The 485,975-nt window shown below is 47.7% G+C and overlaps 4 protein-coding genes, 1 long non-coding RNA gene and 1 pseudogene across 23 annotated transcripts; 4 read left to right on the forward strand and 2 right to left on the reverse strand.

The window, feature by feature from the left end:
* The first annotated feature begins 11,860 nt into the window (after positions 1–11,860).
* Positions 11,861–27,013, forward strand: Tmem53 (transmembrane protein 53). 5 transcript variants are annotated; one of them, XM_032899936.1, is made up of 5 exons: positions 11,929–12,022; positions 17,227–17,350; positions 22,895–23,014; positions 23,749–23,864; positions 26,317–27,013. In XM_032899936.1, exon 5 carries the CDS (start codon positions 26,353–26,355, stop codon positions 26,968–26,970), a length of 618 nt encoding a protein of 205 aa, XP_032755827.1. In that variant the 5' UTR covers positions 11,929–12,022; positions 17,227–17,350; positions 22,895–23,014; positions 23,749–23,864; positions 26,317–26,352; the 3' UTR covers positions 26,971–27,013. The 5 variants fall into 5 exon arrangements, with proteins under 5 accessions (XP_032755800.1, XP_032755818.1, XP_032755831.1 ...); XM_032899927.1 differs by lacking the exon at positions 17,227–17,350 and having other exon boundaries at positions 11,919–12,022; XM_032899919.1 differs by lacking the exon at positions 22,895–23,014.
* Positions 27,014–28,825: 1,812 nt separating this feature from the next.
* Positions 28,826–248,545, reverse strand: Rnf220 (ring finger protein 220). Of its 7 annotated transcripts, XM_032900005.1 has the most exons (15): positions 248,279–248,545; positions 241,165–241,906; positions 65,112–65,244; positions 56,927–56,972; positions 53,456–53,557; positions 45,969–46,011; positions 42,891–42,934; positions 42,346–42,478; positions 34,862–34,958; positions 34,605–34,691; positions 34,443–34,498; positions 34,253–34,331; positions 30,772–30,880; positions 30,473–30,547; positions 28,826–29,777 (listed from the first exon to the last, which is right to left on the reverse strand). In XM_032900005.1, the coding sequence occupies exons 2-15, from the start codon at positions 241,787–241,789 to the stop codon at positions 29,706–29,708; spliced, it is 1,701 nt and encodes a 566-aa protein (XP_032755896.1). In that variant the 5' UTR covers positions 241,790–241,906; positions 248,279–248,545; the 3' UTR covers positions 28,826–29,705. The 7 variants fall into 7 exon arrangements, with proteins under 7 accessions (XP_032755896.1, XP_032755851.1, XP_032755842.1 ...); XM_032899960.1 differs by lacking the exons at positions 53,456–53,557; positions 56,927–56,972; positions 65,112–65,244; positions 241,165–241,906; positions 248,279–248,545 and adding an exon at positions 46,146–46,377; XM_032899951.1 differs by lacking the exons at positions 53,456–53,557; positions 56,927–56,972; positions 65,112–65,244; positions 241,165–241,906; positions 248,279–248,545 and adding an exon at positions 46,146–46,377 and having other exon boundaries at positions 42,813–42,934.
* Positions 248,546–253,864: 5,319 nt separating this feature from the next.
* LOC116887411 lies at positions 253,865–254,358 on the forward strand (annotated as a pseudogene).
* Positions 254,359–302,145: 47,787 nt separating this feature from the next.
* Positions 302,146–427,676, forward strand: Eri3 (ERI1 exoribonuclease family member 3). 8 transcript variants are annotated; one of them, XM_032900087.1, is made up of 10 exons: positions 302,146–302,184; positions 304,639–304,714; positions 316,309–316,586; positions 333,285–333,401; positions 339,665–339,724; positions 343,135–343,226; positions 365,858–365,930; positions 395,252–395,393; positions 405,164–405,263; positions 427,116–427,676. In XM_032900087.1, coding segments are annotated over exons 3-10 (840 nt in total). In that variant the 5' UTR covers positions 302,146–302,184; positions 304,639–304,714; positions 316,309–316,331; the 3' UTR covers positions 427,117–427,676. The 8 variants fall into 8 exon arrangements, with proteins under 8 accessions (XP_032755978.1, XP_032755986.1, XP_032755931.1 ...); XM_032900095.1 differs by having other exon boundaries at positions 302,163–302,184; positions 316,315–316,586; XM_032900040.1 differs by lacking the exon at positions 302,146–302,184 and adding an exon at positions 302,191–302,552.
* LOC116898769 lies at positions 406,453–421,619 on the forward strand. The gene is made up of 2 exons (XR_004387662.1): positions 406,453–407,669; positions 418,628–421,619. It is a non-coding gene; the product is annotated as an uncharacterized LOC116898769 (long non-coding RNA).
* Positions 427,677–428,054: 378 nt separating the features above from the next.
* Positions 428,055–436,050, reverse strand: Dmap1 (DNA methyltransferase 1 associated protein 1). Of its 2 annotated transcripts, none has more exons than XM_032900019.1 (11): positions 435,959–436,050; positions 435,611–435,760; positions 435,053–435,144; positions 434,621–434,816; positions 429,948–430,106; positions 429,690–429,857; positions 429,312–429,497; positions 429,114–429,185; positions 428,802–428,874; positions 428,396–428,691; positions 428,055–428,167 (listed from the first exon to the last, which is right to left on the reverse strand). In XM_032900019.1, exons 2-11 carry the CDS (start codon positions 435,713–435,715, stop codon positions 428,108–428,110), a joined length of 1,407 nt encoding a protein of 468 aa, XP_032755910.1. In that variant the 5' UTR covers positions 435,716–435,760; positions 435,959–436,050; the 3' UTR covers positions 428,055–428,107. The 2 variants fall into 2 exon arrangements, with proteins under 2 accessions (XP_032755910.1, XP_032755918.1); XM_032900027.1 differs by having other exon boundaries at positions 435,611–435,720; positions 435,959–436,039.
* Positions 436,051–485,975: the final 49,925 nt, after the last annotated feature.

Consider the following 485,975-nt stretch of genomic DNA (forward strand, 5'->3'; position numbering starts at 1 on the left):
CAAGTGTGGATCAGCCTAAACACAAAAAATGACCAAACCTTCATGGGATGCCATAGATTATGGCAAACTCTATTGTAATCAGAGACATAAAAATAACTGTCACAGGCGGTAGACACCTTCCACAGCCAAACCGGCATTAAGAAAAAGAGGGTCAGCTGGGAGGGGCTGGTGCACGCCTCTAACCCCAGCACTAGGGAGGCAGAGGCAGGCAGATCTCTGTGGGGTAGCCTGGTCCATGTAGTGAGTTTTAGGACAGCCAGGGCAACACAAAGAAGCCCTGTCTTAAAAAACAAACAAGCAACAAAACAAACCAAAAAAGAAAGAAGAAACAAGGACCAGTAGCTGTTTTAAATCCCAGGGACGAGAGGGGGATGAGACACCAGCATTAACCTCCTCCAGATGGATTCTTCCTAGGGTCAGGGTTCAAGTGCACTATTAGAGGAATGCCCAGCAATGCTCTAGAAGCTAGCTTTAACTCTTAACTGTGAATGCCCACGAGTGGCTCTCTACAAGGTGCTGTGGGAGGCAAGAGTGCGTGCTGCCTCGCCAGGGTCCTGGAGTCACTCCTCAGGGAGGAGCATGAGGTTTGGCATTAGATTGGCTCAAGGCCATGAAATCAAAGTAACAGTTCCTGTCTAGCCCTGAGCCTCATTCCCGCCTCCCGCCACAGGCAGCCATTTTGGACTCCTCTGGTATTTACTTCCACATTTCCAAATATCTAATGTGCGTATGACTTGAAACGGGCTGCACTGTGTTTCCCTCGATTTCATACATTGAAATCCCAAATCCCCAGTACCTTAGAATACGACTACACTTTGAGGTAGGATCTGCGTGTGCATGTGTGTGCATGCCAACATGCAACTGCTCTGAGATGTCGTCCTTGCTTTTTGAGACACGGTCTCTCACTCTCCTGGGTCTCACCAACTAGGCTAGGCTTGGTTGATTGGCATCACGGGCCCCTTTGTTTTTGCTGGATTACAAAAATGGCAGCATGTCTCAGATTATTGCTTCTTCGTCTTCTTCTTCTTCTTCTTTTTTTTTTTTTAATTTTTTTTTTTTTTTGGAGCTGAGGACCGAACCCAGGGCCTTGCGCTTGCTAGGCAAGCACTCTACCACTGAGCTAAATCTCCAACCCCCGGATTATTGCTTTTTAATAAAAGTCTGATAGTAGGGCCCTGTCAATATCTCATTCTTGGCAGCAAGTGAAGAATGGCTTGCTCCTCCTCCTCTTTCAATATGGACACTAGGGATCGAACTCAGGTCTTTATGCTTGCTAGGCAAACCCTTTCTCAACTATCTTTTAGGCTCTGATGGGTTCTTTAGAACAGCACCTAGGATTAAGTGGGGACATTGAGGTGCAACTTTAATAGGAAGGTTTATTTACAAGAAGAGATCAGGGCTGGGTGTGGTGGTGCACATTTTTAATCCCATCACTTGAGAGGCAGAGGCAGGCAGATGTCTGTGAGTTCAAGATCAGCCTAGCATTAGCATGGTGAAAAGACCATGGGACACTGAGGTTGGTGGGAGCATGAGGGACATCAGAGACTGGGTCCCTGAGGCCACAGCCATGAGAGTTGTGATTTGACCAGTTGCTGATGGGCTGGGAACCCTTAGAGTAGCCCCTGGGCAGGGCCAGTGCAGAGGAACCTCCAGGCCCTCTTGCAAGTTGTTCTCTGACTTCCACATATGCACCAGGACATATGCACACTATACTCCCCAATGATAATAGTATATGTTTTAAAATTAAAAAATATTAGAAGATATTAGGATATGGAAAGTCAAAATGAAGATACAGGAAAAGATGCTATTTGTAAAGGAAGTAGAGGGGACCAGCCCTGCAGGACTATGATATGAGGACTCCCTGTAGACCTGGGAGGGAATACATTTCTGCTTTTTTTCTTTTAAAGATGTACGTGTGTCTGCTGTGAGTATGCAGTGCCTACTAAGGCCAGAAGAGGGCGTTGGACACCCTGGAACTGGAGTTACAGATGGTCGAGCCAATGTGGGTGCTAGGAATGGAACCTGGGTTCTCTGCAAGAGCAGCCAGTGCTCGTAACCTCTGAAGCTTGGCTCCAGCTCCGTTCCTGTTTAAGCCACCCGGTCTGTGCTCTATTATGGTAGCCTCAGCAAACTGATATACTCCTATTACTTGATTTATCAATTTTGGACAAAATTTATTATTTATTATTCTGGCAGCTGAGGAATTAGTTCTCTTGAAGCATTCCGCCCCTCCCTCTCCCCCTCCTTATCCTCACAATATAATTTCCCACAATTTACAGTTAAATCAATAGTGTTTACATTATTGACCAAGTAAATAAACTCTTTGGTCAAGCAATAAAATACTATTACATTTTCTTTTCTTACGGCTTGGTTTTTACCTAGAGTCAATCACGGCCATTTCTTCTCAATCATTTAGTTCTAATTATCTGCGGTGATTTACACATGTTCCATATGTAGCAGTAGTTTTTCCCTAAATGTTCAACCCACATTTAGCTGGTCCCTTTTTCTCCCTGGAGAGCTGTGTCCTGGACCTCTTTCTCCTTCAGGTGGGGCTTGTAACAAACGCCGCCTTGGGGTTTCCTTTCTCTGTTCTTCCCCATCGCTGAAAAAACATCTCGTTTCTTGATTTCCCCCTTGTTTTGTTGAGGACATAGTGGCGTCTGTAGGTCCTGGAAACTCTTCCCATAGATCAAGTCTCCCCCTCGCTTCTTCTGGTAACTCTGGAGTCATTCTGTTCCTTCCTGTCCCCTAGGATGTCCCCTCTGCTGTTGACTTTAAAACCGTTCCTAAAACTTGGCCGGGGATGTAGCGCCATAGCGGAGCGCAACTGAGCATGCGTGAGTCCTGTTTGAACAACTATCACCGGGGAGATGAGCGCAGATCTTGTTCTTGCTGGGCACAAGGTTTGCAGATGTCACAGAGCCTTTTATTTTTGTTTTTGTTTTTGTTTTAAATGTACAACGTTCATTTATTTGTTCACGTGACGTGCGTGCATGCCATAGTGTATGTGTGGAGGTCGGAGAACAACTTGTAGGGAGAGGTTCTCTCCTCTTCTACTCTGTGGGTCCCAGAATGGGACTTATTCCATCAGAGTTGGTGAGGAGCCTGACCCACTGGGCCATCCTTCCTGACCCCCACCCCCACCCACCCCTCGTTTTAAAGATTGCTTTAGTTTTATTGTGCGTGTACGGGTATTCATCTGCATATGCATATGTGCATGGTACATGTGCAATCCGGAAGAGGGCATCAGATTCTGTGGAACTAGAGTTACAGGCAGTCATTGGCCACAATGTGGATGTTGAAAACTGAGCCCGAGGCATCTGCAAGAGCAGCCAGTGCCCTTGACCTCTGAGCATCTCTTCAGCTCTACACAGAGCCTTATAGATAAATCACTACAGTTCCAACAGTGTGCTCTGATGGGGCAGGCACAGGGCACTTGCATTGTTTTGTTTTGTTTGGTTTGGTTTGGGTTTATGACTGGCCAGGAGAGACACAGGCAAAGAGTGTTCTAGACAGAGAGGATAAAATGTGTTGCTGGCTCAGAGGAGAGTGAGTAGAGACGTAAAGACTGTCAAGTCGTAGGTAGTACAGTACAGTGGTTAGGGTTGTGGATTCTGGGGAGCTGTGTGATTTTCCACTTCCCAGCAGTGTGGTCTTAGGCTGGTTAGTTAACTTCTCTGGGCTTCAGTCCTAGTATCCACTATGATGTGATAATACTATCTCATAAGACTCAATATAAGGGCTGGAGAGATGGCTCAGTGGTTAAGAGCCCCGACTGCTCTTCCAAAGGTCCTGAGTTCAATTCCCAGCAACCACATGGTGGCTCAAAACCATCTGTAAAGAGATTTGATGCCCTCTTCTGGTGTATCTTAAGACAGCTACAGTGTACTTATATATAATAAATGAATAAATCTTAAAAAAAAAAGACTCAATATAAACTGCGACGTACAGAATGGAATCCTCAGTTGGAGCAGGCTCTTGGTCTTGGCCTATAGCTCAGTTGGTAGAGTACATGCATATTATGCATGAAGCCATGGGATCATGAAGTCATGGGTAATGGGATCAAAACCCCATTACCTTATAAACCGGGTGTGGTAGAACACATCTATTATCCTGGGCCCTAGGCAGAGGCAGGAGGACTCTCCTCTTCTCTTCTCTTTCCTCTCCCTCTCCCATCCCCTCCTTTTATTCCTTTTCTTTCCTCTCTTCTCTCTTTTTTCTTTTTCTTTCCTTCTTTCCTTCCTTCCTCCATTTCTCTCCCTCCGTCCCTCCGTCCCTCTTTCTTTCTTTCTTTCTTTCTTTCTTTCTTTCTTTCTTTCTTTCTTTCTAACAAGACAGGGTTTCTCTGTGTAGCCCTGGCTGTCCTGGAACTCACTACATACACCAGGCTGGCCTTGAACTCACAGAGATCCCCTTGCCTCTGCCTCTTGAGTGCTCTACTAAAGTGTGTGCTACCATGCATGACCTTGACTCTGTTTTGGAGATCCCTTATTTCCTACAATAATTGGAAGATGGGAATGGAGAGATGGTTTAGTGGTTACAAGCACAGCTGTTCTTCCAGAGAACCTGGAGTGCCATTCCTGAGCCCATGATGGGCAGCTCACAACTGCTTGTAACTCCAGTTCCAGGGCGTCTGACATCCTCTTCTGTTCTCCATGGGCGCCTGTACACAGACATACACATTTGGAAACAAGACGTGGGGCTGGAAACAGTCCAGCAGTTTAAGAGCACAGGCTGCTCCTGTAAGGAAGCTGGGTTGGACTGCCAGCACCTATATGGTGTCTCACAGCCTTCTGTAACTCCAGTTCCAGGGGATCTGACACTCTCTCCTGGTCTCCATGGGCGGCAGGCCTGCACCTGTGCACAGATAGACATGTGGGCAAAATGGGCAAGGTGAGAGGTGGGGGTCAGCTCCGGAGCCATTCCTGTAATCAGCAAAAGAGGCTCAGGGCACTGAGGGGAAGCTGGAAGCAGAATACGTCTTAGGAAGAAACAACAGGATCCAGTGACTGAGCGGCCGTGGAGGATGAAAGAAAGGGAGGAACCACGTGGGTCCACTGGGAATGAAGGGCCCCAAACGCCCCCACCTAACCCTTCATGTTTCTTTGCAGTGCTGGGGATAGAACCTAGGGCCACTTACACGGTAGGCACACACTACACCACTGAGATACACTCTATGTATCTCTGGCTGGCCTCAAATTACTATGTAGCCAAGAATGACCCTGAATATACTCACAGACACCATACACACATAAGCAATAATAATAAAAATAAATTTCCAAAAAGATCCCTACTGCCTAGGGGGCTGGAGAGATGACTCAGCAGTCCAAAAGCACTGGCTGCTCTTCCAGAGGTCCTGAGTTCAATTCCCAGCACCCACATAGCTGCTCACAACTGTCTGTAACTTCACGTCAGAGGATCTGGCTAGCACTCTCACACAGACATACATGCAGGCGAAACATCGATGCACATCGAAATGGGAATAAATCTTTTTTTTTTTTTCTTTTTTCAGAGCTGGGGACCGAACCCAGGGCCTTGCGCTTGCTAGGCAAGCACTCTACCACTGAGCTAAATCCCCACCCCAGGAACAAATCTTTTTAAAAAGGGCTCCCTGCCTCATCTTCTCTCCAGCCACTTTCCTATGCCCAGACTCCTAGTTTTCAACCTCCCAGGCCCTTCCAGAGGGCTCTCAATACTGTCCTGACGTCAGGAGTGACTCCCTTTTGTCCTTTGGGGCTCTTGCTTTTGTGGCCCTTCCTTCTCTCTTCCTGTGCTGTCAAAACAAACCCTCTCGTGGAGTCTGAACTCAAGGGCAGGGTTGGTTTCCCTATCCCTGTGCCCTGGGGCAGGTGGTGTAAAATAGATGTTTAATAGATGGCGGGCCAGCTCTTGTTTTGATGTTTGTATCTGAACGCCCGTGATATGTAGGTACATAAAATCGCCGCCTTCTCAAAGCTGCCATGTGCAGAGTGGCGGAAGCTCCATCCAAGGAGGCCAGTGTGGGTTCTATGAGGCATTTTACAGCCATGACAGGGACGGCGATGTCAGCAGGGGTGTCATCTTTGGAAACTAAGGACAGGGGTTTGGTGCCATGAACGGTCAGTTAAACTGTAATTGGAGAGAGCTGTTCTTCTGAAAACCATAATGTTCTTTAGTTGAAGCCAAATGGCATCCAAGAAGGGGAGAAAATTTTTTGGAATGTCAAAGAAATGATTTCCAATTAGGTGCTCACAAGCAGAGACGCTAGTGATCAGCAGAAATGAGAAGCAAACAAATTAGCACTAATGGGAAATGGCTTTTGGAGAAGGGGATTTAATTTATAGTCAGCCGATCATGGCATGCAGTGGGCAATAAAAGTCAGTTTCACCAGCTTGATCAGAACTGGAGCTCGCACGGGATGCCAGAAAAATGGCCAGCACCATCATGCTCACTGGAATCTCCCTGTAAGTGGCAGCCAATTACAACTGTCATTATTTTACCTTGGAGAGAAAATGGTGTGGAAATCATAGTACATGAAATTAAAATCCAGATTAGAAACCTTCGTCCAAATTGTCTGTGGCCTTCTCACCTTGGCACAGTCTTCTGCAAGAATGGCCAGCATACTTTGTCTTCTGCCCAGAATGGACCCTTTGACCACCTCTTCATCGTCAGAGCTGATTAATAAGTGGAGTCTTAGCTGCAAACCACTCTACAGTGGCCGAAAGAAAGGTCCTTCAAGCAAGTGAACCGAAATCACAAAATTTCAAAACTCCAGCTCACGCTAAGTGAGAACTCTTTAGCAATACTCAAAAGAAATTACTAACAATTAAGGGAAGCCAGGCATGGAAACCCAGCACTTGGGAGACTGAGGCAGGGGAACAATCATAAATTCAAGGCTACTCTGTTGTATGTAGCAAGTACTAGGCCATCCAACCAAGGCAAATGTAGCAAGATCCTGTCCCAAGGAAAACCAAACCAAGCCAAATGAATAAACAGAAAACAAACAAAAGAGCTTACTTAGTATGTCTTGTTATTAGATAAGATTTCCCAGACAGCCCCCTTGCTAATTCCTTTCCCTAAATTCAGAATAAAATACACCTATAAAAGCAAGAAAGCTCCAAGCCATGGGTTATCTGTCTGCCCCATACCCCAAAGGTCCCCTAAAAGATAAGGTCATCTGCTCTTGTTCCTAGGGGTTTCACAGGGCAGAATCAAAGAAGGCCTTCTCCTTGGAGTCTTGATTCCTCACTCTTATGAACTATGATGTGGTGGCACACATCGTTAATCCCAGCACTCAGGAGGCAGAGGCAGGTAGATCTCTGTACATTCGAGGCCAGCCTGGGCTACAATGTGAGTTCCAGGACAGCCAATGCTACACAGAGGAAACCTGTCTCAAAACAAAACAAAGCAAAACAAAAAAGGAATGCCACTCTCTGGAGACCAAACATTCAAATACAGGAGCCTGTAGGGGCCATTGTTATTCAAGCCACCTCATTCCACTCTCTGGTGCCCATAGGCTTGTAGCCATAGCAGAATGCAAAAATGCATTAAGTCCAACTTCAGAAGTTCCCATAGTCTATCACAGTCTCAGCACTGTTTAAAAGTCCAAAGTTCAAAGTCTCTTCTGAGACTCAAGGCAACATCTTAATTATAATCCCTATAAAATTGAAATAAAAGAAGCAGGTCATATACTTTCAACATACAATGACACAGGATATGTATATTACCATTCTAGAAGGAAGGAAAAGAAGCACAGTGAGGAATACTGGACCGAAACAAGACCAAAAACCAGCTGGGCAAACTCTAAGCTCTGCATCTCCATGTCTGATGTCAGCGCACTCTTCAGATCTCCAGCTCCTTCCTTCAGCTTTGCTGACTGCACCACACTTCTCCCTCTTGAGCTGGTTCCATTCTGTTGGCAGCCCTCCTTGGCGGACCGTCCCAAAACTTTTGCATCTCCAACATCTTGGGTCTCCAATAAAATCCAGGCTTTGCTCTCATAGCTTCACGGGATGGTCTCTCTGGATCTCCACTTAGGGACTACCCTGATACATACCTGGCTTTCTTTACCCATGGAGGGAGATTCCATAACCTCTTTGTTGTATCCTGGATTTTAAGATTGGGATCAAATTCCTGAAGCTGCCAAGTTCTGCAGCTGGCTAGGGCTAGAACATTGATGTAGGTATACATTTTTTACAACCTACTTTTAATAAACATTCAACTCCTCTTGTCTACCACCCACCAGAGGTAGTGGAAGAGAAAAGGTATTAGGATATGGGGAAGTGGACCTGTTTAGAAATGAGTCTCTGGAGCAAATCCCATCTGCTTTGTCAGGAAACCAGCAGGTCAGTTCATAGGTCAGCAGTGCCAGCTCGATCCACTCACAAACACTTCACAGATACACCAGGAACCCAGTAAAGTAGTGTCGGGATAGCAGCAGTGGTGTCACAACCTAGCAGGAATATCCAGGCCTCAGCTGAATCAGTATGAGTGTGTGTGTGGGGGGGGGGGCGGGATTAGGAACATCAGGGAGACCAGAAGTTCTTGGCTGTGTCTCAATGAATGGAAGATCAGCGAAGAGGAAAGACCAAGAAGCATTGCAGAACTAGCCCCACAACCAAGCCCCTCTCACCGTCTGTTGAGTCCTATTTCTACTCCCTCCGAACATGTGTCCTCCACAGATCTTGCCTCACCATATGCCTTGCCTCAGCACGTGGGTCTGTCTTAGCCAAACTCAACTTAAGCCTGTGTCAGTTGACATCACTCTGCCAATCAGCCTAAGTCTGTGGAAGCAGCAAGAAGCCACCAGCACACTGCCAGAAGTCTTTTGGTGCACTTTTCTCTATAGAGTTTCAACAAATGCAGCTCAACTATGCAATATAAGGAACAGTCCACGAGTGTTGTTGGCAAAGAATCCTTCATCACGTGTCCTCTCACATGCTTTCTTCAGCAGAACATCCTTCCACCCATGTCTGCTTCAGCCAAACATTCCTTCATGTGTTTGCCCCAGCAAAACACTGTCCAACACAACCGACTCTCCAAAGAACCCTTCGGTTTCCACTTCACACAGGTCCCTTGTCCATATTTCCATCAACTCTCTGGTTGGATGGTTTCCCTCACTATTTAACCTTTTCTGAAATTCTTTTTCACAAGTTGGAAGCTTCTCCGGGTGAAGTCTTTCCTGAAGTCACCATTCCCTTTATTCTGCTTAGCATGTGGCTTTTTCTTTAATTTTTAAACATCTCCTTGAACACTGGACTTAGCTCCATTACACCGCCTGGTGCTCTTTTCATCCTCCAATAGTTTGTATTTTCTTGCTCGGTTTGCTCCCTTTCATTGTAGATCTGTCCTGTGGCACACACTCTCTACTAGACTGCCTTGAAATCTCCTCTGCCAACACCATTAATCCAAACCACTCCAGTTTAGCCTTAGGCAGTTTTTTTGGGGGCAGGGGGAGCAGGGACAGAAAGCATCTACATTCTTTGCCAAAATATCACAAGAATGGTCTGTAGGCCACACATAATATTCTTCTCCTCTGAAACCTCTTGGACTGGGCCACCATGATCTCCATTGCTCTCAGCACCACTGTCTTCCAAATACCTACTAGTGTGGTCCATCAAACCAGGCTTAAAATATCCAACTGCTGGGGTTGGGGATTTAGCTCAGTGGTAGAGTGCTTGCCTAGCAAGCGCAAGGCCTTGGGTCGATCCCCAGCTTCAAAAAAAAAAAAAAAAAAAAATCCAACTGCTTTCCTAATCCAAAGTCCACATTCCACCCATAAGCAGCATGGTCAGGTCTGGCACACCAATACTCTGCTTCTTGGTACCATTTCTTCCTTAGGCAATGTTCTATTGCTGTGAAGAGACACCATGACCTACTTTTATAAAGGAAATAATTTAACTGGGGCTGGCTTACAATTTCAGGGGTTTAGTCCATTATCATCGTGGTGGGAGCATGGTGGTGTGCAGTGAGACATGGTGCTAGAGAGGTAGCTGGGAGTTCAACATTTAGATCCCAGCACACTGGGTATCTTTATCTCCACCTTCCAGAGGTCCTGAGTTCAGTTCCCAGCAACCACATGGTGGCTCACAACCATCTGTAATGGGATCCAATGCCCTCTTCTGGTGTGTCTGAAGACAGTGACAGTATACTCACATACATGAAATGAATAAATCTTTTAAAACCATTACTACTGTTACCGTGTGGATGATGATGTATATGTGAGAGTGGGTATGTGTATGGCACAGTGCAGGTGTGGAGGGTCAAAGGTTAATGGTGTGGAGTTAGCTTTCTCCTCCCTCCTTTATGTGACTTCAGGGATGGAGCGCAGGTTTCCAGGCTTGATCAGCAAGCACTGAGCCCTCTCACCTTCACTTACCATATTTTTTTTTGAGGGCTTTTCCATTGAATCTGGATCTTGCTGTTTGGGCAAAGTGATTGGCTAGCAAGTCTCTGGGATCTGCCTGGCTCTGCCTCACCAGTTCTGGGGTTACTGTGTGCCACCACTCCTTGCAGCTTTTATGTGGGGTCTAGGGTCTAGGGGTTCTTCACACTAGTCCAGGAGACACTTTACCGGCTGAGCCATCTCCTCAGTTACTCCTTAACGGTTTAAAGTGAGATTTTCCACTGTTGGGGGCCATACTCTTTCACTTACCCTATTTCCCCTGTGATTTTATCTTTTACCTCTTTGCTGGATATCTCTCATTTGAACAAAAGCCTATACCTCCTATGAATGATAAAATGACTTGCCTTGCAAGTATTCCATCTCCTTTTCTTTTCTTTCTTCCTTCCTTTCTTTTTCTTTCTTTCTTTCTTTCTCTCTTTTTCTTTTCTTTTTTTTTTACAAGTCTCATGTAGCATAGGCTAGTTTGAAACTCATTATGTAGCTGAGAATGATTTTGAAGCATTGAAACTCCCGGCCCTACCTCTCAAATGCTGGAATTACAGGGGTATAGTATAGCACCATGCTGTCACCTCCCACCCACCTCTCAAGCCACTGACTTGTTCACTGAAATGGCATTTGCAAAGGTTGCTAACAATTCCCTTGTTTGTAAATCCAGTGCCATCTTTGAGATTTTATTTATCTTACTAATCATCGGCCCTCAATACTTTTCCTCCCTGGGTTCCTCTCCTACACACCATATCACACTCATTCCCCATCTCTCAAATAGCTTCTTCTTTTTCTGTTTTTTTCAAGAGAGGGTTTCTCTGTGTAGTCCTTGCTGTCCTGGAGTTCGATCTGTAGATCAGGCTGGTCTCGAACTCACAGGGATTCACCTGCCTCTGCTTCCTGAGTGCTGGGATCAAAGGCATGCGCCACTATGCCCAGCTCAGTAAATATTTACTAAATGCAAGAAAGCTCTACTCGTCTAAGTTATTTGGAGTCACACATAGAAGGGCATGTCTTAAATCATTACCTGAAGATCCCTTCCCAACCAGGCAACGAGTCTCAACCCACAGGTTTGCAAGGACCGGTTGGCACGCGCCGCCTTAACGCTGTTTTGTTCGTTTTTCTGCCTCCAGCCTGGGAACTGCGGCTGGCGATGGAGGTAGATGTAGTTAGAGGTGCACGTTCAACTTTTCTACCAGGTACCGGAAGACGAAGTTCTGAGATGCCCTCTACAGACCCATACTACTTCAACTGTCCCACCGACTCTTACCTTCACAGGAGGGTGGGTACGCTCCAAGAGCGCTGCCCCACTGACCAATGCTTGATCCAAGATCAAGAGAGTCAGCCAATTGCTGGGGCCCAAAGACAGTAGGGGCGGGGCGCGGTTGCTAGGACCCGGCTAGTGGGTGTCGCCCGAGGCGCGAAGCGACTCGGTGGTTGCTAGGCAGGCAGGTCACAGAGTGCGGCTCGGGGATTGGGTAGCGCTGGGCGTGGGCGTGGAGGGGGCGTGGCCCGGCGGCGTCCCGGCCCCAGCGAGGTGAAACTGCGGGAGTTCCGGCAGGAGGCCCGTGCTGACGGCCCGCAACTTCACCATGGCCTCGGCCGAGCTGGATTACAGCATCGAGATCCCGGATCAGCCCTGCTGGAGCCAGAGTATGGAGGGGGGTTGGGGAGGTGGCCTAACAGCGGTGCCCCGCCCGCCTTGCGGGCCCGCCCTCCCTTGGCCCGCCCCCTCCGGGGGTCCCACAGGGCTGGTTAGAGCTTGCCGGGAGCGTAGAGCCCCGCCCCCGCGCCCGGCCCCCAAGTCCACTGAGGGTCTTTCTGTTCCATGCCAGGTTCTCAAGGCCCATGTTCTGCTTCCCTTGTAGCTAGAGGCCTCTCGAGGTTCATTCTCATTCTTTTGTTTTGAATCGGGCTTCCCACTTCTCGCCCCTCATCTGCAAGTGTGGCTAGGCCCACCCTTCATTTTTGCAGACTGATTGGATTCCTGGGGGAGCCTCTGGTCCTCAGAGAAGCCCAGGGACTCAGCAAGCCTAGTCCTGCCCTCCGCTCGCCTTGGCATTGGTTCACGACAGAATGGTCTGTTAGGCTGGGTCGAACTCTGTTGAAATCCTATCCCTTTAGTAATTGAATGACCTGCAGCAAACTTTCAACTTCGAGTTCTAGTTTTCCCTGAGCAAAAATGAGGAAAAATTGCTGGTTACACAACTGTGATTATTTGTGTAAAGGATTTGGTATGGGTCCTGATGGAAGTGAGTTTAGTAGTTGGCCTTTAAATTAATGTGTTTTTTTTTAACCCTCCTATAGCCATATCATTAAAAAAGATGTGTGGGAGGCCTAATGAGATTAATAGTTTGTAAAGTAGTGTAAGTTGTTGGACCAGAGAATGGAAGGTTGTCCCTTTTAGAAACGGGCAGAGGAGGCTTGGGGTACAGGCCGGCCTCTGCTTCTCTTTGGTCTCGTTTCAGTCCACTGCCCCTCACTTGCCCAGTTCATCATAAAGCTAGGGGACACTTCCTTCAACCGCCTTCCCAGGCCCCCTGTCGCACTGTGTACTCCTTGCTTGGAGTCTAGGACTGGGCAGCAGCCTCTCATTTCCCAAGGCACCAACGGCTGCTGTTGTCCATTTCTCCCTAGAGATGGATCTTGGGCTTATAGATGTGAAAGGACTTTTGAAGAATTTTGACCATAGCATTAGATGAAGTGAGTTACTGTTTCTGTCCTTGCAGAGCTGCAAAGGGCTGGCTCTCCCTTCTGCATGGCCAGGAGAGTAGGGATTCTCTCTCTACCCACGTGGGTAGAGACAGTCTTATTTATTTAGGCAGGACTGGGGGAATTGAATGCAGGGTCTCAAGCATGCTAAGGCAAGTGCTTTACCACTAGGTCATACTCAGCCCTTGTTAACTTGTATTGCATATTTATTTGTGTGTGTGTGTGTGTGTGTGCATGTGTGTGTGCATGTGCACGTGTGTGCGGGCACACCGTAGTGTATGTGCACTGGTTACATACACTTTTTTCTCTTTTTCTACTGGGTGGACTGGAGTGCTAACTCAGGTCCTGTGGTTTGCCAGTAAGTGCTTTTTTCTGCTGAACCATCTCACCAGCTCAGCCTTCCTCTTATGACAGTTGTCTTGACTGGTCTTGAACTTACTCTGTAGCCCAAGTGAGCTTGAAATTACAAATATTCTTTAATCTTTCCCATGCCAAGCATGTGCCATCGGAACTGTCTTTGGCTCATTGCTGCTTTCTTTTTTTTCTGTTATCGTTATATTATTCTTTTATTATTATTGAGATCGGGTCTATCTATGTAGTTCTGGCTGTGTTGGAACCCATTCTGTACATCAGGCTGGCCTCGAACTCACAGAGAATTATTCTTGAATCTTTTTTTAAAAAAGATTTATTTATTTTATGTATATGAGTACACTGCAGCTGTCTTCAGACACACCAGAAGAGGGCATCAGATCTCATTACAGATGGCTGTGAGCCACCATGTGGTTGCTGGGAATTGAACTCACGACCTCTGGAAGAGCAGTCAGTGCTCTTAACCGCTGAGCCATCTCTCCAGCCCCAATCTTTCTAACCTATGTATTGCTCCTGTGTCCGATAGAAAGAATAATAACCCTTTAAAGTCAGGAAGGCAGGGTAGATGCTGGACCTGAGTGCCAGAAATTGAGTGGCCGCTCTGTCCGCGTATCTCCTCCCCTGTGCTCCTCCCCTGTGCTCCCGGTTGTTGCTTTAGGGGGCTGGGCTTAGAACTGGAAGATACCTGTGGGGCTCCTTTACCCTGCCCCAGAGCTGTCTCCAGATACAGGGCCAATTGGAGAAGTTGTTAGAAAGCACTTCCTATTCTTGGGCCACATCAGCCTCAGTTCCTTTCTGCTCCTTTCAGCTTTGGCCATGTCCCTGCCTTGGGGTAGTTGTTGGTGCTTCAAGACACTCATGCTCAGGTGCCCTGCAGAGAGCTGTGGTTGTCTGGAGGGAGGGAATGTAGAAGCAGGTGGTTTCACAATTATGGATGCTGTCTAGAAAGTGAGGCCTCTTCCTCTCTAAGGGACAGCCTTCCTGTTTCCTCGAAGCTTTCTTCCAAGCAGAAGTACCTTCAGGGCTCACAATTGTTTCCTCTGCTTCCCTCTCAGAGCTAAGCCTGAGGTCAGGGAATGTTTCCCTAACCTTAACCCTAACAGGCGCACACTGTCGGCTCGGAAACCTCTGGCTTCTCCACCGCAGAGAGCTCCTTTGCAGGTTGGCCTGGCTACACAGAATAACTGTCCTGCAAGGATCAGGGCGGAGAGTGCCCTTCCTTTGTGGTCACTTTTAGTGAGGAAGTGTGTAGGTGGGTCAGACATAATTTAGTTTTGGGAATTGCCTCCCCCAAAAGGAAATCAAAGCCACAGAGCCGAGCTCTGCAGTGAATTGACGGCAGGGTGAGCAGTCAGTGGAGAGGTGAGCTGCAGTAATTTGGAGCTCTGAACTGTGTAGGGGCAGGCTGGGCAGCCGGTCTTCCAACACTCCCCTGACCCTTCAAAATTCATAGAGAATCTCAAGGCAGGGATCTTATCCTCTGAGTTAACAGAAGGCCTCAAGGCAGTCACCAGAGGTGCCCTGAAGGGTTTCAGGCTTTATCGTGGGCCTTCTCTTTTGTCTGCCACTAGAAGGGTTAAGTAGTGTAGCCATGTCTTTAAGCTCAGGGAGTTACTGCTGGCAACAGGGAGCAGTGCTGGGTCCCCACCATCATGAGGGGCCTGTGTTGCAGGAGTGGAGCCTCCAAGGGCTGGCAGGTCTCTGGTAAACAGCAGAAAGTGTCAAAGAAAAGGCACTGGAGGAGAACTGAAGGGAGGCGCTGCAGAGGGCAGGAGCCTAAGAGAGGCTTTGGTGAGCTCTGGTTGGTGGAGAGTCAAGAACCTCAAGGGGTGGCTAGGTATAGAGTCATAACACAGAGGAGGCTGAGGCAGGAGGATTGCAATTTCAAGGTTAGTCTGAGCATGACTTTATCTCAAAAGAAAAAGGAGGAAAGGAAGGAAGGAAGGATAGATGGGTGGATAGAAGAAGGCACAATTAATATTTGTTCCTCATTTACCTGTAGACCCCAAAGGCTGTTGTGACTACCACCTTCCAAAGCCTTCCATTCACCTAGTTAAAAACCACCGAACATAGTCAAGTGTGGCAATGCACAGCTCTATTCCCGGTGCTCAGGAGGCAGAGGCAGGCAGATCTCTGACTTAGAGGCCAGCCTGGTCTACAGAACAAGTTCCAGGACAGCCAAGGCTACAGAGACAAACCCAGTCTCAAAAACACCAAAAAGCAAACCAAAACAATACCACATTGAACACTTCCTGCATTTCCTGCATCGCTGTGCAGGGGCCGTGCTGGTCTTCTCTGTAATGGTTCCAGTTTCAGAGTGTCGTTAAAGCACAAATTTTGTTTATTTTCAAACTCTCGTACCCTTTCTCTCATCCATTAACAAGCCAATTAAAATCTCTTTCCAGCTGGGCTGTGGTGGTGCACACCTTTAATCAGAGGTAGGCGGATCTCTGTGAGTTCGAGACCAGCCTGTCAAAGCGAGTTCCAGGACAGCCAGGGCTACACAGAGAAATCTGTCTCAAAGAAAACAAAACAACCTCCAACTCCAAAAGAACAAAAGAAACAAACAAACAAAAACCCCTCTTCTCAAGGGCCTATTGCATGCATGTGTCTGTTCCAGGCCTTATGTTGTTGTAAAAATATAAAAAATAAAAAAAGTAAGGTTGTCTTTTATCCCCACTAGGATCGGCACCGTGGTGCCCCAAGATATCTGCTGGATATCTTAATTCTCAGTCAACAAAGCCTCTCATCCACTCTGCTCCATCCCATATCACACTGCCAAAGGCAGCAATCTCTCTACCTATCTAATTCCCAAGGCAGGTTTCCATGCCAGAAACACACACCCCAACTCTGTGGTGGCCCAGACCAGCTGCCCCACACTTTCTTACACTTAAATCGCCACACATGAAAGAACACACAACACAATAACCTTTGACCCAATTGATAAGATATAATTGCCCACCTAAACATACAAAGCCCAGTACCAGCCATCCCTTAAGAACATTAATAACAACCTGTAAATACACAGAGCGGAATCTTAATGTCACCTGCCATATTGTCCTGCCACGGCTTCTCTCCCTCTCCCTCCTGTCTCTTCCTCCTTTCCGTTCCAGTCTCCTCCTCTTCCTTCAAACTTTTCTCCCTCCCATTCTTCCTTCTCCTCCAATGACAGGCCTCCTCCTGTCTTGTACCTGCCTCACCTGTGACATCATCCCACAGCCTTGCATGTGAAGTCTGGGCCCAGCGTCACTATTGTCATCTTCCACCGTGACCATGCTGCGCCCCATCTCATGCCAGCCCCGGGACCCCCTTTCATGGGTTTTTAATCTTCACTGTCACCCTGGGCAGAAGGGTACTCTTAGTCAAGGTTCACAGATGAGCAATGGATGTATGGAGGATGTGAGGTTCCCTGCTCCCAGGAACACTCTCCTGCCTGGGAGCCTCACTCCAGAGCTGTGAAGGTGAACATTTTGGCTGCCATGAGGAAGGACTGCAGGGATGCCATGCCACAGCGAAGCCTGCACACGAAGAAAGGGTGTCCGCTGAGGTATTTTTATTATAGCCTCAAACTGGGAAGAACATCATGTCCAGTAATAGGAGATTGGTCACCATAAAGTATGAAAATATTCTACAGCCACTGAAAATAACGGTGTAAAAATATATAAACTGACGTGGAGAGATAGTCATGGAGGAAGTGGAGGATGGGGCGGAGGAAAGCAGGCAACAGAGAATGTGATTCCCATTTATTAGATACTCACTTTCAGCTTTTTCTACAGCAAGGAAGTGGTCATTTTCCTTATTGAACCCTCTGAGCCAGTACACCGTTGAGCCTTCTGCAGTCGTGATCTTGCTGAGTTTTTTCCAGTGTTAGCCCCATTTCACAGATGGAGGAACTGGAAAGTAAGTTAGGTCTGTTTCATAGTCTCAGAGTTGAGAGATGTGCAGAGGGATGGAGAGATGGATCAGCGGTTAAGAGCACTGACTGCTCTTCCCGAGGTTATGAGTTCAATTCCCAGCAACCTCATGGTGTCTTACATCTATGAAAGGATCTGACGCCCTCTTCTGGTGTGTCTGAAGACAGATGTGGAGAAGGGCTGGAGAGATGACTCAGCAGTTAAGAGCACTGACTGCTCTTCCAGAGGTCCTGAGTTCAATTCCCAGCAACCACATGGTGGCTCACAACCATCTGTAATGAGATCTGGCGCCCTCTTCTGCTGTGTCTGAAGACAGTGACAGTGTACTTATATATATTAATAATAAAAAAAAGAGATGTGTGGAGAGATGTATGACCATAATAACAGTGTGGAGAGATGTATGACCTCATATGGTGTAGATTCTTAGATGGGATGCAATTCTACTATGGTATTTCAAAATCTAAGTTTAAAACAATTTGGATTAAATACAGGAACGAGACTCTAGAGAGGATTTCTGGGGAGTAGAGAAGTCAGGGAGTAATTTTTTTTGCTTGGGGTTAAGAACACATGGGTTCGTTGTGTTTGCTTCCAGCTCCCATTAAAAACAGCCGGTGTCAGGTAGGCCCTCTCTGCCTTCACCACACGCCCCTGGGACACATGCAATCTAATTTATGCCTTCGTTTGTGACTTGCACGACTTGCTGTACAGGAGACTTATTTGTAATTCCTGTGTTTCTAGTGTCCTGTTATCCCTGACAGATGGCAGGCAGCCTGGAGATTGAGTTATTTTGTAGCACGCTCAAGAAGTGTCAGGGTAGAAAAGAATGTGTCTTCATCCCCAAGGCTTCTGGGTATTCTTGCACACCGCCCTGGCTGCTTTGATGGCACCACCTTCCCTATTGTCGTTTTGAAATGGTATTGTAACACTGCTCACGAAATTGGTACCCTCTGCTTTGAAATTGTTTTTGTTTTTGCAGTATCCCAGGGTCTTACACAGAATAGGCAAGTTCTACCCCTGAGTACTCCAGCCCCATATTTGTTTTAGAAAATGGGTTTAAAAAGTCCTGGGAAAAAATAACTCACAGCTGTAATCCCTCACTCAGGATTGAAAGGCAAGAGGACCAGGAGGAGTTCAAGGTGTTCTCAACTGTACTGCAAATTCGAGGCTGTCAGACCCTGTTTCAAAAACCAAACCACCTCTCATTCATTAGCATTTACCATTAATATTGGGTGGTATATTGTGTATAAAATGTTCCCACTGAAAAGAAATCTTACCCATAGTGGTCACTCCCCGCTCCTCCTCCTAGCTGTTGACAACCACATATCTGTTTTCTGTCTGTCTGATCTGCCTTTTCTGGTGTTTTATATATGTATGGTACCTGACCTTTGAGGCCAGCTCCTTTCACTTAGCATGGTGTTGTGAGGCTCATCTATACTACAGGATGGGTAGCACTTCATCCTTTTTTATGACTGAGTAGTGTTCCATTGTATGGATACATTCAGAGAATGGGAATATACTACTACGAAAATTGAAATCCAAGTTTCTGTGTGGACCATTGTGTTCAGTTCCTAGCTTAGGAGTGAATTATTGGGTCTCAAATAACTCAATGATTAATTTTTGCTGTCTTGAGATAGAGTCTATCTTAGGGTAACTGTTGCTGTGACAAACACCATGACCAAAGCAACTTGGGGAGGAAAGGGTTTGTTTGACTTACGCTTCCACATCACTGTTCATCACTGAAGGAAGTCAGGAACTCAAACAGGGCAGGAACCTGGAGGCAGGAGCTGATGCAGAGGCCATGGAGGGGTGCTGCTTACTGGCTTGCTCATTTGGCTTGCTCAGCCTGCTTTCCTATAGAACCGACAACCACCAGCCCAGGGGTGGCACCACCCACAATGGCCTGGCCTGGGGCCTCCCCCATTGATCACTAATTGAGAAAATTCCTTACAACTGGATCTCATGGAGGCATTTTCTCAACTGATGCTCTCTTTCGGATGACTCTAGCTTGTGTCAAGTTAACATAAAACTAGCCATCACTAGTTTGCGCTGTGCATGCCAGGCTGACTTAAATTTTGCTTGACAGCCCAGGTGATACTTGAACTCACAGGTCTCATGTTTCTCTGGAAGCCGCTGGGGTTATAGTATGTTTCAGTTCTGGGAGGACCCGCCAAACTGTTGACTAAAATTATTGGACTAGTTTCCCTTTCTACAGGAGTGTATGAAGGCTTTGGTTTCTCCTGTGGTGTTTGTTGCTCCTCTTAACTCTGGTTCTAGCTCTTTTCATAAGCATAAAGTGGTGTTTCATGTAGCATTGACTTTCATTTCCCTAATGACCATGAAGTTAAACGACTTTCCATGTACTCATGACCAGTGGAGAATGAGGGCTTACTGCACCGGCAGGATGATCTAAAGACGTTGGTACCCATGTGAAAAGCTGGGGATGGCTGCGCATGCGCACGCACGCAGCACGTACGCGCATGCGCACAAACACAATTGGGTTTTGTTTTTAGATTTAAAAATATGTTGGGTACAAGTACTATATCAAAGGTGGGGTTTATATTCTATAGGGCTCCCTCCCCCGCACTTTCTCCCTCCCGCTCGTCTTTCCTCTCTCCCTTCCCCACTTTCTTCTTTCTTTCTTGGAAAGTGCCCTTTAAATTATAAAATTTGGGCCTGGAGAGATGGACTAAAGTTAAGCACACTTGTTGCTCACGCGGAAGCCTCAGTTTCTGTATCTGCCACTCGCCTGGAGGCTCGCAGTCACCTGTAATTAGAGTTCCAGAGAATCCAGCGCCTCCTCTGGCCTCTAAGCACCTGGCTCACACACGGCGCACAAATGTGAAATAAAAATAAGTACAGAGCCGAGATTCTAGCTTGACTGCCTGTGGGTTCTCTGTGCCTTTGCCACAGCCCAAAACTGTGGCTTAGTTATGGTCGTGGAGCTGTGCTCCTTTCTAAAAAAATATTTTATTCTCTGCGTATTGGTATTTTGCCTACATGTTTGTCTGTGTACCACTTGTGTGCCCGGCACCCACAGAAGTCAGAAGAGGAAAAGGGCATTGGATCCCCTAGAACTGGGGTTAAAGATGATTGTGAGCTGCTACGTGGGTGCTGGGAATTGAACCCAGGTCTTTTAAGTGCTCTTAACCGCTGAGCTATCTCTCCAACCCTGAAGATTTATAGTTTTAATTCTTTTATTTGAGACAGGGTTTCACTATCGAGCCCTGGCTGGTCTGAAATTGCTCTTCCAGAAGAGCAGACGGTACTCTTAACCTCCGAGCCATCTCTCCCAGTTCTAATTTTTATATTGAGGTCTGTGACCTACCAAAAGCTTCCCAGGCCACCACTCCCAGCCTGTGGCAGTCATCTCCTCATTCTTCTTTCCCCAGGACCCCGCCACCTCTCCCTTGCAGTTGCAGCCTAGCTTCTCCAGCAAACACTGTCAGTGCAGTCGGAGGACAGCATGGTGGGGTTGGGGAGTACCACGATAGTCTGATGAGCGGAGTGGGTGTGTGATAATCGTAAAATTGTTGAACTCCTGTCCAGGCCAGCCGTGGCGCTGTCCACTGGGCGTGTGGTGCTAAACTCGGTAGATGTCATTTCCTGAGCTGCAGAACCTGCTGGTTAAGGGGAGAGAGCTAGGCATTAAACAAACAGTTGTTTAAGTCTACAGTAGTCAGTAACAGATTGGATCATGCCCGTTCCAGAATTTTATTCTCTCTTTATTGCTTTGGAATCAAACCCCAACTCAGTGGAATCAGATCCCAGTCCACTCTTGACTGCTTCTCTGTCCATTGCTCTCTGTCTCCTCCTGGTCCCAGTCCAAGGACTGCCTACTGTGGCCCAGATGGCTATCACAACCTTGCTTGCCCATGTCCTCTGTCCAGCCTGCATGCTATCATTGGACCTTTGAGGCCACTATAGCAAACATAACTTCCTCTGGCAGACCTTTCTTCTTGGTCACTATCACTTTCCAAAATAATAATAATAATAATAATAATAATAATAATAATAATAAAAACCTTTATAGGATGTTCAGGTATAGACTCCAAAGGGACAGCTAGGGGTAAAAGTTTGTAGTAGAAGGCTTGCCTGACACACACATGGCTCTGAATTCCATTCCCAGCATCACAAGAAGCTAAAGCTAATGCTAACTACACGGGGCAGTGTGTACCCCTTCCACCTCACCCCCACCCTGGGAAGAGCATGTTGGGTACGGGAGCTGGAGAATAAACCAACGTGTTCTTCCTCTTGAAGAGCAGGAGGACGGGAGTGCTTAGGCTCTGGGAGTCTGCAGCCTGTCCAGGGCACTGGTGTCTCCACAGAGACAAAGATCTTAAGAATCATCCTGCCAAGGGAGCTAACAGATATCCCACCCCAGAGCTGAGCAGAGCTACACATCCCAGTGTTGGAAGGACAGTCTGGAAGCTCTGCGGAACCTGCTCAAATCTGCTTAGTGATGCCCTTTCTGTGCTTCTGAGGGGCTGCTGGCCACGTTCATCTGGTGGGACTAGGGAGCTGTTGGTTTAATTCAGAAGCCTGCAGTAGTCTGAGCTTGGAGGTGGACAGGATTGGGCTGGTCCCCACCCCCACCCACGTTGTTCAGGTCCTTAGGTGCTGCCCTGGCAGAAGATAGAGGGGTACAGGGATGAGAATGGCTGTGCCTGACTGGAGCTACCTGAGCTGACAGGGATGGCAGGAGTCAGCAAGGGACTGAAGGTCTGGCAGCTTCTGTTCCATCCGGCCTAGAGCCCTGCGGGTGCAGGCAGTTAATCTCTGAAGGCCAGAGTCGCTGCTTCTGGAGAGCAGGAACATTGAACTTTTCAATCACATTAATTTCCACAGGAAATTGTTGTCTTCCTTTTGTCCAAAGGTTAGTGATTTATATTTACCATCTTCTTAACTAGCCTTGAAATTTACTGTTGCTAGGTCACCACCAGCATCAATAAATTTCAGGTGTCTGCTGAGCATAGCCTAGCGGCTTGGTCCTTGGGAGGGTACGTAACCAGCCCTTTTAAAAGGTGGGCTGTCTAGCTACGGTCCTTGTGTAAATGCCCCCACAGAGGGGGTGTCACCTACCTTGCAGGGGAAATGAGGTGGGTGGGACATGTTTTTAGGGAGGTCATCAGACATGCATGGTGCCAGCAGTTGGCTTCTGCTTTAAGTACATCACTGAAGGAGGGGTGCTTCCAGCCGTGGACGGCGCTGACCCTGGAGATGCTCAGGGCACAGAGCATACGTCACACAGCATACCTGCCTACAGGGTTAACTTCGTGAATACAGGTTGCAGTGTTCTCTTGGCATCACAGTGGAGGGAGTGGCTGGAGTCAGGCAGCCTCCTGTCTCTGCTTCTGTCGTTTTATCCAGTTCTTTTGTTATTTTTGTCTTTTTCTTTTTCTTTTTTTCAGAGCTGGGGACCGAACCCAGGGCCTCACGCTTGCTAGGCAAGCGCTCTACCGCTGAGCTAAATCCCCAACCCCTCTTTTGTTATTTTTATTTTATTTATTTTATTTTATTTTTTGCCACTAAGGGGGAAGGGTGTCTCATGTGCCTCAGGCTGACTTCGAACCTTGACTTCACTCTCTAACTGACGACAACCTTGAACTTCTGATCCTCTCGTCGCCACCTCCGGGGAACTAGGACGATCTAGGTGTGCAGCACGGTGCTTAGTTTATGCTATGTGATCCTGTGGATCTAACCCAGGTCCCCGAGCATGCTAGGCAATCTGTCTGTCCACGGAGCTCCGCCCAAAGCCCTTCCAGTTCTCCTCTTAGGAACTTTCCCCTCCATCTGTTCCCAGATTGGAACAGAGGCTAGCTAGCAAACTTTTTCTGTCAAGACAGTAATAGTTGAGGCTTTGTGAGCCATAGATCTCTTTTGTAGCCGGTCATCTGTGTGATTTCATCCGAAGGTAGCCATAGACAAGAGATAGACTGGGTGAGAACGGCTGTGTGTTAAAGTAACTATTTGTTTTGAGGCAGGGTCTTACATTGCGAAGGCTGGTCTCAAACTCACTATGTCGGCAAAGATGACCTTGAGCTTCTGATCACTTCTGATTCACTTCCCAAGTACGGAGGAATCAGACAGGCACTGCCATGCTGGGTTTATAGTGCTGGAGACTGAAGCCACAGTTTCACACGTGCTAGGTCAGCACACTGCTAAGTGAACTATATCCCCAGTCCCCTAACAAGACTCGGTGTGTCCTCATGTGGGCTTATCCAGTGATACCGTGGCACCTCCACAGAGGCCTAGGGAAAGGCGGTTGGCTGGAATGATGGAGCCACATGGAGACTGGAGTACTTGTCGGTTCCCTGCCCACAGCTCTAGATTGGCCAGAACCCCCAATTCTGCCTCTGGTGTTGACCGTTCTCATCTGTGTTTCAGAGAACAGCCAAGGTGGGAAGGAGGCCGGGAAGCAACAGCCTGTGGTGATTCTCTTGGGCTGGGGTGGCTGCAGGGACAAGAACCTGGCCAAGTATAGTGCCATCTACCACAAAAGGGTGAGTACTTCGGGCAAGTGCTTGCCCAGGGTGCGGGCCTCTGCTAGCCTTGGCCGCTTTGTGGGGGAATGTTAAGCTTGGTTGTTTCACCTTTGGGCTGGAGCAAAGGCTGACCACCTCCATGGCAGCCCTGGAGCATGCCAAGATGGCCTGTGAGGGAGACAGTGGGTTCATGGACTTTGGCAGGGTTATACTGTGTCTCCTGCAGCCGCTTCTGTCCTCCCAGGGCCTTGACTGCTTCCCTAGCTCTGACGTCTGTCTGGAAATAAGTTTAGAGGGGGTTCAGGTGACTCGGGTGCAGAGGAGCGTGGGGCTGGGCAGGTGGTGGGTTGTGGAGTAGGGGAATGCAGATCAGGCCCGGGCTAAGGCGGCACCCAGGGTCATGCCAGGGTCCAGGCTGGGTACTTCCTGGGTAAAGGGGAGTGGTTTGAGACAGGAACATTAAAGAGAATTCATAGGTTCCGGGTGATGAGACACCAGGGGTGTTAGGAGTGCGTGAAAACCACGAGGAACGCAAACTTCATGAAGACACCTCTTCAGGGAAAGGGGAGCAGATGGACAAGAAAAATGGAGGCAAGTGCTTAGGGGGTTGGCTTTTGCAGAGGGGGTGTTATGTGTGCAGAAAGCGTGAGGGGTAAAGTGGGTGGGAGGTCCCAGGGAAGACAGAGGTGCTGAGCTGGCAGGGCAGGTGCAGGGACAGCCTCGGAGAAGGGTTGCCTCACCCCCGGCAATGAGAAGGTGGGCATGAAGTAAAAAGCTTGCCAGTCAAAGTCTATTGTTCTTATTTAAGAAAGTAGTGCCAGGCCAGCCTGTCTACCGTCGAGGGGTTGCTTCTGCTACGCTGTAAGGAGTGTGTCCGTCTAGGTCCCCTCTGTGTACGTTTTGTCAAATGTGATCATTAGTTACCGTGTGCCGCCTGCCATGTTTAAGCCATGAACTCCACCTTGTCATGTGAGTAAGTTTTCATTGCATACCGTTTACAGCTCATGTCTGGATACCCAAGTCACATGTCCCCAAAGCATCTTACATAGCTGATATGTCCAAGCCCGGAGTCCATTCCGGGCTCACGCACTGCAGCCAATTCTGGCATCCCTCAAGCCTCTGTGTCCTCCCTTGTGATTTGAAGAAGGCCTTACTTCTGGCTTACTGAGGAGACTGGGCTGTAGGGAATATTTATGAGAATAACCCCACCTGCTGCGGGGCTAGGGGAAAGGCTAAAAGCCTCTTCTGGGTATTAGCATTTGGGAGTGGGAGTGGCCTTCAGCCACCACCCCCCTTCAGAGTTCTCAGTGCTTCCATGGCTGGAAGCTCAGGGGTCTCTGAGAGCTGTGCCCACAGGTCTCCCCTTGCTCCTGTCAGGTACCGGCCTTGTCACTCGAGATGCATTTTTTTAAAAAAAACTTCTACCATAACCTTTTGAGGTGGGTGTCATCCCAGTTATAGATGGGGGCACAGACAGAGAAATAGGAAGTAAATTACTCTTTGCCCAGACAGTTAATAAGTGGCAGGGCCAGGAATTAAGCCCAGACCCGTCTGACCCCAGAGCCTGCCCAACTCAGATGCTCCTGACAGAGAGGCTCTTTGTCTCTAGAACAAATTAATAAGAGGGATTAAGACCCAGCCAGGGTGGTGTCTGATGCCTTTTCTAACTGGCCTTCAAGGGGACCTGACCAGAGGTATAAAGGCTCACTTGAGGCAGGCAGTTAGGGGTATGGAAGTTGAAAGTGAGCTTGGGCCTAGATTTTAGGATTTAAGAACAATATTTCTGTAGTTTAAATTTCATTCATTGTTGTTTTGTTTCTGTCCCCCTGTCTGTTGGCCTGTCTGTCTGTCTTTCTTTCTGGTTTTGGATTTCAAGTTGAGTGTGAGGAGTGGTCCTAAATCCAGGAATCAGGTATAATTAAGGGTGAGACCCCTGAATCCAGACAGTGTGTTTTCAGGGCCCTGCAACCCAGCCAAGGACAGGACAGTGATGCGGAGCTGGCTCATCATCGCCCTCTGGTGGTCAAGGCCGGGACCTGCATGCCATCTCTCGATCTCTTGTGTCTAGGAAGTAAGAGCAAGGCACGGTGATCTGCAGCATGATGTACCCATGCACCAAGGCCTTAACTATGAAAGGTCTTGGGTGGTGTTAGCTAGGAGGACAGCCACAGAGAAAACTAGAGGGGAGATACTTTCTTCTGGTTGAATCAGATGTCTTCAAAACATGAGCTCTCTCCAGGCTTCAAATACCATCCCAGGCTGAAAAGGCATGGATAGCATGAAGCCCCGGCCGGGTATTCAGAAACAGGCCTTGAGTGTACGTCCACTCCTGGGAGGCACCTATACCTGCAGCTGGCAAACTGGCTACAACAGAACCCTGTGGAAATTAGTGCTCCTGCGCTCCTCTGGCTAAGGTGCTCGCCATACCACCGTATCCCTGAGACTGACCTTGTCCCTCTTGTCTCTCCAGGGCTGCATTGTGATCCGATACACGGCCCCCTGGCACATGGTCTTCTTCTCTGAGTCCTTGGGCATCCCCTCGCTTCGTGTGGTGGCCCAGAAGCTGCTGGAGCTCCTCTTTGACTATGAGATTGAGCGGGAGCCTCTGCTTTTCCATGTCTTCAGCAATGCCGGCGTCATGCTCTACCGCTACGTGCTGGAGCTCCTTCAGACCCATCAGCGCTTCCGCCATTTGCATGTGGTGGGCACCGTCTTTGACAGTGGCCCTGGGGATAGCAACCTGATAGGAGCCCTGAGGGCTCTGGCAACCATCCTGGAGCGCCGACCTGCCGTGCTTCGCCTGTTGCTCCTGGCAGCATTTGCCCTGGTGGTGGTCCTGTTCCACTTCCTGTTTGCTCCATTCACTGCCCTCTTCCACACCCACTTCTACGACAGGCTGCAGGACTCAGGCTCCTGCTGGCCGGAGCTCTACCTCTACTCTAGAGCTGATAAGGTGGTCTCAGCCAGGGATGTGGAACGGATGGTGGAGGAACGCCTGGCTCACCAGGTCTCAGTGCGCGGAGTGGACTTCGTGACGTCTGCGCATGTCAGCCACCTCCGAGACTATCCTACTTACTATACAAGTCTGTGTGTTGACTTCATGCATAATTGTGTCCAGTGCTGAGGCCCTGCTCCAGAAATAAATGCCAACACCTCCCTTCAACCTATATCCATCCTGGGGGCTACTAGCATGGCTACTCCCCCTGATCCTGGGATTGGGAGTGTCCGGGCAGGCCTCTGCGGGGCAGACTTACAGTTACTCGGACAAGTGTGATAGGCTGCTGATTCCTACGATGTTTGGTCTGTAAAGGGTTAACACTGTGTGTGTGTGTGTGTGTGTGTGTGTGTGTGTGTGCGCGCGCGCGCATGTGTGTGCGTGTGTGTTAGTGTTAGGTGGATGACTCCAAGCCCAGAGTTGTCTTCAAAAATAACGTGGGGTTGAGGAGAGAGCTCAATTGGTAAAGTGCTGGCTGTACAGTCCTGGGTTCAATCTCAGAACTCAAATTAACAAACAAACAAATAAAAACCCAAGCAGAGTGGCACACACTTAAAATCCAGCGCTGGGGAGGCAGAGATAGGCAGGCGCCTGGGGCTCACTGGCCAACTAACATATCCCAGTTAATGAGCCCAGGCCAGAGAGAGGACCTGTCTCAAAGAGCAAAGTGAACAGTGCCTGAGGAGCTATACCCTTGGTGGACCTCACGCATTTGCACACAAGTGTGGTCGCACACGAACAGGCACACACCTTTAACATAGGCGCTCTTCTCATCACAGAAGCCCAGATGGCTGGTCGGTCGGTGGCCCATGGCTCTGCGGCACCAATGAATGTGCTCATATGCAGATTTTTCTGTGATCAAGGGACTTTCAGAGTTTGCCAGGCAGTTTGAAATCTGGATGGGAGGCTTCTCGTATTCTCGGGGCAATAGATCCCCAAGTCTCCAGAGGCCTACTGTACCCTCAGGGGTTCTCTGCTCCTCTTCCTTTCCTTGGAGATGTGCCTACATTCCTAGCCATGGCCAACAGGTGGCAGTGTTGCCTGCACCATGAGACAACTCTTACAGCATGCTTTGGTGGAATGAATGAATGCCCTGTTAAATGTGCCAGGTTAGAGTATATGCGCCCCCACCCCCATGCTCTGGATTGGTAAGCAGCTGTCAAGGGCCCGATGAGTCCAGGGCAGGGGAAAGGGAGAACAGAGATGTTGAGACATCTGGCTGCTCAGAACTGACCACTGAGGCAGACCACCTCTTTGCACTAGAAGCCAGTCTGGAGTTCAAACCCTACTACCAGCTCTGCGCTCAGGATATCTGGTGGCACCAAGCAGGGATGGGGACCATGAAGGGTCTTTCCGGATTCCAATAAGGCAGACTTGCAAAGGGGCTACCAACTAAACCGGGTTTCTGTATCTTTTGCAGTTATCCCAGAAAGAAATCCCTTGAGTCTGAGCAATCACCCTTTCCTCAGCTCTCTGGTGAAGGCTCGCCCAAACCCTCCCTCTGCCAGGAAGGCATCACTGCAGTGGGGAGCTGTGGAGCTAACAAGGTGCTCTATCTGCAGTCCCGGCAACCTAACAGTCCTGCACTTGGTTTGTTTTTACCTGAGGATCAGGCAGGAATTATACCCTGACTCAGGTGACCCATGACACATTTCAGGGAACTGAAAGGTAACAGAGACCCAGAGCTTGTCTGAATTGTCTGTAGCTGCTTCTGCCCTAGGTTGGGGACTAGAGCTTACATCCCCTCTGTACCCCAAGCTCTGACCTCTTTTGTGATTAATGAGCTGACGATTCTACATCGATAAGGAATTAACCTAGAGCCCCTACCCATCAATAGCCAGGAGCCCAGATTCTTAGCCCTACCCCCACATACCTGCTGATGCCCCCGGGTGCTCCCACCCCCATGGCTTCACACACTACAGGGCATGCTGCACAGGATCACCACCTTCCCTCCCGTCAAGCCCCTGCAAACACAGACAGCAGCTGGTTTATACTGTTTTAATCCATGTCAAATGTAGTTTACAAAGGGAAAGGACAAGTACCTTTGTATAGAATATACAGACACAGCATCACACCACAGGGCCCACACAGGGGCGGGGCCAGCACTTCCCCTGGGAGCAGTGTCTACCCCAGGGGTGGTTCTCAACAGCAGGCTGGGCAGCCAGGCACCCTCAGCCAGCCAGCCTGCAGCCTGTTCCTGCTTGGTCCCATTCCACCCTACCCCCAGCTCCTCATGAGGAGCCCCATGAGCTAAGACTAAGGAGAGGATCAGATCCCTCGGGGCACACGCCCCATGTTCGGGAGAAGAAATATACACCACTGAACACTGAGCACATGGGGAAGGGAAGGGATGCCATGGGAGAGGAAGAGGCAGGCACCCTAAGAGGTGGTTGGGCCGAGCCCCCAGCCAGCCCTGAAGGGGGCACTGCTTCCAGGAGTCATTATAAAAGAAGAAAATCATACACCCAAAGGGGAGGTGGTAGAGGGCAAAGTGTCCCATTTATACACAACATTGTAAACATACACAGTCTATATTACATGTGCTTCAGTCTGGTGTTTGCGTGTCTGTCAGTCAGTCTCGGGGATGGATCTCAGGAGCCTCGTCCTGCTATACTTCCCAAACCACCTTCCTGCCAACCCTGGAAACAGAGTCCAAAGAGGCATGGTCCCCAAGTTCAGAAGGAACAAGCAGGCAGGGCTGTTCCACTCTGGCTCCAGAGTCCTCTATGTGTGTTTGGGTGTGTATATGCATGTATGTACACGGGGGACCTGTGTGCAAGTATGTACAAGGGGGGAGGGGCGGTCACTGTCACAGAGGCTGGAGCAGGGGTTTGCTCGAGGCAGGGCCTGCCTGGACAGCTAGCTCATAAGTAGATCCTCCGCAGGTCTCCAGGGGCTGTGATGGTGTTGCACTGAGGGCAGAGCTTCTTGGCACCCTGAAGAGAGAAGAAAGGGGAGGGCTCAGACCCGACATGCCCTGTGTTTACACACGAGCACTGGGCCTGCAGTCATGTCTCTCCGTCAGTTTGTGCTGGGCCCTCATTCTTGTCAGCCAGGCTAGGGATGCATGGGTTGCCTGTGAGCAGGCAGACGTGCTCCTGTGTTGGGGAGACGCCAGGATCAAACCGCCTGGCCAGCCCCACAGCAGGAGCCCCGGTAATGAGAACAAGGCTGGGTCCAGCTGTGGCTGCCTGGCCCTAACGAGATTACATGCGGCCTTTGATCAGGACACAGAGCCCACGTCCGGGCCTTTTATTGCTGTCTCCGGGCGACATTTTAATGGCTGCTCCCGAGCTAAGAACAGGGCAGGAGCAGAAGGAGCTTAGTAATGGGAGGGGGAGGGGTAGAGGCCCTAGTCTGGCTTACCCAGTACAAGCATCTTTCTGACCTGGGGTCTCACCACTATGTGATGCGTCGGGGCCTACTTGGGAAGGAGGGCACGTGCATGAGTGCGTGGAGGGGAGAACTGAACAAACCCAAAATGAGGGTGCAGACAACATATTCAACTTGGGGGGTGAATTCCTGAGTTCAGGCTGCTCTTTGCCTCCCTCAAGCAGGTGCAATTACAAACGTGAACATCTGGACAGTGCCACTAACAGCTGCCCACCCACTCAGTTCCATGCCACCTCACCAGAGTCCGAAGCCAACACTCTTCACAGTGCACATGCCAACACTGGATCGACGTCAGCGGCATCGAGTAGGAGTCCTAGGGAGGAGGTGGGCAGAGAAAGGGTGGCTGAAGTAGGCTCACCCTCTGACCTTCCTTTTTTTTTTCCTTCTTTTTTCGGAGCTGGGGAATGAACCCAGGGCCTTGCGCTTGCTAGGCAAAAGTGCTCTATCACTGAGCTAAATCCCCAACACCCTCTGACCTTCCTAACCCCACAGGGCATGGATCTGACCAAGAGCACGCCTCGACCCCTCCCTGCTTACCATGCAGATGAGGCATTTGTATCGGTCACCCCGAGATAGCTGCCGTTCAAGCTCCCTGACCCGAGCCTTTAGAGCCTCAAAGGTAGTTACAGCTGAATCTTCGGTGATTCTGTAAAGACAGTGCACAGTGGGGTAGCAAGGTGGTGCGATCTTCAACCCAGAATCCCATGGAGAACCTCTTCTCAACATCTCCACCTGCCAACTACTCCTGGAGAGCTAGACTCCGTGACCTGCCTCTCTCCCCAGGTCTGCGCTCTCTGTGCCTGCTCTTATCATACACCACTATGCTGTGGCCTTTGTGGATGTTCCTGGGTATTTGTTTGTTTGTCTTTTTAAAGAAATGGTCTCACTGGCCAGGTGGTGGCAGCGCATCCTTTTAATCCCAGCATTTGGGAGGCAGAGGCAGGCAGATCTCTGAGTTTAAGGCCAGCCTGGTCTACAGAGAAAGTTCTAGGACAAGCAGGCTCTGTTACACAGAGAAACTGTCTCGAAAACAAACAACAACAAGAAACCTAACAAAAACAAATAAAACAAAATTTCATTTTATGCATATAGGTGTTGTGTCTGTGGAGGCCAGAAGAGGGCATCAGATCCCTTGGAACTGGAGTTACAGATGGCTGTGAGCTGCCATGTAGGTGCTGGAAACCGAACCCCACCCTCTGACAGAGCAGCCAATGTGCTCCACACATTGGGCTCTCTGGCCCCTCTTTGTTTTTTAGATGAACATATAAAGTCTGAGATTTCATCATGGCATTTAAAAAAGTATTCCCCGTCCTTCCTTCTTAGTGCTGGGATTACACCCAGGGCTTTTAACATGGGAAAGCATCCATCCACCTGAGCTACACCCTGCCCCTCATCCTTATGGTTTCTAGGGCTCACTCTACTAACCTAACCTCTGAAGGCTCACTACCAAAACACATTGTTAATGATATTTACTGGTGGCATAAGCCCTACTTGGGGCATGTGAGCATGAGAAAACACTGGTCAGCTCAACCTTCATTCATGCAGACCAGCAGCAACAATGAGCGAGGAGTAGTGCCTTAGGAAATGACGATAGGAAACAAACAGCTAAAATGTACGCAGTACTTGATGCTCGCTTCTATGTGAAGAGCTGAGGAAGCCTGCCCAGGCTGGGGCAGACCAAGTCCATACTGCTTACAAGGAGAGGTGTCTCCAGGTCAAGAATGAATGGTAGAAAGAGACCAGGCAGCCCACGGGCCCGTGCAGGCTGGCAGGCAAGCGGGCAGGGCGAGGTGACTCCTCCAGCTGGCTGAGGAGCCGGCTGTGAGCAGCTGGGGGGGAGGGTGGGATGGGACAGAATGAAGGAGGTCTAAAAGATGCATTCGATCAAGACTGGACTGAGATGGCATTCTGGAGCAAGGGGTGTCCAGCTAGCGTGGGGACAATGTGCTCACAAAGCTGCAGAACTTAGATGGTCTGTGACTACTGACACGACGGTCAGGAGTACACATAGGGAAGGTCATGGGAACATGTTTACTGCTTTGTCTCATTGCATATTCAAGGCTAACCTCAAATTTAATACGTAGTTTAGGTTAGCCTCAAACTCATAATCCTCTTTTCTCAGCCTCTGCAGTGTTGAGATTACAGGGATGTATGACCACTTAGTAGTAACAGTCAATGTTCAACAATTTCATCTCCTTTTTTAGGACATGAGCGGCAATGCAGAATGTGTCTCTCTGGTAGCTGTACCCAATGGGCCCATAACTCCATTCTCCAGGGACACCGAAAGGGCTTGTGCCAGCTCTGTAGTGTGGGCAGATTCCTTGGAGCTCCTCACTCAATCTCAAGAGTCTGGGAAGTCTTCGTCCTCTTCTTGCTCACTAGCACTCACACAGCTGACATCTCGGGCATTCTGCTCAACGCTGGATGGACCATCCCGTGTGGATGGGCCAATTTTCCACTCGGATGAGGAGCCATGCTTTCCCGGCCGGTCAGCCTGAGACCTTCAGAGCCACACAGGGCTAGAGCACCAATCCAGAATGAACTCCTCAGTACACACACTCCTCTCATCTGTCTGGTGCAACACCATGGCTGGCATGGCTGTGAGCTTCTTCTGAGCCCTTTTAGGGCACGGATGCTGTGGTCAGACTTCTGGAGGAAGCCTGGCACCCTTCTTCCCTTTTCCCGGGTATAAAATGGACCTGTACTTTGTGAACTGGGCTATGATGAGGACTGAAGAGAACCAATCCTGGTGGATCTGATGGAGATATGCTCTGTATAGCAGCAATCAGTCCCCACCTTGTCCTAGAGTGCCCCACCCACTGGAGCCTGTGCTCACACAGGTGGGACAGAAAAGCTGACGTCCCCCAGCCTTGGGTGGGCAGCACCTTCATGGATGGCCACTGGCTCTGGCCCCTGCCTCTCCCTCGGGCGCCATCCTTGATTAATGATCTTGTCTTTCTGATTTATGAGCAGCCCCTCCAGACGAGGGTGGGTGCTTCTTACAGCCCCGCCCGCCCCGCTCAGCTGGAGTAGGAGAGAATTATTAAATAAACATCCATACGTCACCCCCCCTCCCTAAGCTGGCTGCACCGAATCCGTATGGCCCACTCCGGCGCTGACACGGAGCAGCTGCGGTGATTCATGGGCAGCCGGGCCCTGCGCTGCGGCCCATACATCATGCCAGCAGCACTTGCGGCCCCGGCCGAGATAAACTGATCAAGCACAACGGGCTGGAATGAATTTATGACAACACAAAATGGAGGGAAACAAATGGGAGGTGACCCAGGCCACCGACCCAGCCCTGCACTGGCCTGCAAGCCACTTTTCTGGCAGGAGGCAAGATGGAACACTGGCCCTAGAATGAAGAGGCTACCCTTTAACCCCAGGCAACCTACCCTCCAGCTGGAGGGAGGGGCAGGTTCAGAGAGAAGCAATGGCCAATGGCAGCCACTCCAGGCAGCCCACACTGGACAACTACACTTCCTGGGGCCAGTACTGGGCCCTTTTTAGGCTTCTGGAAAGGTAGCAGGATGGCCACTGATATCAAATCCTGTGGCGCTGTCCAGAAGCCCTGAGTAAAGGAACAATGGCTCTCCTTTTCCTCTGCTGCAGAACCTGGGCCAAAGTTCGTACTGGAAGTGATGAGACCACTGCTCCTGCCTAAAACCTGCTGCAAGCGCCACCCGGGACAAGAAAAATGAAACCAATTTAGCTCCCGATTAAGAAACAGAAACTGGAGATGAATCAAATGCACTGGCTGGGCTGGGCGGCCATACATCACATTCCACGCGCGGGGGCAGCTACAGCGGGCAGGGAAGTACTGTTCCTCTCCACCAAGGCTCCCAGGGCCATGGCCCAGTGATCAATTCACAAAGTCACACAGCACCAGCTGGGCTCCACTGCGGCTGTGTGCCCAGGGCAGCAGGACTGAGCTGTCCTCAGAGGGCCAGAAGCCTTGGCAGCAGGCCTTTCTGCTTGCAAACCTTTCCCAGCCCCTTGCCCAGCCAGCCATACTTACTTCTCAATGTCACTGTTCTTGCAGGTCTTCTGCATGGCTTCCTGCTTGCTGCTTTCACCATTGCTGGTGGACGGCATCTCTGTAGGGACAAAAGTTCAACAGCACAGGTAAGTGCCGAGGACTGAGACAGTCACCATCATCAAAGATGTTCTCCCCCACCCCAATCCTGCTCATCTGGGTCAGGACTTACCATCACTGGCCCATTTAGAGAACTCAGGTGTGATGCGGGTGCTCGGGGGGCCACCACTAGAGGAAAGGAAGGAGAAAGAACTAAGTGAGGCCTGCAGGACAGCTGAGCCCTGCCTCCAGGGATCCCTCCACACACACTGCCCACGCCTTTGCCCACACTTGCTTTAGGACTGCGCCCCGGAGTGCCTCTCTCTCCTTGGCTTCACCAGGCTCTTCTCCTGTGCATGGGATGACATCAGCCTCTGTGTATCTGGCATGGTGGTCAAGGACAGTAGACCCAAGGTTGCAGTAGAACACAGGGCTCTGACTCCTCAGGAGCACCCCCCGCCCCCGGCCCACGCTGTGCCTGGCTCCAGGAGGATGATTAGGTTTTGGAGGCACTGCTACTTTTGTTCTTGTCCCACTTTGCCCCAAGGATACTGTGGTTTCCCATACTCCAGAGTGTCATCTCCATCCACATCCAGGTCAGCATCACTGTCTGGATTCTCTTTCCCACTGCACATGACGAAGCCGGAGCCTGTGGGAAGCGGAGTGTGAAGGGCCAGAGGCCAACAACTAGGCCAGGAGCTCGCTTCCTGCTGCTCGCAGGGAGGAACTGGTCCAGGATGAGACACACAAGCATTCAGGTTGTTCCTGATTATTTCCACCCCTTTCTCTGAATCCCTCCCTAACCTTTAAATGTACTGCATGCAGCTCCAGGATGTCTCTGCTTATAAACTCGCACATTCACATACTGTATGTGGTCCTCAGAGGACACCGTGACAGGCCTCCCTACACCTGCCTTCCAGGTCCAGGAAGAGCAGAACAAGGGTAGAGAAACTCAGATCCGAAAGGTCACTCCCAACCAGGACCTGAGCATCCTTCCATCTCACTGCTAGCTTGAGACCCAGAGGAGAAAAGGCTGGCCAAGGCCAATCAGAGCCATAGAGCAGGACCCCCAGCCAACATCCTGATTTGGGCCACCAGGTCCTTTGCCAGCAAAAACACCAGGCAGCTGTTCAAATATTTGGTGTCTGAAGCGCTTGACATTAATTATTCATCTCCACCTCACACAGCCCAGATTCCTGGACAAGTGTAGTTAGAAAGGGATTAGAAAGGGACAGACAAGGGAGGTTCCGCATGCACACCTGCCTCTCAGAGCAGTCACAAGGCAACTAGGCTGGGCAGGGCAGGCGGAGGCCAGACTCTGCTGATCCCCAGAGGGCATTTGGCTCTTGGCTGAAGCAAAGGATGAGCTACTGAGGCTTCACCAAACCTGCCTCATATGCCAAGTGGTCTGACTCCTCAACATTTTCCCACAGGCCAAGGTCGGAGACCAAAGAGCTGTCCCTGCATCGTTGTCCTTGTGGGTCTCAAGGAACATCTTACGAGCCAGACCAGCAGCTCTGCCAGGGACAAAGGAAAATGAAGGACTTTCCCCAAAAGGTTCAGAAGCAGAATTTTCTGCATCAAAGAGGAAGCTTAGAGCTCTGCCCACTAACCCAGGAATGCGTTCTTCCTGCCTCAGCCCACTCAACCACAGTCTGATGATTCTCCCTGCTCCACAGCCACCGCTGGCTCCCACTGCATGCACCAGACCAGGCTCCAACCCGGTCACATGGCTCTAGAACTCCCGTGTGCAGACACTGAGACTGCCCGTCCTAGTCACATCTAAGGACTCCCCACCCTGCTGCTCAGTTCCTCAGATGCGCTTTCAGGCAGTAGCTTTTCCCTTTTCCCTTCAGTCTACGCCGGACGAGTCATTCCATCACTAACCCCTGAAGCTAGTCAGTGCCTAGGCTCTATCTTCCTGACAGTCCTCATTTGGTGCCTACCCAGAGGGACTGACACACTTGAGGCAGCAGGCAGGTCAGCAGCAGAGCCATTAAGCTGAGAAAACACCAAGTTACAGCTCTGTCTCCTATTCACAGCCAGGTGTCCTGACAAGCAATTCCCACCCTGAGGGTGAGTGGCACCTCTATAAACCCTCTGACAGTTTGGGAGACAAACTCCGCCATCAATCAGAATGTAGCTATCAGGTTCACTTACAGCCCGCACCCCATAAGCCCTGCCAAACCCCGCCAGCCTCCAGTCCCAAGTGCATGCAGCTCAGCAGCAGCCTCAGACTCCTGCCCAGCCTAGCTTAGCCATGCCTGTGGGTGGGAGCCATGAAAGAGCTCTTCAGTACCACCTCTGAGCTCACGTGCCTTCCTCGTGCTGAAGGAATGGCCTTCCACCTCCTACGCTCTCTCAACCTTTCGGAGGCCGTTCTACCTGGCCTGGTGTGAACAGTTTTAGTGTCTGGTCCCCATCTTTGGGTGTCTGTCTGAGTGGTGACTTCCTCAGGTACTGATACATACCTGTCCCTTCCTTGATGTCCACTCCAACTCATGATCATATTTATTGCACCAATACCGTTCCTTCCCACGGGTCACAAGCCTGACTCCACTCATCTACACCACACACCATGGCGGTGCTGGCTGAATACTGACAATATTAATATTGTTCAATGTCTTACTAACCTTGTACCACAAGGAAGTGCTCAGAGAAATTTATCAAGAGTTGCCCCAGTTTGGCAGCAACTTTCTGTTGTTCTCACCAAGGAGCAAAAAGGGCGGGCATGATACATCTTGCTAGCTAAGAGGCCTTTCTTCCTCTGGCCCGAGCAGTCTTCTACTCTGATGCTCATCCCATCCCCCAGCTGAGACAGATGTGGGGAACCTCTCCCTATCCCCACAGGTGTTCCAAGCAGGCTGCCACCACCAATTTTACTCCAGCACTAGCCCCAACCTGCTTCAACCTCCTTCCCAGCACATTAAACTTTATTTTCTTAATGAAATGTCACTTGCTGACTTCTGGCAGAATCATAATAAAAAGAAACGGCCATAAAGCTGTTTTATGCCGAAAGCACCCCTGCCAGCTTGCCCCCCTCCTCAATCTTGGAGAGGAAGGCTCCACAGTCATTTTATGTTCTCAGCTGCTGGAATATCCCAAACCAGTACTCAGAGGCAAGATGGCACAGACTGCTCCCTTCCAAGTCTCTGGCCCCTCTTCCATGCAGCTCTGGGAAGTGCAGGCGACAAGCTCCTGCTGCTGCTATGCAGAGAACAACTTGGTCCCTAGGACCTCCAAGATGATCCAGACCAGCTGCTGGTCACCAGGGAGGGCCCTCTGCGATGGCTCTGCTCCAAATGAAAAGGACAAAATGGTTGGCAAACCAAGTCTGATGGTCAACAGTGCCTGGCACAGTCCCCTTTCCTCAAGTGAATGCTTGGAGCCCAGCTAAGTGCCAAAATGATATGGAAGTCTAAATTCTATGAAAATGACCCTGCTCTCATAAACTCATTTCTTCCTGAGCCACTGAGGAGGGGAGAATCAGTGTTAATTTAATCAATTGATCAAATGATCGATTGAGAAACTAGAGATGCCCGTTTACTGGGGGGCAGTAACATCCTGGAACCTGAAACCACAAAAAAGGAACCATTGATTTCCTCACCTGCTGCTCCCAACCAAACCAGAGCTTGGGGAGAAAGGAAAGTCTTGGGGCTTCTAGAGCCCAGTGCTCGCCTACAGGGAGGGCAGGGGCAGCAGTTTCCGGGGAGTTTTACACTGGAATTAGTTACAGATGCAGTTACGGTGTCTTGTGTAAACGCCATCGATTGGGGAGCTGACAGTCTGGGGAGCTACGATGCGGGACAATCAATCGGCCTGCAGTGTCACCTGCCACCTCGCTGAACAGTTGACAATGCAATTATCCAGTGTGGAGGCAGGGAGTTGGCGTGTGTCAAACGCACTTAGCCACTTTCCGGGCCTTCTCGATAACGCGTTTCACTGCCTCACATCAGGAGAGTCACAGAGACAGACGCTGCTTAAAACCATTGATACTTGCTCTTTCTGCTGGCACTCCCTCTGTTCCAGCTTAACAATTGTGTTCCAAAAGGTGATTAAATCCTGTCCACTGCCGCAGGGGACAGAAGAAGCCTTGCTCCTAGCCACACCCCTCCCAACAGGCAGCCACCATAAACTGAAGGTGGTGCAGGGTCACAAGGCAGCCACCTATACCTTGTTTCCAGTGGTATACTGTTTCAACATGTGCCACCCACAGGGCTGGGGAGCACAGTGGCAATCAGAGACAATTTTGCCAACTAGGGCTCCCATCTTGGCCCATGCCTATGGAGTCACACCTTTCACACTCTTGCTCCATAATCTGTTGACTAAATTTGGCAAGTTATTTAAAAGAGATACGCTGAAGCTGCCTTTCCATGTTGTTCTCTCAGGAACTTAAATTGCAGGGTACTTAGACTGAGTCTTAATTTAAAACAGAAATTCAGGAAAGATGGAACCCTAGGCAAGATCTGGCAGGACAGTAGCCCTCCATAACCACTGTCTTAGCACCCTCCCCCAACCCAAGACGCACGCACGCACGCACGCACGCACGCACGCACGCACGCACGCACGCACGCACACAAAGACTTTGTAGCTCTGGCTGGTCTAGAACCCACTATGTAGACCAAGCTGGCTTCAAAATTACAGAGACCCACTTGCCTCTGTGTCAGGTGTGCTGGGATTAAAGAAGTGTACCACTGTCTCCAGCCTTTGCTACCCTGTCTGAGAGGGGCTTTGTGCTGGATTCCTTCAAGGCTTCAGCCAGGGCTCATAGACAAAGGCGCAGACAGACACGTCCACTTCCTGAGCATCACCCGGAAAATGAACCATCTTCCCACCCCTGGTCCACAACATCATAGCCACCTTATTTAAAACCAAGCTTTTCCACGACCTTTGAGCAGACTTCCTTTTAGTTGTACCAAATTCTGGCTTCCCTAAATCCAGACAAGTGACTTCTTATAGGCAACCAATACAAAGGAGGGCTTATAGCCCAGCACCCAACACCTTTCTTTCTAAGACATGGAGGAGGTTGGGAGAGGGAAAGTGATCTCTTGCTCATTGGTCACATGGCGCCATGACAATGGAGGTCACATAGCTCCTCACGTTTATCCCAAGGCTGCCAGCCTCCCTTGTGGCCCGTTTCTCTAGCCTGAAGACATGTGGTCTGCCTAGGTTTGGAAGAGTATCCCAGAAAAGCATCTTTTATCCTAATTGTTGGTATCTTTAGAAGCCGTGCTGGGCCCTGGGTACTACCCATATGCAAATACCACTATAGCAGTGCGAAGACCTCAGGTTTTAAGGAAGCAATTGGCAGCTGAGGTGCACAGCCCAAAGAGTGCTCAGAGATCTGAGGCTTTCTCTCCCTCCCGGCCCTCCAGAAGATTTTCCTTATTTCCTCAGGTTTTGTTTCTTAATCTGTTTATTAGGATGCAGAGGCAGATCAATCTCTGAGGCCAGTTTGGTCTATGCAGTGAGTTCCAGGCCGGCTGGGGTGACATAGTGAGATCTTGTCTCTAATAAGAATCTATTTGTAGACAGACTTCCCTTGATGTTCTCTTTTGTCCTGAGACACTGAACCTCCTTGTCATTAACCCTAAGCTCTCATGCTCTCGGCCTGTTCTTCTAAGCCAAGTGTCTTCACCATGACTCTTGCTTGACCACTGCCTCCCATAGTAGATTACACTCAAGGCAGCTGATCTGACCCATGCAGGGAGCTTTGTCGAGGATGACGAAGGGACCCTAGTCTGGGAGGAGGGATGGGGAATGAAGGGATACTGGGACTTATCAGTTCTTCAATTCTTTCATATCTAACAAGGATAGCAATCTCTGTTGTCAGCACGCACAGTACAGCTTAAATGGGCCTCACTACTCTCCTGCTCATCCTGCCTCTGCCTCCCTCTCTCTGAAGTCGGCTGGGCAGCTTCTTCAGCTGGTGTTATCACTCCCTCTAACCGGTCTTGGCAGGCAATCTAATTCCTCCTGAAAAGGTCACCGCCATTTTAACTGCCTTTCAATCACATTAAGCAGGAGCTGCCCAGCTTGCGGCCCAGCCCGCCCGGCGGGCGATCAATGCACTGCACTGACACCAGCAGCCTGGCAGGGCCACACCCAACCCCCCCAGAGTTGGGCCTATTGGTCCTGGCCAGGGAGGGTAGGTGACAGATGGCCAGCTTTTGCAGATGGGCTTCAGGGGCAGAGGCAGTCAGGATCAGCCAGGGCCTCTCTTTGATAGCCCCCTCCCACTGAGGAGGCTCAGCCTCCATCGCTCCACTCTCTGCCTCGTGGCCCCCGCTGATCTCGCTGTAAAACAGCCTTTCAAGTCAGCCTGTCTTTTGACTGCACTAAGCTGTTTAAGAGGCGGCAGCAGCTTCTATCAGGAAAGCTGGAGCAATTCTCTGCAGATAAAGGCCCCTCCGGCCCCATTCCCTCTTCAAGTCTCACTCTCATTCTCGCTCTCCAAATCGCTCAAAGAAAAGCCCTCTTTGAACTCCCCTCAGGAATTCTTGAAAGGAACAACCTCACAGTGTAAACACACCCAGAAAAATGATACCTACCCGAGGCCTAAGGGCCTCTCCCACCCATCGACTGGTGCATCCCCGTGCAGACAGACTTTGCTTAAGCAGTAGACCCTGTGCAGCCTGACCCATTCAGACACTCCAGGAGCCCAAGAGCCATCAGGTCTGATTCCGTGCCAAGAAACCTAAGCAGCTGTGGCTGCAGCTGATAGCAGAACTAATCCAGAACAGCCTTCCAGAACTGACTCAGCAGGACTGCCTTGCACACCTGTACACACACCCTAGCACCCATGTGTATAATTCTGGGGCTCACGAGCTCCACCGCTCAATCTTGCAAGGTTTCAGAGCCACTAGAGCCCTATGACAGAAACACTCTGTGCAATGACAACTAAGGCTGTCTACCTGGGTGTGTGTGTGTGTGTGTGTGTGTGTGTGTGTGTGTGTGTGTGTGTGTGTGTGGAGGGAACAGTTTGGTTTAACCCTCTTGAGATTGGTGGGCAACAGGCAAGCCCAGAGGCACAGTGACCCATCTGCACTGGATGGCACTGCAGAAACTTGATCTCAGCATGAGCCCAGGTGTCATGGATCTAAGAGGCAAAGGTCCTCCTTCAAGGCTGCTGTGAGATTCCCCAGAGACCACACACAGTGGCACTCACAAGGGTTTTGCCCAGAAAAACAGGAGGCAGATGGGATGCAGCCTGGCTCTCGTAATGACCACAGACTGCAGTGCCAGCTGTGCTTTTACCTAGACAGAGGAGAGAGCTAAGCCAAGCAGCAGCTACCTTCCTCTTGCTCATGGTGTCAGAGCTTGCCAAGGACACTGACCCTGGGCACCTAACCAATTCTTCTGTCTCATCCAGGGGCCAACCCTTGTCTCAGGAGCTGGGAAGGCAGCAGAGACGAGTAGGGCCCTGCAGACTCTTCTGCAGCAATTGGGGAGAGCCCAAGGGAAGCAGGGAGCAGCTGAGCACAGGCCCCTCTTCCTTCAGGGCAGAGGGCGCCATGGGAGAAGAGATGGGATCAGAGCTAAAATTAGATTCACCAATGAAGCTCATGGGAGGTCAAATTTTGCCATAACTCACTCTCTCCTCTGTAACTGATTTCCCTGACACAGAACTGGGGAGGAGGAGGAAAATCCAATGTGTTTGCCTAGAAGCCCTGAGGGCCCCTAGTGCTGGAGGTGTACAGCAGGTTGCTGGATTCTCATTTATCAGCCTTAAGAGGGATGGAGTGATAAATGCATAACCGTCCCTTTAATATTTTATGCAGGTGCTAACGCGGCTTGGCTGTCACCTTCAATGCATCACCCGAGGCCGAGCGCCCCCCTCGTCATTGCTAGCTTGCAGCCTCACAATTCCATTTCCCACCCAAATACATCCACTTTAATATGCGCATCACAGGCAGCAGCACGGTCACAAAGGAGTCCCACGAGCAATGGCTCCCACGTGGTGGGAATGATGACCAGCTACCAGCAGTGACCTGGTCACCAGAGTGCCACCGCCCAAGTTGTCAGCTGCTTTATACCTCGGAAGCCACCTTCCAGGAGCGTGGTGGCCCGTATCCGCTTCTGCCCACACCACTCATACTCCTCAAAGCGGTTGCTGTTCTCATGCTCGATGTCCACGGCGTCATCCTCAGCCATGCAGGAGCCTTCCCTCTGTGAAGAGCAAAGCAGGATCATGCAGGGCCAGGCCCTCCCTCCCTGCTCCCAAAGCCTGCAAGGAAGGCACAGACAGCCCTGGCCCCTGCTTCAGGACACCAAATGGGCTCCCTTGAAATACATCCAATGTGGCAATCAAAGACCTATGCCTCTTCCCCAAAACTTTCCACAGGAGCCAAAACAGGGAATGAGTGGGAACGAAAGCAGAAGAGCAAAGAGCAGAGAAGCTGCTGAGACCCCAGGAGCCCCCAGGAGCCCAGAGAGCAGGAGCGGTCAGCAGCAAGTGTCAGGGGAGGGAGAGGAAGGAGGTGGGCGGCCGCAGCCCCTCTACCTTAGAAAGGCAATGCTCCACATGCCTACTCATCTCCTGCTCCGATCCTGCCAGGGGGCGGCTGCACAGGGGACATACCTGCCCTTCATCTTGCTTCCTCCGTTTCATTTTCCCAATCCGAGCTGCATGGAGAAACAGAAAATAAAGCAGAGAAGTAAGCTGATGGCCACTGTAGCTCTGAACATCAGTGTCGCAGGAGAGTTGACACAGCCTGCCCTGCTGCCAGCCGTTAGCCTTTTGTTCAGTGCCTGCTGTCCTCAGGGGCCCAGGCTTGCTCCTTGGTGGGCCAGGAAGTGTCTGTTCAAGTGTAACCCCCACTTCCTAGCTGCAGTGCTCAGTGAGTCCAGTAGGCGGAGAAACTCCCTGCAGTCATGCCTGTCCCCAGAAGACCACTCACTCAGGCTTTGGAAAGACAAACCTAGAGAACATGTTCTTGGTTAGAGTCCTAGACTAGTCTAAAGCTTGACTAGATCTAATCTACTCACCCTTTAGAACTTCCTTTGCTCCAGGGCAAAACGCCCCCAAGTATGGCACCTAGCATACCTCTTAAGATCAGGACTAGAACAGTATCTCTGATGATCCCATTTTACACGAAAAGAGACTGAGGCCCAGTTGTAAAAGTATAGAGTCTGGGTTAGCCTTTGGGCAGGCATGCAGAGGACCCAGGGTACCTGGAGAAGACAGGCTTTAGTGCTTACCTAAACCTGTCCCATCACCTCTAATTAGTACAGAGGGCTGGCAGGCCCCAGAGGCAGAGGCCTGCCTGCCTGCCATGGTGTCCCAAAGGGGGCTCAGTTCCAAAGTGCACACTGCAAGCCCACAGCACTGCTAATTAATGCTGAGAGATGCGATCATTTCTAATTAGCTCACTAATCCTTTTCTGCAGCCCTCCTGTCATTGAAGCAGGAAGGGGTCAAAGCAAGAGATTCTTTCCCTTTTGCCACTCCCAGAATGCAGCAGGATAAGTGATGGCCACTCTAAGACCAGACTGATGGTGGAAAGGTTAGGGAGATTGTCAAGGAGGGGAAGGTTTGCTATTGAGGGGCCAGGAAGAACTTTCTCAGGTTATGGTGACCCTGAAGGGTCAGGGGAGGGAAACACAGGTGAGAGTCTGTTTGCTAAAGGTTAGAGGTCTCCTGGGTGGTAGTCTAAGAGCCAGTACCAGAGAGGCTCACTTACACCTATATCTTGAAGCATGGTTGTCTTCCTACATCGTAACAGATGAAGAGACCTTACCAAGGAACATGTCTAAGTACTCCACAGGTATCAAAGGCAAGACAAGAAATCAGGCCTGACTAGGACGCCCCCTTGTACCCAGAGCCTGCCCACCTCAGCCTTATCGCTGAGACCAATGAGTCTGCTAGGGCTCCAGCTTTTTGCCTGATGAGGATCTGAGGTGGGAGGTTTCTCTAAGCGCAGGACAGCAGTCCTAGAAAGAGCCAAACCAAAGGGGAGCTTACCAGGCCACAAGAACTGCCCATGAACGTTTAGAACCTAGGTCTGGAGTCTAACTCATCTCTACAATTCCCTGTGTTTCCACTATAGATGTGGGACTATATTCTGGGCCCTTTGTTCATACAGATGCAGATCCCTGCCTTGCTTGGAATTTCAGGCAGGCTTGACACTGCAGAGCTAGGGACAAAGAAAGCATGCAAGACATAAGAAAGGCACTGGGGGAAGGCTCCACGAAGTTTCTGGAAATGCAGTGTGGAGTAGTGTGCCAACAAAGGTCTCCTACAGTCTCACCTGGTCTAAAGGTGTCTCTTTGGTAAGAGCCTGGTTTGGTAAAACTCGGTAACTGAATCGGGGCATGGTGGGTCAATGCCCGTGATCCTACAACTCAGGAGGCTGAGACTTCAGGACCGCTTATAAGTTCCAGGCTAGCCTGGGCTACATGGGGGTGGGGGTGGGGTAGCACTCATCTCAAAACAAAACAAGACAAAAAGATTTTTGAGCATGGTACTGCCAGATGTTCCCCTTGCCCAGGACACCTAGGTCAGCACAGGAATTCTTGCAGCGCCAGAAAACTATCCAGATGGGCTGGGTTTCATGTGGAAAGTCCTAGGCCAGCAGGGCAGCCTTGGCTCTACCCTCGCCGTTCTTGTAAGCCCTGAACAAGCTTCCTTGAGTGTGGTAGGGAGTTCAGTTCAGTCCCTAAAGCTGTCTCTACGAGTCAAAAGCATTTGACATGGCTGCAGCAGCAAAGGTTTTAGGGATAATCAAACTTTAATCATGGCCACTACACTAATTCGGTGATATGAAACACATGATTTCAACTACCAGAGTCTCAGTTTCCTTATTAATAAAACGTGTAGTATTTTCCTCTCAGAGGTGCTGGGACTGGCCCTACAATGAGTACTCTTCTCTTTTTCACACTGGGATAAGCCTGGAGGTGGCAATCAAATGGTAAGGGCTGGGGATCTTAAACGTCCACGTTCTTACTCACCAGCTGGCCCAGAGACCCTAAAGCCCTTTACAGCGAACCCCAACTTACACCACACCTCAGTCAGCACAAAAAGCTGGACCATTCAATTGTGTTCAGCAAACAGGAATGCTCCAGAGGTTTGAATCCAAAAAGGGGGACCGCCAGGTAGTGCATACGCGGCCTGCTTTCAGAAAAGGCCTCTAAGAGCTGTCGAGCCCACGCTGATCACCTTTGTGAAATGTGGGCCGACTGATAACTCAAAGAGCTCTGGGACGAGTTAGTTCTGTTGCCGTGGGAACTCCAGATCTCATTGCATTGTCAAGTCTCAGCAGAGAGGCTGCATTCACACTACTGGGCACTGATTAAAAACTAGAAGAAAAACATTCTCAGCGCCCTGCCGACTTGTATAGTGAGGTCCCAGCAGTCTGCAAATTCAAAGCTGAGCTCCCGAGTGGAATTGTGTAGCTTGTTCCTCATTCTCCGACACTTATTGTCCCCCAGGGTTCTTTCGGACCTTTAGAAAGACTTGGGCACGAGCTGAGTACCGTAACCCTCCATTAGACAGACGGGGAAACTGAGGGCGGCAGCCTTGGTTTGCACTCTCAGACGTGGTGACTGCAAGAAGTCAGTTGGCCCGATGATGAAGAGACCCAGGCAAGCCAGGAGCTGCGGGCAGTGGAGGAGGGAGGAGGCCGGGGGTGGGGCGGAGGGAGGGGCCGGACCGGACTCACCATTCAGTCGGGTTTGCCGGTTGGCTCGCACTCGCAGGAAGGTCTGGGAGAAAATCCCCGGCAGATGCAAAAATAGAGAACAGAGCGTCACACGCGGCCTGGAGTCCCGGTCCGTACCCTAGTACCCGACCCTCATCCAGGCCCGCCCCGCCCCAAACAGCCCGTAAACAAACCTACTTCCTCCCTCCCGCCGGCCTCCCTGCTCCGCCGGCCGCTCCGGGCCCTCGGCATAGCCGCCCGGGCTGCTCTAACGGGAGCCCGAGGCCGCCGCGCGGTGCCGCCCCAGCCCCAGCTTCCGGCGCTCTGGGCCCCGCAGCAGCCCGGCCGGCAAGGGCGGCGATGCGGGCGGATTCCCCCCGGCTGCCCGGCGGCGGCGGCACTTCAGCTCCCAGCAGCGGCGGCGGCCATGTTGGCCCTGATCACGTGATCCGTCGCCGTAACGCGCTGGAGGTGAAAGTTCACGGGGTGGGAGGTGGGGGGTGGGCAGACCCGGGCTAGGAAATTGCGGCTTGCAAAGGGGTTAACTACCTGGCTGGGGCCGCCCCCCTCCGGCCCCTCCCACAGCCCCTAAGGACTTTCCGCCCCAGCCTGGGCCGCCCACTGGTGCTTCCCACCACACCATGCTCCATCGGCCCCTGAGATCGGCCCAGGCTCCTGCTTTAAGTGACGGGCCTAGGGCAAGCACCTCCAAAGCGGTGCTTTTCCAGGGAGAGCATAGCAATTCCCGTCATCTGCGGGGCCTATCTCCGCCAATGCCCAACAGGAAGATTTCCTCACACCTCTAGCTCAGCTCAGGATACCCTTCATTTCCTTGCCTGCAGGCCATTCCTGGAGTTCCCATAAACATCACGTGCCCATAAGGCTAACAGCGATCCAGACTAGGCGCCTTCCTCCTGGGTTCTCAGTATCACCTGTTGAGGTGTACTCCAGCGGTTCCCTTAATAGCATTCATCCCTCACACTGTATCTTCTAGATCTTGGGAATCAACCTTTAGATATTCAAAATTTTCTTGTCTGCACCTTGGGTTTATCTCATACACAACCTGAAGCTTTGCCTCCTGTAAGATTGCATCCACCTCTTCGCTTGTGTAAATTTGCGTTGGTGGGCTGACCACTCCGGAGTTGGAGTTGGTAAGGCTCATCTGGGCAAACCCAGAGCCCAGAATGTCTCCTAGCTATAGGAAGAGGTCCCCCAGGATTTCTTCAGTGACTACCTTGTTTTCAAAGGTTTTGTTTATTATTAACTCTCAATTGCAGGTGTTTTTTTCTTGACCTCCAAGGTCTCTCCCTAAAACCAGTCCTCCTCACTTCACACCTGATCTTTCTTTCTTGCAAAATTAATGTTTCTTTTTCTTTCACTCTTTCAAGGATTAACCGCAGAGAAAATCTGCAACTTGACCCACCTGCCCTGCCCTGCCCTGGCCATTTATCCAGTCTGTTGTACCACACCTATCCATCCTTTGTGTCTCCCCCACCCCACAACCCCCCAACAGCCACATAAAGCTACTTAGAGATCTTTTGAACACTGTGCTCTGGTTCAGATATCACTGCCTACTGCTGTGCATCTGTCAGACTCCCGCAAGGCTCCATTTTTTTCCTACCCCATTACTGGGTTTGTTGTCTCTTGAGTTTTCTCAGAAAGCTCCTTAACTTTTTTCGGATCATGTGTATTTTCACTATTTAAATTTTCTTTTCTTGGAAGGCAGCTCACCTCTGTCTAGTCACCAAACATAGGTTTAGCATGACAGAGATAGCAGGATAGCAGGCGTGAGGCAAGCCCTAGGCCAACAAAGAGCTGGGGAATTGCTAGAGCTGGAACACAGAGTGTCCCTAAAAGGCCAGTGTATTAAAGGCTTGCTCTCTGGCTTAGTTCTCTTGGGAGGGCAGTAGAACCTGGAAGAGGTAGGGCTTAGTGAGATGGCTTCTGTGTCATCACAGACTCAAAGCAACTAGGCCAACCCAGAGCCAAAATAAACTGATCACTTCAGGGATGTGTTACAATAATGGAAGTCTGGACTAACCCAGGAACAATCTAGCATATGGGACATACAGCTTCTGTTTCAAATTTTAACTTGTTTCGCACATGTTATATTATTAGGAAAGTCTGGAGACCAAGAGTTGTAGCTTGGAGAGTTGCCATGGGTAAAGTAGCATCGTGGTTGAAGTGGATTAGATAGTCAGCAGGGGTTAAATGAATAGGGATCCAAACCAGAAACCAATGCCCTCTGCCTAGTTCAGTGATTTTTCTTTTTTCCAGTGTTAGGGACTAAACCAAAGTGGAGCCTTGAATATGATAAGCAAATGCTCTACTACTGAACCACACGGCCATCACCTTTCATTATTTCACCTTGAAGCAGGGCCTATGTAAGTTGAACCTTGAACCTGAGCCCAACCTGGCTTCAGCTTGCGACCTGTCCCATTTCAGCCTCCTGGGTAGTTGGTAATGCCCAGCTGTCAGTGATTTCTAAAGTCCAGCATATTGGCAGAAAAGAACAGGAGATGCCTAGCTAGTATCCAGTTTCATGTCCTGCCAATTTCACTTTCCAAAAACATATCCAAGGGAATGGTTGACTTTAATCCTGGGAGCATATTCCTTTTCAATGAAGCTGGAGAGATGGCTCAGTGGTTAAGAGCACTGACTGCCCTTCCAGAGGTCCTGAGTTTGATTCCCAGCAACTACATGGTGGCTCACAACCATCTGTAATGGGATCTGATGCCCTCTTCTGGTGTGTCTGAAGTATATGCAACAGTATACTCACATACATAAAATAAATAAATCTTTAAGAAAAAAGAAAATAAAAATTCAAAGAAATTATTTTTTTTTTAAAAAGAAAGAAACTGAACTCTCACAGGTCCCTCAACATACTAAATCTCTTGTGCTCTTAATGCACAGTATGGCATTTATCTAGAACACTTTTACACACAGTATGGCCTTTATCTAGAATATCTTTTCTCTCTTGTTCTCCAAGAGGAATGTCTACTCTTTCCTGGAACCCAGGTCGGCATTATCTTCTCCGCTGGAGTTGTGTGATTTCCCTTTTACAGTGCTTGGAAACTTACGAATTCTGTTGCATCACGTTTAGACTCAGCCATAATGAAGGCAAGGACACTGGTCTGGGCAGGAGTGGAACCACATAAACACTGGAGCAAAGGAAGGCTAAGACAAGGTCTTTGCTTTGGGGGAACTCCAAGTCTAGTTAAGAGTCTGATTCACTGTGAGAGATTAAATGTGATTGCTGTTCTTTGTGGGTTTGCTCCAGAACAGCATTTCCCCACCTCCCTTACTGACTTTGGGTCTGGCTTTGCCCAGTAGATAGTGATGGAATTGATGCTGTGTAACTTCCAGATTCTGGTTTCAAGAAGCCTTGCAGCACTGGCCCCTGTTTTAGTGGGATACTTAGAGCATCTGCTAAGACTAGAAGGTGAGAGGTGGCTCAGTAGCCAGAATGGTTGCCTAGCATGCATGAGATTCAAATCCCATTGTCCCCCTGTTTCAAAGAAAGAGAGGGAGGGGGAGGGGGAATGTAACGTGGACAGGGCAGGAACCAGGGGCGGTATAACTGAATATGTGAGGCCAGTTCTGAATGAGCAGCGAAGGTGAAGGAATGGCTAGTCAGGCATGGCTCTACACCCTACCCCAGACACACATGCACATCCTACACATCCTGCACACCCACTATTGCTACATTATTTACAGTAACAAGAAATGGAATAAGCCTAGATGTCCAGCAACAAGAATAGATAATGAGGAGCTGGAGGGATGGCCCAGCACTTAGAAGGAACTGTTTTTGCAGACGATCCAAGCTCAGTCCCCAGTACCCAAGTGATGGCTCACAACCATCTATAACTCCAGTTCCAGGGGATCTGACTCCCTCTTTTGACCTCTGAGGACATGAGGTATTCACATGATGCACACATGCATATAAAGGCAAAAGCACTCATATACATAAAGATAAATCTAAAAAAATTTAGGGCTGGAGAGATGGCTCAGCGGTTAAGAGCACTGACTGCCCTTCCAGAGGTCCTGAGTTCAATTCCCAGCAACCACATGGTGGCTCACAATCATCTTTAATGGGATCCGATGCCCTCTTCTGATGTGTCTGAAGAGAATGACAGTGATAGGGTACTCACATACATGAAATAAATAAAGCTTAAAAAATTTTATAGAATGGAAAATTTAAAATGTACTCTATATACACTATTGAAAAGTGTGTGTGTGTGTGTGTGTGTGTGTGTGTGTGTGTGTGTGTGTAGGCCAAAGATCAATGTTGAGTCTTTCTTCTAGCTCTCCACTTTATTTTTGGTCTCTCATGAGCCTGAAAGTTTATCTCTGGTAGCTGGCAGGTAAGGAAGACCTCGGGATCCTCCTGCTTCTGCCCCCAAGCTCTGGAGCTATAGGTACCAGTCAGTGCTTTCTGGCTTTCTGTGATGATGCTGGGAATCTAAACTTGGTCCTCGAGTTTACACAGTGAACTCTCTACTCAGTCAGTCATGTCTCCAGCCCTGAACAATGGAATTTTATGCAGTTTGTAAAGAAAAATGAAATAATGACATTTGCAGGCCAATGGGTGGGTCTGGAAGGCATTACATGTGTATATGGTACATTTTAATTTTCCACTCTTTAAAACTATTTTAGATTTGTTTATCTTTATATATATGAGTGGTTTTGCCTTCGTATGTGTATGTGCACCATGTGAATACCTGGTGTCCTCAGAGGTCAGAACAGGGAGTCAGAAGCCCTGGAACTAGAGTTACAGAAAGGAGGCTATGGGGCATGGGGTGAAAGGTCATGTCAGGAGGACTGCAGAGAAGACAGGAGGAAAACCAACAAAGCACATTTCATGCAAAATGCCACCATGAAACCAAATACTATATATAATAATTTAAAATTTTTTGAGAGAGAAAAAAGGCAAATATTAATTTGTGCTAAGTCAATAAATTTTGGGGCAGAATATTGTATATTAGTATGTAATGGACACATATCTGAGCAGGTGATCACAATGAAGGGTAACTGTGCTGAAACATGGAGCACAAAGGGTGAGAGGAGCTAGATGATCTGGGAAGACTTCTCGGAGGAGACACTGTCTCAGTAGGATATTGATGGACAAATGGAAGTTAGTGGGGCAAATGATTCCTGTCCAAAGTGGCCTGTGTAAAGAGACAGAGAAGAGGGCGTGCTCAGAGTACGGGAAGCTTTACTTCAGTAGGACAAGACCAAGGCATTGTGGGAGGGAGTCCACAAGTGGAAGCTGGGATTACACATCAGATCCAAATAAAGAGTGCCTTGGCGCCATGAAAGGGGCTTGGACTTCAGCTATGAACGGCTTAATCTGGTTTGTCAGCCAAGAAGGCACTGGGAAACCCTTGAGTTCAGGAGGCCGAGGCAAAAGGGCTGCATGGAGTGTGAGGCCAGCTTGAGTTATCGGATGAGACCCTGTACCAACCTTCCCCACGCCCCAAAAAACCGAAACTACCCTGAAATGTTTGTATATCGTACCACTTAGCTATAAAACTAACACTTGGGAGGCAGAGGCAGGAGGACCACTGTGAGTTTGGGGACGGACTGGGCATCATGGTGAGAAGAGAACCTGTCTCTGAGTCAGCAAGGCTGTTTAGGGTCTACAAAGGGGAATTCTGAGAGGTGCCCGAATGTGCTCTGGAGGATTCCATGCCCTGTCACAAGCTGCAAATAAATACCAGAGAGGAACGTGTGCGCTTTCCTCATGTTCCACAGAGAACAGAAGAAACACAACTTTGAGGATAGGAATGGCCTCAGGAAGTTGAGCCAGTTTCTGCTTCCTGGCCCTTCCCCATCAGGTGTTCAGGCTGCTGAGAGCACAGGGCGGGGGACAGGTCTCTGAGGGCAGGGCTCTCTTTGCCTCTCCTTTGGAAGCTCTGTGGGACAGGGTTTTGTCACCTTACAAGTCCCTAGAGTCAGTCATGTTTCCACCTCCAACCTGGCTGTCTGATCAGTGCAGTGTTCCAGGGGCTGACTGGGTGTCTCTCTCAAAACAGGGTTCATAGGACTGGAGAGATGGCTCAGCAAAGAATACCACTTCCAGAGGACCCAAGATTGTTCCTAGCACTCATGTCTGTCTTCTCACAACCCCTTGTAACTCCACCTGCAGGAGGTTCGATGTCCTCCCTGGGTACATACACACACACATGTACACACCTTGCACAATTTAAAAACAAACCAGTGTCCACAAATGCATGGATTTCTCCCCAGCCCTGGCACTCTGGGATTTGCATCTTATTGTTTACATATCTTCCATTATTATTCCTTTTTATGTGTATTGGTGTTTTACATACATGTGGTGTGTATGAATATATGTATGCATGTGCCCCACATGTGTGTGGAGCCCACAGAGGCCAGAGGAGGATGTTGAATCCCTTAAGACTGGGATTCTAGATGGTTGGAAGCCCAGGGTCCTCTGGAAATGTAGCTGGTGCTCTTAACCACTGAGCCATCTCTCCAGCCCCTCGGGCTGTGCCTTTTCACTCCATACTGAAGGAGATGCCAGTGGAGGATGGGGTCCAGCTTACTCTGAGACCTAGGAAATTTTGTTTTCTTTTTCTGAATGGTGCTGGATAGATAGATAGATCCTTGCTACGTGCTCTACCAGTGAGTCACATTTCCAGCCTCCAGCTGTGATTGATTGGCACTCCACTCTGGAAGCCTGGCATCCCGGTGCCAGGCTGTCCTCTGGGAGGGAAGTCTGAGAAGACACCTTTCCTTAGTTCCAGCCTGGACGTCAACAGGGATCCTGGCTGCCCACCCAGGTTATCGGTCCCTACTGTTCTGCCCTTCCATGTGAGGTCAGGGTTCTTTTGCCTCTCAGACAGGGGCTACCTGGGAAGCCCCGATGCCACTTAAGCAAATGGTCCCAGGAGCAGGCTCTTGTTCTCTGTCACCTGAGTGGGTTCTCGAAAGCAGGGTTCTCTTTCCCAGACCAAGGCTCCTGGAGGAAGGTCCCTCGCCTTTTCACTCAGAGAAACTCCATGTACAGTTACTCTGGTTCCCTTCCTGCTCTGATCTTTTAAGACAGCAGGTTTATTTCCTTCCTGCTTGACTACGATCCCCAAAGGCAATATCTGTCTGCTTCTCTCCCTGGGCCTGATCTCAAGGATTGGCAGGAATGAGTGCTTATTTTGGCTCCAGGGATCTGGCTTTTGAGGACAGAAATCTTCAGCGATCCTGGCCTATGCTTTCCAGGCCCTCGTAAGACAAGAATCCCATGAGCTACTCTGCAATAAACAGGATGCTTCAGAGGTGCTCAGACCCAGCAGAACCCCAAAGAACCTGGCACCTCACCCTAAAATCCATCTGCTTAATAAGGCCCATTCCCTGACGACTGTTAGTTGAGGGGCACTGGACACAGAAGGCATCAAAAACAGCTTCAGCATCTTCAGGAGTTAGCATCACCAACGGGCGTGAATCTCCCACCCGGATGAGGTTACTTCAGCCTCCGGCCACACCCTCCTCACCTGGTATCTGTCTGAGTGGTGCAGGTCCTCGGTGGCAGAAGAGTGTGGGGAAGCGGTTGGAGAGTCTCCTTCCCTCTTGATGGAAGCAGACAACAGGAGGGACTGGAAGAAGAAAAGAACACATGGCCCCAGACCAGGTGAGAGCTGCATTCTGTACCCAGGAGCTCTCGGTCCCCAGGGAGTTTTAGAAGCCAGACAGAAGGAGGCAGGGTGGCAGAGAACTACTCTAAAATCCTGGAGTGACATGGTCAAGCACAGAAGTCCGGTTGTGAGAGAGGATGGGTGGACTTAGGTCTACGTATAGACCCTTGGTTGTTTATTTCGTTTGTGACAGTGTCTCACCCTTAGCCCAGGCTGGCCTGGAACCCCCAGAGATCCTCCTATCACAGCCTCTCACATGCTGAGTTTACAGACGTGCACCACAGCACCTGGCTAGACCCTCGCTCCTGCTGAGCTCTCTGTAAGGAGGGGCTGCTAACCCACTCTCAGGAGATGGAACTGGATGTGCTTTGTTCTTCCTTCAAGAGCGTATACTCTGGGACCCTCGTGAAGTACTGGGGGGTAAAGCCACATACCTGCCACCTTGCCTGCCCCTAATATAGGCCGATGGCAGCCCCACTATGGAGACAGTAAATTAAATAGTATGTATGAGTTTCCAGCGTAAAGCCGGGGAGGTATGCTGGGTCCATTTAGGCCTGCGCTGCGGTGATGACCCCAGCAAAAACCTCCAGCAAAACTAATCCCCCTCCGTCAATCCCGGATGGCCTCTTCTACATACGCCTGCGGTTTAGATTAATAAACTGTCTACTTTAAATTGTGTGTGAGCACCACGATTCTAAACGCCACACGGCATGTGCAGCCCAAGAGCCAGCTCTTGCCAAGGCCTGTTCAGCTGCAAACAGGGGGGGGGAGGCTCAGAGGCCTAAAAACAATCCATCCCCCCTCCCTTCTTCAGCCTGCACAGCTCTAAGTCGGAAGCACTCAGTTCTCTAGGAGTCCTCCCCAGCCTGAGAACCATGCCAAATCGCCAGTGACAGCCCAAAGAAAGCAATTTGGGGAGGATGGAGCGGTCATTTATCCTTCATCTCTGACTGGACCTTAGGATGTGACCCGAATGCGGTGGCCATGTTGTTCATCCTCGGCAAGGACCTTAGGTAGTGAGGGGGTCTGGTTCCCCAGCTGCCGATGAGCCTGGATGTCCTGAGGCATCCATGGCCCAGGAGCTGGAGGAGAGAAGCGGCTGCAGAGGGCCTGGGGTGGGATTGGCTCCAAACGGGACTTCTTCACTGACACAAGCCTCATGGGAGGCCTGGAGGGTGGCAGGCCTAGCCAGAAAGACATCAGGCAATGTTCTTTCCCAATTCCAAGGAAGATGTTGGGAAAAGAGAACAGTGTGCCACAGTGTGTGGGGCCCCAACAGTAACAAAGCTTTTCTTTGTCTGTCTCTGGCTTTCTCTAGGTTAGAAGCCCTGAGAGGCCTCAGCATTACACCTGGGGCAAGCGGAATAAAAAAAGGTCACTGGCGCTTTTTAAACATGGACCAAAAAGCAGTAAAATGTGTTTTGAAAAAAAAAAAATCCTGGCATTAAATCATGACTTTTTGCCTGGCTCTTCGCCTCATTAAAAGTGGCCTTTTGGAAGGTAAAATTATCATTGTAAGCGATAAGATCTTTAAGAAAATAATTCACGGCTTCTTCACCCTTTAATATGATAGCCGCCACCGGCTAATTTTTTTCTTAATGGCAATGAGGCCATCAATCTTGTCTAAGGGCCCCTCGCCCTCTCCTTCTCCTCCCTCCCTCCCTCCCTCCTCCCTGCCTGTCCTCTTAGACTCTCGCTTAGTCTCAACCTTCTGCTTCCTACCTCTTTCTCATGTGACCCGCTTCCTCCCTAAAGCTGAGGTCAAGGCCAAGGGGAAGGCAGAGACTGCTCAGCTTTGGGGCTTGTATCTGGAAGCGGGTGAGCAGTGGTCCTTTTTTCTGCATCCTGTGATCGGGATGGCAGTGTGAGAGGTTGTAGGAATGTGTCTGTGCTTAAGACTTGCTGGATACACATTCTGACCTCTGGGGCACGTGTATGAGGCAGGTATGCACGAGGAGCGTGCCGGCTGGGGTTGGTCCTTAGAACACAAGCGCTTCTGGTTCCCAGGGTCTCAGCCCCACCATTCAGACTCAGGTAGAGGCTGCCCTAGAAGCTTGGTGGTGACCTTCATTACTTCACCACTAAACATGGTAGTCTGGGCCAATCGAGGCCTGTGTGGCTTCCTGCTTCCTCCGATCCACAGTTGCCTGGTTCCCCATCCTTCTCTCTTCCAGGGCTGCAAAAACCCAGGGTGGGCTGGGCTCTCTGTTCCTCCTTTAGAAGTTAGCTTTAACTTGCAAGTTTTGAAAGAAGGTCAATAGTTTGCCTTCTCCCCCTTTAAAGGCCCAAGGGATGGTTGGCCAAAGTCATGAAGGTGATACTTGTCACTGGTCTTTTCCCAAAATGACCCTCTCAAGGTCACTTTAGGGCTTTCAAATATATGGGCCTCTTCACACGCCTTTCCCTACTGGGCTGCTGGTGGCCCAGACATTTTGAAAGCGTTTTTCCTCAGAGAACTGGAACGTATGGTCTCCTGTGACACCCCTAACTCCCTCACTTTATCTTGATCAAAAGTACAGAGGTCCCTGAGGGGTTCTTGGCATCTGTCCCCATCCCCCCCACACGCCCACTCACTGACTAATTCTGTTTCCCCAGGGTTTAACACCTGCTTCTCAGTCACCATGACACACACCAGGGAGTAGTGTGAGGACTTCGGAGAAAGGGGGCAGCCTTATGCAGAGGGAGGAGGCCAGGAATCCAGTGAGCACCTCTTCCTCTCCCACCTGCTCCTTGTGGGAAGTCATGTCAACGGGCAAAGAGGAGCTACTTCCTCTTCCTCTCTCTCCATATGATCTGCTCGAGCTTCTTTCATGGATGGACCAACATCGTCTCTGGCTCTTTATAAAGTGCACATGCCTGTGCGCGCACACACACACACACACACACACACACACACACACGCGCGTACGCAGAGAGACGCACGACGCACGCACACACAGACACACACACACACAGAGAGAGAGAGAGAGAGAGAGAGAGAGAGCGAGAGAGAGAGAGCGCACTGGCTTCTTGGCCTCTGTCTGTACAGAGTTCCACACTCTCTTTCACAGTTTACAGCCCTCCTTCCTCCTTTGAGTCTCCCCAGCTTGAGTGTCCGTGATGCCCACGCCCTGAGCCACTTTTGGCTCTCATCCCTCTCCTACTAGACCACAGATGGATGTTGCACCCCCAGTCGCACTCCAACACACCAAGCCGTCCTAGGTACTAGGCTGATGTGCAAACAGTGGCAGCAGTGGGATCCATGGGGGAGCATCTTTCTCTCAGGAGGAGTCACACCTTGGTAGGCCTACGCTGGAATGGGCAAGAGGGAAAGAATAATTGGCCACCTACCTTGGGGGTGCCTGGAGCCATGGCATCCTTCAGAAGGGAATTTTTGCTGCCAAGAAAGAAAGAGAACAGGGTGACTATTCCACCTGGTGCCCAGGTCTCATGAATGAGGGTAGATTAGCAAGCTAAGCCCAAGAGAAGACATTTGCAAGCACAGCGTGATCAGCCAGCTCAGTCTAGTTCTGCTCAGTAGACTCAACCCAGTGGCCTAGGACCTAGCTCAGCTTCCGCCAGGTGCCAAGGATCACGCTGGCCCCTGGGAGGGGACACAGGTGCCAGCCAGGCAGAGCATGGGAAGAAAGGGGCTTTACCTAGCTAGAATCAGCCCTGAAGATTCTCTCTGTCCTGGGGCTCCCTCCTCAGCACTCTGGTCTTAGCCTGCTCTTAGTTCCTACGGGATCGGGGTGATGGGGCTGACATGACTCAATTCTTCCTCCAACACGCTGCAAACTGTGTTAGGTTAGGAATGATCTCCCCCTGATTCAATTTGTCAGCCCCGGGCCCTCCGGCATCGGGTGGCAGGCAGGAGGGAGCTGGGCCCTGAAATATGGTGGGCAGTTCAGAGCAGGCGGGGGCTGGGGTGGGAGGTGATGGATGGGTTGTGGGGGAGGCAAGGACTGTGTTTAATAACAAAATTGGTATGCAAGGCCACATCCCACGCTAAGCATGAGTGACCCAGAGCCACCGAGTATTACAAATCCCGCTAAACAGATGCTGACAATGGAACAAGACGTATCAAATCAGATCCACTTCAGAAACATTAATATCCCTGTTCCTGCCCCGTCCTGCCCGCTGCCTCCACTCTAACCGCTGCATCTGTGCTCACTCTCTGGCACGTGTGCATCCATGGACGTACATGCACGCACACAAATACATGCATGCAGAAGAGTTGCTGATGCATGCACAGAGGCAGACATAGCTCATTTTCATAGGCTCTCCATACAGACACACATACAATGCACACATGTAGACTACATTCAGACACAAAGCCAGAAAGCATGAAACGACACAGATACATTTAAAACAGAATACATGGGGAGCAGATAAGGACTTAACATATGCATGAAGAATACATGTATATGTGCACAGGCACCCATTAGGCCAAACAGAAACACATGATGTGCAAGCAAAAGCAAATGCAGACATGGTTAAAAGAGTGACTGCAAGTGGGATAAGGGATATGTGCACATCCAGGGGACACTTGGCAATGTCTGAACATACATATACATATATGTACGTATATACATACATACATACGCACCTAACATAGGCTAGACAAATGTTCCACCAGTAAGCTACATTCTAAGCCCCTAGCGATAGTTTTGATTGATTTCTGATTGTTCAAACTGGGTGTGGAAAGGGGATTGCTAGTGGCATCTAGTGGGTGGATGGTGTTTCACAACCTATACAGTCCCAGACAGCCCCCCACAGAGAATTATCGGACCTAACATGTTAATAGCACGGAGGCTGAGAAGCCCTGGTCTCAAGGCACAGACACAGACTATCGTCCTACCAACAGGCACATAGACGCAGGCAGTCACACCCAGAGACTCAGAACTGCATACAGATGCACAGGGCCACAGGGTCACTCCCAGAGACATGGCCATAAAGGCAAATGCACAGCAGCCATGCAGACTAGACGAGGAATCGGTCGTGCACGAAAGCCCATATGAACACGTGCAGAGATAGAGAGACTCCTCTAAAGGCTGCCGTACCCAGACACATACACAACTCCTGATGTAGACACTTAAGGGATCACACGCACATGGCAGTGTGCAAAGGCCACCAGCGCCCACGGCACAAGGGCCATGTCTGAGAATCAGAATAGAGCCACAGGTCTGTTCATACAGCAGAAACAGCACAGACTAGGAAGGGCTGCCGGTAAAGGTTCCATCAATTCCAGTGAGTCTGTTAGCAGTCTGTCGATGTCTGGCTCTGATGTAAGCACTGGGCATACGGGGGTGGGGGGTGGGGGCGCTGAGCTGCCCTCGAGGAGTAACTGGCTTGTGAGTTCATAACTTTTATCATTTCTTAACTTCTTCATTCACTCAGTGAGCAAACATTCTGCCTACAAAGTGAGCTGTCTGCTCTCCACGCTGTCGTCACATTTGACCCTGGGCTAGCTCATGGCTATTATCTATTGGGGCTGTATTAGGTGAGATCAGAAACTGAAGTAATGAAGAATTTATTATATACCCACTGCATACGACAGAGACAGAGGCCTTGCGAATGTAATTTCACCCAAAACTTTACAAGTTGACAGACAAGACCAAGTGACACCTCTGTGGTCACACAGTCCATAGAGGGTTTGGAGTTCCAGGGTCCTTTGTTCGTTTGGTTTTGTTTTTTTAATGCTCCCTCTTGAAAGTTATGTAGGACTCAGGCTCTTTTGCAGAACGTTGGATTTCTTTTCTTCTTGCTTGCTGTGCGGCTTTGGGGCAGGGTCTTGCCAATCCTGGACTCATCTCCTTTGCCAGTAAGTAGGATGGGGTCATTTGGGGTCAGGATGTCCAGCCTGTGCTCTGGCAAGCCCATCTTCCCATCCTCCGTAGCCAAAGCTCTCCCCTTTGCTTACTTACACAGGGCTAGCTCAGCCTCAGCCTCCTGCCCTGGCTCTGAGCAGTACCCTCTCCTTCCCTCTCTCCTATCAACCCTTTTAACACCAAGGTTTCTTGGTTTTCCGGAGCCCGAGAGTCTGGTGCCTGGCTCGCCTTGGAGGAGAGAGGTCTAGGTCCTGAGCTGTAGGCAGCCCAGCGAAGGCATGAGCGCTGCCTTCCCATCCCCTCCCTGTTTCCACAGCCCGCCCCCAACCATTTCCTTCCCTGCTCAGTCACTCGCTGCCTAGTGATCCATGGGTTTTAAATTATAACTGGGACCCAGGAAACGCGTTCCTAAGTACAATATTCATGGGCTGGGCTGACACTTTTAATTAAGGTGATTTACACTGAATTATCCTTGGAAATAAAGAAATGGTGCACTGCCTGGGAATAAACCATCATCACCGGCCGCCTTTGTAAGTTACACTTCGTTTTAATCTATTTGGGGAATTGTTTATCTAGTTCATTACCCAACCAAACACCGAGGCCGGCCTTAAATAAGGCTTAAGTAGGGGTGGGGGCACTGCCATCTCTACACCCCGCCTCTCCTTAGGAGCTACCTACTCTCCCTTTAGATTTTTTTCCCCAGCTCTTTTAAAGCACTTCCCAGAGGAGGCTGTCTCCCAGCCCAGAGGCCAGCTTCATAGAGGAGATCTCTGAGCTCAGGTCCCACCAGCTAAGCCTGTGAATGTTCCATGCCCAGGGCTGTTCTTCTCAGTGAGTGGAAACTCCTGTCTAGGGGCCACAGAGAGGTCTCAGAGCCCTGCCACCTTGAGCCCCCATTTATGTCCTTGTCTACCTCTGTATACATATACAGCTAGCCCGTAGCCTGAAGCCATCCCAGAAGTCTCTTGGCCTCAGCTCGCCCAGAGCCCTACCTGTTGCTTCTTCTCTCTGATTGTGGACATTACCTCTCTAACACATCCCCAACCATCCAAATCAAAGCGTTTTCTCCTAGAAGGTACCCTAGGTAAGTCCTTTGGCTTCTCCTTCCTCTTAATCCACTCTTCTGCATTCCCCACTTTCAGCGGTTGTCCTAGAGCAGCCCCATAGACCCTTGGTTTGCCTCCATTTCTGCTCTCAGCCCACTCGTCACAGTGGCACAATGTTTCTCTGACACGTGGGCTATCCTCTTGATGGGGGTGAGGCCCTTCTGACTTTGTGTTTGGCCCAGTGTTGTGCTTTGTTCTGCGTAGCCAAGTCCTTGGGTCCAAGGGAGCCCTTGTTAAGGTTCTGGATGGGGAAAGAGAATCAGGTGAGGTGAAGGAGGGGTGTGGGAGTAACTTGGAACAGGGAACTGGTGAGCTTTTCCTGTGGCCACTTGGTTGCTCATGGTACCAGAGTGTTCCTCTCTGGAAAGGTGAGTTCTTTCAGAGAGAGAGAGAGAGAGAGAGAGAGAGAGAGAGAGAGAGAGAGAGAGAGAGAGAGAGAGAGAGAGAGAGAGAGAGAGAGAGAGAGAGAGAGAGGAGCTGTGTGGGAATGGAGAGTTTGTGCATTGCACGCACGTGTGTCAAGCCTGTGCTAGTGAAAACCAGCCTCCTTTGCTTAGGTCCTTGCTGCTTGAGTGTGCCCACAGGTGTGTAGAGAGAACATACAGAGGACCTGACGCAGGGTGTTGGGCAGTTGGAGGCTGAAGGCGGAAGAGCTCCGTCTAGAAAGTTCCAGAAGTAGAACCATCTGGGAGGCTAGCCAGGCAGCGGCACCCACAGGCTGAGGGTGGGCTAGGCTGAGGAGGCCACAAGATAGGGCAAAGGTAATGTGGGGTGTGGGGGCGAGGTTGAGAGAAGAGGGGAGGAGCCAGCATAGGAAACAAAGGAGAGGAGCCGAGCCCAGACAGGAATTCGGCATGGATGACCCAGAGGGCTGGGGAGCTGAGAGGGAGGAGGACTTGGCCACAGGTCACGAATTCCGAATCCATCCTGAATCGGGAGGCTCACTTTTGGGCTCCCGCCTCCTGTGGGACTGAGTTTCCTTATCCGTCCATCCATTCAGGATACTGATGGTGGGGTGGTCAGGTGGTGGGGTGGGTGGGGTGGATGAATCTCAGGAGCTCGAGTGCTTCTGTCTTTCCCCAACCTCCTTTGCCCATCCTTGGGCTCGTCCCAGAGCCAGCACAGGGCGGGGCAAGGGCAACCAGGCTGGGGACCCTCGCTCACGCTGCCCGTCAGCCCGGAGGGAGCTGACACGCTCCTTGGGAATTTATCACGCACCCAATTACAATGTTAATTGGCAAGTTCCTGAAATCAATTAATTCGCAAATTTTTTCCAATTAAAAATCCAGATAAATCACAGGGGCGGCGGCGGGGCTGGTCCAGTCCGCAGTCCGGTGGACGCAGCGGCCGCGGGAGGGGGCGCGCGAGGAGGGGGCGGCGGTGCGGCTGCCCTTGAACGCCTTTGCCGGCCGGTCCGACTGTCAGCGCGCCGGGCGCGGCGGGGCCGAGACAGATAAAACCATCGACCCGTCGCCGCCAGCGCTTCGGCTTTATCGATCCGACGGGAATTTCACTTGCTGTGCAGATCCCGCTGTCCGGCTGTCAGACACCCGGTGGGGAGGAGGGCGTGCCAGGGGCGCAGGGCGTGCACGTGCTGAGGGCGGCGTGGGCATTAGTGGGTGCAGGAATAGGCCGGGACGCGAGCCGACAGCCGCGAGGTGTGGGTGCTCTAAGAAACGTGGATGATGAGGGATTTATGCAGGGTCACGAGCAGGGGTAGAGAGGAAAAGGAATGGGAGATGGCCTGGGCGGTGCGGGCTGGGGAGGGGGTCCTCGCCCAGGAAGCAAAAAGAGCGATTTTCCAAGGGGCACAGACACACTGCGCAAATGCGCTCTTCAGGTCCCTCCCTGCGTTTTCGGTTCGTGGTTGAAGTCCTCTTCATTGGAAGCAAATTACCCAGAAATCCTGGTACAGCCTGCAGGATGTTTCTTTCACTTTCTGCCCCTGACAGGTCAATCCCCAGAGTGTGAGTGATGGGGGAGGGGAGGCGGAGGAGCAGAGGACCGGTGTCAAGACTGCTCGAGAAAAATCTTAACGTTTATTGCCAAGCGGGCAACCTTAGAGAGGCCACTTAATGTGTCTGTGCCTCGGATTCCTCATCTGTAAAATGGGAGTTGTATCTATAGTCACACACCACAATTAGCAACCGGCTGGCTACATACCTGAGTTGTCCCATGAGGTTACATTGCCTAGTGACAGTGTAGTTTAAGTGCACTCTATGGTGTTCACATGACCAAAAAAATGTCTAAGGATGCATTTCTCAGAATGTATACCCATCATTAATCAATGCATGGCTATCATATAGCTATGTGAAGAATAAATAAAGCTCTTGTCAGACAGTAGATTTCCTCGAGGTTTCTTATTATTACCGCAGTATAGCTTCTGTGGGGCTTTTAAAGTGTGCCCATGGGTTCTTCTGATATTTTTGTCTTTAAGAAGGAGAGCTTTTAGAGCATAATTCTCCTCCCTTGAGTATGGGCTGGGCTAGACTGGAGAGACGAGTCAGCCAATGAAGGCTAGGCTCACAACCAAAAATATAGGAGTGTGAGCTATGCTGGGTCATTTTCTTGCTTGCTTGCTTCCTCCTCTGTCCCCCTCTCTCTATCAGGCCCTTCCTGCCTCTTTCCCTCTCTGCCTTCCTTTCTTCTTAGCTAAAGACATGGTCTCAAACCTCAGGCGCCCTCTAATTCCAGGTATTCCTGCCTCAGTCTCTGGAATTACAGGTATGCACTGCCACTCCCAGCATTGACCTGGGCCTAGAATAGTTTAGAGTGGTGAGCTGGTGTGTAGACTTTCAGGGAAGGTGCTGTGGCTTCCCCCGGTCTCTTTCTCGGATCGGATCACATCACACGTTTGTGGGCAGTCAATTGACTTGGAGGGAGATCAAAGCAGCCTTCGGAGAAGTGCTGAGAAGCTGAGGATTCCTGGAAGAAGCGATCTTGGAAACATCCTGCAGTCCAGTCAGACGTCAGATGACTGTAGCCTTTGGTGACATTTTTCTCTCTAGCCTCAGGAGAGAAGCAGAGCTAGTAGACAGAGCTACCCAAGATAACACAGCTCTGTTGTTCTGGAACTGGTGACCCACAGAAATAGACAGTTGGTTTTTTTTTTTTTTTTCATTGTGTGTAGGTGAGAGGGCAACCCCTCCTTCCACCTTTATCTGGGTACTGGGGTTAGAACTCAGGTCCTATAGCTTGTGTGGCAAAAGCCTTTACCTGCTGAGCCTTCTCACTGGTCCTAATAAATGTTTTGAGCCATTAAGTTTTGTGGTAATTTGCCAGTAGGTGACTAGTACTTCCTTCAAAATCCCTCCCTTAGGAAGCATCCTTTGCTTTCTTGGGTTTGGTGCCTTGCATAGTTCTGGCGTAGAAGCCTCTATCCTCAACCTCCCTGAATCCTTTCTTACACAGAGTTTTCCAGGACAGAGGACATTTTGGGACCACTGTGCCTTGCAGCGGGTCAGGTCTGATGACTTGAAATGAGCAAGAGGTAGGAATGGAAGGCTGCTCTCTGTGGGGCGCGTGGGGTTTCTAAGGATGGCTGAATCCCCGTCTCTCTCCCACATGCTCCTTTAGCATGTGATCGAGCCACTCCTCCCATCACAAGGGATATACGTCCTCTCACCTTGAATCCGAGTGGGTTCACAATGCCTTGATCAATAGAGTACTGCAAGTGACATTAAGTGACTTTTAAGGCTCAGTTGGAAAAGGTAATCCAGGCCAGGCTGGAGCTCAGTGGTAGGGAAAGAGCTTGATCTTTAGCGGCGCCCTTCTCTTCAGTGTTCCAGCTTGTTGACTAGAACATTTTGCTTTGGAGACCTAAGCTGCCATGTAGGAAGTCAAAGTACCCCAAGGCTCCCGAGTGATGAAGAGGCCCAGGCCACATAGAGGAACCACATGCAAATGCTTTAGACTCGGTCCCATCTGCAGTTCTAGCTGAGAGCCAGCAGCTATCACCAGACTCGTGAGTGAAGAACCTCTAGATGGTCCCAGCTCCCAGCTGAGCAGCCAACATCTGGAATAGGCACAGCTGGGCCCTGTGTGCCCCGCCAGAATTCCTGACCCCAAAGATTGTGGAAGGAAATGAAACAGCTGGCTTCAGACTGCTCAGATTCCAGGCAATTACTACCTCTCTCCTCTGCCCTCTGGATAATCTGGCTCCTCCCTGAGGACCTTGAGAGGGGTTCAGCCTCGACCCAACCACCACAGGCTAGGACAGAGGAGGGCTGGGATGAGCTAGGGTAGGAATGCACTTGACAGCATCCCCAAGAATGTTAGCTCTCAGTCCTTGAGGTGCCACTCTCTCCCTCTGAAGAGCAGGGCTGGGCTGGACCTCTGACAGAGCTGCCAGACCCTGTACCTGCTTCTGTCCCAGCCCAAGGTCAAGGTTCTGGGCTTGTAGTGGGTCACTCCCTCCTTTCCAGCTTCTGAGGCTGGAGCCTGAAGATTCATTTCCTCCACCCACAAAGTAAAGTGAGAAACATCACTGAAAAACACAGAGCTGCAACAGGGTCTCTCCCCCAGAGTCTCCCGGGAGACCCAGTAGCTGACACACTCAGTGGAATCCCCCAGCAGGCAGACTCCCTGGAGGCGGCTTACCTGGCAGGCAGTTGGGCCAGCTGCTCCAGTTCCTGCTCCATATGTTCCTGCAACTCGCTGGGCCTCAGCAGGACTTGGCAGATGGGGCAGATCGGGGCTTGGCTGTCAAACAACGCTACTGCTTTCTTCTTACCTGGCCGGGGAAGGAGAACAGACATTGTGAGCAGAGCCAGTCTGTAGAAGGAAATCCAGTATCCCAGGCCTTCAGCCCGAGCCTACTGCTGCCTTGTAGGGAATCTGGACCTAGAAAAGGGGTGAGGTATTCATTGGCAGCTGCAGAGGCCACAGCCGTAAACGATGCCTCCTCGCTGGCTGCCCCTCTAGGAAATCTATTGGGATACAATCAATGCTCTGTGCCATCAAGCCTTGATCATCCCGTCTCGCACATGTTTAATCATTCCATCACCCAGAATGCTGAGTGTCCCCTGTCTCTCTCTCTCTTTTCTCATTGCTTTCATAGTCTCCAGATTTGGAGAAAGAGGCAGGAAAGGAGAGTTCATTCCTACAGTCATTCAACAAACATTCCCTCTTTTTTTCCTTTCTGACCCAGAACCAGTACAAGACAATGAAGGTTCCAGCATGGAATCTTCTCTGTTTTCAGCTTCTGCTCTCCTTCTGTGTGCTGGAGGAGCTTGTTCATCCCCTGGTTCCCACTTCTAGCTCCTCATGCTGACTGTCTATTTTGGACCTCTACCCGGCATCCCTCTGTGCCCTTATTAACCAATGTCTAATGGACACCAACACCTGAATGTCTTCTAAGAATTTAAAACCCAACGACTCAAATTTGACCTCCTCTACCTTCTCACTCCTTACAAACCTGTTACTCCTCCACCTGTGCCCGTCTCTGGTAGGACAGCTTCACTCACCTACTCAGCCGTGCCAGTGGCCTTAGCCTTACTGTGCGCCCCCTTCCTTGCCTACCTCCCTGACCACATTCATGTAACTATCAAGTCCTGTGCATTCTGATGCTATTATATCTATTCAGTTTTTAAATATTTATGAGCCGGGTGTGGTGACACACTTGGGAGGCAGAGGCAGTCGGGTCTCTGAGTTCAAGGCCAGTCTGGTCTACAAAGTGAGTTTCAAGATAGTCAGGGCTACACAGAGAATCTCTCTCAAATAAAATAAAATAAAATAAAATAATAAAAAGTACTTATATATGTACGTGTGTATTTCGTGTGTATTTATGTATGACTGTGACTGTGGGCATGTGTGTACCTGAATGCACCTGTGCAAGCTGGAGGACAACTTTAGGAGTTCCACTCTTTGAGGCAAGGCCTTTCTTCTTTTTTTGTAATTTTTACCTTTACTTTATTATATTTTATTTAAAAATTTATGTTTTCACATGTGTGTATGTGCACCACATGCATGCCTAGTGGCCACAAAAGACAGGAAGAGCATTGGATCCCTTGGACTGGAGTTAGAGAGGGTTGGTAAGCTTCTATGTGGATGCCGGGAATCGAACCTGGGTCCTTTGCAAGATCAGCAGATGTTCTCAGACTCTGAGCCACCTCTCCAGTCCCCAAGTACATCTCTTCTTGTTTCTACTGCCAAGCTGCGTATTCCAGGCTATCTGGTTCCCAAGGTTACAGGTGATTCTCCTATCTTTCCCTCCCATCTTGCTCTAGGAGTGCGGGGATTACAGATGTGACCTACTACAGTTGGCTTTTTACATGAGTTCCAGGGCCTGAACTCAGGTCATCAGGCTTACACAGCAAGAACGTTTACCTACTGAGGCTTCTCCCTGACTTCTTCTATACTGTTGAAGTTCACTTTCCCTATTGAGGTCTCTCTTTATTTTTTTTTTTTTTTTGGTGTGTATCAGTATTGGCTTCGATGTATGCCTGCACTCTGTCTGTGCAGTTCCCTTGGTGGCCAGAAGAGGGCATCAGATCCACTGGGACTGGAATTATAGATGATTGTGTGTTCCTATGTGGGGAATTGAACTTTTCCCTGCTGAGCCACCTCTCCAGTCCTATTAGGTCTCACTACTTCACCAGTCTCTTGCCAATCTTATCGATTCTGATTCTGAGTTTTCTCTTTCTAGAATGTCCTTTAAGCTGAGCATGATTACAGGTCATGGCTATAATCCCAGCACAGAAGAGGTTAAGGCAGGAGGACTGCTGAGAGGCTAAGGCCAACCTGCACTACATAGTAAGTTCCGGGCCAGCCTGGGCTACAGAGTGAAACCCTGTTTCAAAATGAAAAAGAGAGAAAAAAATGAAAGAAAGAAAGAAAGAAAAGGAAGAAAAGAAAAGAAAAGAAGGGTTGGAGAGATGGTTCAGTGGTTGAGTTAACTGACTGCTCTTCCAGAGGTCCTGAGTTCAATTCCCAGCAACCACATGGTGGCTCATAACCATCTGTAATGGGATCTGATGCCCTCTTCTGGTGTGTCTGAAGAGAGTGACAGTGTACTTACATATAATAAATAAATACATCTTTTTTAAAAAAAAGAAGAAAAAGAAAAGAAACAACCAACCAACATTTCTCCAATACAAATGCCTCCCTAGGGCTGGTGGGAAGCTGGAACTGTTTCCAGCCTGGCACTAATGGTGACCAGGACGAGGTTGCCCTTGTTCATCCTTCTTTGGCTTCATGAGTCCCCTCTTTTCTCACAGCCATCGAGAAACGTGTGTGTTCCCTGGTGTGTTTACAGGATGCTGAAAACCTCTGCCCATTCAGAAATATTCCGAGCTCTGACAGCTACTGGAGGCCATGGCTGTAGGAAAACAGCTTTTACATGAATACGAGAGACAGAACCACCTCTGGTGCCCAGGGGAGGTCACAATCAGCTCCCAGTCAGCTTTCAGACATGAAGTCAAGTCAGTGATGATCAAGGTAGATAGGGGACTAGGGTTACCAGATTAAATGGAGAATGCCCAGTGAAATTTTATTTTAGATACACAATGAGTCCTGGAAAAAAATGTATAATTGTGTCCCAAATATTAAAACGGATATATTGATACTCAAGATCATTGACTTTTCTAAAATCACGTTTACCTGGGTGTCTAAGAGTTTTATTTGCTGAACCTGTCAACCCTATGCCTGAGGGGACTCCCGGGTCAGCCTCCCCTTGACACAGACTGAGGATTATGGTTCCCTGGATGCGTGGATCGAGTCATCTGCAGGCTCTAAGGACAGAGCAATTCAGTGTGTGTGTGTGTGTGTGTGTGTGTGTGTGTGTGTGTGTGTGTGTGTGTGTGTGTGTGTGTTCTGGGGGCTGGGAAAAGAGAAGGAAAACCACGTACTGGAAACATCGTAGCCTTCAGTGAGCTTCACTAACAGCTGTGGTGGCTTCCAGTGTTCCTGGATTGGGTAGGTCTTTAAGGAAGGAAAGTACTCCTACTGTGTGTGGTCCCACTGTGTGCCACCTGCCTGGGTATCTGTGCCTCAAGTGTTTACATGACGGCTGGAAAGCAGTGCTAGGTAAAAGAAGCAGACATGGATGGCCCTGTTGTAGGAGGGCTCTGGTCTCAGTTCTGCCTCTCAAGCTACCTCAGAGGTGGGTGAGGCCCTAGGGCTACTGTCTTCAACAGACAGGGAGATGGAGGCTTAGAATTGGATAGGGACTTTGACCTTGGCTTTGGAGTCTCAAGGCTTCATTTATTTTTTCAATAGACATTTATAAAACGATTGTTCTATTTCAGTATTATTCTAGGGAAGACTGGAACTCAGAGGTAAGTAAAAGAGTCTTGATTTCCAGGAGATGTGGGCGAGACCTAGGAGGGAGGCGGGAGCTCTGAGGAGCTCTGAGAGGGTTAGGGTGCAGATGGGAGCTGGAAGAACTAGTGAGGGAGGCAGGGTAGTTAACCAGACAACTGAGTAGGATCTGGGGTGCAGAGGGAGAAGTGATCAGTGATCTGAGAAGGAGTATGGATCAGAGAGGGATCCAGGATAGTAGGGCAGAAACGTCAGGGCTCAACCTTGGTATTACTGCTACAATGTTAAGTTCTATTCTCTGGGTTTTCTAGAGTCCAGATCCTGCTCTGGGACTGGGATCCGAGGTCAGCATTCTCACACATGTGTGCTCATTCTCTTGCTTTCCTGACAGGTGCTTTTCTCAGCTCAACCTCAGTTTCCTTTTTGGGGACATCCCACCTCCCCTTTTTTTGCTCCCAGCTTTGGGAAGAGCCTGCAGGAATGAGCTGGGGTCAACTCGCAGCCTATGCCCTCAATCTCACCTTTATTTCTCAGGGGTGAGAGTGGCAGGTGTCAGTACGGTCACGCACCCCCCTGCTTACCCTCCCCTGCTGTGTTCCCTATAATTTTATATTGAGACCTGTGGTCATGACGTGGATTTTACTGCACTAACGACATGGCCTGCCCAGGTTTAATGACAAAATCCATACTCTGGCCCTGGGCCTGCTCCTCGTTTGCATAATTCCCAGAATACAGCTCCCTGAAGCTTTTGACCTGGGCCATTACAGTGGTCATAAAATGGGCCATAAAACCACTGGGGATGGCCAAGGGGAGGGGCCTATGGTCTTGCTGGGGTGGGAATGAGGCCTTCATCTCCACCCACCCACCCCCAACCTGTCCTAGGCTCAGATGGAGTCATCCTCTGGCTCCTCCTTTCCATGGTTCCCAGAATCAGGGAGTTCATTTCAGGCTGGTGAGGAGTGAGGCACCTCTGGACAGGCCTCCATGGCTTGCTCATCTGACAGACACAGACAAGTGTCAAGGGACACTGGCTCCTTGAGTAGTCCTCCTCCAGCCCTTGACAGATCCTCCCAACAGCCAACCACCAGGCAAGGTTTTCTGCCACAGGTGGGGTCTAGGTTTCCAGTCCTGTTTGAATACTTTCACTCTTATTGGAGGCCTAGCTCCCTGGGAGGTCAAGAGCCAAGCTGAGCACAGTGGGGAGCCGCGGTGAACAAGAGGGGTGGGGACAGGGACTGGGCTGAGCTGTCACTGCTAAAGATGATGAATGTGGGAGGTGAGGCGGGAGGCCCGGTGTTATCGGCAGTGGATGGCGGGCGTGAGCGCTCCCCGCTTCTGCTAATCCCCGGGCGCTGCCTCAGCCCTTGCACTGATAACGAGGAAATGGGACTGACAACAATTTTTAGCTGAGAGATTCTTCACCAAAATGCCAGGCGGCCGGAGGTCTGACAGCGCCTGATTGAGTATGTGAGTGTGTGGGGGGAACGCCCGCCGCCCCCTCTCCTCCCATGCAAAGATGGATCGCTCATTCCGCCTCCCGTCCACATTCATTACCGCCTCCCTCCCCACCACCCCTGCCACAGTAGGGGCTGCCACCTCCACATCTCTGCCTGCCATAGGTGTCTTCCAAGCAGGAGGAGGGTAGAGAGGGAAGGGGGTCTCTGAGCCTCACACAGGGCAACTTCAAAGGGCCCGAGTCAGCCCGGTCCAACAGTGCAGAGTCCCTTGCTCGGTGGTTAGAATAACTTTCCGCCCAGACAGCAGAGGGGATTTGATGGAAGCCTCTACGAAGCGTGTTGATTAGGTTGAGATAAGAGGTTAAGCCAAGGAAGCTGGCCCATTCCTCTAGCCTCCGGACAAACACCAAGTAATTGGGGTGGGTGGTGGGGCAGGGGCTAGATCAGCCCTCTGCTGCCCTCCTCTGTTGGGAATTCCTGACCACTGGGAGGACTGGTGAAACTGCTCACGGGGCCTGCACTGAGTCCTTAACCTTTCCGTCTCCTCATTGACCTATTTGCTTTTTCCCAGTTCTGTAGCCAAAGGGCTCCTTCCCTTCCCCCTCTTTATTTGGCCAAGCAGAAATCCCCATCACTTGGCTCGACTTTACCAACCTTGACAAATCCCCCAAAATGCAGACATTACCCCGGAGACAAGGACTTCTCTGACCCTTGTCTAGTCTGGTCAGTCTAGACAGGGAGCGGTTGGTCTGACCTGTAATATGAATTTGAGGCTGGAGGATTGGCCTGGTCTAAATAGTGAGTAAGGCCAGCCTAAGAGCAATTCGAGATCTTGTCTAAGGAAGAGGAAGGAGAAGAAGGAGACGCGGTATAGGTTGCCTACCTAGGACAGCAAACATGAAATGAGAGTGAGGGTAATTCAATGACAGATGACAATGAGACAAGATCTCTGGTAGCCCAGGCTGGCTTCACACTTACTGCAAATTGAGGATGACCTTGAACTTCTGAATGCTGGGATCACAGGCAAACACTGCCAAACTCAATAGACGCTGTGTTGGGGAATCAAACCTAGGGCTTTGGGCAAGCTTCACGGGACTCAATCGACCACATCCCGGGCCTCAGCCTGGGGCTCCTAAGACTATCAGGCAACACGTGTGTCCTGCCTTTCCCCTCCCTGCTACATCCTCCCAAGAAGCGCGTCCATTTCCTAGTGACCGAGACACAGAACAGAATAACAAGCAACATTCTACAGAGCTGCCTCTTCCTAGCCTGCTGAACTTGGGCCAGTCACGTGATCACTCAAGCTTAGCGTCTCCTTGTGTGAAATGGCAACAGTATCTAGCGCCTAGGACTTCTGTGAGGATGCAATGAAATCGGCACTTGGTACGAGTGAGACGTCACCTGCGCCCAGCCTTCTTCACCTGTCTTCCCACTGGGACTTGCTGAGATCAATGACCCTTCCAAAGGCGGCCAGCCTTGGCCCTTCAGGCTCCTGTGGAATTTCTCCTATCCATCCACACTCATATACCTGCTCATTGGTTTGGGGATCAGGCCTCGCAGGAGAGCAATGAGTTCAGTTTGGGATGGATTTACTTAGAGGAACTGTGAAATGCTGTACGATAGGTCTAGGAGACGCTGATCCCAGGTAAGAACAGAAACTCATCACTGTGGGCTCTGTGCCTACAGCATGGTCCAGCCTAGGTAAGCGACCAAGGAAGACCTATCACATGAAGAACAGTGAGCTCATCACAGAGAGGACACACTAAGAGGAGTCTGGGAGAGAGCTGCAGTTAACTCTCACAGGTGAAGGACATTTTAGTCATCAAGGTCTTCAAAGGAATGGTAAAGGGGAAACATGAAAATAAGTTCCCCAGAGCAAGGGATGCCATCCACGCAGCACAATGTGCTAAGAGGTCAAGTGTCCCAGCCACTCATCCTACCCAAGCACACCATCTTCCACTCCCTTCATCCATCCATCATGGACCCAAACCACCTAAATCACTGGTACCCTCTGCTCCTCCCACTTACCCCTTCTTCCTTCTCTTCTCTCTAGAAGCCCTTTGATCGGTGGTTCTGTTGGGCATGGGACAGGAAGAGTTAATGTGCTGACAGACGGCATTTTTTACCTTCAGTCAATATGAACAAGGCCCCAAGACTATGATTCCAAACATCTGGATTTCATCAATATGTGATCTGTCATCGTATATTGGCATTCCCCAGTCCCCGAGCCAGAGCAATGCGGCTGGTTTTATTAATACGTCAAATACATTATCCGTGTAATACACTTGTCTGGCTGGGGCCTCCCGCTGGGGCGGGGCGGCGGATTTGAATGTATGATGAATCAGTTTGCATTACATGTTCGTAAGTCATCATTTGTCAGGATTAATAGGCATTCCTGGTTGAGGAGGTGGGGGCAGGGCAAGCAGCAAGAGATGTGTACTTAGCTGTGGCCCACACTCATCTGCAGGTGCCCAAGGGTGCCCTGAAAACAGCTGTGCACCCACTTACCCAGACCCTAGGGTAGCAGCTGGCACTCAAAGGACAGAAGTGACATTTTCAGCCGTCCCAGTGTCACTTGGAACCAAATAAGCCTATTTGTCTCTGCTTCAGGCTTGCCAAACAACCAGGAAGATGTAGCAAGGCCCGCTTCCACAGGCCAGCCATCTCTGACTGATCCCTCAGGCCTCAGCCTAGACGTCTTTCTCCCAGGCAGGCTTCCCTCACTCCCCTAGACACATCAGGCGCCTCCTCTGCGTTCCCAGAGCCTCTTGTGTTGCTGCTTTCCCAGCGCCTGCTCTCTTGCCTGTCCTGTGTTACATCTGCAGAATGTGACTTTCCTGAGGGCAAAAAAAAAAATTAGCATGGCCACCGTTTCAGCCTCGGCATCTAACGGAGGGCAGGGTGCCAAGTAAAAGTAATAGTGAGAGGAGAAATCAATATGTATTCCTGAATTAACAAATAAAGGATTACCGACCTTGCCAAATCCCCGAAGATGCAGACATTACCCTGGAGACAGGGCCTTCTCTGACTCTGGTCTGGTCTGGTCAGTCTTTTATTCATGTTGTTCTTCCTTATCCGGTCCCCCGCTTTCCACAAGGCATGCACGCACCTCTCTGCATGGTGTCAGGTTCCATAGGTCCTGACGTCTAATATACAATATTGATAATTCAAGCTCACATACCCTTGCTATCCTCCTCCTCCCTCTTTTCTGCCTGTAGATGCTTTGGCATTTACTACCCATTCTCTGTGGTCTCCTTTGAGCTCCAGGCACAGGAGCCTGGCTGGTGTCCTGACTCCTATTGTGATGGTGCTTGTAGCTGTGTCTAGCAATACTGTGTGTGTGTGTGTGTGTGTGTGTGTGTGTGTGTGTGTGTGTGTGTGTGTGTGTACTGAGCCATGCTAGACTCCTGGGTGGCCAAACATCTGTCGAGCTGCCAGGTGGAGGGCAGCCTGTGGAAAGGTTTAGGCTCAGATCTAGGCTCAAGCTGGAGCTAAAGGCTCAGGGCCAAAGCACAATTAAATTCACTGAATCCTGGTCGTGGAACCTGAAGCCTTGGGTCCATGACCCTTTGCTGGAGCCAAGAGCATCAACTGTCAATTAATCTGTTAGGGGCTGGTGGTGCTTCAGGGGCCACAGCTATTTCATACTCCTAACCATGGATCATACCCATAGCCCCTTTCCTTCTGTAGAATTCCAATTCACTTCCCCCACTCCTTTGACTAATAACTTCCAGATAGTTCTTGTGTTCAGATGGAGCATTGGTGCTTGGGGCAGGTGGAGCCTCCCTCCCAAGTGGTCCCCGGGATTAGGCTCTACAAACTGCAGTAAAAGGCAGGATTCAGGAAATCATCCACCTATGAACAGTGCACACATACCATCTCAGATGTCTGGGCAGACAAGTGCTTCCACAAGAGTGGGCACTGGAAAGCTCGGGGGAGGGGGAAGGGGGGAGGGGGGTGGCGCACACACACACAGAGAGCCAGAGAGAGAGAGAGAGAGAGAGAGAGAGAGAGAGAGAGAGAGAGAGAGAGGAGAAGAGGAGAAGAGAAGAGAAGAGAAGAGAAGAGAAGAGAAGAGAAGAGAAGAGAAGAGAAGAGAAGAGAAGAAGAGAGACATATTCAAGTGCAGCTTGAGTATCCCTGACCATTCTTGGTCCCAGCACGCGGACCAAGCAGTGCCTTCCTTGTGATACAGCCCAAATGCTAAGACTGTACTGTTTCAAGAAACAAAACTTCAAGTACGCTTTATCCACTGCTGGCTCTGGCTCCGGGCTTATAAAAATAAAATGGGAGCCTCCACAGCTGTGGGCTATAAATCCTGAATGGTGGCGGCAGGCAGAGTTACCTGCATTCTAGGCAGATGGGTGGAGTGCCCCGCGAGGATGGCAAGTGCTTGTGTGTCTGGACCCACAGCGGGCCAGATGCTTAGCCTCAGGCACTGCCTGTTGGCCCTGCGCAGGCTGACAGACCTGTGCAATCAAAAGAGGTAGAGCCCTAGGGAGAAAGCAAGGGCTCAGCTCAGGGGACCAAGGTAGAGGAAGAGAGAGAAGGCCCGGGTTGGGGGCGGGCGGGCGGGGGGCGGGGTGGGGAGCAAGGCAGCCACGTGCTGCTGAGGCTAAGGGGGCCCTCGCATCTGGAGATCAATTAGCATCAATTACTGACTTCATTTAATTGTCGTCCAAGATGAATTTGTCATTTTTAGCTGGGAATTAATGGGAGACCTTCACCTCTCCCTGGCAGCAGCGGAGGAGCCAACAACGGTCACCTCAGCCTCCTAGAAGCTCAGCGTCCAGCGTAGTGCAGGGGCAGGCAGCTAGTGGGGCTTCCGTTCCCGGGCAAGCTCCAGCCTGACCTGCTAGAGCCCAGGGCCGAGGTGGATGCCCTAGGTCCTGGGTAGCCGTCCTTTGCCGCCTCTGGCTTCAGCTAGAAATTAATTTGCTGGGCCGAGCATGTTTACCTTTTCCCAGCAAAGGCGAGTCGGTAAACAGCAGCCCCGGCGGCTGAAATTGAATTGATAACTGCATCAACGTGCCAGATAACGCCTAAAATAATACGCCGATAAGGAAATTCGATTTGATTTGCTGCTGCGCATCAGATTGGCCCCATCTGTAGCTGCCTGTAATCATTTTCAATTGCGTTGGGAAACCTTATTTGTCCTTAAATATTTCTGTCATTTTTCATTGCTGGCGACAGATCCTTAGGCAGGTGGCAGGGGTGCACTGCTTCTGTGGGCGCAGGGCGGCGGCCCAAGGAGGAGGGGTGGTGGGACTAGGAGGGAACAAGGCAGGGAGCAGGCAGCCGGGCGGTGACAGCTGTTCCTCCAATCAATCACGCTGTCGACAGGGAGGGACGACTGGCTGGCAGAAATTGAGTTTGCCTCACAGGGGACGATTGAGCAAATTAATAGCCCATTAGCCAAGCGGTGACCTGAGAAATGAAGGTGCAGGGGTCCCTGCTCACTCAGGCCGGCTGGGTTGGGGCAGGGCAGGGGAAGGGTCCAGGGAGGGGACCACCAGGGAGGGTGTGAGGAGAGATGGAGGAATGGATGAGACGAAGAACCTGTGTGTGGCGGGGGAGGGGGCTCGAAAGGCGAGGAGATGATGCAGGAAGAAAACATGAAGACTAAAGGCACAGACAGTCCCAGGAGTGATGCTCGGGCCGAGCGGGAGGGAACGCTGAGTTCTCTACCACCTTCTGAGGAGGACCACACCGGTGCAATCCTCTCCACCCTGGATTCTGGAAACTCCCTTTGCTTTCTCTTCTTGGAGTTCTGGAGCACTGGCTATTCCTAGAATCACCGTTTTCTTGCAGACCCGCTTTTCTGTCTTCTACCTCCATGTTCCTTGGGCCAGGAGGTGGGGCCAGTGTCTTGCAGTTCCATTGCTTTGCCCTGTGGGCCCTTGGAGGTCAAGCGCCACTCCTCACCCCTTCTTACCCGACATTCTCCACGTTCACCACAGGTTTGGACATGTGTCTGAGCCCACCATTGCCCTGACCTCAGTGCCCCTTTGTTCTGAAGGAACCACCCAACTTGCTTGGTGGCAGGACTCCCGACTTCACAGCCCTCTCCTGGCCCCTGGCCCACTATACTTTCTAGCGGTCTCTAACTCCCACCACTTCCGGCGGGCGCTGGCCCGGACCCCACAGTGCATCATCTCTGTACCCTCTGGCCAACATAGTCCACTTCGTTACTCTCTGCCTTCCTCATCTGATCGCCTTCCTTTTGGTCTCAGACATATGGACGGCCAAGCGCAGCTGGGGAAACCACAAAAGCACGCAGATATGTGCCAATAAAAACTCGGTTTCCACTCTCAGCACTACTAAACAATCCTTTTACATCCGTGGTCAGCTGTCTCCCCTTCCCCAGAGACAACTCAATAATATTTTACCACTTGGAGCCCCATCTCCTTCTGCTTCCCCTTCCTGGGGCTTTACTTCCCACTAGAGTCTGGAATCAGGAGTTTTTGGGCGTGAGCTCCTTTAAACCATCTCAAGCCTCCTCCTTCTCCCTCCCATCTTAGTTTCCTGTTTCATCAGCTCCCCTTAGGGCTCAGAATCTCTCTCCAGTTTAGTTTTGTGTCAGCCCCCTCTCTTCTTTATCCTTTGCTTCCCTGGGAGAAGCTCGCCTTGCATTCCCAGTGGCTCCCACAATGTAGACACATCAACCACCCACCTGTCCCTCCTGGAATCACTGTCCTTTCTTTACCTCCCTGTCTCACTGCAGATACTTCAAAGACTTGCTTGCTGTTTATACTCATCTCCTAGTCACCTCTTTGTGTGCACATGTGCCTGTAGAGGTCAGAGGTCAACCTCAAGAGTCATTCCTCAGGGGCCAATTACCTTGGGTTCTTTAGTTTGTTTTAAGAGTCTCAGGCTGGAGAGATGGCTCAGAGGTTAAGAGCACTGGCTGCTCTTCCAGAGGTCCTGAGTTCAATTCCCAGTAACCACATAGTGGCTCACAACCATCTGTAACAGGATCTGGTGCCCTCTTCTGGTGTGTCTGAAGACAGCGACAGTGTACTCACATACATGAAATAAATAAATAATTCTTTAAGAGAGAGAGAGAGAGAGAGAGAGAGAGAGAGAGAGAGAGAGAGAGAGAGGGAGGAGGAGAGCTGGAGAGATGGCTAAGTGGTTAAGAGCACTGATTGCGCTTCCAGAGGTCCTGAGTTCAATTCTCAGCAACCACATGGTGGCTCACAACCATCTGTAATGATATCTGATGCCCTCTTATGGTGTGTCTGAAGACAGCTATAGTGTACTCATATAAGTAAAATAAATAAATCTGAGAGAGAAAGAGAGGAGAGGGAGAGAGAGAGAGAGAGAGAGAGAGAGAGAGAGAGAGAGAGAGAGAGTTTTACTCACTATGGAGGCTGGCTGGAACTCATATAGACTAGGCTGGCCTTGTTTTCTGGACTGAACCCAGGGCCTTGCGCTTGCTAGGCAAGGGCTCTACCACTGAGCTAAATCCCCAACCCCACATCACACTTTCTTAATGTGGGTTCTAAGGATGAAGTCAGAGCCTCATGGACTTTGCTGATTGAGCTGCCTCCTCCAGCCCCCTAACCAATTCTTAACTCACTCCATCAATTTTCATCCTATCACTCTGTGGAAACTGTTCTCCATCATCAATGATCACCGTCTGTCAAATGTAATGGATACTCCAGGTAATTTATCTGTTAATTCAGTAAATACACGGAGAGTCTCGCATATATTACATACTATACTCAGACCGTGCGGTACAACATCATTGTCCTAATGGAGCATGGAGTCTAATGAGGGAACAGATACAACAATCAAATACTCCAGAATCCTTGTATAGCGATTGTGCCAAAGAGAGGCAAACAAGTCTATGGAGCCAATACTGTGGACATTTCTATTGGTCAGGGAAATCCACGTAGGTTTCCCTGAGGGACGACCAGAACCTGAGATGTGCTAGCTGAGTTGGAGATGAATGAAGAGGCAAGGGGTGCGGGGAGAAACAATACCGTGTTCTGCACCCAGCATCACGTGACTTATTCCTGTCCTGTAGTCGGGGGCACAGAAAGTTCTGTGGCTTGCCCACAGTTACGATGGGTAGCTGTGTTAGACCTTCAGTGCAGACGACGCGGCCCTTGGAGTCTGTGCTATCAACCACTCTACTGCCCCACACTCAGTATCCTTGTCCCCGTTCTCCGCTCTCCCTGTGGATGCTGAGTGCCTCCTCTGGGGTCATTCCTTCAGTTCCTACCTCTGATCCTCAACCATATATAACACCGAGACTTCTCCATTTTAAGGTACCACGGTCCTTCAGGGCACGGCATGCCTGCGATGGGTGTATCTTCCTCTAGCTTTGCCTGCCTCCTGGTTTCTGTCCCAGTGTGCACCACCACCCACAGCTTTCCCTAGATTCACCCTCTCCACGATTGCTCTTTCTTCAGGCTCCCGACTGGAGGAAATTGCCTTCTTGGCTGTCTCATTCTGTAAGGATCCAGCGGAACATCTCTCCTCTGTCATCAGACGGTGTTTGGACACCATCATTTTCTATCTCTGTTGGTAAGTCCCGCTATCCCGTTGCTATCTCTGTAGAGAGATCTCATCGTCCAACCACTTACAAACCCTCCCATGTCATAACTTCTGAAGTTGTTGTTATCTTCCAGTCCCTTTGCAGCTTCACATCCCCTCCAGCACACTGTGTGGTATTGTTGCCCAAGAGTTAGCTCTTCTCCATTGTTCTCACTGCCAACCACGCCCTTGACACCCCTCTCTCCACGGGCAACCTGTACTTCTTATCCCATTAAAAAAATCCTGCAGTGTCTCTGCTTCCTGGAGGCAGACTCATTGTCTTTCTTTCCTTTCTTTTTTTTTTTTTTGGTTCTTTTTTTTTTTTTTTCGGAGCTGGGGACCGAACCCCGGGCCTTGCGCTTTCTAGGCAAGCGCTCTTCCCCTTAGCTAAATCCCCAACCCTCTTTCTTTCCTTTCGAGTCAAGGTCTCACTATGTAGCCCTGGCTGTCCTGGAAGTGACTCTGTAGACCAGGCTGGCCTCGAACTCACAGAGATCTGCCCGCCTCTGCCTCCCCAGTGCTGAGCTTAAGGTGTGCACCACCAGCATGTCTGACTTTATTCATTCTTTCTCTTTCCTTCACCTCATCTTTGTGCACGCATAGTACTGCAGTTATGCGTTTATTTGCTTCCCTTCCTGTCCTGAGCTCCGTGAGGGCAGGAGGGAGTCTGATTCATCCAGTATGTTCAGGACCTGGTCTAGGGTTTGGTATAGAGCAGGTATTAGTAAATATTGACTAATCCAATGACCGAGTTGATGGGGGAGGATGTGAGGGGCATGTGGGCGGGGCCTCGGAAAGAGAGGGATGAGGGTAAGCTTGGTGGGACCAGGTAAAGGAAGGCTACCTGGGTCCTGCTGAGAATTTCTTTTGCTTACAAGCACCTTTATTCAATAAGAGTGAAATGTCCCAAGGAGTTCAAAATATGGAGGCTTTCTGTAATTGTTCTTGCTTCCAAATCAAGTGTTCATAGACCTGATGGGAAACCAGTGGACTGGCGAACATAGCCAGATAGAAAATCTCACGCCTGGAAACACTGACCGGTAGACGTATGTATCAGAACAGGTATCCAATGTGCTCCTGGGAGCCTCCCCCGTCACGGCACCCTCTCCAGGTCTGCGCGCTAGCCCACCGCTCCACCCGGAACCCCTGGGCTGCGCTCTCGCTCAGCAATTTCCCTACCAAGAAAGCTCTAAGGGTTTCAATTACCGGCGCGTGGGATTTAGTGCCCTGGGCTTCTCTGACTGGAGGAGATTTATTTGAAGGTTTAGTGTCGTGGAGAATTCACGTCTTCACTCCCAGGAGCCCAGCTTCCGTCCCGAGCCCCTAAATCAGGAACCAAGATGGGCTATTGTCAGTTACCGCATTAGCCTCGTTAGCGGACCAGGAGGGGTGATTAATAGCAATGCACACACAGCCATCCTGCTCATTGCTGCTCCTGCTGCTACTCCTGACCTGGGAGGGGGTAGGGAGCGGCGGAGCCTGCTCCACGATGGTAACTCCTTTCCAGGACCAGGCAGGAAAGTCCACGCCACCCTTCCAGATCTGTGGGTGGGACAGTTAAAGGTTAGAAAGCCCAGCCTTCAAGGCCTGACTCCTGAGGTGAAGGACAGGGGAGGCAGAATGTATGTAGGAGCTGGACAGGAATATGTGCTTCGTTTCCCAGACACTCTTTGAGTGGTGTTATGACGGGCCAGGGACAATCTAAGAACTGGTATAAGAGACAGGCTTTAAAGGACGGGCAGGGGAACGGACAGGAAGCTGTGCGTGGGAGCCGTGGGCAGGGGCGTTGATGCGGGAAGGACACAGACTACTGTGTGTGAAGAATGTAAGGGTGTGGCTGGGAGAAGGGTGTACCATGGGTTTGGAATCAGGCCTAAGCTTTCAGTTCTGGATCCTTTATCCATATTTATTTATTCACTTAACAAATTGTTACTGAGGATCAAGTCGCTTTTATACGCCTGCACCGCATTTCTCTTGGCTACAGATCAGAGATGATAATAATAATAATAATAACGATATTGCCTAAGAGAACGGTGTGATTTATGAGAGCAGGGTTCGGGGCAGAAGCGCCCTAGCACAGAGTACCAAGGCAGGTCAAGAAACAGTAGCTGTGAGGCTGGGGCTCATCTGTCAGTCTGGGTTTCCTTTCTCTTTTCTCGTCTCTTTTCCCCTCCCTTTCTCAATCACAGTTGAACCACAGTATTAATTATTAGAACCAATTGACTGTTTAGACTCTGATGTTTTAACTAATCACCACTAATGGCAAGCACTGTGGGCAATCACATTCATTTAGTTCCCAGCAAACCTCTTTACACAGCGGAGAGCTGGCTAGAGGGAGGGGGCCTAGCAACAGCAGGGATTTGGAAATGACAGGGGTGGTCTCTGCTGTCCAGAAATAAGACCTCTCCCTGACAGCCCCGGTGAACCAAGTCCCTTGGGGTGAGGTCAGCTGAGACTTGCCTCAAAAGTGGGTTGGCGTCCTTCCTTATACTTTGGAGCCCTTTGGCCTCATTGTCCCCTTTGACTTAGAATTCTGTCATGAGAGTGAGCAACGACTGACCACCACCTTGGGTCGTAAATATCTGACACTTTGCCAAGCTGCTTTTAAACCGGTGACTTCTCTTAAGGTCCCCCTACTGGAGATAGGCATTTAGATGCTCATCTAAATCCCAGCTTCTCATAGGGCAGTGGTGCGCAATGCTGAGCCCTGGCCATCTGGACCTGGCTCTGAGTAACAATAGCCAACGAACATGTGCTCAGTGCTGCTGAGTGTTGACCAGGACTTGGGATGAGTCCTACGCATTGTGTGCCTAAGAAGACACCTGCTTTCTTTACCCCAGGGCCCCAGGTTCCCAGCCTATACACAGCTGTTTCACACCGAACTCATGACCACTCTGTAACTACTCCAGATTCACCGGGGAGCAGATCCCCAGAACTCAGGAATTCCAGCTTTAATTCGGGGTTCAGGCTAGGAAAGGCTGGATCGACTGTAAAGCGCACGTCCTGGAGGAGGCGGCCTAGACGTTCGCGGCCAGTAGGTGTCGCTGTGGCTCCAGCACTAGGAGGGGGTGCTCGGCAGGGGCCCTTGTGCCATGGGTGCCCCCTGGCTTCCTGCCCCTGCTTCAGGCCTGCCAGAAAAGCTTTCTCATAGGCCTCTCAAACTAAGTGTCCTCCGGACAGTTGTGGGGTCATGTGAAGACGTAGATTTGATTCACCAGCTCTGGAGTGGGGCCTAGGTGGCATTTCCAAGAAGCTCCTAGGTGATGCTGGCCACTGGCCGTGCTATGAGTGTCAAGGGACTGACTAGGCAGCTCCCCACTGGACAAGCCACAGGCTCCTCTGTCCTCCAAAACCATCCTCCACTTCGCTACTCTTATGTTGTTGCTACATTAGGTTCCATATCAGAGCCCAGGGTTGCTACCATTTCAATCCCCTTCTTTTGGGGAGAGGTGGATTAACTAGACCAAAACAACGTGGAATCTAACTCCAGGTCTCTGAGCCAACCATCCCCTAGCCTCCCTAAACTCACACCCAACCCCACATTCTCCAGCTAGCTCCTGTTCCTAGGGGGTCCCCACTGTTTGTCTCCTCCCTTCATCCTCCACCGTAGCCTTCCAGGCCTCTGGAGGCCAGCCTATGACAGAGCGATGGGCAGTGGGGGTCTGAGGCCACGTGCCTGTACAGGAGCCATTGCTGCAGGCAGTGGCGATTGGCAGTCTGGCAGTCTAGAGACCCCACATGCTCCAGACCCTTCCACTGGGTGCAAAGGGCTCTTTATTCCAGCCACTCTGCTTTGTCTTAGGATGAGGGAGGGCAGAGCCCCAGCTGCAGGGGAAGAAGGAGGCGGTGGTGTGGCTCTGTGAGAAATGGGGCAGACAAAGCACCTACCTAACAAGGGTATCCTTTCCAAACCTACATTTCTATTAGGACCTTCCTCCCTTCTATTCTTATTTTGTGAATTTATTTATGTGTATGACAGCTCTATTTGCATGTGTGCCTGCATGACAAAAGAGGGCATCAGATCCTCTTGGTGGCTGTGAGCCACCAAGTGGTTGCTGGGAATTGAACTCATGGCTCCTGGATGAGCAGCCAGTACTCTTAAACCACTGAACCCTCTCTCCCGCACCTTCCTCTCCATTCTTGTCCATCGTCTGGCCTTGCTGGGTGGTAGAGGCAGATGCCTTAGTGGTAAAAGTCTACATGGGCTGGCCACTTCCAAGGCTGACACATTCTGTGATTTGTTTTTTTTTTTTTAAATGGGAATGCAAATGAATGAATTAACTGATCTGTAATTGGTTAATTGATTTGAAGGATAGCAATTGAAGTAGGAGCATTGCCCTACCTGGAAGGCTGCCTGCAGCGACCCACACTTCAGATAGAGAATGCAGGGGAATAAACCGAGTGAGGGCTGCTTCCACATGCACCGACCCCTTCCCATTTATAAATCTGAGCCAGGTATGGCGGCTAACTCTGCAATCCTAGTACTTGGGGGGGCTAAGGCAGGAGGCTTGCCATGAGTTGCTATGAGCCTAGCCTAGACACTAGGCCAGTCTGAACTCTACACCAAAAGACTTTATCCTCAAATAACCAAACAACCAAACATATAAGCAAGCCCCTTTACTTGGGAAAACCACCCCTGCAGTTAGAGGACACCTCCACATCTACAAAAAGTTTCTATATTTTTATGAGTTATTTTTCACCCTTTTGAATACCTTGAAAAAGTTACTTAATTCCTCTGTGCTGCATCTGTGTAGTGGGAAGAGTCAAGTCCCCACTTGACAGGGCTACAGGTAAGGATATTTGACTCGTGTCGGGTCCTTCTAAGTCCTTTCAATGAGCGTTTGCTGTCATCATCATCTTATTACTAATATGTTGTGGTTTGCCCTGGAGTTATCTATATTTTGATGCTAATTCCACTGCCCCAAGGACAGCTGCCTAGTCACATACTCAGGTATCAGGTGACTTCACCAGAACCTCACCATTGAATTTGTAAAGTACACATGAGGGGCAGGTACAAGATAGAAGGAGGCCTGTCATTGGAGGAGAAGGAAGGATGGGCAGGAGAGAAATTTGAAGGAAGAGGAGGAGAGACAAGAGACGGAGAGAGGGGAGAAGCCATGGCAGGTGATGTTAAGGTTCTGCTCTGTGTATTTACAGGTTGTTATTAATGTTCCTAAGGGATGGACGGTACTGGGCTTTGTATGTTTAAGTGGGCAATTATATCTTATCAATTGGGTCAAAGATTATTGTGTTGTGTGTTCTTTTATGTGAGGGTTTGAGTGTAGGAAAGTGTGCGGCTGGGCTGTGTTTCGGCCAAGATATCTAGCAGATATCTTGGGGCACCGAGATGTAGACCCAGCGGGGTAAAAGATAACTATAACTTATTTATTTTTATATTTTTACAACAACACTAATATATTTGGATATTTAGCACTTTAGGTAGGTAGATTTCCCTTTAATAGTACAGGCAAAAAATCACTGTCCCAAAGTGATTAGGGCTTGGGTCCTCGCACCCCATCCCCCCACCCCCAGCACCCACACGGCAGTCAGTTCACCGCAGTCTGTAGCTCCAGTTCCAGGGAATCTGATGACCTCTTCTGATCTCTGAGGGTACTAGGCATGTAGAGGGTACATGAACATACATGCATACACATATACACTTAAAATATATTTGGTTTTTCAAGACAGGGTTTCTCTGTGTAGCCCCTCAACTGTCCTGAAACTCACTCTGTAGACCAGGTTGGCCTTGAACTCAAAGAGATCCGCCTGCCTCTGCCTTCCAAGTGTTAGGATTAAAGGCATGCGCCATCACTATCCAGTTAAACGTTTTTTAAAAGAATAAAATGTTGGGGCTGCTTTAGACTGGGGTTTTGGATGCCATACTGAACACATATGGGTAATGGCATACCCATTCTTGTCAGGAAGCACATGCCAACAGGGCGGGGGAGGAGGGCATGAGAGGGAACAGGAAAGGGCAGGAAGGGGGACGAGGTCAGCAGAACTCAAACAGCCTTCTCCCTCTCCCCCTCTTCCTGCTTCCTGCGTCCTCCCTTTCTCAGTCCCTAGGCTTTCATTCCTGCATTCCATACAGATGCTCAGTCCCAGGCGGGATACAGGGTAGAGCTTGCCTGAATCAGGGAAGAAGACTTAGGCAAGAAGCCTGGAACGGTGGAATATGGGTTCTGGAGTCAGGGAGACTTGGTCTTGTCCCCACCCTTAGGATTGCCAGTCACACCCACGTGTCTGAGCAGGCACCATCACCCACAAGGCTTCTCCTCACCTGGCCTCTCCACACTTTAGCAAATGAATGATCCACATCACCTGAAGCCCAGGGCTGCACACTGGGAGGGTCTTAGCATTGCTGTCCTGTGTGAGAAACCATGGAGCTGCTATGACCTGGGAATGCAGAGTGACAGGGCTGACAATCTGCCTGGCCCTTCCACACATAGTGGTCAACAGCAACGGGACAGCACAGGCTTATGTCCCAAGGAGGGCAACTGCTGGGGAGGGGATGGAAGTTGTGTGCAAAGAGGGCCTGAGACACAGAGTTGGGGGGGGGGAGGGAGGGGGAGGGAGGAAGGCAGGCAGGCAGGCAGGAGGGGTGGTGGTGGTGGGGAATGGCTGGCCAGGCACAGGCTGTTACCAGCTGTGCAGTGGATTTTTCAGCTACAGCAACCCCTCTGGGTGACACCTAGCTATCACAGTTCTCATCCTCAGTGCTCATCACAGGGCAAAGCAGTGAGAAGAAACCATGACCCCTGCACACTCTGATGCTGTGTCTTTTTTCCATGTTCCTGTCTTCTAAAATTCTCTTAAAAATTTCATTTTGTGTGTGTGTGTGTGTCTGTCTGTCTCTCTGTGTGTGTGTATGTATGTGTATGTCTGTGTATGTGTCTCTGTGTGTCTCTGTCTGTCTCTGTGTGTGTGTGTGTATGTGTGTGTGTGTGTGTGTGTGTGTGTGTGTGTGTGTGTGTGTGTGTGTGTGTGTGTGTGTCTGTGTGTATGTGTGTGTCTGTGTGTGTGTGTGTGTGTGTGTGTGTGTGTATGTGTGTGTGTGTCTGTGTGTGTGTCTGTGTGTGTGTCTGTCTCTGTGTGTGTGTCTGTGTGTATATCTGTGTGTGTGTCTGTGTATGTCTGTGTGTATGTGTCTGTGTGTGTGTCTGTGTGTCTGTATCTGTGTGTGTGTCTGTGTGTATATCTGTGTGTATGTGTCTGTGTCTGTTTCTGTGTGTGTGTCTGTGTGTCTGTATCTGTGTGTGTGTCTGTGTGTATGTGTCTGTGTGTGTATCTGTGTGTCTGTATCTGTTTCTGTGTGTGTGTCTGTGTGTATGTGTCTGTGTGTGTATCTGTGTGTCTGTATCTGTTTCTGTGTGTGTGTGTGTGTGTGTGTGTGTGTATGTCTGTGTATGTGTGTCGGCGTGTGTCTGAGTGTATGCGTGTAGGTCAGAGGACAAGTTCCAGAGGTGATGGTTCTCTGTCTAGGTTCTGGGAATCAAGTCCAGGTCACTGGTTACCAGCAAGTGCACTCTCCCACTGAGCTGGCCCATTTGCTGGCCCATTTGCTGGCCCATTCCTTCCACTTCTATCGTGACCCATTCCAAACCCCTGAAACACTTTGGTTTGAGGCCATACTTCCGGGGCTAGAGAAGAGTGAGGGACTGACCTAGAGGCTCTCAGGCTGGGGATGGATGGGCCCACAAGACACTACTGTAAGGCTGATGGGAAAGGTCTGAGTGGGAAGGGGGCCGGACTGAGACAGACAAGCTTCCTAGAGGAGGTAGAAGCAGAGGGTAGAAGGGAGCGATGACTGTCAAGAGAGGAAAAAGTGGAACAGAAACCAAGGCTGAGAGGTGACCTGCAAGGACCAGACAGGGATCAGGGGGCAGAAGGAGTAGAAGGTCCATCTGGGAGTGGGGCCTCCCCTGGGCCGTTGTTTTGTAGGCATTTCAGAGCCAGGAGGACGATGTATGGTCCATACTGTTGAGCTCCTGTAACATTTAGGCAAGGGCCTGAGGCCTGTGACGGGAATAGTTCTTGGTAGAAATCGCAGACTGGCCACGTCTTTCACCTTACCGTAATAAGCTAGGTACTGGCCCAGCGAGAAGCATGAGAGAGGCAGCTGGGATTATCATCCCCACGTTACTGAGGAGAGACGGGAACCACTCAGAAGTCAAAGTCAGGCAAGTGGTCTACGCTCTGCCTAGCTTTTCCCTGTCCATCAGGCCAGGACTTTTCACCCCTCCGCAGGCTTCCTGCGGTGGCTCCCTGGGAGCGGTCCCTCCCAACGCGCTGAGAGGGTGAGCCGGTGTATCACGGACCAAGCCTGTGAATCCTAGCCTGTGGTGTCTGTTCTCCAGCACCACAGAAAGGGCACATCTAGGCCAGCATCTCTGCCACACACAGGAGCTGTACCAGGCCGGGCCCATCTTTGGCAGTACCGTTTCTCATTTGTACCAGGACCCATAGTCTATACACCTTCTCTGTGTAACCTTAAACCAGATGGGCGATGGCACCCATTTCCCTGCCCCATACCCTCCAGACCAGGAGTGCCAACCGCTTATTCCCAGAGAGATTTTTGCTAGGTGGTTCCCGGCCTAGATATTGTTTACAAATCAATAATGTTCAATTTAGCTATTAGAAAAGACTAAATGCAAAACATTGAGAGTTTTGCATTTCTAAGCCTGTTTTTCTGTTTTGTCTTGTTTTGTTTTTTTACCATGAAGGAAGGGTAGTAATTGTCTGAGGCAGTGTCTCACGTAACCCAAGCTGGCCTCAAACTTGCTGCATAGCTGCAGGTGACCTTGAATGACCTTCTGCCTCTACATTACACTGCTGGGGTTACAAGTGCATCACCATGCCTGGGTTTTGTTCGTTTGTTTGTTTGCTTGTTTATGCTGTGCTGGGAACTCAGGGCTTGTGTCCTACAGACAAGTGCTTTACCAACTAAGCCACATCACCAGCCTGGAGACAGGAATGACTATGACCTAGGATCTCATGCTGTGTGAGGCAGGTTAAAGCGAATGCGATTCCACTTTAGAGGTGGGTAGTTCTGCTGTCCTCATTTCACGGAGGAGGATCCTGAGGCCTGCTGACCTGCCTGCCAGTGCAGACGGAAGTGAAAGGCCTGGGCTTCACGGGGCTCCCTACACCGTGGTGCTTTACAGCTCCCTGGGGAGGGGCAGGCCGGAAAGTGCAAGTCTTATTTGAGAAATAGCTAAGGCCTCTCCTCTGACCAACAGGGCCTGGGCCTCCCAGTGGGATAGGAAGAGCAGGAGGAATACCAAAGCCAGGTGCTTCTCAGGGAGAAAGCAGCCTTGTCCAGGGAAGCTGGGGCAGCTCTGTGGGCACAGGAAAGCGGTGAGAGGGTTGGTGGATAGGTGGGTGAGAATGGTACCGGAGGTCTGGGGCCACTGGGCCTGAAAGTGGGCCGGCCACTAGTACCGCAGATCCCCTTGGTGGGGGTGGGGATTGGCCGTCTGCCACACGCCTCACACCTGGGCTGGAGTCCTGCTCATAGCCAGCCCTGGCTCCAGCCACCTCTGCCCCCTGGACTAGCGGCAGGCCCAGCTGGCTCACCTTCTCAATCAATACTGCGCTCTTAATGGGCCCAGCCACCAGCACCAACCAGGGGCATTAAATGTTAATTATATCTATTTGGATTTGAAAAATTTTATTACTCGAGTTAATTATGGCTGGAGTCATAAAAAGGTTTCAGAGCAAAAGGGCTGCCTTATTGGGGCCACTTTCCCTAAGACAGATTGGAAAGGCAAAGAAGAAATAAAAGCATTAGGCTCGGAGGGCAGTCGCCCCACATCTGCCCGAATATGGGCTCTGGATCTCATCGTCATCCTCCCACGGTGCCCAAGAGAAAGGCATGAACCCCCACCCCTACCCCTCCAGCCCCCCACCCCCGCCAGCACACCAGCTGTGTTGGCACCTAGAATACATGTGAGGCCTACACGTGAGGCCTATTTCAGAGCGGAAGGCCTCTTAGCCAAGCTCCTGAAGTAAGGGTTGTAAGATTAGCCCAGGACTTGACTTCAAGTGGTCCAAATACTGAGAAATACTCCCGCTCAGCTCCACCCAGCCCTGCCTGATTGCTTCCTGCCAGCCCCTCTCTTGATTCATGGGCCTGACCTTGAGCTATAAAGTGCTCACTCTAGCGGGCATTGAGGCAGGATTTACAGCCTTGGGGTCAGCTGTAGGCAATGACACACACAATAGCTGACTCACAGGGTGCCCCATTCCCAGCCCACACATAACTCTTGCACATACAGTACGTGCACACACACACACACACACACACACACACACACACACGTAAAATCTCGCCGGAGACAGAAACGCACATTCATGCCCAGGAGGTATCGGACTGACATCTAGTAAGGCAGGGAGCCATTTGTAGAGCAAGTGCTGGGTCTTGGCGCTTTACGGGCATTTGTCTAATCCTTAGCGCCGATCCTGTGAGGTCAGCCGAAGTCAGCAGCCCTTGTTTTTATAGAAGAGGGGGTGAATGAGGGCCTGGACCATTTGTTATTCCAACATCTGTGACTACAAGAGCACCAGCTCCCTGAGAACTGTGTGGCCTCCTGTAGAGCCACTCGTCATGCTCCCCACAGTGACCCTGGCCATTCTTTTTCTCTTGAGGATTTTGCTCTTCTCTCTTCAAAGTTGTGTGCAACCTAAAATGGCCGCCCACTGTCCCCCACCCCCACCCCCACTCCCACCCCCGGCCCTGGACTTTGCTGTTTTTTCCTCCTCGGCTCCTGCCATTTTCTCTCAGGGAAAGGGCGAGCACCTGTTCTCTTACCTCCCTTTCACCACCTTCGAGGCAGAGCTTTCCCTGTGGCTGCTCTCACTCCTGTGGGGCTCCCTCAGTGGCTCAGAAGCCTGTGGTCATTCTGCTGTGTCTGTGGCTCCTACCGCGTCACTTCACACCAGAGTCTATCCTGGTGTCAGCTTTAGGTCAATATCAGCTCTCCTGACACCAAGGCCTCTCTCTCCCCATGCCTTGGTTCCTCTAATTCAAGGCAGTGATCTCTGCTTTCAGAGAACTTCTGAACCCCTTTGACTTCAACTTTAATAACTTTCTGTATGACCCCTACGCCCACCTCCAGGTCCCTACACCTGCCTCCAGGTGAGCATTTCTCCTCAGCTCCCATCCTGATCTGTCTAGTACCAAGTGGACAAATCCATTTGGATTCGCTACTGTTCCCTCAAAAGAGTCATTGAAGTTGGAAACAATTATCTTTTCTTTAAAATACCTTCCCATACCTTCTTTCTTTCTTTTTTTTGGGGGGGGGTGGAGAGGGCGGGGCAGGGTTTTTCTGCATAACCCTGGCTGTCCTAAACTCTGTAGACTAGACTGGCCTCAAACTCAGAGGTTCACCTGTCTCTGTCTCCTGAGTAGTGACATTAAAGGTGTACGCCCATACCTTAATGTGAGTGTGTGTGTGTGTGTGTGTGTGTGTGTGTGTGTGTGTGTAGAGCCACTGATAAATGTGTTAAATAAGCATTTTTGAGATTGTCTTTTCAGTTCTCAGGGGTTGAACCCATCGACTCGTATAGGCTAGTGCATGCTGTACCTCTGAACTCCTAGTCCTCCTCACAGCCATGTGCAAAGCCAAGGCACCCAGGTCAACAGGTTTTGGGGGTGGAGGTGAGGGGCAGGCTGACAGGGAAGCTGTGGGATGCCTCAGACAGTGACAGATATGGATCAGATAGGTTTGAGGCTACAGGTGGCCCTGTGTGTCATCTGTGTGACATTGAGCAAGTTATTTGGTGTAAAACGTCACCAGAGTTCTTGCTAGATGTCTGCCTATGCCCTGGCCTAACCATCACTTCACCCTCATAGAAACCTGTAGGGTACTACAAACTAGCTTGAGATGTTGGACTTGAGTGTTGACGATAGTGGCTGACCTTGGCAAAGCAGGGGTTAAGGGTCAGGTGGAATCTCCAGGAAAGTGGCTTCTCAAGTGAAAAGGGAGAGGAGGGTGTGGGCAGGTGCCACTTATGCACAGCCTATCCTGGCCCTGAAGAGAGACAGGCAGAGAAGAGAGGAAGTGATTGTCTGGTGAAGCACAAGGCCTGGACAACCATAAGAGAGCAGTTTCCACTTATGGGTATGGAAGAATGGGAGAGCTCCAGGAAAGAGAGTCTCTACAGGAGACAGAGAGTCTTTGCAGGAGAGAGAGTCTCTTCAAGCCTAGGAGAGGGAAAGACTCTCGGTTGGATCTATTGGGAAGATGGACAGGATACCCATCTCTATCAAAAAGCTGACCTGGGTTGACACTCCCAGGATGAGAGTGCTGAAGCCACCTAAAGCCACCAGGCCAGGAGAGTGGAGTGAGCTTCCTGGCAGGCATTTGAGCGTGTCTTCTCTGTAGCACCCCAGGATGCCCAGGGCCAGCTCTGGGAGACGAGCTGGGGACTTGGTTAGAAACTCTGCTTCTGGCGATGCTGAGACAGACCAGGGGCGTGAGTTCTGTCTACCTGAGCTGCAAGCGGCCCTTCTCCTGCTACTACTCCGGCTGGGATTTCCCCAGCATTCAGACAAGCTTGGGGAGCCAGCCCCTTATTTCCAGAGCTGAAGCAATAAAAGGGGAAAATCAACATCCCAGTGATCTTGTTTATGGTGCTAAGTAAGCTGTACAGCTTAATCCCTACGAGGTTAATGAATTTACAACTTGCTTTGGAATTTGACAAGGGCTGTAAAAGAGGAATGAACCACTCTCTCTGCTCCTTCCCCCATGGCTGCTGACGTTGGACGAGCCTGGCTTGGCTGCCCTGATGAAGGAGGGAAGAGGATTTAAGTGTGAGGTTCATGGCCAGTGATCTGGGTTTTGAGCTGACTGGCTGAAAAGAAGGCTAACGCAAGAATCAATGGACACTTCCTGTAACTGTCCAGCTAGCTGCGACTGTCTACCTTCTAGTGTAGCTGTGAAAGAGAGGTGAGGTAAAGCCGGTAAAGAGGTTAGCATCAGATTGTGTGTGTAGTGACAGTGACAGTAATTAGCAATTTCATTCAGTCTTAAATCAAAATTTGCTATTTGCTTGTCTATGGCCCCTCACCGTTTATCCATCCGTTCAGAAATTCAATAAATCATTTTTTGAGAAATCAAACCGCATGGCAGGGCCGTGTGTCGGGTACAATTTACAGTGAGGCACACACCTTAAAACATGTTAAAATTAAAGAGAGGAAGAAGGAATGGACAAGTTATCCTGGCTGCAGACCAGGTGGCAACAAGGTCTATTTAAAACAAAACAAAACACAGAAAACAACATTTTCAGCCAGGCATGGTGGTGCACACCTTTGATTCCAGCACTAGGGAAGCAGAGGCAGGTAGATCTTTGAGTTCAAGGCCAGCCTGGTCTACAAAGTGAGTTCCAGGACAGCCAGGACTACACAGAGAAACCCTGTCTTGAAAAACCAAGACAAACAAAAAGGAACTCAGTGTGAGCACACAATACTAGATCAAGACCTTTGGAATGGGTATGGCCCTCCAAAAAATAGGACATTCTGAGATTGTCAGTGGGAGAACTTGACTTCCTCTTCTGTATTCAGTCACTTTGCAAGGTGCCAGGGACAAGAGCCATGCCCCTCACTTTGGGTGTACAGTACCTGGTTCGGACCCTCCCAGAGATTAGAGCTTCACTCAGTGTTTCTTAAAGGAATAAATGGTCCTTTGTATAAATGTATAGACCTACTTCTGGGAACAATACTCCGCAAAAGTGACATCAGTCCTCATCATTTTCTCTTGTGACCTGCCTGTTTTCTCTTGAAAGCACTCTTGCCAGGATGGCTGGTTCTGACGGGAAATTCTCAGAGATCCTCAGAGCACCAGCAGAAATTTTAACTCAGTGGATTGCCCCCTCTTTTTGGACCATTATTTTGCTTGGCTTCTGGATCAGAACATTCTCCTCTTTCCTCCCGTCTCCTCCCATTTCGAGAGCACAGGCGTGTCAAGAAGGGACTTGAGAGATGATGGGTGGGTCAGGACCACAGCTCAGGACCCCTTCTGAGCTTCTGAGGCCTGGCTATAGAGTGTATATCTTCCCTGTTTCCCACTTCTCAGCTCAGCTCAGTGCCCTGGTCCCCAGCTCTAGTCTTTCTGAGGTTCTGTTTGCTGAATCTCTATCCTCATATTCTGGAACCAGAGTTCTTGATGACCTATGGATGTCTGCCACCCAACAAGACAAGAGTCCAGGCACCTAGAGAAGCAGCTCCCACTGAGCTGGTAAGGAGGGGTCACGTCCCAAGGTGAGCCCTAGGTTTTTCATGTAGATGCCAGCACCCACACAGATCATGTATGTACCTTGGCCTTAGTAACACCAGGTAACACCTATGCCCAGGACTGCATAGCCAGAGGTAGAATCCAAATGCCTAAAGATGAATAGAGCAAGAAGACCAGACTTGGGCCCCGCTTTGGCTGGAGGAAACAGTGAGATCCCGGGCTGTAGTCAGACTCCCCAGGCAGGCCAAGGATCTTGTCTTAGAGTTCTCCTGGGCCTCTGTCTTTCCACGTCCTTGGCCTTCTCGTAGAATCCACATTTGGCCTGTCAACTCTTCCAACAGAGTTCCAAATCTCTTTTCCTCTACACATAGGCTGATCCCGAGGCAGAGAGACAAGGCTGTGCCTTTGTTATTTCCTTCCTGCGCACTCTGACCTGAGAGCCAGAGTTTCGAGCGTGGCTGACTTTCTGCAGATTCCACTCTTCCTAGTCCTCAGGCCTATGTGGGGAAGAATTTGGCTAAAGCAGATTCTCTTTGTCAGAGCCCTGGGGGAGCCCTTTGCTCTCCGGGGAGTGTCCCTGTGGGCTCCACCTGTCCGGCTTGCCCCACTGTAGGGGACAAGCAGCTGGGATCTGTCCTACTGGCATAGAGGCTGAAACAGGCTAATGAATCCTGATGGGAGAAGTGACCTTTTCCAAATGCCACATGTCATTGGATTTTATATCACACAAGGACAATGTGCCATGGGTATTAAAATCGTTTTTCCAATAGTTATATATGTGTGTGAGTGTGGGGCACAGTCTGAATGACAAGAGGAAAAGCCTAATGAAGATGTCATCAAAGGGACCCTTCCTCATTCCTTGGTACCAGACAGACACTGCTTCAGGATGTTCCCGTGCTGAATAGACTTCAGCCCTAGACTTCAGCTTGAGTTTCTCCCTTGAGGATTGCCCTGGTCTTGGCTCCACTGCCCCACTCTTGGAAGATATTTCCAACGTCAAGGAGAAAGTAAGGTTTGGAGAAGACAGCCACTTAGCAATAGAGACCCTGCCAGACACAAGTGCTAGGTAAGCCTAAGGAAGTTGGAGGTCACTTGAGAAAGACAACCATAGATCGGAAGCCAGTTGGTGTACATAGGGCTCAGAGGAAACAAGAGTTCAGAAGGAAGGAAGGGAAGCTCTCCTTGGAGCCTAGAACCTGAGATTACCCCGGAAGAAGTCTCAAGAAGACCTCATGTACAGCCTGTCTCAGGTAGCTTCCCTAAGCACAGCCATAACGAGGAGGCTCCAGACATTCCCAGATGGTATTGCTGCTCCAGAGAGCTTTGGCTGTTTAGGAAGCTCACACACAGCTGGAGCTGTCTGATTCCCTGTAAGTCCCACTGACTGGGCCGTGTTTAATTCTCTGGGCTCAGATGACAAGGCACACCAGCACTACCCAACAGCCCGAAGCTGAATGCAGAATGTTCCCTAATCTGTTTTCTGTGTTGAGGATTTCCAGTCCATCCAGGGACTCCCTGTGTGGCCTGATGTCTGATATATTGACCTATACCTGGCAAGTTCTGTTCCATTGATAACACTGTTTTTATTATGATGGGAAGGTGGGGGACAGCATCAGGAGTCAGGATCTCAAGGGGCCGAAGAGCACTGGCTGCTCTTACAGAGGACCCAGGTTTAGCTCTCAGTACCCACGTGATGGCTCACAAGCTTTTGCAACTCCAGTTCTAGGGGATCTGATGTCCTCTTCCAGCCTTTTCAGATACCAGGAATGTATGTGGTGCACATACACTTGTACAGGCAAACCGTTATACACACAAAACAAAAATTAATACAATCCTTTAAAAAAAAATCCTAGCCTATTTTTTAATGTTTGTGTAAAGACTCTGAATCATTTTCTTGAACTTTTTTTGGTTTCTTTAACCTAACATTAGATGCATGGACAACCTTCTCCTTTGAATACCTTTTTCCAGATGTGGTCTAAGGCTAGACTAGAACCTCTTGGAGACCTAGCTAGAAGAGGGCATCAGCAGTCCTGGAGAGGGACAGAGTATATATAATATCCATGAGCAGCTGGCTGTCCCAGAGGGCTATTCAGCACTGACTAGCCCAAAGCCCTAGGGAATGGCCTCAGGAATGTACATGTTGGTACCTGTTCATAGTCTTGTCTCAGACAAGACTGCATAGAGGAGGTGCTGGCTCAGTGATGGAGACAGTCCCTTACTGGGCTCCATGGTACCAGAACTTGGTGACTAAGGTCAGAAAGGTGCTTCTCAAGTCTAGGGAAGAAGATGCAGCCAGCAGTTCTTGATGAGCCAGCTTGTACTGACCTCAGAGGCTTCCATAGCTTTTCAGTAATAGTCTGGTGTGAACCTTGGCTTCACCATTCTATAACTGGGTGATCTTGGTCAAGTTCTTGCACCTGATTGCTTTTTAATTTGAACTATGCAGATAATTTGCCTTCCTCTCACTTAGTATGAGGATTTCATGATTTTACACATGCAAAATGCTTGGAACAAAGAGTGTTGGGCACATAGTAGGCACTCAATAAATATTAGCTACTATAATCAGACCTACTTCCAGGACATCCGTGCAGTTGATGGATATGAAATAATAGTATTTCTAAGTTTGTTTCTGGCTGCTCTGATAAAATATACCTGACAAAAGCAACTGAAGTGGGGGAAGGTTGATTTGAGCTCCCAGTTCCAGGTTACTGCCCGCCATGACATGGAAGTCACAAGAGCTTGGTCACATTGTATTCACAACAGGAGCAAAGAACTTTCTGGTACTCAGCTCTCTCGCTCTCTTTTACCACCACACCCCAACAACTCCACTCCCGCCAAGACGGGGTTTCTCTGTGTAGCTGAGGCTGTCCTGGGACTCTGTATACCAGGCTGGCCTCAAATTTTTATCTTCCCGAGTGCTGGGATTAAAGGAACGCACCATCACTGCCCAGTTATGAGGAAACTCTTACTCAAAGAATTGGTTAATCTGGAAAGTCCCACGAAACAGACCATCACTCATCCCAGTGCTCAGCCATGAACCCATGCTGCCTACATTCAGGCGCCCAGTTTACCCATTTAGAAAATCCTCTACAGGCATTCTCATGGGCCAACCTAATCTACATCATTTCTCACCAAGACTCTTCCTAGATGATTCGAGATTGTGTTGGGTTGACAAAACTAACCACCACAGTCATTCTTGGCAAATTATCAAGATTCACATTCTAGAGGAGTCACTGGAGTTGTTGTTCAGTCCCTAGCCTCCCAGGTTGGACAGCAGTCCCCTAGTGGGAACAGGGTCTCGTTATGTACCCTTGGCTGGCTTGGGACTTGTTAGGTAAACCACAAGCCAGCCTCCAAATCACACAGGTCTCCTTGCATCTGCTTTGTGAGTGCTATAACGAGCGATAGTCATGGGGCAACTGTGCCAGCTTAGGTTTTTGGGTACAGAGTGGGGTGGGGTTACTTGTTCCCTCAGGTGTCTCTGACCTGAGTGACCCCAGATGTTCAGGAATAAACACAGTGGTTTCTGGCTTCTTCAGAATTTACCATAGATACATAATCCTCAGAGCTTCTCTGTGTTGTGTGTGTGTGTGTGTGTGTGTGTCTGTCTGTCTGTCTGTCTGTATATAATCGTATATATTGATTATATATCATATATATTATCTCTCATATAAATCTCATAACACACACACACACACACACACACACACACACACACACGGCATGTTATATTCAGCCAGTAGAAAGAGAAAACCAACTGCCCTGAGTTGTCCTTACACACACACACACACACACACACACACACACACACACACACACACACTTGAAGGCCTAATTCTAATGTCAATCTTTGAGAACTACAAAGGACATTTATCAGAATTCTTGAGACTGATGTAGATGGTCATATTTGGATAAATGTTAACAGTGTTAATGAAGATGTGGAAACCTTGCTTGTTAGTGGGAATATCCAATGGTAGAACATCGCATGGTGTCCATGACAGTAATTTACAGAACATAGAGGGGAGGGTGGAGGAAGAGAGGTCACGCACAGAGAGGCTTCAGGACAAAAGTTTGGAGAAGCCTGGCCCTTTACCAAGATGGAATATCCCTCTGGGAAGTAGGGAAGAAGAAAGGAAGGGTCCAGATGGAGTTAAAGAGAAGAGGCTCAAAATTGAGGGGTGCCGTATCCTGGTTTTCTCGATGAAGTAGAAAGTGAGAATAAAAGGATAGAAGACTTAGAAGACTGGGTGCCACAACAACAGTGATCTGTAGGGTGGGAGGGGCTAAGCAATGGGGGGCGGAGCTAAGTGATCTGTAGGGTGGGAGGGGCTAAGCAATGGGGGGCGGAGCTAAGTGATCTGCTGGACTTGAGTGGCTAGGTGGCAGTTCTGTGATTTTGTGTAACAGCTCTCAGCTGTGAGCACAGAGGAGGGCCAGGCACAGAGAGGAGTATTGGTGAGAAAACAGTTCAGATTCAACCACCATGGAGTTGACTCTGGGTAAATAAGTGAGGGCTGGAGAGATGACCTAGAGGTTGAGAGCTGCTTCTTCCAGAGGACCCAGGTTCGATTCCCAGCACTCACATGACAGTGAACAACTGTAACTCCAGTTTCAGAGGATCTGACACTCTCTTCTGGCCTCTGAGTGCACAGCAGCATGCGTGTGGCACACAGACACACATGCAGACAAAAACCCATGCACACTAGAAATACAAATAAATAAATCTTTAAAAAAAGATTAAATCCTTTTTGAGAAGAATTAAGTGAGAAGGGCGTGCCGATTGACACTCTGGGAGAAAATGGTAGACTTGGGTGTGGCAGGTCTAGACAGAATCAAAGAGAAATTAAGCACAGACGAATGTATTCGATTATCCACTCCCTTATGAAAACGACGTTCTCTCGACACTAATCATGGTCTAGGTTACAGATGCAAAAGTTGACTCTTACTGTCCTTGTTCCCTGTGCTGGGCAGTGATGGGAGCATTATGGGAAGATGAGCTTCAAGACGGAAGCAGACTTAGCGATGAGGCAGCTTTGAATGGGTGTCCTATATGGTGGTTATTGAGACGGGCTTCTTTGTGTAGTTCAGGCTAGCCTGGGACTCGCTCTGTAGACCAGGCTGGCCTTGAGCTCAGAGATCTGTCTGCCTGTGTCTCCTGAGTGCTGAGATAAACGGCGTGTGCCGCCACTGTCCAGGGCTCCTTCACTTCTTGTCCTGGCCCACAGTCCGTAGTCTTCTGGGTCTTCCCAGCCTCTGTCCTCTTACTAATTACTAATTCTAACTATTCTGTTTTCTTTAGCAGTTCTTGATTGTTGCCCAAGTTTTCCCCTCTGAGGACTTCTCTCTGTTCACTAAGCTCCACGTCATCCATAACTAAGCACAGTCTTGTACAAAGACCCTCTTGCCATGACTCTAGCTTACCCCAGGGCTTCTTTCTAACCTCTCTTAACACCTCACCCTTTCCCACTGTCTGTTTTCTACCTCTCCCATGAAACTCCTCTGTTAGTTTTGTTCACCTCTTTCTCCAGCACCGAGAAGCATCCAGAAGGGGAGCTTAACCTCTGAGGAGAGCATGTGGAGTAAATGAGGAAGTAAGGTTAAGTGTGGACAAATACAGGGACACTGGGCTTGAAGGGACCAAGGACCCGGGATGGAAGGGAATGGACAGGTCATCACGTCATGGGTCCTGAAATTCCCCAAGATGGTGTAGAGAAATGGGACAGACACAGGCTGGCATCCAAACTGACACCCACCAGGGACCAACCAAGAAGCAGCCTGCAAATGACCCTGACAGGAAATGGTGACAGTCTAGCAGACAGTGAGAACTGAAAGAGGAAGTGACTTTTTTCTTTATTTGAGGGTTGAGTCCTTTCAGCCTGGAAGTAGCTTAGGACAGATTGAAGCTAGGACCTCGGGGGTCTTAGTGGCCTCTGCTAGAGAGCTACAGAGTTAAGAGTTTTGCAAGGAGCTAAAATTGAATTAAGTTGGGAATATAAATCTGGAAGCTGAATCTGTAGAATGGGATGTGTGGGTGCCGATGGTAGGGGGCAAAGCGAAGAATAGCTATGTGGTGCTTAGCAACGTCAACCTGACACCTACCATGCAATCCTTTGCATATCTGTGAGAGATCATCTGGGCAGTAGTTCTCAACCTTCCTAACGCTGCAACCCTTTCATAGGTGGTGACCCCCAGCCATTAAATTATTTTCGTTGCTACTTCATAACGGTACTTTTGCTAGTTATGACTCACATTGTAAATATCAGTGTTTTCCAATGGTCTTAGGCAACACCTGCAAAAGGGTCATTTGACCCCCAAAAGGGTTGCAACCCACAGGTTGAGAACCACTAGTCTAGCCTGAGATTAGCCTCTGAGAGTGCTTGTGAATCACTGTCTAGATTAAAATTACTGATTCGAGATTATTCTTTTTTTTTTTTTTATTTATTTGCGCTTGCCTAGGGAAGGCAAGGCCCTGGGTTCGGTCCCCAGCTCCAAAAAAAAGAAAAAAAAAAAAAAAAAAAAAAAAAAAAGATTTATTTATTATATATAAGTACACTGTAGCTGTCTCCAGACACACAGAAGAGGGCATCAGATCCCATTACAGATGGTTGTGAGCCACCATGTGATTGCTAGGAATTGAACTCAGGACCTCTGGATAAGGAGTCAGTGCTCTTAACCACTGAGCCATCTCTCCAGCCCAGGAAGACTATTCCTAATTGAGGGCAGACTTGTTATCTGAGCGGAGGACCCTGGACTGTGTAAAGCGCAGCAGGTAGGCTCAGTACAAGTGCACACATATTCATTCAGCGCTGTTGGAGCTCACCTGTGAACTCTCAAGCTCGAGCCACTTGACTTCCCGGCCACAATGAACTACATAACCTGGAACTGTAAGCCGAATGAACCTTTTCTCTTAAGTTGCTTAAGTTGGTATTTTACTACAACAGAAACACAACTAAAACAGCAGACTGTGTCTTGGGGATGAAAACCCTGTAGGGACGCTGGAGACCTGTACTTGGCCCATGACCCAGCATTACTAGGCTGTGAAGCCTGAAACTGAGGTTCCAAGTGGGACTTGGGGACCAAGATTCTTACAAGGTTAGGATGGCCTTGCCTTGCAGAGTGGAGCTATCTAAGGCAACATTGCCAACAGCCTTGGCTACTTGACCCTTAGTCTCACCTGCTTTATGAAGTCCTTGGCTACTGTCTGCATCAGCACACAAACTTGGCAAACGCCCAATTCCTTACCCTCCCCTCAGCTCCAGGAGCCCACCTTCACCTGTCAGCAGTCCCCACCTAAGCCTAGAGTAGCGAAGGCGATATGAGTTGAGCATAGAGGAAGAGGTGGGGAAGATCTGCGAGACTTTAGCCCCTCCAGTTTAACAAAGCGAGAGAGCAGGTCCCGCCCCATGGCCAGTACACCCAGGGTCCAGTACGGCTGAAACAACAAGTCAGAGAATCAAAAACTGGCCATCCTTTCTTGTTTACTCAGCTTTTACCCCCCTTCTTCTTTGGACAATGCCCCGCTGGGCTGGGGATGTCCTGCTGGGCTGTTGCTGGGGCTCCCCTGCCAAGATGGAGCCCAGCTGCTCAGCGGTTTACAAGGCAAATCCGGTTTACACTGAGGCCCATCCTGCCTGGCTTGGCTGAGCAGCTCTGGTTAGAGCCAGCCTAGTAGTATCCAGTCCTAGTTCAGATGTACCAAAAGCTTAACCTGGGTGGGAGAGCAATGGTACCTAGGGTAGGGGTACCTTTAGCCTTCACCTGCTAAAGGCCAGGGAAGATGAGGAGAGGCAGGATGGGGAGCTGGTTAAGACCCATCCCTGTCTACTCTGCTGGTAAGCACCTCCATAAGAGAACAGCTTGAATTCCATGGCTTCCATAGCCTCTCCTTCAAGCAGTGAACTTGTAATAACAAAGATGGCAGCCTCTTTGCACGGCCTTCTTCCTTATCGATAAGGTCTGGGGACTAGTCTGCCTTCCCCACATCCCCTCCAAGCCACTGTAAAGATCAAAGGAAACGATGCACGCAGAGATGCACTGTTACTGAGTGATCTGTGGTGAGCCACCTCAGCGAGACGGTGCAGGTGTAGGGATGGTGAGCAAGTCCACACGTAGACTGGTTGTTGACCAGGATAAGGCTGTGTCCCCGTCAACTTAGCTCTAACTCAACACGGGGCACAATTATCTCATTTACTAAACAAATATTTCCCAAGCTGGCAGGTTCCCGAGGAGGGCAGGTAATCAAAACACAGTGTCAGCCATGGTTCCAGGGGCTTCCCAACAGAGGGCAAGCATAAGGTAGGGACCTTCACCTGGCCCCGGGGGAAGGAAGGCTTCAGAGCTGGTGACTTCAAAGAGACAGCAGCTCAGTGGTGTTTTCACAGTGTAGGAAGAACAACAGGCAGAATCCCGACTTGCAGAAGCTCTAAGGCAGGCAGGCAGAGCGGGGGTGCTCTCTCTGTCCCGCCATCACAGTGAAGGAGGCCAAGTGAGGCCCTGGGATCATGGGCACCAGGGCCAGCGAATTTACTAAGGAATCACAGTGAAGTCCCAGGAAGACTCTTTCTTAGCAACTGTGTCCTTTCTTTTCACCCTTTCTCCCCAGCCCCTATGTCCTTTTTTGAGACAGGGTGTTATGTACCCCAGGGTGGCCTCGAACTGCTGATCCTCTTACCTTCCACTTCCATAGTAGAACTGAAGGTGTGTGCTGCCTCATCTGTTTTTATATGGTGTTGGGCATCAATACTATGTGTATCAAGCAAGTAAATTCTCTTGAGCTAAGTCAATCTCTCTCTCGCCTCTCTCTGTCTCCCTCCCACCCCCTTTGTTTCAGATGGTTTTGAACTCATGATCCTCCTGCCTCAGCCTCTTGGGTATAGGATGACAGGTGTATGCCACCCGAGTCTTCCTAAATAGGAACACGGATGGCTGTGGTGTGCTTGTGGGCTGCAGGACCCACATCTCAAGTGTAAGCAAATGGAAACTGGGGATGCACAATCAGGGAGTTGGCAGGGGCCGGCCACGTGAAGTGAAGCCAGGCAAAGGAAGTTCCCCGTGGGATGGAGAGTCAGCCGGAGGCCTGCAGGAGGGGAGCCACAGCTCTTCACATTGATAAGGAACAGAGAGCAACTCAGAGGAGACGCAGAAGTGATTCGACAGAGGGAGCAAGGGTTGCGGAGGAAGGGTTTAGGAGGCCCTGTTGTGTCTTGAGTGGAGCACATCCTCACGGAATCTCTGTACGTCCTCTTTATTCCGTTGACTCTAAACTTTCTATCTGTACCTTTTGCTCCCCCAGGCTGTCAGGCCCTGCTAATGGATGACAATCCTGTGGCTCCGATTATCCGAGATGAACCCTTCTGGCCTCCTCCCAGACTTGCTTCTGATGCTGGATCACATGATCTCCAAAATGCCCAACCTTTAGTCTCCCTCAGTGGGCTCCAGTCACTTCTTTTTCCTGACCTGGTGGTGTCTCCACAGACTGGACTCCAAGCAGTTGCTGGGCTAAAGCACCTCCTTGGTTATCCTGATCCTACCTGCCACTTCCCTTTTTCCTTTCTTCTTTCTATTTCTCCCTTTCTTACCCCCTTTCTTCTTTCTTTCCTTCCTTCCTTATAATGTATTTATTTTTATTTTATGTACATTGGTATTTTGCCTGTATATATGTCTGTGTAAAGGTGTCAGAGGCCCTGGAACTGGAGTTACAGACAGTTGTGAGCTGCCATGCTGAGAACTAAACACGGATTCTCTTGAAAAGCAGTCAATACTCTTAACTGCTGAGCCATCTCTCTAGTCCCCACCTCCCCTTTCTGGTCACAGGACTTAGGCAAATCTGACCATACAGCTCGCCTCCTTCCAAGCCTTTAAGAGCTTCCACAGTTCTCCAGATGAGGAAGATGAAGTCTGAACTTGTACTTGACTTGTGGGATTGTAAAATGCACACACAAAGCATCTGAATTGTGGGCTGTGGCATTTAGGCTTTCAATCAACAACACCTACCACTTTATGTTACAATGTGATTTACAACATGTTCCCATTATATTATAAATGCCCCCTCATGTGCTGTAGTGTGTGTCTTTCTCTTCAGGCACTTTTCATGCTGCTGCGTCCCTGCTTTCTCCTCTGAGGGCCTGACATGTCCCTGCCCATCCTACCCAAGCTGGTTTCCACTGATAGGACCCTTACCACCATCATCCGATTTCTCCTCATTCGGTAGCATTTCTCCCCAGCAGAGCATCAGAGAGAGTCCAGAGAGAAACAGTGGTCTTTGACTGAAAAGATGCTCAGTGTTGTAGAGAAGGAGGGGGAATCCAGATCCTTACAGGAAGTAGCTGATACAGAAGCAGAAAGCTGACCCTGGGGCACAGACACCAGAAGGGTTAAGAGATCCAGCCGGAAGAACAGTTGGTTTTGCTGTGCTAGACGTTAAGGAAAGGAGAAAAGGGACTAGAAAGGGGTATTGTAACAAAGTGAGGATAGATTTTCAAAAAATGCAGGGCTGGAGAAATGGCTCAGTGGTTAAGAGCACTGACTACTCTTCCAAAGGTCCTGAGTTCAATTCCCAGCAACCACATGGTGGCTCACAACCATCTGTAATGGGATCTGATGCTCTCTTCTGGTGTGTCTGAAGACAGCGACAGTGGACTCACAGACATAAAATAAATCTTTCTTTTTCTTTTTTTTTTCTTCTTTTCTTTTTCTTTTTCTTTTTTCTTTTTTTCGGAGCTGGGGACCGAACCCAGGGCCTTGCGCTTGCTAGGCAAGCGCTTTACCACTGAGCTAAATCCCCAACCCCAAAATAAATCTTTTTAAAAATGCAAGTTTCATTAATAAACATCATCGCCGTCATCATCATCATCATCACCATCATCATCACCACCACCACCATCATCATCATCACCACCACCACCACCCGACACAGTGTCTCATATATCACAAACCAACTAAAGATGACCTTGAAGTCTGCTACTCCTGTCTCTACCTCCCCAATGCTAAGATCACAGGAACATATCACCACTGTCTGTACAGGGCTGGGGATAGGACCCAGGGCTCAGAGCATGCTAGGTAAGCGCTCTTCCAACTAGCTTACACCCCCAGCTCCAACACACACCCCGAGCATCTGCTTCAGGCTGACAATTTAGCTGTGACAATTTAGGGGGCACACCCGGGCAGTGAGAAGTTATAGAACAGCAACCACAGCACAGGCTGATGAGCATCGTAGCAGCGGTGGCACCAAGGCATGGGCTTCTAGAACAATCTCTTCTTCCTGCTGAAGGTCAAGCACTTCCTGGGCACCCGCTCTGTACCAGGCACACTGCTGGCTGCTGAGGACGCCCAGTGCAAGAGTGACCAAGATGATTTCTGCCACCTAGTGGGAGGAGACAGTTCTGTTTAAAAATGCCACAAAGGCAGTCAAATGTCACATGTCCCCAGACTGCCTCCTCTTCCATTTAATGTGATAGGAGTCATTATCATCTAATTCCTCAAGCTAGAAGCCTGGATATTATCTACGACGCCAAGATTTATGCTTTAGACAAACCATAAAACATCCGGTAGAGGATGGATGAGAGGGAGAGGAGGCTGGAGGCAGGAAGACCAGCTGGAGGCCCAGGCAGTAATGTCGTGTGGTGTGCAGCAGTGGCTTGGATTAGGTAGAAGGCCTGGGAGTACAGAGAGGTGGGCAGACATGAATGCTGAAGAAAGGCAGATTACACATGGAGACGGAGGAAGAAAGTTGAAAATAATTCTAGGCTTCTGTTTGGGTGCCTGCAACTGTGGTACCATCAAAAACAGTGAGAACCAAAGAGAGGGATAAGTGCAGTGTATGAGTGTGTGGGCCTGTGTCTGTGTGTGTGCAGAGGCATGTGTGGTGTGTGTGCACCTCTGTGTGTATATGTGTGTGTGAGTGTGTGTGCCTGTGTCTGTGTAAGAGTGAAAGCATGAGTGGTGTGTGTGCTCTGTATGTGTATATGTGTGTGAGTGTGTGTTCCTCTGTATGTATATGTGTGCGTGCCTCTGTGTGTATATATGTTTGTGTGTGTGTGTATGTGTGTGTGTGTGAATGTGTGGTATGTGTGTGTGTATGAATGTGTGGTATGTGTGTGTATATGAATGTGTGGTATGTGTGTGTGCCTATGTGAGTATATGTGTGTGTGAATGTGTTTGTGTATGACTGTGTGTATGTGAGTGTGTGTGCCTATGGCTGTGTGTGTATTTGCCTCTCTGTGTGTGTTTGCCTATGATGTGGTGTGTGTGTGCGCCTCTGTGTGTGTATATGCTGTGTATATATGTGTGTGTGTGTGTATGCCTATGTGTATATGTGTGTGTGGGTATGTGTGCTTCTATGTGTGTATGTGGTATGTGTGTATGCCTGTGTGTATATGTGTATGCGGGTATGTGTGTGGTGTGTGTGCCTCTGTGAGTATATGTGTGTGTGTGAATGTGTTTGTGTATGACTGTGTGTGTATGACTGTGTATGTGTATGCCTCTGTGTCTGTGTATGTGAGTGTGTATGTGGTATGTATGTGCTTCTGTGTGTGTATGTGATATGTGTGCATGCCTGTATGTGTACCTATGTGTAAGTATGTATGTCTATATGTGTATATTATGTGTGCATGTATATATATATGTGTGCTTCTGTGCGTGTATGTGATGTGTGTATGTACATGCCTGTATGTGTGCCTATGTGTATGTATGCATGTGTGTGTATATTATGTGTATATATGTGTGTACATATGTGTGAGTGTATTGCACATGCATGTGTACATGTGTTTGTGTATGTGTAGACGAGGCTTTGATACTAGCTGTCCTCAGTTTTTCTCTTCTTACTTTCTGTTTATTGTTTATTTTTCTAAGGATGAAATTTAAACATTTTCACTATACTTATTCATTTACTGTGCAGATATGTGGATATGCACACATGTGCCATGGTGTATGTGTAAAGGTCCTCGGATAACTTCTGAGATACAGGCCTCTCCTTCCACCGGGTGGTACTGGGGATCAAACTCAGGCAATTGGGTTTGACAGCAAGCACCTCTATTCACTGAGCCCTCTCACCAGTCATGTGTGATAAGCTCTCTCATGGAACATGGAGTTTACTGAGTCAGCTGGCCACTGGGCTTCTAAAGATCTCCCTGTCTCTTCCTCCCCAGCTCTGGGGCCACAGATGTGAGCGTATAACTTTACATTGGTGCCGAGGATCCAAGTTCAGATCTTTAGGCTTGTGCAGGAACGTAACGACTAAGCCATCTCTCTAACCCACGTGAGTGCTATATTCTATGACCAGTGTCTTGGTATCTCTATGGGGAGATGTCAGGCGGCTGATCTGGTTGAAGCTAAGATCAGAAATCACTGGCATATTGGAGCATCAGTTATACAAGGAATGAGGTCACTCAGGGTCAATGAGTGCAGAGAAAGGCGGAGCAAAAACATCTAATCACCCAAGGAATTTACCACGCACCTACTGTGCTTCAGCTCCTACTCCGCTTCAGCTCCTACTCCAGGTGCTGCAAGTGTCAGCGAGCACAGAACGTTACCTTCTGCTGCAGGCAGTCGGCCAACAAAGAAGTAGGGTAGTATTTCAGACAGGGATGAGGGCAAAGGAAAAAGAAATGCTGAACACAGAGGTTGGATGCTGTGAAAAAGACAGAGTAGTTATGAGGAGTGATTGAGCCAAAGTTAGCATGTCCAAAACTCCTGTGCATCCAAGGAGCAGAAGAAAGGTGAACCTGGTGGTCAAGACATGTGAGACGGAAGCAGAAATGGGGCGAGAGGCTCAGGAAAGGCTTGGGATCACCCAGTGGGTGCTGGGGACCAAGGTAAGGACACTGGACTTTTTACTACGGTTAAAGGAAGGGCTAGAAAATCTAGATCAGAATTGCTCAAGAATTCATTTCACGTCATCAGGGAGTACTGGATTGCTGTGAGGATCACAGAGTATATGACAGGCAGGAAAGGAAGGAGGAGGCCATCTCAGGGAGAAACGCAGCCGGCATTGACCTCTAAGCGGGGAAGGTGGCGAGAAGTCTCAACACTTTTCCCATTTGCTGACAAATCTGCTCAGTGAGGTAAAAAGAGGCAGCCAGACCCAGAGGTGAGTTAGAAAGGAGACTTCGGGTTTAGTTTCTGTTTCGTTTAATCACGTGGGACAAGAACATTGCCTGACCACTCTGTCCTTCACTTCCATTAAGGTGGCTAATATATATGGAGTGCCTCCCGTGTGCAGGCCTCCTCTAGCTGCTAAGCGGTCAAGGATGAATGTGACAGAGAGCTTCAATTCTAGTAGGGGAGAAAACAAGAACATTTTTCTTCTTCTTTTTTGGTACTGAGAATAAAACCCAGGGTGTTGTACATGCTAGGCCAACACTTTACCACCGAGCCTAAACCCCATTCTGAAAACAAGCAATTTTAATAAATGATGAGTGTTAGGAAGATACTCTATCAGATGACAAGGGAAGTGGCGATCACCAGACTGGACAGGCGGCATTTGTGGTGAGTCAGGATAAGGACTAGGGCCCTCCAGATCTGCCTCTTCAGCTTAGCAAGATGTCCACTGAGACAATGGTGGGAAAGCACATTACAAATGGCACCTCAGTTTTATTCTACTTTCCCTGTGACCCCAAACTGTCCCACAGTTTCCATCAAACCCCAGAGCACTTGTGCACTTCCTTCCTTTCTGCTGGACGGCCCCAAGGACACCCCGTTTCCCAGAATGAGTCTCCAAAGCCCTTCACAAGAAACATTATTCCCAGCATCCAGGTCTTCCACGAGTTCTTAGCATCCAGAATGCACAGCAGAGGCAACCCCTCAAGTTTAGTTCATCCTGGGGCTGCCACCATTCTAAAACTATGAACTTCAATTGTGGGCCCAGTGTAGACACAAGGCAGCTAAGGCCTATAGAAGGAATGGCCTAGCTAGGCACATCCTTCTGTCTCCTCTCCTCTTCCCATGGCCGCCCTCTCCCTTTTCTCTTCTCAACTCAGTCACTCCAGAACCTTCCCAGCAGCTGCTGTCTCAGCAGGAGGTAGGAAGAGCCTGGGCCCTGCAGGGTGGGGTCCGGGTTCTAGAGGACCTAAGTCAGCAAGGTTCGCCTTCGGCCCCACCCCAGCAGGCAGTGCCTCTGGCAGCAAAGTCATGGCCCTGATTCCTCTGTCTCCACGTTTAAGAACATCTCTAACTGCTCCTTGGATAGCTCAATTAGTAAAGTGAATATATTATATAAAGTCTAAAAGATTAAACTATCATCGTCAGCCCATAATTTCATGAAGAAGTCAGGGGACCGTATCCCTCTTATTAACTCTATAACAAATGTGATGAAAATCTTCAAATAGAATGTTAATGCAATGTTACGTGTAATTTTCCCAGGCGATTTTCTGCTGAAATATTTCTTTATTAATAGTAATTGAGGGTATAAATTATGAATGAGGCGATTTTCTCCTTTCAGTAGGAAAGACGTACTAATGGCAATAATTCTTTATAATAATTTTTGGGGATCGTGGGGCGGGGAGACAGGCTAGTCTAAAAACAGACAAAAGCCCCTTTCCAGAGACTCCCTTGGGGAGCTGAGGCCTTTACCTTACCACAGCCAGCCTCCCTCTAGTTCTGCAGGCTTCAGATGGCCCACAGACTAAGTCTTTGTTCTTCATTAATTTTTCTAAAGCCTCAAGGTCTGTTTGGAGGGCTGGAAGGAAGTTTTTGCCCCTAGTTCATCCTCTAAGTTCTGAAGCCAACTTTTCTTCCTAGAAACACCACCCTGGCAACACCCAAGCCAGCCTTCTCTGCCGAGTTTCCAGACCCAGCTGTTGGGGACCTCAGCTCTCTCTGTACCACTCTAGAATACTCAAGTAGGATCGGCCCTCAGAAATCTTCCCCTCTACCCTCCCAGCCCATAAATGAAGCAGAAGGGGGATGAGTTATTCTGAGCTGTCCCATGTGTCTGTGGGAGCTGGGCCTCAGTCCAGTGGCCTTCTGGATACCCTGAAGTTGGAGCACCTCCAAACCCCTCCTCAGCAGGCACTGCTGCCCTACCTCTCCGAGCTCCATTCCTAATGCCAATGCCCCAGCCCCAGCCGCCTCATCTGTCAAAGGCTGGGCCAACCGTGAGTAGTGAGCACTTTGCTCAGTTCTGGGATCTAAGACCGTGTCTCCTTTTTGTTCAGGCTCACCATAGGTCTAGACAACAGTTTAAGGAGCTGCATGACAACACCTTGGAAATCCTGTATTTCTCCGGAACCCTTCTCTGTGCAAGGATATTCCCCTTGGCATCTGTCCGTTCACATCTGTTTAGCACATAATAAACAAACGGTCTGCCACACGCCAAATACTGCACTAGGCACCAGGGTTACAGAGACAAAATTATCCAGCAAGACAAATCATATTGATTCAACGCTCTGTGTGTGCTCAAGCATGTGCACATGTATGTACATACATGCAGAGGTCAATGTCGAATGCCTTCTGCCATCCCTCTCCACACCCCTATACTATCATCATCACCATCGTTATCGAGACGGGGCCTCGATACGTAGTTGTGGTTGGCCTGGAACTCATTAGGTAGCCCATGCCAACTTCAAACTCGAGACTCATGTGCCTCTGAGGCCTCTCTCCAGGGCTAGGATCTCAGGTGTGCACAACACCTGACTGTTTATCCATTTATTTATGGCACAAGGGTAGAGGTCGGGGGGGGGGACTTGAAAGAGTTGGTTCTTTCTGCCATGTGAGTCCTGTAGATAGAACTCAGGTTGTAGGGTTTCCTGGCAAGTATAGAAGTTTAGTGGTTCTTCCTAACCCCATGTTCCCAGAAAATGAGACTCAGACTCAAAATATATTTACAAATACCTTGGCCATAGAGCTAGGCTCTTCTCTGACTAGATCATAACTTAAAACAGTCCATTTATTCCAATCTACATTCTGCTACATGGCTGGTTATCTGTGTTGAGGTGCCATACATCTGTCTGGTCACATCTTCCCGGGAGAGCCTCTTACATGGCACTATCCCAGAATCCTTCCTGCCTCCCAGACATCCCACCTCCTATTTCCTGCCTAAGCTATAGGCCATCAAACTTATTACTGACAGGAGCCACATCCATACAGACAGAAGATATTTTCTCTACAGGCAAGGATCTTTACTGGGCTATCTTGCTGGCCTGGCCAGGGTGGTTTTCTACAGCAACCTCTGGGCTCCTCTGGGGCTCAACCATTTTTTGGTAAAGACCTTAATGGCCTTCGTGGTACCGGGCACTTTCCTTGTTATTCTCAGGGTCTCTAGGTCTGCTGTGAGTGACCAGCCTTCCCTAGAGTAGGAAAAAAGGTCCCTTTCAGTTTCAAAACTGGCTGGGGCTACACTGCTAACTTTTGGCCATGCCCTAGGATCCCACACAGCTGGGATCTCATCCTGAACCTTTTCTCTCACCCTCTCGCTATGCTCTAAGTAGTATATAACAGGGTCAGTGAAATCTGCAAGTCTCAATTTGCTCAAAATAACCCTCGCCCAAGCTTTTGTTCAGCTTTTCCTGATTCTCAATCAAAAACATCCTACCTCCCGCACCCTGCAAAAGGTCTCGGACCCACCTACTCCATCCATTCCAAGAGCTGGGATTTCAGGAAAGAAGCCTGGATGGTGTCCAAGAATAATTCCGTCAGCTTCTCTCTGCCCTTAGCCAACTCTGACTTTTCCTTCTCTTTAGATACAAGACCTTTAGGAGGAATATTCTGGGAGGCCTTGGCAGGAGCCAGGCCCTGGTTTGCGTAGCGGGGCTGGCTAAGTTTGTGCCCTCTGGAAACAAAGAACAAGATAGAAAACACTGGGCGTTGACCTGTAAATGACCATAGTGACCTTTTGACCAGAGGTCACTGGGGTGACCTCCAAGGGCATTACTGTGTTTCCCTTAGCTGGGACAAGCTTTCACAACAAGCCTTGTCTTTCTCCCTCAGGGAAGTCTATACATTAACAACTGCCTTCCAAATTGAGGGTAATGTCCGGGCTCCTGCACTGGATCCCTTGTGTGTTAAGAGATGGTCCATGGCTTCCTAGCTTGTTTTAGATCCACACGGCTTGTCTGGAGAAATCCAACTCTAGACTCCTATCCCCAATGCCAGGCCATTTCTAGAGAAATAAGGAATCCGATGAATTCTGATGGTTGGTTGGGATGACTCCCAACTGCAGAGCCCGTCTTCTGGAGTTTTCTGTGCCCTGCAGCCTGGAGCCTGAGAGCAGGCAGGCTTAGCTTGAGAGGAGCTGAGCACTGCTGCACTACACTTAGCCTGGCTCCCTTGGGTACAAGCCTCCCACCTCGGTCACTTTCCTTGTTGAGCCAACAGCTCGATCTTGATCTCTTGAACTGGAAGGTCGACTCCAGCGGGGCCTTCGCTGAAAGCCAATGCTAATCTGGTTAGGGCCTGGCTGGGCCCTGAGCTCCCTCTGTAGGACCAAGTGCAAGTGAAAAAATGCCAATTACCAGATGACAAAAAGGGTCCCTGCCCCTGGGGAAGGGCAAGCTACAGGGAGGGAAGGGAGGGGCACAGTAACTGAACACCTTGCCAGAAATAGCTCCTATCAGTCCACTTAGAGAGCCATCAGCCCAGCAGATTTATGGGCAGCGTGTGCCCCTCTGATAGATCGGACTATTTAAAGGCAGCCGAAGCCTCCATTTATATCAATGTGAGTGGAGAGGGAGGGTGAGAGGCTTCGAGGTGGGGGATGAAAAGCCATTCTGGGGGCCAGCCCCAGGTGGAATCAAGGCTAGCATATTGGCCTTGAAGAAGGCATAAGGCTGCTGGCCAGAAGAATGGGGTTGTGGGGCGAGAACAGCGCCCTGGTCAAGTCCCATTGGTATTTGGGGAAGTCAGAACATGCCAGCACCCCAGTTCTTCCAGCAGCACCTTTCTGAGCCCCACCCCAGTCTCTCTGTAAGCCCTCCAGTGAAGGTGGTCAGTTCCTGCTAACGCCAAGTGCAACAGTTCATTGGATTTCTAGCAGGGGGACCCTCCACCTCCCCAGCTGCGGGGCATGCTTGCCCTCCACACAACCTCCCCCTTGCCTGAGCTGAGGGAGAAGGAAGGGGGTAATTGTGTTAGGCTGGGGGCATTAGCAGCTGAGGAATGGGCCTGCTTGCCTCCTGCCTGCTCCTCCCCAGCCTATACTTCCTGGGGGCAGATTAAGCCGTTCCCATTGCTCTCCCTAGCTCTGTCTGGGCCCTCCTCCATAACTCTATTACCCCCCTGGGTGGGTGCTTGCCCCATCCGTGGTGGTCCCTCTGATAATTCACCTCTCAGGAAACTCTGCCTTTCTGACCTCTCCCTGCCTTCTTCCTCAATCCCTTCTGACGAACCTCAGGCTTCCTTGGCTTTCCCCCCAGCGTGTCTATGTCTACACCAACTGGCTTTATTCTCTTGGTTCCATGGGAGCTCACCATTTAGCAACAGTCCTAGGCACAGGACCAACATTCACCGTTGGTTTTGAGGGTTCCAGGCTGATAGTTCGTCCACTCAGTCACACATTCCCAGAGCACATTGTAGGGATGAAGCCTCATATTAGTGCTGGGGTCACAGAGTCGCTGCCCCAAAGTCCTTGCGCTGTAGGAACTTAGAACCCAAGGGGCGTGTAAGCGCAACCAAGACTGTTGTCCTTCCGTCTGTCTCCCCTTTCCTCCCTTCCTTCTCTCTGACATAAACTTTAACCATTTTAAGATTATATTAGTTTATTTATCTCAGGTGAAGGTGAGCACGGGTGTGTCACAGCACATGTGTGGAAGGCAGCCTGAGGGAGTCAGCTCTCTCCCTCCACCATGTGGGTCTCAGGAATCAATTCCGGTCTTCCGGTTTGGTGGCAAGTGCCTTGACCTGATAAGTCACCTCACAAGCTCTCTTTGGGTAATTTGGAGGCGTCTGTGTCTAACTCTGTCTGCTCAGGATGGCTTTGAACTCACGGCAATCCTTCTGTCTCAGCTTCCGAAGTGGGCACAATTACAGAACTACAGATAAGAGCCACCATGCCTCGCTCAGAATTGTGTTTTCTAGGTCCACCTTCTCCATAAGTGGGGTGCAGGACAGATGCAGAAACACTGAACAAAGTTCTCAATGTTGGCTGCATAATGGTTTCAAAATGCTCCTGCAAAGACCACAGAGAGAGCTGCTACACCAGAGAGCCAGACATGGTGTCTCTTGACAAGTCGGTCTTAGCTACTCTTCTGTTGTTATGAAGAGATACCGTGACTAAGGAAGCTTATGAAAGAATGCATTTAGTTGGGGGCTGGCGTAGTTTCAGAGGGTGAGTTCATGACCATCGTGGCAGGGAGCATGGCATCAGGCAGGTCTGGCACTGGAGTGTAGAGCCGGGAGCTGTGGGACTTGGGGCGAGTCGGGGTCGGGGAGCAGGCCTGGAGCAAGAGTAGGGTTGAGGTGTGTCCAAACCCCAGAAATCTAGTCCTGAGATCTGCAGGAGTGGGACACTATCCCTCTGGCACGCTTAGCTCTGTACCCCTGCCTCTGCCCCACCAGAGGAGGTCACATAGCCTAGTAGCCAGGTTAAGTGTCCTCTCCCCTTCTAGGTCATATCCAGCAGCACTTGGAATCCCTCCTTATGCTATTGATGCATCCCCAGCACCCTGGCCCTGGCCAATAATGTAAACTCACCCTGCTACTCACCCTGCCAAAGGCTCCTCCCATTAAAGTGCGTTGTCTCACAGGGTCACCGCTGCCCGAGGCCTCTCATCACCACCCTCTTGATTCCCCAAGTGGGGCTGAACAGCACTGGAGTAACAGCCAAGACCTTACATCTTATTCAAAAGTTGGAGGTGGGGGTGTGTGTGTGTGTGTGTGTGTGTGTGTGTGTGTGTGTGTGTGTGTCAGACAGACAGACAGACAGACATGGAAACTAGGCCTGGCATGGGCTTTTGAAACCTCAGTCTACCCTCAGTGACACACCTCCTCCAAGAAGGCCACACGTCCTAATCCATCCCAAAGCAGTTCAACTAAGGATTCAAATATAAGATCCTATGGGGGGCCATTCTCATTCAAACCACCACAGAGTCCAACGTGGAAAGTCCAATGACGAACCAAGGTTGTAGCTCTCTGGGTGTGATGCCTACCACAATGGTCCAAGCAAAAGATGACCTTGAGCAATAATAATAATAATAATAATAATAACAACAACAACAACAATAATAATAACAACAAAATGTACAAAGGAGCAGAGGATACTCTGAAAACACTCTCTTATTACCTTTCACACTTAATACTCTCTGCCTCCCCTCCCGCCCCCATTTGTCCCTTAGTCCCCACACTCTTGGAAGATTACTTCAGTTATAACCCTGTGTAGTTTCTCCCATTGCCATTTGTTTCACTTTTTCCCCATGAAACTTTAAGTTCTGGATCCGTGTGGCCCAATAGAGTTCCAAGAGACAAATAGCTAATGACTGATGCTTGGAGGATCCACACGGACACTTGTGGATGTGGGAGACGCACAGGAAGCTTGAAAGGAAGGCACACATGATGCTGGCCTCTGAGACATTGGAAGCAGCAGAGAGCACAGCTGGAAGAGGATTGAGGGCGAGAGGGGGGCAGCAGAGTGGTCAGCTGTCAAGGTTGGCGCTCACCATTTTCAATAGCCTTTGGAAGTAGGTCCCAAAAGTTCTAGTTTTCACACAAGGGAAATAGATTCTGCGAGGGCAATGTGCCTAAGGTATCCTCAGGGGATTCATGTGTGAGCGAAGGTTTGAAATCGGCGTTAAAGGTCCTAGCATTAGGTCTTCCTACAGGAAGGAAGGAAACAACATAGGCCCAGAGAATTTCAAGAATGAAGGGAGGAGTCAGTAGAGTTGAACACAGCAGCTTCCTACTTCCTGTTCACCTGGCCCCACTTCCCTGGATGGCCTTGAAACAGACACCATCAGGGCCTGGAGCCCTCCCTGTGGGAACCACCATGTCACTTCAGACCCCTCCCTCTGCAGGGGCTTGATGGCTAAGTCTCTCCTTGGCCTAGTTGGAGGAGGTTCAGCTCAGGCAAGCCCAAATCAACCTTGTCTCTGAGGCCCTGGGACCTTGCCAGGGAAGGAAGAGTAGCTTTTCTCCAACCCAGCTCTTCTGAATTAGACTACCCTCAGCTCTCAAGAAGCGTTCAGCTCGTTCATTCAGTCCCAACATGGTACTTCATTCATGCTGTGGAGACTTGGAACACAATGTGCCTTGGCCAATTGGGTAGGTGCCTGATTCTGAGGCTCATTCAAATCACTCCAAGCTTAAGGAGCAAGCGTGAGCCTTGGATGGGTCCCCAGGGTTCTCTCTGATGCACTGGACAGGTACAGAACTGAACAACCCAGCCAGGAGGACAGCGACTATCTGAGAGGACAGGGAAGCATGTGTGACATAGAGTAAGATCCACAGGACGAATGAGGTCCCATCTGATTTACAATGGCTCCAGGTTTCCCAGCCACGATTCCCAAAGAGCCCTTTGGGACAAACAAGGACTTAGCCTGACTTTTTGGACTTCTTTGAGCTGAGGGGATTCTGGCCTCCCCCAGGTACCCACATTTAGCCCCTGCAGGTGTCTGCTGAATCTGAAAACTGACACTGTGGCCGCGCCAAGGTGGCCAGGAGAGACTGAAGGCACTCTTATATCTTTGCTCAGGAAATGGCCTCATAAAAGTGACAGGGAGCCGCACCTATGGATGCTTGTTAAAGTTTTATTACTAATCACCTCCGACGTCAGGGAGGCGGAGGGAGGGGGCTGGAGATGGAGTCGGCAAGGCCTGGGAGCAGGTGTAGGTAGCCCCGGCATCGGCAGCCAACACGTGGGTTTCAGCAGTTACAGCTCTGTACAGAACCCTGGACTCTGCATTGCTCGAGGTCTATGCGAAGCCTTCCCGACTTCCCCCCTTCTAGTGAGCTCCTCATTCATTCCCTACAGCTAGCGGATCACCACGCAACCTCCCACTGAGCCATCTTACCCTTTCCATTCCTAATAGATTGCTACCACCTCCCACACAGACCGGAGTAGTCTGTGCTGCTGCGACACATTCCTTAAGGCAAACTACTTTATTTTAGGGGGAAAAGATAGCTGGGTGTGGTGGCGCATGCCTGTCACCCTAGCACTCCCAAGGCAGAGGCAGATCTCTGAGTTCTGAGTCAGCCAGGGTTACAAAGGGAGATCCCAGTCTTTTGTTTGTTTGTTTTATTCTTTTGTTGTTGTTTTTAGGTTGACTTGGTTTACAATCCTGGTGGTTGGAAGGTCCAACCAGCACAAAGCTGACTCCCAACTACGTCATTGCAACATACTGAAGAACTGAAAGGCCATGCGCAGAGAGGCCAAGTCACTCTAGTGAAAACTAAGTCCAGGGGACTCATGCTAATCCTTTCTGGTGGCAATGCCCTTCCTGCAAGGTCCTGTTACCTCTTCATGTTGCCACACTGGGAACCAGCCTCACACACTCGCATCTCAGGGAGCCAAACCCATACTGACAGCATCATAACTGCACATCACTGATAACTACCTGACCCTGTCACCGATTCACAAATGGCCTCAGCCCACATTCAGCACAGCACGGAACTTCCTTCAGGATCGGGGCCTGCCTGCCTCCTTCAGATCCTTTCCCGCTATTTCTTTTCATGGCTGAACTCTTCAAGCTGCCCTTCAAACCCACGTCTTTTGGTCTAGAAATCCTCACATGCTCGTGGCATGTGTTATGTGTGTGTGTATATGTGCATGTGTGTGCACATATCCCAGATGTGGACATCAGGTGTTCTGCTACATCACTCCTTGACTTATTCCTCTGACACAGAGTCAAAGGCACTGACTTGGAACTCACTGTGCGTTCTGGTGGGCTAGCTGGCTAGCTAGTCTGCCCAGGGATTCCCTCCATGTCCCCATCCCAGTGCTCACTCCATCTTGTCCAGCTTTTCTGTGGGTGCTGAAGGTCTGAACTCAGGTCCTTACGCTTGTCCAGTGAGCATTTTTGCCCATGGACCCTTTACTCAGCTTTACCACACTCTTTTTTAAAAAGACACACTTGGGCTGGAGAGATGGCTCTGAGGCTGAGCGCACTGGCTCCTCTTCCAGAGGTTCTGAGTTCAAATACCAGCAACTACACGGTGGCTCACAACCATCTGTAATGGGACCTGATGTCCTCTTCTACCTGATGCCTCTTCTATCATGTAGGCATACATGCAAATAGATCACCCATATACCTATAATAATAATGATAATGATAATAATAATAATAATAATAATAATAATAATAATGACACTCAAAGATCTTCAGGAATATGGCCTTTCTTCTTGGACTGGTTAGCTCAGTGTTTTATCACACCGGTTTACCATAATGTACTTCTTGGTGCCTGTATGTTATAGAGCATAAACTTTTTTACGTCAGGACTCGTGCCTTAGTCATTTCCCTATCACGAGTTGGGCATCACTGTTTGCTGAACAGAAGCTAGTGAAGAATTATGATGGTGACATTCCACAAGGTCAGAGTTACCGAAAAGCAAGGATGGCATGTGACCCAATCTCTGCACAGTGCCTAGCAGGCAGCTAGGGCTCGGTGACCATTGGTTGAGCGAATGAATGAGTTTAAACACATTCTGAAAGTTGGAGATATCATTCCATGGTTCTGTTTCTGTTTACTGCTAACATTGTTTCTCTTAACCACGTAGCCACAGCTACATCTACCTTTCAGGAGCCACGCTGATGAAGCAAGGAACACTCTGAAGTTGTTGGGTAACCTTGAGGCTGTGTTCCTTGTTTGGAAACAGTACCTGTTCCTCTAGCCACATCTAATACCTGAGTGGGGAGACAGGTAGAGTTTCTGTGCATACAACCAGACCCCAACCAAACCTGAGGCACGAGCAAGTGCCAAAGGCTGGCTTCACCTACTCTCCACTCACCAGAGGCTCTGTGGCAATGTCATCAGGAGGTTATAGGCCTTTGAAGGCCACCCTTCTCTGAGATCTGCTGGGGCCACCCAGACGGGCACTGAGAGGGACAGAAGCCAGGGAGCCAGGAGGGCACTGGAGGAGCCACGCTGAGCATGGGCTGAGGAAAGCTTTATCTCTGACTGGAGAACCTGGGCAACTTAGGGCTCATGCAGCTGCAGACTGGGCTGGGACTCCGCCTGAGGGAAGACTCCCCCCAGAGTGGCAGTGATAGGGTGATTTCAGTGAGTATCTGGACCCACGCCCTTTCCTGTCAAAGCATGGAACATCCCCTGGCTAGGCAGTGGACAAACGAACGAGGTCACAGTTCTTCAACAGTTATGTCCTTAGAACAAAGAGAGTGGCTGTGATGAGAGAAAAGGGCCTTCTCTGAAGATGGTTGAGACCCTAACTCCATAAAGCCAGAGTCTCTGCCCACTGTCCCACAAAGCGAGCAACTGTCCTGGTCTACCTTCCGTCTGCCTCATCCCTCGCACGAGGCAGAGCAGGCACGTGAGGCATGAAGCAGGCACCATACACCTGCTCCTGGACCTCCTCCTCCTGGGCCGGTCTGGAGACTCCCTGGGGACGGTGCCTGCCTGGCCTGTTGGAGCTCTCGGGCTCTCCCAGTGCTGTGGGCCTTCCCTCCTCCTTTCTTGTCTCTATATATCTGTCTAATGAACATTTCAATAAGCCGAGCGCAGCTTTTTCCACTTAATAAGCAGAGTGCTGACTTCATTGCGGGTTTGCTCCTCACTTATCTGCTCAGGGCCTTAAATCACTCGCAGGAAACGCTTGGCAAAGTGAAATCTGGTATCTTGGCCACGGGCCTCTCCTGTCAGCACCTGCCCTGCAAGGCCCGGGGAATGCCCCTTCCCCACAAACCAGCACGAGGGTGGAAATGATCCATAATCCAGAGACCAGAGTCTGAGGCTGACAACACCGGAAAGAGGAACATGACAGAATCAGTTGCCTATGGAACAGCTAAGGAGGTCAAGGGCGGGTGTGATGAGCTTGGAAGTACCACCTCCAGGAGATGATGTTTAAGCTATGATATGACAAGGCTCCATGGAACTGGGCGCTGGGTAAGCTGGGAGAGCCCAAAGCAGTCCAGAGATGGGACAGTGCTGTTACATGTGATGTTGCATGTTATATGTTGAGACTATGACAAAGGACATGGACTTTGAGGTGAGACTTCCTGGGTCTGGACTCTAGCACTATGAAGTTAATGAGCTGTGTGACCTTGGAGATGTTACCGGACCTCTCTGAGCCTTCATATTCACATCTTTGTCTAACCAAATAGGGTTAAAGTATTCACTCTGTAGAGCTGCTGAACAGATTAAACTTGATTCTCAACACAGAGAATACATCAAATGCCTGACATATAGGTCACAGCCAATAAGCAGTAGTATTACCATGAATGACACTGGCATATGTCTTAGTCCTTTTCCCCAAGTCGGAGTGGAGGACCTTGAAGGCTGAGGGTCTTCCACTTTCTGTGTCTGAGCAGGCAGACAGGAGCAGACAGAAGAGACCTATGTTTCACTTACAACCAGAATGCCCCAGCCTCCCGGCTAAGGTGTGGCTCTCCTGTCATTGTCTGTGTGGTGGGGGCTGGGCCAGGGACGCTCCTCTCCAGCTTCCATCTGGTTTTAGCTGGCAGGAAGATTTCAGGGCAAAAGGACACAGACTCAATTAAACACCGACAAGCGCACGGCAAGGCCTTTTGTGATAAACACATCAAACTCCCTCCCCAGTGCTCAACTCTGCTTGGTCAGCCACAGTTCTGGCAGAGAACCTGGAAATTCTTCATGTAGACAGCTCCAAAGGCTGTTGGCCAAGAAGCTAAGACAACTGTGAATAAGATATCAAGGAGGAACGTGTACTCCTTTCTCAAGCTAGCCAGATGGATGGGTCTACCTGCCGGGCTCAGCTCTGTCCCCGTACCCTCTCCTGGGGAGATGCCGGGCTGCAAAACCTCTTCACGTAGTTAAGATCGAATGACCCATTCTTAAGCCTGGACCCGGGAAGACTGCTGGGGACCTGGAGGGACTCCCAAAGGGGCAGGAAAAGCACACATACTCATTCACAAAATCCCCATGCCATAGGTCGAGTGGGTTTGCTTTGAACCTAGAGCACATGGGGGATGAATCAAAGTGGCTGCCGTTTTTATGCAGTGGCCAGTGAACTTAAGAAATTCATTATCCCCAGTGGTAGCTCTAGCAGAGAGCGTAAATGAATTGAAAAGTATTTGGACAAGGCTATGAAAGACACAGTCACATATATCCCTGAATCAGGGTTTGTTCAGCGCGTGAATAAATGAATATGGATGATCTTGGTTTTCAAGGTATTTCAATCCAGGGAAATAAATATTCATGAGGTGCCTACTGTGTGCAAAGCATTGTGCAGGACATGAGGCTGAACAGTTTCTGTCCAGAAGTTTACACTTTTATGAGGGGATTAGAAAGGACACCGTCAACACCGGGTGGACTCAGTATCTGTTCTAAGAAAACACGGGAGACTCCGGGAGGGCCAGGAAGGGAGCGATTCCACGGGGTCTACCAAGGTGCTGTGTGAGAGCGGCCTTGAACCGCAAGCTGCTCTTCAGCAGGTGAATCCGGAAGTAAGGGCGGCCTAGAAAGGAGGAGTGACACGCCCCGGGTACTGGGATGTGTGGGGGAAAATGAAGGACAATTTCAGCTCAGATACAGGGAGAGGGAGGGAGGCGGGAGGAAGGAGGCGGAGACAAGGAGGGAGAGGAAGAGGAGCGGGAGAAGATCGATGGGAAGAGAACAGGGGTGTAAAGAGAGTGGGGCAAAGAAAAATGTGGTCCAGAATTTCCAAGGCAAAAGCTCACGTTCTCATGATAATCAGGTCCCGAGAGGAAAGGGGGCCCGACAGCTGCTAGTAGCTCTCAAATTTAAGGCTCACAATAACTGGTAGAGTTCAGAGCTAAGCAGAAAGAACTTTAGTTCAGCCCCAAGAGAGGTGCGGAATGAGGCCCCAGGGTCTCCATTAGCATATGGATTGTCCCTGTTCCTGGGGTTCACAGTGGGCAGGGACATTCTGCTCAGTCCGAGGCTGAGCGGCTTTGGCATCCCCTCCCGGTGCAGCAATATTTGTGTAGACGTGGTCTCTGGTTAAAAAAATAAAATCATTTGAGCCGCCAGGACCAGGCAAGAGAAGGAAGGAACTATCCTAAGCGGGTCTAGCCCGTCTCTTGGACAAGGGGCGAGGGGTCATTTGTCTGTTAGTTGACTGTTTATGGCGCTTGTTTGAAGGGCAGCCAGGCTCTGGTGTTACCTTTTTTGAAGAAGCCCACGGCCTGGTGGCAGGGAAAAGCATGGACAATTGGAAAATGGTGTGGCCACTGTCATTAAGTCCTGGGTGGAGGCACAAAGAAGGGAGGCCGTGGGGAAGACGGTCGCTTGCATCACTGCATCTTCCATGGGGCTGTGTCTGAGGCACAGGGGCAAACATGAAGCAGCCTTTCTGGGAAGTTCTGCAGGGCGGCTGGAATTGAGGTGTGCGATAGTCAGACCAGGAAGGTCTTGAACGCTGCACTGAGGAATCTAGACTTAAAAAGGGGCCATGAAGATTGTCATGGAAGCTTGGAGGTTTAGAAACAGAAACTCCCGGGTTGGGGATTTAACTCAGTGGTAGAGCGCTTGCCCTAGCAAGCGCAGAGGGCCCTGTTCAGTCCCCAGCTCTGAAAAATAAGAAAAAAAAAAAAAAAAAAAAAAAAAAAAAAAAAAAAAAAAGAAAGAAAGAAAAGAAAAAAGCAGCTCCCCAAACGGTGTAGAGGAATCAAGGCAGCAGGGCACAGAAAGGAGATGAGACCAAGGGGAGGGGAGAGGAGGAGGAGGGGAATGAGGAAAGCTACCTGCTTGGTATGCAGGTCCAGCTGGGACCTAGCCGCCTTCCTGCCTGCTGCAAGCATGGGACTGTTCTGTTGTAGGGTACTGGGTTGGTGGGGGAGAGGGTGTCTTGAAGCTTCGTCTTGCATGATTTCTAGGGAAAGTCAGGTAGGTCTTCCTGCCTCCCCATTCCCTTCTCAGCTGATGCCACCCCTTCAGCCTTGGGTCTGATATTGGAGCTGTTTATTCTCTGTGCACCAAAGGAAGGCTCGAAGGTGTTCAAAGCAGGCAGCTCTGTTGAGATAGCTGGATTGAAAAGTGTGACCTTAAAACACATAGCCAGGGTTCCGCCTGTGGCTTACTTTGGGGCCCTTTGATGGAGGAGTGAGAGATGAAAAGGGTCAGGGCAGATAAGAGAAAAGCATTACTTGCCCCCAAACACTCCCTTGGGAACTGGAGAGATGGCTCAGTGATCGCATTTCTAGAGGTCCTGAGTTCAATTCCCAGCAACCACATGGTGGCTCACAACCATCTGTTATGGGATCCGATGCCCTCTTCTGGTTGTCTGAAGGCAACCACAGGGTCCTCACATACCTAAAAGTACTTAAATCTTTAAAAAGTATATACAAGGGGTTGGGGATTTAGCTCAGTGGTAGAGCGCTCGCCTAGCAAGCACAAGGTCCTGAGTTTGGTCCCCAGCTCCAAAAAGAAAAAAAAAAAAGAAAAAAAAAGTATATACAAAAAAAGTTACTCCCTTCTCTTCCCCGAGTCCCTCTCTCTACCAGCTCTCTAGACTCTGGGCTTCACTCTTCAGAACTCTGTTCTTTGAAGCCTGCAGCCTGAGTAGGTGAAGAGTAGCAGCCTTCCTCATCTAGATGTCTGGTTGTCCCTCTGGAGCCCCACATGCCCTTCTCCATCCCATCCTGTGTCTAGGAGGCCAGCTTCTATAACTTTGCTCAGCCAAGCTCCTCTGTCTTTGGGATTCCTCTTGGGTTCCACACACAGTGGGGCATTAGCAAACAGGAGTGAATCTGCCAGGGGAAATGCTGTTCTAGACCTTGTTCCACTGAAGGTCATCATGCCTATGGCTGCTTGGCCACAGCTACAGTTCTTGCTGGGGTCTGGCACATGTCAGCCATTGGAGTGTGACCGCTCTCTTGCTCTTGTCAAGCCTGAGGTGCGTCACCTCCTTCATACGTTGTTAAGATTTCTTCTGTTGTCCCATCTGTGGGATTCTGCTTCTGAATAGAACCTTGACCAGTAGAACAGGAAGCCTCAGAGATAGGACACTACCTGGACATAGCATTTATTCCAGAAATTTCTCCTTGGTTCTATTCCACATTCTTTACCGTGGGTCTTCTTCAACACTGTGTAATAAATATTTGTCTGCTGGATTGATTGGCAGCGTGTTGAGAAATCAAACAAATCTAATCTCAGGCCCATGTCTTCTCGTGGCTCTCCCTAGCTGTTGACAGTTTTGGAGAGAGTATAATGGCTAAGAAGATGTTACTTCATTTTTAGTGACAGAGAACTTGAGGCTAGATGATGTCAGGATTATGCCGCTAGATGGCTTGAAGCATCTATTCGCTCTTAGAGTCAGCAAATATTTGTGAAACATTTACCATGTTCAAGGTCCTATACTAGTGGAGATAGTGAGCAGGAAACAAAACGTGCCCCTGGTCTCACTGAGCACACAAGTTTGTTGATGAAACAGTTGATTAACCAAGCTATTATCATTAAATAACCTTATAAGAGGTATGAGTAGTGTGTGTGTGTGTGTGTGTGTGTGTGTGTGTGTGTGTGTGTATGCCCACGCGTACATGTAGGGTGCAGTGGACAGAGAAGTGAGTCTAGGCTAAGGTGGGAAATGAGTTGATGGAAGCCAGGTTGGGGTTGAGGGAGAAGGGGCAAGAGAGTTATGGAGAAAGTAGAGGGGAGAGCAGGTGCAGAGACAGACAGCTGAAGTTGGTGTCTTGAGAAAGAAAAGCGACAGTGTGAAACTCAGGATAGGGCTCGTTGAGAAACTAGCTGGAGAACCAGTATAGACCGGCTCAGGCGTAGACTCCCCAGAGAACGAGTTCTAGCTAGCCTTGAGAGGGTTACACACAGGAAAAGGACTGGGTCTGATGCCTGTACTGCAGTCATTAGCTGTAGGCTGGAATACGGATTGGTGAGATACTTAGGAAAAGGGAGAGATTACAGAGAAGACGACAGCTACAGAAGTAGCTGGGGCTAGCGACAGTGAGACTTAATAGGACGGGGTGGTGTCTAGTGTGCTGGAGAGAGTGATGGAAAAGGGGCATTGGAGATGATTCCCAGTCTCACTTGAGTCACTAAGAGATGGGAGTCAAGGGTGGGAGTGGGTCCACCAGAAGGCCGAAGACGAGAGGTTTCCTTTTCACTCAGGAGGGTCTGAGGTGATGCACACATGTGAGCCAAAAGGAAGCCAGTTACAAGACCTCTTTGAGTGGTCACTGGTTCTCAGTCTGCTTCTGAGCATCTTCAGCCATCAGCCTCCACACACCCCCGTCTCTCTAGCCTGGTACCCGTGTTTGACACCATCTCCCAGAACCACAGGGATGACCTGCAGGGGTGACAGTTTCCACTAACTAGTTACCAGCACCGGATGGGGACTTCAGAGGCAGGCTGCTAACCGTTCCCAAGAGCAGATAGAAGTACAGGTGAGGAGGGGAGTCTGAAGCTTGGTTTGTGGGAATGTCAGACTGAGGAGTTCTAGCTTATCTCTCTCTTTCTGTCTCTGTCTCTGTCTCTGTCTCTGTTTCTCTCTCTCCGTTTGTGTGTGTGAAAGATAGACAGACAGACTGAAGGATATGGAGCAGAGAAAAACTACGATAAAACCTCAGCAAAGGATGCTTGCCCTGGAGGGGATGTGCAAGGTGAATCAGACGTAGGGAGGCCAATGAGAGACCGCTCCACATGCATAAAGGTCTGCATGTTTGTTTTGCATTGATTGTGCATGTGTGTGCATGTGTGCATGTGAGTGTGCATGTGTGCATGTGAGTGTGCATGTGTGCGTGTGAGTGTGCGTGCCTTCATTCTCCTCTTCTACCACGTGGGGCTCAGGTTGCCAGGCGTGGTGGCATGTGTCTTCTACCAGCTGAGCTATCTTGCTGGCCCAAGCTTTATTTTTCTAATTAAATTAGTAAAGACTTAAAAATTGATCACAGGGGTATGTTTTAAGAAAATGAGTATGATCACTCATTCCGACCGAGTCTGTGAGTTGGTCTAACCTTTCTGGGAGGCCATCTTATCAATGTAGCAATAGCTTTCAAAAAAATCCCATGCATTTGTGTGTGTGTGTGTGTGTGTGTGTGTGTGTGTGTGTGTGTGTGTGTAAAAGAGAGGGAGAAAGACACACACCCAGACAAGTAGGCAGGCAGACAAACAGACAAGACAGAAATGGTACAACTTAGGGCTGGAGAGGTGGCTCAATGGTTAAGAACACTGACTGCTCTTCCAGAGGTCCTGAGTTCAAATCCCAGCAACCACATGGTGGCTCACAACCATCTGTAATGAGATCTGATGCCCTCTTCTGGTGTGTCTGAAGACAGCTACAGTGTACTTATACATAATAAATATATATTAATCTTAAAAAAATAATTAAAAAAATAGAAATGGTAAGACTAAAACCCAGGAGCCTACACATCCCAGGCCAGCATTCTGCGGCTGAACTAAATCCCCAGACTCCAAATTCACACATTTTTTACCTAATACCTTGTTTTCCAATTATTTAAGATTATATACTTAAATTTGTTTATGTTTTCATGCAAAAGGCTCATGCCATGGTGTGAGTGTGGAAGCCAGAGGTCAGCTTTTAGGAACTGGATCTCTCTGTCTACCACACAGTTTCTGGGACTCAAACCCAAGCAGTTAGGTAAAGGCACGCTCTTTTACCTGTTGAGTTCTTGCCAGCTTGACCTAACAATTTCGAACCCAAGTAAATTATCAGAAATTCTCAAAATACGCATGACTGCTCGGTGTGGTGGCACACACCCTTAATCCCAGCACTTGGGAGGCAGAGGCAGGCAGAGCTCTGAGTTCCAGGCCAGCCTGGTCTACAAAAGGTCTACAGTTGGGGTCATACAATAAAACAGACAAACAAACAAACAAATAAAACTGCATGTTTAACAATGTTCACTGGTGTTTTATCTATGAATAATAACAAATGAGAAAGAAAAACGAAGCATCTAAATATTCATGGAGGGAAAATGGCTTAACATTAAAGCACACAGTACAATGAAATATTTTGGTATCATTAGAAAAGGGGTTTGAAAGCTTATTTAATGGAATTAGAAATTGCTAGCAATAAAATGTTAAGTAGAAAAAACATGATATAAATGTGTTCTGGACAGATTCTGGAAGAGAAAAAGGACGTTGGGCCAGCAGGGGGATCGGCAGCTCAGTGAATAGCTGATTAACAGTTCAGTTAAACCAATGCTAACATCTTAGTTTCCAACCTGTTTTTGTTTTTTGAGGCAATCTCACCTCATAGCCCACATGGGTCTTGAACTTGAAACCCTGCCTCAATCTGTTGGAAGGCCAGTGTGTTTCACCGTGCCCAGCAAATTCTTAGCCATGAGGTTGTGAGGTGTTCACCCTGGCAAAGCTGGGTAAAGGGGTCTGCAGAGAGATCTCTGTGTCTGCATTTGTTTCTCTAAGTCTACAGCTAATGTTTCCTGAGCGCTTTGATACCCTAAGCATCGAGCCAAGCACCTTCCTAAAGGGTCATCCCGGGACATAAGTCTCCCCAGGAAGCAGGTAGTGTGACGGACAGTCCACCTCACCAGCAGGACAACAGAGGCACTGGGTCGCACAGCTTTTAAGTGGCATAGACACAGGTCTTATTTAGGCATTCACGATTCTAATGCTTGTGCCTTTTCAATTTGGCATTGAGAAAGGAAATAAGAGTATGAGATGGTTAAGTCGTCCCTGTGAAGTGGGATCAGGGGTGGGTTCTCCCCCCCTCCCCATTGTGAGTGGTTATGGGAGGGGAGAGGATAAAAGAAAGAATGGCCAGGACTTGCTTGTCTGATTAGATATGGGCGATAAATAAAGGCAGGAATTTCCTCTTCCAGCAGCACAGAGGGCAAGAGGGGGGCAGATTTACAGGGGCTGAGGGAAGACCACTTCAGTTTCTGTTTGCTTCTGTGATGGGGGGATGGCTCAAGAGACACTAGGAAAGTACATACATTTGGGGGACACTATGGGAGAAGGGACAGGGACAAGAGGATCCTTGTCCCAACGTGACAAGGGAGCTGTACAGCGGGAAGCCATCCAGGCCCAAGGGCTCTGAGCCACTCACAGGCTTAGAACTGAAAGCTGGGAAGAAGCTCCTCACTGCTTGGCTGTGCTGCACTCCCGGGGTCCAGCCTTGGGCAAGGGCAAGGTAGTGCAGGAATCTGCTGCAGACCTAAGTGTCTAGGGAGGTTTCTGTCCCCGAGAAGGGACAGAGGGTGACCTTTGTGCAGCATTCCAGAGTACCCCGCTCTCCCATTTCCCCCACATCTTTCTCTTCCCACTAGGCTCATCGCTGAAGTCCTCAAATTAGACATGGGTGAGTCTCCCATTCCCCAGAACAGAGGGGAGGCAAGGAGCTCTCTCTCTGAGTTCTGAAAAACTTCTGCTCCCTGCATGGCCCTCAAAAGGCTTCCAGTCAACATGCACCCGTAGACTAGCACACAGCAGGCCCTGACTGTCAAGCTCGATGACCTCTTTCACAATCCTGTTCCTCTCAGTTGTAGTATGAGGGTCAATCCGGCCCTCCTGGACTTTTGCCCTGGACTTGCCTTATCCCATTTCTCCAAGTCCCTCGGTACCTCCTGGCCATGCTCAAGGGCCTACTGGATGGAGAGCTGGGAGGAGTCAGTCTGCAGCTCAGTTATCTGCAGGGCTAGGGATTGAACACAAGCTTTGTGCATGCTAGGCAAGTACTACCAACTGAGCCATACTCCTTAGCCCCTATCTGATCTCTTTCTATGTAAAAGTCAACAGAGCTATAAGGCCTGAGGCCTTCCCAAGCTTCTGCTCTGCCTGTGATAAACTTCAAACTTAAGCTAGCTTCTAGCACCCTTCAGAGCTTTAAGTTGAGGACAGGGATCTCTCGAGGTGGCTTAGAGTCTTGGCTGGGCCTCATTTTAGAGACTGGACAGATGGTGCCCACACACAGGATAAATAAACCAATGAAATCTGAGAAAACAACATGTCACTACTGCTTTTCAGAACCATTGCTCCCCCTTCCTCAGGGATAAAGGGTCAGTCTGCCAACTAAGAGGCTGGCCTGGGGACTCTCTCCAGGCCTGGCTGCAGACCCCTGCAGTGTGGCCTGTTTGCCTAAGTGGGGAACACATGCTTTCCGTGGGCCATCATTGCTTTCTTTCTGGAGGTCCTTTACTCCCACTGGAGAGGCTGGTAAAGGCACAGAGGGAGGCCACCGCAATGAGGGACAGAACTTGGAAGGAAGAGACATCAGGCCTTTAAGAAAGGGAGTTCTGAGATTTAGGATACTGTGGTGGGTGGAAAAAAAACCCCTCATCTCATAGCACTGGGATTCGATCTAGGAAGGGTGCAGGATGGAGACCATCCCTCAGAACCCATCGTCTCTGAGACCCACCAAGCAGACTGGGAGGGAAAATCCTGACTGTAGATGCAGATTTCTGTGTATCACGTGCCGCCCTTGACTAAATTTGCCATTCATTTAGCAGTTGTTTAGAGAGCCCACTACCAGTGGGGCATCACGCTAGATGTGGGGCTGTTGATATCCCATGAGGTAATGTCTAGTTGGGATGGAGGGCCACGAAGATGCAACATTATTATGACAGGACCTAGAAAAAGTGAATGAATGGCCTGATTGGTGAGGAGAAGGGCTCACTGATGACTGGGGGGAGACTTCCCAGAGGGAAAGCTAGAGAGTTTGCTCTTCAAGAAGGATCAGGAGAGAACCAAACAGAGGCTGAGGGGGTCAGGGTGAGGAGCCGGGGGGGGGGCAGGAGCTCACCCCAGGTAAGGGAACAGCAAGTGTAAATGCAGAAGGCACTGGAGAACTTGGGTACACGGAAGGGAGCAGCGGAAGCTGCTGGAGAGCTTTGCGCAGGTCGTACACGGTACCACGCTAGCAACAGGGATGGGGGTGAGTATGGATGGCAAGGAGAGATGGACGGTGGACAGCACCTGGGAGAATTTGAGGTAATGTGAAACACACCCAAGGACCCAAGTCAGCAACACGGTATGGGATCCAGAGGACCTAGTGACCAATGAGACACAGGAGGTGTAGGACTGAGACCGGAGGCTGAGGACGCCTTCGTCTCTATAGGTATCTATAGAGGGTATCAGCTTAGGCATCTGAAGTCCAGTGGATCTGCTCATGGTGTCGACGAAATAAGGACAGTAATCAAGTTGTGTGTTAATAATGTATGTGTGTGTGTGTGTGTGTGGGGGGGACTAATGGCCACGGGCAGAGCCCAGGTGGAGATAATCAGCATGCAGTCAGTATCCCAGTCTAGAGCATCCTCGCTGAAGACCACTTCAGGATCTCACGAGTGGGTAATTGAGAGGGTGATAATGTCATCAACGGAGATAAGGCCTGCTGAGGGCGCGCCGTGGAGCGGGTGGGTTGGGGGTGGGGGGAGACTCCGTTCTTAGATATCTGTGGGCCAGAGCACAGAGGACATTCACCAGGCAGTTGGAAAAATGGGAGCGGAGCAGCAAGAGGTCAGGTTTGGAGCCTTATAAAGATGATAGCCGAGTGCAGGAAGGATGAGCTCATCACAGTGAAGCGCAAGCTGGGGGCGAGGGGACAAAGACGGAACACCCGAGAACACCTCCTGTTATTTAGGGTGGGTGGATGAAAAGTGAGGTTGTTGGCAAAGGGCCAGGGGGACGGAGAAAGGTTGTGGAAGGTGCTAAGATGGGTGGGGACCGAGATGAACTTGGGATCTGGATTAATGACCTTCAAGAGAACAGATTCAATAACGAGTTAAGGATGGTGGCAGAAACGAGGCAGCTGCGAGAAATGGAGGGGCTTAAATAGAAATAAACCTCTGTGCGGCGAGGCTGGGAAGGGGTCGGAGATGCGAGCGGGGAGGGTTTAAAGGATGTGCTTCCTAAGATAGGGAAAAGCCGGTCTGGCTGTACTGCGCATGTCATCACATGTCTCCGCTTCAGTGTTTACAGGGCTGCTGATGTTCCTGGGGTCTCTTATGCTCCGGATCCAGGGGTCCTGTGTGCTAGCAGCTTTGGAGGAAGGACCCCTCTCACCCTGTGATGCTTATGTGACGCTCTGCCCTGCCACCTTCTCTCCCTGACTTTACTGAATACCTACTATGTGCCATCTGCATGGGAGATATGATTCAGAGTTTAGGGAGGGCGAGGGGAGGACCTGCAGGGGAGGAGACCTGCAGCTACTGCAGCAGAACAGGACCTTGACTGAGGGCCCGGAGCAGGTGGGATGGAGTCTCTAAAGGTTCTGACTGGAAGTGAGCTGAGGGGAAAGGAAGGCAAGAGGTTGACCAGAAGGTGTGACACTCAAGGCCTCTAGTGTCTGCCCAGCGCTAGAGCTTGGTACATGGACACCGCGAGGCAGGCACTCCATCTCGAGGTAACCTGATCCTGTAACGCTGGGCTCCTCTGATGTGGGCTGCTTGCCTTTTACAGCATTAGGGGAGCAACATTTCATGGAAAATTCAATAAATCCCCCTGTACAGCCAGACGTCTGTAAACAATGGCTTCCAAATTCAATCAGGCTGGGGACCCGCAGCAGCATTTATGAGCTCTAACGTGGAATATTATATAGGGGCGTGAGTAGCCGGTGGGGTGGGGTGGGGTGGGGGAAGGGACTTCCTGGAAGAAGGAAGCTCCTGTCCCTCCAGCTCTCAAGATGCAGATGGATCTCCAGGTAGAAATGGCTTGGGGACTCATGGGTGGGACCTGAGGACCACAGAACTAAAACACCCTTGAGAAGGAGGCTTGAGAAGGAAGGCAGAAGTTTGGCCTTTTGACCATGGCTGTAGGGGAAGCGTGGTCAGAGTGGCCAAGGCTGACACTGAGCTCTCCAGATCCCTCCATGATCTCATCTGGGCATGAGCAGTGGGACCATGGCCTACTTAGCTTATCACCTCTGTCATATAGCAAGGCCCCACAGCTTCCAAATCTTGCTGCGACATGGGGCCTGGTCAAACACTTTGGGAACTAGCTCCCACATCCACATCTGTTTCAGGTTCAGACAGCCCCTCCTTTTGCGCAGGAGGACATGTCACAAAGTGGAGGGCCATGTGGACTTCTCTTTTGATGGTTATGTCCCACTATGATATATTAGGGAGGCTCTGGGATCTCTCCCATCTTTAGGTCCCTTGGATTTCTGTTCTCCTTTAAACCTGTCTGGTGTGGTCAGCTCTCCTAGCCTCTGCCTTCTCCTCTGCTCTGGCTAGCAGGCTCTCTCTGGCCTGAGAGAAACCAGTATGAGGGATTCTGGGAAAAGGAAAGAACAGAGGCTCTGGTTCCGAACCTGAGTTCCAGCCATTAGCGAGCTCTGGAGAACCTTCCTCCTCTTTCTCCTCTTCCTCCTCTTTCTCCTCTTCCGATTCCTTTTCTTCTGCTTTTTTGGGGGTGGGGGAGGAAGTCTCACCACATGTCCTAGAACTCACTAGGGAGACCAGGCTGGCCTGGAACTGGAGATCTGCCTGCCTCTGCCTCTTCAGTGCTGGGACTAAAGGCCCAGTGTTCTTCTGATGCTTTTCCATCTGTCCGGAGTGAGGTTAGACAACGTACGCACAGTGCCAGAGAGTTCTGGCATCCTTCTTCATGTGTCTCTCAAACTTCCTCTAGCAATGCTCCCGGAATCACCAGGTGCTGTCCCCTCCAATAGAAGGTACCCAGTGAACACCAGTTCCTCCCCTGCTTATCTCCCAGAGTCCTCTGGGACCAGCTCCCCTTGGCAGGACTGATTTGAATTCAAGAACATCAAAGGGAATACAAGACAGGACTGTGCTGAGCACACAGAATTGGGGGAGGCGACTCAGAGGGCTCCTGTGTGCTTTTCTGGAGAGCTGAGGTGGCTGAACCAGCAGGGCAGCACCCCCCACCGCCCCTACCCCATTATGTACTGCTCCATTCCCAGGGTCAAGAGCAATGTTGACACTTGGCACATGCTCAGTAAAGGAATGAATTAATCCAGCCTTAATCTCTATTTTCTTCCAGTTCTCTCTGATGGTCCCAGAAGAATGCAGAATGTGCTTTCCAGAACATTCAGTGACTGTTCTTAAAAGGCAGACACTGGCTCTTGCCTCTGCGTGACCCTGGAAAACTGGATAGACTGTCCCATGCCGCGGCATGGTCAGAGCCACAGCCAGAAAGGCTTCAAGGCTTCTTGCTACCCACTGCTACAATCAGAAGCCCAGAAGGAGGTAATGTTTTTTGTTTGTTTGTTTTTCCCCCAGGTCAGTTTCCCTAGAGCTCTGAAACATTGAGGCTCAGCCTTTGGAGATTGTCAAGATGTGACTCCCATGAATATAAACAGACTATATTTTCCTCGTACTAGAGACAGTTCTGATGGTTTACCTAGTCAGTCTTTTTTTTTTTTTTTAAGATTTATTTATTATATATAAGTACACTGTTGTTTTCTTCAGACACACCAGAAGAGGGCATCGGATCTCATTACAGATGGTTGTGAGTCACCATGTGGTTGCTGGGATTTGAACTCAGGACCTCTGGAAGAGCAGTCAGTGCTCCTAACCACTGAGCCATCTCTCTAGCCCTATCTAGTCAATCTTAAGGCACAGGACAACAAAGAAAAGGCAGCTCAGAGTAGCGCTGGGCCTTTGCAAAGGATTCCTCATGGGGCCAGCACAGGTGTGTTACCTCAATTAGAATCCCCCTTCCCCAGGCAATGGTCCAGGTAGAACATATCAGTTCCATCTTCATTGCACCTAAAGGAAATTACTGAGGCTCAGAGAGACTAAATGGCCAGGAGGAGGAAGAGGAGGAAGAGGAGGAAGAAGAGGAGGAGGAGGAAGAGGGGGGAGGAGGAGGAGGAGGAGGAAGAGGAGGAGGAAGAATAGGACACAGTGTCGGATCAAGATGTGCCACCACAGCCTACTGCCTCAGAAGGAAATGGCCAGTGATTCACAGTCCTCAGCTGTCATGCTCAGCCTCAGTGCTGAGTAGAGGCAGGGACCAAGCCTTCTCCTACGCCTCAAGGCCATTCACTATTGAGGATTAGTGAGGTCCCAGCCTCACTATTGGTCTCCCGGAAGAGCCTTGGCTGGAGGGAGCAGTCACCCTTCTGGTCTTTGTTCCTGGGATCTCCCTAGAGAAGAGGAAGCTGAGCCAAGGACTGCAGCTCTCTGATCTTAGCTATAAGACAAGGTGGAGGCTTGGCTGTCCAACTGGGACCAGTTCAGGCAGTGGGGCGTGGTGGTAGGAGCCACAGCTCCATCTCTACGTTGTTCATCTGCTTATAAATGCCACCCAGCTGGAGGGAGGAGGTCCTTGAAGATGGGGCCAATGTCCACCTTTTGGTTTTCCATTTGGCAGGACAAGGATGGGAGGAGCCCAGGGTGACAGATTCCCGGGGCATGCTCCCTCCTACCCAGCAGCCCGATACCCAGCACCAGGTCCTGAGACAGGCACACAACGCTTCCTTTGCTTTTTTTTTTTTTTAAGATCAAAAATCTGACAGACTATTTTCTGAATGCCCCAGTCACATACTCATGTCTATACACATAGCTCCAACCTTCTCTTCCATGAGTCACCGGCTCGGTACTCCAGCTCCCTTTCACTCTCCCTCCAGCCCCCCCCTCCCTCTCTCCCTCTCTCTCATTCTCCCTGCTAGCTGCTGTAAGGATCAGTCCCCAAAGAAAAATGCCCAATTTGTCATGTCATGTCCAGCTGTTAACCTCCCGTCGGTAAGCCATGGGGAAGACTTACTTTCTCCTATTTATTTATTTGCCACTTGGACAATAGAAGGCCCCAGGCCTGCTGAGTTCTCCATAATAAAGCCACCAACGATCTCCCCCATCGCCCCCTCCCCTCCCCCCACCCCCATGTCAACAACACTAGCCAACCTGCAGGTGTCACTGGGCATTAACCCCAGGCTTAACTCTGGATCTGCTGAACCGGAGGGAAGGGGGAGGAGGGAAAGCCAGCAATGGTGGGGGGTCTGATGGGGAGGTCTTCTCACAAAGACGAAGGCCTTGGGATGGGCTGGCTCATAACCATCCCTCCGGAAAGCTCACTGTGCTGAGGCTGGGGGAGGGAGGGAGGGAGGGAGGGACCAACCAAATAATGCCGCTCCTTCTTCCCAGCCTCCCCAGTGGTCTCCAGGCAGTGCCTCGGCCAGCACCCCACTCACCGCGCCTAGCAACCCTGCTGAGAGACCGGCCCTCAGGAATGAGGTTCAGTCCTGCTGGCCACGCAGCGGCTGGGGCCTGGAGAAGAGGCTCCAGGCCCCCCTGGAGTGACTGCTCCTTTTTCCAGCTCAATCCCGCTCCCATCTCCAGGCCCAACGTGCCCTGGAAAGGTTCAGGAGGCGCAGATGGCAAAGTCCTTCCCTGCTTCCCCAGATGCACAGGGGGCTCCGGGAAGTCAGAGACTAGATGGGGATGGGGAGCCTCAGTAGTTCCTGCCTCAGCCACTCTTGTCTGTTGAGATGTCACAGTGAGTTATAGGTCACATGGAAGTGTAGCCTCCGTGTCTTTCATCCTGGGCCCTGCTTCTCTTTTGTTAATAACCCTGTTTCTTGGAACCTTTGCTTCTTCTGAGGACATCTGAGGACAATTTTGGAGGTTAAGATTACTTGGGATCGGAAACCCAGGTCCTCACTCGAAAGCCGCGTTTTCTGCAGTCCCCTATATCCTGGTGACAGCTTCACTCCCAACACTATCTATGTGCAGGACCGACATCTTAACAAGCAGAGATTCCAGCAAGGCTTGAAGCTGAATGTGCTGTCCTCTTCTGATACCCTCAGAGAGGCCACAACCTTGGCCTAGTGTTACCCAGCTCCCTGGCAGCTTCCGGTACATCTTTGTTAGTTGTCTGGCTGATGGCCGAGATGGGAAACGTAGTAAATTGAAAACTGGTGTGATAAAACTGCCTCAAGGATGACTTGGACAGGCAATATTGCCCGCTCTTACTGGCTGCTGCCGACATGTGTATGAGAAGCTGTTGGGAAGCCTGTGAGATGGCTCAATGAGTTGAAGGCATTTTCTAACATTTCTCATGACCTGAGTTTGATCTCTGGAACCTACATAGTGAAAGAGAGAACAAATTCCCACAAGCTTTCCTCTGACCTCTATGTAGGGCCAGAAGGGAAAGGAGGAAGAAGAAGGAGGAGGAGGAAGAGGAAGAAGAAGGGAGAAGAGGAAGAAGGAAGAGGAGGAAGAGGAAGGAGGAGGAGGAAGAGGAAGAAGAGGAGGAGGAAGAGGAAGAAGGGAGAAGAGGAAGAAGGAGGAGGAGGAAGAGGAAGGAGGAGGAAGAAGGAGGAGGAGGGGACGAGGAGGAGAGGAAGAAGAGGAGGAGGAGGAAGAGGAGAAGAAGAAGAAGAAGAAGAAGAAGAAGAAGAAGAAGAAGAAGAAGAAGAAGAAGAAGAAGAAGAAGAAGAAGAAGAAGACGACCACCACCAGCAAGGTGGAGAAGGAGGAGGAAGAGGAGGAAGAAGAGGAGGCCAGCTAGCTGATCAGAATATGGGAAAGAGATCCACGATCCAGGTGGCCAGGCAGGCCCTCTGTTACATGAATTCTGACTGACACAATGAGGGGAAGGCAAGGGTCACATTCCATGTGAGGGACTTCAAAAGGAATCTCTCAGAATTATATTTTATACAATTCACACAGGAAACATATGGTAAGAGGCCTATCGAGGGTCTCAGTAATCTGAAGCAGGTGACAAGGGAACATACCTGCCTCACCTAGAGATGCCAGGATCCCCATTGGATGTGTGAAGAGCTCAGGGCCCTCCGAGTTCCATCTTCTGGTAAGCTATCTCCAAGTCCCTGATGGGAGGCCTTGGGAAGCAGTCATTCCCAACAGGAGTGTAGTAGTGAGTTGGCTAGAAGATGTGGCCAGGAGGCAGATTTCTAAAGAATCATCCACCACATGCTCACAAGGAGGGTTCTAGAGACATCACAATCCACCAAGGAGGTGATGCGGAACATGGGAAGCTGTGGGGTGCTCCCGGGTTTAAACCTAGCTGCTCACTAGCTGTGCGGTTTTAACTAAGTTCCTCGACTTTTCTGAGGTTCAGTTTCCTCTTCCAGAAAGGAATCTTAAGGATACTCGCCCACTTCCCAGTTGTTGAGAAGATTATGTGAAGTGACCTAAGAGAGACGCCCAAAGTAACACCTATCACACTGCAAACACGAGCTACAGATTGATCCCCATTGCCTTAACTTGCTTTAGTCTCTGCCTCAAGGAAGAAGGCAATGTGCTGTACCCGGAGGCCTCCACACGAGGTAGATTTGCAGGCAGTGGCCCCACTCCCTGACCTGTTCTGTTCAAGAGTTTCTTTGGTCTTTCTCCCTCCTACAACACCGATCCCAGTTGGTCCTAGAGAGAGACACGAGTGTGGCTGTCTTGTGCAGGAGGTCCGCAGGTATTTCTCATCCGGCCTGAATAGCAGGCATTAAAATGCATTTTGGTTCACCCAGGACAATAAAGAAAAAAAAGGAAGCTTTAAGTCACTAATAAAAATCAAATGTAGGCAGTTTGCAGGAGTGATCAGCTCGGAGCTTTGCTGTTCTCTTGTTAAGGGTCTGAAGCCATAAATAACTTCCCCAGAAGAAGCAGAGGCGAGGGGGAGTGACTGAGAGGGAAGGCAGCCACACAAAATTTTTCATTTTTCTCCATAAATCATTTCAGCGTGCGATAATATTTGTTTTTTCTAATGAGTCTCTTGTGGTCCATTCCAGGAGCTAACATCAGGGCCTGTCAGGGGGTGATGTGTGGTACAGTTCAACGCTTTACAAAAACTGCCTGCTACACAGATTTTTCCCCCCTCTCTTCCTTATGCTAAGTATTCATGAGGACCATTATTCTGTGCCGGGCCTGGTCTTCCTTCTGATCAGCAGCTTTGGCCTCATGGTCTATGGATGTTGCTGGGACTTGCTGTAGCCAGGGGAAGGGATATGGGTAGTGGGAAAGGAAGGCTGCCTCCCTCAGAGAGATCCTTGGGATGCTATCAGGTACAAGCTTTGATCTTGGATGAGGAGAGAGGATACAGTTCAAAGCTCAGCTGGGGCTGGGACAACGCCTCTTGGCCAATGGGCAGCCCTTAAAAGAGTAGACAAGACCACCAACCAGGCCATAGAGTGGCAAGACAGAGATCTGATCAGTAAGACAGACTGGGCATGCTCAAGAGTTGGGAGTTTATCTTGGAAGCAAAAGGAATTGTCCACAGTTTTACAAAGAAAACAGTCCCTGCACTTGGAGGCAGGAGGCTGGTATCAGGACCCCACCTCAACAACAGCAGCAGCAAAGGAAAAGTAACAGCCTCAGAGAGGGAGGCTGCTTTGAAAAGGCTTTTTTCTGCTTGTTCAGTATGAGGAGAAAGGGACGTGCAGGTTAGAGGAAGCGAGATGGGAGACAGACATACATGTGTATATGTCTATATGTATACACGTTTATGCATTATTTATTTGAGACAGGATTTCACTGTGTAGCCCTGGCTGGCCTTAACTCTTAAGAGATCTTTTTGCCTCTGCCTCCCAAGTGCTGGGATTAAAGGCATTCATGACCTTGCCTGGCTCTTGAGAAATCTGGAAGCATAGAGGTAGAGAGAGGTGGTCAGTGACGAGACAGTAGAGTCCAGTGAATTTGGGGATTGTTTAGGAAAACCCTACTGGTCCTTTTGGCTGATCTCGGTGCTACGTCTTCTGGGCCTCACCTCCCTCTCTCTAGCTTGGATCACACATCCCTCTCAGCTCCAGTGAGACCTTTTCACACCTCTTCTCCATGCATTGAGCTCCTGGGCAGAAAGGGCTGAGCTACAGTTATTCTTGTACCTCACCAGCTAATGTAGCACAAAGGGGGTCCTCGGCAGGGCTTACTTTGAATAAACAAATATGCAAATGAATGGAAAAAAAACCCGAGGAAATAGGGGTGGGGAGCGGAGGCACTTAGGGTCAGATGTTAATAGGAGCCACCTCAGGAGACTGGCCAGGAGGGCTCCGTCTGCTCAGATCCAGGAGAGTGGTCCTGGGCTCCAGGGGAGGCTTCAGAGCCAGCTTTTACCGAAGGCAGCATCCACCAGCATAGGGGCAAAACTAAATTAAATGTAAAAACAGACAACTACGCACAAGACTGGGCCAGCCCAGAGTTGCTCTTGGTGTTTGGGAGAGCTGGTGGCTAGAGCGGGATGCAGCCTGAAAGCCACTCCCTCCCCTGTGCACATGAGTTCTCCCAGTCCTCAGAAAAGAACAAGAGGAAGGAGAGTGCTCAAAGAGAAGTAGGGGGTGGAGGGGAGACATTTTAAGGAAAGCAGGTTATGGCTTGAATTGGAAGTGTCTTCCTAAAAGTTCACATGTGGAAGGCTCACTCGGGTCTCAGTGGGATGGGGTTCAGCCACACGGGGTGTTAAGAAGTGACTGGGCCGGGCACTGGTGGCTCACACCTTTAATCCCAGTACTCTGGAGACAGAGGCAGGCAGATCTCTGCGTTCAAGGCCAGCTTGGTCTATAGAGAGTCCCAGGACAGCCAGGGCTACAAAAAACAACAAAAAACCCCAAAAACAAACAAACAAAAAAATCCCCCACCCCCCCCCCCAAACAAACAAAAATCCCCAGAGGTGATTGGGTCATAAGGTGTTAACATCGTCGATGAGACAGCTGCAGGCTTTTGGGAGGTAGCAGGTCACTGGGAGTATGCATTTCAGCACTCAGTTACTGCAGCCTCCCCCCTCTTTGCAGTAGTTTACCTCAGGCCCAAAGTGATGGAGCCAGCTGATCTACTTCTGACATCCCTGAAACCATGAGCCCAAATAAACTTTCTGTTCTTTAAGTTGTCTCCTCTCAGGCGTTTTGTCACAGTGACGCAAGTGGACTGGCATGGGTTTAAAGAAGCATTTATAGGGTAAAGCAGACTGGAAGGGGACGGTGAAAGAAAGCACAGGAGAGAGCCACGGCTTGTAGCTGGATAACCGTATCCTGGAAATATTGATCACTGTTTGAAAACGGGTCTCCAGTGACATATGCTGGGATTTGTCCTTTGCCCTGCTCAGCAGTTTTACCAACTTAAAGCTGTAAACAACCAGAGTAACAGATTTATTTATAGTGGAACCAGGCTGGAGACCGACAGCAAGATGGAATACAGAATTCGGATTCAAAACTTTCCTTCTGCAAGTTGGAACACAAGTGAAATGCAACAGACAAAGTGACGATTCCTATCTGCGGAAAGAAAAAATGATGCCGAATTCCAGAAGCGTAGACTAGATGAGTTATGCTTTGAGGAGAGTTCACGGGAAGGAACTGCGTATGAATTTACAAGTGTGAGGACCTGTGATCCTATCCCAAGACCCACATAAAGCACAGGGGGTAGCAGTCCCCTGTGATCGCAGCACTGAGAAGACGGAGCGGGGAGATGGGAGATACTTGGATGCTCGCTGGATGGTCACTGGATGCTCACTGGACAGCTGACCTGGTACACACAGCAGCATACAAGAGACCCTTCCTCAAACAAGGAGCAAGGTGAGACCCACACCTATCCTTTAATCTCCATGAATGAGCCATTGTCGTGAGAGCACACATGCATGTACGCACATACATGTGTGCAAGTACATATAAGATAAAAAAGAAGAAAAAAGAAAAGGGAAATTTTTCTTTTAGTTTGGTGACTGGAAGTGGAACCGGGGCTTCCAGAATGGTCATTGGGTGTGTTCAGATCAAGGCATGAAGACCTGTTTGACCACTATCAAGTTTGAAGGTCTGATGTAGGAAGGGATTGGTTGTAGACCATGACCATGCATCTCTCCTCCTCCTCTCTCTCTCTCTCTCTCTCTCTCTCTCTCTCTCTCTCTCTCTCTCTCTCTCTCCATACAGGGGGGATAGTAGATGGGAGAGAGAGATAAAGGGGAAGGCAGGACAGAGCTAGTGAGATAAACACTGTCATGGGCCGTTTCCATCATGTACTCACAAGAGCATAATAAAGCCCTTGTAATATACTAGAACTTGTGTGGTCCCGGGGCCTCATTTGCATACTAATTACTGAGTGCAAATGGGACCAAGGGGTAGGGAGGAAGAGTGGGGGAGGCATGCAGGGAGCGAGGGGCCTGGACTGTTTGCTCTGCCATTTCATATCATGCTAACAAGCTAATCCGGCGTGCAGTTAGCTCCTGATATATAACTGCTCATTAGTATTATAATAAAGTACATGAAACAACCATAAAACGTTATATACTGCACAAGTGTTGTTTTCTTGCCAATTATCTGCAGGCGGATTTATCACCACAGTTGTTTCGAATTCCCCTTGGTGAGGTTTGGGCGGAATAAAGAAAGGTGTTGGTGGCGGCAGCAGCAGAGGGGGGCCTTTTTGAGGGGCAGACCATGTGTTTTCTTAAGTAGCACTTACTGATGCGCCATTTCATGAGAGTGAAGCTACAGAGATCCATCCTTCCCATCTCTACAGCTCAGCACCTCCAGAGGAAAGTGGAGGGTGAGAGCTGAGGAGGCTTGCAGGACCCTGGCTTTCGGGGTGACGCAGAACCCCCGGCTGCGGAGTCCTATGTCTATTTAGTGGGGTCTTACAGAGCCGCATGAAAGGTGCCTGTCCAGGAGCTGAGCTCAGGACAGAGCTTTACTCCTGGCAGCCTTCTTCCCATAGTGCTCCGGTGGTGCTCTCTACCAAGGGCTTTGGTGACTCCACCCAAGGAGCCCTGGAGATCAGCAGTTCAAGACTTTTTTTTTTTTTTTTTTTGGGGGGGGCTCTGTGGCCTCAGCGCCATTCAGACACACCCAGCAAGTGAGGAGATCTGACCTTTCCCTCCCTGGCAAATATAGGACCCGCCTTCCCTGGGCTTTCCTGGGACAGGAAGAGGCTTCAAGGCCCCCACTGTACATCATGACTAGGGTCTCACTGCTACTGCGCAAAGCAGAACTTGCGCACGCGCATGCGCGCTGTGCCGCAGCCGCATGGGACTGTCTTTTTGAACTGCCATGCACAAGAAAAACCACTTGCTCTCAGAGCCTGTCAGGAATGGGTTGTGGGATCCAAGAAGCTAGTTCTTAAAAAGGAGGCTCCTGATTGGAAGTCTCACCCAGGCCCTGCACAGCCAACCTCCCACATGTGTAAGGGATCCTCACCTTCAGTAGGTGGTGGATCTTACTAGGAACTGAAAGGGCACAGTCAGTCCCATACAGCTTTGTGCTTTATCAAAGGAGCAGGGATCAGGAAAGAGGCTAACCTTGAGGGCTGAGCCTTTTAGTGAGCCAGGGTGAATCTCCTCATTCACAAGTGACAGTCACATTTTAAGATCATTTGTCCTAGACTCTGGGCTCCTTCCAAGCACCCTAAGAAGAACCCACCTCCTCCAGGGAGTGTGTACCTAGGAATAGAGGGGATGCACAGTGCCCCAAGCTCAGCTACTTTTGAATTGTCCTTGGTCACATACAACCTGCTCAACCCAATTGCTTTTCCACCTTTGAATAATTAAAAAAGCCTAACATTTAAAATATTTAGTATATTTCTACCCCAGATATGTTTCTTTGTTGCCTTAGCTCTTTATAGCTTTTAAATTAAAGTAATTAATTGATCCAGTTTTTTGAGACTGCGTTTCACTGTATAACCAACGCTGGCCTGAACTCAATCTCCCTGCTCTCTCTCAAGTGCAGGGATTACAGTTGTGTGTTGATATCATTGCACCCGGCTCACACACTTTATTTGTGCGCATGTGTATAGGATAGGGCAGGGTCTGAGATAGCTCTGGGCAGCCTCAAATCCACTGTATAGCTGAGGATGACCCTGACCTTCTGATCCTTCTGCCTCCCTGAGTGCTGGGATCACACTCAGTTTATGGAGGTATAAGGGTTGAACCAGGGCTTTGTGCATGTTAGACCAGCACACTGTCAACTGAGCTACACCCCCAGGCCTCTACACTTTAGCGCCTACCCATCCACATCACATTACGGACATCCACAGAAGTGGCCATTTGACTGTGGAACTTTGACACCCAGGATTTAGGCTGATGATTACAGTTCTCTCCCACTTACAACTGCAAACTTTATGACTGAGACATTCAGACAGCACCGATGACAACGGGGATAAAGACGTATTCAATACTTGGTAATCTCCAAGTCCAAGCAGAGAACCCGCTGGTGGTGATTCACATTCTGACAGAGCCCACAGTGACCTCTGGCTTCGGCTTCCTCTCCTGTACCATGGCCTGCACTACACACACACACACACACACACACACACCGCACAGAGCTGGGTCTAGTTTCACTCATCAGACTCTCATCTTTTGGCTTTGGCCCATTCTGATCCTTCTGCTGGAACGTACACTCCTCTTCTCAGATGTCATCTTTTCAACTGGCTTGGGCATAATTCTCCTACAGAGGGTTTTGTTGACACTCCAGTCCCAGTATGATCTAGGGGACCCTTTATCTGCCCAAAGTACCCTGTACCTACTTCTATGTTGTTGTCAGTGGCTTTTGAACCTCTGCACCTATTCACTGAAAGCCTGGCTCTAGACAAGCATTTAATATGGGCTTTCATTACTTTGGTAGCACCAAGACTGAGGGAGCACCACCTGGGAGTGAGGGAGTACCACCTGAGAGTGAGGGAGCACCACCTGAGAGTGAGGGAGTACCACCTGAGAGTGAGGGAGCATCAACAGAGACTGGGGGAGCACCAGCTAAAACTGGGGAGCACCAACTGAGACTAACTAAAGGAACACCAGCTGAGACTAAAGGGACAGCAGCTGAGACTGAGGCTTTAAACTTCTACCAACATGTAAACTAAGAGCATCAGGGAGACCACAGTTCACAACTCAAATGCCCTTCTATGGATGGCGTGTTGACAGCTTAGTGACCTTTGGGAGGGAGTGGAAACTTTAAGAAGTGGGGCTTAGTTCTTCTGGCGATATGCCCTTGAAGGAGCTAGTGAGACCCCAAGCTTGTCCTCCTCCTCCTCTTTGCTTCCTGACCTGGAGGTGAGCGGCTTGCTCAGTCACACATTCTGTCACTATACCTCTGTACCTCTGCTTGCTATAGGCCCAAGGGCAACAGGGCCATCTGAATATGGACCAAAACCTTGAAAACAGAGAGGCAAGACCAAACCTTCTCTCCCTATAAGCTGACTGTCAGTGTCATTTGTTACAGTAATTGAAGGCTATCCAATAAAACCTCCTTTTCAGCACTAGAGGCCAGACAGTCCACTCTGAGTGAGACCAAAGGGGCAACACCCACGTCTGTGACTTTAAAGTCTCTCTGTATTTTCACCTGTGTTTCTTTTAGTCTGCCCTTACGGAAGCAGCAGAGACTGACTAAGTCCTGAGACTGCCCCACGCTGGGTCATCCCCATCTCACCGGAAGCTGGAACTCCGTTCCTGATCTTGCGGCTGCTCCAGGCCTCAGCTAACAACTCTGCTTTGGGTTGTCCCCGACTACAGGAGTTTAGATGGACAGCAAAACGGCCACCAATGGCTCCCACAGGTCTGCTGTGGGGATTTACTGAAATAAGGAATGCAGCTCCTTGCACAACCTCCTGGTGCAGCCAGCACTGAAGTCAGACGGTTTTATCCCTTAGTTCCCTTTGAAGGACACATTGTTATAATTAAAAAAAAAAAAGTAGGAAAAGAACCACGGGCTTTGAAGCCAGGAAACAGTTCTGTCTCTCATAAGCTACTCAGCACTGGGGAGGTTCCTTACCTTTTCTAGCATCAGTTTCTCTACAAAATGAAAGCAGCAAGGAAAACCCAGAGTTCTGTCAAGGAGTAACGGCCTGCATCTGATGTTACCTGTAGTACCTAGATGGCAGTAATATTATCGATAATAATAATAATAATAATAATAGTTAACATAAAGGGCATAAGAAGCAGATAGAAGAGACAAGGCCAAACAGTGGGAAGGGCCAGCGGTCTTCGTGGAGTTGGGTGGGTCAGCAGCTCCTGCCTTCCTCTGCCCTGCTGTGATCCTCTCGGGAAGCTTGTATCCAGACACACGGACGTCTGCTGTAACTCGGAGAGCTTTTACACGCATTAAAAATTGTTAGGAGGGGGCTGGAGAGATGGTTCTGTGGTTAAGGACATACGCTTCTTCTTTCAGAGCACCTGAGTTCAAATCCCTGCACCCACATCAGACAGCTTACAGCTGCTTGTAACTCCAGCATCCAAGGGATGCCCCTAACTTCGGGCACGTGTATATAATACAGACAGACACGGATGTACTTGTAAATAAATAATAAAAATATTTTAAAATGTTAGGAGGGCTGTCGATATGGGTCACCAAGCGAGGGCTCTTGCAGCCAATCCTGACAGTCTAAGTCTGATCCCTAGAACCCACATTGGTGGAAGGAGAGAACCAACTCCCAAAAGTTGTCCCTTGACCTCCTCATCTGTGCCCTGGTACATAAGCCCCCAGGAAATAGAGGTCAACACTTTTTAAAATTATCAGGAATCATGATTAGCCTAGCAATACGCAAAGCAGAGGCGGAGGGAGGGGGAGCTCTGTGAGTTCAAGGGCAGCCTGGTCGGCACGGTGAGTTCTAGGATAGTCAGGGCTGCACACTGAGAAAAAAGAAGCAAGACAGAGATCACCTGTACTGACCTCAGAGAAGACCACGCAGCACCCCGGAGGAGGCTTATAAGGACCAAGAAGAGACCAGCAACAGAAGTCAAACAACTCAGGCTTATTATAAGATTTGGATTCATTTTAAGAAAACACCTTTTTAACAGGCAGAGGTCATCTTAAGGACTATTTTAAAGAGGAATGAGTTACCGGTTATGAGAGGGATTCAAGGAGAGACTAGGCAAGCCTCAGGGATCCTCCTGTCTCATGGCAGGTGTCTGGTCAGGCCCAGCCTATAAACATGATTTTGAGTGGCGGCACGGTGTTTCACCATGTACGTACACTAAATTATCTAACCACTGCCCTGGTATAAACAATTAGGTTGTTGACAGATTGATTGTTCCAGCTATAAATAATACTAAAATTATTACCTTTCTGCATAAACCTTGACATTATACCAATTATTGCTTTTAAAATAAAGTCTAACAATGAAATTACTAAAATAAAGGACAGATATTTTTAAACCTCTTGGGACATGTCATAAAACCGAATGAGTGTGTGCTTCTCACCAACCAAATACAGGAATGCCTGGCTAACTCTACCCTAATTAGCATTGAATTTTATGATTTAAGAGATTATCAATTGGTACCTGGGTGTGTTAGTGCATGGTTTTAATCCCAGTACTCAAGAGGCAGAGGCAGGCATGTCTCTGTGAATTCGAGGCCAGCCTGCTCTACAAAGTGAATTCCTGGATTGCCAGAGCAGTTACCCAGAGAAACCTAGTCTCAAAAAAACCAAACCAAACAAACAAAAAAAAGGTTATCAATTAGTACAGACAAATACTAACTCGTTTATTTAATTCATATTACCTATATTAATTTGGAGATTTCAAACTACCTACTCACATTTCTTTTACAAACTACCTAGCTCCGTCTTAGTTCATTTTATATCACTTTAGTGTTTCTATTGATTTGTAAGAGCTCTTTACATATTAAGAATGTCAAATGTTTATCAATGCTTACTGCAAATCTTTTTCAGGTGATATTTGCCTTCGGTTTCTGCTCCTGGTGGCTGTCCTTCATTGCTTTATAGAGATTAAATATTTTGGTGACTTTTTTTGTGACTATGGCTTTATCCATTGAATTTAACCTTTTTAAACATGTATCTCGGATTGGCCTCAAATTTATTATTTCACTGAAGATGACCATTTGATCCTCCTGCCTCCACTTCCCAAGTACTGGGATTACAGGCATGGACCATTATACTCAGTTTATGGGGTGCTGGGGATGGCACCCAGCTCTTCAATAATGCCAGGCAAGCACACTACAAGTGAGCTGTCTCCCTAGCCCCATGCACTTAGCTTTTTAATGCATCTGAAATTTATCTTGATATAAGGCAAGAGACTTCCTTTTTCTCAGCCTCCCCAGATTTTGTTTTATTTTTAGGTTTGAAAAAAAAAAGAAAAAAAGAAAAGACAAAGAAAGGGGAAGAAAAGAGAACATTCTAGGTCGGGCCAGGTTTCTGCTTGTCACTGTGACAGGATGCCTTCCAGAGATCTTTGACCTTACAGACTTGGAAGGTCACAGGGGTGTTTTGGACTTGTTGAGTATTAGTTGCTCTGCAAAGACTCTAGGGAGAAAGTGAGTTGGCACGAAGCTCAGGGTCTCCCGCTGTGCCTAGGCCAGGGATCATGGTTTAGATGGCAGACGGAGCCACAGGCGCGGGTGGGCTCTTCCAAGGTGGACACCAAGAAGCAAAGGCTGCTGGGAGGATGGCGGCAGCCCTGGAGGGGACACGAGGAAGGGAAGGGAAAAGGATGTGACGGAGTCCAAGTCAGAAGCAGAAAAGCTAAGGGGGAAGACAGGAGCGCAGACAGAAGAGCTCACTGCCAGTCAGGTCATCGAGACAGGACACAAGCTATGATGGGCCAAATGGAACGGTAGGTGGGGAAACTGAGGCATAGGGTGACAGCCTTTGAGCAATACTGCCAGTGAAGTGACAGAGCAAGATGGCGAAGTAAGAGGCTAAGACAGCAAGGAAGGCCTGAGGCAGCTGAAGCACTGCTGCCAAGAGGACAATCACAAACAGGCCGTTTCCAGGAGCGCTGGGCAGCTAGGGTGCGCCTCAGACCCAGAGCCTGGCAAATAGAAGGCTCAGGTCTGAGCGCTGGCACGGGAAGAAAAATGAAGGCATGACGGGCGGGTGGAAGGGTCATAGTAGTCCAGGTTAGAAGCCATTGAACACTATTGCCAGAGTCAAGGATGTGGGGATGGGGTGGGAGGTGGGGGAGAGGGGGAGTGAAAAGCACTTTTGACCTCTAGTTCACTTTGAGATCCAGGAAATGAATTTGTCCACCACAGGGGCAAGGAAGAAAAGGTTGTTATTGTTGTTATAATAATAATTATTATTATTAATAGAGAGGGAAAGGCTAAAGCTGCTGTTATAGAAAATGAAAAACTGAACACAATAGGTGAGAAGCATTCTGGGCCCAGTTGGTGTTGAAAGTCGACACCATTGGAATGGAGATGCAGTTTCTTAAGTGAGCCCTCCAGATCATGATCAAAAAAACCAAACCAAACCAAACCAAACCAAACCAAACCAAACCAAACCCTGGGATCTGAGGGAGGCAAAGAGGTGGGGCAGAAAGGCAGAAGACACAAGGCAATTGCAAGAAGATGTTCCTTAAAGAGATTGATCAAACGGTCAAGGTTGGGGAGAGGAGGAAGTGAGGCTAGCAGGAGAACGAGGGGGCTTGTTAAATTAGGAATTGAATTAAATTAGGGATTGAGAGTCTAGGTGAGGTCACAGAGCAGACCAAGAGACCACGTGCGAGTGAGGGAGGAGGAGGGAGGAAGGCTAGAAGGTTCTGGCTGAAGACAGATATTTCTAAATTCAGGGTTTCTGAGGCGGAGGCATTCAGTGGAAGGTTTTGAGCGAGGGGGTGGGGCTGTGTCTCCATGATCTTCCGTTGAGATGAGTGGTCCCTGAGCAGACATCTCAGGGTTCGGAGGGTCCACCTGGCTGTTGGCGTTACCTCAATGGAGGTTTGTATAACAGAAAGGAGGTAGAAGATGGGTAGAAGGGAGTGGCAGGACACCAGAGCAAGCGGCCATGTTCACGCTGAACAGAGGAGATGCCATCAGCAGATGACACAGCAAGAAGGTGGAGAGGGTCATTTTGAGGCGATTCAAAAGAGCAGCTTGCACGCCAGGGTCAAAGGACAGAGGCTCCAGCAGAGGTGGCTTCTTAGGGTACCAGTGGCTTGCACAGGTGTGTGACACTGGCCAGCCGAGGAGGGGCAGGGGCTCCAAGGCTGTGCTAATGTGCTTCATTTGTTTGTTGGTTCAATCAGCCTTTCATTCCAAACGGATCTGATCCACCGTCTGCTGCCCCCTGAGCCCTCAGCTTGGTGTGCTTGGATGCAGCTTCCAGAGGCGTGCACCAGGCCTGCAGTCTCTCCCCCTTTCTCTCCCCCTTTTGCCAAAGGTGGCTTCACTCTCTCTCAGCAAGTCCCCCACACCAAAGTCCTGTCACCAAAGCCAGGCAGGCCCTGACACCGGCTGATGGCCAGTAGGGGATCTTCTTGTTACAGCTTTTTCCCCAGAGATAAATAGGCCACAGTAAAAAGGACTGCTACATCCTTTCAATAAAGATTTTTTTTTCTTTTCCAGACAGCTTGAGAAATGTTTTAAAAGCTTCTCACATTTCCAGCGAAACCCACAGAGAAGAATTTTGCTTGTTATCAGCCCTGGAAGCCTCTGATAGACGGGTGACATTTTTTTTCCCTTTTTCTTTCTCTTTTTCTCTTTTCCTTTTTTTTTTCCCCTCTAGCTGAAGAGAGTCACAGTGTGTTTTATAACTGGCTCTCTGCATTTCAAAAGCTCAACGAGGGCTCTCTGCTAACCCCGATAAGCCTTGGGCTCTTAGCGTCTTAAATACCTCTGACAAGCTATACATTACAGCGCTAATAATTTGCCAAATTTGCGCCCATAATATGATATCTGTAAAACGTCAAGGGCAGTAATGCGATTAGCGGTCTCAAATGAAATATCGAACATTCAGCGTTTAGGTCCTGAATAGGGGGAGAAAGGAAAGGAAATCAATTTCAAAAGCAGGAGGGAAAAAGGCGATAAGCGTGTAATAAAAACAGAGAGAGACAGAGGAGAGATGCGGAGGAAGAGATGGCAGAGCAAGACATGGGAAGACACACGCCTGACTCTCATTTTTTTTTAGGCAGGTAAGAGGTCTAAAAAACTTTTACAAATTAGTTCAAATATGAAGCTGAGAAATAACATTTGGTCACCACGGCAACCAGGGATAGGTGGCAGGGGCTGTGTGGGGGCTGGGAGCCGAGGAAGAGGCTGGCCCAGCCTAGGGACCAGCCCTTCACTCTGCCCCCAACAGCCTGCTTCCATAAAACACAGGAAGTTGAATTACAAGGAGACCGAGGGTGGGCTCTCACCCTGCCCCCACCCACCCGAGGTGGGAGAGTCGTAATGGACTAATTATCTGGCCAGTAGAGAAGGCGGGGGTTGGGGGGGGGTGGATGGCGGCAGTTCGCAGGAGAGAGGGCCCGGCTGTCACATACCAAGCTCTAGACTAAATAACAACATCTCACACCTGCAGCTTTATGAGCCCTGGCCAAGAGCAGCTTGAGCAAGCCCCCAACCCCTCTGGTTTCTCCCCTTGCACTTTCGGGTCCCTACTCCAGCCCGGCTGTTACTGCTGGGGGCATCAACAGAGGAGAGGGGAGGGGTGGAGAATCTCAGCTCTCACAACCTTCAGGTGTCTGCATGCACCCCTCCTCTAGGGTACCCCAGGTTTTTCTCTTGGCCATCCGCAAGGCCAGGGAATAGCATCATTGACTAAACCCTGCTGGAGTGCGGAGGAGGAAGGCTTATCTACACCTGCAGCTCCCAGACTCAGACTGAGGGGTCAGTCACCCAGGGTGGAGGGCAGAAATTCCTAGTGAGTCCTCTTGGGTCTTGGGGGGCTCAGGGATAGTAGGGGGTGTTAGAGACCCCCCAGCAATCAACACCTTCTCTCCTTATATCTCTCGTTAGTGTCATGCTACACAGGACCAAGTAGCTCTTTCCAAACGTGGTGTGTTTGCCTTTTCTATATCACTTGGTCATGATATTGACCTCGTAACCTTGAGTCTCATTCTTTTGTGGAGACAGAGCTGCCTGAGGGGGAAAAGAAGGAAGAAAAGGATGGTGGGCACAAATCCAGGGTTGTAGGAAGGGGACAGGGGACAGAGAGCAAACAGCAAGACCGAGTCTTAACCAACTCCAAACACCAGCGTCCCCTAGTCCCAGCCCCCGCTTCCTGACCCCCACAGCTGTGCACCTAGGCAGAGAGGGAAAGGTGGTGGTATGCGGTGTCCCATGGGGGAAAGGCAAACAGGCTGCCTGGGGCCCGCTCCGGACCCTTTCCCGTGGCTGCCTGGGGCCCGCTCCGGACCTTTTCCCGCGGCTGCCTGGGGCCCGCTCCGGACCCTTTCCCGCGGCTGCCTGCCTGGAATGGCCATTACAGGCCACTTCTTGCGGCACCACGAGCCATTAAAGGAGAAGAGCTCCGGGAGCCATCAGCCGAGCACAGATGACTTCCCCAGATGTGGCAGTGGGCAGGATGTGGAAGCCCCCAGCCTCAACTGTACAGACAAAACATTCCCGACTAACCATCCTCGGAAACCCCACGGCCCAGAGCCCCTCTTACAGATGCTTTCTAGACCATTTAGCAGGAGGCAGTGTTTACTTTTGAACATATGCTCTTCCCTTCCTTCTGCCTTCCTGGTTACTCCATACCCAAGGCTGCCCTACGCCCGGGTTGCTGTGGCTGTCTCTGCCAAGTTCCCAAGCTAGTGTGGGCAGTGTGCTTTGTTTGGGTTTTGCTGAGTGCTTAAGTGTGTGTGCTCAGGAACATACATGCGGTCTGAGCGGAACATGTACCACACAAACTTTAAGGACACAGCTCTCAGAGGCTACATCCAAGCTGACCTTCTGCTCAGCCACAGAACCCAGCACAATGATGTCTTTGGCTATTGACGACTTTCCTGAACGTTCCTCTCTCTCTCGTTTGGTAAAATAGAATCTCAGGTCCATAAGTGGCCACCTCAAGGCAGTTTTCCTTAACTCACACAGCCCAGGGTTCTGTCTCTCCATAATCCATGAAGGACTCACATTTACTGGGTACCCATTGTGCGACAGGCACCATTTCAGACCTTAAAAAGAAATACTTCATTTAGCTTTTCAATCTCTGGGCATCACTGCTCTTATTTTTGTGGAGGAAGCTCCAAGAACTTCAATGACCTAAGCCACTGAGCTGGTAGCAGAGCTGGGATTCAACCCTTTGCCAAACCAACTCACAAGCCCCATATCTTCCGCTATGTGAGGGAGCCCCCTCCCCACAGAAATGTTTGCACCCATTTGTCACCCATTTGAACCTTCTTAAGGGTCTCCCCAAGGAAAGGACATCATAGCACTAGTCTGTCCTAAGGCCAATGTCTAAGGCCCCTCGCCGTGTGGCTTCACACGTAGTTTACGGTCATCCCCCTCACTGCTTCCTACACATTGGCTTTTGGTGCTTGTTTCTTCTACCTGGAATGCCCGCCCTCCTGTTCATTCACTTCCTAAGTCATTGCTTCATTTTTACATCCATGACATGATGCTGAGGGCCTCCCATATCCTGGGTATATACGTATGAGGTACTGGGAATACACTGATGGGTAAAGAAAGGGTTCTTCTACGTGCGTGTAGCTTGGTAGGGGAGGGCAGGCAATGGTCATACTAGAGGAGAATCCACAACAGAGATGGTAAGAGAAATGATGCCCCAAGATAAGTGACCTCTTGCCAGGGGGAGGCATAGCTTAAAGAGTACAGTGACAGAACTGAGATTTGCCAAAAACCATGTCTCCTCGCCAACCTCCACCAAGACTACTGGCCTTGACTGCAGAAAACTACAGCACCTTTTCAGGGAGGCCTAAATATCACTTCCTTTTCCTGGAAGAACCAGACCAAGTCAGGGACTCCACGTGTATTCTTTCTTTTTTGTGTATATGATGAATGAATGTATATTTGGAGTGTGTGTGTGTGTGTGTGTGTGTGTGTGTGTGTGTGTGTCTGTCTGTCTGTCTGTCTGTCTGTCAGTCAGTCAGAGGTCAACATCAGGTGTCATCCTCAATTTCTCTCCACCTTATTTTTTGAGGTAGTGCCTCTTCACTGAGCCTGGTAATCTTGACTTTGTATGGCCTGGCTTTTTAATGTGCATGCTGGGGATTCAAACTCAAGTCCTCAAGCTTGCAAGGCAAGCATTTTACCTACGAAGCTACCACCCCACTCCCACTCTTTATTTTTTTCCACCAGAGTATTTCATTTCCGTTTGGTCATGTGTTTAAAGTCAACCATTCTAGGAGACCATCAACCCCCCGCCCCCCATGAGGATAAAATACATTTGCCCTACTTCCCTGGTTCGTTTCCAGTGTCGTGCAGGGCCTGGCACGCACTCGAAGCCCAGCAGGTGTCTGCAGAACACCCCTTGATTTTCTCTTCTGCCCTGGGGTGGCTGAAATGTTGGATTCAAGTGCAGAAATGTACATTTATTAAGTTTCACGTTATTAGATCATTCTAGTTTATTAGTATTTTAATTATCCCTAGTGTTTCTATTATTTACTAAGTACCCATTCTTTTTCCTTTTTTTTTTTGGAGCTGAGGACCAAACCCAGGGCCTTGAGCTTGCTAGGCAAGTGCTCTACCACTGAGCTAAATCCCCAACCCCAAGTACCCATTGTTTACCATGACTATATCTAGATATCGGGAATATAAAAAGCCTTGTACATCCTTAGACCACGAGGAGTGGCTAGTTTCATTTGGATGGCATAGGGAAACAATGGCAGTTCAGGCTTTGAGAGATGGGTGTGGAGAATGCTTTTGGCTCTTCTTGCTCCCAGCATCCACATCAGAGGGCTCACAATTGCTGTAACTCTACTGGCACGGGATCTGATGCCCACTGGCCTCCACTGGCGCCCGGATACGTGTAATACACACAGACCTACACCGGCACAAATACATACCACAAAAATAAATGTGTCTTTAAAAGAAAAGGACAGGGGTCTGGAGAGACAGCTCAGCAGTTAAGAGCACTGACTGCACCAGAGGACTCATGGTCTGCTCCCAGCACCCACACCTGGCGTCTCACAATTATCTGTAACTCCAGTTCCAGAGGCTCCAACACCTTTCTTTGGCCTCAATGGATACTATATGCACGAAGCCACAGACATCCATGCAGGCAAAGCACTCAGACACATAAAAGAAAAACAGAATCACAAACAATGAAGGGAGAGAAAAAACCACACAGTAGTGTGGCTGTATCCACAGGAAGCAGTACCCCAGAAAACAGAACCGTCAGGGTTGTCTGGGTGGGGAGACTTGGACTCGGTATGACTGTAATGGGGATAAGAGACAGGGCAGCCTTGAACGTGTCAGTGTAAGCGGGCAAGCAATCACAGGGAGTTCAGGCAAGGGGCAATGAGTTTAATCAGCTCATGAAGATCAGAACTGTTCCCAAGCAAGTTTCTTTGTGTGTGTTGTGTGTTCAACTCTGATATGTTCTTCCTAGTCTGTGCCTGTCTGCCTTTCTATTTTGGTTTTGTATGTTTGTTTTCCGAGACAGGGTTTCTCTGTGTAACCCTGGTTATTCTGGAACTCAATCTGTAGCCTAGGCTGGTTTCGAATTCAGAGATTTGCCTGCCTCTGCCTCCTGGGTTCTGAGATTAAAGATGTACGCCACCAAGCCTGGTTTTATGGCGAACTTTCACAAGATGTGCTTTGTCTGAATGAAGGGACAAGGGAGAAGGGATGACCAGAAGATCACGTGTCTTTCAACAGTGCTCCTGAGACCCCTGCCTCCTACACTACCATCCCCACTAGGATATTTAGTTTTCTGCTCACTTTCCTTTGCCCGTTGGTTTTTGCGCATGCTCCTTCCAATGTTCGGAACATGCTTTCCTTGGCCTTCAGTCAAGCTAGCGCCTACACCCTCCCAATTCTGCCAGCAATTCTTCCTGCTTCCACTTCTTCAACCCCTGTAGTGCTGGGGACCAAACTCAGGTCCCTGTGCGTGCCAGGCTGCAGTCACCTCCAGCCCTCCGGCTTTTTGAGACAGTCTTCCTATGGAGCTCAGGCTAGCTTTGAACAGGCTAAGTAGCCCAGGGTGGCCTTCCAAAGTCTCCCATGCCCAGCTGCCTCCACTTCCAAGCCTCTACAGTACCCTACACCCACCTTGTAAATGGAGCTAAGCCACTCTTCATTTTACCATAAATGTTTTTGTATCCATTTCCCTTTCTTGCTTCTAACTGGTCAAATGTTTGAGGCCTATCGTAGCACTTCACAAAGACTGAGCTTTAAATAGCTATGTGTTGATTAAATGAACAATTAAATAAATAAATGGCTGAATGAACAAACTTCTCATTGTTTTCAAACCACAACAGGCTTATTGATGACCGTGCCTTTCTCTGCAAGTCATCTCCAAACCAACTCGCCCTTCGTTTCTCCCCACACTGCCACAGCTCTGTTCTTCACCCCCTTGCCCTCCACAGTAGACGGGGCCTCTGCCGGTTGCCTCATAGGAGAAACCTGAGACTTTTCAGACATTCAGTGCCCACCGAACACCTACCCTGAACCAGGTGCTTATGAAACAAGAGGACAGGGCCCCAAACTTCAGTGCTCAACTTTCTAATTAGGATTACGTTGTTAAATGGGTGATATTTATAAGTAAAAGAGTATATGTGCTAGTGCATGTGTGGAGGTTAGAGGTCATCTGTCCCGCTCTCCATCTCGCTTCCCCCACCCCGTCTAGTATTTTGGCATCTCTCATTGAACCTGGAGCCCACCTATTTGTTTGGGCAGGCTTGTCCCTGAGCTCCAGGGATCCGATGTTTTTGCCTCTCTAGTGCTGGGATTACAAGCACACGCCACCGTGACTGGCTTTTGTGTGCGTGCTAAGGATTAAACTCGGATCCTCATATTTTTGCAGCAAGCAATTCACCACCTGACAAATGTCCCCAGCCCCGGGGCTAAGGTTTTGTAGGCTGTCTATCTGTTCTCTGACAGACTTCAGGAATGCTGTCTGACTTCTGATGCCTGCAATAGATTGCACCCACTAGAACCTGGTAAAGAGGAAAGAGAGAAAGGGCTTGGGCGTCAGGAGGAGGTGGGCTTAAATCTAAAGTCATCTTTACCTGACACATTTTATTAAATATTCCTTTCTAACAAAAATATATAATACGCTTAAGTACAACACATGTGTGCCTTTTCCACGAGTGCCGTTCTGAAGGGCTTAATGACTCTGTAGGGAACAAGAGAGATAGAGCTGTCTTTCTGTGTCCTCAGGGGACTGGCTCTAACACCCCCTGGAGACACCCAAATCTGCAGCTGCTTAAGTCCCTCATGCAAAATGATGCTGCATTTGCATATAACCGTCATCCACCCTGCTGCATATTTTAAAGGATGTCTAGCTTGCTTACACCAATGTAAATGCTATGCATACAGTTGTGATGCTGTATTGTTTAATGGGCAGAGGTGGGAATAAATGTCTGCACTTGACGTCAACTCCCTTTGTATTTTCCACCTGACCTGCTGGTCTGGAGGGACGGCTGCTTCCCTGTCCTTAAAAGGCCACCTGAGTGGAAGAGGCAGGCTCTGAACAAATGATGGTTGCTACAACCTGCAGTACACATCCTGAAGACAGATCATTGATAAGAGACAGGAAACTGGGTAAAATCCTTTATTGACTGGAAGTGTCTCTGAGGTAGCAGCCTTTAAGCCCAGGTCGGAAGGATCAGTACGAACTAGCTATGGGAGGTGACAAAGCAGGAACTGAGCAGGACCCAAGCTCCAGAGGTGAGATGAGGGTCAGGGTGGGGACAGGAAGCAGATCTTTGCTGGATTAAGGATTACAGCTTGACTCGAGGGGTCATGCATTTTTAAAGATTTCCTGGGCTTCGAGGTGGAGAAGCTGAGGTGGGAGGCAGTGAGGACAGAGGAGAGAGAACACAGTGATGGGTGATGGCCTTATTTAAGGAGGTGCCTGGAAGCTGGGCAGAAATGAATGCATCTGAAGGGGATTGTAAAGGCAACATGGTCAGGAGTGTGTGAGGCCTGCACTGGATGTGGACTGAGGAGAGGGTTTGTTTGTTTAAGTTTTTGGCTGACCTGGAACTCCCTACGTAAAGCAGGCTGGCCCCAACCTTGTGGAGAACCTCCTGAGAGCTGAGATTATGGACGGATCCCATGATTCTCAGCATCGTCAGCATTTTCTTTGTTTTGTGACCAGGTCTCACGTGTACTCCAAGCTGCCTCAAACTCAGTATGTAGCTGAGGATGACTTTGAAATCTATTTTCCTGTCTCTCTCCCAAGTGAGGGACTTTTAAGTATACACCACACTCAGCCCAAGCGCCATGTTGAACTGGTTAAATCAGAGTGTGTGTTGTCCATTTAAGTGGTGGTAAACAGGTGTCAGCCACTTTAAGTAGAACTCTGGGACAGGGGCTTGGGGACATGAGAAGACTGAAAAGAGAGGTAAATTCATTCATCTCTGAACTACATTTTCTCTTTCCTTTCCTTTTTTGTTTATTTTTGAGACAGAATCTCTCTATGTAGCCCTGCTTGCTTTGGAACTTGCTATGTAAACCAGGTTGGCCTCGAACTCACAGAGATCTGCCTGCCTCTGCCTCTGCCTCCCGAGTGCTGATTTTTAAAATGCAGATCTCGTCAGATCAGCAAGCACATAAAAGACACTCAGGAGATGGTGGCTTTCTTCCCCTTCCTTCTTTCCTTGTTCTTTATTCTGTTCTCTTTTCCCTCAGCAGTTCCTTAAGTCCTTCCTCTTCCTCACGATTGATATGCCGGGCACACAGCTGCCACAAAACCAAGAAGATGCCAGGTGTGCAGGGGAGCGAGATGGCTCAGTGGGTAGAGCTCTCACCCACAAGCCTGACTATCTTGAGGTCAATACTCCAAACCCACTTAAAGGTAGGAGAGAACCAGTGTCACAAAGTTGTCTTCTCACCACACACGTGACCTGACACTCAGGTGGCCCCCTCCACACAGAGATAACAATAAACGAATAAAAATTTAAAAGCATACGTTTCTAGGTCTTTGACATACTTCAAAATATAATTCCTTTAAAACAAAAATCCTTGTAGAAGCCGGGTGGTGGTGGCCCAAGAGGTCTTTAATCCCAGCACTGGGGATGCAGAGGCAGGCAGATCTCTGAGTTTGAGACCAGCCTGGTCTACAGAGAGAGTTCCAGAGCAGTCAGGACTATACAGGGAAACCCTGTCTCCAAAACAAAACAAAACAAAACAAAAACAAAACAAACAAAGTAATAAGTAAACAGTAAAGAGAGTGAGGAGAACACATTTCTTCAAAGCCACTGAACACACTGAGGAAAGCTGGGACAGGATTAACTCACATGTTTAGCCATCATGAGGTGCCCCCAGATTGAAATATCCTCTCCCTCTGCCACTTCAAAGAAGATTGCTTCCTGCAGGTTCGGTTCTTTTGACTCTGAGGACCACCCCTACCTTGCTCTACCCCCAACCTGGTCTCTGGTAGAAAGACCAGCCTGCTTTTTTTTAGGAGTATTTACATCTTAGCACTCCCCACAGTCTGCTGAAGTCATCTCTCTTTGGCTGGTCCACCTCAGCAGACAATAATTCCTTTAAAGCAGGAACTATTTTTAAACATACGGATCTCTAGCACTTAACTTGGTCTAGGCAGGCTATTGTTATATTGTCCCTGAGGTGATGAGATCTCAGGACTTCAGGTAAAAAGTTTAGATGGGCAACAAACACACAGCTCCCATCGCCCATCTCTACGCCATCACAGGGCGTGGGAGCAGTGGTTGAGGACCATGTCTGAGGAGGGCTGAGCTGGAGGTTCCAGCATCCCATCCTCAGGTCAACACGGACCAGAGGCCAGAGGTACCTGAGGAAGCAAACTCGCCATTTCAGATTCCAGTGCAGGGACTGTGCTTAAGGGAACTGCCCATGATTTATGCTTTTAATATTGCTCCACAGAGGCAACAGACAGGGATAAGGTTCCCACTGGTGTGTTAAATACCAATGGAGGAAGATTCCATAGGCAGCAGCTGTTTTCCTAGACTCCTGAGAATCTGCAGAATTGGGGGAACCCTGAGACCTCCAAGAGAGCATTCTCTTATACCGTGAAGGGCCTTGACCCTTCAGAAGCATGGTGCCTAGAAGAGAAGAGGCATCCTGTCAATGTTGATACAAACGAGAGTGTTCAAACCCCAGATTCCTCAGTGTGTGTGTGTGTGTGTGTGTGTGTGTGTGTACATATGTCATGTGTATGTGCAAGTACATATGAATGTGTGTGTGTGTACATGTCATGTGTATGTGCAAGTACATATGAATGTGTGTGTGTGTACATGTCATGTGTATGTGCACGTACATATGAATGTGTGTGTGTGTGTGTGTGTGCTTCTGGAGGTCAGAGGTTGACATTGAGCATTCTCCTCAATCAGTCTTGGTTGAAGCTTGATCTTCTGATATGAATTTTAATGATTAAAACTGGCCCCCAAGGCCTGGTTGCTCCCAGGAACAAGAGAATCCCCACACACCGAGTGACTTTGCTCTCTCTTTAAAACGATTGGTTAAATAAAGACGCCAACAGCCAATAGCTGGGCAGAAGATACATAGGCGGGGTTTAGGGTTCCCACACTTGGGGTCTGAGACCACAAGGAGGTGAGAAGGACACCATGAGGTAAGAATCTTAAAATCACGGCCAGGCAGGCTGGCCAATCGGAGTTACGAGCAGCCCAGACGGAACATAGTGAGTAATAACTCTCGGTTATCGATAGGAGAGTAGATTCTAATAGGATAGAGTGTAGATATCTGCCCAGCTTCGGTGCTGATAAAGGCTTATTATAAATTAAAGTGTGTCTTTTATCTGGGGATCACATAATCAAAGGCAGGAAACAAGCCCCTGACTGAGATTATATTCTACGAGTCTTCACCTCATTTTTCAGTCGGTGTCTCTCAGTGAACCCAGAACTGGAATTCAGTAGGCTGTAGGCAGTGAGCACCAGGGGTCTGCCTGTCTCTGCCTTCCCATTGCTTGGGGTATGGACATAGGCCACTGGGCCTGACCGTTTGTTTTTTTTTGGGGGGGGGGGGAGAGTTTCTCTGTAGCCCTGGGTGTCCTGGCTTAAACTGTAGCAGTTTGGCCTTGAACTCAGAGATCTTCCAGTCTCTGTCTCCCAAGTGCTGGGATTAAAGGCATGCACCCCTACATACAGCTTTGGACCTGGCTTTATGTGGGTGCTGGGATTTGAACTCATGCCCTCACTTTGCATTCTGAGCCATTTCTTTAGCTCTCAGTTGTTAGGAGTCCCTGTATTGTTCTGGGGTTGGAGAGTGAGAAAGGGCATATCAGTTAAGAGCACTCCCTGTCCCTGCAGAGAACCAGGTTCAGTTCCCGGCACCCACATGGTGGCATGCAACTATGGTGTTTGCACCTCTACTGTCAGGGGACCCAGTGTTCTCCTTTTTCTGGCCTATTTGGACAGAGCATGCACTATGTGCACTTATACACATACAATAAAATAAAAATAAACACAGCAAAACAAAAAAAGAATCTGCTGGTGCGTGCCCACCTTTAGTCCTGGCACCAGGAAGGCAAAGAGGCCTGTAAGTCTCTGAGTCTGAGGTCAGTCTGGTCGACACTGAGTTCTAGGTCAGTCGGAGCTAATAGTGAGACCTGCCTCAAAAATGAAAAAAAAAAAAAAAACCAAACAAATAAAAAAAAATAGAAACAAACAAACAACAAAACCCAGAGAGAATCTGTAGGGAGCCTAACCGTGTGACCGGAAGTGATCATCTTCACTTCCACGCTCCCTCTTTTTTAAAGAAGGTTTATTTTAATGTTTTCAGTTCTGTGTTTATGTGTAAGTATATACCCATGAGCGCAGTGCCTATAGAGGTCAGAGGCCTTGGGTCTCCTGGAGTTGGAATTATAGGCAGATGGGAGCTACCCCATATGGGTGCTGGGAACCAAGTTTGGGTCTGTGCCACCACAGTGCACTCCTAACTGCTAAGTCACCTCTCTAGCAGGCCTCTCCACTGCCAAAGAATGTTTGTTTTAGAAATCACCTAACCCTCGCACTGATGCCCTTGTACCAGACAGCTCTGAGTGCGCATAGCCTGTGTTTGTATTATCCCAGAATCACCTAATGACTATATTGGCTTTCTATTGATCCTAGCAAGTGCCATGGTTCTAACAGCATCATTTCCCTATGATCCTAGACAACCCCCACACCTAGCAATATCGACTCTGAGTTCTGGATTCCTCGGTGGACTTAGCGAGGCTTGGTTTGGTTAGAGGCCTGAGGTTTTCTTCCCAGACCGAGACTAAACGGGAAGGGCCCTAACACTGGTCCCTACAAGCCCAACAAGATCCCAGCCTGCCTCAGGCTCCAGCAGCCTCTGCGACCAGCTCTCGTCCTTCTGTGGTTGGCCCATCCCTGAGGATTCCCTCGTCAACATCCAGGTTCTGCCCCTTCGTCTCCTGACTTGAAGCTCCACTCTCCTTGCTGGACCTGCCAATCTTCACAACTGGAACATGGGCAATTTTTTGCCAATGCTATGTATGCTTCTGGCTCATAAAGGATAGAGTTCAGAACCTTGACTGCCATTCAGTAAACGGAGGTCCTGCCCGATACTCGCAGGAGCTCCTGGGTCTTTTTTATTACATTCCTCAATTTATCTTCAGTAAGAGATGTTCTTCTAACACAGCTGCCGTGCCTCCATGCTCCATGACTTCTTATTTTAGGCTGTTCAGTGTGTGTGTGTGTGTGTGTGTGTGTGTGTGTGTGTGTGTACATATGTATGTGAATGAATGAATGTGTGTATGAGTGCATGTGTATGTGTATGTCTGCGTATGTGCACATGAATGGATGTGTGTAAGCGTGCTTGTGTATGTATGCCCATCAACCTGTCAGAGGTTGATGGCAAGTATCTTCCTCAGTGGCTCTCCTCTTTATGTACCTAGGCGGGGTCTCTCACTTGAACCCACACAGCAACTGGACTAAGCTAACTAGCCAGTTTGTTCTTGGAAGCTTGTCCTTGCCTCCTGAGCACTGGGATTATCGGTGGGCTACCATGCCTGGCATTTATGTGGGCGTTAGGAATCCAAACACTGGTCCTCACATTGGCATGCTAAGCATTTTACCCACTGAGCTAACTCCTCAGCTCTGGCCGCTTACGGAGAGGCTTCAGTGTGCTAGCTGCTGGCTGGGTAGTGGGAACATGGCACTAAACAAGACAAACAGGGTCCTGCACTTAGAGGGCTCGCAGACTGGAGCGGGAGTCAGACACCAAGCAAATGTAATTACCCAATCTGTTGCTTGGCTATAGTCAAGAGTAAGTGCTTCAAGGATAAATACAAGATGCCAGGCAGCTGTGTACTGCGCCCTGACAATCTCTGCTGTGTGAAATCATAAAGGGTGGCCTAATACAGTAGTTCTTTCTGTCCTACTCCTCTGAGGCCCTTTCTCCTTCTGAAGAGAAACTTCCAGAGCTAGCCCATGCCTCCGTTTGAGGAAGAGGGAAAATACAGCATTGTAACACAGTAGATATAAGTATACCAGGGAAGATGGATGCACACATGTTTGTGCACACAGTCATGTATAAACACTCATGAACACATGCCTGCATCTGTACACACACACACACACACACACACACACAGAGAGAGAGAGAGAGAGAGAGAGAGAGAGAGAGAGAGAGAGAAAGGAGAGAGAGAGAGAGAGAGAGAGAGAGAGAGAGAGAAGAAGAGGGTGACCCATGAAGCATGCTCTAGGGGGACGAAGAGGAAGAAAAAAAATGAAATCCAAACAGTCTTTTTCACCCCGAAAACATATAATTTTGTGTAAATTTTTACTTTAAACATCTCTCTTTTCCTGAGCTGTGATATGGGTCCTGTCAAAGCCAGGGCCAATTACTGCCATTAGGTTCCCATCATGTCAGCTCTTCTCCCCCCATCTGCAAGGCCCTCGGCGTGCAGGCCTATAATCTGCCCCGCTTTCACTCCATCACTCTCAGAAGGAACAAAATTGTTTTGTGTGTTTTTTTTAAAAGGGCCTTTATTTGGCCCCTGTCAACTCTGAAAAGAAGAAGAGAGAGAAAAAGAGAGGGGGAGAGAGAAAAGAGGAGAAAGATTGTTTAAGTGTTTAACCATGAGACTGCCAACAGTAAGAATGAGAGTCAGCCCAGCTCACCCACGGGCCCAATTGGGGGCACTTGGGACACTAAGTCTTTGGCCTTGCCACTTGCTCCCCCTTTTGTGGGGGAGATGTTCCGTTTGCCCTTAGAGGAGGTCTTCTCACACTGGAAGAATTCCTCTTAAGAGAACATTGAAGATTGGCCTGGTGATCTTGGTAGCTACCAAGTGGTCATACACCCCAAAGTGGTCCCTATCAGCTGTGATGGGGGCAGTGGACCAGAGAGGCCCTCGGAAACACTGAAGACTCAGTTAGCACTTGGCCCGGTTCCTCCTTTCTCGGCAAAGCTGGCCTTCTGCCTCTTCAGCTCACCTGTCTGCCCCACGAGAGGCTGAGCTCCCTGTTGGGAGAACCTTTTGGCCTTTCTTCCCAGCTCTGAAAGCTAAGGCTCTGTGCAGCAGCTGAGAGAGACATTCTCCCTGGGCCGGGCCAGGCCGCTGTCACACCTTCCTGAAGTCTGCAGACACTTATCACACCCCAGCTCTGCCAGGCAGGCGCAGCATGCCTCTCCCCTCCCGCCGCCTCGGCCGACACTTAGCCAACCTAAACAGATTTAGCCTCTTTAATCTTTCCTCATTAGCTGGCAATCTGGAAAGGAAACAAATGCTCACCCCATACAGGTTCAAGCTGTTGCTTTAACCTTGTAAAAGCATGTAGGGTGCTGGAGCTGGGCAGCCCGGCAGCATCATTACCACGCAGGGCCACTGGGCTCAGCCCACCCCTTCGGGGCCTTCCCCACAGTTTCTGAAACTACCCAGTTGTGTCAAGTCTCTGCTAAGTCCCAAGAGCTCTACACCCAGATTTTCTGCATGTAGCCTCCACAGCAAGGCAGCTTCCAAGACCTCGAATAGTTCTCTTCAGCGTACAGGGGGATCTTCCCCCTCACCCCAATGTGTTGTTTGTTCCAATCTGCCTCTCCCTCCGTAATTAGCTGCTCCAGCCCCGGGACTTCCTTGGGTTCCCGCATTATTTCTCCTCCATGTCTATCCATCAGCATCTTCAGCTACATGTCACTGTCTCTTGTCCAAGAGAAGACGTGGTTAATTGTTCATCAGGAGGGCACCCCTCTCCCTGAATGGCTTCTCTGCTACGGACTTTTCCTTTCTGTGCCGTTTTCATTTACACACCCACACCACTGGCAGATCCTGAACCTGTTTGAACAGCAGCCACTTGTGGCACGCCCATTATAACACATCTGTTTCTCTGCTTTCAATTTGATCACTCAGTGTTATTCTGTTTGGTGTGGTTTGGCCCTTGGGCGGGCGCGCGCACACACACGCACGCACGCACGCGCACACACAAGTTTACAATTCTATTTTCTCCCTTCTTGTGCACACTTTGACAGGATGAAGACTCTTAGGATTCTGATGCCACCGTTGGGACGACCGGAACACCATCCATTCCCCTCTCCAGCTTCCTCATGGTCCCTTTTACTTTCCATGATTCTCCAGGCACAGTTATAAGTGGCTCCATCAGCCCCCCGCTTAGCATGTTCCCAGAACTCTAGCCTTAATACCTCATGATGGATATCATCCTGGCTTGCTGATTTGTGAACCCTTTACACTTTCTCAGCATCCTCCTACCTGCTTTCTATCAGTAATGTTTTTTTTTTTTTTTTGCACAGTCTGCATTTACTTCCTAATTATCCAAATTCCTTTTTGTCATTTTTCTTCTTAAAGACTGATCTAAAAAATGAGCTGCACATCTTCTGCCCTACAGGAGGCAAAGACGAATCTTCCACAGCTCTTCCTTCATTAGTGGTCTCTGTGCCCACTAGGCTTTCCTACCTCGCCTTCGATCTCTTACTTCCTTTAACCCTTCACTATTTCAACTTCCCTCTGGCTTCCAGGCCCCAAGACCTAGTCTCTTCCCGAGACTAACCCTTTTGCTTTGCAGAAAACTAGAGGGTCCTCTTCCAAGCTACCCTACCAGTCCATGTCTTTTTCTTTCCAGATAGTCCATCAGGGCTGTCTGCAGCTTTCTCACAGAACCTCTATCCTGGGCTCCAGGCTCAAGCTGAGGTCAGTTGCCGCTCGCCCTGACCTTAGGCACCTCATTGTCTCGATCCCTGGCCCCAAAAGGTGTTTTCCGTGCTGTTCAGACCTACCGGCCTCCATGTTGGAGTCTTAAAGAAATGCCCTCTATCTCGTGCAATGGCCAGTGTGTGCCTTTATCTCTAGAAACCCTTGGGTTTCGTTTTGCTCACTTCTTCTGAGTCTGTCTTGCCTCTTTCTTCTTCTTTTCTTTTTTTTTTTCTGGGAGCTGGGGACCGAACCCAGGGCCTTGTGCTTGCGCTCTACCACTGAGCTAAATCCCCAACCCCGCCTCTTTCTCCTTTTGTTCACTCATTTGGCATGTGCTAAGGCCCCAAGTGGTACTCATCGCACAGAGGACCCATAGCAAGGTACCCACTCCCAGAGTGTCCAAACCGAGTGGAAGAGAGGCTTAATTATATAGTCTCTCAACTAGCGTGTGACGGAAGTATAATCAGGGAGGAAATTTACATTGGGAAGACAACCAAGATGAGAAGCAGGTTTGGGAAGGAAGGGCATATTCCATTGTGTCCTGGAGTGGCCAGGGGAGCAATTTATCTCCATGCCTCTGTTCTATGCACATAGCCTTCCTCACCCTCAGGAGGCCAGGGCGGGTGACAACGCCAATGCCACCACTGGATTTATTGCCTCTTTTGCCTAAGGTAACCTGAGTGACCTTCTGATTTTCCTATCCATGAATGGGACTGACTGTCCTTAGTTAAAGAATACACAGCTTCACTAGAGAGCGCTGCTCTAGGGGACAGGTGGGCAGAGGAGGGGCAAGAGGCAGACACTTTGGAAAAGGCCCTTAGGTCATCCTGTGTGGTCATCCAGGGAAGACTCCATTCCGCACCACTTCCTTGAGTCTTTTTTGTGTCCTCTTGTCTCCTCTGCCATCAGGGAGAGCGATTCTCACCACCTCTCCTCCCACAGCACAAGAATGATCTAGCCGGTCTTCCAAAGCCACAGCACGCTCTTCAGACTTTTCTACCCCTGGGGACCCAGGAAGAGAAAGCTCTGTGTTTGCCATGTGAGATAGGAAGAGACCCGAGGAGCATGAGGAAGACCTTCTCTTAGACTTGGGGAAAGCCATGAGAAGCAGCCCGGGGACATAAGAGACCAACTTGACCTTTGATTCTGATTTCCAGTTGTACTGTATGCCATTGTAGTCCATGCTGCCGGAGGAACTCATGGGGAAGGTCTTGAGGCCCCATCCAGGCCAAGTGTCAGTATGAGAAGAACCTCTTCTCCAACAGTGCTTCCATGTTCTGATGTACCCTGCCCAAGAGTGGATTTTCCGAGAGGATAAGAAGATCAGGAGAGGAAGGGGGATAGCTCCTAAAGAGAGGCCCTCACCTCCCTGCGCTGGAGTCTTGACCATCTGCTGACCCCGTGTAACTTGCCCATCCATCCTGTGGTGAGCACCTGGGTGTGCGTGCAGACTCAATGACTTCCCACACGGGACCTGAGCCAAGAACACCAAGGGTTTCTTGGTCTCTCTACCAGGAAAGGGTCCCCTGCCCAGACTAAGGAACAATTTCACACCCCACCACCACCACCACCACCATCACAGCCCGGTCCAAGGAAAGAAAGGTCATTCCCTCCCCCTCCTCTCCACAGCAGCTTTTCAAAGGTTAAATTCAACCAGCTCGACCCACCCCCTCACGCCCACCCCCAAACAAGAGAGGAAAAGTTAATTGAAAATGCTGTTTAATTTTTCAGCTCCAGTGGATCCTGCCCCAGCACAGATGGCTCCCCCAGGACTGTCTGTCCCTAGCCCATCTCTGCCACTCCACACGCCCCCTACCCCCATCGAGCATGGGGGCTGAGGCACAGTCAGCAGTGGCTCAAAGGGAGAAAAAAAAAAGAAGGGGGACTAGGTGGGGGGGGGACCTCCACACAAAAGAGCATTCTGAGCCCTTGGCTCCCTGGCCCAGAGAACAATGCTCCGACTTGATCCTTTCATAAAGAGAGTTTCTGGTGTCAGGAGACAGCCGCCCAGCGCCCAAGCCGCCCACCCTGGCCACTTCACTGCCCACCACCAACTGCTGTGCTGGCTGCGTTTCATTCCGCACCCCCCTCTGTGTCCAGCTGGAAGTGAGCGCAGTACCAGCCCCCACCCCACTCCAAGCCTGCTTGCTACTTGTTGCCCCCTAAAGGCTCTGACAGGGCCCCAGAGAGGCCAGCCAGCTGAGATGAAAGGCTAGGACTCTAACTGGATTACCCCGACCAGCCCCAGGACTAAAGAGGCCAAGAAGCCCTAATTAAAGCCATCCCCCTTTCCCCCTTGCACCCCACCCCAAACATGGCAGCCTTTCTCCTTTCATCCCAGGTTCTCCAGTTTGTTCAAATTTCCGCTACTGATGGCTTACTAGGCTCTGGAGAGGTGGGTAAGTGGGGAGACATAGAAATCTATAGCTTGGAACCCTTGGGTGTCAAGGTGCCTGGACTTTGTTGTCCCCTCTGCCATAGTCAAGAGGAAGCAACGTAGAGGAAGGCAAGGAAGTAAGCGGGAAGGATGAGGATGTGACTGGTGGTCAGAGGACATCAGCAGATGGATGCATGGTGTCCCTTTAAGTCAGGGTAGAGTCCCCATGTCAGTCCTATGCCTACCTCCCTTCTCATGGTGAAGCATGACTCCCTTCCCAGGAGAGCTATGGTGGCTTGGACACCCCTGACCTCCCCACCTGCCTTCTCCCCTGCTCTGTGTTACTACCCCCAACCCCTCTGACTCCCACTGCCCACTCCTCCTTATCCTGAAATAGCCACTTGCATTTGGCTGGAGAGCATGGTAGGATGTCAGACCAACCATGCATGGGCTGCATTTGGATCTGGAGTCTGGATTAGTAGGGCAGGTACATTATGCTCGACTTTACAGAGGAAACTGAGATGGAAAGTTTCTGAAGAATCCTGCATTCTACTAGTTTCTACAGTGGACACGCAGGAAAAAATGAAGGACACACCCCGGGCGTGCTGAGCCCATTCTCAACATTGGCCACCTTCACAGGTGTACACTACACTCACAAAGCTACACTCGCACTGCCCGGTTGAGCCGGGCACCCTTGCTGGATGATTCTAGGCTTGCTCTGCATGAAGAGAGGAGAGAACTAACTTTCTGGGATCATCCAGCCCGGGGTTACACTGGGGCAGGAGACTGACCCTCTGGAGCAAACAGAGGAAGCCAGCAAGGTCTTCTGGAACAGTAAAGGCTGACCCACACTAAGGGTCACACCCTGCCATTTGATCCATTCCATGGCTTCCACAATATCCTTCTTCCACAGACAAGGGAACCTCCGGTTTGGTACATGGCAGGTAGTGGTCTACCTACTTGGTGACAGCACACCGAGGCCAGGAGAGTCCCGGTGAGAGAATGATGTCCTCTCTAGGGTTAGGAAGGTGCCACAGCCCCCCAACTTTCTTGTGTACCCATCCCTGTCTGACCACAACAAAGCTGGGAAGGGCTATGAGACTGGGCCCCGGCACACAGGTGCCTTGTGAGAAATGAATGGGAGACCAACCCTGGGCCTGGATACCTGGGTCCCTGAGAAGGAAGATTCCCTTTCCATGATTATCCTTTTGTTTTGGTCTATTGCCTGCAGGAGGCGAAGAAAGAAAGAGTTATTGGCTTGCTTTTCAAACTACGGGGATGAGGAGGGATAACTTGGTAGGGTGTCAAGAATGGGGGAGAAGGATTCCACCAACCAGCCTGGGGCGGGGACTTGGGCAGGGCATGGGGGGGGAGGGGAGCGGAGAGGATTGGAGGGAGGTCAAGGGAGAAACGAAGAAAGAGGAAAAAAGAAAAACCCAGCAGTGCGCCGTGTCGCATTGTTCCTGCTCAGCCCTTCAGTTTACTCTCTGCATTCTCCAGCCGTGGGGAGAATGTTACGCTGGCTTAAGGGACAAATCACACACAAAATAAAGACCAACACTCAGCAGTAAAGCAATTATCGCAACATTTTATGCCAGGACTGTTCCTTTTGAAGGCGGCCTGGTGCTACCCGCATGTACCTTAACCCGTTCCTAATAACCATAAAGTTACCATTATTTACGGTACAAGACATTAAATAAATAATGCAAACTCAGGCAAGCGGGCGAGCAGTCTGTGCAGAGGCAGCCGAGAAGGCCTCCCTGCTGTGGGCCAGCCACAGGGGTTAACCCCAGACTGAGGGACTATCAGGCAACCTGGCCAGGGACCTTGTGGCCCCACTTGGTCCCTTCTCAGGGGATCCTCTATGGAGTTAGAAGAAAGGCAGGTAGCCTAGCAGGGATGGGTCAGGTAAGGGCTGAGCAGTCTCACCAAGGAGAAATCTAGACAGGACCAATACTGAGGCTGTCTGGGAGGCATCCAGGGCCTAGAGGGACTCTCCCTGGAGCGTGCGGTTAAAAGGAGTGTGCCAAGCCATTCAGATCCAGGTTCAAATCCCAGTGGCTATTTAAAAGCTACGAAAAGCTCATAGACTCCCACGTACAATTCAGGGGGGCAGGATGAGGAAGACAGTCAAGTGAGTGAGTACGGTGTTTGCCACCGAATTTCTGCTCAGTGGTAACTGTTCTTTGCCTCTGAAAGGAGGTCTAAGCCTGCATTTTATAGTTCATAATTTGCTTATATCTATCTGGAATGGTCTGGAGGATCCCTCAAGGTAAAGGGGAAATCTGGGAAGGAAAGAAGGGCCAGAGGGACAAATCTACAGAAAGGACAGATGCCAACTTCTTGAGACAGAAAAGGTCACGTGGCTTTGGCCAAGGTATTCTCCTAAGAGGAACCTCTGTTTGTGCTGAGATGCAGGTGCCAGGAGACCCTTGGGTCATGGCTGCCAAGTATCAGATGCCATCTGAAAAAACAAATCTGGAAGAGGAGGCTCCCCGCCCTCTGTAATAAGCTTGGAGGACTTGCAGAGGGACCAGCCATTGCCAAGTCACCTTGTACCTCTGTCAGCCTCAGCCTGCCAGGTTCTAGCATTCTGCCGTGAGCACAGGGGCCAGAGAGAATCCGAAGGTGTGAGCCCCACGTACTCTGTTGAGTTCTGCTGTCTGGCCATTTGTAGCCGTTGTTTGTAGCGTTGAGCCAGCGCTAGCCTGCCTTGTACCCAGAGGACCTTCAGGAACACCTTACTGAGAACAGTAACATGAGTAATTACTGGAGAAGCCTAGGGCGGGCCTGGAAAGCTGCTGCAGAAAACACAGAGTGCCAGGCCTACATTCTGGTCTCTGAGCCTGGCTGGACGGGCATCTTTGGGTGATGTAGATGCTCCTGGCTAAGGGACTGGATTTCTTGTTTGTTTGTGATGGTTGGCTGAATTTTGTTTGTTTGTTTGTTTGTTTGTTTGTTTCGAGACAGGGTTTCTTGCCTTGGCTGTCCTGGAATTTACTCTGTAGGTCAGGCTGCTCAACTCAAGAGATCCACCTGCCTCTGCCTCCTAAGTGTTGGGATTAAAGGTGCTTGCCACCTGGCTTGTGACTGGGTTTTTTGAACGCTAGCTGAGGATTCGCTCCATGACCCCTCTCCACCTCAGATCTGGCCTTTAACAATTAATGGGCAAAGTCTCTCTCTCTCTCTCTCTCTCTCTCTCTCTCTCTCTCTCTCTCTCTCTCTCTCTGCTACTGAGAGCAGATTACTTTATTTGGTCACAACCAAATGAAGAGTGAAGCCATTAACATTGGCTCAGCATGGTACTGGAGGGAGGAGGCACAGCACAGCCTTAACTGGCTTCTAATACAGTAACCTGTGAATAGCTATGGCTCTGGGGCAAAGCACTTGTTGTGCAAGCCTGAGGTCAGGGGTTCGGATCCCCAGCACCTGGGTAATTGGTGGGTTTGTAATCCCAGCACTGGGGAAGTGAGGGAGGGGCAGGTCCTTGGGCAATCTGGCTAGCTCCACTAGCCAAATTTGTGAGTTCTGCACTCAAGTGAGAGACCCATCCTGCCTCAGTGTATAAAGAAGAGAATGAGGAAGAGTCCATTCTGGCCAACATGCACACATGCACAGGAACATACACACACACACACACACACACACACACACACACACACACACACACACGGCTTCCCCCCCATACAAGTTTTACAGTTTCACTTTTAAAAACAAACATCATAAATTCTTTGAATGTAGCAAAATGAAAAACAAAAACGTATAGGGAACCTTAAAGAAAACCCTGTTCTCCTGTCAAATGAAGTTAGACGTGATGAACAGTGGACTGCCGTGTGGCCGGGCACCATCTCCTGGGATTGCAGATGCTTGTGTTCCCCTTGAGGGGTAGGACAGTTCTCCTGGCACACGGCCTAACACTAGGGATGCTGAACAAATATTTAATGGATGGATACTTGGTCCACAAGGAAGCGAGGCCTAACACTGCACTGTACAGATGTTTATCACGGCTCTTTATTAAATATAAAAATAAGAATAGTATCATCCCATGTTTTCTTTGTCACTGCCTTTGATCCTTTCCTCTCAAATATTTCTTTTCTTTTTCCTTTTTGTCTGTTTGCTGCTCAGGCTGGCTCGGAACTCACAGCAGTTCTGAGAGCTGGGATACCGGTCATGAACCGTCATGTCTCCTCTCAAGTATTTCCAGGCCGACGTTCAAGGGTTGGTTCTGGGGTTCTCATTGGCAGAACTATAACCCATAAAGCAAACAGCACATAGAGAACTGAGACCCACAGTACACTTCTGTGGACTTCTGGAACACTTGATCGAGGCTAGCCAGATGGCTCAGTCGGTAAAGGAGTCTGCTGCCCAACCTGATGACCAGAGTTCAAGTCCCAAAACCCACCCAGTAGAAGAAGAGAACCACATGTACATCATAGCACAGATAGAGGGATGGATAGATAGATAGATGATAGATAGATAGATAGATAGATAGATGATAGATGATAGATAGATAGATAGATGATAGATAGATGATAGAAAGATGATAGATGATAAATAGTAGGTAGGCAGGCAGACAGACAGCTTAAAGTTATAACACTGGATCATGACGTAATCTATAAAAAGTGTGAGTGTGACAGAGAGACGGGGTGGAGGGTGGGGGGATGGGGGGGTCAGAAGCACTGAGGGGTGATCCCTGGACACCTGGAACACTCATCTCTAGCCTGTGGCACAGCCATGACTCTCTTTCTTAGGAAAAGGGCATGCTGTCTAGGCCAAAGGCTGCACCAGCTTCAGGTGCTTCCGCTTTCTTTCCTGACTGCATAGAAGGTGGGCAGAAGCCGGGGAAGACAGCTGAATACAGAGCTAGGGAGAGCCCAAGGCACCCTAGTTTCCATTCCTTCCCTGAGCTCTAAGCCTTCACTAGGCACAAAGTCAGTCCTGGCAAACCCTCTGATTGGGTGGAGTGAAGAAGGAGGGGAGCTGGAGGGGAGCTCATTCTCTCCCGGCTTAAAAAGTCAAAAGCTCACAACAGGAAGAAGCCGTCCTTCTTGCCCCCGGGTGGCCTCCACTTCCCACAGACATTCTCAGCTCACAGCCAACAAGCCGACTGGACTGCCATCTTGAACTGCACTCTCCTGTCTGGTCCTGCCAAGGGAAAGGGAGATGGGGCCCTGCTCTTCCACCCCAGCCTTTCTGCCAGCCTGGGTGTCCCACAGCTGACCACTTGCAAACGGGCCTCTATCCCCAGAAGCCATTCCCTCCCCCTCAACGTTAGCTTTAACCTTTCTCTTTCTTTCAACAAAAGCCAAACTCTTTCAAAGGCAACCTGATTGAAATTCAAAAACTTTCCAGGGCCTCGGCCCCACTCTCTGCTCCTCCCCATATTGACAGCAGCTCACCAGCACCCCCACTCCAGCCCCCACCCCTCTGCAATGTATAAAATAGCCTGACAAAGGCTTCTCCCCACCCCCTGCCCTGCACGCACAAGACTCTCCCTTTGTATCTTTGTATCACTTCAGGCTGGTGCAAAAGAAGCCCTGGCTCTGAGCTGCCCATTGTCTCTGCCACCCCACCCCCTGCCTTCTGCAGCCTGGAGGTCTGTGCTAGGGCCCTGGTCTCCTTGGCCAAACCAATGGTGGAGAGGAGCCAAGTGTCAGTGTACCTGAAGAGTGCCTGGCGCTGAGGTTGTCTCCCTCCCTTTGTGAACTCCAGGGTAGACCCAGCAGTGCCCGGAGCTGGTTTCCTCATCTTCCTGGACACCAGATGGAGCTCCTCCCTCCCTCCTCTCTCCTCAGAGACCAGCTCCCTCCCTCTGCAGCAAGAGCAATTAGAGGGTCTGGCAGGCTCTGGGGAGGGAAGGAGACCCAGGTGGTGGCCAGGAGGCTATTAGAAAATGGAGAAAGGCAGCCTGGGCACACCTTTTATACAGGCTGCAGCCACTGGGGAGGAAGGATGGAAACGCTTTTCAATTAATGAATTAATTCAACAAGTATTTATTGAGCATCTATCTTGTGCTCATTGGGGAAAGAGTGGAAAAGAAAGCCTTTATCACAGAGTTCACATTCTGGTAGGTAAGAGACAAATCAATACGTAATACCTCAGGCAAAAGTCTGTAGAGGAGTGAAGGAAAAAACAGGGTAGAAGATGGTTCAGTGGATAAAGGTGTTTGCTGACTAGCTGGACTAGTTAAGTTTGATCTTCACAGACTAGGAGAACCGGCTTCCATAAATTGTCTTTTGACCTCCAGAGATGTGTATGGCACACACACACACACACACACACACACACACACACACACACACACACACACATATGAAAAAGAGCTAAGCCAATATTCTAGTGTAAAGTGGGGAGGGGCTCACAAGCCTCCATCCCTAATTGATTCACCAGTGATGGCAACAAGGAGAGGAAGCGTCAGTTTCTTTAAGGGTGTGGTCCCTTAGGATGAAGGTGCTCCAATGGAAGACCCTATCCATGCTTATATGTCCAGCACAAATTGGACTCAATGAGTTACATAACACACACACACACACACACACACACACACACACACACAGACACAGAGACACACACACAGACACACATACAGACACACACACACGCTATAGAGGACTTAACATTGAGAGGGATGGGACATAGGGATTAGATCTGGGAGGAGTTGAAGAATATAATCAAAATCCATTATATTCATGTAGTCTCAAAAATTAACTAAAATATTATAAAAAGAAAAAGGGCTAGAAGCTGGACACAATGGCTCATGCTTTTAATTCCAGCACTTCAGAGGATGAGGCAAGAGAATTGCCAAGAGTTCAAGGTAAGCCTGGGCTAGCCTGGGCTACAGACTGAGCTACTGTTTCAAAACAAAAGAATGATGTGGTGGAGAGCCAGAAGCAGGTCAGGGTGAGGCGTGTGTCCCAAGAGACCCTCAGTTCAGTCAGAATCTAGAAAGGGATACAGCGAGGGGCGCTTCTGAGGAAAGAGAATGCCAGCCTGAGGGAATAGCAGGAGTAAAGGCTCCAAGGTGTTGACTAAGCAACCAGCATGCTGACCAGGAAGAAAAGGAATCATGAGAAACCTGAGGAGTACGAGGCAGGAAGGGCAAGTCAGAGGAGTCACAGACTCTGATGTATGCATTGAAAGGTCTCAGGCAAGAGAAGTGGGAAGACCTGAGGAGACAGGATGCTCTGCTTGAGAGATAATGATGGCTTGGACCAGTGTGCTGTGGTAGAGATGGAAAGGAGCTGTCAGATTTGGGGTACACGCTGATGGTGGAACCAACAGGATTTGCTGGCGGGTTACATGGAAAGACAGGAATATGGGATGATTTCAAGGCTCTGGGCCTGACCCAAATGGACATCTTTGCTGGTTGGTTTTGTCAACCTGACACAAACTGAAGTCTACTAGGAAGAGAGAACCCCCATTAAGAAAGTGTCTCCACCACATTGGCCTTGGGCACATCCGTGCAGCATTTTCTTGGTTAATGACTGATATGGCAGGGATCAGCCCACCATGGGCGGTGCCACCCCTGGGCAGGTGGTCCTGAGTTGTGTAGGAAAGCAGGCTGAGCAAGTGATGGTGAGCAAGGCAGGAAGCACCCTTCCTCCTTCTCATTCTCCCATGGTCCCTGCTTCAATTCCTGCCTTCAGCTTCCTCCCTGAGTTCCTGCCCTGACTTCCCTCAGTGATGCAGTGTAGCCTGGATGTGGAACACGAAATAAACCCTTTCAAGTTCTTTTCAGTCATGGTGTTTACTGCAGCAACAGAAAAGTAAAACTAAACAAAGACCGATGTAGCCATTCATTGTTACAGCCAGAGATGAAGAGTTGACTACTTGGGCTTGTATAAGTCTAAGAAGACTCGGGTTGAGTCTATTACTATAATAAAGATCTGGAATCAAAGCCCTGAGGCTGGAGAGAGGCAGCCTGAGGGCAGCCAAGGGCATTCCATAGTTCCGAGCAGAGAGAGGGGGAAGGACCAGGAAAACAAGAGAGCAATGAGGGAAGAGGAACTGGAGAGTGGGTGGTGTTCCGGAAGTATAGCAGGGAAGTGTATGGAGGAGGGAATGATGGGTCCAGCTGACAGCTGGCCATTGGGTTTGGTTGCCGGATTTTGACCTGGATGAAAACCATCTCAGAAGGAAGATGAGAAAACAAACGGGACCACAGGGAGCTAAAGTGAGAAGCTGTGGGGCAGGCGGGGCCAATGGAAGGTATTTGAAAAACACTGTTACACTGTTAGAGCCCTTGAGGCTGACAACAAGCCAACAGTCAGAGAAAATTTGATGAGATGGGGCAGGGGGACAACTGCTGAGATGGTGCAAGAGGTGGGCTTAACCAGGGATGGAGATTTGGTAGGAGGGTCCAACGGAGGAAATGGGCGGGGAGTTGGTTGAGGCTGTAAAGGAAATTCAAATGGCCATGGGCTGTGGGATCTAAGCTAGGTTAAGAGGGAAGTTTGCCAGTATGGGGACACAGTGAAAAGCAGGTAGGTCTAATAGATGGGGTGTGGCGGGAGTTGTGATCAGGGTACCTCGGGAGTGAATTGGAGGTTGGAGGATAAGATGCTTGAGATAGATACCACAATGGAGGTGCTATTGTTTACAATGAGAAGGGCTGGGAAGGAGCATTGGTCCATGATTGGGGTAGGAGGACAAGTCTTCAATGAGCAGCATCTGTATCCCTTGGGAAGGTATTGGAGATATAGATCCACAGACAGGCTTCCTACCTATAGAACCAGAGACTCTGGTGTGGCCCAGCGATCTCTGTTTTAAGAAGCACTCTGGAATCTGATGATGGTAAAGTCTTAGAGTCCCTGAGAGGAAATTGAGGATTATTAGGGCATGACTATCAGACACAAGGAAGGGGCGGGGGGAGGCATAATAATGAACTCACAAGGCTTGGCCTTTATTGGAAAGAAATTATCTCATATAATAAAATAACAATGGCCAACAACATTATCACTCTGGAAATGGGATAATATAGAACTGTCGCACAAGTGGATGGGCACGATGGCCCACATAGTAGAACAGAGTGCAGTCTAAGGGCACAATGGCAAGACCTGCTGTGGAATTCACTTAAGATGCTCATACACCTGGATAAGTGCAGAGGGGCAGGTGACTCCACATAGGACCTCACTTCAGTCTCTCAGCACAGGCAGGGATACTTGCGTGGATATGAGAGAAGAGAGAGAGAGAGAGAGAGAGAGAGAGAGAGAGAGAGAGAGAGAGAGAGAGAGAGAGTGTTATCAACTGTACATGCACTCGTTGACTAAGCTGACAGCCAGCAAGACCCCTCAGAGAGGACCCAGGAGCTGGGGCTCTAGCCCAGTTGGTAGAGTGTTTGCCCAGCATTCAGGAAGCCCTGGGTTGGATCCGAGCATCCCACAAGCCTGGCAGGCTAGTGCATGCCTGTCATCCCAGCACTGGGCAGGCGAACATAGGGGGATCAAGAAGAGTTCACACCCAGCCTTAACTATATAGAGAGGTTGAGGCAAGAGTGCGTTCCCTGACAGCATGTTAAAAGAAGCCCCTGGAATTTGGGTAAAGTGAGCACAACCGGAAAGGCTGAGATAGACGGGTCACAGCACCGTTTTCCTGAAACCTTCCGAATACCTATGACTCTAAGCCCTGGGTAGACTTAGAAGGTGACATCAGCATAACTCTTCCTCTTATTGGGAGAAACCAAAAGTGGCCAGGACGGAAGTTGTCCCGGAGCTCCATCCCATCCATAGGCCATTGTCATTGGTCAGGGCTTTGCTTTTGAGGTGTTGGTGGTCCACGTCAGCAGGAGGCAGGGAGTTTGGAGAAGGACAAGAAAGGGAGGCACCTCATCAGCTCTCACGGTGCGGCTGTCTGCTCAAGGCCCTGTTCTCCCGGGCGAGCCACAAAATACTCCACTGAGCATGCTTGATTAAGTTTTAATTTTACCAACTTGATAGAAGAATAGGGCTTGTGTACTCGGGGTGGGACAGACCCTAGAGTTATGCTCCGGGCCATCACCCATATCACACAAATCTATTACCCAGAAGCCCCACACTGGGCCAGAAAGGCATGCAGCTGTGAAGGTGACAAAAGGCAAGGGTGAGAAGGAAGGGGTGTGGATGTGGCCAGTCACCCTTGTCTGCTCTGGGCATGTAGCTTTCTCCCTTTAGACTTAGCTCTGCCCTGTGGGATTGGGAGCAAGCACTGCTTCATTACTTTAAGTCTTCCCCTTTCTCCTCAGCATCCATCATTCTGGAGCAAGGCTGGTTGGCTGGTTGGTTGGTTTATTCATTCATTCATTCATTCATTCATTCATTCATTCACTCACTCATTCATTCATTCTCATGACTACATATGACTCTTCCAGGGAGATCTCACTTCTACAGCTTCAGCTACCATGTACATATTAATGACTCTGAGGCCCTATGACCAGCCCTGACCTCTCTTTTGATTTTTTTTTTTAATCTTTGTAGTATTATCTACATCCCAAGCTGGAACCAGAAGTTCCAACAGGTGTCTACTATTTGACGGGTCCAAAGGTCCTCCCGTCATGCAGGAGATCCCTGCCTATTCCACCGTCTCCACTTTGCAGTCACACTGCTCCTTTTAAAGTACAAACCAATTATACCATCCCTTCTCAATGGCTTCCTTCTTATGTTTTTTTTAACTTCTATTTATCAATCTACTTTGTGGGGTGAGGGAAAGAGGTAGGCATGTGTCACAGCACATACGGAGATCAGAGGACAACTGGTAGTCTGTTCTCTCCGTTTCCCATCTGGCAGCTGGGTACTGAACTCAGGATTCGAGGCTTGGCAGTGGGTGCTTTAACCCACTAACTCACTGTCTCTGACCAGGTTTTCTCCTTCCTTTAAAAAATGTGTATGAATATTTTCTTGTATATATGTCTGTGCAGTGCTCATGGGAGCCAGAAGAGGGCATCAGATCCCCCTAGGACTAGAGTTACACCACGTGGGTGCTGGGAATTGAACTCGGGTCCTCTGGAAGAACAGCTGATGCTCTTAACTGCTGAGCCATCTCTCCAGACCCTAATTATGTTTTTAATTAGCCATCTCTAATTAGGTGTCTAATTATCACCTGCTGTGTGCCAAGCACTGTGATACTCTGAGAATATCTTTCCACGCAACCTTTTTTTCTCTGTCTCTGATATTTCCTGGTTCTGTTACACCTTACCCAGACGCCTTGCTGACAAATTTCATCACGAATTGATTTCTTCTTTGAATTTGTACATATATCGAACTTTTAGCAAAGTGTAGTAAATTCTCTAGTTCTGTAATCGCTCATTTAGTTTCCCCTTCCTTCTGCCCAAGATCAAGTCTTTGTAATTTCTTTTCCTTTCAAAAGGACATATGGATCAAGCTGCAATTCATCTATCATATGACAGACTCACTTACAGCATAAAACTCAATGATTTTTAGGTATTCAGCGGTTACCACAATACATTTTAGAACACTTTTAGTTCCCTTTAAACGGAAACTCCTAATCCTGCCTCTAGGAGCCCCAGGCAGTTACATGGCTACTTTATTTCATAAGATTTTTCTACTCTGTATATTTTGCATAAGTGTTACCACACAATAGCTTTCTCTTAGGTCTGCTATTGTTGTTGGTTTTGCTTTTTTGACACAGGGTTTCCCTGTGTAGCCCTGGCTGTCTTGGAAGTGGATCTGTAGACCAGGCTGGCATTGAACTCACAGAGATCCACCTGCTTCTGCCTCCCAAGTGCTGGGCTTAAAGGATGTCTGATATCTTTTATATAATTTATTATTTTTATATATTGTATATTATTAATAAAATGTATTATAAAACATAAAAAACATTATAATAACTTAAATAATTTCATTAACTCCAGCATGCGTTCAAGGTTCATACGTGCTATGGCATTTGTTAGAACCTCATTCTTTTCATGGCTGAACATATGCAACGCTACATGAATACATCATACGAACACATCTCCACTGATCAGGGGACGAATGCCTGGATCGGTCGCACTCTTAGGCTATTTTGAGCAATGTTGGTTTGAACATATATGTGTAAACTTTTTAATAGCTATATATTTCCAGTCTGGGGGTATGTAGCTACTGATGACTCTCCCAAGGCTTTCTTCCCCCTGTATTAATTTAATGGGCACTGTACTGATGTATTAATAATGTATTGATGGCTCAATGATTCCTCTTCTTAGAAGAAGTAGCAGCCAATGCTGAGTCACAATGTTAGTGACAATCACCGCACTTGAATCTGTCACACAGGCCTCTGTGCTATCCCCGCCTCAGGAGGAGGGTGAGTGACGTACCACAGAATGTGTGTACGTACACTGTCTTCATGCACACCAGAAGAGGGCATCAGACCTCAGGACCTCTGGAAGAACAGCCAGGGCTCTTAACCACTGCGCCATCTCTCCAGCCCTAAGGCGTAGCTTTTTGAAAAACTACAGCGTACTTTCCAAATCAGTGACACCCACTCCATTCCCAGGCACTGCAGCCCCCTTCCATCTTCTATCCATCCCGGTGGGTGCGAAGGATTTACAATCGAGGGCTTTTGTTTCTCAGTTACTCCGTTTCTTTCTTTCCCATCTAATGCCTTTCATTTTAATCCATCTCTTCATCGCTACAACTTCCCTCCTGACGTAAGTGAGCAGTGAGGGTAAGCATCGTGGCCTTGCTCCTGACCAGAGGGAAATCACCCAGGGCCCTCGAGACTTTAAAAGTCCCCTATATTCCAGGGCAATTGAGTGTTTTGTCATGAAGTGACACTGAATTTTGTCAAATGCTTCAAAACAGTTTTATATCTATTGAGCTAATTTTATAGGTTTCTTCTACCTTTTATTAACATAATATACTATATCGCATATTTATTTATTCATTTGTTTAGAGACAAAAGGCTTGCTATTTGTAGCCCAGGCTAGCCTTGAGCTTATAATCCTCCTGCCTCATTTCATTGATTTATTTTTGTATGTTAAACTAATTTTACATTCCTAGGTTAAATTCCATTTAATCTTTCTGCATAATCCTTCTCTCATATGTTGAATTGGGGGATGTGTGTATGTGTGTGTGTGTGTGTAGTTTGTCATAAGGCTTACTTATTTAAAAAAACCCTTTTGTTTCTCCAAGACAGGGTCTCTCTGTATAGTCCTAGTTGCCCTGGAACTTGCTCTGTAGACCAGGCTGGTCTTGAACTACCAAACTCTACCAAATGCCTAAAGAACAAATAGTAATCTACAGTCTCTGCCAGATACTAAAGGAAGTCTATTTCTCAAAACATGGCAGACCCATGTTTTCCTGATGTAAAAATATCATAAAATTTGAATAAATAGCCAGGTGGTGGTGGTGCACATCTCTGATCCCAGCACTCAGGAGGCAGAGGCAGGCAGATCTCTGTGAGTTCTAGGCTAACCTGGTCTACATGATAGGGTCCAAGACAGCCAAGGCTACACAGTGAGATCCTGTCTCAAAAAAAAAAAAAAAAAAAAAAACCAAAACAAAAAAACAACCCAACCAACCAAACAAACAAACAAACAAATAAAATAAAAAAAAAAAAATTCCCCATAGACCTGCCTAGAGGCCAATTTGATTGAAACGTTCTCAATTCATGTTCCCTCTTCCCAGATGACCCTGGCTTATGCAAGTTGACAAAAACAAACTAAACGGCATAGTAATGTTCCCTCATCAGCTCCTCATACCGTTCTGCAAGAACAGGGGTGATCACTTCTAATCCTGCCTTTGGTAATATGAGCAATTCGGTTTAACTACAGATAACTGCACCCCCCACCCAACTCCCACTGTGTGTGCACGTGCATGCATGTGTGCATGTGTGTGTCTGTGTGTCTGTGTCTGTCTGTCTGCCCTGATCATCTCATGTATCCAAGGACGGCCTTCAACTTTCTAGGTAGCTAAGGATGGCCTTGAACCTGGATCCTCTGGCCTCCGCTTGGTTTGGTTGTTTCTCCTTTGCTTCTCTAGTCTGACTCATTGATCTGACTCATTGATCCATACTTTAACCTGGATTCTTTTCTCTTTCTTCTGCTTGCGCTGACTCGAGTCGGTTCCTTTTTCCCTCTCAACTCCTTAGTTTGGAAGCTTAGCGTGGCAACCTGAGGTCCCCACCCTTTCTTACAGCAGGGGCACCACCGCTACGCATCCCCTGTGCACGGTCTCAGTTCACCCCTCCCTTGTTACAGGGCCACGGCACAGCACAGTGGAGGCCCCCGAAGGATTCTCTTGCTCAGTTCTTAACAACGGGCTCAGAAATGGGTACCGAGCAAAGCCACGGTGGCACAGGGGACTCTTAAAAATTATATTTTATTTATTTTTCTGGAGGAAGGAACAGAGCTCGAATGCTGTGTGGTGTGCATGTGGAGGTCAGAGGAAAACTTGTGGAAACCAGTTCTCTCCTTTCACCATCCGAACCCTGGGATTGAACTCAGGTTGCTGGGGTTGGCAGCAAGTACCTTTACCCACTGAACCATCTTGCCAGACCACAGGGGCCCTTTGAGAACTGGGATTCTGAGGAAAACACATTTGCTTCTTCAGGTTGACAGTGTCCAACAGGAAGATAGATCGACCCCCACCACCACCACCACCAAAAAAAACCAAAAAACCCCTCATCCGTATGTAGCTAAAAACAGGAGGTAGTTGAGAGCCCAGGGACATACTGGAAGTTTAGAAATACTCACTGAATAATTGAATGCACGCACAGTGTGGAGGACAGGGTTCCAAGGAGCACCAAGGGCTACCAGATGAAAGCCATCCCACAATGCTCTGGGTGCCCACATTTACCAGAATCTGCCTATGGCGGTCATGCCTACTAATTTTTACCTTGGAGTTATCTGTAATCTTCACTATCTCTTCTGTTAGTATCTAAGTCTTGTCTGATCCTATTTGTATGATATAAAACATTTCCCATTGTGCGGGCCTCTCACCCACCTCTGAAGCTTTGATTTTTTTATGACTCCAGCAGTATTTTATTCCATTTTTTGAGCTAGGGTCTCACCATGTAGCCCTGGTTAGCCTGGCACTTGTTTATGTAGAGAGGCTGGTCTTGAACTCACAGAGAGCCATCTGCCTGACTCTGCCTACCTCTGCCTCTGGTGTACTGGGGTTCAAACGTGTGCTGCCATGCTCAGCTTACTAGCAGTTTTCTAAAACTCGCCGATGCCCAAACATCCCGTGCTCACTGTCTGAGGGCTGCTCTCTCTCCAGAATTCCAGAATACTGCAACTCAGTTCAGCAAGTACTTCCAGGCTCATGCACCTAGCACTAGGGCCCATCATACTTCACTCACTGTTTGCATCTCCAACTTAAACCTACGATGTTATTTCCACAGCCCAAACTGATGACAAACCAAAAACTCAGGTTATAGTCCTTATTCCTGTTACAGAAACTATAGCCTTTTTTTTTTGTCCTGAACCCAGGGTCTTACACATGCCGGTTAAGAATTCTACCACTGAGCTCCATCCCCAGCATACAGTGACAATTTTTAAAATGCTCTTTTCAGATCTATCCCATAACCTGGCCCACAGCAGTTAGCTGCTGTTAATCATGTCACTTACAATGATAGGTGACATTTACTGAACACTTGCTTTTTGCCAGGCATTGCTCTAAGTGCTTGTACACGAATGATCTCGCTTGTCCCTCGTAGGAACCCTAGAGGTGGCTGACATCACCACCGATTTCATTTTATAGGTTGTGAGGATGGAGTCCTGGACTCCACTCCCCCAAGGCCACATTGCTAGCAAGTGGTAGAGTGAGGGCTCAAACCCCCCCGAGGCCCAGACTTGTTACTATAAAGAACTATGGTTTCCCAAGTGGTCATTGTTTGACAGACCCAGGTACCTCTCCCCACCATGGCTCTTGTCTTTCCGAACCATTCCTTTTCATCAAGAACAACAGGCTCACAGATCTGATCTGGTCCTGGCTCTGTAACTCAATGTTAATGTGCATGTTGGTTTAAAGTCTCACTGGTTCCCTTTGGAGAGAGAGAGAGAGAGAGAGAGAGAGAGAGAGAGAGAGAGAGAGAGAGAGAGAGAGAGAGAGAGAGAGAGGAAATGAGGCCACGATTCATTTCCATTTTGAAAGTTATTTTTAAAAAGAAGGATGCCGGGGGCAGAGAGCACATGTCTGTCTCTTGAAAGGAATGGCCCTGTCTCCTGCCCGTGATTTTCTCTGACTTTGAAGCTCTGGCCCCTGCTGGAGCCTCTGAGCTCTCGCAGCCAACGTGCTCCCGTTGGAGGTGATGAGGACCAAATTGGGACAGGTCACCCAAAAAGCCCCCTTCGCTTTGTTCTCACGGAAAGCTCTCTCTTTCTGAAAACCCTCAGCCAGCGCTGAGCGAGAGAAGGGCAGCCCCTCTTCGTGAGAAGAAAGAGCGAGGGTCCGCGAGGCCGTTCCTCTCCTGCAAGAATCCACGGAGTTGCTGAATAATAGGGATCGAACAGTCCGTGAAAGGACAGAAAAAAAAAACAAATGGAAATAAATAAATGCTAAAATGACACAGCACAGCTCTAAGCTCCGCTCCTATCAGGCACTACAGAGAGGCAATAGATTTTCCTCATCGCCAGCCCTGACTTATCACGGCCTTGTTTTTAATGAGGTATAATAAGGGGAACATTTTGTAACAACACGGTTCCCCTATTTTATCCCGCAAACAGCTGTGTCATGCTTGCGGCTGGAGGAATGAATCATATCTCTGCCTGCATATGCTAACTCCCATGTAATTACCCCGGCATCTTAAATAAAGCAGGCCCTAAACCTGTCGCTCACATTACAAGCAAACGGTGCAGACCTCGTAACTGGGGCCTCTATCATTACAATTAATTTATCACAGAAGCGACCGAGATTAGAGGCTAGAATTAAAACCCAGAGCATGGAGAGCCACGGTGGCGAGCGACATTGAAAAACAGGCTCTTGAGAGGTGGCTGGCTCCGGCGGCTCCTGACTAATGCCTTGCCTGGGGAAAGCCGCCAGAGTTAGATTCCTGTTTTCTTTACCGTTTCTCCCACTAGAACATTTTACCGAAGTCATTTCGGCATCTCTCTTGATTCAAAATGATGCTGAAAAAATTCTACCTGGTACCTAAGCCAGGACTCTGAGCAGAAGTGACCGTTTTCTCATTCTTAAGCCACAGACCTGTCTGTCCCTGGGAGCGGTCCCCCAGGACCTCCCATTTGTTTTCTTTATCAGAAAGGAATTTCTCATGACATCAGTTGTTTTCCTTGGGGGGTGATGTGGGGGAAGGAGAAAACAGAGGTTTCCCCCCTCAAATATTGCACTTTATGTCCCTTTGGAAGTCTCTCTCACCTCTGACCACACTGGCAGAGTCATTACCCGAGTTAACTATTTTCTTAATTCTCCAAAGGATGGCAGAGTAAAAGGTGCATTCTAGATGCATTGGAGAGAGGTCCATTGCATCCATTAGGTGCCTCCTGCTTCCCCAAGTTGAGAAAGGCTGGAAGAGAGTCCACCATCTGAGTGGCTCAGTGGCAGCCATGGTCAGAGAGCCTTCCCCTAGACATGGTCTACACCCGTTCTGCCGGCTGTCCACTCATGTAGACTCTTTCCTCTCCCGGGGTGGGAAGGGGAACATCTCAACCATCACACTTAGACCCTAGGCAGAAGAGCTAGATTTTGATACTTAGATACTAAGGGACCCTGTTGTCCTCCCGGGAGCACAGTGGCCCACCCTCTCTCCTACGTTCATCTACTATGTGCAGGGTCTGTCACATGCTCACTGAAACCTGCCTCCTTTTCTTCCTGCACGTATATGTGGCTGCGCTGAATTTCCCACACTTTCTTGCTGAGGCAGACAGGTGTGAATTCTGATTACTGGATTGTGGATAAAAGTGATGGAGTCCACTTTTCTAGGATCCACAAAAAGGACCCTTCAAGATTTTCTTTTCTTTTGCATGCCCGCTGTTATATCCAGCAAAATATCCCAAACTCTAGAGGGTAGGTAAGCCTGAAGTTCAAAGTCACCGTGATGAGGCCGACATTCAAACAGAACTCGCTGGACATACTAATAAGTCTCCACTGACGGGCAACTAAACCCTGAGGTAGGACCAACCCCTCCCTTAGGGGGCCCTGTGGCTTGTGAAGGACATGGACAGAAGCCAACAGAGCCCAGGGCTGGGAAAGCAGGGGCTGTTGTCCTGAGTTCTCCTATTGCCTGCACAGGATAAACAAGCAGAGGAGAGTCAGGAGAGCCAAGGCTACTGTGGGCCTGAACTCCTGGAAATGGAGTTCACACAGTGGGTTCCTTGTAGATCTGACAAGTATCCCTCTGCAAGGCTTCCAGAAGGTTCAAGGATAGAACGGTAATGAGAGGCCATGAACGCTTGACTCAAACAAAACAAACGTGCATGGGAAAGCAACGTAAAACCCCAAGGTAGATGTGGTGGCCCCTCTGCTCTTACTCTTCCCTTCTCAAACCCTGCCACTCTGTGTTCTCGACTCCTGGATGCCTCTTTGGGGTTGGAAGTCAGGTTGCCCACTAGCTCCGAAATTCTTTAAGTTCAGAAGAGCCTATCAGAGCACATCTCCCTCTGTATCCCTTCAGCCCGCTCAGGGCCAGGAGTATCTGCTGACTGTTGCACCGTAGAGCTACAAACGAGCACAGTGTACAGTTAAGGACGAGAGTTCTTATAGTTAGAGGTGAGAGCACTGTATAGGCTACAGCAAGGGACGATTATAAACTAGGCATTTCTAAGAGTTCTTTTTTTTTTTTTTTTTTTTTTAGATTTATTCATTTATTAGAGGTAGAGTACACTGTCTTCAGATAGGCGGAAGAGGGCACGGATCTGTCACAGATGGTTATAAACTAGGAATTTTCTGGAAGAAGCACAACTGAGCCATCCCTCCAGCTCCCCCTGCCTCTCCTCTTAAGATGCTAATAAAATAGCTGTCTGGCAGTAGCCCCGCCCATGCACCCATTCAGCACTCCTTGCCCCTGCACTGGCAAAGCCAGCCAGCCACAGGCAGATAGAACTCAGATCCTTCCAGGGTCTATATTAATGTGCTGCTTGCATTAGCTGCAGGCTACGCTCAAGGGCAAACGGGAAGAATCTCCTCTCCCTAGAACTCAAATACTTCATGATAAGCAGAAAATAGGTTCTTTTCACTCTGGAGAAAGATTTCTAGTCCCACTTAAGCTCTACATAACTCCCGGAGAGAAGGGATGTGCAAAGTACTGCAGTCTCGTCTCTCTGTCCTTCCTCCATCTTTACAGCCTCACTTCTGCTCGCTTGAGAAGGACCGAGATCACATTCGCTCTGCTCTGCATGCAGTGTGCTCACAGTTCTGTCTTGTAGCTTTTTGAGAATGATTTCCCTATGGAAAATGAGTGGGGCCAGTGTGGGGTAGACGTTAAGCGTGTGGGTTGAGGGTCAGACTGATGGGGTTCAAATTTCCAGTTTTTATGCTTCTGGTTGAGAAAACCTCTAGGAAGGTTACTCAGCCTCTCGAAGCTTCTGTTTTCTCATCTGTAATGTGGGGATGAAAAAAACCAAAGTCACAGGGCTCAAGTGTGGGGGCCTTAGGACAAGGCTTGGCACACAGCAGGCATCGTGGATGTGTTATCCCTGTCTCTTCCCATCTTCTCTTCTCTCATGACAGCTGATAAAGTAATGCCTTCCTCTTGAGGAGATGTCCACGAGTGTTCTAGCTCCCACTTTCCTTCCTTCCTTCCTTCCTTCCTTCCTTCCTTCCTTCCTTCCTTCCTTCCTTTTTTCCTTTCTTAAAAAGGTCCTTTTGAGGCTGGGAAGATACTTCAGTCAGTAAAATGTTTACCATGCAAATGCAAAGACTTGAGTTTCAGTTCCAGAGCCCATTTTAGGAGAAGAGGAGGAAGAAGAGGAGGAGGAGGGAGAGGAGGAGGGAGAGGGGGAAAAGGAGGGAGAGGAGGAAGAGGAGGAAGGAGGGGGAAAAGGAGGGAGAGGAGGGAGAGGAAGAGGAAGAGGAGGAGAGGAGAAAGAAGAGGAGGAGGAGGGAGAGGAGAAACTGGGCTTGGTAGTGTGTGCCCAGCCACTCTGTGATTGTTTTGGTCAAGGGTAGATTAGCAGAAGTGGTCTAAGCATGGTCTTGAAATGAACTTCCTGTGGCTAGCTCTCCTGCATAAAGTAGCCATTATCTTTTCAGCCTAAGCTGCAGAATGTGCATGCACGGACTGGACTCATGCCTAGCCAAGTACCAGATGCAGAAAAAAATGCCCGGCCGAGCTCAGCTTAGACCAGTCTGCCCACTGGTGCATAAGAAAAGAGGTGCCACGGTTGTTGGTATGCAGCTGAGACTTCTGCAGCTGTGTGTTCCATAGCATGAGCTGGCTGGTTCCTTCCCATCCTTCCAATGCAATGAGCACTTCTCAGATTCCAGAGTGCTAAAGCAGCCTGACCCTTCCTTTTGAGCACACCCTTGTGCCTTGCAAGCCTTAACCTCCGATTTTAATTTAAATGCATTTCTTCAGAGACCACCTTTGCTTGGTAGATGGCTGCACTGTTTTACAGAGCAGTGCCATCCATTCCATAGTATCCATCCCTGTTTGTAGTGACAAATACTTTTCGTTGACTTGTTTGTTTTCCCCACTGGACTCAGCTTTAGGAAGGACCCACATTCCTTTAGTCACCAAGTCACTCCCAAATTCTGGGCTTGAGACTAGCACAGACCATCAGGGAAGAGTTAGTGAACAAAGGCATTTCTAAAGTGAGTTGAATGCCTCTAGATACACTGGGAAATACTTGCTTACACTGTGTCTGATTGCTTATGAAAGGACATTATGGCTCCCGGTCAGAGATGCAGCTCGAGCCATCTGCTATTTCTGCCATAGCCAGAGCGAACTTTTCCATTAAGTGGAGTTGGTGAATTCTGTCTATTCCCCAAGTACACACATACTCACAAATTTGCATGCATACACACAGCGCTTGGCTCAAGGTGCGGGCAGGAGCCTGAAGCCCAAGGGCTTCTGATGCTGATGATTCTAAACCACAGACATCTTCAAGCTGCATCCAGCTTCCCTGTGCCTCTGCAGCAATGTCCCAGCATAAGCTTTTACAGTGTTTCTGAAGCCGCACAGCACACAGTAGAATAAAGAGGCGCTCAGGAGGACGGGGACCTATTGCAGAGAAGTAGAATAGGGTATGGGGTCTGGCTCAAGCTGCCAAGGTAAGTTAAGAGGATATCTGACTTTCTGGCTTTCCCAATTTAGGGACTCTCTCCTCCTCTCCTCTCCTCCCTCTCCTCTCCCTCCTCCTCTCCTCTCCTCTCCTCTCCCTCCTCTCCTCCTCCTCTCCTCCCTTCCATTCCCTTCCCTTCCCTCTCCTCCCTTCTTTCCTTCCTTCCTTCCTTGTTTGTTGTTGTTTTGTTTGGAGACAGGGTCTCATTATGTAGCTTTGGTTATCCTGGAACTCACTAAGTTGACCAGGCTGGCTTTGAACTCACAGAGATCTGCCTGCCTCTGACTCCTGAGTGCTGAGATAAAAGGCATGCCCCACCATGCCTGGCTTTGATTTAGGCTTTTTTTCAAGTCAATATCTTTGACTTTAATTGCTAGGTTTTTTCTATTTTCTTTTTCTTCTTCAAGGCATTAAACTTTCATTAAAAATTATATAGGAGTTACACAAACGTGATGAAGCACGGCCGTAAGACAAAGGGTTGTGAACCACCACCGTCTCACGTAAGAACTAGAGCACAATACCGTCTCACAGCCGGAGCTTCCGGCGTGCTCCAAGAAGATCTCAGATCCTCACCTCCTGTCTCACACATACAGTGACCATGTTCAACTCCCCACTCCTTACTTTCCTCTATAACTTACTGTGAATGCCCAGATATGACACATCACTTATTTTTGCTTGCTTTGGGATTGTTTGGGCACTACATTTGTGTGTACTCTTCTGGACCGGCTGTTTTCCTCAACCTTATAATACTAAGCTTATCTCGGATGCTTTCGTTTCTATTGCTGTCTAATAATCAACTACATGGATATATCAAAATCTGCTTATGCATCGCCCCCATTACTGAACATTTGTTTGGATGACTTGTGCTTTGCTGGCTGTCACTGTGGACATTGCTACTGTGGGATGCACACTCAGTCACTTGGGCACACATTTCTGAGAGTTCATAACCAAGGGTTTCTTTAGGAAAGCCACCTGAAGATGGAGTTGCTAGATCGCTTGACACACCCAATCAGCTACACGGGACTGTCACCTTCAAATGCACGAGCTCAGGGACTTCTTTTAAATCTATTTTGCCTGTTGCCATATCCTCAGAACAAAAACTGGTACTGGGCATGGAGTAAGTGACCTAATTTCTTATTGATTGATTAAACAAAAAAATAATGCTTCCCCCTCAAAGGATAACATTGATTTAAATGTTATTACAATTTATTTATACATACTTATTTATTCTGTGTGTGTGTGTGTACCTGTATCTGCAGGTGTGGGTGTTCACCTGTGCCATGGTGCATGTGTGGAAGGAAGCCAGAGGACAACTTTGTGGGTTCTCTCCTCCCATTACATAACTAGGGGACCAACCTTAGGTTACCAGACTTGGTGGCAAGTGCCTTTACCCACTGAACTCTGCCTCTCACAAGGCTACAGGACATAAATTCAGCTCAGACCTAGGGGGTCCTACTTAACATTACTGGAGGTGCGTACCTTTGGTCCCAGCACCTGGGAGGAAGGGGCAGGGGGATCTCTGTAAGTTCCAGGTCAGTCCTGGTCTACAGAGTGAGTTCTACAACGGCTAGGGCTACACAGCAAGACCCTGTCTAAAAGACAGACACAAAAATCAAGTCAACAGCAACAAAGTTCAAATGTGGGCAGCACTCGTCTTGAATCAACATCAGGCCTTCTCTTCTTGCTGGGGGAGATGGGATGGACACAGTCTTTGTGTGAGCTGGGCAAATTTATCCACTCTGTGCTCCAGTTTCCTTACCTGTAAGATAGGACTAGCTATGACTTCCTCTGTAGATTTAATGCACTCGTAATGACACTCAATAAATGATAAATCCTATTCCATGGAGACTCTCATTCAATGAATTGGTTAATCTGGAAAGTCATGAAGCAGAATATCAAGAAAAAGGGATATATAATTACCTCGAACATTTGATTTTACCTTCAGATATATGAATATAGATCCATTCATAGTTTTTTGATGTAAGGTCAAGGCATGTGCCTACTGACTAGCTTTCCAGATCTTTCCTGCATAAATCACACCCCTAACACACTGTCCACAGTTTAAGATTTAGCCGAATCAGGACTCAAAGCACTTACAGTTACCAGGTCCCAGACGATGATGTTTTTGCCTCGATCACACGTAACACTCCACAGTGACTATTTTAACCATTCATCCTAGGTTTCAAACCGACTTTCATGGGGGTTGGGGGTGGGTGGGGGGGACGTTCTAATTTTCTATTGTTGAGTTTACAAAATACATAACGAAATTAGGCAATTGCAATAACCACTGCTCGTGATGTACAGAGGGCTGGGGACAGACGCCGCTGGGCTCTGGTAAGTAAACGAGGAGCAGCCGAGAGTGCCCGTACCGTCCCACAGCAATGTCACTAGCGACAGTGAGCCAAGAGTTTGCGGCAGGCGGCAGTCACTTGTGTTGTACAGGGCACAGCGCAAGCCTGTCAGCCTGGTTAAATGGAAGTTGGGGAAGAGAACACCGTACTTAGATTCTCTTTCCACCACCAGCCTAGTTACAGAGCCCCACTCTCTCCTCCGCTGATCCCGAGTGAAATTATCTTCCAGCTGGGCTTGTGTCCTTGCTGAAGTTTGCCTCCGGCCAGTAAGACACAGAGAAAGATGTCAGCTGTCCAAAACCTGACGCTTACTTAGCTGGAAGCGACCTCTTGATTCCTAAGCACTCTTAGCCCCAGAGAAGCTGACATAAGAACAGAAGCAAAGGAAACACTTTCCCCCTTTCGCCATTGTCCTCTGCTGGCTGGGCACAGCGCTCGGGAAGGAAGAAGGCTGACTTTAATTAGCCAGCCCATCACCCTACTAAACTTCACTGAAACCAAAACAAACCAGGCAGCCCCATATGTCATAAGAATTAAAGGCATGGCTCCCACTTCCTAACGATGCTTTTACAGAAACCGTTCCACTGTAAAACTTTATGATTTGAATCTTTATAGCCGCCAGCAGAGCACATGTTCACTGCCTTAAATTATATCTTAATCACAATAGAGGCCGACTTTCCAGCCCTCTGCAGTCAAGACTAAAGAGGGAACAGGCTCACAGAACAAACGGCCTGCCATGCTTCTGCCCACCTGCCTCCTCCCAGACTAGGAGCGCTCCTACTGTAGTCCCAGGAAGGCCAAGGACTTGAAGGAGACAGAGCTCACAGCCAGGAAGATGCAAGGGCAAGGACCTTCCAGTGAGGCCTAGAGCCACGCCTAGAGTCCAATCTGTGGCCCAGGGAGAACAGAGTCTGCCTGGCATGAGCTGAGGAGAGAGGAGAAGCAGCAGGGTCAGAAGCCCACCTCACCTATCCACGGTCAGGGGACGTGCTTCCTTTGGTCTGGTTCCGAACCACTATTTTTAGAGACTGAGTTGTCAGAAAGCAAACCCCTCCAGACCATTCCTGGGGTCAACATGGCTGAAACACAAGGTCAGGGAGGAGGGAACCTTAGCTGAGATAACGTCTCCATCGCATTGGCCACTGGGCAAGTCTATGGTGCATTTTCTTGATTGCTGATTGATGTGGGAGGGCCCAGCCCACTGTGGGCTCTGCTACCTCTGAGCAGATAGATGGTTCTGGGTTGTAGAAAAAAGCAGACTGAGCAAGTCACAGAGACCCAGTCAGTAAGCATCATGCCCTGATGGCCTCTGCTTCAGTTCCTGTTTCCAAGTTCCTGCCTTGACTTACTTCCTTGGCTTCCCTCAGCCTATAAGCCAAATAAAGTCTTTCTTCCCCAAGTTAGTTTTGGTCAGCGTTTTACCACATTAGCAGAAATCAAACTAGGACGATACTCAACATCCTTAGTCACTAGGGATGGAAGTGAAAAGCAAGATTGGATGCCACGTCTTACCTGCTAGGTGAGAATGTGTAGAAACCAGAATGCTCACACATAGCTGCATGCAGCGTCTACAGAAAACACTCCGTGGTTCTTCACAATGTTAAACTGGGTAACCATGTGGCCCAGGAATGCTTCTTTCTAGGTACATCCTCAAGAGGACTCAGAACACGTGTTCACAAAAACCCTGCACATTAATCTTCATGGTAGCACCATTCACCACGGGTGAGAAGTAGAAACAGCTTAAATACGCATCCACTTATGAGTGAAGGGAGAGCCATGTAATGGAATATTATTCAGTCATAAGAAGGAAGTATTGAATACGCTATGTCAACAGTAAGACTTGAAAACATTCTGCATAATGAAAGAGGCCACGGAAGGATTCTCCTCATGCCTGATGTCACTGGACAACTCCACGGAAGCAAGAGGTGCCAGGAGATAGGAAAGTGGGAATTCGAAAGTATGGAACTTCTTTTAGTGGTAATGGAAATGAGTGGATGTTTGTAAGACAAACATTAATGTATTTCAAAAATGACTTGTGTAAACGTAAACGTCAAAATGATTAAATGGTGAATTCATGTGACTCTTCACACACATGAACACAGACACACATGCACATGAATATGTATACACTGGTAAGAGAGCATCAAAAGACAGGTTAGGAAGACCAGGTTACAAACCTCCTCCACGGTGATGATGAAGGCGACTTACAGTAGGAGCAGGAAAGAGAGGCCAATGAGATGCCCAGCTCGCCGTGTAAGCACAGCCCCTGAGTTTGGTCCAACTCAAGTTCCCTAAAAAGGAACGAAAGCCTGCCGAGCTGGCACTTATACCCTCACTGCTGGGCACGTAGAGACTGGAGGATGTCTACCGGTCAGCTAGCCTACTTTGAGGCTAGGTAAGAGACGTAGTCTCAAAAACAAACAAACAAAAAAACAAAAAAACCAGGTCTGAGGACACACACACACACACACACACACACACACACACACACACACACACACACCAATAAGGAAGGAAAATCTGGTAAGTACCTAAACCAGGGTAATAAAATTAGCCCTTGATGTTTAATGTGATAACCAGAAGGACAAGCTATCACTAATTACAACAGAGAAGAGAAAACATGAAGTGGTTTAGAAAGAAAGGGGGGAGCGGTGTTGAGGATTTTACAAACATATATATTTTATAGTTACTTTGTGTATAGATAAGTGAATGGGCACATGGCACAAGGGTATGTGTATGTGAGTGTGGGCACATGGCACATGGGTGTGTGTATGTAAGTGCAGGGGCACATGGGTGTGTGTATATGAGTGTGGGCACATGGGGTGTGTGAGTGTATGGGTGTGTGTATGTGAGTATGGGCACATGGGTGTGTGTATGTGAGTGTGGGCACATGGGTGTGTGTATGTGAGTGTGGGCACATGGTACAGGGATGTGTGTATGTAGGTGAGTATGACACATGGCACATAGGTGTATGTGTGTATTATGCATGTGAGTGTGAACACATGGCACATGGATGAGGGTATGTGTGTATGTGCATGTGAGTGTGGGTACATGGTACATGGGTGTATGTATGTGAGTGCATGGGCACATGGGTGTGTGTATGTTAAGTGCAGGGGCACATGGGTGTGTGTATGTGAGTGTGGGCACATGGGTGTGTGTATGTGAGTGTGGGCACATGGTGTGTGTGTATGTGAGTGTGGGCACATGGTGTGTGTGTATGTGAGTGTGGGCACATGGGTGTGTGTATGTGAGTGTGGGCACATGGGTGTGTGTATGTGAGTGTGGGCACATGGGTAGAGATCGAAAGATCAACTGCCAGAGTTGGTTCTCTTCCTTCACCATGTGAGTCGTCAGGCTCAGTATCTGGTACCTTTGCCCAGAACAAGAGGGCTTTTTTTTTTTTTTTTGAGGGGGGTATATGAGAGCCGTGGGATTTGTACAAGATTTTCGTTCATTTGCTCTTCAAACACTTGATGAATACTTCCAACATGCCTGACAGAACTGTCCAGCTAGCACTTGGAGATACATTTCTGGAAAGTTCCAAGTTCCCAGCTCAATATAGACAATAAAGGAATGATATCATAGGGACTGGATAGAATGGTTTTGGCAAGGGAGTAAGGAAGGGTGGAAGAGAGCCCTTGAGAACTGTAAGCCCTTGAAAGAGATTTAAGAAAAGGGAGTTAGAAACAAATTTCGGAATTCAAAGGCATACAGTTTGGAAAGGAAGGAACAGACCACAGTGCCGGCAACATTAAAGAGAGATCTGGTAAGGCAGCTGCACAAAGTATGGTGGTGGCAGCTGGCCTTAGGGGGTGTGGTCCACTAGCCCCGCACTGGGGGTTGGGTAGATGAACAGTGCCAGCCACTTTCTCTCAGGTGGGCTGCATCGAGCTGCATAGAGCTGAGGGCAAGCAGGCATGCAGCCCCACACAAAATCATAAATTTGCTTAAAGCATGATAATTTAACCTGTTCGTCTGTCCTCCCTTCCTTCCTTCCTTCCTTCCTTCCTTCCTTCCTTCCTTCCTTCCTTCTTCCTCCCTTCCTCTCTTTCATAACTAGATTCCACAGATCTCATGCATAAACGCTGTGGCTGACAACACGGGGCTGCTATTCCAGAAGGTTGGATGTGCCTGCCCACGTACTTCCTGAAAGTCTGCTGTGTCTGGAGAGGACAGGGAGGCTTGTCTAGAGAGGCAGGAAAGAGTCGGGGCAGCGGCCAGAAGTGGGTCCACGGTGCAGCAGGAGACTAAGAAGGAAGGGGAAGGAGGCAAGTAGACGTCTAAGGCAGATGTGAGCTTTTGTTGGAGGGAGCTGGGGATTGAACTGGGGGCCTTTGTGTGTGCAGGGCAAATGCTCCCCTGAGCTACATCCCCAGCCCAAGGCTGGTGTGTTCTTAGTGATAAAGTTCGTGCTGGGGCCATGAGACTATATACGGTACCGCAGTGGCAATATGGATTTAGAAATTAAAAGGCCAAGAAGTCGCCAGTGTCAGGTATCGGATCATTCCACCCAGTGAGTGGGGAGGGGTTGGATGTGAGGGGTGGGGGAGGACACGTGGGGAAGACAAGTGAGAGCAGACAGAGGAGCAAGAGCCCAGGGAAGGGGAACTGTGCAGTTGTTCTTCTCCTCTACCCATCCTTATCTTTTTCTCCCCCAAGTGAATAAGCCTGCATTTTCCCACCAGCTATGTTGTTCTGAAGAATGTGCCCTCCTAAAAGGCTCTCAAGTCTGGCACTGTCTAAACTGTACTTTGATATTCCCTTCCAAACTTATTTCTCTCCCATTGTTACCCGTCTCAGTGAATGGGCTCATCCTTTTCCCAGCTGTGAACTCCAAAAGCTTAAGCCGTTATCACTCTTTCTTCACGGCTGCTCTTGAGATCAAATCCCGCAAGCCCGGTCAGCTGCAGTCCTAAGCCCATCCCACTGGTGTCCACAGGCTCCACTCAGCGTCTGCTGTCTGCACACATCTCCTATGTCCTACCCTCTCCTCTCTCCGGGTGCGCTTCTGCTCTTGCCACTCTCTGCAGCCAGAACAATGGGTTCAAAACCTGCACCTCACTAAGACTTCTTCCCCACCATCCCCAAACCCCTAAAGGTTTCTCCATTGTTCTTAGGGGAATCAATGGATTATTTTAAATCGTTATTATTGGTGTTGTTATTGGTGTGTGTGTGTGAGAGAGAGAGAGAGAAACAGAGAGAGAGAGAGAGAAAGAGAGAGAGAGAGAGAGAGAGAGAGAGAGAGAGAGAGAGAGAGAGAGAGAGATGCATGTAGAGAGCATGCATCTTTGTGGAGTCAGTCCCACCCTCCCACTTTTGTGTGCATTCTGGGGATTGAACTCAGTTCGACAGGTCTGCACTGCAGGAACCCACTGAGCCATATTGCTGGCCTAGGACAGCACTCTTTAAGGCCAGAGTACTCCTTAGCCTCACTGCATACCAACTCTCTCCATCATTATTCTACTCTATTGGCTTTCACCCAAAGTCCGTATCACGACCCTTGCTATCTGTAGCTCCTTAAGAAGGAAGTTGAAGCCAGGGGGTCGTGGCACATGCCTTTAGTCCCAGCACTCTGGAGGCAGAGGCAGGTGAATCTCTGAGTTCAAGGCCAGCCTGGTCTATTGAGAGAGTTCCAGGACAGCCACTGCTGCTGCTTCTGCCTCGTATGTTTTTCTGACTCTTATGTCATCCTCACTGGTGCGACATTTCTAAAATTCTTATCCAGTCACTTTATTTATTATTTATTTGAGAAAAGATCTTATGTAATCCAGTCTGGCCTCAAACTCACTATGTAGCTTACATGACCTTGAACTTCTGATCCTCCTGTCTCCACCTCCCAAGTGCTGGAATTACAGGCATGAGGCACCATTCGAATTGCTTCGGACAGAACCAGCTGCTTCGTGCATGCAAGCACCTTACCCACTGAGCCACATGGCCACCCCACTGACCACAAACTCTTAGGCTCTCGTGCAGGATCTGCATAAGTGTCCCTTATCGTGCCTGCCACCACTGTAATTCTACATTTGTCTGCAAAATGTTTGATTAATGTGTGCAGCACGGGGAGGGGGCTGTGCCTGACACAGGGGAACTCCTTAAATATTGATTGATTGAAAGAATGGCATATTAATAAACTTACTCAGTGTCGTTAAGAGGCAGAGTCTGGGACACTGTCCTTAGATAGGAGGTCTGAGGTTTGAGAAATGAACTTCAGGTTCCCCCCACTGCTGAATTTTTTAGGTTTTGTGAGAGAACTTCTATCTTCCTCCCCTGTTAGGCCTGGGCTGCTGGGCCTTGTCAACAGCCCTCTGTCGGACTCAAAGAAAGGGATCTGTATGTTCAGGTGATAGGAACCTTCCCTGTATATCAGATGGCTGAAAGAACCCTCCATCAGCCTTACTACGCAGTCCACTTAGTCTCCACTTAAACACATCTAATAATAGGGTTCGATTCTCCAGAAGATTCCTTCTGAATTCCCTCTTTAAAAAATACATGTGAGTTAAAGCCAGGCCCCGGGGGCCGGGGAGGGGGGGGGTTGCAGAGCCTGGAGAGATGGCTGAGCAGTTAAGAGCACTGGCTACTCTTCCAGAGGACCTGGGTTTGAGTCAAGCACCTATGTGGTGGCTCACAACCATCCATAATTCCAGTCCTAGGAGAGCAGATGCCCTCTTCTAGCCTCTGTGGGCACCAGGGACATAGTTGGTACATGGGCAGACGTTCAGGAAAATACCCATATATAAGATATAAAGGAATTAAAACTTTTTTTTTTTTTTTGGTTCTTTTTTTCGGAGCTGGGGACCGAACCCAGGGCCTTGCACTTCCTAGGCAAGCGCTCTACCACTGAGCTAAATCCCCAACCCCGAATTAAAACATTTTTAAGGCAGGTATGGTAGCACATTCCTGCAATCACAGCACTTGAGAGACAGAGGCAGGGGGATCACTGCAAGCTCACACAAGTTCTAGGCTAGCAGTGCTCTCTCCTTCATAACACTGGCCATTTGTACTTATCCTGAAAGTCTGGCTTTTATCCCCCCCCCCAATTTGTTTTTGTTTGTTTTGTTTTCTATTTTAGACAGGGTCTCAGTATTTGGTAGCCTACATGGGCCAGCCTGGTCTTGAACTCACAGAGATCCACCTATCTCTGCTGAGTACTGGGTTTAAAAGTGAGAGCCACCACAGCTGGCTTATCATTCTGCCTCTCAATTTAAAAAGAAAAATGGATTTACAAACTCTGTGTAGAGATTAAGGAAAGCAGTCCTTTGCCATGTTATATTGCAAATGTCCTCATTTGTTGCTGATCTTTTGATATTTTATGGCATCTAAACTTATGGCACAGGAGGGAACAAAACCATACAATTCCATTCTGCATAGAATAGAATTTTTAAATACAAAAAGAATATAGAAGGAGAAACAAACCCTCCTTTCACCTCTGCTCTCTGGTTCAATTCTCCCCAAAGCAAAAGTTATTAACTATTTATTTATTTATTTATTTATTTATTTATTTATTTAGGTTTTTCCTCTCTATCTTATTTAAAGCAACTGTGATTCATATGTAAGTCTACTTTCTTTCCAACACACACACACACACACACACACACACACACACACACACACACAGACACACACAGAGAGTAATAGTCCGCTCTGCCCTCGCCTCTTCACAAGGTATGGTTTGGTTTTTTTAAAGATTTATTTATTTTATGTGTAATGATGAGTATTTCATCTGCATGTGTGTGCGTGTGTGTGTACCCCCTGCATACCTGGTGCCACAGATCCCCTGGAACTGGAGTTATAAACAGTTGTGAGCTGCCTTGTGGGTCCTGGGAATTGAACCTAGGTCCTTTAAAGGAGCAGCCAGTGCTCCTAATCACTGAGCCATTTCTCCAGTCCCCACAAGGTATGTTGAAGAACTGTGGGTGCTTGCAGAGTGGACAGGCAACTCGCCCTCTCCAGAGGCTGAACCATCTAAGGCTCACACATGCAGTACCCTCCCCCTGTACACTGCTAACCCCTTCGGATTTCTGCTGACCTTAAAGGGAAAAAACAAAAATAAAAACAAAAACAAGATATATACAGTTCTCAAAGAGTAAAGTTGAGGATCCTATCAAACAGTGCTCAACTTTCTACTGTGTCTGGGCTTTTCCATTTTAGAAGAACTCAAAGTAAGGCATGCTATTGTGGTTTGGGAAGGAAGTTTCTTTAGATGGAGTGACCCGGTCTTCCGCTGGTGTAGTGGTGTGAGGGAGGGGGTGAACTTTTACCTATTTTTATCAGCCACACACCAATGACTAGGGACGTTATGGAGAGTGCGGTAGGGCCTCGTGGAGCAAACCTGCCTTCCAGGATACGCTGGAAGACTAGAAAGAGTACAGCTCTGACATCATGCACACTTCAGCTGGAAGGCCACCCTCCTCTGCTTCTTTTCACATTAACTTAGTCGTCTATGTGTCAGACAGGAGGCAGGCGAGTCAAAGTTGAAAGAGCACAGTTTCTGCCACCCAGAAGCTCTCCCTGCCAGGAAGAAGCCAGGCACAAACCATGAATGCAGCAGTACAGAACAGGTTACAGTAATGATGAAAGGCAGCTGGTGAGATTACGATGACAGCTGGTGGCTCTGTGTTATGGCTTGGGAAATGACAAGACCCGGACAAGAAGAGCAGTTAGCAGACTGTACCAGCATGTCGGGCAAGTGGTTCAGAGGACCAAGAAGAGTTGCATGCTGGATGTAGCAAGGTGAACTAAGGCCATGGTTTGGGGGTGAAGAGGAAAGGGTGACTGATGTAGGTTGAAGATTCCGCTGTGAGGAGGGTGAGGACAGTCACGTGACATTATGGGACTTTATCAAACACCTTCTCTTCTGCCTTCCCTGCCACGGAGATGTCAGGCTTTTTCTTCAGCGTTAGGTAAAGTGCCATTCATAGGCCTCGACTTTGGGTTTGGCAGTGAACTGCTTCAACCAATGTCATAATGTTGGATGATGCATGAGGAGGCTTGAGATGTGGCTACAAGGCTGGCCTCGGCCTCCTGGGCTCCTCCTGTCTATCACCAGGAACACCATTAGCACAAAGGGCACATGGAGCCAAATGGGAGCCAAGTCACACCCGAGCCCAGCCTAGAATAGCTGCATCTAAGGTGACCCTCAGATCTCTACATCCAAGAAACAAAACCCCACCACTGAGTGGCAATGGGTTTTAAGTAGGGTTCTTAATCCCATGCTCTGGCCAACGCCACTGAATAGGTCTCTAGCCGTGAGATTGGTTCTCCAAATGCCCTCATTTCCTTCAGCTGTCCAGGATGTAACTTCCTTTTCCTTTCTGCCAGACTTCAGTGTCCCAACTGGAAGAGACTAAAAGGCTCAAAGAGCCTTTACATCCAAGCTGTGCACACATCTGGTTCTTTTCTCAACTGCCTCCATTCTAGAGGCAGTCACATGGGAAAGAAGAGGTCTGTCCCCAGAGCCTGTGCTCAGAGTGACTGAGGAAGGAAGAGACCCAGGAAGATTAAAACTCAAGTTCTATGAGTCACTCAGAAGGATGTGATTCCCCAGTTCCAGGGGAACTCCAGAAATTCATCCTGTAAAACAAAAAAAAATGTCCATCTAAAAGGTCAGCTGGACACCAGCTGACTACGCTTGGGAGGGACTCCAAAAATAAAGGTGCTTTACGTTTCAAACCACGGAGTGTTAGCTAGTGTTTGTTAACTTGACAGAACTTAGAATCCTCTAAGAAACGGGCCTCCGTGGCATCCCTGTGAAAGACTGTCTTCAGTATGTTAACTGATGTGGACAGATCCTCTCAATAGTGGGCAGAAGCACTCCCGAGGCAGGAGATCCTGGACGGGCTGACGTGGAGGAAGGCAGCTGAACGTTAGCAGCCATGCATGCATTTAACGTCATGCTTCCGGACTGCAGCTATGGTGTGCCAGCTCCCTCAAGTTCCCGCTGGTGTGGCTTCCCTGACATGACTGACTAAATAAACCTGTTCTTTTAGAAGTTGCAGTTGCTTCAGGGTTTTATCAAAGCATTAGGAAAGGAAACTAAGACATCATGTAGGTGAGGAAGAGGAAGGGAAAACATGGGTCTGATCCGTGTTTGGTGGGATCTGGGGTTTAGCATATACAATGTTGTGGGTCCTTCGAAACAAAATTCCAAATACAATCTGTTCAAAGTAAGTTGGGCTTGTTTGTTTGTTTGTTTTTGAGACACAGTCTTGCGAATCACAAGCTGGCCTTGAACTTGTTATACAGCTGAGGATGACCTTGAGTTTCTGACCCTTCTGACCCTTCTTTCTGAGATTACAGATGTGCTCCATCCGGCCTAGTTTCTGTACTGTTGGTCCAGATGCAGGGTTTTACTGATGCTAGTCAAGCACTCACCAAAGTGAATATCTATTAGAATGACAGCCAGCATCGAAATAAATTTACAAAAATGAAAAGCTGAGGAAAACCATAAAAGCTTTTTTTGGGGGGAAAGGGGCCCTAACCCCTTGTAGGAAAGGTGAGTTGGGGACGGTGCCAGGGGTTACCAATTTATTCCACACTTTTCATGCCTCTTCACCATGCCAGACTAGAATAAAAGCTTTTAAAAAAAGATTTATTTATTCTATGTATATGAGTCCACTGTCGCTGTCTTCATACCAGAAGAGGGCATCGGATCCCATTACAGATGGTTGTGAGCCACCATGTGGTTGCTGGGAACTAAACTCAGGACCTCTGGAAGAGCAGTCAGTGCTCTTAACCACTGAGCCAGCTCTCCAGCCCAAATAAAAGCTTTTTAATAACAATTCTTCAATAAATTATCTGATACATGCTCAGTGTTTATTTACTATACTTTAGGGTCTGCAGGCGCTGACTACATGAATGAAAATTCTGAAATACCGTTTTCTGTATAGAAAACACAAAGATAATTCAGTTTTTTCTACCACTGCTGTCCCACTGACTTTTTTTTTTTTAGAGAAAAAAGTTTCAGCTTTAAAACTCTTTCTAGCTACTACTATATAAACTTTTAGGTTTACTGTAAAATTTGGGGAAATCTCTCTATCAAGTTTCTTTCATTTAAGAATTACAAGATTTTAGGGTATTTCAAGTTTTCCTGAAAAACTCTTGGGCCTTAATGGCACTCTTTTTTCAGATTTATTAGCTTTTTAATTAATTTTTACAATGTAATTTAATTTAGAATTAATTAATTTGTGTGAGTGTTATTAGGGAATTGAACCCAGGGCCGTAAGCTTTACCGTTGCCTCGTATCTTCAGTCACTGGCTTATTGTTGATGTCCTAGAGATAGCCCCACAGTGCGTCATCGCTGGTGATGTGACTATACTGGGGATGTGTAAAATACGTCACTGTACTCAGTAACGTACTGAGGACTAGCAGCAGCACCACAAGTTCATGCCAAATACGCTCAGGGACCTAAAGCATCGGATCCCAGGATCCCTTAAAAAGAGAGGAAAATGCAGGACACTCTTATAGAGGCATACACTGTCGTCGGAAGTGGATTTCTCATGGCTGTGAGCTTTCATGTTGACTGGACATCACTGAGTTCATCTGAATTCCCACTTAGAGTTTTACCTGTATGGTGACTGGGTTCCAGGACCCAGACTTTTGGCCGTATTGTTTTGAGACAGGGCTTTGATATTTAAAAGCCCATACTGGCCTCCAAAAGTTGTAATTCTCCTGACTGTTTCTCAAGTGCTAAGATTACAGATGTAAGTATGTCTTACTGGGTCCATAGGATACTTACTGGGTCCATAGGTTTTTCTTTTTTTAATTAGTGATTTTTTTTAGTACATGGGTGTTTGGCTTGCACACCACATATACGTGTGCCTGGTGTGCATGGAGATCAGAAGAGAGTGCTGAATTCCCTGCAATTGGAATTACAGACAGCCCCATATAGGTGCTGGGAATCAAATCCAGGTCCCCGGAAAGAGCAGCAAATGTTTTTAACTGCTCAGCCGTTTCTGTAGCCTGGATCCATAGATTTTAAGATGTGTTTCCCTTCACTATAGGGTGCCACAGGACCAATGCGTGCCTCCTTTGAAGCCTGGGCCATGATCATGCGCCCTGATACGACTTAAGAGAGTGGGCAGCTGTCCTGAGAACCATATGTATACCAGAATCCACAGCTGTCTGTCTGTGCAGAAACTCTGTGAGCCATAGAAATGGATCCCATTAAACTTTACATTCCCAACTCAGTATCCCTCAAACCATATTCCTAGATACCCCCAGCTTTACTAAAGCCTTTCTGGAACAGGCAAGTACGAAGTCAGAGGGAAAATGGTGGTCTTGATTTTAATTAAATTAAAAGAAAAGTGACCACATAAAAATAAGCCAGACATTGCAACTCACTCCCATAATCCTCGCACTTGGGAGGCTGATGCAGGAGGACTGTTTGAGGTCAGCTTGGGCTACACAAAGAATTCCAGGCCAGCATGGGCTACAGAGTGAGACCTTGTCTCAACTAACAAGCAAATTAATAAAAATTGCTAAGGCCTGTCCCAAGGTCATGAAAGGAATCTATGCAGTAAGGGGCCTGTAAACGTAAACCATTAGCATCATATAAAGTCCTCTTCTAGGGAGGTAAAAATTTCCAGCTTCTTCGCTTTCTTGGTTTAAGCCCTATCAATAGACCACATTACCTGTTTGGGCTTTTTTCTACATAAGCAAATATTTGTTGAATACTGACGAGGCCCTGGGTGCTAGGGAGAGTGCTAAATGATCACAATCCTTGGCCTCTCGAGCTTATGCTTCAGCTAAAAGATACACATTAATCAAATTAAGAGCCACACTTCAGATGAATGTCACAAGAAGGTTTCTTTGGGGGCTGTTCCTGCCATACCCAAACCAAACCAATTATTGAGATTTGCTCACATGAGAGCACAGGCTAGGAATGCCAGGAGCTGCAAGTGGAAAGTCCCCAGGAGCGGACCTTCTGGACCGTGGCTCTCCCAGGATGCAGCTGCTTTATTTACATGTTTCCGAGCACTGCCGCTGTCCATGCCCCACTGTACAGCAGCCCCCACCACCACCACACACACACACACACACCCCGGCTTAGACTTGCTGGGCACAGGAGACCAGGAAAGGCTGCTGAGCAGGGCCACTTCCCACAGGTATTGGTTGAGGGAGGCTGAAGTAAGGCCCTGAAGTCAGAAATAGTTTGGGAAATGTGGAGTCCCTCAAGTCAATGGCCCCGGGAGGGTGTGTTCCCTCCTTTCCTACCCCACAGTCAGTCTCCTAACATGTCAACGCTCTTTCCCTCAGCCAGGCATCTCGAGACAGGTGTCTATATTCATTCTCTCCACATCTCACTTCCAATTTACTATAGCCCTGTGGCTTCTAGCTCCCACGGCCGCTGCTGAAATCGTGGGTGCTGAATGTGTCGGCGGTGCCTGCCCTGCCTCGGCCCCTGCCCTTCCTACTTCAGGTAGGAAGCTGTCAGTACAGCTACTCATCGGCCTTGAGGCTTCCTTGTGCAGCCTCATCAGCTTTGCTGATCTAGTAGTGGGCTGGAAATGGCAGTGAATCCAGGCTCTCAGTGATGACCTGGAAGAAACTGTATGCAACAACGTGGGCTCCCTCTGCCCTTGGGAGGGGTAACTGTGAGGAGAGATTCTTGGGCTGGCTTCCAGGTTTTGTGATGGGATTAAGTTATAATTGCCCACAGTGGTTTCCGGCTGGACTCATCCATGATCACCCGCGTGGCCTCTCCTTACTTCAACTCCCACCCTAACAGATATGCATGTTCATCCTTCTTTCAAATAAACTAATATCTTTGTCTCAGAGCCACCGACACCACCTATGACCTCTTACTAGTAAACCAGTTAGTCTACAGGAAGCACCAGTTCCGTCCTTCTCAGGTACCAGCCATTGCCATGGGCGAATTATCTTGATTGTTAATTGATACGGGAAGATCAATTGTGGGCAGCACCATTCCCTAGGTCCTGAGCAGGAGAAGTAAGGAGGAAGCTAGCTGAGAGCAAGCAAGCAAGCATCCATACATTTGCCCTTTTTGCCCTTTACTGTGAATCTGATGCTTGCCTTGAGTTCCTGCCTTGACTTCCCTGAAATAATGGACTAACACCTGGAATTGTAAAACAAAATAAACCCTCCTCCTCTCAACTGTTCTACCTCAGGATGTTTGTATCACAGCAACAGAAAAAAATGGAACCAGAACGCTGGGTTTCAGAAAAACTCTTCTACAGGGAACATGGAAAGCCACGTCAGTTCAATATACGGAATGTTTTGGGGGTTTGTTGCCCAGGTTCTGGGTAAGGAAAAGTCTAAAAGGAAATGGGCTGGGGTAAATGCAAGGAGGCAGTTGAGTGGCAGACAGTTAGGTACAGGCTGAGCAGCTATGGAAAGATGAGAGGATGAGAAGAAATCGAAGCCAAAGGCAGTCCCTGATTACTCAGTAGATAAAAATCCCCAGCGTGTCAGCGGGGCAAAGTGACCCCCACACCAACATTTTTAAGAAAAAAAATTAAACCCTGAAATATCACCATAGGGAAAGGGAGAACTTTCTTGAACTTCCTTTTAGGCTTATTTTACAGGTTGGTATTATTTTTATTTTAAGTTACATAAGAGAACATTCTCCTTTTTGATGCTCAGGGAGATTAAAGGTCTGGCCTGGGTTTGGGAGTTGATGAGATTAAAGCATTGCTGTAATGGGAGCAAGAGAGAGCAAAGCTGCCAGGACAGAGGTTGCCATAGGAGAGTAGACGCTCTCCTAACTCACCTGCTCTGTACTGAGCTCCTGGGCTAACTCAAACTCCCCGTTCCCACTGAACCCTTACTGCCTAGTGGCCGCTGCACCGGGATGCTCATGGCTCCTGGACCACTCTCCTATACAAACAAACACCCACACTCATAAGTTGAGTGTTAGTCATGGTGATCGTCCCGAAATTTGTGTATCTCCACAGCAGCACATGTTTACTATGTAGGCAAAAAGGAAGAGAATTGTCATTTCTGAGACTGCTACTCAAATGCTTTGAGAGCTCTAGAAAGGTGATCCACCTTTCAAGTGCTCTTGGATTCAGTGTGTGGGGTGGATAGATGGAAAACAGCACACTACATGCCAGGCTCTATGACACAAGCTGTCGTTTGATCTTCCCCAAAGTGGTCTGAGGTGGATACTGAGAGAACAGAGGTACAAAGAAGCTATGAAACGTGTCCACATTAGGATAACCATGCACTCGTAATTGAAGACCAGTTGCTCTCGCCTGAGAGACAGTGCTCCGAACTGTTATGTGGGTGTATCACAAATGTGGGTGTATCGCAAATCCGAGAATCCATTAACAATGGTGTTGGTTGGTGACGTTACTTTACAAGAACACTGAAGTTTCTGTGTTCTTGTATGTGCCGGTGAATGTACGTTCATGCATGTGCATGTGCATGTGTATGTGTGAGGATGATGTCAAGTGTCTTCCTTTGTCTCTTACTCTCTGAGTCAGGCTCTCTCTCTCACTAGAGTGAAGTTCACTTGCTGAGCTAGGCTTCGCTGACCACTGAGATCCAGGAGTCTACTTGTCCCCATCCTCTCACGACCAGGTTTACAGATACAGGGTCCACTCAGCTTCTGACATGAGTGCCAGGACCCCGAACACAGATCCCCATGCCTGTGTGGCAAGCACTCGACCCACAGAGACATCTGCCCAGCCTCTGGTTTCTTTTTTATTTTAAGGAAGCTGAAGTTGAACTCCACACACCGTTCGGTATGTGCTTGTTCAAGAGTGAAGGATTCCGCTCTTAAGGAAAGGCCTGGCCCATTACCCAAAGATTAGCAAGTGGCCATGTGTGGATTCTAAGCCAGAATAAAATGTTAGAAGGAGATGCATAGCTCTTTTTATGATTTCCTGCTTTAACTCACAGACTAACCAACCTAGCACAAGGCTGGATGAGTTGTCTCCCTGCCTAACAACCTTTCAATCTACCTCCCACTCCAGCACCCAGCCAGGAAGAAATCCAAAGTGACAGGTGGGACTCTGCCTACTTTCACAATCTCATGGCAAAGGAGACAGTCCCTGTTGTTCTTGTTTCTAGATAACTGGCAGGTACTTTCCATTCGTGACCTTCTTTCTTTCCTCCTGAGACTGGGCCCCATGTAGCCCAGCTGGCCTCAAATGTAGTTGAAGAAGACTTTGAACTTATGATCCTCCCACTTCTACATCCCCAGTGCAGGGATTACAGGGAGTACCACCATGCCCTGCTATGTGGTACTGGGGGAGGAACCCAGGGCCTCCAGCATTCAGGGCAAACACTCTACCACCTCAGCCCCAGCCCCAGCCCCAGCCCCAGTCCCAGCCCCATCCTCTGGCTTCTGTATATGTCATTTTCTCAGCCTGAATGGTTCTTTAGTCTCTCCGTAAACTAGAGAATTCTTACGTGTAATTTTCTTCATTCAGTCATTTGGAAATAATTCTAAGCACCCATTAGTGTGAAAAATGGACACACACATGTATGCATGTATGAACACATGCATGTTTGTATGTGTATGCACATATGGGAGCCTAGCTCCCATAAAGAAGCTCTGAGGGTGTATGCTCCTTGCTGAGAAAGGGATGCACTGAAGAATTCTGTGACTCTAGCCTGTAGAAGTGAGCTTGCTTGGACCAAGGAGGTAGAGGCAGGAACCGGTGGGGCAGAGTTGGGATGTAAAGACGAAGGGAAGAGCAGGTACCAAGATGCGAGGCCAAAGGAGGGAAGAGACTTGAGAAACCCAAAGACCAATGAGGACTAGTGTGGAGGCTGATACAGGATAAGACCAGGGAGGGAGGCAGGCCAGATCCTTCACAGGCCATGAGAATAAAATCTTTATCCTTATTGGAAAAGCAAAGAGAAGCCCTGGGTGAGAGTTCACGCAAGGGAGCAGTGTTTTCAGATATGTGATTTAAAACAAAAACCTTTTCAGGGGCTGGAGATAGCGTGGGGTCAGCAAACTGCCTCCAAGCAGGCATCAGGGCCTGATTTCTAACACCCAAGTGAAAAAAAAAACAAAAACAGGTGTGGTGACATGTGTTTGTGATTCTCTCTCTCTCTCTCTCTCTCTCTCTCTCTCTCTCACACACACACACACACACACACACACACACACACACACACACACACACACACACACACACACACACACACACACACACACACACACACTTTCCCACTGTGACCTAGAACAGAGAAACTCACTCCTTCCTCCCTTTACCTGCCCCACCCCCCAGATGTTCTCCTCGTGTTCTCGCCAAAGTTTTTGAAAAGGCAGAACATGGTCCAGTTTTGAAAACAACTCTAGGATTTAGAGGAGCATCACAGCACTTAGTAAGACACATTACAGGCCCGGGGTAAAGCCAGTGCTTGAGAGCCTAAGGCAAGAGGATTACCATTCGTTAGATGCTAACCTCAGCTATCAGGTGAGCTCCAGGCCAACCTGGGTTACGGGGTGAGATCTTTACAAACAGAAACAACCCTCCCTCCCCGGTTACATCAGCAGCGCACCTTTACCTCGCCATTTCTCTCACGCTCGTTACTTTTCTAGCTGCTCCACTCTGTGGGCTATTTCATGCTGTGCACGGTCCTTCATATGAGGACTTCAGCTGATGCAATGTCACAGCTACAAACAAAACTCTTGTCCTCCAAAGGGAAGAGAGCCTCTTTCCTGCCATGTCCCCTGTGTGTGTGCCTACCCTTCCACAGTACAGAAGCCCTGGGTAACCACATTACTCCACAGGTTCCACGCTCTCCCTGAATCCATACCTCCAGAGGCTAATGCCGTTGTCTTGCCTTGGATTCCCCAACAGCCTTTCTGTATTCTTTCCGATTCAAGGCCCTGGAACCTGCCTGCAAATCAAGAGAAACTTTACCCTGGAAATATGGCACTCTGCAATACTTTAACTAGTGTCCACGTCGCAGGCTGGACGGACTCCATTTTCTCAGCTCTTGGCTGTTTGGCCCCAGGATATCTTGCCATAAACTTGGGTGTCTACCAGGGACAGAAGGCAGGTCCAAGGCTGGAGAACTCATAGCTCATTCTTGCCTTGTCTGGGTTCCACACATCATTCAAAACAAGTGTGGTCTGAAACACACTTTACGAGCACCCTTTTCTGACAAGTCCATTCTGGACCCCAGTCGCCAGGCTCTGCTTACCCAGGCCATCAAATTTGCTTCAAGGGTCTGTTGCCATGCCAACCGACTCATCGGTCCATGTTGCTTTTTAACATCTCCAGTTCATCTACTTCCAGTTCTAGCAAACATCTAGTTTTGTTGCCTCCTGCCAAAATAACCAAGTGCCTAAATTAATCAATCAAATATTTATTGAATTTCTGCTTAATTTTCCCCCAGATCCACAAGTTTCTCTCCTATGACCAACTACTGCTCCATGAGCTCAGGAGTCTGGTAGCAAGGGTCGAGGGATCCTAAAAGACCCTGAAATGCTTTTTCCTGAGAGTCCACAAGCTAAGAACCATTCTCATTTGACAATGCTGGGAGAAGGGTTGGGTATTTAGCTCAGTGGTAGAGCGCTTGCCTAGCAAGCGCAAGGCCCTGGGTTCGGTCCCCAGCTCCGGGGGAAAAAAAAAAAAAAGACAATGCTGGGATGATTTTTTTCATCCTTTTTTTAAAAAAAGATGTATTTATTTCATGTATGTGTGTACACTGCAGCTGTCTTCAGACACACCAGAAAAGGGCATCGGATGCCCATTACAGATGGTTGTGAGCCACCATGTGGTTGCTGGGACTTGAACTCAGGACCTTGGAAGAGCAGTCAGTGCTCTGAGACCTCTCCCCAGCCCCCATTATTATTTTAATTCTCATTATTTTAATTCTCTCACAAGTGTATAGTGGAATGTTCCGGAAGATAATAGAATGCCTAAAGCGATAATTTGACTGTTCTCACATCTAAATAAATACATTTGTGTTTTAAAATGTTTCTCCATTTTAACTTCTAGTATTATAGGTAATTCACAAAATAAAGTTCTGCGAGGATCCTGAGCACTCTCCAAGAGGACATTGTTGTTGTTGTTGTTGTTGCTGTTTCTTTTGTTTTTTTGAGACAGGGTTTCTTTGTGTAGCCCTGGCTGTTCTAGACCTTGCTTTTAGACCAGGCTAGCCTCAAACTCGAGATCGGTGCTTCTTCCTCACAAGTGCTGGGATTAAAAGCGTGTGCCACCGCACCTGGCTAAAAGGACACCTTTTTAAGAGACCAAAGAGCTGTCTGAGAGCTGAGGTACTTGGTAGTGAGTACTGGGTAAGAGTGAATGCTCCAACTGAGTACCATGAACAGTTGCTGCGGCGTGAGTGTCTGCCCGGGGAGGTTTCCGCAACGGCGCTCCTTCTGTAAGTTGGACAGAGAGTGCGGGAAGTAACTTGGTGAGGCCGGAAGTCAGAAGACAACCTGTGGGAGCCAGTCTCCCCCTCCCACTATGTAGGTTCTCGCAGGGAACTGAACTCAGGTCCTCAGACTCGGCACCAAGTCAAGGACAGTCAAGGATATACAGAGAAATCTTGTCTCAACCCAGCCCCTCAAAAAAACAAAAAACAAAAGAAACCCCTTTAGGCAATGTGACAATGTAAATAAGGACAAGGCACTGGCTGGGGGAAAATTTCAGTTTATACAATAAAGAATTAAAATTATATTATAATGGTGAGGACTTTCATATCAAAAGAGAAAAGACACCCCAACTGAGAAATAGGCAGATAATATAAATAATCACGTAAGAAGTACTGATGGATAAATACCTGGAAATATAATATAATAGTAAACACAGAAAGACAAGACTATAAAAGAACAACATGGGTGGGGCTGGAGAGGTGGCTCAGCTGCTAAGAGCACTTCCCTTCCAGAGGACCCGGGGTCAATTCCTAGCACCCACAGAGTGGCTCACAACTGTTCTTAACTTAGGGATCTGACACCCTCTTCTGACCTCCTCTGGCACCGGGCGCACATGTGGTACACAGACACACATGCAAGCTAATTATCTATACACATAAATTAAATAAATCTTTAAAAAGTAAAAACAAGTACTAAAGAGTGGAAGTGGTGACTCCATCGGACAGTGCTTGCCTCGAAAGCACAGCATTCAGTAGGCGCCACACAGGCAGGCAGGGAATGAGTTGTCTCTGAGGATAATGAACAGAGGACGTTTGGTAAAGTAATGAAACGTGGCAGAAAGGGCTGAAGTAGACAGTAGCTTTGTTGCCAAGTAAACAAAAGATAGAATTTAAGGGGAAATGTCAGATACTAGCTAACATTTAATGATTCCTCTGTGCAGGGAGCGAATTGAATGTTTTGAATCCATGATTTCATCTAGCACTGAAAACAAGTTTAAATTCCTTCACACAAAGAAAGAGGAGGAAGGGAACTGCCTCAGCTCTCTGTCCTTTTCCCCACGTGTGTGTGTGTGTGTGTGTGTGTGTGTGTGTGGTGTGTGTGTGTGTGTAGCACATATGTGTACTATATTTGCATGCATGTGGGTATGTATGAATATGTGTGCTTATGGAAGTCCAGATTGATATTGGGAATTTTCCTTTATGGTTCTTCCCTTTTATTCTGTGAGACAAGGTCTCTCAACCAAACCCAGAGCTCTTCCCTATGGCTGATCCCGCTAGCCAGCTTGTTCTGGGATAACTTAGCTCTCAAAGGTTAGAATTATAGTCAGTCCACAGCACTTCACCACATCTACCCATCTGCCTGTGGAATCTCATTTTGGTGGACAGAGCCCAGCTCTCTGCTCTCACTTTGAGGCCATACTCCTTTCCCAAAGAGGGAGAGCTCATAGGATGCACCTGATCCCTTAGGGTTTAACGTTCTTATGAGCCAGTTATTAGGATGGCTTTCGGGGTAGGAGGTGGTGGTGGTGGCTGGATTACCATGAGCCTGCAGCTTCTGATGGATGTGGATAGCATAGATAGCTTCTGTTATCTATGCTAAAGAGATGTCTGGAAGGCAAACCTGTAGTACATGCACAGCTGCGGAGGTTTGGATGAGAATAACCCATACAGCCCATCTATTTGAATGCTTGGTCCCAGCGGGTGGGACTGTTTGGGAAGGATTGGGAGGTGTGGCTTTGTTGGAGGAAGTATGTCACTGGAAATGGGCTTTGAGGTTTAAAGAGACTGTGCCACCATTCCATAGTTAGCATTCTCTCCCCCACTCCCTCTGTCTCTGTTTCATGCTTGTGGACCAGATATAAGCTCTCAGCTACTGCTCCAGCACCATGCCTGCCTGCCTGTGGTCGTGCTCCCTGCCATGATAGTCATGGACTCTCACCCTCTGAAAAGTAAGCAATTCTCCAATAAACTATTTCCTCTTTAGGTTCCCTTGGTCATAATGTTTTATCATAGTAATAGAAAAGGAACTAAGGGGCTGGAGAGATGGCTCAGCGGTTAAGAGCACCCGACTGCTCTTCCAGAGGTCATGAGTTCAATTCCCAGCAACCACATGGTGGCTCACAACCATCTGTAAAAGAGATCCGATGCCCTCTTCTGGTGTGTCTGAAGACAGCTACAGTGTACTTATATATAATAAATAAATAAATCTTTAAAAAAAAAAGGAACTAAGAACGGCCATCAAATATTTACCAAACCCCACATGAAAGCTGGGCACATATCACGTCAAATATTCACTCCCCAAGATTCATAGGATGCTTATATGAAAGACCTCAAGTTGGTGTTTTTAATTGTTGGTCTTTTAAAAATAGCTATCATTTCCAGTCACATTGTGAGGGTCTTTAAAGCAAGGCCAAAATACTTAGTTTTTCTGCATTCCTCTTGTTAGAGGGTTCAAAATGTGTTTGTTGATAAATGTTCAAGAGAACAAGATATGAACAGCCATAAACAAAGACTAGCCCAGGTCTCCGGAATCCAAGTCTCTGTTTTTGTCATGGTCTAAAGAGTCTGTGAAATAAAGCCTAGTTTCACATAAATGACAGTTTTCACCACTGCCATCAGAGCCGATTGCTGGCATCAGAAAGTTGTGGCTGGGTACAACAAACCGGCCATCAAAAGCCCAGTCCAAGTGGCACTTCCCTGAACATACCGATCCACACCCACAGTTGGCACTCGGCCTTGCTGGTCCAGAAACTCGATCCACTCCGACTGGAGCCCAGGGAGGATGGAGCATGCTCACACAACTATCAGAACAGGACTCTGCAGCTAGAATGTCAGCCTACTGATGCACACAAGGGCAGATCAGATATTCATATCCACTCTCATTTCCCGGCAGCTAAGCGATGTGCAAAGCCGCATCACTGCGAGGCTATGTGGCAAGTGCAGCATCAGCACCAGCCAGTAGGCTAGAGGCTTCGAACGCTGAGCAGCACCAGGCTCTGGAACTGCATGCACAGGCAGCAGGAGGAGGAGGGAGCAGAGCAGAGGCTTCCGAACCACACACACACAGCTCTTGGTGTCCTAGCTGAATGGCTATTGGCAAGCTAGTTGACATTTCTAGAACGAGACTGGGGATGCAGCTTTGTTGGTAGAGCGCTTTCCTAGCATTCACAATGCCCTGGATTTGATTCTAGCATTATATTAAAAACGAGATGTGGTCTTTACCTGCGATCTTAACACTGGAAAAGATTGAGAGGCAAGAAGAGCAGGCATTCAAGGTCATCTTGTTACATATGAAGTTTGAGGCAAGCCTGGGCTACATGAGATCCTATCTAAAATAAAACAAAACAAACAAACAAAAAACCCTCAAACTGTTAAGAGAACTACTAATGCATAGGACGGTAGTTACCTCACAGGCTCACTATGAGGACTAAACAAGGGAACAAATAAAAAAATGCCAAGCCAGCCCCTGTCATATGAGCCACTGGGTAAATGGCAGTTACATGTGCACTCCCATACCAAAGACACACCTCTAACACGCTCAAGCTGGCCTTTGAGACGACCCCTTGCTCTGAGCAGCACAGCAAAAAAGGCTGAAGTCAAAACCAGTTAGAAAAGTACCGAATGATCCAGAGCTAAATGCTGGGCCCTTAAAACTGTCTGCAGCAGGGGAACAGGACTGAGCTGGAGGCTATTTTAGGAGGACTGTAGTACACTGAGTATTTTCAGACCTATTTCTAATCCCAACAGTGCATGCGTGCATGCACGTGTGCGCATGTGCATGGGGATGGCGGCTTGAACATATTAGGCAAATGTTCAATCGCTGACCTACATCCCCGGCACCACCAGCGGCAACCTGTAAGGTGGATAACCCTCCTTCAGATGAAAGTCGCACACTAAGCAAACAGATCAGGATGACGGGGCAATGACTGAGCTGCGATGTGAGTCACAGTTGGTAGGACTCCAAAGCCCTTCTTTCCGTGAACACCTACCACGGTGCCTGTCCCGGTTCTCCACCAAGAAGTCGACCGCAAGGCTCACGGTAATTTATTACCGCTAATAAAGCATAGAAGTTTAGAGAGATAATTTGCTTTCAGGAAATGGAAGGCAGAGCAGACCAAGGTTATCACTTTAATGAACACCACCGCCTCCCACTCTGTGCGATGCCTCGTCTTCAGTGGGAGAGGACGTGGAGGGAGAGCGCGGAGATTTTGCATCGCTGACGTTTTGTCTTTGAGAGTATACCAAGCACCCTTTTCTAGTAGCCCACCATGGCTTTGAACTCGTGACAATCTTCAGCCTCCAAATCATGGTGTGAGCCACCACACTCTCTAAAGGCACGAATTCACTTGAAATCAACTGAGGAGGGGCTACTTTGGTGAACAGACCCTGTCTCAGTGGGAACGTCTTAGCTGGCCCTCACTGCCCTGGGTGGCAGTGAGACAATTTGAAGGCATTGAGCCAGCTTCCTTGTGTTCCTTAGATTGTCACATTCCTGGCCACATTCACATACAAACAAGCCTGTGCGAAGATGTACCACCTTAAATGAAGAACGGTTCATTTCCTATATGAACTGACAAGCTAGGCCTCTCTGCCTTTACCTCTGAACCTTACTGCCCAACAAAAACATTGCATTTGTTTGTTTCTTCCCTTTGCTTATTTTATTTTTGACTTTATGTGCGAGTGTTTGTAAGTATGTGCGTCATGCGTGTGGAGTGATGAGGCTGGCAGATGGCTTTGGAGCTGCTGGAATTAGAATTGCATATGGTGGTGTGTTGAAGCTTGGTCTTTTGCTATGTATTGTAATGTTATATACTGGCCCCCAAGGCCTCATGGCCCCCTATGGATGAAAGAATCTGTGCGTAGATCCAAGTGATGCTCCTGCCCGCCCCTCCCCCCATTATCCCTGATTTGTGAATAAAGATACCTACAGCCTTTAGTTGGGCAGGAAAAGTTGGTGGGATATTTGGGTTCCCAGGCTTGGAGTTGAAGGAGGAGACCAAGATGAAGAGAGAAGAAGGTGGAGAGAGAAGAAGGTGGAGAGAGAGGAAGGTGGAGAGAGAAGAAGGTGGAGAGAGAAGGTGGAGAGAGAGGAAGGTGGAGAGAGAAGAAGGTGGAGAGAGAAGAAGGTGGAGAGAGAGAAAGGTGGAGAGAGAAGAAGGTGGAGAGAGAAGGTGGAGAGAGAGGAAGGTGGAGAGAGAAGAAGGTGGAGAGAGAAGAAGGTGGAGAGAGAAGAAGGTGGAGAGAGAAGAAGGTGGAGAGAGAAGAAGGTGGAGAGAGAAGAAGGTGCCACAGGGTAAGAATCTTGAAAATATGGCCATGAACTCTGGCCATTTGGAGTTATGAGCACCCAAACAGAACATGGCAAGTTATATTGTGGGGTAACTGGCAGGGAAGTAGACACAATAGCTCAGAGGGTAGATAGCTGCCCGCTTCCAGTGCACTGAAAGCTTATTATAAATATAAAGGTTCTGTGTCTTTTATCTGGGAACTGAATGATCAAAGGCAGGGTAGAAATGTTACAACAGTTGTGAGCTGCCATATGGGTGGTCGGAACTAAACCTGGGTTCTCTGGAAGGACAATAAGTGCCCTTAACCACTCAGCTATCTCTCCAGCCCCACACTTGCTCTTTTAAACTTTTGCTTCAAATTGGTTTGATTGTACAATTTCACCCTCAGACGAAAAATGTAATTATTGTCTTTTCAAATCTAATGCACCTGAGAGCTTACATGTTGACCCACAATTTGGAGGCAGAGACAGAGAGCTAACTGGGAATGGTGGGATCTTTTGAAACCTGAAAGCCCACCTGCAATGGACTGGCACACCTCCTTCAACAAGGCCACACCTCCTGATCCTTCCCAAACAATTCCACCAACTGGGGATCAAGTATTCAAATATTTGAGCCTATGGGGACCATTCTCATTCAAACCATCACAAGAAGCAAAATCACTTTGGAGGATTTTTCTCTAGTTTTTTTTTTTTTTTTGACATGTTCTCACTATGAATTCCAGGCTGGCTTGGAATTTGCTATATAGACCAGGATGTTCTTGAACTTGCATAGATCCACCTGTCTCTGCCTCCCAATTGCTGGGATTAAAGATTGTGCCACCACATCTAGTGGAGTCCCACTATTGTAACAATAGTACTTAAGCCTCTGGACCTAACCCCAGGTTGGCTATTACTTGTGCAAAGTACACTGTATTCTCGTAAGTACCTCCATGTCATGTTTTGGCTGTTTACATACTTGTGTTATCCCCCAAGAAGTTCAAACTGATGTCAGTCTTCTGACAAGCATAGCTATCTCCAAAGTTAATCCTTCTATGCATCACCCTGACTGGATTTCTTTTACTCCTTCAGTTGTGCATTATCTTGGTTTGGAGCTTTAAAGTCCCCTGAAGGTCATGGGTTAAAGGCTGCCCACCAGTCCCTGGTGTCATTTGGAGGTGAGTTCTAGTGGCAGCCATGTTATTAGCGTATGCCTTTGAAAGGGGCTTTAGGACCTGGCCCCTTCCTTTCCCTTTCACTCCAAGCTATCATGGGTGAGCAGTTTCCTCTGCTACAACCTTCTTCCATGATTTTCTTTTTTGCCACAGGCACCAGAGTAACAGGGTCAAGCAACTGTGGAATAAAAGCATTCCTCCTTTTAAATTGTTTGTCTCAAGTATTTCATGACGGGCATGGAAAACTACAGGTTTATCTTGTACCGCTCCTGTCCTATGAGGCTGTCCACCTTACCTTCCAGCTCCCAATCACCCTTTCATGCCAGCCCCCCAAAATGTGAGGCATTTAGTCACCTTAGAAAATACCAGGTCTTGGACTTAAAGACAGTGACTAATCCATAATTTACATTCTGGTGGATATATAATATAAAATAAACATTGTATAAATATAATATGACTATATATGTATAAATACATGCTTATATATTCTGTCAGGTTTGATTTTCACTGGATCACAGTAGTGCATGGAGCAGCAGCAAATTAAAAGCTTAAAGCTGACCAAGCAGTGGTGGCACTCACCTTTAATTCCAGCACCCAAAAGGCAGATGCAGGTGGATCTCTGTAAGTTTGAGGCCAGTCTGGTTTACATGTCAAGTTCTAGGCCAGCTAGGGCTATACAATGAGAACCCACCATGTAACTTCGGGAGTTTTCCATCTGAACTCCAGTTCCCAAATAATGACTCGAACGTTATTTATGTATGAATAAATATGCCTAGGCCATAAGCTTGGGTGTGTTCCCGCTAGCTCGTAACTTATATAACCCGTTTAAATTATTCTATCTTCCACATAGCTAGTTACCTCCCCTCAGTTTCATGTGTTCACCTTCCTCAGAGTCCTGGGTAAATCTCCCCTTCCTATTTCCTAACCAGAAGTCCCACCTTCTAATCCTCCCTTAGCTTATTGGCCATTAGCGTTTTATTGACAGGTGATTCTTCAACTCAGTACACAGTACAATTATCACCATGTCCTCAAGAGGCAGAGGCAGGTGGATCTCTATGAGTTGGAGGCCAGGTCTACCGAACCAGTTCAAAGACAGCCAGGGTGACAAAAGAAAACTGTCTCAAACAAACAAACAAACAAACAAACAACAACAAAACACCTTAAAGTTTAAGACTTCTTAGGGCTGGAGCGTGCACAGTTTAAAACAACTCTACTACCAAACAGAATGGAATTGCCCTAGGGCAGTGCTTCCTCCTGGACCTGAGATCAGAGCTCTCTCCTCAGGGATACATCTGTCTTGGAAGTGGCCCTCACAGTTGGCCGATGCAGGGGGTGAATGGAAGCTGCCCTTCTGGCACTTGTCAGTCTCCTGTCTGGCTTCTGATGGGAGCTCCTAAACCATCTGCTCTCTTCGCCAGTTGTAACATACAAAAGGATGAATGACCTCATAATAAAGAACTCTTAAAATCAATAAGAGACTGGCTGCAGGACTTTAATCCCAGCACTCAAGAGGCAGGCAAGGGGTGGATTTCTGTAAGTTTGAGGTCAGCCTGGTTTACATGTCTAGGCCAGTCGGGGCTATACAGTGAGAATCCCCTCCTTAAACAAACAAACACGTAAAACCAATCTGAGAAGTGAGGTATTGCTGACGTCATAATCCCAGTACTCAGGAGACAGAGGCAGGAAGGTTGCCACAATGAGGTCAGCAAAGGCTACCGAGTGAGATCCCACCAGAAAAAAACAAACACATGAGAGAAAGATAGCAAAGGACACGAATGAACAGACAATTCTAAAACGATGAGCTGGTCTTTTGTTGTTGTTGTTGTTGCTGTTGTTGTTTTTCAAGACAGGGTTTCTCTGTGTAGCCTTGGCTGTCCTGAGACTCTCTCAGTAAACGAGACTGGCCTTGAACTCGCAGAGCTCGTCTGCCTCTGCCTCTTGAGTACCGGGATTAAAGGTGTGCACCACCTCAGCCGCTGCCGCCGCTGCCACCACCAGGCAGCAGTTTTTAGATGTTCAAGTAAATGTTTAATATAGTTTAATTGTAGTCCTAACCAAAGAGATGCAGCTTAAACGAGCAGTGTACCTGTTAACATAGCTGAACGCTGACCTAGATGAAAGGATTTATCAGGAAGCGCTGCTTAGAGCAGAAAGAAACAAGAATCCTGGCAATGAGCAGGAATATTTGAATATGCCTAACCTTTTATTCAACAACCGACTCTGAGGCTTCTAAGTATTTCTAGCCACGACTGCAACCGGGAAGTTGTGTGCATTGCCAGGAAGGCGTGAGCTAAGGGGAGCCGTAATTTGTGCAAGACCCTCCTAGCCCCCGGGGACCGGCCATCCCAACCTGCAACTCACGGACAAGAAAGCAAGGGTCTGAGCCTAATCAGCTCCCCACACTTCACATGGGAAGGGAATCAGGATTCAGATCCAGGCCTGCTTGTCTCCAAAACTCAAGGGTAGCTTCATGGGGTTCAAAGCAAGACAATGAAAAGGACACGCAGAGACGTGACAGCTGTCTGTGCTTCCTAATGAGTCCCTGTCCCTTGGCCCTGAGCTCCCAGGTCTGAGAGGTGCTTTTTCTTAACCCTTGGAGAATCCAGAGGACAATTTGTCACCAGGGTTATTAGCATTTCTCCCTGGATATCGACAGCTTGTCTTTCCTCCCTCCAACCAGTGACTGATTTCTTCAAATGTTCGCCAAATACGGCCCAAGTCACCATGGTAAACGTATTGACAGGATCATATTAACAGCTACTGAGCATTTACAGGGCTGTAAGTTATGCAGGAGAAAAAAGATAAGAAGGGGGAAAAAAACCCACAGAAATAAAAGATGTTCAATCAGCAGGGACAATTATTTATTTAGAAGCTGCTGTTTGGAACAGTGTTAAATATATTTTAATTGCTAATTATGGCTTCTAATAGGGGAGGGACGCTCCCTCAGAGTTGTTCCTCCTTCAAGCTGACTGTTAATATTTTAGCTGCATGGCTCCAAAACTGTGCTCATGCTCGTGTAGCTGACCCAGCTGCAGTGCCATACACACGGCCAATGGAGTTGTAGCCACTGGCTTACCAATGGAGGTTCTCCTGCCTTGTCCAGTCCACCACACCAATACCAAAGGTTGAAGCCACCGGATCATAGACTGAGACTAGTTCAATAAGCAAGACTGCTCTAAGCCATCCCAACAACTGTCAATTTTTCAAAGAGATGCCCTATCCTTTCTAAGTTAATTTGCACCTTTCATTGGGGGTGGGGGCATAAGGGTTGCCTCCAGCAAGACAGAGAATATGAAGGAGTTTGTTTTGAGAGTCTAATTCCCCGGGTACTTTTAGGTGACCCTACTGACAAATAAGGTCAGGATACCAGCCTGGCTGGGGAAGTACTGAGGGCCCCCTGGCTTCTGAGGGCCAGGGTGAGCTGCACCAGTCTCCGTATTTCCAGCTGCAGGGCTTCTGCCGGAATCTGGTCATCTCCATGCATCTCATCAGCACCCTGCTTTGTTAAGGACTGTTTGATGTCCCATTGATGTGAACCAGAAAACCATGTTTTTGTCAAGAGTGCTCTCAACTTGAACCTCTAAAGGTTCAGGACTCTAAAGGTCCAGGACTCAGGTTCAAGTGGGACTTAAACTTGATACAATCACTTCCGTGTTTACCTGCAAGCCCCTCCCCTAGCCTTCGTGCTGACAGTTTTTGTATACTGTTGGACCTGTTTTCTCTTTTACACATGCACATGTGTGTGTGTGGGGGGGGCAATGGAGGGAGGAAGGAAGAGAGAGGAAGAGGGTGAGGGAGAGGGAGGGAGGGAGGGGGAGAGAACCTAGGGAGAAGGAGAAAAGGAAGAAATATTGCCCCAAAGAGCAGGCTATGTCCTCACTAAGGAGAAAAGCTGTCTCCATTTCCACTCTGTCTGGTCACTGCTGGAGCCCCAGAGGCCCTGACCAGGCCAGGCTAGGTGAAAGTCAAGTGATTTACAGGGCCAAACAACTGCGATTATATCTTTAATCGAGGCATTTAACTAGGTACAAGATGGGAGCTCCCTGGGCTCCGAGGAGCAGTTTCAGAAAAAATGAATACTGGCTAGGAGGAGTACTAACCTCAGGATGCAAGCTTTCAACCTGAGGATGAAGGGGTAGGAGGCCTAAGTGCTAAAATCACTCAGCCGCTGTGGAAGACGCTTGCCTGAACTTTCTAGCTCTGAAGCTTTTTTCTTACGATTCTTTTCTCCTTCATTATTTGAAAATTCAGCTCCTTAAATATCAGCAAAAGTTGAGATTCAGAAGGTAGACTCCCAAATGTAAAATGTATTCCTGGAGTGGAAGGCTCCAGTGCCTGCCCCATGGCTGAAGTCACTCTGAAGTGTCAACGACCAATGTCTCAAGGTTTCCTGTGTCATACGGCAAACACATTCTCCTAATCCGGCTAACGAGACAAAGAGATGCGGTATCTTATTTCCACTACTCAGCCAAGCAAAGTGAGCCTCCGAGAGTTTAAACCACGGGCTAGGGTGCTGGATCCACTGGTAAACCGCTCACGGCACAAGCACAGGGACCTCAGTGTGAATCTGTAGCACCAGTGTAAAAAGCCACTCACGGTGGCTGGCACCTGTAACCCCAGTCTAGCTGATCAACAAGGGACACAGAGGGAGACAGGTGGAGAGCTATGGAGGAAGATGCCCAAGACTGATCTCTGACTTCACATGGGAGAATGCGTGCACATGCGCACACACGCACACACGCACACACGCACAACTGAAAAACTTGAAGGCTTTAGATCCCTGGCTCTACAGCAACTAACATAGCTCAGAAGTGCCAAGACTGCAGTTAAAGTGCGTACCCCAGGGACCCCAAGGTCAAGTTCATGACTGTCCACCTGTGTTGCTAAGCAACTGGTCTGTGCAGGTTTGTTGTAATTCTTGGTTTGTTTATTTGGGGGTAGTTTTGTTGCACTGTGTGTGTGATGAGTTTGGTTGTTTATTTATTGAGCACCTACTATGGGGAGAGGCACTGTGGTTTTTGTAACAAGCACAGAACATTGCTCATCTTTCTCTCTTATCATGACTACTGCAATGGTGACATTACAAAGCTTCTGTTACCAGCTTTCTAGGGTTCATTGGTGTGGCACGTCTCCTGTTTTAACACACTCTAGGTGCACAGAATAAAACCCAAACTTCCTGTGGCTGGAAATACTGACCCCTTCCTGTCTCATCTGTTACCAAACCACCATAGTCCCCTAAACGGTACCATTTCCCAGGTCTTTCCCTACCCCTAAATAATGAACCTGGTCCCCTTCCCCAGACTCTAATACAGGTGCTCCTTGTTCAAGTTTAAATCAAATACTATAAATGCTATTTCTAAGGACAAACCAGGCAGGTTGACAGTGGGCCTTGGTTTTTGTTTGTTTGTTAGTTTTTCTTTTTTCTTTTTGTTTCGAGACAGGGAATCTTTACAAAGCCCCTGGTTGTCCTGTAACTCCTTCTGTAGACCAGGTTAGCCTCAAACTCACAGACATCCACCTGTCTCTGCCTCCTGAGCACTGAGATTAAAGGCATGTGGCACCACGCCCGTCTTGATGGGATGTGTTTTAGTGACAGATAATCAAATAATAATCAGTTACAACTGCTTTCTTTAGCAATCCATTTGTCTTAATATAAGAAATTAATACTTTTAAAAGAATATGACATATTTAAAAACTATTGGACAAATTGAAGTTTACAAATAAGAAACGAAAGCGTTTGACCCTCAAGCTCCCAGCTTACTTCACCACTTTAAAATGTGAGGAGGACAAATAAGAATTCCAGAGGGCATGACTCACACATACACAAAGCCCTGAGTTCAACTTCCAGCATTGAAAAGGAAAAAATCAGCTTCTCTGGGGAGCTGGGGAGACAGCCCAATCAGTAAAATGTTGGCAGCACAAGCCTGAGGACCTGGGTTCAATCCCAAGCTCCCTTGTGGAGAGGCAGGCAGCTCCCTTTTATTTGTAACCCCAGCACTCGGGTGACGGAGAACCTGAAGGCGGCCACAGTCTGTCAGCAAGCTCCAGGTCTCAAGCAGCAGTGGCTTGGAAAAACAAAACAAATCAAAACAAAAGGCAAGACCTGTGAAGTATGGAGACACTCAGTGCTGGCTTCTGGCCTCCCCACGTGCACACAGTCACAGAGAAAAGCAGAGCCAAGATAAGTCAATTGTTAATCTTTGTTTTCTTCTTCTCTACAAAGCACCGTCATTGTTTAGTCTGAATCTACTGTGTAACTGGGTCCTCAGGGAGGACACCAGATTCTGAACTGATACGCACCGATCCAAGGCTGCCGACATGAAAGAGACCAGGACGTCGACAATGTTTATTAAAAGTCCCAGCCCCCTGTTTTGAGATGAGGGAGAACAGGGGATTCAACTCAGGCTGGCCTCAAACCCCTCCATCACAGAGGATGACCTTAAACATCGAATCCTTCTACTTCTACCTGCTGAGTGCTGGGATTACAGGCATGTGCCACCATGCTAAGTGCTTGTTATAAAACTCCTATATAGACTAACAGTACTCTGTCCTCTCTTCCACGCATGCACCCATCACAACTGAGAAAAATCAAAACAAAAACCCAACAGTTAAGCACTGGGATACGAGGAAACTGAGCATCATGGAAAGAAAACCAGGTCAGAGAAGGAGACGAAAGATGACATCACAATGTGCCAGGAGCAGACAGAAACTCAAGGAAGAAGTGGTGAGCTGTGAGCAACTGCAGACGACCTTCCTCTCAGACAGGGGTCACCTGATGAGCTTTCCTCTCAGACAGGGTCACCTGATGAGCTTTCCTCTCAGACGGGGTCACCTGAAGGCCTTCCCTCTCAGACTGGGGCCACCCGGGAATGGCACAGAGACTTCCTGCTCTGCATAGAAGGGTAAAGCCAATGCACCTTCCTCTCTCGGGGAGATTGTTCTTGTATGTGGCCTTACCTGTGTCTTAGAGGCTGAAAGATAAACATATACATGTGTGTATAATGTATATGTATATGTGTATATATAATGCATATGCATATGCATATGTATATGTATATGTATATGTATATGTATATGTATATGTATATGTATATAGCCTATTAAGCCAATGGCAAGAGTGTGGCATCTAGACCCTATGTCTGCAAAGTACACAGGCCCCCACAGTGCGTAGGCAGTAGGGATCCCACAGAGGCCACAGCGATGGATGTGGTCTTCTAGACCACTTCTACTTGGTTGCTGTGCTAAATTTTGGGAACAGAGCATCAGAAATGGTGGCCAGTGGAGTTGGTTAAATGGGATCCATTTTCCCATCACACCCGTCCTCTTGCTCATGTGATGAGAGTAATTAGCCACGGCCACTCGTAAGTCTCCTCATTCCTTATAAAACTCCTTTCTTGATGTAGATTCCAGGACAGTCTGCTTTTTTGGATGGTGAAATGGAAAAAGTCATCAGTTAACTTAAAAAAAATCGTTTCAGAAAAGAAAGTTAATTTTACAAACACACAAACACACACACACACACACACACACACACACACACACCAGGAAGTCAGGAATTTCCCAGTATTTATGACTGTAATCCTATCACTGGGTCACAGGAGGGATAGAGGCAATCATTTGTTTAGAACCAAAGGATTCGCTCAATTTATCAACTCAGGTATTTTGTGTTATTGTTTTGTTTTTGAGACTGGGTTTCTCTGTGTAGCCCTGTCTGTCTGTCCTGGAACTCACTCTGTAGACCAGGTTGGCCTTGAACTCAGAAGCTCCACCTGCCTCTGCCTCCTGAGTGCTGGGATTAAAGGCCTGTGCCACCACCACCCGGCTCAAGTCCAGTTTTTTAGGTTTAGTCTTTGAATATTTCCCACGTGGTTCTCACCGGCTAGAATAAGGCTGTCCCATTCTATAACCTTCTCTAATACATTCTAAAAGCAACGTTTTATTTTAGGGTAGGCTTAGGCATAAATAAAAACTGCAAAATTAGCACAGAATTTCTATGTACTCCCCCACCTTCCCTTATTCTTCACACCCAATATTAATATGGTATATTTGTCAAATCCAATGAATCGATATTGGTGTTCACATCTCCCTGGGGGTTTGTTTACCTGACGTTCTTGCTTTGCCAGAATCCCCAAACTATCTTCTAAAATCATAAACTAGATTTTTAAATTAAAAAAACAACACATGAGCAAACTATGTCTTAAGATACTATTCGCAAGGTGCAATAGCAATACTATTCCCTTCTTCCCACCCGAGTATTTTCAGTTTCCCAGAGGAAACTATTACATGTATGTATGTATGTATGTATGTATGTATGTATTTATGTATCCTTTTAAATGTTTTACATGCATACATACAGATAAACATTCATTTTCTATACAAGCAATCCTTAAAGTGTTTTATTCATTTCTTTTTGAAAGAATTATTTCTTCTTACTTTATGAGTGTTTTGCCTGTGTGTATGTGTGTCTCACATGTCTGTCTGATGCGCAAAAGGCCAGAAGACATCGGACACCCTGGGACTGGAGTTACAGGTGGTTGTGAGCGGCCATGAGGGTGCTGGACACTCCCAGGTCCTCTTGAAGTGCCCTTGCTTGCCAAACCATTTCTCCAGTATCTATTCCATTCTTTGTTTATTATGGGGTAGAGGGCATATGTGTAGCACAGTATATAGAGGCCATGAAACAACTGACGGGAAACAGTTCTCCCCTCCTACCACATAGGTCTTAAGGGGTCAAACTGAGGTCATCCCACTTAGAGGCAAGCATATTTATCCACCGAGCTATCTCAGCTTGCTAACTTGCTCCACCAGGGAAAATTTTCCCTCTCTACCTTGTTGTACACAGAAGTACCTAGGGCCCTAGCTTGGTTTTTTTATACCAGTATTATATGTATGAATCAAACTTAATTTCTTTTTGTCACATCCTAAACAACACTATAGAGAACATTCACCTTCATGTACTTGGTCAGATGAATGTTCAATGCATCCCCAGGGTCAGGATCCCATCAAGGGACATCTGCATTTCGTGTTTGTAGCTAAATGTTTCTAAGTCACTTTCAAAAAACCCAACAACAACAGAAACAAAAACAAAAACAAAACACACCACTTCTTTATACTCTCAGCAAGTGTGTGACATCCCTCCTTCCACGGACCTTCATAGAGAGGAACTCGCTATCACACCAGCCATTCAGGGTTCCCAGGGATGCTTCCAACTGTCTTCTTCCCACCCCCAGCTTTGAGTTCACTCCCCTCCGTGTAGCCTTCTGGTCCCTTTGGGTTTCCTCTTCCTCGATTCTAGTTGAAGAACATTCTGTGTTTTTCCTATCCTCACGGTCCTGACTACCTTCTTCTCCCTCACTTCTTCTATGGCTTCTGTTTTCCTGCTCACAAAATCCTCTCGGTTTTCCCAATGACAACCAGACATGGGCTTGCTGCTCCCAAACCCGCTGTCTCCTGGAATCACAAACACAGTAAATGAGGAACCTGAAAATCCTTAATGGAGGCGGAACTGTCAGAGGGGAGAGCTCACCTACGCGGAACAGGAAAGACATCAAGGAAAGCTCTGCAGTCTTGGCTTTGTTGAGCTCGACTCTTAATCTTTTCTACTTTCCATGACTGGATCGGGCTCACCTCCTTGACTCAATTGTTTGTGATTTCCAAGCCTTACTCCTTTAGACTTGGCTTCAACTTTTGAGTTGCAGTGGAGGCAAGAGGAGGGGTGGAAAGAAAAATCCAGAAGTGGTAAGACTGACCACAAGGAACCAATGGTCAAGAAAGGTAGATGTGAGGAAGGAGAGGCAGTGTGGGGGCAGGGTGGTGGGCGGGCAGGTGGGCGGGCATGGACCAACTTCTAGCGCTTTGGCTTAGGTTCATCTCCACTCCCTCCTTCCCACAGCTTTGAAAATACACTCACTGGGGCAGGGTTGGTCTGGGGTGGGGGGTTTAGCAGAAAAGGGAGTGACTGCTTCCCATTCTAACTGCCACTTCCCCCCCAACCCCAACTTCTTATCCGGCAAAGCTCTATCCACCTCTAAGAATCAGCTTAATAGAATAAACTACTTAGGGCTAAGGCTCCGGGAGAGTCAAAGGCCCTGCAATCGCCTTGCCCATTAAGCCTCTTAGAAGTTAGAGCGCTGCTAAAGAAAGTGATACTATGGCCCGCTACTTAGGAAGAACACAAGGACACAACATCAAAGAGAGGGAGACCTGTTGGGGCACCTGGGAGCATCTAGGTGTAACTGAAGGGGATGAGGGGGTTGATGCTGGAGGACGGCCAGCTGCCAGAATGAGTGCACCTACTGGTCTTCCCAACGAGATTTGGGAGGATATTTCTAGAATGTGCCAACGGGATGAAATCTGGGTAGATTAAAAGCAATTCATCTCTTAGTGCAATGAGGGAAACAGTCTCAAGCCTTGTGTAAGCGCAGAAATTAGAAAAATGAATAAAATAAAAAACCTGGCGGGGGGGGCTAGCTCCACCTTCACCCTAGCCCCATCCCTACCTTAATTCCACCCCAGATAGCCCCACCTCCACTCTACCCTAGCTCCACCCCCACCCTAGCCCCACCCCCAGCAAGTCTAGGTATTTGGCACTTTTCTGTCTTCTCCCAGAGACTCCCGGTGGCTTGCTCTCTGAGTGGCTGGTCAGGCAAAGGCAGACAACCACACTAATATGCCTGGAGTGAGGAAGGAGAGACTCCTTAGTGTCTCCTGAGACTTTCCACCTAAAGACAAAAGCCATTAGCCAGGTATGGTGGTGCATGCCTTAAAAACACTTCGGAGGGGTTGGGGATTTAGCTCAGTGGTAGAGCGCTTGCCTAGCAAGCGCAAGGCCCTGGGTTCGGTCCCCAGCTCCGAAAAAAAGGAAGGAAAAAAAAAAAAACCACTTCAGAAGGTGGAGGCAAGACCATTGGGAATTCAAGGTCATCCCTGGCTACACAGAGAGTGGGAGGCCAGCCTGAGCTACATGAGAGACTGCATCAACACTGCCATTCACTCCTCCCACACACAAGGCTGTGCGTCACCACTGGCCAGGGCTTGCCAGGAGAATAAAGGTGTGTGTGGAGGGAGGAGGGGGAGTGGGGTGCAGCTCAAGATACTTCAAACCTGCCCAAGCATTTGTAATATCAACTGAAGCTAAGGTTTATTGCAGATGTATCTGGTGCTCAATACTGTTTCTCTGACTCTGTGTTTACTTTGTATTCTTTAACACTTATCACAACTCTGTTGGTCCCTCTCACCCTGAGGACTGAGGATCCGGGAAAGGCAGGTTCCACAGTTCAGAACTGGCTCCTACAGCTGCAGCCTTACTAAAGGCTTTCAGCGGCTCAGAGGCAGACGTCACGGTGCTTGCTACACAGGAAGTTAGTAGACCCTAAACTGCCACCCCCAACCCCATGCCGAGGTCTATTTGACAAGCTTTTCGTTTTAGATCATAACTAATCATCTTCAGACCGTGCAGGAGTACTGGAAATAGATACAAATAAGGCACAGTGTCTAACGCGACACAGTGAGGATGACAAGGGCTGTGAATGGGTCAAAACCTGCGGAATGTGAGGAATACCGCCCTATCAAAGACCCTTAAAATCTCTTCAAGTACAAAGGCGGACACATCAAAACACCACAGCTGTGGCCGGCACAGCGCGAGCAGCTTCTTCACAGTCGTATTTTATTTGTTTATTTTTATTTACTTAGGATCCTGGGGATTAATCCCAGGGTCTCATGCATGCTAAGCAAGCACTTTACTACAGAGGAGCTGTACCCTCAGCCTTCTCTGTCACCCCTTAAGCCAGACCCACAGACCTCCCTCTCCAGGGCTTCTTCCTTCCCATTGACTCTGAAGTCACATGGCCTGGGTTCAAACCTCACTTTTGCTACTTCCGCTGTTTTTGGGCCCAAGAAAATGTTGCTGAAGCACTCTGTGCCTCGATTTCTCCCACCTGAAAATGGGTAGCAACCATAAACTGCCTCTCGGGAATTTTATGAATGTTAAGTGACTACTGGGAAATGATGGCTTTGCACCTAGAGAGCACTCTGTAGACTGCCTGACACACAGAAAGTGCTCAGAAGGAGCGAGCCATCGTTAGGAAGAATACTGTGCCCCTGCCACCCTGCCCACAGTCATTTCGCCTGCAATAAAAACACTGGATTTAAACGCATCTGCTGCGGTTAGTTTAAGGGGTAGGAAGTCTCTGGGACTAAATAGAAGGAGAACAGTTCCCCTGGGAGGTAGAAGGAATAACCCTGGAACTTGTTAATTAAGATCTTGTTAATGAATCTGCTTGTTAATGGTCTATTAAATAATCGCACAATGAAGTTTACCTCAGGAGTCAAGTCTCTTTCAAATGCTCGCTCTTCCCAACCCTCCCTGTCCAGCTCTGACTGAGCCGGGTCCTTTCCAGTCCTTCCCAGTTCTATACAGCCCTCTTGGTACCATTGGATGGTACGTCAAGGTTATTACAGCCTAAGGGAGGGCAGAAAGTCTTCGTCATCTCTGCTCTGGCCGTCATTCCTCCAGCCAGGACGCCATGCTTCTGACCTAAATTTGCCCCCACGGAATAGGAAGGAAAACCCAGAAATGAAAACATAGAGGCTCCCCAAAAACTCTGCTGAGAAGCAAAGCAAAGGGTGAGTTCCTTTCACAGGGGGTCTGTCAGCGACGTGACACTTCTGTGTAGATAGGTAGTGGCCTGTGAACCTGCCTTCAGAGACAGTTCACAGAAGATGGGTAACTTTTGTCCCAGACTACTGAGGAAAACCACATGTACATTTCAGGAAATGGACTCCTTAGTGCAGCCCAGCTTCAAGGACGGACCTGAGAGGTTCCCTCTAGGTTGGGCATTTGGTTGCTTCATTAACTATTTGGGCATCCTATGGCCACTTAGCCTTTTAGACCTAGATTCTTGAAAGTGAGTGTGCCTGTGCGTATGTGTGTGCATGTGCTGTTTATATGGCTGTGTTTAGATTAGAGAAGGCCGTGTTATCTTTTTAGACACAGAAAGCCTGTACGGGCCAAGGGTTAGTCAACATCTCTTATTTCATACACAAGAAGATGACGCTCAGAGAGACGCAGATCGCTGAAGTCACCCTCACCGTGTAGTCACCCCTTCCTATGCAAGGGGTGTCCAGCCCTTTGCTGGCCCTCGTGCGGTCCTTTCACCTGCTGGAGGTGGGACGGCTATGATGTCAGCGGGCAGCCTCAGCAGAGCTCACTGGTGTTTCTGTAGACATCTGTTAACTATCCCAGTCTATACGGAGCCAGGTGCTTGCTACAAGAGGAGACACAGTGGAAGGAATGACAGCAGGCCCCAGACGTGGGTTCACGTCAGAGGGGTGGGCAAGCAAAGAACTGAACTACAACGTGTTTCAAGGGGGGGGGAGGCTATTTCGGGAAGAAGCACCACCCCCAAATCTAGACGCAGTTAACAAGGGCGTTTCTCACCCACAGACATCTGAAGTTCCTGAGCCTCAGACTGAACCCTGTTCACATTCCACTTAACCTTCCACCCTCTGGCAGATTCACCCAAGGGGTTCCAGCAAAAAGCCAAAAGCCAGACAGTGGTGACTAATTCCTCTAACCCTCCAAGCCTTATTTCTGTACAAATAAGCATTTGAAAGCTCCAGGGCTGGAGAAGAGGGAAGGAGGCTGACAAAAAAAAAAAAAAAAAAAAAAACCAACCCAAACAGAAGCAGAATAGCGCTCTGAGCACAGCAAACACTGAGCCCTCTGCAGCCCCTCCAGCAGCGCAGCGGCAACCAGCAGACAGCCGTTGGCAGGAGCCCAAGGCGCATCAAGGCATGCTGGACTCCTGCACATCTGGCTAAGCACCTCATACCCCTCTGCTGGTTGCCTCATAAGGACAATCGTGTACTAAGGAGGGGAGGTCTGAGCATGTGTAGTCAGCTGATCAGTAAGTAATAAGGGAAGCCAAGGGGGCGACTGGAAGAGGGGCCAAGGCAGAACTGGGGATGGCAGGGCCAGAGGCACCTGGACAGATGGTCCTATGGCAGGAGGCTGAAAAAAGGCACTGCTGGTCCCCAGGACCCACATCTTCATCCCTAGCTTCCAGAATCCCTGGGTAGAACCCAGCCTATCCTTTCTAACTAGTCCTTAGGCTCCCCATTTAAGACCAAAAACCTCTGCAAAACCTTCCCTCCAGTCTTGCACAGACATCACCAGGGAGGCTCCTTCTGAACTCACAGAGGTTCAAAGACTCCAATGTGGGCCCTGGGAACCTGAATTATGGGGGACAGGCACCAGCAATCCTGACCCCCTTCCTTCTTCCTCCCCATCACCACAGGTGCACCTAAGCAGCTCACTTGTGAACCTCAGCCACGGGGCTGACTCCCTGTCCTGTGATTCGTACACGAACGCACGATGCTTGTTCCAGGCTCGCTCTTCCCACGTGCATAGCCTCCCTATTCACCTTGAACTCGAGGCCCTCAAGAAGAGGAAGTGGGATCTAGTTCTCTGACTCCCGTGCAGATAGCGCTGGGCCAAACGCTCTACACACAGAAGCGCAGGAAATGCTGTGGATGTAGGGAGATGAGGAAGATAAGAGGTGGGGGAAAACCGCGGGCGGGCTGGTGGAGGCCCCAGCGCAGAAACTGCTTTTAGTGTCGTTGTGTGCCAGACTGGGACAACGGTTGGCTCCGCTGTCTTTTTCACTTCTTCAATTCTCTTGGCACTAACCTACCCTGTGAATGGCAAGTCTGAGCAATGTTCCTCCCACTGGAAACTTTGCCAGGAGCTGGTGCCAGGAATCTAGGTGCATAGTGAAGGCCCGCCAAGTACTCTAAGTCAGGAGACCTATCATATTTCTGTGGAGTACCGAGTATAGACTTGACCATGAACTTCGGCAAAAAGGCAAGGAACCTTATCTACCTGACTAAACATCACCATGGAAAGGTCTTCCCTTCTCTCAGGAAAAAAAATTGCTGAGTCCCTTATTCTGTGCCAAGCTCAGCTCTGGGTTCTCCTGGGTCTTCTGATATTAAGATACACATTATAAGCCATCGGATACTATTTTACAGTGACTTATCTTTAGAAAGCTATGTTTCTGTTTTGTTTGTTTGTTTTTTGAGATACTATGTAGCCATGATTGGTCTGTTGCTCCCTATGTAGAACCAGGCTGGTCTCAAACTCATAAAGATCTACCTGCCTCTGCTTCCTGGAGTATTGGAATTTAAGGTGTGCATTACCATGCCTGGCTTAGAAAGCTGCTTTAAAAGCAGGGTCCTCTCTGATGTTGAGCCTCAGAATCATCTAAGCACCAAATGGATACTGTCAAGAAAGCTTGAATAAGGTACCGTCCTTATCCGAGGTCACATCTCAGATCCTACCATAGAGAAATGGTATTCTCAGTTTATCGCAGTCAACCCAGGCCGGCTCTGGAGTTCTTTTTTCCATTCTCAGATGCAATACTCCATCCAAAAAAAAGTAAACTGTTGTACGGAGCTGCTTTGACTAAATAATGGCCTGATTTTCAGATATCAGCTTAAAGGTTGCCCGCTTCGCCGATAGCCGAATCTCAGATGAGATCAGATACTCCTGCTTCTAATCCCAGGCTGGTTTTAGACTTCTCTGGCTGTAACACTTTTTACGATTCCCTTCAGAAGCTAACTGAACTTTAAGCTCCAGGACAGCACAAGCTATGATTATTCTCTTACCACTCCCTCCCAGCAGAGACTGGTGCTAGTAACAATGTAGACACATGATGAAATAGATCAACCGATGTATTCCATTCTCCTCTGGTGACATGCTCTGCCATCGTTTTTCCACCACCAAACAGCCAAGAGAAAGAAGCACCATCCTCTTTGCAATACCAATATCTCACAGAAACAAGACCGGGCTTCTACCAGGCGGTGGTGGCACACACCTTTAATTCCAGCAATAGAAAGGCAGAGATTGGCGAATCTCTGAGTTCAAGGCCAGCCTGGTATACAGAGCAAGTTCCAGGATAGCCAGGGCTACACAGAGAGACCCTGCTTTGAAAAAACAAAAACAGAAACAAAATAAAACAGCAAAACTCCCAATTTCCTAGGACCACCACAATACAGAGACCACGATCAAAGTGCGATGCTCCAAAAGTCAATAGAACTTCACCAAAAGTCCTAGAGTGCTTGCCAGCCATGAGCCAGCTGTCACAGACTGGAAGGTCTCCTTCAAGTGACTCAGCTCCTCCTGGTCTGAGTTCTCTCATGAAGAGGGGGCTTTGGCAGCAAGGAAGGGAGGAGACTAAAAAGCTGTCCACAGTGGGAAGTCAGAGAGAGGCGGTTTAGCAACTCTGTGGACAGGAAAGGGTTAACTTGGCATGTCTAGATTCCCACCCCACCCTGTAAATCAGCCTTGACTGCTGCTGGGGTGAATGAAGCCCCACCAGGTCGCCCTGTCAGGAAGGAAGCTCTTGCATCCAGACTTCTGTTGTTCTAAGGATTTTTTTTTTTTTTTTTTTTTAATTTTACTGCTCAGGAAGGAAGCCGGAGCCTAGCCCCTAACTGCAACCCTGCTTACCCCTTCCCCCAGTGTGTCCCACTGTCTTCGCCTCTGGACTCACCTACACTCCCCTTTCTCCTCTCCTACTATTCCTAAGGAAAGGAACATTCTGCCATTTGGAGTTCAGTCTCAAATTTGCCCTCTCTTCAAAACTGAAAATGAGCAGGATCTGGTGGCATCGTGTAATTCCAGTATAGAGGAGGCTGAGGCAGGAGGATCATTACAAGTTACAGGGAAGCCTTGACTATACGGTAAGTTCCAGACTAGTCTGTACAGCATAGTAAGTTTCAGACTAGCTTGGGCCACAGAGCGAAACCTTGTGTCAAAAAACAAAACAAAACAAAACAAAACAAAACAAAAAACCCAAAACAAAACAAAAAAACCACTTCAAATTGAGAGTACCAGCCACACACCTCTGAGTCTACATGAGGAGAGAGAGCCTGGTGGCTGGGAGCAGAACTTGGTGTTCCCATCATCCGTGAAGATGTTGTGGCTCCTCAGGGAGCTGCACCTCTTCCTTAAAGGGAGCCACAAAGAAGCCCACAGAGACAGCTGGCTGCTAGCCTTTGGTGGCTGTCACTGACACACACCTTTGTGAACAGGGGACCTTCCAAATGTGTCCTGAACCACAGCCTCAAACACAGGGTTTAACCCTCAGCTAGAGGATTGGTCTCATCTTTCCCTACAGACATGCAGAGTCATTCTCTGGTGTTCCCTGGCCCCATGGGGCTTGCTTTGACAAAGAGAGAGGCACTGACTTTATTTGTGACCCTGAGTAATGGCAGCCAGGCCTCTTTTACTCCCTGGAGAATGAATACAGGCACTACATGCATAGGAGGCCTGTCCCGGCCTAGCCCTGCCCCCCTAATCCCTCCCCGGCAGCCCCCCTACCGCAGAGCTGTGGCTGTATTTCTCTCCTGACCTGCAAGGCCCCTCCAAGCCCCATCCTAAGCCTCCCCCAAGCACAACAATCCATCATGCTGTAGGACTGTGACACACACGGATGGGGGGAGGTTCACGGATTCCTCTCACACAGGCAAGAGGGTGAAAGTGTCTGTGTAACTTAAAATCTACAGGCATTCTCAAACTCCGGAACTTTGCATTCTAATACTAGTTAAATACCACTCTAGCAAGTCTCCTTAGGCAGGGCCCAAGCCGCCATCACTCACAGATTCTAATTCGCTATTTATTCCCAACACTGCGCGATGATGCAAAGTCTTGACTAAGGAAACACCGAGAGATTGAGGTCCTTTGACCTGGGCCACCGTCTGAATCATTTTAGCCTAGTAAAGTCCCTTCCAGACTTGGACACCCAGTTTATCTAACTCTTAATATTAACTTGCTTATGAATAAACCCAGGGTTAATCTTGGTGGCTAGACGATGATCAAGGGAAGGGAAGCAGCTGGCCATCACAGAAAAAGGCTCGATCGACAACCTCTCTCCCTCCCTCTTTGTGCATTGCCATAAGGTGGAGTGGGTGAGAGGGTCCTTTGCACATGCTGGCTACTAATGACCCCGTGTTTAGCTACACTGGGGTCTCTAGCAAGGAAGAATCATCGCCTTATCGTCCTGGGAATGACAACGGTCGTTACATATTGACACTTAATGGTTAGCTATGTATCTGTGACCATTCAGTCCTCCACAACAACTCTGTTAGGTCCTGTGGTTCCCAACTTGCAGGTGGGAGTACTGAAGGCTGGGCAGGTTAAGTAATTTACCTAGCAAGGAAGCTAAAGGGTGGTAACTCAACTCCGGAGGCTGCGTTCATTGACTTCTATATTCTATTGCCTCTTCACCTTTGGAGTTGAAGCTCAAGGGGCCCCGCCCAGCTTTTATTCCTCTAACAGGTATTTATTATGCTAGGCTGCTCTGACTTGATTTAAATCAAACTCAAAAAAAAAAAAAAAAAAGCAAGGTCAAATGAGAGTAATATAGGATTATCTGGCACCTAAATGGGAATCATATACCTGAAAATAAAGCAGAGGCCTTTCCAGGGCTGCTCCTGCCCTCCCACACCCCCAGCTCTGTCCTTGCTGCTCTGAGATAGGTGCAGAGCTATATGTCTCAACCACAAAAGGATTTCAGTGGGAAAAGACAGTTCTCATGAGGCGAGCCGTAGGAGGCTTACGGAGCTTGCTGTCTCTTGACACCATGCTACCTGTGCCCCGCTTCAGTTCCAGACAGACCATGCAATATCTGAATGGCCAGCCGGTTCTACGGGCTTACGTGGCTCCCAGATTGCTCGATTACTTCTAGCTTCAACTAGGATCTAGACAGAAACTTTTAAACACACACTCAAAGAAGGTGTAAAACCTGGGTTTACTGTGGGAACACATGGACAGAAGAGGCTCCACTCTTGAGTTCCTAGAAGAAGGTTGGGGGGGGAGTAAATTTCAATTATTTTTATGTTATGGGAGTGTTTTACTACCCCACGTCATCAGGAAAATAAGTCTGCATTTGAGGAATAGATTTCATGGATCTCCCCTCCTTTTGTCCATCAAGCTCAAGGCCCCCAGTCTTGGCTCGAGCCTGCATATCTTTAGGATGAGTGTGGTCCTGTAGCAAATGAGTAGTGTGCTAATCGGAACTTCGAAGTCTAGACTGAACCTAGATCCATATATTTGACCTCACCTAAAATGTAGTAAGCCCTTTGATATGTTTGGCAAGAGTGCAATAAACACACACACACACACACACACACACACACACCACAACACATCCCCCCTTACACAATACCAAAACTAAAATGTAGCCAAGATTTAAAAAAATAAGTTTAGCCCATTGGGTAGGGCTGAAATGGGATAAATTCCTGTTTATCTAGCCTCTACCAGGGTTATCCATTCCATGTCCTTAACCTGGAAAAGAAATAATAAAGTTCTATTCATTTGTTTATTATTATTATTATTATTATTATTATTATTATTATTATTATTATTATTATTATTTGTAGACCAGGCTAGACTTGAACTCACAGAGATCCACCCACCTCTGCCTCCCGAGGGCTGAGATTAAAAGTATGCACTACCTTGCCTGCCACAAAGTTCTTCTTGGAGGAAATGTTTCTCTTTCCTCCAAAGAGATATTTATCAGTCCCCCACCCGGAGCACACACTTCGAGGATAAAAACACATTCTGTTCAGTTACAAATGCACAATTGAAGTGACACTTTTAAAATTTGTAAGGCATGTTGGTGGCTGAATAGCAATACATTATCTTGAAGTTTTCAGTTTCTTTAAGAGAGATAAAAATGGTGCTGAGAACGACTGTTAACATGTAGGAATATTCAATTCCAAAAATTATGGTTATTTTAGTGTTAAAATCGTGTGGATTTTATTATGACATGTATCATCACCCCAAATCTCAAGTACTTATAAGAGCAATGTCAACATGTGGTCTTTTATTTATTAACTAGATGCATGTGGTTTATGGGTTAAAACCAAGAAAAAAAAACATTAAAATTTTCAACTCGATTAAATGAATTGACACTTTAAATCTGGAGTATTCGCAAATGTTACATTTTATCTTGTGCTAATATTTATTGACCAGATGGTGGTAGTTAGTAAGGGTTAAAAATAAGAAAAAAAATTTTATTTTTCAGTTCTCTTCTGCCTAACTAAAGAGGATAGAGGGCAGAGAGCAACTTTTGATTCAGTGTGAGGTTTTGTTCTATTTGTGAGGTTTTTGTTTTGTTTTCAAACAACAAAAAGGGTGGGGGGCTACCAAATAATCAACCTGGGACCGCTGACCGGAAGGCAGTTCCGGACAACTTCCCGTGGGAAGAGTTCCAGAAATTGCCCTGACTTTAACGAGTCCCGCTGTGCTGGCTGCGAGCCTCCCAGCGTCATAGGCGACCGCGGCTGCCTCGCCCGAATACCAGCAATCCTGCAGATTCACCAAGCCGGGACTTGGGAAAGACTCCCCGGAATATTTTACAGATTCGAAAAGCAAGATGAAGGGGAGAAATTCTTTTTGAAACCGAAAGGAGAAGCCTCAAAGCCCTACTACCCAGAGGAAAGCTGGGTCCACATGCGTGTGCACAAGTCCATTTGGGTCCCCACGACCTCGGCCCCCTCCTGGCTCAGTGCCCCACCCGCTCCATGGCCACCCGCACGCGCGCGTGGAGTCCCAATCACTCCCGGGCACCAGCCTGCACATCTCGCCCGGTCGCTGTCATTGCCAAGGAACTGGGTTCTTAGAGCGACGTGGGCGCCTGGGGACGTGGAGGGCGGGGGGTAGGGTGTCGCACGGACCTTCCCCGCACCCTGGGGACCGCGCGCGGACTTCTCCTGAAGAGCGACGGCGAGGTCAACCACATCCCTAAAAGCTCTTGTGGGGCCACCTGGGCCACAGGCGCTGCCCACTGGGTGGCCCGGTCTGTGCGCGCGTCCCCGCGCCCTCCCCCCACGGTCAATTACCAGCCACCCCGATGCGGGCAGCCAGGCGCTGGCTGGCGACCGTGAGGAAACGGCAGTCCGGATCGCTTCTGCATGACAATTGACTCGAGGGAGGGCGCTCCGCAAGGAGGGAGGACGGCCCCGGGGTCCACGTCTCACCATGGTGATGAGGCATTCCCTCCGTGAGAGGCGACCACGGGCGAGGGCCGGGGAGAGCGGCCGCCAGAGCCAGCCCGGGCGCCGGCGAGCAGCGCGCAGAGCAGAGCCAAGCCAGGCCAGATGGCTCTGTAGCCATCGGGGACCGCTCCCGTTCAGCCCGGCCCCACTTTAGCTGTGCAAACATTTCTTTATCCCAACAAGACAATTAAACCCAGCAGCATGAAAGGGAGTATCCGTGACTGTGTTGGGAGTGAACAAACGGTAACAACCACACACATCACAGGAGTTCTTGCCCCGCGGGAGAATGGGGTGGGAGGAGAACCCAAAGCAGCTGAGCGCATCACAGGGCTAGACCCGGGCAGGCAGGACCCAAGCAGTCAAGATACAGGCAACCCTCTGACCCCTCTTTCTGGTCAGTGGCTGACCCTTCACACTGGTCATCTGCTCCAGCTGCAGTCCAGCTGCAGTCCAGAGGTGGAGCCTGGGAACTAGTGTTCCCTGCCCACTCGGATCCCAGAGCCTTTGGAAAGTATCCGCTTTATCTCGCCCCTATGATGTCAGCTGGTTTTCCAAGCTGCTTTGGCCTGAGTGGGCTAGACTGATTCATAGGGTCTTCCATGACCCGTGCCTTTATAAAGACGAATCTAGAGTGCAAAATACCACCTCCAATCAGGGCTTTTGGGCCCTGGGGCTGGCTGACTTTCCAAATATATCAAAAGATGAGCAAGACAGGGGCTTCTGGGAGATCTCAAGTTCCCTGGCCACAGGAAAGGCTGAGGGGAGAAGTCCAAGGGAACCACTAATGATTAGTGACCGGTGTCCCTTCCTGGGGTAAACCAGACGGCAAAGCCAGCCACAGCTCCACAGGGACAGTTCTGACTTCTCTCAGGTCTAGAGTAAGCATGCATGTTAACCAACTCCAATGTGGGGTTAGATAAGAAGGCTGGTCAAAGGTGTGACAGGTCAGGCTGGAACGTGGGCACAGGGATGGCCTGAAGGATTGCCATCAAGAGATAGACGCACATGGCAGGCTCCAGAGGACACACGGGGGGAGTAATAAATGTGGACGCTAACACCGGGCAGCGCGTAGGACTTACCTCCTCTTTTGCTGTAAAGTTTCCTTAATGAGGAATGTTTATTTTAAAGGCCCTGGGAAACACATCTATAGACACTTCATATGTAACACACAACATGGGCCGTTCGTAATTGGCCCATAAATTCTAGCGTCATTTCCCTGGACGAGGAGCCTTGGGGACTGGTTCAGGGAATGACAATAAACGGGAGTTACCTCGGTCTCCTTCCTGGGGAATTACGCATCCTTCGTGAACAGCTTCTCACAAAACCACATCTCCCATTTTCCAGGGCCAGTAAGTCGGTCCTGCGGCGCGCAGGCCGCCTTGCTTCACAGGGCCTAACACCTACCTTGGGGTCACCTGCAAAACCAGGTGGGTAGACAGGCAAGCAACTGCAAACCCCCACTAGAAGAGAGGACACCTCCCAAACAGATATACTTGTGTCTGTTTTTCTTTTTTCTACACACATTTAATCACAAAAGAAATCCTGCCTATCAGCACTCCAGTTAAGGGCTGAACACGTGTGCACTACAGCATGTCTGCAGGCGTCCTTTTGAAAGGCGCGTGAACATCTCTGCATATGGATGCAAACCAAGAGCAGGGGGTGGCTGCCACAGTAAAACCTGTCAGTGTTTCCATTATAAAACTGATCTCCAGCAACCTAAAACACAATCAGAAAACTTGTACACCCAGTAAGGAACCTGAACACCCATGCTCACCCCACCCCACCTACCAGCAAAACTATAAATTCTATGAGGCTCAGTTCCCATGTAGGACTTTTACTCTTACATTTAATTAAGACTTAGAAAAAGGGTCTATGAGAAAATATTTGCCTGACAAAACTGAAAAAAAAATCAGCCAACCATATCAGAAATTAATTCTAAATTTTAATAATTGACAAATCTAAAACACACATGGCTCAATTTGGCAGTGTGGGCACAGGCATGGCATCCTGTGCCCATGCTCCTCTGAACAGTTGCTCTCCACTCTTCTGGCTTCCCAACCCCCACTGCTGCCCCATCTGCCCCTGAGCTCTCTCTCCCTTTGGAAGCAGTCTTGTATACTGTCACTCGATTATCTGAGAAATATTACTTATTTCAAAACGGTTCTGTAGGGAGGACCCGAAAGGCATCTAGTGGGGATAATCAGGCCTCCTAACGGCCCTTAAATATGTATTTACATAAAACAGACCATAAATATTCTGACACACGTCGGGGTGTATGACAGGAGCCAAGAAAGCTGCCACTGACTTTGTCACGGTGCTCTTCTAGCCTTCCTAGAAGAAAATGTCTCTCCTTCCTTCCAAAAGCTCAGAATCAAAAACATAGGTGTCGGCCACCTGCATCGGTTCTGCCCCTGCAAAGGTAGCAGTTATGTCACCTGAGGCAAGGAAGGGGAAGGAGGCATAGATCCAGGGCCACCACTGGGCACAGTCTCCTCTTCACTTGATGCCTTTGTTTCTGTTTAAAGATTAGTCTTAAATACAACCCTAGTAATCTGGGTGTGTAAAGGATCCTGTACTCCCAGATCTTCCTACAAGCACAAGGGGAAGAACACAAAGTAGTCTATAAAGGAAGGATATTTTAAACAAAAGGAAAGAGGGTTCCCCATTCATAAGACATTTTGAAATAAAGAAGTTTCCCCGCCCTTTTGATCAGAGTCCCATTAATTTCAAGGTCAGAATTCCATTTCACTTGGAAGACAGACTCATTTAATTTTTCTCCACCCAGGCGTATTCCTGTGTGAGGGATCCATCTCCACGGGGGATGGCACCACCATACAATGCAAACCAGGCAAACAGAAGAGTTATGGCTTTGACACGCAGAGGGGAATGGATAGCCACACTATGGGTTCTGACTTGACTAACAAGCTTGTGCCTGCTCTGGCAGTCTGACACCGGTTTGGGCTCAAATGGTAACAAAATAAAAGTAAGCAGGGTTTGTGGGGCGAGGAGAAAGGAGTCTTGATCACCCGGTGTTACTTTACCTCACACTGGTTTTGAGAGAATTTCATTTTCAACTTGTACTTGGAGGGAAAAGTGGGGAAGAACTGGTTACACCCTGACCCAACAAAGCTTTAGCAGGGGCCAGGAGCCTTCGACACTCAACAAACGAAAACAGAAACAAAATAGAAAATCAGCCCAACGCAAGGCCAAACACCTGTCCGGCAGGTACACCTGAGGAGCAGGATCCCAGCACCTGCCAGTCAACAGAAACTGAGAAGGTGACAGCCAGTGGGCTTCGTGGCAGTTCTGCTGACACCAGCCGCAGCCTTTTCCCCTGAAGTGGGGAGGTCTCTGGCTTACAGACACTGACATAAAAGACACACTCTCCACATATTTCAAAACCAAAGAGCGATGGATTTACAAGGCAGGTTGATTTTATGGTGACTTTTATTGAAAAGGTACGCTGGGTGTAGGCAGATGCCTTTTAGCACAGGAAAGTTAACACAGTGCCTAATTCAAGGAGACAGCCTGAGGAAGCAAGGCCGACAGGGGAGAAAGCAGCAATGTCTCTATTACTCTCCTCGGCATCATAAAGAGAAGAGAAAAAAAAATGGTGTTCGTGTTGGTGGTTAGAGAGCGGACAAGAGCACAAAAAAAAGCAGAGGAGAGGGGAGAGCAAACCTCAGATGTAGTTTTCTTAAGAAAATAAAATGAAGCAAGTCTTAGAACAAAAGGTTGGAGGGGAAAACACCCTCAGTTCATAAATTCGCACCAGGCCCAAAGAAAGCTATTCTGTCTACCACAGCCCCAAAGCTTCAAAACACAATTATTTTTTTATTATATCAGAGTAGAAGATTGCAGGGTTCTGCCCTTCTAGTCTACAAGTTCCCGAGAAAGGTTAAGTTGAAGCGATTAGTGAGTGTAGCCAGAACCTACTAAGGCACCAGAGAACATGAGAAAAGCCATTTCATAAGCAGGAATTAATAACAGTTGTGAACATCAACCATGGGGCAGTCACCCGGGTCAGCTATGTCTAGTCCTAAAAGCTCGCCCTGAGATAAGCATCCAGCAAACCTTCCGGTCCCGAGAGAAATCAGCTTTCCAGCCTTGGGATCGCAAGGAGAGCACAGCTGTTTGAAAGACTTTCTGGTGACCGACCACACCTTTGTCCTTCTGTGAACTACAACCTGATGCTGACCCAAGAGCTGAGAGCTGAGAAAATAAAGTCACGTGGAGTATGATACAGTGGGAAAACGAAGAAAAATGTTAACACTCCGGTCAGGAGACCTTGCAAAGAACACAGCAAAGCCAGACAGGGTGGGCAAGCTTCCTTGGGCCCCCAATTCCCTGAGAAACTATGCTTTCTAACAAAATGGCTTTCATTCCTGTGTGCCTATGGCACCCTCTTCCCTCCTCAGTCTCCAGAGAAGCCAGCCAGGTCTGGTCCTGAGACCAGCTTGCCTCTGGCTACCATCGGAAAACCTGCAAGAACTATGTATCATTGATCACTGAGGAGAGGTAAGTAAGCATCAGCCATCCGAAGCTATCACAGGGGACACGGTTGGCCTTTCCCGTCCCTAGGAGCATGTGCAATGCGGCCAACCTGTTGAACACTTCTGCGAGGCAGGCTTACTGGGGGCGAGGAGGGGGCTGCAACCAAAGTACTTACATCTGTCATTCCGATCCTCTGGACTCGAGGAGGTTTCCCGGTCAGAGATGAGGCCAGACACGGCAAAGATCTTCTTCCCAGTATCATCAACCTTAAGTGAACCAGGGGAGCTAGACGGCAGCTGTGTCCCAAAGTCATATTCCTTGCCGTCTGCATCTGAGAAGCGCAGGTGGGGAGACTCTGTGTCGTGACAGTTCTTGAGTCTCTTGGCTGGCGTAAAGGCTGACTGATAGCTCTCCCTGTCCTCCGTGGAAGCGAAGGGACGGAATGCCCCCACGCCACTGTGGTTTAGCATACTGATTGGGGTGCAATCTAGATTTGGGGGGGCAAACTGGGGGTGGAGGTGTAGTAAGGAAGGGGGGAAATCACGATTGGCAAAAGTGCCCGGCACCCCACCTTGACGGTGGTACATAGAGGCAAAGGTGTAAGAGCCATTGGTGAAGGGAATATGAACGTCTTTGTCTACTGAGACAGGTACACCAAAGGGTCGTGGCTGCTGACACGGGATGGAGGCATCCCTGCTGGCCTCGGCGGTGGACGCCAGGACCATCAGTGCCGGGGATGCCAGAGGGTTGGGAAGATAGGATGAGTTCTCCATCTTGAAGGCTGCCCGGTGTAAGTCCATCGGAGTCTCTTTCGATGGCCGGTGTCACGCAAGAAGCAGTCTTCCCTGGGAGGGAGGCCAACCTGCACCTTGGATCAGGGCGAGGATTATTACTGGGGAATCATGCCCTCCGAAGACCTGCAGAAACAGCAAAGAGGAAAAAAAGAGGGGGGAGGAAAGTCAGGGAGAGGTAAAAAAAAAAAAAAAAAAGGGGAAACCCCAAGTGATTGAAACACCATCCTTCTGGCTTACAGATGCTCGGGCAAGAGACACCACAGGCTTTAGGAGCCAGTGGGCAGCAGCAGCAGACCGTTTTCATTCAGGAAAATCAATAGACAACTTACTGTGATGTACGCGCAGCTGACTTTGGTCCCTACACGTTCCGGGTGAAATGCGCCTGAGCCCAGCAAAGGAAAAAAAAATCATAAAACCTCCAAATACAATATTCCCCGAGCAAATGAGCTTTGGAAGGCCAAGTCACCCCGTAGATTAGGTGGAGGGGGGGTCTATATCTTAAAGGGCTTCCACCTACGAACACCACTCATGGCCAGCTTCTGGCTTAGGTACAGAAAGACCAGGCTCTACCTAACTGATGTCCCATGTTAATATCTTTCTTCATCCTCACACTGACAGGTCCCTATGACACACACATCTAGACTGTACATATTAGTTGGTACAAACTGTACGTGCGGCTGAACCACACTCATTGACCGATACGATACATACGCAGACATCTTCATACAATCACCTAAGAACGTTTCTAGAAATCAGTGCCACGTGAACAATTTTTTTTCTCTTACGCACGGTCCCCTCTAATTACACAGGCCTCCTAGTTCTTCTCTCATCTAAAAAAAGAACCAAGACCTTCATCAACAGAATGCCCGGCACTCCTGACAATGTTTAAAAACATAACTAATGCCTTTGGCCCATGGTCTCTTCCAGGCATATCAAAGGACAGATTGGTAATCCTAGTTACTAATACAGTCACTCCTAAGGAAATTTGTAAACTGCCTTGGATCTGCCATTAACCTTTAGAGCAAAATGTTAACAAAATCTCGGACTTATTTTCCTCTGTTTATTGGCCCAGGCAGAGCTGATGTCCAATAAAGGGCCCCCAGAACAAACTGGATTTCAAAGAGTCTCCTTCCAGTTTCCCTTATAAAATTAGGCTGCACGTTTTCATAGCTACTGATTCGGTTTCTAATATGTTGCATGCTGGTTGGGGGAGAAGAACCGTATTGTCAAAAGGCAGGGTAAGTTGAGTACCAAGACTTACTAGCTGCAAATCTGTATTCTCAGTAGAAACTGAAAGGAACTTAAATATAACCCAAACTTCCATCTGCTACAGTTTCTAAATTGAGCCATGTCAAAAATAAAATTGACACCCCCCCTTAGAAAGCCCAGGCCTGTAGTGCAACGTCTTCTGTAGTCCCTCAGGTAGAAACCTCTCAGACTGCAGATGAATCCTCCCTGCTTGGTGCAGTGCGAGAAGGGTATTTCCTTCTCCCATCCTGTAGCAGACGTGTCAATGACTGTTATTAACTGGGAAGATGAGTGGACACCATCAGACTGCTTCCTCATTTGGCATCTCTCCTTATAGACATCATTGCTAAATTACCAGATTATGTATCTCACATTAACGGATTTTTCTCTCTTCCAAATTTTAAATAACTTTCCTGTCAAGTTAGAGCAGGGTAGAGAACGTTGTGCCAAGGACAGCCAGTTAGCCTGACAAGTCTGGGAATTCTGTTCCTGGCTGTTTTCAAGTCAGATTAATGGTCCCACAACATAGATGCCCTGAAAGTGGGTCCAGGGCTGTTCCAAGGGGTCTGAGCAGCTCTTCAGAACAGAAATGAACACACTGTGTGTCCATCAAGCCTCAGTATAGCAGGCTGGCTGGAGGGAAGGACAGCTATAACAGCTCAGGGGTGAGGGGAGGAATGTTTCTTCCCCAAAATAACTGCCCCCAGGATTCACTTTCCATTTTTACTTCCTAGATCACCTCATTATGTTAAATGAGTTCCATAAATTAGTGATCCGGTGACAGCACCGGACACTCCAATAGGACACGGTCAATCACTCAAACCTGCGAATTCATTTGAAAACTTTCATTATACTGAAAATAAATCAACAATATTTTTCCAGGCCACATCTCTTTTACAACAGTGTGTGGGCGTTGGTCTCTGCAAAGGAGGAGGGGAGGTTTTTTTTTTTTTCCTTTTCCTTTCCTTTCTTTCCCCCTCCTCACATTAACAGTATAGATGAGGCTTCAGTAGACCACAGTCATTATGAAAATCTATAGTTAATACACTCCCAATGTCAAAATGTCATGGGTTTAAACACAGAACCCAAAATAAGAAAACTAACTGACCCCTCTTAATTAAAAAAATATGGATTGTGAGATAATCAGCCCGACGGTGCATTTGGGCGACTGTGAAGAACTGGGCAGAGAGAAAGTAAGTAACTGGGACTTTTCTGCCTCTATGCTGATTTTTTTTAATTTAGCACTTCGTGCAAATCCAGATTAAAATAACTCCAGCTATTGATCTGAGCAGTGGAATTGACATTAATTTTAGTTCACTTCTCACTTTGCAAAGGGATCAATAGGAAGTAATAACAGCTGACATCCCCGCTGAAAGGAGGAGAAAGAAGGGCTGAAGACAGAAATCGAAAAGCAACCAAATAAATCATCCACTACTTTCCCACCGCATCAGACAAACTCCAAACAGATTGCAAAAAGTCTTTGTTGAATTAACTAAACAAGGAGGAGGGATCAATCCACCAAGCTAAATAAATTGTCCGGCAGGCAGTGAGGTTGGACAGAGGGACCAACAAATATCGAGTTTTTAAAATTTCAAATCCTTGACGTGCTGGGTTTGGCTGTCTGTGTGTGGGAGTTTGTTTGTTTCTGAAATCATACACCCCGGACTTCGGTTTAAAGTGGTTACAAAACGTCGGCTAACCGAATAATTAGTGAGATTACTAATTGCGTGGTTAAACATGCCAGAAGCAAGACAAATGAAGAAGCCGGCTTTTAGAATTGTGTGATTATCTGATCCTGGGTTGGTGCGTAGCGGTCCGCGCTCTCTGGTGCAAACTAGCCACTTTCGTGTAGAAAAACCGAAAGCCAGACAGAAAGTCCCAGCGAGTGAACGGTTTCCCATCCCTGCCTAGGGTCGGGGCCTCTTCACCCGCTCTGGGGATGATAGTGCAAAGAAGCCGTGTCGCTGCTGCTGCTGCTGCTGTCCTGCTGCTGCTGCTGGTGGTGATGGTGGTTGTTGAGAGCCAAACCCACTTGGAAATGACTGCCACAAAGCAAGCTCTTTCCTAGAGCCGAGCTCAGGGCGCCCACCAATCTAGGACTCTGTTGGCAATTAAAATGCACACGCAACGCTCCTCTGCTTATTACAACAGGTGACATTTTTGTGGTCTCTGAACCGTTTCCAAAAGCCATGACTTAAAATAATAGAACAAATTAAACGATATTTTCCTTTGCATAAATAAACTTTTAAAAAATTAACAGGCAACTTAAAAAGCAAAGAACAATGGGAAATGAGGCCAGAATAGCGGGGGGGATTCGAAGAACGGAGGAGAGATTTTTTTTTTTTTAAGTTCACAGACTTCGCTTGAAGAGACACCCCCCCCACCGCGCACACATGCCCAACGGGTATGTGGAAACACCGCCCTAACAGAAATTTTACCACCATATGCAAGGGCTCAGGGAGCATAAGGCTGATACAGCTCCCAGGTTAGGGCGGACGCCTGGGACCTGGCCGAGGAACCCGTAGCACATTTAGACCTAGACCCTGGTCTAGCTTGGCCATCGGATGCGAATCCGCCACAGCCTGACTGATCCGAGAGCACGCGGAAGCGGGGATGCTGAGCGTGCGGGTGTAGATTTCAGCCATGAAGAACCTCAACCCAAAGGGAAAAATAACTCTTTTAGGGAAAACGAGAGAAGAAGACGAGAAGGAGAAACCTATAAAAAAACTTGGGGGGTTAAGCCCCCAAGTCAACGCTGAGCCAAACCCACCACTCTCCGTGGCCTGACCTCTCTAGCTCCCTGTTGCCTTTGTACAAAGATCCCAACAACGTCCGCCCGAAAACAATTTAACTTTGGGGAACCGAGGCGCCAGTCTCGGAAGAAACACAAGCCCGGGGGCCCGGGTCTGAAGGCTCACACGGCCTGGGGACAGGGGCTGGAAGCGGCCAGTCTTCGAGCAAAGTCCTAGGACCTGGAGCCCCTACACCGCCCCGCCCCGCGGGTCACCCGGGCGCGGTGGCCGCGCGCCCCTCGGCCGGCAGCCGCCGACTCCTCTACCGGCTCAGCTGCGAACGAGGGCCGGTGCGGAGCCGCAGGGCCCCCGCGGTTCCGGGACTGCGGCCGTGGGGTGCAGCAGGTTGGGGCTCTGTGGCTCCCTCAGCCGCCGCCCGGCCGCAACACCCCGAGAACAGGTGTGTCCTGCTCGCTCAGCGCCCGGACCCAGTGAAGCGCCGCTACCCAAGTGCTCGGATTCCCACTCCACGCCCCGGAACGCAGCGAGGGAACTCACTCCACTTAGCCCCGGGCTCCGCCGGCCCGGAGGGATCCGAACGGGAAACGCCCGGCGCGCTTTTTCTCGATGCTCTTTTCTGCCTTTACACCCTTTGCTCATTTTCCCTTTGCGAGAAAACCCGGGGGGGTGAGGGCCCCAGTCCGCTCGGCTGCCCACAGTCCTACTCTCTGCTCGCCCCCCTCCTCTCTTTATTTTTCTCCCCCCTCTAAGCCCCCCAAATGCCTCTCAGGCCGAGGCCACAGTGGAGGCGGGAGGTAGGTCGTGGCTGCAAGACATCGTGAGCAGAGAGCGCCGGTGCTTTCCCTTTCAGCTGCTTCTGGGGCAGCGAAGGGGCGCAGGCGGAAAACCTGGGACGACACAGGCCACCCAGACAGACCCGCGCCCCATCCGGGTGGCCCCATAGTGCCCTAAGCACTCCAGCCACCCGATGTGCGTCCGGCCCCCGGCCCCGGCCCCGGGGCCTCGACTGCAGCGGTGACCCGGACCAGAGAAGGCAGTGCGTTCTTAATGGGAAGGGAGAATGTGTCCTCTGCTTTCCAACACCCCGAGACCCCGTCTCCTCGGGGCTCCAGCACGCCCTGGCGGGCCACGGTCACCCGGGCCTCGAGCTCTTGCCGGGGATACTGTAGCGCAGGACGAACCTCGCATCCCTAGATGGCCTCGCCACCGTGGGCGGCCTCGCCCGGGGGGCCATACGGAAGCTCTCCGCCCAAGTTTGTTGTGCCCTGGAAGAAAAGCCTTTCTCTTACAAAACACAAAGGCGAAACGCCCAGGCCGAGCCCTGAAAAGCTCCGGGTTGGGGGTGGGGGGTGGCCGGAGGCTCCGGCGCGCGGTGGCTGGGACAGGCTCCGGGCGGAGGAGGTCGCTCGGCCCCGAGTGACGAGCGCGGCGGCGGTGGCCACAGGACTGCAGCAACCGGCGTGCTCGCTGAAAAGTTTTGCTCTCAAGTCGGAAGAAGAGAAATTGTTACTCAGTTTAAGGCAGATAGAAGATGAAAAAAAAAAAAAAAAAAAAAAAAACCACACACGCACATACAAAAAAAGCAAGCTCATGATTTTACAAGATCGTCCTCCCGCCTCGTTCCTTATAATCGCTGGAAGAGGGGATCCCGGCCCCCCCAAATCCCAAGAGGCCAGCAGGGATCGCGTTACTCTAAGGCCTGGCCAGTCCAACCCAGCGGAGCTGGGAGTTTACTGGTTTACATGGAGCACTGTTCATTCACCTCAGTGGCAGCACCTGCCTTCATCCTGCAGGCAGAGGATTTCCCCATCCCACCCCCACCGCACCCCCGGTTCTCCTTCCACATCCTTCACACCCGTCCCCGCCAGGAAAAAGTAAGCCGAGCCTCCGGGAACCCCAAGGCTCCGGAGTCTCCGGGGTACCCCACTGGGTCGGCAATGTGTTGTGCGGCTTGGATGGTTTCTCAACAGATCGCCCCTTTCCTATCCCGCCCGCCACCTCAGATTCCCCACTGAGTAGCACTCAGCCCCGGCCCGCTGGAAAGCACAGCGGGGTGCACCGGGAAGCCGGGCAGGAGAGCTTACTCGCGGTCGACCCAAACAAAGTGGAAATGGGGCTTATAAAAAGATGGAGAAGTCCTGCTCCCTTCCCCTGGCTATCCCCCTCGCCCTCCCTACTTGTCCAATTCCAGCGTCTGGTCCCTCCCCCTTGCACCCCCCAAATAAAACACATTAAGGAAAACTCAAGACGGAAAGTTTGAGTGAGGCAGCGCACGGAGCGCGCCGGGCACCGACAGCCAGGAGGCTCGGTCGCCAAGATCTAAGACGCGGCAGTGCAGGTCTCAGTCCCTGCCCCTGTCGCAGGGGAGCCGCCCGAATCCCTGGGAGACCAACCCGGAAAGTTAGCCAGGTTCCTCAGCAACCCGGCCGCCCTCGCGCCCACCCCTCTTGTGTACGCACACGCATCCACACCCCTTCCTGGGCTCCGTACTTGCCGTGGAAATTCCAGGGGAGAACGGTCGCACTTTTCAGGATACCGAGGTAAGAAGACGGAGAGTGTGGTGCATGAAAAGTCCCGGGTGCGCAGAGCCGGCGGGGGCAGCGGCGGCGGTGGCGGCGGCAGCGGCAGCAGCAGCAGCAGCAGGCGGCTGGCCCCGGGTTTGTGCTCGCGAGCTGCCTGGGATTGCATGTACAGATCAAGAGACTCGGTTGGTGTGAGAGAAGAGCAGTGCTGCCTCTCAGCGCTGGCTCTAATCAGTGAATGAGCCTCCACTCTCCCAGGGACTCGGAGGCGCACACACACGCGCGCGCGCACACACTCACACACACATGCACGCACACATTCTCTCACACTCACACACATACAGGCACTCTGAGCACTGAATACATTAGGGTACTAAGGGACTCTGGGAAATGGAGTCCAGACCCCGGGCACTCCGGGAGAGCAGCCCTAGCTGCCCTCACTAGAGGGCTGGATGGTCTTAGGTGGCCCGCCCAAGTGGAAACTATAGAGATCTTTTGCCTTTGTTTACGTCTCTCCTCCCGAGGTTTCTGACTGAGCTCGATTCTTTCTTGAACTAAAGTGACCAGCGGGGAAATGGCTAAATCTTTTAAGCCTGACGTCAGAGCTGCTCGCTGACCACCAAACCTTGGCTCCGATATAAAACTCTACCCTTTTCCCGAAAGAGCCTACCTGCTGTTTAGTGCTTCGAATGTTTAGTGCTTTGAATATTACTTTGGGTCTTCGCCTGTAAAAATAAAATTATAAGTGAATATGAGTAAAACTGACGTTTAGAGAGAGAGGAAAGGGGCCTAGTTTAACACCCAGATTTGCCAATAAAAAATTTCCTTGGTGTCACTGATGTTTATAATATAGTTCTTTCTCTTCAGATTGTTAATTCATCAAGTACAAAAAGATAAATTGGGGAAATGGACGAAGAATTAACATTCTTGAGAACCTTCTAAAACCCAAGCTATGAGACCAAATGTCTTTCCATCATCTCATTTAGCCCTTTATTTCTGGAGATAATATTACTAGTTTTTAAAAAGAGGAAACTGGGGCCGAGAGGGTTTTGTCATTTGCTTCTAGGTTCACATCTAACAAGCTTGGGGGAGTGGATAGGCCCAGCTCAGGAGGCAAAGCCCAGCTGAAAGCTAATCCTTGATTCAGAAGTAATTCCTTTGTTTTGTGGCTGGGTTTCTGAAAAGTCAGGCTTCTCATCTGGAAAAAAAAATTCTTTCCCCTAGGAAACATGAGGATAATCCATCCTGCAAGGAACCTCACAGGATTATAACTGGTCCAAACCAGAATGAGATCAATATTCCATTCTGATGTGACTTTATCTTCCCTTTTCCTCGTGTTTAGCATGTGCCTGAGTAGTCTGTGCTTAGGTTTGTGTGGACCTGAGCTCTGTGGTTGGTGCCTGTAATCCCAGCACCAAGGAGGCAGATGCAGGGGGACTGCTGAAAGTCAGCACAGCCTGGTCTACAAGGGAGTTCTAGGCCAGTCAGGGCTAGAGATGAGTCTTCCAAGCAAAAGACAGTAACTAAGTTTCTGTGTGGTGATTACACTTAAAACGGGGGTTGGGGATTTAGCTCAGTGGTAGAGCGCTTGCCTAGCAAGCGCAAGGCCCTGGGTTCGGTCCTCAGCTCCAAAAAAAAAGAAAAGAAACAAACAAACAAACAAATAAACAAACAAAAACAAAAAAACCCTCAAACGTTTAATTAGCAACTCTGAGCACCTCGTAGGCTCCCCTAGGCTTCTTATGACCACCTCCATTCACAGGGTTCAGTCGGCCTAGGGACGTCCAAGTCTCTGGCCATGCCAGTCATGCGATGTCCCTATTGTTAACTAGACTGCTCTTTCCTGTTGGGTGATAAACGTTATGTGAGCAAGAACTCTGGTTTTTTCAAGAGTCTCACCTCAGTGTCTAACAATGTCAGTGTACAAGAGGATTCAACAGGAACAAATACAAGCCAAGAGGTAAGTCACACAAACCTTTAATCCTAGCACTCAGGAGGCAGAGGCTGTCGGCTCTCTATGAGTTCTAGGCCAGCCTGGAATACAGGGTGAGTTCCAGGACAGCTAGGGCCATATAGAGAAACTCTGTCTCAAACAAACAAACAAACAAACAAACAAACAAGCCAAATAAACAAAAAACCAACCAACCAAACAAACAAAAAACCTGAAACAAATATGCCTCAAATGTGCAAGGCCGTGGGGTTAGATTTAAAAAACAAAACAAAACAAAAAAACAAAAAAAACCCCACAATGCTTCTGTCCCTAAGGAACTTACCATCTAGTAGATTGCCAAAAGAACAAGTTGGAAATCAATGTGACCAGCGCTATGATTAGGGTGACCATATATCTGTTGACCTGAGAAAAGTTTAATCATAAGTGGGCCACTATTACTAATTATGTTGGGGTGAGCAGGGAGCAGAGGTCAACCTGGGCTGAGCACGTTGAGTGGCCACCCTAGGAACACAAACTACTTCATCCATTAAAACGGCATGTATTTACTGAGCCCTGCCCTGCAGGACGCTGAAGGGACCAGGAGCCCCTTGCATTCCCTGGGAATTGAAATATGAGGCATTCTGCCTCCAGAGAAGCAGAAGTGAGTCGCAGCACAACAGGCTTTGTGTGCTAACCTGAGGAGAGTGGGCCTCATCCCAGAGATGTGAGAAACCCTGAGCTGTACAGCATGGTAGGCTTTCTATTTCAAAACAAGCACCAGTCAGAGGGTGGGCAGCCTGGAGTTAAGACCGCAGACAGTTGAGAACGCCCCACTGGGGCAGTAGCAGTGTAAACTCTAAAGGCAGAATCAGCCAGATTGAACCATGTTGGCTCGGAGGATGGCAACGCATCCTTATGTGGGTTCTAATATTTATATCACAACACACTGTTCCTCCTGTGTGTTTACTGAGACAGGATTTCACACTGTAGCCTAGGCTGGCTCAATCTAACTCGTGATCCTCCTGCTTCAGCCTCTTGAATTCTGGGATTGCTAACATGCACTACCAACCCAGCTTTGTTCTTTGTAATTTATTTGCTTGTTAAGATTTCTTTCGAGACAACATTTCTTATTGTGCAGCCCAGGATGCCATGAAATTCACTCTGTAGACCAGGCTGCCCTCAAACTCACAGAGATCCTCCTGCCTCTGCCTCCTGAGTAGTGGGATTAGAGGCCTGTGCCACAGCCGCCTGCTCCTTCAGATCAACTTGTAGAGTTCCCCTAAGATGCAAGTCACGCTCTCATGAGTGGACGACCCATAGGAAGCTCTATTTCAGCTCAGTGTTTAGCGACCATTGTCTGCAGTGTTCTGCACTGAGATGTGAACAGTCACCATCTATAAGAACTGTGATAAAAAGCTTAAATGCAAAGCAATAGCCACAACCTACAATGTGAAACTGAACATCTAATACCTTGCCACTTCACAGGTCACGTGCTTGGCAACCTCGGCTATCCAAAACACAATGAGGCAGGAAATAAGCAGAAAGAGTCCCAGAATAGCCAAAACAAACATCGCCAAGTCTATGCACTAAAGTTAACACATTTTAGTCCTAGGAGAATTCCACAAGCCTTCACTCGGAGCTGATTTACTCTTTCTTAGGTACAATTCTAATAAGCTTGATTATTTAGCTTTCCCATTTACAGACGATTAAGATCGTCAAATTAAAAGGGGGCAGCCATTAAAGAAAATGAGATAGACTTGGATGGACTGATATGGAAGGAGGCCATGACAAACTGTCAAGTGAGAAGACAGGCAAGCCAAAGAACAGTGCTTGGAGCGTGAGGTATTTGCATTCACACACGTGTACACACCTCCCATGGACAAAGGCCAGGGGTGAACCAAGCTGCTAATACCAATTACGTCTGGGCAATGGGAAAACAGATGTCGGTGCGCATCTGTCCAAGGGGCACAGGAAGAAAGAGAAAACTTTGGCTCTGTGTATGTGTGTGTGAATCCAAGTCATGTATGTGTTTGTACAAGCATATGTTTGGGTACATAAGAGTGCATGTATGTTGTGTACAGACCTGTAGAGGCCAGAGGGCAGCTTTCAGGCACCATCTACCTTAATTTGGGGGCTGTTTTGTTTTTGAGACAGACTAGCTGTCCTGGAACTCACTGTATAGGCCAGCTGGCCTCAAACTCCCAGAGATCTATCTGCTTCTGCCCCACCCCCCAAGTGCTGGGAATAAAGTCGTGTGCTATGCACCATGCCTAGTTTCTATTTATTTTATATGTAGGAACATTCTGCCTATATGCATGTATGTGTATTGTGTGCATGTGGGGCCCTGTCGAGGTCAGAAGAGAGAATCAGATCTCCAGGAACTTGAGTATGTTTACAGATGGGTGGCTCTGAGCCACCATGTGGGTGCTGGACACTGAATGGAGGTCCTCCACAAAAAGCAACATGTGCCCTGAACCACTGAGCCAACTCTCCAACCTCCACCAGGTAAGGTAGGGTTTCTCACTGGGACCTGGAACTCGGTGATTAGAGTAGCCCCAGGGATCCTCCGGTCTCAGCCTCCCCTGTACTGGGCTTACAGACGCACACCACCACAGTGGGTGCTGGGTGGGTGCTGAGGACAGACTTTAGGTCCTTATTGCTTGTGTGTGAGGCACTTTTTGGAGCCATCTCCCCAGCCCCGTGGTGGCTTTATTTTTCATACATTCCTGTTTCTTTCCAATGTAAATATACTATTTTGGTTATTTGAATAGCCATTATGGTAATTTGAATATCCATTACAAAGTATACAAAGGTGGTGGTAGTAGGACAGCAGGCAGGTACACTGAGAACAAGCGTAGAACTTAAAAACAGGCAGTGAATAGGGTTCTTTGATGTGGAGGCAAAAAAGACATCACCACTTCCAGCCTGGCACATCCCTGATTGATTCTTTCAGAAGCCTGTCAACATGGAAGGCATTATGCGTAACACAGTTTACTTATGAGAGAACAAGTGTGTGGAAATTTAGAAAAGGAAATTCATACACACATACACACACATGCACAAAGGTACACAAAGACACACACGTGCACACGCTCGAGCGCGCGCGCGCGCGCACACACACACACACACACACACACACACACACACACCATGTTAGTCCCTAACAATGAGAGAGGCTTCACTGTTGCTGGTTGGTTTTATTTTTGAGAAAATTGCTCTCTACAATAGTTGGCCTTCCACTTGTGATCCTCCTGCCTCAGCCTCCTGAAGACTGGGGTTAGAGGTGTCTACCAACACTCCTCAACCTCAACATTAAATAATTGCCTATTGTCTGCCAACCGCCAGCCCCTAGGAATACAGAAGTAAAGATTGTCCCTGATAGAGAAGCGCCAGTAGCAGGCTGGCTGTGAAAATGTGCAGGTCGGGTACGGTGTGAGCAGACCTGTCAGGAAACTGAAGAAGGCTGGGAGGAAAGGCACAAGAGGCAGAAGCTAACACAGCCTGGAGCCCTTAAGTGAGAAAATAACAACAACGATGGGCATTCAAAAAGTAACTGCTGGTGGCTTGACTTCCTGTGCCGTTTCCTACCTCGTTCTCTCTTTGTTTCCAGACCTCCGCCATCCTGGGTTGCATGCGCGCTCCCGGGAAGGGCCTGTCCCAGTCGGCGCTGTCCTACCGCCGGGAGCGTGCCCACGTGGCTGAAGTTGACATCTGAGGACGTGAAGGAACAAATTTACAAGTTGGCCAAGGAAGGCCTGACTCCCTCCCAGATAGGTGTGTGATCCTGAGGGACGCACATGGTGTGGCACAGGTCTGTTTTGTGACCGGAAATAAAATCTTGAGAATTCTTAAGTCCAAAGGCCTTGCCCCTGATCTCCCTGAGGATCGCTACCATTTGATTAAGAAAGCAGTTGCTGTGTGAAAGCACCTTGAGAGGAGCAGAAAAGATAAGGATGCTAAATTCTGCCTGATTCCGATAGAGAGCAGGATTCACCGGCTGGCTCGCTACTATAAGACTAAGCGGGTGCTCGCACCCAGTTGGAAATATGACTCATCCACAGCCTCTGCTCTGGTGGCATAAATGCTGTTGTGTACACAAGCAATAAAATCACTTTGAGTGAAAAAAAAAGAAGTAACTACTGATGGGAGGATGTTTATGCTTGATTAAACATAACCACCGTGTGGGGGCTGGAGAGACGGCTTAGCAGTTATGAGCACACCGCTCATGCAGAGGCTTGCATTCCATTCCCAGCACACACATCTGATGGCTGACAACCACCTTTAACTCTGACTCCAAGTTTTCCGATGCCCCCTTCTGGCCTCTAGGGGTACCACATGCGTGTGCACAAACAGAGTTAAACCCATGCACATAATTTAAAACGACAATAAATAAAATTCTTTTAAAAACGTTTTTTTGAAGGAAATCCAAAGATGCCTACTGTGTGGGATGGCACTTTAAATGGACTTTGAATGGGAAGCACACTTCAGGACGAGAATCAGTGTATGCAAAACCGCTGAGTTGTAAAGTTTCCCAGATAGTACATCTGAGACTTTTCTGGCAAAAAGAGGTGATGATGAATGTCGGTGTGTGAGGTGGTATCTAAGCCATATGGAAATTACGTATCTTTTTTTTTTAATCTTTAAAAACACAGTGATACTTAAGTCTATCCCAGATGCATGAGGTACATCAAGTCAGTGTAATGTCAAATGATCCAGGAAACTCATTCATAATTTGGAAGACAAAGGAATAGAAGCTACAAAGGTAGACTGGATGCTTAAGACTCTTGTGACGGGTGACTAAAACTTGGGTGGCAGCTTGGCTGGATCTGGAATCAACCAAGCAGCTGGCCGCACCTGTGAAGGATTTGATGAGTGGGAAGACCAACCCTAAATGTGAGTGGGACCTTTGGGTGACAGCCACGTAAAAGGAGGTCCAAGAGAAAAGGCTGTTTTTTTGTTTTTTTTTTTTTATTTCATTGACTTTATGTTTTCTGATGAGTTCATTTATCTCGCTGTTGCAGCCACCACTGGGCTACTGCATTCTCGCCTGAGATCAGAACCCAGCCTCTTCAGGTTTCCAAGACGGACCCAGCTCTCTAGCTCGCCAGTTCAAAGACAGCTGTGATTAGACGACTCAAGACCGTATTGTGGAAGGGAATATAACAAATCCCCATGTGCACTGTATACTCATTCTCCCCATTCGGCTCCTCTAGAGTTCTCACTAACACAGGTCTCATTTGTCACATCTGGATGTCTCAATGTCCTGCTCACTCCTCTTGGTACTCCAGGCCTTTCTTTAAGCATGATCACTTTCAGAAAGCCTTCCTGCCCAGGAGACCTTTCTTCTCAAGTCTTCTATCCTAGCATACAGTGCACTTATCTACGCACTTACCAGGTGGTCTTGGATCTGTGAATTAAAATTTCCAACTCCACCAGTAGACTTGATCCTCTTCACCCACCCCCCACTCCCAATAGAGGTGTAGCCTTGGCTGTCCTGGAACTTGGTCTACAGACCAGGCTGGCCTTGAATGTATAGAGATCTGCCTGTCTCTGCCTCTGCCTCTTGAATGCTGGCATTAGAGGTCCACCATTACTGCAGAGCTGGACTTGATCCTCTTAAACAGAAATCTGACTCTGTTCAATTGTTGGAAACATACATAATATCATAAATACTGGTACGGGTTGGAGAGAAGTTATTTAAATAAGAGGTCTGGATTCAAGGAGCACTCCCTGGTCCAGATGCTAAGGTTCTTGAAGGGAGGCCTGCTTGCCTATCGCAGCATCTCAAACACTTAACACTCAAACGCTGTGAAACACCACAGTGGGTGACTGGGAAACACATACCATGAATGAATGAACAGCCAGGAGAAAATCCTCAAGACGGAAATGACAAGATTGGAGCGGGAGTTGGAAAAATAGCTTTGAAGGCAATGTTAAAATACAGACCAAAGAGTGGACAGGACTGAAGGGGAGAATTAACAGGGGGAGAATCACTCAACCAGATGAGGCATAGAAGTTAAAAAGCACCTTTTCCTGCCCAGTGTGACCCAGTGCTGTATTTATTTTTCAGGGCTGATGTCATTCTCTAAGGAGATCCTGATGGAGGACAGGCAGCTCCCTCATTCTGGACGCCTTCCCTGAGCCCCCATCAGACCGGTGCCTTTCTGTACATCTGGAGGTTACAGAGGGCAGTGGCTACATCTTATTCATCTTCGTATCTCCAATGCCTAGGACATGCCTGCTCAATAAATGTTTGCTGAATGAATGAACACATAAATTGATCTATTAGTATACTGTACTCGAGCTCTGACCAAGACACAGAGGACCCTAGCCATCCCCAGCGTGCAGGTTTCTGGATACAGGAAACAGAACAAATAAAGCAAGACTGGATCCGGAGACGTACCGATTCCTCAGGTACCAGCGGGTAAATTTCTCTCTCTGACCCCTCCATCCTCATTCTGAAGAATAACTCTTGTTGAGTGAAAATCAATAAAAGTCATTTTAAGGGAAGTAGGTTTAGAAAAAGGCTCTGAAGGAGGAGAAAGGCAACAGGGAACTTGAAGTTCAACCAATTTGGACTTTTTTTTTTCCTTTTTATGACAATTTGTAAGCTTTTAAAAAAAGAAGAAGGCTCTTCAACAAGATAAAAAGTCTGCTTTTCGCGTTGTTTTTCAAAATGAATCCCCTCCTTACACAAACCCACAGCCTCTCTGGCTACCCTCGGCCCCTTGTATTTTTAGATTTCCAGAAAGAAAAAATAAATAAGTAAATTCACAGCACAAATTAGAATTGCTCTATCATGCAGCTTGGCATAACTAAGAAACCGTCTTAAGTAGATGCAGACAGCTGTCAGGACATTCTGCTATGTAAATACTTGGTGATCAGGGAAGCCAACAAGTGTCTGCCGACTTCATACTAAGGAGAAGCTGTAGACAATGTCCCCAACAGGAACAAGATGCGCTTCTGTGCTTGAAAAAGCTTGTGGGTCTTCGATGGCAACTCGAAATCATAATATGTTAAATATGACCCAACTCATTTATTTACCTATTTATTTATCTTATTATTTTATGAATAATTGCCTGTATGTATGTATGTATGTATGTATGTGCACTTCATGTGTGCCTTGTGCCTTCGGAGGTCAGAAGAGGGTACTCTTGGACTGGAGTTGCAGAAGTGTGAGCCACCCTCGGGTGCTGAGAACTGGACTTGGGTCCTCTCAAGAGCAGCGTGAGCTCTTGACAGCTGAGCCATCTCTCTTCTCCCCAACTCAACTATAATGTAGATAAAATGTATCCAGGGAGCCAGGCAAACTGCAGAAGGTTTCCCAGGTCAGAGAAAGCTATATATGGTTTGAGGCCCTTCTGATGCTTTGAAACAAAGTGGGACTTAAATAAGGCATTCGAGAAGATACAATTTTAATATTAAAAGATGGAAAGTAGTACAAAAAGATTATCCAGGGAGTGGCTGACTCAGGGAGAGCATGGAGAAGAAAGGTGTTAAGATTTGAGATGGATTATTTCAGGGCAGTAACACTGAAGGCAGGCGTGGGTGTGAATCTTGTCTCTGTTGTTTATAGCTTGGGTGACCTGGACACATTTATCTTCCCTGAGGCTCAGGATCCACGATCTCAGAACAGAGAGGCATAAGTGTCAGCACAGCTGCCTCACAAAGGGGACAAGGAGCAGTAGGAAGTGATGTTCACTGTGGTGCTTGGCAAACAGTCAGCGATGGCTCTGAGCTAGCTCTCTCTCTCTCTCTCTCTCTCTCTCTCTCTCTCTCTCTCTCTCTCTCTCTCTCTCCCCTCCAATGCAAGGCTGTGGCTTGAAACATTTAGGGGATGGAAAAGAACGGCTGGACGGAACAGTCCTCTCTGCAGGACAGACAGCCTCCTGCTCTCTTGGTAATCAGGGAGCGAAGCAACTTCCCTACTAATTCTGTGCTGAGCAAGACTTTAGCAGCCTGCTTGTCCCTGTTTGTTCAGTGAGAGGCAAGGTCTCACTATGTATTCCTGGCTGGCCTTGAACTCACAGAACTCTGCCTCCCAAAGGTCTTCACCACCACGTTAGGCCTTGTTTGATTTTGAATCAGACCTCTCTATCCCTAAACACAGCCTGAGTCCCAGTCACGCTCATGTATCACCTTCAACTACACACTTACTTATTTTGTGTGTGTGCTCACGCCTACCACAGACTCTCAGAGGCCAGAGGAGACCTTGTAGGAATTACTTCTCTTTTTCCATCAGAGACTGAACTCCAGTCTTCAGTCTTGGCAGCAAGCACCTTCACCCGCTGAGCCTGACCCCGTCCTCAAATTTTGTTTGTTTTGATTTGTGGACAACAGAATGCTTCTAGGTGAAAATAAGGCTATAGATTTCAGATGTTACTTGCATCTATTCCTTCATTGATTCAATAAATAAAGTCTGGTGGCTTGCTCACTTGATTGATTTTGGATCATTCTTTGAGACAGGATCATGCTGTGTGTAGTCCAGGCTGGCCTCCTACCCAGCAATCCTCCTGCTTCAGGCTTCTGAGTGCTAGGATCACCAAATATTTACTGAGCACCTGTGTTCAGAAGATCATCAAGAGCTGCCTCAGAGAATTTGTCAGCTTCCCACCCCTACTTGTGCCTGTGTCTCTGTCCTGCTGCAGAGAAGGAAGGAGCCTTCCTCCTAGCAGAGGCTGGAAAGGAAGAAGGGCTTGGCTCCTGGGCAGGCACTTGCCTAGCATTGCAAGGTCCACCTTCCATCCCCAGCACTGAGAGGAAACAAAAGCCCAGCACTGCGGAAGTGGTCTGGCGTAAGCTGCATATTATATTTACAATTTAAAGGTATCTTTCAATTTAACATATGTCGGGGGGGGGAAGACAAAGAGAAGAAAGTATTTGTTCATAGCTTATCATCCCTGTCCTTCAGAGCTCTCTCTCTCTCTCTCTCTCTCTCTCTCTCTCTCTGTCTGTCTGTCTGTCTGTCTCTCTCTTTCTCTGTCTCTCTCTGTCTCTGTCTCTCTCTATGTCTCTCTCTCTCTCTGCTTCCCAGTCATACCTGTGTGAAGTGTTACTTACACACCCTGCCTCTGTTTTCACCTTTCTTCAAGCCTGATATCCATCAAACTGCTACTGTTGCCTCTGCCTCCTCTTCCTCCTCTTTTGTCCTCTCCTTCTCCTTCCCCTTCTCCTCCTCTTCTTTTTTCTTCTTTTGAGACAGGATCTCACTCTCTAGGCCAGGCTGGCCTCACAGATATCCTCCAGTCTCTGCTTCTCAAGTGCTGGCATTAAGGGTGTGTACCATTATGCCAGAAACAACAGAGTTCTTTAAAAAATAGTCGATGTTGTTTCAAAACAACAATAATAACCAAAACATTTTAAATAATTAAAAATGATAAAAAGAGGGGTTGGGGATTTAGCTCAGTGGTACAGCGCTTGCCTAGGAAGCGCAAGGCCCTGGGTTCGGTCCCCAGCTCCGAAAAAAAGAACCAAAAAAAAAAAAAAATGATAAAAAGAACAGATATCTGCATCAACTCAGAGGTTAAATTATGGCTGTCTGTTGTTTTGGATAAAGCCCTCAATCTTTACCATGGCCTCTGAGGCCTTGCATGCTGTCAGCTCCATTTCTGCTATGCTCCTTGCTCTATTGCACATTCCTCTCCCCATCTCCCCTCCCAGCCACTTTTTTCTCCTCTCTTTCACTATGTCCTGCATCCTCTCTCACCTCAAGATCTTCCTCTCTTTCCCTCTCCTGTCAATCTCTACCCATCAGCTAGCTACTCCAGTTCATCATGTTGGACTGGCTTAACTGTTCTGGATTGGGAGAGGTAGTGAGAGACCCATTTATATAATTCTTCTCCTTCAGAGCCCTCACATTCTTTATACCATCTGCCTTCTCTGATAGTCTGCGAACTCCGAGAGGACAGCGCCACTCCTGTCTTGGTAACTGGCACGCTCTCAGTATACAGCTTAGTCTCTGGGAAACAGTAGACAATAACGTGTTTTTAATTAATTCCATCAGCTGATTATTGCAAACTGACTTCATCTTTATTTCTCTAAAGCTTCAAAGGCTATACAAGCAGAGGTGACATGTTCTTGTACCAAAGGCTCCATTTCTCTGTTGGCGCTTAGCATACCGTGCTGTGGTGATGTGTTTAACATGTTTAAATTCCCTGCACTTCACATGGGGTCTGGTAGGACGCTAATGCTCAAGAAAGGTTGAGGGAACAGAATTGTCAGAGATTGTCAACTGAATCTGAAGGAACATAGAGGGTCCCAAGAGAGCCTGTCTTTGACACGTGCAAAAACTTAAGAGACAATGGGACACCTTTCTTACAGTGCAGAGGCATTCCACCATCCGGACCCTTCACTGTGGCTTGTGAAATAATTGCTCACTCTTTTCTGGACCACTGAGCTTCACTGTGAGCCTCCTTTCTCTTTCCAAGAGAGAAGGAACTTTGGAAAGTAACTTCAATGAGATGCTTCAGAGAGAGAGACAGAGAGAGACAGAGAGACAGAGAGAGATATTAAGAGAGATAATGAATATTCAGGGATAAAGGAAGTTAATCTTGGTTGTAGTGAGTGTGTGATGTAGTATGATTAACCGACTGCTCTTCCAGAGGTCCTGAGTTCAATTCCCAGCAACCCCACGGTAGCTCACAACCATCTGTAATGGGATCCAATGCCCTTTTCTGGTGTGTCTGAGGACAGTAACAGTGTACTTATATGCATAAAATTAATGAATACTAAAAAAAGAAAGGAAGAAAGGAAGGAAGGAAGGAAGGAAGGAAGGAAGAAAGAAAGAGAGAAAGAAAGAGAGAGAGAGAGAAAGAAAGAAAGAAAGAAAAGGTGTAGAAGTGAGAATCATTCCAAAAGTTGGATCTGGCACGGGGATGTGTAGAAGGAGCCCCCATAAGGCAGGGGCAGGATACTTTTGAGGGAGTGGCTCATACATTGAGAGCTGGACAATGGGCTGATGCCTGGGATGTTTCCTTCAAAATGAGTGAAAATTGAATTGTAGCAATAAATATTCTTCAATCTTCCCCAAGAGCTAAATAAAGACTCTTTCCTCTGCAGTAATAGTCATCTCACTTTTCCTGGCTGCCCTTATGGAGCGAGGCCTAATAAGCAATTATACCGTGGCCCAGCTGTCTCTCCCTCCTTCCCCTTCGAAGCCGGGAAAGAGATGAATGTGGGGTACACGTGCAGTGAGAGCCCCCTTCATGGCAATCAGGATTAACAAGTGCTTTGCAGCACTGGCCCACACCGAAGACTGGCTTTGACATGTCTGTCATAGCTCAGTTGAAAGAACAAACTTTGCGGTTAAGAAATGAGGACATGGGGGCATTTACCTTTAGTTCCAACACTCTGGAGGCAGATGCAGGAGGATCTCTGTGAGTTTAAGACCAGCCTTGTCTACAGAGTAAGTTCCGGGACAGCCAGAGCTACACAGAGACTCACTGTCTCAAAAGGAAAAGAAAAGAAAGGAAAGGAAAGGAAAGGAAAGGAAAGGAAAGGAAAGGAAAGGAAAGGAAAGGAAAGGAAAGAAGGAAAGGAAAGGAATGGAAAGGAAAGGAAGGGAAGGGAAGGAAAGGAAAGGAAAAGAAAGAAGGAAAGAAGGAAGGAAGACAGGCATTAACTATGTGAGATCTTGACAAATCACATATTTTATGATTTTAGGGATTTTTTTTACCTCTATTGTAAGGGTTTGGTTTTGTTTGTTTGTTATTGAAGTTTTGGGGAGTATAGATGACACGTTCTACATAAAAGTAAAGAAAGGAAGGCATTCATGAGAAATGCCTTTTGAATATTATTATTATTTTTTTTGCAGTACTGAGGACCACCAGTGTATGCTAGGATACGTGCTACCGTTGAGCTGGATTCCTAGCCTTAAGTCCATTTCTGAGCCATAAAAGTAATTATAATTAAATCTTCCTCATTCGTTTTCCTTTTTAAAATCTTGTTTTGTTTGCAACAGAGTCTTGCTGGCCTGGAACTCAAGAGTTCCTGCTGTGGCCTCCAGAACGGTGAAAATATGCACTCAAGTGCCACCGTCCGCAGCTCCTGCCTCTGTCTGGGAAGATGGTAACACCCGAGTGTCTCGCTGAGGAAGAAATACTATCAGGATTAAGTTTGAAGCCAAGCATGGTGGCCCACACCTGTAACTCCAACACTTGTGCAGTGGAGGCAGGAGGATCAAAAGTTCAAGGCAGGGGCTGGAGAGATGGCTCAGCCGTTAAGAACGCTGGCTGTTCTTCAAAAGGACCTGGGTTCAGTTCCTAGCACCCACATGGCAACTCACAACTGTCGGTAACTCCAGTTCCGGGGGATCTGACCCTCTCACGCAGACATACATCCAGGCAGAATACCAATGTACGTTAAAAAAAAAAGTTCAAAGTACCCTCAGCTACCTAAAGAGTTCAAGGCTAACCTGAGCTATAGTGGGACTCTAACTCCAAGAAATGGCTCACCTGCCAAGCCCGATTACCTGAGTTCAAGCCCCAGCCAGGCCTACAGATTAGGAGATGTTCTACTCTCATAGGTTATCCTCTGACAACTGTGCTGAAGCGTGGCACACACACACACACACACACACACACACACACACACACACACACACACACACACACACACAAATAAAATCTGAAACAAATTGCATTTAAGTAATAATTGTAAGGCCTCTTCTTAATTTGCTCATTAGTTAAACAATAAACCAATGTTTGTTCATAGTTTAGTCCATCGGGATTAAGCTAGGCTGTGTAAGGGGATAAAACAAAGTATTTAATCAAATCGAAGGCAATTCAGATTATAGAAAACTCAATTTTAGAGCTTCTAAAATGTGGAAAAATATATACCTTACCAATAGATTATGTGTAGGTTAAAAAAAAATCACGTTCACAATGAAAACAATAATAGAAAGTATCCATAAACTGCACCGAGCGAAGGCTTGAAATGAGAAGGTTCTCAGAAACTCAGTGGTGCAAGGAGCCATGAGGGGCAGTGGTGGAGAGAGAAGCCTGCAGTGCGCTGCTGACCTGGTGCCCTAATGTGCTTTCTACTGATTCTACAAGGCTTTCACCGGAAACGCAAATAACAACTACACTTTATACTTTCCCTTCTTAGTGTAACTACTTTCAGTTTTGGTATGATACATGTGTGTGTGTGTGTGTGTGTGTGTGTGTGTGTGTGTGTGTGTGTGTGTGTGTGTGTTTCATGCCTCCTAGGCATCTGCTTCCTTGATTATTTTGTTTGTTTGTTTGTTTGCTTGTTTTGTTTTTTTGAGACAGTTACTAAGCCCTATAGCTAGCCCACTAGGGCAGGCTGGCCCACCAAGGAGCCTCCTGGGGCCATTTAATCTCCTCCTTTCCCATACAACCCATTCCATACTAGAGCATCAAGACACACAGCCCTAGTTACAAAGCACAGCAGTGGATCTCTGGACCCTATCTGGTCTGCTTCAGACTGCTGCTCATCTGTTTCCTTGAAGAACCTTCAACTTCAAGCCTACTGCTCTCCCTGACCATCTGCTGGGGCATCTCCTACAACTGACCAAACTCTGCAGAGGAAGACATGTTTGCAAGACTTTCCAGACCACAGCCAACTTTTTTTTTTTTTTCCGGGAGCTGAGGACTGAACCCAGGGCCTTGTGCTTGCTAGGCAAGCGCTCTACCACTGAGCTAAATCCCCAACCCCCACAGCCAACTTTCTTAAGCTCACGTGGGCCAGTCTTCTAGGCTCAGTGCTACGTAAACCAGGCGAATCTGATTTGTTATCGCACAAGCCCTTCTGTCTTTCCATGTTTGCCTTTACAGGACTGCTCTTTCCAACATTTCTAAATATTTCCGTAAGTCCCAAACAGTCCCCATTGTCTTGGCCTCGAACTCACAGAGATCTTCCTGCCTTTACCTCCCAACTGCTAGAATTCAAGGCATGAACTTCCTTCAACTTCCTTCTTACTAACAGAAGGTACTGGCATTTGGTTGCCTCTTCTCATGCCGTGAATCCTGCTATCCTCTGGAGTAACTTCAGAGTCAACCTGAAGACCTTGCTTCCTTGCTTCCTACAGAGCTACTCAACCTCCTACCCATGGCGCCATGTCTGGCCAAAAACTCTGCTAAATTCTGCTACATTTTCTGCTTCTAAAATCAAGAATTCAACTTTCTGGCCACAGTCGTCTACCCTTCAGCCTGCCTATTAAGTTTGTTTATCTGCACTTGTTAACTGCACTCCAGCTAGTCTAGAACTCACTATGTAGCTCCCACTGGTGTCAAATTTAGGTTAGTCTTCCTGCCTTCACCTCTTAAGTGTTGGGCTTCTATGTATGTGCCACCATACTTCATTGGAGCATCAGTTTTTCAGTCTTCTTCTTCTTCTCCTTCTTCTTCTGCTTCTTCTGCTTCTTCTTCTTCTGCTGCTGCTGCTTCTTCTGCTTCTGCTTCTCTTCTTCTTCTTCCTCCTCCTCCTCCTCTGCTTCTTCTGCTTCTGCTTCTCTTCTTCTTCCTCCTCCTCTTCCTCTTCCTCCTCCTCCTTCTCTCTTCCTCCTCCTCCTCCCTTCCTCCTCCTCCTTCCTCCTCCTCCTCCTCCTCCTCCCTCCTCCTCCTCCTCCTCCTCCTCCTCCTCCTCCTCCTCCTCCTCCTCCTCCTCCTCCTCCTCCTCCTCTTTCTTCCCCTTTCTGTCTCATTTCCCTATGTATCTAGCAGAACGTTCCTAGCCCATCATTCCGTTTGGTCTCGTTCTTGGGCTGTGCCTGTTCCCATCCCCCTTCTGGCTCCTCTTAGCGCTCTGGAAGCCCTTTCACAGGCCTGTTGGTTCCCCCCTCTTCTCTTGATTGCCCCCCCTTTTCCAGTAAACCTTTGAACTTGGGAGTTTTCTAGGGATCTGTTCTAAGTGCTCATCTCTGTTTATTCAGCACCTGGTCCTTATGTGTGTGGTACAACTCTTCCTCTAGCTTCAGTCCCTATAAGCTGTGTGTGCCTCACACCCACACCTTCCGTGGGCCGCTCTAACTGCTCACCTGGCTTCTTCAAATGACTCTCCCCCAGTTCCCTTCAATTCAGTGTGTCCAGAGGTAAACCCACCATTACCCTTTAAAACTATGTCTTCCCTACATCTTAGCGATCTCTCCTCTCTTCTTATTAAGTTGCTTGAGATAGGATGTTGCTAAGTAGCTCTGGGAGGTTGGGAACTTGATGTGTAGATCAAACTCATAGCAATCCTTCTGCCTCAATCTACTCTTAAGTGTTAGGATGTAAAGGCATGTGCTACCATGCCCAGCTCTCTTGTTTTTTTTCAGTAATCTTTATTTTATTTAAAAAAACAAACCCTTGCACATAAATGAAATCATCATCCACCAAAATTAACCAGACCCCAAATATGTGCAACTTAATGAACACATATAAGGTTAGAACTGGCATTTGAAACAGAAGTTATGAAGCTTCACATTACATTTCATTCTTTCAATACTGAATATGTTTTATGCATTTACCCATAAATATCTTCTCATTGATTTATTTGCTTTTTTAATTTTATTTTTTTAATCAGTTCCTGTCTTTTTATTAACTCATACACAGTTACTCATCTTCTGGTTTGTTGAAGCAGTGAGTCAGACAACACTTGCCACAGTCCTGTCTATCAAAGTGGCTGGGGATGAAACTCCAGCCCCACATTCATCAGAAGGACAGTCTTGCTGAAGGAGACTACGTGTGCCGCTTTCAACCACCTCACAGCATTTCTGCCCAGATGACAGAGCCGTCAGCTTGTTCTGCTCAGGAATGCTGTAAGACTTCACTCTTTTCTCAGTGCAACCCTGTAGTCTCAACGCGGATGAAGGGAGGGCTCCTTTGGAATGCTGTAGTCAATGTATGGTATCTTCTAGCAGCTTGCCAGCAAAGACCAGCCTGGGCTAATCAGCAGGAATTCTTTCCCTGTCCTTGATTGTGACCTTCACATTTTCTATGGTGTCCGAGCATTCAACCCAGAGTGTGACAGTCTTTCCTTGATGAAAATCTGAATCTTGGTAGCAGTTCCACTGTAGAGGGCAGATCAGAAAGTTGTCTGTTATTATTATTGTTGTTGTCGTCATAGTCATCGTCGTCGTCGTCGTCATCATCATCATCGATACAGTTCTACTATGTATCCTTGGCTAGTCTAGAACTCACTGTGTCGCCTTGACTGGCATCAAACTCATGGTAGTCTTTCTGCCTCCATCTCCTAAGTGTTGGATTTCTATGTGTGTACCACCATACCAGCTCCTTTCAATATTTAAATAATCACCAAGACTTGCTAGTTTCCCCCCCCAAACTATTTCTCCATATTTTGTACTTTGTCCAACTCTCCTGCCACCACCCTGGTCCAAGTCACTATCAATCACTTTCATTCAACAAGTTTTATTCAATCCCCTAGTCCAACTGATTACAGTTTTTTTTTTCACTCCATCCAATATTTACCATAGCCATGCCCTCTAAGGTTCTAGATCGGCTCTTTCTTTCTAATACTGGGACCCTTTTGATGCAGTTCCTCATGCTGTGGTGATCCCCAATCATAACATTGTTCTTGTTGCTACTTCATAACTATTATTCTGCTACTATTATGAATCATAATGTAAATATCTGATATGCAGGATGTCTGATATTTGACTGTTAACCCACAGGTAGAGAATCTCTATTCTGGAATATAGTGTTTCTTTTTTTTTCTTTTTTTTTTTTTTAATTTTTTCTTCTTTTTTTTTTTTTTTTCTTCTTTTTTTTTTTTTTTTTCTTTCTTTTTTTCTTTTTTCTTTTTTTTTTTCAGAGCTGGGGGACGTGTTTTTTTTTAAGGTTTTTTTTCATGCTTATGCCTGTATATGTGTGCACCATGGTTGTGCCTGGTACTGGAGGAGGCCAGAAGATGTCATCCGTTTCCTGGAACTGGAGTTACAGAAGGTTGTGAGCCATCATGTGGGTCTTGAAGACTATTAAATGTTTTTTGCTGCTGACCCATCTCTATAGTCCCAGAATATAGTGTTTTAAGGAGCCATTTGCTTGGATCATTTCAATACCTGGTTTCAGCTGGGTATAATGGCACAGCCACGTAACTCCAGCACATAGGAGGTGAAGGCAGGACAGTCAGCACTTAAAGGTCATTTTTTGACTACAGAGCAAGTTCAAGACCAGCCTAGACTAACTGACAAAAAATAGTTAGTTAGTTAGTTAGTTAGTTAGGTAGGTAGGTAGGTAGATAGATAGGATAGATAGATAGATAGATAGATAGATAGATAGATAGATAGATAGATAGATAGATAGATAGATAGATAGATAGTTGGGTGGATGGATGGATGGATGGATGGATGGATGGATGGATGGATGGCTACCTAGATGATAGTCTTCTTGAATCATTCTCCTATTGTGATAGATAATTTTATATATCTGTTTCAACTAGCCTCAAATAGCTGGTAAATCTCTGGAAGTGTTTATAGGGATGTTTTTGGAAGAGATTAATGTTAGAACGAGTAGATTGTGTGTTATAGTTTTATGTAGACTTGAGTGTTTCCCCACAGCTTTGGTTCATGGGTTAAACTCTGAAGGTTGAGTCCTCTGGTGCAATTCAAGGTTCTAGATTCTTTAAGAGGGGCATCTAATGGGAGGAAGGGTTGGGGTGTGCTTAAGGAGGGAATAGTGGGGTCTCAGCCCAGTCTTTCTTGCTTCCACTGCCATGAGGTGATCAGCTTTGTCTGCCATGTTCTCTCACTAAGATGTATGTGAAAGTAACTTTTATTCACTTGGAGTAATTGTTGTCATGTAGGCTTACAGCCTCCAACTGCTAACCTAGGCCTTGTCGTAAAAGCTTCTAGCCTCCTCCATACAATCCAATCAAGGCCTAGAATGTTTTCAGCCTCTGACTGTAGATTTACTGCAGATTAAACTCACCCTTTCCAGCTCTTTCTGAACTCTGGCTGGCTGGTTCAACTCAGCTGTTCTGACTCAGACTCCTCTCCAAGCTGACTGATTCAATTCTCTCGGTCTCTGATTTTGCTCTGCTTGACATTAAATTAACTCTGGAAAAACGTTCTAATCTTCTGACTTCTCATCCTTTTGTGGCTCATTCTGCCTTCACTTGTGTCTAGATTGTTCTCTCTTCAACGTATTAAAAAATTCACTCAGCAAAACTGTGCCCCGCCCCCCACCACTGTTCTCTTAAGTGGTCTCTCTTGCCTCTCTCTTTTCCTGAGAGTTGGGCGTATCCTATTCTGTCAAATCTTTCTCTGATTTGTCACTTCACCGCTCAATTAGACATCACTTTCAAACACAGGTGCTTCCCTCTACAAACTAGCTTTACCTTCATTGTTTGGGACTAAGATGTGTACTAAGGACTGAGCCGCACCACAACTAGAAACAGGTTTTTTTTTCCAGCAAACAACACAATCTTGGGGTTCACAGTGTGACCAAATGGCCTGCAAATGGTGTGGTTTTGGATGCAGGTCCAAAAATCTGTAGGCATCAGTAAATTTTTGAAATTTTTAAAAACTGAAAAAATGTAAAAACTGTAAGCAAAAACAAAAACAAAACAAAAAACCCAAACAAACAAACAAACAAAAAAACCCCCAAAACCCAACACCTTCTTCTTCCTTACAAATTTATCTCAGGTATCTGCTATAGTTAAGGAAAGCCAGCTAACACATCAGTGTGTGGGGGCACCAGACAATCCATAGACAATCTGGGTGAAGCAGAAGGTGCAAGAATATAAAATTTCTGCCTCTTTCCTCGATGGGAGATCTTCTCTTGCCCCAGACATAAGAATTCCAGGTCCTCATGTGTAGCATTCTGGAACACACAACATTGACCTTTCAGTTCTCAGACGGAAACACACCGCTAGCAGTCCTGGTTTTCCAGCTTGCAAAGGGTAAAATGGAGAATTTCTCAACCTCTATAATCATGGAAATCAATTCCCACAATAAATTCCCTCTTATGCATATACATACATGTATTGTTCTATTTCTCTGGGGAATTGAATATAGGCAGCCAATCTACTGTCCCCTTGGAAAAGTCTCTTTACACTCTTGTCTTTTTTCTTTCCCTCTCTCCCTGCCTCCCCCTCCCTGCTTCCCCCTTTCTTCCCACCTCACTGTATGTTAAAATGCAAATCTGATTTTTGTCACCACTTGATGTAAGGACCAAACTAAATTAAGTATATAAAGGACTTAGAAAGTACCAGGTACACCATAGTCACTACATTTAAGTAGCAGAGATACAGTGACTAACTTGGCTAATGGTTTTGGAATAACTGGACAGAAAGAAACAAAGAAACAAAGAAAGAGACAGAGAAACAAAGAAAGACCTGTCACTACCTCATTCCTTAGACTGAAAGGGGAAAAAAAAGAAAACCACAAAAACACTTGGAGAAAATATGTAGAAAAACTATATATCTTGAGGTGAAGTGAGGCTTTTAAGACATGTCCCCAAAGCCAGAAGATACAAAATACTAGCTACAAAGTGAGGAGCTGGGTGGGGTTGGGTGCATGCCTTAAATCCCAGCATACAGGAGGCAGAGGTCAATCTCTGTGAGTTCGAGGCCAGCCCAATCGAGTTCCGGGACAGCCAGGGCTACACAGAAAGACCCTGTCTCAAAAGAACAACAAGACAAAAGAAAACACTAGGTACAAACATATATAAACATCTTGTGTTTAAAGGGCCATAAATTATATCAAAGGACATCGAACAGAGATCTTTTTAATGTTTCATTGAGAAGCACTAATAACCAATAGAGAAACCTCCAATAAAGTCTCAGGAAAGTTTGAATTGCTCAAATAAACAACTTACAAAATGTGAACTACAAGTGATCATAGAAAAATCATAAACCATGGAAGAAAAAATATGAGCAAAACTATGAGGAATTTATATGTTGGCACAATTGAGAAAACTGTCTCTGCTCATTATAGGTACAGAAACCGGGTACTTGAGAGCAAACTGGGAAATAGTTTAACAATGGGTTAGCACAATATATAGTAATCTCACTCCCAGACATTTCAACGTTTGAATAATTCAGGATAGACGTGTACCAAGAATGTTCACTGCATAATTTATAATAAGATTAGAAATAAATACTTACCAAAACATAGCTCGTGCCTGTAACCCAGAACTTTGGAGGTGGAGGCAGAAGGATTAAGAATTCAAGGTCGTCCTATATAATGACTTGCAACCTCGTAAGTTACATGCAACTGTCTCAAGAATATAAATACATAAATAAACAAATAAATAAGTAGAATTTATCAAAAACAACCCTAGTGCTTTTTTTAAAGTGATCTGATGCTTTTTTTTTTTTAAGATTGTTTTAATGTGTTTAATCGTGTGTCCACAGCAGAGGTGCTGGCAGACGGAGATGTTGGAGCCCCCTGGAGCTGGAGTCACAGAGGGTTGTGAACTACCTCATATTGAGCTGGGAACCAAAGCCAGGTCCTCTGCAAGAGCAGCGGACCATCTACAGCTCCACAAGCCTGTTTACGGATGCTAGGAATAAAAGAAGATGAAAGAGATCAAGACGCGGTTTCTTCTCCTATACAGTGTACACTCTAAGAGTCAGAAAGATATTAAACAAATAAGCAAAGAAATAAAATACTTGGGAGTAGCAAAATACCCGCTAGAGGAGGCCTGTGAGAGAAGCTGTAACATAGTAACCAGAGCGGAGGGGTCCTTGATAAGCTAAACACACAAAGCTACACAAAGAGGAGGGGAGGGGATTGTGAGGGTGGACCAGGAAGTTTGAAAGCAGACTAGGAAGTCTTTGACATGATAGTAGCTTGAACATATATAGTAAGGCTAAAAGTCCCACCATCTGTGATTCCAGCTCCAGAGTGTCCAACACTTCTATATGTGAGCCCCTGAACTCATGTGCACATAGCAGCACATGCATAATTAAAAATATTAAAAATTAACCTTTTTTTTAAAGCATCCAATCACTAAAAATGTATCAGGGTTGTTTTGGTAAACTCTATTGATATAGCTACCAAGGGCTAGAGAGATGGCTCAGCAGTTAAGAGCACTGGCTGCTCTTCCAGAGGACATGGGTTCAATTCCCAGCACCCACATGGCAGCTCACAACTGTATGTAACTCCGGTTCCAGAGGACCTGGCACCCTCCCACAGACATATATATGTAGGCAAAACATCAATGCACATAAAAATAAATACGTCTTGAAAAAAAATGTCAACTATACATACAAGCTAAAGAGGACATTCCCAAACAAGCAAGGGCTTAGAAAAGCAAAATTGTATGATCTCTTCCCTGGAGAGATACTTAAGATGAACTCAAGCCGCTCAGAGAGTAACAAGGAGCTAGGAACTAAGGGATGTTCAACTCCAGAAACATAATGGCACGGTGACTCAAGGTTCTGAGGGGAGGAACATGAAACTCATGAGTCTTATTCTTTTTTAAAATTGTTTTAGATATATTTGTTATATATGTGTATGTGTGTGTGTGTGTGTGTGTGCGCGCGCGCGCACATGTACACACACACACACACACACACACACACACACAGAGTCTTCAGACACACCAGAAGAGGGCATCGGATCCCATTACAGATGGTTGTGAGCCACCATGTGGTTGCTGGGACCAGGACCTCTGGATGAGCAGTCAGTGCTCTTAACCGGTGAGCCATCTCTCCAGCCCCATAAATCTTATTCTTGGCCCAATTGTCCTTCAAGTTTGGTAGCAAGGGAGACATTTGGATAAACGCTTGCCAGTGTTTTCCAAAGGAAGCTGAGCTGGTAGATACCCCCTATGAACTGCATTAAGGTATTGCAGCTAACTGGCAGTGTATAACTTTCTGTGACAGACTGGATGCTTGTGTAACTGGTTCCTCCTCCTCTGCCCATCACACATTGAAATCAAACTCTCAGCTGGTTAGCATTAGGAGGTACGATTCCCTTTGGGAGGTAATTAGGCCACTTATAAAAGAGACCTTAGCTCTCCACTAAGTAAGGGCAGAATAAGAACTCCAGTGTCCGAGGTATGGGTGGGCTGCCTCGCTGGCCTCTGTAGATCCACACCCTGACCTCAGCCTCCAGACTGGGAGAAATCATTTGTTGACATCTAGAAGTCACTTGACTGCTGGCGCTTCGTTTCTGCGGCGATGTGTGTGGGCAGTGTTTGTTCGTCGAGGTGAGGTCTTGTTACGTAGCCCAAGTCCCAGGTTGGCCTTGAATTCCATGTGTCTGAGGCTGGTTTTGAATTCCCGATTCTCCGGCTTTAGCTCCGTAAGTGCTCAGATTACAGGCAAATGCTGCCATATTCGGCTCCTATGACGCTGTGTAACACCAACCCAAATTTGAACATTCGTTCATGGACATTGTTAAACTGGGCTCAACCGTACGGAAGGAAGGTATATATTGCGGTTATTTTTAGCTTCATTTCTTTAGTGAAGAGTAAACAAGAGAAAATTTTCAAATGTTTGCTGGAAATGTTAATATTAGGCAACAGCTTGTGACTAACTCCCATGCTTTGATTGTGATGGCCAGGCTATTATTTCCTCAGTCACTCATCTTGTAGTATTTGTACCTGTTGACCCTTTAATCACTACAGATATTGAAAATGTGTCACTCTGCTCTATCACGCCTTGCAGTCTGTTTATTGTGTTTTTAATTCTATACTTTAATTTTAAAACCATTTTTACTAATTCTATACTTTAAAACTGCTTTTTGCTAAACTTTTAGACTTTAGGTCTCACTTTTTTAAAAGAGCATTTCACCAAGCGGTAGTGGGGCACGCCTGTAATCCCAGCACTCTGAGGCAGAGGCAGGGGGATCTCTGTGAGTTTGAGGCCAGCCTGGTCTACAGAGTGAGTTCTAGAACAGTCAAGGATACACAAAGAAATCCTGTCTTGAAAAAGAGAAAGAAGGAAAGAAAGAAAATAAAAGAAAATAGGAGCATTTCCACCACAAGATTTATTTATTCATTAATTTTTAACTTTTTGTGCATTGGTGTTTTGCCTGCATAGATATCTGTGTGAGGGTGTCAGACTGTGGAGTTACAGAGACAGATAGAAGCTGCCATGTGGGTGCTGGGATTTGAACCCTGGTCCTCTAGGAGAGCAGTCAGTGCTCTCAACCACTGAGCCATCTCTCCAGCTCCTCAACTGCAAGATTTAAAACTGTACTTTCCGTTTTCTCTTCCCTTACAATTCTTTTTATTACCTTTTTAGTTGTCAGAGTTCTATAAACCACGATTATAAAATTTAGATGATGGGAGAGCTGGAGAGATGGCTCAAGAGTTAAGAGCACCTATGTTGAGTGACTCACAACCACCCGTAACTTCAGCACCAGGCAATCCTGTCTTCCACACTAAGATACACACATGCACATAAATAAAAATCAAACATAATTAGATGATCAGCCTCACAATGAACAAACACAAAGTACACACCAGAATGCCAGCTGATATAAAATGAAGATACAAGTCACAGTGAAGACAAATATTTTTGAATATTTAAGACCTTATCAAAGGTCTCAGTCTATAGATACCTATAAAATAAGATTAGCAAAGTGGGCAGGGGCTGGAGAGCTGGCTTGGCAGATAAGAGCACTTGTTGCTTTTGCAGAGGATCCAAGTTTGATTCCCAGGACCTACTTGACAGCTCACAGCCATCTGTGATTCCAGTCCAAGGAGCTCTGGCCTCCATGGACACCAGGCATAGAGGTGGTACACATGTACGTATGCAGGCAAAACACTCATACACATAAAACAAATAAATCTTTTAAAATTAAAATAAAAAGATTAGCAAACCAGCACCCTCACAGAATTTCCAGAATTAGTAATAAAAAGAGGAAGACTGTTTCATCCATATCTAAACTGAGAGGAATGCTAGTATCCAAGCTAGATATGGGTAACCTATGTGGACCAGGACAGCTCTTTGGCCAGAGGAAATGAATGACCCTAAGACTCATGATTGAAATCTTCATGATCCTCACTTCTAGTGTCTTATTCCCATGAGCAGGATGCGGCCGGCTGAGGGCTATCTCTTTGCCTCGAGCTATCTACCAAGTTGCTCCATAGATCACCCTTTCCTGAGATACGTCAATGCTCAAGTCAGAGAGCGATTCCCAGGGGCCCAGGAAGCTTGGAGTCCCTTTCATCGCCTGTTGATTAAGTTCAGTTCTCTCCAGGACTTCGGACCGGTGAGTTATGCACAATCACTATAGTGGTTTCATCTGGGGAAACAGGTCGGACTGAGGAGACAGGTGAGTAATACATGACAATGAGTAGCACAAGAAAAACTGATGGTACAAGTGTTTCTGAAAGCTTTTAGGGATGTAAATGAGGGGTGCAGGGGACGAGGAGGAGCGGCTGGTCAGTCCCATACCAGGGAGAGCTGGAGCCCGGGAAAAGGCAAAGACAGTGAGGCCGGGAGACTAGGCAGGAAGTGGCCACAGCCATCACAGACGAGGACAACTCTACATTCTAGATCTAGAACCCATTCTCTCTGTCCTCAGTGTGCAGTGTAACCCTATGTTGCTGAGGTCTTTGCAGCTCAGAAAGAAAAATACTCCAGAGTATGCCCCCTCACACCTGAAGTGGAGAGCACTAGGGGCCATTAGGAAGAGGCTTTCCCAGAAGTCCCATTTACCTTCCTAAAGACCAAATCCACCAACAGGAGCATCTTGGCTTTCAGATGTCTTACTGAAACTTCACGAACCAAGGGACACCATCATTAACATCTCAGGGGAAGAAGCTCGTAGTCAAAGCCCAAAGGAGCTTTACCTCAGACTGTTATCTGTTTTCTGGGCTCCGTCTCACGCCTGCTGTCCCCTGAACCTGCCTGCAGCCTTGCCCTTCACTGTCTGCTGTAAAGAGGGTATTGACACCCCAGTCATCTGATCCTTTCTGTGTGCACCTATGCATACATGTGTTTTCTCCTATCAGTCTGCCTATTGTCTATTTGTTTTAACAGATAAGGAAACTTGATCGGGAAAGCCTGCATTTCTCCGCATCCCTGTGTCCGTCCCTTCAGAGTGCATTATCTCTACCGTGACAGGCAACTGAATGACTTGCTGTGTGAGGGTGCTTGTCCTGCTGTGTGTATTAATCGACAAAACTCCAGCTTCTTCCTTTTTACATTAGGAATAGATATATAAAGTGTAGTTCTAGCTAGGATTTCCTTTTCTTGCCTAAGGAATTATCTTTGGAAAACATATAGCCTACAGGATTGCTTCAGATAGATGGTTAGAAATCTTCAAACGGGTGCCATCCTTCTTAATTCAGAGTCTTCCTAAGGATGCTGTTCTGAGGGAGAAGTTTGCTCATCCCTGCCTGGACATTTGTTCCTGGTTGTTTTGATTTTTTTTATCCCCTTTCCTGGTTTTCCATCCATAAACCCCCTATCCTATCCCATCCCCCATCCCCCTGCTTCTGTGAAGGTGCTCCCCAACCCATCCACTCACCCCTTCCCGCCTCCTTCCCTGACATTCCCCTACACTGGGGGTCCAATCTTGGCAGGACCAAGGGCTTCTCTTCCTATTTGATGTCCAATAAGGCCATCCTCTGCTATATATGCAGCTGGAGCCATGGGTCTGTCCATGTGTACTCTTTGAATGGTGGTTTAGTCCGTGGGAGCTCTGGTTGGTTGGGGTTGTTTTGATTTTTTTTTTTTTTTTTTTTTTTTTAGTGTTGTTGTATTTGTCTGTTTCCAAATGGACACAATTTAGAGTTATCTGGGAAGAGGGATCTTAATTACAAAAATATCTCCATCAGGAATACAGACAAGTCTGCAGGGAATGTCTTGATTAATGAACCTGGGAGGCTCAGACCACCCAGGTGGTCCTGAAGTGATATAAAAAGGCAGTCTGAGCAAGCCATGGGGAGCAAGCCAGTAAGCAGGATCCTTCCATGGCTGCTGCATCAGCTCCTGCTTCCTGCCCTGCGTGAGGTCCTGCCTTGGCTTCCTTCTGATGGACTGTGATCAGGGCATAAGGCAAATAAGCCCTTTTCTCCTCAAGATGTTTTTGCCCAGGGTGTTTAGCACCGCAGTAGAAAACAGACTAAGACCTGTGCCCATCAGCAGGGTAGATTAAGCTAATCTGAGTGTGGGAGCACAGTATGGTCTTTCTCAGTTTTAAGGCCCCAGAACTCAACCCTGCTTATTCATATTTTTCTGTTGGCAACCGTAAGAAGAGATCTAATCTCAAATGGACTTGTGCATGAAGGAGACTTTCAGAAGAGACCGCATGTCACTGAAGTGGGAGCTATGGACCTAGGACTTACCTATACCCACCATATTAGGAGCCACATTTTCCCACATATCTGATATATGGCCACACCATTACTCCTCAGGGTTAGGGCCAAGTACTTGTCTGTCTCCTTTACTGGTGTAGCTACTACATGGAGCATCTAGGAGGTGACAGGCAGGAGGGTAGGAGGAGGTAGGTCCCGCCATCCTAGGGGTCTGATGATTTAACTTAGGGGTAGTGCCTTTGCTCCAAGGAGTGCTGCTAATGCTCCCCATGTGGGTCAAGGGGTTTAGGAAGAGCAGCAGCCATCACCTTTACATAAATGCAGGGCGCCACACAGCCCAGCTGCAAAGGCATCTCCTATGGGAGGACCTAATTGAAGACTGTCTGAGAGACCAAGGATTGCTGATGCAGACAATGTCAGCGAATTGGGAACTGCTCTTTAGAAGAGATGCTTTCCTAGGACCAATATGGGCATGGAATGGAGGAATGGAGGACAGTAAAGGAGCTTGCAGCAGTGCTCAGATGAGCTTGCAGCAGCATTTCTCACCTGCTCCTGGAGTCTGTGTCATTGATTCCATGCTGCCTCACCTCCAACCCCACCTCACCTCACTTCAACCCCACCACACCTCCAACCCCGCCTCACCTCCAACCCCACCTCACCTCCAGCCCCCTCACCTCCAACCCCACCTCACCTCCAACCCCCCCTCAACTCCAACCCCATATCACCTCCAACCTCCACCTCACCTCCAACCCCACCTCACCTCCAACCCCACCTCAACTCCAACCCCACCTCACCTCCAACCCTGCCTCACCTCCAACCCCACCTCACCTCCAACCCCACCCCACCTCACCTCCAACCTCACCTCACCTCCAACCCCCAAGGGCAGGTAGGGTCAGGCAGTGAGTAGTCCAGGGACAGGCAGCAAAGGGGTACAGTACCACCCTCCCACCATACTGATAACTTCTTCCCAACCTATTCTGCAGGTGACTGACCCCTTCCACAGGTACCTCAGATTCTGCTTGGAAAAGCAAAAGAAGTAGCCATGCCCCCCTGCTACTCATTGATATGGCATCTGCTCTGTCAAAGGACATGTTAGGCAGCACCCCTCTCTGTGTCCCTGCACACCACAGGGCCGAAGGTCGTTCTGTTGTATGTCTTGAGACAGGGTGTCCAGTAGCTCATGCTGGGCCAGGCCTTGAACTACTGATTCTCCTGTATCCTCCTCCTCCCTGGTGTGTACTACCACATCTAGCTAAGACTCGGGGTCACTGATATCTGGAAGTCAACCATTCCCTTCCATGACCCCTTCCGAGGTAGAACTGTGCGAACTTTACCAGAAATCTCAACACTATGCTAATGCACCACCCCTAACCTAAGTGAAGCTTCATTTCATCTCTCTACCTTCCTCTCTCTGCATATCTTGCAAATTTACTCTCAAATGCCCAAGGTGGGCAACAAAAAAGTAACTCCTGCCCTCAGCCCCCACAGTCATTGAATAGAGCAAGCTACTATATTATCATATCTTATATATAAATGAGAAGCTGAGTCATGAGAAGTTTATCTTTGAAGTCAGCCCGAGTCGCCCTTGTAAAGAGGTCACCTGGTTGATTGTGACTTAGTATCTGAACCCAGGCAGTCTTCCTCCAGAGCTCGACTCTTCTTCACCTCTGCATCCAGCAGGGTAATCAACTTAGCCTAGACAACAGATGCTTCCACGGTTGTCATACAGCCTGTCCCTGAGCACGTTAGGGAACCTTACTGATGTATCCTACAGGCTATACAAATGCTGTCTTCTCCCCGCTGCCTTTCACCCAAATTGCTTCTCCCCTAAAGACGTTCGTACACGGAAACGCCAGACTGCTCCTTCAAATGCCCTTCATTGTGATCCTCGGCAAGGCCCTTGGGGTCCCCATGGATACCTTCATTGGTGGTCCTGTCTGCTTTCAGTGATGTTTCTTCACGCTCCTCAAGGGAACCCCTGCAGTGCTCCCTAGCTGAATGTTTACTCCTCTCTCTGGAAGGAAGATGAAAGCTGGGTACACAGACATCCATCAACTTGAGCTTTTGATCTCTCTTCCCCGGGAAGCAGATTTCACATCCAAGCCAACTGCAACATGTTTTACTAGTGAGGTCTCCTATGCTACCCTGTCCAGTCTAGAATGGAATCTGCATGGTTGTGAGACTCACCAACGCCATGCTTGTCAAGGGCCCGGGTCTCTGCTGCGGAAGTGGTAAACTTTCTGTAGAACACAGTCTGTTCTAGAGCAGCACTGGGTCCCCGACTTAGGGCTTCTCCTATGGCACTGATCATTCTATATTCATAACTAGAGCCACAGATGACAGAAGTGGAGAGGGACTTCACAGGCCCTAAGATCAGCCCCCAACCCCCACCCAGGGCTGCATCCTTGGGTCCTTGCATTCTGGTGCGGGATCGGGTAGATAACCTGGGCCCATGGCTCTCTGAGACAAAAGGGATTCATGAGCAGATAAAGGTCTCCATGAGGAGATGGCAGGCAGCAGCTGGAGCAGAAGAAAAGCAGTTAGCACATGCCAGAAAAGGTGGGGGTTGGGGGAGCCAGCTGTGGCAGGGGCCAGACAGCTGGCTGGCCAGAAGCAACCCTTCTGGATGTCATTCAGGGCCCCGAAATGTGCCTTTAGCCGGGTAAGTTATTGCAATGCCCTTACAAATATAAAGCGCTGTACAAACACTAAATCTAGAATGGCTAATAATTTTGTTATGTTAAAGCATTCGTGTCAGGTAATTAATGTACTCATTGTGATCATTTAATTTTATGGCAGGTATTGTAGGGCTGGACAGAAATAGGGCTCTTTGGCCCAGTCCTCTCATTTCTCATTAGATAAGCCAGCAATATGTTCTCCCTCTCCGTGGCACCAAGGCTTGGCTTGAGGGAGCAGCTGCAGGAGACTCTGCCCCAGTCCTCCACCTAGCCGGGAGGCTCGAAGGTTTCCTCTTCCTTGGCCCCTGGTGCCTACAGGTCCTGGTGCCCTCTGGTGGTGCCTGAGACACTACCATTTCCTCCAGGGAAATTCACAGCCCCATGAGGAGCAAAGAGAAAACTAGTCTCAAGGATCCAAACATTTCCTTTGACAAAGAGTGTCTCAAAATATACATGCTAGGCAAAGCAAGGGGGCTGGTACGGCCATGTGATCTTCTGAGATCACCAACCAGGCTGGAGGGTGGAAGAGGGTACCCTGGGGGTGGAACGAAGGACCGGGGCAAATTCAGAGGCTGGGCTGTCATAGTCCAGAAAGCCCCAAGGAAAAGCTCTTCAGGCTCCTGCAGCGCAGCTCCAAATACCGTGGCACCGGCCTTGCTCTCTCCTTGTCTGCTGAAGGTCCTGCTGCAAGCAAGACAGTACCTTTCCTCTGTCCCCTCTATTCCTTCTCCCTGCCCATCATCCCCCTGCCTCCTCAACACAGCCCAAAGCCAAGGGAGCCTCCTTCTCCAAACTTCTCCATCATCTTCTCCAGGACTGCTTCCTTTTAAGTAGTTTCAAAAGAGGAGCATCTGCCCACCATCACAGGCTGTCCGCTGGCTCAGAGAGAAGCTCAAGGAGGCCAGGTTGAGCCCTGCCCCTGCCCTAAATGAGTCCCTCAACTTTACCTGTCTACATCCACACAGATGCGTGGACATCTGTCTCCATCTTCACCCTCTTCACTGACTGGTGTGTGCTTAGAGGTGGTGACCAGATGGCTTCTCTGTGCAGGGTATATTGATTGGCTGTGATACACAGAGGTGTATATCTATCTTACAGTGTCCTTGACTAGGATTGATGTTCTCCATCCCTCCCTGCTTCCCTCCCAGACTCTGTGTGTGTGTGTGTGTGTGTGTGTGTGTGTGTCTGTCTGTCTGTCTGTCTGTCTGTCGTATTCTCACTCTGTCTGTACCTCACTTCATTTCAGGAGACAGGAGGAATAGCATCCAGTTTGTCCAATAATGATGACTATGTTTATCACCAGTCCAGAAAGGTTTTCAACATAACCTCCTCACAGTGGTTTTCTTTACCAAAACCAGCAACAGTTGTCGGGAGGACCCATAAACTCCAGGCTACTTGCATTCTGGTAGGATCACCCTGGCCACAGCTAACTGGATCAGGATTGGGCATCTGACCTGACCCGAAGATAGCCAATATTTTGGCAGTAGATCGAGCTGGCTGATCACGACCCTGCCAGTTTCAGAATTAGTGTGCACTTAAGAAGTTTATTGCACAGCGGGACCATGCTTCACTCAGCTGAGGTAACACACAACTTCTGTCTTCAGAGCAATGTTTGATAGGGACCACTTTATACTCATCAGCTTGACTCCCACAGAGCGATAATAACAGCGTCGCCATCTATTGCTAGCACCGTGCTGAGGGCTATAGGCAAACACTTTATGTCTACTGTCCCGTTTAACCTATTATCCTCCAGACATTGGGTGTATCTGTGGCTTCATTTTCCATATGCTGGAACTAAGTCTCGTAGGTACGTAGCTTGCTTGGGGTCATATGGTTGCTAGGTAGCAGAGCTGGAACTTGAACTCATGCAGCCAAATGCACGAATCAGCATGCACAGTCACTGCTGTAGACTGCTTCCTTCTGTGCCACGCTCTGCTGAATACAATGGCTTTCTATCCCAAAATAAGCACCGTGTCTGCTCTGTGCCAGGCTCTGTGCTTTAGATGAGATTGATTGATTTATTGATATTTCCCATTTGCCAATCACTGTACTAAACTGTACTGAAGAGGAATCTATTAGCCCCTGGGTAATTGCAACAACCACCGCTCCCTGCTGAGAAAAGGGGCCTGAGTCCTTCTTATGCACTGAAGACTGTGTTTAGCACCAACTGACTTTACCACCCTGGCTACATCTAACTGGATCAGGTTTGAGTACCTGACTTGACCCAATGACAGCCAATCTTTTGGCTCACCCAAGGATCCATGAAAGTGTTAGATGACATATTCTATGGCAAGGACAGCAGGACTGGAGAGATGGCTTTGTGAGTGAGAGCACTTGCTTTTGCAAAGGACCTGGGTTCAGTTCCCAGCACCAACCTGGCAGCTCCTAATCATCAATAACTTCAGTTCCAAGGGATCCCATGACTTCCTTTGGCCTCCATAGGTACCATGGTGCACATGCATGCAGACATTTTACATACATTACATACAAATAAATAAATCTTTAGGAATCAAGAACAAAATACTAAGTGATTATAATGATGAAAACATAGGAAAGGCAGCTAGCCAGGACTACACAGAGAAGCCTTGTCTTGTAGAAGAAAAAGGAGGAGGGGAGGAGAAAGATATGGAAGAGGTGGAGGAGGAGGAAGAGGAAAGGGAAAGGAAAGGAGAGGAGGGGAAGTGAGAGGGGGAGGAGGAGGGAGAAGAGAGAAGAAAGAATAGGAGGAGGAAGAGGAGGAAGAGGGAGAGGAAGGAGGAGGAGGAGGAGAAGGAGGAGAAGGAGGAGAAGGAGGAGAAGGAGGAGAAGGAGGAGAAGGAGGAGAAGGAGGAGTGTATTTTGGACAATGACCAATTCCAGAGGTTGGTGGTGGTCTGTGTGAAGTCTGGCCAAATGTCTTGACTTCCTTATTTTTATCTATCTCTTCACAGTGACATCCTATGTGATGTCAAAACCATCACAACATATCCACATAGTGTTAACAAGTGGGAACAAAGATAGATCTACAACAATAATGGTATTCTAGGGCAAGAGGAAGCACCAGAGATTTAAGAAGCGAAAAAAATCATTATTTATATTAATTTATTTCTTCATCACTTTAACATTAAGAAATACAAGATTAATTTGGGCATATAGTTTGAGGAGACTAGGAAAGTATGTTGGCTGACTCTATACATGGTGGAAAGAACTTGGGGCACTTGTTAAATCTCAGCAGACCAAGAAGTACAAAGACCAGCCAGGCTCAAAGCAGAGCCTGGCTCTACCTGTCAATGTCCACGCCCCACAGTGACTCACTTATTCCAGATAGGCCTTCTGTAGACAGAATCTCCTGTGTACTGTATGGAAGTATCACCTGTCAATAAAAGCTGATGCCTATTAGCTGAAGCAGGAAATAGGAAGTGGGAGTTCCAGTAGGGAGAGAACAGCTCTGGGATAGTCAGGTGCAGGAAGAGATTCACCCTTAACACTGAGAAGACAGACACGTGAAACTGAGGAGAGGGAACCAGCCACATGGCATTCATAGGACAGAATAAATAATAAGTCTCAGCGTTGTTATTCCAGAAACTGGGGCACAGGTGGAGAAGCCTGTGGTTACCCCCTCCTAAAGATTCTGCAACTTTCCAAAACAGTGCTACCAGATGAGGACCAACTGTTCAAACATGTAGTAATGCTAGTGTTATGATTTGAGGAACATTTCAGAGACAAATTACAATATTATTTTACTCAAAGCAAAAGCTAACATCTTTAAAATGCCCTCCCCTCCTCTCTGCAGTGTCCTCTGAAATCTGATTCTTCACTCCTGTCTTCCCTCTCTAATTTTAATTCTCGGCTGGGTATTTCCCTTTGTCTTAGTTAGGCTTTTACTGCTGTGAACAGACACCATGACCAAAGCAAGTCCCCCCACCCCCCGCCCCCGGGAGCTGAGGACTGAATCCAGGGCCTTGCTCTACCACTGAACTAAATCCCCAACCCCCAAAGCAAGTCTTAGATAGAACAAATTTAATTGGGGCTGGCTTACAGGTTCAGAGATTCAGTCTATTATCATCAAGGTGGGAACATGGCAGCATCCAGGTACATACGGTGCAGGAAGAACTGAGAGTTCTGCATCTTCATCCGAAGGCTGCTAGGGGAAGACTGACTTCCGGGCAGTTAGGATGAGGGTCTCAAGTGCAGGTCCACAGTAACACATACACACCAACAAGGCCACGCCTCCTAATAGTGCCACTTCCTGGACCAAGCATACACAAACCTTCATACCCTTCTTGCTTCTCTGGCTGGAGGGTGAAGCACACTGGCTTGTGCCTCCTATCTGTGTTCTTGCCATGCCCATTTCCTGTAATATTTCCAGAGACACAGTTGTTTGACTCTCTCATCATGATTTTTCTCACAAGTCCTCTTACCGAGGCCTCTTTGACACCATCCTGTCTGTCACTCCATGGACAATGCCACATATAACCTAGGGGACAAAACTGCCTCAGTCAAGAACATGCTACCTCATTCTTCTGTACTATCTCCTCCTTATCAGTGACTCTGCTGTGCCTGCCATAGGTCATCTGTTGTTCTACTAGGCTGGCAGCTCCTGGTGCTAGACTGTGTGACCTAATCAATGAGGCCCGTGTCACAGGTTCACTCTTGCATCGCCTTTGCTGATCAGGTCCATTGGCAGGACATGATGAGCACTACATAAAATTCCACATTGGTCTAAGCCTTCAATCGATGGTGCTAGCTAATTCCCTTAGGAGAAAAAGACAACTCCGTAACAGAATATGTCTATCCCTATCCATGTAAGTTTCTATTCCTTCCAGAATAGAGTCCCAAACAGTCAACTTGCTTTCCAAGAGCATGATGTCACCCTGGTCTGTGTTACTGAGAGACCCAACCTTTTGTAGAAGTGGAATCAACCTGGATAAATGAAATCTGTGCAGATATGCCCCTGAATAACTTCCATCCATCCATCCATCCATCTGTCCATCCGTCCATCCGTCCATCCATCCATCCACCCGTCCATCTGTCCACCCATCCATTCATCCATCCGTCCGTTCGTCCGTCCATCCATCCGTCCATCCGTCCATCCATCTGTCCATCCATCCATCCATCCCTACTATTATGGTTGCTTCACCTATGTATCCACTGTACCAACAATGGCAAAGGTAACTGCACGACTCATTTTGTCTGCCTGGTGGCCTAGATCCCCTCCCATACTGACAGCTGTCTGATGGGCATTAATGTGGTTTACGGAGACCTTCATGCTCTGTGCTCATGTTCATTGACCCATTCACCTATCGCTACTCTGAACTCCTTGCCTGGGATCTTCTAATCTTATTCCTTTAGGCCCCTGGACAGTTAGTTCAGTTGCCAACCACTGCTCCTGGGTCTAGGTACACTCTAAGCACATAGAGCAGATGACCAACACTGTTAAATACAGGGAGAATTTCCACCTCACTGCTGCCTTTCACTGAAACTGCTATCCACTTTCAATGTGTGGCACGTTGGGTTAGCCCACCCAAGAGCCAAAGTAAGGCCCTTGCCTCCTTTCCCGATCATAAGGAATGGGTGTGAGTGGAGGAGAGGCACTGGTGACACCGTGGCACAAAGCACATACCTTCCTGCAGCTTGCTTTGCCTTCTCATCCTGCATACTCAGTGTCTTCTCCTTCTCTCCCATTTCAAGATGGGTGTTGCTGGGCCTGCCCACTCTTATTGTGTTCTTACATGGCCCAAGAACTTGGTTTTTTAATTAAAGAAACCCTTAAAGAATCTGCCTTAAAGGCTAGTGGTGTGGCTCACTGAGTAAAGGTGTTGCCTTGAAGCCTGATGACCTGAGTTCAATCCTTGGGTTCTGTGTTTGATTCCCAGCAGCCATGTGGCAGCTCCCAATCCCCCACACCTCCAGTTCCAGGGGATCTTACACCCTCTTCTGACCTCCTCAGGCACCAGGCACACATATGATGTTAGCACACCACTCATACAGGTAAAGTAAATAAATCTAAAAAAAAAAAAAAATCCTTTGGAGCAGGGAAAGCACGGGGTTGGAGAAATACAGCAGAGCTGAGAGATGCTTTCTGTTCTAATCTTATTAAATGCTTTTCAATCTGCATAGCAGTTACTGTGTGCTTTTACCTGTGCTGTTGAATTTAATCCCCTGGGATGGTGAGTAGGGATTACTACTGTACCCATTTTACAGAAGAAAGTGCAGAGGGAGAAGGGGTAACATCCTGAGCACCGCGGTGTTGGTAAGGAGTTGGTAAGTGTGGAAACACAGGACTGAATCCTGGCACCGCCTGGCTTAACTAGCCATTCTGTTATTCCTTTTCTTCATGCCAACTTCCCACAGACTGGAGTGAGGAGACGGCTTTGTCTAGGACGGAGAGTAGAGGAGACATTTTTGGCTGTGCTAGGCTGAGTGTCAGGGTTTTCTTCAGTCAGTTTCTCACTCGAGGAGCACTCATCAATATCCAGTTGACGCAGACTATGAAGGAGCTTGTCTTCCCACCTCACCCTTACATCTTACCTTAGGGAGGATTTCCCTGGAAGAGGGAGGTTGCCACTCAGATTTTAAGACAACGGGGTGCTTTGTAGAGAAGAGTGTGCATGTCTGCCCAGACCAGCCCTGAGACCCAGAGGAAGGCTGTGACTCTTCAGTTCTAAGATCCAAACTGCTTTTCGTCCTGGCTTTCGAGAGCTGCCCCCTGTGAGGTCTGGGCGGAGATGTGGAGGTCCTGTGATGTCAGGATACATGTCAGCTTTCTCTTCTCAGAGTCTCTGGTCCATGATATCTCAGCAGCACCATGAGCACATCCTGCCACAGGAGCCTGGGTTTATACGTACGAACCGTACCTGACACCTAACCCCTCATCTCCCCTGGCTACATGCGGAACTACGATCACCAGGTCCCTGGCCTTAGGGTTCTTTTTAATTAAAGAAAAAAGGTTGGAGAATTCATACACATTCACTTCATTTCCACCCTTCTTCTTCCCGCTCAACTCCTCCCATGACCATCCTCTCATACACATGATAATTACAATTGCTACACATAGGCTACATGTGTGTGCATACGTGTAACTGAACCTGTCTCGTATTGCTTGGTATGTACGTGTATATTGGTTTAGAACAATAACAGTTGCAGGTTCTCCTCTAGGGTCTATGACCACTCCAGCCATGAATAGTTGGAAATTGCCTAGAATTTTTTTAAAGATTAAATTACATTTTATTGTTTGTTAAATTATTTACCATTATTAAAATCAATAAATTATATTAACATTATTTATTATCATTAACAATAGTATTATACTAGTTATTACTATTATTAGTATGTGTGCGTGTGCCTGTGTGCGTGCGTGCATGCGGGCGGGCGTGCCAGTGTGCCTGTGCCACAGTGCACTTGTGGAAGTCAGATAACAACTTTCAGGAGTCAATTCTCTCTTCCCACTGTGAGCTCTAGTCAGGTCACCATGCTTTTGAGGCAAGCACCATGACCCACTGAGTCATTTCTCCCTCAGTGGCCTATGATTTCAAGCTCCTCCTGGAAAGATCAGCAATTTGCATCTTGGAAGTACCTACGCGTGCCAGACCGAGTGTCAAATACAGTGTGGCACAGGAATGATTTTCTTTTATTTTCATGGCAACCCCTTCATTGAGTCCAGAGCTAAGGCTGGAGGTAGAGGATATGGTTGGCAAGTAGAGGCAGCCCATGGCCAGCATTTGTGGCCTCCCTTTCCTACCCTGTGTCTCCAGGGCTCTGTGGACCCGTACTGTTGCTCTGGCTAGCCTCTGATTTCTACTTACGCACTGTCTCCCTGGAACAGATATTCATCCATCCATCCATCCATCCATCCATCCATCCATCCATCCATCTGTCCGTCCATCCGTGTCTCCCCGCTCCCCAGTTTTGCTTCCTCTCCCTCTTCTTCCTTTGAGCCTTCACTGGTCTTGACATGTGCTGCTCCTTTTATCCAGAGTCCCCACTTCCCCTTTTCTGCTTGCAAAATATCCTTACTTTTCAAGCCTAGCTTTAACGTCATGCTGACCTCCCTTGCCCTACCCTCTCAGGATTAATTGCTCCCTCCTTTGTGTCGTTCAACGGCACTTATCCCAGGGAGCTATAGTCACTTGTTTGGCCACACTCCTGGAGAGGAGGCCCGGGGGTTGGGGGGGGTCTCATTTTCTCTTTGGATTCAAGGGCTGCCTAGTGGTTGAAGAAGCTCATGGAGACTAGAGTAGGGGCTGGGAGGTTTGACCAGGGATGTCCTCCATGAGATAGGAACTCAGACTTTGCTTGCCCAAACTGGATTTCCTTTCCTGGATCTCCCGTCCTGATGCTCTCTCCTTCCACGTCCCGCCTGCCTCCTGTCTGGTATTCCCTCGTCCCCCTGCCCTTCCCACTTAGCAGGATCTGCAGATTTCATTAACTTGCTACTTAACCCCTCTCCCTCAGATAGCTCTGAAGATGATAAATCAGACCCTGGGCCAGTCCCTGTAGCAGCTCTCCTCTCTACATCCCCTCTAACGAGAAGACTCTGGCTGCCCCTATTCATCACTGGCTGCCCTTCCCCTCTCCTGCATCGCCCTGTCCCCCACATAGAGACCGTCAGTGTTAGCATGGCTTAACCACTTGGAATTGAATCCTGGAACCAAATTTAGAGACAGTGCCTAGAGCTGATAAGCTTTCTGGGCCAGTCCCCTTTGACCTTGGTGGGCTAGGGGCTTTGGCTTTCCTTCACAGTGGGCTAGCCCAAAGATAGTGCTAAGTGATGATTGACTCTGGCCTAGAAAAGAATGAGAAAGGCTAATGGAGGATAGAGTCCCTTCTAGCTAGCCAGCAGGTCAAGTGGGTACAGGGCCAGGCTTCAACTGCACATGAATTCTCACTCCCTTCTGTTCTCCTCGGGGAGGTCTCTTTTGTTCCCTTTTTGGATCTTCTGGGCCTCGGTAGTGTGCTGGAGTTAAGCCAGGATGGTAAGCAGTGCAGTTTTCATGGTTCGTTCCCTCCAGTCTTCCACTCCTGTTCTGTTTCTAAGTCCCATCTGAACATCACCCAATTCATTGTCTTTCCTTTGTAGTTTCTTTCCCATCTTCCCCTTCCTAAGCCTGAGGTTCTCGGTCCTATCTCCTCTCCTGTTCTTTTCTTACCTTCACCCCAAGCATAAGTTCCTAGCAGGGAGAACATCAAATACACCAGAGGTCTAATCTTTCTGTCCTTCCAAGCAGGTTTCTTGCTGTGGCCCCTGTCCACCACCCTTGCTCACATTCTAGTGCTTTTACACTCCCCTTCTTCACCTTCATGTTGGTGCCAGAACATTACCTGGTTCATAAAATGCTCTGCCAAAGGCCAGAAAGATGGCTCAGTAGGTAAAGCTGCCAACCTCGATGACCTGAGCTGTTTGTTTTTTCAAGACAAGAGTTTCTCCGTGTAGCCCTGGTTGTTTTGGAATTCATTCTGTAGGCCAGGCTGGCCTCGAACTCAGGAATCTACCTTCCTTTGCCTCCTGAGTGCTGGGATTAAAGGTGTGGTAGAAGGGGAGAAGCAAGCTATTCTCTGACTTATACACACACACACACACACACACACACACACACACACACACACACACACACACAAACATCTAAAACACCAATTGAGAACCAGGTGCCATCTGGAGTTTCCTGACCTTTACCTCGTCCCTATTCATTCCCAGGGCCAAGATGATCCTGGCACTCACCCCATCTGGGAGGCTCCTTCCTTTGGTACCCTACTCCTGTCTTGAGAAGGTGTCATGGGAGATTCACTCGGCTACCCCGCTCCCCCAGCCCATGTGTTCTTGTCAGGTACTATTTTTACAATGTCTTCATTACCTCCTAATTGGCCAAATCTCTTCTTCTTATTTTTCTTGTTAAAGATAGATTTAAAGGAACAAGTTCAGTAGCTCAGCCATTTTCAGACCATCGTTAATTTTCTGCCTTCTTATTTATTAATGGGGCAAGTTCCTTACTGGTATTTTTTTGTTCCCTGGATATCCATGTAAAAGCCTGCCTTGCTCATGCAGCCCCTGGGACCAGTGCTAACTCACTCTGTCTTTGTGCTGCCCTCAGCGGCTCTGGACTCCTCCCACCTCCCTCACGCTGTCCCATGTTCCTCTGCTCTTGAAGCCCTTCTTGATCAAGGCGCCTCCATTCACAGCCTGCAAAGATAGCAGTAGAGAACACCTTATATATTCTTGGCCTAGAAGCTTCCTTCCCCAGAACTCTCCTGTCTCCAGTGTGTTTGCAGTCCTAACATTTAGCTGACACGTGTAGTTTCAGTCCTTCAAACCTCAGGGAAACTGAGTTCTGGGAAACAGCAATAAGGTCACGTTGCCTAGAAGAGGGATCGTCGGAATGTGAAGCCCATTTTCTCTGGCTCCACTGTGTAGGCATTCCTCCACACCAGCCCACCCCAGTCATTAAGATGTGGATAAGGTTTGGGTTTGGTTTTGAGACAGTGTTTTACTCTGTGCTCCTGTCGCCTGGTTCTCATGACCCTTCGGCCTTAGTTATTTTTCTCCAAGTGCTAAGAACTACTGGCATGGGCCACTTTGCCTGGCCATGAGGATGACTCTTTTTTTTTTTTTTTTTTGGTTCTTTTTTTGGAGCTGGGGACCGAACCCAGGGCCTTGCGCTTCCTAGGTAAGCGCTCTACCACTGAGCTAAATCCCCAGCCCCGAGGATGACTCTTTAAAGAGAGGGAGAAACCAGGACCCTAAGAAGACAGAAGCGCGGTGGGAATAGACGTGGCCTGGGGATTAGCAGGAGCAAACTGTTGACTGACTTTCAGTATCTGTATCCCTGTCTCCCATGTCCTGATTCTCCCAAACCATTAGCTAAAGTTCTGTCTAATAGTGACATCACAGACATGTAAGGACAGTTGCCTTGGCTCCCTTTCTGTGCCTCTGAAGGACAAGCCTGGGTACCCGACTCCCTTTGATGTCTTCCTGATGTGTTCTGAGTTGTTGCATTTGAGTCTGGTTCTACGGGAGCCTCAGTCCTTCTCTCTGGTAGTAAGCGGGCTTGCCGTGCTGTCATTCACAGACCTCAACATGTAGGGATACTGATAAGTATCAGTTAGCATGGGCTTCTGAACCAACAACTGCCAACTCAGACTCTAGGTCCGGGTCTGATTACTCGTGCACTACACTAAGCCTGGAAGGTGGGGTTTATCAAAGGAACCAGTCTTACCGCTTCAGTTCTGAGGAGACTCTCGACGAGGCCCTGTGGAGCTCAGGCACGAGAGGACATGGTTATAGCTGCTTATCCATTGCTGGTGTGATGAGCTCAGTGATGCCCGGTCTGGATACCAGCCTAACACGGAAACAGCCTCAAGGCACCCCCACAGCTGTTAGTGGATGCAGAGCCTCTGACTTCTCACTGGAAATGAAAGCTAATGAGCCTTATCCGGTTTTCAGGAAAAGAGAAGAAAGGGAACACAGGGCAGAACCATCCTGCCCAATCTGGTTCCCCGGCCTCCTCCTGCAAGCAGGAGCCCAAGTGTAAATAGCAAACTAAGGAGAAGTCCCTTGGGGCTGAGCCCTAGGAGCTGTGTTTTTACACTAAAAGACCTTGTTTCTTGTCTCTTCCTGGTCATAACCCTGCTTAATAGAGACATTAAGATGAGTGATTGAGGCTGCCTCTTACTGCAGTGGAAGGAGGGGCAGCCTGGGTGACCCTGGGCAGAGAGGACTTGTGGGGTGGTTTTAAGGTATTCCCCTCCCACATTGAGTCTCAGCCCTGTAGGGTTGAAATGTGCTCCCGGAGTGCTCCCTGACTAATGTCTCCTCCAGCCGGTTCCTCGGTTGAGCATCTCCAGCCTCCTCCTGCCTCCCAAACCCCAGGGAATCCAGCAGGATCTGTGGTGGTCACATAAGGGATAACAGTACATGTGGCTTAAACAGGATTTCCAAGGGCTTTGGTACTCGAAGATTTTCCTACTTATACTTATATGTATTTCCAGTGTAAGGCCAAAAGTGGTGGTGCATACCTTTAGTCCCAGAATTCAGGAGGCAGAGCCAGACAGATCTCTGTAAATCAGGGGTCAATCTGGTCTACATAATTTTCAGGCCATCTGAGGATACACAGTAAGGCTCTCTCACAAACAGGCAAACAAACAACAGATTATAATAATTCAGTGTTCAGATTTCCCAAGGAGTGTTTAATACCGTCTGAAGGTGGTGTGTGGTAGTACATGTGATCCCAACGTTTGAGAGGCCAAGGAGCAGGGAAGTCATGGGTTTAAGGCCAGACCCCCCCCCAAAAAAATTAAATTAAATCAAATTCAAATAAAACAAAATTGCTGTGTGCGTGGTCGTATTTGATCTTCCAAACAGGCTCAAGACTCTCACCAAGTTTCAGATGAGAAAACTGCAGGTCAGAGAAGTCAGGCCATCTCCCCAAGCTGACCCACTAGGAAGCCATGGAGCTGGACTATGAACCCAGGCAGTCAGATTCAGAACCTGTGTCCATGACTCTGTCACAGCTCACTGCCTCCAGGGTTACAAATTGATCTAGCTTGGAACTGGGAGGAGGGTAGGGGAAGACTGAGGTGTTGAGTCAGGGGGATTGATTTAGAGGTCAGAGAAAACATCTGGGGATAAACAGGCTCATCTCTGGCTAGGGCTGCGAGGCCGTTGAGCCCCAGGGAGCCTAGCTGAGACAGGCCTCATTTAGTGTGTTTATGATAGGTCTGGCAGAGGGCAGCGCAGGAGAAGCTACCCCTTGTGAGGTGACACCAAACACTCTTAGGCAGGAATATGTATTTTTTTAATTCCTCCAAGCCCTTACCTGGTTCTTTTCTGGAGATGGAAAATATTTAATAAACAGCTCATAAGATAGAGATACTAAATAAAATTACAGCACCACAGCAGCCTCCAACCAGACTACGCAGGCAGGAAAAGGTGCCGGGCCTGCTGATAGGAGTGGACACAGGCAGGACAAGCTGGAATGGAGACACGGCACCGTCTAAAGCACATGTGAGCAGGCTGTGTAAGTGAAGCCTGCCCTGCATACACACACATGCTGTCACTCCCTGTGCTTCTTTTTCTTAAAAAAAAAATTGTTTTTATTTTATGTATGTTGGTATTTTACCTGAATTTATGTCTGTAAGAGGATGTCAGAGCTGGAATTACAGACCATTGTAAGATGCCATGTGTGTGTGCTGGGAATCGAACTCAGATCCTCTGGAAGAGCAAGTAGCCAGTGCTCTTAACTGCTGAGCTATTTCTCCAGCCCCATGCCTGTATTTCTTACCAAGGAGTAGGACAGAGGGAGGCTCCCTCATAACCCTCCCTTTGCCTCCCTTCAGGCCTCTACTAAGCAGTTCTTAGCCTGTGGGTTGTGACCCTTTGTGGGTGTCAAATGACCCTTTCACATAGCAGAATTTATGTTAGTGTTCATAACAGTAGCAAAATTACAGTTATAAAGTAGCAACAAAAATAATTTTATGGTTGGGGTCATCATAACATGATATAAAAGGGTTGTAGCATTAGGAATGTTGAGATCCACTGCCTGCTCCTCCAAATGTGGACTGAGGGGCACTAGTATCAGCTTCTCCAAGGAACTTGTTGGAAATGCAGACTCATTGATCTCGATTTGCATTTACACAAGGTGATAGGAACAAGTGCCCGCTCAAGTCTAACACAGGACTGGCCTCATTATTCTCTAATTTGGTTCTCCACGAAATCAAATCCAAAACCTTAAGAATGTCTTAGGTCCCAGCTATGGGGAGGATTGCTTGCACCCAAGAGTCAGGAGTTGAAGGCCAGCTTGGCTCATATCGCAAAACCCTAATGTCAAATTTAAAAATTTATAAAGAAGGCTTTAGAAGATTCTGCTCTCTCTAACTCTTGCCTATGGAGTTAGAATCTTCTGTCGCAACTTGTTTGGCTACACTCTCTGCTTCAGGTTCTTGTTAACCCCACATTGGCCATACTTTTGCCTAACGCCTTTGCTTACATTGTTTTATTTGTTTGTTGATTTTCTGGCCTTACTCTCTGTAAGCCCAAGCTGGCCAAAACTCACCACATATGTGCTTAGGCTAGCCTCGACTCATGGCAAGCCTCCTGCTTTAGCTTCTTAAATTACCAGTGTCCATCAGTATAAAAGGCTGGCTTTTATATTGTTATGTTTTGCAGTCCTGGACATTGAACCCTGGGCCTTGAATGTGCTGATCAAGTGCTTTCTGGCTGCTACTAGATCAACTGACTGGCATCCCCAGTCCTTTTACAATTTCATTTTTAAGGTTCCCCCCCTTTTTTTCTACTTTAGTTTTTTTGCTTGCATGTATGTCTGTGTGAGAATGTCAGATCTTGGGAATTACAGACAGTTGTGAGCTGCCATGTGAGTGCTGGGAATTGAACCTGGACCCTCTGGAAGTGCAGTCAGTGCTCCTAACCACTGAGCCAACTCCCCAGCCCCTATAATTGCATTTTAAGGTCTCACTAAGTTGTGTAGACTGCCCTTGAACTTGCTGTGTGACTCAGGCTGGCCTTGAACTTGTGATGGTCCTGCCTCAACCTCCCAAATGCTGGGATTACAGGTTTCTCTGCTACACTTGGCTCGTGTTATTTTCTTTGCTTAGAATGTCCCAGTCTTTTCACCCCTCTATTCGTTCTTCATTACTCTAGGAAATTCCTATTCAACTGTCAAGATTGGACTTAGGGGGCTGTAGAGATGGCTCAGCAGTTAAGAGCCCTGACTGCTCTTCTAGAGGTCCTGAGTTCAAATCCCAGCGACCACATGGTGGCTCGCAACCATCTGTAATGGGATCTGATGCCTTCTTCTGGTGTGTCTGAAGACAGCTACAATGTACTTATATATTAATAAATAAATACATCTTTAAAAAAAAAAAGATTGGACTTAGGTACCGTCTTTCCAGGCTGCGCTCGGTACCTCATCTTCAGATCCTCAATGTGACAGTGGCTTATGTCCTCCTCGTTACACTTAAGCTTTGTGAAGGCAGGAGCTGTTTTTATTGTTCATGCCCTTGTCCTGTGCTTTCAAAGAGCCTGACACCAAGCAGATATATGTTTTAAAAGTGTGGTTGAATCTTGAAAAATTGGTTGGATTATACACTCAGCTGGAGTTCCTGGAGGAGACATTTCAGGATGTCCTCCTAAAGTCCATCCTGGGGTCTTACCCTCAGAGGCGAGGCTGCAGAACAAGCTCCTGCCTTGTGGAGTGGTGAGTGTTGCCCAGGGTGGAACAGTGAGATGGCCTTCCTGGATGGGGAAAGGACTCCCGGTAGAGAGACCACTGTCACCGAAGGCTTGAAGCTCCCTCGTGCAAAGCGCCTTCATGAACTACTCGTTCCTTCAGCTAGAGGAGGAGTTAAATAAGAAGAAGCCAGCATGGTGGTACAGGACCCACTACTCAAGATGCTGCTGAGGCAGGAGAATCACAAGCTCAGTGCCCATTCAGGTTAGAGAGAGAATTCAAGGCTAGGTTAGGTAACTTAGACCCTGTCTGAAAAATGCAGAAAAAGTAAACAGGGGATCAGAGTTCAGTGGTCCAGTGCTTGACTAGTATGAGTGACAGCCTGGATTTAATTCCTAGCACTGAAGAAAGATATGAAAAGAAAGTAGTCTGGAAGTCCAGACAAAGCTTGATATGAGTGACATCACCCTAGGTGACAGATATCAGTGGTGTCACCCTAGGTGGTAGATATGAGTGGCATCACCCTAGGTGGTAGATCTGAGTGGTTTCACCCTAGGTGGTAGATATCAGTGGGATCACCCTAGGTGGTAGATATCAGTGGGATCACCTTAGGGGATAGTTATCAGTGGTACCCAGTAGCTTGTGCTGATGGGCACAATGGAGGTTTGGGGGTGGGAGAGCCTGGCCAGGGATTGGTATTTCTCCAGGAGCAGGTTGGGTCTAGCGTTAGAAAGACAGTGAACATAACCTAACTCCCTTGTGCTGCCGGCTAGCATACAGGGCAAGCCTGGGAACATTTGTACTTAAGACAAACTATAGGGAGCACAGGGAAGAGTCACTAGGAGGCAGCCATCAATGGATGGTTTTTGGAAAGACAACGGAGGTTGGCCTAGAGGGGGGACATCAGCACCACTCCAAAGGGGTCAGGGTGAGCAGTGGCCTGTGATTGGTGAGAGGTAATCCTCAGTAGGCAGCTGGAGAGAGCGGAACTTGACGCTGAGGTGGGAGGAAATAAAAGTGGAAGTGTGGATAGCTGATGACCAAGGTCAAGGAAAAGCAGACGAGGGCTACTTCAATCACTAAGTCCCTATTCTGCACTGACTGACACCATGAGAGGTGCTTTCTTTATTCTACTGGTGATGCAGGCGTTATCCCCATCTTATGGCTGACGGAGCAGAATCAGAGAGGCTGTTCTTCAACTGTATACACAGAGACTACTATGAAGAGGATGAAGACACAGTCCTTTTCCTGGAGGATCTCAGAGGAAGATCTTCCAGGCAAGCCATTTATTTCAGAGAGACGCTTAGATGAGAGGACATAGAAACGCAAGGTACCATGAGACCACAACGAGCTTCTCCAAAGACACAGAAGCAATAAGTACTGGGGCCAGGATTCAAGCGTGGTCAGGAGGCTCAGTCATAGTCAGAGTTCTGGGGAAGGGCAGTGGCCCTAGCTGCTGGCAGGTGCTTTTAAGAACAAGAGAAGAACACTGAGAATTGGGATATGGTATGACAACTTAGTACCACAGAGCTAGAGACGATGAATGCTGGTACTGTCAAGTTCAATGGGCCATGAAGACCCAGCCCTGGAACAGAACTGATTCTATAGCCTAGAGGTACCAGCAAATGCCAGTAGGTGGTTTGAACTACAGCATGTGTGGAAGAGCCATTGGAGATGGGAAAAACCAGGTTGCCCGTTAGGGATGGATTGAGAACAGAGTATCAAATACCACATTGGGACTGAGAGGAGAGGTCATATTGAAAATGGCAGTGGGGGGTTGGGGATTTAGCTCAGCTTGCCAAGCAAGGAAAGGCCCTGGGTTCGGTCCCCAGCTCCAAAAAAAAAAAAAAAAAAAAAAAAAAAGAAAATGGCAGTGGGTATGTCATAATGAAATCACATGACCCTTGTACTGATATCAGAACGTGACTACTTTCTAGAATCTATCACCCTGAGTGTGTATGCCTGTGGTTATGTGTGCTTGGGCAGATATATGTGTTTGTGGATGTCAAGGCTAGGAGTCAACGCTGTGTGCCTTCCTCTACTGCATCTTCACAATATTTTTTGAGACAGAGACTCTCACAGAACCTGGAGCTCAGCAGTTTGACTGGATCAGCTCACCAGCAAACCCCAGGAACTCCCCCGCCTTTCCAGCTCTAGGATTATCATACACCGCCAACCCTGGCTGTTTAAGTGGGTGCTGGCGATTGGAACATAAGTCCTCATGCTTACACGGCGAGCATTTTATTGACCGAGCCATTTCTCCAGCTCTGTCGTCTTCATTTTATTTCAGTTTAGTCTAGTAGATATTGGCAGGACAGTATTCCTTTCGGAAAGTGTCTCTCCTTTACTCCAAACTTTGCTCCCTTTCCCCACCATAGAATGCCAGATCTGAAAGGTGTTTGGGACCCCAGTCTCTTCTGGGAGGTCCTCTGCTTCTGACTAGCTCAGACATAGGATAGGTGGGGAAGGGCTGTGTGCATCATGATTTTTTCCTAGGTCAGTGGGGAAAGAGGGGGAGATCAAAGGAGTCACAAAGAGGAGGCTAGGGCAGAGAAAACACGGAGAATGGGGCAGCTCAGGGAACAGCCTCCCTGGGCTAGTGGCTCCATTTGGTTTCCCATTTAAAGGGGGAGGCTTAGCTAGGCAAGGAGAAAAAGGCTAATAAGAAAAATATTAAATTGCAGTGTGTGTGTCCCCAGGGACTTCCTGTTGCCATGACTGACCTCCTGGAGAGCGCCATCCGTCCCCAAGCGTGGCAGCTTTATAGGTACTTGTAGGCCTGCAAAGAACACCAATTTGCTGCTACAGTTTGTTTTGATAACTGAAACTTTCAATAAATCTATATTAAAATCAAAGAGAAAATTAACTGGGCCCCGGTGAGGGGCCCAGAGATAAGGGAGCACATTACCACCCTGGCCTCCACTGCCTCACATCCATCTCTTAGTTCAGATTCGGGTCACCAGGGGGATGAATGGTACAGGCTTATGGCGAACAAGCAGGGGGGAAGAGGGAATGGCCAGGTTCAGGCCCCACTGATGATCTGGTAGAAGACAGCTGGCGGGGAAGAGAAAGAGGTAGGGGGTTGTGGTCCGAGTGGGACGAGGAGTTGGAGAATGCGGTGGAGACAAGAAACGTAACAACAGCCTCCATTTACTGAGCTCTTCAATGCCATGCACCAGGCATCTTGGATTTAATTCTTTTTATTTTTTTTCTTTTTTTTTGGAGCTGGGGACAGAACCCAGGGCCTTGCAGTTCTACCACTGAGCTAAATCCCCCACCCCTTGGATTTAATTCTAACAGTGGGTATTAGTGCTAGCTCCACCCTGGAGATGCAAATGTACAAACCCGGGAGTTATTTGATTTGTCTAAGGTCATAGCTGCAGTCAGGGCTCAAACCCTGGCTTTCTAGGAACCCACCGTCCTTATGACTGTACCGTGCCATGCTGTGCAGATTATAGGGACTAGTTGGTGGCAGCAGCTATTCCAGCCTCTGGATAGAGGGATTGCACATCTAGCCTGGGTTCTTCTAGCTCTGCAGAATTGGGGGCTGCCGTGCACCGTCACTGGGGTCAGCATTCTCTGCCCTTTTAATGCTTGTCTCTTGTGTGACTTTTCCTGGAGAGTCTATTCAGTTTGCCCTAGATACGGAAGGTAATGGCACACCAAAGAAACAATTCCATCCAAGGTTTGCTTGATGCACCAATGAACATACTGGGGTTATTATACACAAGGACGTGAATGAGGAGTTAACGTAGAAGAATAGGGAAGATTTAGGCAGCTGCCTCACCCACCACCCCACCCCAGTTTGGAAAAGCTATGTCACTTGAGTACCCCTTGGGCAATTTAGGGGCTATCACACAACCACACGGGACTCTATTCAGCAATTGCTTACCCCTCTCACATAGCCCTGGGGAGGAGCAGGCCCTGGAGAGCTCTCCTTCATCTTTCCAAATGCTTGTAACAAGCCCAATCTCATGAGTGCCTTGGGTAGGTGATCCCAGCAGCTCTGACTGTTATAATCATAGCCCCTACAGGCAACAGCCACATAAGGAAGGTCCCAGCTTTGGTGGCCACTTTGCTGTTCTTTTCCTTGGTGGCTGCCTTGTCCTTGGGATCTTGTTTCCATTGGTCTTAGTCCGTTAGCCCGGAAGCCAGGAGACTGTCCAGGATGTACCTGACTCAGCTCATCTGCCATCCCATGTAAACCTAAGGGCCACTTGTTAGTCAACAGTCCACATGCCATTCTTGTCCCATCATCTGGCTATTCTGCTTTCCTTTGGGAGTGAAGGTTAGGTTTTGACTGTGCTCTCTGTGTTGGGGTTGCAGTGAACCCAAGTGATCAGATCAGAGGCTTCAACACAGTTTTTAGTCTCAGATGTGCCACTGCCCTCCAGGGTGTGAGATCTGGCACTCCATTAGCTACTGGAATGATGGGAACTACCTTTTTCCTTTTCCCTGTTTCTCTCTCTCTCAATCTCCTCTTCCTTCTCTTCTTCCTCCTCCTCTTCCTCTGCCTCTTCTCCATTTTGATTTTTTAAGATAGGGTCTCTCTGTGTAGTCCTGGCTGTCCTGGAACTTGCTCTATAGACCAGGCTGTCGAGGAACTTAGAGATCATCCTGCCTCGCCTCCCAGGTGCTGGGATTAAAGACATTCACAACCACACCCAGCTTTTTCTCTCTATTTCTAATGTGGTCATTCTATATGTCCTATCTGGAATAAGATCTGCTAAGAGAAACTGTTTTACTACCCTAGCCAACTTGGTAATACACTGCCTTGTATATACACACCCTCCTTTCCTGCCTCACTTCTTTCTTCCCTGGGCTTAGGCTTCCCAGTTAAGTCTAAGTATATAAACTTAGTCACTAGATCTGCTCTGTTTTCTAGGGCCCAGTTGCTACCTTCTCCTCCTCCTCCTCTTCCTCTTCCTTCTTCTTCTGTGGGTGTTTTGCCTGCATGGATGTCTGTTCACCACTCGTATGCAGTGCCTGAGGAAGCCTGAAGAGTGCATTAAATCTCCTGAAACCAGAGTTATAGATGGTCATGAGCTGCCTTATGGGGGCTGAGAATTAAATCCAGATCCTCTAGGATAGTCCTAGAATCCAGATTCTTAAACTGTGAGTTATGAGTCCAAATGTGGGTAACATAATAGATTTCTGGGAGTGGGGGGATACATAAAATGACAACTGTAAAAAAGTTGGGACTAAACTGCAGCCTTGGCTTTAAAGACACAGTGTACAACTTTGCACTGTGCTTACTGACATGGTCTCTGCTTCAGTTCCTGCCTCCAGGTTCCTGCCTCCAGGTTCCTGCCTCCAGGTTCCTGCCTCCAGGTTCCTGCCTTGAGCCTGTGTGCTTTCAGTTCTCTTTATGATGAACTATGATTGAGATGTGTAAAACAAAAAAATCCTTTCCTCCCCAAGCTCCTTTTGGTACTGGTGTTTGTTTTATCACAGCAATCAGTAACTAGAATGACATATTTTTGCTATCACCAAACACCAACACATGCCGTCTGAAACATCTCAGCTCACATTCAAGACTACTGTATGTTATGAACTGTAGTGTTTTAATTGCATATATAAAGTATGGTGCTCTTATAGAAACATAACACTTTAATTATGGGAAACAATCAGCTGGGCAGTGGTGGCATACACTTTTAATCCCAGCATTGGGGAGGCAGAGGCAGAGGCAGAGGCAGAGGCAGAGGCAGAGGCAGAGGCAGAGGCAGAGGCAGAGGCAGAGGCAGAGGCAGAGGCAGAGGCAGAGGCAGAGGCAGGAGGCAGGAGGCAGAGGCAGAGGCAGAGGCAGGGGCAGAGAGGCAGGTGGATCTCTGCGAGTTTGAGGCCAGCCTGGTCTACAGAGTGAGTCTTTCTGGACAGCCAGGGCCACACAAGGAAACCCTGTCTCAAAAAACTTTGTGTACTATTTTCCAGCACTCTTCCCTATCGTGGAAATGTTAAAGTAGCTCATCTTTGGATTGTATTGTGTTAGAATGTTTGATTTTAAAAATTGTTGTTTGAGTGGCTGACATGAGTTTTATATGGGTAATTTAAAAACAGAATCACTAAATTTTCAGTGATCTCTGAAATGGTGCTAGACATATGTCCTGGTTGTTTTTTGGTCCACTTGAAACGAACAAGCATCATCCTCAATTGAGGAACTGCAGTTGAGAAGATTCCTCTGTGAGGTGGCCTGTGGGAAAATCTTCTGGCATTTTCTTGGATAAAGGTTGGCGTGAGCAGTGCCACCTCGGGCAGGTGGTCTTAGGGTAATAAGAAAATGGCTGACCAGGCCACCGGAAGCAGGTCAGGAAGCACTCTTTCATGGTCTCTGCTTCAGTTCCTGCCTCCAGGGCCTTGAGGGTCTGCCTTAACTGGCTTCAGTGATGGACTGTGATAAGTATAAGTGAAATAAACTGTTTCCTCTCCGAGTTGCCTTTTTAGTCATGGTGTTCTAGCACAGCGATTGAAACGTGAAGGAAGATACCGTCTTATGGCTTCTCAGTTATCTTACTTTTTATATTATTTTTTTCATTGTCCATCCCTTCCGTTTCCTTTCCAATAGAAAAGCTTCTTGAGGATGCAGCTTTTGTCTGTCTTGCCATGTAACCATCAGCAACAGACAGTGCCCGATTCTGAATTATAAACACTAATGGGCCGTCCTAGGTCAATGTTTATGTAAGGATAAGAGGAAGGAGCCCTAGTTTCAGTCCCAAGAATTGGGGAGAGGCAATCGTGCCTCTCCTTTTCTCAGTTGGGGATGAGTGATGTCTTTCTCTGCTCCAGTTTATTCCTTCATTTGTCAGAAACATGATTGCATAGCTGCTCTACGCCTGACGCCATACTGGGTGTAAGCCATGCAGCATGAACAATATGGAAATAATACCTAGCTTAAACGAGTTTCAATTCCTTGGGAGAGAGATGACAAGGGGACAAGACAATTGTAAAGCACTGTGATCAGTTCTGGAGGTTTACAGTAGAACCGTCTAACCCATTATGTGCATGAGATTAAAGGAGGCATTCTCTGATATGGGGATTACAGGCATTTCCAGCCACAGGAACCATTCTATTAAGACCTCAGAGGTGGCAGGGTCCAGAACTGATATTAGCTGCCTTAAGGGAAAATAGCAGGTGGCAGACGGAGGAGCTTGGTAACTGAAGATGGCTCCTAAGGTGGATCTGACTGAGAGGCTGTCAAAATCACCAGTGGCTTAGGACTGATGCTTTCCATTTCGTAATGTGGTATCCATGGATTCCCAGAGAAGCATAGCTAAGATGGAGACACTCACCCATCGTTTTAGGTGAAGTTCTTCTCAGCTGCCTGGAGAGACTGTGACCAGAAACCTTGTTAACCCTGACAGTTCCTCTGAGGGCCTCCACAAGCCAGAAGCTTCTTCCTTAAAGAGGCCCTTCAGAAATATAAGCATTTTCTTTTTAGCCGAATTCGCCTCCCTTCTTTCCAGATTTCCCTCAGGCCCGCATCAGAAAGTAGATAACGATTACTTGTTGACAATGAATCACAGAAAGTGTCGCCTAAAGAGAATGTCTCCTAAGCCCATACTCACCGAGTGCCTACAGTGAAGGTGGTGAAAATAAGTAGAGCATCTGGGTCATTCTGGGCCATTCTAGTTTTCGGATTATTTTATTATTATCATTTATTTATTTTTAAGAAAAATCCCTTTCACTGTTTAGAAGTGACCCTCCCCTTCTCTTTTGAATACGTGGCTCCTCCAAACTACAAGTCCCACAAGGCCGAGAGCCAACGGTCACCATCTTGACACACCTTAATGCGCATGTCGGCGGGAGAGAGAGCATTTGGAGACGAGAAGCCCCGCCTTATTCCAGCTCATTGGCCAAAGGCGCTAGCGGCGGGCTCAGCGGTTGGCTACTACGCCCGCCCGTCCACCGCGTCGGTCGGGGTCAGAGTGCGCGGAGGTGAGTCGGTGTGTTGTGGACTCGTGGTGCTGGCTGCCGCTGTTGAGGCTGCCTGGAACGGGCTGTGGGGAGCGGGCGGAGCTGGCCCTGCTTCTGCCTGGCCAGCGCCGCAGGCGGCGCGGGCCGTGCCCGCTGCCGTCAACTTCCCGGAGCGCCTGCTGAGGCCGAGGGAGACGCCGGGGCCTGCACCTGGAGAGAGCCTGCCGTGCTGGCCCGGAGGAGGGGGCGTTGCCATGGCGACAGCCTCTCCGGCAGCTGACGGGGGGCGGGGGCGGCCTTGGGAAGGAGGGCTGGTCTCCTGGCCCCCTGCCCCTCCCCTTACGCTCCCCTGGACCTGGATGGGCCCGAACTGGGGGCAACACCCTGGGGTGGGTGAGATCGAGAGGGCCCCCAGCTTGGGCCTTGGTTGATGCATGCGGGGTGTGGGTCGTGGCGTGCACACTTAAGCAGCCTGGATATTGGCCTGATGCTCACCCTGGATGCACGTTATAACTCTTGGCGAAGGGGTAGCTAGGGAGGGCGGTAGGGGAGCTTGGCTTTGCAAGAGAGATTGGGTGAGTTGATGAAAAGGCCTGGCTTGAGATTACTGGAGAAGAGAGGTTTGACCAGATAAAGTAAAAGCAGATTAAGGAATTATCAATAGATTACCCCCTCTGCATCTTGGCACAGGCACACATTAGCATTTTACTTCCTTTTAAGTCACAAGCTATGGGTAATAATGGTGGACAGAGGGGAGAAAGAGCCTTAACCCGGGTAGCTTTTTGTATGCCTTTATTGCAAATGGCCCAGCAACAGGTGTTTTCTTAAAACAAAGAAAGCATGACTGGGGTTGAGTTCTTGTGAAATGTCAGGTGCTCCATGTTGACCTGGAAGATGCTGGGTATGGGGCCCCTCATCTGGAGATACAGAGTTTGTCCCTCAGGCTGGATTTTGCAATGACTGGGCCAACAATTGTCTCTGACCATTTCTGTGGTATGCATTTGCTAGTGCATTTCATCATCAGTTTCCCAGCATAAGGACAGCAAAACATGAATTCCATTGGCCAAAGACTAATCTGTTTAACTATAGTAGGTTGAGATTGGCCGAACGGTTTTTGACTGTAGAGTTTGTGCCAGAAAACTGGCTTCATCAAATTCAGCTTTATTCTGACTTTATCATACACAGTATACCTTGTTTTAGTGGGCTCGGTCTTGGACCTTAAGTATATTATACTTGAATCCCCCACCATTTAAAAGCCAATTTATAAACAGTGACTTGGAGTGTGACTCCACTAATGTGTGCCTGTGATCTTGGTTAGAAACCCACTTGGCTGCCTGTCGGCGGGTGCTGAATGGGGGAAGGGAGCTGCCGGGAAGTGATTGATAAGGTTTCCTTTATGGATTCCGTGGTGCTTCACTGGAGCTCAGAGCACTTTGGCAACTTAAGCACTCCAAATTAAAAGCTCATTAACAATTCCTGCCCAAAGATCCTGTAAATAATCAGCTAGTTAGGTCCCAGAGCTTGCTAAGAGCTCCCTTCAACTTGAAATTTCCAAGTAAAAGTGTTTTTATTCCTTCAACTTGAAATTTCCAAGTAAAAGTGTTTTCATTCCATTTCATTTTGAAGTTTACTCCCTGATGGGGTAAACTGGGGAGTGCCCTGTTCCCGGGGGATCAGGGTAGAATAAGGTTTTAAGTGTGGAATGGTAGACAGGATTATATTGGTTCCAATCGTAGATGTTTGTGCAGAAGGCTTCACTAGCTTACAAGGTCATGTCTGTGAGTTCTCATCCCTTAGAACATCTGAATTAGGTGATACATATGATAGATATTGCTTGATTCTTTTTAAAATGTTTTATTTTTAGATGGCCTTGGTGTGTAACCCTGGCTGGCCTCTCCCGCACGTGCTGCCTGTGATTGGCTTCCGTGATGTCTTGATTTGGGGTTTGATTAGCTTGATTTTTCTTTTAGAATTTGAGGTAAACTTGAAAGTGTTTTGAAAGTGTTTCCTGGTGTGCGTTTCCATTCTAGTCACTGCCTATAGGTGTGTGGCAATGAACCCTTCTCTTTAGTCCTGGCTTGGCCCCAGTTCCTGAGTTCTGAATATTACAAGCCTTGTGTGCTTTTCTGATAGGATTCTGAAATTATCCAGTGACCCTCATGACCATCATTCTTAGTTGAGGCTCACATATTATGAGTATTTGGTATTTCTAGAAGATAAACTTCCTTAAGGAGAACACTGTACTAGAGAACACGAAGTCCATAATTCATATGAAAACACACACACACACACACACACACACACACACACGTAATATTAGTTAATAGCATCTGAAAGGTCTGTGGGGCCATTGTCTTTCCACAGAAATAGCTAAATCCCGAAGTTTGAGTTTATGAGTTGAAGAGTGACCACTGATGAGTATGTAAACCTTTGAATTGAAATATACCTGTTGCAGAGATGTGTATTTGTCCACAGCATTGGGGCTTTCCAGCTCTCACAGACCCGTCAGCATCTCCAGCTGCCAGTCTTGGCATCTTCGAAGTAAGGAGAGGTGAGAACCCTGTTGCATGATCAGTGTCTGACAGATTGGGTTTGGTGGGCATGGGATGGGGGCTGGTGCAGAGTGTATTTTCTTGTAGCTTCTGGTATGGTAGGTAGCATATGCTCAAACTTAGTGAAACAAGTTGACCAAAATCTTTAGAGAAAGAGTTGGAGAAGATGAGTGTTCTAGACTCTTCAGTTCTGTCATGATTTGCTTTTTTTTTTTTCCCCTCCTTAGTACTGGGGAATGAACCCAGGACCTTGCAACACAGTAGGCAAGCATGCCAGCACTGAACAATATTCTTAAGTCTTTTCTTTTTCTTTTTCCCCCTCACTTATGTTTGATCTTAATTAAATTGACCAGACTGGCCTCAGACTGGCAGCCCTCCTGCGTCAGGCTCTACCTAGTGACTGGGATGATAAGCATGGACTACCATGCTCAGCCATGATTTTTTTAATGGACACCTCATGAGTGAGTACCTTGCCTTTAGGGTTATTGAGTAGGGCTGGGAGAGCCCTATATTCTGAGAAATACTCATCTTAATTCAACAGGAAGACCACCTCTCATGTCCCTCTTGTGATATATTTGACCAAAACCTTTCAGATTTGGGTTTGAGTTGTGTCACCGTTGAGTGACTGATTGGTCCCCACCTACCTCCACCTAGACTGACTAAAAAGGCGGGCCTTTGATGGTTGATATCCAGGGACTTGGAAGTTGTTTGTTCACTGACTGAGGCCTCGACACTGCTGGCTGCTAGGATTAAGGTGGGAAAGCAGACTGCCTGTGATAGCCACAGCTTTCTGATCCAGGGGTGAGACCCTCAGCCGTGCAGCAGTGATGGTGCACCTATGAGGGCTGCAGCAAGGGACCGAGTCCTCTGAGACTGCACGGTTCTTACCGTGAGCTTTCCGACCCTGAGGTGGCTTCTCAGGAATCCACCCCTTACCTAGAAGTAAATACACAGGAGGGATGAAGTGTCAGCTTTGGTAAGTGTGAGGCAGGTCAGGGTGGTTAAAAGGCAGGGGGCAGTGAAGCAGGAGCAGTGCGCAGAGGTGAGGGCCTTAGAAAGTCCAGTCAGCCGGTGGAGTGAGAATGGGCAGGCGGAGGGGTGAAAGACTACAGGTTAGCAAGCTTTTCTAGGACAGGCTAAACACTTCACTCAAACAAAGGTTTGTGACTTACATCTGTACAGCTTGTAATGAGCATTTCAGCAGCTTTGGATCTGTGAAGGTGAACATGATTGTATTCTAGTAAAAAAGTGTATTTATAAAAGCAGGTGGCATCTGAATTTGGTTCATGGACCATGGTTTGTCTATCTGGATCAGAACAGTAGGAAACCGTTAAAAGATTGTAAGCAGCTCAGGGTGGTGGCATCCTTCTGTAGGTGGGAGGCTAAAGCAGGAGAGTGGCTAATTCAAGGCCAGCCGGTGCTACATAACAAAGCGGAGATAAAAGGGGAAAATAAAAGATTGTAATTATGAGGTTTGTGTTGTAGAAAGCTTGTTGTGATAGTGTGAAGAGTGGATTGGAAGGCAAAAAGATAAAGGGAGAGAGTGGGCATACAGTGGACTATGCTCTATGAAGGAGGGATGGACTGAATGCAGCCCTTGAAGGGATCTTCGTTTTAAGGCTCCTAGCTTATTAGCTAGGAACTGGCTGTGTATACAGCAACTGGCCCATGTTCCTAGGTTGTCAAGGTGTGGTCCTCATTCTATTTGTCCTACTTAGTTTCTTCTTTCCTTGACTGTAGCGTACTGATAACCCATGCCTGATTTTGTAAAAGTCTGCCTGATCAGTGTGATGGTGTGTCTCAAGCAGAGGGCCCAATAAAGTTTTGGTTGAGTGTGAAAAGTTTAAAGCTGAGAATCCCACTCTGTCCTTTCCTTCTTTCTTCCTCTTCTTATAAACCCTAATGTATTTGCAGTGATGGAGGGAAGCCTACAGATTTCTAATGATCTCAGACAAGTGACTTACCTCTCTGGGCTTCAGTTTGCTGTCTAAAATGGAGATAGTGGGATTTAAAAGCATTGAAGACTTTTAAAGCTTCAACAGTGATAAAACTCTTAGCAGTGTATTGATACTGTCTTATTGTTGAGGTGCTGGTGGTGGTTGGTTGTTTTAAGTTTTAGACAGGCTGTCACTGTGGCTGGTCTGAAACACTCTATGTAGACCAGGTCAGCCTGGAGCTCAGAGATCTGCCTTTGCCTTCCAAGTGTTAGGATTAAAGGCAGGTGCTACCTCTACGTTTCTGAACAGAGCAGGAAGTAGTTGGGTGATATGTTTTTTGTCTTCATAAACTCTGAGCCCAACTTTTCATTGTGTCCATATGGTGAAAGCTTAGTTGGCCTACAGGACACAGTTACAACTTAAGCAAGACACATTTAAAAAAATTTTTTTTAGGATTTTATTTTATACATGAGTGCCCTATTTGCATGTACACCTGCATGCCAGAAGAGGGCATCAGATCCCATTACAGATGGTTGTGAGCCACCATGTGGTTGCTGGGAATTGAACTCAGGACTCTGGAAGAGCAGACAGTGCTCTTAACCACTGAGCCATCTCTCCATCCCCAAGACACATTTTTTATTGTGGAAAATGTGCACATAGTAGGAATTTCATAGGCCCCACACCATCAGAAATATGAGCAGAGTAAGCAGCTTCCCAGTACAGATGCACCCTTTCTGCTAGCCTGACTCCTGGGGTCATTTCTTAGTGTTGTCACGTTACTGCCCTACATTCATGGAAGGCTCCTCTACTCTTTCCTCCCATGATGGGAAGTGGGACATGTGCTCCACTCTGTCTTCCTTGCTACCAAGTGAGGAAACTGGGGCCAAAGAAGGTTAAGTTGCGTCGCCCAGGGTCACAGCGTCAGTAAGGCACTGTTGAAGCTGCAGGCTCGCCTCCAGATGGACTTGTGTAGTTGACTGTTGTGATTCTCTTCCCTTGAGTGAGAGGTGCGTACCCCACCATGTCTGCTTGGCTGAGTCCTGCTTTGTCTCTTTGGTTCTGTTGGGTTTTATTAGATGATTTTGAGGACTAGACCTTTTGGGAAGCAGATTCCCTTTGGGTTGTTGTTTTTAGCGTCTTCCTCCTTTGGGGGACATTCCTTGGGGAAGCTTGGGTTAGGAGGGATTGCTTTGATATGTTTAAAATTGTGCCTTGTGCCCCACAGCTACAGGTAAAATCAAAAGGCGGATAATTTATGGGAGTGTCAGAGCTGGCCGCTGGCACCTCAGGAGGCCATTAGTATGCCTGTTCAGACCCTCTGTGTCCTTGCGATTGATTCCTTTCTGCATGAGCCTGATTTGGGAAGCTGTAGATCTGTGTGCAGTGATTGGATGTGACAGTCCAAACACTGGTCCCTAAATTAATCCTTTTAATAGTATTCCCGCACCAAAGCAATATTCATTCTTCCTCTCTCCCTCCCCCTCTCCCCCTACCCCCCTTTTTATATATTTCCCTCCCTCCTTCCTCCCCCCTTTCCTTCTCTCCCCCTCTTTCCCCTCCCCCTCCCCTGCCCCCACTTCTGAGAAGGGCAGAAAAGGAAAGAAGGGATGAGGGAAGCTAGCTAGCTGTTTGGTGTGCTTTGGTTTCTCTGTTCTAGCATATTCTACTTGTAGAGTAGTTGGCATCATGGCTTTGTGCATATTAATTTGTTTAGCAAGTCTTTACTTTCTTAATTGTGCCTGGCTCTGTGCTGGGAGTAAAGAAGTGAATAAAATATAGTTGTTGCTTTTAAGAAACCAACTGTGTTTCTCAGATTTCCAAAACTCATGTGCCATTTAGATTAAAACTCTAGGCTCCTCTTTCAAGCTGTGTGAAATTTTAAAATGCAAAAAAAGCACTTGACGAGAAAATAGTTAGAAAGTCTGCTTTTTATGCATGCATGGATGCCTCCTTTTGGTGCACAGGTGTGCCTCTGTGGCTGCTCTCCATCTTTCCCCATAAGTCTGAAAATTGTTAGTAGCAAAAGAGACAGTTAATGTGTCACCAACTAGTGAGAAGATGAGTCATGAAATTGAATAAACTGTGCTACTGGGTCACATGGACGCCATTAACTTTATCATGAAGAATCAGAGATCTACGAGAAGGGTGGGGTTTAGCTGGGCTTTAAAGAAAGTGCTAATTTGCTGGTGAAAAATTGCAGTTCTTTTCCAACATAGAGGGAGCAGCATTTGCCAAGGCCCAGCTTTGTAGGAAGAAATGCCACATCTAGGGACCTGAGCAAGAGCTGTCTGTTTCTCCACCTCTTCAGAGCATCTCACTCTGTAAGGGGAAGAGTCAAGCTTCTGCCAGTCATGCTGCTTCTACATGGGAAGAGGCTTTGAGGTCTGTGCACTACACTGCAGTGATTCTAACCCATGGTGCTTTGTGCTCAAGGTCAAGTAGAAAAAGTCAGTCTCTCTCTCTCTCTCTCTCTCTCTCTCTCTCTCTCTCTCTCTCTCCCTCTCTCTCCATATATATGAATAAAATTATACCTGGATGGTTTAGATTTTATTATTGCTTAAGGTTATTTTTGCTTAAAAATCATACTTCAAAAGAAGAATTGAAGTCAATATGAATTAGTCCTGTAAAATAGTGAAATCAATCGAGTAGAGAAGTAAGACCTATTGGACACAGAAGAGGAAAGTAGAGTCCACAAAAAATTGAATGCCTCAGTTTCTCATGTGTGAGACGGGAATATGGTTACTGTTTTGCTTGATTGTTAGAGGATTAGACGAGGTAAAAGATGTAACTTATCAGCATAGTGCCTGGCCTGTAATAGGTTTTCGGAAAGGCATTTTCCTTTCCTCTTTGTCATGTGTTGACAATAGTGACTCTCTTTGATTGAGCATATGCTAGTATGCAGAACACTGTATACAGTGGGTGGTTGACTTGAATGAGAAAAGATACAGGTAATATTCATAAGAATGTGTAGTAGAGTTAGGGCTCAAATACAGGTTTGTCCAACGCCAGCATTTTAGTAACTATGCTGTCCTGATCCTGCTTCAACACTAGCTTACTATCTAGAATGGAAGGATTTGGATAACGCTGTTGCGTATATGCATCTACAAAGGGGGCAGGGGAAGCCTTATTTCCTCATTTCCTAGCTTTGTTGATTAGGAAGGAAGGTTTGTCGTGAAGAGCTATCTGGGCTACGGGACTTTGGCTTCCAGAAGGAGTTTGTGAGTGGGAATGGCTGGTAGTTTAGCAAACAGCAGGCAGATCCTCAAGAATTGCTTTTTTGGTCGCCTTGAGCTACTGATGTGGATTGATTGATGTATCAGAATTTGTGTTCCTGACAGCTTTTGGTGACTTTAGCACTGCTGGCGGTTTGAGAGGTCTTTCTGATGTCAGAGAGCTCTGCCCGGAAGCAGTAGGCCAGGGCAGAGATACGGTACAGAGAAGAGAGTATTTTATTGAAACAAGGACCCTATTAGAGTTCCTGCTGCTTCCTTCCCACTCTGGACCAATCAAAAACTGTTGAAGTTGCCAGGAATTTTTGGCTTCTATATAAACATGTATCCTTTAGCAAGCCAGCCAGAGCACTTGGGTTCTTGTCTCTTGTGGTAGTGGAGAAAAGCTTAGAGATGAGTGTGAAGCCTGCTTCTTGCATTGGAGTGAGCAGTGCTGTTGGAGTTGGAGACTTGGGTTCTGTTATTTCTCTTCCTCTCTCCTCTTCCCTCCCTTTCTCCATTCTTTTTTTTTTTTTTGGTCTGGGACAGGGTCTCACCATGTGGCTAACCTCCAGCTCACAGAGATCTGTCTGCCTCTCCCTCCTGCCAGCTGAGATGAAGGTTATGTACCATCATGCCTGGCTATTTTATCTTTCTTGTCTACTGAGTGTAGGTAGTCTTTCCTCTTCCTGGGCTTCTCCCTGGCTGGCTGGCCTGTGTCTGCCTATTAAAGTTTTCTTCCTTTTTGACTGTGATTTTCATACAAGTACTGCGACAGTAAAGACTATTCATTTGATTGAATAGTATGACTTTTGAAGGCATGCAGTTTATTTACATGTTTCCCAGGCTAATTTTAGCTGCCTAAGTCAAAACCTGGGACCAAATAGGTTCCAGACAGGTGTCTTTGTTGTTTCTCTGACTCAGGTATTTGAGTATAATTGCTAAGATCGTTTAGGACAAGGGTCTTTTCCCAGGATGGGGAAACTAAAGCATGGTGGTCCAGGGTCTTGAGTCAGTTGGAATTTCTTTGGGATGTAGTTCTGTCTCTCAGTCTGGTGCTAGCGGTGTGCTGTGGGTCTAGAGATGGCGTTGACCTATGTGCTCCCAGAGATTTCAAGTGTATGTGGCTGGGGAAGTGGGATGGTAGGAGACCACATGTTTTCTGATGGCTTCTCTGCTTGTCCTATCTCTGAAGCTCCCCAGGCCAGTATGTGGATGTTGAAGGATGACCTCCTCCCTCCCTCCTTTCGCTTTCCAGTAATGGAGGCTATAAAATGTCTATTTACCCAAGACACCAGAACGACTCCTCTGTGGTTCCACTAATCTGGTGATTTGGTGCTTCTTTGGTCTCTCAGGTAAATACAGATTGAGTCTTTTTATAAAGGCATATTATTTCCCTCATTAAATGTGTGTCTTGGCACATGTGTTATTTACCTGATAGACAGTAATGGCTGCAGAGGAACCATTGGTGTCTGTTGTGTAAATACTCTGCACAGAGACCATCCTCCAGGGGCTGTGCCGCAGGCCTGTTTCTCCAAATCGGGCTGGCCTCAGGGCAGTCCCTGCTTACCCCTCCTGTCCCCATTGGGGAGCTAGCCCTTCATTTTGAGATGAAAGTCATCCATTTTTTCTTTTGCTATAGCCTGCTTACTACTTTTAAATTTACCATACAGAAAAGATGTTTGAGGCTAAATGTGAATAAATTTTGGTCTCTAATTAAAAATACAGAGAATCATAAATTCTTTTGAGTTCTTCCCCTTGACCAGATACCAAAATCCTAGTTGATGTTGGAGCTATAGACTTAAATTCCGCACACTTGTAATTAAAGTATAAAGACATCGATGAAAAATCCTCAAGTTGCTAGCAGACCCAAGAACAGGCTGGATGCAGTCGCAGGAGCTAAGGGGATGTTTCTGAGAGTCTGGGCGGGCAGTGGGGCTGTGTAAGTTCAGAATGAGAGTTAAAGGGCTTTTCCAGTTGGGACTCCAGCATTGTGGCTGAGATGTGATGCTGTGAGAGCAGCCCCTTCCTTCCTCCCTTCCTTCCTTCCTTCCTTCTTTCTTCCTTCCTCCCTCCCTCCCTCCCTCCCTCCCTCCCTCCCTCCTCCCTTCCTTCCTTCCTTCCTTTTAGAATATGTCTCATATTCAGTTTTTAAAGTTACATTGCACATGGATTTTATTTAATTTACTGTGCTAGGGATTGAACCCAGGGCCTTCTGCATGGTAGGCAAGTACCCTACCACAGAGCTATACTCTTAGCCTTGCACAGGCTTTTTAAAAGTATTTTAAAAAACAAAAAGTTGGAAACAACCTAAATTTACATAAAAATTGGAAGTGCAATACAATGCTTTCTTTTCTGAACCATTTGAAGATTAAATTCCTGAACTAATGTCTCATTATTAAGGATACTTGATGTATATTTTCTATAAACAGGACTTTTCTTACCTAACTACAATATAACTATCAAAATCAGACAGTTAACATGGATATGTTAACCTCTCTCTAGTTTACAGATCCCACTCAAGTTTTGCTAATTGTCCCAGGAATGTTCTTTGTAGCAAAAGGGGGTTGGTGATAATTGTGGGTCGTATTTAGTTATCAAATCTGTAGTCTCTTTTAGACTTTTCCTGATAAATTTCCCTTGACATTCACGACTTGGATACTTTTGAAGACTATGGACTGGTTATTGTGTGGAATGTTCCTCTGTTAGGTTTGTCTAGTACTTCCTTACAGGTGGGCTCATATTATGCCTCTTCAGCAGGAATATCAAAAATGATTCATGCCTGTCAAGTGGCATGATTCTTGATTTTCCCATTATTGATCCTTTTTTGGGATGGGGTACAAGGGTCTTACCGTGTAGCCCTTGTTGACCTGGAGCTCACTGTATAGACCAGGCTGGCCTCGTGTTCCTGTCTCCGCCTCCTGAGTGCTGGTATTACAGGTGTGTGCCGCCACATCTAGCAGGAATGCTTATTTTTGACCAGCTGTGTAAGATGATGTTGGCTCATCTTTTCCATTTTAAAATTACTTCCTGCAGTAACTAATAAGGGATCTATGGAGAAATACATTGAAATCATTTTTATATCCCTCTGTAGATTTTAGTTGTATATTGAATCTTTATGGACTTGTGGTCTCCAAGCTTAGACATTGCACTGTCATTTACCACCATCTTCTTTTGGCCAGCAGGAGTCCCCTCAAGGTGGCTTTCGAGTCCTTTTGATTTGTTTCTGCTATTCTTTGAGAATTCCTTCCTTTCTTGTAGGATATCTTAGGCTCATCTTGTACTTTTCTTAGCATTTCTCCAAGGAGAATGGTTCTTTTAGTGGACAGTGGTATTTGGAAGGCACTGGTGTGTGAGGTGTGCTCATTGCTGTGCTCATCCTTAGCTCGTTCTCTCTCTCCCCCTCTCTCTCTCTTCCCGCCTCCCCCTCTCCCTCCCTCCCCCTCTGTGTAATCATACTTCTATGTACAGCTACATTGTATATCCATATCCACCATGTCTATACCAGAAATCATGATTCTTACTGTCCAGTCTAAAACAACACCAAAGATTTTCTTTTCTTTTTTGTGGAAACCCTGGTTTCTGTTACCTTTTTGTCTGCTTATCCTTTTTGTATGTAGCTGCAGTTGTTACTGGCCCTTTACCCCTCTCTAAGGAGAGCCCTTTTTGTCTTGCCCATGAATCTTACTCAGTTCCTTTGGCATGTGCTGCTCTAGGCTCAGACATAGTCTACACAGTGCACCTGCCACTTCTGCATGGATGCCCTTCTCACCTGCCTGCGTTCTTACCCTTCATCTCAGACCCTTCTGCTTCTCCCAACTCCAAATGGTGCAGATATTTGTTTTTCTTTCCTCTAGCTAAGGTTTTAGAGTTGAGGTTTTACAAAAAGATGAGAAAGCATTACCTACCGTCCTGTGACTTAATCTGGCTTTGGTTGTTAGAGCAGTATGGAACCCAGTTAGTATTCATATGTGGAGGCCTGAAATCCTAATGTCTGTTCATATATGTGTGTGTGTGTGTGTGTGTGTGTGTGTGTGTGTGTGTGTGTGTGTGTGTTTTGCTTGCCTGCATGTATGTCTGTGCACCATGTGCATGCAGTGTCTGCAGAGGCCAGATGACATCCAATCTCCTGGGATTGGAGCTACAGATGGTTGTGAGCTACTGTGTGGATGCTGGGAATCAAACTCAGGTGCTCTGGAAGAGCAGCCTGTACTCGGATGCTGAACCATCTCTCCAGGCCCTAATGTCTATTCTTAAGACTTCTTCCAAGCGGTTCTTCTGATGTGTATGAAGTCAGGTGGGAAAACCAAGCCTGTAAGCAAGGAGGCCCTCTAGCTATCAGTGTGTTGTCCAAGGAAGGACGTAATAGGATATGTCTGTTTTGCCCTTTGGGAGGTCTAGAGAATTATAGGAATGTAGAAGACAACTCTGTAAGCCTTGTTCACTGAAGGAAGAGCCAGTTTCACAGTTGTGATGATAAGCTAGTGACTCTCTGAGTCATTATGCACTAGACACTGACTGCCCTTGATGTTTTTACCTCTGCTCTCATTCCATTCTCACTTTAGAAGTAGATAGTATTATTACTGTCATTATATAGGCACGTAATTGAAAAATAGAGCATGCTCATGGTGCCATGGTGCCATGGTGCCATGGCCAAGTGCTGAAGTCAGAACACAAACAGGAAGTCCTTGTTAGTCAAGACAGTTGCTTGTTGTATATGGCAGGCAGACTCTAGTTGAGTTATATACTATGTATACTATAGACACATTAAGAGTTTCAAAAGTCTTTCTACCTGGCTCAACTGGCTAGAGGAGGTCGAAGGTCCAGAAGGACTTTGCTTCTAAACGAGAATGGATAACAGAGCCATTATCATCTTACCACTGAAGTTTTCCTGTACTATTGATAAGTGAGTGATAGAATGGGTTTATTTTGGGATTCTGGTTTTCAAAGGGACATTGTTCCTTTTGCTTTTGCAAACGATTACATAGTGAACTCAAGCTTGCCTTTTTGTTGCCTTGGACTTTTGAGGTTTGGGGTAGGCTGTAAAGCAATGGTAAAAACAAGTGCTGGGCTTGTGTAGGAGCCATGAAAGAATCCTTTTCAGTCTTCAGGTAATTCTAAGACATTTCATGTTTCAATACAGAATACACAGGAGTCACACTAGTGTGTATCCTAAGGTACTCAGGCAAGTGGTCGTGGTTTTCAGTGAGTCAGGAGAGAGCTGGGAAGAGAAGTCATCCTTGGCATTATACTCTTTTGTTCAGGTGACAGTAACCTCATTGTACCGGAGTGTGCGTCACAGGGTGCTGTCCTCCTATCCTACGTGGGGAGACAGTGTCTACTAGTATAGCTAGTCAGAGGCAAGCCTTTGGCTGTGCTGGAATGTGGCATTAGGAAGCATAGACTGATGGCAGTTTGTGTATGGAATGATGAGATTTCTTGTTTGAGAACTAAAGTTGAGGAAAACTTCATATTGAGTTTAATGCGGGGAAGGACATGTTTCTACATTGCTGCCTTGTTACCCTCTCTCACAGATCTGGTTATTTGTCAGTAAAACATAGGCTTTGAGTTTTCTATTTAGTTAGCCCTCAGCGGAGGCCAGATATGTGCGAATTTAAAGAGAGAATGTAAAGGAAAAATAATTCAGGGCTTTTTTTTTTTTTTTTTTTTTTGGTACATGTTCCTCAGAAAACTTTACTAGACTTTTAGGAATACTCCCATTACTGCCACATCTGGGTTTTCTCTTTCCCCTTCCTATTTAAAAGGCCTCATAGTTATCCAGTGCCTCTAGGAGAGAGTGAGGCCCAAGGCTGCAAATGAGGACGCCTGAGGCTGTTGCCAGCTGTGCTCTGTCGTTCCCCTAGGGTGCTACTTACCAGTGTGGATTGGAAATCATCAGAACGCCATCAGCTGGCTTTCATGCTGTCTTGCTGGGAGAAGTTAGAGGGCATGTGGAGATACCAGGTCACAGGCAGATAAGCCAGGGGCAGATGATGTATCAGAGCTGAGGAGAGTGTTCAGGGACGTGAGTCTGCTTCTAGGACCGATAGTGCAGTTGGTCACCTCAAACTGCTTTGGAATCCTTTGGGTTAAAGTTAACTGTTGCCACCTGAGAAGTGACTGAGGAAGTCCTCCCGGCTCTCTTTTGAACTAGTGCTCCATTTACAAAGGAAGCTAATTTTGTGTGTCGCTTTGAGAAAGATCTGGGAAACAGTTGTAGTAATAACACTGCAGGTGCTAGTATCAGGGCCTTAAACTTTGGTAACAAAAACCATGATTTAGAGAAAGGCCTGGAAACAGTGGGGAGTGGCTCAGTTGCATGGAGAGTGCTGAGGACTGGATGGAACAGGACAACAGTGGGAGGGAAGTAACCCAGGCTCTCTGTTTTTGTTTTTTGTTTTTTGTTTTTGTTTTGTTTTCTTTTTCTTTTAACTTTCCTTCCCTAAGTTTTAGATGCCTCTGGATGTTCAATGCTAGCACCTTTACAGACTGGAGCAGCTCGATTTTCTTCATATTTACTTTCAAGAGCAAGAAAAGTGCTGGGCTCCCACTTATTTTCTCCCTGTGGTGTTCCGGAGTTCTGTTCCATATCCACCAGAAAGCTGGCGGCCCACGGCTTTGGCGCGTCAATGGCGGCAATGGTGCCCTTCCCTCCCCAGAGGTATCACTACTTTTTAGTGCTGGACTTTGAGGCCACATGCGACAAGCCACAGATTCATCCTCAGGTAACTGTTGTATCATTGCTTCAGAAAAGGTTGGGTGGGCAAGAGGGAGGGAGAAGACTCTTGCTTCTTGGGACCCAGAGTTTTCTCATATCTTCTGGCTTTTAGTAGATTGGTTATAGGTGTGCTAGGGCAAGGCAGAACTATGTAGTCTAGTCTCTGTGGAAAACTGGATACGTTGTTTCTCCCTAGCCTCAGCTTTTGGGAATTGGAATGCTGCACTCCAGCCTTCCTCTTTCCTTTGGATTCTGTTTTCTTTTCTCTTGCCATTGCTGTGTGTCTTTCTAAGGAGTATGGTGGTAGTCAGCCCCTGCCTGACCTTACCTCCTGGTGTTAACACTTTTACCTTGACTCATAGATAACCCTATCTCATTGATAGGATGTAGTAGTAGAGACAGTGTGATGAAGGTCACAGGCTAGGTTAGAAGAAACAATAGTTTGCTCACTCCTTGGATCATTTGCTCTGGCAGAGCCAGCTAACACACTATGAGGATACTCAAACAGTACTGCGGAGAGACTCATGTATAGAAACTGAGGCTGTAATCCCATCAGCCAACACACTACTTTACCAGTCATATTAGTGGTTGTGGTATTGAATTTGACAGCCTCAGCCAGGCCTTCTGATGACCATAGCCCTATTGGATATCTGACTTCAATCCCAGGAGAGACCCTCAGCCAGCCAAGCACCCACCACATTCCTGACTCACAGGAACTGTGACAGGACAATTGGTTCTTAATGCTTTAAGCCACACATTGGGGATTTTTTGTTTTTCCTTTATAAAGTATTTCACAGTATTGATAGAATGTCCTTAAACTCACTCTGTAGCTCAGGCTGGCTTTGAACTTGCCATCCTACCAAGTGATAGGATTATAGGTGTGTGCTCCTATACTTGGTGTAGTGGAATATGTTATGTAGCATTAGAAGATCTGAACAGGTGCCATTGCTAGTCTGTTAGAAAGGAAAATGTTACAAAGCCCTTCCTTGTATACGGAGACCTTTTATCTTTTAAGGTACCATCTTTAGGGAGCCTGGATTAGTAGCAGAGAGGTGCCTGTGCTGGGTATGTGAGGGGAGGTTGAATGCCAGTGTGGTAGTTCACTGAAGTGTGGAGACCCGGGCGTGCATGGCTCTAGGATGGCAACAGCAGTGCTTAGGTTCTAGTGTGCACTGTTGGAATATGCAGATCCATTGCTTTGGTGAGAGTAGCTTTCATTAGGAGGCCTGAGGGGGAGACCTCACAATAGGGACTTGGGAGGCAGGGACTGCTGGGGACCACAAAAAGATGAAGTCTTCATTTCTTATGGTTGGTTAGCGTTTTCTCTTGGGGCATGTCTGTAGAATGTAGGTCGTTTTGCCTGTCCCGATGCAATACCCTCTTTCCTCCCTCTTCCCTCTTTCCTGTTTGCTGTTAAACTAGAGGTTTGCCTCTGGGGCTTTGAAATCAGGCCTCCTAGACAAGAATGGTGGCTGCTCTAAGGGAAGGAACTTTAGGCGAGTTAGATGGGAGGGAGTGCTGCTTAGGAGCTCTCCAAGCTATGTTTAACTTTCTGTCTCCTGCTCTTGCCCGTGTGAGGAGCTGAGTGTTGGATGGGAATCCTGGTTGTGAGGTCTGTTAAGTTGCAAATCCAGGATCCAGATTCTAATGATCCATATTATTTCCCTTGTAGATTAAGTCTCAGTCCTGAGTAGGCCCTGTGGGGCCTGACTGTAAATCCAACACACCTCTGCTGCATGTGCTTCATCTTTATCCTCTCTGGATCTCCGTAACTGCTTGCTTGGCACTTCCTCGTGGCATTTGCTGCTTCCTGGAACATGCTTTTGTGTATGTGCTTCTCGGCTTTCCACTTGGATTGTAAGATCGACAGTTATGTAGCTCGGTTTGCCTGGCCTGTGGAAGGTCTCGCCAGTGTTCTTGAAGGTGGAACCTGATTTATATCTCTGCTTGGTCACTGTCATCTTTTGTCTTTCTTTCAAGGGCATGTCTGTCTATGTCCATTGTCACACTGAAGATATTATGCAGGAGGGATTTAAATCATCTATGTTACTGACTTGCTTCCCAGACTTAGGCACCAAGGTTTTCATGACCCACACTGGGTAAGGAGCTTGGTGCTCATTTACGAGGGTCTGCATCTAAGTAAAGACTGTTGCGGAATCAGTGAACCCTGATGATGTTGTTCCAAGGGCACTTAAAGTGCATCATTAGCTAAGCACTAGCTTTTGCTTTAGAGAACTTGGAGAGAACATTTGCTGTCTTGCTTATCTTGAAGAGGGGAATACAAATGAATGATCTCGGAAATTATAGACCTGTTAGTTTACTGTGATACCAGAGAAGATAGCTGACCTGATCGTCAGATAATCAATCAGCAAACAGCTAGAAGAATGTGGGGTACTGAGTAATAACTTACATGGGTTTCTGAAGAAGAGCAAATCCTGTCAGATCAATCTAACTTGTTGGTGTGACAAAGTGATGGATTCGAGAGGGTCCAGGGAAAGTGATACATGTAACGCAGCCCAACTTCATTAAGCCTCTGCAGGGAAGGCAGCCCCACTCCATCTGGGGGACGGAGAATCTTAAAGGTCTCTAGGTCATGATTCTGATAGAATTCAGAGGAAGCTTGGAAGATGGATGGGAGAAGTTTTCAGTCCCAGATATGATAGTACTTGTAGAGAGGTGGCTGTAGGGAGCCACCTGCTGCCTAGGTGAATGGTCAGCAAGGGAAGGGAGGAAACTGGAGAAGCTCCTAGTAGAGACACAGAAATGACTATAGGCAAAAAACCAAGCCTAACAAGAGAGCAAGTAAGTGGAAGATAGTTTAGGCCACTATTTCTTGTTTATAGGAAATGTGATAATACCTTGCTGTGTATTTTAACAACGGCCACAAAAACTCCACCCAGATTTAAATGGAAAGAGGAAAGATTGAGATTGTGGTAGGAAGAAACTTCCAAAAGAAACAGTAAGATCAATCACTAGACTATAATGCGCCTTCTTTCAGAGTGTGAGATAACCGTTCTGTTACACACTTTTTATGGGAAAACCTGCATGTGTTCCAGGGATAGAACTAGAACTCTCCTGATTGCCTCTTTTGCTTTCAATACTCCAAGATCTCTGCATAGCTCACTTCTGGATCTTTTAGACCCTAAAATTTAGAGCATGACATACTTTCCAGGTATGTGAGGCAGAAACAAGTTTTGGCCTAGGAGAGACCTGTTGTTAGAGGCTTGGCATAGAGTCCATTTCTCTTACCTGTTTCTCATTTTCAAACTTCTTTGAGTCAGCTTATTGGGACTATCTTAAAGGAATACCTCCATGAGAAACTGATAGTTGTGTACTCTCTAGTGCTTGGGTGCGTAATAACATTGGCTATAAATACAGTAAAACATCTGGTATTTTCAATTTGTCATCTTTTTTCACTGACTATTTTTGTACTTTGTTCAAGTAAGTGAAACTGGACTTTCTTCATCCACTCCATTGGGGGGATTGGCTTGCTAGTAATAGGTTTTCATGTTGTGATTTTTGTGCTTATTTTATGTTTATGTGTTTCTATTTGGATTAATGTGATAAGTGTTATTTAATATGAGACTTTTTCATTGGAAAACATTTTTTCTCTCAAATGTTAATTTAGATGATTTAAAGTATTAGAGACTCTAAATTTCAGAAATGTGGTTTTTTTCTTGTCTTAGGAATTGCTTTTCGATACAGAAGTGAATTTCTATCCGATTTAGGGAACAGTGGCTCCTTTGTCCTCTCTAGCAGGAGTTTGCTTTGCTCATTTGGTGTGGATGTGCGTGATGTGATGGTTGCTGTGACCCTGGGGCCCCGAGAGCAGCCTGAAAGCTTTGGTGGCTCTTTAATTGTGCATCTTTAACCTCGGGGCAAGTTCTCTCACCACCTCAGTGTTCAGAGGAGACCAAAGCAAATGTAAGTGAGGAAAATGAGGTATAGGCCACAGCTTGTAGGGAAGATGAAGTAACCTCAGCTGTCTTCGTGGCTTGGGAAGGAGGGGTAGCACAGCTCTCTGTTTGTGGGGAGTTAAGTCCTGGCTGCTGCCGGGCCTGCATCAGTCCCTTGGTCTTCTGGGCAGTCTTTCTCTTTGCTTCAAAGTAGCCCTGTCTCCTGTTCCCCTTCTCATCTATATTTAAGCGCCCATAATGTTAGAACCACGACCTTCGGGGTTGAGGTTTCTAGTGTTGGTCTTTGCCTGTTGCCCCCACCCTCACCTCCCTTTAGAAACCTTGGAGAAATATTATCTGCATTTGAGTTAGAATTATGACCAAATGAGTTTTTCTTGTATAGATAATTGTGCAGATCTTGAGTTTATTTTGGAGGGCAGGATAGGGGACAGGGTTGGTGATGGCTGAGGACTAGAACTAATATAGAAGAAAGACACTTAAAGTATTTCAGTAGGACCTGGAACTGGCACCATTACAGGTCTTTTTGTGAAGGAGACATTGTAGAAAAGTTTACAGCAAATTGGTTAAAATCACTACAAGTCAAACTATATTGATTCTCTTTCTCCTCCCTTGAGGCTGAAAGATAGCCCCCTCCCTCCAGGAATTGCTCTTTGCTCCATAATTGCCTTCTTGTTTTCTGTTTTTGGTTCATGCAGTCTCTAAGTGGTCAAAAAGAAAGTACCCTATAGAAAAAAAAATACCCTTTCCCCTCCTTTCCTGTGTTTGCAGCCTCTCCACGTGGAAGGGACCAGGGCAGGGCTCAGTTGTTAGAATTTTGTTCCCTGTCTTCAGCTTCAGTCAGCCTGCATTTTTTTTTTTTTTTTTTTACAAACAGGCGAGAGATGCTGATGCTATTCTAAACTGGGAAATGAAATGCAAAACCGACGTTAATGTAACATTATGGCTGAGATTAAATGCACCAAAATCAGGAAATTCAAAGTTATGTTTCCCCAGCAACTATAACTCAGCCTCATCTGGCGTGTGTAGTATTTTGTGTTAGTGTGGATGGTGTTATATGTTAAGACATTAAAGTTAACACCATAAGCAGAGCACAAAATGCTTGAGGGGGCTGAGTTATGACGACTCTGTGAGCTGTAAGTGTTCTTGCACAGGCTCCTGACTCCTCGAATAATTTTTTTCCCTGCCCATCAGAACAATTATTGCCTTTCTTTTCAGTTATATTTCTGTTTTAGCACATCTTTTCCAGGGTCACTATAAATGAATTCCACTATTACTAGCCAGTAATTGTAGGGAGAATGGGGTGGCCCACTAGACCCTTTGTCCTTTTGTCACTGCTTCCATAAAAGTGGTGCCTCCTGCCCCCCAATCAGCCTGTTGTTTCCTCGTGGTCCCTATAGGGATGGGCCCCATCCTGACTCCCTGTGGCTCCTCACGAGGTCTCCCTGAATAGGAACAAGCTTCACTGTGTCTTGGTTATGTTGTAATTCCTGTGAAAGCCAAGGGATCCCTTTTTATTTAGAGCAGACATAGCGATGTAGAAGTAAAATATACATTTCAGGAGTGAAGCACTGATGCATGGTGGTGCTGCCTTGTGTGTTTGGCATTAGCAGAGACAAGATCGACATGGGTTTATTTGCTCTATTCAGATTGCTTCTCTACTTTCCCCAGGGTTTATACCTTTAAGCTGCCATGATGTATAGTTTGGCTGTGGAGTTGCCTTGGGGTGGAGCCAGGAACTTCCCTTGGGGAGCATTGGGTCATTGGTAACGAAATCACCACATAATTTAGTGCAAATCAGGAAGCATCTCCCCTAGCCTCTTATTATCCCGGTGGTCTCTCCAGGGCGCAGGCAGCTGTTGGGCTGCAGATTTGTTAGGCACTGGGCTAAGTTTGTTGGTAGGGAAGAGCTCCAAAGAACAGGAGCATTGATATGTGGCAAATGACATCAGGGACTGCTAAGTAACAGTGACACTGAGCTGCCTTTTAGGTTTTTGTTGGCTGTGACTAAACCAATTCAGTCAGCAAAGGAATGGGGAGGAGCTCATTTTAACCACCTTGGAGGTAATGAGAAAGCCTCTTTTGCTCTTTGGATAGCAAAGCTAAGTAGGAACTAGTTCCTGCTCTCCAGGGGCTGAGTCAGGGAGAGTTGGAGCATGTGTAACCAACCACCAACAGACAGTGCACTGCCATTACAGGAAAGCATGGTGTAGCGCCCACAACGGGTGGGAGCCCTCTACAAACTCAGTTTGCAGGGGGGGAGACAGGCTTCATATTGTGAGAAATTTAGGAGATCCCAAGGGCCATGTAGGCCTGAGGCCCCACAACTGTTAGAGCAGGGATTAACAACCCCCCCCCAAAAAAAACAAACCCCAAACCACAGGATTTTAGCAGAAGAAAATATGTTGAATTGGCTTAGTTCTTGGAGCAGGGAAATTTTAGGCTAATTCGTCAAAATGTTGAAAATGAGTAAACAGGTGATAGGTGAGTTTGAGGTCATTGTGAGGTTCACCATTGAGTTGGTTGGATGGTTTGTATTAGTTACATATCCTTTCTCACATTCAAGTTAGAAGCTCCTATTGGGATGCTTGTAAGTGAGAGGACTAAGTCTGGAAGAGCTTTATTGAATCAATACAGTCTGGACATAAAGGGTGAGGGTCAAAGTGAAAAAAATTAGTTTTTGTTGGATGTGACAAAATCAACTAAGTCAGCAAAGGAATGGTGCTGCTGGGGGTGGAGGAGCTCAAGAACTGAGGCTCTGAGGAATTCTTAGGGAAGCCATGCTGGATGTCAGCTGTCATTGAAGGTAGCAGTTGGGTAGAATGCTAGATCTCAAGAGAAAGGTAGTTTCCGGAGAATGATAGGACATCTTCTACAGAAAGTACTGGGAATTTGCAGTTGGATCTGCTAGGGCACACCCTAAACAGACCTGGGAGGTTTAGACCCCTCAAATAGGGAGTGTAAGAGAAGGGTTAGTGAAGAGGAGCTGAGGTAACCGGAAGTCAAGGAGAAGGGTATAGTGCGGAGTGTCAGCCGGGGTGTTGGACCCCTCCTATTGATTACATTTCTCCTACAGACTTGTCTCAGTTGTTTGACAGGAGAAAACTGATATTAGGAGATGCTTTCTCTGCTGTCTCTTGTTGGGAAAAAAGGATTCTGCATCATTTTGATTAAGATGCTATTGGGATGATTATTTTTTATCCTCTTAATCCTTGGTGTTCCCGATGCTAAAAAGCCCCCACAGCATTACATTTATGTGATGAGTTCTGAGCTCTAGCTGTAAAAATTGAGCCATAGCCTAAAAACCCATGATGTGAGTGTTCCTAGATTGACAGTAGTGCTTCCCTTCCCCCAAGGCTGGTAGCCTACAGAAAATGACAAGCAGGCAATGAGAGAATCAGAAGAAGTCTCTGCATGAGACTTCATTTCAGGAATCCTTGGCAGTGCAGTAGAGGTACCTTGGAATCGTCTGCTGCTTGGGTCCTGGTCCCAGATGATACGGTTCGTCAATGGAGGTATGCCGATTTTTGGTTAGTAGAACAGTGCTGTTATATGGGTGGCTCTGCTTTTCTTCTGGAGGCTGTGCTCAGTGTTTAGTTCTGGGGAGCCATTCTAGCCAAGAGCTCATCCAAGGGCTAAATTGTGGCAGGAACTCTTATTTGGAAATCCCCATATTGCTACAGGTAAAGAGTTCATAGTAAAAGCTGGGCACAGTGTCACTTACCTCTAATCCTAGCACTCAGAAGACAGAGGCAGGCAGAGCTCTGTGAGTTTGAGGCCAGCCTGGTCTGCTTAGTGATCCAGGACAGCTAGAGCCATGTAGAGCTTATCTCAGGAAAATAAAAATCAAATCAAAACAAAAAAAGTTCATAGTGCAGTGTGCGTGGGGGAGGGTAAAAGCAATGTTCGTAAGCCAGAAATGGATTTTTTGTGTGTTGTTGAGTGAAAGGAGAAAACAGAAGGAGCTACAGTCCCTGGGAACGAAAGATAGATGTTCCAAGGATCTAAAAGTGGACATGGAAAAACCTGTAAAACACAGTACTTAAGAGATGTTAGTAGGCTGGGTTACGGTGGTGATGGGGGAAGTGGAGGCGGTTGTGCTGGGTAAGAAGTTTGGAGAGTGCTCGTCATGGGAGGCGTGGTGCTAAGTGATTTGGTAAGGAAGAGAATATACAATCTATAGGTGTCATAATGGGGACTCTGAGTTAAAGAGCCACATGAAGGGCATACAGGGACAAGAACTACAGGTAAGTGCCTTTAAGATAAGGTAGGTGGCTGCCCCTTTGAGATATGTTTGAGGTACTGCTTGGCATTGACTTAGAAGAGGTAGCTACTAATGACAACTGGTAGAAAGTTGAGAATCCTGCTCTCCCAGATTGTTATAGAGCTTAAGGCTCTGACCTGATCTCGTCCCTCCTTAGTTCAGGACCAAGTCTCGTTTGTTGCCATGTTAACTTCCCCCATGCATCTCCGAGCACCAGCAGCATTGAAAAGCCAACTGGTCAGATGAACGGGATTGATAGGGCAGAGCAGGGAAGGGTCTCTCAAGATCACACATGCCATTTGGGCAAGGCATTTTTTGGGAAAGTCGCCTGACATTCGTGACCTAAGAACTATCAGTGTCTACACCATCTACCAGCTTGTTAGAAATGGAGTGTCAGGCCACACAGAGCTAAATAGATTCGAAGTGTGATAAGACCTTCAGTTTTGACAAGACTTCAGTTTGAAGTTCAGTTTGAGGAGTACTTCCAGAGGTTTGCAAACTGCAGTGAACATCAGAATCAGCTAGATGACTGCTTAAAGCCAGGACCACTGGCCCCAGCACCAGGGCTTTGGGCTCACAAAATCTGTGGTAAAAGCTAGAAATTTGCTTTGTTTCTCTAAATCAGCAGTTCTCAACCTGTGGGTCATGATCCCTTTGGGAGCCGAAAGACTGTTTCACAGGGGTCACCTAAGATTGTCGGAGAACACAGGTATTTATATTATGATTCATAACAGTATCAAACTTACCATTATGGAGCAACACAAATAATTTTATCGTTGGAGGTCACCACAACATGTGGAACTATATTAAAGGGTCACAGTATTAGGAAGGTTGAGAACCACTGATCTAAATTGTTTTGTTTCTCTTGAAGAAATAACAGGAACCTAACCCCCCCGCCCCACCTTGGAATTCTAACAAAGCAAGATGGAGAAAAGCATCTGTTGTTGGGAAGAACACCAGCTCTTTACAAGGCACAGTTATGTGCTTTTGGTGATTTTGTTTGTTTTTAGTGCTGGGGTTTGAATGCACAGTCTCAGCTGCATTGCTGGCCCAGGAGTTTACATGTTAAACAGATTCTCATTGGGATGCTGCCTATGGTACTAGCTTTTTCATTCATAAGATAGGGAATGGTTCTTGCCAGTTTAGGGAGCTGTAACACCTTAGCTATCCAGGGAGAAAAGGATTGATGGGTCTAGTTGTCCAAGCTTTCGAGTCTATCCTGCTAGCATAGCTGCCATGCTGTCACGTGTGGACAAAGAGCAGGGAACCCATGAGCTACTCCTTAGGAATGAAGCTTCTAGCCTTACACAGGTGGTATCTGGGGCTGTGATGGGATTTCTCAGCACAGTCTCCTGAGACCTAGCCCAGCCAGCTTCTCTGGCCTCCTACCCAATTACCTGAGTGGGCCAGCATCTGCCTCATTTCTTCACTCTGCTATCCTTCATCCCTTTAACCAGGCTAGTGTGTCTTCAGGGCAGTCTATAATTGATTGGAAAAAATGAGTCTTTGTGTAACCAAACTCTGATATATCTTATAATTCTGAGTAAGTTACATGACTTTTCTGCAGTTTATCACAAGAATGACTGGACAGGATTTGCCTGCACGTGTCCAAGCCCCAAAGTGAGGACTCTGGACCTCCACAGTAAAGAGAGCTAAGACAGAGGCTATTCTGTGCAGGACAAGATAGCATAGTGACTGAGAGCATAGGCTTCAGAACTGGGCTGTTTAGAACTAAGTTTTGTCTCTACCAAGTATGAATAGTGTGATGCTGGCTAAAGTGGCTTACATCCCTGTGCTTCAGTCACTTTATTGGCAAAGGGCAGTTAGTAATAGTTCTGACTTTATAGGTGGATATAGTGAACTAAAAATACATGTCTGTGCTTCAGGCAGTGCCTAGCATGTAGCCGTACATGTCAGCAGTTAGTAGAATTATTACCGCTGACCCATGGTTGTATAGGAGGCTGTATAGCAGCTGACTGGGAGGCCAGCCTTACTTCTTTGGTTTTGTGCAGACTCTTCAGATAGATGCAGGGTGCTACTTAGATTTGTTAGCCCCACCCTGCCCCTGGCTGTGCTGGAATGGTAAGTCAGATTTCTACCCTGCTTTACTACCACGACAAACTTAGAACTGACTTCAAGGAACTCCCCCTTCGCATAACCGGAGACTTGTTTTTATTAATTACATGATTGTAATACAAACTTATGTATGTATGTATGTATATAACCACGGTGATTGCGTTGTTTGCTGCCCTAAAAGTTAGCTTCGCAGAGCTCTGACAGTTGACGTTACTCAGAACATGTAAAAATATTCAAATTGAGTCATGTATACTGTAGAGAGAAGGTGTGTATATGCCAGGGTGAGGATACAGTTTTAACACTTGATCTCCTTCACTTACTGATATATAGGCTCATTTTTGGTTTGTTTGGGGTTTTTTTTGTTTGTTTGTTTTTTGTTTTGTTTTTATTTCAGATTTTAGTAAAGGTAAATTATAATTCAGACTGTACTCCCACTCCTTAAAGAATAGCACTTTCTACTTTCAGCCTTGTTTTTACATTTTAATGGCTTTGTGGGGGTCTGTGGAGATGGGTGGAGGGGAACATATAGGTGAAAAATCAGCCTTTTGAAGCTCTGGGGTTTCTCCCCCCAATGCTTGTCCCGAAACTTCGAGCATCAGCTCTCATCTGTCAAAGTGTAAATCAGCAATTAAAACCCAAACAGCCAAATGCCAAAGATGACCCGAAGCACAAAGCAACTGACAAACAAGTCCGGACAAATCGACGGGTAATTTATAAGCTTTGCCCTAAAATCTAATTATTTGGCAATTCGAATTTGCAGCCAGCCAGGGCTCGGCAATAAATTTAACCCGCCATAAATTATTTAGGAGCAGGCTGTGGTGTAAATCAAAAGCACGAGTGTTTGTTTAAGAAATAAGCTCCTTGTGCATAAATGCCCCCCACCCCAGGAAACTGTTAGGCAAATCATGCCCAGTGCGTCCTCGCTCCTCCCAGGGAGCAGGAGCCTCCCCCGCTCACCCCCAGAAGGTTATTACCTCCATATCAGACTATGTCCAGATCTAATAGGCACTGGATAAGCCCTGTATGTTTACTATTTGTGGTTAGGTTGCCTCTGGATTTTTAGCAATTCCTTTAGTACAGGGGTAGAAGGAAGGGATAGATGACTTACTACTATGTCTAAATTGAGGACATGTCTGTTCGCTCTTCTTAGATTCATTTGGGCAAGGTATGAACATGCTCTTCTCAGTCCCGTATTTCAGGTAGGATCACAGAAACATCAGCTCAGGTTGAGAAGAATTTGTGCTTTGGGAAAATAGGATAGACTACTATTGTAGTAACCCTTGCTGCCAATCCCAGTGGTCACCTGAGTCCTTTCTGCTGACTTGACTTTTGTTGTCCTACTGTCTTCAAACATAACCTAATCTCTACAGATAATTTAGTTGAAGGAAGTTTTCATACCCTAAAAACAAAGCCAACAGATTTATTTCCTATAATCTTCAAATTGGGCATGAACTTTCTCTTGAAGGGCCATTGCAGTCTTGTCTTGTTTATTAAGGGAACCACGGGGGCTCTTAGTCGATCAGTTTTAAACCAAATGGTCTTAAAACCTGTGTTCTAGCTCACTTATGTAGGAAAAAGCAAATGGATATTTGCTTGGCGCTTCCTTGCTGGCATTTTACTGAGTGAGACAGTGCATAAAGAATGGATGAATCCAGTAGACACTGCTGGGAGTGCTCTGGATCTGGCCTTGAACCTGCGCCACTGTTTACCATGTCATCTTAGGCAGATCACCTCCTGGATCCTGTGGAAAATCCCAGAAAGCAGAGTGTTTTCTGGTTTACAGATAACTAGCTCTGTCTCCTATTTGTCAGTTCCTCCGTGGTTGAATACAACAGAAGTTGAGAAAGGGAGGCCGAAGAGGCAGCTGCCAGAGGTGCAGACTGAAGGCTCAGGTTTCTCTCTTCTTGAACTCCGCCTGGTGGCACTTGTCTGGCTACAGCATGGAGGAGACTCTTCAGGAACATCCCTGTAGGACTTCTGCCTAGGCCATTGACACACGCTACCATGGGGTTGTTGAGGAGTGTGCTGAGTTCCCTACAGAACAGCCAGTCCTACCTGTCTCTTCCCCTCCCCTCCCCTTTTCGGAGTCCCAGCTCCATCCTTTACTAGCAGCATAGTTGATAAGGGACCAAAACATCTTTGAGCCTTAATTTATTGTGAAATATCAACAGTAATGATTTCCACCTAATAAATTGTTTAGAGGGTTAAGATAATTTCTGTTAGCACTTAGCAGAATGTCTACCACAGAGGAAACAAGAAGCAGAGGGAACAGAATGATTCTGGTCTCCACCTGGCAGAGGATGTTGGAGAGCATCTCCTTTTGTTCCTTTCCCCCAGACTCTTGAACATGCCTTACTCCTGTGCCTGTGCTTAGCCTGTCTGCTAAATAGTAGGTGCTTAAGAGTATTGGTTTATGATCTGATGCTGATACACGACCCGTCTCCCAGGGTTAGTGAGCCTAAAATAAGAGAATGGGAAAGAACAAAAGGCTAACACTCAGTATGTCCCTCCACTGTCCCATCGTGTGCTCATATCTACTTACTAATTCAAGCACTTCTCCAAGGCACGCACAAGGTACTCATCTCTTAAACTCCACTCTGTCTAGCATAGTAGCCCTTAGTAGTTTAATTGAATGTGAATGGCATAGGATGATAAAGGAATTATGGAGCTATTCCTAGAAGCTGGAAAGAGGCCTTATAAGTACAGTCTGGGTCTTCCTTCCTCTGGAGCAGAAGCACACAACTGTCCCTGAGAGGAAAATCAAAAAACCCTCCTCTTTCTGGAGGAATTATAAAATTGGGAAAGGGAAAAGGAAGAGGGGCAAGGATAATGCTGTCATTTCTGAGAGCAACTAGAGCTAAAAGCTAGCACTTAGACACATCTTCATAGAGTTTTGGTTGGAATTGATACCATCTACCTATAGCTGTGTGTGTGTGTGTGTGTGTGTGTGTGTGTGTGTGTGTGTGTGTGTGTGTGTGTGTGTGTGTGTGTGTGTGTGTGTGTGTGTGTCTTTGACCATTATCAGTAAAAATGTTTGATGTGGCTCAGGCACAGCTGGTGCATAGGTATGGCAGCTTGATGCAGAGGACTCTTCTCCATGACTGTGCTGTTGAGCCAGTATGTGGGGCTTGCTGGACAGTATGAGAAGGAAAGAAGTTATCAGTAAGGTCTTTCTGCTCTGACCCCTCAGAGGATCTTCTTTTTAAATTTTTATTTGTAATTATGTGTGAGTGTGTGTGAGTATATGCATATAAGTACAAGTGCACTTATAGGCTGGAGGTTTCAGATCCCCTGAACTTACAGTGGCGGTGAGCCACCTGATGTGAGTACTGAGAACTGAACTCAGGTTTTCAGCAAGAGCAGTACATGTTCTTAACAGCTGAGTCATCTCTCCAGCTCCATTTAAAACAATTTTTTTGTTTTGTTTTGTTTTGTTTTAAAGAATCTTTAGTCTTCTGTCACAAGTTCCTCTTTGATCTCAGTGGTTCAAAGGAATAGATCCTGTACAGTCATGTTGTTACAGGTCTTAATGCTTCTGAGGAAAGACTCCAGAATAGTGGCCATGTTGGGTATGTGGCTCTTGTGAGTCCCTCTTGATTTTTGAGGGACTAGGCCCTGTTGACAGGCCGATCACATGTGTTCTGAGCCTTGGGTTTAGGCATTTTGGGGGTTGCTTTCTTTATTTTTCTTCTTCTTTTCCCCCATAGGAGCTGAGACAGGTCTTAGTAAGGTGTCACTGAATCTGGCTACTAGCTCTGTGTCCCTGTGAGTGAAGAAACCATTAGCAGGAGAGTCTGAATGCTGAGTTTCAGTGGGAGACCCAACCTGAGTTTTTAAAGCCTGCTGAGAAAGCTGATACAGTTATGGTCAGAGCAAGAGCCGAAGCACGTTCTGTTTTATAATACTAATGAAATTCCAGATTTGTAATAGCATTTCACATATCTAGAACAAACCGTGTGCTTGTAAAAAAGTAAAAAGAGATCAACTTTAAGCCATACATTCTTGGTAATAGAGGTTTTCCCCCCCTATTTATGTTTGATAGATATTTTTGTTTCCAGAGGAATGTCAACTCCTAATTTCATAATGTATCACAGGCTTAAGAAAATTGAATTTAATAAAAGCCAAAGATGAATGGCATCCTTAAAGGTCCCAACACTTGTCTTTATTAGCAGGACAAACTGCAGGTCTCCAAACACTGTTTCTTTCCAAATGAAAGTTTAAATGAAAAGTACAGTTGTGTCACAGGTTAAATCTCATTTCGGGCCTAGCTAACATTGTTAGTGAGGAGCTGCTGTATTTGTTTCCTTGGACACCAGGGCAGCCAAACTCACCAGGCTGTGGAGCACTTTCCTAGGGGTGGGGGGGAATGTTTCTCCTATTTAGTCGGGGAGGAAGGATTTACTACAGATTCAGGGGTTATAGTGGGGGGTCTGACTCTTAAGCCACAGCCCTTGGGAATTGTGGATATGTGAATTTTTAGGAACAGTGTGTATGGATATGTGTGAATGCTCAAATTAGTTTTACATAGCAAAACTCCCCTTGGCTTGGCCTGCTTTATAGTACCTTATGGGAACAAAGGCTTACCTGTTAGAGAATGAGTCCTTCACTCCACGGGGAGAAGAGGTGTCTTTCAGCTGGCCTAAGGAGCAGTCCAGGCCTTCTTGCCCTTACCTTGCAGCCATTTTGCCCTTCCTGTGTCTGGTAATAAGTTCTCTTCAGCTTCTTCATCTCTGGGGACCAGGTAAGCTCCCATCAGCTAATGAGTCTGGTCGAATGACCCTTTCACAGGAGTCACATATCAGTATCTTGCTTCTCAGATATTTACATTAATATCCATACAGTAGCAAAATTACAGTTACTAAGTAGCAACAAAGATAATTTTACGGTTGGGGTCACCACACCATGAGGAACTGTATTAAAGGGTCACAGCATTAGGAAGGTTGAGAGGCACTGCTCTAGAGGGACCAGGCAGCCAGAGCTTTACATTTCTCTGAGACGAAGTCTAACCGCATTGATTTGTTTTTCGCCCTTACTGTTGTGCTTTGGACTGAGATAAATATTTAAAACAGTAAGTCCATAATGTCAGTGGGTGTACTTCACAAGGATGGCAGTTGTCTTCCTTGGGACGTAAGGCAGTTGACCACTTTCTGTTTTCCTGCACTGATTCCCTGAATGTGGTTAGGAGTAGTCAGCAGTGCTGGTTTCTATATTGCTCTTCCAGGCTGTCTCTGCTTTGGCTTTGATGATTCTAGGAGACTCTTCTCTAGAATTCTGGGGTTCTGGGGTAGGCACGCTTCTGGAGCTGATGGTTGGGGCCCTGTGTGGGCAGAACTCCCTTTTGTCTCTGCAGTGCAGGCTTTTTTCACATGCTAATTTTACTTGGAAGATTTTGCTTTTATTTATTTTTTTATTATTTCCTATTTGTCTCTTCCAGATGTTTTCAGGGCAGTTTTTTTGTGTGTGGGTGTTGTAAACTAATTCCATTCATGTTTTAAAAATTTATGAAAGCGCTAATAAAAATGTCAAAGTGGTAAAAATGTTAGCTTTTCCTCTGCTTTGATTAAATTTTGCAAACTGTTTTTGAATATTAAAAAGCAATATATTTTTTTATTCTCTCCCCTTGGTTTCCCTCTTCTCTCTGGTGCGTGTGCTCTCTCCTGCCCTCTCCCCCCTCTGGTGCATCCCTCCCTTTCCAGGAACGATGTATGAGGCGTGCTGCACAGCCAGCGTTCTGCAAGCCTGTTTGCACACCAGGACCTTGGTGCTGTGCATCTCTATTAAATAACGGAGACAAATTAATCTTAGAGACACCAAACAAATTGTCACTCCTCCTCCTTCTCTTCCATTACCTTCCAGCGGACTGGGAAGGGCTTGCTAAGCGGTTGGGCGGGTAGGGGCAGGCAAAGGGGAGTGTGCAGTGCTTGAAGGGAAAGGTGGGAGGGAGGCCTCTATTAACTTGTGTTCCACGTTCTTCTCTCTGATGTCCCCTTGGCTTTATTTTGGGAGTTTATTTCTTGGTTACTTTTTTTTTTCCTCGAATCCTCCCCTTCCCCCCAATCCCACTCCACCACTGGCAGTGTTTAAGCATCATACAAGGAAGTCTGCATGCTGAGTGATGTCCGGTTGCTTACCTGGAGAGTCAAACATTTCAGGACAGCAGCCTGGGCAAGAGATGGAAGGCCTTTCTTTGTCTTAGAGGATCACCAAATGGGCCTCTGTGAGGGAAACAGACAGAGTGTACCACTGTCTTCCTTCCCTAAAACAATGGGAAGGCTTTAGCAGTGTGAGCAATGGGATTATAAATGTTGACATCACGTGATTCTTCTAGCCTTGGGTTTGAGCTGGCAAAAGGAATGAGCCACAAACACTCATTCTTCCTTGCCTTTGCATAATTATTTGAAATGGTTGATCAGAATAATTTACCTTCTCTTGTGTCTCTTTTGCGTTCTAGGAAATCATTGAGTTCCCCATCCTGAAGTTAAATGGCCGGACCATGGAAATTGAGTCTACCTTTCACATGTATGTCCAGCCTGTAGTCCACCCACAGCTTACCCCCTTCTGTACAGAGGTAAGGGCTGCTGGGAGAGGAGCTCTGGGATTGCTGGTTCATGCAGGCCCTTAGGGAAAGCTAGGCCCAATCAGTGGTTAGGGCCCAGCATGGCTTTTCACTTGACTCTAGTCTGTGATGCTTGAGTACCTGTCCCCAGGGACAGCAGTGGTACAGTTGGCCCCAGATTCCCCAGCATCTCCCTTTCCTTCTTGTTCTCAGTATGCCTGGCAACCGGACACTTGGAGTCGATCTGGGAGTAGTGTGGAGTAGTATGGGGCTTCTGGGACTCAGGCTCTTTGTACTTCCATTTTCAACAGGGCCTGTTTTGCAGCACTGAGGACTTCAGCAGCTTGGAAGGAATTGTTATGGTCAGGTTTTCTTAGCTTCCTGAGATGTTAATGTTGCTCCGTCCTGCAAAGTAAAGCATGCTTTTCCCATCAAGGACAGAGAAGATAGGCTGGCCAAGGCTGAGTGTCCTTATCTGGGCTTGTACTGTACTTGGCTACCTTGTCTGCAGATTAGCACTGACCCGGTTTTACAGAGCTGGGATTTTGATAATTGCTGGAGGTTTAGAAGAGCTATTGTCAGGGTGGAGGGAGTGCAGCTCCTGAGAGGGCTAACTCTCAGAATGTTGCAGAGACACCATCTATGGCTGTTCTCCTATAATGTGCCCTGCCAGGCATTCTGTGGTAGAATCACCAGTCAGGCATGCATGGCAGCAGAGGTGACAGGAAACATTAATTTGGAGCTGAGATATATTGAGCCTTTGTGCCTTCATATAAAGACCTCCTTTCTACACATAAGTGAAATAGGGGAAGGAAATACTTGAGGAAGCCTGGGCAGCTTTGTTGTGGAGAGACCGGAGAAGGGCCTGCAGGTTGCATGGGTGTTTGAATGGGTCCTGAGGCTGACTAACCCAGATATGAGGTCTCCAGAGCTGCTCCTGAATTCAGAGCCAGTGTTTGCCATCTGATCCAGGTGGGCCATTTATGGCAGGTACCCATCTGCCCAGATGTCCATTCTCCTCAGCCTTTCACTCCAGCTCATGATGTTGAAGCTTTCTGTCATGTCCTCCTTTCCCCTGGAAAGTGGCTTTCCCACCAGGGTGAGTGGCTAATTTGCCCTTTGCACTCTTTTGGAAAGTCACTGGTGGATGGTTACACTAGCCACCACCTAAGATTCCCACCAGCCTGGAAGCCACACCATGTCCTCTTCCCATCTAGGTACTATCCAGACCACCCTGGTTAGCTTAGCTTTGGGGAACAGATGATCTGGGGACATTTAGACTGGTGTGGCAGGTGCTGCTGGGGCTGGCCTTAGGCAAGAGTAGATGCTCTGGAATGGGACACATCCTCCAGAGTGGGGATGGGAGGTGCCCAGAAAGCATCCTTTTCTTCTTGACAGTTGTACCCAAGAACATCCATAACTGGAGGCAGTGGGGGTGGGGTCCTATGGTGGGATCCTGGCTGCACAACTGTTCTGAAGGCAAAGATCTGATTGTGAGGCATTGGGTTGAGATCTCAGTGGTCTCCAAACCCCTGGCTCCTGCTCTGTCCCCACCCACTGCAGTGTGCTCTGTGCTTTCTTGTGCTCCAGGCCTGCTTAGGTTTGCAGCCTTCCTTGGTGCACAGCCTAGATCATGTTTACCTCAACTTACATTGATCCAATAGCTTGTATTTTGATTATTTATCTGTTTTGCTATTCTATAATGAGTTCTTGGAATGCTGAAGTAGACCTGATCTGTTTTTGCCTCTATTCCTATGAGGGTCTCATTCCATGTGCACTCCATAAACAGGAACTATTGCCAAGGAGGTAAGCTACTAGACTGCTGACTTGGCCTTTTGTTTTTTAAGCAAAGCAAAACAAAACAAAACAAAAAAACAAACAAAAAAGTCTCTGTGTTTGGGAGGGAATGCACACATGGTGCGATGGGTGTTGGACAGAGGACAGCTTGTGGGACTCGGTTCTCCTTTTGCTGTACCTTTTATGGTTTGAGCTCAGGTTCTCAGGCTTGATGGTAAGTGCCCTTGTTGGATGAGCCATCTTGGTAGTCTCTGACTTGTTTTGAGTGAGATAAGTCTCTTTGGAAAACCCTACATTACCCAAGTGTTGCCCTGACTCCATACCAGCTGTAAGTAGGTCTTGAAAAGAAGTATGGATACAGGGGGAGGCCTCACCTGCCCTGGTAGTAGCCAGTTTTAGGATAGCAGTGGGGTTAACCTACCCAGAGATTTATTGTTAATCCCTCATCAATAAATGTGTGAGCAGTAGTCTTACACCTCTAGCTTTGACCCAGAAGGCTTCTCTAGCAGAGTCTGTTTCTGAAGTGCACAGAGAGTCTTAAGAACCCTAGTATGGTCAGGAGTAGTGCATGTACCTATAACCTCAACACTTTAGTCAGAAACAGGAGGACAAGGGGTTCAGTGCCAGCCTGGACTACGTGAGGCTGTCTCAGACAAGCAAATAGCTCAGCATGATGACCCAAGAGGCTGAGACAGGAGGCTGGGAGTTGGAGGCCATCCTAGATTAACCTTGTGAGTTGAAGGCTGTAATACCAAGGCCTAGGGCTATGTAATAACTCTGTTTCAAAAAGACATAAATTTAAAAAACCAAAAAACTACCCAAACAAAACCTCTAATGTATAGATGTGCACATATATGTGAGCATGTTTGTATAGCGCTGGACCACAGAGAGGCAACTTTGGCCTGAACGGGTCTGTAGTCCCACACAAATGCTCATGCTGCTTTGTGAGAAGGGTCTTAGCCTCCTGAGGCATCACCTCAGTTCACTGACATTCACTCTGAGCAAAGTTCTAGTAGAGCCGTGCATGGGAGTCCCTCTCCTGTGACTTCTGGAGTCTGTCCCATCCTGTGAGCTTGTGCTTCAGCAGCTAGCTGCCGCTGTCCCTGGCCATGTCCAGTCTTTGTTGTTGCTGTAAAAGAAGAAGAAGAAAAAAAAACCACAGAGAAATACCCATTTTGCTAAATGCCAGTAAAGGGCTTTGTCTTGCACCTGTACTTATAAAGGGTGAGATTTATTGGCCTCTTTGTGTGAGGAGAAAGAGTGGGCCTGATTATCAGATTGCACACCAGAGACAAGTGCTTATGTAATCAACAAACTGTCTTGGTGTCAGAATACGATTGTGTTGGAGATAAACTGTGAAAGGAGACCGCCTGGCCGCTGACATGCTGTTGGCACTGAGTTTCCTGGCTGTTCTCTGGAGTTGCTACTGTTTCCAATGAAGCCAGCTCATCCCTGGACAAAGCCGTCATATAGGTAGGGGGCATTGGGAACTATCAGTCAGGTCAAAAGTCCCTTCCTGTGGTTTCTGATCTGGAGAAGTGGGAGTTAATCTATAATTCCCCAGTGAAAGGAATCAGAGAACACACATTAATTCTTTCTCCCACCTCTCCTACGTTAAGTGGTTAAGGCCTCTGAGCCCTGTTTAGCCTCTGAGCCCTGGTTCTCAGCTTAACTAATACTTGACTTTGCTCTAGTACCTTTCATTGTCAGGCTATGAAAGCCTTTTGCAAACATATATTAGTCTTAAGTGGGATGGACTTAAAACTATACCATGAAGGATTTAAGTTAGGCCTAAGATAGAACTTCCCAGTTAGTTTTATATAGTAGTCTCTCTTCCTCACCCTTTATAGCTTGGCTGTGTATCAAGTATAGGGACTAACTTTCTCAGTTTTAGCTCCCTTCAGCCAGTGCACAGTGGCAGAGCTGACTCATTCTTTGGGTTTTAAGTCTATTCCCTCCAAGAACTCCCTTAGTCCCTTAAGGGCTAGAAGGCTTCCTAGAGAAGGCCCTGTCTAGTTGGATTTCTGTTTAAGCCTTTGTCTCTGAGGCTGGCTTCAGTCTTCCAGGAACTTAGTGGTGAGCCATCCTGGTTGGCCACTCTGGCAATGCTTGCCCTCTAGGAAGCCTGGAGAGCACAGCTGACGTCCGTGCCAGGTCTGTGATGCCCGGCTGCTGAGCTGGAGCCCCAGTCTTAGTCCTAGTGTGGGGAGAGGTGGGTCTGACCTGCAGTGGGGAGTACTACAGCCTTCCAGCAGGATATTTGGGGTGGCCCCTGGTTTTCTTTTAGGTGATGTGATTTTTAAAAATTAATTATTTTTTGTGCTGAAGTTTGAACCGAGGGCTTTCAGTGTGCTAAGCAAGTGCTGTGCTACTAAACTATAGGTATAATGTGTTTCTTACCTACTTCTGATTTCCTCAGGGCCTAGGGGTGCTGGGTGCTGACTTGAGTCCTGGTAAGAGGAAGGAAAGTTCTTGCTCTGTGCCTTTGTCTACACATGTAAGACTTTCCAAAGATCTTTGGTGTTAGGCTTTATTGAATTACCCCAGAAGGGAGCCAGAGAAGTAGGCTTAGGCCTTGCCCTAGGACTCATGCTAGATACAGACTGATGCTTGGACCTTGCAGTTTCCCAAGAAGTGGGAGTGGCTCTGGGCCTTTCCTGCCACAGTCCTGACCCTTACTATCTCTCTATCCTGGAAGACTTTAGCAGAAGGAATGGGCCTGGAGTGAACAGCTGTAGTCTGGCTGTCAGTCAGACTTATAGAAGGTGGAGTTGAGAGCGAGAGTCTACTTCTTGCTGTTGGTCCCTATGCGCCTGACAGAAAATCCAAGGTGCCTGCCTGCCTGCCTGCCTGCTTTGGGTGCGACTCTGGGTGCTGGCCAGGCTGGGCGTAGAGCACTGTGGTGAGGAGGGATTCCCCGAGGAGGCTTTAATGTGCCTATGCAGGCTCCTGCTTCTCTGGCACATAGTAGGTACTAGGAGAATGAACAAGAGGAGTGCTCTGTTGTCAAATTAAAACCTCCCTCCCTCCCCTCTACACTGCATGTAGCAGGAGACCAGTCTTTTCTTCTCTTTGACTCAGGCCCTCCCTCTACTGGGCAGTTCTTTGGTCTCCCAAGCAAGGAAAGGGTGTGGAGGTGCCAGCCGGGTGGGCATGCTGTGGGTTAAAACCTTGCGAAAGAACAGTGTAGTTAATCTTTCTAATTTATTTTCCTTTTAGACCATGGGAAGTCTGTAGGCAGCAGCTGTTACCCAATTAAAATACAGATTAATATAAAAACAGTTTCTGGAATATAAAATAGAGTGGCTGTGTCCTTACACTTCCTTAAAATACCACCTAATAATGACTTGATGAACTACAGAAACCCACCTAGAGGAACTCAGCATTCTTAAAATGAAAATATCTTCCCTAAAAGGTGTGTATTACCATTCCATGTAAGTCACTATGAGAAAATAACCTTCCATTTTAGAGCTGGCACTTTCTGTGAGTTAGGTATTTGCTATTCATTAAATGTAATTATAGTTTAATTGGAGTTTTAAACCCCTTCCCCCACTTCAACAAAAGAAGTTGTTTCCAAGCCAGCTGACACACTCTTCGTGAGAATAGTAGGGTGCGACAGCACTGTGACGTCTACTGGTGTCCGAGGTGTGATGGCATTGTGATACCGAGCTGGTGTTCAGAATAGGGCCTCAGGATTCAGAGTAGGCAGGAGCTCTGTGCCTACTCTGTGCTTGAGGGATACAGTTACTTCAGAAATAACAAAGCAAAACAACAAGCTTGCTTAAAACTAGGCCTGACCTGGGCAGAACCTATGTCTGTGAGCCAGTCTCTAGGCCAGAGCCCATACATTAGGCCTCTCCTCCCCATTGCTTACAGGTGGCCTCCTAGCTTGGCTGGGCAGTGTGGAGGACTGAGGTGTCCAGATTTCTGAGTCTTGTCCTGTGTTACCCAATTAATATAAAAACAGTTTCTGGAATATAAAATAAGTGGTTGTGTCCTTACACTTTCTTAAAAGTGTAAATGGGGAAGTCCTGAATGGACAGAGGCTCGGAGAAAGGGAAGGACTCAGAACCAAGTATGCCTAGCTAGAGCATGAACTCACCAGGCTCCACGGGAGTTCTGTGATGCCGGAGTCTAATGCACTTAAGACTAATTTGTGGGATCTCATTGACCCTGTTGAGTACAAAAGACATGTAAAATTAAAAGAAAAAATCCCCCAAATAAAAGTTTAAACATGCACAGAGCCTGTCTTGTTGTTAGCATGTGTGTGGGCCTATTTCAGACTAGGTTGCTGCTGGAGACCTTCTCACAGCATCCTAGGACACAACTCCCAAGCTCCTGGGCTGCCTCTGAGCTTGAAGTATTGAGGCCCCCAGCCCTCACATTGGAGGAGGAATTGAGGGGACAGAATGGACCTTCCTTCCCTTGCACCTTGGTTTTCTACCCAAAGGCTGTTTTTTTTTTTTCTTTCTTTACAGCTCACTGGGATCATTCAAGCCATGGTGGATGGCCAGCCAAGCCTGCAGCAAGTGCTGGAGGTAGGTTGAATGACCTTTAATTCCTGACCTCTGACCTCTTCCTGCTGCCTTTCTTTCCCTCCCCTCCTGAGAATGTTGCCGTATAATTTGACTATGATTATGGCTTGATTAGAATAACATTTGCTGTCACATCAGTGACATGCCGTTGAGAGTATTGAACCATTGATCTGTCATCTCCAGCTGTTCCCATCAGGGTTACTGACAAGATGTCCAAGTGCTGCCAGGAGTCAGGCAGAGCCCCTTCACCCCTCCTCACCTGGCCTGTGGCCTTGTGTTGGCCGCAGCCAAGGCCTGTGCTGGGTGGCTGGGGCAGGGGAGCTGCCTTTGCAGCTTCCGGGATTAGCCCCTGGGACTGGAGGTGTTTTTGTTTAGCTTTGGTGTTGGCTTCCTGTGGCATGTGAGCACTTCATTAACTCACCCAGAACTCCCCATCGATGGCTTTTGTTTGCTGTCAGCTCCTCCAGGAGCTGCAGTCGCCGCCTGCCCCACTGCTGCTTGCCTCTGGATGTGATGTGCCTGTCGGGTGCAGAGGCTGCACTGGGTAATGATTCCTAATCAGAATAATTACAACAATTGCCTATGTGAGGGAAATCAAATTAAAGACTTTAGAACTCTTGGCAGAGACCACACTTCTTGGATATTCTCCTCAGGGAACTGGGAAAGGTTAAGGCGCTGCTTCCTGTGCTCCAGCTACAGGGAATAAGGAAGAGGCTCTGCTTGGTCTCAGCCAACCCCCCACCCCCTCCAGCCTCAGGGTTTTCTAAGAAAGGTTCTTTGACAGCACTTCTCTATGGAGGGGGTAGACAAGAACAAGCCTGTGGATTTCATTAGGTGCTTTATTTATTTTTAAGCCTCATAAATCCAAAACTTGGACCGTATCAGTGTTCATGAGGAATATCAAGAGCACAATTGCATACCAGGTGGACAGTGAAGACGTGGAGGTGTGGCATCAAAAGGGAGACACCACCACTTAGCTATGAATCCTGTCCCCAGGGAGAGAGTCATGGCCTGAACATCCTGGACCCACCTACATGGAGAAGGTCTGAGAGACAGGCTTAGCTACCTTGGTGACAGTGGGTACTCTTGGTCTCTAGAGTGTAGAGGTCTAGGTATGTCAGCTCAGTTTTGGACATGGTGAGGAAACTTGATGGCAGAAGGTAAGGTAAGGTAGCTTCTATTTGCTTCCCTGACCTTCTGCCCTTTTGAGAGGTAGTCCATTGCTAGGACTGAGGGATTCTTTCAATATGGTTGCTCCTTGCCAGCAGCAGCCCCAAGCAACGTTGCTCTAAAGGAGGACAGAGGACTGCCAGCATTCCCTGGGAGTGTCTGTTACTAGGTCCTGGCAGCTCCAAACCCGGTCATTAAAGTAATGGTCCGAGTTGGGGTAGAAGTGGTGTTCACAAGACACCTTTCTGACAAGCCCAGGCCAGCCCTGGAGTGGGGCGCTTAGAGTGTTCTCAACGTAGTCCACTTCTGGTATATTGTAGATGAGGGGGAAGATTTCTAGCATCAATCTGAGTAGAGTTTATGGAGGACAAGCACACCACACCCATCCTGATAGTTCTGAGTCAGATACAGAACTAAAATCTTGTCCTACCAAGGCAGCTAGCAAGATGCTGGCCTGATTTATGTATTTCGAGTAGAGCGCAGGCTGGTCTCAGTATACTGTTAGTGATGGGAGGGCTGCTGACAGAGCGGAGTTTTGTGGTTCCTCTTGCCTTTTTCATTTAGGTAGCACAGGGGAGGTCAGGCCTGTGTGTCTGGGCAGGCACACAGTGGAAGATGCTCACTAAGTCTCTGCCACATGGCGGAGTGTTAAGTGCCTCTTGGGGCAAGCCATGGCTATGCTGGCTGAGCCATTCTGACAGTTCTGTTCTGTTCTGCTCTCTTTTCCCACTGTGAGTTGGGGCGTTGGGCTGCTACCATGTGGGACACTTACTTGAATATATAGAGCCAGCGAGGTTTTGTGGACTTAAGAAGCTCTGGGTTGATCTTATCTTTCCTCTTCAATGAAGTCGTGATAGTGTGTGACTGCACATGTGTGCACATGTGCATAAAGGATTAAGCTAGAGAGCTGAGGGAGGCAGATCATTCAGCCGCAGAATACCCAACCTCCTTGCTTAGGAGGGTCCTTGTCTGGGGATGATGGGAGCTAGCTATACCTGCTAGACGGACATTCTTCCTTAGGGCCCACACGTGCTCTCCATTACCACTGATCGCACGCCCCTCCCTCTGCAGTCTGGTCCAACTGGACCCCCATTGCAGTTTTCTGCCATGTAGGCTTTGCTCTCACTCTTCACCACCCTTCTCTCCTCTCAGCTCTTGTCTATTTTCGGGGAGGCATTTGGTATATTATCACATTTAATTCTCATAACAACTCAGTAAGGATTGCCATCCTACTCGGTTGTATAGACGAAAGAAACTAAGGTTCATTGGTATTCAATGACTTTTAAATGACTTCTAGTCAACAACGTAGCCAGGATAAGGAAGAGCTAAGGATTGGAACCAGATGTATCTTACTTTTAATTCTGTGTTTCTAACTACTGTATGATAGAGACTTAAAAAATAATCCTCCTGTGCAAGTGGAAGCCATGGTGTGATTGGCTGTACTCCTTCCCTGTGCCTGGGTTCTTCTGAAAAATAGGCAGTGCTTCATGAATTCTTTCTGATAACTCTCTTGTTACGTATCAGTGTCTGTGTGTGTACTCCACGGTAAGTGCAAACAGTAAGGCCCAGCTGGAGGCATGAAGAGAAGGACTCAGGTGAGCTTAGGGATGGGCCTCTGCCTGCGTAGCACCTGGGCTCAGTCCTCAGATTGCTCTGCTGAATTCTTGAGCTGGGTTGTAACGCTTTGAGCACCTAGACCGGGCAGTGTTGCCTCACTGCTAGGAGGGTCTCTAGCCCACCAGTGGGGCCTCCTTTGAAGAGGAAGTGGGTTTCATCTTACTTGATGAAGGACTAGGTTCATAAACAGCTATTAACCGTGAAGTGTGAACAAGGCTGCAGGTGAGCTCCTGCTCTCGGCTTCCTTCTGCCCTGTTCTTAGGGCCCAGGACCACCTGCTCTGCAGTGGAGTATGCCTTTGTGTGACAGCCAAGGAAAGAGACAGTTAAGTCACAGAAAGGTGTTTGGACTGCCAGTTGGGATCATGGTCAGGCTGTCACACAGAGACAGGTAGAGGAGCTTCCTCTTCCACACACACAGACTGTGGTATCTCCCCTGAGAGATCATCCCTGAAGAACTCTGTAGTCCCCAGCCAAGGCTGAGCGTACAGAGGGAAGCAGAGCAAGCCCGGGCAAGATTACCATTCCTCATGCTCCGGTTACAAGCTGCTTAGCTGTGTGTCACTGTTGCGCTGTTCTTGGACTCAGGGAAAAGGACGGTCTCATTTGTTCTTGTGTACTTTCCAGAGGGTCGATGAGTGGATGGCGAAGGAAGGCCTCTTAGATCCCAACGTCAAGTCAATCTTTGTCACCTGTGGAGACTGGGACTTGAAAGTCATGTGAGTATGCCCAGGGCTTCTTTGCTTCAGGGCTTGGCATCTAAGGAACCAGGCATTGCCTTTTAGGGCTTAAGCATTCAAGACAGTGGGGCAGCAGGGGTCCTTGGGTCTTTGAGGCCACCAGAGGTAGAAGAAAGCTGGGAGCTGTGGCTTCTAGGCATCTCTGGGACAGGGCAGACACAAGTTAGGGGCCCTGCGAGGACTGCTGTTGTTAACCCTGCCTGCCTTTGACAAGTCTTACTACTCACAGCAGTTCTTCTAATTGCTGGCCTGTGTGTTATTGACCCAGGAGGAAGCCATTAAAAGAGAGTCTTGAAGAAAAAACCTTTTAAACAGAGTACATAGTATATATTCAAAGTTCTCTTAAGAATTTCACTTATCCTGTGAAGTAGGTATTATTCTTATTTCTATTTTATAACTAATGAAATTAAAGCACAGAGAAGTACATTTCCTAAGGCCACACAGCCAGGATGCAGACTCAGCAGTTGGCCCCAGGGTCCTTTCTCTTAGCTGTTACTTTGTTGCCCTGTTATCTGGTCTGTAAGACCCTGGTTATCAGCTGAGAGCCTGGTGTCTGCTGAGAGGGCTGCTTCTGGGAAGTTGCCCAAGTCACCCTCCTCTCTTGCCCTTTGTTCCCACTGCTTCTTCTCCTTTGTCTGGTTGTGGAAGGCAGAACAGGTTCCTTTGCTGGGTTGACACTTGTGCTTCTTGTCTGTCCTCATGGATACCTGACTTCAGACAGCCCCTGGGGACTAAAGGAGGTGGGGGCGCTGTTTGCTGAGGAGTGATGGAATCAATACCACTGTGTTCTTTGTAACTGAAGCAGCAGCAAGCGCTCTCTCTCTCTCTCTCTCTCTCTCTCTCTCTCTCTCTCTCTCTCTCTCTCTCTGTGTGCGTGTGTGTGTGTGTGTGTGTGTGTGTGTGTGTGTGTGTGTGTGTGTGCGCGCACACACACAGAAGATGAGTGTTGGTGACTGTTGCTTTCAAATCAGGTTTTATCTTTTCAATTGGGTTCCTTGTCCCTTGTATGTTTTTTAGACTCTGGTCATTGAGGTGAGCTTAGACCTCCATTTGGGTGTCAGGCCTGCTGTTGGACTTCAGCTCTTTGGGGAGTCAGGAAGAATGATGTACAGAGCACATGGGCACACAACACTTGCATGCCCCGTATTTGTGCACACAGACTAGCTGCAGACTGATAGGCTTGTTCCAGAGGGTCTCTGCTCCCACCTGATAGGGCAGCTCTATGGGTTGGGTCTGGAATCTGGAAGTAGATGAGAATTAGAAACATCAATGGCAAAGACGAGAGGGCAAGAGTATTCCTTTCTTTGAGACAAGACTTTGTATATTACTAGCCCAGGTTGGCCTTGAGCTCACTATGTATGATGACTACTGATCCTCCTGCCTCTACTTTTCAGCTGCTGGGATTATAGGTGTGTTCCACCACACCTGGTATATGTGGTGCTGGCAATTGAACCCAGGGCTTTGTGCATGCTAGGCAAGCACCTTACCCACTGAGCTACATCTCTAGTCTAGGAAGGCTGTTCTCATTGTAGCTTTGAAGCCTAGAGAGTCTTATGTGGGGGCTGTGCAGCCTAGGAGAAACCAAATGGAAGATGCTTTGACCTGGTCCAGAGCCCAGCTCCTCCAAGTAGCCTCTCCCAGATTCCTGCCCTTCCAGTGTGTTCCTCACTGGTGTCTTCATCCTCCTACTGCTGGTGCTTCAGAGCCTTCTGCTCTCACTTGTGAACTGTGTGTACATGCATGCATCAGAGAACTTGATGTGCATGGGACCAGACACCGTGCTGCTGGGCCTCCTTTACCTAGAGCTGTCCCATGAGATGGAGGGGCAGTTTTAAGGGGCACTGACTTGTTGGTCAAGCCTCTTCTGGTCTGTGCTACACTGCCATTCTGTGACTTCATGAGAAACAGTGCCTAGATTGGGTTGCAGAATTCAAGTGTGTACTACCACTGTCTCTGGTAGGAGGCGATGTCTACCTTGTATAAACAGCAAACAAAACAAAGTAGACTACTCTGGGGCTCACAGAGATAAAGATTCCACTAAAGAGAAAGGAATGCTAACACTTCACAGTTTGTGATGATTTGAGTTTGGTGAGGAAGTCGGGGCTCTGGAGAAAGGTCTACCAGAGGCAGCTGCTTCTAGGTAACAGGGTAGGGGAGGAGGGCCTTTGACTGACTGCCTTTAAGAAGCAGGACTGCACATAACTGCTGGGAAAGCTCTTAATTAAATGTGTAACAAAATAAAAGCAGCCAGAGAGAAGGTAAGTAGCGCGGCGTGACCGTGCACTGCTTACTGCTGTTCTGAAACCTTGGTAGCGGCTGTCAGTGGCTCTCAGCTGAGCCACCCTGTACTGTGCGCCTGGCAGAAGCTGTGCTGTGGCTGACAAGGGTGTGTTAAACTGACACTCATAACTTGTTAGTGTATGGCTGGCTTTGTATTCTGACATGCATTTCCAGAGTTAACTAAGTCTAAGGAATTCAGCAAATGCTCTCATTTCGCACGCCCGTTTCGGGAGCCCCGCTCCATCTCCTTGCTGTTATTCCTCCAGCCCCCAAGCTGTTCACATCATGGTTGTTAGAAAAGGTCTGATTAGTGCAGCACTGAGAAATGGGAACTGAAGTGGCAGGAGAAACCCCACCGCAGCAAAGAAACCTGCTCTTGTCGTGACAAAATCGTTTTGTGTCCATCTTTCTTCTGAAGTGGATGAGTTGATACTCCAGGTTTGTAGGGCTTGAGGCTGAAGTCTCAGGTACTATTAATGTTAGTTTTTAGTTTAGTGGATGTGGATTTAATTTCTTCCTCCTGCTCCTCCCCCCTCCTCCTTCCCCTTTCCTCCTCCTTTCCCCTCCTCTTCCCTCTCTCTTTCCCTCCTTCCCTCTTTCTTCTCCTCCCCCTCTCTTCCTCCTTCTCCTCCTCCTCCCCACTCCTCCTCTTCTCTTCCTCTTCCCCCTCCTCCTTCTCCTGTTGTTATTGTTGTTGTTGTTTTGAGACACAGTTTCTTTGTGCACCTCTGACTGTCCTGGAACTCACTCTGTAGACCAGACTGGCCTCAAACTCAGAGATCCGTCTGCCTCTGCTTCTGCCTCCCGAATTCTAGAATTAAAGGTGTGTGCCACTGCCACCACCACCACCACTAGGTTTTAGTATTCTTCTATACTTTTTATAGAAAAGATAACTAATAGGGCTTAGTTTATTTAGCTCCGTTTCTCCCTGACTGTCCTTTTCTCATCTTACCTGCTTTTCCTTGACACTCCCCAAGGGGATTCTTGTTCCTCTGCTTGGCCAGTTGGGGAGTGTGCATCCTTGGGGTGGAGGGCAGGTAGCCATGTAGATAAGGAGGAGTGAGACCCGTACAGTGGCCATTGGAAGAACTTGAGTTCTAGCCTGCAGTCTGTAGCTCTAGGCTTACCCACTGAACAGCGTGTGTGTGAGAAGTACACAAGATGCTTCTCAGGGGGGCTCTGCTCTAAGAAGATGGACAAAGGACAGAGCAAGACTTGGGGGCCAACCTGACCGGAGGGAGGCACAGGCCCTCGCTGCAGTTTGCAAAGAGGCCCTTTGTGTAAAACTGAGTACTGTTCGGAGTAAAAGAGAGCCTGAGGCCTGCTCAGAGTTGGTCAAGGGGACCCTTAGACTACAGGTAAGCGCAAGTTCTTTAGTTGGCTACATGACTTCTGAAGTGTGCGTGCTATACCTTGTGCTTGCATTCTGTAGGGGTGATCCTAGAGCACTGGAGGTTTGAGAAAGTCTGGAGACTGGACTGGGCTTTGCTCACTGTACTCTTGCCCCCTGCTGGTATATGGAGTGTGCACTGGGCTGTAGTCAGACTGAAGAAGAAGACGGCCGGTACCTGACATGAAGTGATACAATGAGAGACCTTGTGAGAGCTCTGAGCTAGAGGGTGTTGGCTGTGGGTCTTGCTGGGTCTTCTAGGCTCATTCAGTAAAGCCAATCAAGTCAACCTGAAGTAGTCTTTAACCTGTGTCTTCTGATCCTTCGACTCCTCCCCCTTAGTCACTTTGCAGTCCATTCTTTCCTTAGTTTTTCCTAAGTCTTGGTGATTTTTGTTTTTGAGACAGGGATGTGTATGTGTATGTGTATGTGTATGTGTATGTGTATGTGTATGTGTATGTGTATGTTATGTGTATATATCTGACTGTCCTAGAACTTGCTATACAGACTAGGCTGGTCTTGAACTCACAGAGATCTCTCTGCTTCCGGAGTGCTGGGATTAGAAGAATGCTCCACAGTGCTGGTGTTTCTAAAATACTGGTGTGGCTTCTATCCATGTCCTATCTTTCATTTTCCTTCAGTCTAGTCTTTTTTTTCCCAAGAGAAATTTCAACTAACGTGACCCTGCCAGAGACAATAGATCTTCTCCATCACCTGCTCGAAACCCAAGCTTTGTACTCAGGTGCCTCCTCTACCTCCACTGCCCTTGCCGTCCTCTCCACACACCCTCCTGTGATGCCTGGTGCCATCACTCAGCTACCTTGCCAGAAACCTGAGAACCACTCTTCGTTTAGCCACAACCAGTTAATTTCCAAGTCCTTTGACCACTCTAACCAGAGGTTTCTCCAGGTGATCTGTTCTCTTAGGCTCTGACTCCAGTCAAGTCACACCTCTGCCTCATCTTGTCAAGGTACCCTCATTTTCAAGGTCAAGTCTATACTGTTGGGACCATGGAGACTCTTGCTTACTTCCCTCAGTGCTGTGCATGGTTGCCCCCCCCCGCTTTCATGTTCCTGGGGCCTGTTTGCTTATTCCTTCATGGATTTTATTGCAGCTTGTCTGCAGACAGTGCTTGATGTGTAGTAGTTGTGTAGTAAATATTTAGAATTTTGGGATGGTTGCAGTGCTGGGGACCATCCTAAGACCTCATGTTTGCTAAGTACACTGTTGGTCACTGAACTATGCCAACAAGCCACGTAGGCCAGTAGTTTGTTAAGCAAAGGACAGCTGAGTAGCCCTGGAGGACTCCAGCTCTGGAAGAGGGTGGAGTGTCGAGTCTGTCTGGGTCTGGGACACGGAGCTTGTTCCTGCGCCCGTGAGAAGTACTGTATCTGAGTGCGTGTGCCTCTGGGGCTGGAGGCTGGGCCTCCTGAAAGGCTTGGAAGCAGAGAACAAGCACAGCCATTGCTTACGGAGCACTTACCAGCAGTCTTCTGTGCTGCTTACACAGTCGAGTCTTACCACAGTCCGATCAGTTAGGTTATTTTTAAAACGTGTGTGTCTGTGCTCTGCCATGGAACCAGAAAGTCAGAGGAGGACATTGGGAACGGAACTCAGTAAGACCTCAGAGCCCGAGCCTTTACTTGCTCAGTCACCTCACTGTCCGGAAATAGTTTTAGTAATACTTTTCAAAAGTTTTCAAAGTAAGTTGAGAAACTAAGGCTCAAAAGAGATAAGGAACCTGTCCAGGACACACAACCTTTTCGTTTGCAGAGCTCTAGAACCATACGTTGGACCATGGCTGGTGACCATCTGTTTCAGTCCTTGTTTTCATGATTCACACTGTGTGATCTGGTAGTCACACCCATCTTCCTTGTCTGTTGTTTGCTCCGAGGGTCAGAGCCTGAGCTGTTATCTCATCTGGTGTCGGAGCTCTAGACTTTCACGTTCATTTTGGAATGAAGGCATGGTTGTCCAAGATGTGGAGGGGATGATTTAGCACTGTCAGAGAGCCTTCTTGCAAGGCAACAAGTAAATGAATCCTCTAATCTGTGCTTTGTTTTGTTGTGTTGCTTTAGTTTAAGATAGAGTCTCAGTGTTGTAGCCCAAGCTGGTCTTGAGCTCACTGCCCTGACAGCCTCTGAAGTGCTGGAATTCCAGGTTGTGTGCCTCTCCACCTGACTCCTCGGGTCAGTTATAAGGAACTTACAGCCAGTACCATTTTGGATATCTGAGCCTCATGTTTATGTTTGGAAGCACAAAGGGCATCTCATCATGCCCCTGAGCTTATGAGCCTTACCCCTTGCCCAAGAGAGTGCCAGTTAATCTCCGGCTCTGAGCTGTATCACCTTTGATTAGCAGCCTGCTGGGGGAACAGGCCGGAGTAAGAACTCCCTGCCAGTCCTGACTTGTCTCATTCCCTGTTACTTTTATCTGTCACTGCAAGCACTTGGGTTCCCCTCCTGAACTAATTAAGTTTGCATGTATTTAGACACATTGCCAAATAGTGCTTAGCAAAGCGGAACTGTTACATCTCTTTCTGAGTAGGGAAGCAAGGGTATATGAACACTCCCCTCGTGGACCAGAGAGAAGCATGTCTCTCTCTACCTGAGTGTGTATGCAGATGATGGACACCTGCCCTAGCTCTCCTAGGGTTCCAGCAAAACAGCCTTTGGATTAGCTCCCAGGTTCATGTGAAGGCCCTCCTTCCAGCACAGTTGGTGAATTGACATTCTAAGGGCTTATAGTGAAAAGAACATGAGCTTTGAAGTGTGCTCTTTCTCTGTACAAGCAGAACTGAAAGTCGAGTTTACTGGGATCTTTGTAAGCAGTGGACAGTCTCAGTCTTGGTCACCTCAATTCTAGGTCCTACCAGGTAAAGGCAAGCAGAGCACAGTCTGGCCTTCTCATTAAGAGTATAACAATTCTGTAAACAGGAACAGCTCAAAGCCCAAGTGTTTCCCCCACTCAGTCTTCCGTGACCCTATAAAATGGTACCTTCCTGGGAAAGGTGGAAGGAAGCAGAGTAAAGTTGCTGGGCCAGTAGCTGACTCAGCAGGCAAAGATAGATGCTAAGAACTGAGTTGTCCAGAATCTTTCCACACTGGAAGTGGAGCTCAGCCCAGTAGATCACCATAGTAAAGTGACAGCTGTCTGCACACTTTTGTGGCAAATTCATGCCTGCCTTTTTCTAGTGCCAGCTAGTCTGATGTCTGCGATGCGCTGTGGTACAATATCCCTGGGTCCTCTCCACACAGTTAAGAGGCAAGCCATGTTACAGACTCTTTCTGAAGTAAGAGATCTGCGTATTCCTTACTACAAAAGTCAGGAGAGTCAACTGAACGTGTAAGGGTAGAGCCTCCATCCTATACATAGGGTGCTAGTGCTTCCCAGTCATGACAGAGCTCTTGCTGGGAAAGATTGTCCCCGTCAGCACAGGCTCTCAAGCACATGAGATGTGCGGGGGTAGGGGAGAGGATGTCCCAGAGGTTGTAGAGGAATTCTGGACCCTCAAGTTAGAGTCTAAGCTCAGAGAGAGTCAAAGAGAATGGCAGCCAGACCTCCTGCCCTCCCTTCAGTTTCCCTAGAGCACTCTCGTCATCAGAGGTACATTGGGTTAGCCCCAAGAAGGCAGCTTGAGTTGATGGGGTCATGTTTCAGCTGCAGCTAATCCAAGTCACTCGATATAAATCTCCCTGCTGCCTCTTCCTCCCTCCCATCGCCAACCACAGACAGGGAAATGAATCCTGGCCCTCACCCTGAATACATCATGGCAGGCTTGCCTCTAATGAGAGAGGGCCATTCATTGTGGGGTGAAGCTCCCTGCAGAGCCTGGGATGCCATTAATTAAAGAAGAGCCACCTGAAGCCAGTCGTGCGGTGCAGCCTGCCACGCTCAGATGGAGTGGTGGTGGGGTAGCCTCGTTAGCCTGACAGCTTCTTGGGCTTGAGGGTTCTTGGGCTTGGAGGAGTGAGAGGTGCTCCCCCACCCCACTCCTGTGAGCACAGACACCCCTGGAGCTGGCCTACTCAGAAACATCTGAAGGCCCCTCCTGTGGGTCTTGGGCCTAGACCCAGCATTAAAGGGATTATCTTATTTCCGAACTGCAGCTGGAGCTCCTGGTTCCCAGCCTTTGCTCCTTTTGCACTCTTCATGAAGTCCTAGATCTGCAGGTTAACAGGCTCTTACCAGGCCACCTTCGCCTGGAACCTTTCACTGGGACAGTAGTCTGCCTTGGCAGGACTTTACCGGTGGAGGGGCCCTGGAAGAGAAACTCTGTTGTCTGTCAGCCTTTCCTGCTCCTTTCTGAGTACTTCTGGCTTGGGTAACAGTGACATTCCATTGACAGCCTCACTGTCTCACCTCTGGGAAGGTGTGGAGGGTGTAACTCACTGTCGTGATTTCAGAACCCCTGACTGAAGTTTTAAACGGAGTAAAGAGAAGGATGTTGGAAGTAGTAGTAGCCTCACTGACCTGATGCAGAATTGGTGATTGAATGGTTCTTTACTTTTTAAATGTGGTCTAGAAGCAAGTGTTGCTGTCTAGATTCTAGCCCTAGGACTTAATATATAGCGCTGTCTAGGGCCATCTGTGAGCATCTTTGGTGGTGGCAGGCCTGGACCCGCTGAGATCTTCCTTTTAGCAGCCCAGAGTTGGGATAACCCATCAGTTTCTGTGCCTGGATTGTCAGGAAGGCAAGTTGGATCCCGTGTCTGTGGCTCTAGAGCAGATTTATTTTCATGGTGGAGCCTAACAGATAGGGTGCTTTAGAGAGCCTAAGAACCATCTGGAGCATGGTCGGACTGTTTAGTCTGTCTGTCTGTCCTCCTTGAGTTCACCTGACATGAATTGCAAAACCCTCCCATCCTCCACCCCGCCCCCCTAGCTACTGCCCCTAGGCTGAGACCCTAGGGGTCTGCTTTGTGTGCAACATTTTAATCTTCTTGAATCTTAGTCTGTTCTAAGGTCTGTATGTTCTCTGTCAGAGTGAAGGCTGGGGGAGCTGTTGCTTGAGTAAAGGGGACTACCAGTGTTCTTGGAAGACATTAATTCTTTCTTTTGTGTACGGTATTTTAAAGACTTGCTGTCACTTTTGTGACTCTTGAATACCAATTCTTGGGTTTGTTTTTGATCTCAAACAAACAAACAGACAAACTTGATAGGATCCCACAGACCTTGTAGTTCAGGCCTAAAGTCCCAACTCCTTAGGAGATTAAGGTCAGAAATTTGCAAGGTCAAAGCTTACCTGGATGGGCTACAGAGCAGTTTAAAGACCAACCCAGGCAACCTCATGTCAAAACTTCATGTCATGTGAAGCCTCATGTCAAAGAGTAAAAAGAGGACTGGTTATGTAGTTCACTGATAGATTGCTTGCTTGGCATGCCTGAAAACCTAGGTTCATCCCTGGTTATCCCCTCACCCCCAAATCAAAGCATCTAGGTATAATAAAGCATGTAAATATAAACATATGCCATCTTAACATGATACGCTTGTATACATGTATGTCTACACCTGTGTCACCATCATCCCCTCAAGAGTTCCGTGTCTCAGAAGGTCCCTCTGTGCCCCTCCCCAGTTAGTAATACCTACCCTGCCAACTAATCATTGTTTTGACTTACATAGGGTATTATTCTTGACCCTCATAGAAATTAAGTCATACAAAATGTATTCCTCTGGCTTGTTTGTTTGTTTTTTGTTTTTCTGAGACCAGGTTTCTCTGTGTAGCCCTGATTGTCTTGGAACTTGCTCTGTAGACTGGGCCGTCCTTGAACTCTGAGATTCACCTGCCTCTGCTTCTAATTACTAACTAGGGAGGGGCACTACTGCCTGGCCAAGCCAAACTGTACTCTTGTGTATTTGGTTTACTTTGCACAGTACAATAGCAGCTAATCCATGTAGTTGTATAGATGAGTTTGGCTTTTGTGTTGTTTTTAATATTTCACTGTTTTGCTCTAGTCCACTGTTACTTGCCCTTTGTTGTAGCATCTGCCTCCCTTAGGTATTTAGCATAAATTTGCTGAATGAGTATATGAGTATTTATTTTGTTATATAAATACCCCTATGCCTAACGACTTCTTTCAACTCCTGTCATTCTTCAAAACCCATTTCTAGTAAGTCAGCCTTGCAGCCTTATGTCTCTATTCTGGAATCCACACTGGTCTCCCTTCTTTCTGAGATACAGGTAGGGAGACAACTGACCCTGAGCCCATGGAAGTAGCCTTTGAGGCATTCTGGTTCATTTATTTCTTCTTTCAGTAGATGAGTTAAGTACCCACTGTTTTCAGAATTGAGAACATAGTAGTAAACAGAAAACCAAGACCTTCTCAAACAGCCTGCCTTGATCCAGTTTGTATTCTGCGGTATGTAACTGACCTGCTGTCTGCCATTTAAACTCTCATGCCAAAAAAATCTTGGTCCTGTCCTGTTTCTTCTGTCTGGTGAGGTTCTGCAGGAGCTGGGTGACAGTGGCTTTGACAGGGCTTCTCTTGGTCTTAGAGCTATGTGCCTTTTCTGTTCATGATGCCACCTCTGCTACTACTATGTGGCATTGAGCTTCTCAGTAGTGGTGTTTCCCTTCCACCGTCCTGAAGCCTGATTCCCTCTGTGAGAGGAGAGAAGTAATCTTCAACTTTCTGTGCTTGCAAAGGTGAGTGACCTCTGTTTTGTCAATGCTTGCCAGTCTGCTCCTCTAATTCCCTGTGGTAATGGGGACATCATTCTGTACTAAGCAAACCACCAGTTCTCCCTGGAAGATGCTGAACAGATCCAGGCCCTAGGAAAGAAAGACAGGTCAGCTTGCCATCACTCCTCTCAGGCTCTGGCTTGTGGGGACTAGAAGGGCGTGGCCCCTGAGTGGCTTCGCTCTTGAACGCAGTCGCTGGATTTGTAAAAGGGAGATCCTCAGTAATCCTGTCCTTCCCTACCCTACCCTACCCGTGCTGAAAGGGGGCTGTATCCGTTGGTCTAAATGAGGTTTCTTTTGTCAGGCTTCTAACAGCACCTGCAAAGGGCAGACTCCGCTGTGAGGCAGGGAGAGTCAAGGAGCACGGAGTTTGGGGGTTGAAGGCCAGGGAGCTTTGGGTTTCATTTGGCATGGTGGCCTGTGCCTGAATGATTTGTGGACTGTGGGGCTCAGCTTTGTAGAGGTTTGGGAAGAGCGGCTGTGAGTGGGTAGGATAAATTCTCAGTGTCCCTGGCTAAAGGGTGACACAGCTCAGACTTCATAGTTCTGTAAGGCTGATTCTTCCAAAGCCTGCGAGAATGCTGGTTTGGGGAAGAAAGCTAGCCAGCCCTGAGAATCCCAGGAGTCTGACAGGCCTTTTTCTCTGCGAGTCTTTCTTGCAGGCAGCCCGAGGCAGCCTGTCTCTTTGTTAACAGAGTGACAGCAATGTGACACCATGGAAATAATTACTAACAAATCACGGTGCTGACTGCAAACAGCTCTCTGTCTTCAGAGGCATGTCAGGGTGCATTAGAGCAGGACTGTAGGAGCGGCAAAGACGGCCGAGCCGCAGTCTGCACTCAGGCTTCCCTGGCCTCCCCCACCCTGGCCTCTGCTTTCTGTGTCTTACTTACTGCCATGTTGTTGGCCTTTGCCTGTCAGGTCAGCTGAGGGCCAGCTGGGTCTGCAGGTGGCTTGTGGCTGGTCTGCATTCCTTTGGGCAGATGGCCAGAGCTCTGTCTTTGCCAGGGGCACCTGGGTAATGGGGAGAGGTGAAAGGGTGCCCCGTTTCTCTGACTCACTCTGCTACTCCAGACCTGCTTCTCCTGCCATGCTTTAGGGCTTACGGGTGGTAGTACCTGCTCCAGCAGGACCCAGAGGGTGAGGGAAGCCTTGTGTCTGTGTTAGCTCAGCTCCCTCCCCCCCACCAGCTCTGGTTTCTTCTTCAATTGCCATAGTCAATTTTTGGTAAGTCGACTTTGTCCATTCCCTCTTGGTTAGCAGAGTGATTGCTCTGACTGTCAGGGCTGTAAATAATGTTCCTGTTGTGTGTGGCTGGAGCAGCACATGGGGTGGGAAAGGAGGGGATGGAGGAGCTGCGACGATGACTTGGCTCCGTTGCTCGCCCCCTCCCCTCTCATACAATATTTATCCAGGGATGGGAGTCAGATGCAGCGACCTCAGGGGTCACCCAGTTAAATAGCTTCTGAACCTCCCTGCATTCTAATTGCTGCAGTTGTCCTTTGCTCTGGAGACTTCTCCTCCCCATTGTCTGCTGAGGTACACACTAATGGCTGTCCTTCCTGGCCCTGCTGGGAGGCATGGGAGGGGGCAGTGCTCATTGCTACCTTCCTTTCCCTAGAGATAAAGGAATCCAGGGCCTGTTAACAAGTGGCTTTAGCCAGAAAGACACCGTGCCTGGCTTCCCTCTCTACCCCTTGCAAACCTGGCTGGAGGAGTTTGAGGCAGTGTGCTTGGTGGTTGGCACCAAGAACCTTCACCCATTTTCAGTCTCTGTAGTCAGAACTGCTGACTCTGACTGTAACCAGACTCATGATGCTACTTGGACCTGGACTGGGGGTAGACCCTTGATAGGAATATTATTCTGTGTCCTCAACATTGCCACATACAAGAATTGGAAACGTCTAGGGAGTGGCATTTCCTGTAGTAATATGCTACATTTGGCTCAAAGATTGGTCAGAAGCAGTTTGTTTGGTTCTTTGGGTGTCGGTGTTAGATGATGGTTCATAGTAGCAGGTGTTCCCCTGCTAAGGGTGGCATGCGTCAGCCATATTCACCAGGACTTCACAGTAAATGTCAGTTCCACTGTAGTGCTTCTTCCCGAAGGGTTGTTGTTGGACGCTGCCATGGAAGGTGTTAAGTGAAGACAGAGGCAGTCTGCAGTGGCCTGAAACCAGCCACTGAGACCCACTCTGGGCCAAGTAAGAAGTGTACTGGGGACTGTGGGAGCACCAAGTGATCAGAGCTAGTGACAGGGCAAGGTAGACCGAAAATACAGTAAACAAAAGACACAATACAAAGGGAGAAGCACTGTATGGGGGGCATAATTGGCTGTAATTTTTAGTGGCAAACTCTTAAAATAACAGAGTATTACACAGAGCTGTACTGGCTACAGCTGGGGCATAGCCCTATTCTTTCCTAGTGCAGGAAATAGCCTGATCTCTTTCCTGAAACCCCTAGGTCTTAGACTTCCTAGAACACACTTTTTGAGACTCCCTAAGCTGCTTCTAGTGCTGTTGTGCCAGGAGCAGGACTCTGTATAGCCTGAGTGCTTGCACATCTTGAAATAATCAGGAGAGCTGAATCAGGGCAGAAAGGACCAACCAGAAGTTAAAGAGGCAACAGCTATGTCCTTGTACACTTATATGGGAGCAGAGGCAGGCCTACATCCCAGATCTTGAGTACCAAGAGGTGCCTCTCTGCAGAGCCTCCAGGGGGCATTGTAGGCCATACAAACATGGTTCAGGCATAAGGTCAATATGGCCACAGGCCAGGGGGAAACTATGCTCAGATCTGTTAGGCATCTTGGAGACAGCTTAAGCCGCTAGCTTCAGGTTTCCCTATCCAAAAATAAAATAGGCCAATTGCCAAGGCACTGGCCAGAGTACCCTAGAAGCTTCCTCTGTGGTGCTCAGCCTCCTTCCTTTACCCTCCTCCCTGATAGTCTGTGTGTTAAGGAGCTCTGTCCAGGACTTGGTAGCAGCCCCAGTGCTTCCCACACAAGTGAGCACTGTGCCATGGGATGGGCACTGGAGAGGTGCTTATCCTAACAGGTACTGGGAGGTATAAGGGATAGCATTTTCAGGACATTCATAGCACCAGAGAGGTGCATGCTACACTTCCCCACAGGGTGTAGGTAATGTTCATGTGCACCTGTGAGTTCCTATGGGGGAGGAATTGCAGGAGAGATAGTCAATAGGTAGGCTGTAAAAGCTAGGGCCTGAAAGAGCTGGAAGGATGGCTTAACAGTTGAGAACACTGCTGCTCTTCCAGTAGATTTGGCTTTGATTCCCGGTACACACATGATGGCTCACAGTCTTCTGTAACTCCCCTCCTAGGGTATCTGACATACATGCAACATACATGCAAGCAAAACACTCATACCCATAATAATATAAGTTATTGGGGCTGGAAAGATGTCTCATTGGTTAAGAACAATGGCTGTTGGGTTGGGGATTTAGCTCAGCGGTAGAGCGCTTGCCTAACGAGCGCAAGGCCCTGGGTTCGGTCCCCAGCTCCGGAAAAAAAAAAAAAAGAAAAAAAAAAAAAAAGAACAATGGCTGTTTTTCTAGAGAACCTGGATTCAGTTCCTAGCACCCACATGGAGGCTTACAGCCCTCTGTAACTCCAGTCCCAGAGCATCTGATACTTCCTTCTGGCCTTCTCAGGTGCTGCATGCATGTGGTGTGGGGTGTGTGTGTGTGTGCACACGCACGTGCGCGTGCAGACCAAAACTCATACATATAAAATAATAAATTCATTTTTTAAAAAAGCCAGAAATGGGAAATACTCTACATATGGTTTCTTTAGAGTCATTAAGCAGTGGTTTCGCCCTAGGATTTGAGGTTGGTCTTCCTTGGGAAAACTAGTAGCATAGGCTAAGGGGCATCCCAGTCCGCCCGCCTGCACTCCAGTTCAGTTTGGGAACTCTCCTAGCAGCATGCTGGGAACAGTTCCAGCTGTGCTGCCAGACCCAGACGCAGGTGACGGCCTTTCGTCTGTACTGTAGGGAAACCAAGAGGAAATTAAATGTCATCTGCCCCCTGCACAGCAGGTCGCTGCCAGATCAGACACTGTTGATCCGAGTTGTGCAAAGGGCACCCAAGGGAAGTCTTCCGCTGCATCCATGCCCTCTGAGCTGTGGCGACTCCCAGGTGATGGCCTGGCTCAGTCCCACAGCTTTCTCTTCCTGGCTGGGTTCACCCTGGCCTAGAGCCCAGCCTAATACTGTATGGCAGCTGTGGACTGCGCCATGCCAGAGAAGCATGTATACCAGGGAAGGAGTGAGAAGGGCAGGGTCTGGCAGGAGAGGATACACAGGAAGCGGCAAACAGACCTGGATTCAGGTTGTGGATCTGTTGCTGAGGAGCTTGGAAAAGTCTGAAAAGTACTCACAACCTCTTTGGGACTCGGTAAACGTCATCTGTGTCCCCTGACATCTGTGGGAAGTAATTTTTTTAGAACAGATGTAGGGCCCTCCTCACCCCATCTTCCCCAGGTCTGTAACGTGATCATTAGGGCCTCCCTGTGGAGGTAGCTACAGCTGCTGTGAAGTAGAGCACCAGTAAGTTGTCCAGGAAGACTCAGCAGGCTGCCTTTTGCTGCCTGGGCCCTACCTTTCCTTGTCCTCCCAATTGAGTAGCCTAAGGCCTCTGAGATAAGTCTGGGTGATGGTGGTAAAGCAAGGTGTGAGACCTGCTAGAGGTCACCCATCTAGTGGGAGCTTAGCTGGCTCTCTCCAGCCTCAAACCTGTGTGTCCCTTCCTGTTTTAGAGGACATTAGGATTTGCCCCCCCCCCACTCCCCTCCCCTTTTTAAGTTCTAGGTGGGCCATAGTTCTTTCAGTTCCTTAATAACATATTTTACCAAGGCTTTGGGAAAAGATGTTTCAGTACTGACATAGTTCTCCCAGGAAAACTCCCCACCCTCACGTCACCCCTACACCCCAGCTGCAGCATGGCTGCTGGTGGTGAAATTCATTAGTGCTCACTGACAGCAGTGGCGACAGAGGCACTCACTGTCTGCTTGCCGCTCCCTCACCCTCTCATGCTGCTGCTTCACACACACTGATATTTAAATCTGATGGGCTGCTTATAGACTTCGTGTACCATGACAAGTTTGGGGAGGGGGTTGGAGAGGAGGAGACAGACAAGGAGCCAGCTGTCATGCTGATATTTCAAACAGTACTCTCTCCTGACCCTTTGCAGGCTCTGGCAAGTGTATCATCTTTCTGAAGCCTGTGGTTGGAATTGTAACCTGCAGATATCCCACAGGATGGGGCAAATGTGGGGGCAAACTGGGCTGATAAGCCAGCAGTTCATTCTTCCAGGGCTGTGGGCAGTCAGAGAGCAGTGGAGGGACAGTGCACGTGCTTGTTGAACAGGGAACTGAAGTTGAGTCTCTGTAAATGCCACAGGATGTTGCCCTCGGTTCCCAGGAAGCTCTTGTTCAGCAGCTGCTTTTACCTCTTAAGTCTCTGCTGTGTTATCTTCCAGGTAAAGCTGGGGGCCTCTGGATATAGGAACCGGATTTGAGTAGCTTCTAATTTGAGCATGTTTGGGGTTTCCACAGTGCTCATAAAACTGTGTGGTGGTCAACAAAGGTTCCTACTTTGTGTCTAGAGGGGGCAGGGGGTTCTTGGCTTTTGCACCTGGTGCTTTGTCTTTAAACTTGAAAGAGGAGTCCCTAGATTCCTCCTTTAGCTGTAACTCCTCCCCTCAATCCATTTTTGAAGCGACTGAGTGATTCTAGCATTGATGTCTCCCTTTGCCCATTTACCTGTAGCTCACTTTTCTAGTGTTTTTCCTTAACTGGCCTCATCTGGCCTGGTGATAGAGGTGATGTTGCTTGCTCAAGGGCAACATCCACTCAGTTGTACATTAGTGCAGTAGAGCCACAAAGCAGGACTGGGGTGAGGAATGGGGGTGTGGTGCACTGCCTACCCATTGAGGGCCTTTGCAGCACCAGGTCCCACCATGCTGGAGGTCACTGAACAGGCCAGGCTCCTCTCTTGTCTCCTCATCAAGTCTTGTCATTGTCAAAAGTGCAGCTACTGAAGACATGATGGACTGGTCTGTCAGAGGGTGACTCATAAAATTCACTAACCCTTCCAATGGAGGGTAGACCAAGAGAACTTTTTGGTGGTGGTAGGAGGTCTACAGACATAAGTTTATTCTTTTGTTGTTGAGTTTGTTTGTTTTTCAAGACAGGATAGCTCTGTGTAGCCCCCTGGCTATCCTGCAACTCCCTCTGACTTGAACTCAGAGATCCACCTGCCTCTGCCTTGTGAACACTGAGAGTAAAGATGTGCGCCACCATTCTGGGCTCATGTGTGTGTTTGTGAGCTGTCAAGGTCCACTTTTGAGGTTATCAGCACTGTAATCCTGCAGATCCTGCTCTTTCCCACATCTAGCACTCTCTGCAGCCTGTCTTGTAGGCTTCTAGCCCTCATTTTCTGGCTAGGGTGACTTTTGTTTGTTCCTTGTTGCTGATTCCTAGTCCTGAGTGCTAGGCCTGGTTGGGGCAGGCTCGTGTTGTCTCTGACATGGCAAATCACAAGGAAGAAGGAAGATAACTAGCTTTGATAAGTATTTAGAGGTTTGAGCTTTAATTTTTTATACATCAGCAGTGGCCAAGTGAGTGAATTCAATTATGAATCTGCTTTTTCTTCCACCCTCCTTTCTATGATGTGGTGGTTCAGAGTTGAGACAAGGAACCTGTTGAAACGAGAAACCCCTATTTCCTAGCTTGACCCCCTTACTAATTCGGGTTAAATTGCTGTGCTATTGCACCGGTGACACATTGTGTCTGCCTCTGTTTGTATAAGAGGATGTAGTGGGGGAGGAAGGACCAATTTGTGCAGAGATAAAAGGTGTCACAGGCAGATAACTAACGTTCCAGCCTCATGCCTGCTCTCATTGTTGCTCAATTTGCTCCGTGTATAAGCCCAGCCTTCCCCTCTTTCTTCCTTCCCTCCCCTTGGTCATATTTTACCTCTATGCCACAGTGTAATGATGCCCTGCATAGTGGGGGAGGAGATGGGCACCTCTGGCTGACAGCCCTTCCTGATAACCAAATTCCAGCCCATCCATCACTAGCCACTCTCCTCAACTCGAGGAAAAGTGATCGTGAAAGGCGGGCTGGGCTGTTCATCACCCGAGCTCTGTTTATCTCCTCTGGGTGTGGAATGGAAGCAGGAGAGACAAAGAGCCATGTCCCCAGCTAAGTGATGCCTGGGTTGGTGTGACTGGCATCTGCTGGGTGCAGACTTATGCCACATAGACTGTGGCACTCTGACTAGGTGATACGCCAGACCTGGCTCCAGGGGTGTGGTGTCCTTCTTGAGGCTCAGCCTCAATTGATAATAGAATTGTGGCAGTTCTGAACCGGAGGACAGCTGGTGACAACGCTCTGAGATTGTTTGGGACTGTTTGTGTGGGCAAATGAGGAAGCTGCATGGGAACGATCAGTGTGTACCTCAGAGGTGTTCCTTTGCAGGGTCTGCTCTGGCTTCTCCTAACCCACTCTTTTCGATAGCTGGGCCTTTGTGCCTTCATGGTCCACTGATGACTTGAGGCATTCCTTGCCTACATGTCCCAGGAACACAATGGTTTCTACACATGAGCAATGCTGTGTACACATTTCAGTGCTGTTGGCCACCGGGACTCACAGTCCAAGGCGCTCTGAGATCCAGGTGCCAGGCAGACAGGACGTAGATGATGACTTCAGCCTGCTGGTCCCCTCCTCTTTAAGTCACACTCCCTAGGTGGGTTAATTGGTTGAAATTTGAAGAGAGAAAAGCATTTAAGGAATAATGTCCAACCTTTCTCAGCCCAGGTGTCTGCTCTCTTGCTGGACCTGCCTTTTGGGCTTTGTCTGTCAAACCTCTACGGTCTCCTTGACTCAAACCTAGCAGTGGTCCTCCATGCTCTGTTCACCTATCTTCAAAGTTGAGTTCCTTCTTACAGTGGTTCCACCTTGGCCATACCCATTAGCAAGGGGTGGGTGTGGGAGCTCCCTTAATGAGGGAGCTGCTTTGACTGGCGCCAAGCTAGCCACACCTGTTTGCTATCAAGGCTGTCTGGGCCAAACCAGAGCATTTCAGTTGCAGGTGGTAGGCCTGAATGAGGGCTGGGGTGGGGAAAGTGGGGCTCTCTTTGCTTTGTGGTCTGTTTGTGGGGAGAGACATTTTCTAACAGCCCTATCCTCCCTATTGTTCTCTTCTTTCCAAGTAGAATTTCTCCTTTTGTTATTTAAAAGACCAGCGGGAGGAAACTTAAGAAGTACCTCACCTTCTCTAACTTCTGCCAATTAGAAGCAAGGATCCTGGGAAGCATCTGATGATAGGTTTGAGATTCCATTCTGGTGACTTGAAGGGTCAGTTTGATAAGAGCAAAACCACCGTAGATGCCAAAGTAGGGCACCTTCTGACTCTAGGCTCATAGCATCTGAAGAGTGATCATGGACTCTGCTTTAGAGTCCATAGGCAGGACTGCCATGCATGTGTGGGGGTGAGGGGTGTCCTTAAAAGGGGCCCCTTGTATTCATGAAATTGAAGGAAGTTTTGATTTGGTGGGGGGAAAAATCCCATTCCTTTTTATGGCCTGGACATAATTGGGTTTTTTCTATTGGCCATCAGTGATGTCATTCCGACCCCTCATAAAGAAGGGGAAATCACACCTGTGGACTCGGTGCATAAAATTTCATTGGGCAACAGTAATAAGCATGACCAGATGATGTTTGGGCAGTTGGGGAGCTTTGTGCCCAGTGAATACAGCTGCATGGAGACCTGGGCACCATAAACTTGCCTGCACGTTTATGCCCGCAGGCTAGTTCAGGGCCCACTGCCAGTGGCTCTTTTCCTTGGGATCAGTATCTGGTAGGAACTCAAAATTTTTACCCTTTGTGCCAGGAACCTTTGCCCTTTTCTTTGCCAAGTAGTGGAACCATGTATCTACTGGTACCTGCTGACTTTAGCCCTAGATGCCTAAGAATATTGAGTAAAACAAAACAAAACAAAACAAAACCAGAACCTTGAGCAGTAAACTCCATCCTACCTCCCTCTACCAGCTTCCAAGCTTTGCCTTCTCTGGGATGAGTCAAGGTCTGTAGATGAGTATGTGCAATTGACACTTGCCGTTCAGAAGCCCCAGAGTCCATTTCTAGTTCTGTTCTTGGCTTGTTGCATGATTGAGCAAGTCCTTTTTCTTTACTGAAACTGTTTCCTTGTCTGTATAAGCAGTGGTGAGCACTTAACCACCGTGAGTGCTCTCTTCTGAGGGAGGATTATGTGATGGAGATGTAGAGCTGTCTTCCCAGGAGACACCAGGATGTCAAGTTCCAGCTCTGGTTCTGCCTCTCGTGAGGATGAGTTTGGGCACCGCTGTCTCTGTGCTGCATGTGCGTGGAGACAAAGGGCTGTAACATCCGGGGAGCACTCAGCAACCCTATTCTTCTTGAATCTGCACATTTTCATGCATGGAGCTCCTGAATAAGATTGGTATCTCCCCCTATGGAGTCAGATATAAACCCTAGAGAGGCACCCAGGATTCCTGCTGGGCTATGTTTGGATATGAATGACTGTTTAGGTGATCTTCCTTTCTGGTTGTCTCACTGTGGCTCCTGTGGTGTAGATATTTGAGAGAAACAGGCAGGCTCCCACTGAGCTAGACCCTTTCCTAACCAGAGTGATATCTATAGCTGTCAGGCACCACTGAAATCCAACAGAAAGGGGAATCCCTTTTTCTCCTCAGCTAGCCAGAGCCAACAGGACTCCTGACCTATGTCAAGTAAAGTCATCAGGCGGTCGCTGAGGTTAACTACAGGAAGATAAGACATGGGCTACCTGCCCTTTTCTGACCAGGCCCCCTGTGTTCCTCTTGCTTCTGGTGGCCTCTTTACACCCAGAACTCAGTGTGATTTTTCTGAAATACTGAGCTTAGCAATTAGTTTCTAAGATACAAAGGATAAGGAATGTCAAAGAAAGAAAAGGAAATAATACAATTCAGAAAGTTCAGTTATAGTTTGTTTCTTAGGTGACTTGATTTAGAAGCTTTGTTTGATCCAAGGTTTCAGATCCTTGGTTCTTGGCCCTATGTGGGCATACCATCTCTGGACGCTTCTTCATACGTTTTGTATCAGCCAGAAATTCTCTACCAGAATGTTGGCAAGTTATAGGTAATGTTTCTGTGCCACTATTTGAAAGGAGCCTGCTTTACAAGAAAGACATCATAGTTGGGTGTGGCGGTACATGCCTTTAATTCCAGCACTCAGGAGGCAGAGGCAAGTGGATCTCTGTACATTCAAGGCCAGCCTGGCTACAAAGTGAGTTCCAGGATAGCAAAGGCTGTGTAGAGAGACCCAGTCTCAAAAGAAAAGAAAGACATTATGTATCTTGTAAAGTGAATTCTTAGTTTACTTCCTGAAACTTGGAGGTCAGCTTCCTGTTAGTATCTGTCAAGTATTTGAAGGGCGATGAAGGGATTTCCCTTCAACTTTCTGAGGTGAACTTGTCATTTCAACTGCATTCTCATATCCAAGTTCCTAAGACAAGGAGTCTATACTTGTGTTCTCCATTCTCTTGTCTCTCAGTGACTCCTCCCTCTGTCCTTCCTTACCTGGTCTGCTGACATTCACACTCCACTCGATCAAGGTCACATGGGTCCTTTATTGGGTTCTCTCACTTCTCATCTTGTTAGGCCACTCAGTGACATTTGACACTCATAACTTGATTCTAAGCTAAAAAAAAAAAAAAAAAAGTTAGCTCTACATCTTACAAGAAAGGGACACATTTCCAGAATTTAGGCTGACCACAAGAAATAGGTAGAGGGATCAAAAGGGGCATATGCGATCCCAGGTGCTTGCTATCATGAAAAGGTCCTTGACTCATGAAGCGCTGCCTTCTTAGAAGGAACCACACAGAGATTCGAGGCCTTTGGCCTGGAGATGGGAAGCAGATAGGAAGCTTTCTGAGCTCTTGGATCTTAGCAAGGTTCTACAAGGAAGAGGTGGGTGTCTTATTATCTGTAACTGCTGTTCTTTGTTTGTTAGAGGCAGGATCTCTTTATTATGTAGCCCTGGCTGCCCTGGAACTTGCTGTGTAGACCAGGCTGGCTCAAACTCACCTACCTCTCTGCCTCATCAAGTGCTGGGAGTAAATGCATAGGCTACCATGTTTTATTTAATGTGTTCTGTAATTTCTTCTCATTCTCGGGCCCTCGTTAGTCAATTTTCTGTTACTGACACATACCTGAGGCTCTTTTCTTGATGCTCTTCTGGAGGACTGGGAATGGTAGAGTTGGTAGAGCACTTAACTAGCACTTAACGACTGATACTCTGGGTCTGACCCCCAACACTGCCTAAAACGAAATGTATGGCACAGGTTTCTAATTCCAGTCTTTGGGAGGTGACGTCAAGAGGGCTACATGGGACCCTGTCTCAAAAACAGAAGAAAGCAAACTACCAGGGAGCTGGGTATTGTGTCGTGCACCTTTGATCCCATCACAGAGCAGAGACAGGTAGTTTGAAGCTAGCATGGTCTATATAGTGAGTTCTAGGTCAGCCAGGACTACATAGTGAGATCCCATCTCAAGCAAGCAAGCAAGCAAGCAAGCAAGCAAGCAAGCAAGCAAGCAAGCAAGCAAGCAAGCAAACACAGGGGTGAGAGGGATCACTCAGTGGTTAAGAGTTCAGAGTGGTTCTTGCTCTTGCAGAGGATATAGGTTTGGTTCCCAGCATCCACATGGCAGCTCACAATCATCTGTAACTCCAGTTCCAGGGGATCTGATGCTCTCCACCAGGTACACATGTGGTACACAGACATATATAGAAGCACAACACTCATACATATTGAAAAAAATCTAAAACACTTGTAGGGGCCTCAGGGAGGCCACAATAGATAACAGTCCCTACCTCACAAGGTCAGTTTGAGGATAGATATAAAACAGAATTTGAAAATTAGGAAATAGTAGCAGCTGATATTATTCAATGTAATATCTCTTCAAACTCATATTTGGTTCTGAGGAATGGCTCTAAGTCCAGTATCCATGGTGCTGGAGGTGGGATATCTTCCTTAGGTGGCCCCCCTGCTGATTTTGTTGATCCTTGTGGTCTCTCTGTTCCGTAGACTTTTTTTTCTTTCTCGGAGCTGGGGACCGAACCCAGGGCCTTTCGCTTGCTAGGCAAGCGCTCTACCACTGAGCTAAATCCCCAACCCCGACATGCATATTTCTAACTTGTTCTCTCTTCTCTTTCTTGTAGGCTTCCAGGCCAGTGCCATTATTTAGGCTTGCCAGTGGCGGATTACTTCAAGCAGTGGATTAATCTAAAAAAGGTACCATCTGCGCTCTACCCAGGGCCTTCAGTTCTCCTGTCCTTTACATGCCTCCTCTCCTCCAACTCTGTCTTTTTTTTTTTTTTTTTTTATGATTTTTATGTATACTGTCCCGGTCTTCAGACACACCAGATCCCATCACAGATGGTTGTGAGCCACCATTTGGTTGCTGGGAATTGAACTCATGACCTCTGGAAGACTGCTTTTAACTGCTGAGCTGACTCTCTAGCCCCCCCTCCTGTGTCTTTTTGTTTCTTTTCTCAGTATCCCTATTTCTCTTTCCTCAGTAATATGCACTGAGCCATTGATATTTCTGGGGAGTGGGGATCTGAGGGTTAGGCTGCTGGGTGGAGTACTATTGGTGTCTTCCAAACATACATAGGGCTTTTTTCTTTTGAATTTCTGGGCTGAGCTGTATTGTCACTAGAAGAAATATGGTTCTACTTGAGCCTTTCAGAAGGCAGTCTGTTGTGTATAGTTCTTGCTACCCTTCTTTAAGCTCCAGGTAGACCTTGCTACTGGCCCTGCCCAGGTGCCTGTGTGTATGTGTGTGTGTGTGTGTGTGTGTGTGTGTGTGTGTGTGTGTGTGTGTGTGCGCACAGAGGCTTATTTTTCAACCTGCCTTATTGACTCAATTGCTGGGCTCTTCTAAGTCTTCCTCAAGTATCTCCTACTCTTCTTTTTCACTCCCAGCTCAGTACCCTAAATCTGCTCTCGGCTTTAGTTGCTCAACCTCCTTCTTCTTGATCAGCAACTTAAAACTGCCCTCCATTTAGTTGAGTTTCTATTCTCCCACCTGGGGAAGCAGCCTTTGGCCACTCCCCTAAGATCTCACATGGCTGGTCACCTTTTCCCCCTCTGAAGCATGGTGAAATCTCCCTTTCTTTTCTTGCTTTCCTGGACCTCCTGCAGGGACCCAGAGGTCCTGACTCTTTCCTTCCACCCAGCAATTGGCTCCTGGCATCTTTATTGATTGATCAAGAACCAATTGGGGAACAGGACCTTAGCATCAGACCCACGTGCTACAGCAGTCTGTATATATACTTGTGAATGTGGTCTCTGCGCCTCTATTTAGGAAAAGGAGTTGCCTACAATGATTTTGGTTTCCCCTGACCCTAGCAGGGCCTTGTTCATGATGTAGGGGAGGATAGTGGAAGCCTTGGAGCATGAAGGAAGAGGGTCTGGGCACTAATTGTAGTAATTTAGACCTAGAGAGTTAGCCTGGGATTGTGGGCCTTGAAGGACCTTGAAGAGCTAGGGTAGTTCCCTGATAGAGAATGAGTCACCCAGAAGACCATCCTTGCCTGGCACATGCTGTGGGTCCGAGATAAGTAGAAGGGATAACACAGGAATGGCTTCTTGCTTCCTTGCCCTAGAGGAGTTGCTGCTCCAGGAGGCCCAGGTTATTAGAAGAAAGATAGAGAAAAGTAGCCCTGGAGTAACTTCTGGGACTACTTGATGCTACCAGTCAGCTTAGTGATCCTAGGAATCTAGAAGAAGGGAGACCATAGCTGTAATCTTAGAAAGCGGGAGCTACTGAGGGGTCACAATAGGTACTATGAAGATGGGGGTTTCATACTGGGTATTCAGATTAGGGGGTATGCAGGGAGGAGACTGGCTTGGAGGCAGAAAGAGCAGACTGCTTTTGGTGTGTGTGGGTGAAGCTAACATGGAAGAATAGTGGGACAACTAATTTTGTGAGTATTTACTCCACACTGAGAAGACCTTGGTTTGGTTCCATGTTTTGTCTCGCTTTCTCCTGGTGTGTGTCCTTTGTACTCTGACACTACTTCTCATCTTTGAAGAAGCTCGGCTCTGTCCTGCCTTTGAGCCTTCATCTGGCTGACTCCCTGTGTGAAAAGCCCCCCTTGTCATCGTCAGGCATATGCCTGCCCCTTGAAGATGCGGTTCAGATATCACTTCTGCTAAGCTTCTGTTGATGTGAGGCTCACTGGACTTGGGATATCAGTTAACTCAGTTGGAAATAGGTCCATGCTTTTTTTCCAGTCCAGCTGGAGTGCAGAGACAGAGCCTGGTTCTTGCCTGTGTTCTCAGTGACTGGACTGGGGTCTGCTAGACTTAGAGTATATATGTTTGCTGGCCACCTCCTTATTGAGAACTGGCTTCATAGAGACCCTCCTGAGTGGGGCTAGGCATGCTTGTGTAGATAGACATGCTGTCCAGGGAAACAGTGTGCCAGCTGTCAGAGCTTATCTGAGTCTGCTTGCTGGTCTCAACAAATGCAATGTGAATGCCCGACCAGGCGAGGCAGGCACTGACCATGAACAATTACTCTGAAGTTCACTAGACTTTGTGGTATGTGGTAGCTCTCTGCCTTTAGGTTTCTAGGCAGAGGAGCAGCTGACCCATATGGTAACACTAGGGTCACTTTGGTGCTTCAGGCCATCGTGAGACTCTTCAATCAGTTCTCCACTGATAAGATATGGAAGGAATGGGTGTGAAGGGAAACTGAGGACCCCGTGCTTTCTTCTTATGAGGCAGTCACAGAAGCCTGAGAAAACAAGGAGGCTTCCTCTCTAGCCCCCAGCTACTTTGTGTCCAGGTTTGTGACTATGTCAGTCACTAGGTATAAACTCAGCATCTCACTTTTCCTAAGGCCTCTAATCTGAGAAGAACTGAAATACTGTCTTTTCAGTTCTCCTCTCCTCTTTAGAAACTGTGGGTTGCCTTGAAAAGAGTAACTTCTCAACAGCTGTGCTTTGACATCTCCTACCTCTACCTACTTCCCCGTAGCAGAGTAGCAAAGGCCCCTGTTGGCTGACATTTGGGATGTTGTTGAGTGAGCTTAGATTTTTATTGGGCTGTCAACTTAAGGAAAACTTGAAGTTCTGCTCCCAGCTCTTTCCAGGAAGTTACAGATATTACCAGGGAATAAGGGGAATACACATGCATATGCTCGTGCAAACACACACGCGCGCACGCACACACACACACACACACACGTGTACATATACATTCACATAAATAGTCCATCTGCAGAAACACTGAAAATGCGTGTAGACATCAATGTATTTACATACATGTATCATAAAGCATGAAGACATAATATCTATCCATCTATAAGAACACATTCTGAAGTGCCTTCTGTGTACCAGGTATTGTGTTAGGTTCTAGGACTATAACAGAAAAGGGAGGTGTTATAGAGCACATGACTTGTATTCATTAACGTGTTCAGGACAATTCAGAGTTGTAGATCATGTAATTAAGAACTGAATTTATTGAGGTAGAGTCTGAGGAAGGAGATCTAAATTATAGATTGAAGGAAGAACTGGCCAAGCTTAGGAAGCAGCATATGGTGAGGCCCTGAGGTAAAGAGAAGCCTGCTGTTTTTATAAAAGCCTCTTGTTCATGGTTCTATCCCTGACACATTGGATGGCTCGTAGTACAGAGAACTTAACTGTCATTTACTGAATGAGCGTCACCAGGGCCTAGGGATGTGAGAAGAGGAAAGCTGCGTGAGGTCAAGTAGAAGATGAGGCTGGAGCTTGGAGACCATGTTGGATTTTGGCTTTCATTTTTAGGATAAATAGGAGCTACTAAAAGGGTATGGAGAGAAAACTTTATCTCATTTGCTTTTTTGTTTTGTTTTGAGTCAGAGTCTCATTCTGTAGCTTATCTGGATGTGGCCACACCGGCCTGTAATCCCAGCACTTAGAAGGCTGAGACAGGAGAATTGTTTTTATTAAGGCCAGCCTGAGCTGAGAGTTAAAGACCAATCTGGGTTATAGAGTAAGACCTTGTCTCAAAATCCAAACCAAACAACAACACCTCTTACACCAGGGAAAGTCATGCAGTAGAGTGACCTAGGGAGTGTAGCACACAGAAACTCTATAGTAATATAGCAAAGAAAGATAGACGTCTACTACGTGGTGGGGCACTCAGGAGGCAGAGGCAGGTGGATCTCTGAGTTCAAGGCCAGCCTGGTTTACAGAGTGAATTCCAGGATGGTCAGGGCTATACAGAGAAAACTTGTCTTGAAAAACAAAAACAAAACCAAAAACAAAAAACCAAAAACAAAAAAACAAAAAACAACCCAAGATACTAGAGTCTCATAGTTAAATGATTAAGAAATACATAAATATAGCACCTTGCTTTGGGTAAAAAAAGTCTAGAATTTGTATGTAGAAATGGATGTAAGAAGGGCTATAGTTGGTGAGTTATAGTGAAGTGGTGGGATAAAAAAAAATTGAAATCAACTAGGAAATTGTGACCAGAAGGATGTGGCTATAACATGTATGATGGTTTTTGTGGCTGTTAGATATTGTAGATGTGCATGCATGCATTTTAAATGATTTCACAGAGTTCTCTGTTTGGTTAATAACATCAGTTACATTGGAACAAGTTTGTTCTTTGGAAGTGAGTATGGCAATACTGACAGTGTAACATACAGGAAATGGTGATTGGTTGATAGAGTTAGGGGCAAAAAAAAGTAGTCTATATGGCCCTAGAGTTTATGATTGAGTGTGTAGGTAAATTATAATGAACTTTCTTTGTGAGGAGGAGGAGAAGCTTAAGATAAAGACTTGATTTGGGACTGTTAAATTTAGATGTCTGAGCAATTTTTATGGCTCTGTTGAAGAGGTGGTTGACCATCTAGGGCTAAAGGATAAGGTCTGGGAAGAGGTATGAGTCGGATAAGTTCTTGACATATGAATAACTAGTGAAAACATGGAGATACATGGGATTGCCAGAGAAGCGCATGTAAAGTGAAAATGAGAGCAAAGCGGAGCCCTGAGATAGCTAGCACATTAGCCAGGTGGAGACGAGTCAGGAGAAAGCTGTCTATTAGAGACAGACACTGGTTCCTGATGGCGCGCGGTATCCTATACCATTGTGTGCGTCCATTCTCTGCGGCTTTGACAGAGACTCCAGTGAAAGTTCATTTGGCTCACAGTTGTGCTGGAGCTGGGACAATTGAGCTCCAGAGGCATCATCTGGTAAGGTAAGGACCTTCTTGTTGCATCATGGGAAGGCTTCAAATGACAGGAGAGTACAGAAGACAGAGAGGTCAAGAGCTCCATTCTTAAACCAGTACCCTTTTGAAACAATAGCACCGATCAACTCACATGGACAGTTCCCATGCCCTAATGGTGTTATAGTAGGATTTAAGTCTTAGCATGGAGTTTCGGGAGGATTGAAATTCGGACATTAGCATCTGCCTAATGCCCAATGCTTCCCATTAGGGTTTTCACTGGCGTGCGGCAGTAGATCACTTGGAATATATCAGTGTGGTTGAGAGATGAGTCTTTATTTGTATCAAGTTTTAATCAATTTGAATTAAAAATTTGAGAAAATTTGAGTATGTTTAAAGGTACTTGAGTTAGAGATGCTATATTTTAAGCAGTTAATTTTTCAGAATCTAAAACATTTCTGATAAAAGATTTTTGTTTCCTAGATGAGATGTGAAATTAAATATTAATAGACTTAATCTGAAAATAGACCTAGTCTGAGAAAAGACAAAATATCTCCTTAATGTTTATACTGCTGTCATGTTTAAAATGATATTTGGATATATTAATTGTTAAATAATTTCATGTTATATTTAAAGTAAAAATTTAAGCCTTTAACTTTTTTTTGTATGTATGGGTGTTTTGGCTTCATGTTCGTGTGTGAACCATATGTGTGCCGGTTCCACAGAGGCCAAAAGAGGGCCTCATCCCTTGGAACTGGAGTTACAGATAGCTGAGCCCCCTGGGGCTACTGAGAAATCTAGGTCCTCTGGAAGATCAGCCAGTGGCCATAACTACTGAGCCATGTCTCCAGCACCAATGTGTTTTGTCTTTTAATGTTTCATAATGACCATTATAAAACGTCAACTCTCTTGTATACTTGCATTGTGTTTGTATTTGAACAGTCGTGGGGCAGATACTTGGCTTCAGTGCTGCATTGTCTAATCCTCACAGCCTTCCTGAGCATAGAGCAATGATGCTTTCATACCAGTACATGGCAAAACCCAAGACTTCATGGTACAGACACAGGAGCCTTGAGGGTGGCATCCCAGTTGGCCAAGATAGGTGTTAGAGGGTAGCGGGGAAGGTAGGTAACATGAAGACAATCATATGGATAATGAGACTTGAGCACTACTGATGCTCACGAGAGCCTGTGAGTACACAATAAGGATGGGGATAGAGCAAGTGATTGGGGCATAGATAAGGAAACAAGAAGATAAGAGAGCTTTAATGTTTTCAGAGCTGTAACTCTGAAGAAGAAAAACAGGCAAGAGGTATGATGTGCCCTTACATGTCTGAGGTGAAATTTGATGTGCAAGGCTTTATTTGGAGAAGGCCAGCCAGTCTGAAGGTGCAGAGAGGAGAGGGACTCATTAAGGATGCCTCTAAGAAGGGGAGAGGAGATGGAAGACAGCCCCCTACTTCATCCTGACAGGAGAAAAGCAAAGATGGATGCAGGTCCATGTCAGCAGGCTTGCTGATTTGTGATGGCAAGCTGAGGTGATTTTCATCTGGCTCAGTGTGCTTTCTGTCGCTGTGATGAAGAGGATGAGTCTGGTGGTTAGAATAAGAGTGACTTCAGAAGCTCCTATGTTTGAATGCTTAGTCATTAGGGAGTGGCACTACTTGAGAAGGTTTAGGAGGTGTGGCCTTACTGGAGGAAGTGAAGTGTGTTTTAAGGTTTCAAAAGCCCAAGCCAGACTGGCTGTCAGTCTCTCCCTCTCAGTCTACCGACCAGGAGGTAGCTCTTAGCTACTTGGCTAAGCACCACACTTGGCTGCCGCCATGCTCCCTGCCATAATGGAATGCACTGAATCCCTGGAACTGTCAACAAGCCCCCAATTAAAAACTTTTGTTTTAGAAGAGTTGCCTTGGTCATGGTGTCTCTTTACAGCAATAGAACAGTGACTAAGACAGTAATCAAAAGCAACTTGGGCCAGGCAGTGGTAGCGCACATCTTTAAAACCAGCACTCAGAAGGCACAGGCATGGAAATCAGAGGGAGATCTTAGAGTTTGAGGCCAGCCTGATCTACAGGATAGCCAGGGCTACTCAAAGAAACCCTGTCTTGAAAAATAAAAAATAAAACAAATCAAAATCCAGACAATCCAAAAACCAAAAGCAACTTGGGGAAGGGAATTGTTTGTTTGGCTCACATATACTGAGTCACAGTCCACTGAGCCGATACAGGAAACAATAGGCAAGAACTGAAGCAGCCGCTCTGGAGGAACACTGCTTACTGCCACATTTCCTCAGCTTGCTCCCTCAGCTTGCTTACACACTCCAGGGGCCAGGGATGGTATTGTCCTAGTGGGCTGGGCCCTCCCATACTAATTTTTGATCAAGAAAATGTTCCACAGTCTTGCCTATAGGCCAATCTATAGGCATTTTTCCAATTCAGATGTCAAGCTAATCAACGCAATTGTCCCCTTGTCAACTTGATACACAAACACATTACTTATTAAACCATAACCCTTCCTGTCTTGTTTATCCCAAGATCTCATATCAGTATTAAAAAGCACATTCCAACTTTCAAAAGTCCCAGTATTTAAAAATTCCAACATGGTAAAAGTTCATTTTCTTTAAAATATCCACAGCCTCTTTAATAATCCAAAGTATTCATTCATTCGTCCACCCATTCATTCATTCACTTTACATCCTAATTATGCTCTACCTAGCCCTTCTCCCAATCCCATCCTCCCATTACTGCTTCCTCTTTTCCTCAGAAAAGGGGAAGACCCACTCCCCCTTGGGTACCACCCCACACTGGGGCATCTAGTCACAGCAGGCCTGAGTACATCCTCTCCTACTGAAGTCCAACTAGCTAGTTCTGTTAGGGGAAGGGGATCTAATGGTATTCAGCAGAACCAGAGATAGCCCCTGCTCCAGGGTGTAGGGGACCCATGTCCAGCTACTGCATGCTCGGTGGTTGGTATTTCACTCTCTGTGAACCCCCTGGCCCAGGTTATTTGACTCATTAGGTCTTCTTGTGGTGTCCTGGACTCCTCCAGCTCACTCAATTCTATCCCCCACTCTTCTGCACTCCCTGAGCTCTGCTTTATGTTCGACTGTGGCCTCTGCACGCCTCCATCCGCTGCTGGGTGAAGCCTCTCAGGAGACAGTTGTGCTAGGCTCCTGTCTGCAGGCATAGGAGAGTATCATTGATAGTGTCAAGGATATCTCGCATGGAATGGGTCTCAAGTTGGGCCAGTCATTGGTTGGCAATTCCCTCCATCTCTGCTCCCTCTTCATCCCTGAGCATCTTGTAGGTAGGACAGATTTTGGGTTGAAGGGTTTATGGGTGGGTTGGTGTACCCCTCCATTCACTGGAAGACCTGACTGGTTACAGGAGGTCTCCATATCCCCTGCTGTGGAAGTCTCAGCTGTGGTCACCCTCATAGACTCCCAGAACCTCCCCTGTCCCAGAGATGTCCATATAGCCATTCTCACTCCCAGTCCTCTCCCAAACCCCCTCTTCCCATACCTGATCTCCATCTGTATTCTCCCTCCTCATCCCCTCCCTCCATCCACCTCTGATGACTATTTTCTTTCCCCTTTTGAGTAAGATTCAGGCATCCTCCCTTGAGCCCTCCTTATCACTTAGTTTCTTTGCGTCTGTGGATTGTAGCATAGTTTTCCTGAACTTTATGGCTAATATCCACTTAGATGTGAGTACATACCGCATGTGTCTTTCTGGGTTTGGGTTGCCTTGCTCAGCATGATATTTTCTAGTTCTGTCATTTTGCCTGCAAATTTCTTGATACCCTTGTTTTTTAATAGCTGAATAGTATTCCATTGTGTAGGTAGTAATGTTGAGCAAGTGTCCTTGTGGTGTAGTGGCACACCTTTTGGGTATGTGCCCAGGAATGGTGTCAATGGTTAGGGTTTCCATTGCTGTAAAGAGACACACTGACTTTTCTACACTGGGCAGAGCTTCAAAGCCCACCCCGACAATGACACACTTCGTCCAACAAGGCCACACCTCCTAACAGCACCAGTCCCTGTAGGCCAAGCATATTCAAACCACCACAAGTGGTGTACTAGGTCTTGGGGTAAAACTATTCCCAGTTTCCTGAGAAGCTGCCAAATTGATTTCCAGAATGGTTGCACCAGTTTGCACTCCCACCAACAATGGAGGAGTGTTCTCCCTGCCCTACGTCCTCGCCAGCACCTGCTGCTGCTTGAGCTTCTGAGTGTACCCATTTTGATGAGGGTAAGATGGATATCAGCGTTGCTGTTGGTTTTCATTTTCCTGATGTCTAAGCACGTGCAACATTTTTTAAGTGCTTCTTGGCATTTAGAGACTCCTCTGAGAATGCTCTGTTAAGCTATGTACCCCATTTTTTAATTGGGTTATTTTGTTTGTTGATATCTACTTTCTTGAGTTCTTTATGTTTTTTGGATATTAGCCCTCTGGCAGATGTAGGCTTAGTGAAGAACTTTCCCATTCTGCAGGCAGCTGTTTTGTCCTATTGATGATGTCCTTAGCCTTGCAAAAGCTTCTCAGTTTCATGAAGTTGGATTTAAACTTGTTGATTTTGGTTCCTGAGCTGTTGGTGCTTTTTCAGGAATTTGTCTCCTGTGTCAATGAGTTCAAGGCTGTTCCCCACTTTCTCCAGTTTTAGGTGGGGGTCTTTGATCCATGTGGACTTGAGTTTTCTGTAGGGTGATAGATACAGGTGTGTATGCGTTCTTCTACATGCAAACATCCAGTTAGACCAGCACCTATAATGTGGGCTCCTATAAAATATAAAGTAAGTTATATCTTTCTTACTTCAAGAAGGAAAAACCAGGGCACAGTCACAATAAGGGCAAACCCAACTCCAGTAGTGTAAATAATTCTGAATCTCTTTGTGTCCAGGACTCAGGATCTTCTGGACTCTAGGGCACTTTGGCAGACCATGTCTCAGTCTCTGCCACCCACAGTACCAATAACTTACCTGGTAGCCTTATGCCGGCTCTGCTGCGTGCCTGTATTTCTTGTCCATCCCACAACTCTGGCATTTCAATATGCTGGGCTCTACTCCAGGGGAGGCTGTCCATTCACCAGTGACCTCTTCAGTGACTCCAACCCTGACACACAGTACCAAGCCTTAGCTTTTCTTCATGGCCCTTTTAATTCTTCAACTTCCATGCTCCCAAACCCAGAAACCCAGAGACTCTTTAACATTACCGTGTGCCTGCCAGGAAAGTATTGCCCTGAGGAAATACTCTCGGAAAGTTTTGTCTCAATGATGTTCATCTCATCTTAAGCACAGCTGACTCTTTAGCCCCTGATGACCAGAACTACATTTACTCAATTTAAAATACTACATTAACAGGGCTGGTGAGATGGTCTAGTGGTTTAAGGTAACTCTGGCCAAGTCTAATGATCTGAATTTGATCCCCAGGACCTGCATTGTGAAAAGAGAGAACCAGCTGCTGTACATTGTCCTCTAGCTGCACTCCCCATGTGCACAAACACAAATAAATGAGTAAATTTAACATAATAAAATAATTTTTGTAGTATCACATAATCAGTTGCATTAAAGTTTCTAAAGCTTCCCTGACTTGTCTCTGAAGCAAGCTAATCCTCCTTATCTGCACTGTTCTCAACATCTTCTTCCAGGCTCTCACAGAACGGGTTAGTGAGCGTCGAGCACTCGGTGGCCTTTTCAACCCAAACTTCCAAAAGTCTCTCTACAGTCCTCCCACAGACAACATAGCTCCATCTATCACAGCAGAACCCCATGATCCTGGTGTCAGTTTCTATCCTAGTTTGAATTCCTTCTTCCCCATGATATGTAGGTTTGTCTCAAACTCACAAAACAAAAAGCAAAAGCAAACAAACAAAAAAGCAGAAAACAACCTGATGGCTTGGTGACTTTTGTTTTTCCCTGTGAGACATTTGCTGGCAACTAATTGGGAGGTCTGTGAGGGCTAACAGGAAGTAGGAGAGGATTGCCGTCCCTTTGGGAAGTAACTGTGGAAGCTAAATTGAGGGCAGAGGAGTTATAGGCAGTGTTGAGGTGAGGGTCCAGTCATGTCGATGACATTAGTTTGTAGCAGAGCCACTCTGTGCAGAGGTCTGATCTTTCTTAGCAGAGCTTAGCAGATTGGGGGTAGGTGTGGAGAAAGGAGGACTTAGGTTTTTCTGGGGTGGAGATTTTCTGTAAGGAGTTGTGATAAAAAAGAACAGGGAGTTAAAAGATAACTGTCAAGACAGCAGTTGACAAGACAGACTGGGGGATCTAAGATGGATATTGAAAAGAGGAAGGCTCATCCAGATGTGGACAAAGCAGGTGGGCCCTGCTGACATGAGGAGCAGGTGCAGTAGGCTCAGCTGAGGGTGCCAGACGGGAGGGTGAGATGGCAGGTTGAACAGTGGAGTGTAGTGGCTGGTGCTTGGAATCCCAACACCCAGGAGGCTGAGGCAGGAGGTTAGCTGCAAGTTCCAGGCTATCCTGGGCTATAGAGTGAGACTGTATCTCAGAAAAACAAAAAAGGACTAGGGAGGTGGCTCAGTTGTAAGAGTGTAAAGTGCTTGCCACACCAGCATGAAGATCCCTTGCACTAATGTAAAAAGCCAAGTTGGCACTGCGCAACTGCAATTTCAGTGCTGGGAAGGGAAAGGCAAAGAGAGGATCAGGTGCTGGAGGTCATCTGAGACCCTTGAATCCATAGCAAGTTTGAGGCTAGCCTGGGTTACATGATACTCCGACTTAAATAAAAAAAATTAGGATATTTGAATTCATGATTTTTTTTAAAATGGGATATTGGCAATTTCTAAAGTACAGCCACAGAAGTAGAATGTTGTTCTAAAGAAGGAATTACGAAACAAAAAGGTTGGTTGACGTACATCCAGAAAGATGTGTGGGGGGTTGGGGATTTAGCTCAGTGGTAGAGTGCTTGCCTAGCAAGCGCAAGGCCCTGGGTTCTGTCCCCAGCTCCGAAAAAAAAAGAAAAAAAAAAGAAAGAAAGAAAGATGCTTGGATATACACCTGAATACAGAAAATGGCCTTTACCCAGCCAGTGCTTATGCATGACATATAGGTACAAATGAATGTCTAGATGCATGCCTACACATATGTAAACAGTCCACCTATATGCAGACTAAGCTGTGCAGCTGTGTGTACACATACTCATAACTGTCACAACCTGCCTGGGTGGCCTTTGTGTGGGAAAGTAAGCAGGCTGGTTATCCAGTCCCATCTGGCAATTGGGACATGGGGGCTGTCTAGAATTGAATAGTCAGATAAAAGCAGGGCGTGGACTGTAGCTCTACTTTCCCATTGCTACCTGTACTCCAGTTCCTGCTGTGCTTCCTGTGTGCTCTGAAAGGGTGAGCTTAGGGCCAGACATCAGGGAGATTGGAGAGGAAGAGGAGAAAGAACTTTTTCGGTCTCTCCAAGAAGCATTGTGTCTCTGACAGTCTCTGGGAGGGGTAGCAGGAGAAACTGCTGAAGGGAGCAATGGAGTCTACCATTGAGTGTGACTTTTTCTGACCTTGGAGCATTCAGAGTCCCAATCAGTGCAGTAATAAATTAAGGGCTTTTGGAGGAATAAGTTCTCCGCCTTAATGAAGTTCTTTGCTGGGGGCCATCAGCAGGTCAGCAGGTCTTGGTGCTGTGGATTCGATGCTTCAGTGAGTATCTGAGCCAGCAGGGAAGCCAGCAGTCAGGAGTGATCCAGAGTGTGCTCTTCAGGTTGCCGTTTGGATCCTTTGTAGAAGGGGCCGAGTGGTGCCTAGCAGAGCCCTTCTGCTAGGACTGCTGAAAAGCTCATTTGACGAAACAAGAGCAAGCCTCAAGGGAAGATGAAATAAGCCATGAGTACCTAGAAGCCCTGCAGTGCTCTGAGAGGGAAGCTTGCACTCATGGCAGACTCGCTCTTGAGTTCTATGGGCAGAACCAGGTGGGGATTGTGGTCTAGGTCTTTGGGACCGTCCAAAAGCAGTTTGCTGCCCATGGCCAGTGGCCAGTCCCATTGGACACCCAAGACCTCTGGCCATCTTTGAAGAGTAAGCAGGCTAACTAAGCATAGGGTGCAGAATGCACAGCCCCAGGTGGGAATGAGGGCATGGTGGAGCACAGGTATGGGGTCAGAAGCTGGCTTGTAGAGGGTGCCTGGGCTGCTTTGAGCAGCGGTTGCTGACCTGTGAGTGGGACCTAGAACCCAGGCCTCAGGGCTCCTGTTTCTGAGTTCTTTCTTCTCAGCCTACTCTCTGCACTGTGTATGCCTGGGGCTAAGCTCTTGAAGTCTAGTCCAGAAGTAGAAGGGAAACAAGGTGTTTAGTATCCGCCACCAGAGCCACAGGGAATGTCTCCTTTCTTCTTGCCTCCCTGCCCCCATGGTGTAGTGCCCAGCCTGGGCTTTTCCTTTAAATATGTCTTACAGCTGTCTGAACTCTGAAATTCCTTTCACTCCTTCCCTTGCCTTGTTAACATGTGTTGCCTTTGGGGTAATCAGGGAAAAAATATTATGTCCTTTTACAATTACCGGGTTTTGGAATATTAAAATGTCTCGCTGCATCGGCACTGTTATTTTGATTGGTATTCTAACCTTTGACTAGCCCATAAAGCGCGCCGCTCCTGAAGCCAATATTGCAGGACTGAAATTTAATTCCGAAATGATTCCAGATAATAGGGAGACAGATAATATATGCATGAAGGATATTATGTTTGGACTAACTGCAGCAGGGCCAGGGCTGGGGAGCTGAATAATAGCCCAGAGTGAGTTATAATCTGTGGGACAGAAATGCCTTACTGTCAGGGCCAGGAGAGGAACTCTTAAATCAAAGGCACAGGAAACTGTGGTCACAGGGTGCTCATTCTGACAGGAAGAGCACTGGAGCCAAGAGGGTAGCCGTTGAGGCTTTGCCCATTTTTTTCTCTTCAGCTATAGAACAAGGTCCTGGATGATATAGCTCATTGCTGTCTTGATATCTATACTTCTCTGCTTCCCAAAACATAGCACACTTCTTACTGCTTTTCAAATATACATACACATAGTTGTTCACCTCTGTTTCTTATGTTGCTCCCTTATGTTTTATTTTCTCCTTTTTATATATTTAGAAAACTCCTGTTCATCCTTCAGAACCCTATTATGTGAGCCTTTTTATCACACACACACACACACACACACACACACACACACACACACACACACACATACACACACCTCTAGCAGAAAGGAATCTGTCATCTCTTTCCCTATGGCTTAGAACTTTGTACAAGGTGTATCATACAATGCACATTTGTGTTTTCTACTAGCCTGTGAGGTCCTTGTGGTCTCTGTTTTCAATACCCAGCCCTGGACCCTAACAGTAGGCATTGGAGGATATTATCTGAATCCACATTAGTCAGGCGGCTGTAGACAGATATCTGTCAGATTTTGCCAAGCAAACGGGCTTATAGAAAGTAAGCATCTTCCTGCAGGCAAACAGCCAGGAAGAGGTAAATCCTGAGTCAAGTGTATGGGTCTTAGGTGGGCAGGGAAGGGCTAGTGGTAAAGTGCACAGACACCCCCATCTTTCTTGATCCCCGTAGTGTAGTCCTCTTTGCTTCGGGCTCTCTGGTCCTGAATATTTGTGGGACTTGAGCATGGAGAGAATGAGACCTTCTGTTGTTGCCTTTAACCATTGGACAGTTTCTCCACTCAAAAGACACTTCTTTACTATGAGTTTGTAGCCAAGTATCAGAACAGTGTCTTAGAAAGGACACCTCAGTGTGCTGTGGAAAGCTGTGAGGTGGGCAGAATACCTGGGGTCTCAGGGATGTCTGAAAACATCGCAGACATTGGTTTCCCTGCAGGCCTTGGGGCACAGCACTTAACAAATGTGTTGGTAGAGAAATGTACTGTGCATACCAAACTGAGAGAGGACTTGGATTGGTTTAAAAGTTGTGCTGTCTATCTGTGAGACTTGCCCTTCCTTTAGTGAGTATACTGGATCTTAGGGATGTAGGGATGTGGCTCACAAGCCAGAGACCATCATGCCAGAAAGAGCTTTGGAGCCTGGTGGGTCAGACAGGCTCTGTAATGTCCCTGTCAACTAGCCTTCTGAGCTGGAGCCAGTCCCTCCCCGGACCAGTAGAAAACTACTGTCTTGGCATCCTCCCTTGATACTTGGTAGTTGTGGGGGTTTAGGAAAATCACTTAACTTCATCATGCCCCAGCATCCTCTCTAAAATAAGAAACGTAGTATCCTTGTCTTAGAGTTGACCTGAGAGTGAGTGAGGCATGAGCATACTTGAGTTGCCTCGGTACTTGTTAAACCCAGCTGAGACGAGCAGGTTCCAAGGAGAAGAGACATCAAGGAGATAGAAGTCCAGGTATGCAGTGGGAGTCTGCCCTCAGGCACCATGGAGAAGAGCTCTGCAGCAGGTTCATCCTGGACAAGATGGGGTCAGCACCCCCTTGCATGGTGTCGCCCTCAGTGCACATGGAGCATCAGTCAGCCTGCCATCTCAGGCCTCACTATTCAGTGGGAATGTAGTTAGATTCAGCTTAGACGATTGTTAACTGTCACCTTACAAGATCAGGATACTTACTTAACCTTTCCTCAACACTGGTTTCTGTGTGTGTAAAGTGGAGAGAATAATTAACAACACCAGATGTGGCTCTAAATACCGATACCAGCGCCTTAAGCTGCCCTACAGGGGAAGGAGGAATGGAACCCTGAGTGCTTATACCTCCCACAGCCAGCAGCACTGGGGGGTGGAGCGCAGGCACTGGAATGAAGGCCCGCACTCCAGAGCCCATGCTCTGAGTTATTTTTACTGGGGGTTGGGTAGTGAGACAGTAAGTTAGGAAAGGTTTTAGCAAGGAGCCTCCTGGGGTGAGTTCTGAAGATGAGTAGGTTTTCAGGGGGCAGTGGGAGGAACGTCTACTGCTGGCCAGATCAAGGGAGTACAGCAGTGATTTTCCATGGTTAGCTACCAGTGTGGGCTTGTCATGTGTACTTCTTACCAGGAGAGAGCGGAGAGCACATGAGCCAGGACAGTAGCTCTAAGAAACCACCGTGTCTGTCTGTGCAAGGGGGTGGGGGTGGGGGGAGAACTATAGGCCAGGGAGCTCCAAGATATATCAGCGGTAGCAGCCCGAGCCTGCTGGGGAGAAGGCTGCCTTCCTCCATCATATGGGGTAGAGTTGGGGGAATCCATGTGAGCATGTCTGTAAAGCTCTTAGAAGGGTGCCACATCCTTCTGTGTGGGATGGGCACCTTGTCATGCCAGTCGCTGGGTGCCTACCTAGTTCTGCATCTTTGGTTGCAGAATAGGAGAGGGAGTTAGCTTAGGGTGGCAGGAGTCTGTCTTCTGCCAAGGTCCCTGCATTCTCTGAAGTGGACCTCACCCCAGAATTCTTGTAGTGGCATCTGTGGCAGGTTAAACTGGGCCTGCCGCTGGGCTTGTCTGTCCCTTCTGGTTGCAGCTCTGTCTGTATCCTGTCTCCTAGTCTAGGTCCCAAGTAAACATTTTCTTTGTGACCTTCAGACCATTCTGGATTTGTTCTGGAACACAGAGTGGGGAGTTCTGCTTGCTTATTTGAGGGCCTCTCTAACAGACTTTGTTAGACTTCTGGCCAGCTACCAGAGTCCAGCATAGCTCCGAATCCATGTGTCCTCCTCATTTCATGTAACCTAGTCCATCACTGGGGGAGACCCTGAGCCTCCTGAAGAAGGGACCACTTTGAATCTGATCTGCTTTCACAGAACTAGAGGGCAGTAGGGAATCTCAGGAGTCACTCTGGGTGTCCATACGATGGAAGAGTGACGGACTCTTTGGGAGAGGTGGGGCATTTCTGCAGGAGAATGCCAGAAGGGCTCAGTGCTCCTCCACTGGCTCTCAAGGGAACTCTGTCATTCTGCCTTTTCCTTGGGTTTGGCTTTTGTTTTCCTTTCCTTTACTTTGTTGCTATTCTGGCCTCTTTAAACTGGAAGGAGTTGTAGAAAAGTCAAGGCTGGAATTTCAGGAGGCACAATCTTGCCTCCTGTGTGCCTGCCACACTGTCATCCAGTCTCCCTGCTAAGGTGGACATGAACATGGCTGTCAGGGTCAGTAATAGTGGAGCGCTAGTGCTCTGGGCCCCAGCTGGTGCCAGCCCACACAGCACACAGTTCAGCATAGCACACAGGAGCCTCACAGCTACTCAGCAAGGAGTGCTAGGCCCTGTCTTATGGTGCTGAAGTAGAAACTTAGGTTAGGAAGCCTGCCTGAGGCCAGGTGACCAGGAAGATATAAGCCAGGCTCTTTTCTTCTATAGTTTCCCTCTTGTCATTTGCCCAGTAGCAAATACTACCTGAAGGCAGCTCGCTATCTGTCCTGGTTTAAGCTGGATACAAATGCACAGCAGCCACCACAAAGTTAGACAGTCAGTAAAAGCCAGGGCTGTGGGAAGGATAAGGATTGGCCTCACATTCCAGTCCCTACAGAGTGATACCTGTTTTATGGGGATTTTTGAGTGTAAGAAGGTGTGCCCATGTATATATGTGTCTATGCACATGTGTTTAGAAAAGTATGTCTCCTCATGTCCACATATGTGTATATGCTGATATGTGCACATACCCACACAAGGATGGGTGGGAGTTTGTGGTCTATCTCCAGGTACCAGCAATAGGCAGACGAGGCCCTTGACTCTAGAGGGCAGCATGGTGCAGTACAAAAAGGCCTGGTGAAACCTTAAAGTGGACCCTCTCTGGTGTTGGGTCGCCTGCTCTGGAGGCTTTGGGATTTTTTTTAGCCAATGAATAAAGAAGTTAGAGCAGTTTCTCTCATAGTGCCCTCTGTCTGCCATTGCCAGTATGAGAATGTTCATGGCATCTGAGGTTCCTCCTTTTGCTACAGCAGAGAGCTAAGGGAGTGACTCAGGATTACTATTAATGGGATGAAATACCATGACAAGAAGCAAAGTGGGGAAGGAAAGGGCTTATTTTACTTTTTTTAAAAAAGTTTTTATTTTAAGGATTTATTTATTTATTTTATGTATGTGAGCAAGAGGGCATCAGATCCCATTACAGATGGTTGTGAGTCATCATGTGGTTGCTGGGAATTGAACTCAGGTCCTCTGGAAGAGCAGTCTGTGCTCTTAACCACTGAGCCATCTCTCCAGTCTAGGGCTTATTTTACTTATACTTCCACATCACTGTTCATCAGCAAAGAAGTCTAGGCAGAAACTCAAATGGGTCAGAAACCTAAAGGCAGAAGCTGAAGCAGAGGCCATGGAGAGTACTGCTTACTGGCTTGCTCCTTAAGGCTTGCTCAGCCTGCTTTCTTCTAGAACCCAGGACTACCAGCCTAGAGGTGGCGCCACCCCCGTGAGCTGGGCCCTCCTCTATCAGTCACTAATTAGGAAAAGGCTTTGCAGACTTGCCTACGGCCTAACCTTATATGTAAAAAATTTTCATTTGAGGATTCCTCCTCTGCAGTGACTCTAGCTTATTCTGTGTTGTCATAAAACTAGCAAGCACAAGGCAGAAGAGAGAAGGAGGCTTTTCATTTCCTGTCTCTTGCTTTACTCTGTAACATTGGAACTACTTCAGGAGAGGCAGGATGTAGCCAGGCATCTGTCAAGAGCTGGGCCAAAGGTGGTGTGGAAGTTTGCTGATGATGGTACCTGTCAAGAGTCTGAGGTAGCTGTCAGTGGCACAGAGAGCCATTAGTGTGGGCTTTACTAGGAATGTGTAGGCTAGAAGCTTGTTGTCAGCTGGATCCTCTGAGGGATGGAAGGGGCAGGGAAAGGGCTCTCAGTACTATACATGCAGAGAGATCAGGCCGTCCTTTGGCCTTTGATCCCTTCTGTTTGTCTCGTTAGTTTTAGCTTAGCTGATCCAGATGACTCTTGGAAGTGGAGCTTTGGCTTTTTCCATCTTCAAGTGGGATTTTAGCAGGGATCTGACCCATTAGCTAGCCTTCAGTTCCCTCTCAATTCTGGGCTGACTAGCTGGGTCCCTACAGCAGGATTAGACAGCATGTGTGTGGACTGGGCACCTCAGAGCTCTTACTCTGTGAGGACTTCTGACTTGGTTGGACCTAAGCCTTGGTAGTAGGTGGCCTATGTGCTGCCTGTTCAAGGACATCTGTATTTGCAGTCATCTGCTAGACACCAAGGACTCCAAAGCCATGTGTGTTAGGGCATTTGGACTCAGAGGTGAATCAACCTGGTCTTTACCTGTACAGAACTCCTAGTCCAAAAGAAAAGATCAGTGGGGCCATAGGCAGAGGGGATGGCAAGGGTTTCAGGTTACAGAAGTGGTGAGCGCAGGGGCAGAAGGTGTGTTTACATGCCTGTGTTCTTAACAGCAAATTCATGTTTAATGAAATTCTTCACTGAGTCAAAGTTTACAAGAGGCAGAGGGGGCATATGAACAGGCAGACAGGCTTACATGGTCCCTGCCTGTTCACACTACCCTAGGTTGTCCTAGTTGAAGGAGTGACACTCTTGGGAATGAGCAGGGATGTGCATGTTCAGAGACATGTGCCCTGGCGTGCATTCAGGGAGCTGTTAGTGGACTGTCTCTAGCACCACAACTACTCTTTTGGTGTTAGCCCTGGCCTTGGCACCTACTTGCTTATAAGCAGGCAGGCAGGCTGCAGGCAGATCCCAGAGCAGGCCCTAAGCCTCCCCAGTGGTGTGTTTGCTGTGCCTAATTACCCGGCAGTTGTTTAACTATGCAAGCTGCATGCCTGCCTTTATTGCACTGTGATTGCCAAGCTGCCTATGGGGAGTGTCATAAAAAGATATAAAATGCCCATTATCTGTCTGACGCCCTCCTCCTGGACTGTGGGTGTTTGTGTTTTATTTTATTTTTATGGCTCCAGGGAAGCTCTGCAGGAAGAGAAGGGAGGGATGAAGAAGGGGAGGGGGAGGCCTTGTAGGAATTGGGGGTTGGGAGACCAAGGAGACCCTACATACTATGCTCTGAAGAACTCTACTGACCAGAACAGAGATAATAGAAGTTGGCAGGTCTTAAATGGGGAGAGAATGCTCAGGAAATAAGACCAGATCTTCCCCTCCCCACCTACATGCAAGTCTTGTAGTTTAGTTTCTACCTCACCTCTGTGGACTCCTCCCTGAGTGTAGGCCTTCTGTCTTTGGTTCAGGGCATTCCAGAGTCTGAAAAGAGGCTGTAGATAGTCTCTCCTCCTCTAGCTTTATGACTCAGATTGTGTGTTTGCCTCTGACAGCGCTGTGGCTTGCTTTAATAAAAGGCAAAGATATGGGTATTGCTACCTGCCTCCCTTACTCTACTGAAGCCTTTCCTCCCTACAGCTTCAGGAGCCCTCCTGCTAGCCAAGGTGATGCTTTCTGGTTTGAGACTTAAGGAAACCCTCTAGAGCAGGAAAAGGAAGTAACCAGATAGATCATCAGTCCTGTGCAAAGCAACCTATTTGAGGTCAGAGGTCAGAACTCAGAGACCCAACCTTGAAGACTTCACACTGTATAACTATAGTGCCAAGGTTCAGGAAATGTGTCTAGAATGTCTATCAAATGAGATTGAGTTCAGTGAAGTCATTAATTCATCTGTCTGTCCTCCCATCCATCTATCCATCCATCCATCCATCCATCCATCCATCCATCCATCCATCCATCCCATTGAACTGATATACACTGGTATTTCACTATCCAAGCACTGAGAAAATAATGAGTGGGATAGACAGAATTCTAGCCCTCAATAGTTATGAAAAATATATTTAGGGGACTGGTTCAGTGGTTAAAGCATCTGCTGCACAAGCATGAAGACTGGAGTTTGGGTCCCTGGGATCCATGTAAATGCTATGTGGGCCTAGTGGCTCACCAGTAATACTGGCCCTGGGAAGATAGAGACAGGGAATTCCCAGAGTGAACTGGCCAGAGATACTCTTCATATCAGTTAGCTCTTCATATGGCAAAGAGACCCTGACTCAACAAGATATCCCAAATTCAACCTTAAGTGGCTTCTACATGCATGTAAACATATGGACTGTATCCACATACGTGTTCTCATACATACATATGCATATACACATAAGCATATCATATATACAGAAAAAGGGGATATTGTGACTTCTAAACCATGCCCTTCCAACTATGCCATGTTGTTTCTCATTCACGAGCCATCTAATCCCTTAGAATATTCTATATTACCTATTTTTTTCACTTCAAATATCTTCATGTCTACTGAATGAAGTATAAAGTCTCTAGCCTGATTATTAAGACTCTCCAGTATACCTCCCACGTACACCAAGATTGCCTGTGTGGTGTATGTTCAAGCCTTACATTTACATTGCTGCACTTGCCTGGAAAGGCCTTTGCTGCACACCTGTTCAGTAAATTTCTGTATCCTCCAAAATCCTGCGTCCTCTGGAAGAGCAGCCAATGCTCTTAACCACTGAGCCATCAATTTAGCGCCCCCCCATTATACTTTTTTAAAATAGTTTTATTGAAATATAGTGCATGTACTATATAGTTCACTCATCTAAGATATATAATTTGTATTTTACTGTTGTCTTTGTAAGGCTCTATAGCCAATTTTACCTAAATTGAGAATATTTTGTCCTCCTTAAAAGAAACTCCACTAGTAATCATTTTCTACTTCCTCCTCCTTCCTGCTTGCCTAAACATCCCATCCATGAGCAAAGCCAGTTGACTTTTAATCTTCTGTGGATTTACTTATTCTACAGGGTTCATACATGTGGCCTTCTATGATGAGCTTTTTTTTTCACTTAGCACAATTTCCAAGGTTCATCCATGTTTTGCAGTAAATCAATCAGTTCTTTATTTGTTGTTACTGCAAGTAATACATTTCGTTGTATATATATGCTGTATTTTACTTCCCTCTCTCCCTTTCTTCTTCATTTCCTTCTTTCTTCTTTTTTGCTTTATGTATATGTGTGTTTGCTTGTCTGTGTGTGTACCATGTGTATGCAGTACCCACAGAAGCCAGAAGAGTGTGTCAGATCTCTGGAACTAGAACTGCCAGTGGTTTTAAGATACCTGGTTTGGGTGCTGGGAACCAAACTTGGGTCTTCTACAAGAGTAGCAAGTGCTCCGAGCTGCTGGGCCATCTCTCCAGCCCTTATTTATATATTCTAAAGCATGTTCTTATCTGTAGCCCAGGCTAGCCTGGAAAACATTATGTAAACCAAAGTTATAGTTATCCTCCTGACTTACACTCTTCTGAGTGCTTGGATTACAGGCTCATGCCATTATAGTCAGCCTACATTTTCCTCATTAATTATTGGGCATTTGGGTCTTTCCTACCTTTTGGCTGCTGTAAATAATTTTTCCATGAATATCATACGCAAGTTGACTCTCTTCATTTCTCTGCATGTTCTCTCTCTCTCTCTCTCTCTCTCTCTCTCTCTCTCTCTCTCTCTCTCTCTCTCTCTGAGTGTGTGTATATGTATGTGTGTGTGTATTGTGAGGTTCCTGAGAGTAGGAAATCACTACTGAATCCTCTTCATTTATCTCATGGGTAGCACTTAGTAAATGTCAGTGAATAAAGACATGCATATCGGAGCATGGTGGCATATTTCTGTAATCACTTGGGGAAAAGGAAAACGCCCTTTTTCATTCTCTTTTCCCTTCAGGGCACAGTAGCAAAGTGTATAATGGCACATGGGCCCAAGCTGGAGCGTGGTTAGACACACATCAGTGTCTTAGACCAAGTAATTGTCATTGTACTCTTGGCTTCTTGCTCAACAATGGGTGATGAGAGAACATCTCAGAGCTGCGTCCAGTGTAGCAGATATGGCTTGTTTTTAGCTGGACAGTGGATTCCGCTGTTCCTTCTGCTCCCCTCTTCTGAGGGACTCTGGGTTATTTATACACAGAGGGTTGGATCTGTGGAAGAACCCAAGAAGGACAGACAGTATTGGGTTGGGTTGCCATCCGGCTCAAGGCCAGATGTACTTTACGACCATTCAAAATCCAGCTTTCCAGGGAGGAGGAGAAGCTGCCCTGGCCATTCCAAACAGTAAGTAGCCAGTGTGGACCAGATCCATGGAGCATCTGAGAGATTAGTAAAGCCAATATTTCTCTTTTCTCTGTACTTACTCACCCTCATAGTTTGAGCCTTTAATTAGTTTGGGCTTTATTGGGCTAATTAGGAGGTAAGAATGATGGCAGGAGGGCATGTGAAGATGCATCAGGGTAGTGGGCAGTAAATCTAGAGTTTTAATAGGCTTATTTCATAATCAGATGGCTTAGAAAGCTAGGCTGGGCCCCTCCCTTTCCTTCTTCTTCCACCACTCCTTGAAGTGGCCTTCACACTTTGCCGTCCTTGTCCTCGATGCTGGCACCAATGCTGGGATATGGGGGCTCAAGAAGGAGGGAGGAGACCCCACCCGGAGCTTCATTGCCTATGCACGCACCGTCCAGCCTGGCGGCATGATTACCTTGCTGAGAAATCCGTCCAGGCGCGGGGCTGCTGATAGCAATCATTGATTAAGAGGGTAATTGTCCTGAAAATTCAGATTGATCAGAAGGCAGAAATGATAACTTGTGTAACTGTGTTTAAAGCCACGTCCTGTCAATAGAAGAGACTGAGATGTATCGCGCCAAGAGGGGGGCAGAACAGATGGGTGTGTGCTGAGGCGGGTGCCGCCATCCTTCTCTCAGGGCTGAGCAGGATGTTTCTTGTCAGTAACCTGGACTACTGGAGATTCAATCACTTTTATCTCCCCTCTCTCTCAATCCAAATGCCTTTTCATATTAGGAAATTAGAATTGGCCCTGCTCATGCAAGATTTATTAGCTGTGCTGAACAGTCACACCAAAGAGTAAATGATTTTGCTTTGCTCCAGCTTTTCACACATTAGGACCCAACTTCTCCTTCCCTGCTCTGTGTCACTGACTGCCTGGAAGAGTCAGCTCTAGGAGACACTAGGGAGCAAGGAGAAAATAATACTTGGCTTGGTTTCTTATCTCCCAGAGGCCCTTCTGTGTGACACTGACAGCCCTCTGTGATTCCCAGCAGATCCTTTCCTGAGGTCTAGGCCTGTTTCTCGGTGGAAAAGCAAAGCCCCTTAGGAGATAAGGCTCATCCTTCAGATTTAGATGACTTACCTTGGAAGGAGGGCTCAAAGAAGCCTAGAGGACTTGGACATAGCAGGGTGAGGGCAAGACTAAGTTAGACCAAGATTGGCAGTAAAGGCAGAGGATAAAGGGACGGAAGTGATTTCTCTTCCTGAGCCTTGCTTTGCCAGAAATGGGGCTTCACAGGATGGAGCTCCTTTCTAGGCTCGGAGAAGCCGTTCAGTTACTTAGTGGATGAGAGCTTTAAATACAGGCCGGAGAAGGGTTCAGTCACTCAGGGAAGGGCGGAAGGGCCTGTGGCCATGTTTCTGGAACTGTGCTATGACCTTGGACTTGAAGGAAGTATGGGCGTGGACTGCCAGTCGGATCTACTACCTGGAAGGCTAAGGCCCCAGTAGGCCCAGTAGGCTGTAGGGAGGACTCATCCTCCTCACCAGGACTATATAGTCTCTCCTCCTTGCTGCTGCTCCTCAGACCCTTCTTCCCAGCTCCTTGGGCACTTGATCCCATGCTGGAACACCAGTCTCTGTCATCCTGACTCGCTTGCTGTTGCAGATGTCTGTCCAGGGCCTGGCAGAAGGAAGTGTAGGGAGGCCTTTGAGGCTTCGGGGTTTTGTGGATCTACCATCTGTCCATTTCAGCTTTACTCCCTTAGGGTTTCTTTCTGGGCCCTGCAAAACTAGGGGTTTGTTTGTTTGTTTTGTCTTATTGGTTTGTTTCTTCTGAGCTGTCAAGTTACTTCAAGTGAAGGTGCAACCAGAAAACTGAAGAATTGGGGCTAGAAGTGATGGGGTTCCCAGGAGTGAGTGTGTGGACAGTATCCATTGGGGCCCCAAAGGAGAGTTGTGTGTGACAGGATCAGGGAAAAGGAAGAGGGAGCTTGCTGGAGGAAAGTGCTGGAGGAATGTCTGCCCCCCCACCCCCAATTCCCTATATAGTACCATGGACCACAGCATTCTCTAAGTATACCAGCCAACAGCTTTTTACTAACAGTCTGCCTCAGGGTGTTTTTGGCTACCTGTCCTCTGCCTTGGAGAAGCCTGAGTGTTCTAGACAGCTGCTTCTATAGGTTGGGCTGGGCAGAACAGGGGCTGGACTCCTTTATAGTGCTCTCCCCGCTCTCCCCGTGCTTCAGGAGTGTGTTGAGAACTGCTGTACTCTAAGGAACTGCAGCCCTCCTCCAATTCTGATGGATTATGAAGGCAATGGATGCATAGTGCTCCTGGAGCTTCCTGCTGTGGTATGAGTCTGCTCCGGCCTCTGAGCCAGGCCAGCCAGCCAGCAGCCTAGGAATGCTATATAGTCCAGAGCATATATTAAGTCATCTGAGTATAGGGCTGGTTAGGCTAAGCAAAGGAAGAATGGAGGTTCTTAGAGCAACTCAGACCTGGAAATAGAAGAGTTGTGACAATCTCCCTACCTTACCCTGAGTGAGGGAGACATAGTCACTCCAGGGTGATGAAGTGGTGTTGCCTTCCAGAGCCCGTAAGTAGGAGTGACTGGATTACTCATGAAGAACTTGAGTGGCATCCAGGAGAGGACTGGTCAGGGCAGAGCAAAGGGAGTATGCTATAGAGACGTGTGTGGCTAAGTTTCCAGGTAGAGAAGAAAGGACAGAGATTGTATTATAGGACTTGGGTCTGATGAATTCATTGTCCCTGACACACTTCTCTGCCATCATTTGGAGGTATGGCCATACTTGTACTTTAGCAGCCTGATGGCCATCATTCACCGTCTGCTTGGTCTGACCACTGGGGGCTAGGTGCCCTGCATTTCAGCCACTTGGAGTCTTAGCACAAGTGACAGATGTGTAGGACTGTGCCTCACGATTGAACCCCAGGCCTCCCCTGCTCCTGACTCTCTTTCATTATTCCAAGATAACAGGGAAAGGCTCGGATTTGGACTAAGGGAACAGACTTGGTGAAACTTGGGGCAAGCTTGCTCTCCCCTTGCCAAAGCCATTTCAGGCCCATCATGCACCCAGACTCAGCTTCTGGAAGGGCCAGGCTGGTTCTCTAGGCTGCATCAGGGAGACCAGGAAGCCAGGAGACTCATTTTCACTAGAATTTGACCTAAAGCGGGATTGGAAGGGAAGGAAAGAATTTGAACAAAAGTGCAGGCAGGAAGGAGCTGTTAACAAGCCTTTCTTTCTCTTTGGGGATAGAGCATAGCATAGCGGGGTGCAGCCGCCAGCTCTCCTCAGAGCGGCTCTCTGAGGTAGCTGCAGTCTCTAGCTGCTGCCTGCTCACGCTCTCTTTCCTTTTTTCCCTCTCCTCTTTCTCGGCTCTCTCTATTATGGGGACTTGCTCCAGCTCTTTCTCTCTCTTCTGTCTCTCCTTTTGTTCTCTCTTTGTCTATTTATCACACTGTGAAGGTTGAAAGAGATGTTATTAATCTGGGAGAATGAAGGCAGGATTAGTGGTATGAATCGGATTTTGAGAGGTGTAATGATAGAAAGACTCGCTCGGCTGGCGGCCTGCGTGAGCTTGATAAATGGGGAGCACTCCAGACTGACTCGCGCCTTCCTCCGCGCTGTGCGCCCTGCCCGCTGGGGCGTGCCACGCTCTCAGATCTGCCAGCCAGCCCACCCCGCTCCTACCTGAACCGGAGCAAAAAGCCAAGGGTAAAGCAGACACAAATATCTCCCATTGCACTTGGAGACATCATTGCCTTTAGCACCCTTTTCAAGTGGAGGCCTGCGGAGTTCTCAGACTGTGGGCAGAAGGAAAGGGACCTAGACTTCAGGCTGGAAGAGTACCTGCCTACTTCTGGGGCCTGTACACAGAGCTTCTGTCCTGTCTCTGAAATGGCAGTCAGGGATCAAGGAGTGACAAAGCAGTCTAGACTGACCAAGTCAAATACCAAACTGTATATGGTATATGATAAGGAAGTGTGGTTGGGGGATTGGGGTGGGCAGTTTAGAAGGGACTGGGAGGAGTGGACAAAAGAGATTAGGAAGTGAGATGATTAGTAAATTACCTTGGGGTAATTATTTAGTTCCATAAGAGAACTAAGGTCCCGAGACCGGAATGGCCTTGCCTGAAGTGATTTTTCTATATCCAGTAGGGGGTTTATATCTAGTAGGGGGTTTGGTTTTTGTTTTTTGTTTTTTTTTTTTTAAAGCAATGCTGTGGATCACATCCAGGGCTTTGTGCATGCTAGGCAAGTGCTGAGCTCCCTCCGCAGACCACTCTGTGCCCTCTTGCTTGTTCTTTGTTATTTTTGAGCCAGTCTTGCTACCTTCCCTAGACTGGCCTCAGACTCTCAATACTCTCTTCTGTTACTTTCAGTCATTATCTTTAGAAAAAAATGTTGTTTGTTTATTGTAGGTGTTGGCACATAGCATGGCAGACCTGTGGAGATAGAGGACAGCTTTTGGGAGTCTTCTCTCTCTTTCCACCTTATGGGTCTTGGGTTTCACATTTACGTCACTGGGTTTGGCAGCAAGTGCCCTTACCCACTTCTGTGCACACCCTTTACCTTTGCACACGGTCTCATGTAGTGTGAGGCAGAGGATGCTCTTGAACTTCTGACCTCCAGAGCGCGGAGATGCACGCCTTACACCTCTGCCCAGTTTTGGCAGTGTTGGAGTTTGAACCCAGGGCCTTGTACATGCTATGCTAGTTAGTACTCGGCCAACTGAGCTACATGCCCAGCTCGGTCTTTTAGCCTTAATCATAAGAGCCCGACTTAGATTTTCAGCTGCTTGGTCTCTGGACTCTTCCAGGATCTTTGGCTCAGGATTCCCTTACACATTTACTGTTCCATCTGTAGCCTCTGTAGGGCATCCTGTTCTTGCCCTCATCAATCGTAACAGCTTACATTTCTTCTTGGAGTTCTTACTATAGCTATGAGTTAAGGGTCACTTGTGTCACTCTATAGTCCGTACCTTGTCCAGTAGACTTGCATTTCTGTGAGGTCAGAACTATCGTTGCTGTATGCAGGCATCTAACTTGACATATCCAGGCCCGCAGTAGATGTTGACAGTGTGCCAGTATGGTTCTGAAGCCTAGATCCTTCCGTTCTATTACACCTGGGTAGGGGCAGACTAATTGACAAAGGGAGAGATGGTGGCTAGGATGGTAGGTGTTTCAGATAGGAGGTTGTTTGGGTCCCAGCTCTGGAGGCCTCACCTGACTCCACAGATTTTCATCTTCCTGAGCAGTCGTCTCCAACCCCAACTTCTTCTGTATTCAGCTGCTTTCTTTGGACTTTGTTGTCTCACGTTGGAGCGAGCGAGCTCTTTGCCTTTACGGCATCTGCCTAGTACCTCTGTAGGCCATCTGGACCCTCCTTGTGATGTCTTCTAGGCTTCATTTCCTCACCAAAGTTCTTAGAGGATGTTGGCCATCGCTTGTTTGGCAAGTGTGTTTACGTGTCTTTCCTTTTGGCTCAAGGCTCATTGAGGGCACTCGTGTGGTCCACTAGACTTGGGTATCTTCAGTATAGTGTTTAGCACAGAGTATTGGCTAAAACCAAACACACAAAAAACCACTATATGAGCAACACAGACAAGAGGGAGGAGGGCCTGGGATGAATGTTTTGCAGCCCTCTCTGTTTTCCTAGGTGTGCACTGTGTGTGAAGGGTGGGCAGATGGTGGTGGCACACACTCAATAAAGGATTATATTTTAATTTGGAAAGCACTTTAGAAACTTAAAGTGCTTTGCCTAAGTGCTGACTGCTATTAGTGTCTCCTTTTTATTAGGAAAAAGGACATGATTTTCTCTTTTATCTTCAGGCTTGTCCAACTTCTGAGAGTCAAACTTAGCAAAATGCCTGCCCCTTACTGAGGACTAGTTACATGCCAGGTTCAAAGCTTTGGACTTGAAACACAGAATTCTGCTTTGCAGACTGGTTCTGACACCCCTGAGGGGATTGGCCCCAACAGCTCAGTATCGGGAAAGAAGGTGGGAAAGACGGGGTCAGTCATTTGACATAGTTCAGGTTCTGTCCATAGCCCCTCCCCTCTCCATCTAGGCTTGGGTGGGGAAACATAAGAACTTACTACACTGTTTAGGGGATATGAGAGCAATCCAGTGGTTAGCAGAAACCCACGAGTCATGTAATATGAAGAGCACCTCTTCAAAGGGAGAGCTGAGAGGGAATGGCCCCAGGAAGTGTTGGGTTTTGTTCTGCTGTCATCAGGGCTGATGAGACCAAGAGACAAAGACTTACAGTTGCTGGACCCAGTGATATTAGAGCTGTCAGAGGCCAGGTCAGAGGGAAGTATGTGCAACAGTGGCAGGAGGAGTCCTAGTGTGGGAGACAGAGACTTGCCCTGGGCCTTGCTGGTTTGAAGGGAAGATAGCACCCCCTCTACCCCTCCAGCCCTCTCCATAGTGAATATTTGATGCTGCAGGTGCAGGCAGAAGATTCAGCTGAGCTGTGTGGCCTATTTCCTGAGCAGCTACAAGGTCAACATCTTGATCTCAGTGTAGATTATCACTGTCAGCCCTGGATGCTGATGGTCCTGTCCATGACTGAGGCACCTGCACTAGGAGGTGAGGACTGGCTCAGCGGGTTACTGCCCTGCAGTCTGCATCTCCTAGTCTGGCCCTAATCTGGACGTAACTAAGATGGGGGTGGGGGAAACTACATCGAGCCTACTGCCTTAACTGGATTTCCATACCTCCTGTTGTTAATTATAGAGATGTAATAATGTGATTAGTGCACGATTAAAAAAAATCCCTGATATGATTACCATGGATTTAATATCACATGATATATCATTATATCGTTATACAGTGACAGATGTAATTGAAATACACTTATTGGAGCCGGGGGTGGTGTTTCATTCAATCCCCAGCACCCCAGGGAGGAAAAGGGCTGGCTAAAAAGAAGCAGTGAGAAAGGAAATTGTAATGAAAACAAAGGAAACTCACTATGTAGTCTTACTCCAGGCAGGTGGATCCTACAGGCCTATCTGCCATTGACAGTGACAGTGCACAGGCAGCTCTGGACAGGCTATCGTCCTCTGCAGGGGCCCAGGCAGCATAGCTCAGGAGTATCTTATTCTCTCCTTTCCATAAACCTTGGTGTCCCCAAGTCTCCTCTGACTCAGCATGTTACTCCACCTGAAAGCACTTAGGACCCTAATGACATTAGCTGAGTTGGCAGCCATCTTCTCGTCCTGGGACACCAGTACCAAATGCTGTGCAATGAAGACCTTTGGTACAACCCCTGCCTTTGCTGTAGGGTGTGGCCTAGCACACAAAAGGCAGCTACTGTGGTATAGGCAGTATACAGTTAAGGAGATGGAGAAGCCAAGTAGTCTACTTACGTTCTATTGATTGGCAGAGGTGGAGGCAACTACAAGGCCCCTGAAGTATGTTGTTGTTAGCCAGAGAGCACAGGGCACCATCAGAAGTTCCAGCTGGGCTTGGGGACATTGAGTTCCTGTTGTTTAACACAGGAGTCAATTTATCCTACTGCTGCTGTAGGCATTTTGGCCAAGCTTCTGCTGGGCCTAATGAATGGATGGGGTTCCCCATAACTGAAAAGCTCAGGGAGAGAGAAGGGCAGCAGGAGTTTTCACATAGGCACGTTTCACACAGTTCCAAGAATGGCTGAAGGATTGGCACTCTACTGGGTGAGGAGAAATGGTTCTTAAAGGGCACTGGGTAGGAGAGAGTTACAGCCTCCTGCACAGCCAGAGACTGTACCCTTCCCCTTTCCTTCCCCTCTTCTCCCTCTCCTTCCCTTGGTACAGCATCAGGAGATAACAGTATGGCTATTGTTCTTAGGTGTCTCCAGTGAGTTAGCAGTAGATTGGTAAAGAACTCTAATGTCACAGGTGCCGATCAGACTGTAGGTAGATTCAGAGTCAGGAAAGACTAAAGGAAGGCACTTTTGAGTGGAGTGTTGAAATAGAAACAAAATGTAGGCAAAGGAGGAGGGTGTTCTAGGCTGCTGAGTGAGCGTGAGTCATGGAGTGAGAAGCATAGAGCCTGATGGGATTCAGGCTGACCCATTCGTTTCTGGCTTAACCTACTGGTTTGGTGGTAGTGGTGGGAACCCAGGAGAAGGTGTGGCTTGGATAGATGGTGAGCTGTGTTCTAAACATACTGAGAATCAAGTGCATGTGTGAAGTCCACATGAAAAGGCTAAGTGAGTAATATGTGTGTTTGGTATTTAGTAGCAATAAAAAAAAAAATACACATGTGGGGCTGGACAGATGCTCAGTGTGGTTAAGAGCCCTGACTGCTCTTCCAGAGGTCCTGATTTCAAATCCCAGCATCCATCTGTAGTGAGATCTGATGCCCTCTTCTTGTTTGTCTGAAGACAGCTACACTATACTTATATATGTAAATAAATCTTTAAAAAAAGAAAGAAATACACATGTGGAGGGTAGATAAGTTGAAAACAAAAGAGTTGAGGACTCACCAAAGGAGAGGTAGCAAGTAGGAAAAGCTAGGAAAGGAGAACCAAGTGTGTCACATACCAGATAGCCAGCTGTAGAGGACACTGTGCAGGAGTGTGAGGACCATGGCAGAACTACAGAAACTGAGGGACCCAGATGTCAAGGAGAGCATGGGAAGAAGGTGTTCAAAGATGGAGTGCTGAAGATTCTGAAGAAACTGCAGCTGCCTGTAGATGAGGGCAGCAAGGCAAGTATTGTTGACCTCAGTAGGAGCAAAGTGACAGGACAGCAATGGAAAGCAATTGTAGGGAGTTTGGGCTTGGTAGGGAGGTAAGTGCAAGAGAAAGGAACAGTTTTGACAAGTTTCGTTGTTAACATATGGGCTAAGGATGTGAAATAAATCGTAGCTTAAAAAAAAAAAAGGATAGGCTCTGGAGAAGTGGCTCAGTGGTTAAAAGCACTGTCTGCTCTTCCAAAGGACCCAGGTTCAAATCCCAACACCCATGTGGCAGTTTACCATGGTGTGTTATTCCAGTTCCAGGGGCTACAACGTCCTCACACAAACATATATGAAGGTAGAACGCCATGTAAATAAAATTTTAAAATATTTTAAAAGTATGTTTTGGGTTTTTTTTTTTGTTTTTGTTTTGTCGTCTTCCGGAGTCAGGTATACTTTGTAAACACCTTATATACTAGTTCACTCAATCCTCACAGTGTGGAATTGGAGCCGGTAACTATTCTTCAAAGACGAAATTGGTACCCTGACGTCCTGTGAATATGGTAGACTTAAGCAAATGCTTCAATGCAAATAGAAAGGTGCTAATAGAAGATTGGGTTAAGAATTTAAAAATTTTCTTCTTTTTTTTATTAATAAGACTAAGCCATTGACAATTTTGTACATGTACATATGTATGTTGGCTATATTCCCCTATTATATTCTCTCGTCCCCACCCCACTCCCTCTGGACCCTGTCTTTTCAGTAAGTTCCCCTCCTACTCTCCCGTCATTTTGAAGCTACAGATTTAGAGTGGAGCAAGAGCCTGAGGGGGTAGGAAGGGTTCACTTGTAAAGCTCAAGTGTGGGACTGGCTGTAGACAAGAAGTAGTGCACCCTCTTAGAAAGGAGAGGCGAGGGCAGGTGGGCAAGAACAGCCTCTTTGTAACAGCAAATACTTGAAGGAATTTTGCCAGTGACTTTTATTATCTTTGTGTAACTAAGAAAGAGTAGGGTTTGGGGTGCTGTGGAGTGTGTGCTAAGATAGTGATCATAGATCCATAGTGACCATTTCCTGTATAGAAGTCTGACTTTTTGTAAACACTTAGCTCAAGCGCAATGTGGCTAAACACTGTTGTTGGGCATTTTCAGGAAAGGTGTGTAAGACAAGTATTTAGGGAAGTTGAAGACTGGGAGATGGGTAGTTGAAATAATAAGGATCCAGGTCTGCTAGAAAAGGGATTGGTGTCATAAGGAATGGATAGACTACGGTGGGGTGGAGGCCAAAGCAGAGTTAGAGACAGTGAGTACAAAACTTACATGTATCAGAGGTCAGTGCAGTTTGTCAAGATGAGAGTTCAGAAAGGAAGCAGTTTGGTGGTGATGAGGCCCAGGTTATAGCTGTGGGGAGGTGGAAGGAGGCAGTTATGGTTCATTGTAGAATGTCATTAGTGAGAACCTAGAGTCAGTAAGTTGAGGGCAGATTTTCTGTACTGTGTTACTCTGTATGTATTGAAGTTGCCCACAGTGGTGATCATTTGGAATGAAGTCCCACAGGTAGAGAAATAGTCTGGAAGCTACAGGGGAGAGGAATTTGAAGATACCTACAGGATATATGCAGACAAGAAGGAGGTTCTGGACCTGCAAGTATCACCCACTTCTGATCATTCCCAAATTTAAGGATCCCAACAAATTCTGGAAAGTTCAGTTATATGTAAAAGCCCTGGCTCTCATGCAGTGGCGAGGGCTGGCAGGCTGGCTCTCCCCTTCTTAACCAATATCATAGGTTTTCTCTGTGACCTCTAAGGGTTGTTTTGAACTTCTTCACTTTTTGACTGTCTTAGGTAGGACGGTCTCACTATTTCATATGGCTGTCCTGGGCTGGTCTTTACTTGATAGCAGTTCAGGGCCTGGACAAGTATTCCAGCAACTGGGGTGGAATCTGACTAAGCATTTTTGCGGTAGCCTTACAGTAACAGTATTTCTGTACTACCATGGAAACAGTCATAAAAACCCATCCTGTTTTCAAGGAAGAGGAGGAGACACAAACTTTTGGTGAAGAGATAGGAGATCCTGTGGCCATCTTTGGAAAATACAATTGGTGTTAGGCTAAACCTTTAAAAGGAAAGAGTAGTGTTCCTAAAGGTAGTGCACGCCTTGGGTGATGACATCACAGGCAAGTGCCGTCATCATTGTTGTTTCTTCTTCTTCCTCCTCCTCCTCCTCTTCTTCTCCTCCTCTCCTCCTCTTCCTCCTCCTCCTCTTCTTCCTCCTCCTCTTCTTCTTTCTTCTCTTCCTCCTCTTCTTCCTCCTCCTCTTCTTCCTCCTTCTCTTCCTCCTCTTCCTCCTCCTCCTTCTCTTCCTCCTCCTTCTCTTCCTCCTCTTCCTCCTCCTCCTCTTCCTCCTCCTCCTCTTCTTCCTCCTTCTCTTCCTCCTCCTCTTCCTCCTCCTCTTCCTCTTCCTCCTCCTCCTCCTCCTCCTCCCCTCCCCTCCACCTCCTCCTCCTCCTCTACCTCCTCCTCCTCCTCTTCCTCTTCTTTTATAGTACAGATAACTGTGGAAAAATGTAGTAACTCACTCAGGTTTATAGTGCTGACTTACAGACCCGGTGGAGTCAAGTGCAGATTTGTTTTGACACCCGAGCTCCCAAGTGCACTGCCCTTCTGCAAGGCATGGGCTGCTGGATATGCCCTAAGTACACATGGCATACCCAATCTGCGTTTACTTGTGGTTCCGGTACTCAGCTTACTGGCTGAGTGCTGGGAAGGCCAACACTGTGTTATAGTGGTAGAATACCCTATTAGCGTACACAAGGCTCTGGTCCCAATCTCTGATGCTTTAAATGATCACCTGGTGATAATTTAGGTAGTATTTTCATTTGGCAAACTCTCATGCTGAAGAACCTCCCTTCACCTTCCTCTCTGGCAGTTGTTAGGACAGTGACAGACTAGATTTGGTTGCTAGTCTTGAGAAATGGCTTACCATTGGGCATTTATGCAGGGTGACAAGTTATCCAGAGGTGTTAAAGGCCTACTCCTCTCCTTGTCAGTGGGGGACTGGATATGTTAGTACATGGTGTTCTGGAAGTTACTAAGTAGTCTACTTTTGTCTGCAGTATGAGCCTTTTACCCAACCTCCTTCCTGCCCTGACCACTGGCTGTCAGGTAGTGTGTGGGTGGGCAGGGACACCAGCGCAGCTGCTGATGCCTCTTCTTTCCTCTCTGAAGGATCCGATGCTGCTGCCGTTGAGGGCTACTTCATCTATTAAACCCAATACACTTGTCGCAGCTGCTAAGCCCCCGTAAGCCGCCGGGCGCCGTGTTTGTGATGGGACTGACAGTGCATGGAGGAGGCTGATTATACACGATTCCATTTCGCGGGCCCAGCAATGTAATTTCACAGGGCGATCAGCGTTTGCATGTAATAGCAGGCTGTGCTGAGGTGTCAGAATATTAAAGGCGCTAATGGCAAAGCTCCCTGTTACACAGGGGGCCACCCGCCGCGCCTACAGCAGGGCTGTGCAGCAGGCCCGTCGCAGATGGCTGGCCACTAAGCTAATGGGGCAGCAGCCAAGGCAGGCAGAGCCACAAGAGGGGAAAGCCAGCCGGGAGCAGCTCGGCACCTGCTTCCCTGCGCATGGAAATTACAGCAGCCCAGGGGAAGAGAAGTGTGCGTGCCTGCCTGACAGGGTAGGGTGGGTTGGTTCAGTAGATAGAACATCTTTCAGTCCAACTCCACCTTCCTTCTGGCTCAGCATTTGAGTGCCTGTTATGGACAGATCTTAAAAGCTACTGTCCTTAGAAGTCATCTTCCTCTCCTTAGTAGTCATCCTCCACCTGCTCCAACCTCCCCTCTGGCTGGGAATCCCGGGGGGTTAGGTGCTAACTGCACAGCTGCACAGACAGACCATAATGGCTGAGAGGTGCGATGGGGAAGCAGCAGCCAGATAATTTGAAATAACTCAGGTACAGGGGCTTGGAGAGAGCTCTTGGAGCAGATTCCTGCCCCACACTGATCAAGATTAGGACGCTTCTTGTCCCCTTACTCTTCTTTACAAGTTGAAAGGAAGGGAGCAAGAGGAGGCAGCCTACTCCTTCCGTTCTCCTTTGTCCTGGGTGCATCTTCTGCCTGTACTAAAGTGCTTCCTATTGGCTATATGCAGGCTTTCTAGTAATACTCCTCCAGGAGGCTTTCCTACCCCTACAACCCCACACAGACTCAGCCCTGCTCTGATTGATTGCCAGCTGTCAGCCTTGTATTCCAACCAGAGTCCTTGCAACATAACTTGTATACCTTGCCCTGAGCAGGACTCCTGGAAGACTCTGCTAAAGCTATTTACTGATGCAGTCCCTTTAGAGGATGGCAGAATGGCAGTCACTGGAGGGAGTGGCTAAGGCATGTGTGGGTGAGCATGTACACAGTGGAGCTACTTCCTCATGCATATTGCTGGAGACGGGAGGCTTCCAAAGGGAATACCAAGGTGTGGGTCCAGGGACAGAGGGGCAGCAGATGGGAGGTCCAGAGTACACGGTGACAGAAACATAAATTGCATTGCTGTAAGAGCCTCAGTGTCTACATTGTCCATGACCGTGACTGCTAGCTGTGCTTGATAGGTTTCCAGATGACAGGGTTTTTTTTGGGGGGGGGGCGCGATATTTGAGGTACTGGACCTAGGCTGCTTCTGTAAGGCTGGTGGCCATGTCAGAGGGTAAGCTCTGGGGGAGATATGCCAGTGTTCTCAGCAGGAGCAGCAGGAGGATCCCAGGCTGAAGGAGAGCAGTTTTAATTAACCGTCTTTAATATCATTTTGGACTTTGGCTGGTATGTGAAGGCCCCGCTGGAAGCAGCATTTGTAAAAATTAAATCCCTCTTATTAGGAGCTTGGCAGACCCATGTGCACATGCCACCCCCTCCTCCTGGCCCAGACCCCCTGAGGAAGTGCTGGATGAGGCCGTGTCTCAGCAGCAATTGGTTATCATGCCTTATCTAGGAATATGAAACTGTGCAGCATGACACCACAGCCTCAGTGGAGACGCCAATTCATCTCACCCTTGCTCTGACAAGCTACACTGACTGCCCTTCCTGAAAGGCATCCGTCAGGTGGGACCAGGCTGCCCCTTGCCAGATACTTCTCTCCCACTTGGGAAACTAGCTTGCCCTGGTCCAGCCTGGCCTCCTGGTCTTTGCTGCCCTTTGCTGCCCTTCATTCCCCTTCTCTACATCCTAGCCTGTGAAGATCTTGGGGAGCCATAATTATAGTAATAACCTAATCATAGTGACGTATGGAGCAAGCATCTATCTAATGTTATCTGAAGTAGTCTTCCCGCTTAAGTACGATAAGGCTCAGGATGACGTGCAGATAACGTTAGATGCCCTGTCCCCGAGCCACAGGCAGAGCCGAGGGGCCGCCACAGCCCTGCCGCGTGCTCGTCGCTTTAAGCTGGGAAGCGGCAGCACCTGCTAATGCAAGTGTTTAATATTTGATGGGCTGGGATAAAGCAGGATCACCTTCGAATTGAATTGAGTGTCAGCCGAGAATCTATTACTGAAATTCGGGTGTGATTTGACAGCAAAGTAGACGATGTTATTCTTCACTAGTTACTGCAATCTTCTCCCCGACATCACTTAAATATTTTTTTCTTTGCTTGAGTAAACACACATTATCCTTCTTTTTTCCCCCTTCCTTCCCTTTTTCCTTTTTCAAGGGGAAAAACCCATCCAGCTTGCCTTCTCCAGGCTGATAGAGTAGATTGTTATTTCTTTATTTGTCCTATTAAATGGAATTTCTGATCGTTTAATCCGGCCTTTGTAAGTGATTTTAAAGTACTTGAAAGGCAGCCGCCACTGCTCTCTGGCCCACTGAGCTCCAGCGTCAGCTGGCTATGCTTAGCGGTTCCCCCAGCTGTGCCCACCTACTGGCTCCGTCCCGTCTGTCTGCATCCTCTTGCCGCATGTATCCCCTTGTTGCCATATCCATGTTCTGCCAGCATACTCTCTCCCAACCCCAGCCTTGAGTCCACACTCAGCCTCTGATTTGTGGCTATAGCTGGGACCTGGGAGAAGGTAGAGGAAGGTTGGCTGGAGTTGAGCTGTGGCTGGTCCCTCTGTGATCAAGGAAAATGGCTTTGGAAAGTACTGAGTTTTAAATTGCATTGGCTCTTAGTCTCCTAGTGCCTGTCTGTGGGCTTGGTTCCTGAATCTGGAAAGGAAAGAAAACTGGCCCTCTGCCCCTGGGCCCTGGACACATCTTGTGGCGTGCACACACACACACACACACACACACACACACACACACACACACACACACACACACACACACACACACACACCATACCCCACACGCACCCCACCCCCACATCTTGTTTCTGGCCTTATTCTGGGTCCTTTCCTCTGTGTGGGAGTGCTGGGCCCAGAAGTAGGTGGGCACTGCAGTGCTTATCTGAGCATGGCTGGCAGGCATTTTGTTCTATCACCTGACTCAACTCACCTAAGTTTTGTTCCTATTACCACTGTCCTACATGCTGTTTAGAAGAGGGTCAGCTTGGTATTTAACTTCTGAAGTGAAGAAAAAGGTAAATGTTTAATCTGATTTCAGGCCCACTGCCAGAAGCCCTTGACTTTTTCTGGCAAGCTAAGGAGAAATCCACCTCAGCCACATTGTAGAGGTCTAACCCACATAGGTCAAAGTCACTTTCTAATGTGCCTCAGTTTCCTCATCTGTGACATTTGGCCTGTCATTGCCAATGAGGGTAGAGGCTGCTGGTCCAGTCCCCAGTGAGGAAGACAGGTCCTGTCCTGCCACATGTTCCCCACAGATGGAGATCACTGGAGGCCAGATGGTGTGATAGAGAATGGGAAGGAGCAGTGGAGCTGCTGGGGGCCTGAGCAGATCGATGCCCCCAGCACTTCCTTCTCCAACCCCAGGAAAACAATTAAGTACAGATCAATGGACGGCCGCTTTGAATATGCATAAGTGAGCACTTGACCTTCAACAGAACACACACACACACACACACACACACACACACACACACCACCACCACCACCACCACCACCACCACCACCACCCTTCCTTACCCCCACCAACACACCCAGTATTTCCTTCACTGGTGCTTGGGTTGACCTGGTGACCTTAAGTCCCTTTTCATTGAGCTCTTGCACAGACTTAAGCCTTTCACAGCCTTGCCTGTGCAAAATCAAAAGCAATGTGACTATAGGCCAGCTCCTGTTTCATTTGTTTCTGTCTATGGAGTGAAATTTGGAGACACTAATCTCCTGGGTCCTACCTGAGACTAGTCTTTGTCTAGTCTAGGAGTCCCGAGGGAAGGAGCCCAGCACAGTTGTGGTGCTCTAGGACAGGAGTCAGTGGAGAGGTGCTTGGTGAAGGGGATGTTCCAATGAGGGGAGGACTCAAGAAGACCTTAGCAAGCCAGAATTCTAGAGAAGAGCCCTGCAAGGGGAACCTCATAAAGGTGCAGCTGCTGAAAGGGAAGGCCTAGGAGAAAGAAGACATCAGAGAAGGCAGGGTCTTGCTGGTGGGGAAGAACCTTGGTGAAAAGGGAATGTGTGAGCGGACCCTAATGAGGTGGTCTTACAGGTCTCTGAGGGGAAGAAGTGGGGCCTTGGGGAAGACTTGGTGGGTGGCGTTTGCTCAGTGGTCAGGGCCTCTGTTAACCAGTCTTACCTCCTGTCTTCCAGGCTTACAGCTTCGCCATGGGCTGCTGGCCCAAGAATGGACTACTAGACATGAACAAGGGCCTCAGCCTGCAACACATAGGCCGGCCCCACAGCGGCATTGGTCAGTCCCTCCACAAATCTCCCTGCAGCTTTGTCAGTCCCCTGCCCGCATGCCTCAGTCCCCTGGCAAACAGAGGGTTTCCCTTTCTCATTCACTAGCCTAACCCTGTGGAGAGTTCTCATCATTGGCTGGAGGGAGGAGGGTAGGGAGGGCAGAGTGTGGACATTATAGACTGGGGCAAATAGAAAGGACCTCTCAAAACATTTCAGAGGAGACTGGAATTGAAGTTTAGGTGACTCACAGGTGGCCTTAGATTCAGAGTGCTATCCCCTATCCCTCCTGCACAGTGTCTTCAGGGATGTGGGCACATGTCAGCTTACCACCCCCCACCCCCCAACCCATGGAGCTAGAGGAGGCTGTTTAATATTGTTTCAAGTCTGTGGCCACTAAACTGGACGATCAATGGGAGTTAAGGAGATGAATTATTTAAACCTCACCAGCTTTTAATTAGTCTAGGTCCTTCTGACCGATGACTTCGTCCACAGGGTATTGACTCCCCCGCAGGATCAGCAGCCTCCATTGAGCAGTGCCTGGGGTGGGAGGGGCCACTTGGGGGTAACAGGTGGGGGAGCATTTGGGATTTCTGCTTGGGAGAAACTGGAGTGGCTGCAGTTCACAGAGTTGGCAGCTCTGTAAGCTCCTGATACATCAGTGTGAATATATGTCTGTGTGAGTATCATGCCTGTCTGTGTGTGACAGCTTACCTCTATGTCTGTGTGTCTTTGTGCATACCTGTTAGAAGAGTGTATGCCTAACAGTACATCCATGTTGATTTGAAGGCCTGTGTCTGATTATGGAAACGACCACCAGCCTGTGGGGAACTGTCAGAAGAAAGTCTCTTTCTGTGTCTCTTGTTGTGTGTGTATGTGTGCAGATGCTTCCAAGGAACAAAAATGACCAGCTGTAGAGCCAGGGTGATTGTGGGTGGTGGTGTGACCTTATTGGAACTTGCTTAACTTTTGACAAGGTGTCATCATCAGTAGGGCTAGAGAGAGACATCAGAATGGCAGAGGGTCCCAGCACTTGGTACACATTTGCCCCTTTACCCATTACACACCCTCAGTGCCCAGTAGGTGCTGAACTTGCTAAGGAGGGACAGAGCCTGAAGTGGGTGCTGCCAACCAGGAGCTCAGCTGCTGTGGCAGACGTGTCTGGATTACCGGTCCTCAGTTGCCAGGGTAGCCACTACTTTATCCGTATCACAGTGATTCCTGGGATGCCCCCTATCATTCTTAGGGACCCGGGGACCAGGAAGCCTGGGGCTCTGGAGGTTCCCTGCTATAACTGTTGTTCTATCCTGTACAAGTTTTTCCATGCAGCCTAAGGAGACACCAGACCCAACTAGTGATTAATCTTGAGGATTTAGCAGGAAGTTTACTACAAAAAAAACCCCCCAAACCCAAAAAGAACAAAACAAAAAAAACAAAACAAAACAAAAACCAAACCCACTTGAATTGAGATCTTTGAATGATAAATAAGTTTTCTAGGTAAAAAAACAAAACAGAGAAAATGTGTGTACAAAGAAAGCCTGAAGACCTGGGAGAGTCCAGAATATTGAGAAGACAGGTTTAGACATCAGTAAGTCATTTCCTAAGACTAGACTAGAAAGTTTAGTTTAGTAAACAGCTAGAGGCAGGACCTTGAATGCTAGCTAGTTAAAAGGCAGTGCTTCTTCCTAGAGTCTTCACTGGGGTGAGGAGATGAAGGAGTGACATGGGCGGAGCTCCGACTCAGAGCAGTACAGTAGTTTGTACCGCACAGAGCTAGCTCTTACTAGTCGTTCATTAACGTCTCGTAGATAGATGGGTGAAAAGCAGGTGAGTAAATGACTCTGGATGAGTGACAGAAAAGGGAGAGGCTAAGGAGAATAGAACCACTGAGAAGACTTGTATCAATTCAAGGAAGGAGAGCAGCAGCAATGGAATCTCATGGTAGCCTATGATAAGACAGCCTCCACAGTTGAGGGAAGTCCTGCTTCAGTATGTCTGCACTAGAGTGTGTCTGTGGGGAGGACAGCTTTCACCACTCTTTCTTTGTTGCCTCTTGAGTGACCCCCCCCCCTTTGTCTGTTCTCCTGAAGTGACCTGTCCTTTAATGAAGAACATTTTCCCTCTGGCTCAGGGCTCTGAATAAGAGTGAAGCCAGAAATAGTTCTAGCTCTACTGTGCAGAACCCTGAGCCCTCAGCTGAGGGGCAGTGCTGCCAGCCTCCTGGGACAGTGGGAGGGGCCAGCAAGTAGCCCAGGGAAGGGCTTGTATGAGGCCTATCCCAAGTAGGTGCTCAGGGAGTGCCCTCTCTATGGCTTTGCCAATGGCAGGGGCTGCCAGAGTACTGGCCCTTCTTGGCACTTGGTCTCTGCAGTCTGAATGAAGAGGGCAGCCCTGCCAGCTCCTGGCTAGCTCTGAGGTGTGGGTGAGGGTGCTTGGAAAGGAGGGAGCTTGGAGGGCATTAATTGGGCTGGGAGAGGCAGGGAGGGGAGGCGTGGGTTTTGAGCAGTGAGGTTAATGGCCCTCGCACCAAAGAGACAGCTTTAATGAGCTTCAGCTGGCGGTGCCCTGAGTTACTGTGCTTGCTAAAAGGGTCGCGCTGTAAGAGTTTGATGTGGACTGCTTCCCGGCCCTGGGGTCAGGGGTCAGCTCCTGTCACTGGCCACTCAGGCTGGTCCTCAGTGACATGGTGCTAATTAACTGTGCGAGGAGCTGCCAGGCTGGAGTAGGGAATGTATGTATATTGTTGGGTGGGGGGTGAGGCAGCACTGGGTGATGCTGGACAAGAATTGTGCAGATCCCACCACTTAGCCATCTCCAGGTTCTGATTGGCTCTTCCACAATGCCATGAGGAGCTGACATTGATGCTCTCTAGGTGCTCACAGTGCAAGGAGGCAGGCTTGCTGGCAGAGTAGGGTGACAGGAAGAGGACAGGGAGAGAGGCTGTGGGGTGGCATGGGTGGCTGGAAGGTCAGTCAAGTTATGTATCTTGAGGTCTTTGTGGGGCAGGTCTGATTTGAGCTTTGAGAATGGTCTGCTGGTTTGTTTGGGGAGGACTGAGTCTGCAGGGCAGGGAAACCAAAAGAAAGGCACAGAAAGGTAATTGAGAGCCAGGGCAGCACTGAGGGCTGGAGGCAGCTAGGGTAGAGGGTGCTGTGGCAAGGAACCAGGATAAACTTCCTTCCAGCCATCAACTGCTTACTTGCATGTACTGTGTGTCGAGAATTATGACAGGGCTACAAGTGAACTGGTGTAGATGACATGGTGCCTGGTACCCACAGAAATGTCAGGTAGAATTTTGAGCTTGGCACTGGGGACTGAAGGAGACACAGTTCAGGAATGGCCTAGGAGAGACCCGAGATGCTGGAACACTGGGCAGGAAGGCTTTGGAGGCTTGTGATAGGATGGGTCTGGCCTTGGAAGCCTGATGTACAAGGTGGGGCCACAGTGGGAGAGCTGCTGAACTTCCAAAGCCATGTGGCTCTGAGGGCCTCAGTTAGCTCGTCCCCAAGGCAGGCTGGCCTCCCCGCAACTGCTCAGTAGTCTGCCTTTCTTTCAGTTCATCGGAGCCGGTAAAAGTGTTCCTCTTGTTTTATATAAACTCATTTTCCTAACAGTCATGCGAAGGTAGGCATTGTCTTTCCCTTCCTACGAAACTGGCATGACTTACTTGGTTAAGGTCCCATAGCCAATTGACTAAGGAGCCAGGATTAAGTAAATACCCAAGTGCACAGCCCAATGTCTCAACCCCCAGGCCCTGCCACAGCTGCAGCTTTTCAGTATTGAACTTTGTGATTATTTTAACATAAAAATAAAACAAAATACAACAACAACAACAAAACTAAGCCAGGTGTGGTGATGCATGACAGGGGCATGGATCTCTGAGTTCAAGGCCAGCCTGGTCTACAAAAATTCAGGAGGACAGCCAGGATTGTGTTACACAAAGAAACCCTGATAAAATAAAACAAAACAAAACAAAAATCTGGGTTCTGGGATTCAAATTGAGATCCTCATGCCTGAGAGAAGCACCTTACCTACTGAGCTCTCTCCTTAGCCTGCCCTTCATGCTGCTCTCCCTATTTTCCTTAAGATCATGTGAACCTTCTAGGCCGGCACAAAGCATGGACAACAGCGGAAGAAAGAAAGCCAGGCTCTGTTGAAAACACTTTGCCCTACATCTGCTGACCTCTATCCTTTTCTGGTCCTGAAAGTTTTTACTCTGATTACAGTTTGCTCTCTCCCTCTTGGCCCAAGGAATCCTGCCCATCTCCAGGCCCTTACATTGGGAGTAAACAGAAGAGTATCTTGGTATCATTTGTGGTGGGCAGTAAAACTGGGTCCTTTAGGCTGGGGATGTAACACAGTGTTAGAGCACTTGCCAGCAAAAGCAAGGCCTAGGTTCAGTCTCTAGTACCATAAAGGACAAACCAAGCTAGACTCTTCCAAGCTTGGGCTCTGCTGCAGAGCCTGGGTCCCTTCCCTTCTTTCCTTTCTGAAGTCTGCACAGCAGAGATCAGTCAAATCTGCTATTGTGACAGAGCCCACAGACTGTAGGTTTCAGCCAGCTAGGAGAATGACCGAATAGTCCCCATACCCAGCTGGGTGGGCTGGCCCTGCAGTCTTCACCCCTCTGTTCTGAGACTGAGGAGGGTCCTGCAGAGGCTCATGGCACAGGTGGCATGGCCAGAGACCAAATGGACTCTCAGGAGCTTGCTGCCCAGCACACTTTGGCAAGAGCTAAGCTGGCAGGTGGTGGCAGGGGGAGGGTGCCCCCTCTGTGGGAGGAAGTACGAGCCTGTGGTCTCCCCCGCATGAGTAGGGTGTCTATCAGAGTCCAGTCAGAATGCATTAGCTCTGTGGCATGGATCTCATTAGTGCCCGTGAGAGGTGTCACTGCAGGAGAATCGTAGGCTCAGGGAGACGCTTGTACCAAGAGGAAGAAAGGACAGTGACAGCCTTTTCTCTGCCGCCAGCTCACTGGGCCTCCCACCCTCCTCCTCGTGGGGAGGGGGTGCTGGCTAATGAGCTCAGCTGCAGTACAGCTTTGGCTCCCCTCCTTGAAGTTTCCCAGGTCTCTCTGAAGACCTCAGCCCGGATTAGCACACATGGACACCAGCCCCTCCTTTTGCCCAGCAGGGAGTTCCTTCTGATCACCCAGCTCCTCCACAGTAGGGAGGGGCTACCATGGGGGAGGGGTGTTGCACCCCTCAAATCCCGCTGCATCTCAGTGACCATGATCCCCTCTCTGCAGAGGACTCTTGCTTTCAAGAGCTCCAGTCTTTGCTTCCCTTTCAGCCATCTGGCCTGGCAGTGTTGTTTCCCTGCCCTAAACCCCTTACAAGACAGAGAAAATGTGGACTCTGGCTCAGGAGTCTGCAGGTAATACATGGACATTCGAAAGCCCAGTCTCTAGGCTCCAGATGACCCTGTACATGTTGACATCCCTCTTCTCCTCTGTCCTCAACTGTGTCTCACAACTACAACTATTTCAGGCTTGGCCCCTGTCACTGCTCAGAGGGCCAGCTTCCTATTCAGTCTTTCCCCATACTTACCTTTCTGATGTAGCCTTGAGAAAGTGAAGATGGAGAAAGTGGGTGGCCATAAGGGATAATCAGAGTCTCCACTTCCTATCTGGATGGTCCCTGGGAGTGAGGGACAATTTCCTCCTTGAACAAGACCAAGACCTTCTTGGGACCCCAAAGGATGTATGTGTGTTAGAACTGTTTTGGGTGAATTGATGCATAGAAGGTTCTGGTCTGTTCACATGTGTGTTTGTGCGCACGAGCGCGCGCACACACCATGTGGGTGATGCAGTGAAAGTGCGATCTTTGTTCCCTTCCTTCTTAGCCCCAGGCTGGCTTGGCCTCCCCTTGTCTCTCTCTGTATCTCCTGTCAGACCATCGCAGACGTAAATGACAAAGAAATCAGAAAGACAGATCAATGCTGGCCAAATTAGCACTTGCAGATAGACTGTGCGAGGATGTCAGCGCCCTGACCCCTGGTGATCTTGCAGCCTTCACTGCTGATATTATGCAAATTGCATCCATCTGGCAGGACCTGTGCGTGCTTGCTGCTCCTACTCAGAAGAGTAATGGGCTGGGGGTGGGCGGGAATGTTGGAGCAAGAGTCAGTGGAGTGCCTGTGTTTGTGAGAGCATGTGTGTGAGTGTGGTGCCCACCAAGCACTGGGCGGTGATTGAGTGATTGACAGGGCAGATAAGGGGCTGCATTGGATTCCTTTGGGCTAGGGGATTAGGAACAGCTACAGATGGGAGATAACTGGACTTCATTGCAGTTTATTTTCCTCCTTATCCCCTCTCCCCACCTTCACTCCCTGAAAAACACAATCGCTGTAGTTTGTGCCTTTCATCAATATTTGCAAGTCATTACACTGGTTAAGGTGAGACAATGTCAGGGCCCAGAGTCCACCAACCCCTTTCTGAGTCCTGAATGGGTCCTGCACCCTGAGAATTAATCACAAGAGCATCTTATACAGCCTACCTTCAGGGGCATTTGCAGCTATGTCCTCCAGCCCTTCATACGCAGGTGACAACCTCATTCCTTAAGACTTGCCTCATCTGACCCAGGACCGTAAGGCCTTCCGTAAGCTGAGGCTCTGCTCCTTGATTTGGAGCAGCTGTGTGGCATCCCTGCCTTTACGTCTAGGCTGCAACCTAGGTGCTTCTGGCCTTGGCATTAGCTAGGTACCCTGAGACAGCTTTCACCCTTCTGCAGGGATATTTGTGAGGAAACCGAATCTCAGAAAGGTTGCTGTTCACCTCAGGCTGCCTAACAAAAACCAAGAGAGCTAGAATTTAAACCCAGATCTCCCCTAGAGAAGTTGAGCACCATCCCTGTCCCACATTGGGTATGTCGGACAGCTGGATCCACTGAGTGAACCATCATGGGCAGTAGGCAGTGAGTTTCTTCAGATCCCGGTCTGTGCACATAGACCCAGACCTAGTCTCTGATCCCCTGCCAAGCTGATCTCACCATTCCAGGCTACAGGGATAAAAGCAGTACAGTCCTTGTCCATGGGGACTATGTGTCTGAGATAGTGGGACTACTGCAGGGACACACAGAGGATAGAATGTACCAACAACCAGGACAGCCTAGGAACCTGCCATAGCCTGTGGCACTAGACCCTACATCCCAAGGATAGGCTGATGCAGCTTGGACCAGCTAGGGTACAGTTGTCACAGAGGCCCCTCCAAAATGGGTCCCTGCTGTACCCTCCCACCAGGCAGAGTTGGGAGCTGGGAGTGCTGGGGACATGTCCGAGGACATATGTGCAAGGGGAACTTGTCCTAATGAGGAGAACATGGCTGCTAGTTAGGCAAGGGGCGGGCAGGAGCTGCAGAGCTGATTGAAGGCAGGGGCAGGGGTCAGACAATTAGGCCCAGATCCGACTGTTTGATGTGAGTTCTGAGGCCTCAAAGCCTCCCTTCAGCCGGCTCCCTCCTCTCCCTCCTCTCCTCCTCTTTCCTTTCTTCTTCTGCCCAAAGGCAGGAAGGATGGAAACGCTTATACTCGATGTTACTATATTAAACCCTGTGTCAGGTCAGCAGGACCCCGGGACTCCTGCCCACAGGGGCACTCTAAGCCCCTAGGAGGCTCCTTGGACCTCAGAGGGGCATGTGGCTAGAGGCCAAGCCTAGGCCTGTGGAGCTCTAGAGTAGAGAAGCCCCACCTCTCTCCTCTCTCCCTCTTCAGAGTTAGGAGACCGCATGGTGTTGCCTAGTAGGAAACGGGCTCTAGGCTGTTGGGGTATGTCCTGGGCCAGCCTTTGCCCATTGCCACCTACAGTCACTTAGTTATTTCTGTCCTGTCCTGGAGCTGGGGGTGAAAATATGGTTCACCTATGCACATATGTGGTCACACACATCTAAGCAATCACTCCAAAATCCTCATGTGTAAGATACAGATTCATAGAGTCCAATAGTACGATCATCCTGGCAGTCTAAAGCGGAGCCTCCTCCACCCCAGGTGTCATGGCCACACGTGGCATCACAAGGCTCCTAGCATGCTTCAGTCACAGTCACAGGGTCTGTCTTGCATAGAGCCCTAGGAGCCAAGCCCCACCCCCAGGATAACTGGGAACAACAGTTGGATTTGAGGAGAAGTAAGTAGGATTTTCCAATTCCTCACTCCTAGGAAATAAACAGAGCTGGTACTGACCACAGAGATGAAGCCAGATTGTGGGGGCCAGTGGAGAGAGGGAGGGTGGGAGCAGAGATAAATGTTAGCTCATTTCTTCCGTAATTAGTTACTCCCTCATCCCCGCGTTGTAATTGTGAACAAGCTGTAATGTTTAATTAGTCTGTAAATGAAACCCCAATTTCATAATGGCCTTGCTGACAGGGCTAAGTGAGCAGGGGAGTAAGTGGAGGGGAGCCAACAGAGGGCCTAGAGTTGGGGGTGGGCGCAATGGGATCACCTCTTTTCAGCCATAGTCTTTCCTGTAGGAATGAGGCCCACAGTCTCCCTGTACTTCTTACCAAGGAATGGGACAGAGGGAGGCTCCCTCATAACCTCTGCCTCCCTTCAGTTCTCTAGTGGTTCGCAACCTGTGGGTCACAACTCTTTGTGGGGGAGGGTGTGGTCAAATGATCCTTTTATAGGGGTTGAATATCAGATATTTACATCAGGATTCATACAGCAGCAAAGTTACAGTTAGAAAATAGCAATGAAAAAGGTGTTACGGTTGAGGTCACCATAGTATGAGGCACTGTATTAAGGAGTTGCAGCCTTAGGAAGGCTGAGAACCACAGCTCCAGTGAGTTGCACAGTCCCAGTTGAGGAAGTTGACTCAGGTTGACCCCAGCAAGGATCATGCTCACCACTAGATTTGACCTCTGTGACTTCCCTGATCCTAAGGAACCAGTGCTTAGCACCTCGAACCTCAGGATCTGTTCCTGCACGAGTGCCTGACGAGAAAACCCACTGTTGGCTTAGGCCCCTCCCCTTCTGGTACACTGCCCAGCAGAATCCAGCATCCATACTATGCTGACACCTCTGGCCAGACCTGCCTTGAAGGTTTCATCACTGCAGCCTGCGGTGAGCTGAAGCTGCCGCAGGGAGGAGCCCCAGGCCCCACTGCTGCCTCATTGGTCTCTTCCCATTTCCACAACATCCTTACCACAGCATACACCCCCTCCACCCCCGCCTGCCACAGTCATAAATCTCAATTTACGAGGGCAGCTCTGGTGGGGGAGGGAGGCAGCTCTGCTAATGATGGTTCCTCAGCCGGATTTTTCATGTTGCACAGTCATAAATTTTTAAGAACAGCATGGGCAGCATGTTAGCAAGTTATCGAAGCTGCCTCCAAGCTGGCTGCCTAGCTCTGAGAGAGCAGAGACAGGTAAAGCAAAGCAAAGGAGGCATCAGAAGTTGGGTTGAGGGTAGCCACAGGCTGAGTCTGAGGGTGGCAAAGGAGGCTGGCCAAGCCCTCATCAGGTCAGGCTAAGACAGAGCAGTGAGATCCAAGGAGGGATCAGGAATGTGGTACACAGACCATGCATGGCGTTTGGGAGCTGCTGATGGATGCCTCTGCATCAGGACTTGACACCATGATGTACGGGGAGCCTGGAGACATATAGATTTTCCAAGTGGCCACTTTGAATAGAATTACAAACCCTGAGCATGTGCACAGCGAGGCCCATGCTCTCACAGAACAGTGCTTGCTTCATAAGCCAGGGCTTTTAGCTTTGTTCTCAGGAGCTAGGGCCCTTAGTCATCAAGAGAGATCCCTAGGGAAGTGCCCACATAGACAGTAGGTCTCATGTGTTGACAAGTCTAAAACCCAGTCTGGTTGAGGCTTGGTTCCAGGTCGAGTGGTCCTGGGCAAGTCATTCTTGCATCAGAACTTGTTTCTTTCTCTTTGGGGTCCACAGGGACTTGTCAGGTTTACATGAAGGCTTACTGAGAGTTCCTAAAGTGTGCCAGCCCCTTAGAGTTCTGTGAACGTCTCTGAGGAAAATGTTTGGGGAAGACCCTTATAGGCGATGGCTGGGCTTCCACTTTGTTCAATTCATTTAGAAAACATTTGCCAGAACCTTCTGGGTCCACACCAAACAGCCTCAGCCAAGAGCAGCTCTTTCTAGGAGGTGAGGTTAAGCACTTTTGACTGAATCTGCAATGTTCCGATCTTTGCCTGGGACTTCCCTAGGGCTAATGGACCACATTGAGCCCTTGAAGGAGCTGACAGGTACAATAAGCTTCCTCCTAAGGATCAGGCCGAGTGCTCACCTGTACTCCCTGATTTGTATACAGCTGAACTGTAGTGATCCTGACGACTGCTGCTTCCAGGGCACATAAGCAGCAGCCAGCAGAATACCAGAGCCTTTGGAGGAGTGGGCCTCATGGCACAGACAAGAGGCTTAAGTACAAAGTCTGGAATCAAGCTTCTGAAATCGGCCCAGGTGTTGGGAATGGATGTTAAAATCAGGGTGGTCATAGTGAAAACCAGCAGGATACAGGCTGATCGAGTGCGTGGAAGGGCTCCACACTGAGCTCTGTTGGCTGAAGAGGCTATCTTATCCCCTGTATACCTGCTGACTTTTTTAAAGATTGATTTTATGTCTAGTAGTACACTGTAGCTGTCTTCAGACACACCAGAAGAGGGCATCAGATCCCATTACAGATGGTTGTGAACCACTGTGTGGTTCCTGGGAATTGAACTCAGGACCTCTGGAAGAGCAGTCAGTGCTCTTAACCACTGAGCCATCTCTCCAGCCTCCTGCTGACCTTTCTTACTTCCACACTCCATTCCCTCCTGTACACTTGTCCACTTCACTTCAATGATTTTTTTTTTCTAACCTACATTTTCCTTTACTCCCTTGGCCTAAGTGACTCTGGACTATCTTTCAGGGCTCAGTGTGAGTTTCCTTCCTCAAGAGAAGCCTCCTTAACTCCTAGACTTGGTGGGATTCTCTTCTCCCACATGCACATTCCCACAACACCCTGCACTCCCTCTTTACAACATTTAATCACCATTCTAATTAAGAGTCACTGGCTTAGAAGTTGTTTGACACCTCTCTCCCCACTAGACCTTAAGTTCCCTGAGGGCAGGAACTTGTGGGGTTTTTTCATCTTGTATCCCCAAAGCCTAGCACAGTGCCTGACAAGGGTAGGGGGATAATAAATAAAGTGTACTGTTTTGAATTGAGTTAAATGGAGTTGCAATGGCCCTGGCCCACCCCTGGGTGCTAGCACAAGCTGAGGTAACTAGGGAAGTGCCTGTAGCTGAGGTGACTCCCATTAGTCCTCATGATTAATTCACAGCCACACTGTGATGGAGTGGGCTTGTCCCCAGTCAGTGCCTCCACTGGGGCCCACCTGTTAGCGACAAACAAACAAAGGGGATAAATAATGCATTGGGAGCCAAGCCAGGCAGGCAGCGTATTGAAATTAATAAGGATTAGCTGAGCAGCTGAGGATAAAATATTTACCAGGTGGGACTGGGCTTAGAAAGGCCAGCACCCCTTCCCCATCCCCAGAGTCCCTAAGCACAGCTAAGCTGTTCTCTGGAGCATCTCTGCCTAGTACTGGGGACCACCAACACCACTACTCCCACTCTGATGATGGGTCCTTCCATAGTAGTCTGCTGGCATAGCCTTGGAAAACCAAGGTGCTAGGAAGGACCGGAGGCAAGGAAGAACAGACATCTATCTGTTTAGAAGCTGGACGCAGGACCATGACTGATACTCAGAGCCTTGGCGGGTAAAGGGTTTGGAATGGCAAATGTCAGGCTGGAGAAGGTGCATCTATAACCTTGGGCCCATGCTTTCCCCCTTCCTTATACTTGATACATGTATTCTCTGCCACCCCCTCTCTCTCGGAGGGGCCTCTATGTAAATAATCCCTCAAGTAGTATATTGTCTAGCAGCATGTGTCAGAACAGTCATGGCAAGTGGGCCCATCCTTACACAGACATGGGGCTACGGTCTGATCATCCATAGGGAATTAAGCAGGCCTGAGTCCCAGGGGATAAGAAGAGGACCAGATGAGAAGTGGTTTCTAGACAAAGAAGAGCATGGGGAGGGGCTGTACCACCTAAGAGACAAGGCCAGAGGGATAAGCATGGCCAGCCTCCTACAGTTTTGTAAAGTTTAGATGTTTTCCTAGGAATAGTAAAGTAGGTGATAACCACCTGAGAAAGTGGTAGCTGCTTTCAATGTTTCGTGTAGCCCATCCCTAGAATTTATGACTTCCTTCTTCCCAAATGCTGGACTACATACCTGACCTTCATTCATTATTGTTTTTTGTTTTGTTGTTGTTGGGGTCGAGATGAGGGTTGGGGGTGAGACAGGGTCTCTCTAGAGAACCCTGGCTATCCTAGAATTTTCTCTTTAGACTGGTCTGCTGGCTTGCATATAGCAGAGATCCACCTGCCTATGCCTCCCCTGTGTTGGGATAAAAGGCATGCACCACCACATCCATCTCTGACTTTAATTCTTTTCTGTTTTCCTCCTCCTCCTCCTCCTCCTCCTCCTCCTCCTCCTCCTCCTCCTCCTCCTCCCTTTTTTTGTTGTTGTTTTTAAGATGGGATCTTGAATCTCATCACTTAGCCCTGGCTGATTATGGAACTCCCTATGCAGCCAGATTAGCCTTGAACTGTGACACACCCACCCACCACCCCCTCCACCCCCCCCCCACCCCCATCGCTGAGCTCACTGTGGATTGAACCTAGGTCCTCATGTGTGATAAGCAAACACCAGCTACATCCCCAGGCTCCTTGTGGGCAAGTTTCCATTCTTCCCTTACCTCGCTTAACTCCGTTGACATGTTAACCACAGTTTAGTTGTCAGCATTAGCAAACAGGGTTGGCCATGTGCTAGTATCTAAAGGCCCTGCTTCAGTTTGACCACGGCATCCATTGTTTCTCTTTTCTACTCCAGGGTCACTGAAGGGGTTTAAGATGGAGTGAAATGACTAGAATCATGGTAGAAACCATTGTAGAAAGGATGGCAGTAGTGTTGTTTTTGCCTAGAGGAGTAGTGGTAAGGGCACACAAGTCCAGGCCTCGGGAAATTGGGCCTGCAGGCTTAGACTCCAGCATGAGGAGAAGTAGACAAATCAGCTTCAGAAGGGGTAGCAGGATTGGTCTCCTTTTGCAAATAGATCTAGTACCTGTCCATTTGTGAGTCAGAGGTAGAGTACTTGACTGGTAGATTGAGATCTGTGGGGAGGGCAGGAGCTTGTTGACCTGAGGCCTAAAGGTAAGCACTCACTTGGCAGGAGTCTTGGGATTGCTGGGCAGTTTATATACCACAGGGAATGGTGAGGATCTCATGGTAGTGACACTAGTCTGTAAGGTTGTGATTCTCTCCACACAAAACCAAGATGTAGCCTAGAGAAGCAGCTTGGATTATTTCAGGCCAGAATACCTACCCAAAGAAAAGGTGGACAGAGTTGAGAATGTTGACAAGAAAAAGTCTGAGAAGATGCACCCTGAAATCCACATTCTAAAGGTAGGTGTCCATTATGTTCTAAAAAGTACCTAGGACACATATGGTATCAATCAATCCCCCCTTCATCCTCAGACCGATTAGAACCTTCTGAAATTAGGGCATCAGTGTGTACTTGGTTTGGCTGTCTTTCAGACTGTGGGTCTGTCTGAGATGGGAATCTCACTTTGTAGAGTCAATCTCCCAAGAGTTGTGCCACCAAGCCTGGCTGAAGTCTGCTTGTTTTAGTTTCTTGTTTAGTTAGGCATGGTCCTGTCTCTGATCTCTGCCAGTGAAATAAAAGCAAACCTGGTCTGTGGGAACTCTAGGAATGATACCTAGAGGGAAACCATCAGGGAAGGAAGTTCTTGTCTTTACTGTATTCCTCCTCCTGTCTGGAACCCTGTGGTAGAGCTCTAGCGTGACGATAGTAGAGTGGAAAGGAGGGGAACCTGAGTCCCAGTAGACTCTGTTAGATCTGCTCAGCTGCTCTGGACAGCCAGCTCTTTCCTTCAGACCTCAGGCGTGGCCATGGGTTACCTAGAGCTCCCCTGCCACTTCCAGCTGTGGCAGTCCCTGGCGGCCCAGCCCTTCCAGCAGGGCTAGGAATGGGCCGGGGGAGGCGGGCATCTGTGGTAATGGCCAGAGCATCGCCCTGTTACTACAGCGTATTTCACTTTTAATTCTGACATATAATGTAATGATCTTTTTTAAGGCCCGATGATATTATCTGCCTGACTAGATTATTGAGTCTTCATCATCTCCAGATAAATTTACGGCCAGGACGAGGCTCAGGATTTATCATCAGTCAATAGAGCTCAATACTCTAACAAGGCGTGTAATAAGATATACATATTTAATGATCCAAGGGGAGGAGCACTAATGGGAGCCCAGACTGAGTGGTCCAGGGGGCTGGGCTGGGGCTCTGCCGTAGGACTGCCATGGCAAGGGGACACTGATGCATTTTGGGCCCTGTGGTTCCAAACTTCAGTCTTTTCTTAGGACTGCATATCTCCTTCCCGAGACCCAAGGGCAGGCAGAGGCAGGGTCAGCACCCAGACACATGGTATTCCCTAACCTCCACCCACCCCTGGGAATTCTCTCCTGTCTCCACACCCTAGAAGGGCTAGGTAGTTCTCAGACCCGCCTGCTCAGGTCCCTGAACATCAGAAAGGGCCCACAGGGAGGGAGTGTTGGGGCTCCATGCCCAGGCCATGCTGATGGTGACGGATGGTTTTTCATTATAGCCTCTCAGGTCCTGCCCGCGCCCTGTGTGGAAATTCTATTTATTCCCTAATTTGTAAAAATTCCCTCTTTATCTGATCCCAATCAGGGCGGGGTAATTGGCTCTCTGGGGCAGCGGCTGGGGTCCTTGATGAAGAGCTATGTGGATGTACCCAGCCTGGCCCCCTCCCGTCCTGCCACCAGGGCCCACAATTAATAATGATTTGCAAATGGCAGACAAGCAATAACACAGAAAGATGTGGCACCCGTGCTGCCTCTTCATTTCCTCCCCTCACAGATATAAATGGCCACAGAACAAAAACCCAGCACTATAAATTCTGAAATTAGTTATTCACTGGGACAAATGGGGTCTGAAGCCTACAGTCCCACTCCCTACCATCCACCCCCTGCCCTTGCTTTCCCTGACCCAGGGTCTGTTTTCAGGTCTTCCTCTTTAAATATAAACTCAGTTCCTCACCTTCCTCCCACTGCTCCACTGACCCCCTTCTTGGAAGTGAGCACTGGGTCTAGCTTGCCCCTTCCTCAGTGGCGACTGCAGCCAGCAAGTGGGGTCTAGCTCCACCTCCTCTCAAGGGCCTCCCTGGCTGCTTGACCTGGCTCCTGTCCCCATTCTGCACTGGTTGTGAATGGAGTAGTTGATGTGGCCTGCCAGGCCTGGGAGTCTGGATCAGAGTTGGTCAGATCAGAGTTGTCTTCTTTGGCATTTGGGATCAATCCAGTCATTGGCTTGGCCAAGTCTGCGTTGGGCTCATAACAGCCAAATGCAGAGTAAGTGACTGAGGGGCTGAGGCTGTGCTTACTGGTCAGGCATCTCTGGGAGGTTGGCAAAGGCATTTCCGGGCACCATGCCCTCTCGGCCAGGCACATCCTTCCCCCACCCCCCAAGTGGCTGTGAGCTGGCGGGTAATGGGCGTGTAATGGCCTCATTTCCATGCCCAGCCTCCAGGAGCGGCGGTAAGTGTTTGATTGCCTTAATTTCCAAACACATCATTATCCTAGCTTTACCAGCGCTTAATAAACACTTTATGAGGATTTTTTTAAAAACATCTTCGGTCCGCATACTTCTCTGAAGTGATAAACTCTAATTAAGTCTAATATTTAAAAATATGGTAATGGTGAGTTGTTTGAATAAGTGGACTGCATTTCTGTAATTTCATTATTACGTAAAACACGCTAATTATTTGGAGCACGCTTATTACAGAGAGAGAAATCGCCTGCTAATCAAGATGAAATTGCCTTTTCCCCTTATTGTAGAACCACCGTCATCCTTCACCATCAGCCCTGTGGCACCTCAGGCACCTCTGTGGGGTGGAGGGTGATACAGGGAGGGGCGGGAAGACAGGGTCACTTTAGAGTGGAGGCCATAAGACCCTGCTTGGGAGGTTTAGAAGACAGAAGAGTGCTGAGTGGGGGAGGAGGGGAGTGATTTCTGGAGAGAGTGTCATGAAGGCCAAAGTGGCCATGAATGGGCGAGGGACATAGGAGGCTGTGTGGGCCCAAGGAACACAGCCTGAGTGTCAGGATATTAATTTTAGAATAACAATATTATATTAGAGTAACTGGTAAGTAACATAGACACTATTTTAAATACTTCACAGACAATTCATTTCATCTTTTAAATTATCCTTTAAGAGAAGTAGTTGCTGTAATTTTTCTTTTCATTTTAGAGAAAAAAAACCAAAAACACAGAAAAGTTAAAAGTTCAGAACTTGGTTAGGTTCAGTTATTAAGTAGCTGAGTGTGAACTAAACTCAGAATCTGAGGTTCTCTGCTGTTTAAATTCTAAATTCACTGACTTGGGCTCCTTTGATCTTCCTTATGATGCTGAACACGGTGCTGGCCCCAGGCCCACTACAGAGTGGCCAAACTTGACAAATGAAAATGTAGAGCAGCCGAGCAGTGGCCACACAGGCCTTTATAATTCCAGCACTCGGGAGGCAGAGGCAGAGGCAGAGAGGCAGAGAGGCAGAGGCAGGTGGATCTCTGTGAGCTTGAGGCCAGCCTGGTCTACAGAGTGAGTTCTAGAACAGCTAGGACTAGATAGACCTTGTCTCAAAATACAGAGGAATAGTGAGATTTGAACTTGAAATAACAAGTAGTTTTCAGTGTATGTCCCATTTGATCTGGGACAGCATTTAGTCTGGCAGTCCTTTCAGATTGGCCTAAGAAACCCACAGCACTTTTGCTCAGTACATTCTTGCTGCTGGATAGCCAGACAGATGTGGGCATAAGGTCAGTGAGGTTCTAGACTGTCAGCTCAGAGTTCTTATAGTCTCCTCATTCTCACGTGCAGGTCCTGCTCCTTGCAGCTTCTTTCCCCTGCCCATTCCTGCACCCCAGCTTTGCTGGTCTCTGCTCCACCAGTCCCTGGACAGATTACCAGACAGGCTGAAGGCTACAGGGGTGGGCCTTGACATCTATCTGCATGCTGCTTTTAACCACATTACCTCATAGCCTCCTTAATCCTTTCCACCCTTGATTATCCAAATTGATTTACCCCTTTAGTCATTTTTTGTTTTCCTTCATCTTTTCTTATTCCTCCTCTTCCTCTGCTTCTTCCTCCTCTTCCTCTTCTTCCTCTTCAACATGGGGTCTCACTATGTCTTCATAGTGCTGCCAGAATCAAATTCTTGAACTCTTAGATTGGCGTTTGGGTTCCTTGGATCTCCTCTAGTCAGCACTGCTGACTTGACCACCCATTCATATCTTGTCACGGCATATCTCAGTTAAATTAATGTTGGCACTCTACAGATGGCTTCCAGTGGTGTCTGTATTGCCTCTTCACCTTAGCCCTAACTTTCTGGGCCAGCTCCCTCCGGGCTTTGCATGGCTTTGTCCTTCTGGGAATCCATTCCGGAGCTTCCAAAAGAAGCAATTCCGTGCCTCCTCTCTTTTATAGCACTGCACCTCTTACGGGGCTATCTTTGAGCTCTGCAAGTACAGGGAGCTAGTCTTGGGTATCCAGACCCAGTCTGGCCCAAACACATCCAGCATACACACATACACATCCAGCACACAAAACAGGTTTGCACTTGCTGGATGAAGTGAGGACACAGATGAAAAAGCCCCTACGTACTATCCAAGGGCTTCCTGGACCCCTTTCTCATGAAGGTCTTCCCTGGCCAGTGTCCTAGGCCTTCCTTCCTGTGCTCTACTCTTCAGTTTTCAAACTAGTGTAACTAACAAGCATTCAGTGCCACCTCAGGTGGGTTCCTTTATGAGGGATCTCAGCCACCATTCCAGTAGCAGCTTCTTTGCCAAGCAGCGCTGACCACTCTGGATGGAGGCACCGAATACACTTAGCCTTCCTTACTAGGTGCTTACCTGACTCATCCCCTCTGTGGGTTTGCACAGCTGTTACCCTTCCATTCTGGGCCTGTTGATATAAAAATACTTCTTTTTTTAAAAAGACTTATTTATTTTATTTATAAGTACACTGTAGCTGTCTTCAGACACACCAGAAGAAGGCATCAGATCCCGCAACAGATGGTTGTGAGCCACCATGTGGTTGCTGGGAATTGAACTCAGGTCCTCTGGAAGAGCAGTCAGTGCTCTTGACCACTGAGCCACCTCTCCAGCCCCCCCCCCCAATATTTTTAACACTAAAAATACCAATGCCTTTCGAAAGAAAAAGCTTTTGTGGCTAGCTAGCCTTCTAGAACTTGAAGGTAAAGACCTATTTTAGAGGCCTCCATTGTGGACACAACACAGCAACCTCTCATCCTGTGTCACAGCACCCTTAAGCTGGCCTAACTAGCTCTACAAGAGATGGTATAAAGGCAAAGATGCCAACTAACCCACGTGATCTCAGAGCTTCGGTCTGTCTTACCCTTCCCCACTCCCACGAACCCACAGGATGGAAGGAGAGAAATGACCACCATAGGTTGTCCTCTGAATACACACCTATAACTATAGTTCTCAAAAGGTAAAAGCAGGACCAGGAGTTCAAGATCAAGGTTATCCTTATCTAACCTCAGACCCTGCTTGGGGATAAAAGGAAGAATGCTTATCTCGCTTGTTCACAGCACTATGTTTAAAACCCAGAACCATGCAGAGGAAAGGAGGAAAGTACAAGATATGCAAGATGGCTCAGTGGGTAATGCGCCTGCCATCATGCCTTCTGACCTGAGTTTGGTCTCTAGGAACCACTCAGGAGAGAACCAATTCCCACAAGTTGTCCTATGACATACACATACACAGTTAAAATACATGTATATGTGTGTAGACTTTAATAAAGCATTCTCGTGTACACTTTTAATCCCAAGTGCTGAGACACAGAAACATCTCAGAGTTCCAGGCTACCGAGGGCTACTTAGTGAGACCCTATCTTTATAAATAAATAAATAAATAAAATGCAAACTTTAAACAAGGCAGCAAGAACCACTAAAGGAATTTAAAGAGGGAAGGACATGAAAAGATTGTTGTGTAAAGACCTTATTGGCTACAAGAGTGTGGACCTGAGGGACAAGCCAGACTGTTTCGATCTAAGAATTACAGGGTGTGGACATACAGGTGACTGGCTACTGGAAAAAGGAAGCATTTGATTAGCAGTGGTCCTCAGCCTTCCAAATGCTACAACCCTTTCTTACAGTTCATAGTGTGGTGACCCCCCAACCACAAAACTATTTTTGTTGCTACTTTGTAACTGTAATTTTGCTAAGCAGTGTCTCAACTCCTAAGACCATCAGAAATACATGTTTTTCGATGGTCAAGACCCACAGGTTAAGGGCCACTGGATTGAAGAATAAGAAAACCAGTCCTGCAGAGGGTTCAGACCGATTAGATCTGGACCGTGTGCATAAGGTGTTGGCCTCTTGGGAGTTTCGGGTGATTTACTGTACAGTGCCATGTGCTGATGTTGAGAATGCAGAAGGAAGAGAAAACCTGGGGAGAATTCAGTATTGGGATGTTTTGATTCTGCTTATCTGGAAAGAACTGTGAAGATTTGAGTTTGTGGTGGGACTGAAGAGAAAGATCTTGGATAGGGGAGGATGGCCATCAGGAGCAGCCAGAGCTCATGATTTAGGTGAAGTTGGCCACATATGGCATGGGGAAAGGGCGAGACTGACTGAGGTGAGCAGGCACCACTTGGCACAGGTAAATTGACACTTGCTCATTGGTGGCCTAGGGGTCTAGAATAGGACATTTACTTGGTCCAAGGGGAGGCAGATTGAGTGATTTGTCCAGCATTGAGGGAGGAGCCAGATGAAGTCAATAGAAAACTAATTTTCTTTTCTGCTAAAAGAAATGAGGTGTGTGGCCGCTGGGTAATTGCTGATAACGAGGGGACTTATTCTTAATATGCACAGCAGCCATGGTCTCCAGAGTACTAGACAGGAAGGATTTGAGGTGCCCTGACAGGCCTAGGTTTATTTGGGGAAAAATACCCTGTCCCAGGTTGCCTCTTGTCTCAACAATGCCATCACAGCATCTGGCCCCACACCTCCTGTCCTATTCCTGTCAACTGCTTAGCTCCTCCTGTCATACCCCTCCCTCTACCCCCACAGCACTGGCGCACTCACTAAGGGAGACAAATGACAGGGCCTCAGCTGAGCGGGGCGCGTGTCCGGCCCATAAACCACGGGGATGGGTCATGTCTGGAGTTGCCATGGCCGCCACTACCCACCCATCTGTCTTCTCCCCATTCTGCCTCAAAGCAGACCAGCCCTGACTTGTTTCCTGAGTCCCTGGAGAAACACGATATCAACTCCCCACATCTCAGTCCACCATAGGTACATACATATTGAACCCTTATAAGACAGGATCTCATATGGTTGGCCTACCCTAGATCCTTGGCTAATGAGACATTTTCATTACTGGGGGTGGGGGGAAAGGGGGCAGAGTCCCCTTTCTTAGGCTACAGTCTTAGTGAGGGCATGCATAGATGCTCCATGGAAGGAAAAGATTCCAAGGCCTCCTGACCTCACCACCACCCCTCGCTTGGTTACACCATCGATGTATGGTACTTCTGCATCACAGCAGCTATGAAATGAGGCTGTGGCCCAGGGACAAGGAAGGGAGATGGGAAAGGCGTTAGGGACTGTTTTGGGAAGCTGAACCTAGATAGATGGGCAGTTTCTGTGTAGGCTTCCTCTAGCACAGTGGTTCTCAACCTTCCTAACATTGCAACCCTTCAATACGGTTCTTCATGTTGTGTTGACACCACCAACCCCACAAAGTTTTCATTGCTACTTCCTAACTGTAATTTTGCTACCATTATGAATTGTAAATATCTGATATGCAGGATATGATTCATGACCCCTGTGAAAGGTCATTCGACCCTAAACAGGTCTTGACCTACAGGCTGGGAGCCACTGCCCTAGAAGGACAAGCTCCCAGTTGCTCCCCTTCTTACACCTAGCAGTGGAGCAAGTCCTGTCCTGGCAAAGGCCCCAGAGTCCCTGCAGCCTGCAGGTTACTACAGTAGCTCACAGCATGGAGTTTCTCAGTGGCCAAACCAGAGAAACTGAGGGTCTGACACATACATACTATTTAACCTGGTGTTTGAGCTGACTGAGACAAGGTCTTAAAGGTGACCATTGCCAAGCCTACTCAGACAGAGGCAGGTTGTAGGATGACCGCTGCATGTCTGGCAGGCTGACAACATAGAAACCATGGCCTTCCCTAGCCTGTCTGGAGCTATACGGGCACAGGTATCCAGGACAGGTGTTCCCAGGGCTATGGCACAGCCATGCCAAGGGTTGTGCCTTGTCACCAGTTGAGTGTGGTCTGGGCCACAGTTCTCCCCCACACACAAGTGCCGACAAAGTCACCCTGGCTGTGGGTGTGATGAATGGCCGCACAGTAATGAAATGGAGACATCAAGGCGGGTGGCGGGAAGACGGAGTGTGGCGGACAGGCCGTCCCCATGTGGCGGCAACAAGAAGGATCGCCCAGCGGCCAGGGGCCGTCAAGGGAGAAATTACACATTTACTCTGCCTTTTTCTTACTGCGACGGCGCCCATACATCACCGCTGGGGCCAGGATGGGACACAGCGGCCAATTTCCAGTATGAATTATGGGACTGAGAAGCACTGAGTCCAGGCTTCCTGCAGGCCCAGTATCACCCAGCCCAATCCAAGGCCAGAAATGTTGCCATCAGAGCCAGAGATGTCCTCCTCAGGCCTATAGCTCCTGAATCTGGCCCATCTGAATGTCTTCTTTTCTTTCTAGATGATTGCAAGAACATTGCCAACATCATGAAGACATTGGCATACCGAGGCTTCATCTTCAAGCAGACATCAAAGCCCTTCTGATTGGCAGAGGACAGGATGGGGCAGGACAGGGTAGCTGCTTGGCCCAAACCAGAATCATCCTCTCCCTCACCAGAGGGAAAAGGGAGAGTGGCACAGCTCTGCGCCCAGAGTGTCCCCCAGCTGCCCTACAGGCTTGTGCCCTGTGTGAGGGCTTGGCCACTTGGCCCCTCTGGAGCAGACACTTTGTGCCCCACCCCACTCCCATTCCTCAGTCTCAGCCCAGTATTAGCCCCTGCCATTATGGGCCTGGGCTAGGGGGAACCCAGGTACTCACTGCCTTCTCCCTGGTACACAGGCTTCTGCTGGGGCCACCAAGCCCTCCCTGTGCCCCTCCCATCCATAGTGCATGGTGTGTGGTGCCCCCAGGGCTCCAGGACAGATCAGGCCCCACCTTGTGTCCACCCCCACCCCCAAAATCCCTGCTGTGAACGTGCCACTTGAATAAAGTCGGGGAAACAAGGTCCTAGTGTGTAATGAAGATGTCCTTGTGTGTGTGCTGATTCTCCAGGCTTCAACTCCATACAAAGCCATCAGCATGTAAGCAGCTGGCACTATATAGTTAGTACCTTTGATGGCTTCACTAAAGTTATACACCTGGGGGCAGGGGTGGGGTGGGGGTTGGGAAATACCTGGACCACAAGGACCTGCCAAAACTGTTGAGATCCTGGCCGTGTGCAAGACCACCTTAAATATAAAACCATGGGTGTGCAAGGTGCAGGGTCTAGGCAACAAAAGTGGCTAAGGGCCTGATGGTGGGCACTGCAAGCAAGCGTTTAGGGACTTGCTGTAGTGATCCACTGATAGATCAAACTATCAGTCCAGCCAAAGATATGAGGAGGTAAGAAATAGAATCAGCTCAGTCCAACTTAACAGCTCTATTTACACCATACCACCAACTCTGATGGCCCCTTATGGTTTCTTGGCTTTCTTCACAGAAGATGAGCTGGAGGCTGATTCCCGTCGTTTCCGCTAAAGAGAAAGTGTTGAGGTTAGTGGCCCCCCAGAGGTCGTACTCAAGGCTTAGTGTCTGTCATTTTTCAGAGAAGAGGCCCAACAGTCAACCCACTCCTGTCCTTAGCCTCACCCCTCACAATGTCAACCATTCCCTTGAAGGCACTGGAAGGAGTGGGGTCTGTAGACAGTGTGTTCCCTTGTAGAGCCAGGGCAAGCTTCCCACAAGCCTATTGAGGCTCTTACCGAATTGGGTGTGAGCGGTGCACCCACGACATCAATGATGGTGTCCTTGCTAGGGTCAAGACCAAGTCCAGATTCAGACACTGTTGGCTCAGCAGACGCTGGGGCTGGTCCCACTGCTGGTGTGGCAGGGCCGCCCAGCACTCCTGCCCGAGCCAGAGCCTCATGCCGATGCCGTAGCATCTGCAGCTCATATTCACAGTTGGCACAGGCCTGCTTGAGCTCGTAGAGTAACACCAGGTCACTCCGCAACTCATTGAACATATGCACCAGCTCCTCTGTGGGCGTAGGGCTCAGCTCTGCAAGCAAGACAAAGCCGGACTGTGGTTGAACGCCTGAAACACGACCTATATACTCCCTTGCATAGCCCCAGAGAGGGGGACGTCCCATGGGGCTCAGCATCACTCACCCACACCAAGTTCCAGCAGCATCTGTTCCAGCGCCTTGATCTTCTTCTGACCCACAGAGCTGGGCAGCTTCATCTGCAATGATCAAGTTAGCTAAGCCTTCCACCTCTTGGGGTGAGGCATGCAGGGAACCCACCCGTGGGTGTAGCCGTGGCTAAGAGGGAACCAGCTGAGAAGTGGACAATGGTACAGGCAGACCAGGCTCGGCCATGTCATGAGATCCTGACAAGGCCACCTCTTTTCATAGCCCCTCCCACATTGCTCTAAACTTAGCAGCGATGGCAAGGGCGCAAACACTGCGTGAGGTAACTCACCCGCTGGCTCCGTAATGTCACACCTGCTGACTTAAAGTCTGGGAACTTGATGCCTGCAGTCTCAGGAACAGCCTGCAGGAAGAGTTAAAGAGCCTTAGGTGTCAGAGAGAGCCCAGGGACCCACTGACTCCGGGTACTCTCAGAATGCCACTGAAGCAGGGACCCTTCCACCCTGAGCTTGTGGGTCAGCCTCCACACCGGCTTCTCGGCCTCCTTCTTCTGGGGTAGCTTCTTCTTGGGAGCCTTGCGTTCTGTGCGCCGCTGCTCTGCGGTGGTGTCTGCTGCGGTAATCAGCTTCTGCAGGTCTTGGCTGCGCTTCTCCCGCTCTTTTTTCCGGGCCTCAATCTTACGAAGCTCCTGGAGCAGGTACTCCTCCTCTGCCACCTGCAAAAGCAAGAAATGCCTCAGCACACATGAGGGCTGTGTGGGCAGGGTGGCCAAGGAGTTGAAGGGACACTGGGTTATCTATGAGGGCAGCAGAGAAAGGAAGAACGGGACCACAGAAATGGGCTGGAGGTGGAAGGGCCGTGGAGGGTGGAGAGCAAAAGGTTTCAGTTACGGAGAAGAGGTTGTGACCTGCTCTGGGGTTCGGTTGTAAAGTCTCTCCAGCTGTTCCTTCCGCCGTCTCTCATGTCCAGCATCAAATACTGGTATTTTGAGATCTGTACCTGGCACAGCCCTCACGTTGGCAAGCTTGGCACAAATGTGGTAGTACCTCTCTTTCAGGTCCTCCACAGAACGCTTCTGAGGATCAAGACACATGGAGAGGAGCACTGAGAAGCGCATGGAAGAAATGGCAGAAGGACTGGATGCTCAACAAATGCATATGCTCACCTTGTACTGCTGGTGGTCATACCGATCGTGAATAACTACGAAGCGCAGATCAAATCGGCGGCTGAGGTCAAAGAGATGGTCAGTCTCTGCCTTAGTCCATGCATCATCGTGAAGGTAGAGCTGGTACTCCTGCTCTGAGTACACTGGCACCTGCACTGTCTACTGGCACAAAGACACGGGGACTGCATTCCTTTGCATATGTCCAAGCAGACTGGTCATTTACCACAACCCTTTCTGTTTATTACCAACCCCTGTACCCCTCTCTGCAGGGGCAGCCTGTAGGAAGGAAAGACCCAGTCTGATTAGCCAGAGGCCCCTCCCTATAATGCTCTGGGTCACTTCAGGACAACTTACCATCTTTTGGAACAGGCCACACGCTCCTATCTGATTTGTAAGCACTTCTAGGCACTCAAGGGTCAATTCTCAAGTCACAAACCCATCAGCCAGAGAAAGGCCCAGAGCCTTGTATGAAGCACTACTGCCACCCGGTGGTGACAGTGGGACTTGTCCATCTCAGAGTACTTCAAAGTTGGGCACCTCCAGGGACTCTTACTGCCTATACCCCCTTCCTCTCCTGGCCCACATTCCCACCCCAGGTGCCCTTTCAGAGTCACCAGCCTCGCCACAATTGGGTCACAGGTGAGAGACATGAGGAGGGGTCAGTATGGGCTAGAACAGGAACTTTCTCATGGATTCAAAAGCACAACAGCCTCTTTCCAACTGCTGCTGGACACTTCCTACCATGTCCCACATCCCCAACCTTAGCATGCTCAATCCTGTGTTCATCCCTCTTCTTCAAACATCCCCAATGCATACCTCAACCACTGTCACCAAAGCCACCATCAGAAGCCTGTTTCTTTCTTTTTTTTTTTTCCTTTTTCTTTTTTTCAGAGCTGGGGACCCAACCCAGGGCCTTGCGCTTGCTAGGCAAGCGCTCTACCACTGAGCTAAATCCCCAACCCCCAGAACTGTTTCTAATGATGACCTATGTTTCTGTTTTGTTGTTGACACAGCCTTGGTAAGTGGCCTCTGTGAAGATCAGACTAGCTCTAACAGCAGTCCTCCTGCCTCAGTCTCCCACACACTGGGATTACAAGCACAAGTATGCACCTGGCACTGGGAAGCATCTTTTCATTCCTACTTTATACTTAATCTGGGCTTTACCTCCAGAATCCCCATCCATCTCAATGGCCACAACCCATTCAGAGCAGTACAACACTATTATTGAGAGACCACTCAAACCACCTTTCTGTCCTCTTCCAATCAAGTCTATCTGCAAACAAGATGACACCATGCTACTTACAGGGCAGACCAGTGCAGTCTGTCAGAACTGGCCTACAATAAGAATGGAAACAAAGAAGCACTTGTATGTCACAACTGTGTGCCCATTCATGTAATATAAACACGACCTTGTATTCTCTTAAAATCCTAATATCTTTCTCAGTCTCTGCTGAACTACAAACAGGGAAAGACCATTCGCCTGTCTCTAGGAAAGGCTGTTCCAGACCAACCTCTACAATAAAGTGCCTTCTAGATGGTTCCTAAGTTCAAGAGCAAGACCTGGCCAGTTCTCTTTACTCTTAATCCCACATTCCTTCCACCAACAGAACATTCTCATCCTTTCGACGACCTCTCAAGCATCATCTCTGGAGAAGCTCTCTAGTTTCCCAGACTTGGCTGTGTATACCTCCTAGTAATTTAATTGTGTGTGTGTGTGTGTGTGTGTGTGTGTGTGTGTGTGTGTGTGTGTGTGTGTGTGTGTGTGGAGGGATGTGACTATGGAAACCAGAAGAAGGCACTGGATGTCGAGAAGAAGCTGGAGTTTTTGGTAGCTGTAAGCTACCCAATCTGGTTCCTGGGAACCAGTTCGGAAGAGCAATAAGCCCTCTTAATTACTGAGTCATCTCTCTAGCCCTGTGTTGTGTTTTTGGTTTTTGTTTTTTTGTACCCTAGGCTGGCCCTGACAGTATGTATCTGAACTCCTGATCCTCCTGCCTCCACCTCCCAAATACTGGGATCACAGAAGTGAACTAGTGAGGGAGAATGGGAGGTTCGGGGGAGAAACGTAAGGACATGAGATGAAGATACCCTAGTGTGCCCCTGGCTTCTGGAGCAGTAGGGAAACTGAGTGAGCTGAGAAGAGTCTGCTGTGGCAGTAGAACCAGCTGCTGCAGGGAGTGCACCCCCTCCTGGGAGCTTAGAATTCACCTAGGTGTGGTAAGATCCAACGAGGCTAGTTCTAAAGAGATTAAAGGTCTTTTCTAGATTGAGGTTCCACCCTCAGCACCCACATGGCAGCTCACAACCATTTATAATTCCAGTTCCAGTGGATCCAACTTCCTCTTCTTACCCATGTGGTACACAGACACATACAGGCAAACATACATGTGTACATAAAATCACTTTTTAAGTCCTGTTTCTTGTACCTAAGACCACCTGGCAGCAGAGAAGGTAATGGGCGAAAGGAGAGCAGGACACTGAGCAGGCACCTGCAGCAGTGGTGGAGGTGAGAAGCCATAAGCCAAGCAGCCACCTTCAGCAGCCCATAAGCCCAGATAAAGCAACAGAGAAGGCACAGGCCTATAGGCTGCAGTAACAGGAAATCCCAAAATTGGGCGTGAAGGGCCAGGGAGGATGCCATCAATGTCTCGTGGACTCCTGGTCTGAGCAAGAGCAGAGGGGGAGTCAGGGAGAGTAAGACACCCCCCTCAGAGGAGCAACTGGAGAGGAAGAACATGAACTCATTGAATCTGACCTTGCCAGAACTCATCTAGTCCTGACATGACTCTACTTTAAAATCTATGGGTGGCTCCAAGTTTTTAAGCTTGGTTGCCAAGGGCCACCTGGCATGATCACTGTTGATCAACAGAGAGAGCACACCAGCCCCCACATCAGCCTACATGGATGGAGCTTTAGGCTTTATCAGTATGGGAATGCCCAGTGCACCAAACACACATGAACCTTTACACTTTAAGTTGCAGCTATGTTTCAGGTGTGTAGGGATGGGTATATCTGGAGGTCAGAATCTGTTCTCGCCTTCCACCATGTGGCCCAGGGATCAACCTTGGCCATAGGCCTGCCTGCAGGAGCCTCTGGGCCTTACACTCTTCTATTTTTCTTCATCATGTTCCATGTTCATGAAGGGGGAAAAAAATCACTGTACCTAGTACCATCGTTGGGGAAACTCCTATAACTCTCCAGCCTTCTGAGTGGTTGTCTCCTACCAGACTGCAACTGTCCCCATAGTCCTCTGTCTCTCAATTAACATGACGTCTTTAAGGACAGATATTTTGTCTGATTGATTTTTGTTCTCAATGTTTAGGCTTCAACATACTGGAGCAGTTAAGTACTAAATACAAATTGAGTGTTCTTTAAAAATAAAAGAACATGTTTGTCTCTCCACCCCCTCTCCCTCCCCCAAATACTTCACCTTTACACTGAGCTCTATCAGTCTTGTAGCAATTGGCCCTGAGCACTCTAAGAATGATGGTGTGATGGAGGAAACTGCTTTGGGATGGGTGTGATAGAGCCACGCTGGGCTATACTCAGTCTGAAAAAGTCTATAAGCCATCCAAGAGGGCATCCAGGCAAAAGATACATCAGCCTGAGAAAAATCTGAGTTTGACCCTTCTGCTGTTTAAGCTCCAGTTCTAGACTGTTCTGAGCCACATTGTATAGTACCTTAGCCACAGGCTATCCAATCCTAGCCTACTCTAGCTCTTCCTCTCAATGGCTGGATGAGACTGGAAAAGGCCCTGCTTTAGACAAGGCTAAAAGTCCAAAAAGAATAACGGATCTTGGTTTAGGGTGCTTAGATGCAAAGGATGAAGCGCACAGGCAGGGATTTGATTGGTAATAGAATCAGCTGAACAGATCACAAGGTCTAGTTCCCAGAGAGGCCCTCCCTGACCACTCTTAGGGTTGACAGGGTGTCTCAGAAGGCCAGACAACCTAAGGGGTCTGTCTTGCAGTTGTCCTCTGGTCTACTTGCATGTGCCACAGTACAAATGCTGCCACATACAAAATAAATGAGTAAGGTGCAGGCCACTCCTGCACTGCCAGTAAGTGCACTGTTTTCTCATTCCCGCCATTCAAATTCTAGTTCCAGTGTATTGGCAGTACTCTCTGCCAGGACTCAATTTGTTTTTTTACATGCATGCCATCCTCTTCCCCTTCTTTGTCCTGTTGTTCACTACTAAGAGGAAACTGCCAAGTCAAAGATGAGTCCCAAGTGTGTGATGCACGCAGTGGTGTAGAAATGCTGTCTCTCACTGAGCAGGAGTTGAGGAAGGGTTATGAGTCCTGATGTGAGCCGCCCATGGGACGCTCAGAAAGGGATCCTAGTAAATCATCTTCTGGGGTGAGGTCATCACTGCTGAAGAGTAACTGAAGCTACAGAGCTAAAGGAGAACAGTAAAGAAGCATGGAGAAGCAGGGAACACCTAGGATGCAGCTCTGAGGAGCAGCAGCTCCTGACGGGCCAAGGGAAGCCACTAAAGCCCACCACAGATCCAGAGAAGGACAGAATGCAACAGGCAGAAGAAATCCACAAACAACAGCTTGACCTAGAACTGAGTGGGTAAGCGTGGCTGGGACCGAACACATCTGGAGCCCACCCTCGGAGACTGGAAAATTCACGCAAGTGGCTTGGATTTTGCCTGTTAGCAGCTCACCTTATTGAATCTGGCGAAAGGGTAGTCCTTGCCCTCCTCCGCTGCTCGGCGCCAGTGGAAAAACATAGCACCATCCTTTCGAGCTGGGTTGGTAAATGGCATCCACTTCCAAGGTCGGACCTTCTTGGACCCCAACTTAGCCTTCACTGTCCGGTACCCCTGACCGGTGTCACTGGGAAGCAGTGGGGGTGCGTCCCTGGTTGTGGAGGTGAACGGTTAGAAGCAGGTGTGTGAAGAACCACTAAAGCCCAGAAGCTCAGTCTACCCCTGAATAAGGAAGTCATGTCCTGGAGCAAGACACCGAGCAGTCCTGCAGGAGGAGCCCTGGTTGGGGATACAGGCTAGGGAAAGCAGGAGAAGAGAAAACAGGGAAGTAGGGATGTGCCAGGTGAGCTAGGGTAAACCCGGGGAACTTGGGATTCCAATACTTGCTTTTTGTCAGAGTAAAGCAAAGCATAGACCTCCCGATGCATGCCCTCCGGCCTCTTGAAGGTCAGTGTCTCTGAGGACTTCTTGGACTTTTTCTGGAAAGAAAACCACAGGGGAAAAATGATGACCTAGACCACCCTTACCTTTAGTTTTTGCCCAGCACAATCTGAAAAATGAATGCTGAACCAGTCACAGGAACCCACTCATGGGAGTGTCTTTACCCGGTTTCCACAGGTCTTTCCTCTCCCCACTCTCATCTGAGTTATCAGGGAAGAAAGTTCTTCCCTCACCTCAAGACTGTCACAATGACTTTCTCTCTCTTCCCAACAACTTAAAAGTGTCACATTCCCCCAATCCTTTTGTCCTTTGGTGGTTTCCCACTCTCTTAGTTCCCATCACTTCCCAGTGTCCTCTCCATCACATAAAGGGTGGCATACTTTTTGTTCCATTGTAGTTCTCCTTTTATTATCACTTCCACCATCTCTCTTCTGGTAACACCCCTTCCCATTCCTTCGCCAACACCTTCAGCCCTACTTCAACACCTTCAAATACCCCTGCTACCTTGTCCGGGTTGATAATATCCTTTTTGCTGATGGTCCCAGAAGCGGCATCTCCCTCTGGACCCCCGAGTTCTAGAATGTCTCGTACATCTGCGCCCGTAGCCATCACGTCTGAGGGATGAGGTAGCACCCCGAGGTCAAGGGTCAGTACCTACAAAAAGACTGTGTTACTGTCAAGGGGGCGGTGCCCCTGCCACTCCAGCTCCAAGTGGGGGCAGGGTGAAGAGGCCAGCGGCCAGGAGAATGGTCCACACTAGGTCTGAGTTCTGCCTCGTTCTCCGTCTCCCCGCGCCGGTGTCCCTTACGGTCACACCATCTTCCCTGCCTCTCCACCCCCCGGGATCCACACCTGAGTACTCCAGCTGTAGCCCACTCCTCAGATTATCTCTTTCTGAAGACCCACGGGTAGAAACTTCCGGCTGTGCGTCGTAGAAATGCAACCCTCAGAAACACTTCCGGTCGGTGCTTAGCCAAAAAGGAGCCGGCTGGCAACCCAGTGTGCAAGCTACTGGGCAGGCTGAGTGACTCACTTGCTGTGCTTCCCCGTATCCGCGCGAGGGGGTGCAGGGCTTGATTTTGATATTTACCTTCTATTTCGTTCCGTTGTGTCCTGGGCAATGAAACGAAAGCCCAAATAGAGTTCTGTGACATTGGAAAGTCACTTAATTTCTCAAACCTATTTCAAAATGAAAATTGTAACAGCGCGCTAAACTTTACTAGATTAGCCAGCTGCTAAGAGAGTAAGACTCTGTCTCTGTCTCTCTCTGTTTCTCCATCTATCTATCTCTGCCTCTCCCTTCCTATCCCTCTTTTTTCCCCCACAACCCAGGGTGGCCTTTTTTTTTTTTTTTTTTTTTTTTTTTTTTCCGGAGCTGGGGACCGAACCCAGGGCCTTGCGCTTGCTAATAGCAAGCGCTCTACCACTGAGCTAAATCCCCAACCCCAGGGTGGCCTCTTAACTCATACCAATCCCCCTGCCTAAAATACATTGTGAATCTTTACTCCTTTTCTGGCCAGTGTAATGGATCCCCAACCCCACCAACACACACACACACACACACACACACACACACACACACACACACACACACCATGCCACATGTCTATGTACTTAGGTTGTCAATGTTTAGGAGTCACCTGAGGCCCTTATTTTTGTTTTCACAGGGGAGCATAAGAGTCATTTCAACTGCCTTAACAACCATCAGCCTGTTAGTCTATTTACTCTTGACTCTAGCATTTGTAATTGTGATCTCCTGCCCCCTCCGAGTATGGCCTAAAAGTAAAATGACAGACAGCATTAAATGTTGGTGAGAATGTGGAGTAACAGAAATCCAACACATTGCTGGTGGGAGTTAAATAATTATAACCACCTAGAAACACTGTTTGATTCTGTCTACTAAAATTAAACATACATAAACTTCCTGTCACAGAAACTCTACTCCTGAGTAGATTCTGTATACTAGTGAATATATTCTGATGAAGATTATTGCTGATGTTCATCAACCATATAAAAACAAGGGCTTTGAGAGAAGACTTAGTGGTTAAGAGCATTTGCCGCTCTTCCAGAGGACCTGAGTTCTGTTCCTAGCACCTGTATGGTGGCTTTCAACTCTCTGTAACTTGTGCTGGGCATGGTGGCACACACACCTTTAATCCCAGCACTCCAGAGGCAGAGGCGGAATCTCTGTGACTCCAAGGCAAAGCCTGATGCACTGGCTCACAGCTGTAATCCCAGCACTCAGGTGGCTGATATCCAGGCATAGCTGAGCAACGTCGTAACACACACACACACACACACACACACACACACACACACACACACACACACACATAGATCAAATAAACAAATTTTAAATGAGAAGATATGTATCAGCCCCAGCATGTATATCTCCATGTAGTTTTCTAGGATATGCATTACCTTGGATTCAATACATACACATAAAAGGCAGGTATCAACTTCATTTATTGCATAAATTCAACGTAAAATATGACTGTCTTGGTAAATTCAACTCTGAGTGATGACATAATAGAAAAGAAATCTCCCAACCAACCAGAAAAGGGATAACTGTCGTGAGAAGTAAGACAGTGGGAAGCTAACAAGCGCTGGTGAAGCAGCATGGGCACTCCAGCTGGAGTTAGAGCCCAGGAGGAACTGGAGTCAACCACCCTACGGTTCAAAATGGTGTCAGGTGTTCTGGCAATTCCACCAAAGGGGACGGGTAAGGGGTGCACATCACAGAAGAGGGAAGCTGCCGTCTCTCAGCTGATGCTTTTCCCGGTATAGAAAAGCCTAAGAAAAATCAATCGACAAACTATTACCACTAATAAGAGAATTCAACAAGGTGACTACATACAAGATCAATGTGCAAAAATCAATAGCTCTCCTATATACCCGCAATAGCCAATTAGAAAGTGTAATGGGAAATAAGATTCTATTCACAATAGCAACAAAAACTATTAAGTGCCTAAGAACAAACCTAAAAAGAGAATTTATGTCAGTTCCTTAAGGATAGTTCACTATTAGGAAACCCATCAATCTAATTAATCACACTGATAAAATAAAATTGAGAGCTACATAATCGCATTATGTAGCAGCAGAGAAAACACAAAAACCCATTTCTGGTAGGAAAAAAAAAAACCTGAGTGAAATGGGCTGGGGAGAGTTTTTTTCTTTCAGAAGTTAAAAGGAGGCGTCAAGTTAAATGACTAAACGTTAAAACCACGGCTATTAAATATCTTTAAACAAGGCAGGGACCGTTACTATCTTTGAAGATTATTTATGTAAAAATGCGATCAAGAATTTGACAGTGGAACATCCTCTGGAAGGCTCTATTCTGGGACCTGGCCAGAGCTAGAGTCCATCTCCCTCCCAAACAAGACTGCTCAGTTTCATAGACTGCTCCATTTCATACCACAAAACGGGATGGAAATTAAAATCTCATCAAAGACCAAGATGGCTCACAAGGGTCCTGTCTAGCCTAAGCTGGCCTCCTGCTCACTCTGTGCTGGAGGGATGACCTTGAAGCACACATGTTATGTAGTGTTACCCAGGGCTCGTGTTAGGACCTGCGGCTTCAGGCACTGCACCAACTGAGCTACACCACCCCAACCCCCTTTCTATTTCTAATTTGCTTCCTTGTTAAAACCATCACCAAGAACTGTCCAGACACTGCTTCCTCTGCATCTGCCCTCAGACTAAAGGAAAGCTTGTCTGTCTGTCTGTTTGTTTAGGTATTTTGTTTGGTTTGGTTGTTTTTCTTTTGTTTGGTTTTTTTTTTTTTAAGATTTATTTTATATACATGAGTACACTGTTGCTGTTGTCAGACACACCAGAAGAGGGCATCGGATCCCATTACAGATGGTTGTGAGCCACCATGTGGTTGCTGGGATTTGAACTCAGAACCTCTGGAAGAGCAGTCAGTGCTCTTAACCACTGAGCCATCTCTCCAGCCCATTGTTTGGTTTTTTTAGATAGGTTTTCTCTGTGTATCCCTGGCTGTCCTAGAACTCACTCTGTAGACCAGGCTGGCCTTGAACTCAGAGATCCACCTACCTTTGCCTCCCTAAGTGCTGGGATTAAAGGCATGCGCCACCACTGGCTGATTTAAGAAAAAGGATTGGGTGGGTGGGTGGGTGAGGGTAAATGTTTTCCACTATTAAGAAATGATCGACAGCTTTTCCTGAAAGGCCACCAGTGTTCAGTTCTGAGGAATCTCAGGCTGCACTGGGATGGGGAAGCCCTTCCAGCAACCATGTCTTCTGATTGCCTGCACCTACTCACCCCCTCATCCTAGGCAGTGATTGGGTGACCCTCACAGAGGGTAAGGCAAGTGCCCTCATTAAAGCAGCTGGTGCCTTCTGGGCCCGCCTTTCTGCAAAGCCCAGCCCAGCCAGTGTCAATTTGGAAGCCTCATGGCAAACCAGGCACTCACCAGTGCACCAGCAGCTGGAGCCACAAAAGCAGATGGCCATGCCCTGTCCCCACTGCTGTCCAGCTGAGAAGCAGAAGCAAAGAGGAGTCTGAGCAATCCCATGATACAACGGGCTTTGGTCTTCCAGACTAAATTTATGTGGTTAACATGTTCAATAGAAAGACGAGCTCACTGGTCTGAAAAAGAAACATGTGAGGAGGTAGGTATCTAAGATCACGTAAACCTTATCCAAAATACACAAAGTACAAAACGTCACATGCTCCATAAATATGTTTCCCAGTGTGGTGGCACACACCTTTGATTTCAGTGTAGAGGCAGGTAGATCTCTATGAATTCAAGACCAACCTGGTCTACATAGCAAGTTCCAGGATAGCCAGGCTATAGTGTGAGATCCTGTCTCAAAAACAAAACAAAAACCTCCAGCAAAAAAAAAAAAAAAAAAAAGAAAAATGTCAACAGTGGTGGTGGGGAGACAGAATATAACTTAGAGCAAGGAGCCCTGATCGCTGTGGAAGCCGTGGTAGGGTCATGAGACTTATGATACCATTCCCTCCAGGTCCGACATGTTTGCAATTCTCCATAATAAAATTGTATGACTTCCCTTATATATCTTCCCATTTGAAGCCATTGAACTTTAAAGATCAAGTGTCAGATCAAATAAAATTTTATATAAATTACTTTCCTGGAGTTGCTTTCTTTGGTCTTGGAAGCCTTTTAACAGATAAAAGTTAAAATATTGTGGAAAAATAAAAGCCCACTGTCACAGTCTGTTAATTCCATATGCTTCCCGTGAGAAGGGTAAATTGTCACATGGCAGTTTTATAGGATCAGAGGCCCAACACAGGACCGTTCCCGACAGGGTCTCTGAACTGCTTTTGCTCACAACACCTCAGACACTTGTGTGGAGACTTTTTACTCAAACAGCCAATTCTCCAGCTCTCCAATCGCCACTGGGTCCTCTGAACTCAATTCTCATATAAACTACCTGGGGTTAGCACAGACTCAAGTGAGGTGCTCAGTCCCACCAGACTGTACCCACTTCAGGCCACACTCTGCACTTGCGCTCAACCAAGTCTAATCAAGGTCCCCACAGTCCCCCCTTAGGTTTAATAACTTGTTTAAATGGCTCATAAAACTCAGGGAAACGCTTGACATTTGCTTATTGGCTGGTTAGAAATGAGGCAAAGGGCAGAGGTAGCAAGTCTGTTGTCCCAGCACGGGAGAGGCAGGAGGACCGGGAGTTTAAGGGCAGCTTCAGTAACATCATGAGTTCAAGACCAGCCTGAGCTGTATGAGATCCTGGAAGAAAGAAGGAGAGAAGGGAGGAAGGGTTGAAGGGAGGGAGAAGAGAGAGATGGAGGGAGGGGGAGGGAAAGAGAGAAGCAGCTTAGTGAAGAATTTTTTGTCGTTGGTTTGGTTTGCTTTGCTTTGCTTTGGTTTTTGGATTTTTGACGCAGGGTTTCTCTGTGTAGCCCTGGCTGTGCTGGAACTCACTCTGTAAACCAGGCTGGCCTCAAACTCAGAGATCCACCTGCCTCTGCCTCCCAAGTGCTGGGATTAAAGACATAGGGCCACCCCTGTCTGGCTTAAAGGCTTTTTTTTTTTTTTAATGACATATGTCCCTAACACTCCTATCATTCATGAATTCTGTGGGTTGTAGAAGTTCTGAGTCTAGGGACGAAGAAACTTAAGACAAAACGCAGTTCCACATTTCTTACTGCAGGCCCAGGCCCTCAAGAAACCATCCTTTGTGTTCGGTTTAGTGTAGGGGTGTGTGGTCTGTCTGTCTGTCTGCATTATTTAAGTGCCTGGTGCACCAGGAGGCTAAAAAAGGGTGTCAGATCCCCTGAAACTGGATTTACACACAGGTATCAGCTGCCATGTGGGTCTGAACATCAAACATCTACAGAAGCACTGAAACTGCTGGCCCGCCTCCCCAGCCCCTCTCCCTCCCTCCTCCCTCCCTCTCTCCCTCCCTCCCTCACCCCTCCTTTTTTTTAGGCAGGGTATCTTTGTGTAGTCTTGACTGTCCTGGAACTAGCTCTATAGACCAGGCTGACCTGGGACTCAAGAGATCACTCTGCCTTTGCCTCTGAAGTGCTGAGATTAAAGGCATGTTTACCAAGGCCAGACAACACCAAGTAATTTATTTGACTAGTTAAGGCAAATTGCTTATGGAGGCTTTAGGGCATTTGTTCCAGGATGTTCTGGTTTGATATTAACATTAACTTAAGCACATTACAGCTGTAATGTCATTTGAAATTTCCAGGCAGTGCTCCCTCTACCCCATCAAGAGCGTGTCTTTTGGAGCTCCATACTCTCCCTGTGCTCTAGGAACTAGCACCTGGACTTAATGGGAGCACAAAGAACACATATCCAGGGCTGGAGAGAGGCTCAGAGGTTAAGATCACTTCCTGCTCTTCCACACACAAGGAAGCACACAACTACCTGTAACTCCAGCTGCGAAGGATACCTCGGGATCCCCTGTTCTGGTTTCTGAGGGCACTGCCCTCAGTCATATCTATGAAATAAATATGAAATAAATAGCCAGTAATGTGCAACCCGAGTGGGCTAGACTGTAAGATAGAGAACATTCTACAGATTTTCAGAAAGCCAAAATAGGACAACTGCTTGGGGCCAAAAGAACAAAGCTAGCCTGAAAAACACAACAAAATCTCATTAAAAGGGGGGGTGATGGTGCTGGAGAGATGGCTCAGTGGTTAAGAGCACTGACTGCTCTTCCAGAGGTCCTGAGTTCAATTCCCAGCAACTACATGGTGGCTCACAACCATCTGAAATAGGATCTGGTGCCCTCTTCTGGTGTGCCTGGAGACAGCAACAGTGTACTCATATACATTAAATAAATAAATGAATTTAAAAAAAAACTATGCGGGGGGCTGGAGAGATGGCTCAGTGGTTAAGAGCACCGACTGCTCTTCCTGAGGTCCTGAGTTCAAATCCCAGCAACCACATGGTGGCTCACAACCATCTGTAATGAGATCTGATGCCCTCTTCTGGTGTGTCTGAAGGCAGCTACAGTATACTAATATGCAATAAAATAAAATCTTAAAAAAAAAAAAAAACTATGCCAGGAAGTGATCTGTATGACTTTAATTCCAGCATTCAGGAGGAAGTGGCAGGTGGATGCTATGAGTTCTAGACCAGCCTGGACTACACAATGAGTTCCAGAATAGCTAGAGCTGTTACACAGAGAAACTCTGTCTGGAAAACCCAAATAGTGTTTCTTTCTTTTGTTTGCTAAAGTGCAATGCTTTCTGTGTGTGTGTCTGTGTGTATTATCTATATATGTATATATGGGTAGGTATATGTGTATGTACATGTATGTATATATATGTGTGTGTGTGTGTATAGGGGACTACTACACTCATATACACTCATGTGTGTGTGTGTGTGTGTGTGTGTGTGTGTGTGTGTATGAGAAAGAGAGAGAGTGTACTACTGTCACATGCATAAACACAGGTAAGTTACCTTAGCTGTCTGTCCACATTCTCATCATAATGTCGATCAGTCTGTGCCATCCAACCTCAGCCCATACCTATCAACCCATGAAGAACTTCAGGGGACATTTTTAGCCATGTGTGTTGACTGAGGAAGCCAGCAGAGGGCATCAGATCCCACTGGAACTGGAGTTACACACACACACACACACACACACACACACACACAAGCTTGGAGGGTAGAAATAGGAGGATTAGAGTCTTTCAAGACCGTGCTTTATTACAAACTGAGTTCCAGGCCAGCCTGGGCTATGTGAAATGCAGACGGGAAGAAAGTCAACCACCCTGAACAACATAACTTTAGTACATTGAAAAATAATAAATTTAATTAAAAAAAGAAAGAAAATCTAAGTTAGGAATCATCCTGGAAACAGACAGCTGAGTCCTAGCCAACCATAGCAGCAAGCTTCAGCCAATCACAGCCAGGCAAGTAACTGTGCAAAGTGTGCTCAAATAAGGCAAGTGGCATCCAGAACAAACCCAGCTTTCTCTGTGCTTCACGGGCCTTTGATACCCACCACTTCCCTCTTTCCGTCTGCAGCAAATGTTTTTCAGACATCATTACAAGCAAGAGTAGTTCTGTGTCTGCCTCGATTCCTCTGTCCAATCACGTATTCTTCCTGTATTCAATTCAAGCGTTCGATGTGACTTGTCCACATTTGTTCTTTGCAGATTGGTGCCAGACTCGGGATCCCACAGTAGAACAGCGGCCTTTGGTCTTCCTACCCCACAGCCGAGCAAGGCGCTCATTAGCATCTGTTCCTCCTGCCGCTCTGCTGAAGTAACCAGAGCCATAGATGTGTTTGGCGCCTAGAGTCCAAGCCTGCCGCTTTGCATCCTGAGCTCTTGGGTTTCATTTGAACTGTGTTTGTAGACTGGGCTGGGTTCCAGAGTGGACCGAATCCAATAATGGACGGAATTGTATAGATGTTGCTGCTGTGAATTGGGACAGACCTACCAAGTGTGCTTGGTGTTTTAGCTCACTTTTCCATTGCTCTGATAAAAACATGGACCAAAAGCAACCTGGGGAGGAAAGGGTTTGTTTGGCTTCTATGTTCCAGCCAAAGTTGATCCCTGCGGCAAATGAGGGCAAGAACTCAAGCAGGGACCTAGAGGCAGGTGCTGAAGCAGAGTCATAAGGAATGCTGCGGGTTCCCCAAGGCCAGCTCAGCCCACTTCCTTATAAAACCCAGAGCCGCCTGCCTAGGTGTGGCACTGTCCACAATGGCCTAGGCCCTCCCACTTTAATCAAGAAAACACTCCACAGAGCAACCTACAGGTCCATCCCACGAAAGCAATTCCCCAGTTGACATTTCCTCTTTCCAGATGACCCCCGTTTGTGTCAAATTAACAAATAAATAATCAATCAAGCAAAAACCCATAACACTTGGAAAAAGAAAGTTAGTACGTAAAAGATGTCTACTTACAGCTAGTCCAGATGGGCACCAGGTCCTTCCACTGTCAAAAGCTCCGTATCCCACCACTTTATGTGGAACCTACCAAACGAGGACATTTTGAAAGATATTAGCAGTTACCGCTCTAAACTTGTTAAAATTGCTAATCCCTGAAATCCTGGAAAGACAATAAGATCTTCCGGCAGGGACTTAGGGGGATTAAAAGCATTTGCTGCCAAGCTCGAAGGCCAAGGAAGAGTTTATTTGGGCTTATGGTCAGGGGGTTAAAGTTCATCATGTTAAAAAAAAAAAAAAAAAAAAAAAAAAGTTCATCATGTTGGGGCGATCCGGCAGCAGGCAGGCACAGTGACCGGAGCAGGAAGCAACGAGACCACATCTTCAACCCGAAGCACAGGATGCAGGGTGTTATCTACAAGCACACAAGGATAAACTCTGTAAAAGCCCCAAATGACACACTTCCCCCAGCAAGGCTGCACCTCCCCAAACAGCACCACTAACTGGGGACCAAGGGTTCAAATACTTGAGCCGATGGGGTTTGAATGAATTTCTCATTCAAACCACCATAATCCCTCATAGTAGAATATTCTCGGCTCCCTTGAAACCTAGTGACTTGAAACAACAAAATTTGATGCATGTTGCTAAAATTTGTTTTCTTCACGTTAAGACAGCTTTTTTCTCTTCTGACACATAGCCTAAACTGTCTCTGAACTACATTTCAGAGGGTGACCTTGAACTTGTAATCCTCCACCCTCCACCTCCCAGGAGCTGGAATTGAAATGACTGCCTGTGGCCAGTTTATGTAGTGCTGGGACTAGAACGCGGGTCTCTTTGTGTGATAGTTAAGAACTCTCCTAACTGGGCTACACTCTCAGGCAAAGAACACCTTTTGTGACCTGCTAATGGAGTGCAATCAAACGTTTCATGGCCCACAGCTCAAAGACTGAAAACACCATCTTTCCCCACTATCAAAAGATTCTGAGTCCAGCCCACGCACACTGCAGCAAAACTTCAAGGTCTGGAGCTGGGGACTGACATCTCACATTTCACAACTCGAACCACCCCTCTAAGTTCCTGGAACTGTTGGAGACGTTCAGATAAATTTGACCAGAAAACAGTTTTCTGTACCCCAGACATCCTAGTGGAGGATGGTTTCCCAAAGACTTCTGCTATTATGTAAATAATATTATGCAAATAATTATGCGAATAGTATGTAAATAATATTATGCAAATAATTATGTAAATATTATGTAAATAGCAGCAGAAGACATGGGCCAAGAATTCTGCTATTGTGAGGGTCATCGCCTTTCTACAAACCATCGCCTGCTATCTTTTTTTTTTTTTTTTTTTTTTTTTTTTTTTTTTTTCGGGCTGGGGACCGAACCCAGGACCTTGCGCTTCCTAGGCAAGCGCTCTACCACTGAGCCAAATCCCCAACCCCCCATCGCCTGCTATCTTAATCTTCCCTTTTTCATCCTGGAGAATCCATGGGTCCAGAGCCAGTGGGGTGGTTTTAGATAAAGCTCGTGCCTTAGCACGAAACTAGGGCAACTGTTGGTTTTCCAACTAATACCAAACAATCAGAAAGCAATTCTGGTTGCGCCAGTGTTTCGATGAGAGAGGGAAGAAGAAAAGTGGCCTTTGGCAGTCTGGACATCAGCGTAACTTATTTCTCTGTACCAACTTTCAAAAGCTATCCAAGACCCCCAGTTGACCATGTAACCACTCTCAAATAAAGAAAAATCTAGTGATACCTGAAACCGCTAGACTGCATTCAACAACTGGTGCCTTGATGGCTGAGAGAAATTGCTAACATAAGGGCATCATACAAAACCCAGCCAGCTCTTTCATATCAGCCAGCCCCCTGATATACGCCAGAAGGGCCCACAAAAAGATTTTCCACTACTTTTTGTTGACGTTACGCTAAGATTTTCAGACCGAGATATTGCTCGTATTCCCGCTATAACCAGGAGGTGGCAGTCGTTCCTAACCCGCGCTCGAGGGGCCTATATTGTGTCTGTGTGTTATTGGTCCATTCCCTTTTGCTTGAATCCTGCCTTTTGAAAAGCTTAAGCAGGAGTTCAGACAGCAAGGATCTACCTTCAGAATGGAGGTAGTGGTGTGGTGATGGTGGTAGTGACTTTCACGTTCAACAGAAACACTCAATGGGACAGCAAGTCACCTCCTATCTTCTGGCTCAAGTTGAGTATTGGATTTGGTACTGAACTCATTTCTCCCCAGTACTCCACAGAAAGCGGAAGTAAAAGGGACTCACATTGCCGTTTCTAGAGACACCGCCACCAAACACATTAAGTAAATGTCTCAAGAGAATGCTACTGGTTTGCAAGTGTGACGACGGTTCCCAAAGGTGCCCCAGGGAGCCATCCTGGTGTTGGCAAGGCTGGATTCACTTATTTGCTTGTTCATCTGTTTGATTGTTGATTTTCCTGACACAGGGTCTCTGTAGCCCTGGCTGTCCTGGAACATGCTATGAAGACCAGGCTGGCCTTGAACTCACAGAGATCCACCTGCCTTTGACTCCCTTGTACTGAGATAAAGGTGATGTGGAAAAGTAGCTGGACTTTTCCTCTTTCTTTCTTTCTTTCTCTCTCTCTTTCTTTCTTTCTTTCTTTCTTCCTTTTTCCTCTTCCTGTCTTCCTCATCTTTCTTTCTTTCTTTCTTTCTTTCTTCCTTTTTCCTCTTCCTGTCTTCCTCATCTTTCTTTCTTTCTTTCTTCCTTCCTTTTTTCCCTTCCTGCTTTCTTTCTTTCTTTCTTTCTTTCTTTCTTTCTTTCTTTCTTTCTTTCCTTCTTTCTACGAGACAAGGCTTCGTGTACCCCAGCCTAACCTCTCTCTTCTTTTGTAGCGATGGATGACTGTGTGGTTGTTCTCTCCTTACCTGCTTGGTGTTGGTATTGTATGCACTACACACACCCAGCCCTGTGCTGAGGATCAAACCCATGGCTCTGTGAGTGGTGGGCGAGCAGTCTGCCCTCTGAACTACATCTCCGTTCATGATTTAGTCCTTTCATATTTATCATCATGATCCCCTGTGGAGCATGGCTCCTAGGTCATGAACAAGTCACCCATCAAGCACTGAAAGGGCTCCTTTGACTAGATTAACAGTTATTCAACTGAACTGGCACCATGATCTGTAAATCTCACACTGAGAAAAAATATTTGTTAGATGGAAACAAATGATCAAGGGAGGAGAGAGAGATCCGTGGTTAAGAACACTTATTGTTCTTCCAGTCCTGAGTTCAAATGCCAGCAACCACATGGTGGCTCACAACCATCTGTAATGTGATATGATGCCCTCTTCTGGTTTATCTGGGCACAGCTACAGTGTAGTTACATAAAATAAATAAATAAATCTTTAAAAAAACAAAAAAGAAACAAACAAACAAAAATTCCATTCTAGTGGATCCACAGGTGTGGTCAATCTCTAACAGAAAAAGGCAGAGCTGAAGTTAAAAAAGGTTGACTAAAACTAAATTTGGCCTAAGGCTTCTATACTTTTATAAAATGGAGTGTGTATACTTGAATCCTCACAAAAGAGACCACAGCCAAGCATTCTAGCCCTGAAGAGAAGCCCCCAGAAAACCAATGTAGCAACTGGAGAGTCGTATGAGCTCTAGTAAACAACGCCATCCCATGCTCATGATCACCAAAATTAAACTCAATGGGTTCGAAAATGTGGGAGGGTCTTCTTCAGACAAAGCAGTGTTTCCATGGGACACTGAGGGAGGGAGAGCATGTAATTGGGGTTGGTGTGGACATGCTCAGATTTCGTTTGGAAGCCCCTGTAAATTCAACTAGGAATTTGCGCTTGTAACATAGAGCTGTGTGTCAGACAGCTACAGGCTGCCCGTTCCTCAAGTCACCCTCAGCAAGGCAAATGCCAGACAGAGCCGAGCTGTCAGCTCTCTAGACCAGCAGTTCTCAACATGGTGGGTTGTGAACCTGGGAAGCAGATGATCTGGAATGACAGGTTCATAGAGATCGAATATCAGAAACCCTGGATGTCAGGATTTACATTACAATTCATAATATTAGCAAAATTACAGACATGAAGCTGCAACAAAAATGAATCTATGGTTGGGAGTGGGGTTGCAACAACAGGAGGAACTGTGCTAAGGATTGCAGCCTTGGGAAGGTTGACAACCCAGTACCCTGGGCATGCGCAGCTTCTCTGTCTCTCATGTCCTTTCTGCTCTGTGTAAATGCTTTTTTTTTTTAATTATTATTATTTTTTATTAACTTGAATATTTCTTATATACATTTCGAGTGTTATTCCCTTTCCCGGTTTCCGGGCAAACATCCCCTTCCCTCCCCCCCTTCCTGATGGGTGTTCCCCTCCCCACCCTCCCCCATTGCCGCCCTCTCCCCAACAGTCTAGTTCACTGGGGGTTCAGTCTTAGCAGGACCCAGGGCTTCCCCTTCCACTGGTGCTCTTACTAGGATATTCATTGCTACCTATGAGGTCAGAGTCCAGGGTCAGTCCATGTATAGTCTTTAGGTAGTGGCTTAGTCCCTGGAGTAAATGCTTTTTTATGTCACATATCAGGAGGCTCTTACCCTGCTCCACCTCTGCACCCTGCCCTCTGGCTGAGCTCCCTGCTCAAACGTTCCCTAGCCTCTCTAGCCTGCTCAGGGCAGCTCTCCCAGGCAGGCAGACCCCTCCACACCCAGCTTCCTGCTTGAGCTTCCAGCTGTCTGCAGTGTTTATCTGAACTTGAGATAAGCTCATCTGCGCATGTCAGGCTTCTTCTGACTCCCCACAGCGTCTGCTCAGTGGGTTCCCGAGCTGGGCACCAAGACCTGGATTCTCCATGCTGCCAGTGCTCTGGCCTAGTTCTTAGGGAGGCTGCAGATGAGTCCAGCTGTGAGCAAATGCCTGCAGGCAAGGACTGACTTCAAGTGCAGATGTGCTGACATGGCCGCTATGCTGACAGAAGTGTGTCCCCACCCTCCCTGCCATCCCAGCTACTCCAGCAAGGTTAAGGAACTCTGCCCTAGGCATTCCCAGCCACTCCAGAGTCTTAGGCAGGAGGATCAAAAATCCAAGGCTTCTATGAACTACTGACTCACTATGTAGACCAGGCTGGCCTCATACTCACAGAGATCTGCCTGCCTCTGCCTCCAGTGCGACTCCCTGCCCAGAGCCAGGCGTTTTCTAAGTAGTAACTTCATTTAAATTCATGGAAGAACTTGACTCCAAACACAGTTATGTACTTAAATGCTGGGAACTAGGCTCTTGGGGTGGGACTTGGAGACTGGGTACAATGTAGTACATAAAGATATTTTTCATATGAGATTTAGTGGCAATGGAGAGGTCAAATCACACACCTTCAGTTCCTTGTGGTTTGTTGTTGTTGTTGTTGTTGTTGTTGCTGCTGCTGCTGTTAGTTTTATTTTGTTTTGCTAGCATAGAACATTTCTTTTTTAAATTAATTACTTTATTTACTTTATATCCCAATCACAGTTTCCTCTCTCCTTCCTCCCAGTCCCTTCCTTTCTCCTTCCACCCCTACCACACACACACACACACACACACACACACACACACACACACACACACACCTCTCCTTCCTACCTCTTTTTTTCGGAGCTGGGGACCGAACCCAGGGCCTTGCGCTTGCTAGGCAATCGCTCTACCACTGAGCTAAATCCCCACACCCAAGGTGCTGGACTTTGGCTTCTCTTCCCTCACTGCTTCTCCTGCCCTTCCTAACCTCAAGACCCTTAGCAGGACCTCTGAGAATCCAGAACTTCTAAACTCACACCCAAGCTGGACTTTGGCTTCTCTTCCCTCACTGCTTCTCCTGGGAGCCCTTCCTTAACCAAATGTAGCCTTAGGGACACTTGCTTGGGTCACTGTGTATCAGAGCTTGTGTTAGGGCTAGAGCCATGCTCAGTGCTCAAGTCCCCTTGCTGTGCCAAGGTCCGTGCACCCACAATGAAGAGCTTATGACCTCTGACTTCAGCTCCAGAGGATCCCACGCCCTCTTCACACCTCCAAGGGCACCTACATGGACATAGCATATGCACACACATACACATATAAACAAATGAAGAATCTTAAGAACTCAGTAAAGCTGGAGGCTGAGCTGTTGTTTAGTTCAAGGCCAGCCTGGGCTGCATAGTGAGACACCGTCTCACAAAACAAAACACCAGAGTGAGCCTTGGGTATGGTGCACACTCATATAATTCAGGAGGATGGGGTAAGGGAGTGGTGAATTCAGAGGAACCTGGGCTGAGGATTAAGACAACCTCAAAACCAGAGACAAGTATGCAGGTCCTGAGGGGTGGGGAGTTAGACATAGTCTGATTCAGGATGCAGTGATGAGAGAAGCCAAGCTACTGAGGCATTCCCCACCCCTCTTCCAAACACCTCTTTGCCTGCAGAGAAGCAGTTTTCCACTGAGGGTCTGTGTTGAAAGCATTAGTTTCTCCCGTTAGATTCCTCTGTTCTCACTATCAGTACCACGACCCGGACTTTTGTTTAACTTAGAAATAGTGATATTGTCAGAGCATGAGGACTGAGATATGAAAGAGAAATTACAGGAACCCCTGTGTTGTTTACAGAACTTCCATGCCTCCCTCTTAAAATAAACAAATGATTTGTTTGTTTCTTCATTTGACTTTAAGTTTTTGGGGTAGGATTGCTCTGTGTCACCCTGGCTGACCTGGGTGTCTTCATCCTCACAGAGTTCTGCTTGCCTTTGCCTCCGAGTGCTGGGTTAAAGGTGTATGCCATTCGGCTGGGATAAATACATGATATTTTAAATGGAAATACAATTATTGAGAATATATTAAGACCAATGCATAACACGATCCAATAAGAAATAACAAAGCAGGAAGTAGACTTGCAGAGATGTGCAGGGAATGGATAAAGCCGTCCACCCTGGGCCCTGTGTACACAGGATAGCATGGGGCAGACAGCTAAGCCCTTCAGGCTTCCCCAGGAGCAGCTTTCCTCTTCTTGGAAGCAACTGATCCACCCAGTGAGCTCTTCCATTCCGTCCTCTGCTCTTTAGAGCCCAAGGCCATAACGATCTCTAATGAGCCAGACACTGGGAATGGGACCCAGGGTGAGTAAGCAGCCTGAGGCAATGGCTTATCAGAAGCACATCAAAGCCCTTTAAGGGAAAGATGAGGCCTACCTGGAGGAGAAAATATGCTAAGCCTAGGAAAGATGTGTTCTAGTTCCTGGCTGTCTGCTGTAGAAAGGCAGGACATGGATCTACATCTCGGGGACATTTCTACTTGCCAGTTCCATTGATCTGGTGGCATTGGAGATGGCACAGATCTCCTCTGCTGGCCATGGTGACTCAGTGGGGGACAAGGACAGAAAGTACCCAATGGTCATTTGGATCAGTGCTAAGGATTGTAGCCTTGGAAAGGTTGACAACCCAGTGCCCTGGGCATGTGCAGCTTCTCTGTCTCTCATGTCCCTTCTGCTCTGTGTAATGCTTTTATATGTCACATTTCAGGAGGCTCTTAGCCAGCTGGGGTTCTGCACCCTGCCCTCTGGCTGAGCTCCCTGCTCAAACGTTCCCTAGCATACTCTCTAGCCTGCTCAGGGCAGCTCTCCCAGGCAGGCAGACCCCTCCACACCCAGCTTCCTGCTTGAGCTTCCAGCTGTCTGCAGTGTTTATCTGAACTCAAGATGAGCTCATCTGCGCATGTCAGGCTTCTTCTGACTCCCCCCAGCGTCTGCTCAGTGGATTCCCAAGCTGGGCACCAAGACCTGGATGCTCCATGCTGCCAGTGCTCTGGCCTAGTTCTTAGGGAGGCTGCAGATGAGTCCAGCTGTGACCAAATGCCTGCAGGCAAGGACTGACTTCAAGTGCAGATGTGCTGACATGGCCACTATGCTGACAGAGATGTGTCTCCGCCCTCCCTCTCATGGCTTTACAGGACCTTCTGCATGGTTTACTCGCCTTCCATGCCTCCCTTTTTTCATAAAACGATGATTTTTTTGGTTTGTTCATTTGTTTTTCAGCTTTTAGTGTTTGGATTTTTGCGACAGGATTTCTCTGTGTAACCCTGGCTGTCCTGTGTAACACGTAGACCGTCATACATCACAATCGAATAAGAAATGACAAACACGGAAGTGGATGGGCAGAATTGAGCAAAGATTGGATAAAGCAGTCCACCCCGAGCAAAGAGAATCCAAGATCCAATGTTGCCACTGGGGCAGAATCAATGAGGGCAATCACAAAGGAACACGGGGTAACTTTGTCCTCTCCAAAGGAGTAGAGTCGGTCAAGCAACTCCATTCTCAGATCTGCAATGCAGGGTACGGAGTTCTGTGGAATGGAAGGCTGTGTTTGATCCTCAGCGCCCAGGACGAGAGGGAGAAGGCTGGGCAGCACCCAGAGGCCATGCAATTAGTCCAGCCGTCCATTAAAAATGAGAAACCATGATTTTGGACACACTACCCATAAACGTGTAATTTTGTAGCATATAAAAGTAAAACCTGATGGGGAGGGGGCACTAGGAAAGCTGATTCTCTGTTAGTGAAGTTAGGATGCCTTAAATTCAAAGTAGATGTTACAACTCTAGAATGTCAAGTGTAACTCCCAAGGAACACCTTTATCAAGTACGCAAAGAGAGTATAGTGTGTGTGTGTGTGTGTGTGTGTGTGTGTGTGTGTGTGTGTGTATGCGTGGTTTGTCCTGTGGTGTGTGGTGTAGGGGTGTGTGTGTCTGTAGGCCACATGTTCATATATGGGATTAAAATCTTTGACCACAAAAAGACAGCAAAGCATAAAAGGAAATAGGAGCATGGGAAGAGAAGCCATAGGCCCACAGAAAATGTAGCCAATGATAGAATTATGTTCCTTCTTGACAGTAAACAGTTTAAGATGTAAATAAACTATGTTCGCAAATATAAAATCAGAAATCAGCTGTACGGTTTTTATTTTTTATTAGGTTTTTGGTTTATGTTTATGGGTGTTTGCCAGTGTGTCTGTACATGCCAGAGTACAGACAGAGTGGGTTGGATAATCTGGAATTGCAGTTACAAAGGCATGAACCACCTCGTGGGGGCTGGGAATCCAATCTGGGTTCCTGTGACAAACAGACAGCACTTTTAACCACATGAGCCACCACCCCATGATTCCCAAAGATTATATGAAGGGTTCTGGAGAGAAACGAAAACAGTTCTAAACAGTCATGCATCTAATGAACTACAAAATATATGAAAAATATTGGAGGAAATCCTGGCAGAATTGAAGGGAAAACAGAAAAGTCTGTTACAGGAGTGGGAGACTACTATGTACCCACTCAATTCTGGCTAGAACAAACCAGATAGATGTGGAAAGAGAGGGTTTGAACCACACAAGAACCCAGTAGAACAGAAGGGTTTCATTGGAAGCTGGTGCGGGCACGGGAAGAGCAGAGGCAGGGGAATCTCTTGAGTTCAACACCAGCCACTTTTACAGAGCGAACTCCAGGCCAGCCAGGGGCTACAGAAAGAAATCCTGTGTAGAAAAACCAGCCAACCAACCAGCCGAAGAAACAAAGAAAAGCAAAAACGAATCAATTAACAAACAACCGAGAACCTGCATTATTATTGAGGGGAAATGGCCGGATTCTCAGTGTTTCTGACGAGAAACTGTTTTGATTACCCCAACAATTCACGAGATGGACTCTTCTTTAAGCGGTAGAAGGAACACTAAAAATTTGGGTCATAGATTCACCTAAACACTCAACCCATGAGAACAAAGTTACTTGGGTTCAAATCTACAACCAATAGGTTATTTTTGCTTGGGTTTGGTTTTTGTTTTTCGAGCCGGGTTTTTCTGTGTATCCCTGGCTGTCTGGACTCGTCTTGCAGATCAGGCTGGCCTTGTACTTACAGAGATCCCCCTGCCTCTCTTCCTCTGGAGAGCTCTAATTAAAGGCCTGCACCACCATGCTTGACTCATAGGCAGTTCTTTAGGACCCTCTTCTCAACTTTCCTGTCACAGGATGACTGCATTAAAACCCACAAGGAGGGATGGAACGGGCAATGCGCCGAGCTGTATGCAGTGCAATCCGGGGAAGAGACGCCATGGCTGTTAGCCTTCCTCAGGCCTCAGGCTGCAACACTTTAATACAGATCTTCGGTGGTGACCAGCAGCCATAAGATTATTTCGGCTCATGAGTATAATTTCTCCTACTGATATGAATTGTAATGTAGCTACTATGTAGGATATCAAATATGCGACCCTTGTGAAAGGGCGGTTCAGCCCTGCAAAAGCGTCTGCATAAACCAGTTGAAAACCACTGCCCCAAGGCTTCTTGCTAGCAAATTCAAAACTCCCATGACCCGGACCGACCGGTTGATAGGTAGATAGGGACTTCACTAGGCTCCTCCCACAAAGGGGGTGGTGTACACGCAAGGCCCCATAAAAGTCAAAGCCTTAACGGGTTATTCCCATCCACCCCTATCACTTGAGCTCGTGGTTACCTTCGGAGACCACTCTCTGGATCGGCTTCGGTAAGTCTCGATTCTCATTGGGAAAGTGACCAACCTGGGCTGGAACTTCTAAAGAAGGGGAGGTCAGAATTGCCAGTAGTGAGGCAGAGAGAAGTCTCTGCAGAGGTCAGGGGCAGGTATGCTGAGAGCCAGGGGGTGTCATGCACGAGAAAAACCCAGCCTGTGCTGGAGCCTGTGCTGTGGAATTGTAATCAAAACAATTGTAATCATCACAACTGTCTTTGCAAGCTGCAGTGCCAGCTCTGCCCTTAAGCAGGCCTCAAAGGTGCCCAGAATGCCAGGACTCATGATCCAGATAGGGACCAGACTGCGAGTGTGGTGACCACAACTCAAGTCCCAGCACTTGAGACAGAAGCAGGAAGATCTCTGATTTTCATGCTGGCCTGGTCTGCACACGGAGTTTCGAAATAATAATTTTTAAAATAATAAAATGAAGCCAGGCATGGTGGCCCATGTCGTTAATTTCTGTAGTAAGGAGAGGAGTCAGAGGCAGATGGATCAAGGCCAGCCTGATCCACCGAGTAAATTTCATGTCAACCGGGGCTCTGTAGACACACAGTCTCAAAAATAAATACAAATTCAAATAGTCATTTTGGGGATAGAATTCTCCTCTATAGCAATTCGCTATGTAAACCAGGATAGCCTCAGACACAGAGACACATCTTCCACTCCTCCCATGGGCTGAGATTAAAGTGTGGGCCACCAGGTCTGGCCTAGGAAAGTGCTTGTGTCAATGGTCCCTCAGGTACAGGAGGTCAGAACCATGGCATCCTGAGGGCCTGAAGGTTACAGACCAGAGCCTGTGCTGTTGTGTGCACCAGAATTCCTTCCCTGCTTCCATTTTCTCAGATACTCATCCAGATCTGGCAGGTCCACTTTGTACAAATTGGAGTTGTCACCCTAGGGTGGCTCCAGCCTGACTGTCTGGGAATGTGAGTTGGAGTCATGAGAGAGGAAGCTGAAGATGCTCTTCTGGGTCTCTATTTTAAAATATTTATCCTTTGTTTTTAACATATATTCATTTTAAATATATCATATATTATGCATAATAGAATATTATATATAGAGAATAGTATATATATTATATATGAATATTAAGTATTATATATATTTATATATTGTATAATTAAAACACCATGTTTCCTAGTTGATGAAAATGAGTGTATGTGTCTCTGAGGGACAAAAGAGAGAGTTGGGTCCACTTGAACTGGAGTCTTTCATTGGCCACAGACGATGGCTCTTGAGGTCTATTGGTTTGGAACGGTTATGCTCTGGTGTTTGGTTGGTTAAGCTGTGTGTGTGTTTGTTTCATTTTTGTGTTTGTTGTTTTTCTCGAGGCAGGCATCGCGATGACTCCCAGGCTATCTGGAATTTAGTCTTTAGGCCAGGGTGGCTCAAATCCACAGACCACCAGCATCTGCCTCGTGTGGGTGGGGTTAGGAGTGGGAGCCACCACCACTAGGTTTAAGTTAATCCCATCAGGCAACCTGCCCCCACCCACAGGACCTGCTGCCCCACCCACAGGGCTTCTCACAAAACTTTATCTTATTCACACAATTTCGGTTGGCAGTGGTGACGAAACCTTTAATCCCAGCACGAGGGAGGCAGAGGCAAACAAAGCCGATCCCTGAATTGGAGCTTGGAGTGGTCAACAGAGCGACTTCCAGGATAGGAGGGCTACAGAGACACCCTGGCCTCAAAAACAAAACCAACAAATATTAATAATAAATTAATTGAAAATAGTAGACAAAAACTGAAAAGATTCTTTATGAAATAAAGAGCCAGGGGTTGGAGCTCCATTCTTTCACTCAGCGAGTATGCAGGAGGCAGAGGCACACAGATCTAGGAGTTCGAGGCCGCCCTGAACTACAGAGGGAGTTTCAGGACAGCCTGGGCTACACAGAGAGACCCTGTCTCAAATAAACTGATAATATGGGATGGAACCTTGTTGTACGTTGGGTTTGTTTGTTTGTTTGTTTGGTTGGTTGGTTGGTTGGTGATAGGATTTCTCTATTTTATTAATTTTCTCTGTTTTATCCACGGCTTGCCCCTCCACTCTCAGCCTCCTGTGGATTTTTGAGACAAGATCTCCCTGTGGGGCTGGAGAGATGTCTCAGGGGTTAAGAGCACTGACAGCTCTTCCAGAGATCATGAGTTCAATTCCCAGCAACCACATGGTGACTCACAACCATCTGTAATGGGATCTGATGCCCTCTTCTGGTATGAAGACAGCTGCAGTGCACTTATATAATTAAAAAAAAAAAAAAGAATCTTTTTTTAAAAAGATCTCCCTATCAAACTCTGCTAGGCCTATCCTAGGTAATAACTCTTCAGTCTTCCCCTTCCCCACATCCCCTCGAGCAACCCCGAGTCCCCTGTGTGACTGTGGAGAGGACAGATCTCAGAACTGTCTCTTCTAGTGCTGTCCTTCAGTGATCATGTCTGTAGCATGGCTGAGTGTGTCTTCACAGTAAATCCTGAACTTTAATCACCCATTTGTCTGATGATAGACAGACTCCTAGACACTACATGGTGTGGGTACCATAATATGTATAAATATGTACATAAATATGTACAAACATCAAGTATCTTTCCAATTTTCTTGAGGTACAGGCCCAGAAATGGATGCTGGGGTTGTACAGCAAAACCAGCCCCTGTGTGTCAACCCCATTCTCTACAGCAGATGTGAGGTTCACCTTTCTGCTTTTCTTTTGGTTTTTCAAGATGCTTTCTCTATAGCCTGGCTTTCCTGGAACTCCAGGCTGACCTAGAACTCAGATCTCCTGCCTCTGCCTCCAGAGTGCTGGGATCAAAGGCAAGCACCACCATCACCATGTCCCGGCCTTCATTTTTCAGTGCCAGCACTAGGCAAGAATTCCTATTCTTCATGGCTCAACATCTCTAGTTACTAGTGTGTGGGGCTTCTCTTTAAATATTATCCATGCCAATAATTGTCTGCTCTGTCTCCTTTCATTTCCTACGCTGACACTGGGCATCGTCCCTGGCTTGGTACTCATTCGTGTGTCTTCAGTGATGTGTTTTGGGGTCCTTGGTCTCCCTGTGTTTGTGCTGTTTGAGGTGGAATCTCGGGCTTCTGCTCACAGGCTGTGTTTCCTTCCCTCACCTCCCACTCTTTTGATGAGGTGGGGTTGAATACAGGGCTTTGGGAGAGATGTAGGAAATGTTGGTCTAGGACTGATCCACACTCTCCCACCTTTGTATCTACTTATGATGGTTGGTATTGTTTTGGTTTCTTTCAGGGGGTTCTCTGTGTAGCCCTGGCTGTCCAGAAACACACTTTTCAGACCAGGCTGGCCTCAAACTCACCCACATCTACAGCCCGAGTGTTGGGACCACGTGGCATGTGGAGACACCGCCCAGCTATTTATCTTTTAGGCACAGTCTTTTGAATTTTCTTACAATTTACTTGGTTGGTTGGTTGGTTGGTTGGTTGGTTGGTTGGTTGGTTGGAGACAGGGTTTCTCGGTGGCCCTGTGTGTCCTGGAACTCACTGTGCTGATCAGACTGGACTCATGTTCAGGGTTCCCCATCCCTTGAATCTGAGCTCTGAAATTAACCATAAGTTTCAGCCCTGCCTGTCTCTTTATCTTCTGGGAAATGAAAGTTTTATTTTTACATCTGGTCCGAGGACATTATAAACATGACGGAAAATGTCACGCAGAAGCCACTTGGTACCCTGAACATATGCTAATGACAAGAACACTTTTAAAAAATCGTTGCTACTTTTTGAGTGAGTATATAAGGAAAACCTTGGAATGATGCTTGAAGGATCTAGAAATTTTTAAGTGGTTGAACTCTGTACAGACTTTAACTGGGAAAGTTCTTTTTGAAGATACTAAAAACTTAGTGTCAAAATGTCGAATTGCTCTCTTGTTTTCCATCCTTTAGGTTACCTTAGGCTTTTCCTGGACTTTTTAGAGTCTAAAATGTTAATGACCAAGCTGACAAGTCGATGACCTGGTCTTTGTGGTGTAACATTTGCAAATCTTTTTAAAACAATGCTGTTTCCAACCACCTTAAATCACATAGGGACAGTAGATACATATGTATTTCCCCAGCTTTTTAGGACTAACATGGACACTTGTCCTGTTTGTGACCTGTGGTGCCTACTCAGGACAATCCTGTCAGTGACATCAGTGCAGGTATACAGGTGACAGGCTATGCAGGTATCCATCACCTGGGGTTCCCTGACTCAGCATCCTTACATGTTGGCCACTCTCAATCTGTCAGAAGGGCCTGAGGATTGAGGGGGACATCGGGGATTTCACGGACAAAGCCCCAAGTCTGAGTTTACTCTCCTGAGCCAGGCTGAAACAGCAGATAATATTTTAAGTTTTAGTTTTAGGACAACATTGGGGATTTCAGTTGTGCTTTCTTACCCCAGTAAAATAGGAACACTTTATTTCAAATATGAAAAGTGTCACTCGTGTCTTCCACAAAATCCTGCATAGTTTTTGCTTATTTGTTTGTTTCTCTGTTGTTTTTGAAATCAGGTTTTGCAAAGTATAGGGACTGAGCAAACCTCAACGTCAAGATGCAGCTTCCTCAGCTCTCTGAGTGCTGGAGACTCAGGACTGGAGCAGAGCTGGTTGAAGCCATTGCGTCATAATTTCAGTTGAGGCAGGAGGCCCAGGACCATTCCTTGAGTCCTTTTCTGAGACAGAGTCAGGCTGGCCTTTCCATGACCACCTGCTTCTTCTGAATTCTAGGATTTCAGGGCCCTAAATGTGTGGTTCTGGATTCTCCTTCTGAGTTACTCTCTGTGGATCTCAGGATGGGTAAACAAAGTCCCTCCAGGTCCCTTATAAACCGGGGAAATACTAGTGGGTTTGGTAGCTGTTCGGGAAGACTTGAGCTCCAGGGGAAGGAAGGAATTTAGTGAGAGTGAAATGGATTTGTAATGGAATTTGAGTTCCATTACAGCTTAGGTGGGTGCTTCCTGTGCAATGCTGTGTGGTAATGAATTCTATTATAATTCTCTGCCTTAAAGATCAACAACCTTGGTGAACCTATTTGTGAGTGGAAATGGAGGGTCTAGGCTGGCAAGATGGCTCAGTGGGTAAAGGCACTGTCACCCAAACCTGAAACCCACAAAGTCAAAGGAGAGGACCCGTTCTTATAAGGTGTCCTGTGCCCTACACAGGTGTACTGTGGCACACGCCAGCACAGGTACCTGCACACATGAAACATATCACGTGGTGTGACAGTCCTACAGTGACAGACATGGAAGGTTGAGGCAGAAGGATTGTAGGATCAGAGTGTGCTTGGGCAATTTTTACAAAGGTTGTTTGGAGAGGCTGGAGAGATGTGTCATCAGTTAAGTGCATTGTCTGCTCTGCAGGGGACCCAGGTTGAATTCCCAGCACTGACGTGGCTGTTCACAAGTGTCTGTGTAACTCCAGCTCCAGAGGATCTGATGCAGGGCCCTAGTCCTGCTTCCTGACTCTTCTGGTAATTTCAGCATGGACTTCACCACACTCATCAGTTCATGGGACTCAGTGTCCTGTGACGATGTTCAGTGAATTTGTATCATTTTCCAGCCACGATGTTCAGAGCACACACCTGCTGTGTCTCTGCATACCTCCCGGCCCTGATGCCCCCGAACTGATGCCCTTCTTACCCCAGGGCAGCTCTGTCTCTGTCCAGATGTTCTCTGCAGCTGTAACTGTGGGGCACTGGAAACCAAGAATCTGCTCTGGCCACTTTCCCACCCAGCCATAGCAGCAGTGCACATCCCGCCTTCCTCACAGGAAGTCTCTGGTTACTAAGGAATGTCATATACGTATGCACCACAGACACAGCCAGTGGAACCCTGGTTATTTCTTTTTAAACACTTTCTTCTCTCTCTCTCTCCTCTCTCTCTCTCTCTCTCTCTCTCTCTCTCTCTCTCTTCTTTCTTCCCTTCTTGCTTAGATTTAGTATTTGGACTCTCTATAGACCAGGCTGGCCTGCATCGTTCTCTGTAGACCAGAATTTCCTGGAACTCAAGGGTCGGCTGGCCTCTGCCTCCCTAGTGCAGGGATAAAGATGTGCACTGCCCTGGTGTATGTCATGCCCTTACCCACCTGCTTTCCCAGTTGCCACCTCTGCCCAGCTATTTATTTGTTTTAAACACAATCAGTTATTGATATGATCTGATTTTATCCTTTAGTTTTTCAAGAAGGGTTTAGTGGTTACCTTGCCTGACTTGGTACTCACTCTGCAAACTCGACCTGGCCGGGAACACAATCTCTTTATTTTGGGTGTGACCCTCCCCTTCAATGGCCGAGCCAACTCCACACCCCCATCTCCTTTAAAGGATATGTTTGGTTGCTACTTCCTTAGTGTATTTTCCCCACCATTATGTCCGTGCACCACACGCATGCAATCCCAGTTGATCCTGGACTAGGGCATTGCATCAGATCGTCTGGAGCTGGAGTTACACAGACAGTTGTGAACAGCCACGTGGGTGCGGGGAATTGAATTGGGTTAGTGTATTTTCCCCACCATTATGTCCTGATTATGGTACCACTGCATGCAATCCCAGTCATTGATCCTGGACAAGGGCATTGCAAATCATAAAACAAAAAACTTTTTTTAAGAGGATAAAACTGAGTAAAAAAATAGCTACACAAGCACAAACACAACCACATATGTATACACAGATGCTCATAAACATAAAAGACAGCTATAATATTCACGCAAATGTGAACAGCCATCGGTCGTGGGTGCTTTATGAGGGAATTGAATTGGGTCCCTGAAGAGCAGACAATGCTCTTACCTAATGACTCATGTCTCCAGCTTCTACAAATGACTTTTTTCCTAAATGTCCAAGCACACTTTGATTTTACAATCCTTCTGCCTCAACCTTCCACGTGGCTGGACTTATAAGTCTGTCACACGAGGTGGTATGTTTCCTGTGTGCAGGGACGTATGCTGGCATGTGCCACAGTGCATCTGTGTAGGGCTCAGGACAACTCACAAGAACAGGTTCTCTCCTTTCACTCTGTGGGTTTCAGGTCTGCGTGACAGCACCTTTACCCACTGAGCCATCTTGCCAGCCTCTTCCTCCCTTTCTGATTACAAATAGGTTCATGAAGTTTGTTGATCTTTAAAAAATTTGATCAATTTTTATTTCAGCTGACTTTTCTGTATTAGCTCTGCTCTAATGTTCTTCTTTGCCGTGTTTGAGTTTATTTTATTCTTAGAACATGAAGTTGTAAATAATGTTAGCTGATTGTTTTGTATTTCCAGTCTTTCCATGCATTTGTATCTGTACAGTAGAGTGTGCTCCCTATGGAGCTGTTTTCTCCTTAAAACAGGGACAGCCATGACTCCTGTGTCCTGGTGTCATTGGTGCAAATGTTATGTAATTCTATGAAACCTGACTCTCTCTTCTAACTGGTTGTCTATGACAATGTCTGCAGAGGCCCTTTGGAGTAAGAAAAGATGGTGAATGGTTTAGCTTGGCATTGGTGGGAAGGCAGGATGAGGACCAGGTCTTAAGGTTCTGTTGAGTGACCTTCTGATTTTACTTCCTAGGTTCTTACAGCTGAAAATCCAGTTCTACACACAGCTTACCTCCATCCTCCAAACATCTGGGGCTCTTGAGTTTCTCCAAGTCTTCCTGCCACAGAGGGACCAGGGCAGAGCTCCAGCTTAGCTTCAGGTCTTCATCCCAGTCTCTCAGAGCCCCTGTACAGGACGGCCAGCACAAGTCAGCCCAGAGTCATGACTTCCTGCAGTTCCACTGTGATGACCTCTGAATCTTCTTCTGTCCCCCACACAGTCACAACAATGCACCCTGCAACAGCCCTTGGTAAACCCCCTGTACAGCCACATAAGGCTGTTCCTATGAGCCAAGAAATGGTGCCTGTTGACATCATGCTCTCCCCAGCAAGCACCCAGCTGACCCATGGCCAGGACAGCTCCAAGTCCTTCCTCACTGCATACCAGAAGACAGCAGCCACTGGAACCAAGGTGACAAGCCCTATTGAAGACAGCCAGATAAACACCATTTATGATAATCAGCAAGCAACTCTTACAGAGGGCCCTGTGGTGAGCTTCAGTGGTTACCAATCCTCATTTGAAGACTGTTCAGTCATTTCTGAGGGTAACCAAGCCTCCGATTGGGGTCAGGTGGTGACTTCCAATGGCAATCAGATTTACCATGGGCACCAGACGATGACCTTCAATAGTGAGCAGATAGTGAATAGAAATCAGGTGACAACTGCTATTGGTGACCAGACAGTCTATAGAAATCAGGTGAAAACCCACAATGACCAGAATGTATACAGAGATAAGGTGAAAATCCTCAGTGCTAATCAGGCCTACTATAATAATCAAATAACGGTTCCCAATGGAAACCAGACTCTCTCTGGGGGTCAGCCATTGCCGTTTGATACTAACCAGACTCTCTATAGGGGTCAACCAATGCCCCATGATCCTAACCATACTTTCTCTGGGGGTCAGACAATGCCTTTTGACAATAACCAGAGTCTCTATAGGGGTCAAACAATGGCCCACAAATCTAAACAAACTCACTCTGGGGATCAGACAATGTCTTTTGATACTAACCAGACTCTCTGTGAGGGTCAAGCAATGGCCCATGATTTTAACCAGATTCTTTATGGGGGTCAAACAATTCCCCATGATTCTAACCAAACTCTCTATGGGGGTCACAAGATGCCTTCTGATACTAACCAGAATCTCTATGGGGGTCAGACAGTGCCTTTTGATACTAACCAGACTCTCTTTGGGGGTCAGACAATGCCTTTGGATACTAACCAGACTCTCTTTGGGGGTCAGACAATGCCTTTGGATACTAACCAGACTATCTTTGGGGGTCAGACAATGCCTTTGAATACTAACCAGACTCTCTTTGGGTGTCAGACAATTCCTTTGGATACTAACGAGACTATCTATAGGGGTCAAAAAATGCCCTGTGATTCAAACCTGACACTCTTTGGGGGTCAGACAATGCCTTTGCATACTAACCAGGTTCTCAGTAGAAGTCAGAATACCACTGCCAAGGATGAGACCATCTTCTATAGAAAACAGGCAGCACCCTCTGATGATAACCCAATTCTCTGTGGAGATGCAAAAACAAGGCACTTCGGTGACCAAACCCTCTTTAAGAGTCAGCCAATGAATGCTAGCAGTCATTACGACGGGGCTCAGATAACTGGTTTCCAGACTCTCTGTGGAAGTCAGAAAACAAGTCCCAGTGATGATCATCAGAACTTCTACAGATATTATATGACATCCATGGAGGGTAACCCAACCTTCGATGGGGGCCAGACAACAACCCCCAATGGTGACCAGACCTGTGATACAGGATGGATGATGCCCCTTGTTAGTAGTCAGATGCCCCATGGAGACACAGTGTTAGATTTTTCAATCTCCCACATGGTCCAGGGTCAAATATCAGCATGCTCATCAGAGTTCCCTGTGGTGCCAGGAAATCTCCCACACAGGAAGAATGGCCTCAGGACCCCAACCCAAAACACAGGGAAGGCCCACACCTGCAAATACTGTGGACATTCTTTTTCAAAGTCTTCCCACCTCACAGGCCATATTCGCAAACACACTGGTGAGTAAGGATCTGTCTGGATATGGAGTTTGGGGGATAAGTGGCCACAGATCTGCCTGCATACGGTTGGCTATTATTTTAGACTATTGCCTTGTCCTGGAGCTCTGTCCCCGAGGATGCCCTGGGAAGGCTGGCAAGATTGAAATTGGGTAACGAGGAGGTTTTCTTGATCCTCCAGGCTGTAGGGTAGTGTGTGCTGTGCTACAGTCTTCCCGTGATGTCTTTGCACTGCATGATGGGATAAGTGGGGTATTAGTCTCTTGCCTTGTGGAGGTTCCTGGTCTCCCCTTCATATAGGTGAGTTCTCACCATGTTGTCCACACTGTTCTTGAACACCCAGGTACAAGAAATGCTGCCACCTGAGCCATCAAGGTCCTAGGACCATTGACTTATGTCCGTTTCAGACTCTAGACTCTCCCTCTGTGGGATTTTCTCCTTGTACCCTCTTCCTCCTCACTCACTCCTCCATTGCCTTCCTTATTTATCCCTTCCTTATCCTCTTATTGTGGCTCCTTCTTTCTCCCTGTCTCTCCATGTTCTCCTCAGCTGTCCCACTCCTCTTCCTGTCCAGCTACTCCTTTGCATACCTCAGTGCCCTCTCCATCCACCTTGTTGAACCTTGTGCTCCATCACTGTCAGGATGCTGTCCCTTCTTCCCCTGAGTGTAACAAGCATCTCTTTCTCTCTTATCCAGGGGAGAAGCCCTACAAATGCTCCAGATGCACATGGACGTTCTCTCGCTCAGATGAGCTCGCACGCCACATGAGAAAGCACACTGGGCATCGGCCCCACCAGTGTCTGATGTGCGACAGGACCTATCCACGATCAGATAACCTAAATGAGCATGTAAAGAAACACCACCCCTGGGTTTTAGAGATGGCTCAGAGGTTAATAGAACAGAGTAATGGTCCAGACTTCCTGAGTTCAATTTCCCAAAACTTGTTTATCTAGGTCACAACAGTCTGTAATGGAATCTGATGCCCTCTTCTGGTGTATCTGAAGACAGCTACAGTGTGCTTATATAAATAAAATCAATGAGTCTTAAAAAAAAAAAAAAAAAGAAAAAAGAAATCTGGCTTTAAAAAAAAAGAAGTTCCTCATACTTCCAGCCAGCGCTGAAACCCTTCAGTCTGTAAGGAGGTGTGCACAGTGGTAAAACAGCTCCCACTAACTGGGAAGGTTACACAGAGTCTCTGGACATCCTTATATTCACATGTCTGCGACATCCTGTTACATGCACTGTGCCGGGTTTATGATTCATATAAATTCTTACTGTCGATACACTGTGACCTTCTGTAAAGACCAGGCGTGTTAGCCTTTCTCAGCACCTAGGAGACAGAGGATCTCTGAGTTTGAGGCCAGGAGGTCAGTCCTATATTTCCACCCTATTCATCAAGGGGTAGGACTTGGGGCTGTGTACTCACTGAGCCACACTTCCAGCCCATCTTTGAACTTTTTCTTTTCCTCTCTCTGTAAATTTTTTTTTGTTGGGAGGAGAAGTGGGTTGCAGGTTTTCTTTGTGTAGCCATGAGAGCCCTGAGAGCTTCAAATTCATTCGCCCCTGAAGTATTTCCTGAAGAAAAGGTCTAGGTCATGCTGGGCTCTGTGGTCCCTGCTGATACTGAAGGCCATGGAGACATCCGTGGTCCATGTTGCAGCTGACTGTAAAAGGTAAGGTTTGAATAAAACGATCACAGAGCAGACATGGACTGAACCTGCTCCACCTCCCAGCCCAGACTTGGCATACCTGTAGCTTGGTTTTCATGGGGTCCCCAACTAGTGGAGTGAGGCTTGTCCTTAAAAAGTGTGACAGGAATGTTGGGTTGGGGAAAGTCTCACTTTCTTTTCATGGCTTGGTCTCTCACATTTTGGTTGTGCTCCAATTAGTATATGAGCAGCACAAATGCTTTTTCTTTCTTTAAATATCTGGGTTCATTCCACTGTCTGGTGCCTATTACTCATTTATGTGGGATACTTGGAATGTATTTTCCACTCAGAACCCTAAAGAGAGAGGCAGACTACAGACACCTAGCACTACAGTTGTCCAGAGCAGCAATCGAGGATCCTGACAAAGTCCCTCTCAATACAGAGGCACCAGAATTAGAGCCATGAGACTCTTCAAGTCTTGGCTGTCCTGGAACTCGGTCTGTAGACCAGGTTGTGCCTAAACTCAGAAACCTGCCTTTTACTGTTCCCAATATACAACCACAGTGGCATTACTATTCTCCTCAAAGCATGGATTTATACACTAGGTTGTGAGTATTTTTGAACAAATATATAATCCCATTGCCCAGGATCATGCAATCAGGCATAAAAATGGCCACTGAGGACAACAGCCTTTGATTCTCTCCACAGAGTTAGGAGAGGGCAAAAGAGTAGAATCTCAATGCTTCTTACCCACAGAAGCCAAATGAGGCATAGAGGAGAACTGATCCCATTACCCTTGGAAGAAAGCAGATAGAGAGTCACAGACAGAAATGGAGACAATCTGAGGCAGATAGGTGATGTGGGGAAGAGATCTTGAGCATGCAAGGTGAGGAGACAGGTAGGAAGAAACAGAGTGGGAATAACATCTGTGAAAGGGCCTTACACTCACAGACAACGTCCTAAAATATAGTTGAGACTCTTCTCCTAGACAACCGGAACACTGACTGTTTAATGCCTGTGTGACCCAGTAACATGCCCCATACCTGGCCCACCCAAGAATCTAGTTTCAAATACTGACTGTCCTCAATTCTGCTCCCCTCTTGTCTGATGACAACACTCAGGTGTTCATCTATAACTGTCAGGAGATAAAAGATAAAATCCAGGATGTGGAAGGTATGATTTGGCTTCATGCTTGGTACTTCAGCAGGGAGGACAGTATTGATCAGTCTGACCCCGGTTCTCAGATGAGGGAAGGAAAGCCCACCACCCATTCAGGGACATTTGTTGTGCATTTACTTCCACCCAGGTCCTGAGTATGACCTATAGAATAAGAGGGCTTCTCAACTACATTGGGGAAGGACGTTTAAAAGAAAACTCTTATCCCTCGAAGGGACTATTTATATGCCCCTACATATTGCTGTCCTTCATTCCTGGGCCAATGACCTGGCTGACCAACAGTTGACCCTAAGACCACGGAGGGCCACTGCTAACTGATGAGGCACCCCTACCTGGTTCTGCATGAGACTCCATTTTGAAGAAGAAACACACAGCTCAGACCTACAGGTTGAGGGAGGTCACTAGGGACACAAATCTCTCCCATAACCAACTGGCAGGACCTTGTTAACTGACCTTTACCAGGATACTCCCCTGGGGTCCATCAAACTCTCTGAGTCACTCAAACTAAGGTGTCTATAACAAGTCTGGATGTCTAATGTGGGATGTTTCAGCTGGACACCAGGATTGTGCTCAAGCTAATCCTAAACAGAGAGCCCTTACCCAGGAAGGGGTCCGAATGAGAGGCCAACTCACTGACAAACCTGGGAAACAGACCTGCTCGAGACCAGCCTGGCCAGGAAGGCTACGTGGACTCGCTAGATTTTATAGATGTTTTCCCCAAGTGGGTGGAAGCATTCTGCACCGACACTGAAGTTCCTCACATAGTAGCTTCACAGCCCCTCCTGATTCGAAGCTTCCCCGTAGCAATCAGGTCTCACACTGGCCTAAGTGTCATAGCAACAAGCTCTCAAATAATAGTACACATTTACACAGAGATTGCAAACTTCGTTACACATACAGGGTTCTGGGCAGCTAGAAAAAATGTACTAAACTTAAAAAGAAACTCTACCAAAGCTGACACAAGAGGCCAGCAAAGAGTGGATTGACCGCCTTCCTTTGCTTTCCTTGGGGTATGCTGAAACCCACTTTGGGAGGGATTTGCCCACTCTGAGGTTAGGTTAGGAAGACCTTGCTCATTGCTTCCCAGGATTGGAGACCAGCAGGTGGCAGAACGCTAACCATTCCTCCCTCCAGTCCTGCTAGTCCCCATCAAGGCTGTTCATCAGACTATCCTAGAGACCCAGCGGACCTACAATTCTGCCATATTTCACCTTACTGGAGCACGATGATATCTGTGTCAGAAATTCAAAGGTGCACTGGGACCCGCATAGAAAGGACCCCACAGTGGTTCCCTACTCTGATGGTTGTTAAGGTCACTGCCTTTACACCCAGACCTGAAAGTGGAATCCACAGAATCTGCTGCCCATGTCCTATCTCCCAGATCGGCCCGTTGTGATTTTACATTTAACAGCGGCCCCAGGCCCTTTCATACCTTAGCTCTCAACCTCCTCCTGAACACTGCTTTGTCTTTTGGGTTTCATTATAGGGCTATGGTCACGTCAACATGTCGGAATTAAACTCTTCTTGCTTTTACATCGATCACTGCCTCCCTGTGTCTCATTCATGAGGTCCTGGAAGAGGTTCAACCGGGCCTCACAGAACTACATTGTAAACATTTAGTGAAAGGGTCATACTGAAGCCATTTTATACATTGAATATATGCTAACGAAATGTAAATTTAAAAAAAATTTCTGCTTTTTTAGTGAGGGTATAAGGGAAATATTGAAAGGAAACTTGAATGATGTAGAAAATTTTAAGACGTTGAACTCTTTACAGACTTTCACTGCCATTGTGAGACAGATCTTTTTGAAGATACTTAAAGCTTAGTAACAAAATGATGAATTGCTTCCTTGTTTTCCATCCTTTAGGTTACCTTAGGCTTTTCCTGGACTTTTTAGAGAATCTAAAATGTTAATGACCAAGCTCACCATCTTTAACCTGGTCTTTTGGTGTAGCATGTGCAAATCTTTTAAAAACAATGCTGTTTCCAACCACCTTAAATCACATAGGGACAGTAGATACATATGTATTTCCCCAGCTTTTTAGGACAAACACAGACACGTGTCCTGTTTGTAACTGCAGGGCTCACACATGACAATCCTGTCAGTCACATTATTGCAGGTATACAGGTGACAGGCTATGCAGGTATCTGTCCCTATGGTTCCCTGACTCAGCATCATTACATGTTGGCCCCTCTCAATCTGTCAGAAGGGCCTGAGGATTGAGGGGTGCATCTGGGATTTCAGTGACAAAGACCCAAGCTTGACTTTGCTCTCCTGAGCCAGGATGAAACAGCAGCTAAAGTATTAAGTTTCAGTTCTAAGAATACAGTGTGGATATCAGTTGTGTTTTCTTCCCCCCTGGTAAAATAGGAAAAGTGTCACTCATAACTTACATGATATCCTGCATAGTGTGTTCTTGTTTGTTTTTGAGATGAGGTTTTGCTAAGTGTTTGGCCTAAGCAAGCCTCAAAGACAAGATCCAGCTTCCTCTGCTAGCCTTCCCATGGTCACCTACTTTCTCCGAAGTGCTAGGATTACAGGGACTCACATGTGTGGTTCTGGATTCTCCTTCTTCCTCTTTGTATCAAAAGGATGGGTAAACAAAGTCAACCTGGAGAAATACTAGTGGTGTTGATAGCTGTACAGGAAGACTTGAGCTCCATGGGAATGAAGAGTAATAGGTATTTAGTGGGAGTTGAAATGCATTTGTATGCTGGTGCTGATGCTCGTGTCAATGTTTTCTATGGCATCTTCTGCCCCTGAGATTCTCTCTTCTATCTGTTATATTCTATTGGTGATGCTTTCGTCTATGTCCCCTGATCTCTTTCATAGGTTTCCTATCTCCAGGGTTTCCTGTCTTTGTGATTTCTTTATTGTTTCTATTTCCATTTTTAACTCCTGGATGATTTTGTTCAATTCTTTCACCTATTTGCTTGTGTTTTCCTGCATTTTCTTAAGGCATTTTTGAGTTCCTCTTTAAGGCCTTCTACTTGTTTACCGGTTTTGTCCTATATTTCTTTAAGGGAGTTATTTATGTCTTCTATCATCATCAAGACATGTGATTTTAATCCCAAACCTTGCTTTTCCAGTGTGCTTGGATATCCAGTATTTGATTTGGTGAAAGAACTGGGCCCTGAAGATGCCAAGTAGTCTTGGTTTCTGTTGCTTAGGTTCCTGGCCGTGATTCTCGCCATAGGATGTCTTTGGTGTTACCTGGTCTTGCTCTCTCTGACAGTTGTTTGACACTCTTGTGAGCCTGTATGTCAGCACAACTGTGGACTTGTTTCTCTCAGTCGGTTCTGGGTGCAGAGAGCTGTCGGATCGGGTGAACCCCAAGAACAGGCAGGAAGCAGAAGGGTGTTGTCCTAGAGTGCTCTTGGGTTCCTTTGTCCTGAGGGCTCCAGGTGAGTCCCTTGGAGCAGAATTGGTGTTCTTACCTGTGGTTTCAGGTGTATCAGCACTATGGTGACTGGCTGTCAGCTCTGGGGGCAGGCAGAACGCAGAAAGATCCTGCCACAGACTGAACCTCGATTCCTGTATTCAGAAGCACTAGGGAGGATCCTCTTGGACCAGGAATGTGAGCAGAAGTGGAGATCTCCCCTGGGCTAAAAGGATTGTTTGCACTTCTGAGTCCAGGTCTCTACCCCAGGAGAATTGGGTATAGAGAGGATGGGTCCTATGATTTCCAGGCACAGGCAGAGACCAGTGTGTCCTGTTCCAGGTTGCCCCTGGGTTTGTGGGTCTTGAAGCCACACAGCGGTTCACTTGGTACAGAATGGCTGTAAAGCACCTAAAGAAGTGTTCAACATCCTTAGTCATCAGGGAAGTACAAATCAAACCACTGAGATTCCACCTCACAAATCCCTCAGGTGACCAGATGTGAGGTTTGTGGAGTGTCTTGAAGCCAAAGTCCTCCATTGTTGGTGGGATTACAGAATGGCAACCACTCTGGAAAAGTCTGGACCAAAAATTGTTCAACATCCTTGAAGTCATCAGGGATAGTACAAATCAAAACAACCCAAAAGATTCTATATAACAAAGAACAGTCAGAATAGCAGCTTATTTAAAAAACCAGGTGAAACAACAGATGCCCTTCAACACCCTCATGAGGATGTGGACAAAGAAAGAAAAAAGATTTCCTCCATTGTTGGTGGGATTACCCAAACTTATGGGACACAATGAAAACTCTAAGAGGAAATCAGTCTGGAGGTTAGCTCTGAAAATGCCTGAACATTGTGAAACAGGAGAACATACAACAGCAGCTATGACAGCACTCTAAATGCATATAACAAAAGACACAAACACAACTTATAACAAAACAATCAAACTCAGAGCTGGTCAACTATGTTCAAACAAAAAAAGGACTATTATTTATAATAGAACCAAAAGCTGGTTCTTTGAAAAACCCAATAGATGTCCTCCAGCAGAGGAAGAGGACACAAAAATGTGGTACATCTAACAAAATAGAAATGACTAAGGGAGACATAACAAAAACAATGAAACTTCAAAATATCATCAGGCAAATGGAATGAACTAGAAAAATGAAAAATCCTGAGGAAATGGACAATTTCCTAGACAGTCAGGTAAAAGTTAAACATGGGAACAGATAAACCATTGAAAAATGGATATAACTCCTAAAAGAAGAATTATCAAAAAAATCCTCAGACCCAACCAAAAAGAGTCCAAAATGCAGATGGTCCCACTGTTCTTAAAAGGACCTTCTTAGAAGAAAATATCCAAGGATGTCCAAAACTTCCCTGAAACAAACCCTGTGGGAGAGAGAGTTCATTGCCTTAGACCTAAACCACACAAAGACTGCAGGGCAGGAGAGAACTTTAGACCAATTGCCCACCTTTGAACATCCATGGCCCAAAAAACTCAATAAAATGGGGCCTCTGCAAACAGGAATCTGAGCACATCAAAACAAACATACATCTGCAGGAACCCCAGAGATCAGGGATGGACTGTAAATCCAAGAAATCCACTAAGTTTAAAAAAAAAAGATCCAGAACCATAAAAGGGTTAAGATCTAGGAGGATTTGTATAAATTCAACACCCTTCAACTGAAAATTCAAAAAAAGGAATTAAATAAAAAAAAAAAACTCAGGTGACAACAAAAGGATGCTGGTGAGGATGTGGACCAACAGAGGAAAAGATCTTTCCTCCATTGTTATCCAAAATTACAACTCAAGAAGTTAGACAACCAGGGAGTCAAATAACCCTATTAAAAATGGGGTTTCAGAACTAAACAAGGAATTCACAGCTGAGGAATGCCGAATGGCTGAGAAACACCTAAAGAAATGTTCAACATCTTTAGTCATAAGGGAAATGCAAATCAAAACAACCCTGAGATTTCACCTCACACCAGTGAGAATGGCTAAGATCAAAAACTCAGGCAACAACAAATGCTGGCGAGGATGTGGAGAAGAGGAAAACTTCTCCATTGTTGTTGGGATTGCAGACTGGTACAACCATTCTGGAAATCAGTCTGGAGGTTAGTCAGAAAATTGGACATTGAACTGCCTGAGGATCCAGCTATACCTCTCTTGGGCATATACCCAAAAGATGCCCCAACATATAACAAAGACACGTGCTCCACTATGCTCATAGAAGCCTTATTTATAATAGCCAGAAGCTGGAAAGAACCCAGATGCCCTTCAACAGAGGAATGGATACAGAAAATGATGTACATCTACACAATGGAATATTACTCCGCTATCAAAAACAATGACTTTATGAAATTCATAGGCAAATGGATGGAACTGGAAAATATGATCCTGAGTGAGGTAACTCAATCATACAAAAACACACATTTTATGTACTCATTGATAAGTGGATATTAGGTCAAATGTTCAAATTACCCTAGATGCACAGAACACATGAAACTCAAGAAGGATGACCAAAATGTGGATGCTTCACTTCTTCTTTAATAGGGGAACAAGAATACCCTTGGCAGGGAATAGGGAGGCAATGTTTAGATCAAAGGCTCAAGGAACGCCCACTCAGAACCTGCCCTACATGTGGCCCATACATATACAGCCACCACACTAGATAAGATGGATGAAACAAAGGAATGCAGGTTGACAGGAACCAGATGTAGATCTCTCCTGAGAGACACAGCCAGAATACAGCAAATACATAGGCGAATGCCGTCATTAAACCACTGAACTGAGAACGGGACGCCCATTGAAGGAATCAGAGAAAGGACTGAAAGAGCTGAAGAGGCTTGAGACCCCATACGAACAACAATGCCAACCAACCAGAGCTTCCAGGGACTAAGCCACTACTCAAAGACTATACATGGACTGACCCAGGGCTCCAACTGCATATGTACCAGAGAATAGCCTTGTTGGGGCACCAGTGGAAGGGGAACCCTTGGTCCTGCCGAGGTTGGACCGCCAGTGCAGGGGAATATGGGGGGGACAGTCAAGGGGATGGACGTGGGAATACCGGTATGGGGGAAGGGATGGAATGGGGGCTTATGGACAGAAAACAAGGAAAGAGAATAACATTTGAAATGTAAGTAAAGGAATATATCTAATAAAAAAATTTTAAAAACAAAGGTAGGAGCATAGTACAATCAGGACATGGAGGATTTAAACGACTCTGCCTTTATTTTGGAAAATAGGTATGAAGGAATAATTAAAATGACTTGGAAATTTCGGTCTTTCACAAGCTGATGATTGTTGCATTTTTTAGTTGCAACAACATGAAAACAGTTTCAATCGTGAAAAAAAATGAATTAGAGACAACACTGGGACCCTAAGAAAGGAAAAAGTTTTTGAATTTAGGAATTAAGTTTTATATAACATTTGAGAGTGGTTCCTTGGGCAAGGAAGTATAGAATATGTAAAATTATATACTAGTAAACGAAGTCAAAATGCTGGGACTCTTACAAGAGTCATTGTGTGTAAGGAACAGAAAGCTAGAGGAAGCACTGAGCTAAGGGTTAACTTGATTCTCTCTGGCCACTGCCTGGCAGCTTTGCCCATGTCATTTATCATTAGAGCTTCACAAGAAAATGCAAGTAGCTGACCTCGGAGCTCTGAGCTCTGAAGTATAATAAGTTCAAAGTTAAAGTTTAAATAATGATAAGTTTACAATTATTATTATTTTGGCAACAGGCCTGGGAATAGGGGAACCCTGAAACTTTGGGGAACAATTGTAATTCTTAGTTCTTTGTGGGATGTAGGTTTTCTTTTCAATTTGATTTGGCAATGATTATACAATGTATTTTTCTACCTGCTTTTGGATTATCAATAAAAGGCTGGGGCAAGAGAAAGGCTACAGAACACGTGAAGAGAAATGAGAGCATATAAAGAATGAATGAGAGAGGGCAGGAGGGAGTGAACAAGAGAGTAACTGAGAGAGCGAATGTGAGAAAAAATGTGAGAGCGAGTGAGAGAGCATGAGAAGAGCATGTGAAGACTGAGTGAAGAGTGAATGAGAGAGGGCATGAGGGAGCGAATGAGAGAGTCTGAGAACAAATGTGAGAGCGAGAGAGAGAGAGCATGAGAAGAAGATGTGAGGAGAGAATGTGAGGTGTGGATGAAGGGTGTGTGTGAGAATGAAAGGGTGATGAACAGAGGTGTGCATGAGTGTGGGAGTCGAGAAGAAAACCATAATAAAAAAGCAGAGTGCGCAAGAGAATGCAGTTAGTGTACTCTCAAGTTGAAAGAGAGAGAGAGAGAGAGAGAGAGAGAGAGAGAGAGAGAGAGAGAGAGAGAGAGACTTTAGCCTTGAAATTGGCTGTCAGTTTGTACCCAAAAACCAGTCTGTGTGTATTTATCATGCGGCTTCCAGAGATCCCTGCTTCCAGTTGAGAACCCCGATCCTGTGACAAGGATGGACCCGGGCACCTCACCATCTTTCAGTTTATTTTACTCCTAGAACCCTCCCACCCATTGTAAATCATGTTAGCTCTTTGTTTTGTGTTTCCAGTCTTTCCATGTATTTGTAGCTTTATAGTAGAGTGCACTTCCTATGGATCTGCTTTCTCCTTAAAATAGGGACAGCCATGACTCCTGTGTCCTGGTGTCATGGGGTAAAATGTTATACAATTCCACGAAAACTTGAATTACTCTTATAACAATTTCTCTACTAAAATATCTAAAAGGTGCTTTTGAGTAAGAGAAGATAGTGAATGGTTTAGTTTGGCATTTGGGAGAAGGCAGAGGGAAGACTAGGAATTAAGGTTCTCTGGATTGGCCTTCTGATTTTTCTTCCTAGGTTCTTAAAACTGAAAATCCAGTTCCACAACAGTTTACCTCCATCCTCCAAACATCTGAGGCTCTTGAGTTTCTCCAAGTCTTCCTGCCGTGGCAGGACAGGGCAGAGCTCGAGCTTAGCTTCAGTTCTTCCTTCCAGCCTCTCTGAGCCCCTGTACAGGACGGCCATGCAAGGCAGCCCAGAGTCAAGACTTCCTGCAGTTCCTCTGTGATGACCTGTGTATACTCTCCTATTCCCCAGGCAGTCCCAGTGACTCTCCCTAGAAAAGGCCTAGCACACCTACCCCGCAGAGCCAGCTAAGGCTCTTCCTGTAAACCAACAAGCTGTGCCTGTCGACCTCATGCTATCCACAGCAAGCGCCCAGCTGACCTATGTCAGGATAACACCAAGTCCTTACCCACTGCATACCAGAACACAGCAGCCACTGGAACCAAGGTGACAGTCCCTATTGAAGACAGCCAGATAAACACCCTTTGTGATAATCACCTAGCAACTCTTAAAGAGGGCCCTGTGGTGAGCCTCAGTGGTGACCATTCCTCATTGGAAAAATGTTCAGTCATTACTGGGGGTCAGATGGTGACTTCGAATGCTGATCAGACTTACCATGGGCATCAGAAGATGACCTTCAATAGTGAGCAGAATGTCAATAGAATTCAGGTGACTACTGCCATTGGTGACCAGACAATCTATAGAAATCAGGGGAAAACCTAGAGTGACCAGAATGTCTACAAAGATAACATGAAAATTGTCAGTGCTAATCAGACCTACTATAATAGTCAAATGACTGTTCCCAATGGATACCAGACTCTCTATGAGGGTCAGACAATGCCATTTGATACTAACCAGATTCTCTATGGGGGTCAAACAATGCCTGTGGCAATGAAGAGATACTCTATAGGGGTCAAACAATGCCCCATGATTCTAACAAGGCTCTCTATGGGGATCAAACAATGACCCATGATTCTAACCAAATTCACTCTGGGATCCAGGCAATTCCTTTTGATAATAACCAGAACTTCTGGGGGTCAAGCAATGGTCCATGTTTTTAACCAGACTCTCTATGGTGGTCAGACAATGCCCCATGACTCAAACAAACTCTTGATGGGGGTCACACAATGCCTTCTGATACTAACCAGATTCTCTATGGGGGTCAGACAATACCTTTTGATTCTAAGCAGTCTCTCTATGGGTCTTAGAACTTGTACAGTGATTCTAACAAGACTCTCTGTGTGGGTCCAACAATGCCCTTTGACACTATCCAGGCTCTCCATAGAAGTGAGAAGACCACGGCCATTGAAGAGCCGACATTCTGTGGAAAGCAGGCAAACCCTCTGATGGTAACCCAATTCTCCATGGGGATCAAACAACCCACTTCAGTGACCATACCTTCTATGAGGGTCAGCCAATGAATCCCAGCACTCAGGTATCTTACACCTGGGCTCAGATAATTGGTTTTCAGACTCTCTGTGGAATTCAGAAACAATCCCCAATTTTGAACAGACCTTCTAGGGATACCATATGACATCCTCGGATGGTAATCCAACCTTCTATGGGGGCCACACAACAACCCCCAATGGTGACCAGACTGGTAATTCAGGATGGATGATGTCCCTTGTTAGTAGTCAGATGCCCTATGAAACACAGTCTTAGACTTTTCAATCTCCCACATGGTACATGGTCAAAGCTTCCCTGTGGTACCAGAAAATCTCCCACATAGGAAGAATGACCTCAGGAACCCAACCCAATTCATAGGGAAGTGCCACATTTATTCATTTATTATATTACTGTGGACATTTTTTCAAAGTCCACCATGTGGTTACTGGGAATTGAACTCAGGACCTCTGGAAGAGTAGTCGGGTGCTCTTAGCTGCTGAGCCATCTCTCCAGCCCCGGACATTCTTTTTCAAAGTCTTCTCACCTCACAGGCCATATTCGCAAACACACTGCTGAGTGAGGATCTGTCTGGATATGGGGTTTGGGGGATAAGTGACCACAGACCAGCCCTGTATAAGGTTGGCCATTATTTTAGATTATTGCCACATCCTGGAGCTCTGCCCCTGAGGATGCCCTGGGGAAGGCTGGCAAGTTTGAAATTGGGTAGTGAGGTTTTCTTGATACTCCAGGCTGTAGGGTAGTGTGCGCTGTGCTACAGCCTTCTGTGATGTCTTTGCATTGCCTGATGGGATAAGTGGAATACTAGCTCGTTCCCTTGTAGAGGTCCCTGGTCTCCCCCTCCCAGAGATGAGTTCTCACCATGTTGTCCACACTGTTCTTGAACACCCAGGTTCAAGAAATGCTGCCACCTGAGTCACCAGGGACCTAGAACTATTGACTTATGTCCATTTCAGGCTCTCAACTCTCTCTGTGTTGGGATTCTCTCCTTGGATCCTCTTCCTTCTTACTCACTCCTTCATTGCCTTTCTTAGTCAGCCTTTCCTTACCCCCTCTTTTCCAGTTCCATCTTTCTCCCTGTCTCTCCATGTTCTCCTCAGCTGTCCCACTCCTCTTCCTGTCCAGCTACTCCTTTGCATACCTCAGTGCCCTCTCCATCCACCTTGTTGAACCTTGTGCTCCATCACTGTCAGGATGCTGTCCCTTCTTCCCCTGAGTGTAACAAGCATCTCTTTCTCTCTTATCCAGGGGAGAAGCCCTACAAATGTTCCAGATCAAATGGATGGTCTCTTGCTCAGATGAGCTTGACCGACATGTGAGAAAGCACATTGGGGATCGGCACTTCAAGTGTCAAATTTTCCACATGAGCAATGGACAATCACATCAACTAAAGGGGCAGTAAAAAAAAACCCTCAATGGCTGTAGTGATGGCTCAGTGGTTGAGAGCCTGAAGTGTTCCTCCAGAGTTCCTGAGTTCACTTCCAAACAACTCCATTACATGGCTCACAACCTCTGTAATAGAATGTGATGCCCTCTTCAGGTGTGTGTGAAGACAGCTACAGTGTGCTTATATAAATACAATAAATCAATGTTTTTTTAAAATAAGCAAACAAACAGGCAACCTCGGGAGGAAGGAGGTTTGGAAGACTATCTAGAATGTACTAGTGACCTGGGAATTTGGAGACTCTCAGGACTCAAAGGCAAGGAACCCTAGATGAAAGGGCCTACAGTCCAGAGAGGGAAATTATTGAACACAACTCCAGCAGAGAGAAAGGCCTTCAAGTGAGGGATGGGGTTGCTATCCCACAGCCCATGCTCTGACCCATAATTCTTCGTGTCTGAAAGAAATGCAGGGATGGAAATTGTGAAGAGACTGAGGAAAAGAAGATCGAGTAACAGGCCCAAAGTGGGATCCAGTTCAATGAGAGGCCCCAAGACCTGAACCCATTTCTGAAGCATTATGCCATTAGGTTGTGGTCACAAAAAGGGACCTACCAGGACTGACCTCCAAAAGACCCAAAGCGAATCTGAGAGGATCAGATGCAGATATGTGCCCCCGACCAAGGAACAGAAGCTGCTGACACCTCTGACTGAATTAGAGAAAAACTGGAAGAAGCTAAGGAGGAGGGCAACCCCGGAGGAGGACCAGCATCTCAATGAATCGGACCCTTGAGATCTCTTAGACACTGGATCACCAATTAGTCAGCATCCACCATCTGAGCTGAGGCCTCCAACACATAGACAGCAGAGGACACCCGGTCTGGGGTCAGTCAGAGAAGATGCACCTAACCCTCAAGAGACTGGAGGCCCAAGGAAGTTTAGAGGCCTTGTTGGGTGGGTGGGATGGCGACATCCTTTTCAAGACTGCTCCTGTGTAGTTCCAGAATAGGGGGGAAGTGTGGGATGTGGAACAATCGGGGGTGGACCAGGTGGGGAATAAAATCTGGAATATAAAATTAAATAAATAAATAAATAAATAAATAAATAAATGAGAAAACTTGCTTTAAAAAGGGGGTTCCTCATAATTACAGCCAGGGCTGAACCCTTCAGTCTGTAAGGATGTGCACAGTTGTAAAACAGTTGCCACTGACTGAAGATTACACAGAGTCTCTGGACATCCTTATATTCACATGTCTGTGACTTCCTGTGACAGGCACTGTGCCAGGGCTTAGCTTCATATAAATTCCTTCCTGAAGACCAGGTGTGTCAGCCTTTATCAGCTCTGAGGAGACAGAGGATCTCTGAGTTTAAGGTCACGAGGTCAGTCCTCTATTTCCCCCATGTTCATCAAGGGGAAGGACTTGCAGGGCTGTGTACACACTGAGCCATCCTTCGAGGCCTCCCCTCTCTCTCTCTCTCTCTCTCTCTCTCTCTCTCTCTCTCTCTCTCTCTCTCTCTCTCTCTTTGTGGGGCATGGGGGGGGGTTTGCAGGGTGTCTTTGTTTACCCAGGACAGTCATGAATCATATTCTGTAGAGCAGGCTGGCCTTGAACTCATAGAGATCCACTTGCATCTGCTTTCCTAATGCTGGAGATTGAAACCGTGTGCCCAGACCACACAGACTCATGAGCATTCTTCTAAGACAGCTTGTATGAATTACTTTTTGCATTCAAAAGAATGACCTTCCATGCTGGGAAATGATAAGCGATGGCTCAGTGGTTAAAACTGATTGCCCTGCCAGCAGAACTAGAGTTCAGACCCTAGCAACCATGGAAAGAGGCGGCCATGGTCTTCTCTCTTCTCATTATCCCAGCCCTGTTAGGATACTTCATACACTTGAGGCCTGCTGGCTGCCAGCCTGGCTAGAGACCAAGAGTTAGGATCAGGTAAGATGCTCTATACATTAGAAGTATGGTTAGCTATTCATTGAGCACTATTAGGTTTACTATTCATTTATGCTTCAATTCAGTGTCTGGGAATGAACACTGCTACTTTGAGCCTTTCTTAATTCTCATTAGCATGTCTCCATGTATACAGGTATAATGTGGTCATCAGAGAGTCACACTTGGTATTGTTTCTTTTGCCAAATTCATTGTCTGGCTAGTATCTACCCATGATGCCATCTTTCTCATGGCTTTGACCCTCATCTGTCCATGGATGGGCCTGTCTTGATTGTTATACCCCAGGGAGAACATCTCCATCTACATGGAGTTCCTAAAGAATTTGGGCATGTGGGGCTGTTCTTTTGTTAAGGACCTATTCCCCATTTGATTCTTGATCTGTCAATCAAAAAGCCACAGGCCAATTGCTGGTCTGAATGTACAGATGGAACTTCTGGTTCCTGGGAGGAAAAGGGACACCAGGAAGCAAAGATGGGGTGTCCCCATGCTCTACAGTGTGTACCCAGGTAGATGTGTGAGGTCTCAGGAGAAGCAGTGGGCTAGGTTCTCCTCTAGGTGGGTGGTCAGAAATGTCTGGCAGGAACTAGATTCAATTGACCAACTCAGTTAGGGAAGGTGGGAGGAGGAGAGCTCAAAGCACTGATAAGCGTGAGTTTTCCAGATGGGAGTTAGGTGGTGCCCAGCAATTCTGCATGAAGACAAGGTGTAAATGAACCACTCTGTGTGTGTTTGTCTTCTATTGTGGGATTCAAGGGAAGCTGGGTGCAGGTTGGTATCATGGCCCATTCCCAGAGCAAAGGTGGGTAGAGCAAAATTGCACAAAACATATGGTCATTCTTCGGTGAGAGGTGGCTTTCACATTGATTCACCCCTGAAGTAGTTCCTAAAGAAAAGGTCTGGGCCATGCGGAGGTCTGTGGTCCCTGCTGATGCTGAAGGCCATGTAGATGTTGGGGGTCCATGTTGCAACTGACTGTAAAAGGTAAGGATTGAATGAAACAACCAGAGAGCAGACATTGGCTGGACCTGCTCCACACCCAAGCCAAGATGTGACGTACCTGTAGCTTGGTTTTCATGGGGTCCCCAACAAGTGGAGGGAGGCTCCTGCTTAAAGGGTGTGACCGGGATGGTGGGTTGGGGAAGGTCTCAGTTTCCTTTCGTGCCTTGGCTGCTGAGAGTTTGGTTTTACTCCAGTTAGTCTATGAGCAGCACAAATGCTTTTTCTCTCTTAAAGATATGGGTTGAGTCCAGTGTATAGTCTCATTTACTCATTTATTTGTGGTACTTTGAATGTATTTTCCACTCAAGGTCTTTAATAGAGTAGCAGACCACTGATGCCTAATTCTACAGTTGCCCAGAGCAGCATTTGAGCATCCTAACTAACTCTCACTCAATGCAGAAGCCCTGGAATTAGGCCTCAAGGATCCTAGTTCTTACTGAATTATAAGAGCTCATAAGAGGCATGGGTTGATAGATAGTTGGTACATTATAGGTTTCATGTGAAGTACCCTACGGGTTTGAAAGACTTACACCCACTGCCTCAGGTCAAGATTAGGACAAGGAGCAGCTTCCTGCCTCAAGTCAAGGCTAGGACAAGTTCCTTTCTCCACCCAGAGGTCTCAAGAGGAACAGGGAACTTCTTAACAAACACAGAATGTACTGACAGTCACCTGACTCTCTTGGTGCCAGATAAGAGTTCAAAGGAATGTCATATGCTTGCTAGCCAATAGATTCAAAGGTCAATATGCTTAGCCAAGAAGTTTAAACTGTAACCTTGCTGATGTATCCTGTACCCCTAAAAAGTATAAAAACTGCTTGTAGTAGAGATTCAGGGTGTCCCGCTAATCACTCGCCATGAGGGATTGATAAAAAGCTGACCCCTAACGTGCTGGCAAATAAAACTCTTGCATTTGCAGCAAACTCCACTGTCCTTTCTCATTTGGAGGGTTTCCATGTAAGTAAGACTCATTTTGAGCCTTACAGAGATCTGCCTGCAACTGCTTCCCAATACATAACCACGATGGCATTATTTAACTACTCTCCTCAAAGCATGGAATAATATACTAGATTATGAATATGTTTTCAAGGTTAACATCTATACAATCCCATTACCCAAGGTCATGCAATCAGGATTAAACAAGACTACCCAGGACAACAGCCTTGGATTCTCTGCACAGATTTAAGGGAGGGGCAAAACAGTACAATCTCAAGGATTTGTTTTCCTCACAGAAGCCAAATGAAGCAGCAAGGAGGACATCTCTCATTACTCCTGAAAAGAAGGAGATACAGAGCCACAAACAAGAATGGAGACAGTCTGAGGCAGACAGGCAATGAGGGGAAGAGATCTTGAGCATGCATGGTGAGAAGACAAGAGGGAAGACAGACAGCCTGGGAACACCATCTATGAAAGGGATTAGCTTGTGGCTAGTTCAGGACAGTTCTCTGATGGTCTTGGACTGATCCTGGTTGTCCCCGCTTTGTCACCATCATAATTAGAGTGTCTGCAATGCAGCATCGGGATAACAGGGTTTGGGGCAAAACAATCCAGGCTTGTTTCTGTAACAGGGCCACAGACCTTAGCACAACTGTCTCCATGATGCTTGCCATTCAGGCCATGCATCTTAGCATAGAGAGAGCACCACCTGCTGCCAGGAAAACAAATGCCTAATCCATAACATCCATAATTTCTAGGACATCTTTAAATGTTCTAACCCTCTTGTTGGCTTCTACAGTTGTGTTCCTAGATGACTGTTTTTAGAATCTCAAATGTTTCAACGCAGAATACGGTTTGTTCTTTAAATCTCATCTGGAGAAAGGATGCATTCTACCCCACTGAGTACCCAGTGCAGTTGCAGGCTGGCTGACAAGACTTTCCATTGACTCATATCCATGTCCTAGGAGTCATGTTTGGAAAATTGCACGACCTCTAAACCAGCAGAAAGGGTCACACTGAGCTGCTAATCTGGACTGAGACTGAAAGAAAAGGCATTTGAAGATTGAAAAACAACTCTGACTTGGGCTCTAGCCCTGGCTCTTCCAGATGTCTCTCAATCTTTTCATCTGATTATTCATGAAACATAACAGGAAAGAGTTTTTTCCCAATCACGGGGGACATGGACAAGCCCAGTGATCAAACACCCACCCAATTGATTGGACCATGGAGCCAGGTTCAGACCCACCTGACTAGAGCTGTGACTGATACTGTTGGGGTAATGAACCACAAAAACAAAAACCAAGGTAGCTCTAGGTCAGGAACTTATACTCACAAACAGCACCCTAAACACAGTTGAGGCTCTCCTCCTAGACAACCAGAACACTGGCTGTTTAATGCTTGTGTGACCCAGTATCAGGCCCCGTTCCTGGGCCACCCATGAATCTGGTTTGAAAAACTCACTGTCATCAATTCTACTGCCCTCCTGCCCTCGGGTGCTCATCCACAACTGTCACAAGATAAAAGATGAAACCCAGGATGTGGAAACTATGATTAGACTCAAGCCAGGTGCTTCAGCAAGGAGGACAGTATTGATGAATCTGACTCAGGTTCTCAGATGATGAAAGGAAAGCCCACCACCCTATGCAGGGACAGTTGTTATGCATTTACTACACCCATGTCCTCAGTATGATCTATAGGAAGACGGGGCTTCTCAACTACTGTGGGAAAGGACATGGAAAAGGAAAAAGAAAGAAAAATCTCATCCCTCCAAGGGACTATTTAGCTTCCCATACAAATTGCTGTCCTCCATTCCTGGGACCCCTGACCTGGCTGACCAAAAATTCACCCTGAGATCACTGGGACCCAATGATAATTGATGAGACACCCCTAACTGGTGCTTAATGAGACTCCATATTGAAGAAGAAACACACAGCACAGACCTACAGGTTGATGGAGGACACTAGAGACACAAATCTCTCCCAGAAACAAATGGCAGGACCTTAGTAATTGACATTGACCAGACTACTCTTCTGGGGTCCATCAAACTTTTTGAGTTGCTCAAACTAACGTGCTATAACAAGTCTGGATGTCTAATGTGGGATGTCTCAGCCAGACATCAGGTTTCTGCTCAAGCAAAGTTTTAACAGAGAGCCCTTACCCAGGAAGGGGTGTGAATGAGAGACCAACACGCTCTCAATCCCTGGAAAAACAGACCTCATGGAGATCAGCGTGTGCGGAAAGGCTAAGTGGACTTGGTAGCTGTTATAGATGCATTCTCCAGGAGGGTAGAAGCATTCTGCACCGAGACTGAAATTACTCATACAGTAGCTTCGAAGCTCCTCCTTCTTTATCCTCTCCCTAGCAGTGGAGTCCTACAATGGCCAAGGTTCCATAGCAAAACTGCTCAATTAATTTAGACATAGACTGAAAACTTCACTGTGCATAAAGAGTTCATGGCAGGTAATAGAAATCAACTAAACATAAAAAGGAACTGTAACAAAGCTGACACAAGAGAGCATCAAAGAGTGGCTAGACCGCCTTCCTTTGTTTTCCTTGGGGTGTGCTGAAACCCACCTTGGGAGGGATTTGCCCACTCTGAGGTTATGTTAGGAAGACCTTGCTCATTGCTTCCCAGGATTAGAGACCAGCAGGTGGCAAAACTCTAACCATTTCTTCCTCAAGTCCCTCCAGTCCCCATCAAGGCTGTTCATCAGACTATCCAAGAGACCCAGCATATGTCCAATTCTGCCACATTTCACCTTACTGGAGCCCAATGATAGCTGTGCCAAAAAGTCACTCAAAGGGGCACTGGGACAGGCCCAGAAAGGACCCCACAGTGGTTCTCTACTCCGATGGCCATGAAGGTGGATGGCCTTACACCCAGGCCTGAAAGTGGAATGCCACAGAATCTGCTGTCAATGTCACAGATTACGGACCATTGAAATTAAGGGTTAATTGCACCTGAGCCCCTTTTACTCCTTGCATCTCAACCTCCTCCTTAATCTTGTGCTTTGTCGTTTGGGTTTGAGTACAGGTCTGTGGTCTAACCTTCACCACCCTCAGGCCCAGACTTGGGAACAAGAAGGTATTAGCTAATTTGAGTACAGACCCGACACCCATGTTCATGTTGAGTTTTACTCACCTGAGCCCACTAACTGTCTGCTTATAGTGAAGAATTAGAGAAATTCTTCTTTTGAGATATAAATACATGATTTACAATTCTATAATGCCCAGTGGCTGAGTTTCCTTGTTGCCAGGAACAAGGGAGTTCCCATTGCAAAAATTAAGGTTGTGAGACTGAGGCTTTCTGAAAAATTCCATAAGAAATATCCAGGACAACAGGAGAACATGGGGCACCAGACTCCATGACACATGAAGACTGCCTAGGGATGGAGTCAGTCATTCTGTACAGAAATCACTCAGAATCGCAGATTATCCTTGTACATCCAGACCTGTTATTACAAAGACATAGGAATTAACCCGCTGGTCAGCCATTTGGCTGACAAAATCTTATGTCTCTATGTTATTTGCTCACTCTCTCTTCTGTCTGAATCTTGCCTTTTGAAAAGCTTCAGCAGGAATTCAGACAGGATGAATCGACCCTCACAATCGAGGTAGTGTTGTGGTAATGGTGGTGAGAGATAGAGTTTTAAATTAGCCCAGAACACAGCATCAGGACCTGACTTAGGAAGACAGATTGTTA

The sequence above is a fragment of the Rattus rattus genome, chromosome 1 (assembly GCF_011064425.1).
Source record: "Rattus rattus isolate New Zealand chromosome 1, Rrattus_CSIRO_v1, whole genome shotgun sequence".
Taxonomy (NCBI): domain Eukaryota; kingdom Metazoa; phylum Chordata; class Mammalia; order Rodentia; family Muridae; genus Rattus; species Rattus rattus.

Excerpts from the sequence above, each read along its gene's own strand:
- Tmem53 (XM_032899909.1), top strand. The coding sequence starts at position 11,962 with ATGGCCTCGGCCGAGCTGGATTACAGCATCGAGATCCCGGATCAGCCC. Across the intron at positions 12,023-23,748 it reads TCAGCCCTGCTGGAGCCAGA|AGAACAGCCAAGGTGGGAAG; the intron begins GTATGGAGGGGG and ends TCTGTGTTTCAG. Across the intron at positions 23,865-26,316 it reads GTGCCATCTACCACAAAAGG|GGCTGCATTGTGATCCGATA; the intron begins GTGAGTACTTCG and ends TTGTCTCTCCAG.
- Rnf220 (XM_032900005.1), bottom strand. The coding sequence starts at position 241,789 with ATGGACTTACACCGGGCAGCCTTCAAGATGGAGAACTCATCCTATCTT. Across the intron at positions 34,332-34,442 it reads CTCTAAATGGGCCAGTGATG|AGATGCCGTCCACCAGCAAT; the intron begins GTAAGTCCTGAC and ends TTGTCCCTACAG. Across the intron at positions 30,881-34,252 it reads AAGAACAGTGACATTGAGAA|AATCACCGAAGATTCAGCTG; the intron begins GTAAGTATGGCT and ends CTGTCTTTACAG.
- Eri3 (XM_032900040.1), top strand. The coding sequence starts at position 302,418 with ATGGCGACAGCCTCTCCGGCAGCTGACGGGGGGCGGGGGCGGCCTTGG. Across the intron at positions 304,715-316,308 it reads CATCTTCGAAGTAAGGAGAG|TTTTAGATGCCTCTGGATGT; the intron begins GTGAGAACCCTG and ends TCCTTCCCTAAG. Across the intron at positions 343,227-365,857 it reads GACTGGGACTTGAAAGTCAT|GCTTCCAGGCCAGTGCCATT; the intron begins GTGAGTATGCCC and ends TCTTTCTTGTAG.
- Dmap1 (XM_032900019.1), bottom strand. The coding sequence starts at position 435,715 with ATGGCTACGGGCGCAGATGTACGAGACATTCTAGAACTCGGGGGTCCA. Across the intron at positions 429,858-429,947 it reads ATGACCACCAGCAGTACAAG|AAGCGTTCTGTGGAGGACCT; the intron begins GTGAGCATATGC and ends CTTGATCCTCAG. Across the intron at positions 428,692-428,801 it reads GCTGCTGGAACTTGGTGTGG|AGCTGAGCCCTACGCCCACA; the intron begins GTGAGTGATGCT and ends TCTTGCTTGCAG.